At 40.8% G+C, this 573,476-nt stretch overlaps 3 protein-coding genes and 1 pseudogene across 14 annotated transcripts; 1 reads left to right on the top strand and 3 right to left on the bottom strand.

The window, feature by feature from the left end:
* The first annotated feature begins 18,007 nt into the window (after positions 1 to 18,007).
* Positions 18,008 to 363,602, top strand: CDC42BPA (CDC42 binding protein kinase alpha). Its single transcript, XM_032632745.1, is given in 39 exon segments — positions 18,008 to 19,260; positions 81,821 to 81,912; positions 125,573 to 125,656; positions 134,982 to 135,077; positions 148,403 to 148,551; positions 185,740 to 185,833; positions 197,390 to 197,590; positions 199,341 to 199,589; positions 201,941 to 202,020; positions 204,761 to 204,927; positions 217,227 to 217,349; positions 229,389 to 229,522; positions 239,160 to 239,402; positions 239,651 to 239,761; positions 260,538 to 260,785; positions 266,928 to 267,000; positions 267,002 to 267,034; positions 284,973 to 285,097; positions 298,303 to 298,408; positions 298,836 to 298,984; positions 300,461 to 300,552; positions 302,918 to 302,994; positions 304,060 to 304,107; positions 323,060 to 323,143; positions 328,630 to 328,735; positions 331,192 to 331,328; positions 332,017 to 332,156; positions 333,414 to 333,495; positions 335,650 to 335,866; positions 336,868 to 336,930; positions 337,838 to 338,431; positions 340,115 to 340,212; positions 342,659 to 342,743; positions 344,858 to 344,981; positions 345,668 to 345,785; positions 350,589 to 350,774; positions 353,532 to 353,649; positions 358,556 to 358,713; positions 359,148 to 363,602. Coding segments are annotated over 39 exon segments (5,394 nt in total). The 5' UTR covers positions 18,008 to 19,082; the 3' UTR covers positions 359,280 to 363,602.
* On the bottom strand, positions 101,194 to 102,222 carry LOC116760492 (annotated as a pseudogene).
* A 759-nt stretch (positions 363,603 to 364,361) lies between the features above and the next one.
* On the bottom strand, positions 364,362 to 415,046 carry COQ8A (coenzyme Q8A). 7 transcript variants are annotated; one of them, XM_032648951.1, is made up of 15 exons: positions 414,812 to 415,046; positions 386,860 to 387,045; positions 383,951 to 384,358; positions 383,622 to 383,688; positions 374,076 to 374,150; positions 370,967 to 371,089; positions 369,313 to 369,398; positions 369,056 to 369,196; positions 367,911 to 367,992; positions 367,710 to 367,803; positions 367,274 to 367,415; positions 366,935 to 367,042; positions 366,725 to 366,790; positions 366,344 to 366,430; positions 364,362 to 365,528 (listed from the first exon to the last, which is right to left on the bottom strand). In XM_032648951.1, exons 2-15 carry the CDS (start codon positions 387,034 to 387,036, stop codon positions 365,241 to 365,243), a joined length of 1,944 nt encoding a protein of 647 aa, XP_032504842.1. In that variant the 5' UTR covers positions 387,037 to 387,045; positions 414,812 to 415,046; the 3' UTR covers positions 364,362 to 365,240. The 7 variants fall into 7 exon arrangements, with proteins under 7 accessions (XP_032504842.1, XP_032504833.1, XP_032504837.1 ...); XM_032648942.1 differs by lacking the exon at positions 414,812 to 415,046 and adding an exon at positions 414,497 to 414,644; XM_032648946.1 differs by lacking the exon at positions 414,812 to 415,046 and adding an exon at positions 409,306 to 409,405.
* A 32,961-nt stretch (positions 415,047 to 448,007) lies between these two features.
* Positions 448,008 to 474,814, bottom strand: PSEN2 (presenilin 2). 6 transcript variants are annotated; one of them, XM_032641115.1, is made up of 14 exons: positions 474,738 to 474,805; positions 473,747 to 473,870; positions 469,800 to 469,884; positions 469,197 to 469,232; positions 465,039 to 465,235; positions 462,596 to 462,810; positions 461,196 to 461,337; positions 459,005 to 459,072; positions 458,082 to 458,302; positions 456,973 to 457,071; positions 454,354 to 454,437; positions 453,894 to 453,995; positions 450,031 to 450,149; positions 448,011 to 448,736 (listed from the first exon to the last, which is right to left on the bottom strand). In XM_032641115.1, the coding sequence occupies exons 5-14, from the start codon at positions 465,213 to 465,215 to the stop codon at positions 448,581 to 448,583; spliced, it is 1,383 nt and encodes a 460-aa protein (XP_032497006.1). In that variant the 5' UTR covers positions 465,216 to 465,235; positions 469,197 to 469,232; positions 469,800 to 469,884; positions 473,747 to 473,870; positions 474,738 to 474,805; the 3' UTR covers positions 448,011 to 448,580. The 6 variants fall into 6 exon arrangements, 5 of the variants coding, with proteins under 5 accessions (XP_032496997.1, XP_032496988.1, XP_032497014.1 ...); XM_032641123.1 differs by lacking the exon at positions 473,747 to 473,870 and having other exon boundaries at positions 448,009 to 448,736; positions 474,738 to 474,809; XM_032641124.1 differs by lacking the exons at positions 469,197 to 469,232; positions 469,800 to 469,884 and having other exon boundaries at positions 448,474 to 448,736; positions 474,738 to 474,772.
* Positions 474,815 to 573,476: the final 98,662 nt, after the last annotated feature.

Consider the following 573,476-nt stretch of genomic DNA (forward strand, 5'->3'; position numbering starts at 1 on the left):
GAGGATTCTCTTGTTGCGGAGTACGGGCTCTAGCCGCACGAGCTTCAGTAGTTGTGGCACGTGGGCTCTAGAGAGCAGGCTCTGTGGTGCACAGGCTTAGTTGCTCCGTGGCGCACGGGCTTAGTTGCTCTGCGGCGTGTGGGATCTTCCCAGACTAGGGCTTGAACCCATGTCCCCTGCATTGGCAGGCAGATTCTTAACCACTGTGCCAACAGGGGAGCTGTTCTTGTTAATTTTATTGTATGGGGTTGTATATAGGGCAGTGCAAACTTTAGCATGTATCAAATCACCTGGAGGACTTGTTACAACACTGCTGGGCCCCATTCTTAGAATTTTCTTTGTTATTCAGTCAGTCTGGAGTGGAGGCCTGAGAATTTGTATTTCTAACAAATTTCCAGGTAATTTTTCTTTTCTTTTTTTTTTTTTTGAGGTACACGGGCCTCTCACTGTTGTGGAGCACAGGCTCCGGACGCGCAGGCTCAGCAGCCATGGCTCACGGGCCCAGCCACTCCACGGCATGTGGGATCTTCCCGGACTGGGGCACGAACCCGTGTCCCCTGCATCGGCAGGCAGACTCTCAACCACTGCGCCACCAGGGAAGCCCTCCAGGTAATGTTAATGCTGCTGGTCCACAGATCACATTTTCAGAAACACGGATTAAGGGTTAACACAAATCTTTATACAACCAGAGCTCTTGAGTAAGGAACAGCTCCTCATTAAGCAATGAACTCCCCATCATCAAAAATATTCAGGAAGCAGCCAGCTGAAGATTCTTCAGGGATGCTCATAGAAGGGATTTTGCATTGTGTGGAAAATTACACTACATTTCTAGGTTCCCTTCTAATACTAAAAATTTTTTGTTTCTTTTAAATTTCTTCTAGGTGGAGGGAAGCAAAAGAACAACGAAACACTCTGTCTGGTTCTTCCAAATAACAGAGAAGCACAGGAAAACTGAATGCGTTCCTGCCACAAATTCAGACTTGCTGAGTAAAGCAAGCACCACAGTGCATTTCCATATTGACTTTGGGAAAAATACACTGCCATGTTTATGAAGTTCTGTAGTCAATCAGCAAACACGAATTTAGCCCATATTCAAGTTTGCTAATAAAGCATATTATTATGTCCTCACTCCCCAAACCCAATGTAGCAACTACAAATTACATACGTGGATAACTATATCCAGAGGTTATTTTATAAAATATTAAAAATTCTAACTTGAGGAGGCAATCAATTTTACCAGCTCCAGAGGTTCAATTCTGTTACCATTACTAACAGTTAAATCTAACAGTCTACTAGAATTATCACGTGGGGAAAAACGTCCTTTGTTTCCTCTTTAAATTTTTGAGAAAGGACAATTGTGTGGACCAAACATGATAGTGAAAATATTATAGTTTTACTGGGTATTATATTTTCATTGTGTTGTGACCACCTCTCAGGATTATTTTTTTTTTAATTTCTAACACAGGGCATTGTCTATTTTTGAGTAATATCCCCATGGTTACATGCAGCTGGTAGGACAAGAACAGACACACCAATTGTTGGGCAATGTCTATGATGTCCTGTTGTTTAATATGTTGAATATCACCTCTGAGTAATGATTTCTTAGAAATCATTCCTAAAGGCACAAGCCTCAGGAGGAATTCTTTGATTAAAAAAATGAGGCACAAAATAACACTAGGTTATTTTAGTTGTGTTTGTTTGGTTGATTGTTTGTTTTTTAGCCATGGTGTGTGGCTTGCAGGATCTCAGTTCCCCAGCGAGGGACTGAACACAGGTCACAGCAGTGAAAGCCCTGAATCCTAACCACTAGGCCACCAGGAAACTGCCTTTGAGTTTTGAGACTACAAAAATTTAACCAGGCTATATTAGCCTTAAGATACTTTTATTATTTTTTTAATAAATTTATTTAATTAATTAATTTATTTTTGGCTGCATTGGGTCTTTGCTGCTGCATGCAGGCTTTCTCTGGTTGCGGCGAGCGGGGGCTACTCTTCCTTGTGGTGTGCAGGCTTCTCATTGTCGTGGCTTATCTTGTTGCAGGGCATGGGCTCTAGGTGCGTGGGCTTCAGTAGTTGTGGCACATGGGCTCAGTAGTTGTGGCTTGCAGGCTCTTGAGTGCAGTAATTGTGGTGCACGGGCTTAGTTGCTCTGCAGCATGTGGGATCTTCCTGGACCAGGCCTCGAACCTGTGTCCCCTGCATTGGCAGGCAGATTCTCAACCACTGCGCCATCAGGGAAGCCCCAGTCTTAAGATACTTTTAAAAAAGAAACTCATGAAAATGAAGTAATTATCAATATTTCATGCTTTTGAAACTATACACATACGGATCTGCCACTTACTAGTCTTGTCAATTTGGGCAAATTTCAAGATTACTCAAGCTCCCAAAAGCTCAGTTTTCTTATCTCTAAAATGCAGAGATTGGGCTAGATGTCCTTTATAGTCCTTTCAACGCCAACATTCTGCAGCCTCATGGGGGAGGGATAGCATAATTATTCACTGAGAGTTTTCTTTAAACAATCTCAGTTTATTGAAGTTCCCAGAGTTCAGGAGTTTGAATCCATTCCATATGTTTATTTAGGAAGTAGAGACACTGAGAATGAGCAGTATATAAGTAAGCTTCATGGGAAATGGTTACTTCATAAAAGAAGAAAATGTGAAACTCTGGAACTGGGCAGAAACCTGTGTATCAGAATAGTGGGCTTGTGGAGAAGTGTTAGGAGGAAGACTGGTGCAAACCACTATTTATGGAGGTTCTTCTCTCTCCCAAAGCAACATACCACCATGGTGGTTTCTTAATGGAATTTCACAGTATGACCTATGGTAGATAAATTATTAACTTTCCTATATGGGGAGATGGAAATAAAAGAAGAAAGTAATTTTTCCAGGTTTATGAAATGAGGAAGTGTAAAATTCAGACTTAAAAGCTTGAAATTTAGGAGAAGCCATAGTCATGTGAAGATACTGGAGAATTAATTTAAAATGTAGAAAGTCAATGTTGGCTGAGTTTCCTTTTTTTTTAAATATAAAAACTAAATAACTTTAAAGGAAATAATTGTGGAGGAACATTACGTCATCACTGTTTACAAAAGAAACGATTCAAAGGACTATGCTAAATCACTTTCAACTGCTGTTGAAAATCAAAAACAAAAATCAGAATCATAAATGAAATTTGGTATGGTTAAGTATAAATTGGCATAATTCAGGTGAGCACAGTTAAAATGACAGATAAACTGTGTGTTAATAAGTGCAAAATATTGAAGATTTTGTACAAAGGAGAGTATATATATTAAGTCTGAGTCTCCTGGTTTGAAAGGGATTAACCAAACTCAATAGAAGTAAAGCCAAAGAAAACATACACTTCATCTGCGGAGAAAATAAAAAATGCTTAAATCTCTCTCGATGATGGCATAAGGTTATAGGACAATTAGTTCCTTGCAAAGATCAGTTCTCACATATTCAGTTTATAATATAAAGCACACAGTCTTTACTACTCTGTTGAGCCTGCTGGCATAATTCACAGCAGACAAAAGAAATATATCCTTTGGCAACTTTTGGCTCACTATCCAGAGAGTCTGATGTCTGATATATTTAATAAAACAGTGAAGCGTGATATTGTATTTCTACTGAGTAGAAATATCTCAAGAATGCCCAGAGAGGAAATAAATAAGAATGTGATTCTACTAGGGGAGTTGAAACAAATGTGAAGACAGAGGAACATCAAAGTAGAAAAAAAAATTAGACTTAGTTTCACATGCTAAACATTTTAAATTTACTGGGGATTTATTATATGTTGGCATCAGTCTGGAAGATCATACATCCATAATCTATAATATAAATAAGATTTTTTAATATCTTAAAATAGATTATTAAAATATGGTTGGCTATACCATATTATCATGTTTAAAAGCAAATTCAGACAATAACTGTGGCTATAATAAAACAGTTGCTATAGCCACAATAAACAAGGCTAGAGGAAAGGAAGAGGAACTGGAGTGGTGGAAGGAGGTTCAACAGACTATGCCTGCAGCATGTTGGATGGTCAGTAAAATGGAACTTAGAATGAGGCTCTGTAGTAAAGCGCTTATCTAGTATCTTTATACGTCTTCACTTGGCTGCCCAAAGAATGTAGTTGCTTTAACTATTTTTTCTTACCTTCTGTATTATTGCTGCTCTGACATTTGGGGCCTTACAGATCTGGGGAACCGCCCTCCCAGAGTTAACTAATTCCTAGAGAGGCAAACAACTTTCCTGCCAGCATACTTTTGATGTGCAAACAACACCCTCCACCAATTTCCTTTTCTCATACTTCTTCAGTCTGGGATATTAGCTCCTGCCCTAATCAACACAGGACCAGGTATTGGACAATTGGGAACCATCCCTACAGTCCAGAGACTATCAAAGTTATTCAGACTATCCAATCATAAGTTTGTATTTCTTGCTTACCTTGCTTCTCCCATTCCTTCCTGTGTAAACTGCAATAAAAGCTCCTGCCTGCAGTTTGCCCCTCTCTCTGCTGGCTCGTCTTGCTTTGGTGCTTCCCTCTGTGGCCCTGCATGGTGTGGTGTAGCATGGCATGCCTCCTATTTCTAGGAGATTGTGAGTAGAAGAAAAAAGCTTCCTCCTTCATGGCAATCATTTTTTTGTCTCTTTGTCTAACTTGCCTGCTCAAAACAAGTGCCGGGTACATTTTTAGAGCAATTGTGTTATGCAAATTTACTGAATTTCTCAATTATCCAAATAGATGTGTTCTAACAATACATTCTTCTGAGGTTGTCTGTTAGCCTATTACATATTACAGTCCCCAGGCCACCTTAACCTCGTTGCATGTCTTCACTCAGCACTTTAATGATACTGTGGCTATGATATCACAGTTGACCATTTTGGATGGCCCTGCAACCTTTCCTATTATTTTGGAAAATGAGAAATGAGTCCTCTCTTCTCAAATTAGTCCTTTGTTTGGTGCCATGCTTTTCTCTGTCCAGTGGATGAGCATGCAATCAAACTAGGTCAGCTAAACATTGTTTCCCTGAAATTTGGTTCTTACATCACATGATACAAGGATAAAAAATGTTGAAGCTGATTTATCCTATCATTGGCGCCTGGAAGAAATGACCATTAGTTAACGCTGTCTAGATCCTAACAGCTGTCTTGGTGATTCTGGCTTTCCTTTGATTTTGTGAGCTATCTCATTAGCTTCCAGCAAATTCCTTAAGTTAGCATTGGTTTCTGTTGCTTGCAACCATAGAATCCCAACTGACATGAATACAGTAAATAGAGACACTTTATGCAAAATTGACTGTTAAAGTAAATTCACAGGGGTTTCCGAAAATTCAGGATGTATTAAGAGAATTTGTGTGCACAAGTATTTTGTGAAATGGTAAGCAGCAGATAGCATTGGCCTCTAGTCTTCCCTCTCCCCTTCTTCCTTACCCACCCCTTACTCTAAACCAAAAGCCAGGCTATGGTATAGATATTCAGGTTTAAGCATAATTTATTGGCCACTCTATATCAGTGGATGGAATCACTGCACTGGGCTGAAATATTTGTTGTACAAGAATGGCTTCCCTTCTGGACTCCTCCCTCTAGGAAGTTAGACAAGTGAGATAAAGCCTGAGTCTCTTACTTAAGAGTGGAGACTCACCCAGGGCTCTCTCATCCCTCACCAAAGGGTAAGGCAGCCAGTGGGATAAACTCTCACTGTCTTCTTCTCTTTAGATGCCTTTTTCCCCCCTTCCCATTCTGTGGCTAATCTGAGAAGCCCTATGCTTCTGCCACGATCTGAGAAGGCATGAGGTAGACAAGTTTAGGCTTTGAGGCAAATCATCTCTTTTGTGACTGTCCCTTTGGATCTTTTGCTTCACATTTGGTGGATATGAAATCTCCAGGCAGAGGAGTGAAAAGATCTGAGAATCAAGTTCAGACTTCCAGTGGAAAAACACAAAGTAGGCCTTTGGGTCTACTTAAGTTTGAAGCTATTCAGATTTAACTTGAGTCCTCTGCTAGAAATTCAAAGCTCCAGCCAATGATAAGGTAACTTGTATCTTTTGAGCATATATTTGTCTTGAGTATCACATCCTTCAAGTCAATGACTACACATCAATGTGGCTTTATCTATTGTTTATTATAGTTGTCATCCGTTCTGGAATGTTTAATGTTCATTCCCTACTGGTTGTCCTTTTGACATTTTGAATATCATCTCTTGTATCCTTAATATCATACCCAATACCTCCTAAATGCAATTTTTATATTTGTGGTACATGTCAAAAATGGTCACAGTCGTTCATAGTTCCACATATCTACACTCTTTATAATGTGTCTTCTTCTGTTCAAAGGTGAAGTCCATTTTCCCATTCTCTGAATCTAGGCTGGATTTGGGACTTTCCTTTGGCCAATACAGTGTGGCAGAAGTGATGGTGTGCCAATTCCAATCCTAGGCTTTTAGAGGCCTTGTGTGTTTTTCTTTGCACTGTTGGGACTCCTACCTTTGCCATGTGAACAAGTCAAGGCTAGCCTGCTGGAGAATGTGAGACCATGCGGATCAGAGCAGAGTCAGCTCAGTTGTCCCAGCTGAGGCTCTAGACATGTGTGAGAGCCCACCCAAGAGTGACAACATCGATTGGTAGCTGGCCACAGATGCATGAAGAAACCTAGCAGAAAAACTGCTAAGTGGAGCTTGAAGTGCTGGCTCTAGTATCATGAACTTTATAAATGCTTGTGTTAAGCCACTAAATTTTGAAGTGGTTTGTTATGCAACAACATCAAAAGTGCTAACTGGTGTAATATATTACTTATTATTCATAGTAAAAAGTAGACTTATCCAGCAGTAAAGACAACTTTGGAAAGCAGTAAGATCCTTGTCACTGGGATCTCTAAGCATCTCTAAGTTAATAAAACATCTATTGAGGCTTCCCTGGTGGCGCAGTGGTTGAGAGTCCGCCTGCTGATGCAGGGGACACGGGTTCGTGCCCCGGTCCGGGAAGATCCCACACGCCGCGGAGCGGCTGGGCCCGTGAGCCATGGCCACTGAGCCTGCGCGTCCGGAGTCTGTGCTCCGCAACGGGAGAGGCCACAGCAGTGAGAGGCCCGTGTACCGCAAACAAACAAACAAAAAAACAAAACAACATCTATTGAGCATGGACTCAAAAAAGCCAATTGGTCATGTAATGACAGTGTAATAGAAGTGACAGATTCTGAAACACAAGCATCAACTTCTGAGTCATGGTCATGTCTTTAATACCTTCCCACTGTTGCTACTACACTTCCGGTAAACTCATGTATTTGAGTTTTATTTGTGTGATCAATAAAATAGACACAGTAATCTTTCTCCATCTTAAGCTAATCACATATTCCTTCTACACAACTGAGAACTCAAGTTAGATTAAATATACATATGAAGCACTGTCACATGAGGAGAATAAATCTCTTAAGGAGAATATCTTGATAAATATATCACCTAAGGTATGAATATCCCCAAATAAAAGTATCATTGAAGAAATAATCAGGCTACAACACAAATGATCAAACTGAATTATTCCAGTGGGCCCTCAGTATTCGTGGGTTCCACATCCATGCATTCAATCAACCATGGGTCGAAAATATTAAAAAAAAATGTTTTCAGAAAGTTCCAACTAGCAATGAATTATTTACATAGCAGTTACACTGTATTTATGACTATTAACACAGCATTTACATTGTATTCGTTATTATAAGTAAGCTAGAGATGATTTAAAGTATAAGGGAGGATTTGTGTGGGTTATATGCAGATACTGTGCATTTTATATAAGGGACTTGAGCATCTGTGGATTTTGGTATTCAAGGGGGGATCCTGGAACCAATCGCTGTCAGATACCAAGGCACGGCTGTAATTGTGAAATATTAAATACTGTAGAAAATTTAAACTTATATTTACATAGAAGGCTGAAGAGAAAGATGAGTTATTAAAACTTCCAGGAGGATAGAGGTAAGAGTGGCACTAACAGAGTACTCGGCACAGTTAACAGCTAAGCATCAAGTTCCCAAACAGACTTGCTTAGTCATCCAACAGATTTTAATTTTTTTTCTGAAATGAAATGAATAACTTACTTGTCCATGCCAGGAACTTTCATGATATATGTTTCAAGATGATGTATATTTCATATACATAAATATTTACATCCTGATGATTTAAAATTTCTTAATTGTGAAAAACACACAAAACTTACCATCTTAACCATTTTTAAGTAGTCCAGAAGTATATTCACATTACCTTCTGGTGATTTTTAAAGAATTAATGACAGATGAAATGTTGCAAAAGTGGGAGTATCAGAATTATATTTTAAAGCCTCTGCATACATGGGAGCTTAAGGCCTTGAACTGTTGTATCAAAAATGTGGCCCAATTGTGACTCTTATTTTGTAGGAGAATTGTCCCTGGGAATGTTTACGCAGAGGCTGCAGGACTCCTGAACTGGGTACGATAATGATTTTTCCAGTTCAGAAACTTCAATGCCTGCTGCTTTGAATCTTGTTCATGCGTTCCATAATCACTTATTCAGCTCCTAGTCTGTGCCAGCGCACTGTTAGGGACCACAGGTGTGAAGTTGAATGGGAGTAGTCCAGTGGAGCCACGAGTCCTCAGGATATCTTACTGTGGTTCCTTTTTATGACTTGGCTTTTTCTAACAGATAGAACTATCAAGCTCATTGAGGTTCTCTTTGTTTTGTCACCATGGACTTTGGTAACAGACAGACTGGGTCCCAGTTCCAGCTCTGCCACCTACTTTCTACACCTGTTTCCTCATCTGGAGATAATAATGCTGCCTAATTCATGGGGGTGTTGTGAGCATCAAAGAAATGATGTGAGAAATATGTTCAGAACAGACCCCGCACTGAACATATGCTCAGATTTTTTTGTTTCTCACTGCCCTCATGGAATGTCCCATGCATAGACTTTTCTTTCACCCCTCTACCTGCCACCAATTGTCAGGAAAAATTATATGCCTTGCATGTTCTTCCTTCAGCCCTGTCTCTTCTAGGTAAGGTAGTTCATCTAAATTTATATGAATGTGTTAATAGGCGCTAACTTCATGTTATGTCTCTGGTAATGCACTTACCAGAAGCTTATTTATTGAGACAGGTTATCTCTAATAAATATTTACAAATGAATCTTCATTTATTATTATTAGAAGTTAAGGGAAAAAAGTAGTTGGAAGGTAAGAAGGAAAAAGAAGGAAAGAGAAACGGGAGAAGAGTAAAAAAGAGAAAGGATACAGAAAGGGGGAAGGGAAGGTAGGCAGAGGAAAATGGGGAGGAAGTAGATAAACGGAAATAGCTACAGAAAGATACATAAGCAGAGATTGAAGAGAGGTCAAGGTAAAAACAGAGGGAGAGAACAAGAGAGAGCTGGAGAGAGAATTGCTTGTATTCTCAAAGCTCACAGAGACTGGGCAGCATCCAGCACACTGTCTGGTACGGTCAGTATGCCAGAGAGACATAACGAGAGACAGTGTCATAGAGGGACACTGTCACCATCTGATTGCTCTTTGAGCTGAGGATGTTCTGCCTTCATTATTTTTTTCTAATGACTTTCCTTTACAAGGCTAACTTGCTTTTAAACCATGGTTCATAGCTCCACAATAGTTTGTTATTTAATCTTCAGAGGTTCCACTGTGAATAGGACTGCCGTAACAGACAATTGAAGGAGAAATCATTATTTGAATTTTAGCTCCAGTGCATATAAGCTCTAGATTGTATCCAGCCTGTGAAAAATGTTCCCCAACTCGACCTTAACCCAAAGCAGTGTCAGATTGTTGGTGTTAGGCACCATATGGAGGGAGATAGTTTTAGGCAGGTGGCATGAGTCCGTGGCTGTTCTGGGTCTAATCAGATGCCAACAATGATGAATCTCAGGCTCCACCCCATATAGGCCCCAAGTAGGGTAAGCCTGGCCTTATGGGGCACTCGGACGACACTGACCATTAGGGAGCAACATCTTGAAATAGACCCTTGCTTGTACACCTTGGGTCTCGTGGTTCCAAAGTAACGTTAGCTCCCAAACACCTCAGAGAGCTTCTACCTGACCCTTATTCTACTAGGTCAGCTTGTATGTCAGGCTTTGCATCTTGGTTTTGGGTTTCTGTTCCAATTCCCTGCTGAAATGAGTCCATCCGTTGTTGGCTGAGACCTGGAAACTCTCATGGGTTCCTGCCTTTGTATCCTCTTCCCACCTCTTTTAGTAACCAATGCCACCCTAACCTAGAAGGACCACCGTAATCCTAGCACCCACATGACAACTATCACTGCCCTTCTCAACCCTGTCCTCATGGAATTAGCCACTTGAATATTAAATCACCCACATAAGATTTCATTTAACCATGCTTGGATTGCATTGTACCTCTGTCCCTTCCTGGAGGGCCCTGATTCTTCTGTCCTGGCTTGTTTCCCACAGTGCTGAAGTTGGCTTTTCTTTTCTCCCTATTTGGAAGAATCCCCTCTGTCTGCTCTGTTCTATGAGTAAGCCAAAGCTTACCAGAACGTGTAGTCTAATTCAACTGCTCAGGAAAATTTCTCTGCTTTATCACCTCCTACCAACCAATCTTTCTCTTCCAACTAAGAGGATATTAACAATATTGTGATATGTTTGCTTCTAATTTATAAATGTATCTTTGGGAATTTGTACAATGAAGGTTGAACTTATACTTTTTACTTTGTTCCTGGTGCAGATTGGGGGCTTGGTGAATGACTTGGGGGAATGAATGAATGAATGAAAGTAAAACAGTTGAATTGTTTGAAAAAATTGGGAATGATTGCTCTTGTACTTGTTAATGATTAGCTAATACTTTTATGAGATGGTTAATTCCATTTTTAGTATGAAGTACTAAGGATGACAAAGTTGTAGTTTTATCACTGCCTAGACAATTTAGTTTTATTTAGAGAAAGTGTTTGTTCCACAGTGCTACCTTGTACTGTGGTTAGTTATTAAATAAATTGTGCTCTTCTCACAAGGCATGGTGAGTAAAAGGGTTCAGAGAAACTCAGCTCCATTGCTGAGAAAATAATCCACTAATGATCAACAGTTTATACAGGATAACATGTTATCATTATGAGAGACAAAGTTTCAAAGAACAGGAAAGTCTAATGTTACAGTAAAGAAAAATACTTAATTTGTTTCTTCTAACATCATTTCTTAATATTATTCTCTAGCTTCTTATCCTGACCTATGCCACCCTAGTATCTGAAGAAGTGGTTGGAACAAGTCCCAAGTTTTACTACTTACAAAGTTTTTTACATTGTTTCTTATCTTCTGCATGGATTTCTGCTTGTAGTTTGTAATGTTAGGAACCTTTCTTATTTGAGGAAAGCCCCTCTTGATATCTCAAATGTAATTTTCTTGAATTTTCACTTCCCTTATTCCCATCATGAATGCCTGGGGTGCTCCAGATACCATCCTATTTGTGGGTTTATGTCTTGATACTTATTATTATTATCATTGCTATACTTTTTATCATAAGGAACATTGCTGACAGTGCCTCATTTCATTTGGCTTGTAAGTGCTGATGCTGCTATCCTCTGGGTCAGAGAGAGGTCACAGTCTGTTCTAAAACATAATCGCTGGCTCTACCATATGACTGTGGGTTTAATTAGTCCCCCGTACGGGCGAGGAAGCACTGAATCTTACTGCTGAAGGGAGCCTGGAGAGCACATCTGTTCTGATCCCATCAACTTCTGGCAGGTGGATTCCAAACTATTCAAGAGAGATGGCGGTTGAAATCGAATTGAAACGATCATTTTAAAGATCCTCAGATGTTACAACTCCACAATTTCTCTTTGTGTCTGATTTTGGGGTTTACCAACCTGACAATTAAGAGTTTCTCTTTTTGTCTACATGAAATAAACCCTATTTCAATAAACTGTTCTCTCTGGTTTTGCTTTTCTTTATATGGAAAACAATTGACCAAACTCCTGCAAGAGAATGTCTTTTATGCTTCAAGGTTATAATGAAGTCACTTTAGTTTTCCCTTCTTTTTGTTAGACAAGGGGGCTTTGTCTAATTATTAATCAGTTAACTGATATTAGTTTTTTTTAGCTTGTATTGGGGTAGGTTAACAAAGCATTTCAGCACACAGGCTTTAAAATGAATCTCACCTGGATTGAAAGCCTGACCTTACCACCTATCAACTTTATAACCGTTGGACAGTTACTTAAATTATCTAGTCCTTAGTTTTTCTATATGGAAATTTTATGAACCGAATGTTTGTATCACACCTAAAATTCATATGTTGAAATCCTAATGCTCAGTGTGATGGTATTAAGAGGTGGGGCCTTTGGGAGGCAATTAAGGTCATGAGGGTTGAGCCCTCATGAACGGGATTAGTGACCTTATAAGAAGAGACATGAGAGAGCTTGTTTCCTCTCTCTCTGCTCTCCACCATGTGAAGGTACAATGAGAAGCCAGCCATCTGCAAACTAGGAAGAGTGCTCTTACCAGGAACCAGTTTGTCCGGCACTTTGATCTTAGACTTTCAGCCTCCAACTGTGGAAATGAAAGTTTGCTGTTTAAGCCACTCAGTCTATGGTAATCTGCTATAGTAGCCTGAGTTGATTAAGACAGGAAATAATAATAGTTTCTGCCCTATAAGGTTGTTAAGAGAATTCAGTGAGTGGAAAGTCCTTAGTTTGGTACTTGACATAGAAGGTGCACAATTAATGTTAGCTGTTATTAGTGTTGCTTGATGGGCACTGTACAACAAAGTATATGGCTATCACATCTTGTTTTCCCAACCTCAATAATCCACATAAAGTGGTTATTCTGTTCCATTCTATTTGTTACAAGTGATTCACTAAGATTGGCCTAGATTCAAGGTGCAGACTCAACATTCAATGAGAGAAGTGTTGAAGAATTTGTGACATGTGTTTTCAAACCATTATATATAGTATTTAAATCCTTAAGACTGATTGAGATCACCTAGGGAATAGGTGTAAATAGAAAAGAGAAAAGGGTTCCAAAGACTGAACCCTGAGGCACTCCAATTTTTAGAGATCAGGCATACAAGGAGGACCTAGCAAAGAAGACTGAGGAGTGGCCAGTGAGGGAGGAGAAGATAAGCAGAGCGCAGAAGCCAGGTGAAGAAAAGTATTTCAATTGTGTGTGTGTGTGTGTGTGTGTGTGTGTGTGTGTGTGTGTGTGTGATTAGTGCTGTCAAAACTGCTAAAAGATCAAATGAAATGTAAAATGAGGATTGACCATTGGCTTTGATAATGTGGAAGTCACAGTAACCTTGGCAGAGAGATTTCCAGAGTGGGGTAAATGGATTAACTCATTTCTTCTGCTGCCAGCCCCTAGGTCCTGGCTGTGTCACCTCTAGCCCCACCTGAGGATTGAGAAGAACACATTGGCTTAACTGGCTTGGTTTCTGTCAACACCCATGGCATGGAGCCTTTTGCCAAATGTTTCCTGCTGATGGAATTTATAAGAGAATGGCACCTATCTTCTTAATATCCAAATTTACTAAACTGCTGTAATAGGGGGGCAATATCTGTATTATAATGTTTGACCCTAAACATATTTTTGAAAATTCCATTTATGGTACAGCTTGTTTATGTAGAGCTTTAATGAGAAATTTAAATGCAAGATTTAAAGATAGGGCAAGGTAGGCAAGATCCACGGATCAGCAAGTGGGAAGTATTGGTCTGTGAACCTGAGTCAACATGCCCTAGATGAGGAGAGTTTTTTGGTTGGGTTTTTAGGTGTTTTTTTTTTGTTTTTTTTTTTTTTGAGAAATTAAAACAAAGCAAAATAAATATGAAAAGGGAGGAGTAAAAACTGCTCCTAGGTTAAAACCATGCCACTTTAAAATCCACTTAATTATTGTTCAAAGATAAGACATTGGCTTTATTGCTTTTTTTTTAATGGTTTGGGTAAAACTGAAACTGTGTTGATTATATGTATGTAAATCCTTGGCCTGTTTGTCTTTGCAGCCATTCCACATCCATCGCCTGCTCTGCTCTGTATCTTTGGGGACAATGCATGCAGGCTCTCTTTCACAAGCTCTGTGTTAGCTGCAAATAGTGGGGGATTCGCCGTAAGGGGATTCTCCTTCCCCTCTCTCTGCCTAGGCAGCCTCCCTGGTAGCCCTTGTACCTCCTCTGGGCTCCAGCTCCCTCTAGGCCTGGTTTTAGCTTCCACCAGCCTTGGGGTAGTAGCAGGTGCTGCCACCAGACTGTGGGTCACCTCACTCTCCCCTGTGTGTTTCCTCAGCTCTTCCATCACCTGTGTACCCATTTCTCATAATTAAGGTCTCTCTGGTTTAAATACATGGGTGATTTCTCTTTTTCTGGTTGGATCCCGATCCGTCACATGTGTTTCCCTCCTCTGCCCTGATGTCAATTTCTAACGTCCAAATATGTGAATTAACAACTATATCCCACTGCTCCCTGGTTACAACAGGAAGGAGGAGTTGGGTTTATGGAATTCTGCAGATCTTTCTGACAACTCTTGTATAACTGGTGTTGACTCCCAGTTCCTGTGTCACTTGCTAGCTGTGTGGTCATTCACAAGTTATCCAAGATATCGCTAAACCCGTTTCCTTATCTATGATATGGAAATGGTACTTTGTCTACTCCATATGCTTATAGTGATTGAATAGAATAATATCCTCAAAGTACTCAGGAGAGTATTTACACATTGTAAGTGTTCTGTAAAAGAGGTAATTATTAATTACAAAGTCTCCCTTTTTTATAACATAAGCCTTTGCAGCTGGTATTACTCATGTCAGGAGTCAGACATGAAGTGAGGACAAGCATTTGCGGGCATTTTATCCTCAGAGGGCTCTAAACCAAGTCAGTCATTTGCAGGGTCAGGATGTGCTAGCTGGCCTGAAAGGTGATATAGTAAAATACCTGTGTGCTACTATACATGAAGCCCTGCTGTGGCACTCACCTTGCTTTTGGCCCTGTTCTCCATCATTGAACCTATAGTTATTCTGGAGTAAGGTACAGCAAGGTAAGAGTGGGGCTGGTTGTTATAAACTGGTAGATCAATTCTGTTCTTAGGACAGAATTGGAGGATTTGTTGGACTAGGCTTAATGACTCCTGTCCTGTTTTATTCTTTTCACTCTCCTATCTCTCTGTCCTCTCCTGTCCTATTTCTTTTCTGAAAGGTCAGAATAATACCCAGCATCTTCATAAAACTTTTCCTGATTATTTCAAACAATTTGTGTTTGCAGTGGTATACATCTAATCTCCAGGCCCCCAAGCAAAATTTCACAAAGAAGACCTCCTCCAGGTTTTTTATCCAAAGAAAACTGTGCTACCCTGCCATGCAGCCTGTAGCACTCATGTTTTGCAGGATCACTTCAAGCATTGCAGGGCTGCTGGAGCTGCACCTTTCTTCGGTTTCATTAACAAGAATGTTCACACTTCAACCCAAACATTTAAAATAACACCCACACAATGTGTTTAGGGTCTAGTTAATTATTAAGTCTCTGAGCTTGAATTATTCAAGCAAAATTGATTGGGTTCAACCTTCTTCCTTCTCTTTGTGCTTTTCTTAAAAAATAAAAATAATAAGTTCTCCCCTTTACTCTCTAAATAATGTGGAAAATGTTATTAAGCAACCATCAGTACCCTGGACTGTGGGTGGTACCCAAGTGCTAACAGAATAGGTAGAGAGAAAACTGGCAGCATGACTCTTTTGTTAAAAAACATATCTGTACCTCATATACTTCCACTGTTAATTAGTATTTATTTATTTATTTATTTTTATTTTTATTTTTTGCGGTACGCGGGCCTCTCACTGTTGTGGCCTCTCCCATTGCGGAGCACAGGCTCCAGAAGCGCAGGCTCAGCGGCCGTGGCTCACGGGCTCACGGGCTCATGGGCTCAGCCGCTCCGCGGCACGTGGCATCTTCCCGGACCGGGGCACAAACCTGCGTCCCCTGCATCGGCAGGCGGACTCCCAACCACTGCGCCACCAGGGAAGCCCAATTAGTATTTATTGAGACAATGTGTTATAGGTTCTCTTTTAAACTCTTCTTTAGAGTTATTTACAAGTTGGATGAGTAGGTATCTTAGAGCCAGCTCTGTGGTGCCAAAGCAGAAGAAATTGCTTCTTTCTTTGCTACCCCACCTCATGGTCAACTGAAACTGTTAAAATGTCTTGGCTTCACCATTAAAAACCATGTTGCTTAAGAATATGTGCTGACCTGAGAACATGTTCATAATATATTGCTAAGTGAAAACAGGAGGCTATAAAACTGGCTTCTGTTATGCATCATTTTATTAAAATACATAGGAAAGAGACTTTAAAAATAAACACCAAAATATTATTACCTGTGTTAGGATTAAACATTTCTTTTTGCTTTTCTATTACTTTTATAATTAGCCAATACACACACACATAAAGATGTCATGGCTATAAATGATCCATCTTTTGTCTGAATCTATGTAAGTATCACATGTGTCAAGAGCTTACTGGAAATAGTGTCTCCTCATATAAGCCATGCAAGTGTAGATTTCACAAGCGTCACAATATTTTGAGAATGACAGCAACTTGAATAATTAACCTTAGCCTTCATTTTTAGCCTTCATTTCTAGACCTTCGTTTCTAGTGCTTCCTCAGATTTCATATTAGTAAGATGTGAAAAATTGTGGCAATTGTAGGCATTAACATAGAAAACATAACTGCCTCACGGGTGTAAGAAAGGAATATAAAATAATTGTATTTTGGAGAAAGATTATAAAGGAGATGGCAGTTTTGAGAGGAAATGACAGAAATGCAGTGACCCAGTTTAGTGATACATTTAAATGTGGGATCTTCCATGAGAATTTTGTAGAGCGCTCTCCTAAAATCAAGATTCAAAAAAACCCCGGAAGGCCCTAAATGGCCTTACCTATTGAGTTACTTGCCTTTGCTGCCCAGTTTCTGCATCGTGCCATTGGGCTACGTGTGTGTGCGCGCGCGCATGCGAGCGCGCACAGGGGATGGAGTTTTGGTGAGAGTGGCGAACTGTCCTGACTCCCCTTCATTGGTTGAATCCCCTGTAGGTGGTAACCTAGGCTGGGGATAAAGGCAGCAGCTAGAATAGTTCCGGAGGAGAAAATACTGTTCTCTACGTAGGGAAACTTTTGGGAATAGACATGGAGAGTTCTTCTCGCACACACACTCAGGACTTGGAGGGTAGCGCGTACATGTCTGTCAGTGTATTTGTCCCGGGAAATGACACAAGAAGTAGTGTAATTGGACACCCAGAAAATTACTTTGGAGTTGTTGAGAACTGAATTTGGGGGGCGGGTAGCGCGCAGGTAAGAGGCGGTGAGAAAAGCACTGTGTTTTACAGATCTGTTGGAAGCCTAAAGCCGTTTGCTTCTGGGCCCCCTTAGCAAACGTGCCAGTCGGGTGGTGCCTCCGAGGACCGGAGGAAGCCCCGCTTTGCGATCCCTACGAGAAGCCTCGAGGAACCGGGAACGGCGGCGAGGCGGTGGCGCAGTTCCCAACCCGCGCCTGGGTCCTCCCGCCTCCATACCGTCTGCCACCACCGCCGCCGCCGCCGCGGCCTCCCTCAGTCCTCCCGTATCCCTGCATTCCACGTTGCGGCAGCCGCAGCCTCTCCAGCCGAAGCGTCCCCACCCTCCCCTCGGGGTGGTGCAGCCGCCGTGCCCCCGGCCCCCGCCCGCGCGCCCCCAAGGCCTGGCCTCGGCTCTGCGGGGCCGCAGAACCGGACCTCAACTCGCCGGCTGGGTTCGGGCGGGGGCGGGGCGGGGGCGGGGAAGGCAGAGGGCGGGTGTGCGCGTGTCGGGGGGCGGGGGCCGCCATATTGGATCCGGACTCGTCGGCGAGCCTCCGCCTGCGTGCGGCGGGGCCTGGAGCAGCCTCGCGGAGCCCAGGGCGCGAGCGCGAGAGGACGGGGAAGGAGGGGGAGGGGTGGAGGGAAAGGAAGGGAGTGGCTGCGAGCCGGGCTGCGGCAGCCTCTGGTCTCCTTACCAGCGGCACCAACCCCTCCTCCTGCGCCTCGGCCGCTCCCCTCATTGCGGGGGAAAGATGCCCTTAACCCAGGGGTGTGAAGAAGGGGGAGAACTAGCTGCCGGAGCCGCCCGCGCCGTCGCCGCCGCAGTTGCTGCCGTCCGTGTCCTTTGAATCCAGAAAAGCACCCCCTCGCCAGGGCGTCGGGAGTGTGGGCGGGCGAGCGGGTGGGCGGCCGCGGTGCGGGTGTGGGGGAGACCGGGCTCTGCGCCCGGCGCGGCCCAGGCCGGCGGCCCAGCGACCACCGACATGGAGCGAGCTCGGGCGGCCGAGTAGCCGCCGCTCCCGGAGCCGGGGGCGAGTGCCGCCCGCAGCCAGTCAGGCCCCTGGGAGAAGCGGGGAGAAAAATGAAGAGTTTTCATCGGAATCCGTTGGAAATAGGACTAACTGCAAAGCCTTAAAAAGAAGGACCTCGGGAGGAGAAAGGGAAAGCCTCCTCCGGGGAAGGCTTGGCGTGCTCCGAGTCGAGGGGCTGCTTCAGGGACCTCGCCCCCTCCCTTTCCCTCCGGAGAAATTGCCGCTGATGCGTTATCCAAGTGGTGGTTGGGAGGATTTGCAGCAGAATTTTTGGTTTTCCCTCCCCCTTATATACGTTCTGGTTTTTTCCTTCCTTTTCGATTTTCCTTCTGCTTGGGAAGTGAATTGCTGATGCAGATCGGACTTAATTCATTAATGATGCAACTGGATTCGTTTCAGGATTATGTTGCACGAGTTGAATTTTGAATGAAGGAGAAGAGTTTTTTTTTTTTTTTAAAGAAGTGTTGACTCTTTGGTTCTCAGTACTTTTTAATTATTTTATTTAAATATACGATTTAATTGTATTATTCTTTTAAAAATGTTTTAAATATATTTTATGGTAACTTTCCCTCAAAATATATGTATATGTGTGAAATAGAAGACGCTTCAGTTAAGTGAGGTTACTGGTGTTGTTGGATGTTGAATTCAGCACCGGCATTGCATGACAGTTGTTTGAATAACAAGTGGTTTATTTTTAAAACCACACCTTTTAAAGTCTAGGTTCAAATAATCATCGTCAAAATCGGTTCAGTAATTGAAAGAAAAACCAGCAGAAGTTGAAGCAAACATGTCTGGAGAAGTGCGTTTGAGGCAGTTGGAGCAGTTTATTTTGGATGGGCCCGCTCAGACCAATGGGCAGTGCTTCAGTGTGGAAACGTTACTGGATATCCTCATCTGCCTTTATGATGAATGCAATAATTCTCCATTGAGAAGAGAGAAGAACATTCTTGAATACCTAGAATGGGGTAAGTTTGTATGTAAAATAAAAAACTCTTTAGCTAGCCATTATGGTTTAATTGTTACAGAAAGTTATCATGATAAACTCTCTGTAATGAGTATATAAATATATATTGTGTTTACACAATATATATTATGTATTTAAATACATTATACATAATGTGTTTAAATATATATACAATAAAAGAGTGGACACCAATTATTCAAGGTTTTTTTTTTTGTAGTTTTCAGTATTTTCCCAAGAGTAAAAGCATGCTACTCAGTTGTTGCCTAGATTTTGTTTTTTTAACATCTTTATTGGAGTATAATTGCTTTACAATGGTGTGTTAGTTGCAGCTGTATAACAAAGTGAATCAGCTATATATATATATATATATATATATATATATATATATATACATATATCCCCATATCTCTTCCCTCTTGGCGTCTCCCTCCCTCCCACCCTCCCTATCCCACCCCTCTAGTGTTGCCTAGATTTAATGTGGGACTTATGAGGAAGAACTTATGTTTTTTGGTCAGCAGTAGGAGATTTTGAATAATTCTGTGATGGGCAAAAATGGATTATTGCTCGCTTTGCCGAGAGCGTGGTGGTATAACAGGCATTCAGTTGAAAGATATTTATTAGTGGAAGCATTCCTTCCCAGGCTTTGGAAATCACTCTGGAAATGGGAGGAGATACTAAAATATCTTAGGTCAACAGGAACTTGAAGGTGGTCATCAGTGGGTTTTATCACATCTCTATATAGTACAAGCAAAGGAAATTACTAAACACGGACTTGCCAAAAATTGTCATGTTTGTCAGATGACATAAATAGTTTAAGAATTTTGTGATAGTATTTGGTAGAGAATGTTTGGGAGCAGCTCCTGCCTGCCTGAGAGTTAGATTTACTCTAAATTTAATTCAAACCTAAACTGGCTAAATTTTTGTCTTCATTCTCCTAAATATAGATGTGATTTAGAAGAGCTAGGTAGTGGAGTAAATCAATGATGAGAGCAAATGCTCCATGTGACCTTCAAGCTTGAAGGCTTGGCTTAAGTTCTGTTTCCGATGTTACATGTGAGCAAGTTCCAACATCCACCAGTTCTCTGTGGGAAGAGTACACATCATCACATACCATACTGTGTATAGTACATGGCAGTGTACCTACATTGGTACATTGACTTTTGAAGGATATTAGCTAAAGAAGTTATTTTGTACCTTTGGAATACCAATATTTGAGTTTGTTGGAAAGTTTTTATAGTAAAATGTTTTTGTTTCCAAGTAAATCTTTATTTTTCTGAAGTAAAAGTCAGTTGGTGATTATTTCGTTTTTTTGACTTGAAATTTATTAAAAATTCGTTTGTCACGTAAATCACTTACTCAGGATTGCCTACACATCATAACTTTAATTATTCAATTTGTCAGTATCAGAAGTTTTCTAGCAACTTGATGTCGTAAGGGTTAAAAAACATATATATATATATATATATATATATGAAATGTGAATAGAATAATTTTTAAAAACAGATTACTAGACTCATACTGGGAATGTAAGAATTCTAAATGATCTTTCAAGAGACTGCTCTCTTAAGAATGAAACAGTTTTGACTTTGGTACTGGATTTGTGAATATATGTCCCTTATTTTTATGTGTAAAGTATTTTATAAAGCATGTGTAGTTTTACACCTCACGTTTAATAAATTTAGAAAATTTTTAGTTTTTTTTTAAGATTTAAAGAAAAGATTTTGATACTTTTAGAGATTCAGTTCTTGAATTATGGTTTCATAGCGATACTCTAGTCTATGATTATGATTGTCATTTTAATATCTATTATTTCTCATCTGCAAAATGGTGGGAGAACTCTTCGTATGTACCAGTTGTAAATGTAATTTAAAAATATGATAAAAAACTATATCCTCAATTGCCTTTTGGTGATTAAGAATTTACATTTATGTTATGAGATATTTTTCTGTATTATCAGAATAATTTATATATATTTCCCACTAAATATGTTTTCTTGGATCTTGTTTCTTATATCTGTATTAAAAAAACCCTTGTTTGTATATATTTAATTTAAGCCAAATAAGCCAAAAGTCAAATAAGTGATTGGCCAAATACATTTTATTTTTATTAGCAGATTTTAAACAATTTCAAGCAAGGGACTTTTCACAATTTTAAAGTAAATTATGTTTTAGTAGTAGCCTTCATATTTTGTCTTTTAGAAGTCTGGTGTGATGTAACAAAATCTCTTAAGTAAACTCCTGTTGTGTTTCTCAGTAATAAAAAACGAGAGACTAGAATTTTTAGGCAGTTATTTTGTAGGCTTTGGGACTAGGCAGTGTCTGTTAAGTCTTAGGCGTTTTTAAGTTGGAGTGTGAGGTCGTGAAAGTGGGAGTTACCAACCATAGAAGTTTGGGTAAGGAGGAAGGAAGGAAAGAATGGAAAAGGCTGTCAAGAAGTGCATCATGAGTAGTAGTATTTACTACCTTTTAAGTTTTTTGAGAATTTAGGTTATTTAAGAATGCCAGTCTCCTCATTTAATTATTGAAATAGATCAACTGTTCTCGTACGAATTGATTACTACATTTTGGGGAAATGTCTTATTGGATTCTCACTACCTAACATTATATAAAAAACAAGTTAGATTAAGGAAGTTTCTAGATAGTGAATTGACCTCAATTTAATATTTTAAATATTATTTTTTTGGTCTGTGATGGAAATTGAAAGGGATTATTTGTTGGGGTTAAATTTGGTAATTTAGGTTTGCCTTAAATGATACAATTTTTAGTTTGAGTTTTAAAAGACCCAATATTTGCAACAGAAGAGCTGTAGTGGTTAAATACTAGTACATGATGTATATTTGTTTGGCTGTCTATATGAATGGAAGTGTCATCTAGATATGCCTTATTTTTATGCTGGTGGTACTTTTAAAAATGAAGTCAGCAAGATTCTGACTTGCTTCATTTCCATCAATTTCACTTTATTCCTAGTTATGGCCCATTTCACTTTTCTACTGATACAGTTAATGTTTGCTCATTACAGTATCATGACAGTAAGAAAGCTGACAATTCAGTTAGTTTTTTTTTCTTTTTTTTGATAGCACTCCTTGCATTTGGTGCTAATGGCTTGAGGGAGGAAACAAGTAGAGCTCTAGAGAGGAAGAGGGGATTAAGTCACCGAGCAATAGAGCAAGGGGACAAAGAGTGCCTTAAGGCCATATATCACTTTTAGATTTAATAAGATTATTATTTTTATGAAATATTATATTTTCCTGTTATATACAACAAGCTTTGAAAGATTATGTTTTGTCCTTTTTTTTAAGTTGTTGAAGTGGTTATGGTTTGTATGTTTTGTTTATAAAATAATAGTTCTGTTATCAGTAGTGTGACTCTAGAGTTAAGTTACAGTAGAGCTGTAGAAGTAAAAATAACTTTTACATTATAAGCTAATCTGCTAATAATGACTAAATGAATATGTTATTCATTGAATTGGTGAAATGGAAAATCAGAATTTTAGGGAATTCTTAACCAAGTTACTTAAAAAATAGGCATAAGATTATATTACTCAATACAAAAAAAGAAATGCAGAACTATCTGTATATGGCCAACTGTATTTTGATGCTTTGTGAATCTTGGACTTTATAACATTTCATTTAAATTATCCTTAAACAACAGTAATTTTATAGTTTATTCAGTGTATACACACACACACAATAGTCTGAATGACTAATAAACTTGTTACTAGAGTACATCAGCAGGTACTGTGGTTTAAACTTTTCATTTTATTAGAGTAGTTTCAAAGCTTATTCATGCTTTTGATATGTGGGTCATTTAAGTGAGATGATGATGCCTTGATTAGAAGAATCTGAATCTTTTCTTTGTTCTTCACTTATGTTGTTCCTCGTTGTTAGCTTTTCCTGAGTAGAATTTATTAATCATACCAAATTACCAATAAGTTCATTTAATACACATGATTAGGTTTATTTTTATTTAAGTCCTCAATTAGGATCATCATAAATATCACCAGAAATATAGGTTGGGCATTTGTTTCCTTTATACTAGTCACCTAATAATCTAGTCTCTTCTAAGAGTGATAGTAAGCACAGTTATTTGGTCTAACACAATGCTGGCATATGATAGAAGCATGCAATAAGTGATGGCTATTATTTTTCCATTTCCATTGTGTTTCTCTCTTTTTTAAAGGATGTACTGCTCCATGAGTGTGAACAGGGATGTCAGGAATAACACTAATAATTTTAGGAACTTATTTCATATGGAAATGTAAGGCATACCTTAACATAGCAGTGTAAAAACACGTAGCATAATGTGTTGGAAATTTTATGAAATGTTCCATAATTCCTGGGACTTGGTTAATATTAGATGGTAAGCCCAGGCTATTTTAGGGTAAAAGAACTGAACTTGTTACAAATTAATATTTTATTCTACTACTCTTTTATGGTAGTCAAAAAAAATTCTTCCAAACCCTTTTCTATTCATGTACACTTATTGCCAGTATATTGTATATATTGCTCATTGTTTTTCATCCTATTGGTTTTGATAGGTTTTAGAATCAATTTACTAAGTCCAACCAGCATTTAAAAAATTAAATATACTAGAATATATCAAGTACATCATGTGTTGAAAGAATAAATATTGTTATACAGAACTTGTGTTTTCTTACATTTCTTACCGAAGATTGGAAGCAGAAGAGTTTGAATTCTAGTGTAGATGACGCTAAAACATGTTCACTGTTTAACGGTGAAAAAATTATAGACCTAGTTCCCTTTTTCAGAAAGTACACATGATTAAATTTGGGACAGACTGAAGAATTTAAAAGAAAGGAGTTTAGGTAGTGACAGGATACTTGGAAGGAGGGAGGGAGAATGGGAGAGGGGAGAAATGAGAAAATGAGCATGAATACACTGTTTTCCTGGGTTGCTACTTTAGTCTGATTCGTGAATACTTGAGTATTTTTAATTTAGAAGAACTTAATGGACAGGGGAATTCACTCGATTTTGTCTTTGATGGTTCATTTCCTTTTTTTTTTTTTTTTTTTTTGACATTTTTCCTTTTCTGACTTTGGGCTCCTGGATATTGACTTCCATTAACTGTAAAAGTTGTGTAACTTGTCAAACATGAGGGATATGACCTTTAGACATTGGTTGTAGTTTTTTGTTTATGCCTTCCCATTACTCCAGATGAATGTTAGAGTAGATGCAGGTGAGAAGGATCTGCTAGTTCCATAGATTTTCTCATCCCTTGTTTCTCATGAAACTTCCAGTGGGGGTGACTTCAAGTTTTCAGTAGCTAAGGTGAAGAATTGCTCAACAGCTTTTGCTGTATCTTGAGTCAAGAAGTTCTTTCCATGAAGATTTTTTCTTTTTTCTTGGAAATGACCCACACTATAAGTATAGGTCATCCCAGACGTATGAATGACTGTCTTTTGTTGTCACTGCATATAAAACTCCTTTCCAGATCCAGGGGATTTCCTTTTTTCCCCTTTGATGCTGATCAGAGTAACAGGTTTGCTCTTCCCGGCTAGTTGCTCCATACTTCCTCTCTACAGTGTCCACTTTTTCCAATTAGTAGCTGTTAGCCTCTCTTGGCTAACACCCCTCTCCCAATTCTAGTGCTTCTTTATCTGCTGCTATAGGTGAGTAGCACTTCAGCTTTCATTGGTTAACAGGAGGCTCAGAGACCTGGGTCTCCACTTTCCAATCTCACTATTTGCCCCTTAATTCTTCCTCATATGAACGATGGTTCATTTTGGGGTTAGGGTTTCTTTAGCCCCCTCCCTAGTTTCAGAATGTGTTCTGGAAATCCATGGGATATTAATAGGTGCTTTTGGGGGGGGGGTTGTGTGGGTAAATAAATTTGGGAAACTTTTACACAAAATTAAACATTAAAAATATTGTGGGTTATCCTAGAATTTATAATGTTTTGAGGAAGACGGATGGCAACCAGTGTTCCATGGAACACCCTTTGGGAAATGCTCTTTCAGTATGAGGTCATCGTGTCCCTTGTGTCTTCAGGGTTAGAAAGAGATAATTTTAGGGAAAGTTTGGAACACTGTGTGGTTTGGAGAGAAAATCCAAATCTGAGTAAGTTAGGTTTTACTTAGTGGTTGTGGACTTTCAATTGTCTTCTGTGTGATAGTGACAGGTAAACTTAATCATGGTGGAGTAGCACATGTGCGAGGCTGGTGAACATTTGCGTCCAGGAAAAGCACCCTGTAAAGTAGAATGAAATTAGATAAAATAATGAACCAGTGCTTTTAGCCTCTGAAGTCCTTGAAATTACTGACAAGTCTCTGTTTATGACCTTTTCTTGCTCTAATTAAACTTGCTTTTCAAGTATGGGCATTCACAACAAATTCAGAAATTCTCACCTTATCTTTTGCAGCTTTAGTTACTTTAATTGTAACATGTTGCAAAACTATTGTCTGTCTGTGAAATAATGTTATTCATTACTTTGTGATATTTCAGAGGAAAAGATCATGGACATTCAATTTTACAATTCATTATAGTGTTAAGTATTGTTTTTTCTAAGGTTACAATGTTTTTTGCTAGGCTGTTGGTTTCAGATTTTTGGATTAGTGTGGGAACTTTACTATTATTTGTATCTGTGAAACTATGGGTTTCAAGTGCCAGCACCTATTTATGTAGAGCTTAAAGAAGCCAGAATATATAATACTTTTATTAAAGAGGAAACCATATATAATTGGTGCTGTTTCAACACTATGTGAGCAATTAGAACTCTGTGATTACCATAAATTTCTATTCTGAGTATTAAGGTGGAAGATAATACTAGAGGATAATTTGACTTGATTTTAAAGATAAATAGCTTATAGCATAAATTAATTAGTCTTTTTCTCTCTCTTCTGACATACATTTATTGTTCTCTTTAATTCTTCCCCATCAACACTATTCCTCTCACCCCCAATCTAATTATGCTTGAAAATACTACTTATGTGGATGAAAACAATCTTTTAAAAATACCTGTGAATTAGTTCAGTCATGCAATCACTTATTAAATTTTGGTTTTTATTTCAGATTGCATACACATCACTGTAGGCTTAATTTATGAAAAAAAAAAAACATGTTCTAGTCAGTTTTTTCTATTCATAGTGATAAAGCTTAATTAAATTTACTTAGAGTTTCCATGGTGAAGATCTACAAGTGGAATACCTCACCTGAAATATTTCTGTTCTAAACCTATAATACTGGAAAAGAGTAGGGGCTTTGGGTTCAGACTGACTCCCTTGATCATTGGCTGGGTGATTTAAGCAAGTTACTTAACCTAAGTCTGTTTTAACATCAGTGAAAAATTGGCATAATAGTAATAGCTTATTTTGCGAAAAGGTTGAAAGTTGGTTTAGGATTTTCTTTTTCTGGTGATTTATAGTTGAATTTTGTTGGCTTTTTTCTCATTCTGTTTTTGTTTTGTTTTTTCCCAAAAATGATAAGAAGGTTTATTCAGGGAGATGCACGCTCCATAGACAGAGTGTGGGCCGTCTCAGAAGGCAAGAGGCTTCTCATTCTGTTTTTGAAGTTTCTATCTGGCCTTATGATAAAGGAAGATAAAATGCTAATTTTTGGTAAAGTTTAATTGAAATGTATAGTTGTACTAATACAGGGATGTAAATAACTTTATTTCACCATTAACAAACATACTCATAGCTTACTGATCTTATTTTATTGAATTATATTGGCATCGGGGATGTCTTTCCCTGTGTGACTATGCAAACAGCATCTTATTCCTTCTTTCAGGATATTTTGCATTGGAACATTTTGTTGTTATTAACTGAACTTTTTTTTTTTATTAATTTTTATTGGAGTATAGTTGCTTTACAATGTTGTGTGTAGTTCTGAACTGTTTTTCAGTAAATATTAAGCCCATGCCTATTCTTTTCATCACCAACAGCAAATATTGTGAAATGGCTAGTTATGATTTATTTTTATATTTATATAGCTCCAACCTGCAAATCAGTGGTGGGATTCTAGGCCTCAACTCAGAAGATTAAAATAATCATGAAAAATTATTGATATGTCATTAGGAATGTTTGTGGACTAAAGATTATGCAGCACCCATAAATGCATGTTGTAGACTGACAGTAAATATGAAGAAAATCCACAGTATACCCTAGTGTTTCCTAAACTATGTTTCAATAGATATAAATGAAGATTTTGAAAATTAAGAGTTCAGTGTATATGTAAGATTGGGAAATAGTACTTATTGCATCCCTCTTTGTATATTACAAAGCACATTATCATAGTAACACTTTTCAAAAGTTCTGTGGTACAGAAACCTCTTTAACTTTGTTTTACCTAAGTCATTTGACTTTGGAACCCTTTTTTTTTTTTTTGTGGTATGCGGGCCTCTCACTGTTGTGGCCTCTCCCGTTGCGGAGCACAGGCTCCGGACACGCAGGCTAAGCGGCCATGGCTCACGGACCCAGGCGCTCCGTGGCATGTGGGATCTTCCCGGACCGGGGCACGAACCTGGGTCCCCTGCATCGGCAGGCGGACTCTCAACCACTGCGCCACCAGGGAAGTCCTGGAACACTTTTTATGAGGATAGCTGGCAGAGTTTGGGAAGTGCTGGTGTGCGCTAAGAATCCATAGGCAGTGTTAGAGCTCTTAAATTAATTATATTTCAGAAAGTGGTTACTGAATTCTTCTATCACGTTGTATTTTGAATATTATCACAGTTCACATCCAACTCCAAAGGCAGAGGTTTGGATGACTTGCCTTTATCCTTTCCGTGTTTAATGTTTTTGTAGCACTTCTGTTTGCATCACCTAGAAGGCAGTTCGGCAGTATGTACTAGGTTAATGTGGAGTTCTGCATTGGGTAAGTATGTGTTTATAGACAAAGAACAATAAAACTTGATACATGCCTTTGAGTTTATATTTATGTGTGTAGTTCGTGGTTTGTAAAGACGCTCCTGCTAACCTAGTGATTTTTTGATTTCAGTAGCAATTGATCATTTTTTAATCCAGTTATCTCTCTAACCGTTGCGCTGGTATAGAATTTGGGAGACAGACTGTCATGGCTGTGAAATAGAACAAAGCTAATTAATTTTATGAGAGGTTTTTTTGGTCAAAGCAATGTTGCCCTGCTGCAGCAAGAATCCCATCCTTAAATACCTGGTTTACTGGAAGTGGCTAACGCCCCAAGTTGACTCAGATATTATTAAAAGTAGTCATGCACTTACTTAGAAGTGTTCTGTCCTGAGATTTAAAAAAATATTTGTTTGAAAAGATTAGGAAGAATCCGCAGTGGCTAGAGCCCCAGTTTGTGATTGTATTGCTAGCTAATTATGGCCTTGCCCCAACCAAAAATCATAACTAAGGAACATTTAAAAACAGACCAAAAGCTCAGGTATGTGGTGCAGCTGACACATTGATATGATATCGTAAAGCTTCTCATCTTCTGTACTTATAAAGATTTTCCTAGAGTTTATGGTTAAAACCATAATAATATTTCCAAGTCTAGTGTGATTTCTATTTCTGCCTTTTTCCTGAATGCCTTTGTAATGTGTCACCCCATTTCTGACTGATGCGTGCTAAGTTGACAGTTTTTTCCAGGCGTTCCTTGCTGTGTTACATTGCTGTAAATTGTGATTAAGTGTGATCGTGCTTGTTTCTTTTACCTGTGTTCCTGTGGTAGCCCCAATTAATTACAGCAGCTCTTGAGTTATCCTGGTACTGTTCAACCTCTGTGTGCATCTGCTCTGTTGACTTGTCTATGTTAAATGTATCTAAATGGATTACATTCCTGGGTCTTATTGACCTTTTTAATCATGCTTTTTGTTTCTCCTTTAAATGCTAAGTAACTTATAATCTCAGTATTACATGTGCACCTAACCTGAAAATATTGGGAATCCTACATATCCAGGGGCCTTTGTTTAGTAGAACTTTTAAAAAATGGTTACAACTTTGATCGTGTCAACATCTTGCTTAATATCCTACAGTGACTACTGATAGCTTTCAGGATGACTTTGAAACTCCTTAGCATGGCATATGGATATGGTCCTTGTCTATTTTTCTAATCTTTTTATTATTTAAAAAAATTTGAAACAATTTGAAATGTACAGAAAAATTGCTAGTACAATATTTTCCCCTTTGAATCATTGGAGAGTAAATTGCCAACTTGATACCGTAATCCCCAAATATGTTCGTGTGTATTTTGTAACATTCTTTTACGTAACCACAATGCAACTATTAAAATTAAGAAATTAACACTGGTACATTAGTATCATCTAATCCTTAGACCTCATTCAGATTTTGTTAGTTGTCCTGATAACACCTTTATAGCAAAAGGATTCAGTTTAGAATCACATGTTGCATTTGGATTTCATGCCTTCTAGTGTCAGTCAGTCTGGACTAGGGCTTCAGATTTTCCTCAGTTTTCATGACTGACACTTTTGAAGATTGCCAGCTGGTTATTTTGCAGCATTTGAAGTAAACCCTAAATTTGGGTTTGTTTCCTCATGATAATACATCTTTGGCAAGAATATCCCAGAAGTGATGCCATGCAGCTCTTTTATGTGGATATCCTTTTCATTCAGCTCAGCCTTCAACACCCTACTCTGATCCACGATGCCTTCTCTTCCCCCGTTCCTACTTTAATCTATTCCTCCTAATGGCATATATATGGTATATGTGTATGTATATATGCATATATGTAATTTTGTTTATATTTCCCATTCTCACCTTAAAGGATTTTTTAAAGTTATTCAAAAATTATATATATATAGTACAGCAGAAACTAACACAGCATTGTAAATGAACTGTACTTCATTAAAAAAAATTTATATATAGAAAAGTTCATTTGTTTTGGTATATATCCTATGAGTTTTGACAAATGTAGACCAGTACCATAGTCAAGATACAAAACAGTTCCATTATCCCCCAGATTCTCTTGTGCTGCCCTTTTGTATCACACTCACCTTTTTCCTCCAGCAATAATGAGGTGTTGACTCTTCTACTAATCAGATCTTTTGCTTGATTATTCTTTAACTGTTCCATGGATTTCTTTCTTCATGGATGTATCCTGCTTTATTTCAGAAGGAGTTTCTTATAAGTTGTTGTTCATAGTCCCTTCCCCCAGCAGTTGATAATCTATAAATGAGTATTTTATGGGGTGAAGGTAAGGAGAAGAGGGTGCTACTGTTTAAAGGAATAAGATAAAATGCAAATAGCCTCCAATTTTTAAAGGTAAAATTTTCTTACATTAAGTCTGTGTTTAACTTTATTTGCAGCAGTGTCCAGCATAGTCTGGTGATGATGAATTGAACACACAAATTAGTTTCATTCTCTTCTGCAGCCCCACTAAAACTATGGTAAAGGAATTTTTAAGAAGTCGTAAATCTCCAAGGATGAGAAAAACATGGGAGGATACTGTGAAATTTTGGAAGCTGAAAAAGCATGTAGAAGGGTGATAACTGCTGACTTAGCAGATCAGAGAAAGTCAAGTCTTAAGTCAGTAATAGTGTAAGCTAGGACCTATCCCCTTGACTTGGCGGAATGCTCAGAAGTCTTAGAAATTGGTATTGTCAGGAATCTGTGAAAGTTGAGGTACAGGTGGAGCTAAAATGTGGAGGACTGATTGAATTGTTGTATAAGCAGTAGGAACTCTAGAGCCCTTCCCCTGCTACATGCCAGCTGGCTCCTGTCTTCCCTCCCCAAACAAAGACTGAATGTCTATTTTTGGTAAGACAGAGGTTCTCTGTGTTGAGTGATGTTAGGCATAGTTTAGGATGGGCATTTCATACTGAAAACAGGAGAGTAAATAAATGTTTATATACTTTTGCTTGGCTCCCAGAAAGTTGGCAGCTAGGCCTTTATCACGAAGATAAGAGATCAGAAAAGTCTTCTCTGAAGAATCTGACCAGTCCAAGAAGAAAGGCCTAAAGATACAGATCCATCAGAGATTCCTCAGTAAAGGGCTCAGGTAGTCACACTTCAGTGCGGTTCATTGTCAGGCTTCACCCAAAGGTTCAGAGCTTCAGAGTATCTTTCCATTTTCTCATTCCTAATATAAAACGAGGGATTGTCAGATATCTGAAGAAAGCCTATAATAAATAAGATACAGCTTCAAACAAACAAAAAACGGGAAAAAAAGCACCTTACATGAAACAGACTCTGCAGAGAAAGTATGACTTCAGAAACAAAACACTATCATAATATTCTCACAGATGAGAGAAGAACCATGAAGTAAGTCAGGATGTCATAAAAAGGAACAGTGAAGGGCTTCCCTGGTGGCGCAGTGGTTGGGAGTCCGCCTCCCGTTGCAGGGGGCCGCGGGTTCGTGTCCCGGCCCAGGAGGATCCCGCATGCCGCGGAGCGGCTGGGCCCGTGAGCCATGGCCGCTGAGCCTGTGTGTCTGGAACCTGTGCGCCGCAACGGGAGAGGCCACGGCAGTGAGAGGCCTGCGTGCCGAAAAAAAAAAAAGGAACAGTGAAAAAAATGAAAATGAAAGAATGAAAAAAATTAAAAATGTGATAGCTAAAATTAAAACCTCAGTACACGAACTGGAAGGTAAAACAAAGAATTTCTCAGAAAATACAGCAGAAACCACAAAGGGATAGAAGAGAGGAGATAAAAAGAAGAACATTGGAAGACCAATTTAAGAGGTCTGAATAATAGGAATTCCAATAGGGAGAACAGTGGGGAGGAACCCAATGAAATCATTCAAGAAAATATTCTATAATTGAAGAACACAGGTTTCTAGAGCCATGGCCACTGAGCCTGCGTGTCCGGAGCCTGTGCTCCGCAACGGGAGAGGCCACAACAGTGAGAGTACCGCAAAAAAAAAAAAAAAAAAAATCTTTACTTTCTGCAACCTCTGTACTCCCAATAGGGTAACCCACCATCCAGGTTTACCTGGGACTAGGGAGTTTCTTAGTATATAGACTTGTGCTGAAACCAGGAGAGCCATAGGCAAACTGTGATGAGTTGGATGCTCTAGCCCCAACTAAACAGAGTAAATTAAGATGAGGAAATATAAGATATCCCCTAGTAGGAGACCCAGTACAGGGGAGAGAAGAAAGGATTTCCTAAGATGATGGTGAAGAGAGAATACAGAATGATTGCTTTGCACCAAACATAGAGGTCAGTCAGCCCAGATAAGAGGCAGTGCAGAAATCTCCCGAGAGACTAATATCTGATGTGAATGAACATCTTGAGAGGAGATTTAGAAGTTTGGAGAGAGTCTGGGTTTGCTTGGAAAGTGAAGCAGATGAGAAAGCAGTGATTAAGAAAAATAAAAATTTGTGTAGGAAAGGAAAATAATAATTTACATGGTTACAGTAGTGGAACCAGTGAATACTGAGTTAACTAAAATTATGCTATAACTATATTGGGAGGATGGTATAGGAAGGAAAAGGTTTTTGGTGAGGGTGATGGTACTTAACTGGGGCCTGGTGTTTTTCTTGAACCTTAATTGGCAATTGAATCTGTGTTTATGAATAACTAATAAACATGAAAACTTAAAAAATAGTATTAGTTTTTGAAGAATTATGAAGTCCCTATTCCTTTAATCCTTCCTCACTGACCTCATTTTCAAACTTTTTTCCAAGTCTTTAAATGAGGAGCTGAAAACTGGATACAGTAAATAGAAGATTTAAAATTTATCAGTTAAAATTTGGCTTTGAGCAGATCAGTCTTTTTTTCTTCTTTAGTGATTGCTCTGTTCTTATAGATGGCAATTTATAAATAGTCTTGATTTATCGTAGGAAAAGGTAGTTTATTCTTGAAAAAGCTATGTAGGGTAAATTCTATGTAATTACATTAATGATAAACAGATCCTTCTAAAGTTACATGAGGCACACATATAATACTCAATGTTTATGGAATTGAACACACAACAAAGAACTCTAACAGAGCAATAAAGACAAACTAAATGGGCTTCCCTGGTGGCGCAGTGGTTGAGAGTCCGCCTGCCGATGCGGGGGACGCGGGTTCGTGCCCCGGTCCGGGAGGATCCCACATGCCGCAGAGTGGCTGGGCCCGTGAGCCATGGCCGCTGGGCCTGCGCGTCCGGGGCCTGTACTCCGCAGCGGGAAAGGCCGCAGCAGTGAGAGGCCCGCGTACCGCCAAAAAAAAAAAAAAAAAAAAAAAAAAAAAGACAAACTAAATTACACAAATGTTATGAATTATGGATGAAATTGTCACTTCTATAAACTAGTAAGCGACCAGGTACTGTGAGAGCAGACATCAGAACACTTGTCAGATACACAGCTGCAGGGTAGCTCTGTTTAACAGTACTCACCTGCTCTTGAGTCTTCTGAAATCCATGTTGGACCTTGTAAATGCAAGGAAATGCCTCATATTAAATGAGATTCTTCTTGTAATTTTAATATCTCACAGAAAATTTTTTGAAGCCTAAATAATTGAGCTGTCCTTTTCATTTCTGTTTTAGGGCTGAGTTTAAGAGAAGCTTGTTTCAGGGAGTTGCTGAGCAGTAGGACTAAGTGGAAAACTGGTCCGCTTTCTAACTACTCCTGGTCAGGTTTTCAGGGAATGATTTCATTATTTAATTTGAACATTAGGATACATATTGAAAAACACACCCTAAAACAAATTATTATTGAATTGCTGCTGTGGTCTGAATGTTAGTGTCCCTCCAAACTTCATATGTTAAAATCTGAACCCCCAAAGATGATGGCATGAGGAGGTGAGGCCTTTGGCAGGTGCTTAGGTCATGAGGATGGAACCTTCATGAACGGGATTATTAGTGCCTTTATAAAAGAGGCCCCAGAGAGCTTGTGAGCCATTCCACCATGAGAGGACACAGAAAGCAACCATGCTGGCACCTTGGTGTTGGAGTTCTGACTTCCAGAATTGTAAGAAATAAATTTCTGTTGTTATAAGCCACCCAATCTGTGGTATTTTATTATAGCAGCCCAAATGACTAAACAATTTTGCAATACTTTGTTTCCTTGCATTAGAGATTATTCTCCTGATTTTTTTGTTGACTGCACCGCTGTTGTTCAAGGTCATTTTTATTTTATTTTCCAGATTGTTGGTAACTTATTTTGTTGGTGATTGTATACTTAAAAAATCCTGTTAGTGTTGCATTTCATCTAAAAGGAAAAAAGAAAACATTAAAAATAGTAAGGCCAGGGCTTCCCTGGTGGCGCAGTGGTTGAGAGTCCGCCTGCCGATGCAGGGGACATGGGTTCGTGCCCCGGTCCGGGAAGATCCCACATGCCGCGGAGCGGCTGGGCCCGTGAGCCATGGCCGCTGAGCCTGCGCGTCCAGAGCCTGTGCTCTGCAACGGGAGAGGCCACAACAGTGAGAGGCCCGCGTAAAGAAAAAAAAAAAAAAAAAAAAAAAAAATAGTAAGGCCATAAATTAAAATTTATATCTTAAATTGGTGATCACTTATTAGTTTCTAGATTTAATGCCTTTACTTAGAATCAAAAGAATTTAAAGTAGATATAACTAGAGTTCCTAGAGAGCAACTTCCATAGTTTAAAATAGCTACTTAGGGTTAGAATGAAATATTTATGATAATGTAGTATATTTTGTTTTCAATTAGGTATGCTACTAAAAAATACAACTTTAACCATCCCATTTGAAAAAAAGAAAGAGGTAAAAGGAAATGATGTAATATAGCTAGTATTTGAAAATGATAAAGGAATTTTCCCATAGCAGTAGTAATATTTCCTTTACAGCAGTGTCTAATTTACATTTCAATTCTGAAATATACAAAGATAATTTTTGTAAGACTATATAGTTTTTTTTTTTTAAAGAAATTTATTTATTTTATTTATTTATTTTTGGCTGTGTTGGGTCTTCATTGCTGTGCGCGGGCTTTCTCTTGTTGCGGCGAGCTGGGGCTGTTCTTCGTTGCGGTGCGCAGGCTTCTCATTGCGGTGGTTGCTCTTGTTGCAGAGCATGGGCTGTAGGCGTGCGGGCTCAGTAGTTGTGGCACGTGGGCTCCAGAGTGCAGGCTCAGTAGTTGTGGCGCACAGGCTTAGTTGCTCTGTGGCATGTGGGATCTTCCCGGACCAGGGCTCAAACCCATGTCCCCTGCATTGGCTGGTGGATTCTCAACTACTGCGCCATCAGGGAAGCTCCAGGACTATATAGTTTTTGAAATAGAAATTATTTAGATTTTAAAAAGCCCCAATTGTTTAGTGTTTATTAACACTAAGAATTTTCAGGTAAAGTTGTTTTAACTAATTTTTTTTTCTAAAATTCTCTGCGTGTGACTCAAATTGTATTGGAGTCTGAATTTCTTGTTTTGAAAATTTGGAATGCTTTATGGAGAAATACCAAGAAAATGTTTGGTTGTTTACTACTGTCCTTTCACAAAAGGACTTTCACTATATTTGTTTCACTTGATTTATATTTCTTTTACTTTAAAGGTTGTCCATTTGTCGAAGATACTAGCTTCCAGAATGTAAAGAGTTGTACATATTTGATTCTCTTCTATTATATTGGATATGGAGTTTTATAGATAACCAATGTGTTTAGCTCAGCTTAGTTTTGACTAATTTTCCTTTGAGTTTTTAGGCTAGAGCAGAAATGGCTATACAAATGCTATTATCTAGTTTATTCATGTGTTTAGACAAATTACTTAAACAAGTACTATTTTCTTTAGGTTGTTACTATAAAAAAATAATACAAGATGAGTGAACACAATTATAGTGGTTGCATTTCTGGTGCTATTTGGTCATAACTTAACTTATGGTTATTTTGTGTTTGTGTATATGTGTTGGATGTGCTCTAAATACTCCTTGTTACCAGAGCCTTGGAAATATATATGAGTTTGGAATCATGGTACAACTCTGGGGAGGGAAGGACCCTTGAAAATTGCAGCAGCCTGAAATTCTTTCTTACTACACATGAGTGTGTGTTTGTGTGTGTGTGTGTGTGTGTGTGTGTGTGTATTCATGTATGTGTTTGTCCTGAGATGGACGGAAAACAGTAATCCCTTTGGTTTCCCCCATTTTCCTGTCTCCGTTCTTTTTAAGTGTTTTTTTTTTTTTGTGGCAAAACATATATAACAAAATTTGCCATTTTAACAATTAAGTATTTAATTCAGTGACATTAATTATGTTTACAGTGTTTTGCAACAACCACTACTGTCTATTTCTAAAACTTTTTCATCACCCCAAACAGAAATTCTGTACCCATAAAGCAATAACTTTCCGTTCTCTTCTCCCCTCAGCTCCTGGTAACCTGCAATCTATTCTTTCTCTGTGAATTTGCCTATTCTAGATATTTCATGAAAGTGTAATCATATAATTTTTACCCTTTTGTATCTGGCTTATTTTACTTAACATAATGTTTTTAAGGTTCATCCTGTTTGTAGCCTATAGCAGAGTTTCATTTATCTTTAAGACGGAATAATATACCATTGTATGTATATGTACAACATTGTTTATCCATCCATCCTTCGGCAAACATTTGGGTCATTTCCATATTTTGGTTATTATGAATAATACTGCATCGAACATTGGTGTACAGGTATCTGTTTGATTCTTTGGGGTGTGTACCCAGGAGTGGAATTTCTGGGTCATACAGTAATTCTGTGTTTAACTTTTCTTGAGGAACTGCCACACCGTTTTCCAAAGCAGCTGTACCATTGTACGGTCCTACCAGCAATGTACTAAGGTTCCAGTTTCTCTGTATTTTTGTCAACACTTGGCATTTTACGGTTTTTCATTGTATCTATCCTAGTATGTGTGAAATGGTAGCTCACTGTAGTTTTAATTTGCATTTCCCTAAAGATTAGCGGTGTTGAGTATCTTTTCATGTGCTTATTGGCCATTTGCATATCTTCTTTGAATAAATGTCTATTCAAGTCATTTGTCCATTTTTTAAAAATCAGGTTGTTTGTTTTTTTGTTGTTGAGTTGTAAGAGTTCTTTATGTATTCTGGATATTAATCTCTTATCAGATATATGATTTGCAAACATTTTCTCCCATTCTGTGGGTTGCCTTTTTACTCTGTTGATAATTGTCTTTTGATGGACAAATTTTTTTTGTTTTCAGAAAGTCCAGTTTGTTTATTTTTTCTTTTGTTTCCTGTGCCTGTGGTGCCATATCTAAGAAGTCACTGCCAAGTCCAGTATCATTTACATTTAGGATGGAAAAACAACAAGGCTCTACTGTATAGCACAGGGAACTATATACAGTCTCCTGGGATAAACCATAATGGAAAAGAATATTAAAAAGAGAATGAAAAAAAAAAGATTTTGCCGTATGTTACCTTCTAAGAGTTTTATGGTTCAGCTCTTATGTTTAAGTTGTTGATCCATTTGGAGTTAATTTTTGTATATGGTTTGAAATAGAGGTCTTTCACTGAATGGACTTACCACCCTATTCAAAAATCAATTGGCCATAAATATATGGGTTTATTTCTGGACTTTCAGTTCTATTCCATTGATCTTTATGTCTGTTCTTAGGCCAGTACCACACAGCCTTGATTACTGTAGCTTTGTAGTGAGTTTTGAAATTGGGACGTGTGAGTCCTCCAACTTTGTTCTTATTTTTCAAGATTATTTTGACTAGTCTGGGCCCCTTGCATTTCCATATGAATTTGAGGATTGGCTTTTCCATTTCTATAAAAAATGGGAAAAAATGTTGGAGTTTTGATACGGCCCCCCTTTTGTATTAACAAAATTCAGTTGACCTTATTTTCTAGTTTTCTTTGCAGTTAGGTGTGGACACGTGACTAGTTTTGGACATTAGATGTAAGTGGAAGGCGATATGTTTTATCAGACGCTTCATTAAAAGGTGAGCTTTCCTCACTTATTCCCTTCTGCTACACAGAACACATATCATGTGATGTCTTCAGCGGTTGGACCTTAAGGATGGGGGCATGAGGGCCATGCTCCAAGGATGGCATAGTGGTGAGCTGAAAACATCCTGGATCCTTTGACAGCTTTATCAGACTGCCTTATCAGCCTTGGACTGTTTACCTTCAGACTTCTTTTGTTCGTAAAAGAAATACATTTTTATTTTGTTTAAGCTGAGAATTTGAGTTTTTTGTTAGATAGAACTGAACTTAATCTTTTTTTAAAAAATAAATTTATGTATTTTTATTTATTTATTTTTGGCTGCATTGGGTCATCATTGCCGTGCACGGGCTTTCTCTAGTTTTGGCGAGTGGGGGCTACTCTTCATTGCGGAGCGTGGGCTCTAGGTGTGCGGGCTTCAGTAGTTGTGGCTCATGGGCTCCAGAGCACAGGCTCAGTAGTTGTGGCGCACGGGCTTAGTTGCTCCACGGCATGTGGGATATTCCCAGACCAGGGCTCAAACCCGTGTCCCCTGCACTGGCAGGCAGATTCCCAACCACTGTGCCACTAGGGAAGCCCTTGAACTTAATCTTAATTGATATACTTTTCCAATTATTAATTTGGTTATCTCTTCTTCGTGTGTAGTGTGTGAAGAGAGTGAGGAATAGAATACATTGAATAGAATATATTGCTAGAATTGCTGGAACTCTACTTAATTTAAAAAGTTTGTATCTATATATATACAAAATTTGTATATATGTTTTGTGAATTTCACTATAAAATTATTTTTTCTTAATATACAGTATTATGTTCTTAAATGGCCTCTACAATTTTTTAAAAAGTAGAAAAAAAATTTGCCACTTTTAACATGGTAGCTTTTGTCATTTTTATACCTTCCTATTGAGTATTGTTTTTTAATGTATACATTAGTTTTCTACATAGGAACACTTCTGCTATATTTATACTCTGCTTTTTTCACTAACATGGTAAGTGATAGTGCATATTAATGAACCTCTTTGTTCCTCAGTTTCTTCATCTCTAAAGATGGGGATATGGATGGACCTAGAGTCTGTCATACAGAGTGAAGTAGGTCAGAAAGAGAAAAACAAATACCATATGCTAACACATATATAGGGAATCTAAAAAAAAAAAAAAATGGTTATGAAGAACCTAGGGGCAGGACAGGAATAAAGACACACATAGAGAATGGACTTTAGGACATGGGGAGGGGGAAGGGTAAGCTGGGATGAAGTGAGAGAGTGGCATGGACTTATAAATACTACCAAATGTAAAATAGATAGCTAGTGGGTAGCAGCTGCATAGCACAGGGAGATCAGCTCAGTGCTTTGTGACCACCTAGAGGGGTGGGATAGGGAGGGTTGGAGGGAGACGCAAGAGAGAGGAGATATAGGGATATATGTATATGTATAGCTGATTCACTTTGTTATAAATTAGAAACTAACCATTGTAAAGCAATTATACTACAATAAAGATGTTAAAAAAAATAAAAATGGGGATAGTTATTATACATACCTCACAGGGTTGTGAGGATTAAATAAAATACTGTGCATGAGGTGCTAGACCAGTGCCTGGCATACAGTAAGCCCTCAATAAGTATTAGTTATCTTTATTATTAATATTGTATTATCCTAACCTCTTTTTCTGTATTATTGTATATAAAATGTATTATATATTATTTCTATATTATTGTGTTCTTATAATGACCATTTTCAAAGTCAACTAAATAGATATACCATTATTTATTGGACATTGAAATGTATTTTCAATATTTGTCACTTACGATTTTTTTGCTATTGTAAATAATACTGTTATAAACTGATGTGTTTAAATGTGATTTTATTACAAGCTAGAGCCATTTTTTTTATTCAAACAAAGTCAAAAAAATTATAATCATCCTCATCAGTTCACTCAGTCCCATGTAATTAATTTTATTTTCGTCTTGATCTTTTGTTAGCACTTTTACGAATTCATCAGTTTTCCATTAGAGTTCTGAAAATGCTTATTCATTCAGTTCAGCAGTATAGTCAGTTACCAGAAACCTGTACTTGTCAGTCTTTTCCATGAATTCCTTGAAGATGAAACCCTTTTTTTGTGTGTGTGCGGTACGCGGGCCTCTCACTGTTGTGGCCTCTCCCGTTGTGGAGCACAGGCTCCGGACGCACAGGCTCAGCGGACTCTGAACCACTGCGCCACCAAGGAATCCCGATGAAACCCTTTTATAGGAACATTTTTGCAGAAGCATCAGAGTACACCCAGAACTGTCTGTATATGACAAAAGACTTAAAAATGACCATGGTTAAAGATTTGATGAAAGTTCATAATAATGCAGTTGACAAGGAAATTTAGTTATTTCTGAGATATACATTTTAAAGTAATAACTAGAATTATGACTTATAACATTATACCAGAACATATAAGATTTTTAGGAGTATCATGTAATGTCTGAAACATTTATATTAACACATTTCCATACAAATAACCCAAAGAAAGTTTAGTATAAGTATTTTTTTTAAATTTTATTTTCTTTATTTTTTTATACAGCAGGTTCTTATTAGTCATCAGTTTTATACACATCAGTGTATACATGTTAATCCCAATCACCCAATTCAGCACACCACCATCCCGACCCCACTGCGGCTTTCCCTCCTTAGTGTCCATACGTTTGTTCTCTACATCTTTCAACTTCTGCCCTGCAAACCAGTTCATCTGTACCATTTTTCTAGGTTGCACATACAGGCGTTAATATATGATATTTGTTTTTCTCTTTCTGACTTAATTCACTCAGTATGACAGACTCAAGATCCATCCACGTCTCAATAAATGACCCAATTTCTTTCCTTTTTATGACTGAGTAATATTCCATTGTATATATGTAACACATCTTCTTTATCCATTCATCTGTCGATGGACATTTAGGTTGCTTCCATATCCTGGCTGTTGTAAATAGTCCTGCAGTGAACATTGGGGTGCATGTGTCTTTTTGAATTATGGTTTTCTCTGGGTATATACCCATAGTGGGATTGCTGGATCATATGGTAATTCTATTTTTAGCTTTTAAAGGAACCTCCATACTGTTCTGCATAGTGGCTGAATCAATTTACATTCCCACCAACAGTGCAAGAGGGTTCCCTTTTCTCCACACCCTCTCCAGCATTTGTTGTTTGTAGATTTTCAGATGATGCCCATTCTAACTGGTGTGAGGTGATACCTCATTGTTTTGATTTGCATTTCACTAATAATTAGTGATGTTGAGCAGCTTTTCATGTGCTTCTTGGCCATCTGTATGTCTTCTTTGGAGAAATGTCTATTTAGGTCTTCTTCCCATTTTTGGATTGGGTTGTTTGTTTCTTTAATATTGAGCTGCATGAGCTGTTTATATATTTTGGAGATTAATCCTTTGTCCGTTGATTCGTTTGCAAATATTTTCTCCCATTCTGAGGGTTGTCTTTTCATCTTGTTTATGGTTTCCTTTGCTGTGGAAAAGCTTTTAAGTTTCATTAGGTCCCATTTGTTTATTTTTGTTTTTATTTCCATTACTCTAGGAGGTGGATCAAGAAAGATCTTGCTGTGATTTATGTCAAAGATTGTTCTTCCTATGTTTTCCTCTAAGAGTTTTATAGTGTCCGGTCTTAGATTTAGGTCTCGAATCCATTTTGTGTTTATTTTTGTGTATGGTGTTAGGGAGTGTTCTAATTTCATTCTTTTACATGTAGCTGTCCAGTTTTCCTAGCACCACTTATTGAAGAGACTGTCTTTTCTCCATTGTATTATCCTTGCCTCCTTTGTCATAGATTAGTTGACCATAGGTGGGTGGGTTTATCTCTGGGCTTTCTATCTTGTTCCATTGATCTATGTTTCTGTTTTTGTGCCAGTACCATATTGTCTTGATTACTATAGCTTTGTAGTATAGTCTGAAATCAGGGAGTCTGATTCCTCCTGCTCCGTTTTTATCCCTCAAGACTGCTTTGACTATTCAGGGTCTTTTGTGTCTTTATACAAATTTTCATTTTTTTGTTCTATTTCTGTAAAAAATGCCATTGGTAATTTGATAGGGATTGCATTGAATCTGTAGATTGCTTTGGGTAGTATATAGTCCTTTTCACAATATTGATTCTTCCAATCCAAGAACATGGCATATCTCTCTATCTGTTGGTATCATCCTTAATTTCTTTCATCAGTGTCTTATAGCTTTCTGCATACAGGTCTTTTGTCTCCCTAGGTAGGTTTATTCCTAGGTATTTTATTCTTTTTGTTGCAATGGTAAATGGGAGTGTTACCTTAATTTCTCTTTCAGATTTTTCATCATTAGTGTATAGGAATGCAAGAGATTTCTGTGCATTAATTTTGTATCCTGCAACTGTACCAAATTCATTGATTAGCTCTAGTAGTTTCCTGGTGGCATTTTTAGGATTCTGTATGTATAGTATCATGTCATCTGCGAACAGTGACAGTTTTAGTTCTTCTTTTCCAATTTGTATTCCTTTAATTTCTTTTTCTTCTCTGATTGCTGTGGCTAGGATTTCCAAAACTATGTTGACTAATAGTGGTGAGAGTGGACATCCTTGTCTTATTCCTGATCTTAGAGGAAATGCTTTCAGTTTTTCACCATTGAGAATGATGTTTGCTGTGGGTTTGTCGTATATGGCCTTTATTATGTTGAGGTACGTTCCCACTATGCCCACTTTCTGTAGAGTTTTTATCATAAATGGGTGCTGAATTTTGTCAAAAGCTTTTTCTGCATCTATTGAGATGATCATATGGTTTTTATTCTTCAGTTTGTTAATATGGTGTATCACATTGATTGATTTGCATGCATTGAAGAATCCTTGCATCCCTGGGATAAATCCCACTTGATCATGGTGTATGTTCCTATTAATGTGTTGTTGGATTCTGTTTGCTAGTATTTTGTTGAGGATTTTTGCATCTATATTCATCAGTGATATTGGTCTGTAATTTTCGTCTTTTGTAGTATCTTTGTGTGATTTTGGTATCAGGGTGATGGTGGCCTCATAGAATGAGTTTGGGAGTATTCCTTCCTCTGCAATTTTTTGGGAGAGTTTGAGAAGGGTGGGTGTTACCTCTTCTCTAAATATTTGATAGAATTCACCTGTGAAGCCATCTGGTCCTCGACTTTTGTTTGTTGGAAGATTTTAAATTACAGTTTCAATTTCATTACTTGTGATTGGTGTGTTCATATTTTCTCTTTCTTCCCGGTTCAGTCTTGGATGGTTATAAGTTTCTAAGAATTTGTCCATTTCTTCCAGGTTGTCCATTTTATTGGCATAGAGTTGCTTGTAGTAGTCTCTTTTTTGTTGTTGTTCTTATGTGGTATTTTTATTTTTTATTTATTTAATTATTTATTTATTTACATCTTTATTGGAGTATAATTGCTTTACAATGGTGTGTTAGTTTCTGCTTTATAACAAAGTGAATCAGTTATACATATACATATGTTCCCATATCTCTTCCCTCTTGCATCTCCCTCCCTCCCACCCTCCCTATCCCACCCCTCCAGGCGGTCACAAAGCACTGAACTGATCTTCCTGTGCTCTGCGGCTGCTTCCCACTAGGTAGTAGTCTTTTAGGGTGCTTTGTATTTCTGTGGTGTCTGTTGTAACTTCTCCTTTTTCATTTCTAATTTTATTGATTTGAGTCCTCTCCCTCTTTTTCTTGATGAGTCGGGCTAATGGTTTATCAGTTTTGTTTATCGTCTCAGAGAAGCACCTTTTAGTTTTATTGATTTTTGCTATTGTTTTCTTTGTTTCTATTTCATTTATTTCTGCTCTGATCTTTATGATTTCTCTCCGCTAAATTTGGATTTTGTTTGTTCTTCTTTGTCTAGTTGCGTTAGGTGTAAGTTTAGATGCTTATTTGAGATTTTTCTTGTTTCTTGAGGTAGGCTTGTATAGCTATAAACTTCCCTCTTAGAACTGTTTTTGCTGCATCTCATAGATTTTGGATCGTTGTGTGTTCATTGTCATTTGGCTCTAGGTATTTTTTTTTTTTTTTTTTTTGCTGTGCGCGGGCCTCTCACTGTTGTGGCCTCTCCCGTTGTGGAGCACAGGCTCCGGACGCACAAGCTCAGCGGCCATGGCTCACGGGCCCAACCGCTCCGCGGCATGTGGGATCCTCCTGGACCGGGGCACGAACCCGTGTCCCCTGCATTGGCAGGCGGACTCTCAACCACTGCGCCACCAGGGAAGCCCGGCTCTAGGCATTTTTTGATTTCCTTTTTGATTTCTTCAGTGATCTCTTGGTTATTTAGTAACGTATTGTTTAGGCTCCATGTGTTTCTGCTTTTCACAATTTTCTCCCTGTAATTAATTTCTAATCTCATAGTGTTGTGGTCAGAAAAGATGCTTGACATGATTTCAATTTTCTTAAATTTTCTAAGGCTTGATTTGTGACCCAGGATGTGATCTATCCTGGAGAATGTTCTGTGCGCACTTGAGAAGAAAGTGTAATCTGCTGTCTTGGGATGGAATGTCCTTTAAATATCAATTAAATCTGTCTGGTCTGTTGTGTCATTTAAAGCTTCTGTTTCCTTATCTATTTTCATTTTGGATGATCTGTCCATTGGTGTAAGTGAGGTGTTAAAGTCCCCCACTATTACTGTGTTACTGTCGATTTCCTCTTTTATAGCTGTTAGCAGTTGCCTTATATATTGAGGTGCTCCTATGTTGGGTGCATATATATTTATAATTGTTATATCTTCTTCTTGGATTGATCCCTTGATCATTATGTAGTGTCCTTCCTTGTGTAACAGTTTTTATTTGAAAGTCTATTTTATCTGATATGAGTATTGCTATTCCAGCTTTCTTCTGATTTCCATTTGTATGGAATATCTTTTTCCATCCCCTCACTTTCAGTCTGTATGTGTCCTAGGTCTGAAGTGGGTCTCTTGTAGACAGCATATATATGGGTCTTGTTTTTGTATCCATTCAGCAAGCCTGTGTCTTTTGGTTGGAGCATTTAATCCATTCACATTTAAGGTAATTATCGATATGTATGTCCCTATGACCATTTTCTTAATTGTTTTGGGTTTGTTTTTGTAGGTCCTTTTCTTCTCTTGTGTTTCCCACTTAGAGAAGTTCCTTTAGCATTTGTTGTAGAGCTGGTTTGGTGGTGCTGAATTCTCTTAGCTTTTGCTTGTCTGTAAAGCTTTTGATTTGTCCATCGAATCTGAATGAGGTCCTTGCCGGGTAGAGCAATCTTGGTTGTAGGTTCTTCCCTTTCATCACTTTAAGTATATCATGCCACTCCCTTCTGGCTTGTAGAGTTTCTGCTGAGAAATCAGCTGTTAACGTTATGAGAGTTCCCTTGTAAGTTATTTGTCGTTTTTCCCTTGCTGCTTTCAATAATTTTTCTTTGTCTTTAATTTTTTGCCAATTTGATTACTATGTGTCTTGGTGTGTTTCTCCTTGGGTTTATCCTGTATGGGAGTCGCTGCACTTCCTGTACTTGGGTGGCTATTTCCTTTTCCATGTTACAGAAGTTTTTGACTATAATCTCTTGAAGTATTTTCTCTGGTCCTTTCTCTCTCTCTTGTCCTTCTGGGACCCCTATAATGCGAACGTTGTTGCATTTAATGTTGTCCCAGAGGTCTCTTAGGCTGTCTTCATTTCTTTTCATTCTTTTTTCTTTATTTTGTTCCACAGCAGTGAATTCCATCATTCTGTCTTCCAGGTCACCTATCCATTCTTCTGCCTCAGTTATTCTGCTTTTGATTCCTTCTAGTGTAGTTTTCATTTCAGTTATTGTATTGTTCATCTCTGTTTGTTTGTTCTTTAATTCTTCTAGGTCTTTGTTAAACATTGCTTGCATCTTCTCGATCTTTGGCCTCCATTCTTTTTCTGAGGTCCTGGATCATCTTCACTATCATTATTCTGAGTTCTTTTTCTGGAAGGTTGCCTATCTCCACTTCATTTAGTTGTTTTTCTTGGGTTTATCTTGTTCCTTCATCTGGTACATAGCCCTCTGCCTTTTCATCTTGTCTGTCTTTCTGTGAATGTGGTTTTTGTTCCACAGGCAGCAGGATTGTAGTACTTCTTGCTTCTGCTGTCTGCCCTCTGGTGGATGAGGTTATCTAGGAGGCTTGTGTAAGTTTCCTGATGGGAGGGACTGGTGGTGGGTAGAGCTGGGTGTTGTTTTGGTGGGCAGAGCTCAGTAAACTTTAATATGCTTCTCTGCTGTTGGGTGGGGCTGGGTTCCCTCCCTGTTGGTTGTTTGGTGTGAGGCAACCGAACACTGGAGCCTACCTGGGCTGTTTGGTGGGGCTAATGGCAGACTGTGGGAGGGCTCACGCCAAGGAATTCTTCCCAGAACTTCTGCCAGTGTCCTTGTCCCCGGGGTGAGCCACAGCCACACCCCACACCCCCACCCCCCACCTCTGCAGGAGACCCTCCAACACTAGCAGGTAGGTCTGGTTCAGTCTCCCCTGGGGTCACTGCTCCTTCCCCTGGGTCCTGATGCGCACACTACTTTGTGTGTGCCCTCCAAGAGTGGAGTCTCTGTTTCCCCCAGTCCTGTAGAAGTCCTGCAGTCAAATCCCACTAGCCTTCAAAGTCTGATTCTCTAGGAATTCCTCCTCTCGTTGCCAGACCCCCAGGTTGGGAAGCCTGACGTGGGGCTCAGAACCTTCTCTCCAGTGGGAGGACTTCTGTGGGATAACTGTTCTCCAGTCTGTGAGTCACCCACCCAGCACTTATGGGGTTTGATTTTACTGTGATTGTGCCCCTCCTACCATCTCATTGTGGCTTCTCCTTTGTTTTTGGATGTGGGGTATCTTTTTTGGTGAGTTCCAGTGTCTTCCTGTCGATGACCGTCCAGCAGCTAGTTGTGATTCTGGTGTTCTCACGGGAGGGAGTGAGAACACGTCCTTCTACTCCTTAGGGCCATTTTAAAATCAACATTTGACCCTGATTTTATAAGGAAATAGTGAAAAAAATAAGAAGTAGATGTAAAAAAAAATTTTCTTTGTCATAATAGCCTTGTATATCAATCTCATGGCCATAGGGGATACAGCTATCTTTCACAATAAATGATGTTAGTTTTAGATTGTGAAGCCAGTTCTGATAGCACATTTGTTGTAGGTTCTGTGAACTGGTAGATTCTTTGTTTGAATTCCTTTTTTGTGATAATTTTTAGAAATTGTAAGCAATTAAGGATGAAAAGGTGATTAAAAATATAGTGTAGTCACTATCTTGCAACACATATATTTGATAAATGAAAAAATGAACGATGGAATAAATAGGCAATAAAATTAAAATTATTTTGATACAGTTAAATCTCAACATTGAGTCAGTTGTTTTGATGAAGAAAACACTTCTAAAACCGCTACTTAAAAGCAATTCTGTAGAAATTAGGAAAGAAAGGGAATATGACAAGGAGGGCAATTTAAATATCAAAATGTTTTAATCCCCTTTCAAGTAAAGTTTTAACAAATACAGAAATTTGATTAGTGGAAAGTAATAAGATTATGACCAGATTATCTTAATACTTGTTGAATTTTCACTACATCTTCTAGGTAATAGAGAAAGAATTATTTCATTTTATTTAATTTTATATTTTGGCCTCCCGCAGGGCATGCGGGATCTTACTAGTTCCCCGGCCAGGGATCGAACCCGTGCCCCCTGCTTGGAAGCGCTGAGTCTTAATTACTGGACTTCCAGGGAAGTCCTGAGAAAGGGTATTTTAGTTCAGTGAACTTTTTTGATGACTCATTTGTTAATAAAAATATTTTCAAAAATACTTGTTTTACTGCCATTCTGTCTAAAAATAATTGGAACAAGATCTTTTTCATAATAATTATGATGTCTTTTATCTCTCAGAATAAAAATATGGAAATGCTTGTGTCTCTAAATAGAGATATATATAATTAGTGAAAAGTAAGTTTCACTTGAGATTTAAAAAATTACCTTAAACTTTATATTTCTTCTTTTAAACAGTGATACTTTAAAAATTACTATTCAATATAATAGATTTGTTTTAGACCCTAGGCCTGTTTATTATTTTCAAACTTTTTCTTTAAACTTGAATTTTGTGAACATTTGTACTTTCTTTCTTTCTTTCTTCTTTTTTTTTTTTTTTTTGCGGTACGCAGGCTGTGGCCTGCTGTGGCCTCTGCTGTGGCCTCTTCCGTTGCGGAGCACAGGCTCCGGACACGCAGGCTCAGCGGCCATGGCTCACGGGCCCAGCCGCTCTGCGGCATGTGGGATCTTCCCAGACCGGGGAACAAACCCGTGTCCCCTGCATCGGTAGGCGGACTCTCAACCACTGTGCCACCAGGGAAGCCCTGTACTTTATTTCTTGAATTCATGATTCTGTAGCAGAAACAGGTAAGATTTCTGATGGTACAAGTCCTTCAGTGGTTGGGAAAAAAACCCCAATGATAGTACAGTAACAAGAAAAGATTGTTGATTACACATTAAAAATGGAGGGTTGATAGTGTGCTTTTGACTATAAGTAACTGAAAATCTAATGCAAATTGGTTTAAATAATAAGGAAAGTTTTACTTGCTAACCTATCAAGAGCAAAGGCAGGGTAAGATTTTGGTTTGGTGGCTCAACAGTGCTATGAAACATCTATGTTCTTCCAGCGTCACTGCTGCTGTAGTGTAGGCTTCTCTTAACACTTTTCCCTCAAGACTGTAGGATGGCACTGGAGCAACTTGATTCCTTGTTTAAGTTGGAGGACAGAGATACCGACAGAGAGAACTGGCTTTCTATAGCCCTCTCAAGAGGAACAAACCTGCCTTTCATAGAAACACCCCAAAATCTCCCCTCCAGTTTAGTAGCCAGAATGAGGTTTCATGTCTATTCTTGAACTAGTCATTATGTTGGTGAGATTATTCAGGGTACATGGGCTATGTGAAGGAAGTGTAGATAACAATATTAGGATTCTATTTAGGAAGAGGGAATGGATTCTGGGTAAACCACAAGCAGTCTCTACTACATTTGGCATTGTGGTTTTACAATTTATTTATAGCATTTTTGTTAGGAATTATTAGTGCTACAGTAAAGTTTTATGGTGTTCTTTACCTTTTCCCTGACCACCTCTAAGTAATGGCTTCTCTAATGTGTGGTTTTGATTTAAGGATTCTGAGCCAGCACTGCTGTATAGAAGAGAGAAAAGGATGCATTGTAGATATGTACAATTAAGTTTTAATTTAAAAATTGCAGACGATCAAAAAAGATTGCAGATGGTCATTAAAATGATACTTTTCTCAGCCATGCCCTCCTTTGTTGGCTTATTCCTCTCTGACTGCCTATAAAATTTGCTTATGCTGCTTGTTTGGCAACCAATATGAATAATCTTAGATTATTAATTATCTTTTTATATATGTCACACCAAGGGTCAGCTCTCATTGTATCTCTAATAAAAATAAATTCCAGTGTGTCTTTATTGATGGTGATATCTGCAGAAGGTGTGGTTAGGAGAAGGTCTGTTTAAAGTTCATTCATAAATATTTATTGTGCACAATAAACATTATGCATATAATGGAGTGTGGGGACAATAACGATGAATAGCGTGTGGTTCCTGCCCTCAAGGAATTAAATAATGTAAATATATTAAAGGAGGCTTTTGATTAATAGAGTAGGGAGTGGAAAAGGATCAGTTATGGAGGTGACATTTGAGTTGATCCTTAAGAAGAGAGCATTCTGTGAATTTGAGATAGGAGGAGGGCATTTTAGATGGAAGGGAACAGTGGAACTAGAGTATGGAGGTGGGAAAGCTCAAAGGCGGGTGCTTTGGAGCAGAGTGAGGGAATAGTGGGAAATATATGATAGTTGGAATGGTGGGTTGGGGCCATTTGAGAAGGCTTACTACATAATATGAATTTGACTCTGGACAGTAGGAAGCCATTAAATACGTATTAGTTTTTAAAGCCATGAGTCTTGGAAATTGCTTCCTACCAAAGCATAAGTAGCCTTAAGATTTGTAGTCTTTTGTTATGATAGAATGATTTTGGAGTTCACCCATTAATTCATTTCAACAAATATTTATTGCATATCCAGTATGTGGTAGGTATAAGTTTCTACAGATCCAGCAGTGACCAAGGCAGGCAGGGTCTCTGCTATCATGGAACATGTATCATAATTTGGGGGGGATTCAGGAAATAAACAAATAAATAAATAAGATTGCTTTAGATATTGTTAAGATCTCTAAAGAAAATAAAAGAGTTAGACATGACAGAGAGTGTTTTGGGTGGTAATTTAGATTGTTAGTCATGGGATGACCCACGTTTTTGCCCTGGGCAACCAGATGAATAACAATAGCTAATATTGTTATTTACTGTGTGCCAGGTACCGTCTAAGCAGTTTTCATGGATTATCTAATAATAATCATCGTAACCTTATGAAGAATAGAAGGTAGAATTATTCTTAATTTATATATGAGTAGACTGAGGTACAGGTCTCAATAGCTAACAAGTGGTGGTGTCAAGATCCAAACCATTTAATCTTATTTTAGAGCACACACTCTTAATCACAACTACTCGTTTCTACTACTGTAACTGAGATATGATGAGAGGACTGAATCAAGAATTCTGTTTTGGCCACATTTGGGATAGTAAGCAGTTGATATGTTAGTATGGAGATATATAGTTATTTGGGAGGTTAGAACTGGAGATATAAACTTCAGATTCATCAGCTTATAGGTGAAGCGGTAGGACTAGGTGAAACCCTTAACATGTGTAGATAAGAAAGCGGAAAAGACTAAGGGCTGACTCTTGAGGCATCCAAAATTTAGAGCTTGAACAGTAGAGGAGCCAGAAATGGAGAATGGCTGGTGACATAGAAGAAACCCGGAGAACGTGTTGCCAGGAAGCCAAAAGAAAAGTTTCAGAAGAAAGGAATATCACATGTGGTGAATGTGGCCAAGATGCAGGCAAAAGTCTAAGTCAAGTCAGATGGAAAGAAAATGGGAGCAAAGTGGAAGCCACATGTATATAGGGAGAGACAGTTTTTTTACAGAGGTTTCACTGTGGTGGGGAGCAAAGAATTTTGGTGGTAGGTAGAGGGGGACATGGGATTAGGGAGTGTTTTTAAGCATGGGGGAAAACTATGGTTGATAAAAGTGATCCAGTGAGGAGAAAGAAATTTATGATAATAGGAGAGAGGGAACATAAATATAGAGATTGGTCTTTGATTGAAGCAGGGCACTTTTTTGGTTTTTTTATAGTTGAGAGGCAGAGGACAAGGGTAGATACAGGGTTGTGGGAAGATAAAGGAGTTCATTTCTGATTGCTCCTATTATTTCATTAATATTTAAGACAAAGTAATCAGGTGAGAGTGTTGGTAGGTAATGGGATTATTGGAAATTTAATGAGAGAGGAGATGTGTGTGTCAGGGTCCCCAAGACTACCCCCAAGTTAGGTGCTTCACTAGCAGGACTCACAGAACTCAGCATGTAGTTATACTCATGGTTAGTATTTATTATGACAAAAAGCTACAAAGCAAAATCAGCAAAGGGAAAGAGCTCATGGGGCAAAGGCAGAGGAAACCAAACAGAAGCTTCCAAGAATCCTCTCCCATTGGTCACACAAGATGCGTTTAATCCCTTCAGCAGTGAATTGTGACATCACGTGTGAAGTGTTGTCTACCAGTGAAGCTCGTTAAGAACTTAATGCCCAAGGTTTTCACTGGAGCCTGGTCACATAGGCTCCCTCTGCCTAGCACAGATCAAAATTCCAGACACCCAGAACAGCAAGCATTCGGCATAAGCCATATTGTTTACACAGTTTAGGTACACTGAGCCACTTAATCCTATCAGGATTGAGGGAACACTTCTCAATTCTGAGTTCCCAGACTCTAGGCAAGGACCAACCTTGGAAGCGGGTCTTTCTAAGAATAGCAGCCTTAGGCCTGCTATGCCATCTTTTTTCTGCACAATATGAAATAGTGATTTTGGAGGGTAGGAGAGTGACTGTCATAAGGAGAGGTATTGAAATTGTCAGGAATGTATGTTCACATGACATGTGTGGTGATGAGTTTATCAGCTAGTAGGATTGTGATTTTTTTCCCCTGAAGCTACGTCCAGCTGCTCAGAAGCAGGCCGTGTTGTAGTTTTAACTAAGGTGTGCCAAAATAATTTGACTTGTGCAAAAATGGCATTGCTTCTTTTTCACATCAGTCCGAGACAGAGACAAAGGTGGAGTTTCTTGGATTTTATTCTCAATTGATAATTCCATAGTAAATCCTAAATAAATGGTCCTCTCCCCAGTGACAGGAGCTTGTAGGAGTCACAGAAGATAGAATTTGTAAGGAATAACCTGGCTCTCTTCAAGAAAAGAGCACCAGATCCTGAAAATCCTTCATTGTGACTTTTTATGGGGTCCCTTTACCTGGTTTGGTTTTGGGCCAGTTATTTCAGGGTTAGCTGGATGGAGTTTGGGTTTATTATTTCAAGGGCAGATAGATGGAACCAAGAGTGTAAATTTTGGTTTGTTTTTCATAGGTCTATGTGGCTATTGAACAACTACTTAAGATGTAAAGTCCTCAAAAGAAGTGGTTCTTAACTTAGGGTATACATCCAAATAACTTGTGTGGCTTTTTCAAAATATGTATGATTTTAAGTCACTTCCAGAGATTATGATTCGGTTAAGTCAGGATGCAGGAAATGGTATGTGAATTTTTAAAATGCTTCCCTGTTGATTCTAATGTGCACTTCTGATTAAGAATCACAGCTCCAGACTAGAGAATGTCAGCTTAATGTTTATAAAGTTTGGAGCCTCCATTAATACTGTGGAGGCAGTTTGTTTTGCTCCCTGTTTTATGCAAGAAACCAGAAGAATTTTGTCATGTTGGGCCATGTGTCTGGCTGGATAGACTGGAGAGCATTGATTGTTTGGACCATGTTTCTCCACCTGGAGGTGCATGCCAGGGAACTGAATCCTTTGGTCAGCCTGCCTAGAACTAAGTGGATTTCTAATAGTTGGGGGAACTTTGGATTCTAGCAAGAGAGAAACTCAACCAAATGTTGCCCTGAAGTCTAGGCTCAGGGACCAATTTAGTATTTCTTTAGGAATCATAGATTGAGAAAATAAATACACTATCTTCAGTGCTATTAAATTCCGGGATGCTCCTGAAAGTGATGGTGAGTGAAAGAATTGATAATTACTTGTTTGACCTTAGGTTTAAACCTACAGATTTAAGTGGGCTGGAAAACTAACCAGTATTTGTAAAACTTTTTATGAGATATTGTATTCTAAATTTCAAATTAATTATTTGGAAATAAATTTCTGGATTATAACTAGTTCATAACTTGTGAACTGCTCGAACTTCAGTTTTTCATTTTGAGAATTGTAGAAAAGTAAATAAATCATTAATTTTTTAAGGAAATAATCCTTATAACATTTTTAATTATAAAATATTAATAATTAATATTTCATTCATTCGTTACTTAAAATAAGCTAGTAAAGCACTTTGAAAGTAAATGTACTACAAACATTTTCATCAGACATAGATCTTCCTTTTTTGGTTCCTAGATACATTTGCTATTATTTTTTAATGCAGAAAGACTGGCAAGTAAGGCAAACTTTGTATTAGCTATTAGTAGATATTATAGTAAAGTATTTTTACAATGGCATGTGAAACCTCTCATTTTTATGATGGGTTAAATACCTTTTACTCATTTATATTTCTGTTGTTTGTGTGTATTTAGAAAGCCTATATAAAAATTTCTATATCATTTAATATCAACAGAATTATAAATGTTTGCTTGCAAAAATATATATGAGACATACGTAACTTTTCAGGACGTTGCTGTTGCATCAGTATCTGGATTTTAAGCCATGCTCCTTAGAGCAATGATATTCTGCCACTAAAATAGAATAATGGAAAATTTATTTAGTTGCAGGAGAGATTAAGTCAATGGGTAGAAGTTTCTCAATTTAAAGTTTTTCCTTCCATGAATTAAAAAAATCTTTATTTTAAACATTGTGGTAAAATATACATAACATAAAATTTACCTTTTAAACCATTTTTAAGTGTGCAGTTCAGTGGCATCAGGTACATTGACATTGTTGTGCAACCAACACTACCATCCACTAACAGAGCTTTTTTCATCTTCCCAAACTGTACTCATTAAAAATAACTCCACATTTAACTCCCTCCCTCTGACCGCTGACCTCTACCATTCTACTTTCTGTCTGTGAATTTGACTGTTCTAAGTGCCTCGTATGAGTGGGATCGTACAGTATTTGCCCTTTTTTGACTGGCTTATTTCAGTGGCTATACACTTGAATAAAGGTAAGAACCACTAGCAAAAAGTGAGGTAGAGCTGTACCTTTCTGTTGTTTGCTTTTTACCTGCTCTTAAGCAAGTAGTATTACTGTTTTAAATAGTTTTAAAAAATAATTTATCATCTGTGTTTTAAAAAAATTATAATATATTAAGCAAGATCCTAGATGCCTGCAAGCAATAACAGAGAGCCCATTGCTGCTGCAGTATTATGCTAGAGAAATTCTGTTGCCTTTTTCACTCAGCTGGCATCAAAATTCTTATATCACATATGTGTAATACATCAAAATTCTTATATCACGTATGTGTAATATATATATATATAAACACTGGATATGATCCTGCTATTTTCTATACAGATATTTTTGGGTGTTATGTAAACAACTATTTAATTTTAGTTTAAACTCATTGGAAGTACTGCTTAGGAGCCATAAAAATAATTTTCAGAAAATTGCTTTTCTCACCTTAAGAATATTAATATTGCACTCTTAGGCAATATTTACTCATTCACTCTAAATTTTTCTTTTCCTTTTCCTTTTAGTTCTTATAACTCTTTTTTTATTTTCCTGACTGACTGCTCTGGTTTTACCCAGAACCAGGTGGGTTTTCTCTATTTTTTTTTTTTTTTAGTATTAGGTTTTTTTTTCTTTTTTTTAATTTTTAAATTTAATTTTATTTTTTTATACAGCAGGTTCTTATTAGTCATCAGTTTTATACACATTGGTGTATACATGTCAATCCCAATCGCCCAATTCATCACACTACCACCCCCAACCCCCTCGCGGTTTTCCCCCCTTGGTGTCCATACATTTGTTCTCTACATCTGTGTCTCAACTTCTGCCCTGCAGACCGGTTCATCTGTACCATTTTCTAGGTTCCACATACATGCGTTAATATACGATATTTGTTTTTCTCTTTCTGACTTACTTCACTCTGTATGACAGACTCTAGATCCATCCACATCTCAACAAATGACCCAATTTTGTTCCTTTTTATGGCTGAGTAATATTCCATTGTATATATGTACCACAACTTCTTTATCCGTTCGTCTGTCGATGGGCATTTAGGTTGCTTCCATGACCTGGCTATTGTAAATAGTGCTGCAATGAACATTGGGGTGCATGTGTCTTTTTGAATTATGGTTTTCTCTGGGTGTATACCCAGTAGTGGGAGTGCTAGATCATATGGTAATTCTATTTTTAGCTTTTTAAGGAACCTCCATACTGTTCTCCATAGTGGCTATATCAATTTACATTCCCACCACAGTGCAAGAGGGTTCCCTTTTCTCCACACCCTCTCCAGCATTTGTTGTTTGTAGATTTTCTGATGATGCCCATTCTAACTGATGTGAGGTGATACCTCATTGTTGTTTTGATTTGCATTTCTCTAATAATTAGTGATGTTGAGCAGCTTTTCATGTGCTTCTTGGCCGTCTGTATGTCTTCTTTGGAGAAATGTCTATTTAGGTCTTCTTCCCATTTTTGGATTGGGTTGTTTGTTTCTTTAATATTGAGCTGCATGAGCTGTTTATATATTTTGGAGATTAATCCTTTGTCCGTTGATTCGTTTGCAAATATTTTCTCCCATTCTGAGGGTTGTCTTTTCATCTTGTTTATGGTATCCTTTGTTGTGCAAAAGCTTTTAAGTTTCATTAGGTCCCATTTGTTTATTTTTGTTTTTATTTCCATTACTCTAGGAGGTGGATCAAGAAAGATCTTGCTGTGATTTATGTCAAAGATTGTTCTTCCTATGTTTTCCTCTAAGAGTTTTATAGTGTCCGGTCTTAGATTTAGGTCTCGAATCCATTTTGTGTTTATTTTTGTGTATGGTGTTAGGGAGTGTTCTAATTTCATTCTTTTACATGTAGCTGTCCAGTTTTCCTAGCACCACTTATTGAAGAGACTGTCTTTTCTCCATTGTATATCCTTGCCTCCTTTGTCATAGATTAGTTGACCATAGGTGGGTGGGTTTATCTCTGGGCTTTCTATCTTGTTCCATTGATCTATGTTTCTGTTTTTGTGCCAGTACCATATTGTCTTGATTACTGTAGCTTTGTAGTATAGTCTGAAATCAGGGAATCTGATTCCTCCTGCTCCGTTTTTTTCCCTCAAGACTGCTTTGACTATTTGGGGTCTTTAGTGTCTCCATACGAATTTTCAGAATTTTTGTTCTAGTTCCATAAAAAATGCCATTGGTAATTTGATAGGGATTGCATTGAATCTGTAGATTGCTTTGGGTAGTATAGTCATTTTCACAATATTGATTCTTCCAATCCAAGAACATAGTATATCTCTCCATCTGTTGGTATCATATTTAATTTCTTTCATCAGTGTCTTATAGTTTTCTGCATACAGGTCTTTTGTCTCCCTAGTAGGTTTATTCCTAGGTATTTTATTCTTTTTGTTGCAATGGTAAATGGGAATGTTACCTTAATTTCTGCTTCAGATTTTTCATCATTAGTGTATAGGAATGCAAGAGATTTCTGTGCATTAATTTTGTATCCTGCAACTGTACCAAATTCATTGATTAGCTCTAGTAGTTTTCTGATGGCATTTTTCGGATTCTGTATGTATAGTATCATGTCATCTGCAAACAGTGACAGTTTTAGTTCTTCTTTTCCAATTTGTATTCCTTTAATTTCTTTTTCTTCTCTGACTGCCGTGGCTAGGACTTCCAAAACTATGTTGACTAATAGTGGTGAGAGTGGACATCCTTGTCTTATTCCTGATCTTAGAGGAAATGCTTTCAGTTTTTCACCATTGAGAATGATGTTTGCTGTGGGTTTGTCATATATGGCCTTTATTATGTTGAGGTGTGTTCCCACTATGCCCACTTTCTGTAGAGTTTTTATCATAAATGGGTGTTGAATTTTGTCAAAAGCTTTTTCTGCATCTATTGAGATGATCATATGGTTTTTATTCTTCAGTTTGTTTATATGGTGTATCACATTGATTGATTTGCATATATTGAAGAATCCTTGCATCCCTGGGATAAATCCCACTTGTATGATCCTTTTAATGTGTTGTTGGATTCTGTTTGCAAGTATTTTGTTGAGGAGTTTTGCACCTACATTCATCAGTGATATTGGTCTGTAATTTTTTTTTTTAGTATCTTTGTCTAGTTTTGGTATCAGGCTGATAGTGGCCTCATAGAATGAGTTTGGGAGTGTTCCTTCCTTTGCAAGTTTTTGGAAGAGTTTGAGAAGGATGGGTGTTACCTCTTCTCTAAATGTTTGATAGAATTCACCTGTGAAGCCATCTGGTCCTGGACTTTTTTTGTTGGAAGATTTTTCATCGCAGTTTCAATTTCATTACTTTTGATTGGTCTTTTCATATTTTGTATTTCTTCCTGGTTCAGTCTTGGAAGTTTATACCTTTCTAAGACTTGTCCATTTCTTCCAGGTTGTCCATTTTATTGGCATAGAGTTGCTTGTAGTAGTCTCTTAGGATGCTTTGTAATTTCTGCAGTGTCTGTTGTAACGTCTCCTTTTTCATTTCTAATTTTATTGATTTGAGTCCTCTCCCTCTTTTTCTTGATGAGTCTGGCTAATGGTTTATCAATTTTGTTTATCTTCTCAAAGAAACAGCTATTAGTTGTATTGATTTTTGCTGTTGTTTTCTTTGTTTCTATTTCATTTATTTCTGCTCTAATCTTTATGATTTTTCTCCTTCTGCTAACTTTGGGTTTTGTTTCTTTTTCTTCGTGTAGTTGCTTTAGGTGTAAGGTTAGATTGTTTGTATGAGATTTTGCATGTTTCTTGAGGTAGGCTTGTATAGCTATAAACTTCCCTCTTCGACCTGCTTTTGGAGTGTCTCATAGGTTTTGGTTTGTCATGTTTTCATTGTCATTTGTCTCTAGGTATTTTTTGATTTCTCTTTGATTTCTTCAGTGATCTCTTGGTTATTTAGTAGCATTTTGTTTAGCCTCCATATGTTTGTGTTTATTACAGGTTTTTTTCCTGTAATTAATTTGTCATATCATAGCATTGTGGTCAGAAAAGATGCTTGATATGATTTCAATTTTCTTAAATTTACTGAGGCTCGATTTGTGACCCAAGATGTGATCTATCCTGGAGAATGTTCTGTGCACATTTGAGAAGAAAGTGTAATCTGCTGTTTCGGGATGGAATGTCTTGTAAATATCAATTAAATCTATCTGGTCTATGTGTCATTTAAAGCTTCTGTTTCCTTATTTATTTTCATTTTGGTTGATCTATCCATTGGTGTAAGTGAGGTGTTAACGTCCCCCACTATTATTGTGTTACTGTCGATTTCTTCTTTTATAGCTGTTAGCACTTGCCTTCTGTGTTGTGGTGCTCCTATGTTGGGTGCATATATATTTATAATTGTTATATCTTCTTCTTGGATTGATCCCTTGATCATTATGTAGTGTCCTTCCTTGTCTCTTTTAACAGTTTTTATTTTAAAGTCTATTTTATCTGATATGAGTATTGCTACTCCAGCTTTCTTTTGATTTCCATTTGTATGGAATATCTATTTCCATCCCCTCACTTTCAGTCTGTATGCATCCCTGGGTCTGAGGTGGGTGTCTTGTAGACAGCATATATATGGGTCTTGTTTTTGTATCCATTCAGCAAGCCTGTGTCTTTTGGTTGGAGCATTTAATCCATTCACGTTTAAGGTAATTATCGATATGTATGTCCCTATGACCATTTTCTTAATTGTTTTGGGTTTGTTTTTGTAGGTCCTTTTCTTCTCTTGTGTTTCCCACTTAGAGAAGTTCCTTTAGCATTTGTTGTAGAGCTGGTTTGGTGGTGCTGAATTCTCTTAGCTTTTGCTTGTCTGTAAAGCTTTTGATTTGTCCATCGAATCTGAATGAGGTCCTTGCCGGGTAGAGCAATCTTGGTTGTAGGTTCTTCCCTTTCATCACTTTAAGTATATCATGCCACTCCCTTCTGGCTTGTAGAGTTTTTGCTGAGAAATCAGCTGTTAACGTTATGGGAGTTCCCTTGTAAGTTATTTGTCGTTTTTCCCTTGCTGCTTTCAATAATTTTTCTTTGTCTTTAATTTTTTGCCAATTCGATTACTATGTGTCTCGGTGTGTTTCTCCTTCGGTTTATCCTGTATGGGAGTCGCTGCGCCTCCTGGACTTGGGTGGCTGTTTCCTCTCCCATGTTACGGAAGTTTTCGACTATAATCTCTTGAAGTATTTTCTCTGGTCCTTTCTCTCTCTCTTGTCCTTCTGGGACCCCTATAATGCGAATGTTGTTGCGTTTCATGTTGTCCCAGAGGTCTCTTAGGCTGTCTTTGTTTCTTTTCATTCTTTTTTCTTTATTTTGTTCCACAGCAGTGAATTCCACCATTCTGTCTTCCACATCACTTATCTGTTCTTCTGCCTCAGTTATTCTGCTATTGATTCCTTCTAGTGTATTTTTCATTTCAGTTATTGTATTGTTCATCTCTGTTTGTTTGTTCTTTAATTCTTCTAGGTCTGTGTTAAACATTTCTTGCATCTTCTCGATCTTTGCCTCCATTCTTTTTCTGAGGTCCTGGATCATGTTCACTATCATTATTCTGAATTCTTTTTCTGGAATGTTGCCAATCTCCACTTCACTTAGTTGTTTTTCTGGCATGTTATCTTGTTCCTTCATCTGGTACATAGCCCTCTGCCCTTTCATCTTGTCTGTCTTTCTGTGAATGTTGTTTTTGTTCCACAGGCTTCAGGATTGTAGTTCTTCTTGCTCTCTCTCTCCTTTTATAGTAAGGGATGTGTCCTGCCCAGGATTACTTGTGAGGTCCTGGCATGTCCAGAGCAGAAGTTCAGGTTTTCTGAGTCATGGTAGTACTCTGTCCCACTCCTCTTCCTTGCCTCAGGCATTGTCATCAAACTCTCAATTGTAGGAGTTGGGAGCACTTGTAAAACTCTATCTCTGAGTGGGTGGTGCTCAGAGACATACTGCTGCTTGGTGCTCAGGGCAGGGCCTCCAAGTCCCACTACGTCTGCTTCAGTGCAGGCATGGAGTATCTGCCACAGTAGACTCAGCAGCTACAGGTGGGCAAGGCTGTGTGCTCTGGGCTGCTTTTAGGAGCCCTGGAATAGCTGCTTCTGTGGGCTTCATGTCTTGTGGGCTGTGGGATACAAGACAGGACCCTGGCTTAGAATTGCCCTGGCTGGGATGAGGTTGGTGGCCCTTTGCTGGCTGACTGCCTCCTTCCCACAGCTTGGGAAACTCAGCCTGCTGATACCCTTAAGAGCTGTGTTTTGAGAAGCTGTGGAATTCCCCAGGCATGTTTGGGGTGTCAGAAGTAGGGACAGAACAAAAAGCCTGAGGGTCTAGGGCTCTGAACCTACATATCCCAACGTGGTTTTGGGTAAAACCAGAGCAGGCAATCGGGAAAAACAGCTCCAATAATTAAAAGGACTTTTAAATGTGTATAATGGTTATTAACTTGAGAGAATGTGGGAGTAATTTTCCCCCCTGTTGTCAACTCCAGAATGAGGGAAAGAATTTGATGGATATCACCCTTTTAATGTGAAAGAAAAATTAAGAAATGTAATGTTAAAATTTTTAAAAGTACAGGGAACCATATTCTCTGTGATTTCAAGTATGTCAAAATAGAAATATGGAAAAAATAAACATGTTTGTTCAATGACAAAAACAAACGAAAAATTAAATGAAAACATTTTTTCTTGTAATTGCTTCATTAGAGAGGTTTTAATAGGGCACCAGACTGACTTTCCTAGTTTGGTTTGGGCCTAGATTCTCATGTGGCTCAGCATTTTCCCTGCTCACACATGGCATAGTATTCAGGAGTATGGAGGACTGGAATTTGGGAGAATGTGGTGAAGGGGGAGGCAACAGGCCTGGCACTGTATCTGGACTATGGAACAGGCACTAGACAGTTGCTGATGGAGTGTTGGCCACCAGTAGCAGCAGTTATGTCCCAGGGCACCTCAGAGGCAGTTTTGGCCCTGAGAAAGGGTTCTGACACCCTGAACTGCTGTGCTGGGATCCCTGGCTGGCAAACTTACCTTAGAGTGAGGAGGAGAGGGAGAGGGCTAAGAAAATGATTCCTATCAGTAGCCAAAACAACCCTCCTCACATACTGCAGGTGATCCCTGTTAGAAAACAAAGCCTCCAGCATGGAGTCCTTTTTAAAGATACCGTCATTCACTTACACCTGAGAGTCAATTAAAATCAGATTAAAACATTTTGTGAAAATACAAATTGTCAATTTCACTTAAAATTATCTATTAAAGCTCAGGATTGTGATACTCGTCTTCAAATTGAGGTAGCTGTACCATTAGTGCATGAAGGTACCCCAAGGGTATGTGGGTACATATAGTTTAATGGGAGTCAAATTCCAGATCCTCAACTTCCTTAAGTATTCTTTTCTAAAATCCATCTGTTTGAGAACACTATGAAGTCTGTTTTCTTTTTCCACTCCCATTTTATAATTGCTCGTCTCCTGCTTTATAAGATAAAGGCATACTTCTTGTCTCAAATCTATGGTTCGTGCTTTAGCTTGTGAAAATCTCTTGGGTGCAAAACAAAAGGGGCTATTTGAGAATGCATAGCTCCCAAGGGAGGGCGTAACAAAAAGCTCTATAAAAAGTATTGAGGCAGGTGTTTTATTTCACTAGTTTACAAACTAGTCAGGAAGCTCTATCAGTCATCCATAATCTTTCTGAAAACTCTGAAGCAAAATGGCTGACATTGGGCTATGTAATAACACACTCATTTGAGTTAAAAATTAAGGTCAGACCTTTTCTAACAAAATAAGTCTTATGTTATAGATTGGTTTGATAATGAGGCTTGGCTTTGCCAATTAGATTATATGGTGGACATTTCCCATAAATTTTCATAAATTCCAGGTTTTAATAGAATTCTATTTAAAGCATATATGCAGTATGAAATATACTGGAAATCACATCATTTACAACTGTTAAACCTATAATTATTTGAGCTATAATTTAAAACTGTTCAAAGGAGTATGTTGTTTTTCAAAACCTTTGTAGAGCTAGTATGTGAACAAAAATAATTTCATGACCACTGCTGGGGTGTTGTGGGAAAAGCCTGGGTTTTAGAGTCATTCTGAGTACCCTAGCTTTGGATCTTGTCCTTGGCAATATGCCTTTAGAAGTTGACTTAAAAACTGCTTAAGAGTTTTATCCAATGTATCTATTCCTAATTTTCTAAAAGGTTTTAAGTTTTTTGTTATTTTAATATAGATTAGTATTGCATTTTATTATTTTTTTGTGTTTGTTGAGATAATCGTTTGATTTTTCATCTTTATTCCATTGATGTGGTGATAAACATTAAGTTTGAATATTGAATCAATCTGGCATTCCTTCATTAAACCCAACTTAGTTGTGATGTATAACATATTTTTGGATTTGATTTACTAGTGCTTTGATTATGTTTTTTTTGCATTGTGTACACAAGAGAGATTCTTTTCTTTTGATGTCTGTGTAAAGTTTTGGCATCAACATTATGCTGGCCTCACAAAACACGTTGAAATGTACTTCTTCATGTAATGTTGGTGTCATTACTACCTTAGATATTTCAAAGTTTGGAAGAATTCAATGACAAATTTATCTCATCCTGGAGTTTTCTTTCCAGAGAGATTTTAAAGTAGGGATTCAGTTTCTTTATTAGATGTAGGATTATTCAAGTTTCCTATTATTTTTTCTGTCATTTGACAAGTTGCATTTTTTAGGAATTTGCCCACTTAATGTTAATTTAAAAATTTATTGGCATAAACTTGTTCTAAATGATGATCTTCTGGTTACTCTCTTAAGATCAGTAATTGTGTACATTTTTTAATTCTAATATTGCTTATTTACGTCTTCTCTTTCCTTGGTCTCTTTTTAGAGATCTTGTGAAAAGATCTTGTCAGTCTTGTGAAAGAACCAATTTTTTGTAATGTTGATTTTCTCTATTTTCTATTAATCTGTACTCTAATCTGTATTATTTTCTTTCATTTACTTTTGTTCTCTTCCCCATCTTTTAAAGTTCTTTGATTAGCCTGTTAATTCTCAGCATTCTTCTTTTCTAATATAAATTTTAAGGCTTTAGATTTCTAAGTACCACTGTAGGTACATCCCACACATTTTGATATGTTGTCTTTTTATTATTGTTCCATGTTAAATGCTTTCTTATTTCCTATTTCTGTTTTCTTCTTTGAACTATGAGTTGTTCAGAGGTGTGTTTTAATTTCCAAATGCTTTAAAAAAAGTTATTATTTAAAAAATTTCCAACTTATTTCCATCATGGCCTAGTATTTATTCCATGTATATAAATGTTCCACCATGTTTTTAAAAATAATGTTTCTCCTGCAGTTGTTGTATGTGTCCAGTAGACCCAACTTGTTATTTAGATTTTCAGATTTTTGTCTGCTTCACCTGTAAATTATTGTGTATTAAAGTTATCTATCTTGATGGCGTATTTTCCAGTTTTTCCATGTAACTCTCTCAATTTTTGCCGATTATATACTTTGAGTAATACTAGATTAATTAAATGATGAAATGTAGAATTATTTTATTTTCATGATGATTTGAACCTTTTATGTAATGACAATCGTTATCTTTAGTTAGGATTTTTGCCCTACAGTTCCTCTTTTTTTCCCTTATTATAAATAATGTGGCTTTATTTTGGTTATTTATGTGGTTTGTTTTTCCATCCTTTTATTTTAATTCTCTCTGTATTCTTGTGTTTTGATGTTTTTTGGAAAAGCATCTGACTGGATTTTTCTCTCTCAGTGTGAAATCTTTGTATTTTGACTGTAACAGGCCATTTACATTTATTGTAAATACAGAATTATTTGGATTTATTTCTACCATTTTTTTTCCTTTTTAAAAAGACTTTGAAAATATTTATTTTTTCATATGTTCTCACTATCTTTTGGATTAATTCAGTTTATTTTCCTGAATCAGTTTTCCCCTCTACTTGTTTGATTGACAAACATTCCATTTCTTTTCCTTTAGAGGTTACCCATTTGAAACTTAATACATGTAAGTTATCAAACTGTGAAGTTAATCACTGTCTTTTATGCTTCTCCCAAGGATGCTCTCCTGTGATTCCTAGTCTCTATTTCTTTTGAGAGAGAGAGAATCTAATTGAGATAGCTTGGATCAAGTGTCTCCTTCTGGATCATAGCCATTGTAAAGAGTGGGGGAGGGGGAGGGTTTAGTAGAGATATGGCCACTAGGTTCTTCTCTTTTACCCCTTACCAGCCCTCCTTTCCCTTCCTTGTACCATATATTATTGTCTCTTATCTGCCATTCAGGAGATATCTACTACAGAATTGCTGCAAACCCAAATATATCTAATTCTGTATACTTTCTGTAAGACTTTTTTCCTCACAGATTCACAGTTTGGGGAATTGTGGGGAAATCTCTTCTTCCTCCTCCTCTTCCTCCTTCTCCCCCTTCTCTTTCCCCTCCTTATCCTTTCCCTTCTCTCCCTTCTCCCTACTTCCCCTTCCTGTTTTTTTTTTTTTTGTATATGTGAATATTTGAAACCTATCAAAGTCAGTCCCCCCACCCCAATTGATCATCTCTCCATGGTTGTGCTGTTTCAGAAGGCTTGGGTCATTTATGTCTTTTTCCTTGGTCTGTCCCTTCTTTTCCATTAGTGCTTATCTGCTTGAGAATTCCTAGGAAACTTTGAATGTGACATAGGTGTTCCTATACAAATAAATGACACCTGTGTGTCTCACACTCAAAGGTTTTAGCAGGCAAAGACGTTCTTCTGAAGTCTCCACTGGCTATCATTCTTTTCATTTTAACTTGAGCTCCTTACCATTTTTATTAATCGTCTTATAGCCACGTCTTCCCTTTTTGATTTTTTCATCTTATCTGTTTATAAAATACTTACCTTATCTTGCCAGTACCTTTGGGTTAATAAATAGTCTCCATAAAGAAACTGAGAATTAGGTTAAGAAACTTATCCAGTATTACATAGCTATTCAATTACAGTCAGGTTTGGAACTCAGGATCCAAACTGTGAAGACAGAGCTCTTAATTATTTGATATATTTGATTTAAGGCTTTTTAAATGTATGTTTTAAAATCAAGTTATTAAAAAAAATTACCTACCATTTGCCCCATTTTCTATTATAAAGTTCTTTTTCTCTAACTACATTGCAAGAGCTCTTTGAATTTTAGGAATAGCAACCCTTTGACCTTCACAGTTTACAGGTATTTTCCCTGTTTGTAATATAATTTTCTTTTAAATTTATTCAGAGAATTTAAAAAATCTATAAATTTTAGATGAGCAACAAGGATATATTGTATAGCACAGGGAATTATAGCCATTATCTTGTAATAACTTATAATGGTGTATAATATGCAAAAATACTGAATCACTATGCTGTACACCTGAAACTAATATAATATTGTAAATCAACTATACTTCAATTAAAAATGTAACTTTAGGGCTTCCCTAGTGGCGCAGTGGTTGAGAGTCCACCTGCTGGTGCAGGGGACATGGGTTTGTGCCCTGGTCCAGGAAGATCCCACATGCTGAAGAGCGGCTGGGCCCACGAGCCATGGCTGCTGGGCCTGCACGTCCGGAGCCTGTACTCCGCAATGGGAGAGGCCACAGCAGGGAGAGGCCCACGTACCGCAAAAAAAAAAAAAAAGTAACTTTAAAATTCTGTTAAATCTTTCTGTCTTTTCCTTTAGAGTTTTTGCTTTTGGCATATGATTAGAAAAGTTCCTCCTCATCCCAAGATCATAAAAATGTCCTAATACATTTATGGTATACATAGGTTGTTTTTTAGATAATCTACCTATATTTAGACTGATACTTTTTAAAAAAATAAATTTATATTATTTATTTATTTTTGGCTTCGTTGGATCTTTGTTGCTGCGCGCGGGCTTTCTCTAGTTGCAGCGAGTGGGGCCTCCTGTTCATTGCATTGCATGGGCTTCTCATTGCGGTGGCTTCTCTTGCTGCGGAGCACAGGCTCTAGGCGTGCAGGCTTCAGTAGTTGTAGCACGTGGGCTCAGTAGTTGCAGCTCACGGGCTCCAGAGCGCTGGCTCTGCGGCTATGGCACAGGGGCCCAGCTGCTCCAAGGCATGTGGGATCTTCCCGGACCAGGGCTCTAACCCACGTCTCCTGCATTGGCAGGCGGCCTCCCAACCACTGTGCCACCAGGGAAGCCCCTAGACTGATACTTTTTAAATACATTTTTAATAGCTGGTAAAACAAGACCCTTCATATTTCTTTTTAAATGTTTTAAAAACATGTAAAAAATATAAACAAAGTGGCCAAACTATTTTTTTTTACTTTTGTCATATTTTAAACATATGGAATAATTTAAAAACACCATTTTATAGTAGTGTTCTCACCAGCTGAGTGGAAATAAATTTATATAATGTCTATACTTTCTCTTTTTTGAGATTTACTTCCCATAAAACTGTTATATAAAATTTCCTGTGAACCTATTATTTATTTATGCATTATTAATAATGGTGATAACTGAAGATATTTGAAAGAAGTATGTGATGAGAGTAAATTGTTACTATGGGAAGACTAACTAGTCATTTCTAGCACAGTGGCTGGTACTGAACAGGAGCTCAATAAGGAATTAAATGTAGAATTAAATGATTAATGAAGACATTTTATTGGTGAATTTATGAGACTCAACCTTACAGAACTGATCAAATTAGGGATGCTAATATATTTGCTAGTCTTGTAGGAAGCAAAGTGGGTGAATTTAGAATGCTAGTTTAGTGATTTACAATAAAGAATCTATCTATCGAGCATTGGAGTTAGTTGTGTCAGCCCTACTGGTGCTTTTTTTTTCTTGCAGAAAATATTTTATTAGAAGTTTGCCTGAAGAATGGAGCTGGAATAAGGATAGTTACTCTAATGGATTTAAGTTCTGATAGCCCATGGGAGGAATGGGCTATTCCATGGCAGGAATGACATGTCAGGTGGATTAATGTTTTGTTCATTTGTCAGCATCCCCATCTACTGTGCATGAAAGACTACTGCTTAGGTTTCTCACAAATATTCTCTCCTGATCAATATCGTCCTCCTGGACACATTCTTTCTTTAGTTATATGATTGTTTTACCATCAGATCATGCTCTTAGGAGCAGTTATTTTTAAAAATTTACATGTTATATTGGGTTGGCCAAAAAGTTTGTTCGAGTTTTTCCATAATCCCAAACTAACTTTTTGGCCAACCCAATACATGAACACAGGATTATTTAAACCATTCAAACAATATATAAGTATAATTAGCATTTATTGAGCCTTTATATACATGAAATATCATGTTAAGTATTTTATTTTCTTATTTAATTGTAAAACAACACAACAATAGCACGAAGGTACTGTATACCAGTGTTCCCAGCAGCATTATTCACAATAACCCGTGTTCATTAACTGATGAATGGATAAAAGAATGTGACACACACACACACACACACACACACACACACAAACACACACACACACTGGAGTATGATTCAGCCCTAAAAAGGAATGAAGTTATGATACATGCTACAACATGGATGACCCTTGAAAACATTATGCTAAGTGAAATAAGCCAGAAATAAACCACATGTTGTATGGTTCCACTTATATGAGATACCTAGAACAGGCAAATCAGAGAGAAATAAAGTAGATCATAGAGTTTACCAGGGACTGGAGCAAAAGGGGAATGGGGAGCAATTGCTTAATGGTTGCAGAGTTTCTGTTTGGGGTGATGAACAAGTTTTGGAAATAGAAAGCAGTGATGGTTGTACAACATTGTGAATGTAATTAGTGCCAGTGATGTACCCTCAAAAGTGGTTAAAATGACATATTTTATGTCATATATATTTACCACAAAATAAAACTGAAAAAACAACCAACCTGTTGACTTAGGTTCTATTATTTCTATTTTGCAATGAGGTTCATAAAAGATAAGTAACTAGTATGAGATCACATAGCTAATAAGTGACAAACCCTAACCTTGAACTCAGGTCTGTCTGACCTCAGATTCCATATTCTTAATCAAATGTTTCTCTGCTTTCAGTAGTAAAGGTGAAAATCCCTCCTTTTCTGTGCCCTATGTCCATTCTCTTTCACAGAAGTTCTCTGTATTAATTGTTTGGCCTATATCCTTTTAGACTCTTTTCCTATGCATTCATTTAGGTATATGTGTGCAAATAACTTATTTCTGTTTCATTGTTTTGTTGGTCCAGGGTTCAGGAAGCTATGACACCATTGGACAAATCTGGCTCACCACCGGTTTTTATTTTAAAGAAATATTTTGTAAGGAAAGAAAGGTTTTGTAAAGAAAGATGTTTTTAAATCTGTGCAATAAGTTCACGCTGTCTAGTTCCTAGTTCCTTCTAGTGTGTCATAGGAAGTAGAATTCATTGATGCTGGGAATGTGGAAAATGACATTCTCAGGCTATCATATGGCTTAAAGGGCTGATTTTTTTAAAAATCAGGTGATATTTTCTGTGATGACATGTAATTTGGTTTAATATGTCTACATACTTAATACCTTTTAGAACGTGATTTCTTTTTTTAACTTATGTTTTTGTATTTATATTTTCTTTTTTGTTTTCTTAGGTGGGAGAATTTTATTTTATTTTTGTGGTTTTTTTTTTTTAAACATCTTTATTGGAGTATAATTGCTTTACAATGGTGGGTTAGTTTCTGCTTTATAGCAAAGTGAATCAGCTATACATATATATATATATATATATATGTATCCCCATATCCCATATCTCCTTCCTCTTGCGTCTCCCTCCCACCCTCCCTATCCCACCCCTCTAGGTGGTCACAAAGCACTGAGCTGATCTCCCTGTGCTATGTGGCTGCTTCCTACTAGCTATCTATTTTATATTTGGTAATATGTATAAGTCCATGCCACTCTCTCACTTCGTCCCAGCTTACCCTTCCCCCTCCCCGTGTCCTCAAGTCCATTCTCTATGTCTGCGTCTTTATTCCTGTCCTGTCCCTAGGTTCTTCATAGCCATTTTTTTTTTTTTTAGATTCCATATATATGTGTTAGCATATGGTATTTGTTTTTCTCTTTCTGACTTCACTCTGTATGACAGACTCTAGGTCCATCCACCTCACGACAAATAACCCAATTTCGTTTCTTTTTATGGCTGAGTAATATTCCATTGTGTATATGTGCCACATCTTCTTTATCCATTCGTCCGATGATGGGCACTTAGGTTCTTTCCATCTCCGGGCTATTGTAAATAGAGCTGCAATGAACATTGTAGTACATGACTCTTTTTGAATTTTGGTTTTCTCAGGGTATATGCCCAGTAGTGGGATTGCTGGGTTGTATGGTAGTTCTCTTCTTTTATTTTAAATTAATTTTTATTGGAGTATAGTTGCTTTACAATGTTGTGCTAGCTTCTACTGCACAGCAAAATGAATCAGCCATACATATACATATATCCCCTCCCTTTTGGGTTTCCCTCCCATTTAGGACACCACAGTGCATTAAGTAGAGTTCCCTGTGCTATACAGTAGGTTATCATTATTTATCAATTTTTTACATAGTACTGTATATATGTCAATCCCAATCTCCCAATTCCTCCCACCCCACCCCTTTCCCCCTTGGTATCCATACATTGGTAGAACATCATTTCTGAATCTAGGATTATGAAGTATTTAGTAATCTTTCTGTATGATATATAAAATTTGAGGTATATGTGCTTTTTCTTTGTTTTTCTTTTTTTTTTTTTTTTTTTTTGCGGTATGCGGGCCTCTCACTGTTGTGGCCTCTCCCATTGCGGAGCACAGGCTCCGGACACACAGGCTCAGCGGCCATGGCTCACGGGCCCAGCCGCTCCGCGGCATGTGGGATCTTCCCGGACCGGGGCACGAACCCGTGTGCCCTGCATCGGCAGGCGGACTCTCAACCACTGCGCCACCAGGGAAGCCCTGTGCTTTTTCTTTGGGAGGAGTTCATAGCCTTATACCATATTCTTGAAGTAGTCTGTGATCTCTCTGTAAACTCTCCCTTTTTTTGAGTTCTTGATTAAGAGGTTTTTTTTTTATTTTAAATAAGGTTTGAGTAGTTATAAACAGCATATAGAGAAGTAAATTGGTGATTTAAATTCATTATTTTATCATATATGCACATGTTACTATTTAAAATAACATTAAATTTCAATGACTATACCTTTAATTTCTTGACTTTTTTGGTAGATTTTTGTATCTGTTTTATCATTTATATTCTATCTCTTAGTCATCATTACCCACTTATTTTATGGTGTTTTTTAGATCATACTATTCTCTTGAGTTCTTGGGGGTACTAATGTTCCTGTTTGTTTCAATTGCCTACTTTACACTATGGTGGACTATTTCCTCATGTGGTTTAAATTTTTAGATTGCGAGCTCACTTTTGATTGGGGTACATTTTTCTGGGTTGAGTGCTATTCTCTCTGAGTGCTTTGCTCTGTGGGGTTGGGACTAGATTTAATACTAATTTCTTGGCTGAGGATTCCTTTGCCACATGAGCAGTATAAATTCAGACTCCAAACTGTCACATGCTCCCCCATTACATTACCCCCCACTCCATCCTGGGCTGCTCACCTAAACCAAGAGTCAGAATTTTTGTTATTCCCTTACGTGGAGAAAGGGTCCTGGGTCCTGATTTTAATCAGGAGTATTGATTCCATTCTTTTCCCCCTCTTAGGTCATGAGCAATACCCGCATGTTTCCTGTGGATCTGTTAGCGACTGTGCCCAGGACCAATATTATGCTTTTTGCAGCATCTGCACCTGTGTTTTGATTGGACTTCTTTATTTCTGGCTCTTGGGAATTTCCCCATGTCTCTCTCTCTCTCTCTCTCTCTCTCTCTCTCTGTTTTTTGAGTTTGAATGTATATTTAAAATTTCTCATGGGTGTCTCTTATTCAGCATTTCTGTGGGTTTGTTGCATGGCTTTATGTGTGTGGATCCCTGTTACCTTTGCCTGTTAAGGTGCCAAAACCATAAACACGTATGGACTATTTGGAAACTTCTTTCAGTAATCAGTTATTTAAAAAATTAAAAAATACTCTGTCAAAGATACTATTTTATGGGCTTAAAAATGAATAACACAGTGCTACACTTGTCTTCCTGTCATTGCTAAACATCTCAGAAACATACCACTTGTAATTTTGTTCTTTGTACAGGTGATTAGTATACAGTTGCAGTATATTTCATAATTTACTATATATTAAGTTAAAACTACATTGTATATTTTATTTGTAAAATATAGACATAAAACCTGATAAAATTGGTAAAAGTTTAATGTGACTTCAGTAACTATTCCTTTGTCATTGCTCCCTCGTATTTCTCTTCCTCCCTCCCTTTTGCATGGATTTTCTCCCTGCCTTAGTTTTGGTCCCTGATTCTCATGTTCCTCCACTGCAGATTAGTATCAGCATCCATAGTGGAAGGACATGCAGTAGAAAGGATAAGGGAGAGGACACATGGAAGGATGGACACCCACTGGAGAAATCTGAGAGGAAAGGGAGGAAGCAGAATCATGGATGAAGGGAAGGTTAAAATCTCTTGCTCCAGTACTCACTGTTCTCTTCTAGGCCTCTTTATGCCTTCAGGCTCTGTCTTTGTTTTTATTCTTCATCTTCTCACTTTCCACTTTCTTTTTCTGTTGGAACCACTAACTAGGTTCCTTTCTCAAGCCATGGCAGCTAATATTACCAGTGGTTTGAAACCAGCAGACTGTTCCCATGAGGCCTGGACAGTAGCTGTTGGGAGGAGGCAGGCTGGAGGGGAGGACTGAAGGAGACTCCATGTTTAGATCTTGGGCTACATTCAGCAGGGAAAAGGGTATGCCTTGCAAGGTATACCTGGCATGTCATATTGAAACTTTGAATTCTTTTTACTTTAGAATCATTCATTCATTTATCCATTCGTTTATCAGTGTACAGTGAACCAGGCAGTATGTGAGTGGCTCAGATAGAAATATGCTTTCTTTCCAGCTTCAGAGAGATTTTTTTTAACTTAGAATTATTTCATATTTGATTTCTTAAATTCCAGTATCTGTGTTAATTTCAGAACTTTTGGGAAGAAAGAGACATGTTATATTGGAAAGGCTTTGGAGCCTGACAGACAAGAGCTTCAATCCTATTAGTACCACTTACTAGTAATCTTCAGAATTTATTTTACCTTTCTGAACCTGTTTTCTTTTCTGTAAAATGGGAATAATAATACTTGTCATTCATCTCTCCTTCTCTTCATGCATGTGCTTGGTATTTTTCTGCAGAACTAATTTTCTCCCCAGCTTTTAGCCTTGTGGTAGAACGCTTACCCCAATAACTACTGAGTTTTTATGTTAATTCTTATAACCACTTGCAGAGACTAAGTCTTTCTGAGTTCAGTTGTAAATTATTTGTTCCACAGCTTTGGTCAATTTTCTACTCTGGATCACTTTACTCTGACCTGTGAAGTGTGGCCCCACAGTATATACTTAACCTTCCCCTGAGATTCTAGGGGAGATTTTCAGAGAAAGGAGAGCGAGGTGGCGTGGCACAGATTTCAGAAAGTATGTGCCACAAGTGAAAGCACTGAACTGGACAGCACTAAAGAAAGTCAACATATTGTTATCATTAGATGGTGTAGTACTTTGTGAAAGGTCACTGAATATAGCATTCAGTATAGACATAGCCATTGTTTAGCAGTACAGCAGACTGGATTGGGCCCTTATATTGCCTTGATTTTTGTCAAGGACAGTAGTGTAGTGATTATTAATTCTTTGAAAATTACTGTAATGAATACAGAGTTTTTGCAACTAGTCTTATATAGCCAAAATTATTTAAATTACACCGAGTGCCTGAAATGGCCTTTTGGTAGATAGAATTCATGATTCTTTTTTTACATATCTTTGTATAAAGCATTTTTGGGGACTTCCCTGGTGGTGCAGTGGTTAAGAATCCGCCTGCCAATGCAGGGGACATGGGTTCGAGCCCTGGTCCGGGAAGATCCCACATGCTGCAGAGCAACTAAGCCTGTGCACCACAATCAGTGAGCCTGCAAGCCACAACTACTGAGCCTGTGTGCCACAACTACTGAAGCCTGTGTACCTAGAGCCTGTGCTCTGCAACAAAGAGAAGCCCCCCACTCACTGCAACTAGAGAAAGCCTACACACAGCAACGAAGACCCAACGCAGACATAAATAAATAAATAAATAAAGCATTTTTGTTAGATAGTGCTAATGAACTTTTGGCAGTAAATTGAGTGTATAATCAAAATTTTCAAATGCAATATAGAAATAAATGTTCCAGTAGTTGAAATTGTGAATCATCTCATTCTATTTCATGATTACATTTAGTATCTGACCCTCAGCTCTAATAATGTGTTAGGGCATCTTTTAAACTGTCTCAGACATTGTGAATGGAGTGCTCAGTAATAAATTGTACAGCTTTTAACTTTGTTTGGGTTCATTTTCTTTGTATTATCTGAGTATCATAAGGTACGTATATACCCCTCTATAGATTTAATAGTTATTGTTGCTTATTTGTACCACAGATTATAATAATAGGTATAATATACCTTAAGTGTTAGCTCTGCAGCAACTTTTTTTTGGGACTTCTGCTTTATCCTTCGGAGGAACTTGAAGTATGTATTACTAATACCTTTGTTTTGTGACCCTGAGATATAGTAGAAATCAAAGCTCCTTTTAAGTATTGGAGATTGATGTTATAATTTATTTGAATTATAGTTATGCTCCATTTTCAGTTCTAATAAGGCCTTTATGTATCAACCCATTGCTGGATTGTCTCTGTGGACCCCCACTTGGGCCCCAGTCTGGTCAAAGCCCCCTGCCTCAGTGGGGGTGCGGTGTGGGGGGAGAGTCTTTTCCCGTGAGGATTTACACAGCCAGTAACCAAACCAGTGCTGAGACTGAAACAGCACAAGCTTTGTTCAATGGCCAGAGAACGGAGAAGCAGGAACTTAGTTCGCAAATCAGTTTCTTTTAGGGGGAGCAGTCAAGGCGAGATTTTTAAACGTAGGGTTAATGAGGGGGAGGCACATGCGTTGGTTTTACTGGAATAGGCAGTGTTCTTCCTGGAACTGTATGCCACCTCCTTTTCTTCCTGCTATGGTCCGGTACTTCCTGTCATGGCTGTTGGTGGGTGTGTCATTTAGCATGCTAATGTATTACAGTGAACGTGTAATGAGGCTCAGGGTCTACTGGAGGTCAGGTCTCTCACCATCTTGGGTTTCACCAGTTCTAACCAGGTCTGGTGGTCTCTTGTTTTTCTCTTCTGGTGGTTTCCTGTAAGACAAAGATAACACTTCCCCCCAGCTTAGATTCTCTTAAGGAAGGGGGAGAGTTAGAGTCTGGGAGTAACAGCCATGGTAAGAAACCCATCTTGTCAAACTGTGTGTGTGTGTGTGTGTGTGTGTGTGTGTGTCTGTGTGTCTGTGTGTCTGTGTGTGTGTGTATGTTAAGGTTTCTTCCTTAAAAAGCTTTATTGAACTTCCCTGGCGGTCCAGGGGTTAGGACTCCACACTTCCACGGCAGGCGGCCCCGGTTCGATCCCTGGTCTGGGAACTAAGATCCTGCCTGCCCCGCAGCGTGGCCAAAAACTTAAAATCCCATAAACCGCATAGGGCAGCCAAAAAAACAAACCCCAAAACCAAAAAAAAAAAAAAGCTTTATTGAAATATAATTCACAGAGTAAACAATTCACTCATTTGAAGTATGCAATTCAGTGGTATTATCTTACTGTTTTATCTTATTAATTTAAAAAAGTTGTGGTAAAGTACAATTGACAATGTGGAGATTAAGGGTGCTGACCCCTGCACAGTGGAAGATGCACCTATAACTTTATAGTGGGCCATCTGCATCTGCGATTCTGCATCAGAGGTTCAGAACCAACTGCAGATAGTGTAGTACTGCAGTATGTATTTATTGAAAAAAATCCGCTTGTAAGTGGCCCCTTGCAGTTCAAACCCGTGTTGTTCAAGGGCCAACTGTATGTAATACAAAATTGCCATTTTAACCATACAATTTATTGGCATTAATTACATTCACAGTGTTGTGCAACCATCACCACTGTCTATTTCTACAACTTTTCATCATCCCAAAGAGAAATTCTATAACCATTAAGCAATGACTCCCCATTTTCCACTCTCCCTCCAGCACCTGGTAACCTTTAATCTATTTTCTGTCTCTATGAATTTGCCTGTTCTAGATATTTCATATAAGGTGAGTCAAACAAGAATTGCCTTTTTATGTCTGGCTTATTTCTTTTAACAATTTATCATAATGTTTTCAAGATTCATCCATGTTGGAGCATGTATCAGACTTCTATTTCTTTTTTAGGTTGAACTGTTGTTGTATGTGTATACCACATTTTGTTTATCCATTCATCTGTTGATGGACCTTTGGCTATTGTGAATAATGCTGTAATAAACATTGGTGTACAGGGATCTATTGGAATCCCTTTTTTCAATTCCTTTGGATATATATCTAAAAATAGAACTGCTGGGTCATAAGGTAAATCTATGTTCAGTTTTTTGAGGAACTGCCAAACTTTTCCAAAATAGCTTTTTACATTCATACATAAAAAGTATTTTACATTCCCACCAGTAATGCATGAGGGTTCCAGTTTCTCTAAATCCTTGTCAACACTTGTTATTTTCTGTTTTGTAAAATTTACTTATTTTTTATTATTATTGTTATTATTATTTATAGCTATCCTAGAGGGTGTGAAGTGATATCTCATTGTGGTTTTGGTTTCCATTTCCCTAATTATTGGTGTTTAGTAACTTTTCATGTGCTTTTTGGCTATTTGTATATCTTTGGAGAAATATTTAATCAAACCTTTGCCCATTTTTTAATAGGGCTGTTTTTCAATTGTTGAGTTGTAGGAGTTCTTTATATGTTCTAGTATTAATTCTTTTTCAAATATATGATTTGCAAATATTTTTCACCATTCTGTAGGTTTTTATATTTCTCTCTTTAATACTAAACTTTGATGTACAAAAGTTTTAAATTTTGATGAAACCAGTTTATCTATTTTTTTCTTTTATTGCCTGTGCTTTTTGTGTCATGTGCACGAAATTGTTGCCATGAAGATTTTCCCCTATGTTTTCTTCTACAAGTATTTATAGTTTTAACTTTTAAGTTGAGATCTTCGATGCACTTTGAGTTAATTTTTGTATTTGGTATAAAATAAGGATCTATGTTCATTCTTATGTGTATAGATATCCTGACTCCTTACCTGTACATACTTCGACATCTGTTTTCTCAGAAATGAAAGCATTCTCTTAGATATCTCCACAGTACAATTAGTAATTTAGCAAATTTAACCCTGATACATTATGTAATACATATTTAATATTGAAATTTCACCAGTTATCCCAATAATATCCTTTATAGCAATGTTTATTATTTTTGGCTATGAGTTCCAGTCTATTATTACACATTGCATTTAGTTTTTTTTTTTAAAGTAGTTATGTATTCAATATTTTATTTTTTTTATTTTTGGCTGTGTTGGGTCTTCGTTTCTGTGCGAGGGCTTTCTCTAGTTGCGGCGAGCGGGGGCCACTCTTCATCGCGGTGCGTGGGCTTCTCACTGTCACGGCCTCTCGTTGCGGAGCGCAGGCTCCAGACGTGCAGGCTCAGTAGTTGTGGCTCACGGGCCTAGTTGCTCCGTGGCATGTGGGATCTTCCCAGACCAGGGCTCGAACCCACGTCCCCTGCATTGGCAGGCAGATTCTCAACCCCTGCGCCACCAGGGAAGCCTGCATTTAGTTTTTATTTTATTTTATTTATTTATTTTTTGGCCATGCTATGTGGCTTGTGAGATCTTAGTTCTCCAACCCGGGGTAGAACCCGCACTCTTGTCAGTGAAAGGGTGGAGTCCTAACCACTGGATCGCCAGGGAATTCTGCATTTAGTTTTAATGTCTCTTTAGAATCTTTTAATCTGGAGCAGTTCTTTAGACATTTTTTGTCTTTCAGTGTCCTTGTTGTGTCTTGAAACTTGTCATACCACAGGCCAGTTATTTTATAGATTGTTCCTGAATTTAAGTTTGTCTGATTATTTCCTTGTGATTAGAGTCCAGTTATCTGTCTTTGGCAGGTGTGTAGTTGTAAGTGATATTAATTAATTAATTAATTGAATTTTTTTCTTCCTTATATTTGTTTTTCCTTCTACTTTGATTTTAGTCTCTTGATCTGACCTTAACATATTTGACACCTAAATTTTCAGCCTTCCTTCTTTCCCAGTATAAATATTGAGGGCTTTCCCCTCCCCCCCAGTTATATTCTAGAAGTCTTGATATGTAATATTTTTATTAAGTAGTTCTGAATATTTTCTAATTACCTTATTACTTTCTTCTTCAAAATTATTGTCCGATTTCAGAGCTTATGGGCTTTCCTCTGGTCTTTCTGTTCTTGATTTCTAATTGTATTAATTGCATGGTACTCATAGAATTTTATTTTTGTGTTCCCAATACTTTGAATTTTGTTGGAGGTAGTTTTATGCCTTGCATATTATAAAAATTTGTAGAGGTTCAGTGTGTGTTTGAAAATTAATTCTTCACCTCATAGGTGGAGTGTTACATGTATGCCACTCAATACACTAAAAAAATTGTTTGTGTTTTGGTCTGCTTGGGCTATGAGTTACTGAGAGAGAGAGTAAAATCTCCCTTTAGGAAGGTGAGTTTATTTCTTCTTTTATGTCTGTCAATTTAGCTTTACACATTTGGAGGTTATGTTGTTGGGTGTATACATGTTTAGACTTATTGTGTCCTGGTTAATTTCAGCTGGGTTTTTTTTAAATCATTATGTATGACTCCTTTTAATTTCTATTCCACTAATGCCTCCCCACCCAATACCTCTTTCATCTAATATCAGTATGGCTATATTGATTTTTTGGTGGGTGAGAGCCGAGGGTTAACATTAGCCTTTATTTACTTTTTTTGAAATTTTACGTAAATTCAGGTAAGAACCTACTAAAACAGAAGAGAAAACTCCACAGAATTTTAGAAAGGATAAACAAGTCTAAATAATGTATATTTGGAAAAATAGTTGTAAAATATGCAAACTTTCCAGCAATATTAGTAAAGAAAAATAATGAAAATAGACCTAAATATATAATATTAGTAACTAAAAAGGGATCAAACCTATTCATATAGTAGAGTTTTATAAAGAGAAGAATATTGTCACCCTATTCCAATAAATTTGAAAATTTCAATGCAATATATAATTTCTTAGAAAAATATAATTAATACAGTTGTCACAGGTAGAAATAGAAAAATGAAAATGACAGTGTGAAAGAAGAGAAATATTAAAAATCCAACAAAATGACACGTGCAAGATGTTTCACTGGCAAGTTTTAGCAGACCTTATAGTCATATTCTCCTTTATTGTCTTCTAAAAGGTTTGTAGTTTTGTTTTTCACATTGAGATCTTTGAAAAACCTGGAATTATTTTATTTTAGAGAAAAGAAAAGGAAAGGAAGCTACTCAACATAGTTAATGAGGTTGGTTTATTATTGGTACCAAACCAGATGACGATAGTATAGAAAAAATATAATTGTAAACCAGAATTGTTTATAAACACAAATGTAAGATTCCTAAGTAAAATCAAAGCAAAGCAATTTCATCTATATATTAAAAAATTACGTTATAACCAGGTAACGTTTATCTCAAGGTATACAAAGATATATCAGCTTCTAAAATCTTTTTAAGTAAAATGTCATGTTAAGAGAATGAAAAAGAAAACCAAATCTTGTCCACAGAGGTTGTAATTAACAGTCCTACCAGTTATGTGTGAGAATACCTGTTATTCGTACTCTGGCAAACACTTGGTGGTTTCAGGTTTTTTATTTTTGGCATGTTTGGTTGTTAAATAATAGAATATTAGCAGTAAGTTTATTTGCATTTCTCTCATTTCTTGTAATGTGAGCATAATTTTTTGGGTGTAAGTCTGTTTTAAACACACTGAAAATTTAAAATGGGAGGGTAACACTTATTGCATAATTTGTTTACTTGAGGACAGGGACTATTTTATTTATCTTCGTACTTCTAACATCTTATAAAATGCTTGGCATATAGCGGGTATTCAAAGTTACTTTTTGAGTGAATTGAATAAATAATTAGTAAACTATGAGCCTTCTGAAGAAATTTGTGACTTAACTCATTTTTGAATGTCTGAAAATAGAAGAATTTTGCTATGTCAAAGAAATGGGATTTTTACTAGCAGGTTCTAGGAAGTAAAGAATGGACAGGATTATTCTTTTAGTTTATGTTAATACTGCAGGCTCCCATAAAGCGTGGATAGCTCATAAAATCCTTAATCCTAATTATGCATGATTTAACAGTATTCATTTGCTTGGTGCTTTCAGGGTGTATACTATTGCATGGAAAGATAACATCATTTATATTTTGACATATTGTTATCCTTTGTACCTTGCTAAAAGATTGTTTCAACAATCATTTGCTTACCTGAATTGTATTTCAGTTACTCTAGTTTTAAAAAAGAGTTTCTTTCCCTGCTTTACGGTAATGTTTTAGAGGATTGAAATACCTAGATTTCTAACCTTTTAGATAAGTAGGATGTTACCCAGAGGAAGGTATACACAGAATTATTCTTTAAGAATAAACATAGTTGTCTGTGATGAAGTGCTGTTTGCATTTAGGGTCAGAACGAGACAAAGATATAGAACATACTGTCTATTTGGATTAAGGTATTTGGAAACCTTGAGGGAGTCAGGGTAATAAACAGTGAAGTAAAAGAAGTAAAGAACTGTTAAGTGTAATGTTGTAGGCTGCTTTGTGATATTTTCCAGCTCTAGCTAGCAACTAGCCTAGCACTCTTCTCACACTGGCTGGCTCCACATCTTTATTTTTAATTTACACATTTCTATGTGTACTATTCTTAACCAAGTATTCCTGATATGCTTGTGTAGAAGCTGGGAAAGGGAGGGACACTAGTCTCAAGATGATTTCACTCTTCCTTGCCATTCCCTTATAACCCACCTATACCTTTGTAAATAGTCTATTTGTAAATAAGCCTTCCTCAGATTGGGATAATTTATTTCCTGTTAGGACCCTGACTGAATCCCAGTTGCCACAGTCTCACCGTTTGTCCAGTCCAGTTTGTTCAAAACCAAGATGTCTTGGTCATTTTATCAAAATGTTCACTTCCTGGCTGCCATGGTTTTACATCTTCTCTCTCTTACGGTATGAGATCCTTTATACCTTTATTCAAATTTGATCTGTTTCTTTGATCATCTTTTCTGTTGTGTGAATTCCAAATAGAGATTCAATCTCTGTTTCCTTTCCTTATAATCTAAAACACCAATGCAGAAATCTCTAGTAGACTGGGTTTTGCAATGTGGAATACCCCTCTTTCCTAAAGTATTGGTAGTTAGGGCTAAATACCTTTAGACCAAAGCAAGTGGTAAGGCCTGCTGTGTCTCTTTCCCTTTCTAATGCTCAAATACATCCCTTTGATCTTCCACACTCTTGTGCATGGTAGGAAAGAGAAGAGAGCTGTACCCATATACAGTGACTATTTAATTGTATTAACTTCTTTTTGTGTGAGAATAAGGAGGGACATGAGGGGAGGAAAGGAGACAGGTCTAAATTTCTCTTAAGGCAGCAGAACATGTAGTTGGTTTTATAATTTTAAAAAAAATGTCAATATGTTCCCTATAATTAATAGAATAATGTCTAAGTTCCTTGCATGGCATCCAAGGCCACTTCCATTTTCCATTTTCTAGCCCTGATTTCTTTGTATTTCTTCTTATAATTCTATAACAACAGTGGATTATTTACCATTATCACCCAAGTTCACTTTCTTGTCTCTCTTCATTTGCTTATATTGCTCCCTCTGTTGGGAATATTTATAGTACATTGCAAACAGGCAAATTAGCAAACGTCTACTTAGTCCTCAAGGTCCAGATCCAATGTTAGTTCCTCTGTGAAACAGTGTTCTTACAAGAGAATTAGGGTTCCATTTTCACTGATCCTGAAGCACTTTGTATTTATCTCTATTAGAAACTTTTATCACATTACTGTGTTATATGTGTGTACATACTGTATCTATTTCTGAAGACTGAGAAGTTCTTGAATGAAGGTACCATATTGTAATTATATTTGTTTTAAACTCCAGTAATTGCCACCATACTTTGTATAATGTCAGCTCTTGCTAAAGGCGTGTTAAAATGATCAATAAATGAATGAGTGTGACAAATATTAATTTACTTGGTGGGGATTTCTGAATTTCTCTGTGGTGCCAAGAAATTTGCTTTTACTTCTTGGACCTTTGTGCTAAAATATGTATCTAGCATTGAGTTAGAATACACGGAATGTTTAAAATGAGAATAAATTGGTCTGATTTGTACATCACTAGTACTTTGCATTATTTGGTGTTTAAAAAAATGTTTCTCACCCAAAATATAATTCATATATAAGAAATAAACATCATATGAAAATTAAATCTGTTTTTTCTCAATATAGTTTGATGAGACTATTAAATACTTTGGTGTAATCCTTAATCCTTATTTTCATTTTTATTGTTTAAGTAAGAAATATCATTATTTATATCTAATTTGTATCACAGTTCATTAAGTAATTGATGTTGCCTTTTTGTTTCAGCTAAACCATTTACTTCTAAAGTGAAACAGATGCGATTACATAGAGAAGACTTTGAAATATTAAAGGTGATTGGTCGAGGGGCTTTTGGAGAGGTAAGAGATAAAGATTTTATAGAAGATCTGATAATTGTTTTGCAAGCTATTTTATACAGTCTGTGAGAGAATTTAACTGAAATATTATTTACTTGGTGTTGTAGTTGATACCATTGATCAGAAATCATTAAACTTCTGAATGAAGTCTTTCTACATGGAATTTTTTTCCAAGATATTTCTGTTTTTCATATGTCATTGAAGTTTGAGTATGTTTCTGTACTCTCTTCTGTTCCATTGGCCTGTTTGTCTCTCACTGCCTTAAATTATTTTAGTTTAAGAAGTCTTGATATCTGGTAGTGTGTATACTCTAACTTCCTCCCTCTTCTCTGTTCTTGGCCATTTATATTTTCATATAATTTTAGAATAAGTGTTTCAGTTTTTACCTACTCATAAAAATCCACATCCACACCCAGCACCCACACATCTGCTGGAATTTTGATTAGGATTGCCCTGAAACTAGAGATTACTTTGTAGATAATTGACATCTTAACAATATTGAGTCAGCCAATCCATGAACATGGTATATGCCTTCATTTATTTAGGGCTTTATAAATTTAACCCACTAATGATTTGTAGTTTCCATTCAGTAGAGTGGATTTATACATCTTTCAGCAGATTTATTCCTAGGTATGTGATATTCTTTATGTTATTTTAATTAGAATTATTGGTTAAGTTTCATTTTCTAATTGTTTTTGCTAGTAGTTAGACACAATTGAATTCTGTTTATTGACCTCATACCCAGCAACCTTGCTAATTTTACTTTTAAAATCATGAATTGTTTTGGATTTTAATAAAATGCTTTATCAGCATCTTTTGAGACACTCACGGCTTTTCTCCTTTATTCTGTTAATGTGTTGAGTTACACTGGTTTATTTTCAATGTGAAAGTAACCTTGCATTTCGAAAATAAGCCAACTTTGTTGGGATGTATTATCCTTTTAATTTACCTTTGGACTCAGTTTGCTATTTGTGTGTGTTGTGTGTGTTTTGGATCTTTGAGAGAAATTGGCCTGTAATTTTCCTACTTATCACATCCTGATCAGATTTTGGTATCTTGGTTATTCTGGCCTCATAAAAAGAGGGAGGTATTTCCTTTTTTACTGTTCTTTAGAGGAGTTTGAGAAGATTGTTATTATTTCTTTCTTATATGCTTAGAAGATTTCACTGGTGAAGCCATTTGAGCCTGGAGGTTCCTAGAGAGAGAGTTTTAAATTATATAATTAATTTTTAAAATTGAAATTGAACTATTTGGATATTTTGTATAGATGTGTCAGTTTTGCTAGGTTCATCCATGTCATCTGATTTTTCATATTTATTACTACATTGGTCGTTTGCACTTCTCATTTTTTTCATTTGTTACACTTAGCGGTTTATCAATTCTGTTATTTTTTCAATGAATTAACTTTTGCCCTTTGTATTTTTCTATGGTAGATTTATTTTCTGTTTCATTAATTTCTGCTTTTATCTTTTAACGTTCCTTTCTCCCTTTGGTTTCAACTTGCTGTTCTTTTTCTAACTTTTTGAGTTAGATGCTTAGAGCATTGATTTCTAAATCTTTTCAAATGTGCTATACTTTTTCCTCTAAGCAGTTTTAGCTATAGCAAAGTTTTGATATGTCATATTTTCATTATAGATTTCCTCAAAATACAATGTGATTTCCAATGTGATTTTAAATTTCTGTCATGGTTTTTTTTGATCTATGATTTTAGAACTTTATCGCTCTGTTTCTAAGCATTTGGAGGGTTTTTAGTTATATTTCTGTTTTTGAGTTATAATGTAATTCCAGAGCAGTCAGAGAATATACATTGTCTGATTTCAAGTCTTTGAAATTTGCTGTGCAGTGTTCTGTAAATATCAGTTAGGTAAAAGACATTAATCTTATTTAAATCTTCCATATCCTTAACTGTTTTATCTGTGTGATATTTCATTTCCTGAGAGAGGATTTGCTTATTTCTTTCTTATTTTTTTCAGTTTTCACTGATAACAAATACCAAGTTATTATATCTCCCTAGTGATTAACTCTTTTATCATGATATAATGATCCTTGTTATCTCTAAGTAATGCTTTTTGAGTTAAACTTTACTTAATCTGATGTTAGTAGAATGATTCTAGCTCTTTTTATTAGTCTTCTGCATTAAATATCTTGCTCCACCCTGTTAGTTTCAGCTTTTACTTTATATGTTTAGTGTTAAGTAGAATATAGTTTTTATTTTTTGATCTAGTCTGATGTCTTATCCTTAATTGGAGTGTAGTCAGTTGACATTTAATGTAATTACATTACATATTACTATTAGTTTTCTGTTTGTCTTGTCCATTCTGTATTATGTTTCTCTCAATTCTTGGATTAACTGAATATTTTAAATTATTCTTTCCCCCTTCTATTCATTTCTGAGTTGTACCTTCTTTTATTGGTTTCCCTAGAGATTGCCACTTGTATTCTTGGTAAATTTGTATTTTGCCAGTTCCCATTTACCCAAATTTACCTTTCATTGTCATTAGCTCTACATATATTTGAAACCCCAAAAGATACGATTATAGTGTCCCTATTCATTTTAGCTTTACCCATGTATTTACATTTTTTCTTACTCTTCACATTCACATACTTATTTATATTCATATACTTGTCTTTGATATAATTTTCCTTTTGACTTAAAAATTCCCTTTAGTATTTTGCTAAGTCTGCTGAGATAAATTATCTGCATTTTTTGTCTGAAAATACATTTATTTTGAGGTTTTAAAAAAATTGTGTTACATACACACATAGCTTAATGGATTTGTACATTTGCATGAACTTCTGTAACTATTATGCAGATCAAGATAGGCTCCCATTGCCCCCTCTATGTGGATAACCACCTTCTCATTAACCGTCTATTCTGACTTCTATAATTATAGATTTATTTTGCCTGTTTTTGAATGTTATATTAGTGGAATTATATATATTCTTTTGTTTCTGTCTTCTTTTGCTCGATATTATGCTTGTGTGATTCATTTTTGTTTTTTATTGGTTCAGAGTATTCCTCTATATGAATATACCACAAGTATTTTATCCATACTAGTGTTGGTAGGTATTCAAGTTTATAGTTTTTGGCCACTGTTAATAATGTTGTTATGAACATTCATGTACATGTCTTTTGGGAGGTAGAAGCACTCATCTGTGTTTGATATAACCCTAGTGGAATTTCTGGGTTGCATGTTAGGCATATTTAGTCTTAGTTGGTAGTGCCAAATAATATCCCAATTGGTTGTCAATTTGTACTTCGACCAACAGTGTATTAAGGTCCCAGTTGCTTCACAACCTCACCAACACTTGCAACATTTTTTAAACTTTGGACATTTTTTGGTGGATGAGTAGTGGTATTGGATTGTGATTTCATTTTACATTTCCTAATAACAAAGTTGAGCCCATTTTCAAATTACTTCATATGACTTGGATATCCTTTTTCATAAGTGCACATTTTGGGATTGGGGGAGTGGGAGCAGGTGGGTAGGTTGTCAGACTTACTGGTATATTCTGGATACAAGTCCTTTGTTGGAAGTTGTGTGTGTGTGTGTGTGTGTGTGTGTGTGTGTGTGTGTATTAAACAAAATGTCTTCCTGTGTGTGGCTTGGCTTTTCCCTCTCTGTATAGATCTTTTATGGAACAGAAGATCTTAGTTTTTGGTGAAGTACATTTAATTAAGCTTTTCTTTATGATTAGTGCTTTTTTGTGTTCGTTAAAAAAGTTATTTTCTACCCTGAAGGTCATGAAGATATTTTCCTCTGTTATCTTATGTAATCTATAAAAAAAAAATCTTTTTCATTTAGGTCTATGATCCATCTGGTATTATTTTGTGTTTTGTGAGGTATAGGTCAAGGTTCATTTTATTCTTTGTGGGTTTCTCAGCATCATCTATTTAAAGACTACTTTTTCTACATTTGATTGCAAAGGAACTTCCATTGTGAATCAGCTGACCCTATATGTGTTACTTTTATTAATTTTAGTAGTTTTTAATGTAGAATTCTTTTTCATATTTCATTAAATTTATTTATCAGTCTTTGATGTTTGTTGATGAGCCTGTAAATGATATTTTTAGATTTCATTTTGTAACCATGTTGCTAGACTAGAAATACAATTAATTTTTGTGTAGTGATTTTGTATTTAAGCATCTGATATATTAACTTATTAATTCTAGTTTATAAATTTAAAAGACTTTTCATGTACACAGTCATACCATTTCCAAATAATGACAGCTTTTTTTCTTTCTTTAGTTATACTTGTTATTTCTTTCTCCTATATTATTACAATAGAGAGTTTCTTCCTTAAAATATTAAGTGCAGTTGTTGAAAATCAATTTTTTTCTGGTTTGTGATTTCAGGGGTAAGTATGAAGTTTGCAACAGCTTTTTAAAAAAGAATTGTTACTCTTTTTTTAGGTTAAGGAAGTTATTCTTTTTTAGGTAAAGGAAGTTTTCCTTTTAGTCCTAGTCTGTTGAGAGCTTTTATCATGCATTAGAGTTAACTTTTATTAAAAGCTTTTTTTTATATCTATTTTGATGATATGATTTGACCTCTGTATTTAGTTAATGTGGATATAATATTGATTAATTTTTAAATATACCAATATTGGATTACTATATAAATCCAGTTGTTCCTTATGTATTCTTTTAGTATATTGTTGGTTTTGATTTGCTAGTATTTTGTTTACCATTTGTTTTGTTATGTGCATGAAAAAGATTGAACTTTATTTTACCTATCTTTTAATTTCCTTATATTTTTAAAATGTTATGCTTAGCTCATAAGACAATTTGGGAAGTATTTGCACTTTCTCAATTTTCTGAGTTTGAGAATATTATTATTTCCTTATATGTTTGGAAAAATTCTCTGGTGAGTCCATCTAGACTAGGAGTGCAATTTTTATTTGGTTTGTTTACATCTTTTGAGGTAAATTGTATATATGTTGAAATAACACCAATTGTTTATGTACAGTTCCATGAGTTTTGACAAATGGATTCACCCTTATCAAGTTATAGAACATTTCCATCACCCTAAGAAGTTCCCTTTCCTGTTACTTCCCCATAACGTCCATCAAATGGCAACCACTGTTGTAAATTTTAACTATGGATTAGTTTTGGCCGTTTGAAAATTTCATATAAATGGAAATCATACCATATGTACTCTTTTGTGTCTGGCCTCTTTTGCTCAGAATAATGTCTGTGAGATCTATTCTTGTGATCAAATGTAGTAATACTTTTTATTGCTGATTGGTAAGCTATATACCACTATCCTTCTATTGATGAACATTTGTATTGTTTCTCATTTTTGGCTGTTAGGATTAAAACTGATGTGAATATTCTTGTACAAGTTTTTATGGAAATATGTTTTCATTTTCCTTGGATAAATACCTAGGAGTGGAACTGCTATGTTAAGTGGTAGGTGCACATTTAAATTTAAAAGAAACTGGCACATTTTTTCCAGTGGGGTTGTACCATTTTATATTCCCACCAGTTCCATGTTCTCACCAATATTTTTTTGTTAGTCTTTTAAATTTCAGTCATTCTAATGGGTGTGTAATAGTATCTCATGGTCTTAAATTGCATTGTTATGTGGATTTGTGTTATATATCAACATAATGATGAGTTTCTGTGTGCTTTTTCACCATTCTTTGCTCATTAAAAAAAATGAGGTATTTGTGTCATCATTGAGTTGTAAGAATTCTTCACATTTATAAATGTCTTTTGTCAGATGTATGTTTTGTCAATATTTTCTCAAAGGCTGCATAGCTTGCCTGTTAATTTTCTTAAAAATGTCTTCTGATGAGCAGAAGTTTTAAATTTTGGTGGTTTAATTTTATCAGTTTTTTCTCTTACGGTTATTATTTTCCATGTTCTTTATAAGAAATTCTTATTTATATCTAGGTCACAGATATTTACCTATGTTTTTTTCCTAAAACCTTTATAATTTTAGCTCTTATGTTAGATTGGTGATTCATTTCAAATTAATTCATGTATGATGTGAGATAGGGATCGAGGTTCATTTTTTTCCATATGGATATCCAGTTGTTTCAGCACAATTTGTTGAAAAGGCTGTTTCTCCTCTATTGAATTACTTCAGTACCTTTGTCAAAAGAATCAGTTGACCGTATACATGTTGATCTACTTCTGCTCTTTCTATTCTATTTCACTGATACCTTTGTCTGTTCTTATGTCAGTACCACACAATCTTGATTCTGTAGCTTTATACTGTAGAGTTGAGAGTATGTAATGAAGTCTGAGTGTAAGTCCTCCTCCTTTGTTCTTTTTGCAAAATTGTCTTAACTATTTGAAGACTTTTGCATTATTATATAAATTTTAGAATCACTGTGTCAGTTTCCATGAAAGCCTAGTGGTATTGAAATTGAGTTTGCATTCAGTTTATAGATCAATTTTGTGAGGACTGACATCTAAACAATCATGAGTCTAGTAGGTAGTCCATGAACAAGGAATTTTTCTTTGTCTTTTAAGGTCTATTTTAATTTTTCTCAAAATTTTTTTTAATTTTAGTGTACAGGTCTTGTTCATAATTTGTTAAATTTATTGCTAAATTTTTAATGTTTTTTGATGCTATGGTAAATGACATTTAAAATTTTATATTTCAAATAGTATGCTGTTAGTATGTAGATACACCACTCATTTTTTTTTTTTAACATCTTTATTGGAGTATAACTGCTTTACAATGGTTTGTTAGTTTCTGCTGTATAACAAAGTAAATCAGCTATACGTGTACAGATATCCCCATATCCCCTCCCTCTTGCATCTCCCTCCCACCCTCCCTATCCCACCCCTCTAGGTGGTCACAAAGCACTGAGCTGATCTCCCTGTGCTATGTACACCACTCATTTTTGTATCTGACTTTATTTTCTAAATTCATTTATTATTATTTAAATAGTTTTTTGTTGTTTTGGTTGCTACTTTCTTAGTTGTTCTGTGTAAACAATCATATTGTCTGAGAATAGGACAATCATACTGTCCTTCTCACTTTCCAGACTTTATACATTCTATTTCTTTATGTTGACTTATTATACTAATTTGGACCTCTAATACAATGTTGAATAGGTGTCATGAGGGTATATATATCCTTACTTTATTCCTGAATTCAGGGAGAAAGGATTTAGTGTTTGACTAGTAAGTATGATGTTAATTGTAGGTGTTTTTGAGGGAACCCTTTATCTGATTGAAGAAGTTGTCTTCTATTACTAGTTTGCTAAGAATTTAATAATCATATGGATTTGCTCTTTTATTATGTAAATTCAGTGTGCTACTTTGATTGACTTTTTTTTTTTTTTGCGGTACCCGGGTCTCTCACTGCCGTGGCCTCTCCCGTCGCTGAGCACAGGCTCCGGACGCGCAGGCCCAGCGGCCATGGCTCACGGGCCCAGCCACTCCGCGGCATGTGGGATCCTCCTGGACCGGGACACGAACCTGCGTCCCCTGCACTGGCAGGCAGACCCTCAACCACTGCACCATCAGGGAAGCCCTGATTGACTTTTTTAATAGGCTTTGATTTTTAGAGCAGTTCTATGTCCACAGCAAAACCGAGTGCAAACTACACAGAGTTCCTATATACCCGTTGACCTTGCACATGTGCAGCCTCTCCCACTATCAGCCTACCACACAAGGTGGTATATATGTTACAACTGATGGATCTACATTGACACATCATCAGCTAAAGTCTATAGTTTACATTAGGGTTCACTCTTGGTGTTGTATTATATATTGTATGGATTTGGACAAATGTATAGTTACAACCTATCCACATTTTAGTATTATACATAATCGTTTCACTGCCTTAAAAATCCTCTGTGCTTTGCCAATCCATCCCTTCCTTCCCCTAACCTCTGGCCACCAGTGATCTTTTTCCTGTCTCCATAGTTTTGCCTTTTCCTGAATGTCATAGAGTTGAAATCATACAGTAATGTAGCCTTTTCATATTGGCTTATTCCACGTGGTAATAGGCATTTTGTTTCCTTCATGTCTTTTTATTGCTTTTACCACTGAATAATATTTCATTGTTTGAATGTACCAGTGCTTATTTACCCATTTACCTACTGAAGGACATCTTTGTTTTCGTCCAAGTTTTGGCAATTATGAATAAAGCTGCTGTAAACGTTCATGTGCAGGTTGATGTGATGTGTGGACATCAATTTTCAATTCATTTGCATAAATACCAAGGAGCAGAATTGCTGGATCGTATGGTAAGAGCATTATTTAAGTTTTGTAAGAAACCAACAAACTCTCTTCCAAAGCGGCTGTACCATTTTGCATTCCCACTGGCAGAATGAGAGTTCCTGTTACTCCGCATCCTCACCAGCATTTAGGAGTTGTCAGTATTTTGAATTTTGGCCATTCTGTTAGGCGTGTAGTGGTATCTCATGGTTGTTTTAACTTGCAGTTCCCTAGATGATGTTGAGCATCTTTTCATTTGCTTATTTGCCATCTGTATATCTTTGGTAAGGTTTATATTGGATCTTTAACTCATGTTTTAATGGAATGGTTTTTTAATTAAAAAAATTTTTTTTTACATCTTTATTGGAGTACAGTTGCTTTACAATGGTGTGTTAGTTTCTGCTTTATAACAAAGTGAATCAGTTATACATATACTCCCATATATCTTCCCTCTTGTGTCTCCCTCCCTCCCACCCACCCTATCCCACCCCTCTAGGTGGTCACAAAGCACTGAGCTGATCTCCCTGTGCTATGCAGCTGCTTCCCACTAGCTATCTATTTTATGTTTGGTAGTGTATATGTGTCCATGCCACTCTCTCACTTTGTCACAGCTTACCCTTCCCCCTCCCCATATCCTCAAGTCCATTCTCTAGTAGGTCTGTGTCTTTATTCCTGCCTTACCCCTAGGTTCTTCATGACATTCGTTTTTTTCTTAGATTCCATATATATGTGTTAGCATACGGTATTTGTCTTTCTCTTTCTGACTTCACTCTGTATGACAGACTCTAGGTCCATCCTCCTCACTACAAATAACTCAATTACGTTTCTTTTTATGGCTGAGTAATATTCCAGTGTATATATGTGCCACATCTTCTTTATCCATTCATCCAATGATGGACACTTAGGTTGTTTCCATCTCCTGGCTATTGTAAATAGAGCTGCATTGAACATTTTGGTGCATGACTCTTTTTGAATTATGGTTTTCTCAGGGTATATGCCCAGTAGTGAGATTGCTGGGTCATGTGGTAGTTCTATTTGTAGTTTTTTAAGGAACCTCCATGCTGTTCTCCATAGTGGCTGTACCAATTCACATTCTCACCAGCAGTGCAAGAGTGTTCCCTTTTCTCCACACCCTCTCCAGCATTTATTGTTTGTAGATTTTTTGATGATGGCCATTCTGACCAGTGTGAGATGATATCTCATTGTAGTTTTGATTTGCATTTCTCTAATGATTAATGATGTTGAGCATTCTTTCATGTGTGTGTTGGCAGTCTGTATATCTTCTTTGGAGAAATGTCTATTTAGGTTTTCTGCCCATGTTTGGATTGGGTTGTTTGTTTTTTTGTTATTGAGTTGCATGAGCTGCTTGTAAATTTTGGAGATTAATCCTTTGTCAGTTGCTTCATTTGCAAATATTTTCTCCCATTCTGAGGGTTGTCTTTTGGTCCTGTTTATGGTTTCCTTTGCTGTGCAAAAGCTTTAAAGTTTCATTAGGTCCCATTTGTTTATTTTTATTTCCATTTCTTTAGGAGGTGGGTCAAAAAGGATCTTGCTGTGATTTATGTCACAGTGTTCTGCCTATGTTTTCCTCTTAAGAATTTGATAGTGTCTGGCCTTACATTTAGGTCTTTAATCCATTCTGAGCTTATTTTTGTGTATGGTGTTAGGGGGAGTGTTCTAATCTCATACTTTTACATGTACCTTCCAGTTTTCCCAACACCACTTATTGAAGAGGCTGTCCTTTCTCCACTGTACATTCCTGCCTCCTTTTTCAAAGATAAGGTGACCATATTGCATGGGTTTATCTCTGGGGTTTCTATCCTGTTTCATTGATCTATATTTCTGTTTTTGTGCCAGTACCATACTGTCTTGATTACTGTAGCTTTGTAGTATAGTCTGAAGTCAGGGAGCGTGATTCCTCCAGCTCTGTTTTTCCTTCTTAAGATTGCTTTGGCTATTCGGGGTCTTTTGTGTTTCCATACAAATTGTGAAATTTTTTGTTCTAGTTCTGTGAAAAATGCCAGTGGTAGTTTGATAGGAATTGCAGTGACTCTGTAGATCGCTTTGGGTAGTAGAGTCATTTTCACAATGTTGATTCTTCCAATCCAAGAACATGGTATATCTCTCCATCTATTTCTATCATCTTTAATTTCTTTCATCAGTGTCTTATAATTTTCTGCATACAGGTCTTTTGTCTCCTTATATAGGTTTATTCCTAGATATTTTATTCTTTTTGTTGCAGTGGTAAATGGGAGTGTTTTCTTGATTTCACTTTCATATTTTTCATCATAAATGTATAGGAATGCCATAGATTTCTGTGCATTAATTTTGTATCCTGCTACTTTACCAAATTCATTGATTAGTTCTACTAGTTTTCTGGTAGCATCTTTAGGATTCTCTATGTATAGTCTCATGTCATCTGCAAACAGTGACAGCTTTACTTCTTCTTTTCCGATTTGGATTCCTTTTATTTCCTTTCCTTCTCTGATTGCTGTGGCTAAAACTTCCAAAACTATGTTGAATAAGAGTGGTGAGAGTGGGCAATGTTGTCTTGTTCCTGATTTTAGTGGAAATGCTTTCAGTTTTTCACCATTGAGGACAGTTTTGGCTGTGGGTTTGTCATATATGGCCTTTACTTTGTTGAGGAAAGTTCCCTCTATGCCTACTCTCTGGAGGGTTTTTATCATAAATGAGTGTTGAAGTTTGTCGAAAGCTTTCTCTGCATCTATTGAGGTGACCATATGGTTTTTCTCCTTCAGTTTGTTAATGTGGTGTATCACATTGATTGATTTGCATATATTGAAGAATCCTTGCATTCCTGGAATAAACCCCACTTGATCATGGTGTATGATCCTTTTAATGTGCTGTTGGATTCTGTTTGCTAGTATTTCGTTGAGGGTTTTTGCATCTATGTTCATCACTGATATTGGCCTGTAGTTTTCCTTCTTTGTGACATCCTTGTCTGGTTTTGGTATCAGGGTGATGGTGGCCTCGTAGAATGAGTTTGGGAGTGTTCCTCCCTCTGCTATATTTTGGAAGAGTTTGAGAAGGATAGGTGTTATCTCTTCTCGAAATGTTTGATAGAATTCGCCTGTGAAGCCATCTGGTCCTGGGCTTTTGTTTGTTGGAATATTTTTAATCACAGTTTCAATTTCAGTGCTTGTGATTGGTCTGTTCATATTTTCTATTTCTTCCTGATTCAGTCTTGGCAGATTTTGCATTTCTAAGAATTTGTCCATTTCTTCCAGGTTGTCCATTTTATTGGCATAGAGTTGCTTGTAGTAATCTCTCATGATCTGTTGTATTTCTGCAGTGTCAGTTGTTACTTCTCCTTTTTCATTTCTAATTCTATTGATTTGAGTCTTCTCCCTTTTTTTCTTGATGAGTCTGGCTAATGGTTTCTCAATTTTGTTTATCTTCTCAAAGAACGAGCATTTAGTTTTATTGATCTTTGCTATCGTTTCCTTCATTTCTTTTTCATTTATTTCTGATCTGATCTTTATGATTTCTTTCCTTCTGCTAACCTTGAGTTTTTTAAATTCTTCTTTCTCTAATTGCTTTAGGTTCAAGGTTAGGTTGTTTATTCGAGATGTTTCCTGTTTCTGAAGGTAGGATTGTATTGCTATAAACTTCCCTCTTAGAACTGCTTTTGCTGCATCCCATAGGTTTTGGGTCATCGTGTCTCCATTGTCATTTGTTTCTAGGTATTTTTTGATTTCCTCTTTGATTTCTTCAGTGATCACTTCGTTATTAAGTAGTGTATTGTTTAGCCTCCATGTGTTTGTATGTTTTACAGATCTTTTCCTGTAATTGATACCTAGTCTCATAGCATTGTGGTCGGAAAAGATACTTGATACGATTTCAATTTTCTTAAATTTACCAAGGCTTGATTTGTGACCCAAGATATGATCTATCCTGGAGAATGTTCCATGAGCACTTGAGAAAAATGTGTATTCTGTTGTTTTTGGATGGAGTGTCCTATAAATATCAATTAAGTCCATCTTGTTTCATGTATCATTTAAAGCTTGTGTTTCCTTATTTATTTTCATTTTGCATGATCTGTCCATTGGTGAAAGTGGAGTGTTAAAGTCCCCTACTATGAATGTGTTACTGTCGATTTCCCCTTTTATGGCTGTTAGTATTTGCCTTATGTATTGAGGTGCTCCTATGTTGCGTGCATAAATATTTACAATCGTTATATCTTCTTCTTGGATGGATCCCTTGATCATTATGTAGTGTCCTCCTTTGTGTCTTCTAACAGTCTTTATTTTAAAGTCTATTTTGTCTGATATGAGAATTGCTACTCCAGCTTCCTTTTGGTTTCCATTTGCATGGAATATCTTTTTCCATCCCCTCACTTTCAGTCTGTATGTGTACCTAGGTCTGAAGCAGGTCTCTTGTAGACAGCATATATATGGGTCTTGTTTTTGTATCCATTCAGCCAGTCTGTGTTTTTGGTGGGAGCATTTAATCCATTTACATTTAAGGTAATTATCGATATGTATGTTCCTATTCCCATTTTCTTAATTGTTTGGGGTTTGTTATTTTAGGTCTTTTCGTTCTCTTGTGTTTCTTGCCTAGAGAAGATCCTTTAGCATTTGTTGTAAAGCTGGTTTGGTGGTGCTGAACTCTCTCAGCTTTTGCTTGTCTGTAAAGGTTTTAATTTCTCCATCAAATCTGAATGAGATCCTTTCTGGGTAGAGTAATCTTGGTCGTAGATTTTTCTCCTTCATCACTTTAAATATGTCCTGCCAGTCCCTTCTGGCTTGCAGAGTTTCTGCTGAAAGATCAGCTGTTAACCTTATAGGGATTCCCTTGTGTATTATTTGTTGTTTTTCCCTTGCTGCTTTTAATATGTTTTCTTTGTATTTAATTTTTTTTTTTTTCTTCGGTATGTGGGCCTCTCACTGTTGTGGTCTCTCCCGTTACGGAGCACAGGCTCCGGACGCGCAGGCTCAGCAGCCATGGCTCACGGGCCCAGCCGCTCCACGGCACGTGGGATCTTCCCAGACTGGGGCACGAACCTGTGTCCCCTGCATTGGCAGGCGGACTCTCAACCATTGCACCACCAGGGAAACCCTTTGTATTTAATTTTGACAGTTTGAAACCCTTTGTATTTAATTTTTGACAGTTTGATTTGATGTGTCTTGGCCTGTTTCTCCTTGAATTTATCCTGTATGGGTCTCTCTGTGCTTCCTGGACTTGATTAAGTATTTCCTTTCCCATATTAGGGAAGTGTTCAACTATAATCTCTTTAAATATTTTCCCAGTCCCTTTCTTTTTCTCTTCTTCTGCAACCCCTGTAATTCGAAAATTGGTGGGTTTAATGTTGTCACAGAGTTCTCTGAGACTGTCCTCAGTTCTTTTCATTCTTTTTTCTTTATTCTGCTCTGCAGTAGTTATTTCCACTAATTTATCTTTCAGGTCACTTATCTGTTCTTCTGCCTCAGTTATTCTGCTATTGAACCCTTCTCGAGTATTTTTAATTTCATTTATTGTGTTGTTCATCATTGCCTGTTTCATCTTTAGTTCTTCTAGGTCCTTGTTAAATGTTTCTTGCATTTTGTGTATTCTACTTCCAAGATTTTGGATCATCTTTACTATCATTATTCTGAATTCTTTTTCAGGTAGACTTTCTATTTCCTCTTCATTTGTTAGGTCTGGTGGGTTTTTATCTTGCTCCTTCATCTGCTGTGTGTTTTTCTGTCTTCTCATTTTGCTTATCTTACTGTGTTTGGGGTCTCCTTTTTGCAGGCTGCAGGTTCGTAGTTCCCGTTGTTTTTGGTGTCTGTCCCCAGTGGCTAAAGTTGGTTCAGTGGATTGTGTAGGCTTCCTGGTGGAGGGGTCTAGTACCTGTGTTCTGGTGGATGAGGCTGGATCTTGTCCCTCTGGTGGGCAGGTCCACGTCTGGTGGTGTGTTTTGGGGTGTCTGTGGACTTATTATGATTTTAGGCAGCCTCTCTGGTAATGGGTGGGCTTGTGTTCCTGTCTTGCTAGTCGTTTGGCATAGTGTGTCCAACACTGTAGCTTGCTGGCCGTCGAGTGAAGATGGGTGTTGGTGTTGAGATGGAGATCTCTGGGAGATTTTCGCCGTTTGATATTATGTGGAGCTGGGAGGTCTCTTGTGGACCAGTGTCCTGAAGTTGGCTCTCCACCTCAGAGGCACAGCACTTTCTCCTGGCTGCAGCACCAAGAGCCTTTCATCCACACGGCTCAGAATAAAAGGGAGAAAAAGTGGAAAGGAAGAAAGGAAGGAAAGAAGGAAGGAAGGAAGAGGATAAAATAAAATAAAGTTATTAAAATAAAAAATAATTGTTAAGAGAAAAATTTCTTTAAAAAGTAAAAAAACAAAACAAAACAAAAAACCCCCCAAAAAACGGACGGATAGAACCCTAGGATAAATGGTGAAAGGAAACCTATTCAGACAAAATCTCACACAGAAGCATACACATACACAGTCACAAAAAGAGGAAAAGGGGAAGAAATAATAAATCTTGCTCTCAAAGTCCACCTCCTCAATTTGGGATGATTGGTTGTCTATTCATGTATTCCACAGATGCAGGTACATCAAGTTGATTGTGGAGATTTAATCCGCTGCTCCTGAGGCTGCTGGGAGAGATTTCCCTTTCTCTGTTCGCACAGCTTCCAGGGTTCTGTTTTGGATTTGGCCCCGCCTCTGCGTGTAGGTTGCCAGAGTGCGTCTGTTCTTCACTCAGACAGGACGAGGTTAAAGCATCCGCTGATTCGGGGGCTCGGGCTGAATCAGGCCGGGGGAAGGGAGGGGCACGGAGTGCGGGGTGAGCCTGCGGCAGCAGAGCCCGGCGTGACGTTGCACCAGTCTGAGGTGCGCCGTTCATTCTCTTGGGGAAGTTGTCCCTGGATCCCAGGACCTTGGCAGTTGCGGGCTGCACAGCCTCCCGGGAGGGGCGGCGTGGATAGTGACCTGTGCTTGCACACAGGCTTCTTGGTGGCGGCAGCAGCAGCTTTAGCGTCTCATGCCCGTTTCTGGGGTCTGCGCTGTTAGCCGTGGCTCTCGCCCCTCTCTGGAGCTCCTTTTAAGCAGCGCTCTTAATCCCCTCCCTCGCGCACCAGGAAGCAGAGAGGGAAGAAAAAGTCTCTTGCCTCTTCGCAGGTCCAGACTTTTCCCTGGACTCCCTCCCGGCTAGCCGTGGTGCGCTAACCCCCTGCAGGCTGTGTTCTCGCCGCCAACCCCAGTCCTCTCCCTGCGCTCCCGAGCCTCAGCTCCCAGCCCCGCCCGCCCCGGCAGGTGAGCAGACAAGCCTCTCGGCCTGGTGAGTGCCGGTCGGCACCGATCCTCTGATCGGGATCTCTCCGCTTTGCCCTCCGCACCCATGTTGCTGTGCTCTCCGCCACGGCTCCGAAGGTTTCAGCCTCCGCCACCTGCAGTCTCCACCTGTGAAGGGGCTTCCTAGTGTGTGGAAACCTTTCCTCCTTCACAGCTCCATCCCACTGCAGGTCCCGTCCCTGTTCTTTTGTCTCTGTTTATTCCTTTTTCTTTTGTGCTACCCAGGTACGTGGGGAGTTTCTTGCCTTTTGGGAGGTCTGAGGTCTTCTGCCAGCATTCAGTAGGTGTTCTGTAGGAGTTGTTTCACATGTAGTTGTATTTCTGATGTATCTGTGGGGCAGAAGGTGATCTCTGTGTCTTACTCTTCTGCCATCTTCCTCCTCTCCTGGTTTGTTTTCTTATTGTTGAATTTTAAGAGTTATTTTTTTCCTGTATTTTAGGTAACAGTCCTTTATCAGATATGTCTTTATCAGATATGTCAATTATTTCTTTCATGAATTATGCCTTTGGTTTTATATAGATTGATTTTCAAATACTAAACTAATCCCTGGGATAAACTCCATTTGGTCATGACTTACTATCCTTTTGAGGTATGGCTCTATTCAGTTCCTTAATATTTTAACTGTTTTCATATCTATATTCGTGGGGAATGTTGACCTACAATTTTCTTTTTTTTATCATGTCTGTGTCAAATATTGACATCAGGGTTATGCTGGACTTATAAAATGAATTGGGGAGTGTTTACTCTTTTTCAGAAAAAATTGTGAATATTTATTTTTATTTATTTATTTCTTTAAATGCTTGATAAAATTTAGCAGTGATGCCATCTGGACTTGAGTTTTTCCTTGTGGGGCATTGAATCCTACTAATTTAACTTCTTGGTAGTTATAGAGCTATTAAGGTTTTCTAGTTCATCTTTTGTCAGCTTCAGTAAGTTTTGTGTTTCATGGAATTTGTGTATTTCATTTAAGTTTTCAAATGTATAAGGGTTTTCATAATATCTCTGTGGGGGTTTTTTTGTTTGTTTTTTTTGGTTTTTTTTTGCTGTACACGGGCCTCTCACTGTTGTGGCCTCTCCCGTTGCGGAGCACAGGCTCCGGACGCACAGGCTCAGTGGCCATGGCTCACGGGCCAAGCCGCTCCGCGGCATGTGGGATCCTCCCGGACTGGGGCACAAACCCGTGTCCCCTGCATCGGCAGGCGGACTCTCAACCACTGCACCACCAGGGAAGCCCTCTTTTATTTTTTTTATGTCTGTGGAATACAAGGCGATATTCTCTTTTATTGTGGATATTTATAATTTATGTTTTATTTCTCTTGATCAGTCACGTAGAGGTTTTTCAGTGTTGTTAATTATTGAACAAAGCTACTTTGGCTTTGTGAATTGTCTATATTTTTGTCTTCTTTTTACTTAAAAATTTTTTTAAAAAGTTAAGCGGTTTTAAAATGTTTGTTATTTCCTTCCTTCTATCAATACTTCCTCGGGTTTAATTTATTCATGTGCTTCTAGCTTCTCAAGGTAGAAACTTAGATCTTTGAGACAACTGGGTAGCCAATTGGAAAAGTCCATTTGTGGATCCAATTAAAATTCATACCATATAATAGGAGAAAGTACAAATGTATCAAATGTTCAAGTATAAAAAATAAAATAGGGACTTCCCTGGTGGTCCAGTGAGTAAGACTGCGTGCTCCAAATGCAGGGGGCCCAGGTTCGATCCCTGGTTGGGGAACTAGATCCTGCATGCTGCAACTAAGTTCCTGTGTGCCGCGTCTAAGACCCAGTGCAGCCAAAATAAATAAATAAATATTAAAAAAAAAATGCAACACAAGTACCCATCAGTGGATCGACTAAGTTATGGTCTATCTAATGCTGCGTAGCTGCCATAAAAAAAAAGTTCAGTGTACTTCTTTGGAGAAATCTCCAGGATACATTGTAAAGTGAAAAAATCAGATGCAGGGGAATATATTGGGTTGGTCAAAAAGTTTGTTGGGGTTTTTCTCTAACGTCCCCAGTGAACTTTTTGGCCAACCTGATATATAGTACACTATATTTTGTTAAAAAGAGGTAGAAATATTATGATTCTTACTTGTATTTTCATAAAGTGACATTTTAAAGGGACAAGAGGGAATGGGGTACATGCAGAGTGTGAGTGACACTTCTAAGTGGAAGCCTTTTTATTTTGTTTTGACTTCTGAAACATGTAAGTGTATCATCTATTTTAAAAATCATTAAAAAATTCTTCCAGGTTGGGATGTACTAATTTGCATGTTCTGTGAATCATTTAAGGAAGAAGCAATTCTAAATTTAAACTTTCTCAGATAACAGAAAAAGAGGGACCACTGCCCAACTCATTTTATGAGGCTAGAATAATCTTGTTTCCAAAATCTAACTGTATGTTGAGTGAAGGAGGCAACATAAGGAAAAAATGCATATGATTTGATTTTATCACAAAAGTCAGGGTAATGGTTATCTCTAGCGGGAAGGTGGAAGTTGTGGTCAGGTGGGGCACATGGGGGGTTTCAGCGTTGCTCCAATGTTCTATTTCTTCATCTCAGTTTCAGTTGTATTTTGTTCAGTTTATAATTGTGTTTAACTCTACCTTTGTTTTATTTTCTTTATCTGTGTTCTAATCAATTACAAGTGTTATAAATTAATGAAAGAAGCTATAGTAATCGTGGAATACATGTTCATCTAACAAATTAGCTTTAAAATATATAAAGTAACAACTGATAGAATTTGCATAGGGGAATACAAGAACTTTCAACAGTTGAAGATAGAGCTTTTAACTCTCCTCCAAAATTGGCAAATTAAGCAGATGAAAAAAATCGAGACTTAGAAGTGTTTATTTTTTGAAGGTGGAACGTTTTAATGGCATAATTATTCCATTCTGTGTTAAAACATTTGGTAGAGCAGTGATTTTAAAAATTGATAAAAACTGGTTTCTCCCAAACTAGTTTCACCAAGGGAATTAGAGGTCAGTTAAATCTGTACCTAGTGGGGACCACCTAGTTTTGTTTTAAGCTATTTCTGTTGGGATTTATACTCTGCAACTAGCACAACAGTTCTAGCCAGTGTTAGAATTGTTCATACTATGATCAGCCCAGGTTCATTGCAAATAAAGCTTCTGGTAAAAAAAAAAAAAATCATGCTACAGAAAAGAACAGAGAGGGTATGCAACACTGGAAATTCAACAGATTTAGGGACCAAAGGAAAAAGTGGCTTTCTTCATTTAAAGGGCTGTCTACCATTTCTCCTCTTAACTTACTCCAAACCTCAAAAATAACTACTTGGGAAGAGGTAGTGAATATATGTGGAAATTTAAATCCTTGTTAGGAATTCAGTTTTTCCTTTAAACCCTTCATGTTCTCATTCAGTTTTGCTCCTTGGAGATATTGGTTGGGGAAGGTTTGGAGGTTGGTTGTAGCAGGCTTTGGAGCAGCAGACACTTTGTAGAACTAGTCTCTGTGAAAGTCCTTATTAGGAAATTTAAAGGGCGCTCTGCCTTGTCAGCAGTAAGGATCAGTCCACTGATGAGGCTGAGATGTAGCCAGGGTTTGGAGTTATTTTCTGTGTAAGAGAGCTCTTTTTAACCCAGAAAGGATCAATTCAAATCGTATACACAGGCTTGGCCTAGTCTAGTCTTGTCATAGCCACCATCTAAACTCTTCAGTCCTATCTGAACTGAAAAAAATAAAAGGAATTTCCACCCTCATATCCACCTTAACCCAACCTGCCATATTAAAAGCAAAAACAAAAACAGTTTGTGCAGGGCAGGCTGGATAGGCCGCAGTAGGCTTAACTTTTTTTCTGGTATTGATCAGTACATGAGAATCTGTCCACTATCTCTGATTTGATTCCACCGTAGTCCTTTCCTTAGAGAATTTGAAGAAGAAATTGTCACTCTGCTCAGTTTTCTAGAGTTGACAGCCAGCCATTAGGGGGTGGCATTCTGTACTCTCCAGTCCAGGATGCAGATGGTGTGGCCTCCCTTCATTTCATTTGTGACATGCAGGAAGTTGGCATACACAGGGAAGGTTCCCTCTACTGGGCCATTCTTGTAAATATCAGCTGTGATCTTAAGGGACATAGTAGAAACTGCAGCTGTAGTGCTCGTTATCTTTGTAGGAAGGAGTATAGCCAGGCTCACAGGTCTTGCTGCACTTGGGAGTGTCTCTTCACCTCCATCACCTGGTAGCTGAGAGCCATTGAAATGGTGCTCACATTGTGGGATAGAATAGGACGTACAGCCTACATGGGCATCATAGAGGCCACCAGAGACCTTTCTTGGTCCAGAAATTCCAGGCTCCATAGGGAAAGCCCCCATGCAGCCATCCCCATACTTCGCAGTAGATGAGCACGTTTTCAGCAGGCATCTCTGTGGGGGCATTCCTACTGGTGTCAATACAGATCTGATCAGAAATGGTTTTTATGGCCCCAGATGCCCAGGAAGAAACACAGGACTGTTGGTAATGTCTTTTTTAATGTTTAGACAGTTTAGCCACCATTCCTCAGTCGCAAAATGTTTTTGGCATATCCATTTTCTTAGCAAACTGTGCTCTCTGAGGCAGCTTGGATCTATCCAGGAAATGCTTAAAAAGCCCATTCAGTTCATATCACCATTATGGAGGCTGAACAGTTCATCTGCAGGGGTGCAAAATAGGGTCTGCTTGGGATACTAGGCAGCACCATCAGGCAGAAAATGATGGCTAGGGCCCACCACACTTTGGCATCTGGATCCTGGATTTACTGAAGTTGTGGAGACTCTAAGCCTGCAGTTGCCATGTCTAATCTCAGTATCTGGTGTCTGGAACCTGAGTCCACCATGTTGCCACTTGGACAAGATATAAAATATTTTAATGACATGATTGTCATGCTGAACCTAATAGATATGTATAGAATTCTCCATCCAGCAGAGAATTACACATTTTTTTCTAGCACACACAGATCCTTCTTAAAATTTACATGTTCTAGGCCACAAAGGGTGCTTCAGTAACTTCCAAAAAATCATCATTATGCAGACCATAATCTCTGACCTGAATAAAATATAATAAATATCAGTCAGATAGCTAAAAATGACCCAAATGTTTGCACACTTACAAGCATAGATCGTAAGAGGAATTATAAAATAATTAGATATTAATGGAAATGCTGCACTTCAAAGTTTGTGAGATACTTAAAGTGAGATTTATAACTTATAATATATTTACCAGGAAGTAAGAAACTTTGGTAATTGGTATGGACTGAACTGTGTCTCCTTCCCCACGCCCTCAAAAAAAATGGATATACTGAAGTCCTATCCTCCAGTACTTCAAACTGTGACAGTAATTTGGAAATAGTGTCTTTACGGAGTTAAATGAAAATGAGGTCAGTAGGGTGGGCCCTAATCTAATATAATTGGTGTTTTATAAGAAGGGAAATTTGGACATAGGCATGGACAGAGGGAAGGTGATGTAAAGACATAGGGGAGAAGTTGTCCATCTCCAGCCAGAGAGAGAGGCCTGGAACAGAACCTTCCTTCACGACTCTCAGAAGGAACCAACCCTGCTGATACCTTGATCTTGGACTTAGAGTCTACAGAACTGTGAGAACAAATAAATTTCTGTTGTTTGAGCCACCCAGTCGGTGATACTTCAGTACAGCAGCCCTAGCAAACTAATACAGTAACTAATGAGACAAATATTAATTCAGAAGTTGGAAAAAGAGCTACAGAGTAAACAAAAAGGAAGGAAATAATAAGGCCAGAAATCTCTTAGAGAGTAGATATTATCAAAACCCAAAATTAGTTCTTTAAAAAAGTTAATATATTTAAAAATAGTTGGGTATGTGATTTGTTCATTTTCAGAAAAAGCATAAATTTAATATACATCTGTTAAGAAATAATAAAAGAGAATGTCTTTAATTTGATGAAGGATATGTGCCCAGAAACCTAAAGCAAACATTAATGGAAAAACTTTACATGCATTCCATTTAAGATCAGGAATAAGGTAAAGATGGTTAACAGTGTTTTTTATGTTACTGGAGTTCCTGGCCAGTGCATTAAGAAAATAAATAGAAATGAGTTAATGGGATTGGAAGAGAAGAGATAAATCCGTAAATGTTTAGAGATCACCTATATAAAAATCTGTCGGGGAAATAGACAAACTATATGTGTTAATAAGATAATTTAGTATTTCTTAAATAAAAGATTGTTTTCTGAAAATCAGAATTCCTTTGTACTCAAAATAATTAGCTGGAAGAGATGATATAAGATACCATTCACAATAATAAAAGAAAATCAAGTTTCTAGAATTTAATCTGACAAGTAATGCACAAGATCTACATGGAGAAAATTCTAAAACTCTTATTAAAATGTATGACAAGAAGACCTGAAAAACAGATATACCATGTTCAAATATGAAAAAAAATATTTCTGAAGATGTCAATTCTCCCTAAATTAATCTATAAGTTTTGTGGAATGCCAATAAAAATTCAGTGGAATATTTTGAGAAATTTGACATACTAAACAATTTGCATAAAACTTCTGATTCTAACGCACTTGTTTATATCATACCAAATCTTCTGCTAAAAACAACTAGAAAACCTTGATTAAAATATAAATTCATCTATTTGAAGGCATAAGAGCTATGAAATCATTAAGGACTCAAGGGACTAAGAGTCACAGAAATAGGTTTTTTGAGAGGTGAACCCCCAGCATTCAGCTTTACCTTTCTCTTGGAGGCAGTTGTCTAGAGGCAGAGAAGTTAAAGAGAACTTTCAGAAATCTCACAGGTAAGGGAAACTAAAATTGGAGTTCAGTTCTCAATAAAAAGGAGGGCTCTGTTAAATATCTCAGGTAGTTAATTGGAACTCCTGAAAGTCTACACCATTTGGTGTAAGGACAAATGGAAATAGGCCAGCCCTCACAAAACTCAACTCAATTCTAATCAAATCAACCCCAGATTGGATTAAGGTAATCAGTGTAGTAGAAATGAAACATACAGTGATTTAAATTAAAACTTGATAGGTTTCACAGCAAACTGAAGAGAAGATTGGTGAACTGGAAAATAGGTCAGTAGGAAATATCTAGGTTGAAGCATGGAGAGGAAAAGAAATGGAAGGAAAGTTTAAAAATAAGTTAGGATTCATATTAGACATAGTAAAAAAATTAACATGTATATATTTATATTTCCAGAGGGAGATAAAAGAGAGAAAATGGGACAAAAACAACATTTGAAGAGAATGATGGCAGAGAATTTTTCAGAGCTAACTAAAAACATAAATCCATACATAGATTCAAGAATTCTGTTGACGCCATGACAGGATAAATACATCTAGGCATATAATACATCCAGCCACATAATTGTAAAACTTCTGAAAACCATAGATAAAGATACAGTTTTAATAGTAGAGGAAAGGGACATGTAACTTCCAATAAGCAATGAGAAGACAATTCACCTTTCAACAGAAATGATGGAAGTTGAAGATAATAGAAAATGGCATCTTAAAACTGCCGAAAGAAGGAAACTTGTCATCTATGATTCTATACCCAGCGAATATTTTTTAAAAATGAAGGCAAAAGAATGAAGTTGGATTTTACCTCACACCATATAAAAAATTAACTCAAAACAGATCATAAACTTAAATGTAAGAGCTAAAACTGTGATACTCGTAGAAGGAAACATAGATGTAAACTTTTTTGACCTTGGTTTGGGCAGTAGTTTCTTAAATATATCACAATCACCAAATCACAAGCACCAAAGAAAAAAGATAAATTAAGTTTCATCAAAATTAAAAACTTTTGTGCTTCCAAATAACACTGTCAAGAAATTGAAGAGACATTTCACAGAATGGGAGAAAATATTTGCAAGTTGTATATCTGATAAGGGTCTATTGTCCTGAAATATATAAAGAATATTTATAACTCAACAATAAAAACACAAATAACCTAACTAAAACATTGACGACTGATTTCAATAGAAATTTCTCCAAATAAGATATATAAATAACCAATAAGCACATGAAAAGGTGCTCAACATCATTAGTCTTTAGGGAAATACAAGTCAAAATGACAATGAGATACCACTTCTCCCCCCACTAAAGTGAATATAATTAAAAGACAGTAATAAGTGTTTGCAAGAATGTAGAAAGATTGGAACTCTTGTGCATTGCTGGTGGAAATGTAAAATGGTACAACTGCTTTGACAAACAACCATTCAGTTCAGCAATTCTATTCCTAGATACATGCCCCAAAGAATTGAAAACACATGTAAATACAAAACCTTGTACATGAACTCTCATAGCAGGCCTTAGTCATATTACGCGAAGGAAACAGTCCAAATGCCCATCAAGTGATGAATGGATAAACAATTGTGGTATGTCCTTATAATGAGATATATATATTTTTTAACATCTTTATTGGGGTATAATTGCTTTACAATGGTGTGTTAGTTTCTGCTTTATAACAAAGTGAATCAGTTATACATATACATATGTTCCCATATCTCTTCCCTCTTGTGTCTCCCTCCCTCCCACCCTCCCTATCCCACCCCTCTAGGTGGTCACAAAGCACGAGCTGATCTCCCTGTGTTATGTGGCTGCTTCCTACTAGCTATCTGTTTTAACGTTTGGTAGTGTATATATGTCAGTGCTACTCTCTCACTTTGTCCACAGCTTACCCCTTCCCCCCTCCTCATGTCCTCAAGTCCATTCTCTACGTCTGCGTCCTTATTCCCGTCCTGCCCCTAGTTTCTTCAGAACCATTTTTTTTCTTTAGATTCCATATATATGTGTTAACATATGGTATTTGTTTTTCTCTTTCTGACTTACTTCACTCCGTATGACAGTCTCTAGGTCCATCCACCTCACTACAAATAACTCAATTTCCTTTCTTTTTATGGCTGAGTAATATTCCATTGTATATACGTGCCACATCTTCTTTATCCATTCATCTGTCGATGGACACTTAGGTTGCTTCTGTGTCCTGGCTATTGTAAATAGAGCTGCAATGAGCATTGTGGTACATGACTCTTTTTGAATTATGGTTTTCTCAGGGTATATGCCAGCTTTGTTTTTTTCAAGATTGTTTTGGGTGTTCTAGATCCTTTGTTGTTCCATACAAATCTTAGAATTATTTGTTCCGGTTCTGTGAAATATGCCATTGGAATTTTGATAGGGATTACATTGAATCTGTAGATTGCTTTGGGTAGTATGGACATTTTAACAATACTAATTCTTACAGTCCATGAGCACTGAATAGCTTTTTATTTATTAGTATCTTCTTCAGTTTCTTTCATCAGTGTCTTATAGTTTTTAGTGTACAGGTCTTTCACCTCCTTGGGTTAAATTTATTCCTAGGTATTCTTTGATGCAGTGGTAAATGGGATTGTTTTCTTAATTTTTCTTTCTGAGAGTTCTCTATTAGTGTATAGGAAATGCCATGGATTTTTGTGTATATGACTTTGTATCCTGCGACTTAGCTTAATTCATTTATTAGTTTTTTGATGGGAGTCTTTAGGGTTTTCTATATATAGGGTTTTCTATATATATATTTGCACTTCTGCAAATAGTGCCAGTTTCACTTCTTTGCAATTTTGAGTCCTTTTATTTCTTTTTCTTGTCTGATTGCTGTGGCTAGGATGCCAATGTTGTGTTGAATAGAAATGGTGAGAGTGGGCATCCTTGTCTTGTTCCTGTTAGAGGAAAAGCTTTCATCTTTTCACCGTTGAATTGTATGATGTGGGGTTTGTCATATGTTGCCTTTATTATGTTGAGGTACATTCCCGCTGTGCATACTTGTTGAGAATTTTTATCATAAATGGATGTTGAGTAATATCAAATGCTTTTTCTGCATTTATTGAGATGATTATATGATTTTTATCCTTTATTTTGTTAATGTGGCATGTCACATTGTTTGATTTGCAGATGGTGAACCATCCTTGCATTCCTGGCATAAATCCCACTTCTTCATGGTGTATGATCCTTTAATGTATTGTTGAATTCAGTTTGCTAATATTTTATTGAGAATTTTACTTCTGTGTTAATCATAGATATTGGCCTGTAATTTTTTTTCCTTCCTCCCTCCCTCCCTCTCTTTCTTTCTCTTTCTCTCCCTCCCTTCCTCACTCCCTCCCAACCTCCCTCCCTCCTTCCATCCCTTCCTTCCTTCCTTCCTTCCTGTCCTTGTCTGGTTCTGTATCAGGGTAATGCTGGCTTCATTAAAAGTGTTTGGAAGCATTCCCTCCTCTTCAGTTTTTTGGAAGAGTTTTAGAAAAATAGGCATTAACTGTTCTTTGAACATTTGGAATAATTCACCAGTCAGTTGATTTAGTTCTGTATATTTGTTTATTGGGAGGTTTTTGATTAATGATTCAGTTTTGTTACTAGTGATCAGTCTAGTCAGATTTTCTTTTTAAAATTTTCAGTCTTGGTAGATTGTATATTTCTGGAAAATTTATCTCTTTCTTCTAGGTTGTCAGTTTATTGGTGTATATGTGTTCCTAATGTTCTCTTATGATCCTTTGTATTTCTGTGGTATAGTTTTAACTTACCTCTTTCATTTCTGATTTTATGTTTTTGAGCCCTCTTTTTTCCTTGGTTAGTCTAGCTAGAGGCTTATTGATTTTTTTTTTTTTTTAATCTTCTCAAAGAACCAGCTCTTGGTTTCATTGAGCTCTTCTATTGGTTTTTTTAATCTCAGTTTTATTTATTCATTTTCTTATATTTAGTATTTCCTTCCTTCTACTAATTTTGGGCTTTGTTTGTTCTGTTTTTTTTTCCCCTAGTTCCTTTAGGTGTAAAACTAGATTATTTGAGATTTTTTTTTAATGTCTTGAGACAGGCCTGTATTGCTATGAACTTCCCTCTTATGACTGCTTTTGCTTCATCCCATAGATTTTGGTACATTTTATTTGTGTTTTCATTTGTCCCTAGGTATTTTTTGATTTCTCCTTTGATTTCTTCAATGACCCATTGGCTGTTCAGTAGCAATTTGTTTAATCTCCATGTTCTTATGGTGTTTTTTTTTTTTCAGTTTCGTCTTGTAATTGATGTCTAGTTTCATACCATTGTGGTCAGAAAAGATACTTGATATGATTTCAATTTTTTTTGAATTTATTGATACTTGTTTTGTGGCTTAACATGTGATCTATGCATGTGAGAGAGAATGTTACATGTACACCTGAGGAGAATGTGTATTCTGCTGCTTTTGGATGGTGTGTTCTCTATATATCTATTAACTCCACCTGATATAATGTGTCATTTAAGACCAGTGTTTCCTCACTGAATTTTCTGTCTAGATGATATGTCCATTGCTGTAAGTGGGGTGTTAAAGTCCCCTACTATTATTGTATTGCTTTCACTTTCTCCCCCTTAGGTCCGTTAGTATTTGCTTTATATATTTTTCATGCTCCTATGTTGGGTGCATATATATCTATAAATGTTATGTCTTCTTGGTGGATTGAACCCTTTATCATTGTGTAGTGCCCTTGTCTTTTATAAGTCTTTGTTTTAAAGTCTATTTTGTCTGATATGAATATAGCTACACCACCTCTTTCCATTTCCATTTGCATGGAATATATTTTTCTATCCCTTCACATACAGTCTGTGTGTATTCTTACTTTGAATTGAGTCTCTCGTAGGCAGCATGTAGATGGATCTTTTTATCCATTCAGCCACTGTGTACAATTTTTGATTTGTGAATTTAGTCCATTTACATTTAAATTAATTATTGATTGGTATTTACCTACTGCCATTTTTGTTAGTGGTTTTTCTGGCTGTTTTTGTAGCTCCTCTCTGTTCTTTCTTCTTCTCTTTCTCTGTTGTTTGCTGGCTTTTTTTTGTGTTATATTTAGATTCCTTTCTCTTTTTCTTTTGTATGTTTACTATAAGTTTGTGTGTGTGTGTGTGTGTGTGTGTGGTTACTGTGAGGTTCACATACAGCATCTTAAGTATACAGTAATCTTTTTTAAGTTGATAGTAACTTTTTCAAAAGTTTTAAATTATTACTCCTCTGTCATCTTTTATATTTTTGATAACACCTTTTCCATGTTTTAATATTATGCTTTCCTTAACTAATTATTGTATTTTTAATTTTACTATTTTGTCTTTTAACCTTCATACTTGCTTTGTAAGTGATTTATCCACTACCTTTACTATATGTTTACCTTTTCTCTTTTGTATGTTTTCTTATTATTAATTAGTGTCTTTTATTTTCAGCTTACAGAAGTCACTTTAGCATTTCTTGTATGGCTGATGTAGTGGTGATGAGCTCCACTCTTGCTGAGGATAACCTTGATGGCTAGAGAATTCTTGATTGGAATTTTTTTTTTTTTCCTTTTAGCACTTGAATAAGTCATGCTACTGCCTGTGGCCTGTAAAATTTCTGCTGAAAAATCTGCTTATAGCTTCTTGGGGTTTCCCTTGTATGTAATAGGTTGTTTTTTTCTTTATACTTTTAAGATTCTCTCTTTACCCTTAAATTTTATCATTTTAATTATAATGTGTGTCACTGTGGTTCTCTTTGGGTTCATCTTATTTGGAACTCTCTGGGTTTCCTCAACTTGTATGTCTGCTTCCTTCCCCAGATAGGAGAAGTTTTTCAGCCATTATTTCTTTTCTTTTTTTTAAAAGTTATTTATTGTATTTATTTTTTGGCTGTGTTGGGTCTTCGTTGCTGTGTGCGGGCTTTCTCTAGTTGTGTCGAGTGGGGGCTACTCTTCGTTGTGGTGCGCGGGCTTCTCTTGTTGCAGAGCATGGGCTCTAGGCGCGCGGGCTTCGGTAGTCGTGGCAGGCAGGCTCAGTAGTTGTGGCTTGCGGGCTTAGTTGCTCCACGGCATGTGGGATCTTCCCGGACCAGGGATCGAACCCGTGTCCCCTGCATTGGCAGGCGGATTCTTGACCACTGCACCACCAGGGAAGCCCCAGCCATTATTTCTTAAAATAATTGTTCTGGCCCTTTCTTTCTCTCTTCTCCTCTGGGACCCCTATAATACAAATGTTATTCACCTTGATGTTGTTCCAGAGGTCCCTTAAGGTATCTTCAATTTTTTAAATTCTTTTTTCATTTTGCTGTTCTGTCTGGGTGATTTCCATTGCTTTGTCTCAGCTCACTGATTCATTCTTCTACTTCATCCAGTCTGATTTTGAAACCCCTCAAGTATTTTTTCCGTTCAGTTATAACTTCTGTTTGGTGCTTTCTTATATTTTCTATCTCCTTGTTTTTGGTTTGTTTTTGGGTTTTTTTTGGCTGCATGGTTTGTGGGGATTTTAGTTCCCTGACCAGGGATTGAACCCCGGCCTTGGCAGTAAAAGTACCAAGTCCTAACCACTGGACTGCCAGGGAATTCCCTCTATCTCTTTGTTGATGTCCTCATTGTGTTCTTTCTTCTCCTGAGTTCAGTGAGCCATCTTTATAGCATTACTTCTAACTGTTGTGTAAGTTGCTTATCTCTGTTTCATTAAGGCCTTTCTCCTGGAGATATGTTTTGTTCTTTAGTTTGGAACATATTTTTTTTGCCTCATTTGCCTATGTTTGTCTTCACGTATTGGGCGAAACAGCTACTCTTCCAATTTCGAAAAGAGTGGTCTTGTGTAGGAGATGACCCATGAAGCCCAGAAGTGCCATTTCCCCTGGCTATCAGTGCTAGGCACTCAAGGGATGGCACTCGTGTGGGGTGCATGCACCTGATGGCTGTGGCAGAGCTGTGGCTGCTCTGCAGGGAGGGCAGGGTGTGTTACACTTGCCTGGCTCAGCTGCTGCATAGGGTGGGCTGGGTGCAGGGTGCTCGTCCAGCCCCATTGTAGTGTGGCTGGTGTATGTGGTAAGTGGGGGTTTAGGGTGTTCACCTGACCAGGTTGTGGCATGGCATAGGTAGAGCATCCCTCCTGGTGCTAACAGGCTAGAGGGAGGACACCAAAAATGTCATTCATCAGCTCTGTCATAAGCAAGTTAGAATGTTATTGCAAAGCTTGCCAGTGCTTCTGTCCCCAGAGAATGTTCCAGCTGGCTCATGTCTCTCTGGCAGCTACTTTAAGATTAGTAAGTGGGTCTCCCTTGCTTATGGTGTAGGTGCTTTCCAACCATTCCTTTTGCACTGGATCTCAGGGTGAGTGGGTCTGTATGTGACCCCTTTAATAGTGGCTACTCCCTTCCTTTTGGTTCTGTGGTTCTCCTGGATTTAATTCCCATTTATTTGCTAAATCAGATGTTTTGGGGGTTCACCTTTCCTGTGCCAGACCCAAGGGTTGGGGTACCTCATGTAGTGCTCAATACCTTCACTCCTTGAGGAAGAGTTCTATATTTTTGGAATCCTTGCTAACTGTGGGTAACTGCTCCTGGGCTGGTGTCCCAAGTAAAACCATGTCTCTGCCTCTCCTACCCCTCTCCATGTGTCTCTTTTATCTTTTGTTGCCAAGGTGTTGTTCATCTAGTTCTCAGGTCCTTTTCAGAGGAAAACGTCTCCTTATGTAGCTGCACATTTGTTGTGTTAATGGGAGGAGGTGAGTTCAGGGTCTTCCTATGCTGCCATCTTTAACTTCTCCCAGAAGTTTACTTGATATTAGTGGTTTGTTGTAACAGATATGACTCAGGAACAGCCAAATGGAAGAGATGTATAGGGTAAGGTATGGAAGGAGAGGTATGGAGCTTCCATGCCCTTTCTGAGTGTGCCACTGTTCCAGCACCTTGATGTGTTCCGCAACCTGGAAGCTCCCAGAAGCCCTTCAATTAGGGGTTTTGTATGGAGATTTCATTACATAGGCATTATTGATGAAATTGTTGGCCATTAACAACTCAATCTCTAGCCCCTCTCCCCTTCTCTGCATGTTGGGGGTGGGGCTGAAAGTCACAAGATTCTAATAATGGAGTAGTGTTTCAGGCAACCATCCCCCGACACTGAACTATCTACCACCACCACTCATCTCCTTAACACACGAAAGAATATTATAACTCCACAAATTCAAAGGGTTTTTAGGAACTGTGTGCCAGGATCTAGGGACAAAGGCAAAATATTTATTTTTATTATACTACATCCATTATAACTTTGTGTTGTCTAATTGACAGATTTTATGTATATAGAGCAAAAATGGAAAGAACTAAAAGGATAGACATATCAATTTCATAGTAGGAAATTTTAGCACACTGTTTTCATAGCTGATAGAAGTAGACAAAAATCAGTAAGGAATAAAAGATGTGAACAACAATTAACAGACAACTTTAATTGACATAGTACACTATGTTTAACAGCTGACGAACACATGGAACATTTACCATTTATTAGTATATCAAGATGCAGTAGATTTTTTTGTATATGGACCTTGTATCCTGTGACCATTTTAATCCATTTATTAGTCTTAGGAGATATTTTTTACATGTATGGCTTCCTGTTAGATTATCTATGTTGTGTGCTGTCTGGTCTTTATTTCCTGTTTCTACCTGCTTTACAGTTAGCAACATGAAAATTCAGTCTCCAGAGTTTGGCAGAAACCTTCATGGTGAAAGCCAGCTATTCTTGCTTGTTATTTACTATTCTTAGATGCACTTAGTTTTGATGCTATACCAGTTTCTTTCATCCTAGTTCTGAAATATGTTTAAAAGGTGATTTTAATAGTTTTTCATATTTACTATGTTTAGAAAGCTCATTCAAAGTATCTAACCTTACATACCACCAAAAATAGAAGTGTTTATTTTCTATATGAATTTTAGACTCAACTTGTCTACTTAAAAAAAGTGTTATTTTCATTGGGATAATGTTAAATTTACAGATTAATTAAAAGAGAATTGATACCCAGTCTTCTTTGGAATTACATTATGATTTATAATTTTTGACAGGCAGTTTCCTAAACTTTTGGCTCATTTACTGGGTATTTTTTCTTCTGTTGCTGTTGTTGGGATAGTTTACTACCATTATATTCTGATTTTTTTTCTTGGAAAATATGAAAGCTATTATTTTATGTATACTAGTTCTTTAATATTACTTCAGTTACCAGCTACCTTACCAAAGTACCTTGTGGTTTCTGATAGTTTCCTTTTCATTTATTATTTTATTCCTTTCAAAGTATACAATTATATCTTCTGGCAAAAATTCAAACATTTGGAATATACACTGACAGTTTCTTTATGAGCTCTCTTTAGTCTTTGAGTTTATTAATTTTGAGCTTTAACTCCCTATGTCATTGTTCTTATCTGTGCCTTAATTTTCTTCTGTAATGTAATTTGGGCTATGCTTTCTCCATTCTTGTCTCTATCTAATCCCATTTTATTCATCCTAGATTTCAGGAATTCTTTAAAATATCTGATTCGTTGATGTTATTCTTCTTATTTTCCAGTGTTGTAATTTTATTCCTTTGAACAACATATATTTTCTGTAATTTCATGAGATTGAGAGTGAGAGAGAAGTAAATTAGTGTGCCTCGTTTACCATCTCAAAACCATCTTTAAATACTGACAAAAAGAAAACATCAACAAAAGTCAGTGTACCTGGCTCTTGGTGATTCAGTAATTTTATATTTCTTGACTGGTCTGCACAGCTGAGGTTCTTTATACTACTTAAGTGTTTCCATCCCTTGAGAATCCCAATCTTCCCTGTTCTGTGTCTACGTACATGAATGTCTCTAGTCCCTGTACTCTAGAATCCTGGATGTTTTAGATACTTTTTATTTCTGGGCTATAAGACGTTGCATCCATGTAAGGACATAAGGTTCCAGTTACTCTGTTCTCTTTGCCTGTGGGTTTTTAACCAGTATGTTGGAGCCAGATCAGGTTCAGTGTTATCAGGATCCCCTGTTAAAAAAGGTTAAGACATAAACTTGGAGCCAAGCTGGAGACTTCCCACTACCTTCCCTCAAATGTAAACCTTTGTTCCCCACTTTGGATCTCAAAATTGACAAAAATTATGTATATCCAGCTAGCTGAATTGTTTCCAGTCAGCCTTAGAAACTCATTTGCTAGTGGAACAGAGTCATATTAAGATATGGGCTTCTAGGCTGATTGCTAGAGGACAAGTCTTGAGTCTTAATCCACTTGTTAATCGTGGACAGAAGTGAAGGTGAATTACTCACCTTTGTTTTTCAACACTTGTGTCTTGAGTCTAATAGAGAGAGTAGAACGTATCTTGCTTTAAAGATAGACTATTTTTATTCACTCCAAATTTGAACTCTAGGAATAAAAAAGCAAGCAGGATAAGTTTTACAGCAATGGGAAGTAGAGCAGAGTGAATTTGCCCAGGCACTCACCTTTTATTGATACAGTTCCTGCAGATACTTTGAAATGACTCATGCGTTATATTTAAGGCCAATATTAATGGATATTGTGTTTTCAGAGAAAGTGGAGGTCATCCCAGCCTAACAAAATATATTTTGTTATTACTGTTGCTTCTTTAAAATCATTACATATTTGCAAATGAGTGAAAGAATTGATGGCAGAATGCAGTCAGTGAAAGAACTGAATGGGAAAATGAAATCAGTAGATTAATGAGTTTATAAAAATGGGAGTGAAGATGTAAGATACTTTTATCTTTTTAATGGGGAAGATGAGAACCTTGTACAACTTCTTCTTAGCACTTATACTTTTAACTTTTAAATTCCTTATTTCTGTGTTTAATGTTTGTCTTCACCAATAGACTCTTAGTGAAGGCAAGGACTGAGTTTCTTTATTCATTATACTCAGTACTTAGCACAATACTTTTAAATATAATAATTTTCCTTATTGGAGATTAAAAACAGAAAAATGAAGTTCTTTTTTTCTTTTATGCTTCTCTATTTGGACTAATGAAAAAAATACTTATTAACCATATACTGTAATCCAAACATGTTCCATACCCTTGATTAGGGTCACAGTCTAATCTACAAGAGGGAAAGGTACACAGCATTGAGATCTACTTCTGTAATTTTGGGAGCATTTCTTTCCAATTTTATTTCTATTCATAGGTAATAAAATTGGGATAGTTTTATAAACATTGATATCTAACCAGCTTTTCTAACCAAATATTTTAAGTCTTTTTCCCATATGTTGAAACATTTCTTTTAAACCTGATTTCTAATGGCTCTGTAGAAGTCCATTATGTGGAAGCTCTGTAATTTATTTAACAATAATGTTAAGCTGGAATGTATGCTCCATGAATATAGGAATTTTTCCCCTGTCAGTTCACTGCAATTCCCCAGCACCTACAACAGTGTCTAGTACATAGTAGGTGCTTATACATAAAAAATGAATGAAATATTTAGGTTGTTCTATTTTTTCTATATTAGAAATAATGCTCTCCAAAGCATTTTTGTACAAAATGCTTTCACTGTATTTCAGATGCTTTTCTAAATAATTACTTCTAGAAGAAACTTCTAGAAGAAGACCTTGCTGGTTGAAAGGATATGGACAAACTTACATGATTTCAGAGTTGTTTTCTCTATGAAATAATGTTATCTGTGGCTTTTTTTTCACACTTAGTTTTATAAATTTTCTATAATAGTTATATTCTAAAAGAATCAAACTAGTTATTTTATTCTTTTAAATGAGTTTCTTTTATTCAGGGAGCAGTTAGTAATCTTGTGCCTGGAATATAGGGGTTTTGTTGGTGGTGGTGAAAGATGAGGATTGAAAGTTTTCTTGGGCAGATGCAGTGAATGATTTGGTATGCTATTCCAAGGAACGTTATTTCATAGGAATGGGAGTCCTATCAAATGTTAATAAGCAAGAGTAGTGATAGAATCAGAATGATAAGAAAGATCATACTGATAGTGTAGAGGAAGGATTGGGTAGAGAAGAGACCAGAGGGAGGGAGATCCTGGATTTCTCACTCTCTAGCCTCCACGTCATTCAATTAATCATTGATTTTTTTTTTTATCCTAAGTATTTCTTGAATTTCTTCTTCTCTTCCTTAGGTAAGTCCTCAATATCTTTCACCTCAGCTACTGCTGTAACCTTCTCATTTGTTTCCCTGCCTCAGAACCATTCTCCACAGAGCTATTAAAGTGATGTAGCTACAACCAAGTATGAAGAATGGTTCCCTATTATCTACATTTTAAGGTTCTAGTTGATTAGCCTGGCATACAAACTCTTCCATTATTTGGATCCTTCACTTTCATTTCTAGCTATTTCCTGCTGTGAAGAAAACCTTTCCTAAGAAAGAAAACTGCTTATTATCCCTGATTGTCTTCACCCCTGTCCCCCGCACAGAGAGCACTTGCTTCTGTGCCTCGCTCACGCTGCCCCCATTTCCCCAAATACTCCCTCTCTCCAGTCAGAACCCCCTTGGTCCCCTTTTTCTGGGGCTCACTGTGTAAGACTCATATGTCAGTAACCTCTTCCAAGAAATGTTAACATATATATTCACAGATTACATGCCTCCCTCCTTTCTCCTGCCTTTTTGGCTTAGGAATCTCTCTTCTGTGCTTTTTATAGGACCTTGTTTTTACCTTTTTCTTTCATGTTGTACTATAATTATCTGTTTAGTTATGTTTCCCACACTGGACTGTGAGATTTTTGAGAGGCAAGGGCTCTTTTATTTCTTTGTATTCTCAGCAGTTAGCATATAGTAAGGTGGTCAAAAAGGAACCTATTATCATTTTTCAGATGAAATAATGAGGGCTTGAAGCAGGCCAGTGGGCAAGAAGGATGGGTGGGATAGACAGATCGTTAAAGAAGTCACTTTGGATGTCAGTGATAAGTTAAAGGTAGAAATCATGGATGATTGGGGTATGCAACCTGAGTAAATGAGTTTAACGTGCAGGTTTTTGACTTGTTAAATTTGAAATATTTGCTGAACATTCTAGAGAGAAGACTAATAGGTAACTAGAAGTATGGGTCTACCTATTAGGAGATAAGGATTTAGGAGTCATCAGCATAGAGATATTAATTAGGGCATATGGAATAGATAATACAGGTCAGGAAGGAGAGGAGATATAAAAAATGTGGAGTAGGGATCCTTGGGGAAAATCATTTAATAGGTTACAGAAAAAAGAAAAAGTAGGGTAGTATACTGATTGTCAGTGATGTCCAATAGTGAAGAGAGGTTGAAACAGATGAGAGTTGAGAACAATATATTTTATTTGGAATTTGGAAGGTCATAATTGATCTTTGAGAGAGTAATTTCAGTCCAGTAGAGGGAAATAGCAACTAGATTGAAATAGGTGATTGAAGAAGGCTGAGAAACGAATGATGAACAAGTGGAAAAAGCAAGCATATAGTACTCTTTGCTTTATGGAGAAATGATACCTTGTGGAAAAAGGGATGTGATATCACTTTCTGAGGGGAAGGTAGGATGGCAATAAAGTTTTTGTTTTGTGTTTTGTTTTTGGATGGGAGATGGTCATGGAAAAGTTTATCAATTGGTGTTCAGGAGCCATAAGAAAGAAGGCTTGAAGTCCAGAAATAAATCTTTAATGGAACAAGGGAAAGAAGAAAAGGAAGGGGGAGAGCCTGGCGTTAAGATCTCAGATGATACTGTTATCCTTGCAAGTGGTGGGGACACTTCTTGCTTGGCTCAAAAGGAAAAGAAGTAAGGAGAAGTAGAAATTAGAAACATTTAAAGGTGGTATGAGGGAATGTGAAGGATCTATTTTCTGTGAAGTAGGCTACCAGGTCATTAATTGCAGGGTAAGATTTGGATAGGTCAGGGATAGGATAGATGGTGGTAGCAGGGTGGCACAGGTCATTTTAGAAGATTGGTAAAGGACAAAGGATTAATGGTGAGGCTGCAGATAGATTTAGGGCTCAGTTGAGATTGAACTATGGAAAAAATAAAGCAATAATTTAAATACTTAAATAATATGTATATTTGTTTATATATTTTTTTCCATAAAAGGGACTGAAGGAAAGGACAGGGCCCTGGAGAATTGCTTACAGTTACTCAGTAGGATTAAGTGAGGCAGATAGTTAAGGACAGTGATATTTGCTCTATAGTCCTAATGCTTGGAAGAATTGAAGAATGGGTGCAGGGTCGGGAGTGGGCTGCTGCAGACAGCAGTCTGGCTGTCAGTAGACTAAGTCCTGCCTGGTCATAGGCCATTGTGATCCAGAGTCAATTCAGAGTGTTTAATGCATGACTGATAATATTTGAGATTTAGTATGAGAAGGTGCCTTCCTTCCTTTTCCTTTCTCTTCTCCTTTCTTCCTTCCTTTCTCTCTCGCTCTCTCTTTCTTTCCCTCTCTTTCTTTCTTCCTTCCTTCCTTCCTTCCTTCCTTTTTTTCTTTCTTTCCTCTCTCCCTCCCTTCTCTCCTTCCCTCCTCTCTCCCTCTCTCCTTTCTCTGTATGTATATCAATTAAAGTATGTAAAATAAAAGCAACAAATAGATTGTAGATAGTTTACTCTATTTTAAGACAGTGAATTTTGTACAGAAAAGTAGTATTGGCTGGTTTATGAGTTCTTACTGTTAGTTATTCATTCCTGGTTAAAATATCTCTGGTGGCCTTACATACCCTGTAGTAGTTATCAACTAATAGATTTCAAAATGCAGACAACCCTAAAGAGAATTTTTTTTCCTCCAAAGTATTTTGTCTTCTGTCAGGAATTTGTCATTAGGTATTATATAGACCCAGTGGATAGGTTCATCTCTGGCATGGATATCTGACAGAAACAGCATTTCTCTCAATTATGCTTTTTCTTTAAAAAAAAAAAAAAAAAAAACTCTGAAAATGAAAGCATAATTTATGTACCTCCTACAAGAAATGCGTAAATTATGGGAAATAATAAAGGAGCAAGATATAATTGAAAATCAACAGCTCTATGAGTTAAGAACCTACTCTCTACGACTCAATTGTTATCAGTTACTGCTTAACTTAACGCTGGGTTTTCCTTTTTGCTTTCAGGAAACCTTTAACTTACGCCCTGGGTGTTGCCTGTCCACAGTTTCCTGGTGGCTCACCGCTTCTGCCTGCTCCAGCCTTGCTCCGGCAGCTTCAAGGCTTCTGGGCTTCAGAGCTTGTTGTGAAAGCTTGCTGCTTTGGCCTGCTACCCCTGCTTCAGGTGTCAAAAGCTTTTAATTAGCTTGCTTCCTCTAATTACCGTAACTAGGCCCTAATGTATCTGCATAACCTAGTCTTAGGGTCTGAAAGGAGAATTATATTTAGCTGTTCATTCTTCCTTAAAAACTCTGTACCCTGGCTCTCCTGGGATTCAAGGGAGAGTGAAAGACGTTTGAAGTTACATTGCATGATTCACCTTTGAAGCCTCTGTATATGGGCTAGTCTTCAGTCCATAGGGGCACACTGGCATGGGCGTACTATATTTTTATAGCCAGCGTCTGCTCTAATTGGTCAATGCCCATGCTGTACCAATTTCTAAATATTTTGACTATCACTACTATATATATAAATTGCAACTCTGTAGAGAGGATACCTCTAGCCGGTTTAGTGAACTCTTTGTAGTGTTTTTAGTTTGCTTGTTAAAGAGACTCAGTATTTTTTTAATTAAATATTTTGAATACAGACTGATCACTAACAGAACAGTTTATAAAAAACAAATACAGTGATTTCCATTCATATTAACAGTGATCACCATTAACATGACAATAGGAATCAAGACTATAGGCATGATGAATGGGAAGATCTCTTCAAAAACCTGGAGAACTATTCAGTACTCATAGCGGTAAATAACTCTAGCTCTGTAATCAGGTCGTGAGGACTGTAGAACCTACTTTAGAGTGGTGTAGGGATTGATTCTGGCAGTATATGTATTGTGCTCAGCCCAGTGCCAGTCACAGTAAGCTTTCGATAAATGAGTTGTTTTTGTTATTATTATTAATAGGTGATGGTAGACATTATACAGCAGAGATAAAAAGGAGACAAAGACATGGAGCAATAAATAATGAACAGTAACAATACACGAAAGATAATAAAAGCTAAGTTGTGAAGCTGAGACCTTAAAAGCCATACATAATTGTTAAGAGAGCAACATGAGCTGGAATAATCTGGTACACACTTAGACCTTAAGATACAGAATTGTATCTCTTTTATCATAATGCCTTATTTTTATTTGAGTTTCAGTATCAATAGTAGTGTACTTGAAGCTGAGCGTATTGATGCCTTTCAGCTTCTATGTAGATACACTCATATAGATTACAAATCACTCGTTATTTATTCAGTAAATATTTATTGCGTACCTATTGATTCCCAAGCACTGGGCACATACTAGTGAACAAATGAGAAAAAAATAATACCTACCCACATAGAGCTTATGTTCTAGTGAGTGAGGCAAACAGTAAGCAAAATACATAAATAGAATATACAGTTTGTTAAGTAAAAAGAGCTAAGGGGAAAAGGAAGCAAAGAAATGGGTTAGAAAGTGTGAAAGGGCAGAATGACATTTTAGGGAGGGATTGAGAAAGCAAACCATGTAGCTATAGCGGGGAAAGACCATTTGAGACCTACGGAGTAATAAGTGCAAAAACACTAAGTTGAGATTGAACAAGGTGATCAGTATATTTGGAGGAGAGCGATCTAGGAGGAGAGTAATATGAGATCTGGGAGACCACGATATGTTGGACCACGCTACTTATAAGTTATAGCAAGGACTTTTTTACATGGAGAGAGGTCAGAAACTGAAGTTTTGGAGCAGAGTGTCATGATCTGAGCTAGTTTAAACAGAATCACTGTGGCTGATGTTTTGAGAACAGATTTTGGGCTGTGAGAGCAGAAGCAGAGAGGCTAGGCAGGATAGTCCAGGCGAGAAATAATGGTAGATGGGAATGGTATGGACTAGTGGAGGAGGTATGGCAAATTCTGGATATATTGAATGTAGACTAGATTTGTAGAACTGCATGCCAGCTGCTTCTTGGATATTGAAATTCTATTTAATATAGTATGATTCATTCCTAAGTTATATGTTGTATCTATAAGTGATGATCCTTAAATCGTGTTTAAGAACTCATTCATTTACATTTGTCACCTACTGATTTTTCTGTAGCATTTGCAGTTTTCTAACATCGTAGTGCTTTTAATATGCTATCTTTAAAGACAGCTCTATATTTGGTGTTTTTTAAAAACATGTCTTTGTTCTATAGTAAATTTATAATCTTCCCGTCCATACTAAGTGTACTGTTCATTCTGATCAAATTATATGAGAAAGGACATTTTAACGTCCTACCCTCTTATATGTCAGTTAGCTGTGGTTCTTGAAAATCTAGAACCTGAAGTTAGATTTCTAGGATAATCCTCTCCTCCTCCTCCTTCTTCTTCTTCTTCTTCTCCTCCTCCTCCTCCCCCTCCTCCCCCTCCCCTTCTCCCCCTCTCCTCCCCCTCCCCCTCCTCCTCCCTTCCCCCTCCTCCTCCCCCTCCCCCCTTCTCCTCCCCCTTCTCCTTCTCCTCCCCCTCCCCCTTCTCCTCCTCCTTCTTCTTCTTTACTGAAATGAACGTGAAAATGATCTGTAGTGTTAAAGGAGAAAAGCAAGATCAGTTTTTATTTTATCACTTCATCAACTTCATATTCTTGTCTCATCATGTCATCAATTTGATAATTTAAGAATATTTTCTGAACTGCCTTTTAAAAAAATTGAAGTATAGCTGATTTACAATGTTGTGTTGGTTTCTGGTGTACAGCAAAGTGATACAGACACATATTTTTCATATTCTTTTCCATTATGGTTTATTACAGGATATTGAATGCAGTTCCCTGTGCTATACAGTAGGACCTTGTTGTTTATTTTATATATAGTAGTTTGTATCTGCTAATCCCAAACTCCTAATTTGTCCCTCCCTCACCCCGTTTTGCCTTTGGTAACCATAAGTTTGTGTTCTGTGTGAACTGACATTTTTATTTCACCACATCCCACTGCATTCCAGAAGAGTTTTTAGGGAGCTCATTGAAACTGTTGTAAGATAGCTTTGAGAATGTTTTTCACCCTGCAGCAGCATGGCATTCCTGATTATCACATAGATGTGTAGTATGGGTCTCGTTTTGGCCATTATCAGCCACACTATAAATACCTCAGTAATTAGTGGTCATTTCATGATCAGGATGAGGTATGGTATTCCATACTATCCCATCCCATGCTTCAAGTTTTATATGTTCTGTCCAGAAAATGTAGAAAGGGCAATAGAAATAATATCCCTTAGAAATACCTGATTTTTAAAATGTTTTGATGCCTTTCTCAGAATAAATATGGCATAGAAATATATAGCTATATACTTTATATATAAAAAAATTAATTTTAGTGTACAAATTTAAATAAACTTCGTTTAAACCATATATTGTGAACTTTTCCCTATTAAATAGTATTCTTTAACAACATTTTCAAGAATATTAATAATTTTCTATTGTTTGTGATATGTTCAGTCACTTTCCACCTTTCAGAATATTTAAGTTATTTACCATATTTTTACTGTTGGAAACTACGTGTGGCTTAGTTTTTATTTGTATATATATATGTTCATTTGAGGATATTTCTAACTATATTTCTATGTTGATGTATGTGTCATGGGTATGAATTTATAAAGTTGGAAGTTGAAGAGATCAAAGCTTATTTCCTAGTTACAGAAATGGAAGAAATTAGGATGTTTAACGTCTACCACATATTAGTGATAGAGTAAACAACAGTTGAGAGATTGGGCTATAATGTGCTTAGTGCAATGCTTGACACATAATAATAGCTATTGCTTATTGAACACCTATTAAGTGCCAGACCCTGTTTTAAATGTTTTATACTTGTGTATAGCCCGAGTCTGGCTGTAGAGTCCACGCTATCACCACTACCCTGCACAGCCACAATAAGTGCTAGCTCAGGGTTTGAGTGTTCAGTAAGTGCTAACTTATTTCTACTGCACAGCTCTATAATCCAGAGGTGGTTTTGGTTCCAATAGTATTTGGATTTTAGAAAGATAATTTAATACATATACTCTATTTTATATAACAGTCCTGTTGGGGTTTTGAGCAGAACCTCATAAGCAAATGCGTTGGTGTTTCTGCAGTGAAGCATGTTTATCTTTACACTGAGATTAAAAAGAAAACAAAACTCCCCCAAAACTATGCTTAGCCTGATGTCAGTATATGTTGCCAAATGAATTTTGAAAACCCTTTGGCTTTTAGAATTGCAGGTAAGGGATTGTGGACCTTCGTAAAACTCTTAGAAGAGTAACTGGCATTTAGAACACACTCTGTATGTGTTGGTGAATACTGCTACTACTATACTGGTTATCATCAGATACTTATATACTCATGTGCATAGAAAATTCGTGAATCACACAGTGCTGGGAGGAGTTCTTTTCACACCACATGACCTGAGAAGGGCAAATCTAAGTGTTGGAGTCTTTCAGCCATTCTTCTCTAAATCAGAATAAGAGAGGGCTTGAGTGATAGCTGTCCTCATCTCTTCCCTGTCTTAAATGTAGGCATGTCTAGCTCTATGCTCCTATCCTTCCATCTGTTTGTGCTCCCAATTGTGCAGCATATGATTTGGGTCTACAGAATAATGAAACTTGCGTTTTCAGACTTTCAGAGATCCTAGTGAAAAAATGTTTCAAGTTTTTCCTTGCTCCTTATCACAGCACTCCCCCACCCCGCCTTTTTTGTGGTGAGAACATTTAGATCTACTTTTCTAGCAACTTACAAGTATATAATACAATACTGTTAACTATAGTCACCATACTGTACATTAGACCCCCAGAACTTACTCATCTCTCATCTTATAACAGGAAATTTGTACCCTTTGACCAACATCTCCCCGTTTCCTTCAACTCCCAGCCCCTTCACCACCTTTCTAGAATTAGAATTCTAGAAATAGAATTTTCTGTTTCTGTGAGTTCACCTTTTTCAGATTTCCCATAGAAGTGAGATCATACAGTTTTTGTCCTTCTGTTTCTGGCTTATTTCACTTAGCATAATATCCTCTAGGTTCACCCATGTTGTCACAAAAGCAAGCTTTCCTTCTTTTTTATGGCTGAATAATATTCCATTTTCTTTATCCATTCATCTCTCATTGGGTATTTAGGTTGTTTCTATATCTTGTACAGCCCCTTTTCTTTAAACATGAACCAACTGATCCATCATTTCTGCAGATATGACCAGATATGACTAAAGACTAAAGTGACTGCATATGAATTTGAGATATTTCTTCTTCCTTCCCACCATTTTAATTGATGAGAAACTGTAATCACAGTCATTAGTATAACCATTTATGACAATTACCAAGATGTATTCTAGTTTAGATAATATTATAGTATTATACACTGATTTTAATTATATAGTCATATTATTGTTATTGCACAGTGATCCAAAAATAAATGTATTAAATGCCCCTGATATGTACATTTGCTATTAAGATTTTAAAAATTTTGGACTTGAGTTTAAACCTATTCTCTATGCTTAGAACTATCCTTTTGAACTGTTTGTAGATATGTTGTATATAGTTTGTTTTCTCCTTCAGCACATCAGAGTAGTATTTGTCTTCCCCCTACTCCACCCACCCCCAGTAAAGGCTGGAAACAGCCTTTGTCTCCTCTTAATGTAGTTCAGTCTCTGCTCTATAACATCCCAAGTGAGCTGCAAGGGCCCTTTGAGATTATCTAGTCAAACTGAGGGAGAGAAGTAGAAACAGAAATGTAATCAGTTTGTTGAGAGTGAAAATAGGGGATTACTTATTTGTAAGTCTTTTAATCCATAACTAAAATACAAAATACAGAAATATCTGTTCCTTTTTGTGTCGGAAAGGTATGTGTGAAGTCTGCAATTTGTAGAGATGTTAGCCTTAATTGATCTTTAGGTTGTGTGTGTGTGTGTGTGTGTGTGTGTGCGTGCGTGCACGTTGGGGGTTGTGGCATAGTGTGTAAGAATATGTGGCGTGTCAGTTTATGGCATACTGTTTGATCCCCATGAAACATGTTTGTTTTGGCAGCTGGCTTTCCCTGTAGCATCGTGTTGGAATTTGGCATGCAGTGTTTAAGCTCTAGTTATTTCATTTGGTACATTTTGGTCAATTTCTTAGTGATAGTAGATATTGAGTTTAAATTCCAGAGCAGAAAACTTGAAAGCGAGAATATAATATACGATCACCAACCGACACCATGTTCAAAAACACAGTTGTTTGTTTGGCACATGTTCACTAATGTAACTTTTTCAACTGACAATATTATTTGATTTAGGATCTTAGAATTTGAACTGCATGGAAATCTGATAATTTTGGTATTTATTTTTTTTTACAGAGAGGAAAAAGGAAAATGGATGACTGAAAAAAGTATTATTTGTCACATTTTAAAAGTTGTATTTCCTTTCCTAGGTTGCTGTAGTGAAACTAAAAAATGCAGATAAAGTATTTGCCATGAAAATATTGAATAAATGGGAAATGCTGAAAAGAGCTGAGGTAAGATTCTAATTATTGGAATATTTAAATAATATTTTAGAAATATTTTTAGAGAAAAATAAAATTATTGAGAGCCCATAGGTCTTTAAGTATCATTTAGTAACCTTTTATCTACGATGGCATTATTTTTTAAAGCCTAAGAGACAAATTCAGTAATTCACAATTATGTTATAGTTATGATGAATGTTACATTTGTGACGCGATTTTAATATTATCTGAAAACCAAATGGAAACCCTTTGAATGTCAGGCTTAGACACTTATGTTAAAAGGTTGTGTGGAAACCAGTTTCTTTTATAGGAAGAAATTTTGTAGTGATTGATATCCAATTTGATATAACTTGTTTATATTATTTATCTGTATTCTGCAGGAATTTTGAATATGGCCTGTAAGAATTCTGTTTATTGCTGACTATGCAGTTACATTTATGTTTTGTTTCATATTATTAAAAATGGGAGTAAAATCTGCTGTTGCAAAAGTTGTCAGCATTTTAATCTTGGTGCTAGATTTTGAGGGAAAGACTGACTGGAATGATGTTAAAAATATCTAATAGCCGATATGTATGTCAAACCTGACATTACACGTAAATTTGGGAAGTGGTTCTGGAGGTCTCCTGCTGCTCTGGGTTATAGTGAGTTGCTCAGTGAGGTAGGGCATTCAGGGGCCTCAGGGAAGCAGAACTTACCGGTGTGGAAGTATTTTAACTTGCAGAAGGATTATACTGCTCAGTAGGCTGAGTGTTAGCCTCTAGAGGGTAGTAAGATTCATAAGAGGATAACGAGAAATTAGCCCTTAGAAATCTTTCTGTATATACCAGTACTTGTAGCAACCTGAAAAAACAGCAAATACATAGGGAAAAGCAAAAATGGTTCCCATGATGATAGATACATACTGTGGTAGTGAAAGTAAATACTTCGATATTTCTTTCTTTTAGAAAATTGGAAGAAATAACGAAACACAAAGAAGAAACTAATAATCACTTGTATTCCATCACTTAGAATTAATAACATTTTGGGCAAGTTTTGCTTTCAGTCTTTTTTTTTCTATTTGCCTAATGAAAAAAAACTGCACACATGAAATTACAGATATATTCTTTGTAAAACAAATAATAGCACATTACAGATAAAGCTAAGGTACTCTTTGACTATACCCCGCCCAAGTCCAGCCCCTCTCTGCCTCCCAGAGGTAATTACAGAGGTAATAAAATCATGTTTAAAAGAGTATCTGGAAAGTTTTATGTCACTCTCTGACATATGTGCCAGTGCCCGTTATGTTCAATAACTTCAATATTTACTTTTGTATTTCCATAAAACTGAATTGCCTTAGTGTCACTGGTCATATTTTTCCAGGTAATAAACACTGAGATTGAGTTTAGTTTGCAGTCTGTTTATTAGGGGGTGCCTTTGAAATTGACATTGACAGACGGGAAAGGAGGTGAAATACGATTGTCAGGGAGAAGTCAAGCTGCCCCTTCAGCCTCTGTTGATCCAACAGGGATCCGTGGAGCAGAAATGGTCCTTCAGAGTTGTCCTGCCTTGGGCCAAATGGTCGACCTTTATGCACTTGCCTCAGTTACTCATTGGATACGGGCTCCCTTCAGAAGGACATGGCCTTGGACTAGTAGGCTTTCGCTGGCTGAGACAAAGCCTGGAGGGGCTGACAGCATTGCCAGCAGTTGGAGCAATACGTCTTATTATTAAAAATTAGTAAAGAATTATGTTCAAATTGTTTTGCAGAACTCATAATTGTAGTGGGTTAGTGTTCCAGGGTTAGAACTTTTAAAAAATTTAATTAAAGTTTGTACTTACTTTTTATGATGTTGGATATGTTGGGGAAGAAATTTTTTTTTTAACATCTTTTTTTTTTAACATCTTTATTGGGGTATAATTGCTTTACAATGGTGTGTTAGTTTCTGCTTTATAACAAAGTGAATTAGTTATACATATACATATGTCCCCATATCTCTTTCCTCTTGCATCTCCCTCCCTCCCACCCTCCCTATCCCACCCTTCTACGTGGTCACAAAGCACCGAGCTGATCTCCCTGTGCTATGCAGCTGCTTCCCACTAGCTATCTATTTTACGTTTGGTAGTGTATATATGTTGGGGAAGAATTTTGAAAAGAAAGAGTAACTGGTTTAACTTTCATTACTCACTGGAGGAAGTGGCAAAATTGAAGATAAAACAGGAATAATTAAAAATTAAATATTATTTTGTTGAATTAAAAATCATTAATATGTTCTGTTTCTGGGGCAAGATGGAATAGATGTGCTTCTTCCTATCTTTCCCATTAAGTACAGCTAAAGACCATGGATGTTACATATAAAACAGATATACAAAGACTTTGAAAGGCAGAGAGAATGTGGAAAAACTAGGGGCCTTGGGACCCAAGGAATGTCACTCATTCCGTGAGGTCAGTATTATTCTGATGGAATAACCAGATAAGGACCATACAAAGAAAGTTAAAGATCAATATGCCTCATGAACATAGATGCAAATATCCTTAAGAAAATATTAGCAAATAGAGTTCAGCAATATATAAAGCAAATCATACACCATGACCAAGTGGGGTTTATTTGAGGGATACAAGGCTGGTTCAGTATTTGAAAGGAACTTACCTCAAACTATTTGAAACTTTCATTTTTTAGGAAGAAATTCTACATTGAAACTTTTAAAGAGGAATTCATTTTAAAGTAGGATGGAATTATATTTCTGTACTTGAATTGTCAAATCCTTTTTTTAAAAAAACATTGAAAAGAAACCCATTCTGATCATTACTTATCTAATTTGGGAAAACTGGTCTTACCAATGATGCTTAATGAATTACAAATGAGCAGCAAAATTTCTTACTTTTTAAATCTGTGTATTGTTGATACTTTAGAACACTATTCAGAGATTTACCTCCAACCTGTTTGTCATATTTATTTCTATTTAAGGTATGTAACAGATATATAATTAGTGGGACATGGATTATTTGAAGATACTAGGAAATTTGTCTCTTTCTATACCTGGCAGATAGACAATTAGTAAATAATCTTATAGTTACAAAGATTAATATCTCTAGAGATTCATCATTTACAAACTTTGTTAGTATGTCAACAATCCCTTAAGTTAACTTCTCCTAATCTGTTCTGTGAATTTTACTTTCACTTCAGATTTATTCAACTCTTATTGATTTCACTCATATAGGAGATGTCTTACTCATTTCGTTGGAAGATGCATTATAGTTTACAGAAATGCTCTCCATCTCAAGAGTCAAACCTTTCCAAGGCTCAGTTATCTTATTTGTTAAATAAAGATAATTGTCTCTATACCATAAGTGGAGGAGTAATATATCTTAGTTTAACTGTGATAGTACTGGTTTATGCCTGTTGTCTTACTATTTTTGTTACTGTTGTTAGCCCTGTTTTATTATTTTTATACATGTATGTGCCAGGAGGAGTAGTAGTAGTAGCTGTAGTAGTTAATAGTAGTAATGAATTGAGGTCATTAGATTGGAACTGCCTCTACTTCCTGATCTACGTATAGTAAAAAAAAAGAAAATGCAAGCAGTCTAGAAAATAACAAGTAAAAAATGAAAGCTTTTTTTCCCTCCCTCAGACGTCCAGTCTTTCTGTTCAAAGTAAATCATTATTAAGATGATTTATTTATCCTTAATAGAAAATTTTACTATACTGGAATCATATTAAAAGACTGATTTTTTCACAGTGCTTTTATCACTTAATAATATATATTGGATTTTTCCATATTTATACTTTTACCTAATTCTTTTTTTTTTTTTTTTGCGGTACGCGGGCCTCTCACTGTTGTGGCCTCTTCCATTGCGGAGCACAGGCTCCGGACGTGCAGGCTCAGCGGCCATGGCTCAAGGGCCCAGCCGCTCCATGGCATGTGGGATCTTCCCGGACCAGGGCACAAACCCATGTCCCTTGCGTCGGCAGGCGGACTCTCAACCACTGCGCCACCAGGGAAGCCCTCTTTTTTAATTTTTTTTAAATAAAGTATTTATTTTTTATTTTATTTTTGGCTGCGTTGGGTTCTTGTTGCTGCGTGCGGACATTTCTCTGGTTGTGGTGAGAAGGGGTTACTCTTCGTTGCAGTGCGCAGGCTTCTCATTGCAGTGGCTTCTCTTGTTGTGGAGCATGGGCTCTAGGCATGCGGGCTTCAGTAGTTGTGGCTCGCAGGCTCTAGAGCGCAGGCTCAGTAGTTGTGGCGCACGGGCATAGTTGCTCCACGGCATGTGGGATCTTCCCCGACCAGGGCTCGAACCCATGTCGCCTGCATTGGCAGGCGGATTCTTAACCACTGCACCACCAGGGAAGCCCTGCTTGATTCTTTTTAATAATTTCATTCTACTGAATGGATATATTGTTTAGTATGATGATTTTTTTTTAAACATTGATGGGTATTTAGATTATTTCCACCTTTTTGCTGTTTTTATTTGGTTATTTCACCAAATCTAACTGTGTGTGTTTAGCAAAGAGAAATTTCAAAACGAGAGAGAAAATAGTGCATCAGAACTAGTCACACCACCTAAGAAGTATATGCAATGTAACAGAAATAGAAAGGGCTGTGAAATACTGTTAATCAGAGATGTTGCTGTTGGCTGCCCTGAGGTACTCCAGGTTGTGTATGCTGAGGTTGAAGGGATTTTAAGTACAGCTTTTACGCTAAGGGACTTTCACGTCCTGCTGACTCTAGAATTTATCCACTCCCCAGATTAAACTCCTCAGTAGTGGAATTCCTGGGTTGTGTGGGACGGATATACCTTTAAACTTCGATAGCTGTTGCCAAATTGTCTTCTAAAAAAAGTTGGACCAGTATATCTTTGCACTCATAGTATTTAAACATGTCTGTTTTCTCACACATTTGCCAACTGTGGATGTTATCAAATGATTTATGTGATGTATCTCATGTTTGATTTGGTCACCAAATACATATTCATATGGAGATCTAAAAGTAAATTGATGCTTTGGTGTGTAAGAGCTGATATTTGAAGTTGTTGCATTTTGCGATTTAAAATTCCACCTGTGTATCTATTTTTTTCAAATAAAAAAAAACTTGACATTTCCCCCCTCAAATATTAGCTTAGAGAGAATGATTCAATTATTATTTGAAAGTCTTCTTCTGTGGTAATACTTCATGGGTGAGATAAGTCTTTATTACTTATAAATTAGAAGCCAAAGTAGATATATCATGAATGGATTTTTCTCATTTTAACATGTGATTTCCAAGTATTTGGGCAATTTGGATATTCTGTATAAGAATAATGATCTGATGAATGCACCTATGGATCTAGGGAAGAGAATCGTGACAGTTTTGCAGAATTATTATCATTTATATATGGTCTGTAGTAACTTCTGTTTCAGCATAGGTATTCCTTTTCTTCTTTCTTTTTAACCAATAACCCATTAAGGATAAAATTTAAACAGTATGTAACTGAATATTAACAATGTAAAAACTGCACAACACTCAAAACCGTCACTGTGCAAGCAGAATGTTTGGTTGAATAGAAACTGAGTGACAGAATCTGAAGAAGCTATATGGCCTCCAGTAACCTCTCCTTTGTGATGATCGCATTCTTAGATGTCCAAATATTCTTTTTTTTAAGGGAGGATTTTTTAAAAATCGTACTTAGTTTTTTCAAAAATGTAATTGAAATGGACATTATTAAATGTCTTTATATTGAATCCTTGGTATACATGCATCATGGTTGGGTTAATATTGATCTAGAACAGGGTTTTTCAGCAGTGGCACTTATGACGTTTGAGACCAGATAATTCCATCTGGGGGCTGTCCTATGCATTGTAGGATGTGAAGCAGCATCCCTGGCCTCTTCCCACTAGATGCTGGTAGCATTACCCCTCACCCCTCCTCAGCTGTGACAACCAACTGAGGACAGTGTGATATACTGAAGCAAAAAAGGAGACTGTGCTTCACATCTAAACTAAGTATCTGAGGCATTAATAGGAATAGTCTATAATACCTAAGTATGTATGGGTAAAATCATATGTCTGAGACTTGCGTCAAAAAAAATCCTCTGTGTATATACGTATGTGTGAGTGTTCACATGTATGTGCGTGGAGGAAGGGTGGTGGTAAGTGGGTGAGAGTGTAGATGAAATAAAATTGAACAATAAAATAATTGTTGAAATTGGTTGATGGGTACATTGGGGGCAGGGGATTATTTTACTGCTTTCTCTTGTATATGTTTAAAATTTTATATTAGAAATAGTTTATATTTTTAAAAATTAATTTATTTTTTCACTACATAGTTTAGAATAGATTAGAACCTACTAAATTTAATCTGTTCTGTTGACAGGTAGTCTTTGGAGCTTTATTTAGTTTGGAGTCATCAGTCAGTCACATTTCCAGATTCTAGCTGGAAATGTCTTTAAAATTTCAGATAGCTGTCATGGTAAGATGAAGCCAGGAGAAAGGAGTCTCCTAGGCTTGACAGACTTCACCACCTCTCTAAAATGTTAGCAGCAAACCATAATTTCAGGTCAGTTAAAGTCTAAAACAGAACTTAGTTGTATGTCAAGTGATTCTATTTTCCCCGTAAAGTGAACGAAAGCATAATATTGTAGATTTTAATAATTGAATTGACAGGTAAAACTGCCCTTTCATTTGGTTTAAGCTTTATTTCTTTGAAAATTTTTCTTGGTGATGCTCTTTAATAAATGGCTTTGGAAATTCTATTGCATCAAATAAAATTTATGGAAATATGTGGAAAAAATTAAGGTACTTAATTAGGGTAAATTAAGTAATGCTAATTGTTTTATATATCATGGCCATTGACTTTATCTTGTGGGAAATTATTAGGCACCTGCTATGTGTAGAATACTGTATGATGGTTTTTTCAGTGTGTATGGAATGTGGTACAGCCATTAAGAAAAATTAGGTCTCTATGTACTGGTGTGGAAAGCTGTTCAGATATATTGTTACTTGAAAAAAAATGACTTACAGAGCACTGTGATCTCATCTGTGTAAAGGAAGGAAAGATAGGGGAGATGGGATGCCATATGAATATAGTTGTGTGTGTGTGTGTGTGTGTGTGTGTGTGTGATTATATGCTTATGTGTATACAGAAATTTTCTGAGAAGAAATTCAACTGAGATATTGGTAGTAACCTCTGGACATAACAGGTGGACAGTGAAACTATCAGGGCGTGACTCAGGGAGACTTTTAATTTTCTACTTTACCTTTCAGTTCTTTTTGGCATAGCACCTTTTTAATTAAAATTTAAAGATATATTATAGAATTATAGAGTATCATATAAAGTTATTTTTTATTTTAGCCACACATTTCTAAGGTTCTCCAGGATATATCTTTATAATAGTGGAAATATATCCTCAGAATAAATTAAAACTTTTATAAATCAGTAAGAAAAAGACAATTCATTAGAGAAAATGGGCAAAGGGAGTTTTTCAAAGAGAAAACTCAGATGTCCAATAAGCATATGTAAAATTATTTATTTACAGGGAACTCTACTCGATGCCTCTGTGGTGACCTAAATGGGAAGGAAATCCAAAAAGGGGGGATATATGTATACGTATAGCTGATTCACTTTGCTGTACAGTAGAAACTAACACAACATTATAAAGCAATATACTCCAATAAAAATTGATTAAAAAAACGAGTGCAACAAAAAAATTATTTATTTGCACCTGTAATTAGGAATATGTTAATTAAAAGAATGATGAGATATTATTTCACACCCATCATACTGACATGCACTTAAAAGTTTAACAATGCCAAGTGCGGTTGAGGATGTGGGGAAAAGGGGAGATTTCATACACTAGGGTGAGGGTAGTAACTGGCATACCACTTAGGAAAGAAAATTGGCTGAATCTGGTAGAGTTGAAAACGCTTAAAACTAGGTATTTCTGTTTCCAAGTGTATACTCTAGGAAACTCTTGCAAGTCCCCTACAATGAACGAGTTCCATTCCTGAGAGCACGTTTGTAAGTCCAGCTTGTTTGTAAGTCCAGCAAAGTTAGCCTAGGTGTCCAACTAACACAGTCGGCTATATAGTACTGTACTGTAATACGTTTCTAGTACTTTTCACACAAATAATACATAAAAAACAAACAAAAAATAAAACATTTTTAACCTTACAGTACAGTACCTTGAAAAGTACAGTAGTACAGTCCAACAGCTGGCATACGGGGGCTGGCATTGAGTGAACAGGCAAGGAGAGCTACTGACTGGAGGAGGGAGGGGAGGTGGGAGATGGTAGAGCTGAAGGATCGTCAGCAATAGGAGACGGAAGGCAAGCTGCAATTTCACTCACGCCTGACGTTGATGGCACAGGTTTTAGTTCCTTGCTGGATTCAATTCTATCTACCCCCTTGAAAAAACGATCCAGTGATGTCTCGTTAGTACTGTACCAGCTCCATCACCGCTGCTTTTACACTTGCTTCCAGACATCCTGGCTTGAAAATAAAAATACTGTACTACTGTACTCTATACAGTGCTGTACAGTAAAATATACACAAAAGCACAACCACTTGTAGAGGATGCATGCATATGGCAACGTATGCCAGACAGGTGAAACTAACTTACGTGATTGGACATGCGAACACATGTTCGCATCTTTGAAAGTTCACAATTTGAAGGTTCGTATGTAGGGGACTTACTCTACATTTGTACAAATATATTCATTGTCCAGCATTGAAATAACACAAAATTGGGTGATCTTCGTGATTGGGGGGTTACATAAATAAATTCTGCCGTATTCATACAATGGAATACCACAGCAATTAAAAGGTAAATAGCCATCTATGCAAAGGGATAGATGAAATTACACTATTCATGGAAGTTTTCAAAACACAAGACAATTCTATTGTTTTTGGACACATACATGTATAATAAAGCATGTGATGGGAAGAATATATACTAACTTCAGATTATTCATTTTCTCAGAGGAGGAGGGACAGGAATGCTGTAGGAATAGGAAGGCTACAACTTGTATCATATTTTCTTAATAACAAAATGATCAGAAGTAAATGTGACAAAATGTTGACATTTATATTATCTAGATGGTAGATTGGACCATGGTTGTTAAATAATTCTGTGTATTTTTCTGATTTTTTTGAACTACAACAGTATTTTTAAATATAAAATACTTGTAAGTGTACTGTTCCAGTTGTTCAATTTCTGAGGAGTCTTTGAAACTTGACTTATTGGAAAGTCATATAATATTAGATGTATTCCCTTTTCAGAACAGAAAGTGTAATAAATATTTTAAGCAATTGTTTGCATAATATATTTCCTAGTTTTACATGAAGTATTCTTTATCTAAAAAAATGTTTTTTTCCTTTTCAGACAGCATGTTTTCGTGAAGAAAGGGATGTGTTAGTGAATGGAGACAATAAATGGATTACAACTTTGCATTATGCTTTCCAAGATGACAATAACTTAGTAAGAGTCACTTTTTATATGTTTCTATATCCTTATTAATTTTTTATTGGCAGAATTTAGCATTATTTTCTCTTAAGCATTATTTAAATGTAAATGTTATTTAGAAAACCACTGAATTTCAGAGTATAAGTTGTTTATTTTGATATGTGATTTCTTTCCCTGGGTAATTCAATACCTTTCCGTTGGAATTTTTTATGTTTTTTAATAAACACGTCAAAACTAAATCCAAACAGATTTACATTCTATAAAAGGTGGTCAGGATTTTTTTGCATTATTTTCTCAAGATATCTTATTTGTAGTATTCTATTACTATTTAGAATTTTACATATTTTTCAAAGTTGTCATGTGTTACTTTAAGTAGAGCCATATTCAAAATCTAGGCTGTGTCTAATTTTATATTAACATCATGAACCACTTGACAAAAGAAGTTGGGACAGAGCTTGGAGGAAAATCAAACTGTTAGAAGCACTACCAATTGAAGATTGAAGAGATGAACAAGTAAATAGGAAAATAGGTGATATCTGTCACAGTCGAGTGTACAACTCCTTGGCCTGTTATTCAAAGCTCTTCATTTTCTGACCCCAGTTTTTATTTCAAGGTTTAGTTTTTAGCATACATGTGTTGAGTTCCTGCTTTGTGCCAGCTACTACTACTATGTACTGGGATATAAAAATTAATAAGACATTTTTCATTAATTTGATATTTATTGGACATGTGCTGTGTGCTAGGCATTGTTCTTTAGATTCTAGAGACTCACTAGTGAATAAGACAGACAAAGGACCTCTTTTCTTATTCTTACATTCTTGTGAGGGGAACCAGACAAGGAATTCACAGTCAAGTAAATAATATTTTCACATTGTTTCATATAAGAAAAATATAAGTTATTCAAGGTATGAAGTCAATAAGGGCTGTTCTAAGACAAATGTACATTGGCTAAACCAAGAAGGGAGAAGAGGCGGAGATTGCTTGGTGAGCATGGACATTTGAAGCCACCTGTTATGTTCCTCTTGATGAAGGATAGAAAAAGAGGCTTGGGGATGAGGGAGGAGAGATGAAAGAGTCACATAATATAGCACCTTATACGTTATGGTAAGGAAATTAGACTTTTACAGTCATGAGTTTCAAAAACAAATATTTTTTTGATCATGGAACTCTAGTGTGTGTGTTTTGTAAAATGACATTATATCTGAAAGCCTATACAATGAAACGTATAGAAATGCAACTGCCCTGACTGATCTCTTAGCTTCCTCCTTCCACTTTCCTTCATGCTTTCTCAGGGTTCTTTCACAGAGCAAGATTGGAAGCTGCTGTTTTAGGACTGTGGAAGGGTTTGTGGCAGGAAAGGACTAAGGTTGTTTGAGGGATGAGAGGAAGGCTCGTGTGATTATGATAAGGAGGGGAGAGAGGTATAAAATGAGGCTTCCAGAGTGTAGGCCATGCAGAAGAGTTCGAATTTTATTCTAATTTCCAGGAGGGTTTTAAGGATAGTGTGATAATCAGTTTTATATTTTGTATAGAACATCCTAGCAGAAGTGTTAGGGATGGATTTCAGGGGGCAAAACTAGAGAGACCAGTTAGGAGACAATATTCAGGTGACAGATAATGAGGGATTGAATAAAGGTGACAGTGGGAGGGGATGGTTTCAGGTACTATTTAAGAAGTAAAAATAATTAGGACTTGTGTTTGAGTGAGTGTCAGTGGAGGAGAGAGGAGTCAGAATGATTCCCAGTTTTCTGGTGTCTGACTTGTGGGATTCAGTGGTTGGTAGGTGATGAATTGAGTTGGGGAATATAGGAGGAAGAGAAAATTTAAAGTAGGTGGGAAGACGATTAGTTTAATTTGATATATGTTGGGTTTGAATTGTCATGTGATCCATTTAATGGGTTAGATATGTAAGTCTGGTGTTTCTGAGGCTGTCTTGTAGTTCTTATAGATCAGGTTTTGGCGAATTTGGCCTGTAGCTCAAATCTGGCTCACCACCTATTTTCATACAGCCTGCAAGCTAAGAGTTGTTTTTACATTTTTAAGTAGTTGGAAAAAATCAAAAGAAGAATATTTTATGACATGTGAATATTATATAAAGTTCAAATTTCAGTGTTCATAAAGTTTTATTGACACACAGCCATGCCCATGGATTTATGTATTATCTATGGCTGCTTTGTGGCAGAGTTGACTAGTTGTGATGGAGACTGGCACTGTGACAGAGGGTAACACACTATATGTGTCACTCATTGCTTTGCACTGAGTCAGACTACAAAGTGCAGTGACAGTTATAACTTGATAGCATTTCAAGTGCTATATCATGACGTTTCATTATTTTTAAAATTAACAGTGCATATGCCTCATGTCAAAATAAGAAAAGTAGACTTTTCAGTGTCATGCTTTTAAGGCACAGTAGAGTGTGGATTATTTTGTTAATGAATTAAATTACGGCATAGTGTTTATTGCACAACTACACTTCACTTGCACTAATAGAATACAATAAATGTCTACATTGCCAAACTGAGCTCTCATCACAGCATTCCTAACTCACAGGAAAGCAGCAGTCAGAAAAGTTAGAAAATTTAAAACAATATCTTATCACAGCAGAATTTTTTCACAAAATAAAAAATGAAAATGAGGCTGCAACTGTAGTAAGTTCCTGAGTGGCTCATTTACTAGCCAAACAAGGAAAGCCATTTACCAATCTTGAGTTAATTAAATCATGTTTGATTGCAGCAGCCAAAGAAATGTGTCCACAGAAAATAAACTTGTCTAAGACTATTAGCGTTTTGGTGAGAACAGTTGCTTCAAGAATCGAGGACAATGGGAGCAGCATCAATGGTGGATTTTAAAACCAGGGAAATAATCATTTCCTGTCACATTGAGAGGGTTTCTTTGACTCTTGAGTTGAAAGATGGTGCTGGTTCTGCTCAGTCCTTGTTACTTGAGGGGTCAATGTTTGAGTTTGAAATAGCTGAGGAATTAGCCTCTATGAATATCTTGTGTGGAATCATTACAGTCATATTATCTTCAAAGAAGTTGAGAAAACACTGATTTGGTACAACCTGAATTGGAATCTGCTAAAACATATTACAGTTGGGAGTGGTAAAAATATGTATGAGCAGGAAAAGGCTTATTTGGACAGATTTACAAACCATGTGAAAATATTAGTTGCTTAAATCATGTGGATGTTCATTGTCTTATTAATCAGCAGGTAGTTTGCAGCAAATATTTGAATCTATCATGTGTTGAACCAGTAGTATCAACGTTGCGCTTCATTCCGTTTTTTGGAAACAACTATTATCATTTCCATGGATTTTTATCAGAAATCAAAGCTAAACATTCTTGCTGTACCATACAGCCATTCACTGGTTTTGCAGTGGTAACATTTTATTGCGATGTTTTGAACAAAGGACCAATTGAAATATGACTGAACAAAAAACCCCACCCTCAACCATTATTATGAAGTATTGAAAAGGCTTGGAAATTAGCTTTTCCTGTAGACTTGATATATTTTAAAAAGAAATTTAAAATAAAATTACAAGGCAAAACAAACACTTATATGCAAAACTATGCTGTGGTGAAGTCATTTTGACAACTGTCATTGTTTGAATCACAAGTAATGTCAGGCTGCTGTATCTACTTCCCATGCTGTCAAAAGTAAAAAGGAGTGAGATTTCCATTTCCACATAGATTTGCAGCTGATAAATCTTTTGAGCTCAAACTACAGTTCTAGCAGCAATTTTTGGAACTTGATGCAAGTGCAAAGGAAATGTTTGTAGTTCAACATCCATTTAACTGGGCAGTTGAGAACTTCCACCTAAATTTCAGTTAGAAGTGGTTAATCTGCAGTAATGACATACTTATACACAGGAATCAGGAGAAATTTTTAATAACATTCTATAAATGCCTTTCAAGTAGAGGAATATGCTCAATCAGAATTATATACTCATGAACTGATACAAGTATTTGGCAGTACCTGTCTTTGTGAAAAGAGTTTCACAGATGAAATATGTAGACTCTCAATACAGATCAGCATTTGCAGATTTACATTTGCAGTAGGTTTTTGATGGTAGGGAATACTCACTTTGAGCCCCAGTTAAGCAAACTGTTCTATTCCCCTCTCTCCACAAAAGAATTACATTTTCTCATTAGTAGTCCATATTTAAAAAATTGTATTCAATTATCATTATTATATTTTGCATTTTGCTAATGAAATGTGTGGAAATTTGTTTTCTCTCATTATATATGTGCCTATATAATATCCTTGATTTTGCCTCTTGGCCTGCCAAGCCTAAAGTATTTACTCTCTGGTCCTTTACAGGAAAACTTGGCCAACGCCTTTTGTAGATAACAGTGAATACAAGGAGTAAATGAGAATCACTGAGCAGTGCTTGTAAATGAGAAAGCAAGTTTGCCTAGAGAAGTCAGAGATAGGGCACCCCAAGAAGTAGAAAACTAATGGAAATGGTCAGAGCAAGAAAGAGAATCAAAATACTGCACCATGGAAACTGAAAGGAGAGTTGGTAGAGAAAACCATTAATAGTGTTAAGTATAGTATAGTGGTAAATAAAAAGATATGACTGGAACTATTGTGCCTGCCCAAATTCTCTGTTTCAGCCTCAGTGGAGGGAATACCCTCCATTCTTGAGCATTCTCTGTACTCTTTTACTTTCTGTCTTAGTTTTTATTGTCCATGATATCTTTCATACTAGTGCCACTCCTTCCTCTTCCTGCCACTAGTCCTGACTTCAAACTAGTCCACTAGTTGAAGTCTAGCTAATACTTTAGAATTGTACTCAAATTCTACATCTTAACAGTATTTCCAGAATTCCCAGTTTGAATTAATCTTTCTTATTTCATTTTAGCTTTACATTTTTTAGTACTGCTCTTATATGATTAACCTATGTATGTCTATATCTTTGATTTTTTTGGTACAACTTAAAAAAGTTTTAAATAGATGACATGAACCCTGCTATCTTTAGCTAAAATATAATTAGAGGTTAGTGTACTTAATAGCCGTGAAGTTCATCTGATTTCAGGCCAGGTTCAGGTGTTCAAACAGGGTCATTATTGTCTTTGTATCCCGTACATGCTTCCAGAGTGTAAAAGTGTTTTTCAAACCTCAAATTGTGAGTCATAAAATCAATTTAGTAGGTTACACCAGCATTTAAAAATTAAATAGACTAGGAAATGACAGAGTTCAAATAGTAAGAGTAAATATTGTTTTCATGACATTTCTTTTATAATGGTTACTGAATAATCATATAAACCATATTATTTTTGTGGGTTATAGTCAGAATTGTTTAAAAGTCATAATGTAGAGCTTTGCACATCTCAGTTGCTCAGTTGTTAAATTGAATGGAATATTTGACTTGAATTACCATACTTATATGAGATTTTAGGGATGAATGTATCAGTGCAAATATAATCTGCATAGATTTGTCAGCAAAATTAAGAGTAAATTGAACACATGCCAAGTATTTGCTTAGCAAAATTGTAACAGTTTATCATGATGACTTTTCAGAAGTTTTTGGATAAGGACTAAAATCCACTATGACAATGAATTCTACTGTAGATAGATGTAACACTGTATATTTATGGATTGCTTAAAACTCTACATTTTGCTATAAATATAGAAATATATATAGATACAGAAATAAAATGTCCAAATACCAAATTTTATATAGCAAAAATTTTGCCAAATTTTCAATGAATAAAAGCCTGACTTATCGTTCTCTCTCCTCTGAGTTATTTAGTCTTATCTGTGCTCTTTGCATTTGAGATTAGGATTAATATTTCTTTTTCAAAGACACTTCTAAGAAATTGTGTGTATATATCAGCCATTAATTATATTAGAATTAAAATTCCACAATAACCGGAGGAGGACTGAAATACTCTAGTAGTCAGCTCTCCTGTAAACTGCAGTTTTTCTTTAGTTTAGGGAAACCTTCATGGTCTATTAGTCTCAAGAGTCAGGAGTCCTAAATTGTCTTGTTATCATCAAAGATTTTCTTTTGAATATTCATGAAATATAAGAAAATAAAATCATTTAAAAATGTTGACAAGCCTTGTTTTAGATACCCAAAAAGAAATTTTATTATACATAGTTATTTTCCAAAATAACTTTTAACCCTAGTAGCCCTAAAGCAGTCAAATAAGTAACATGATTTACAGAGCTATACAATTCAAGGAAGCTGTGGTAAATAATTTGACTTTCATTTGTAATATGCTCAAATATCACTATAGCCAGTTTATGAAAAAAATATATGGTCATAGCATATGTGCATTTTATTTGTTTAGGAAGAACCTGCATAATTTAATGAATGATATTAAGGTGTGATTAGAACATTTTTTCCTTAAGAAAAACTCATTAAATACAAACCTACTTAGGTTGTATCTATATGGGCACATAAACTTCTTATCACTTAGATATCATTTAGAATATTACAAATCAATGAAATTTCTTTTTCCTCACATTTTCTTATTCACTGTTTTCTATTATTTTATGTTTGAGGAAGAAAAAAGAACAGATAGGAAAATATTTAAAGCAAAAATTTTGCTTTTTGAATTAGCATTTGTAAACTGATTAGAGGATGAAAGATATTTAAATATTAAACTGTAATTAGTCATATGAACTTTAAATTCTTTACAGGAATCCAGTTTGTGTTGGAGATAGAAATTATTGGAAAGGTATCTTTGTAAGAGTGAAAAAAAAAGGGCTAGGAGGGATAATAAAGGTGGGGCTCTAAGGATTGACTATTAATCTCTTCTTGTGACAGCAAGATGACCAAAGGAGTTTGGTATTCTCCGTAAGAAGCCTTCTAAAAGCATATCTGTTCTGTGAAATGTATTTTCTCTGGACACAATCTATTTATTGTATGTTTCACATGCTTTAGCATTCTTTCCTTGGATTGTAGTTCCTTAAAAAGCACAAACTTTGAATTGGAGATTTTTTAGAAATTCAGAGTTGGAAATTTTCTGATGTGTATATCTACACCTAGAGATCTGTTTATTTTGGAGGGATACAAGATTTCTGAGGACTCAGCCTGTATCCTTAATTTCGTATTTGTTATTCTGATGTTTAGCACATACTCTTTTATGTCATGGGTATTGTCAGCTTTTTTACTGAACACTGACTTTCTTTAATTGGAGTAAGAATGAAACTGATCAAAGATCAAGAACTCTGAGTTCTGGCTTTCCTACTCTTTAATGTAATGTTTGGGCAAATCATTTATCTGTATTGTCTCTTATTACATAGCCATAAAGCAGGAATAACAGTTATGATCCCTATCTCCAGTATAGTGACATTATACAAATATTCCTGCACCCTCATTCTATAACCCCCTACTTCCTGGAAAAAGTGAAAGCTATTGGTTACTCAAGTATGAACTTTCTTAACTTTCTGTGCTCTGACCTCAGCGTTTCCTTTCATCCTTCCCCCGTATACAAATTTATCCATATTTGGGCCTGTTCTTATCTTTTTTCTCAATGTGGATGAGTTATATCTTTATATTTAGGCTTATTCCTATCAACCTTTCCCTTTGACTCCATCACCTTTGGCCTTTTGCAGAACTTTACTCCATTGGTCAACTTCGATTTGACTAGGTCTTTTCCTCTATACAATACAGAGATCTATATACATTAAAAAGTTAATAGTCCTTACCTTCATCTTTCATTTCACCCTCTTGAGGTAACTAATGTTAACTTTGCTGTATCCTTTCATTTTTTACGCTTTGTATAATTGAATGTTTGTGTGTATATGTATATTTTCTTCCTTTTTATAAAAACGGGATTACAAAGTATATATTACTCTGCAACTTGCTGTTGTTGCTTAAAATATCTCATGGGCATATGTATTTAATTTTTCTTTTGGGCAACAGTATCATATTTCATAGAATGGATATGTTGAATGGATCCATTTAACAGTTTTCTTGTTGATCTCTATTCATACTTTCTTATTTGTTCCAGTTATCAACAGTGCTGTCCAGTAAACATACTTGCCCATATGCCTTACACATTGGAGCTTTTATTTTAATTGACTATATCCCTAAGAGTGGAAATGCTGGATCAAGGGGTATGCACCTTTTAAAATTCAGTAGATACTGTGAAATTACTTTCCCAAATAGTTGTAGTTGATCGTCTTCCAAAAAAGCAGTGTTGTTTTAAGTCACTTTCTCCCAAACAGTAATGATCATTTTGCTAATCTAATTGGTGAAAGATATCTCTTTGTTGCTTTGGTTTTGACGATGTATTGGGTTGGCCTACAAGTTCGTTCAGTTTTAAGTAAAAATAAAAGACATTTTTCACTTTCACGAAGAACTTTATTGAACAGCGTATTCACTAACCGAACGAATTTGTTGGCCAGCCCAATATTAATTGGCTAATTGTGTTTCCTTTTATGTGAGGAAATAGCCTGTTAATAGCCTCAACCTAGTTTTGTTGGATTGCTTGCCCTCTTCTTAACAACTGGTAGGACCTCTTTATGTTAGGATTATCATCTCCTTGACATGTCTTATGAATATTGCCTCAGTCTATGGTTTTCTTAAACTTGTTTAAAGACACTTTTGCCATATTGAGTAATATTTTAAAGGTAGTCTATAAGTAAGAACTTGTCCTACTGGATATTAAATTTTACTAATTAGTCAATGAGAACAATATGATATTGGTATAGAAATAGACAACTGTAGCAGAATAGAGTGCCCAGGAGCAGATCCAAGTGTATTAGTGTCTTAAAATACAATGAGGGGGCATTTCAGTTAAACTGGGGGAAAGAATGGAATATTTAACTACTTGTTTTAGATAATTGACTCCCTGTATATAAGAAAATAGTCTTCCTACCTTGTACAAAAATAAATTTCAGACAGATGAATGAATGAACCTGATTAAAAGGTTGGGTTCTTTTCCTTTAAGAGCCTGCAGCAATACCCTCTTCTTATCCCTGTCAAAGATTTATATTACACTGAAATTGCCCATTAATTTGTGTTTTCTTCTTCATTAGATTGTAAATACCGTGAAGGCAAGAATTATGTCTAATTTATTGTAATATCTCCATTGCATAAGTGTATTATTAGCACATAGTAGGTTCTTATATATAAGTATCTGTGGACTTAGTAAATGAATTTATTTGTTCCTTTCTTATTCTGTATTCTATTTTCCATTCCCAAGAAAATTATCTACAGAATAAAATATATTGTAGAAAGCTATTCACTTTGGTCTTAAACCTGTAGTAGTAATATAGTCGAGAGGCCAGGAGCCTGGGTTAGGATTGTTGGTAGTGGGTAGGGTTGGAAGTAGATGGACTTCACAGAGATTTAGCAGGGAGTAGACTCAACAAGACCTTGATGATTTAGTTGAATGTTGTAGTGAACAAAGGAAAAAACATAAAAGAATGACTTAGAGACATTCATTGGGATATGTTATAGAGGAAAAGGTGCTTTTTTCGTATGTGAGGTTATTACTTGTTTGCCTTTCTGGATGCATTTTTGTCTCCCTAACACTAGAACCCTATTGCAAGTGTAGTTCATCTTCAACTCATTGCTTTTCTCTTGAGAAACTTTTGTGTTTTCTGCTTCTTGCTTCTCCCAGTTGCTGAATTCTGTCTTAACTACAGCTACTTTACCTCTGAGGACAAGGTGGGGAAAGAATGTGAGTAGGCAAAGCCAGAGCACTGTTTAGCAGCCAGCAGGAAAGGAAAACTAGGAATATTTATGTATTCATCATTTTTTATTCTATCTCAAGGACGTTGTTTACTGTAGAAGAGGTTCAGTAAGGCACAGTGAAAGCTTGGAAGTGAAGGGATCCATGGGTTTATTAAGGGAAGCACATAGCAGTATGTGGATGAAAGTAGAAGATAGATGATGACTCAAGGAGCCTAAGTTTTAAATGGTGACCGTGGGTGGCAAAAGTACACTTTCAAGAGAGGAAAGCCTTTGATGTATAAGCCTTTGATCTCTTTATCCTCTGTTTGGTACCAAAAAAAATCCTGATTGGCACCTAGTAAATGTTTATTGAAGAAATGAGTTCTGTTATATGACTATGTATAAATATTAGATTCCAATTTTAATATAGACTTGTTTTTTGTTTGAAAACTTTCTGTGTTTGCTACTATACTCAAAATACTTCTTTTTAAAGTAAGAGCTGTGGATTTCTGCTCTACATCCATTGCCAATTCTAGCAACATGTTTATGTTAACAAAATTTTATTACATTAAATTATTTTGTTCTAACCTTCTTGACAGAGACTGTTAAACATTAGGCCTAGTAAATATAGCAAGTAAACCACAGACCAGGATTTGAAATACACTGTTGCCCTAACTTTCGAAGATTTAAAACATGAAATAAGTTTCTTTTATTTAACAAAATTGCCCATGCTTGTAGTTCTAATGTATAGTAATAAGAATGTGGGGCCTCCCTGGTGGCACAGTGGTTGAGAGTCCGCCTGCCGATGCAGGGGACACGGGTTTGTGCCCCGGTCCGGGAGGATCCCACAAGCCACGGAGCGGCTGGGCCTGTGAGCCATGGCCACTGAGCCTGCACGTCCGGAGCCTGTGCTCCGCAAAGGGAGAGGCCACAACAGTGAGAGGCCCGCATACCGCAAAAACAAACAAACAAACAAAAAAAGAATGTGAATTTTCTCAAGACTCTTTAACTCTTAATGTCAATAAGATATTACTTGGTAATATCCTTGAAATAATAACTCCATTCTATAATAAAATCACCTGAACTTTAAGACATTATAACTGACATTCTAAATATATTCAATTTACTAACCATCATGCTAAGTGCTATACTCTGAAGAAGGTATCATTATTGTAGTTATATAGATGAGAAAGTAAAGTACCAAAGAAATTAATCTTTCAAAAGCCACTTATAACCCATAGTCAGAATTTGAATACAGGTCTCTCTGACTACAAAGTCCATCTTTCCACTATGTCCAGTTTTCACTCACTGTATGACATGACATAACATGACATAACGTAATATACACATGTATATGTAATACACATTTATAAAGCAATCCAGAAAATAACAAAAAGCTGTGACATAGTCTGTAATCTAACAACCCAGAGATAATCGCTGTCAACATTTTGGTGTATACTCCTTGTTTTTTCTTTTTTGGTATACACACGGTGTAAAGGAACACTCTGTTGTTTTTATTTACATTACACACAGTACTCTCTGCACAGTACTTCACTTCTGACATTAGATGTGTGGGTTTTCCGCACATCAAGCAGTTCTCCCACGCTAGCTGGGTGTCCTATAATTTAACTCAATTCTGATGCTGTCTAACTGGAGATAGCATCAGATCTCACAGGTTGAGTGTTCAGTCCTGCAAGATGGCTCCCCATACTCCCCAGTCCGAAGTCCATGTTGTTACTTGTGCTTCTGACCTACAGGCTATAGATCAGAGATTTCCACTACCCCTTCCTCTGATTCAGTTGCTTTGCTAGAGCAGCTCACAGAACTCAGGAACAGCCCAATGAAAGAGATGTGTAGGGCAGGTATAAGGAAAGGGGCATGGAGCTTCATGCCCTCTCCAAGAATGTACCACTCTCCCAGCACCTCCACTTGTTTGCCAACCTGGGCACTGTCTAAACCCCATGCTGGTTTTTTATGAAGGCTTCATTACTTAAGCATGATTGATTAAATAATTGACCGTTGATTTTTTTTTAAAATTGAAGTATAGTTGATTTACAATGTGTTAGTTTCTGGTGTACAGCAAAGTGATTCAGTTATTCTTATATATACATATATATATGTATAATGTATATATATGCATATACATATATATGTATATATACACATATATATGTATATATACAATATATACATATATACTCTTATATATATACATACATATTCTTTTCTATTATGATTTATTATAGAATATTGAGTATAGTTCTCTGTGCTGTACAGTAGGACCTTGTTGTTTCTCTATTTTATGTATAATAGCTTGTATCTGCTAATCCCAAACTCATAAGTTATCCTTCTCCCACCCCCTTTCCCCTTTGGTAACTATAAGTTTGTTTATGTCTATGTCTGTGAGTCTGTTTCTGTTTTGAACATAAGTTCGTTTGTGTTACATTTTAGATTCTGCATATAAGTGATATATTGTGGTATTTGTCCTTCTCTTTCTGACTTAATTTCACTTAGTATGATAATCTCTAGGTCCATCCATGTTGCTGCAAATGGCATTTTATTCTTTTTTATGGCTTAGTGGTATTCCATTGTATATATATATATACCACATCTTCTTTATCTATTCATCTGTCCTTGGACATTTAGGTTGCTTCCATGTCATGGCTTTTGTAAATAGTGCTGCTGTGAACATTGGGGTACATGTTTCTTTTTGAATTAGAGTTTTCTCCAGATTTAAGCCCAGGAGTGGGATTGTTGGATCATATGGCTGTTGATGATTGATTCAACTTCCAGTCCCTTTCCCTGGAGGTCCGGGGTTGGGAGGTGAGGGTGTGAGACTGAAAGTTCCAATACCCTAATCTTGGTTGGTTCCCTGGCAACCAGCTCCCATCCTTAGGTTTCCTAGGGGTTTTCCAAAAGTCACCTCATTAACATAAACTTAGGTGTGGTTGAAAGGGACTTGTTATAAATAACAAAAGACGCCTTTATCTTGTCACTTAGGAAATTCCAATGGTTTTAAGGAACTCTCTGCTCTATTCCAAAAAATATATATTTCTTATTATAAATCACAGTATCACACACACATACCCATAAGAGTTCCTATCTAAAATTAGTTGGCTTCTGTTTATGTATACTTAAGAAAAAATCCATTCTGATACTTGCACAGTATCAGAAATGGGAAGAGAAGCATATGGTGAGAATTGCTATATATTTTATATACCAGTGGCTTCCAAATGCTGATCCAAGTGCTGGTCATAATAAAGTTGTTATTGGTTCAAGATGAAATAAGGAAAATGTAGTGAGATGAAGATGAATTTATTCAACGTAAATGACTGTCTTATTCTGAGTTTTAAAAATTTATTTGGAGAAGTTTAAATGTTTATTCTTCTATGAAATGTTGGTAAAACTGTGGTTTATTGTTGTAGTTGATGATGATGTTACTTTTCCATATTTTTACTTTGCAAAAAACAACAGCAAAGCAGTGATAATCCTATATTGTTTCCTGCCCCAGTTTTTAGAAGATTTATTAACTGCTTTATGAAATTTTCAAGACTTATAAGTGACTGCTGCTGATCGTCTTACCCAGCTCCTTGTTAATTAACAACAAAAGTATTTGATCCAGTGCTATTTGACCTTGGTTTACATTAGATACATTGTTTTTTCCCCCTTATTTATTGAGTACATTTTATTTTTCATTCTCAGTACCTGGTTATGGATTATTATGTTGGTGGGGATTTGCTTACTCTACTAAGCAAATTTGAAGATAGATTGCCTGAAGATATGGCTCGATTTTACTTGGCTGAGATGGTGATAGCAATTGATTCAGTTCATCAACTGCATTATGTACACAGGTGAGTAAGATGCAGTGAAGGAGCGGATTGTATAAATGTCAAAAGAGATGTTTCTGTAAGAAAGTGGTGATTTTGATGGCCATGGAAAACTTTCTTCTTTGTAAACTGTTTGACAGGTATAATGATTTATTTAAAAAATTTCCTACAAATGTGTTATTTTGCATACCGTTTAAGATGGAATGAAAAAGCAGTCCATTTACAAAATGATTTTTGTGTAGGATTGTCCTTATGCCTGTTGACACATATTAAAAATCTCTGTAAACATCTCATCATAAATTATGTGTAGTAAAACATGTTAAAACTTATTGGATGGTTTAAAAGGCAGTCTCACATTTTAAAAAGAAAGAAAGTAGGAAATCCTCACAAAGTAATTGGTGAATTGATCACTCAAATGAGAAAATCTTTGGGTTGTGCAAAATGTGAGAAAGAGTAAAGAGACGCTAAGGAGAAGCAGGGAAAGGGAAGGGATCCTGGCATGTTGGAAAGAAACAACCATTTTCTAAGACCATAGTTTGAAAACTTCAGCATGCATCAGAATCATATGGAGGGCTGTTAAAACTCCAGAGTTTCTGATTGAGTAGGTTGGATGGGTCTGGGGACTTGGCATCTCTAACACCTTCCCAGGTGATGCTGCTGCTTCTGTCCCTGCTGGTCTAGTGCCCTCAGTCGTGATAACTTACACTCAAAGACAGCAATGGCTCTTTTTTTTTTTTTTTTTTGCGGTATGCGGGCCTCTCACTATTGTGGCCTCTCCCGTCGCGGAGCACAGGCTCCAGACGCGCAGGCTCAGCGGCCATGGCTCACGGGCCCAGCCGCTCCACGGCATGTGGGATCTTCCCAGACCGCAGCACGAACCCGTGTCCCCTGCATCGGCAGGCAAACTCTCAACCACTGCGCCCCCAGGGAAGCCTGGCTCTTTCTTTTTGAGTTGTGGGTAATGAGAGTAATCTCTGTGAAGAGCAAGAATGTAGGAAGAAGAAAAATTTTCTGTTTCAGAGTTTGTTTTTTTAAAGATTTGGGTATCTTATGCTGATTGATTTAATTAGTAGTGAAGTTTTAGGACATTATTAAAAGAAGAATAATTTGGTTAAAAAATTTTGTATTTTTCAGATCTCAGTTTGACTTTTCCTATTCACATGCTTTTCTCTGTCGATATCTGATAGTCACAAATTTTCTTGAAAGCAAAAACATGAACATACTTTGAAAACTGTAAAGCACAATGCAGTTTTTAAGATGGTATTGTTGTCTCAAGAGTGAATTATTTGGATGAGAAACTAAAGTGCTGTTTTGTTGCTTAAGCAGTAAGCCAAGATCCTAGCTGAGGACTGTCATTTAAAAATACTTTAAAAAAATCACTTCATTGAACATTTAAAGAATGCTAGTCTTAGACTCGTGGAGTTTAGAGAAACCTTACTCAGTTCACATCTAAATTCGCAACAAGGACTTACTATTTCTGAAAATAATTCATCTAGATTAGAGATAGTAAATATGAGGTATTTCTGTTACCCTCCCTTCTGCCAGGCTGTGACAAATATTCTTAACTGATCACAGGACTCCTTCCCACTGACTATATATGCAGTCTTATAATTCTTCTCAGGACAGCATTCTTGGTAACAACTCTTTCCAATATTGAAATGTGGATTGTAATCCATTTCAGCCCTGAGTGCTGCTTGAGTACCTCTAATTTTACAAGATACTTAATGTTAAATGAATCCTATTTATTCCATTGTTGGACAGCTCCAATATTATAGAATTTTACTTTGTGTTAAGCTGAATTTCTTTTTCTCTTAATCATTGGTCCTAGTTTTGCCTTCAGAGCCACATATAATAATACAGTTTATCTTATAGTCATCATGCCTTCTGAAGTCATCTCTTCTTTAGGTTAAACATCTAAACATTTATAGTGTCTCTTGTCAAAACTGACAAACACATTTTCTCTCCCACTGTCTCACACACGTGTACACACTCTTAGCCTGTGACCACTCCCACACCTCTTCTCCCTCCCTTCTTGTCTTTCCCTTTGCCTGTCAGTGGACATGTTCTGATGCATCGATGTGCTTCTTAAAATGTGATTCCCATTTCTGGATAGAATATTTTCAGCAAATGCTTTACTGAGGAAATATTCATTGAGTCCTTTTTTATAAATAGCATTGTGCTAAACTATGTGAAATTTTAAGTAAGTATAGCATACAGTCCTGACACTGAAGATGCTTCCAGTCTGTTGGGGGACACAAAACACAAGATATAAACAAAAATTTTGTTTAGAGTAGTGAAGATTTTTTTAAAGATAAAAACAAGCTTATTTTAAAGTGTATATGGAAAGGCAACAACTAAAGTAGCTAAAATGATTTTGAAAAAGGAGAATAAATTAGGAAGAGTCACTCTACCTGATATTAAGACTTACTATATCACTATCTTAAGCTTAAGCAAGACTCTGGTAATGGTGGAGGAATAAACGCATAGATCACTAGACAAAATAGAGGACCCAGACAGAGACTAACACAAATAACTCCCAATTGATTTTGACAAAGTTGCAAAAGCAGTTCAGTGGAGGAAACATAGTCTTCAACAAACGGGCTAAAATAATAGGCAAAAAAACCAAACTTCCCTAAACCTCACACAAATACAAAAAAATAATTCAAAATGGATCATTGGTTTAAATGTACAGTGTAAAAATATGAAAGTTTTAGAAGAAAGCAATGGAGAACATCTTCTGGCCTTTGGGTTTGGTAAGGAGTTTTTAGATACGACACCAAAAACATGGTCCCTAAAACAAAAACTAGTGAAGAGGACTTCATCAAAATTAAAAACGTGTTCTACATAAGATTCTGGTAAGAAGATAAAAAGGCAAGCTATAGAAGGGGAGAAAATATTTGCAAACCACACATCTGACGAAGGCCTTATATGTAGAATTTTTGTAAAAAAACCTCTCAAAACAAAATTTAAAAATCTTGAACAATCCAATTATAAAATGGGCAAAAGACATGAACAGACATTTCACCCAAGGGGAGATAGAGATGTCAACTAAGCACATGAAAAGATGTTCAACTTCATTAGCCATTAGAAAAATGCAGATTAAAACTACAACGAGATATCAGTGAGAAGGTATTAGAATAACTAAAATAAAAAGTAGTGGTAATACTGAATGCTGATATGCAGAGAAAGTAGATCTCTCACACGTTGCTGATAAGAATGTGTACAGCTACTCTGGAAAACAGTTTGAAAGTTTAAAAAAAAATTAAACATGTATTTACTGCGTGACCCAGCAATTACATTTTAAGGTATTTATCCCAGAAAAATTAAAACTTATATTCACAGAAAAACCTGTACATGAATGTTCATAGCAGCTTTATTTGTAATAGCAAAAAGCTGGAAGCAGCCTAGATGCCCCTCAGTGGGTGATGGTTGAACAAACTCTGGTATATACATGTAACAGATTATTACTCAACAATAAAAAGGAATGAATTACTGATACATGCAGCAACCTGGATGGACCTTAAGGGCATTATGCTTAGTGAAAAGAACTAAAACTCAAAATGTTACATATTGTATGATTCCATTTATGTAACATTCTTGAAATACCAAAACTACAGAGATAGAGGACAGATTAATGGTTTCCAGGGGAGGGGGGCAGGGAAGAGTGTGGGGAGTGAGAGGGAATATAAAAAGACAGCATGAGGGAATTTCCTAGTGCTCCAGTGGTTAAGACACCACGCTTCCACTGCAGGGGGCATGGGTTCGATCCCTGGTCAAGGAACTAAGATCCCACATGCTGCGCTGCGTGGCCAAAAAGGCAGCAAGAGGGAGTTCCTTTTTGTGGTGATGGAACAGTTGTGTATCTTGATTGTGGTAGTAGTTACACAAATCTGTGAGTGGGATAAAATTGCATGGAACTACATACACATACACGAAGGTGGAAACAAAGGATGGAAACTGACTAAGGTCTATAATCTAACATTAATGTACAGGTGTCAGTTTCCTCATTTTACTATTGTGCTACAGCTATAATATAGGGAGTAAGGGGGGAAGCTGGGTAGAAGGGTAATGGGACTCATTGTACTGTTTTTGCAATTTGCTTTGAGTGTGCAATGACTTCAAAATAATAAGATTTTAAGGAAAAAAAAGTAATTTGATTACTTGTTCTTCTGAAGTCTGGAAACCAAACCCAAGAAGTTCTTTATGTTACGTATGCAATTCTTATCAACTTTGGTGAATTCCTCAAGATTGACAGATTTGCTTAGGCTCCTGGCCTGCCAGGAAGTGATTTTTCTTACCACCTGTAAGACTGGTATCTGTAATTCAAGTATGTGGGTGCCATTAACACATAGATGATACGCAAATCATGGGATAAGCTGAGTTCACTCTGTGAAACAGAGTCAGTATTGAAGAGGATCCAGGACTGAGCCCTGAAGAGCTCCAGTTTTTGGAGACTGGGTGGAGAAGGAGTAGTCAAGGAAGCAAACTAAGAAGGAACAGCTAGAGGTTAGGAACAGCCAGAGGTTAGGAGGAAAATAATGAGAGTGTAGCTAAGGTGTCTTATGGGAAATAAAAGTAAATCATCATTGGGCTTCCCTGGTGACGCAGTGGTGGAGAGTCCACCTGCCGATGCAGGGGACACGGGTTCGTGCCCCAGTCCGGGAAGATCCCACATGCCGCGGAGCGGCTGGGCCCGTGAGCCATGGCCGCTGAGCCTGCGCGTCCGGAGCCTGTGCTCTGCAATGGGAGGGGCCACAACAGTGAGAGGCCCACGTACCGCAAAAAAAAAAAAAAAAAAAAAAAAAAATGTAAATCATCTTTCCCTTTATATTTAATTACATTAGTGTCCTAGGTGACACATTTCAAGCAAACATTTAATAATCTCTTTTTCCTGTGGATACTTCTGTCCCGGGTTTTGGGGGCAGCTGTAAGATATCCCTTGCTTTTATGTTAAGTAATATAATATGCTCTTTACTTTCAATTTATTGTCTTTTGAAAGAAGATGTTTAACAAAATACTTATGCTTCATAGTTGTGCCCAAGTTGGACAAATTTTTAATTTTGTAAATTCATTCATCGTGAAAGTTTTGTTCAATCAGTACTGTTTTCCCAGTGTTCTAGCTACTTTCTTGGGTGAGAGAGACAACAGAAATGAAAGAAATACCCCCTCATTTTGAGAAGTTACGTGGATAAATTTAACAGTAATAATAGAGAGCAATTAAATGATGACAAAACCATGTTAAAAAAAGTAGTAAAGTTGTGTACTAACCATTGTGGAGATGTAAAATAAAAGAATAAATAAGTTAGGCGAACAGGTGAATCAGGAAGACCTCTTGGGAAAAAGCCACGTATATGATAGGAAGAAGACATTTCAAGAGATTGAATTAGCTTAGCTAAGGAAGGAGAACCCAAGTAAACACGATACACAGAGAATGACCATTAAGGTTCAGAAGTAATATATTATCATTATTTTAATGTTAAAGATAGCACTTGAATACTTAGAAAAATACAACACAGGTTACTCTTGAACATTGTGGGAGTTAGGATTTCGACACTCATACAGTTGAAAATCCACCTATAACTTTATAGTCTGCCCTCTGTATCCTTAGTTCCACCCTTATCCTTAGTTCTGCCATATTTGAGGTTCCTCCATCTGTAATATTTACTATTTTAAAAAGGTCATGTGTAAGTAGACCCACCCAGTTCAAACCAAATGTTGTTCAAGGGTCAACTGTATCAAAAAATATCAGCATTATAAAAGCATGTCCATTTTTTCCCTTTGCTTTTAACAAAATGGTTTCCCCCCCCCGTGTTTATTGAAATGTTATTTTAGCAGTCATAAAATATCTTCTTTTCAGTCATCTCTCAACTCAGATATTAGACTTTGCCATAGGTGCACTTTAATTTTCACCTTAAAGTTTGAAATGCCAGCATTTCCATTTGTTATTTGCTAAATAAGCAGTTTGCATTTTCAGGGTATGTCCTCTCTTTTCAATCATTTATTTGCTTATATGCAAAATTTTGTGAATAGAGGTTATTTCTAACAACTACACAGCATCATTGGGTGTATCTGACTCAGGTTGATTAAAGTGTGTGCCAAATACTGGGTTATGGTAAAGTAAGCCCTAATTATAGGTTGAAAAAAACCCCAACTTATTTCTAAATAAATATGCTAACTAAACTAAGCAGTAGACTTTGTGTTCAAGGTGTCAGCTACAACTTCAAAAATGCTAATAATGAAAGACACACAATCGCACTAGAACAGTCTAATTAATTGATCTCATTACAAATATTGTGTTTGATTATCTTGTGGTTTAGTTTCAGATGACAGAAATGGAAAGATGAGGACTCCTGTGGTATTCTTCAGTACCATATGGATACTCTACATAGATAATCAAAATGTCACCTTCTGATACCCTGTGTCCTTCAGGGACTAAGCTCTTACCTTGATTTCTGTTTCTAGAATAGTTTTCTATAACACCATTTTAAGAGTACTGCACATTTTGCCTCCAAACTTGAAGTACCTTGCTTGAAACTACTTTGATTGAGAAGGGAAGGTCTTTGATGGTTGGCAGATTGTTCTGTTACAAACATCAATGATATTATAAAGTATACAACACTTTAAAGTTGTATACATTTAGAGAGAATTAGATATGTGTACATAATCTGCAGAGATAATTTCCTTTATTATGGAGCACTTATCATTTTGAAAAAGGAAAAAATATTTTAAAGTTCTTAGTGAAAATAGATATCCATATAGTCAGATCATGGTAGACTAAACTTTTAAAGCAGTTTAAAAAAATGGAGAATTCCCTCTCCATTTTAAACCCTTCAAAGGCAATTTAAAAAAATGATATAAAAATCACAAACTTTTGTTTGCTCTACTCATAATTGCACTAGATATTATCTTTGATAATTAACATTTGAAATCATTGTTGTATTGCTGCTTCATATGATTTTTTTTCCAAACTTTTTTCACCCTTAGGAAAGAATGATCTCTGTTTTTTTGTATAACTTGCCAGTGGTATTCAGGGGATCTGCGTAAAAATTGCTGTGAGATTAAATTATAAATAATCTTCTTTAACAGCTTTATTGAGATATAAATCACATATCATACTAGTCAGTCATTTAAAGTATACAGTGGTTTTTTACTATATTCGCAGATAAGTGCAACTATCACCTCAGTCCATTTTTATATTTAAAAATTTCTTTAATTAAAGTGTAGCTGATTTACAATATTATATTAGTTTTACGTGTATAAAATGGTGATTCAAAGTTTTTATAGATTATACTCTATTTGTGGTTATTATAAAATATTGGCTGTAGTCCCTGTGCTGTACAATATATCCTTGTAGTTTATTTTATACATAGTAGTTTGTATCTCTTAATCCCCTACCCCTATCTTACCCCCCACCTCCACTGGTAACTACTAGTCCGTTCTCTATATCTGTGAGTCTGTTTCTTTTTTGTTATATTCATTCATTTATCTTATTTTTTAGATTCCACATATAAGTGATAACATACATATTTGTCTTTCTCTGTCTGACTTATTTCACTAAGCATGATACCCTCCAGGTCCATCCATGTTGTTGCAAATGGCAAAATTTCACTCTTTATAATGGCTGAATAGTATTCCATTTTGTGTGTGTGTGTGTGTGTGTGTGTGTGTGTGTGTGTGTGTGTATACCACATCTTAATCCATTCATCTATTGATAGACAATTAGGTTGTGTCCGTATTTTGGCTATTGTAAATAATGCTGCTATGAACATTGGGGTGCATGTATCTTTTCAAATTAGTGTTTTTGTTTTCTTCAGATACATACCCAGGCATGGACTTGCTGGATTATAGGATAGTTCTATTTTTAGCTTTTTGAGGAACATCCACACTGTTTTCCACAGTGGCTATACCAGTTTACATTCCCGCCAACAGTGTATGAGGGTTCCCTTTTCTCCACATCCTTGCCAACACGTGTTATTTGTGGTTTTTTGATGTTATCCATTCTGACAGGTGTGAGGTGATTATTTCATTGTGGTTTTAATTTGCATTTCTCTGCTGATTAATGATGTTGGGCATCTCTTTTGTGCCTGTTGGCCATCTGTATGTCTTCTTTGGAAAAATGTCTATTTGGGTCTTATGCCCCCTTTTAAATTGGGTTGTTTGTTTTCTTTTTTTTTTTTTTTTTTTGCGGTACGCGGGCCTCTCACTGTTGTGGCCTCTCCCGTTGAGGAGCACAGGCTCTGGACACGCAGGCTCAGCGGCCATGGCTCATGGGCCTAGCCGCTCCGCGGCATGGGGGATCTTCCCGGACCGGAGCACGAACCCGTATCCCCTGCATCGGCAGGCGGACTCTCAACCACTGCGCCACCAGGGAAGCCCGCCCTGTTTTCTTGATATTGAGTTGCATGAGCTGTTTATATATTTTGGATATTAACCCCTTATTGCTCATATCAGTTTTGGTGAAATATTTTCTCCCATTCAGTAGGTTGTCTCTTTATTCTGTCAGATTTCCTTTGCTGTGCAAATGCTTTTAAATCTAATTAGATCTCATTTGTTTATTTTTGCTTTTATTGCCTTTGCCTTTGCCTTTTGTGTTTCCATACAAATTTTAAGTTGTTCTAGTTCTGTGAAAAATGCCATGGGTATGTTGATAGTGATTGCATTGAATCTGTAGATTGGCTTGCGTAGTATGGTCATTTTTATGATATTCTTCCACTCCATGATTACAGTATATCTTTCCATCTGTTTGTGTTGTCTTCAGTTTCTTTCATCAGTATCTTATAGTTTTCTGAGTACAGGTCTTTTACCGCCTTAGTTAGCCTTATTCCCAGGTATTTTATTCTTCTGATGAGATTGTAAATGGGATTGTTTCCTTAATTTCTCTTTCTGACAGTTTGTTGTTAGTGTATGGAAATGCAACAGATTTTTGTAAATTAATTTTGTATCCTGCAACTTTACCAGATTCATTGATGAGCTCTAGTAGTTTTTTGGTGGTGTCTTTAGGATTTTCTATGTACAGTATCATGTCATCTGCAGAGAGTGACAGTTTTACTTCTTCCCTTCCAATTCAAATCCTTTTTATTTCTTTTTCTTGTCTGATTGCTGTGGCTAGGACTTCTAATATTATATTGAGTGAAAGTGGCAAGAGTGGGCATCCTTGTCTTGTTCGTGACCTTACGGGAAATGCTTTCAGCTTTTCACCACTGAGTATGATGTTAGCTGTGGGCCTATCATATATGGCCTTTATTATGTTGAGGCATATTCCCTCTATGCCCTCTTTGTGGAGAGTTTTTATCATACATTGGTGTTGTATTTTGTCAAAAGCTTTTTCTGCATCTATTGAGCTGATCATATGATTTTTGTTCTTCAGTTTGTTAGTGTGGTATATCACTTTGATTTGCAGACCATACTTGCATCCCTGGGATAAAACCCACTTGACCATGGTATATGATCCTTTTAATGTGTTGCTGGATATGATTAACTAATATTTTGTTGGGGATTTTTACGTCTATGTTCATCAGTGACATTGGCCTGTAGTTTTCCTTTTTTGTGATATTGTTGTCTGGTTTTAGTATCAGGGTGATGCTGGACCTGTAGGATGTAGCGGAAGTGTTCCTTCCTCTTAAGTGTTTTGGAGTAGTTTGAGAAATGCAGATGTTAACTCTTTTTTAAATGTTTGGTAGAATTCACATGTGAAGACATCTGGTCCTGGACTTTTGTTTGTTGGGAATAAAGAGTTCATTTTGTTTGTTGAGAGAAAGAGTTCATGCTTGAACTCTTTCTTGGGTAGGTTACCTGTCTACACTTTTCTTAATTCTTCTGGCGTTTTATCTTGTTTCTTCATTTGTAACATGTTCCTCTGTCACCTCAATTTGCCTAATTTGCTGTCTTTGTTTCTATGTATATGGGAGGTTAGTTATATGTTCCAACCTTGGAGAAGTGGCCTTCTGTAGGAGATGTCCTATGTGACTCCCCTTTGGTCACCAGAGCTATATGCTGTAGGGGTACCCCTGTGTGGGCTGTGTGGATCCTTCTGTCGTGGTGGGCTGAATACTGTGGATGGTCTTGTAGGCATGGTTGGTCGGGCCATGTCACAAGGCAGATGGTTGTAGAACTCCAGGGGGCCCCAGGGCTAGTGCTGGCTCGTTGGGTGGGGTCTGGGTCTAGGCAATTCCAGAGCTGTTGCTCACCCACTGGTAGGTGGAGCCAGGTCCTGGGGTTAATGCTGGCCCACTGGTGGTCAGAGCTGGGTCCTGGGGTCTGGCAGCAGGGCTAGAGGTCCCAGAGCTGGTATCAGACTGCTGTGGATGGGGCTGGCTCCTGACACAGCTGGCTGTGGGGTACAGGGTGTCCCAAAGCTTGTGTCAGCCTGCTAGTGAGTAGGACTGGATCCTGGGGCTAATAAGCTAGAGGGAGGATTCCAAAGTGGTGCTTGCCAGCACTAGTGTCCACGTGGTAGAATGGAGCTCTCCAGATTGGCTGCTGCCAGTATCTAAGTCCCCAGAGTGAAGTTTCAGTCACTTCCTGCCTCTCCAGGAGACTCTCCAAGATCAGCAGGTAGGTCTGACCCAGGCTCCTTTCAGATTACCGCTTCTGCCTGGGTCCTGGAGAATGTGAGATTTTGTGTGTGCCCTTTAAGAATAGAATCTGTATTTCCCACAGCCCTCTGGTCTCCCAAAAGTAAGCCCCACTGGCCTTCACGGCTAAACATTCTGGGGGCTCCTCTTCCCAATAAGGGACTCCTGGGCTCAGGAGCCTAATGAGGGGCTCAGACCCCTCACTCCTTGGGGAGAACCTCTGCAATTGTAATTACCCTCCCGTTTGTGTGCCAGCCACCCTGAGATACGGGTCTTTGCTATACCGTGACTCTGCCTCTCCTACCCGACTCATTGTGGTTCCTTCTTTAAATCTTTAGTTGTAGTGATCTTTTCTGGTAGGTTCCAGTTTTGCATCAATAGTTGTTCTATAAATAGTTGTAATTTTGGTGTGCCCATGAGAGGAGGTGCACTCTGGGTCTTCCTACTCCACCATCTTGGGAACTCTGTCCACCTCAGCCCAAAACCATTTTCATCACTTCAAAAAGAAACCCCAGGGGCTTCCCTGGTGGCACAGTGGTTAAGAATCCACCTGCCAACGCAGGGGACACCGGTTTGAGCCCTGATCTGGGAAGATTCCACATGCCGTGGAGCAACTAAGCCTGTGCACCACAACTACTGAGCCTGCGCTCTAGAGCCCGCAAGCCACAACTACTGAAGCCCGCATACCTAGAGACCGTGCTCTGCAACAACAGAAGCCACAGCAATGAGAAGCCTGCTCACTGCAACGAAGAGTAACCCCTGCTCGCCGCAACTCGAGAAAGCCTTGCGCAGCAGTGAAGACCCAACACAGTCAAAAAATAAATAAATAAGTAAATAAATTCTTTAAAAAAAAAAAAAAAAGAAACCCCATACCTTTAAGTTCTCACCTCCCTATTCCCCTATTTCCCCAGCCCTAAGCAACCATTAATCTACTTTCTATCTGTATAGATTTGCCTGTTCTGGACATTTAATGTAAATGAAATCATATAACATGTCTTGTTTGGCTGCCTTATTTCACTTAGCTTAGTATTTTTGAGGTTCAGTTGTGTTGTCTCAACCACGTTGACTGTCTGTTAAAACTAAAACGCTAACATTTTCCAGAGATTTTTGATAGAACGCAGAGTATACATGACATAACATCACAGTGCACACGATACAACCCCAAATTACTCAATCTATCAGGAAATTATGATTCAGTCTCAAGAGAAAAAATAGTTGACTTATCCACCTGAAGAGTCATTAGGACTAAGAATTATCAGACAAAACCTTTAAAGAAGGACTTATTTTAAATATACTCCACAAAGTAAAGGAAAACACGTTTGAAATGAATGAATGATGGAAAATCTCTGCAATGAAATAGATAATATAAAAGAACCAATGGGAATTTCAGAGCAGAAAAATACAGTATCTCTAAAAAAAATTCACTGAGTGGTTTCAATATCAAAAGGAGGTTTATAGGAAAAAGTCAGTGAAATTGAATATAGATCAGTGGAAGTATCCTATGAAGAACAGAGATGAAAAGATTGAAAAAATAAAGGTGAATAAAAAGATCTATCATATATATAATTGGAGTCCCAGAAAGAGAGCAGGGAGGGAACAGAAGTTTAGGAACAGCCCTAAACTTCTCAACTTTGGAGAAATATATGAATTTATAGAATCAACAATTGCAGCACCAAAACAATATAAATTCAAAGAAAATCACACTTAGCACCTTATAATCAATTAATAGAAAGGATAATGAAGTAGTCTTGAAAGCATCTATAGAGCTAAAAGACATGAGTTTTCATATCTAAAGGGTCCACTATACTCAACCCAATTATGGGATATAGACCCACTCAAGGCACATCACATTCCTAAGGATGGTACAGATGAACTAATGTAAACAAATATATATATGCAAGAACTAATATAAAGAATACGTGTAATGAATGATCACTTTGTAATTTGTTACATGCTTCGTTAAGGTATAGGATAGTGTACATTATCAAATTATTTATTTTTATATTTGCCTCATATTTTCCACTAGTTTTTTTTTTTTTTTTTTTTTTAACATCTTTATTGGGGTATAATTGCTTTACAATGGTGTGTTAGTTTCTGCTTTATAACAAAGTGAATCAGCTATACATATACATATGTTCCCATATGTCTTCCCTCTTGCGTCTCCCTCCCTCCCACTCTCCCCATCCCACCCTTCCAGGCTGTCACAAAGCACCGAGCTAATATCCCTGTGCCTTGCGGCTGCTTCCCCCCAGCTATCTACCTTACTACGTTTGTTAGTGTGTATATGTCCATGACTCTCTCTCGCCCTGTCAAAACTCACCCCTCCCCCTCCCCATACCCTCAAGTCCGTTCTCCAGTAGGTCTGCGTCTTTATTCCTATCTTACCCCTAGGTTCTTCATGACATTTTTTTCCCTTAAATTCCATATATATGTGTTAGCATACGGTATTTGTCTTTTTCTTTCTGACTTACTTCACTCTGTATGACAGACTCTAGGTCTATCCATCTCATTACAAATAGCTCAATTTCATTTCTTTTTAAGGCTGAGTAATATTCCATTGTGTATATGTGCCACATCTTCTTTATCCATTCATCCGATGATGGGCGCTTAGGTTGTTTCCATGTCCTGGCTATTGTAAATAGAGCTGCAATGAACATTTTGGTACATGACTCTTTTTGAATTTTGGTTTTCTCAGGGTATATGCCAAGTAGTGGGATTGCTGGGTCATATGGTAATTCTATTTGTAGTTTTTTAAGGAACCTCCATACTGTTCTCCACAGTGGCTGAACCAATTCACATTCCCACCAGCAGTGCAAGAGTGTCCCCTTTTCTCCACACCCTCTCCAGCATTTATTGTTTCTAGATTTTTTGATGATGGCCATTCTGACTGGTGTGAGATGATATCTCACTGTAGTTTTGATTTGCATTTCTCTAATGATTAATGATGTTGAGCATTCTTTCATGTGTTTGTTGGCATTCTGTATATCTTCTTTGGAGAAATGTCTATTTAGGTCTTCTGCCCATTTTTGGATGGGGTTGTTTGTTTTTTTGTTATTGAGCTGCATGAGCTGCTTGTAAATTTTGGAGATTAATCCTTTGTCAGTTGCTTCATTTGCAAATGTTTTCTCCCATTCTGAGGGTTGTCTTTTGGTCTTGGTTATGGTTTCCTTTGCTGTGCAAAAGCTTTGAAGTTTCATTAGGTCCCATTTGTTTATTTTTGTTTTTATTTCCATTACTCTAGGAGGTGGGTCAGAAAGGATCTTGCTGTGATTTATGTCATAGAGTGTTCTTCCTATGTTTTCTTCTAAGAGTTTGATAGTTTCTGGCCTTACATTTAGGTCTTTAATCCATTTTGAGCTTATTTTTGTGTATGGTGTTAGGGAGTGATCTAATCTCATACTTTTACATGTACCTGTCCAGTTTTCCCAGCACCATTTATTGAAGAGGCTGTCCTTTCTCCACTGTACATTCCTGCCTCCTTTATCAAAGATAAGGTGTCCATATGTGCGTGGGTTTATCTCTGGGCTTTCTATCCTGTTCCACTGATCTATCTTTCTGTTTTTGTGCCAGTACCATACTGTCTTGATTACTGTTGCTTTGTAATATAGTCTGAAGTCAGGGAGCCTTATTCCTCCAGCTCCTTTTTTCGTTCTCAAGATTGCTTTGGCTATTCGGGGTCTTTTGTGTTTCCATACAAATTGCGAAATTTTTTGTTCTAGTTCTGTGAAAAATGCCAGTGGTAGTTTGATAGGGATTGCATTGAATCTGTAGATTGCTTTGGGTAGTAGAGTCATTTTCACAATGTTGATTCTTCCCATCCAAGAACATGGTATATCTCTCCATCTATTTGTATCATCTTTAATTTCTTTCATCAGTGTCTTATAATTTTCTGCATACAGGTCTTTCGTATCCTTAGGTAGGTTTATTCCTAGATATTTTATTCTTTTTGTTGCAATGGTAAATGGGAGTGTTTTCTTGATTTCACTTTCAGATTTTTCATCATTAGTATATAGGAATGCCAGAGATTTCTGTGCATTAATTTTGTATCCTGCTACTTTACCAAATTCATTGATTAGCTCTAGTAGTTTTCTGGTAGCATCTTTAGGATTCTCTATGTATAGTATCATGTCATCTGCAAACAGTGACAGCTTTACTTCTTCTTTTCCGATTTGGATTCCTTTTATTTCCTTTTCTTCTCTGATTGCTGTGGCTAAAACTTCCAAAACTATGTTGAATAAGAGTGGTGAGAGTGGGCAACCTTGTCTTGTTCCTGATCTTAGTGGAAGTGCTTTCAGTTTTTCACCATTGAGGATGATGTTTGCTGTGGGCTTGTCATATATGGCTTTTATTATGTTTAGGAAAGTTCCCTCTATGCCTACTTTCTGGAGGGTTTTTATCATAAATGGGTGTTGAATTTTGTCGAAAGCTTTCTCTGCATCTATTGAGATGATCATATGGTTTTTCTCCTTCAATTTGTTAATATGGTTTATCACATTGATAGATTTGCGTATATTGAAGAATCCTTGCATTCCTGGAATAAACCCCACTTGATCATGGTGTATGATCCTTTTAATGTGCTGTTGGATTCTGTTTGCTAGTATTTTGTTGAGGATTTTTGCATCTATGTTCATCACTGATATTGGCCTGTAGTTTTCTTTCTTTGTGACATCCTTGTCTGGTTTTGGTATCAAGGTGATGGTGGCTTCGTAGAAGGAATTTGGGAGTGTTCCTCCCTCTGCTATATTTTGGAAGAGTTTGAGAAGGATAGGTGTTAGCTCTTCTCTAAACGTTTGATAGAATTCACCTGTGAAGCCATCTGGTCCTGGGCTTTTGTTTGTTGGAAGGTTTTTAATCACTGTTTCAATTTCAGTGCTTGTGATTGGTCTGTTCATATTTTCTATTTCTTCCTGATTCAGTCTTGGCAGGTTGTGCATTTCTAAGAATTTGTCCATTTCTTCCAGATTGTCCATTTTATTGGCATAGAGTTGCTTGTAGTAATCTCTCATGATTTTTTTTATTTCTGCAGTGTCAGTTGTTACTTCTCCTTTTTCATTTCTAATTCTATTGATTTGAGTCTTCTCCCTTTTTTTCTTGATGAGTCTGGCTAGTGGTTTATCTATTTTGTTTATCTTCTCAAAGAACCAGCTTTTAGTTTTATTGATCTTTGCTATTGTTTCCTTCATTTCTTTTTCATTTATTTCTGATCTGATTTTTATGATTTCTTTCCTTCTGCTAGCTTTGGGGTTTTTTTGTTCTTCTTTCTCTAATTGCTTGAGGTGCAAGGTTAGGTTGTTTATTCGAGATGTTTCCTGCTTCTTAAGGTGGGCTTGTATTGCTATAAACTTCCCCCTTAGAACTGCTTTTGCTGCATCCCATAGGTTTTGGGTCGTTGTGTCTCCATTGTCATTTGTTTCTAGGTATTTTTTGATTTCCCCTTTGATTTCTTCAGTGATCACTTCATTATTAAGTAGTGTATTGTTTAGCCTCCATGTGTTTGTATTTTTTAAAGATCTTTTCCTGTAATTGATATCTAGTCTCATGGCGTTGTGGTCGGAAAAGATACTTGATACAATTTCAGTTTTCTTAAATTTACCAAGGCTTGATTTGTGACCCAAGATATGATCTATCCTGGAGAATGTTCCATGAGCACTTGAGAAAAATGTGTATTCTGTTGTTTTTGGATGGAGTGTCCTATAAATATCAATTAAGTCCATCTTGTTTAATGTATCATTTAAAGCTTGTGTTTCCTTATTTATTTTCATTTTGGATGATCTGTCCATGGGTGAAAGTGGGGTGTTAAAGTCCCCTACTATGAATGTGTTACTGTTGATCTCCCCTTTTATGGCTGTTAGTATTTGCCTTATGTATTGAGGTGCTCCTATGTTGGGTGCATAAATATTTACAATTGTTATATCTTCTTCTTGGATGGATCCCTTGATCATTATGTAGTGTCCTTCTTTGTCCCTTTTAATAGTCCTTATTTTAAAGTCTATTTTGTCTGATATGAGAATTGCTACTCCAGCTTTCTTTTGGTTTCCATTTGCATGGAATATCTTTTTCCATCCCCTTACTTTCAGTCTGTATGTGTCTCTAGTTCTGAAGTGGGTCTCTTGTAGACAGCATATATAAGGGTCTTGTTTTTGTATCCATTCAGCCAATCTGTGTCTTTTGGTGGGAGCATTTAGTCCATTTACATTTAAGGTAATTATCGATATGTATGTTCCTATATCCATTTTATATATTGTTTTGGGTTCGCTACTATAGGTCATTTCCTTCTCTTGTGTTTCGTGTCTAGAGAAGTTCCTTTAGCATTTGTTGTAAAGCTGGTTTGGTGGTGCTGAACTCTCTCAGCTTTTGCTTGTCTGTAAAGGTTTTAATTTCTCCATCAAATGTGAATGAGATCCTTGCTGGGTAGAGTAGTCTTGGTTGCAGGCTATTCTCCTTCATCACTTTCAGTATGTCCTGCCACTCCCTTCTGGCTTGTAGGGTTTCTGCTGAGAGATCAGCTGTTAACCTTATGGGGATTCCCTTGTGTGTTATTTGTTGTTTTTCCCTTGCTGCTTTTAATATGCTTTCTTTGTATTTAATTTTTGACAGTTTGATTAATATGTGTCTTGGTGTGTTTCTCCTTGTATTTATCCTGTATGGGACCCTCTGTGCTTCCTGGACTTGATTAACTATTTCCTTTCCCATATTAGGGAAGTTTTCAACTATAATCTCTTCAAATATTTTCTCAGTCCCTTTCTTTCTTTCTTCTTCTTCTGGAACCCCTATAATTTGAATGTTGGTGCGTTTCATGTTGTCCCAGAGGTCTCTGAGACTGTCCTCAGTTCTTTTCATTCTTTTTTCTTTATTCTGCTCTGCAGTAGTTATTTCCACTACTTTATCTTCCAGGTCACTTATCCGTTCTTCTGCCTCAGTTATTCTGCTATTGATCCTATCTAGAGTGATTTTAATTTCATTTATTGCATTGTTCATCGTTGCTTGTTTCATCTTTAGTTCTTGTAGGTCCTTGTTAACTGTTTCTTGCATTTTGTCCATTCTACTTCCAAGATTTCGGATCATCCTTACTATCATTATTCTGAATTCTTTTTCAGGTAGATTGCCTATTTCCTCTTCATTTGTTAGGTCTGGTGGGTTTTTATCTTGCTCCTTCATCTGCTGTGTGTTTTTCTGTCTTCTCATTTTGCTTATCTTACTGTGTTTGGGGTCTCCTTTTTGCAGGCTGCACTTTCGTAGTTCCCGTTGTTTTTGATGTCTGTCTCCAGTGGCTAAGGTTGTTTCAGTGGGTTGTGTAGGCTTCCTGGTGGAGGGGACTAGTGCCTGTGTTGTGCTGGATGAGGCTGGATCTTGTCTCTCTAGTGGGCAGGTTCACGTCTGGTGGTGTGTTTTGGGGTGTCTGTGGCCTTATTATGATTTTAGGCAGCCTCTCTGCTAATGGGTGGGGTTGTGTTCCTGTTTTGCTAGTTGTTTGGCATAGGTTGTCCAGCACTGTGGCTTGCTGGTCGTTGAGTGAAGCTGGGTGCTGGTGTTAAGATGGAGGTCTCTGGGATATTTCCACCGTTTAATATTATGTGGAGCTGGGAGGTCTCTTGTTGACCAGTGTCCTGAAGTTGGCTCTCCTACCTCAGAGGCAGAGCCCTGACTCCTGGCTGGAGCACCAAGAGCCTTTCACTCACACAGCTCAGAATAAAAGGGAGAAAAAGTAGGGAGAATTAGTAGAAGTATGAGTAAAGAAAGAAGGAAAGGAGGAAAGGAAGGAAGGAAGAAAGAAGCAAAGAAGGAAAGAAAGGAGGGAGGGAGGGAGTGAGGGAGGAAGGAAGGAAGGAGGGAAAGAAGGAAAAAAGACAGAAAGAAAGATGATACAGTAAAAATAAAATAAAGTATAATATAGTTATTGAATTAAAAAATATTTAGTAAAAAAAAAAAGGGACGGATAGAACCTTAGGACAAATGTTGGAAGCAAAGCTATACAGAGAAAATCTTACACAGAAGCATACACATACACCTTCACAAAAAGAGGTAAAGGGGGAAAGATCATAAATCCTGCTCCCTGAGACCACCTCCTCAATTTGGGGTGATTCGTTGTCTAAAGGAGGGAAGGAAGGAAGGAAAGAAAGAAAGAACGAAGGTAAAGTATAATAAAGTTATCACAATTAAACTTAATTATTAAGAAAAAGAATTTTTTAAAAAAAGTCATGGACGGATAGAGCCCTAGGACAAATGGTGGAAGCAAGAGTATACAGACAGGATCTCACACAGAAGCATACACGTACACATTCACAAAAAGAGGAAAAGGGAAAAAAATCATAGATCTCGCTCCTAAATTCCACCTCTTCAATTTGGGATCATTCCTTGTCTATTCAGGTATTCCACAGATGCAGGGTATATCAAGTTGATTGTGGAGCTTTAATCCGCTGCTTCTGTGGCTGCTGGGAGAGATTTCCCTTTCTCTTCTTTGTTCTCACAGCTCACAGGAGCTCAGCTTTGGATTTGGCCCTGCCTCTGCGTGTAGGTCGCTGGAGGGCGTCTGTTTTTTCGCTCAGACAGGACGGGGTTAAAGGAGCCGCTGATTCGGGGCCTCCGGCTCACTCAGGCCGGGGGTTGGGGGATGGGGGTAGGAGGGGCACTACGTGCGGGGCGGGCCTGCAGCTGCAGAGGCAGCGTGACGTTGCGGCAGAGGCCGGCGTGATGTTGCACCAGCCTGAGACCCGCCGTGCGTACTCCCGGGGAAGTTGTCCCTGGATCCTGGGAACCTGGCAGTGGCGGGCTGCACAGGCTCCGCGGAAGAGGGGTGTGGAGAGTGACCTGTGCTCGCACACAGGCCCTTGGTGGCGGCAGCAGCAGCCTTAGCGTCTCCCGCCCGTCTCTGGGGTCCGCGGTTTTAGCCGCGGCTCGCGCCCGTCTCTGGGGTTTGCGCTTTCAGCCGCGGCTCGCGCCCGTCTCGGGGGCTCACGCCCTCAGCCGCGGCTCGCGCCCGTCTCTGGGGTTCGCGCTTTTAGCCGCGGCTCGCGCCCGTCTCTGGAGTTCCTTTAAGCAGCGCTCTTAAACCCCTCTCCTCGCGCACCAGGAAACAAAGAGGGAAGAAAAAGTCTCTTGCCTCTTCGGCAGGTGCAGGCTTTTCCCCGAACTCCCTCCCGGCTAGTCGTGGTGCACTAACCCCTTCAGGCTATGTTCAAGCCGCCAACCCCAGTCCTCTCCCTGAGCTCCGTCCAAAACCAAAACCCGAGCCTCAGCTCGCAGCCCCGCCCGCCCCGGCGGGTGAGCAGACAAGCCACTCGGGCTGGTGAGTGCCGGTCAGCACCGATCGTCTGTGCAGGAATCTCCCCGCTTTGCCCTCCGCACCCGTCGCTGTGCACTACTCCGCGGTCCCGAAACTCGCCCCTCTGCCTCCCGCAGTCTCCGCCCGCGGAGGGGCTTCCTAGTGTGTGGAAACTTTTCCTCCTTCACAGCTCCCTCCCACTGGTGCAGGTGCCGTCCTTATTCTTTTGTCTCTGTTTTTTCTTTTGCCCTACCCAGTTACGTGGGGAGTTTCTTGCCTTTTGGGAGGTCTGAGGTCTTCTGCCAGCCTTCAGTAGGAGTTCTGTAGGAGTTGTTCCACGTGTCATGTATTTCTGGTGTATCCGTGGGGAGGAAGGCGATCTCCGCGTCTTACTCTTCCGCCATCTTCAAGGTCCCCCTTTCCACTAGTTTTTAAGCTTCTGGAGGCAGAGACTGTGATGTTTTCATCTAATGTATTCAGTGGATATATTTTATTATGTATCTCTGGAGGTTTTCTTCCTCTAGAACCTTGTGTTTTTTCCAAGGTCTTGTTACTGGGTTACGGGTTAATAGGTTGCTGCAACATAGCATTCCCATTGTCAAGTCATATTTTAGGAACAGTTACTGTTGCATCTAGTATTTAGACTACACATAGGCTTAAAAAAGAGTTACATCAGTTATTGTGTAGCGCCCACTGGATTGTGGTTCCTCATAGTGTAGTTATGTATCTAGTCATTTAATTTATTCCTTTCTTTCTCACCTCATTCCATAATGGATTTAGGTAGTTTAAAATGCATACAGTAAAACACTGGCAAAATATAGGTACAAGTAAAGAAACATGAGATAGAACTTGCAATTAAAAGTAAAGAACCTAAACCAGGGAAAAATAACTAATGAGCAGAAGTTGTCATTATGTTTTCATATTTTTCATGCTTACCTTTACTTGTTTTACTTGGTATAGCTTATTCATATAAAAATGCTCACATTTCAGATCAGACGAGGATCCTAAGGTCTCAGGCACACTAACTTTTTGTTGGATAGAATCTGTCTCTGAAGGCAAATTAGTCGGTTTTGTGGAACGTAATGGAGTATGTGTGCTTTGCTGTGTTTGTTTTAAACATTAAGTACTGGCTTAAATAAATTCTTAGGATGGAAAGTATTTTTTTTGAAGTATTCTCTCCTTACCCTAGTCCAAAAATAAAAGGCAAAAAATAATTCACTTGTTATTCATGGATTTCCTCATAACTCGTACTTTTTCCCCATGGAATTTATTCAATATCCAGGATTTATAATTACAGTTTTTATTAACCTCATCTACTTAATGTTAGTACTGTCTTATATAATATGGTTAACTCTTGGGTAAAGTGTACTGATGCATTACAGGAAATGGATCAAACCTATTTTAATAGAAGTTGTTGAGGGAAATAACACAGAATTCAATTCTAAAGAGTTTTTTATCCCTTATCCCATAAGATTTTATGAAGGATAGCTATGTGCTCAGCCTCCACAAGGGCTTCAGGCGGATTTCGTCTCTTTAAGCTTGGATTTATGGTATGATTTGTCTGTTATTCTCTTGGTATATGTAAAACCATTACACTTTTACAATGAGATAGAAAAACTTTGAAGCCTGACGCTAAGATAAAACTCCTTTCAGTCCCCCACAGTCCTGAGTCTCATTTAAAACCTAGAATTTTTGATGCTGCTAATGGAGGAGGTATTTGTATAATATCTTGAAATTACTAAAGAATAGATAACTTTATAGTTAGAAATGGTCAGACTAGAGTTGTAGGTGAAGTTGGGATGTGTGCCATTACAGGGATCATTTTATATAAAGAGAGTCATCATATTACAGTGCATTTGGCATTTCAGCAAGTGCAAGGAATTTGGGCCAACTCCACAGTTGAAAGGAACAGTCTCAAAAGACTACCGTGACTTCTGGCACCAATTCCAGGTTCGGGGCGTCCCCAAAGCCACTTTTAGTTTTAATAATTTGCGAGAAGGACTCAGCAGGACTCACTGAAAGCTGTTCTACTTACAGTTACAGTTTATTACATGGAAAGGGTACAGATTAAAATCAGCTAAGAGAAGATGTGCCCAAGGCAGATTTCAGGAGAAGTAGGAAACCCAGAGCTTCTCTCCTGTTCTCCTTGTGAAATTAGGGCAGCATTACTCCCCGGCATCCGTGAGACAGTACGAATGGAGTATTGCCAACCGAGGAAACTCACCTGAGCATTTGGTTTCCAGAGTTTTGGGGGTTGCTCAGTCACATACTGCCTGCAGGACTGATCTTTAGTCTCCAGCCCTTCCCTGAGGTTGGGATGATCCCTTTAGTTTCCAGTCCCTTTCGGAGATAAAACTGATACTACATGGCCCAAATACATTATATCCATCATAAATTACATTGTTAATCTGTTTGGTGTCTGAAGACCCCAGACGAAGATACTCCTGTTAGGCCTGATATTCCAAGAACCTAGAGATCACCTCCCAGTAGCTGCAGCAAAGGCCAGACCTCTCATTGGGTAAGATTAGTTCGTCACTGTACAGGCCGCTTCCTGGCCTTCAGCCAAGGCTCTCTTACAACAAAATGATAATTTTGGGGAGGGGGTATTACATTTAGTGTAGCATTTACATGATGGACACAGCAATAGTGTCATAGTGAATATGTCTGTCATTTGGAGGAGCCCAGTGTTGGGTAGGGATAAATTTAAAGAAACCACTAATTCATCTTATAAGGCCATTACATACATTCTCATACTTTTGTACTACTATTTTAATTACTTGTTTTTCCCCTTTGATCTATTGTTATTTGTACCATATGATAAACTTGTGCAGAACTGTTTAGCACAGAAACTAGCTGATGGTTAACGAAATCTCGTTCTTCCTCCGGCTGATCATTTTATTAAATCCTGAGGAGGCTTTAACTAAATCTCCCAATACATTTAATTATTAATATCAGTATTATCAAAAGGCCTGTTTACATAATGTGGTTGAATCTTATCAGCAAGGCCAGTGTTAACACCATATGGCAGTATGGTGTGTCAAAAGATGCTGGCATGGGCTTTCCTAGTGGCGCAGTGGTTGAGAATCTGCCTGTCAATGCAGGGGCACAGGTTCGAGCCCTGGTTTGGGAAGATCCCACATGCCGCGGAGCAACTAGGCCCGTGAGCCACAACTACTGAGCCTGCGCGTCTGGTCTGGAGCTTGTGCTCCACAACAAGAGAGGCCGCGACAGTGAGAGGCCCGCGCACCGCGATGAAGAGGGGCCCCCGCTTGCCCCAACTAGAGAAAGCCCTCGCACAGAAACGAAGACCCAACACAGCCAAAAATAAATAAATAAAATTAAAAAAAAAAAAAAAAGATGCTGGCATATTACCAGTGTCCCACCGACTCATCAGCCATCTAGTCCATCATCATTTCATATGACTAAATTGTCTCCCAGAGTGATGCCACTCAGGTTTGCAGAATTCCATTTGATCATGCCAGGTTCCAAAAACAGGAAGTTGTTTCAGCAACATCCGGCTTCACCCATTCTGGTATTTGGTGTAACTGAGCTAAGAGACAATATCATATCTGTTCTGAATTTTTGAATTTTATTTTGTTTATTTTTTTATACAGCAGGTTATTAGTTATCCATTTTATACATATTAGTGTATATATGTCAATCCCAATCTCCCAAGACAATATCATATCTTGCTCTGAGCCTCTCACAGAGCATCAATATAATAATACTGGATTTCCCTTATTGCATAACCCATTTATTCATTCTTCTATCCTTAGCTGTTACTTTTCCTTCTCTCTGTCACTTAGTTTCGCCCAAACTTTTGGTCCTTTGGAAAGAATGTTAGGTTTGACCACTGTGCTGGTCCAGATGGACAGCAGCAGCACTAGTCTAGCAAGTGCCTCCATCTCAATGCATTGATACAGTGTAGGGTTGCATAGATACAGAAATGGTGGGCTATCTCAACCACCAAGCAATCCAGCAGTATTCCCTGCCAGCCTTGGTTTTACTAGATGGAATGATGGCATGACTCACCCTATCAGGCCCTTAGGAGTACTGACATTAAGCTTTAAAGGCTAGAAATTCTTCTTAGGAATTATCCTTGCTTCTGGCTCCTACAGTTGGAGCCCTGGTCTGGGACTCTGCATCTGGTAGGGAGGTGAGGCGAGAAGGGAAGAACTATATAGTCATAACGGCATCCTTCCTCACTTCCTTTTTCCTTAGGGAAGTGAAGTATTACAAATTTACTTGTTATATATTACTGGTGAAATAATTTTCTTTTAGTCATGATTTAGAGGTCCTTCTCATCACTAAGGGTGCTTTTCTTTTTCGCCTTGAAATTTACTTTGCATGTAAAATACAAGTATACCAGGCTTTAGTAGCCATGTTCCTGTGAATTTCTTTCATCTTGTTTTTATTCTTTTCATTTTGAGTATCTCTTTAGTATGTGGCAGTTAGTTGTTTTACTTGCTGATCCAGAAAAACCTGTGACTCATTAATGATTATGTGCTTTAATTACTTGTTTCAAGGGATGTGTTAACTTTTACAATATGGTATTGTATTTATCAAAAAAGTCAAGGGAATAAGTATAAATTTTGAAACAAATAGATTCCAATGAAGACAGAAGTGCCTACATAACAGTATATAAATACATTTTAAAGTAATTTCATATTGTTATGGTAGTACCATCAGTTTGAGAATGATTTGAAGAATCTTCAGAAGAATCCAAAGTATGTCTAATCATTTTCTTGCAAGTCGGTGGCTGATTTCATTATGAAACAGAACATGCTGGGTTTTGGTTCACATGGTCTCACTTCTGCTTCATGGTATCTAAAACCAATGCAGAGTTCTGATAGGTGTTAAATGAACTTTGTGGAACACCATGAAATGTTGAAGGAACCATTGTTATCAATGAGTATGACTGAATTGTGTATATATAATATAAAAATCACAGTATCAAGTCATATATTTATTGAAAAGAAAAATCTATTAAGCTATTCATGATTATTCATTAGCATTTCTTATATAATTATATGGTATTTTAAAATAGATAAGTTTTACCCATTAACTAACTATTTTCCCCCTATTTCTCATTATTTAATTTTAGCAGTAGAAATGCCTTGGCTAATCTCAGATATATATTTGATAACCCTAGCACCAAGTACAATCTGTGGTACATAGTATTCAATTGTTAGTTGATTAATTAATTAATAGAAACTGTAGAAGAAAATCAGATAAGTGCTAAGCATACATAAGCCTTTATTCAGAGTGCTAGTACATGAGGAAGTTTCAAGGAATATTCTACTTGCTATGGAATGAGGATATGTGTCTTCCCCCCAACCCCCCAGCTCATATGTTGAAGCTCTTAATCCCCAGTGTGCCTTTAGGAAGTAATTAGGTTAGATGATGTCATTATGATAGGGTCCTCATGACTGGATTATTAGTGCCCATATAAAAGGAGATAGCAGAGAGCACTCTCCCTCCCTCCCTCCCTCCTTCCCTCCCTCTCTCTCTCTCTCTCCCCCCCCCTCTCTCCCCCCCTCTCCCCCTCCCTCCCTCTCTCCTTCTCCCTCTCTCTCTCTCTCTCTCTCTCTCTCTCTCTCTCTCTCTCTGTGAACACACCAAGGAAAGGCCATGTGAAAACTACAAGCCAAACCCTGCTGGACCTTGATCTTGGACTTCCCAGCCTCTAGCACTGTGAGAAAATAAATTTCTGTTGTTTAAGCCACCCAGTTTATGGTATTTGTCGTGTAGCCCAAGCTGACTTAGACATTACCTTAAGAAAGAGAGGCAGTTTTTATAGAGCTTTAGCAAGATAGGTCTGGTGGAGGGAATATAGGGATCGACAGCTTGTTTTATTGTGCTTTGCTTTATTACACATCACAGATACTGAGCTCTTTACAAATTGAAGGTTATGGCAACCTTGCATTGTAAGATAATGGTTAGCATTTTTAAGTAATAAAGCATTTTTAAATTCAGGTGTGTACATTGTTTTTTTTAGATGTAATGCTATTACGCACTCACCAGACTTTTATATGCACTGGGAAACCAGAAGAATTCATGTGACTTCCTTTATTGTGATATCAGCTTTATTGAAGTGGTCCGGAACCTAACCTGCAGTATTTCTGAGGTGTGCCTGTAGTGTCAAAGGTGGTTCTCAGAAGAGAAGGCAATTATTCTTGCAATTTAGGCCAGCTGGGATTTATCCAGAGGAGCGGAGGCAAAGATGGGCAAAAGGGAATGTGAGAAACGGCTGGGCTGACAAGGACAAGATCATAGGCGGTCCACTGATGAAAATCAGATACTATTGACTGGTGCACAGTTTTAGAAGGTTTTTCTCTTTAGTGATATATTGTTTAAGTAAATATAAATATGTGTTAAAGAGATTATGTTAATGTATAACAAGACAGTGAGAAACATAAGATAATAAGCCCATAAATTTTCTCAAGGTAATTTTTTGGGGCGGGCTTTAAAAAAAAGAAACTTTTTATTTTGAAATCATTTTAAATTCACAGGAAATTGCAGACAGTACAAAAAGATCTCATGTACCCTTTACCCAGTTTCCCCCATTGTTACATCTTACCCTACTCATAATAGGGCTTTTTCTTTCAGTGACAGTGGGTAGTAGTTTAGTCTACATTTTATCATCCCTGGACTCCCTGCTCTTTTCTTCTTTTTCCCATAGTCTCTTTCCCAGATCTTCCTTTCCACATGCACTCTAGAGTTTGATCTGCTGGATTTGAATATTTATTTCTATAATTAGAAATGATTTTAATTTTGTGGTAGACTTTCTTTGAGTTACACTGTAGGTGTGGGTTGTCAGTTTTACTTGTTTCCTCTTGTGGATTGCATCTAGATGGTTTTTTGAAGGATATGTAAAAGATCAGAATTTGGGCAGCCACTGTTGGGAAAGAAGTTTGAGAAAAGTTTATTGACAGAATGTTATGAATAACTTTTTTAAATTGTAAGGTGAACTTCAAATTAATGTTCCTATTAAAAATTCAAATGTATGACTAACAGAAAGGCAGTTTGTGACATAATTTTACCAGTGTGGATTTTCTCTTCTTTATTACTGATATAATATGTATTTGACAAAATTAAGATACACTTTTTTTTTTTGCGGCACACGGGCCTCTCACTGTCGCGGCCTTTCCCGTTGCGGAGCACAGGCTCCGGACGCGCAGGCTTAGCGGCCGTGGCTCATGGGCCCAGCCGCTCCGCGGCCTATGGGATCTTTCTGGACCGGGGCACGAACCCATGTCCCCTGCATCGGCAGGCAGACTCTTCAACACTGCGCCACCAGGGAAGCCCTAATATACACTTTCAATAAACATTTTAGTTGTAATATTATAATACCATATTGCTGATTTTCTTCTGTACGGGTATATAAAGAGGAGGAGTAGGAAGACCAGAAAATAAAAGCATTCCATTGTGAGAGCCTACTCCCCCAACCTGTATAAATGATGAAAAGGAACCAAATCGGAGACATTGACATGAGCTTGATGGAAGGAGAGATACGTGTCCTAAATTAGTATTCTCAGTAACCAATCCCTATGCAGTATTCTGATTTGTGGTGTCTGGACTGGGGCTGAGGTACATATAGTTAAATAACCTCTATAGTTGATTTTGTTGTCCAGCCAGAGTTGAAAACTACTGCTTTGAAGGTTAACTAATGTTATTATATCCACATTTTACTATTATAGGAATAATAATTATAATAATCATGCTCTGGTACTGATATTCTACTGAAGTATTAAAGTAAAAATGACCTATAGAATATTGCCCTTTCAGTGTGGTCATTGTTTTGGGATGCTTTTTTATTCTTAATGTTACAAATAAGTATCATTATAAATATTAATTTTGACTTGGAGTTTTAAATAATGTTGTTCCTTTTAAGTCAAATGTTTTAAGTCAGATGTTCCTTTTAAGTAGAATAATGCTTTTCCTTGGGGACCAGGAAAACTGCAGATTACAGAAACTTTAATTCATGATAAGTGGTACAATTCATATTCAAATAAGGGAGAAACTTGAATAATACTTTTTTACAGTGATAATGTAGAGATTTTTATCTCTTCTAAACATTTCTATCTCTTTCTTAGTTTTCATGGATTGTCAAGGTTGGAACTAATGTTTTGCCCGAATTTCCCTTTCACTTCCTTTATTGACAATACTTGGTATCTGGTTGGCTGGCTGCCACCGTATTTGCAATATGTCACTGACTCAGAGTGGTTCAGAATACCAGATGTTATTTTGCTCTTATGTCAGAAAATGGAATTTGCCAGCCCATTGTTCCATTTATCCATTGCCATGCAACACATTGTATTTTTCAGAAACAGGGACTGAGACAGAATGTATGTATAATGCAAGATGTACTAAGGATTAACACCTTTGGGAGGGGAGCTGGAGGAAGCAGGGTTAGGCAGAGGGAGAAGTCAGTTTGCACTGCAGGCCAAAGCTCAGCCAGCCCCACTTAGGAGTTCTGGAAAGTCTTTAGCCCATCAGAATTGTTACTCATTTAGTTAAATTGACTGAGTCTTTATATAGTTCCCTGTAAATTATTCAGTGGATATAGGTTGCCCAAGAAGGACAAGCCTTTTGGGGAAGAGGCTCTCTCTGTAACTTTAAAGCGGCTGAGAACTGAGTCTTAGGGAAGGACAGCATTAGGGGAATGGGAAGTATACGACTTTGGAAAAAGAGGAATCAGGAAAGAAGACTGAGAAGAATTGGTCTTAGTTGAGAAAATAGAGGAGAACATGGTAGAGTTGGGAGAATAATCAGCATTGTCAGATGTCACAGAGAAATCATTATAGGATTCAAACTGAAAAGATTCTGCTGGATTTGGCAATTAAAAGGTTATTTGTCATCTTAAAGAGAATATTTTCTGCATATGAATGGGAATGGGAAAGCCAAAAAACTTTTTAAGAACTTCTTTTAAGCACTCAAATTTCTTTTAAAATTTGATGATACATTTCAGTGGTAATGTAAGAATAAAGACTTGCATTTTCTTGGGCAGATATAATAATGATAGATAACTTTATGACTTTACTTGAAAGGGTTTGTTACTTACAGATTGTTAAACCTTTTCTTCTGTACGTAGCCTTCAAGATGCCAAAATCATGGTTCAATTATCAAATTATTTATAGAGAGAATAGATGGGTGTTTACCTGCTTTTCTTTGATCCTGGCTCTTCTAGATGAGATAAAAGAACCTCTTGGGTTTGAGGGTCCTGTCAGTTATGTAAGTGTAACCATCTTTCTATCATTTTACACTTGGGATCTCTTTCTATTCCTCTACTCCAGTGAGAACATTTTTATGAAGTAGTTAAGAGCATTTGTGACTCATATGATGGATATTGGTCAGCAGATGTATCCACACCTCCCCTGACATTTGTGGGGATTTGAATCTGCAGCTTCTGTTTCGCTTTGCCTACACTTCAAAAACCTAAAGTGCAAAAAGAACCAAGCCTATTTCTGTATATGTTAGGCCCAATTCAGATCATATTTTGTATACTTTCTCCCAGACATTTTTAGATTAGATTTAGATGAAAATGGTAGACAATCTTAAAGGAGGAAGGAAACCACAGAAGATCAATCTGTAGTCTTTGGTTGAAAAAGGAGGAAGGGACATGTTTTCCTTTGTTTGAGGTGGTTAAGTGTGTGGGCTTACATACGTTTTAGGCCTTCCTTGTGCTGGGTAATGTAGGTCATACTTAATATCAGCTAGATAGAAAAGTCATTGTTTCTTTCTTATGAATTCTTTAAGTTCTACCTCATATCTGCATTATACTTTGTCTCCCCCCTACCAAAAAAAAAATAAAACATATTTTCAAACCTAACAGGTGATTAGGGAATAGTTCATAGTTCATATACTCCTGAGGTTTTATTAATTCAGGAGGTTAGGAGAGTTTCCATCAAATCAAATAGATGCCATTTTAGGAACAGAGAGACTTCTTTTTCAACCATGGAATACACTAGGTATGTGGAATGAATCATTAGGCAACGTATTACATGAAATGTGTAATTGTATTCCCTGTTGGACAAGCAGAGACCAATTTGTACTATCTTTATAACATGATCATATTTATCTATGATCTTGATACCCATTGTTTTCACTGAAAAATATTGCTGACTGCAGATGATCATAGTGGCTTAGTCAAAACATTTTCATATTCTTGAATTAAATGACTCAGACATTATATACATGTATTTTGGGGGTTTTTAAAGATTTTTTTTGAGGTGGACCATTTTTTTTTAAAGTCTTTATTGAATTTGTTACAATATTGCTTCTGTTTTAAGTTTTGGTTTTTTGGCTGCGAGGCACATGGGATCTTAGCTACCCGACCAGGGATCGAACCCACACCCCATGCATTGGAAGGTGAAGTCTTAACCACTGGACCACCAGGGAAGTCCCCTGTATTTTGGTTTTTAGTTAATTAAATCAAATAGTACTGCATATAGTTAAAATAAAACTCAAGTAGTATCAAAAAGATTATATTGAAAATAGTCCCTCTGTCATACCTCTTATGCCCGCTCTCCTGGTGGCAGCCACATTCAACTTCTTTATGCTGTTTTTCTTGTTGTTGCTTTTTAACCCATATCTCTAATGTCCTGATATCTAAGCCTATTATTTCTTGATTTATAAATTTTAGACATATAATATATGCATTTTACAATTATTTTTTGTTTTTTTTAATCAAGAAGAGTTGTTGAATTCAGTAAATACTTTTTTTAGATAAAATAAGAATAGGTAGATGCTTCCTTAACATGCTGTATGTGCCTGTATCTCATACCTCAAAAGTCAGCCTCATGCTAAATAGGTAACTTACTAAAGTCAAAACAAGACAAAGATGTTCATTGTCACCAATATTATTTTACATTGTAGTAGAAATACTAGCCAGTAAGGCAAAAGAAAAAAATTAAAAGTGTAAGAATAGTAACATTTATAGATGATAGTCATAGATGATACTATTTTATACCTGGAAAATCAAAGAGAATTAACCTAAAAACTACTTACAAATGGCAAGAAAGTTCAAGAAGGATATCAAGAGCTTTTGTTGTCTAATTAATTGAGTAAATATTTATTGCATACTACTATGTGTCAGGCTCTTTTCTATGTGCTGGGAATCTAGTAGAGAACAAAATTCCTAGCTTTGTGGAATTTATAATGTAGCAAGGAACAATAACTATGAAGAGATATAGTAGAAAAAAGACTCTAGGTATGGTATCTAAAAACATGGACTACTTAGAGATATATTTATTAAGAAATATATAGCATATTAACATAAATATACAGTGAGGAAGACAATCCCTACCAGATATTAAAATATCTGTATTTAATAATTAAAAGTATATTACCACTGTGTGTAAAGACAGACTAATGGAACCGAATTGAAAGTCTTATAGTAGATCCAAATACTTAGTGTTAACATCTGGTGAAGGTTGCGTCTTAAATAAGAGGTTCAATGAATGGTGTGTGGGAAAAATAAAATTGGATCATACCTTCCAAGGTGTACCAGGAAGAATTCGAAATGGATTAAACATTGAATCATATGCAGTAATGATCATAGCAAAGAGTATGGTTTCTGGAGCCAGACTGCCTGAGTTTAAATCCTGATTCCAATCACTGTGTGACCTTGAGCATTAACTGTGTGGCTTAGCTTCCTCATCTCTAAAGGGGGAAAATAATTGTACCTACCTTGCGGTGTTGTTGTGAACATTAAATAAGTAAAGCACATAAAGTATTTAGAACACTGCATGGAAATTAGAAAGTACTAAATAAGCATTAGGTGTTATTTTTTATCAAGATATAAGAAAAGATACAGGGCTTCCCTGGTGGCGCAGTGGTTAAGAGTCTGCCTGCCGATGCAGGGGACGCGGGTTCGTGCCCCGGTCCGGGAAGATCCCACATGCCGCGAAGCAGCTGGGCCCGTGATCCATGGCCGCTGAGCCTGCACGTCTGGAGCCTGCGCTCTGCAACGGGAGAGGCCACAACAGTGAGAGGCCTGCGTACCGCAAAAAAAAAAAAAAAAAAGATACAAAGAAATAACATTAGGAATATAGCTATATATTGTAGATTAAACAAATAATAATAGAATACAGTGAACAACTGTATTCCAATAAATTTGAAAATGTGTATGAAATGTATATGAGAAAATATAAATGGCTATAACTTACTCAAGAAGAAATAGAAATTATCTCAATAAACTGAGAACGTTTAAAAAAACTGAATCTGTAATGGAAAGTTCTCCCTCCACAAGACTGCAGTCTCATATTTTTTAAAGGTACTTCTTGTCTTCACCCCTTTTATTTTTATAAATTGAAATACATATGATAAAGTCCACAAGTGTTAAATGTGCAGTGATGATTTTTGACAACGTATATACCTGTGTAACCACAATCCCAAATCAAGATGTAGAATGTTTCCATCACTCTAAAAGTTTCCTTGTGCTCTTTTCCAGTTAGCGTCTTCTATCTCTCCATCACCAGTTGTTTTGGTTTCTATCACCATAGCTTAGTTTTACCTGTTCTAGAACTTCTTATAAATGGAATCATACGTCATATATTTTTTTTGTCTGATGTCTTTTGATCAACATAAAGTTTTTGAGATTCATCCAGTTTGATGTAGTATCAACAGATCTTTCCTTATTGCTAGAGTAGTCTTCCACTGTGTAAATATGTGACAGTTTTATCCACCTACCTGCTGATGGTCATTTGAGTTTTTTCCAGTTTTGAGCTGTTACGAATATAGCTCCTATGAACAGCCTCCACGTGGCTTTATAGATGAGTTCTCTTTTATTTTCAAGAAAGGAATAATTGGGGACTTCCCTGGTGGTCCAGTGGTTAAGAATCCGTGCTTTCACTGCAGAGGGCACGGGTTTGATCCCTGGCCAGGGAACTAAGATCCCGAATGCTGCGTGGTGCGGCCAAAAAAAAGAAAGGAATAATTGAATTCTGTATAAATTTCTTTTGAAATTTTGATAAGCCGTTTATCTCACTTTATGAAGATAGTAAAACCTTAACAACAAAATTTGAAAAGGGTAGTACAAGAAGAGAATGTTACATAGCACAATATCACTTATGAATATAAAAATAAAAGTTTTTAAAATAACTTTTAATTATTCATTTTAGGCTGCGTCTGGTCTTAGTTGCGGCACATGGGACCTTCACTGCAGCATGCGGGATCTTTCGTTGTGGCACGTGGGCTTCTCTCTAGTTGTGGCATGCGGGTTTTTCTCTCTCTAGTTGTGCGCGTGCTTCAGAGCGTGTGGGCTTTGTAGTTTGCAACATGCGGGCTCTTTAGTTGAGGTGCGTAGGTTCAGTAGTTGTGGTGTGTGGGCTAAGTTGCCCCGTGGCATGTGGGATCTTAGTTCCCCAACCAGGGATCGAACCCTCATCCCCTGCACTGGAAGGCGGATTCTTTACCACTGGACCACCAGGGGAGTCCCTAAAAATAAAAGTTTTAAAAAATCAAATTCAGAGGCTTCCCTGGTGGCGCAGTGGTTGAAAGTCCGCCTGCTGATGCAGGGGACATGGATTCGTGCCCCGGTCTGGGAGGATCCCACATGCCGCGGAGCGGCTGGGCCCGTGGGCCATGGCCGCTGGGCCTGCGCGTCCGGAGACTCTGCTCCGCAGCAGGAGAGGCCACAGCAGTGAGAGGCCTGTGTACCGAAAAAAAAAAAAAAAAAATCAAATTCAGCAGTGTATATATTATGAGTGCTAAGACAATTTTTCAATTTCAATTATTTTTCAATTTAATATCTCTGTAACTTTTAAATAAATGGCTTCTAAAATTATAGTAGTCAATTTATTCTCTCTTTTAGTGGCACATGCCATAATGGTGCATCTTTACAGTCAGTGGAGTTTTAGATTCAGTGATAGATGGCACATTAAAAAAAAAAGTATGGCCATGTAGGTTTTATTCCAGGATGCAAGGGAGTTTCAACATTAGAAAATGTATTAGAGTAACACACACTGTATTAATAGGTTAAAAGAGGAAAATAAACTCAATACCAAAAATGACAACAAAATTGAATATCCACTCCTGATACTTTTAGCAATTTGGGAGGAGAAGGTAATTCTCCTAATATTGAGTTTCTACTGGAAATCTAAACCAAAGATCACACTTAATGGTGAAATATGAGAAACATTCCCATGAAAATTGGAAGCAAAATGAGAATGCGTCTATGAAGAAGATCCTATTCACAATAGCAACAAAACTGTAAGGTATCCAAGACTATCAATAGCAAAAGATGTGTAAGCTCTCTGTGGAAAAATATTCAATATTATTGAAGGACATAAAAGAAGACTCATAACTAATATATAAGGTATTTATATACATTAATTAAGATATGTGTCTATAATGTTAATTAACTTGATACATGGATGGGAAGAGTCACATTGCAAAGATATGATTTCTCTTCAGATTAATCTGTGAAGTCGTTGTGATTCCCATCAAAATCTCAGTATGTTTTATGGAACATATTAAGCTAATTCTAGCATTTATCTGGAAGAGCCATGGCAATTTAAAAACATGGTCTACTGGTATAGAGAGGTCATTATAGAGCTCTCATAATTAAGACAGTAGTCTAGGTATAGATGGCTGAGCATACCTCTGTTTGCCTGTGACAGTTCCAGTTCATGCCTATTGTCCTGGTCATTGTTAATAGGCTCCCTTTCGTTCTAAAGACTTTTGATTAAAATTGAATGGAAATCCTGAAACAGATCCACTTGATTTCTGACTGAGGCGCTATTAGAAATCAGTAGTGAAAGGATGTCATTCAATAAATGGTATTGGGACAGAAAGAAATATAGTGTGGCCTTTATCTTACACTACACAGAAAAATTAATTCCAGGGAGATTAAAGACTTGAAATGAAAAGTAAAACTTTAAAACTTTTAAAAGAAAATATAGGACACTATCCTTATGAGCCCTGGAAGGAGAGGATAAGGGAGATTTCTTAGGACAAAAAATGCAAATTCTGAGAGTAGAATGATGGTTGACAGGAGCTGGAGGTATGGGAAATAGGGAGAAGTCGGTCAAAGGGTACAAACTTTATGTTATAAGATGAATAAGGTCTGAGGAGCTAATGTATAGAATGGTGATTATAGTTGATAATATTGTATTACTAAGAGAGTAGAATGGAAGTGTTCGCTCCAAAAAAAAAAAAAAAGTAAATATGTGAGATGAGATAATGGATATGTTAACTCAGTGGTGGGGATCCTTTTACAATGTGATGTATATGAGATTAATCATCATGTTGTACTTTAAATATATTACAATTTTATTTGTCAATTATACCTCAGTAAAGCTGAAGAAAGTGAAAAAATATAAATTATAAAAAGACTACATTAGCATTAAACAATGTTTTCATGAGTAAGAAAGACACTATAAACAATGTGGAAAAACAAGCTCACATGCAGAGAGAAGAGATTTGTAACACATGTACTTAAATCTGAAGAAACGAAATTCCTGAAGTTTAACCAAAAACAAACAACACACACACAGTATAAAAAAAATGGCACGGGATTTTAACTGGCATTTTACCGAAGAGGAATCTAAGATGACCATTGATAATGTAAAAAAGAGTCTTAACCTTAGTAGTAATCCTGCTAGTAAAGTTGAAGATGTACATGTCTTTTATCATAGCAATTCCACTCCTAGATAGCCTAGGGAAATGTTCCCATATGAGTACAAGGAGGTATTTGTAAAAATATTCATTTTGGAATTTTGTGTACTAGCAAAATAAAAATCTGAAACAATCTAAAATTGTTGGAAACAATCCAAATTCCTAATCAGGAGCATTGATAGATAAATTGGATCTGTGAAAATATTACATGTAGCATTTAAATTAATGAACTAGAACAATATGTATCAACATGGATAAATTTTAGAAACATAACATTAGAATAAAACCAAGTTGCAAAAGGCTACACACAGTTTGGCATCAATTATAAAGTTTAAAGACATTCAGAAAAATATATAGTCTTATGGTTACATGTATATGTACTCATAATATAAAATATGCATGATATAGTAAACACCGAATTCAGGATTGTGGTTGCTAACCTCTGGGGAGTGGAGGAAGGGGGTGATATCAGGAAGGGTAATGAGATACTTGGGGAGTGGCAGTACTATCTATAATGTCTTGTTAAATATTTTACATTTTACTAATTGTTATAAGTGTATAAATACAATTTATTTCTCTTATTAAGTTTTAATATTTCCTGGTTTTTCCATAGCCAAAAATATTACTGATGTTTATAAATCCTGTCTTTGTAATTCCTTTAGTCTCCTTTAAAATCTGAGAATTCTACCAGTAGCAGTTATGTATAATGACTATGCAGGTTAATATTTTTAAAAATAAAGAATAAAATACAGTTTTCCCCTTATCTAAAAATGGTCTAGGTAATTTCTAAGGTTCCTTCCAGCACTAAAGTGTACTTCTTAGATGTTTCTGAACAAGAGAAAAATCTTTTCTCAATGTAGCATTTCTGAGAGTTGAGGTTATAAATTCAAATATGGAGGACTATGAAGACAGTTCCTATGCAGGCTGCTGTTTTCAGTCTGTCTATCTGCCTGTCTGTATTAAGCAATCATCTATCATCTGTAACAGGGGTCAGCAAACTTTTTCTATAAAGGGCCAGATAGGAAATATTTTAGGCTTTGAAGGCTATAGTCTGTCAGAACTATTCAACTTTGCCTTTTTAGTGGGTTAGCTGCCACAAAGGTTTGCAACCCTTTTTATTATTCAAATGTAAAAACAAACACAAAAACTGGCATGATTTAGTTTGCTATTAGTTAGATTTGGATATCTTACAAGCCTTTGACTTAAGATCTGTAAATAGCTTTATATAATAATATAGATCACTATTAAGTAGTTTCAGTCGTTTTCCGAATCAGCTTTGTGAAGCAGTTCTTTTTGTGTTGTCATGACCTGCAGTAATTGAAAATGTGTTTATTTACATTTATGTTCAGGGTCTAGGAAGTATATTTTTCCCTGTTCAGTTTCATGGGCTAGAAGGTAGTATGTTTTGTGGGTATCAAGTAATTACGGCTCTTCTCTGTATGCAGAAAGTAGGCCTACCATGGCCACATTGGAATCTGTGCAAATCTAAAGGAAGAATGGTAAGATTTAACCTCAGTGAAAATTACCACAGTACTTTTTATCTCCAGGACAGTGAAATTGCATGTGTTTAAAAAAGTTTTAATATGAATCAGAGCTAGGATTTGAACCCATAAAGAAATAGTCTGCAGAAATATATTTTCTTAGAGTATTAATTTTAAAAGAAGTTGAGATTTTCAGACAAAATGGTTATCTTACCAAGTAACTGATTGTGTTTATTTTTCCCAACTAAAAATTGAATGCGTCTGTTTTTTTCAGGGACATCAAACCTGACAATATATTGATGGATATGAATGGACATATTCGGTTAGCAGATTTTGGTTCATGTCTGAAGCTGATGGAAGATGGAACGGTAAATAAAGATAAATCTTAAACTGTTTGACCCACAGACATCTCCCTTACTGCTTGTTTTCTTTATCTGTTTTAGAAGCCATCTATTTATATTATCTATCAAACATCCTTCCATCCATTTGTCTTTCTGTGCTTTACTTCCCTCCACTTAGGCATACTTACTCATAATAGGGCTTGTCTAAAAAGTCATATACCATTTTCAACTGCTTATATTAACGATCTTAAGATTTATACACTATACCTTTTATGAGACTCTTGTTTGTTCCTTTTTTAGCTGAACTGTTTATTATTGTACTTGAGATATTTCCACAGTTCCGGAGGAGTGAAGAAAATAAATCCCACATGGAAAACGAATATGTGACTTCTTCACTTTCATTTCTTTTCTCTTTCTTTACTAGTTGTCTGGTTTTCCTGAGGGACAGTGTTCAACAAGTGAAAGCTTTTAGCAGAAAGTCCTCTAGGCTGATTCGGTTTTATGTCACCATTTACTTTATTTAGTTCTGCTAACCCTAGGCCCCTCCGTTATATTCTCTCACTTACTTAAAAGTTCACATGCCCCAATTGTATTCCCTGTTTGTTATTGTTGTTGTTACTGTTGTAGTATTTACCTCAATTTCCTGGTTGTATAGCATACATCCAAATATATATCATTTTAATTGGCAGAAACTTTTTGAAGAGTAATTTAGTACAATACATTGCAAAAGCCACGAAAATGTCACATTATACTGGACCAGCAATTTGACTTCTGAAAATTTATCCTAAGGAGATAACTTTTTTTAAAAGGATTATATGACTTCTGCCTCTAGCCATTGATGGAGGGAGTAATTGATACCAAATTGTTCTTTCACTATAAATAACTGTAAAACTGGATTTGAAACAACTGTTTTTAGGCAGTGGACAACAGGCAACACAAGACTGTTATCTCTGAGAGAAGTTAATTCATGAGGTATGCCTCACCATTTCCCAGGATTGGGACAGTTTGCTGACTCTGATGCAGAAAGCTAGAGTTAAAGCAGAGTTTAACTGTCTTACAGAGCTGAGGAGGAGGAGATGAGAGTTGGGTTAGCTGAGGCAGCTGGAATCTGCAGGGCTTACCATTGGAAAGGAGGGAGTTGTGCATAGAGAGGGCCTAAAATATCCATATGGGGCTATCTCATGACGGTTGGTCTGTACATATGTCGTACAGTTGTCCCTTGGTATCTGTGGGGGATTGGTTCCAGGACTGCCCCCCTGCCATGGATAGTAAAATCTGCAGATGCTCAACTAAGTCCCTTATATAAAATGATGTAGTATTTTCATATAACCTACACACATCCTCCTGTATACTTTATATCATCTCTAGATTACTTATAATACCTAATATAATGTAAATGCTATATAAATAGTTGTAAATACAATGTAAATGCTATGTAAATAGTTGCCAGTGTGTGACAGATTCCAGTTTTGCTTTCTGGAACTTTCTGGAAAATTTTTTAAAAAATATTTTTGATCCATGATTGGTTGAATCTGCAAATGTGGAACCAGCACATATGGAGGGACAACTGTATAAGAACATATGAGAATTACCAAAGAGTAGATGCTATCCATTTGAAAATCGAGCAGATTACTCGAAATCAAGCAGCGCTGGAGGAGACACAGTGCTAGGAGACATTGGAATATTGGCTAGTTAAGATGTTTGTAACATGTAAGACTTACTCTAAGCCTATCTAACAGCCTAAAACCAAGTCCTGATGAGATCAACGGAGTTTGAAAGTGGTCCTCCAAATAAAGGGGTTGAGATGAATCTTAGGTTTTCTATAAATTGCCTTTAAAGGGTATAAGTGTAAGCCAGCCCATGTTCAAGGAGATCAGTTAGCATTTTTTTATCTGCTTAAAGGAGAATTTAATATTCTTCAGAGGAAGGTAATAGAATTCATACTGTCCACAATGTTTTATTGACAGTGGCCGGCATTCAGTCAAAAATCACTAGACCAAACAAAAATAGAGGGTAGGGTAAGTGATTGTGATACAGAATTGAAAAATAAAAGTAGTCAGTAAAAGCCTGGCTAGCACAGATGTTGGAGTTGCCAGACAGAGACTTAATGAAACTATCATATATATGTTGAAAGAATCAAAAGGAAGATAATAGTCTTAAAGATTACACAGATGAGGAATCTCTGCAGAAAAATAAATCAAACGGATCTTTTAGAACTTGAAAATTATAGTAATAGAAATAAAAAATTCACAGGAGGAGGTTAACAGTAGATTAGAAATGAGAGAAGAAAGAGCCAGTGAATTTGAAGACAGATCAATAGAGATTAAACAGTCTGAAGAACAGAGAGGAAAAGATTGAAACAAAATCAATATAGGCTCAGATATCCATACAGTTAGAATCCTAGTAAAAGTGTGATAGTAACAGAAAACATTTGTAAGAATTAATGGCTCAAACTTACCAAATGTGATGAAAAACACAGATATAAAATCCTAGAATAGGGCTTCCCTGGTGGCGCAGTGGTTGAGAGTCTGCCTGCCAATTCAGGGGACACGGGTTCGTGCCCCAGTCCAGGAAGATCTCACATGCCGCGGAGCGGCTAGGCCTGTGAGCCATGGCCGCTGAGCCTGCGTGTCCAGAGCCTGTGCTCCGCAACTGGAGAGGCCCCAACAGTGAGAGGCCCGCGTACCGCAAAAAAAAAAAAAAAAAAAAAAAATCCTAGCATATCTCAAGGTAATAAAAGGAACCACACTTGGATACACCACAGTTAAACTGCTGAAACTTGAAGAAAAAAAATTGAAAGCAGCCAGAAGAAAAAACACTTTACATACTGTGGAAAAAGGGTAAAAATAACCACTGAACTCTCATCAGAAATCATGGAATGGTATCTTTAAAGTGCTGAAAGAAAAAAAAAAAAGTCTATAAATCAAGAATTCTATATCAAACAAAAATATTCTTCAAAAATGAAGGTGAATTAAAGACCTTTTCAGGTAAATGAAAGAGGCCTAGATGCTAAAGAATGTCCTTCACACCAAAGGAAATGACACCATTTGGATACTTAGCTATATGATAAACAATATCAGATATGATAAATAAGATTTACAGGATAAAGGAAGAAGATTATATTAATCTTTTTTTTTAATTTACATAAAAGGTATCCGACTATTAAAAGAGAAAATGATATTGTAATTTGGGGCTTGTGACATAGGTAGAAGTAATAGATATGACAGTAGTCACACAAACAATGTAAGACCAGTGTATGTAATTATTCTGCTCTAAGGTAACTGCATGTGTTTGAAGTATATAGTGGGAAGTGGATAGTGCCAGGTATGATATGAGAGGGAGAGAAATAGCATGGTGGTCTAAGTTGAGAAAACACAGATTAAAGTCAGGTAGGCTGTGGTATCAGAAAGTTGTGGTCCACAATTCCGGAAAAGAGAGAGCTACACTGAGAAAGAATTCCAGGGGAAGAGGTAGTGTTTCCTCAGTCCTGCGTGTTAAAGCCCCTTAAAGTTGGGACTCCTCCTATGGAGTCTGGTGTTCAGTCCTCCAAGTCCCTATGCATTCCAGAATGCATTGAGTACTGTTTCTGTCTATATGAGTTGCCCCGATCAGATTTATTCCTAAAATTCTAGTGTGTCTTCCTAGCCATTCATTTTTTATTAATGATCTCAAATAATTTTCCTGGACATAATAGCATGTTGGTCCTCCATTTAGAAAATTATAATGAAGAAACCTTCTTTTTTCTTTTCCTTTCTACTTTATGTTTTATGTGATGTATACATATTTTAGGAAGACATGAGAAAAAACAGCATTCCTTTGTCCTGGTTCTTTCCCACCTCCAACTGTCTTTTTCTGCAGGCAGACACATGAAAATCTTTTAGCTCTTTCTTCCATTGTTTCTTCTACTTATGTATTTTTTATTATTGTATTCATGCTACTGCCTCTTGTTATTTAGTTTTAGATATTATCTATTAATTTCCTACCATGGAAGATGAGGATACAGGTCTTTTATACCTGTTTCAACCAACCTTTACACTTCCTCTTTATCTTCCCAGTGTTGTGATTATCACATAATCTTTCATTAAATCCTGTTCAGTTTTTTAATAATTATATAAATATTATACATAGCTGTGCCATATTATTTATTTTAATTACCTTTCTTTTCTTGGACAGATCTTTGTTCTCCCTGAAGTAAGTGACCCCTTTACTTTGCTTAGTTTTTCTGTATAATTCTCACTAGTTTATCCCCAGACTCTCTACCACACATTAAGAAATTGAGCAATTCCTTTCTCTCTTAGACACAGTAAATAACTTAGTGGCTCCTTTGTCTGGAGGCGTGCATACTCTCATTCTAGTCTAGACTGTCCTATAGGCCTACTGGAGATAAGCCTATCTCCTATCTCCAGTTCTCTGATGAGAACTGTCATCCTAGACATACCTTTCCTTATCATCATGGAATTTATGTGTCGCTCCCTAGTAATGGATCCTCTGTTTCCTGGATCCATGTCTGTCTTTCATCTCATTTGGTGGTAACTGCCTAAGAAAGGTTCCAGTGGAAGTAAATATTTCATAATCTTGCATGTCTGAAAAATGCCTTCATTTCTTCTCTCATACTTGATTGATAATTTATCTAGACTGGACATGGTGTGATGGATTTGAACTTATTTTTCTCTTAGAATTTAGAAGACATTGCATTGTCTTCTAATTTACTGTTGTGACATCTGATGCCGTCCTAATTCTCAGTACTTCTGTTATAACCTTCGCCCCTTATTTGGAAGCTTTTAGGATGTTCTGTTTATTTCCGGTGTTCTGAAATGTTGTGATTATATAACTCTGTGTGGATCATCATTTATTATTATTGAAGCAGTTGCTTCAATTTTAACCTTTCCCAAAGTTTGTGACTTTCCAAATTAAGTTTCAACTTGCTTTTTAGGTCTCACGTCTGAGTTAAAATTATACCATCTTAATCACTATACCTTTGTAAGAAGTCAGTTTCTGTGAGAGGGTGTCCTGCTGTCATTCCTTTTCTGTCTCTAAAATTGTTTTGGCTATTCTTGGCCACTTGTTTTTCCATATGATTGTTAGGATTATATCACTAGTTTATATACATACAGACAGACATATACAAACACCCTTTCACATATACAAGCTTGTAGACCTGCAATGAATTTAGAGATTAATTATGGGAAAACTTTTGTCTATAACATGAAGTCTTCCCACCTGTGAATATGGTACCTGCATTGTTTTAGGTTTTCTCTTATGTCTGTTAATGAAGTTTTATAATAATGTTCAGGTAAAGGTAAATCCATTACCTTTATTTGTTAGATTTTTTCCTAGGCACTTCATGGATTTTTTTTTTGGCTATTATAAATGGATAACTTTTAAAAATTTGCATTTTAATAGCTTGTTGCTCTTCTCTAGAACCACAGTTGATTTTTGCATATTCATCTTGAAACTAGCAAGCTCACTAAATTTTTCTATTAGTTCAAAATAATTTGTAGATTCTATGTGTATATGTATATTTTTCTATATAGACATTCTTATAATCTGCAAATAATGACACAGCCTTGTGTTTTGTCCTTTCTAGTCCTTACACTGTTATTTTGCTATATTTTTTTCTCATCATGCAATCAGTGACCTTAAACACAATATTAGGTAGTTGTAGTAATTGGGAGCTTCTTTGCCTTGTTCCTGAATTTATTGGTGTTTTTTCTGTAGTTTCAAATTAAGTATGATGTTTGCTGTAAGCTTTTGGTATATATTCTTCATCAGATTAAGGAAATTTCTATTTCTGATTACCAAGAGTTTGTTATGGTTTTTAATATTGTGTAATCAAGTGATTTTTCTGCATCCATTAAGATAATACCAGGGTGTTTTTCCTTCAGTCTGTTAATACGATGAATGACATAGATTGTCCAATGTTAAATCATCCATTCTTTGGATATAAACATCACTTTATCATCAAGTTGTATTGATATAGTTGAACAAACTGCTAGATTGACCATGCTAAAATTCTATATTGAATTGTTACCTGAGATTCATACCTGACATTGATCATATCTGAGATTGCAGTATAATTTTCCTTCTCAAATTTTTCTCATCTGTCTTGTTTTGTATTTAGGTTATTTTAGCCTTTTAAAATAAACAGGGGAGCCATATCCCCTGCCCTTACCCATTTTGGGTCTAGAACAGTTATATAATACTGGGGTTATCTGTTTCTTTTTCTTTTGTGGTATGCGGGCCTCTCACTGTTGTGGCCTCTCCCGTTGCGGAGCACAGGCTCCGGACGCGCAGGCTCAGGGGCCATGGCTCACGGACCCAGCCGCTCCCTGACATGTGGGATCTTCCTGGACCGGGGCACGAACCCGTGTCCCCTGCATCGGCAGGCAGACTCAACCACTGCGTCACCAGGGAAGCCCTCTATTTCTTATATAATTGGTAGAACTCACTTTTAAATCACCTTTGCTTTGGTGAGGTTTTGTTTTCTTCTGTTTTATTTTGTTTGTTTTCCAGGTAGATTTTATACTATTGATTCAAATTTTTTAATGGTTATAGGTCTCTTTGGTTTTCTATTTCTTCCTGAGTCAGTTTTGGTAAGTTGTATTTTTTTCTATGAAAATTATCTATTTTCTCTGAGTTTTCAATTTTATTGGTATAAAGTTGTTCAGATTGCACTCTTTCTAGTTTTAAAATCTGTTACATGTGTAGTTTTGCCCTTTTTTCATTCCTAATGTTGTTTATTTGTGCTTTACTTTTCTTCATAAGTTTTGACATAGAGTATTTTACTAAATATTTTCCAGCTTTAGTTAGAACTCTTCTGTGGACCATTAATTATTTAGACGTGTGCCTTTTAGTATTCATAGTGTTATGTTTACTTATTTGGCTGTTTAAAGAAAGTTTTCTTTTACTGGAGAGTGGATCTATTTGTTATCAGTTTTTTAGCATTTGTCAAGATTGCTTTTAATTTTGTAACAGGCCAATTGTTATAACTGTTACATGTTTGTTTGAAAATAATACATTTTTTCCTAACTTTTGGGTGCAGGTTTCTATATATGTCCGTAAGATTAAAGTTATTAACTTCGTTGTTCAAAATTTTAATATTCTTACCAGTTTTATTTCTTTCTGATCTATTATTTATTATTTAAAAGTCCTTATTATGATGTTGAATTTATTAATTTTCCCTTGAACTTATCAATGTTTTCACAACTCTTTTGTAGCTATGTTGTTAGTTACGTATTTTTCAGAGTTGCTCTTCCAGGGTATTTTCTAATTATGTTAATTTTTAAAAATCATAATAATCATCTTGGCCTTTAATCTAATTTTACTGATATTAATACAGCTACCTTAACCTTCTTTTGTTTAACATATGCCTGGTATATCTTTTCCATCCTTTTATTTTTAACCTTTCTTTGTCTTTATGTTTAGGTGCATTAAGCAGATTATTGCTGATTTTTAAAAAATTTGTTCATTTTGGTTTTATTTGTCATCTAGTGTGATGACTCTGTCTTTTGATAGGTGAATTTAATTCATTTATGAATTTAATTATTAATATGTTTGTATTTATTTCTAGTATATTGTCTTGTTCTATTTGCTATAGGTTTTGCTTGTTTGTTTGCATGTGTGCTTCTCTCCCACACCCCACTTCTTCCCTTCCTTCTATTGGCTGGGTCAAATTTATTTTTATTTCTTTTTTTATTTACTTCTTTGGAAGTTATACATTCTATTTCAAATATTTTAATGTTTATCTTAAAAATTTTAGCATTTATCCTTTATGTAAAGTCTAGAGTCAATCATTTTCTCCACCATATTCCTAATTAAAGAAAAAAACTTAATTTGTCTTATACCATCTACAAAAATTAACTCAAAATAGATCAAAAACCTAAATGTAAGAGCTAAAACTATAAAACTCTTGGAAGAAAACATAGTGGGCGGGGGAGAAGTTTTATGACTTTCATTTGACAGTGATTTCTTGGATGTGACACCAAGCAATAGGCAACAAAAGAAAAAATAGACAAATTGGACTACACCATCATTAAAAATTTCTGTGCATCAAAGGACACAGTTATCTTAGTGAGAAAGTAGCCTATGGAATGGGAGAAAATAGTTGTAAATCTATGTCTGATAAGAGGTTGCTATCCAGAATATATAAAGAACCCCTACAACTCAGTAACAAACTAACAACCCAATTCAAAATAAGCTAAGGACTTGAAACGACATTTCTTCTAAGAAGATATACGAATGGCCAGCAAGCACATGACAGGATGCTCAGCATCACTAGTCATTAGGGAAATGCACATCTAAACCATAATGAGATACTACCTCACACCTATTAGGATGGCTACTATAAAAAAAAAAAAAAGTTTTGGAAAAGATGTGGGAAAATTGGAATCCTTGTGTATTGTTGATGGAGATGTAAAAAGGCTGTAGCCTGTAGCCACTGTGGAAAACAGTATGACAATTCTTCAAAAAACTAAAAATGGAATTACCATATGATCCAGCAGTTCCACTTCTGGGTACATGCTCCACAGAATTTAAAGCAGGGTCTCAAAGAGACATTTGTTCACCCATGTTCATTGCACGATTATTCCCAAAAGTCAAGGGATGTAAGCAACTCAGGTGTCCATCGCTGGATGAATGGATAAAAAAAAATGTGGTATATACATACATTGGAATATTATTCAGCCTTAAAACTCTGATACATGCTACAACAAGGATAGACCTTCTTAAAAACATGCCAAGTGGTATAAGCCAGACACAAAAGAAGAAATATTGTACAATTTCACTTACATGAAGTACCTAGAGTAGTCAAATTCATGGAAAGTATAGTGGTGGTTGCCAGGGCCTGAGAGGAGGAGGGAATAGGGGAATTATTGTTTAATAGATTTTCAGTTTTGCAATATGAAAAGAGTTTTAGAGATGGTGGTGATGGTTACACAACAATGTAAATGTACTTAATGCCACTGAACTGTACACTTAGAAATGGTTATAATGGTAAATTTTATATTATGGGTGTTTTACCACAATTAAAAATTATAATTAAAAAGTAAATAAAAATTAGAAAACCAAGAAACTTAGAACATTGTAATCCTAACTGCTCCCTCAGTAACACGTTGTTTTCTAGTATTTTAGTTCCATCTTATTTTTCAGCCTTCAAGTAGTTGTTCCTTCCGCCTCCTCCATCTCCTTTTTCTGTTGCTCCTGCTCGTCCTCCTCATCTTACTCTTTGTTGTCCTGTCTCTCCTTCTCTTTGTCATTATTTTATCCAATTAATAACCATTTAGATGTATGTTAAAGTTTACTAATATCTTTGTTCATAATTGCTTCTAGTGTCACATTCTTCCATCTGGGTTATATTTCTTTTATTATTTTTTTTTGTGTGTGGTATGTGGGCCTCTCACCGTTGTGGCCTCTCCCGTTGCGGAGCACAGGCCCTGGACGCGCAGGCTCAGTGGCCATGGCTCACGGGCCCAGCCGCTCCGCGGCATGTGGGATCTTCCCGGACCGGGGCACGAACCCATGTCCCCTGCATCAGCAGGCGGACTCTCAACCACTGCGCCACCAGGGAAGCCCTGGGTTATCTTTCTTGATTCTGAAGTATATCCTTTAGTACTTTTGTTCAACTGAAAGGGCTGCAAGTGGTAGTTCACTCAGTCTTTGTATGAAAATATCTTTATTTAACCCTCATTCCTGTATTATAATTTAGGTAGGTAGGGAATATAATATCGACAATTATTTTGTCTCATCACTTTGAAAATACAATTCCATTTTCTTCTGACTGCTGTGTTAGTATTAATAATTCAGCTGTCATGCTAATTGTCATTCCTTGGTAGAAAAATCTCTCTTTATTCTCTAATGTTTTTAAGATCTCTTGCCTTTGGTGCTCTGCAGTTTAACTACAGTGTGTATAGTAGTGCATCCGATTTCATTTATTTTTTCATATCTTTTATTTCAATGACTACTTTTTTCCATATCTCTTTAATTTTTTTCATCTTCTTATGTTTTTTATTTTTTAATATGTCTAATAATTTTAAACATACTTATTTCATGAAGTGGAACTGATAATTGTTAGAGGTCTAATTGTTTGGATTTCTCACTTTTGCTTGTAATAGAATGTCTTCTCATTTTGTTATACTATTGGATTGTGAGCTCATCGTCAATGGCCTTTTATGTGTGAGAATTATATGTGGCCAAGTTTGAGCATGTATCCTCCACGGTAGTTTTGAATTTGTTATGCCAGGCTTTCTAGGGGCACCTAACCTGGTGCCAGTATTTTTGCCAGTTTCTTGGCTTGAGAACTTCTGAACAACAGAAGCCCTGTGAATTAGAATTCCAAATGGTGGGACTATATGACCTAAAGTTATGAATTTCTAAAGGAGGAAATTTTTTTCACATATCAGTCACAGTCAAGATAGACAAAATGTCTTAATCTTTCTCTGATGAGTGGCAGATTTTTATAATTCACCTTTTCCTTACAATATGCCTTTTAGGGTAAAGGTTATATGGGGCAGCCTCTCACTTCAAACGTCCTATAAGTTCAAGGTCTTTCCTTTTGTCCTTATGTATATGTTAAAAGCCAAGTACCTAGAAAATGAAAACCAGTATTTCTCCAGCTGCACTCCTGCTTCAGTGTTTATCGCCCTGGTTCTCAATCATTTCTTGATTACTGGGCCCCTAAGACTGTCTCTTTATTTAAAGGCTCATTTATGTATTTATAAAAATGGTTGTTATATTTTATCTAGTACTTTTAAGAGTTTGTAGTAGAAGAGTTTTCAAGTTACTTAATCTCAGTATTGCCAAGGAGGAAGTCTATTCTAATGATTATTAAGAATGGTAATTTAGTCTAGAAAACTCGGAGTATTAACCATTATTTTATCTTGAGAATGTTCATTGCTTGATATGTTCTCTTAAAACATAAAGAACCAATTTTCTTTTACTTTGGAATACCTTACAAGACATGTGCCCAGGATCTTTTTTTAGCTGTTGTTTTCTAATTTACATCCAACTTGCCATAATTGTATGCCCAGCTCTTTTTCTCTGTTGGGACTTTATTTTTTGAAGGATATATTTTTTTCCCTTTTATAATTTTTTTAAATAGATAAGTAGTTTGCGGGACATTGTTAACATTTATTTCCTTAGGTTTTCGTTAAAGTGTTTTAAAATAATCTCCAGTCTGCTCGTAGTATTAGCCAGACTTTTTTATTTTTCCCCCTAATTAATTGTAAAATTTTCACAGTCCCATTTTTCATATGTAAGTGTTGGATGGATAATATCAATAAGAATGTTCTAAAATATATATTCAGTTTGTGGTTTGTGGCTGTGGTGTTCAAGTCATATTGTTACCCTAAATGTAGTCAATTAACAGCTATAATAAACGTTCTATAGTGTTAAAAAATCTGGAGAACTTGTTGGTGTGGTGCTTATATAAATTTTAACTTATATGGACAAGGAGGCTAAATTCAGATAATGACGAAGTTGTTGTTATGAAGTAATGCTATTGTATTTTTAAGTAAATGTTTCTAATTTAAAATTATTGTTTGTTTCTAATATATTATGGTAGATTACTAAAAATGTGAACTTCTTCAGGTACAGTCCTCAGTGGCTGTTGGAACTCCAGATTATATCTCTCCTGAAATCCTTCAAGCCATGGAAGATGGAAAAGGCAGATATGGACCTGAGTGTGACTGGTGGTCTTTGGGGGTCTGTATGTATGAAATGCTTTATGGAGAAACACCATTTTATGCAGAATCTCTGGTGGAAACATATGGAAAAATCATGAATCACAAAGTTAGTATATTTTACTAATTTTCAAATTAATGTGGTAAATAATACATATAATATTCAATAAAATTAAAATGTGATATTTAAAAAATGATTTTCCAAGAACAATAAACAATCTAATTTCTATGCTAATAAGGGACATGACAAATATGAGTAATCAAGATCCATAAATTATGCATAAAATTATTAGTTTTCACCTTCTCCTGTATTTCATTAGAGGTGCTAATAAGTAGAAAATTAAATGTTCTCTTCAGTAGAATAACAAAGATCATAAGCAGATAATTTATATCATTACTACTATACTATAAGTATAATCATGACTAGAATGCATTTAAAATTCTCAATCTTAATAGTAATAAATAAAATGCAAATTAAAATAAGAAGGGCATCCTTTTCTTCCCCCTGTCAAATTGGCAAAGATGAAAAGAAAAATAGTACTTGTTACTGTAAATAATCCAGTGAGGTGGAAATTGTTAGACGTTGTTGATAGGAATGTGAATTGATATAATCTTTCTGTCAAGAAGTTTATAAGTATGCATCAACAGCCTTAAAAAAAAGTGGTTAAAACATTTGGTTGAGTAACTTCAGTTCTAGGAATCTACCCTAAGGAGAATATTCGTAGAACAAGGATATATGTACATATGTACAAAGATACCTATCCCAGTATTATTTATGGTCACCAAACATTGGAAACAGTCCAGATGCAGAGCAGGAAAGAATGAATAAACTTTAATCCATTTAGTACCAAGTGAAATAGATTGTACAAGAAGAGGAAGAGTCTGATTATCAGTCTCAGAAGATTGTGAGCAATTGCAGAAACCTAGAATATGAATAGGAATATCCCATAAAGGGAGGGACAGTCTGTTCTTTTTAATTTGTTCTGGTGATACAATTATGATTAATTGCTACATATATATATAAATCAGTCTTATAGAGTCAATGCTTTTCTACCTGGCTGCAAAGATAATCTGCTAAGTGGTAACGAAGAGTTGAAAGACAAGAAATAGCTACAAAGTTGTAAATAGCATGTAAAACATTTCAGATAGAAATCATTGTACTATTTCATGGTTGTTAAGAGCACAGATTCTGGAATCAGACAGTTTCAGTTCAAATCAGTTTATTACCATTTATTAGTTGTGTGACATCAAGCAAATTGCTTGAACTGTTTCTTTGTTTCCTCTTCTATAAAATTAGAGTAATAGGAGTATCTACCTTATACAGTTGCTCTGAGGATTAAATGAGCTAAAGGAGTAACGCACTTCTCCTAGTGTAAAGTACATATTACATTCTTTAAAAATGTTCCATACTATTAATCATTAGTATGTGACTTATATGAACTTTATCAATCATATACACTATTAAAATACTGAGTCACATTCTACTACATTTAATGAATTCATTTTGACAGCATTTCAGGTGTTTTAGCATTTAACTTATTCTTTCTGTAGTGCATCTATGACTAAGTCACATATGAAATGAAAAGTTCTTTTAGGAAAATTATCCTTTTTAATTTATTCCTGCATCTCTTTTAGTATCAGTACTTTGTACCATATATTCTTACTATTTAAAAACAATTTTTATTGGAGTATAATTGCTTTATACTGTTGTATTAGTTTCTGCTGTAGGACAGTGTACCATATATATTTATTAGATATTTTTAAAAGCAAATGTATTTTTAAGAAAGTCAATGCTAACGTCAATCTACTTAGTAAATTGAATAGTGATTTATATTTCGTTTCTATTATTCTCTGTTTAGGAGAGGTTTCAGTTTCCAGCTCAAGTGGCTGATGTCTCTGAAAATGCTAAGGATCTTATTCGAAGGCTCATTTGTAGCAGAGAACATCGACTTGGTCAAAATGGAATAGAAGACTTTAAGAAACACCCATTTTTCAGTGGAATTGATTGGGATAATATTCGAAACTGTGAAGCACCTTACATTCCAGAAGTTAGTAGCCCAACAGATACATCAAATTTTGATGTGGATGATGATTGTTTAAAGAATTCTGTGAGTATGACATTGTAAAGAAGTTCTGTCCTTCTGCTTTTTTTTCTTTTTTTTTGTAAATATGGTTATAAAGTAATTTTATAGACCACCTTACCAATTATCAAACAGTTATCGTGGCTTCCAGTATTTACTCTCCCTAAATCAAGAAATTAAAAGAGCTAACTGAGGTGAGCATAGTTATTCATGACTAGGAGCTAAATTAAAATTCAAAGATTTACTTCTTAGATTAGTTATGTCATTAGGTTTCTTAAGAAGAGGACAAATTAGGGGCTTTCCTGGTGGCGCAGTGGTTGAGAGTCCGCCTGCCGATGCAGGGGACACGGGTTCGTGCCCCGGTCTGGGAGGAGCCCACGTGCGCCCGTGAGCCATGGCCACTGAGCCTGCGCGTCCGGAGCCTGTTGCTCCGCAACGGGAGAGGCCACAACAGTGAGAGGCCCGCGTACCGCAAAAAAAAAAAAGAGGACAAATTAGATGCTTTAAAAAGTGGACTTCATGATGGCAGAGTGAAGACATTGGCAAATCTCTCCTTAAAAACCACCTTGAAACTCGGCAAAATTGTCAAAAACAACCATTTCAGGGCTTAATAAATAACCCAAGGTAAATAAATTGAGAAGCATTTATTCATGAAATACTGTTGAACTTTGGTTAAAAACAGCCCTCCCAACTTTTCCCTCAGCTTAATGGGGACGGTAGAACTGCTAGCATGGAGCTGCTTGTAAAAACCAGCCGTTTTGCTGACAGAGGGAGCTGACTTGATTGTAGAGCTAAATATCTATGCCCAGTGGTGTTGCCGCTAAAAATAGCAAACTTGGTAGGAAATGAATGGTGAGAGAAAATCTATAGCCTTATTAACCTAAAGTTATAGCTCTGTTTGCGGCAGGTGGGTGACCAGTGGATTAGCCAAATAGTCCTTCATTTTTAGTTTGTGGGCCATACCAAAGCAGGCCAGCATAGTTTGTCAACCTCTGCTCTAAACCATTAGGTTATATTAAATTCAAATTTAGGGAAATAACACAATTTTTTTCTTTTGTCTTTTTAGCCTTCTTAATTTTTAAAAAAAATTTATTGGAGTACAGTTGATTTACAAGGTTGTGTTAGTTTCTGCTATATAGCAAAGTGAATCAGTTATACAAATACATATATCCACTCTTTTTTAGATTGTTCTCCCATATAGGTCATTACAGAGTATTGAGAAGTGTTCCCTCTGCTATACAGTAGGTCCTTAGCCTTCTTATTTTGAACTTCCATTTTTATTCAGTTATTTCTTATGGGTTTAATTCTGCACTAAGAATTTACTTTTCACTGTTCAGTAAGTACCATATTCAAGACAGATAAGAACTTCTCTTATACTTTCCTTACTGAACCTCACAGGAAAGAATTAAATGGAGTTTCCTCATCAGTTTTTTTTTATTACAAGAATTACATTTACTGTTAACAGGAATTGTGAGTCATTCCAAATTAAATACACAGTAAAGTTGATTCTGACTATTTGCTATAGTTATGTTCAGTAAAGTTGCTGCAAATACTGTATTAGTGAATCCTGAACCATTGTTCCTAGGGGAAATACACAGTCAGGTTCCTGTGAGCCTCTGGTCACAATGTTCTCATCAACCAATCAGTGCAATACATTAGCCACACAATACCTTGTTTGATGTGTGTTTCTATTTAAAGACACCTTATTTAACATATATTGTCAATTCATTGATGTCAAACTCATGGCCAACGGCACTGTGACTCATGCTGGAATGAAGCGTGTCTAACACACACATTTGTAAGGCACATTACAGCCTTCTTGTTTGGACACAATAGATGGCATCTCAGCACTGCTCTTGGAGGCCATTTTAGATAGCAAAATCACCTGTAAAACACACAAAAATGAGGAAAATGTGGCACATGTAGACATTGAAAAAAACCCACTTGTTTATAGTATGAGAGCTGAAACAAGAAGGCATATGTCTCCTTGTTCAACTCCAGATGGTAACATGTGCGTAGCGCAACTCAACTTTTTCTTTGCTCTGCAAGTGTCTGCAAATGACTACAAAAGTATTTGTGAATACTGATTTTGGGCTACAAATAAATTTTAGCGACTAAGCAAATTTGCAAATATGGAATACGTGAATAATGGTTCTACTCTCAATATCTGTCAGACTTTAAATCTTTCTTTTCATTTTATTAGAATTCTACAACAGCAGTATTTACGGTCTAAATGTTTTATCACTAAGTGTCTGCACCAAACTTAGCAGTGTTTCTAAATTGGTCAGCCACCTATTTGCTGTTGACAGGTAACATTTATAGCCCAGCCTGCAGTTTATAGTTATTCATTTCTTACCAGATGTTTTTTCCTCCTTTAGGAAACAATGCCCCCACCAACACATACTGCGTTTTCTGGTCACCATCTGCCATTTGTTGGTTTTACATATACTAGTAGCTGGTAAGTTTGAAAAGTTAACATGATTTGGATGATTTGGGTCAAATTAAAAATGAATTGAGGTTTTAAAAAATATAATGCATAAGAGAGCCTTGTAAAAAGTTTTTTAGAAAAAGGGTGAAGCTACTGCTGGAAAAAGTTAGACATTACAAAGTGAATAGAACATATAAGAATCTTAACTCATTTTGGAGGACAAATAGAGAGCTCAGAATCTAACTCTTAGCAATGGGGCAGGAATTAGAAGAGTCCCATACTATTGAATAAATATTTTATAGGTGTCAAGCATCAGAGCTTTCAACCCACTGATCTTAACATTCTTTTCGCTGACCCTCATTCCACTCATATCTTCTCTTTCCTCCTTACCTTTCCTTAAATATCATTGAGAATGACTATAGTCACTCCTTGGGTGCCCCCTCAATTCCTTGACTGTTATTCTGTAACACTGGTTTTGCTAAGTTGACATTCATTATTACAGTTCCGTTTTCTGCCTATACCTGTGCATTTCAAAGTGTCTAGAGAAAAATATCTGTCCATTCTTACTGGTCCCACTTTAAGTTCATGATTAACAACCTCAGGTGCCACTTATTGCTGCCTGGCAAATATACTGTGTTACCCTAGTGTATTCACTCTTCCACTCTCCTAGGTAACTATTTCATACTTTATACTTTTCCTCTAAAACCCCTGTCATACTTAGTCTCACCTGATGATCTCGCTTCCTCTTTCACAGAGAGGTTGAAGCGATCAGCAGACAACTCCCCCAAGTTCCCATCACCACGTTTACCACCTTCACACCGCTGGACCCGTGTAGTCTTCTTTTTACGGATGACAATGGTGTGATCTCCCTAGCTAAGCCGCATCCCTTCTGTCTTCTCTTACCGACTCTAGCGCATCGCTGTTACATCATACATTTTTCCCTTTCTGTGTCATTTGCATAACAGATCATTTCCATCAGCTCACAAACATGCAGTTTTTTCTCCCGTCTTAAAGCAAAATATAAAAACTGTTAATCTAACTTTCTTTACCTGCTACCAACCATTTTTCTGCTCTTAATTGTAGGAGAGTTACTTCAAATTGTTGTCTGTACTTTGTCCATTTTTCTCATACTCTTCTTTCTTGGCACCACTCCAGTCAGGTTTATGGTCCCGTCACTTCATGCAAACTGCTTTTATCCATGTCACCACTGACCTCCATGTTGATAAGTTTGGCAATCATTTCTCAGTCCTAGTCTGACTTATTTGCCTAGTCTCATCTCATTTGTCCCGGCTCCTTCCCATTAAAACACTCTCTCCTGTTAGCTTCCAGAGCACTTGCCTCGTTTCTCCTTACCTTTCTGGCCACCCCTTCTCATTCTCCACATTCCTCCTAATCTCCCTGTGTCCTATCACTTCATCTGTGGATCTTTTTTGTTTATACTCTGGTGCTCTGGTATTATTTGCTGATGACTCCTAAATGTGTATTTTCAGCTGAGGCCTCTCTCCTCACTTCTACTTAAAATCTCCCTTAATCACCTATTTCAGATGTTTGTAACATCATTTCTTATATTTCTCTGAACCTATCTGAGTGATCCTGCTAAAAGATAAGTCAAGAGTATGTCACTCCCCTCTTCAGGACCAGTTCTCACTGCCCCCAACTCCAGTGGCTTCGTATCTTAACTCCAAAGTTCTTATAGGGCCCTACAAGACTGGCTCACTTTACCTTTCTGATTCTATTTCCTACTATTCTTCCCCTTGCTCACTTCACAGCCACACAGGTCTCCTTTCTGGCCCGTGAACGTGCCAGACATACTCTTGTCTCGGGGCTTTTGCACTTCTTTTTTCTTTGTTTTTTTAATTTATTTTATTGAAGTATAGTTGATAGGGCTTTCGTACTTCTATTTCATCTGCCGGGAATGCTCTTTCCTCTCATGTTTCCTTGGCGGGTCCCCTTATTCCTTCTGGACTTATTCAGTTACTTTCTGAGTGATGGCTTTCCTGACCACTTTATCTACATTTTTTATTTACTCCGCTTTAATACTTCATTTCCCCCTTTCCTGCTTTATGTTTTCTCCTTAGCATATAACACTGTCTAATGTATTGCATATTTTACTTGTTTATTTTTGTCTCTGCCACTGGAATATAAAACTTGCTCCATGGGCAGGTGTTGTTCATTTTGCTCACTGCTGAATGTCCAGCACTTCAAATGTTTTTAATTAAATTGTATCGAATTAAAGAAAGCATTTCACTTAAAAGTTTTTTTAATTGACGTATACAGTTTATGTACAATATAGTATAAGTTACAGAGGTACAATAAAGTGCTTCACAATTTTTAAAGGTTATACTCCATTTATCGTTATTATAAAGTATTGGCTATATTGTTTGTGTTGAACAGCATATCCTTGTAGCTTATGAAGGCATTTCACTTTTGAATTCCAAAGAGGACCATGGTTGGTGCTTTTGACTACTGTTTCACTTAGGTGGTCACATTGTTTTAAGCTACCAATAACCCTTCAGCAAACTTCATCTTATAATTTGTGGTTATTAAAATAAATTCAAGAGAATTTGGGCTATTTAAGTTTTCATTTTCAAAAATGCTTCTAGAGAATTGTTTATGGTGATTTTGCAAAAAATATGTTTTGTAATCACTCCAGATGGCTAGCTATAACTAGATGTTCAAATGATGTTTTAAATGAATTTCAAAAGGTTATCTTTTTCTCTTCAAACTTATTGTTTCAGTGTAAACCCACGTTTTTCCCCCTTTTTTTCAGTGTTCTGTCTGATCGGAGCTGTTTAAGAGTTACAGCTGGTCCCGCTCCACTGGATCTCGATGTTAATGTTCAGAGAACTCTAGATAACAACTTAGCAACCGAAGCTTATGAAAGAAGAATTAAACGCCTTGAACAGGAAAAACTTGAACTTAGTAGAAAGCTTCAAGGTAAATACATTTTAAAGATAATATTTTCCTTTTTTGTATTGGACTCACAGTGTAGATGCTATTTATTATAAGTGGTTGTTTTATCTTGAAAAGAAATTTTTTATTAAATGGAGAAAAGCAAGTTGTAGAAATTTATACAGAATACAGTATAATGCCATTTACGTAAACTCACACAATTAACAGTAAACAGCAAAATAGCATTTGTTTCCCACAGGTATATATGTATGTATATAAAATGTAGGAATAAATACCTCTGGGAGAGGAAAATAGAACTACCAAGAAAAATGGAACCCTTCTTATCCTACTGCACTTTATATGATGCCCTGCCATATTTTCTCAGTTCTCATCTGTATTATTGCAATAGCTTCCTAACTGATTTCCCTGCCTTACCTCGTCCCACCACCCCCACCCCTCCCACTTTCCTGCTTTATTTTCTCCAAAAAATGTTATATACAACGTATTTTACTTATATACAATGGTTGCAATAATGTTTATACGTTATATACAATGTATGCATTCCTTTAGTGAATGAAGGAATGTATCTATAATCATGAAACTTGTAACTCTTTTTAAAAATTAACTAATTTGGCTGCGTTGGTTCTTCGTTGCTGCACGCGGGCTTTCTCTAGTCGCGGCAAGCAGGGTCTACTCTTGGTTGCTGTGTGTGGGCTTCTCATTGCAGTGGCTTCTCTTGTTGTGGAGCACGGGCTCTAGGCATGTGGGCTTCAGTAGCTGTGGCACGTGGGCTCAGTAGTGGTGGCTTGCAAGCTCTAGAGCACAGGCTCAGTAGTTGTGGTGCACAGGCTTCGTTGTTCCGTGGCATGTGAGATCTTCCTGGACCAGGGCTCTAACCCATGTCCCCTGCATTGGCAGGTGGATTCTTAACGACTGCGCCACCAGGGAAGCCCCGTATAATCCTTTCAATGTGTTCTTTAATTTGGTTTGCTAATATTTTGCTAATATTTTCACATCTATATTCATTAGGGATATTGGTTAATGCTGACCCTTGAACAAGACAGGGGTTAGAGGCACAAGCCCCATGCAGTCAAAAATCTGCATATAACTTTACAGTCATTCCTCTGAAACCATGGTTCTGCATCTGCAGACTCAACCACTGGGGATCATGTAGTATTGTAGTACACATTTACTGAAAAAAATTCGTGTATAAATGGACCTGTGCAGTTCAAAAATGTGTTGTTCAAGGGTCAACTGTAGTTTTCTTGTGGTCTCCTTATCTGGTTTTGGTATCAAGGTAATGGTGGCCTCATAGAATGAGTTTGGAAGTGTTCCCTTCTCCTCAGTATTTTGGAAAAGTTTGAGGACTGGTGTTAATTATTCTTTAAATGATTGGTAGAATTCACCAGTGAAGCCATCTGGTCCTGGGGTTTTTCTTTGTTGGGAGGTTTCTGATTATTGACTCAATCCCTTTACTCATTATTGGTCTGTTCAGATTTTCTAATTCCTCCTGATTACAATCTTGATAGGTTGTGTTTCTAGAAATGTGTTAGTTTCTTCTAGGTTATGTAATGTCTTGGCATACACTGTCCATATTAGTCTCTTATGAGCATCTATATTTCTACAGCATCACTTGTAATGTCTCCCCTTTCATTTCTAATTTTATTTGAGTCTTCTCTTTGTTTCTTAGTCTAGATATTTTGTCATTTTTGTTTGTCTTTTCAAAAAAACAGCTTAGTTTTGTTGATCCTTTCTGTAGTTTTTCTTGTCCTATTGCATTCATTTCTGTCCTGAACTTTGTTATTTCCTTCCTTCTGGGCTTAATTTGGGCTTCTTTTTTTAGTTCCTTGAGGTGTAAGGTTAGGTTATTTGAGATATTTGTAATTTCTTAATATATGCATTTATTGCTGTAAACTTTCCTCTCAGAACTGCTTTTGCTGCATCCCACAAATTTGATATGTCATATTTCCATTTTAATTTGAGATTTTTTCTCTTTTGATTTCTTCTTTCACCCGTTGGTTGTTCAGAAGTATGTTGTTTTGCTTCCACATATTTGTAGGTCTTCTCACTTTCCTCTCTTTACTGATTTCTACTTTCATACTATTGTGGCCGGAAAAGATAGTTGGTATGATTTCAATATTATGTTAGTAAAGATGTGTTTTGTGTCCTGTCATATGATCTATATGATCTATCCTGGGGAGTGTTCTGTGTGCACTTGAGCAGAATGTGTATTCTGCTGCTGCTGGAAGGAATGTTCTGTATATGTCTGTTAAATCTGTTTGTTCTAAAGATGGTTCAATTCCAACGCTTCCTTATTGATTTTCTGGCTGTACAATTTATCCATTGGTGAAAGTGGCATATTGATGTCCCCTACTATTATTCTGTTGTTGTCTATTTCTCTCTTAGGGTTTGTTAGTATTTGCTTAATATATTTCTGTGCTCGGGTGTTTGGAGCATATATATTAACAATTGTTATATCTTCTTGATTTATTGACCCCTTTATCATTATATATAATGACCTTCTTTGTCTCTTGTTACTGTCTTTGGCCTGAGTATATTTTGTCTGATATAAGTATAGCCACGCCCACTTTGTTTTGGTTTCTGCTTGGAATATCATCTTCCATCCCTTCACTTTGAGCTTACTTGTCTTTAGAGCTGAAATGAGTCTCCTGTAGGCAGCATATAGTTGGAACTTGATTTTTTTTTCATCCGCTCTGTGCCTTTTGATTGGTGAATTCAGTCCCTTTACATTTAGGGTGGTTATTGGTATGTAAGGACTTACTATTGCCATTGGTCTTTTGCCTTCTGGTTATTTTGTATCTCCATTGGTTCTTTTTTTTTTTCCCCTTCTTTTTTTTGTCTGCCTTTGTAAGTTGATGATTTTCCATGGTGATTTGCTCACTGTCCCCTTTTTTACATCTCATGTCTCTCTTTTAGATTTTCGCTTTGTCTTTACCATGAGGTTTACATAAAATATCTAATTGATAAAATAGTCCTTTTTCTGCCTATAGCAACTTATCTTCATTCACCTGTAAAGGTTTCATCCTTTTACATCTCCTTTTAGATTTTTGATGTCACAGATGATCACTTTTTATGCTGTGAATTTGCTACCAAATTGTAGTACGGTAATTTTTAATGCTCTTTTTCTTTAACATTTATGCTGTAATTGTTTAACACACTACTGTAAAATACAGTTACAATTTTCTAATTCTGACTGTCTATTTATCACCTTAATCAGAGTTTTGTGTACTTTCAACTTTTTTGTTTCAGCTTGAAGAGCTCCTTTCAGCATTTCTTGTAAGACAGGTCTAGTGGTGGTGAACTCCCTCAGCTTTTATTTATGTGGAAAGCCTTTATTTCTCCTTCATATCTGAAGAATAACTTTGCCAGATAGAGTATTCTTGGCTGGCAACTTTTATCTTTCAATACCTTGAGTATGTTATTCCACTCTCCCCTGGCCTATAGAGTTTCTGCTGAGAAATCTGCTTATTGCCAAATGGGGCTTCCTTTGGAGGATACTTTCTTTTGTTCCCTGGTTGCCTTTAAAATTCTTTCTTTAGCATTGACTTTTTTTTTTAATTGGAGTATAGTTGCTTTACAATGTTGTGTTAGTTTCCACTGTACTTTTGACAGTTTCATTATAATGTGTGCTGGAAAAGGTCTTTTTTTTGCATTGAGATAGCAAAGTGTTCTATTGGCTTCATAGATTTGTATGTCCGGTTTTTTCCCCAGGTTTGGGAAGTTCTCAGATATTATTTCATTAAATAAACTCTCTGCCCCTTTCTCTCTGTCTTCTCCTTCTGGTATACCCATTATTCTTATTTTGGCTTTTTAAATGGAGTCTGATGGCTCTTGTAGGGTTTCTTCACTTAAAAAAAAAAAAAAAAAGGAGGGCTTCTCTGGTGGCGCAGTGGTTGAGAGTCCGCCTGCCGATGCAGGGGACACGGGTTTGTGCCCCGGTCCGGGAAGATCCCACGTGCCGAAGAGCAGCTAGGCCCGTGAGCCATGGTCGCTGAGCCTGCACGTCCGGAGCCTGTGCTCCGCAACGGGAGAGGCCACAGCAGTGAGAGGCCTGCGTATCGCAAAAAAAAAAAAAAAAAAAAAAAAACAAAGAAACATAGTTCTCTCTCCTCTTCCACCTGAATCATTTCTAAATTCCTTTCCTCCATATGGCATATTCTTTCTTCCATCTGATCTGTTCTATTTCCAGTGCTTTCTAATGCACTATTCATATCACTTATTGAATTCTTCAGCTTCAGAATTTTTGTTTTGTTCTTTTTTTATAATTACAATCTCTTTGGTAAAGTGCTCTTTCTGTTCATTAATTTTATTCCTGAGTTCACTGAGTTGCCTTTCTGAGTTTTCTTGTAGCTTGTTGAATTTCTTCATAACAACTATTTTGAATTCTTTATCAGTTAGATTACAATGTTCTGTGTCTTTGAGTTGGTTGCCTAGAGAATTGTCATTTTTTTGGGATACTGCGTTACCATGATTTTTCATAGTGTTTCATGAACTGTGCCTCTGCCATGACATTTGAAATAGCAAACACCTTTCTTATTTAGGTAAGGCTTTACTTTGATTCTAAGTTCAGCAGCTGGGCAATCAGAAGACTTTCTTTTGTTTTCCAGAAGGTGGCACTATATCACAAATTTTGGGTTTCTCTTACCAGAGATGACCCTCCACTGAAGTTTGGAGTGTGTGCATGGTAAAAGCTGTTGGCAGAGTGTAGGAGGTGTATGCTTAGGACCTGGGGCTTTTTAGTGGAGGAGTCCAGAAATCTGTGGACAGACAGTAGGAAATGCATTCCTTCATTTCTCTTTGTCTGCCTTCTTTCCTTCCCACCCTTCCCCCAACCCCCCTCAGAAATCCGGGTATTGCTGAAAAGCAACAGGGTCCCTCCAGCTACAGCCCTCACAGCCTTCACAGCCCAGCACTTTCACTCATCACTTTCACTTTCTACCTCCTGTGCTAGAGAGGTCACTGTTGCCGGTACCATGGATCTGCAGCCTCCTCTGAGGTCCAGTCTACCCACTTTTGGATACGCATATGGATGTATCTCTGGTGTCCTGGTGTGCTGTGCAGAAGCAATTTTGTTCAGTTATAGATGTCCAATTAGTTGTAAATGGAAGGGAGAGGAAAAAGGAATGACCCATAGGGGCATGATACTGATGTCACTCAGTTTTGAGTTTTAAATGGTGATATGCATAAAGTGTGCAAGTACTCACTTTAAATTGTAAGCCCCGTAAGTGTTTATATTAGTGTACTTTTATGTAACTTGCCCCCCAATCAGTATATAGAACATTTCTAGCGTAGGATAAGGTTCCATCATGCTCCTTCCCAGTTTGTAGCATACAACTCTGAAGTAAACACTATCCTAAATTTTTTCAGCATTAATTAATTTTACCTTTGAACTTCATATAAATGGTTTCATACAGTATGTTCTCATTTGTGTCTCTTTTTTTAATAACATGGTTTTCCAAGTGTAAATATCAATAGTTCCTTTTCTTTTAACTGCTGTTTAGTGTTACATTGTATACAAATACTAAAAAAATTTATCCAATGTCAGAGTTCTGACTTTTTTTTTTTTTTTTTTTTTTGCGGTACGCGGTCCTCTCACTGCTGTGGCCTCTCCCGTTGCGGAGCACAGGCTCCGGACATGCAGGCTCAGCGGCCATGGCTCACGGGCCCAGCCGCTCCGCGGCATGTGGGATCTTCCCGGACCGGGGCACGAACCCGTGTCCCCTGCATCGGCAGGCGGACTGTCAACCACTGCGCCACCAGGGAAACCCCTGACTTTTATTTTAAAAAATACAACAGATTGGGTGGCTTATAAACAACAGAAATTTATTTCTCCCAGTTCTGGAGGCTGGAAGTCCAAGATCAAAGTGCCAGCATGGTCAAGTGAGGATTCATAGCCAGCGCCTTCTTGCCGTGCCCTCACCTGGTGGAAAGGGCTAGGGATCCCTGTGGGTTCTCTTTTATAAGGCATTAATCCCATTCATGAGGGCTCCGCCCTTATAACTGTAACTTAAATACCTCCCAAGACCCCACCTCCTAATAACATCATCTTTGGGGTTAGAATTTCAACATATGAATTTGGTGGGGGACCACAGGTATTGAGACCATATCATCTAAGCTGTTGTTGTTGAACATTTGAGTTATTTCCAGATATAGACTATTATGAACATAGCTTCTGTGAATATTGTTATATATTTCTCTTGATGGTCATATGTAGTTATTTCTCTTGGATATCTACCTAGGAGTACGATTTATGGGTCATAGGATAGCATATTTTCAGCTTTAGAAAATATTGCCAAAGAGTTTTCAAGAGTGATTGCATAGGGCTTCCCTGGTGGCACAGTGGTTGGGAGTCTGCCTGCCGATGGAGGGGATGCGGGTTCGTGCCCCGGTCCGGGAGGATCCCACGTGCTGCGGAGCGGCTGGGCCCATGAGCCATGGCCGCTGGGCCTGCGCATCCGGAGCCTGTGCTCCGTAGTGGGAGAGGCCACGACAGTGAGAGGCCCGCGTACCGCAAAAAAAAAAAAAGTGATTGCATCAATAGTTTCACTAATAATGTATGAGTTTCACTTGCTGTATATTCCCATTAGAACTTGATATTGTCAGCTTTTTAAATTTTAGCCATTCTGGTATCTGTATAGTGGAGTTTTGCTTTGATTTTAAATTTATATTTCTCTAATAAGTAATATTTACTGTTCATTTGGATATTCAGTCTTGTGTAGGTTCTTGCCCTTTTTTCCCATTAGGTCTTTACATGTCTTCTAAATAATTTTTATTTTTCCACTTCACAAACAGTATAAGACCCTTATAACAGCCCTTTATGTTGTTGTTGTTTTATAGTTTACCTCTATCTGTGTTGTAAACCTTTCAATACATTTATTTTATTCTTGCTTTAAATACTTATTACTCATTAATTTTTAAAATATCTTTTTATTTACCCACAAATTTACTCTTTTTGTGTTCTTTATTTCTTTCTAGAGATCCATGTATCCATCCAGAATCATTTTTCTTTAGTCTGAAAAACTTCCTTTAGTGTTTCTTATGATTGTGTGTGTTATAACTAAATCTCTCCGTTTTTGTTTGCCTTAGATGTCTTTATTTTGCCTTCATTTCTGAAGAATATTTGCTGGGTTAGAATTCTAGCTTGTCAGTTTTTTCTTTCAATGCTCTATAGATATTATTTCATTGTTTTCTGACTTCCATTATATTTGAGAAGCCAGCCAGCTATTAATCTTGGTCTCTTGAATGTATCTTTTCTTCCTCCCCTCTGGTTGCTTTTAAGTATTTCTCCTTAACTTCACTTTCAGACAGTTTGGCTATGATCTACCTGGGTGTAGCTTTTTTCGTATTAATGTAAAATCCTGTTGGGGATTCACTGAGCTTCTGAAATCTTGATTGATATCTTTCATCAATTTTGGAAAGTTCTAAGCATAATCTCTGTAGATATTTCTTTTGCCCCATTCACTATCGCTTCTTCTTCTGGGACTCCAATTACATATATCTTGGACTGTGCCCCACATTCATTTTATGTTCAGTCCTGTTTCTTCCATTCTTAGGTTTTTTTGTGCTTAATTTGGATATTCTCTACTCACTTGCTTTCAGGTTCATTTGTCTTGTCGTCTGCTGTATCTGTTCTGATGTTAAGCCCATTCAATGAGTCTTAATTTCAAATATTGTCTCTTTTAGTTCAGGAATAATCATTTGATTCATTCTTATAGTTTTCCGTTCTGCATTGAAATTTCCCACTCTTTTGTCTTTTTTCCCCTATGTTTTCTTTAACATATTGATAATATTTATTTTAAAGTCTTGTTGGCTAATTTTAACACCTGAACCATCTGCGTGTGTCTGTCTTTCTGTTTTTTCTTCTGATTAGTGATCACACCTTCCTGCTTTTCCAAATGTCTCGATTTTTATTGTATGACAAATATCATGAATAAAAATAACATAGAGAATGATGTTATTATGTTATTTTCACTCCAGAGAGGGTTTTCCCTTTTTTTTTGGTCCAATCAGGAATTGAACTAGGACAAGGCTGGGTTGCAGTTTTGATTAGATTCAACCTACTTCTGGTTTCAAATGTCATGAAGGAAAACTAGCTGGAACCTGGTTTGGACTTGCTCTATCAACTGTGAGAGATTTATTCTGACCTTCAGACTCTTACCCCATGCCACTTTCAAATTTGGCAAATGTCTAGATGGGCCATGTGTTTGAAATAGGCTCTTTTCCTCAAGCAAGACTTTGTCTCTGAAATACTTCAATACTGTAGGAGACTTTGGTCTGACTTTTAGAAGCTTCTTAACTTCCCATACAGTCTCCAGATACAGCAAATATACCATGAGGAAAATACCACTGCATATTTAGGGATCCTGAAGTTTCCAAACTGTTGCACCAGCCCACCCATTCTCCAGAATTTGTCATTTATTTTCCAGCGTACTATCCCTCAATTCATGTGCTCACAGAATTGGATAAGATTCTGAGGTGAGGTAAGAGGCAGCTGTCATGGCCTTTTCACCTTAGAATGGCTCATCCCTCTCTGGTGTATTTTACTTAGTTCTCTTTGCTTTCCCAGATACATGATGTTTGTAAAAATAAGTTTTTTTCAAATTATATAGTGTATTTTTACTTTTTGCAACAGGAGTGATAGAGCAATGACCTGTTACTTCCTACTCCATCCTATTCTGAATGAGAAGTTCCTATGTCCCAGGTTTTTTTTTGATGTTTTAAATTCTTTAATCTGTTCTTAGAGAGTGTCATTACATACAGTTGGTGTCATTTTGCCCAAAACAAACCCAGAAAATACTAGATCGTTGCCTTTGGTACTAACACCTGTTTCATTTCTTACAGTGGCATAGGTTAACACTTTAAGCTGATTCATCTATTGTTAGCTACTTGTTGAGCACCAGTTAGGCAGGAATTGTTCTGCACAGACTGGGGATATAATAATGAACAGAAAAAGAAAAAAATACCTGCCCTCTCAATGCTCACATTCCACTTTGAGGAAACAGATGATAAATCAAATACAAAGCAGGGTCATCAGCTGAGAATAAGGAAGGTAGAGAATGTGTTAGCTTTTTGGGATTTTTTCCTATTAGATTTTTGACAAGAAAAAGAGAAGATGTGAAATGGTAAGTTTAGAGAAGAGAGAGGAGTGAATGGACTAGGGAAATATTTTAGGATTGCCAGTGTTGATTGAAAAAAATGCACAATGTGTGAATTGTGAGTCAAGTTTTATTTGGGGTAAAATGAGGACTATAGCTTGGGAGACAGCATTTCAGGTAGCTCTGAGAAACTGCTCCGAAGAGGTAGGGGGGAAAGTATTATATATGATTTTAGTGAAGAGGGGTACATGCAGTGAAGCACACATTTTGGCAGAAGGTTGCTGCTAGTCACAAGGAGCAGATGTCATGGTTAATGATTTTAGTGCTTTTCTAGATGTGAGAAGATGCAAGAAATTGGGCTCGTAAAATTTTGTCCTGAAAATTATCTGAAGACCTGCTCTGCCAGTGTTTCCCAGAGCACTGAGTGCCTCATTCTTGATCTCCACCCTGATCTCCTTTCAGGGGGTGTTGAAGGTCAGCGGCTGTTAGAGGCAGATGGCAAGTGCCAATTTTTAGTTGGCATCAGGCATTGCCAAACTATTTAGACATGAATTTTGAATGGTTGGGCTTTCTTCCGTCACTTTCAGCTATTAAGGTGAAAGCACGGAGTAGAAGGAGAGTAGGATTTAGGAAAGACTGGGGCCTTCTGGGCTAAGTACAGTGGAGGAGAGAAGAGCAAAGAAATCCAAGGTGTGTATGCAAAGCAGTAGTAGTGATGGACCAAGGAATCTAACCTGGATAAATAAGGAAGAAATGAGAAAAGGAAATAGTGTTAGGAACAGTGGATTGGCACTCTTGGTGGGAATGAAAAATTACTGAAGGGGTCCCTAGAGTAAGTTAAACTGTAAATATAAGAGATAGAGAGTATTTACTTGAAATCAGGATGTTGGAGGCTATATAGTTATTAATAATGACAGCATCTACAGTAGCATTTCTCAGTAGGTGAACTACAAGCATTTGGGGCAGGGTAATTCTTTGATGTGAGAGACTGTTTCACATTGGTCCCCAGACAGTAAAAGTCTGTAGCAGTCTCCTAGGAGCCCACCCCAACCTCCATTCCCCACCTCCCCACCCCCACACCCATGCACATTTCTAAGTAAGGTCAGAGCCACAGGTCTAGGGCATGACCAATAGATTTGGTGGTTGTGCTGGAGAGACGTCTACCAGCTAGGTTGTTTTAGGCGGCAAGTAATAGAATTCTTAAATAATACAGATTTCTTATCTCACTTAAGAAATCAGAAGTACACAGTTTCTGTGCTCTTATCAGGGTTAGCTTCTCTGTGATTTTCTTGGCTTTTCCCTCATGATTCCACATTACTGTCAAAGTTCCAGACTTCATACATCCAAAGACCAAAAAAAAAAAAAAAAGGAAGGTTCATTTCCTTTCATACATGTCTCACTTAATGGGACCTCTCAAGGTACCATTCATTCTAACTAGTTCACGTGCCTAATTCTTAACCAGTCCTGGCAATGTAGAATGAGATTGGCATGACTGATGGAAGCCATCTTCCTTTTGGCTGACCCTACCTTGCCTAAGCACACTGTAGCCTGATACCTGAATTTGGTGCACAGGCAGGAAGAGAGGGGTAGCTGCTGGGTAAACAGCCTCAACAGTGTCTGCATAAGGGGTTTGTGTGCCTGTGAAGCCAGTTGGATAGATCGTCTCTTTTGTTGTTAAAGTCACTAAAAATAATAATAAAAAGAGTTGTAATGGAAGGAAGGGCAGTGGATAACTGTAATAAACAGGTAATGGGTTATATGGTAGGTTCTTGTTGGTTATCCATTTTAAATATAGCAGTGGGTACATATCAGTCCCAAACTGTATTACACGGGGAGCTCTGCCTCATATTCTGTAGAAATCTAAGTGGGAAAAGAATTTGAAAAAGAATAGATACATGTATATGTATAACGGAATCACTTTGCTGTACGCCTGAAACTAACACAATGTTGTGAATGAACTATACTCCAATATAAAATAAAAAGTTAAAAAAAAAAACCCAAGTAATGGGCATTTTAGCAGACCTGAGATTTATAGGGAGGACAGAGGTGACAAAGAGGAGGAAGGAAACCTATCCCACCTCCATACCCTGCAGTGTGTGGGGTGTAGAAGGAAAAAAACTACTAATGTCCAGTGGATGTTTTAATTCTCCCCACTTTCTGCTCCCAACTTAGATGTCTTTAAAAAAAAGAAGGATATTCTTTTAAAAATAATAAATACAGAAAGTACCAGTTTTCAACATGTTTTGAACCGAAAGAAAATGTGTAAGAAATACTTACTGGATGTAGAAGATCATGATTGAATGCACAAGATGGTATATCTTACATCTTTAATTCAAATTAACAAATATTTATTGACCACCATGCATATGAATATCATGATACTGTCCTCTGTACAGACGATGAAGAGAAATGAGAAAATCTCCATCCTCTGAAGGTCACAGTCCCTTGGAGTTTTAAATATATATATAAATAATATAAATATATAAGTTATGTAAAGCAATATATAAATAATATTAGTAATCTAAAGCGGTCAGTAAATGATTTGTACTAACAAAAAATTATGGTGAGGTAGAGATTTACTATTTGGGGTCCCTCTGTAAGCTAGCAGAGTAACTGTTTTAGGACCATTTCTTTTTTTTCCACATTTTTTAATGTGGTATCTGGGAATGAGCTTCACTAGATTTAATGTTTCTTTAGTACCTTGCATCTTCTAATTAGAACCACAAGTTAAATGAATAATCCCTATTTTAACTAAGTAGATGAGCCAAGTCATCAATAGGTGGGCCTCAGTGTTCATATATAAAATTTGGAAGGCCAGCACTTACACATATTCTATATTAACATCTCTAAACCTCTCTTCATACACCAGACTCAGTTTTTCATACATCATCTGACATACGTTGTTGGGTTATCACATGATGACATTTTATGCTAGGATGAAAGGGGGCTGAATAGTTGATTCACTGGCAGAATGTACCAACAGTATTTAAAACTGAAAACCTCACATATTAGAAGGTAGACTGTTTCCTACATATAATTTTAACAACATGCAATGGAGTTTTGTGGTTTAATTTTAATGTGTTTACATGCTTTTGTCAGTAGGTATATGCTTCGATCAGTACAATTAAATAAGGATTTCTCTAGAAAGAAATATATTGCTCTTAGTTTTTAAAATTTAGAGTATGAGCATATTTTTCATTCTTTCTTTTATTCTTTTTTTTTTTAAAGAGTCAACACAGACTGTCCAGGCTCTGCAGTATTCAACTGCTGATGGTCCCCTAACAGCAAGTAAAGATTTAGAAATCAAAAACTTAAAAGAAGAAATTGAAAAGCTAAGGAAACAACTAAGAGGTAAATTTCTGTGATTCATTATTAATTCTGTTTCGCAGATATTTTTAAATGTTTTATTCACGCACAAAACATTTATTGAGTACCTGTTATGTGTTACATGATGTGAGCTATGTGCCAGTGAGGGAAAAGCAAATAAAATGGTTCTGCTTTCAAGGAGTTCATGTTCTGGTCTTGGAAAAAGATAAACAAATAGTTTTTTGCAGTACATGTGAAAAGGCCAGAAGAAAAATAAACATAGGTACATAGAGAGTACACAGGAGGAGCTCCTTACCCAGAATTAAGTGAAAAAAGATGACTTTTTGGAGGACCTATTCATTTGGGATATTTGTCTGGCAAAACATTTATATGAGTAGTTCATTTTTCAGTGTAGGTTAATTAAAATTAATTTTGAATTGTTGATATGCCTATTATATCCATTCATTCGTTTATTCCATTCATGCAACAAATATTTATTGAGTAGCTACTAGGTGTTGTTTTATGCTCTTGGGATGCAGTACTAAACAAAATGATAAAAATCTTTGTCCTTGTTGGGGTGGAGGGCAAACAACAGACATTAAACAATAACTATGTAACTTCGTAAATGATACAGTATGTTAGAAGGTGATAAGTGCTTAAAAATAGAAAAGATTTAGGAGAATGGGTCAAAAGTGTAAGATGAGGTGTTTTATAATTTTAAATAGTGTGATCCATGTGAGAAAAATATTGAAGGAGTTAAGGGGCCTAGCCATGCAGTTAAATGGGAAACACATGTTACAAGCAGACGGATCAGCCAGTGCAAAGGCCCTACTGTCAAAATGTGCCTCATGAGTTCAAATAAAACATAAAAGGACAGCAAGGCTAGAGCAGAATGAGCAAGCAGGTGGAATGGATGGACATGAGGGTAGAGAAATAAACAGATGGAGAGGGCTCATTGCCTGATCAGTGGAGTCTTACTGACTGTTAGGTCTTTGGTTTGTTCTGTGGGTGAAATGGGAGCCTTCTGCAGGGTTTAGAGGCATCACATGATCTCAGTAAGTGTAAGGGGAGAGAGAGAGAGAAGGTACTATTTTAGCTAGAATAGTCAGACCTCTCTAGAAAAGTAGTTTTAGGCCAAAATGAGTGAAGAAAAGAAGGATCTAACCCAGTGTCTTTTACAAAAAGTATTATTTAAAATGCAATATTAAGGCACATGGAGATTTTAAATTTGAGCATGATTTATGCTGTTCTGTTTTTTAAGTGGCTGTCCTCCTAATAAACATCTCTTTATCAAATTTCTGTAGCTTTATCTTTTTAAAACTAAGTTAGATTAGGAATATGATAGGTAGAATCATTTACTTTGCTTTGATATCAACACTAAAACATTATCAGTGGCACTGAATGTATTTGAGTTTTTTGGCACTAAAACAGCAGTGAGACACAAGACACAACTAGGATGTTTAGTGATCCATATCACTTCAAAGAAGTGATATGGATTCGGAAAAACCTATTTACATAAGTCTATCTCACTTATATGTTCTAGGAGGGATTTTTGGTTTTTCGTTTTGTTTGTTTGTTCTTAAGATTCCTTGGGATTTTCTGTGCTGACCATCATGCATCTGCAAATAGGAACAGTTTTCTTTTGCCCTTTCTGATCTGGATGTTTTGGGTTTTTTTCCCCTTATTTCACTGGCTAGAACTTGCAGTACTTCGTTGAAGAAGAGTGTTGAGAACAGACATCCTGGTTTTCTTTCCTATCTTAGAGGGAAAGTATTAAGTCTTTCACCTTTAATTGTAAGATTAACTGTAGGCCTTTTATAGATACTCTCATCAATTTAGAAGCTCTCCTCTTATTTCTGTGTTTCTAAGGGTTTTATCATGAATGAGTTTGAATTTTGTCAAATATTTTTTCTGCACTGATTGATATGAACATGTGTGTTTTGTTTTTTCTTTAGTTAACCTGTTAATATGGTGGATTAAATTGGTTGATTTTGAAATATTGAATCATTGGAATATGCACATGCCTGGTCATGGTGTATAATTAGTTTTATATATTAATTCTATTTCCACTGTTTTGTTCAGGAATTTTTACTCTGTATACATGAGAGATACTCATCTTTGTTGTATTTTTCTTTTTTTTTTTTATACTGCCTTTGCCTGGGTTTTTAGTTTGTTTTCTTCTTTTGTTTTTTGGCTTTTTAATGAGATATGATTGACACGTAACATTATCTTAGTTTCAGGTGTACAACATAATGATTCAATATTTGTATATATTGTGAAATAGTCACCTTAGTAAGATTAGTTAACTTCCATCACTGCATATAGTCATATTCTTTTTTCTCGTGATGAGGACTTGTAAGATCTATTCTCTTAGCAACTTTCAAATATACAATACAGTATTATTAACTGTAATAATAGCACCACGTTGTACATTACATCCCCAGTATTTATTTATAACTGGAAGTTTGTACCTTTTGACCATCTTTCCTTCTTTAACCCACCCTGCACCCCCGTCTCTTGCAACCACCAGTCTTCTCTATATCTGTGAGTTCAGTTTGTTGTTATTGTTGTTTTTGTTTTAGATTCCACGTGTAAGTGAGATCTTACTGTATTTGTCTTTCTCTGTCTGATTTATTTCACTTAGCACAGTGCCCTCAAGATCCAATCCATATTGTCACATATGGCAAGATTTATTTTTGTGGCTGAAAAGTATTCTATTGTATATATACAATTCCAGAAGTGGAATTTCTGGATCATATGGTAGTTCTATTTTTAATTTTTTGAGGACTCTCCATACTGTTTTCCATAGTAGCTGCACCAATTTACATTCTCACTAATAGTACACAAGGGTTCCCTTTTTACCACATCTTTGCCAACACTTTTTATTTCTTATCTTTGGAATGAAAACCATTTTAACAGGTGCAAGATAATGTTTCATTTTGGTTTTGATCTACATTTCCTTGATAATTAGTGATGTTGAGCACCTTGTCATGTTGGCCATTTATATGTCTTCTTTAGAAAAATGTCTTTTCAGCTCCTCTGCCCATTTTTTGATAGGATTGTTTGTTTCTTTGCCATTGAGTTTATGAGTTCTTTGTACATTTTCTGTATCAACTTGTTGATCTTAAAAGTAAAAGTCAGTTATTTTACCAGAAAAAATGGGTTTATTTGGGAATAGCAGAGAATTGCAGTTTGGAACAAGCAAGCCATGGCAAAAATCATAGGCAAGTTTAACAAACAAAGTGAGGAACATTTTATAGAGAAAAATGAGGAAGTCAGGAAAGGTTGTTTTGAATGGAAGTCCTTTGGAGAAAAGTGAGAGTTCAGGGTGAAGATGGTTTCTCATTGGCTTAGTTCCTGGGGTAGTTGATTTCTTATAGGAGATGTGATGTACTGTCTTTCCTGTTGGGGCCTGTAATTGATGATTCCATTCTTGGAACTGTAATTGACAGTTCTTCCTGTAATTGACGAAGAGAGTTACTGTGTGAGAGTTCCCCCTTCTGGCCCTCCAACTCCATTTTAGTGAGACTTCCCTTTATTAACTTTCACAAACACCTTGTCAAATATTTGTTGATTTGCAAACATTTTCTCCCTTTCCATATGTTGCTTTTTAATTTTGTCTATGGTTTCCTCTGCTGTGCAGAAGCTTTTTAATTTGATGTAGTCCCATTTGTTGATTTTTGCTTTTGGCTGTGGTATCAGTGTAATGCTGGGCTCATAAAATGAGTTTGAGAGTATTCCCTCTTTTATTTTTTGAAAGAGTTTGAGAAGGATTGATATAAATATCCTTATTATTTTTTTTAGTTGCTTGAAGTGTAAAGTTAGGTGTCTGAGGGTTGTTTTTCTTTGTTTTGTTTTGTTTTGTTTTTTTACCGTAGGTGTTTATTGCCATGAACTTCCTTCTTAGAACTGCTTTTGCTGCATTCCAAAAGTTTTGGTATATTTTTTCCATTTTTGTTTGTTTCAAGATTTTTTTTTGAAATTTCCCTTTTAATTTCTTTTTGACCGGCTGGTTACTAATGTGTTAATTTCCACATTTCTGTGAATTTTTCCAGTCTTTCCCGTTATTGGTTTCTAGTGTTATACCTTTGTGGTTGGAAAAGATCCTTGGTATGATTTCATTCTTTCTAAATTTGTTAAGACTTGTTTTGTAACCTAACTTGATGTATCCTGAAGAATGTTCCATGTGTGTTTGAGAAGAATGTATATTGTGCTGCTGTTGGATGGAATGTTTTGTATATATCTGTTAGATCCATCTGCTCTGAAGTATAGGTTATGTCCAATGTTTCCTTATCAATTTTCTGTCTAGATAATGTATCCATTGTTGAAAGTATAATATTGAAGTCCCTTACTATTATTGTGTTGTTGTCTATTTCTCTCTTCAGATATGTTGTATTTACTTAATATTATTTAGGCACTACAATGTTGGGGTCATAAAAATTTTTAATAGTTATGTCCTCTTGATGAATTGACCCCTTTATTATTATATAATAAACTTTTTTTTTGTCTCTTGTTCTTATTTTTGACTTAACCTCTCTTCTGTCTGATAAAAGTGTAGCTACCCTTATTCTCTTTTGGTTTCCATTTGTATGGAATATCTTTTTCCATCCCTTGATTTTGAGCCTATGTGTGTCCTTAAAGCTGAAGTGGGTCTTATAGGCAGCATATAATTGGGTATTGTTTTTTTAATCCATTCAGCCACCTGAGGTCTTTATTGGAAAATTTAATCCATTTATATTTAAAATAATTATTGAGTAGGTATGGATTTACTAATGTCATCTTATTGTTTTCTGGCTATTTTATAGTTCCTTTGTTCATTTCTTCCTCTCTTCCTCTCATCAATTTGTGAATTGATGATTTTCCGTAGTGGTGCTTTGATTTCCTTCTCTTTCATGTTATCTACCGAAGGTTTTTGCTTTGTGGTCACTGTGAGGCATATATAAAATATAACAGTCTATTTTATGTTGATGACAATTGTTTATTCTTCCTGTTTATTATATAATTGTTTCAATTATTTCCTCTTCAGATGTTTTAGAAGCACATCAGACAAGGTTATAATGTTTCCTTAAACCATGAAGTATAATTTAGAAAGCTTAAGGGGGGAAAAAAGTTCTATTCTACTTACCCATATTTTTACATGATGCTCTTTCTTCCTTCCTGATATTACTGAGTTCCTTGTTTTGTTGTTTGCTTTGTGTTTAGAGAACTTACTTGAGCCACTTTAAAAGGTAGGTCTGCTACCAACAAATTCTCTTCATTTTTCTTCATCTGAGAATGTCCTGATTTTCCCTTTATTCCTAAAGAATATTATGCTGGACATAGGAACCTGGATTGATAGTTCTTCTGTTTTAGCATCTGAAAAATACTGTGCTGCTTCCTTTAAGTTTCATGTTTTCTGAGGTGAAATTCACTGCCATTCTGAGTATTTTTTTCCCCTATGCAAGAAGTTTTCTCTGGCTGCTTGCAAGTTTTTTCTGTAGTATTCTGATGTTTAATGGTGTGTTTTGGCATGGATTTCTTTGGGTTTATTCTGTTTGGTGTTTGTTCATCTTCTTGAATCTGTCAGTCTATGAGTCTTGGCCATATTTTGGAATTTTTTTAGACCCTATTTTTCTAAGTACTTTTACAGACCTGCCTATTTTCTCTTCTCCTCTGGGACTCTGATGATGTGAGTGTAAGATCTTTTGTAAATCATCACACAAGTCCCTGAGGCTCTGTTCATTTTTGTTTCCATTCTGTTTTTTCTTTCCTGTTATTCAGATTGGTTAATTTCTATTGTTATACCTTCCAGTTCACTGATCTCTCTGATCCCTCCTTTGTGCTGCTGAATCTATCTACCAATATTTTTATTTTATTAATTTATAAAATTCCCATTTTGTTCTTTGTTAATCTTCCGTTTCTTTGCTGAGACTTTCTGTATCTTTGCTCAGGTCTTCTACTTATTCATTTGTTTCTACTATGTTTATAATTGCTCATTGAAGCATTTTTATTATAGCTGTGTTAATATCTTGTCAGATTATTCTGACATCTCTGTTATTTTGGTGTCAGCATCTATTGATTTTCTTTGCTCATTCAAGTTGAGATTTTTCTAGTTCTTGGTAGGATGAGTGATTTTTGATGAATGACTCTGGATCTTATTTAAACCTTCCATTTTAGCTGGTTTTTCCTGACACCATTCCAGCAGTGGGAAGGGGATTGCCATCTCCTTACTGCCAGGTTGAGGTAGAAATCCAGTTTCCCCACTTGACCTCCCTTGACACCCAAGGAAGGGCTCCTTGTTATTCTTAGAAGGGAATGAGAGTTCCAGCCCCCTGACTGGTTTCCACTGACACTGTGACAGGGGTGGCCTTATTACTGCTGGGCAATGGTGAAAGTTCTTACTCTTTTCTGATACCACCCCAATGGGGAGAAGGGGGAGATCCTCATTAATGCTGGGTGGAGATGGAAGTCCTGGTTCCCCATGTGGTCTCCACTGACACTGTGTGTGGGAAGGGGCTTGTTACCAGCCAAGGGGGTTGAAAATCCTGGACCCCCTTCTCTAATTACCCTTGCGGTGTGTTTGGGCACTTCATTAAAACCTCATGTGATTGGAAATCTAGTTCCTCACTTGTCTTTCACTGACACAGGTGGTCATCAGGCCACAGTGTTTTCTGTGGTGTTTAACTTGAGCAGAGTGGTTATTTTCTAAAACTTTTCTGTCTTGCTAGTTTGCCCTCTTCTTGGTTCTTTGGCTAGAAAGAGTAGCCTTGTTCAAGCTTTTGTTCTCTGCTTCTGTTGGCATTTCTGCGTTGCTGGCTTCTTCAGCTCTAAGTCTGTGAAATAAGAACCAAAAAGAAAACCCAGGGAACTTACAGTAGTTTCAATGTTCCTGACACACTGTGTCAGATTCCATTGTCCCTGGCCAGTCATCCTTTTTCTCTCCAATTTCAGACTTCTTAGTTTATTTTACGTATAATGTCCAGCTTTTAAAATATAAATCTGATCCCATCACAGCTTCAACATACATACTTAAATGTTTTCAGAGGATCCCCGTTGCCTCTGGGATAAAATTAAAATTTCTCAATTCTAATTACAGGGTCCTTCATTATCTTGTATGTATTTTCCTCTCTAGGTTTGTCTTTTGTTACTACTCCCTCACCCACTGATCCCAGCCATGGTGAACTACTTTTAGTTTCACCTAATCACCTCCAGGTTTTACACATATTTGGTTGTTGTTTTTTTATGTAGTCTTCTTTTTTTTCACCCCCAGTTCATTCATTTTTTTCATCCATCCATCTGTCCATCCATCCATCTATCTATCCATTCATCTATCCGTCTAAACATCTATTTCTTTCTTTCTTTCCTTTTGCTTGTTTGTTTGCTGGAAACACTCTTCACCTGGTAAATTTTTACTTCTCTATAAAACTTTTCACCACTGACACATTTTTAAAATTTTATGTTGCTTTACTTCCCTTGCCTTACCACTAGACTATAAGCTCCTTGAAAACAGGGGCTTTGAGTATTTTATTCATTGATATATCGAAGTGCCTATAATGATGCTTGCCACATAAAAACCCCTAAATCAGTATTTGTTGATGAATGAGTGAATGAACGACTAAATGAAACCTCAGTCTTGGAAATCTCTGACCACTTCCTAATGTATCTTCCTACATTGTATCTTTACAGGCAATCCCCAACACACTCACATCCCTTACATACAAATAAATGGTCCCTGGCGTCACCCGAATTGGGGAAATTGATTACCATTAAATTATTGGTTGAAATGCCCTTCCTTTACTTTATTCCTACCTTCTCCCTAAAGTCAGTGCTTATAGGAGTACTCATTATTTTTTATCATTTCCCAGAGGTGGAATAGAATCAGTGAAAATAATGTTGTAAGAAAGGCTATATCCCTCTTTTTAGTATTCTTCCTTCGCAAGCACCGTTTTCTTGGTCACGTGTTAGTCCCAGTGATACTCTAGATTTTATTCCATCTCCTCAATATCATTCATTAATTCATTTTTTAATCTTTTTTTTACATCTTTATTGGAGTATAATTGCTTTACAATGGTGTGTTAGTTTCTGCTTTATAACAAAGTGAATCAGTTATACACATACGTATGTTCCCATATCTCTTCCCTCTTGCGTCTCCCTCCCTCCCACCCTCCCTATCCCACCCCTCTAGGTGGTCACAAAGCACCAAGTTGATCTCCCTGTGCTATGTGGCTGCTTCCCATTAGCTATCTATTTTACATTTGGTAGTGTATATATGTCCATGCCACTCTCTCACTTTGTCACAGCTTACCCTTCCCCCTCCCCATATCCTCAAGTCCATTCTCTAGTAGGTCTGTACATAATATTAAAATCATCATTTTAACCATTTTTCAATGTACAGTTCAGTGACGCTAAGCACATTCACAATGCTGTACAACCATCTCCACCATCCATCTCTACTTTACCCATTAAACAATAACTCATATTCCTCCCACCCACTAGTCCCTGGCATCCACCATGCTACTTTATGTTTCTTAGAATCTGACTACTCTAGGAACTTCATATAAATGGAATCATAAAATATCTGTCCTTTTGTGACTGACTTATTTCGCTTAGCATAGTGTATTCAAGGTTCATCCATGTTATAGCATGTGTCAGAATTTCCTACCTTTATACAATATTCCTCGGTATGTATATACCATATTTTGTTTATACATTTATTTATAAATGGACTCTTGGGTTGCTTCCACCTTTTGTTTATTGTGAATAATAATGCTGCTCTGAACATGACTGTACAAATATCTGTTCAAGTCCCTGCTTTCTCTTCTTTTTGGGTGTATAATAAGAAGTGGAATTCCCGAATTATATGGTAATTCTGTGTTTAATTGTTTAGGAATTGCGTACAGTACCTCAAGGGTTATGGTTTGCACCTCTGTGTACTGTCTGTGTCCCTCCAACTCTACACTGAAACCACCCTTTCTCTGTCTCCCTCTGTCCCCTTTCTCTCTCTTTGTGTCTCTGTCTCTTTCTCCCTCACACACACACAAACACACACACATACTGTCCTACAGTATGTAAGTAAAGGAGAAAAATAGTGAATGGAGGGGAAGATAATAGGGAAATCTGTTTTCCTCCATCATGGTTAGAAGTAAAATCTCTTCACCTCAGAAGAGTTATGGATTATTTGAGAGACAAGATCATAATGGTAGAGCTGTGGCACTGCTCTTGTGTATCAGAGGGAGAGGTGCTTTGATTATTCTGTCAACCTCCTTCTGACTCCAGCCTCAGTCCCTCTGTAGTTTATCAGTGTTCCGCTGTGAGTGCCACTGTAGTCATGCCCTTCTCTTAATTCCTGTATCATCCATATAACCTGCCACACTATTTGTATTTGATTTTCTCCTTTATGATTTAAAGAGTGTTACTCTTGTCTTCCTATCTCCTTCAAGACAGAGACCGTATTTTATATTTCTCTTATATACCACACAGTGCAAAGAAAATTCCTGTGTATTGTGCCCTCCTTAAATCCTTATTACTAACAGATTGAGTTTCAGGATTCTACTAGCAGCAGTGAGTTAAGAACCATTTTGTTGCTATGAGCTAATCTCACTTCCCTAGTACTGCTTTTCAATTTAATCACTAAAATAGTTTTTAATAACTTCATCTAAATGTTTTGGCTAGTCATGTTGCCATATATTTAATAGATATTTTTGATAGTCTTTGAGGATTTCTTTCAAAATTTTAATCGAATTTGCTATTTGTTGTAGTGAAAGTGAAGGCTCTTCTGCCTGAGCCATTTTATAGTAGTTGGCCAACGTTCAATACATTCTGAATTTTTCTTGATTGGGGGTTTTTATCTTTGGCGATACAAAATTCTGTGTATTCCAAATTACAAGTGCTATACTTTTCTCCATATTAGAGGGTTTTATAAGTAATTGTCTGGGTTTGTCTTCTCCAACTTCTTTAGCCAGTACATTTCCTCGTGTACTTCTCCTAATTTACCTGTTGTTGTTGTTTAAATGAATATTTTGAGTTTTTTTAGGCATTTTTAAAGTGTCTGAAATATGAGTCATGAAAATCTGACATGTATTTTGTATTATCTACTTAACAACTCCATGGCAAAGCTGCCAACATGAAATGGCTGGGATAAAACTAAAATTTAACCTATATTGAAATAAAACAATAAAAACATTCTTAAAGACTATTGAAGCTATCACGTGTAATACATTTTGATGTAAACTTTATATGATGCAGACATTTTATGAAATATTGATAGTTTTTTTGTTTCTAACAGAGCAGTTTAGATAAATGGATGACTCAATAATTTGCAAAAAGTTTTAACATGCTAGGGAAGAACTTTCCAAAGTAGAAGAAAGGAAGTGAGCATTCTCAGAAGGCATTACTAAATGTACCATGTTACTTACTACTCTAGATTGATATACCTTAGCCATAAAATTTGTTTAAAATGACCCCAGAAATGATAGCAGTCAGCTGTGTCACATACTAAATTTTGACTCCAAGTTATTAGAAATAACAAACTAAATTATACCTACTTTACAAATCATTGAAATCCTGAAGATGCTGAAAAGTTAAAATAACAACAAAAAATTTTTAAGATGTTTAAAAGAAGTTAGTATAAACAGAAAAATTCCCACATGAAATGCTGAAATTTGAGAAAATGGTAAGATGTAATTTTCTGAATATAAGACTAAATACCTTGTGATCCTTAAGATTAAACATCCATTGATATTTTTTATTGTTCTTCAAGGAAAACACTTAATACATACTATTAAGACAAAATGAAAACTAATTAAATGCAACTTTGCAGATATTTTCAAAATTGCTAAAAACTAATACCTAATATAGATAAGCTTTTAATAAATCTGTAAGTTTAGGGCACTGAATATTAGTAAATTATTTTATTTAAGGAATCTAGAACCAGTTAGTGTGTAATACATGGATACATTTAAGTTACTTCTTGACTACAGGACTTGTCTATACAAATGAAATGCTCTTTTCAATAGAACTAATGTATTATAAACACTTCTTCATTTATTGAAAGCATCAAACTCAACAGTGTGCAATACTCTGTGCATTTGTTCCCAGCCTTTAATTTGCGAATGAGCCACCTGAGGATCTTGTTAAAATATAGATTCTGATTCATTAGGTCTGGGGTGGGGCCTGAGGATCTGCATTTCTGACAAGCTCCCAGAGGATGCTAATGCTACTTCTCTGGGGATGACACGCAGAGTAACAAGGCTGTAAAGAATAGAAAATATCCAGAACAAAATTAACAATGAATGTGTTTAGATTTCTCTGTTTTCACTGGCTTCAGTTCTTTAATTTGCTAATTTACTTTTGATGCCAGGGATATTTCATACCAATTTATTAAATTTTATTTAAGCATATGTTAAGATTAATAATTTTATTTTATTTTATAATAACTCTTCTGAACTTATAATGTTATACATCACTTGATTACATTACTTTTTAAGTTGGAGAGGTTGTTGTAAGACTGGTGGGCTGTAGTTAGCTCTGATACTCATTTAGCGATGTGACCTTAGGCAAGTTACTCAACTCCCTGAGCCTATTTCAAATATTTGCTTTTAGAAATCAGAGTTTATTCTTCAAATCACCACTAGTGAAACCAGGCGGGGTGATCTGGAACCACAACGTTACAAGCAAAACCATCATCATACAATAATTTGAGTAATATCAGCAGAAGAATGCTAACTAACAGTAGAGGAAAACTTATCTATTTTGTTTGATTGGTCGTGTTCTTTTTTGTTAGTTTTAAGTTTTCAATTGGTTCTGAAGATACTGTTTTTTGGAATTATGGTCTTTTTTTCTAATAGATATGAAGGCATTTTTGCACATAAATTCTGTGCAAAAGTTTGCACTTAAAATTTGTTCTTCGTCCTGGCATTACCTATAAACCATCTTTACAGTGAACTGATAAGCACTTAATTTTCATGAGTTAGTGGCATGTGGTGTTGATAAGCTGAATACCAATTTCAAAATACTTTATTTTTTAAAATTTAGTTGCTTTAAACCTTGGTTTTGAGTATTTACTTTTATGCAAATAGTAAAAGAAACATTGTTTCCTGTTTTTAGAATCAAGTCACTTGGAACAGCAACTTGAAGAAGCTAATTCTGTGAGGCGAGAACTAGATGATGCTTTTAGACAAATCAAGGCTTATGAAAAACAAATCAAAACATTACAGCAAGAAAGGGAAGAATTAAATAAGGTAAAAATACATAGATAGATTGTTAAAGCCTTTTCTGAATTCTTAATCTTGTTTAATTTGTATACTGAAAGCATTCATAAGGACTTACAATAATATATAGTATACTTAGTCTGTAAAGAGATGGTTTAAAAATTTAAGAATTATTTTGGTGTATGACATTCGATGAATGGCTAGTTATGAAGAAACTTCTAAATTTTCGAGGCTTCAAAGTTCAGAATCTTTTGTTCTTTTGGAGAGTTAATAATCAAAGGACTTGATTAAAAGTAAATGTTATTGAAAAAGAAATATTATGAAGAAGTGAGAGAATAGTAAAAATTGTTTAGTGTCTATGGAAGAATGAAAAATACAGGCATATTTTCATTGTGACTTGCTAATATGAACATTCTTTAAAGATTATGATAGAAAATTTCTTTAATTCTTTAATCATTTTTTTAGATGTCAGTTTATCTTTCAAAGCATGGATGAATAAACTGAAGTTACTTTCGTAAGAACTTTGTGAACATGTAAATATTACTATAAACATCAACAAAATTTGTTAATAGCTAGGACACAGTAACACAGTCCATAGGATATATAATAATCGAGCATTAGAGAAAAATACTTTACATAAATGATATGCTGTGTGTACTTTGCCTTCATTAACAAATTTTAGAATGTTGGAATTAATACTAGCCAATGCAAAAAAGAAATGAGTGGTTTATGGCATAGTATAAATTGTATTCAATGATGTTGTATATAATTCATTGATAAAACAGATGAAGTCCTTCTGGGGAAGACTTATAAGTCTTGCTGCCTATAAAGAAATGGAGGTAATTAAAAATAAAACAAATAACCTTTTGCCAATGAAGCTAATCAAAAATATTAACAGAAAGCTATGAAGGTCAAAGTGAATTAGATTAGTATATTTTTACTTTTTTCTTGATGCACTTTCAAGCAGTGTTTTGTATAGATTCATTTATATTCATGGTCAATTTAATAATATTTGGAATTTATAACAGACATCCTATTTGTTTTAATAATATTATATTAATAGTTACTATTATGTATTTAAAGGTAGGATTACTCAGCCAAACTTGGTTAACATAATAAGGATGAGCATCTGATATCTAGATTTATAGTAACAGGTACTTGGCCAATTTTTAATAAGTTTTAATATTAAAAATCCTTTCAGTATATTTTGAGAAGAGAGTAGTACTGAAATGAAACACATCATATTGATAAAGAATTTTAAATGATTTGCCTGATATCCTACAGGCAGCAGATATTCTTTTCAAGATTTTTTTCATTTGATGCATATAAAAAATAAATGTACCATTATATAAGTTTTGACGCAAATAATAAAATGAACCAAACATCCAACTTAAGAAATAGAGCGTTACCTATTTTGTGACATAGCCCTGGGTAGTCATTTCCTATTCCTTTCTCATCACTTCCCTGACAATGGTAATCACTGTTCTGAATTTTATGTTAATCATTCCCTTACTTAAAAAAATTTTATCACATATTAGTGTATCTCTAAACAGTATATTAGTGTTGGCTTTTTTTGAGCTTTGTAAAATGGTATATGCAATCTTTTGCAATTTGCTTTTTTCACTCAACGTTGTTTCTAAGATTTGTCTGTATAGCTGTCGATCATTTATTTAGTTGCTATAAAATACACCATTATGTCAGCACCCACAATTTACTTATCTAATTTTTTGTTTGCAGACATTTAGGTTGCTTATAATTAATAGCTACTATACGTGATGCTGCTATGATTATTCTTGAACATATATCCAGACACACACACACACACACACACACAAACACGAATAGAATAATTGGGTCATACGCGATGGAAATATTGTATTTTTTATGATGATGTCAAATCATTTTCCACTGCTTCTACCAGTTTATACTCCTACCGATAGTGTACAGGAGTTTTTATATTCAACAGTACTTTATATTACTAGATATATTATTTTTGGCCAACCTAATCTAAGTTGACATTTTCGGTCTAAAATGATGTTTTAGTATGGTCTTAATCTGCATTCTCTAATTACTAATGAGGCTGAGTATCCTCACACATGTCCATTTATCATTTGTATTTCTTCTTTTGTGAAATGCTTCTTGATATACTTTATACATTTTTCTGTTGGGTTGTTTGTCTTTTCCTTATTGGTTTGTAAGAATTTTCTGGACATGCTAATCTTTTATCGATTATGTATGTTACAGATATCTCCCAGGTGGTGGCTTGTCTTTTCATTTTGTTTATGGGAGCTTTTGACTAACAAAAGTTTTTAGTCTTAATGTAGTCAAATTTATCAATCTTCATTTTTATGATTATTGCATTTGCTGGCTTATGTAAGAAATCTGAGGTAAAAAACAATTCTCCTAAATTTTTATCTTGAAGTTTTTAAGTTTGGTTTTCATATTTAAATTTTTAATGCATCAGAAATTTATTTTTGTGTATCATATAAGGATCCAATTTCACTTTTTCCCATATGGCTAGCCAGTTGTTCATTTACTAAATAGGCCCTCCTTCCCTTAGTGATGTGCAGTGTCACCTCTGTCATATATTAAATTTCCATTTATGCATGGGTCTATATCTCAACTCTATTCCTTGAAAACTGTGATGGGATTTTGATTAAAATTGCGTTAAATCCATAGAGCAATTTCAAGAGAATTGACATCATTATAACATTGAGTCTTTACGTTCTTACCCATGTTTATTAATATCATTCTAAATGCACACAAGATTTCAAGAGCAAGGAAAGATTATTACGATTTACAGTCAGAAAAGCAAAACAAGACATAAACCAGGTGGCTTTCCTGTATGCCCGTTCTCACCCTTTAGGGCAACACAATGAGAGCTGGTTGGATAAAACCCTACACGTATGGAGACTGTATGGTAGAGAAAGAGCCCCGAAATAGTGAATCAGGGTGTTTACATAGAGGAGAGAGGCAGATGCTTCCTGCTTCCCCTCTATCTCTACCCACCTTTCTGCGGGTCTCCTTGGAAACCTTAAGAGAAGGATCTAGGACTCTTTGGAATATAAATAAGTCACTCCGGTGGAAAGATGTGTCCAAGTCTCCAGCTCTATAAAGAGATTTTCTCCTTGGTACAAGCTCTTATCTCTCTCTCCAACCCTCCTTGAAATGTAAACACATAAGTCCAGGAGTTAAATCTCTTTGGAGTTTTCTCACTACGTATCTAAATTAGTCATAAATTACTTTACAAGGCTTGCTTTTAACTCATGTTCCAAGTTTCAGTAAAATTTGCTTAGAAAGGCCTAACTGTACAAAAACATAAAGTTATTTTCTCTGCAGTCCCACAGTCTTTTTATCCACAAACATGGTATGTCACTCTGTATCGTTAGAGTATTTTAAAATGTTTCTCCATAAAATTCTGTACAGGTCTTGTTTGCCTTTCCTTAAATTTATGATTGTAAGTTTTCATATTTTAAATGGTACCTTGAAAATTATACTTTCTTACTGATTCTGTTCTAGGAACATTGCTAAACTCTTATTAATTGTAATAATATATTTGAGATTCTTTGAGGTTTTATGAAATAATGACAGGTTTTTTTCTTTGTCTTTTGATTTTTTTTTTTTTTTTTTACTTTCTTTCCTTGTCTTACTGTATAAGCTAGGACCTCAAAAACATTCAATAGAAGTGATGATAGCAGGCATCCCTATCTTATTCCTGATTTCTAAGAAAATAATAATGTTTTCTGTCAGTTTTTGGTAAATACTTTTTATCAGGTTAAGAAAATTATCTTCTATTCCTATTTTGCTAATCATTTTTATCAAAAATGGGTATTGACTTTATTAAATGTGCTTCTTTTGCACAGTATTGCAACAAATTTCTAGAAATTTGTTAATATCTATTGATGGAATTATATGATTGTTCTCCTTTAATAAATTGGTCTGGGGCTTCTGTGGTGGCGCAGTGGTTAAGAATCTGCCTGCCAATGCAGTGGACACGGGTTCGAGCCCTGGCCCGGGAAGATCCCACATGCCGCGGAGCACCTTAGCCCCTGTGCCACAACTGCTGAGCCTGTGCTCTAGAGCCCGTGTGCCACAACTACTGAAGCCCGTGCGCCTAGAGCCCATGCTCCGCAACAAGAGAAGCCACCGCAATGAGAAGCCCATGCACCTCAATGAAGAGTATCCCCCACTCGCTTCAACTAGAGAAAGCCCGGGCGCAGCAACAAAGACCCAACTCAGCCAAAAATAAATAAAAATAAATTGGTTTGATGACTTACATTTATAAACTTTTTCTAACATTAAACCATTTTTACTTTTCTGGGTTAAAACTGAATTGCCCATGTATTGTCTCCTAAATATTAATATGGTAATATAGGTAACAGTTATGTTGCATCTGTTCTAATAGTACTGTTTTAAGTGCTTTACATTTATTAGCTCATTTAATCTTTTAAAGAACCCTGTGATTTACGTATTAGTAGTAGTAGCAGCAGCAGCAGCAGCAGCAGTGGTAGTAGTGTTTTTATTTTATAAATGATGAGATCCCACACAGAGAAGTTAGATACATTTGCTCAAGATCATAGGGCTAGAAAGTGGGGGAACTGGAATTTCAACACAGGGAGTTGAGTTCCAGAGTTCATGTTTACCCACTTTATATATCACTGACCTGATTTGCTAATGTCTTTGGGGTTTTTTAGGACTTTTTGTTTTCTTCAATGAGATTGGCTTTTTTTTTCTTTTTTTTTTTTTCCTTTGGTATCAAGATTATACTGGTCTTATAGAGTTAGCTGAGTAGCACTGCATCTTTTTCTGTTCTCTAGAGAAGTTTGTAAAAGAAGAATGTTTTGTTCCTTGAAACACATTGGAGGAATCATCTGTAAAACCATCTGAGTCTGGAGATTTTTTTTTCCCACTTGGGGGGATGGGGAATTTTTTTTAGCTATTGGTTTAGTTACTTTAATTGTTATAGGACTATTCAGGCATTCTATTTCTTCTTGAAACAGTTTTGCTAAATTTATTTTTATAGGAATTTGTTCATTTCTTAAGTTGAAAAATTTACTGGCATAAAATTTTTCATTGCTTCCTTTTACCTTTTTTGATTTCTCCTAGAGTAGTTATAACCTCGCCTTCTTTCTTCATATTATTTCTTTGTGCATTTATTCTTGTTCCCTTGTTTGACCTCACCAGATATTTAGTGAGATCAAAGAACAAGCTTTTGGCTTTGTTGATCTTCATTATTCTCATGTTTCCTTTTCATTAATTTATGTTCTTTATTATCATCTCATATTGGCGGAAGTGGTTAATACGTTGTTCTCTCTTAACTTTTTATGTGGAATTTCATTGAATTTCAACTTTTTTTTAGTTTCAGTGTAAGTATTTCAGGCTATAAATTTCCCCCAATGTATATACAATACCTTTTACCGCATCCCCAAGTTTTAGTCTTTACTAAACATTTTTATTGTTTTCTGTATTTAAAATTTTTTTAGTTCTAAATATTTTAATACCTTTTATGATTTTTCTCCTTGATCTGTGAGTTATTATGGAATTTAGCCTTGTTATTTTTTATTTCTATTTTAACGGTAATATTATTAAAGAATTTGATCTGTATGATATCTGTTCTTTGAAATCTACTGAGAATTACGGCATGATCTAGACCTTTTCATTTTTAAATATTCAATATATGCTTAAGAAGAATGTGTTTCCCGGTGTTGGATGCAAGCTTCTAAATATACATGAAGGTTATTAATTGAGCTTTTCAAATCTTCTTTATATTCACTATTTTTTTAACTGCTTGGTTTATCTATTAATGATTGAGAAATTGGATTTTCTCATGATGATGTATTCACCAGTTTTTCTGTGAAGTTCTAGCAATTTTTTTTCTAATGTATTTTGAGTCTATCTTATGGAATGCACAAAAACTTAGAGTGGAATTTCTTTCTAGTGAATAGAATTTTATTGTTGCTATAATGATGCTTTTTCTATTTAAGTCTAGATTTTGTTTCATAATTTGGTATAACAAACTGCATTTAACTGGTGAACTTACTCCTTTTATACTTATTTTGATTACTAATCTATATGGACATGTTTCTACCACTTTTTGTTTTCTGTTTGTCATGCATTTTCTGTGCTTATCTTTATCCCCTTTCTCACTCTTTTTTTTTTTAAATTGGAGTAAAGTTGATTTACAATGTTGCATTACTTACTGCTATACAGCAAAGTGAATCAGTTATACGTATACACATATCCACTCTTTTTTAGATTCTTTTCCCATATAGATCATTAGAGAGTATTGACCAGAGTTCCCTGTGCTATACAGTAGGTCCTTATTAGTTTTCTATTTTATATATAGTAGTGTGTGTATGTCAATCGCAATCTCCCACTTATCCCTCCCCACTTCCCCGCTGGTAACCATAAGATTGTTTTCTACATCTGTAACTCTGTTTCTGTTTTGTAAATAAGTGCATTTGTACCATTTTTTTTTAGATCCCAAATATAAGCAGTATCATATGACATATGTCCTTCTCTGTCTGACTTACTTCGCTTAGTATGACAGTCTCTGGGTCCACCCATGTTGCTACAAATGGCATTATTTCATTCTTTTTATGGCTGAGTTTGCTCTTTTTTTAAATTGTGGCAAAATATATGTAACATAAAATTTCTATCCTAATCATTTTTATGTGTATAATTGAGTAGTGTAAGGTACATCACATTGTTGTGAAACCAATCTCCAGAATTCTTTTCATCCTGAAAATATTTTTCTTGATTTTTAATTGAGGTTTTTGTTTTCTTGTTCTCATTTTGCTCACTACTCATTCTAGCAGTTTCTAGTAGTATTGAATTTTATCGTGCATATTTAACAAAGTCTAAATTTAATATCTTTTTTTTAAATTTAATATTGGGTTGGCCAAAAAGTGCCTTCGGTTTTAAAGTAAAAATAAAAGACTTATTTTTCATTTTCACCAAGAACTTTATTGAACAACGTATTCAACCTTTTGTCCCACTACCTTCTGCCATTTTTCAGGCAACTTCATAATTTCATCTTCCAAAACTTTTTATCTTTTTGGGCAAAGAACTGTTCCGGGTGCCTTTTACAGTCTTCCAGGGAACTGAAATTTTTTCCGTTAAGAGAATTTTGTGAAGACTGAGATAAATGGAAATCTGAAGGTGCAATGTCTGGTGAATACGGCAGATGAATTAGACTACCCAGCCAAGCTGTAACAGTTTTTGCCTGGTCATCAAAGAAACACGCAGTCTTGTGTTACCCTGATGGAAGGTTATGCGGTTTCTGTTGACTAATTCCAGATGCTTTTGTTGAGTGCTGCTTTCAGTTGGTCTAATGGGAGCAGTACTTGTTGGAGTTAATTGTTTGGTTTTCCGGAAGGAGCTCATAATAGAGGACTCCCTTCCAATCCCACCATATACACAACATCATCTTCTTTGGATGAAGCCCATCCTTTGGTGTGGTTGGTGGTGGTTCATTTCACTTGCCCCACGATCTCTTCTTTTCCGCATTGTTGTACAGTATCCACTTTTCATCACCCATCACAATTTGCTTTAAAAACGGTATGTTTTCGTTACGTTTAAGTAGAGAATCACAGGCAGAAATACGGTCAGGAAGGTTTTTTTCGCTTAACTTATGTTGAACACAAACATCAAAGCGATGGATATAGCCAAGCTGGTGCAAATGATTTTCAGTGCTTGATTTGGATATTTTGAGTATGTCGACTGTCTCCTGTGTGATATAACATTGATTGTTCTCAGTTAATGTCTCGATTTGATCACTATCAACTTCAACTGGTCTACCTGACTGTGGAGCATCGTCCAGCAAGAAATCTCCAGCATGAAACCTCGCAAACCACTTTTGACACATTCAGTCAATCACAGCACCTTCTCCATACACTGCACAAATCTTCCTTTTGTGTTTCAGTTGAGTTTTTACCTTTCTTGAAGTAATAAAACATAATATGCTGAAAATGTTGCTTTTTTCTTCCATCTTAAGTATTAAAATGGCTACACAAAAATTCACCAGTTTTGATAAGTTTTTTTTTTAATGTATACTGTTGTGACAGGTGTCACAAGAAAATCTAACAAAATTGTTTCGAATGAGGTTAAAGACAGCTAAGCGCTACTAGAGCCGTCTTACGGGAAAAACCGAATGAACCTTTTGGCCAACGCAGTATCTTAAACTGTTGCTCCCAGACACTTTGAGGACCTTTAACTCTATTGCTTCTTCCCAACTACTGTGCTTTTTTGGGCCAATATGTTAGTCATGTCCTTTTTGTTTACTGTACAAATGAGACAATAATACAATCTTATATACAAGTTTGCTTACATTCATATTTATGTTTACCAATTTCTTAGCCCTCCACTTCTCTTTCATTAGACCTTCCTTCTAAAATCATTTTTCATTTTCCTGAAATAAATATTTAGAGGTTCCTTTAAGTTCAGATCTGGTTGTGGTAAGCTCTGTCAATTTGTGTTTGTAAGAATCTCATTATTTTTTAGCCTCATACTTCAAAAGTAGCCTCATACTTCAAAAGTAATTTTTCTGTGTGTACAATTTTAATTATTATCTCTTAAAAAATATGTCCTCCTGTTACTATTGTTACTTCTTAGATGTCTGCTCTAATTATCTTTTTTTTTTCCTTTTTGAGGATGGGGAATAGGTGATTTGTGTTTTTTCCCTCTGATTTTTTTTTATTTTTATTTAATGTTATATACTTTATTTTTTAAAGTTTCTGGGTTTGAGTTTCTTCTTATTTTTCTTCATAAATGTAGAGCTTTCTATATTGGCGGATTCATGTTTTTAATGTTAATACTTACATTTTTTCATTTCTGAATGCTCTATACAATGTTTTATAAACAGTTTTTCGTAGTCTTTTTGCCTCATCATTTTAAATAGTCTTTTGTCATTTTCCTATTTTTATGATTTCCTTTTATTTCTTCAAACATTTCATGTATAGCAATCTTATCAGTATCTGATAGTTCTAATATCCAAATACCATTGGGGTTTATTTTTATTGGGGTTTATTGTTTGTAATGTTTGCTTGTGGTTGTTTGTCCTTTGGGTGTTTGGGAAATCTATGGTTGTGAACTTATATGTGTATGCTCTTAAAAAAAAAAAAAAAGATATCATTGAGACTCTTCCTCAAAGAAGGTTTGCATTTCCTTTTGCTGGGAGGCAGGTGGTTCTACTGACCCAAGTCTACTTCAGCTCCTTCTAAGTTTCTCACTTTAATTAGCTTTTCTCTTTGCTGCTGGCCCAAGAGTTAGTCTCCACATCAAATACAGCCCTTGTTTTTATCATTTGTAATCATTTGATATAATTTTTAAAAATATCACAGATATCCATTAAATTTCACAAAATCTTTATGTTTACCATTGTATCTTGTATTCCTATACCTTTATTTGTTTATTTATTTATTGAAACTAAGGTACTGGAAGGTTAAATCTGTTGTTCCTTTGCAGTTAGCATGTTAGCATAAGGAATTGAGAACATGAACAGAGCACCATGCTCCTAGTATCTGTTCAAAAGTAGTTCATTTCTTTTAATTTTGTTCTGAGGTGAATTATTTTGGCTCTTCTTGACTTCATGATAAATATTTTGATGGCCAAATTTGGTCCCTAGGGTGCAGAATTGGTAACTTATATTCTTTTTACGAAACTGTAGGAACTAGTCCAGGCTAGTGAGCGATTAAAAAACCAATCCAAAGAGCTGAAAGACGCACACTGTCAGAGGAAACTGGCCATGCAGGAATTCATGGAGATCAATGAGCGGCTAACAGAATTGCACACCCAAAAACAGAAACTTGCTCGCCATGTCCGAGATAAGGAAGAAGAGGTGGACCTGGTGATGCAAAAAGTTGAAAGCTTAAGGCAAGAACTGCGCAGAACAGAAAGAGCCAAAAAAGAGGTTAGTAGTCAGGCAAATTTGTAGTGCCCATGGGGTAGTGATTAAAGCTGCTTTTTCAGACTAGTGAAGTAATATATATTTCATTCTTTAATTTTTGAAGAGTTTTTTTTTTAGTTTGGTAATAATATTTAATATGAATTTCAACATTTAAGTTATCTATCTATTGCAAGGTAAATTCCCATGGGGAGACATTTTATTGGAGAAACAATTATAACCATGAAATCTGCTTTTTTCATTTTATTTTAAAGCTGGAAGTTCGTACAGAAGCTGTAGCTGCTGAAGCATCTAAAGACAGGAAATTGCGCGAACAGAGCGAGCACTATTCTAAGCAACTGCAAAATGAATTAGAGGGACTGAAGGTATCGTTTGATTTCATATTTATGAAGTTGAATTAATTTTCTCCTCTTTCTGCTTAACAGGACTATGTTATGTTCTCTTTTTGGTGTAGAGTAAAAACTAACTATCCTTCAAACATAGTATTCTTAATTCTTATTCTTATCAATAGGAAGCTGGTATAGACTTCTTAATCATGCTGTAAGGAAAGGGAAGGCTGTATTTAGTGGGGAGAAGAAATCTTTCAGGAAGGAGTTAAAATATTTATGAAGGGGGCTTCCCTGGTGGCACGGTGGTTGAGAGTCCGCCCGCCGATGCAGGGGACACGGGTTCGTGCCCCGGTCCGGTAAGATCCCAAATGCCGCGGAGCGGCTGGGCCCGTGAGCCATGGCCGCTGAGCCTGTGCATCCGGAGCGTGTGCTCCGCAACAGGAGAGGCCACAACAGTGAGAGGCCGGTGTAACGCAAAAAAAAAAAAAAAAAATTTATGAAGGGCTGCATACCTTGACAAGATATATTGGTAATCTCATGGGAGGCAGGGTTAGATGTCCAGATCCTCTGTCTTGTAAGTGACTTAGGAGAAGCTCAGAGGTAGCTTTGCAGATACTTCTGTTAAGTGGGATGAGATGATAATTGGCCTGGATTTAAACATCTCAGCAGAAGTGCTTAGCAAGGGAAATCTTTGCGCCAGCTCTAGTGTTGGACTATCTGCTTTTAAAGCCCAGCCTCATCAGTTACCAGCTGTGTAACGCTGGACAAAACATTTAATCTCTTTGGACCTTAATTTCTCATTTGTAAAACCCTATCTCATTGGTTTCATGTAAGGAGTACATATACATGTATTTAAGCTGCCACATCATAAGTGGTCAGTAACTATTAGCTATAATAATAATATTATATATGTCAAAGTGAGAGAATTAGGATTAATTGACATCGTATTTCTATAACACTAAATTATAATCTGATGTCTGCCTTTTCTTGACTCTACCCTTTGCGTATCCCAATTCCTCTGCCAGCCACCACCTCCACACACTCCTTGTGTGCCTAGTCTAGTATCTTATTCATCCAGCAAATATAAGAATGAAGTTGAATTGTCATCTCAGGAAGTCTAAATATTCCTTATTCTCTGCTGCTATAGAGTTTTGTTAATAACTTTACAATAGCTCTTATTATAATTATTTATTCACAAAATGTCTCCCCACCTAAACTGTGACGTAGCTTATTGAAAACATAGACTGGTATATTATTTGTTTTGTTTTGATTGATCATGATTGCACAGTCTTGGTTAGCTTTCCAAAATAGTTATGTTTCTTCTATAAATAGCCTATGCTTCTAGAGCAAGATTAGTGTATAGAAGTCATTACATTACCGTCTCAAATAACTTTCAGTCAGGGACTACTTTGTTTCCAGCACTATCTTAGGTGATTTTGGTAAGCACAAGAATCACAAAGTGCAAACTGGAGGAAATCTTAGAGATTATTTGCATTTGAGGAAAGCGAAACTCAGATGAGTTTAGGATTTTATAGTCTTAAACGATAGAGTACAGTTTAAACCCAAGTTTTCTAATTCTTAGTACCATTCTGTCCGCTAGTTTGATTTTTATTTTTTTCTGTAACAAACACTGCTCATTGAAAACTCTGAGTCACATGTGTTTACCTACATATCAGACACTCATCATCTCTTGTATCATTTACAGATTTGGGAAATTTGGGATAATAATAAAACTACCCAATAAATTAGTTAATGCATTTAAAATGCTTAGCCCATGGCCTGGCACAAAGTAAAGGCTCAATAACTGTTAGCTATTATTATTATCATGCTACCATTTCTTTAAGATATTTTCTAAAACTGGAATTTCTTGCTTTAAAGGTATACACATGTAAATTTTGAAACTTATTTTGGCCCTTTAAAAGGTTGTAGGAATCTTTACTTCATTAAGAATACTCTTCAATAGAATTGAAGAGAAAAAAAGTTCTTGAATAAAAGTTAGAAACTTTAATACCCCACTTCCAAAAATGGATAGAACATATAGACAGAAGATAAATAAGCATATAGATGTCTTGATCAACAGTATAACCAACTAGAACTAACAGATACATATATAGAACTCTCCACCCAACAACAGCAGAATACATATTCTTCTCAAGTGCAATTGATACATTCTCCAGGATAGACCAGATGTTAGGCCACAAAATAAATCTCAATAAATGTAAAAAGATTGAGATCACACAAAGTATCCACTCCAATCACAATGGAGTGAAGCTAGAAATCAATAGCATAAGGAAAACTGGAATGTTAAAAAAATATGTGGAAATGAAATAAGACGGTCTTAACCAACCAGTGGGTCAATGAAGAAATCACAAGGGAAATTAGGAAATACCTAACTTTATGTGTTACAGAACTAGAAAAAGAAGAGCAAAGGAAACAAAGCTAGCAGATGGAAGGAAATAATAAGGATTAGAGCAGTGTTCAATAAAATGAGAACAGAATAATAATAATAAAGGGAATGAAACCAAAGTTCATTCTTTGAGAGATCAACAAAATTGACAAACCTTTAGCTAGACTGACAGAGAGAGGGAGGAAGGGAGGAAGCAAATAAGTAACATCAGAAATGAAAGTGGATATTAATACCTGTCATCAGAAATCAAAAGGATTATAAGAGAATACTATGAACAACTCTATGCCAACAAAGTAAATAATCTAGATGAAATGGACAGATCGAGAAGCACACAAATTACCTAAATGCAAGACAAAATAGAAAGTCTCAACAGACTTACAACAGGCAAAGAGATTGAATTGGTAATAAGAAACCTCCTGACAAAGAAAAGCCCAGGACCGGATAGCTTCACTAGTGAACTGAACCAAACTTTTAAGGAAGAATTAACACCAATTCTTCTTAAACTCTTCCACAGAATACAAGAATAGGGAACACTTCCTAACTCATTCCATAGGCCAGCATTGCCATAATACCAAAGCCATGTGAATAATATCACAAGAAAAGAAATTTACAGACCAGTATTCCTAACGAATATAGACATATGAATTCTCAACAAAACACCAGCAAACCAAATCCAAAGCCATATTAAAAGGATTATAAACCATGGCAAAGTGGGGTTTATCCCAGGAATGCAAGGGTGGTTGAATGTAAGAAAATAAATCAATGTAATACATCACATTGAAAGAACCAAAGGGAGGCGGGAACTGCATGATCATCTTAATTGATGCACATAAGTCATTTCACAAAATTCAACATCCTTTCATGATAAAAACTCTCAGAAAACTAGGAATAGAAGGGAATATACTCAACATGATCAAAGGCATTTATGAATAACCCACAGCTAACATCATACTCAATGGTGAATGACTCGAAATATTTTCCCTGAGTTTAGGAATGAGACAAGGATGCCCATTTTCACCACTGCAATTAACCTTATGCTGGTGGTTCTAGCCAGAGGAATTAGATAAGAAAAGGAAATAGAAGGCATCCAAACTGGAAAAGAAGAAGTAAAACTATCTCTATTTGCAGATCACAGGATCCTATATTTAAAAACTCCAAAGAATACTGCCAGTTTCCAATCCAGTATATAAGAACTTCAGAAGTCACCACTTTGTTCTAACAAGAAGTAAAAAGCTGAACAAATTGACAAATCAACAACTCTTCTTAGATCTGTAAGGGAGGTAATATCACAGAACCAACTGCTGTCCTCCAAACTGGAGAGAGTGACAGGCAAATAAAGAGAATCACAGCTTATGAGATCAGGAACCCTTGTAGGAAATCAGTACTAGTGTAGGGAGACCCGAACTGTTATTGAAAAATTGCTAGAGGCTCAGTGCGGACAAGTTTGAGAGATAAAAACTCCAGGGGAGCCTCGTCATTGGGGAGCCCTGACAGTTTCATCAGTTTTACATCCTGGAGCTCTACAAGGTTTTCACAGAGAATATCAGAGAAAAATCCCCTTGTACTAACAATAGGGGTAACAATTTTGAATGTGCCAGAGCATTCTGTTCTTCTAACAAGGTCTGTCTTCAGGAGAAACTCTTCAACCAGAATCTAACTTGCTGGGATTTTATCAGACCTAACTGACTTGAGGGAAGGGAAATATTCAGCCCCAGCCCACTCTAGTCACCCTGTCCAAACAGGTAAGTGGGGGAGAAAAACTGACAAGGTTGTCTTAAGTTCACAGTCCAGAAGCACAGGCTCAATAACATACTGATATCCAGTCTTAGGACTATAGGACGCTTCCCCTCCCACCACAGCTTGCAACCACATTACTAATAGCCTATTTACAGCAGTTCCTTTTACCCAGTACATCATGTTCACCTATCAACAAAAAATTACAAGACACACTGAAAGGCAAAAAACACAGAATAGAGCAAACATCACAACCAGACTCAGGGATGTTGAAATTATCAGGCCAGGAATTGAAAACAACTGTGATTGATATGCTAAGGACTTTAATGAAAAAGTAGAGAGCATGGAAAAGTAAATGGGCAGTGTAAGCAGAGAGATGTAAATTCTAAGAAAGAACCAAAAAGAAACGCTAGACATGAAACATATTGTAACAGAATGAAGAACGCCCTTTATGAGCTTATTAGTACACTGGATACAGCTGAAGAAAGAATCTCTGAGCTTGAGGATATCAAAATAGGACTGCCAAAACTGAAAAGCAAAGAGAAAAAAGTGAAAAAACAGAAAAGAATATCCAAGTATTGTGGAACATTTACAAAAGTTGTACCATACATATAATGGGAACACTAAAAGGTGAACAGAGAAAGGAACAGAAGAACCATTTGGAACAATAATGACTGAAAATTTCCTGCAAATTAATGTCAGACACTAAACCACAGATTCAGGAAGCTCAAAGAACACCAAATAAGGTAAATACCCAAAAAATTACACCTCGACATGCCATTTTCAAATTATAGATAAAGATAAAAATCCTGAAAGCAGTCAGAGATAAAAAAATACCTTACCTGTAGAAAATATAAGGTAAGAATTACATTTGACTTTTGCTCTTCATGCAAACAAGAAGAGAGTGGAGTGAAATATTTAAAGTGTTGAGAAAAAAAACCTACCCACCTAGAATTTTGTACTTTGAGAAATTATCTTTGAAAAGTGAAAGAGAAATAAAGACTTCCTGAGACAAAGATTTCAGGGAATTTGTTTCAAGTAAACCTGCCATGCAAGAAATGTTAAAAGAAGTTCTTCAGAGAGAAGGAAAATGATATAGGTCAGAAACTCAGATCTACATAAAGAAAGAAAAAGCATCAGAGAAGGAATACATGAAGGTAAAATAAATTAAAGCTTTTATTTTTCTTATTCTTAATCTAATAGATGAATGGTCAAAATAATAGCAACAATGTATTCAATTATATATTCTTATATATATGCTTATGTCTGATTACATGTATATATAAAATGCTTATGTGTGCTTATGTGTAACTGAAATGAATGACAGCAATTATACAAGGGATAGGAGGCAGGAATTAGGATTATTTCATTTTATGGTACTTGCACTATCCATAAAGTGGTAGAGTGTTATTTGAAACTGGACTTGGATTGGTTATAAATGCAGATTGCAAACTGTAGAATGGCCACTTAAAAAAGGAGTTCAACTGATATGCTCAGAATGGGGAGAAAATTGAATCATATAAAATGCTTAATTAAAACCACAGAAGACAGGGACTTCCCTGGCAGTTCTGTGGTTGAGACTCTGTGCTTCAAATGCAGGGGGCATGTGTTCAATCCCTGGTCAGGGACTGAGATCCCACATGCCGCATGGTGTGGCCAAAAACAAGGGGAAAAAAAAAAACAGCAAAAGACAGAAAAGGTATGGAAGACAAAAATAGATACAAAGAAAGGAGCAATAAATAGAAAGCAGTAGCAAATACAATAGGTATTAATCAAAAAACATCAACAATCATTTAGAATGTCAATGGTCTAAGTATACCAATTACAAAGCAGATTATGTCAGATTGGATCAAAAAACAGTATCTAACTATATGTTGTCTAAGAAGTCCACTTTAGGTATAGAGGCACATATAGTTGTTCCTCAGTATCCATGGGGCATTGGTTCCATGCACTCTCCACACCCCATGGATACCAAAATCTGCACACGCTCAATTCCCTTATATAAAATGGTGTAGTACAGTCAGCCCTCTGTATCCATGGATGCAGAATTCGTGGATACAGAGGCCAAGTGTCTAGATTAAGAGTACAGGCATACCTTGTTTTATTGTGCTTTGCTATATTGTACTTTGCAGATATTACAAATTGAAGGTTTGTGGCACCCTGCATCGAGCAAGTCTGTCAGCACCATTTTTCCAATAGCGTTTGCTCACTTCATGATTTTATGTCACATTTTGGTAATTCTCACAGTGTTTCAAATTTCTTCATTATTATATTTGTTATGGTGATCTGTGATTATTGATCTTTGATGTTACTATTGCAAGAAGATTGCAACTCGCTAAAGGCTCAGATGATGGTTAGCATTTTTAGGAATAAAGTATTTTTAAAATTAAGGTGTGTACATTTTTTTAGACATAACGCTATTGCACACTTAATAAACTAGAGTATAGTGTGAATGCAACTTTTATGTGTACTGGGAAATCAAAAAATTCATGTGATGCACTTTATTGCAATATTCACCTTTTTGCAGTAGTCTGGAACTGAACCCACAATATCCCCAAGGTATGCCTGTAAGTGGATGGAGAAAGATATACCATGATAACACTAATCAAAAGAAAGTGGAAGTAGCTATATTAATTTCAGACAGGGTGGAATTTGGAGTAAGGAAAGTTTTTGGAAATAAAGAAGGGCATTGCTGTTCACCAAGAAGATGTAGCATACTTAATGTGTATGCGTGTAACAACATAGCATCAAAATGCATGAGGCAAAACCCTTCCAGAAGTGCAGAGAAAAAGAGATGAATTCACTGTCATAGTTGGGAACTTCAGCACCCCTCTATCAGAAATGGACAGATCCAGCAGGCAAAAAAATCAGTAAGGACATAGTTGAACTCAACATCCATCATCAATCAGGTGGATGTAAGGACATCTATATACTGCTTCACCCAACAACAGCAGAATACACATTTTTCTCAAGCTTACATGGAACGTCCACCAAGATAGACCACATTCTGGGCCATAAAACAAACCTTAAGAAATCCTTAACAAATTTAAAAGAACAGGAATCATACATTGTCTGCTCTCAGACCACAATGGAATTAGACTAGATGTCAGTAACAAAAAGATAGCTGGAAAATTCCAAAATACTTGGAATTAAGGCACCACCCTTATAAAAAACACATGAGCCAAAGAAAATATCTCATGAGAAACTTAAAAATATTTTGAACTAAATGAAAATGAAAACACAAATTGTCAAAATTTGTCAGGTACAGTGAAAGCAGTGCTTAGAGGGAAACTTGTGGCATTGAATGCATATATTAGAAAAGAAGAAAGATCTAAGATTAATCATCTTAGCTTCCACCTTAGGATACTAGAAAGAGAAGAGCAAATTAAATCTAAAGTAAACAGAAGAAAATAATAAAAATTAGAGCAGACATCCATCAAATTGAAAACAGGAAACCAATAGAGAAAAATCATTGAAACCAAAGCTTATTCTTTAAAAAGGTCAGTGAAATCGATAAGCCTCTATCCAGGCTAATTAAGAAAAAAAGGGGTCCCTTATCTATTTTTGAGAGAAATCATATTAACAAGTTTTCTAGTATGAAACTATTCTTACATTCTGGGAATCAGTTGCTCATATAAATAACTGAATTTCAATACAGCAATGAATTTCAAATGTTAACATTTTATTAACAATTTTTGCTGTTAAATGTATCAATATATTGAGATAAGTCTGGTTTTATTATTTGGTGTTTTGATCAGGTTTTGTTTCAGGGTTATCTTGATTTTATATAAAGTAGAGTAAAGCTTGCTTTTTTTCTCTGTGCTCATAGAAATAACCTCTTCCTTGAAATCTGAAAAAAATTCTCTTGTAACACATTCTTTGTTATTACATAGTAGCTTCTCAGTGCTTTATTTTATTGTTGATTTGAGACAATTTGGTCACTTATATTTTTCCAGTAAAAGTGTCTTTCAAACAGATTTTCAAACTTACAAGTTTGAATACCTTATATAAATTTAATAATTCCCTTGGGAACTTGAAAAGAAGGGGAATTACCTATCAATATAGTTTATATTATTTCATATATTTATAATTACCTTCACACTATAATTCTTTTAAAATTTTTCTCATCTTTTCTGTGGTAAATATTTTTGCACAGAATATGCTTAATCTGTGTTTTGCCTGCTGTACTCTCTGCTATATCTTTAAACCTTTGATTGTAAAATAAAACACAAATACAAAGAAAAAAAAAAGAGAGACAGGATACTACTAGTATCAGAAATGAAAGGCAGGACATCAGTATGCAACCCATGTACATGAAAAGGCTAATAAAGGAATACTATGAACAATTAATTCTTTGCCTACAAATTTGATAACCTAGATGAAATGGACCAATTCCTTCAAAGACACAGCTCCCATAACTAACCAAGGAGAAATAAATAATCTGAAATGGCTCTGTCTGTTAAAGAAATTGAATCAATAATTAATAATCTTCCAGAACAGAAAGCACCAGGCCCAGATGTATTCACTGGTGAATTCTACCAGACATTTAAGGAAGAAATCATGACAATTCTCTACAGTTGCTTTCAGAAGATAGAAATAGAGGAAATACTTCTTAACTCATTCTATGATGCAAGAATTATGCAAATACCAAAGCCAAAGGCATTACAAGAAAAGAATGCTACAGGCCAATGTAGAAAGCCTCATAGACATAGGTGCAAAAGTCCTCAAAAAATATTAACAAATTGAATCCAACAATATATAAAAAGAATTATACACCACAACCAAATGGGATTTCATCCCATGTACACAAGGCTGGTTCAGCATTTGAAAGTGAATTAATGTAATGCATCACTGATGTGATAAAAATCACATGATCGGGCTTCCCTGGTGGCGCAGTGGTTGAGAGTCCACCTGCCGATGCAGGGGACACGGGTTCATGCCCCAGTCCGGGAAGATCCCACATGCCACGGAGTGGCTAGGCCCGTGAGCCATGGCCACTGAGCCTGCGCGTCTGGAGTTTGTGCTCTGCAGTGGGAGAGGCCACAACAGTGAGAGGCCCGTGTACAGCAAAAAAAAATTTAAAAATTTTTTAAAAATCACATGATCTTATCAGGAGATACAGAAAAAGCATCTGACAAACTCTAATACTCATTCATGATAAAAACTCAGTAAACTAGGAATAGAGGGGAACTTCCTCAACTTGATATATAATACCTATCAAAAAACCTAAAGTAACATCATACTTAATGACAAGAATCTTGAAGCTTTTTCATTAAGATCAAGAACAAAGCAAGGATTCTTCCTCTCACTACTCCTTTTCAACATCATGCTGTATGTCTTAGCTAATGCAATAAGACAAGAAAACAAAAAACAAGTATACAGATTGGGAAAGATGACATAAAACTGTCTTGGTTAGCAGATGATATGATTGTCTATGTAGAGAATCAAAAAAATTAACAAAAAGACTCCTGGAACCAGTAAGTCATTTATAGCAAGGTTGCAGGTACAAGATTAATACACAAAAGTCGGTCACTTTCTTATATACCAACCATGAATAAGTGGAATTTGAAATTTAAAACTCAGTACTATTAACATTAGCACCCACAAAAATGAAATATTGAAGTATAAATATACCAAAATATGCATAAGACCTGTACGGGGGAAACTATAAAAGTCTGATGAAAAAAATCAAAGAACTAAATAACTGGAGAGATATTCCACGTTCATGGATAGGAAGACTCCGTATTAGGTGTCTTATAAGATGTCAGTTCTTCCCATCTTCAACTACAGATTTTTTTTTTTTTTTTGTGGTACGCGGGCCTCTCACTGTTGTGGCCTCTCATGTTGCGGAGCACAGGCTCCAGACGCGCAGGCTCAGTGACCATGGCTCACTGGCCCAGCCGCTCCGCGGCACGTGGGATCTTCCTGGACCGGGGCACGAACCCATGTCCCCTTCATCAGCAGGTGGACTCTCAACCACTGTGCCACCAGGGAAGCCCCTTCAACTACAGATTTAATGCAGTACAAGTCAGAATTGCAGCAACTTCTTTTGTGGGTATCAACAAACTAAGCCTAAAGTTTATATGGAGAGGCAAAGACCCAGAATAGCCAACACAATAGTGAAGGAAAAAAAACATAGCTGGAATACTGACTTCAAGACTTATATAAAACTGCCGTAATCAAGACAGTATGGTATTGGCAAGAGACTATACAGATAAATCATCTTTGACAAAAAAGCAAAGGCAATATAATGGAGCAAAGATGTAGTTTTTAACAAATAGTGTTAGAAGAACTAGACATCAATGCAAAAAGAAAATTGAATCTAGACACAGAACTTACACCCTTCACAAAAATTAACTCAAAATGGATCACAGACCTAGACGTAAAACACAAAACTATTAACACTCCTAGACAATAACGTAGGAGAAACCTAGATAATCTTTGGTATGGTGATGACTTTTTACTTTCAGCACCAAAGGCACAATCCATGAAATAAAGAATTACTATGCTAGATCTCACTGAAATTGAAGTCTTCTGGACTGTGAAAGTCACGGCCAAGAATGAAAAGACGAGGCACAGACTGCAGGAAAATGCAGACATATCTGATATAAAACTGTTATCCAAATATTCAGAGAATTCTTAAAACTCAATAAGAAAACAAACAACCGCAGGATTGCATGATCAACATACAGTAATTAGTTGTGTTCCTATGTCAGCAATGAACAATCCACAATGAAATTAAGAAAGCAATTATAGTTACAATAGCATCTAAAAGAATGCCTTGGAATAAAATTAACCAAGAATGTTGTGCACTGAAAATTATAAAACATTGCTGAAAGAAATTAAAAGATACCTAAAATAAAGAAAAGATATCCCATGTTTATGAATAGGAAGACTTAGTATTGTTCAGATGTAGTTTTACCAAAAGTGATGTACAGGTTCAATTCGATCCCTATTATCAACAGCCCCTTTTGCAGAAATGGAAAATATGAGCCTCAAAATCATGTGGAATTGCCCCAAATAGCCAAAAAACTTGAAAAAGAAGGCCAAAGTTAGAAGACCCAAACTTCCCAATTTCAAAACTTATTACAAAAAGCACAGCAATAAAAAGAATATGACACTGGCATAAGAATATAGACCACTGGAATAGAATTAAGAGTCCAGAAATAAACTCATGTATCTATAGCCACAGTTGATTTTTGACATAGGTACACATAGGTACTAAATCTGTTCAGGATGGAAAGAATAGTTCCTTCAACTCATGTGCCAGACAGCTGGATTTCTGCATGCAAACAAATGAATTTGGACCCCTACCTTACACCATATTAAAAAATTAACTCAAAATGGATCAACAACTTACATATAAGAGCTACAACCATAAAACTCTTAGAAGAAAACATTGGGGTAAATCTTCATGACCTTGGGTTTGGAAGTAGATTCTTAAGTCACAGAAAGCATAAGCAACAAAACAAAAAATGGACAAATGAGACTTCATCAAAATAAAAACTTATTTGTATTGCATCAAAGGATATTTTTAAGAAAATGAAAAGATAACCTAAAGAATGGAAGAAACCATTTGTAAATCAAATATCTGATAAGGATTTGATATCCAGAATTTACAACGAACTCCTACAACTTAACAGAAAGATAAACTGCCCAATCAAAAAATGGGCAATAACTTGCATAGACATTTCTCCAAAGAAGATATATTAGTAGCCAATAAGCACATGAAAAGATGTTCAACATCATTAATTATTAGGGAAATGGAATTAAAACCACAAGATACCACTTCATACCTACTAAGATGGCTAAAATTAAAAATAAAAACAAAATAAGTGCTCACAAGAATATGAAAACAATTGGTGATTCCTCAATAAAAGTAAATGTAGAATTAACATATGACCGAATAATTCAACTCCCAGTTATATTATATACCCAAAAGAATTGTAAGCAGGGACTTCAGACAGACTCTTGTACACCAGTGTTCATTAAAACATTAGTAAAACAGCCAAAAAGGTATAAACAACCCAAGTGTTCTTCAACAGATAAAGGAACAAAATGTGGCAAGTACATATAATGGAATATTATTCAACCATAAATGGGGTGAAGTTCTGATATATCCTGCAACATGGATGAATATTGAGAACATTATGCTAAGTGAAAGAAGCTAGACAAAAGGGGACAAATATTATATGATTCTACTTATATGAAGTATCTAGAATAGACAAATTCATTGAGATAGAAAGTGGAATAGAGATTACCAGGGGCAGAGTAGAGGGGATAATGGGGTGTTTATTCCTTAATGGTTACAGAATTCTCTTTGAGAAGATGAAAAAGTTTTAGAAATTACAGTGTTGATGGTTGCACAACATTGTGAACGTAATACCACTGAATTGTACATTTAAAATGGTTAAAATGGCAATTTTTTGTTATATATGTTTTACCACTTTAAAATAATTAATGTAGTATACCAAAAACTATTGAATTGTTCACTTTAAATGGGTCAATAGTATGGTATGTGAATTATATCTTAGTAAAGCTGTTTTTTTGGTTAATATTTTGTTTTTTAAACATTAATACAGCTATCATTTCTTGTCTGGATAAATATGTAATGTTCTGTCTGGTTTTCCTGGGTTTTTTTCCCCCTAGTTGAAAAAAAATTTGTTCTTCATATTGTAGTCAGAATAGTAGTTTTAAAGTCTTTTAGTTTTGTGCTTAAAATCCTTTCATGGTACCACTTGGCTTTTCAGAAGAGGCTCAAACTTTGTAACGCAGCTTTTACCTTATGAGGTCCTTGCTGTTCGAGATTTTTGACTTACTATTTGGGTTTCCCTGCTCATACATCAGGTTTTCTCTAATATCTAGACTTTTGTACGTGTTGCCAGCAATATTCTACGCTCAGGTCTCAATTTAGATATAACTTCCTGTGGGTATCTTTCCTTCTATGGTTCTTCCTTCCACTGGGCCCTCTCCTCCCTGATAGATATACCTCCCCTCTCCCCTATTGACTTTACTTGAGAAAGGCTGTTTCTTAAAAAAAGTACTTTCCAATTGTTGCAATCATATACCACAGGAGTTTTTTTACCCTGTTGTATTAGTTTGCTAGAGCAGTTGTTACAAATACCCACAAACTGGATGGCTTAAAAAACAGGAATTTATTGTCTCAATTATGGCAGTAGAAATCTGAAATCAAGGTGTTTGCAGAGTTGGCTTCTGATGGTTTGCTGGCAGTGTTTAGCATTCCTTGGTTTGCAGATGTATCACCCTGATTTCTGCTTTAATCTTCATTTGATGTTCTCAATGTGTGTGTGATTCTGAGTCTAAATTTCTTCTATTTATAAGGATACAGTCATATTGGATTAGGGCCTACACTGATGACCTCATTTTAAGTTGATTACCTCTGTGAAGACCCTATTTTCATTTTCTTTTTTTTCAGGCTTTTTGAAGTACAAATGACAATTTAAAATTGTATGTATTTAAGATGTAAAACCTGATATTTAGATATATGTATACATCGTGAAATGTTTACCACAATCAAGCTAATTAACGTGTCTGTCACCTCAGTTACCTCCTTCCTTCTGCCTTCCCTCTCTCCCTCCCTCCCTCCCTTCCTTCCTCCCTTCCTTTTTTTTTTTGACTAAGAATATTTAAGATCCACTCTCTTAGCAAATTTCCAGTATGCAGTACAGTATTGTTAACTGTAGTTATCCTGCTTTACATTAGATCTCTAGAATTTATTTATCCTACATATCTGAAACTTGTGCCTTTTGACCAACGTTTCCCCATTTCCCCTACCCCCTCAGCCCTTCGCAACCACTGTTCTACTCTCTGCTTCTAAGAGTTTGACTTTTTTAGATTCCACACATAAGTCAGATCATGCAGTATTTAAAGCCCTAGTTCTAAATATGGTCACATTCTGAGGTGCTGGTGTTTAGTGCTTCAACATATGAATTTTGGAGGGACACAATTCAACCCTTAACCCTTATATTTCACTTGAGAGTGTGATATAAGCTTTCTCTCTGTTTGATTATTATGTGATTGTCACAAACATAATTTTAATGATTATAGAAGAATATCCACATAGCCAGTTTCCTACTGTTAAATACACTTGGCCCTTCATATCCACAGTTTCCACGTCTGCAGATACAGAGAGCCCATTGTTTGGGGTGGTGTGGGGGAGAAAATTCCAAAAGGCAAAATTCGAACTTGCCATGCCCTAGCAACTTTTACATAGCATTTGTAGATGATTTAAAGAATTTGAGAGTATGTATATGTGAATACTACTCCATTTTATATATGGGACTTGAGCGATCATAGATTTTGTTAATGGAGGGTGGACAGACCTGGAACCAATCCCCCCAAGCTGACTGTATTTATTTTTCACTTTTACAGTATAATAATTGCCATGGACCCTTTTATGCACTTCTTTTAGAACAGATACCTGGAAATGAAGTGGTCAGATCATTTTTAAGGCACTTGATACATGCCACAAATTTTTGCAAGTATGAGAGGCATTTCTTGCTTTCTTAGTAGATCATTTATTCATCATATTTTCTCTTTGTGAATTATCTCTTTAAGTCATTTGCCCATTTAATTTCATAGTCTTAATGTTTTTCTTATCAATTCTTATAAACTCTTTGCATAGTAAAAATTGTACTGTTTATCTTCTCTGCAACTGTTTTACCAATTTATCATTTGCCCTTTAATTTTGGTCTTGTTTCTTTTTCAAATTATAGATGATTTGTTTTTATTTTTCTCAATAGTTCTTCTATTGCTTCGAAGCTTGGCTTGCCCTTCTTTTTTCAGAGTTTGCTAAATATGTAATTCTGCTTTTTCCTGGATGTTTCTCTTGGGTTTAAAGGTATTTAGTTGTAATCCGTTTGGAGTTTGTTTTGCTAAATGGTATGATGTGAGAATCATTTTTTTCTTTAATGGCTAGTTTGTGGTTTCAATTCCATTAATTAATCACTGCTTTCCTCAGTGATTGACAGTATCTCACATATTGAATTAAATTATCTTGGGGTGGAGATCTATTACACTGATACTTTATTAAAGATTTATAGTAGGGACTTCCCTGGTGGCGCAATGGTTAAGAATCCGCCTGCCAGCGCAGGGAACACGGGTTTGATCCCTGGTCCGGGAAGATCCCACATGCCGTGGAGCAACTAAGCCTGTGCACCACAACTACTGAGCCTGTGCTCTAGAGCTCGTGAGCCATAACTACTCAAACTTTGTAACACAGCTTTTACCTTATGAGGTCCTTGCTGTTCGAGATTTTTGACTTACTATTTGGGTTTCCCTGCTCATACATCAGGTTTTCTCTAATATCTAGACTTTTGTACGTGTTGCCAGCAATATTCTACGCTCAGGTCTCAATTTAGATATAACTTCCTGTGGGTATCTTTCCTTCTATGGTTCTTCCTTCCACTGGGCCCTCTCCTCCCTGATAGATATACCTCCCCTCTCCCCTATTGACTTTACTTGAGAAAGGCTGTTTCTTAAAAAAAGTACTTTCCAATTGTTGCAATCATATACCACAGGAGTTTTTTTACCCTGTTGTATTAGTTTGCTAGAGCAGTTGTTACAAATACCCACAAACTGGATGGCTTAAAAAACAGGAATTTATTGTCTCAATTATGGCAGTAGAAATCTGAAATCAAGGTGTTTGCAGAGTTGGCTTCTGATGGTTTGCTGGCAGTGTTTAGCATTCCTTGGTTTGCAGATGTATCACCCTGATTTCTGCTTTAATCTTCATTTGATGTTCTCAATGTGTGTGTGATTCTGAGTCTAAATTTCTTCTATTTATAAGGATACAGTCATATTGGATTAGGGCCTACACTGATGACCTCATTTAAGTTGATTACCTCTGTGAAGACCCTATTTTCATTTTCTTTTTTTTCAGGCTTTTTGAAGTACAAATGACAATTTAAAATTGTATGTATTTAAGATGTAAAACCTGATATTTAGATATATGTATACATCGTGAAATGTTTACCACAATCAAGCTAATTAACGTGTCTGTCACCTCAGTTACCTCCTTCCTTCTGCCTTCCCTCTCTCCCTCCCTCCCTCCCTTCCTTCTCCCTTCCTTTTTTTTTTTTGACTAAGAATATTTAAGATCCACTCTCTTAGCAAATTTCCAGTATGCAGTACAGTATTGTTAACTGTAGTTATCCTGCTTTACATTAGATCTCTAGAATTTATTTATCCTACATATCTGAAACTTGTGCCTTTTGACCAACGTTTCCCCATTTCCCCTACCCCCTCAGCCCTTCGCAACCACTGTTCTACTCTCTGCTCTAAGAGTTTGACTTTTTTAGATTCCACACATAAGTCAGATCATGCAGTATTTAAAGCCCTAGTTCTAATATGGTCACATTCTGAGGTGCTGGTGTTTAGTGCTTCAACATATGAATTTTGGAGGGACACAATTCAACCCTTAACCCTTATATTTCACTTGAGAGTGTGATATAAGCTTTCTCTCTGTTTGATTATTATGTGATTGTCACAAACATAATTTTAATGATTATAGAAGAATATCCACATAGCCAGTTTCCTACTGTTAAATACACTTGGCCCTTCATATCCACAGTTTCCACGTTCTGCAGATACAGAGAGCCCATTGTTTGGGGTGGTGTGGGGGAGAAAATTCCAAAAGGCAAAATTCGAACTGCCATGCCCTAGCAACTTTTACATAGCATTTGTAGATGATTTAAAGAATTTGAGAGTATGTTATATGTGAATACTACTCCATTTTATATATGGGACTTGAGCGATCATAGATTTTGTTAATGGAGGGTGGACAGACCTGGAACCAATCCCCCCAAGCTGACTGTATTTATTTTTCACTTTTACAGTATAATAATTGCCATGGACCCTTTTATGCACTTCTTTTAGAACAGATACCTGGAAATGAAGTGGTCAGATCATTTTTAAGGCACTTGATACATGCCACAAATTTTGCAAGTATGAGAGGCATTTCTTGCTTTCTTAGTAGATCATTTATTCATCATATTTTCTCTTTGTGAATTATCTCTTTAAGTCATTTGCCCATTTAATTTCTAGTCTTAATGTTTTTCTTATCAATTCTTATAAACTCTTTGCATAGTAAAAATTGTACTGTTTATCTTCTCTGCAACTGTTTTACCAATTTATCATTTGCCCTTTAATTTTGGTCTTGTTTCTTTTTCAAATTATAGATGATTTGTTTTTTATTTTTCTCAATAGTTCTTCTATTGCTTCGAAGCTTGGCTTGCCCTTCTTTTTTCAGAGTTTGCTAAATATGTAATTCTGCTTTTTCCTGGATGTTTCTCTTGGGTTTAAAGGTATTTAGTTGTAATCCGTTTGGAGTTTGTTTTTGCTAAATGGTATGATGTGAGAATCATTTTTTTCTTTAATGGCTAGTTTGTGGTTTCAATTCCATTAATTAATCACTGCTTTCCTCAGTGATTGACAGTATCTCACATATTGAATTAAATTATCTTGGGGTGGAGATCTATTACACTGATACTTTATTAAAGATTTATAGTAGGGACTTCCCTGGTGGCGCAATGGTTAAGAATCCGCCTGCCAGCGCAGGGAACACGGGTTTGATCCCTGGTCCGGGAAGATCCCACATGCCGTGGAGCAACTAAGCCTGTGCACCACAACTACTGAGCCTGTGCTCTAGAGCTCGTGAGCCATAACTACTGAGCCCACGTGCCACAACTAGTGAAGCCCGTGTGCCTGGAGCCTGTGCTCCACAGCAAGAGAAGCCACTGCAATGAGAAGCACGTGCACCACAATGAAGAGTAACCCCTGCTCGCTGCAACTAGAGAAAGCCCGCATGCAGCAACGAAGACCCAAGGCAGCCAAAAATAAATAAATAAATAAAAATAAATTTATAAAAGAAAAACAGTCTGCCTGCCAATGCAGGGGACATGGGTTTGATCCTTGGTCTGGGAAGATCCCACATGCCATGGATCAACTAAGCCCGTGTGCCACAACTACTGAGCCCATGTGCCACAACTACTGAGCCCATGCACCACAACTACTGAAGCCCGCGTGCTCTAGGGCCCGCGTGCCGCAACTACTGAGCCTGTGTGCTGCAACTACTGAAGCCCACGCGCCTAGAGTCTGTGCTCTGCAAACAAGAGAAGCCACCACAATGAGAAGCCTGTCGCACCGCAATGAAGAGTAGCCCCCACTCCCTGCAACTAGAGAAAGCCTGCGTGCAGCAACAAAGACCCAATGCAGACAAAAAATTTAAAAAAAAATTTATAGTATATGTTAACATCTGAAAAAACATTACCCTCTATCCTTCTTTACTCTTTGTGCTTTTTCAGGATTTTCTTTGGTATTTTTACCAGTTTATTTTTGCCTGGGGTGCTAGAATATTTGTCTCCATCTCTCACCCAGTATTACCTCCCACATTAAAAAGTTTTAATTAAATTTACAGGGAAGATAATTTAAGAAACATTGAATATATGTACATTCAATCTTCCCTTTCAAGTACTTGGTATTTTTCTATATTGTCTTCTTTAAATCTTTCATAAAGACTTGTAATTTTTTCATATAATTCAAACAAATTATTCACTGTTGTTATTACTTGTGTGTGTACTAGTTGCTGGTGATTTTTGTTGGATCTATTAAAAAGAAATGAAAATTTTTTATTATTAACAGTGAAAATTTTTACTATTATTGCTTATTCTACTGTCTAGAAGTACTGTGTGATTTATATTTATCTAATATGCAGTTGTTTTACTCAGCTTTATCAATTCCAACACTTTTCAGTGGATTTATTTGCATTTTCTGAGCAAACAGTTATATTAAGTGGAAATGATCATGATTTTCAACTATTCATGTTTTGTAACGATTTCACATGTTACTTAGAATATCTAAAATCTAATATTAAATAAGAGAGATAATGGAAGGCATCCTTTTTGTTGTTATTATTCCTGGATGTATCTGGTGTTTCACTAGGAAGTATTATTTTGTCTGATAGCTTGAAAGAGGTTATTCCTTAAGAGAATTACTTAACTCTTTTATTTTTGGTGGGACTTGGGGTAGTATTTTGGAACTGGTATTAGATTTTATGAAATACTTTTGGGCAGGGGTACTTAGAGATTATCACAAGGAGTTACTTTAAGTTTTGCACAGTTATTAATGTTTGCTAATATTAAATTACCTTCAATACCTGAAATAAAACTTATTGTTTTGCAGTAGATTGTTCTTTTTTACCTATGGCTTAATTTTGTTTCTCAGCATTTTATTTGGCTTTTTTACGTTCTTATCAATTAGTGACATGAGTCTATAACTTTTTTTGGTGGTATCTTTGTGAGGTTTTGATTTCAAGGTAATTTTTGCTTGAAACTTCTAGTACATCTACTGCTATCCCAACAGACAAACTATACTAAAGTGAGCAGCAAACTAAGAGTGTTCTTTAGGTGATTAGAAAAATGAAAGAGTAATACGATAAGTGGTTAGTGCTGCAGATGTTGATTTAGGCACCATTTTCATGGAGTTGCATAAGAGCAAGAACATGACTTGACATGGCTTTCCAGTTTCCACAAGCTTTCCATGTCAGGCTGACTCAGAAACCACTGGAAAATCTGGGTCCTGCATATGGTAGCACTTCATAAGCAGTTTTGAGTAAATGGTTAACATTACAGTGACTATCCCAGAAACATTTCTCAGGCCCACGTTGATGCCTATTTTTTTTTTTTAAATTATAGACCTCAAATGTGAAGCTAGCATAGTTTTCTTTGGACTTTAAATCAAGGGCGGTTACCAGTTTTCCTGCCCTTAATACTGACTTCAAAAAAGGATACAGTGTCCTCCAGATCTTGATTCCTTGTTGTCACTAAATATAAGCTTATAGGTTCTTTGGGTTTTAAAAGTTTTGTTGTGGATCACCTGGGAAAATAGCATGTAACAAAGTAATAGAAAAGTTACTCAGGAAAAAGCTCAGGAAATCTTACAGTCATAACCTCTGTATGCTTCTGTTTACCTTAGCTACTACCTGGAAGAACCTTTGGACATTACACTTTCTTTTCTCACTCATACCAAGAGTATATTTCAACCTCATTTCTAAAAAGATGTCTTTCAACCAAACTTCCCCTTCTTAAAGCCCTACCTAAATGTGAAAGAGCTGTATCATGTTTTTCTAGAATAGATACAAAGATGTTAGATTAGACCTTGTCATTTCTCCTGGACCACTGCAGAAGCCTTCTTTCTCCCTTTTCTTTTTGTGCATTCTAGCTCTACCACTCCTCCCCCAATTTAATCTTTTAAAGACACAAATGTATTTATAACCTTTTATTAGTTCCACATCAGAAATAGGATGCAGTTAGATTTTCCTTCACTCCATACACCGACAATATTATATATAAATTAGTATTTAAGTGTAAAACAAATAATTATATAAGTACCAGCAGAAAATACAGATAAATATTTAATCTTGGTGTGAAGAAGACTGTAAAATACAGCAATAAAGAAATACACACTTAGAAAAATATTGGCAAGATATGGCAGGCAAAAGGTTAATAGCCTGAATAAAGAAAGTATTATTTTTATGTAATAATATACAAAAATAATATTCAGTTATATGAACAGTTCTTTATATTGTAGAAAGAGTTATTAGTTAATATTTTATTATTCTTACAGATTAATCTTTTATTATTACTTCCATAGCAAAAACAAATTAGTTACTCACCAGGAGTATGCAGCATAGAACATCAGCAAGAAATAACCAAACTAAAGACTGATTTGGAAAAGAAAAGTATCTTTTATGAAGAAGAATTGTCCAAGAGAGAAGGAATACATGCAAATGAAATTAAAAATCTGAAGAAAGAACTACATGATTCAGAAGGCCAGCAACTTGCTCTCAACAAAGAAATTCTGATTTTGAAAGACAAATTGGAAAAAAACAGGAGAGAGAGGTAAGAATCAAGTTATTTACTCTTCTTATATTTATTGAATACCTGTTCGGTGTTAAGGACTGGAGATACATGGGCAATAAACATATTCCAGTCCTCAAGAAGACCAAAGTCAAGATTGGTAAATAGAAAATTATATTACAGCATCATAGGAAAGCAAATGGGATAAGTATAGGAACACCTGTAGAAGAGGCACCAAAGATAACGTTGGTGTGTCTAGGTTTTTTGGACAAAATTATTTCTGAGTTAAGACCAAAGATATAAGAAATATATAGCTGTGGAAGAGTGTCCAGGCAAAGGTTAGCAGAATTTGCCAAGATCTAGAGGAAAAGGATAGCATGGCACATTCAGAAAATGAAAGCTGTTCGTTATGGTGGAAGCATAAAAAGAAGATGAGTGCTGAGAAATGAGACTAAAAGGAAAATAGTCATAAGACCATTGAAGGAAAATTACATGATTATATCAATATTTATATTTTTGAAAGACCACTCTTGCTACTGTTTAGAGAATGGATTGGAAGGAGCAGACTGCAGATAGTAATCTAGCTGTGAGAGATGAGGTGGCTGGACCTTAGATATGATAGTGAAGATGGAGAGAAGTTTATGGATTCAGAAGTTCTACCGAGAAGACAGAACCTGGATGACATGATAACCAGATATGAGAAATTAGAAGCAGGAGAAATTATCAGTGATACTCAAGTTTCTAGGTTTTAGGTAACTGAATGTATGTTTTTGTCATTCTCAACTTATATTGGAAGCCTAAGTTTAATTCAGTTTGGTCTGTTCGTTCAGCAAAAATTTTTAGAACCTGCTATGTGAAAGCACTGCTGTAGGCTCTGGAGGCATAACAGTGAACAGATAAAAATTCTCTCTCCTTATGGAACTTTCCTTTAATTATGGTGAAAGAGTATAAGCAAAATATAAATGAAATAAATAAAATACAGAATATATAGGTAATGATATAGGATAGGTAATATATAGGTAGTGATCAATTCTAAGAACAAAAAATAAGGCAGTGGATGGGGGCTATGGAGCATTAAGGGGGAAAATTAAATTTTTATATATATATATATATATGAATGAAATAACCAGGGGAAAATTATACTGAGAAGGTGATTTCTCAGTAAGGACTGAAGAAGGTGGGGGAGATATCTATACAGATGTGTGAGAAGAACATTTTACATGAGGAACAAGAAGTCTGTTAAAAAAAATAATGGGAAGACAAAACTATGGAGATAGTAAGAAGATCCGTGGTTGCAAGGATTGGGAGGAGGGTGGGATGAATAGGCAGGGCACAGAGGATTTCTAGGGCAGTGAAACTACTCTGTATGAAGCTGTGATTGGGGGCATATGTCATTATACAATCTAATGTAAATTGCAATGTTTTAGTGATAATGATGTGTCAGATGTAGGTTCATCAGTAGTAACAAACACAGCACTCTGAGTATATGGGCAGTTTCTGTATTTCCCTCTCAGTATTGCTACGAACCTAAAACCTTCTAAAAAATAAAGTCTGTTAAAATAATAATACTAAAAAAGAGGCCAATGTGGCTGAAGCAGAGTTAAGGGGAAAGAATAGTGAGAGGTACGATGAGAGGTAATGGGGGCCAGATCATGTAAGGCTTTGTAAGTCACGTTCAGTGACTTACAATTTTTTACTCTCAGTAAAACCATGGCAGGGAAGCATTGCAGGATTCTGAGTGGAAAATGGACAAATACTGACTTGTGTTTGAACAGGATTATTCTGACTACTAGATTAAGAAAAGTCTGAACTAGATAAGAGAAAGAGCAGTGAAACCATTGAGAAGGCTATTGCAATCATCCAGGCAAAAGATAATGGTGGATTGGGCCTAGGGTGGTGGCAGAATTTGGCTGTGAAAAATGTTCGAATTCCAATTTCTTTAAAAGGTAAAATAATATTTGCTGATAGACTAGATATGGGGTGAGAAAGAAGAGGGAAATCAAGGATGGTGCTACAGTTTTGGGCCTTAGCAATTAGGAGAATATAGTTACCATTTAGAGAGGAAAACCACAGAAGAAGCATTTTGGGGATGGGAATATCAGGAGCTCATTTTAAACAAATTCTGTTTGAGGTGCTTTTGAGGCATCCAGGTGGAAATGTCAAGGAGGTCATCATACAGACTAGTCTGGATTTCAGGGCTAGAGGTAAAATCCTGGGAGTATTTATCATTCACATGATATTTAAAGGGGTGAGACTATATGAGATCACTTAGTGAATGAATATAGATGGAAAAGAAGTCCTAGGACTGCAACCTGGAGCACTCCAATCTTTAGAAGCTTGGAAATGAGGAAGAAACAGCAACGTGGAGAGGGAAAGAGCAGTAAGAATGATAGGAAGATGACCAGGCAAATTTGGTGTTACGATGAATGCGTATCAAATCTGTCTACATGTTAAATTAGATGAGGTCTAAATCAAATAAGATGAGGACCGTGTAATTGATAGTTGAGTTTAACATATGAATGTCATTGGTGACTTTGGTAAGAACAATTTCAGTGGAGCAGTAGTGGGCAGAAACCTCATAATGGATCCAAGACTTGAAGGAGAGCAATTGTAGAGCAAGCAGATATAAAAGCAACGAGATAATAACTGGAGGAGAAATTTGTCTCAAAAATAACACCATGCTTGTAATCTGATAGAAGGTACCAGTAGATGATTCAGGACAGAGGGGAGAAAAGTGTACTTGAGCAGGCGCATAAGCAAAGAGCAACCTTAGCTACGTTTTTCTCCTGTAGTAAGAGAAGAATAAGTAGAGTGTATGATCACAGGGGAAGGTACGTGGGGTGTTGGGAACTTGTTTTTCTGTTGTTATGGTTGGGCATGTTGAATTTGAGGTGCTTGGGAGACAACTTTGGGGAGATATCAAGTCAGCAATTTGAAGCCCAGAAAAGCTTCAGATGTAGATTCAGAGTTTGTCAGCATAATGGATGATAATTGAAATAGGTGGTATAATAGATGGAATAGCTCAGGGAAATGTGTAAAAAAAAAAAAAAAAGTTGAGCACCTGTGACAGAACACTTGGAGCATTGGCATTTACATGGAGGAAAGAGGGGGTGGGGGGGCTCACAAATACAGCTGAAAAGTCTAAATGTAGGCTGAAAATCAAGAAGTGGGTATCACTGAAGCCAAGGGAGGACAGCATTTCAAGAGGGAGGGAATGGACAACACTGTCAAGGGTAGCCAGTAGATTGGATATAATAACAGTTGGGACAATAATGAGTTTGCGGACAACAGTTTTTTTTGAGGTGGTGGCAGTAGAAGTCAGATTTTGGCACAGGGAGGAAAATTTAGGCAGTGAGGAAGTGGATACGGCAAACTCTCAAGATTTCAAGGTGGTTGCCAGTGAATGGGGAAGACCAAGTGGAAAATGAAGTGTGATGTAGAGTTTAGGGGAGAGTTTGTTTATTTCATTTCAGTATGAGAGAGACTTAAGTTTTGTTTAACGCTAATAGGAAAAAACAAAAATGGTTGTATATAGAAATTTTACTCAATTTATTCATATACTTATTTTTCTGAAAGGATGCCTCTTTGTAATTTTTCGTAATTTTTTCATTGTTGTTTGGAGTTGCTTCTGATCAGTAAAGATTCCTGGGCTTCCCTGGTGGCGCAGCGTTGAGAGTCCGCCTGCCGATGCAGGGGACACGGGTTCGTGCCGCGGTCCGAGAAGATCCCACATGCCGCGGAGTGGCTGGGCCCGTGAGCCATGGCCGCTGAGCCTGTGCATCCGGAGCCTGTGCTCTGCAATGGGAGAGGCCACAGTAGTGAGAAGACCGTGAACTGCAAAAAAAAAAAAAAAAAAGAAAAAGAAAAATGCCTAAACATAACTAAATTTCACATTTTGATTATAGATAAGAAGGAAAGGGACACATTTGTTTGGACACAGGATGGTTATTTTCCTAGAAGTTATCATTTAAATTATAATTTAATTTATATTCAATAATTTAGTGAGGAAGGGATTTTTAAGGTAACATTTTTAAATCAGCCATGACTTATGTTGTTTATTGACTTGGAAGCAATCATAAAATTACCCAGAACTGCTTCACATTTACTGCTAACTAACATCCTCCATCACACTGCTGTAGAGATAAGCCTCTTTACTTGCACTTCAACTCAGTATTCAAAAACTGATTCCCCGTTCTCCCTTAGGAGGTTTTTGTTGTTCCTTTTTTTTTTTGTCTTTTTGTCTTTTAAGACACTGTTTTTTATTTTCTCAATGATATAAGGTGCTTTACAAGTATGAACAATAACCTGCTACACTTTAATGTTTTGTATCCTTCCATTGATTTCTTTAAATCTGGAATGTAATTCTGTGTGTGGCATCTGTTTTCTAATGTAGAAAAAATAACTTATCAAACACTAAATTTTACTCTGAGGATACTACATTTATAAATTTATTCCACTTTGAAATGATAGCCCAAAATCCACCTGATTGATGCTCATTTGGCATGTTCTTCTCAATTCTGGTCGCTAAACTACATCCTGAGTTAGGATGAAAATAATGCAGCTTTCAGGCTTTGAAATGACTACATTGAAATTGCCAAAAGGGTCAGGAGGTTGTCTGCACAGGACAATGCTTTCCATCACATACAGAGTTACATTTGGCATGTCAAGAAGAGAGGACATAATCCCACAGCAGCAGACATTTAAAATAAAAGAAGACAGCCACAAGAATTCGTGCAGAATATTTTAAATATGCCTGTTGAGCAGAATGATTTAACTGATTTTTCTTCAAGGGCGATGCTCCTACATGCATCCTTTGAAAAATTAAAGATCCTAGAATAGCGTCTTCCATGTGGGACATCTTGAAAGATAATATTTTGGTTTCAGTGGGTTACACACCAGTTCTTGTTAATTTAGCGGGTCTGTTTACAGAGTGTGGTGGTTTCGTTCTTTAGATTTGCAGAGTTTATAGAGAAAGAAAATTACAGCCTGCACACCCAATACGAGGACAATTCCTCCAATGAAACTGGCTGCATCAAAGTAGACTTCCGCGCAGGTTGTGAAGTCGGAGTTAAAGAGGGTATTATTTGTACCTGATGTAGTAGTTGTGGTGGAAGCTGTAGAAGAGGAAGGCAGAGTTGTGGTTTTAGCTGTAGAGTTGGTTGCAATGGTGTGGCAGTGGACGCAGGACAGAATTCTGTGCTGTTCACCACCTTGCAATCACGAACTGTTGAATTATCTGAACAGTAGCCTTTACCTTTGCATTTTATCCAGAAGCAGGTAGTGTTAGCAGCGTTAGCATCAAAACAGGAAACCCGGTTGCTGCGGCTTTCAGAGATTTCTGGTGCTGGAGTGGTGCCCGGCGGAGCGGCGGCGGCACCGGGGCTGTCCTGGTGGTAGTCGGTGAAGCCGAGGGTATAGTCACGTTCAGGGCCAACGTGGTGTTCTGAGCCGCGCTCGTCACGCAGAGCGCTGCCAGGCAACCGGCAGCCAAAAGCAGCGGCGGGGCAGCGCCAGTATCGCGGCCTCCGCGTTGGCCTTCGAGCGCGGCCGTCCCGCTGTCCCCTGCGGCGCCGCCTCCCAGACTCCTCCTTTGGAGATTTTTAAAAAAGTTCGTTAGAACTGTGTTTACCCCTAAGGGTGAATCAATTCTGTCCCTTAGAACTATCATTTTAAATAAGTTTTATAATATTGTATGTATGTATGTATGTGTAGATAGGTAGGTATGTACGGAGGAAGGGAAGAAGGAAGGCAGGAGTAATGGAAGGATGGGCTTAGTGTGCTGAGAGAACTGTTGGAAATGGAAAGTTGAATTTTCTATGCACTCTAGAGCTGAGTGTAAGCAATTGTACTGTGGTCCCTATACCCTCCTTTCTCCCTAGTTTCCTCATTTTCCCATGCTTTCTAGGATGTATACAACTGAATAAGGTGAGCATAATCAGGTTGTGTTCCTCAGATTTTCAAATGAAGAACAAAATAGATATTATTAAGCAGACAAATCTATTTATTTATTAAAAGGAAATGATTGTGACTTCCTAATTTTAAGGAAATGTTTGGGATTTGGAGCAATTGAGATATAAGTGGCTTTTCAGAATAAGGCATATGATACCCTAGCCAATCTAGGATACCATTATTTTACCTTTAATTCAATTCCTTTTTTTCCTTTTATATTTTTGCATTGTATTAGTCAAAGTGAAAGGGAAGAATTTGAAAATGAGTTCAAACAACAGTATGAACGAGAAAAAGTGTTATTAATGGAAAGAAAATAAAAAACTGACAAGCGAGCTTGATAAGGTGAGTGATTTAATCTCACTGATATTCATTGATACATGCTAGATGTTCAGCACTATCACAGCAATTATAGACATAATTTTATATTTGGTGCACATTTTTTTATTTAATATTCCTCCTAAACGCAAGGATTGCTTCTATGTACAGGCAATCTTTCATTTTACCAATCTGTACAGGAGTCTTCTTGGAGAGAGGACTCGGCTTACTTCATCTTATTCTTTGTCCCATTTATTTTTTGAGCCCCTGTTCTTTATTTCACTTTCCATCTCTCTTTTAACTATTAATCACTTTGTCATGGCTAAGCTAAGGCCTGTCTTTGGCAAGAACAGGAACAATTAAGCCAAACTAGAGAAATTTTGACAGTTCTGATGTCATATTCATGATGGAGAACTGATAATAGCTAGAAGTAATACCATTGGTAGTTAAGAAGCCAAAGAAACCAACTCTGCCTATAAACTCTACAGCTTGAATAAAGAGCTGAACCATAGATTAAACCTAGATTAAAACAGCTAGATTTATGAACAAAATTTTAAATACTTAAAGGAATCTTTTTCCATTTAGTATCTCAGATTCCTTGAACTGACATCATTCTGCAGTTCTTGTCCCAGTTGTTAACAGCTGTAAAAATCCTAATATTAATCAGCAGTTTTAATAGTTTTACTTACTTTTACATAATAAGGTTTGGATAACTGTGCTTTGTAATGAGTTCAAGGATTTTCCTGAAGTAAAAGTATTATGTTCAATTAATAGTCATTTCAGTAACACGTTGAAAGACAATGGCTAAATAGTCATAAAAGAGAGACTTTTCATTCATTCTATCTCAATTTTCCATTGTGTTCCATATTTCTTTTTATTTCTGTCACTATTTTCCCAATGATTATTCAATTTTCTAAGCATTTAAAAATGACTTTGCTTGTTTGGTCACAAGCTACTTGAAAAAGAACTTTGTTAGTTTATTTTGTAATTACAAAGCTGATGCACACAAACACTGTGGGAAGTGGCCAAATAGTAAGTAGTATAAATTATTTTTTAACTATGAATACTGTATGAACAGTATTGTATAACTCTTAGTTATTTCCACTAAAATAAAACTAACAGGATTTAAACTTTATCCAAATAGGTCACATAATTGTTATTTAATGGGCTTAACCAATATGACTACAAAATTAAACATCATTTCTGTCTACCAGACAGAATTTTAAGATTCTGTTAAGAGTGACCTTGAGGTAAGAAATATAATTAAACTCTAGAAGGTCACTTCATGTAGAGTTTATGAGCAAATTACCTAGTAAAAGATGGTATTATGGTTAGAGAAAAATTGAATTGTAATATAATCAAATCGAAAGTAGATCAAATCTTATATTCACCCCTTGGTTTCATTTCATTATTAACCATAAAGTTCTGGCAAGTTTACCAGAAATACATCTTTAGAAATAATTTTTAAACAATACTCTTGATTTTGATGAGATCTGAAGGATAAAAATAAAAGCCTATCTCCTAATTTTATAAAAACTAGAATATTACCTTGTCTTGCTAAATTGAAAGATGTGGTAAAGGATGTGAACAGAACTTTGAGAGCAAATCATATGGTTGGCAAGTATTCAGTGACAAATGATAACAGGAAATGTTTATTTCTGGAGAAATAGGGGAGGATCTGGGTCTTCTTCCATTTGAACCTCTTCTCTATTTTTGGTCCTTTTATTCAGCTTTACTGCTCTGTCAGTCCACCTAACTGCACATCTTCACTGTTTCTTTCCATTTATTCATTTTTTGGTTTGGTTGAATTGGGTATTTTCCCCAAGAGGGATAACCAAAGAATACCTTTGCCATTGCTACACCAACTGTTCCATTGGGAGCCTGCTTGAAGAGAACCAAATTCCTTTTCAACAGAACTTCAGATATAGAAACCAAAAAGCAATTAGTGTGTTAATTTCGAAACTTATATAACTAATAGAGTCTGATAGCCAGATTTTTAACTTCAAAAATAAAAATTAAAAAGGAAATAGAGAAAAGTTTGTTGATACTTTCAGAAGTCTGTATTCAAAGTTTCTATTAAAGGTAACTTATTGCAAGTAAAATTAGCCATATATGCCAAGGAGTGGAAGCAAATGGTTTCCAGTAAGAAAATATTATCATTTGTATCTTGTTTTAAATAATTATTTTACATAAAAGCAAAATTACACAAAATGTGGAAAATATTCAACATAAAAGTTACCTATGATTTCATTAACATGAAAATAACTATTTTACTTTTATATGTTCCTTTCCAGGTTTTGTTGTATATGTATTATTACATAATTTCAGTCATATATACATTTTATTTTCTAATCTGCTGTTTCATTTAAAACATGAACATTTTTCCATATTCCTGTGTAGTCTTATAATTATCGTAAGCCAGGTATGTCAATTTACAAATAGTAAAACCTTCTCATTCCCAAACATGCAAAATGAAGTAATACTTAGGTAGAATTTACTTTGTGTAGGCCCTCTCCTGAGTTACTTTATATAAAGCTTATAATTCTCACAATAACTCTGTGAGGTATACCCTATTGCTCCTACCATTTTACAGATGAGGAAATTGAGGCAAAGGGAGATTAAGCTACTCTTGTAATCTCAAAACTAGGGAGTGGCAGGATGGATTGGAACACAGGTAGTCTGGCTCCAGAGCCCCTCTGCTTTAATTCAGTAAGAATGAAAAGATTAACTTTTCCTGACAAATACTAAACACATCCATTTAAGACTCCTTTTAACTACTGTAACATGACAGTGCAAAAATTTGTATTTCCTCCTCTTCTTGCAAATCTCCGACTGAAACCCCAATCACAGATTAATTGGAAGTCAAAAGCAATGGTGATCAGAAAAGGATGTGTTGTAGGAATTAGTGAAGACACTGCATCTGCAAAAAACATTCTCCAAAATAGCTGGTAGACTTCTGGCTATGCTAACATGAAGAGATTGATGAATCCGCTCAAGAAAAAAAAAGTTTCAAAGTGGACACAGTTGTTGAAAACAGACATTTCAGAGCTCCCAGAGTTAACCAAAGGAAGACAACTACAAAACATTACTGAGATAAATTAAGGAATATCTAAGCAAATGGAGAGATAATACTGCATATTGTTAGGACTACAGTTCTCTCCTAATAGATCTATGGATTTGGGAAATCACTATCAAAATTTTGCTAGGCTTTTTGTTAGAACTGGCAAGCCTATCCTTAAATTTATATGGGAATACACAAGATCTACAATACCAAAAATATTTGGGGGGGCGGGGAGGCGAGGGGTACAAAAGTTGGAGGATTTACACTACAGAATTTTGAAACTTACTGTAAATCTATAGTAATCAAAAGACGGTAACATTGGCATAATGGAACAGAGTAGAGAGTCCAAAAATAAGACGTCATATTTATGGTTGATTGATTTTCAGCAAAAGTACCATGGCAATTCAATGGGAAAAAGACAATCTTTTCAACAAATGGTGCTGGAATTACTGGATATCTATGTGTAAAAAATTAACTTAGATCCTTACCTCATAACATACACAATTAATTCAAAATGGATCATAAACTGAAATATGAGGTAAGCATAGGAGAAAATCTTTGTGATTTGGCGTTAGTCAGAGATTTTGTAGATATGACACAAAGCACAACTCTTGAGAGAAAAATAATTATAAATTGGACCTCATCAAAATTTAAAGACACATTAAGAAAATGAAAAGATATACATAGATGAAGAGAAAAGATTTTCAAACAATTTATCTGATAAAAGACTTATATTTGGAATGTATAAAGAACTCTTAAAACTCAATAATAAGAAATAATACAAACAACCCAATGGAAAAAAATGGGGGGAAAATTGAAAAGACATTTCATGAAAGAAGATATATGAATAACAAATAAGCACGTGAAAAGATGTTTACTATCATTAGGAACAATGCAAGTTAAACCATAGTAACATATTGTTGTACAGGCTCAAGAGTTAATCAATCAGTGACCATACCAGCTGTTGGCAAGGATATGGAGGAACTGAGACTCCTACACTGCTTGTAGAAGTGCAAGATGGTATAACTACTTCAGAAAACAGTTTTGAAATTTCTCAAAAAGTTAAGCATACACTTACCCTATAACTCGGAAATTCTCCTAGATATTTATCCAGAAGAATTAAAAACATAGTCCCTTTAGAAACTTGTATATGAATGTTCATTGCATCATTATTCATAATAGCAAATAGCCGGAAACAATGCAAATGTTCAGCAAGTAGTGAACGGATAAATAAAGTGTACTAATATCCATGTAATAGAATACTACCCAGCTATAAAAAGGGGTTAGTTTCTGATATGTGCAACACTGTGGTTGAACCTCAATAATACGATAAGTGAAAAAAGCCTGATACAAAAAGCTATATATTGTATGATTTCATTGATATTACGTTTCTAGAAAAGGCAAAACTATAGACACAGAAAATAGATCAGTGATGCCTAGAACTCATGGTGGAAGCCAGGATTGACTGCAAACCAGCTTGAGGGAAATTTCTCAGGTATTGGAAGTGTTCCCAAACCAGATTGTGGTGATTATTGCACAGATGTTTAAATTTACTAAAAATCATCAAACCATAAGTGTTATAACGAGTGAATTTTATAGTATGTAAATTATACCTTAATAAACCTATAAAAAGAAAATAGCTGGTAAAATACATTTTTAGAGGTAAATAGCACACCCTGGAGTACAAAAACGTAAGTTCCTTGTTCTCAATAGGCAGATAACGATGTGTGTTGGTAGTGACAGGTTCTCTGACCCTTTTTCTTTCTAAGAAGACAATGAGGTTGAGGATAGGATTAAATGGGGAATGCAAAAAGTAATTTGTCTTTTGGCAGAGGGGAAGAAATGAAGCTTTACATTGTGACTTGTGCTAAAACTGCCTAACTCCCATGGAAGTACAGGTTAAAAACACACACCAGAAAAAACCTGGGTCATTAGGAGAATTCCAGATGAACTTAGATTAGGGAGTTGGCAAAACTTGTACATTTCTTCTAGTTTGTCCAATTTATTGGCAGAGAAAATTACAGGCCAATATCTTTGATAAATACAGATGCAAAAATCCTCAACAAAATGTTAGGAAACCAAATCCAACAACCATAAAAAGAATCATACACCATGATCAAGCTGGATTCATCCCAGGGTTACATGGATGGTACAACATATGCAAATCAGTCAGTGTGATAAACCACATCAACATAAGAAAAGACAAAAACTACATGATATCTCAATAGATGCAGAAAAAGCATTTGATAAAACTCAACATCTGTTCATGATAAAACTCTTTCCAAAGTGGGTATAGAGGGAACATATCTCAGCATATAAAAGCTATTTATGGGGCTTCCCTGGTGGCGCAGTGGTTGAGAGTCTGCCTGCCGATGCAGGGGACACGGGTTTGTGCCCTGGTCCAGGAAGATCCCACATGCCGCGGAGCGGCTGGGCCCATGAGCCATGGCCGCTGAGCCTGCGCGTCCAGAGCCTGTGCTCCGCAGTGGGAGGGGCCACAACAGTGAGAGGCCCGCGTACGGAAAAAAAAAAGCTATTTATGGCAAACCCATAGCCAACATAATACTCAAAGGTGAAAAGCTGAAAGCCTTTCTGCTAAAATCTGGAACAAGACAAGGATGCCCACTCTTACCACTTCTGTTCAACATAGTATTAGAAATCCTAGCCACAGCAGTCAGACAAGAAAAAGAAATAAAAAATATCCAAATTGGAAGGGAAGAGGTAAAGTTGTCATTGTATGCAGCTGACATGATACCATATATAGGAAACCCTAAAGACTCCACACAGAAACTACTAGAACCAGTAAATGAATTCAGCAAGGTAGCAGTATACAAGATTAACATACAGAAATCAGTTGCATTTCTTTACACTAACAATGAAATCTCAGATAGGGAACATGAAAAGACAGCCCCTTTTAAAATAGCATCAATAAAAAACCAAACAAATTTAGGAATAAACCTGACCAAGGAGGTGAGAGACTTATATGCTAAGAACTATAAAACATTGATAAAGGAAATTGAAAATGATTCAAAGAAATGGAAAGATATACCATGCTCTTGGATTGGAAGAATTAATATTGTTAAAGTGGCCATACTACCCAAAACGGTCTACAGATTTTATGTGATCTCTGTCAAATTACCCATGTCACTTTCTACAGAACTAGAACAAAATATTCCTAAAATTTATATGGAACCAAAACAAAAAACAGAATTGCCAAAGCAATCCTGAGGAAAAAGAGCAAAACTGGAGACATAATCCTCCCAGACTTCAGGCAATACTACAAAGCTACAGTAATCAAAACAGCTTGGTATTGGCTGACAAAAACAGACATATGGATCAGTGGAACAGAATAGAGAGCCCAGAAATAAACCCACACACCTATGGTCAATTAATCTTCAACAAGGGTGGCAAGAATATACAATGGGGAAAATACAGTCTATTCAGCAAGTAGTGTTGGGAGAGCTGGACAGCTGCATATAAAACAATGAAGTTAAAACACTCCCTCACACCATACACAAAAATAAACTCAGGATTGGTGTGGGGGGGGACCTTGAAGATGGCGGAAGAGTAAGACGCGGAGATCGCCTTCCTCCCCACGGATACACCAGAAATACATCCACACGTGGAACAACTCCTACAGAACTCCTACTGAAGGCTGGCAGAAGACCTCAGACCTCCCAAAAGGCAAGAAACTCCCCACGTAACTGGGTAGGGCAAAAGAAAAAACAGAGACAAAAGAATAAGGACGGCACCTGCACCAGTGGGAGGGAGCTGTGAAGGAGGAAAAGTTTCCACACACTAGGAAGCCCCTCCGCGGGCGGAGACTGCGGGAGGCAGAGGGGGGAGTTTCGGGACCGCGGAGTAGTGCACAGCGACGGGTGCGGAGGGCAAAGCGGGGAGATTCCTGCACAGACGATCGGTGCCGACCGGCACTCACCAACCCGAGAGGCTTGCTGCTCACCCACCGGGGCGGGCGGGGCTGCGAGCTGAGGCTCGGGTTTTGGTTTTGGACGGAGCTCAGGGAGAAGACTGGGGTTGGCGGCTTGAACATAGCCTGAAGGGGTTGGTGCGCCACGACTGGCCGGGAGGGAGTTCGGGGAAAAGCCTGCACCGGCCGAAGAGGCAAGAGACTTTTTCTTCCCTCTGTGTTTCCTGGTGCGCGAGGAGAGGGGTTTAAGAGCGCTGCTTAAAGGAACTCCAGAGACGGGCGCGAGCCGCGGCTAAAAGCGCGAACCCCAGAGACTGGCGCGAGCCGCGGCTGAGGGCGCAAGCCCCCGAGACGGGCGCGAGCCGCGGCGGGAAGCGCGAGCCCCAGAGACGGGCGCGAGCCGCGGCTGAAAGCGCGAACCCCAGAGACGGGCGCGAGCTGCGGCTGAAAGCGCAAACCCCAGAGACGGGCGCGAGCCGCGGCTAAAACCGCGGACCCCAGAGACGGGCGGGAGACGCTAAGGCTGCTGCTTGCCGCCACCAAGGGGCCTGTGTGCGAGCACAGGTCACTCTCCACACCCCTCTTCCGCGGAGCCTGTGCAGCCCGCCACTGCCAGGTTCCCGGGATCCAGGGACAACTTCCCCGGGAGTACGCACGGCGGGTCTCAGGCTGGTGCAACATCACGCCGGCCTCTGCCGCAACGTCACGCTGCCTCTGCAGCCGCAGGCCCGCCCCGCACGTAGTGCCCCTCCTACCCCCATCCCCCAACCCCCGGCCTGAGTGAGCCGGAGGCCCCGAATCAGCGGCTCCTTTAACCCCGTCCTGTCTGAGCGAAAAAACAGACGCCCTCCAGCGACCTACACGCAGAGACAGGGCCAAATCCAAAGCTGAGCTCCTGTGAGCTGTGAGAACAAAGAAGAGAAAGGGAAATCTCTCCCAGCAGCCACAGAAGCAGCGGATTAAAGCTCCACAATCAACTTGATATACCCTGCATCTGTGGAATACCTGAATAGACAAGGAATGATCCCAAATTGAAGAGGTGGAATTTAGGAGCGAGATCTATGATTTTTTTCCCTTTTCCTCTTTTTGTGAATGTGTACGTGTATGCTTCTGTGTGAGATCCTGTCTGTATACTCTTGCTTCCACCATTTGTCCTAGGGCTCTATCCGTCCATGACTTTTTTTTAAAAATTCTTTTTCTTAATAATTAAGTTTAATTGTAATAACTTTATTATACTTTACCTTCGTTCTTTCTTTCCTTCCTTCCTTCCCTCCTTTAGACAACGAATCACCCCAAATTGAGGAGGTGGTCTCAGGGAGCAGGATTTATGATTTTTCCCCCTTTACCTCTTTTTGTGAAGGTGTATGTGTATGCTTCTGTGTAAGATTTTTTCTGTATAGCTTTGCTTCCAACATTTGTCCTAAGGTTCTATCCGTCCCTTTTTTTTTTTTTTTCTAAATATTTTTTAATTCAATAACTATATTATACTTTATTTTATTTTTACTGTATCATCTTTCTTTCTGTCTTTTTTCCTTCTTTCCCTCCTTCCTTCCTTCCTCCCTCCCTCCCTCCCTCCCTCCTTTCTTTCCTTCTTTGCTTCTTTCTTCCTTCCTTCCTTTCCTCCTTTCCTTCTTTCTTTACTCATACTTCTACTAATTCTCCCTACTTTTTCTCCCTTTTATTCTGAGCTGTGTGGATGAAAGGCTCTTGGTGCTCCAGCCAGGAGTCAGGGCTCTGCCTCTGAGGTAGGAGAGCCAACTTCAGGACACTGGTCAACAAGAGACCTCCCAGCTCCACATAATATTAAACGGTGGAAATATCCCAGAGACCTCCATCTTAACACCAGCACCCAGCTTCACTCAACGACCAGCAAGCCACAGTGCTGGACAACCTATGCCAAACAACTAGCAAAACAGGAACACAACCCCACCCATTAGCAGAGAGGCTGCCTAAAATCATAATAAGGCCACAGACACCCCAAAACACACCACCAGACGTGAACCTGCCCACTAGAGAGACAAGATCCAGCCTCATCCAGCACAACACAGGCACTAGTCCCCTCCACCAGGAAGCCTACACAACCCACTGAAACAACCTTAGCCACTGGAGACAGACATCAAAAACAACGGGAACTACGAAAGTGCAGCCTGCAAAAAGGAGACCCCAAACACAGTAAGATAAGCAAAATGAGAAGACAGAAAAACACACAGCAGATGAAGGAGCAAGATAAAAACCCACCAGACCTAACAAATGAAGAGGAAATAGGCAATCTACCTGAAAAAGAATTCAGAATAATGATAGTAAGGATGATCCGAAATCTTGGAAGTAGAATGGACAAAATGCAAGAAACAGTTAACAAGGACCTACAAGAACTAAAGATGAAACAAGCAACGATGAACAATGCAATAAATGAAATTAAAATCACTCTAGATAGGATCAATAGCAGAATAACTGAGGCAGAAGAACGGATAAGTGACCTGGAAGATAAAGTAGTGGAAATAACTACTGCAGAGCAGAATAAAGAAAAAAGAATGAAAAGAACTGAGGACAGTCTCAGAGACCTCTGGGACAACATGAAACGCACCAACATTCGAATTATAGGGGTTCCAGAAGAAGAAGAAAGAAAGAAAGGGACTGAGAAAATATTTGAAGAGATTATAGTTGAAAAACTTCCCTAATATGGGAAAGGAAATAGTTAATCAAGTCCAGGAAGCACAGAGGGTCCCATACAGGATAAATACAAGGAGAAACACGCCAAGACACATATTAATCAAACTGTCAAAAATTAAATACAAAGAAAGCATATTAAAAGCAGCAAGGGAAAAACAACAAATAACACACAAGGGAATCCCCATAAGGTTAACAGCTGATCTCTCAGCAGAAACCCTACAAGCCAGAAGGGAGTGGCAGGACATACTGAAAGTGATGAAGGAGAATAGCCTGCAACCAAGACTACTCTACCCAGCAAGGATCTCATTCACATTTGATGGAGAAATTAAAACCTTTACAGACAAGCAAAAGCTGAGAGAGTTCAGCACCACCAAACCAGCTTTACAACAAATGCTAAAGGAACTTCTCTAGACACGAAACACAAGAGAAGGAAATGACCTATAGTAGCGAACCCAAAACAATATGTAAAATGGAAATAGGAACATACATATCGATAATTACCTTAAATGTAAATGGACTAAATGCTCCCACCAAAAGACACAGATTGGCTGAATGGATACAAAAACAAGACCCTTATATATGCTGTCTACAAGAGACCCACTTCAGAACTAGAGACACATACAGACTGAAAGTAAGGGGATGGAAAAAGATATTCCATGCAAATGGAAACCAAAAGAAAGCTGGAGTAGCAATTCTCATATCAGACAAAATAGACTTTAAAATAAGGACTATTAAAAGGGACAAAGAAGGACACTACATAATGATCAAGGGATCGATCCAAGAAGAAGATATAACAATTGTAAATATTTATGCACCCAACATAGGAGCACCTCAATACATAAGGCAAATACTAACAACCATAAAAGGGGAGATCAACAGTAACACATTCATAGTAGGGGACTTTAACACCCCACTTTCACCCATGGACAGATCATCCAAAATGAAAATAAATAAGGAAACACAAGCTTTAAATGATACATTAAACAAGATGGACTTAATTGATATTTATAGGACACTCCATCCAAAAACAACAGAATACACATTTTTCTCAAGTGCTCATGGAACATTCTCCAGGATAGATCATATCTTGGGTCACAAATCAAGCCTTGGTAAATTTAAGAAAACTGAAATTGTATCAAGTATCTTTTCCGACCACAACGCCATGAGACTAGATATCAATTACAGGAAAAGATCTTTAAAAAATACAAACACATGGAGGCTAAACAATACACTACTTAATAATGAAGTGATCACTGAAGAAATCAAAGAGGAAATAAAAAAATACCTAGAAACAAATGACAATGGAGACACAACGACCCAAAACCTATGGGATGCAGCAAAAGCAGTTCTAAGGGGGAAGTTTATAGCAATACAAGCCCACCTTAAGAAGCAGGAAACATCTCGAATAAACAACCTAACCTTGCACCTCAAGCAATTAGAGAAAGAAGAACAAAAAAACCCCAAAGCTAGCAGAAGGAAAGAAATCATAAAAATCAGATCAGAAATAAATGAAAAAGAAATGAAGGAAACAATAGCAAAGATCAATAAAACTAAAAGCTGGTTCTTTGAGAAGATAAACAAAATAGATAAACCACTAGCCAGACTCATCAAGAAAAAAAGGGAGAAGACTCAAATCAATAGAATTAGAAATGAAAAAGGAGAAGTAACAACTGACACTGCAGAAATAAAAAAAATCATGAGAGATTACTACAAGCAACTCTATGCCAATAAAATGGACAATCTGGAAGAAATGGACAAATTCTTAGAAATGCACAACCTGCCAAGACTGAATCAGGAAGAAATAGAAAATATGAACAGACCAATCACAAGCACTGAAATTGAAACTGTGATTAAAAACCTTCCAACAAACAAAAGCCCAGGACCAGATGGCTTCACAGGTGAATTCTATCAAACGTTTAGAGAAGAGCTAACACCTATCCTTCTCAAACTCTTCCAAAATATAGCAGAGGGAGGAACACTCCCAAATTCCTTCTACGAAGCCACCATCACCTTGATACCAAAACCAGACAAGGATGTCACAAAGAAAGAAAACTACAGGCCAATATCACTGATGAACATAGATGCAAAAATCCTCAACAAAATACTAGCAAACAGAATCCAACAGCACATTAAAAGGATCATACACCATGATCAAGTGGGGTTTATTCCAGGAATGCAAGGATTCTTCAATATACGCAAATCTATCAATGTGATAAACCATATTAACAAATTGAAGGAGAAAAACCATATGATCATCTCAATAGATGCAGAGAAAGCTTTCGACAAAATTCAACACCCATTTATGATAAAAACCCTCCAGAAAGTAGGCATAGAGGGAACTTTCCTAAACATAATAAAAGCCATATATGACAAGCCCACAGCAAACATCATCCTCAATGGTGAAAAACTGAAAGCATTTCCACTAAGATCAGGAACAAGACAAGGTTGCCCACTCTCACCACTCTTATTCAACATAGTTTTGGAAGTTTTAGCCACAGCAATCAGAGAAGAAAAGGAAATAAAAGGAATCCAAATCGGAAAAGAAGAAGTAAAGCTGTCACTGTTTGCAGATGACATGATACTATACATAGAGAATCCTAAAGATGCTACCAGAAAACTACTAGAGCTAATCAATGAATTTGGTAAAGTAGCAGGATACAAAATTAATGCACAGAAATCTCTGGCATTCCTATATACTAATGATGAAAAATCTGAAAGTGAAATCAAGAAAACACTCCCATTTACCATTGCAACAAAAAGAATAAAATATCTAGGAATAAACCTACCTAAGGATACGAAAGACCTGTATGCAGAAAATTATAAGACACTGATGAAAGAAATTAAAGATGATACAAATAGATGGAGAGATATACCATGTTCTTGGATGGGAAGAATCAACATTGTGAAAATGACTCTACTACCCAAAGCAATCTACAGATTCAATGCAATCCCTATCAAACTACCACTGGCATTTTTCACAGAACTAGAACAAAAAATTTCGCAATTTGTATGGAAACACAAAAGACCCCGAATAGCCAAAGCAATCTTGAGAACGAAAAAAGGAGCTGGAGGAATAAGGCTCCCTGACTTCAGACTATATTACAAAGCAACAGTAATCAAGACAGTATGGTACTGGCACAAAAACAGAAAGATAGATCAGTGGAACAGGATAGAAAGCCCAGAGATAAACCCACGCACATATGGACACCTTATCTTTGATAAAGGAGGCAGGAATGTACAGTGGAGAAAGGACAGCCTCTTCAATAAATGGTGCTGGGAAAACTGGACAGGTACATGTAAAAGTATGAGATTAGATCACTCCCTAACACCATACACAAAAATAAGCTCAAAATGGATTAAAGACCTAAATGTAAGGCCAGAAACTATCAAACTCTTAGAAGAAAACATAGGAAGAACACTCTATGACATAAATCACAGCAAGATCCTTTCTGACCCACCTCCTAGAGTAATGGAAATAAAAACAAAAATAAACAAATGGGACCTAATGAAACTTCAAAGCTTTTGCACAGCAAAGGAAACCATAACCAAGACCAAAAGACAACCCTCAGAATGGGAGAAAACATTTGCAAATGAAGCAACTGACAAAGGATTAATCTCCAAAATTTACAAGCAGCTCATGCAGCTCAATAACAAAAAAACAAACAACCCCATCCAAAAATGGGCAGAAGACCTAAATAGACATTTCTCCAAAGAAGATATACAGAATGCCAACAAACACATGAAAGAATGCTCAACATCATTAATCATTAGAGAAATGCAAATCAAAACTACAATGAGATATCATCTCACACCAGTCAGAATGGCCATCATCAAAAAATCTAGAAACAATAAATGCTGGAGAGGGTGTGGAGAAAAGGGGACACTCTTGCACTGCTGGTGGGAATGTGAATTGGTTCAGCCACTGTGGAGAACAGTATGGAGGTTCCTTAAAAAACTACAAATAGAATTACCATATGACCCAGCAATCCCACTACTTGGCATATACCCTGAGAAAACCAAAATTCAAAAAGAGTCATGTACCAAAATGTTCATTGCAGCTCTATTTACAATAGCCAGGACATGGAAACAACCTAAGCGCCCATCATCGGATGAATGGATAAAGAAGATGTGGCACATATACACAATGGAATATTACTCAGCCTTAAAAAGAAATGAAATTGAGCTATTTGTAATGAGATGGATAGACCTAGAGTCTGTCATACAGAGTGAAGTAAGTCAGAAAGAAAAGACAAATACCGTATGCTAACACATATATATGGAATTTAAGGGATAAAAAATGTCATGAAGAACCTAGGGGTAAGATAGGAATAAAGACGCTGACCTACTGGAGAACGGACTTGAGGGTTTGGGGAGGGGGAGGGGTGAGTTTTGACAGGGCGAGAGAGAGTCATGGACATATACACACTAACAAACGTAGTAAGGTAGATAGCTGGGGGGAAGCAGCCGCAAGGCACAGGGGTATTAGCTCGGTGCTTTGTGACAGCCTGGAAGGGTGGGATGGGGAGTGTGGGAGGGAGGGAGACGCAAGAGGGAAGACATATGGGAACATGTGTATATGTATAGCTGATTCACTTTGTTATAAAGCAGAAACTAACACACCATTGTAAAGCAATTATACCCCAATAAAGATGTTTAAAAAAAAAAAAAATAAATAAACTCAGAATGGCTTGAAGACTTAAATATTAAGACATGATACCATAAATCTCCTAGAAGAGAACATAGGCAAAACATTCTCTGATGTAAATCATAGCAATAGTTTCTTATGTCAGACCCAGGAAGAGCCACTGTTTCAGTAAGAGACCAAGGACAGAATCCAATGTCCCAGCTTGAAAGCAAGTCAGGCAGGAGGAATTCCCTCTTACTAGGGTCAGCCTTTTTTTCTATTCAGGCCTTCAACTGATTGAATGGGAACCATACACATTAGGAAGGTAATCTGCTTTATTCAGTCAATCAATTCAAATGTTAATCTCACCCAGAGACACCTTCATAGACACAACCAGAATGTTTGACCAAATGTCTAGGCACCCTGTGACCCAATCAAGTTGACTCATAAATTTAACCATCACATGGCCCCTCATCTTCACAAACCTATAATAATTCTTGTAGGAAAAATTCATCTCCTTCAAGCTGAGTAATCAGAAAGAAAACTAACACAATGTCTCTACAAATATATCAGAAAGGAAGAAAGGAATAGTAATAACTAATGGCATTTTGAGACCATTTATCAGAAAAATGTAGCCATGAAATAAAAATTGTATGCAAATATTTTATCATGAACTTTTAAAAACTAAAACAAGAATTTTTGCTTCTGTGACAGATTAGCTTACATCATACCTACCACCTCACCAAGAAGAGCTATAAAGCTGGACTTAAAAAAAAATGTTTTTAATACTGTAGCAATACTGCCTGGAAGTATTCATCTGCAGGAAGGCACTGGAGAGATAAGAAGGCAGCCGAGACTTTACTGACCCAGATCCTTTAGAAAGGAGTAGTACAGAGAGATGAGCCCAGCATTCAGTGCAGTTTTCCTCTTGAGGCATTTGCAGATATGAAAGCTGTAGCAGAGAATCCAGGAAGTTGAGCACAGTATTCCACAGTATCACAAGTTTAGAGAGAAAAACTGAATATCAATGCCCACCAAGGTGCAGGATCCTTGGTAATCAATTCAAGCTTTCAACTAAACTCATCGAAAAGGCTACATTTTAGAAATAAGGGTGAACCAGAGAGAGATGAGCCCTCTTAGTGACTAAAAACCCAGCCTCTAAGTAACTGAACCCATGATCTGTCTAATTGCCTACCAGAAGTAAAAGTAAGCAGTCTCTGGAGGAAGATATTATATAGAGCCTCAAATTATCTCTAAAATTTTCATACACTATATGTGGCATGCAGTAAGAAATTACAATGCATACCAAGAGATACAACCAAAGAAAACCAAGATATAAAAGTATAATAGCAAAAACAAAGTAAGAAAAGAATAAATGAGAAGAAAACCAGGCAGTCAATATAAACAGACCCACACAATTCCGAGTATTGGAATTTTCTTAATTGAACTTTAAAATCACTGTATGATATATTCAAGAAAATAAACATGATGAAGAACTTCAGCAGACAACTGGAATCTATACAAACAGTCAAGTAAATCTTTAGAAGTGAAAAATAAATGAAAAATCCCAACAGAAAATTTTAACAGTAGATTGGAAAGAACCAAGAAAGGAAGGGGTAAATAAAAAACTTCCCATACTGAAGTCTGGATATAGATTTAAAAGGACAGAAATACAGGGACTTCCCTGGTGGTCCAGTGGTAAAGAGTCCACCTTACAATTCAGGGGATGCTGGTTCGACCCCTGGTCAGGGAACTAAGATCCCATGTGCCATGGGGCACTAAGCCTGCATGCCACAACTACTTGCATGCTTGCATGCCTCAACTAGAGCCCATGTGCTGCAAACTACAGAGCCCATGTGCTCTGGAACCCGCACACCACAGCTACAGAGCCCATGTGCCCTGGAGCCTATGTGCCACAACTAGAGAAGAGAAAACCTGACGCCACAACTAGAGAGCCCACGCACCACAACAAAGATCCCGCGCACCGCGGACTAAGACCAGACGCAGCCAAAAATAAATAATAATAAATTTAAAAGATATATTAAGAAGAGAGGGCAGAAATACATAAAGGAGGATGTGAGAATAGGAGACGTGATGAAAAGATGACATACAAATATTTGCTTTCCCAGAAGGAGAGAAGAAAGACTGTGGTAGAAGCAATATTTGCAGAGTTAATGGCCCATAATTTTCCAAAACCTCTGAGAAGTATTTAGCCACAAATTCAAGAAATGCCACAAACCCTAAAAGTGATAAATAGAAATTAAATCCCTTAGGCACATTATAGAAAAATCGCTAAAAACCAACCAACCAAGAAAATCCTAGAAGCAGCCAGAGAAGAAAGACACATTGTATTCGAAGGAGCAAAAGCTAAACTTAAAGCTGTCTTTACAACAGAAAAAATGGAACCCAGGATAAAAAGGAATGAATCTAAATTAAAAAAAGGAATAGAAAGGAAAATAACTGCCAATCTAGAAAATTATATACAGCAAAAAGTGTCTTTCAAAATGAAGGCAAAAATTCAGACTGTAGAGAACTCCTGCAGGACAAACAACCTACTTTCTTCAACAAATAAATTACAAGAAAAATTAAAGTGTTGGAGGGGAACTGCTATGTACTAAACGTTTGTATCCCTCCAAAATTCAGATGTTGACACCTAGTACTATTTGGAGGTATAGCCTTTGGGAGATGATTAGGTCATGAAGGTAGAGCCTTCATGAATAGGATTAGCGCTCTTATAAAAGAGACCCCACAGAGCTCCCTCATCCCACGACCATCTGCAAACCAGGAAGTGGGCCTTGCCAGACACTGAATCTGCTGGTGCGTTGATCTTGGACTTCCCAGCGTCCAGAACTATCAGAAATAAATGTTTCTTGTTTAAGCCACTCAGACTGTGATATTCCACTCCAGCAGCCCAAATGGGGTAATCTGGAGCCTATAAGTAAAAAAGACTTAAAAGATAGAGCAACCATTAAGTTACGTTTACTGGTTGGTATAATTCAGTTTAACAGACTGTTAAGTCTTTTGATGTTTTGAGACAACTGGAAATTTGAACAATTACTAGCTATGTGATAATATAAGGAAACTTGATAAATTTGTTTAAATATGATAATGATATTGTGGTTATACGTAAAAAGGGAGCCTTATTTTCTAGAGGTATACACAGAAATATATATGGATAAAATTATATGATGTCTGGTATTTGCTGCAGAATAATACCGGAGGAAAGGGTAAGAAGACAGGAGTACAAATGAAATAAGATTGACATTGAGGTGATAATTGTTGAAGTTAGTGATGATGGGCTCATGGGAATTCACTTACACTCTTCTGTTCATTTTTGTATATGCTTGAAATTATAAGATTTTTTAAAAAGGATGACATAGAGATATTTTCAGACAAAAAAATGAGAGATGTTGTTACCAACAGAACTGGGGAGTTCTTCAGGCAAATGGAGAATGTTCACAGATGGAACCAATTCAATATGGGGAGTATGGGAAAAGCAAAGGCAGAAGGAGAATTCAGAGTACTTGATGTTTCCACATTCAGTGGCCAGAGGGTGCATAATAATAGGAAATCAGAAAGTCAGGCATTTTGAGTTACCAGATTTAACAAGAGGCATCTGAGCACCTTGAATTCCTGTTCCTAAAAGTCACACGTCTTTAAGTACCTTAAAACTGCCTTTCAGCTTACCACTTTGTATGAGAACTTAAGTACATGCAACCAGCAGTTAGAAGAAGAGGTAAAGGATCTAGCAGACAAGAAGGAATCAGTTGCACATTGGGAAGCTCAAATCACAGAAATAATTCAGTGGTGAGTACTCTCTTAAATCTGTTTTTGTGGGTAAATTTTGACCATATAGTCAAGTTGGTATGAATTCCAGGAGGAATATTTATTACTGGTCTGTGCTTCTTCTATGTTGTCTTGTTATTTTCCTCTTTTCTCTAACTCCATCAAATATTCCATATCAGCTTTTACACAGTTTCATTGGAAGCTGATATTTCTTTCTAAGAAAAGAAAATGTTATTGTCTCCTGAGACAGTTGGTCCTTAAAGAACTGAAGAAACTCATTCACTAGCTATCGATGTTCCTTTCTAAGATCAAAATTGCTGTATTTGTGATTACTTTAAGAAACAGAAAGCCTGGAGAATACTTTACAAGCTGAAGATGTGGTTTCACCCTTTTCATAATTATAACAGACTAATTCACACACGGCATTTTTAAAACATTAAATGGTTACAGTTTAGTTTTATCAACTGTTCTTTAAGCCCCTAGGATTTAATTTGGGATAATTGCCTTAGTAACTTTCATATTAATTAACTCAAATGATTGTTCTGGTATTTGTAAAAATTTGTATATTTTTATAATACTTGAAGAAAGTAGAATCCAACAGGGACTTTATTTTGTAATGCAAATAGCCTAACTTTTTATATTTACTTTTTTAACTTTCTGACTCTTTTTAGCACGTTATTGATGTTTTATTTATATAAACAGCTACTGGTTTCTTCAAATATCTATAGACCAATAATTTGGTGAGAATGTTAGTTTATCATGCTCTTATTTTTGTTCTCTAAGCATTTTTTCCTACTAATACCAGCTTAATACCCTCTTTCTTAAATGAAATCATAAGTGAATAAACACTGCCTTTTTAAGTAATCTTACCCAAATGACTCAAATATTTTGATATTGACTTAACTATAGAGCTCTTATGTTAACTCAGCTTTAGCTTATGAATGTGACTGTTGAATGCATATCTGAAGGAAAATGCCCAAATTGTGGAAATATGGTTGTGTTCCAAATAGTACAGTTAATGGTTCATTAATATTTAATTGAGATCCTTGTCATAAACTCTACATTTCTGAAGCAAAATCACTTTAATCTTTAGCCGTGCTTATAATATCAAACATTATGACTTTTCATTTGTAACTCCATTATTATGTAATCAAATTTGTAATAAGATGTTAATGAAAATGACTTTACAGAAGAGAAAACTGATTTGGCCAAAGCCTGAGATCCTAGACCACTGATCTTTCAAGTGATTGCATGATGGGTTTCAGATGGAATGGAAGTGGTTCTAGTAAAGAAGCTTTAAAGAAGCTTTAAATATGGACTATCTGGAAAGGGTTAGTAGAAAGGATGAAGATGAAAATTTTTGTGTGATACTACAAAGCACTCTTTTTACACATTTCACATTCAAGTTAAATATGCAGAAGAAATCAGGAATACAATGAATTCACTTTGCATTAAACCTATTATTTAGAAATGGACTAATATTTTCGATAATAAATTATTAAATACCTAATAGGCTAAAAGTAAAAGATATACTCACTGTTCTCAGAGTTCTCACCTATTTGAAAGTTATATCTCTGAGATATTCTGTGCAAGCTTATAAAGGTCAGAAGTCTCAGGTTATTCCTGGTTCTTTAATCTGGTATATTAAAAAATGAAGTAATGCCAAAACAAGGTTTTGGAAACTTGTGACATGCAGTGGTTTAAATGTTTCCATGGCCAAATTAACAGTTTTAAAATAAAACAAACACTGCTGTATAATAAGACTTCATTGAATGCATTTCTAATGGCCTCGTTACTCTGCTCCCTCTGCCTTTCCTATGAAATACCTCTTTCGTGTGAAAGAAAACCTTTAGGTCAAGGAGACCCTTGTTACTCACACTGTATTGGAACAGGGACCTTTCTTCTCACCATTGACCCATCAGAAGACTTCACTCTTTCTCTTTGAAATGGTACTAGAAGGAGAGGTTGAAGTAGTAGGCTGGTCCATAAGATTCATTTTTTAGATGTATCTCCTCACATATAATGCATTCTTCTGGTATAATAGGAGATAGAAAGGTCTGTAAAATAGGGTACTTGGCCTTCAAGTACTAGCTTATAGTGTAACATTTAAAAGTTTAAAAACTAATGTGATCAGAGCTGGATATAAATAACAAGACTTAAATGTAAATTGTCTTATGTATTGTACAAATACTGATTTTTCTATATGAGTGTAGAGGAGAATTACTTCAGACTGGGTGCTAAAGAAAGTTGGGGGTAATCAGTGGAACTATAATGCATTTTCTGAAAACACTCAGTTCACTAAAGGGTGCTACTATTCCTATAAAAGAATAGTAGGAGATAAGACCAATAAAGTTATTGCAGCACAATTAACATGAATACTGGGTAAGAATCAGAACTTCATTTATTTATAAGAAGAAGGAGAAGGCTTTTCTGCAACGGATTATGGAATTGATTGAGGTGATGCATTAGGAAGGTAACTCTTCATAGTGGTATTCACCATGAAATAGAAGGAAATTTGGGGGAAGCTGAACAAATGGAGAAGACATGGAAGAAGGATCTATAGGACTTAATTATAAATGAAGGGCAAGAGATGAGGAGGAATTAGTATTTCTGAAACTCTGTGTTGGAGAGATTAAGAAAATGGTGATATCACTGAAGTAAGAAAAGTCAGGAGAAGGAACCAGCTTTGGGGAGGATGATATCAATTTTAGTTGTTCTTTTGTTTGTTGGTGAGTCTGAGATCATTCTGAGATATCTGAGTGCAGATTTCCAATATGCTTTAGAAAAGATGACTTAAAGGTTAGGATTAGAAATATAAATTTGGGAATTTAATTTCTAGTAAATAAGACCATTGAAGTTGTTGAGTTTTATAATAGAAAGGATAATGGTGAGGGTGATAACAGTAGAAGATAGAGGAAACAGCTGTGTAAGACAACCAGGAAAATGTTTTAATAATCAGAAAAGGGTTTCAATAGTGAAACTTTTATTTTCCTTTGTTTAAATTCATTCACATTATTTGAAACACTCCTCATTCATTAATTTTCATTCCTGTGTAGTAATAGTTTACAGTGATTAAAAAATAGTATGTTGTAGGCATTAGGCTGAAAATTCACACGTTTTCTCATTTAGTTATCACAACCGTCCTATGAAGTAGATATTATTGTTATTCCCATCTTATAACTGAGATAACAGAGAGTTAGAGGGGGTAAATGACTTATCCAAAGACATACAACTGCTAAACAGTGAGCTAGGATTTGAACCTAGTTCTATATGACTCAAGAGTCAAGTTCTTAATCATTCTACTATATGTGTCCTGACTCACAAACTTTTTTTAAAATTTTATGTTGGAGTATAGTTGATTAACAATGTTGTGTTAGTCTCAAGTGTACGGCAAAGTGATTCAGTTATACATATATATGTATCTGTTCTTCTTCAACTTCTTTTCCCATTTAGGTTATTATGGAATATTGAGCAGAGTTCCCTGTGCTATACAGTAGGTCCTTGTTGGTTATCTATTTTAATTATAGCAGTGTCCCAAACTCCCAATCTGTCCCTCCCCCAACCCTTCTCCCGTGGTAACCACAAGTTCGCTAAGTCTGTGCTGACTGCCAAACTTCTTAAGGACTATGTCTTATATGTCTTTTTCAGTCTTCCTAATATGTCTACGTAATAATCAGTATTTAGTAAATATTTCTTGATTATTTTGACTTAGCCAAAGAAAAGATGAGAGATTTGCCTCTAAAACTGTTTTTTTTTTAAACGTCTTTATTGGAGTATAATTGCTTTACAATGGTGTGTTAGTTTCTACTTTATAACAAAGTGAATCAGTTATACGTATACGTATGTCCCCATATCTCTTCCCTCTTGCATCTCCCTCCCTCCCACCCTCCCTATCCCACCCCTCTAGGTGAACACAAAGCACCAAGCTGATCTCCCTGTGCTATGCGGCTGCTTCCCACTAGATATCTATTTAACGTTTGGTAGTGTATATATGTCATGCCACTCTCGCACTTTGTCCCAGCATACCCTTCCCCCTCCCCGTATCCTCAAGTCCATTCTCTAGTAGGTCTGTGTCTTTATTCCCATCTTGCGCCTAGGTTCTTCATGACCATTTTTTTCTTTTTTTTTTAGATTCCATATATGTGTGTTAGCATACAGTATTTGTTTTTCTCTTTCTGACTTACTTCACTCCATATGACAGACTCTAGGTCCATCCACCTCACTACAAATAACTCAATTTCATTTCTTTTTATGGCTGAGTAGTATTCCAGTATATATATGTGCCACATCTTCTTTATCCGTTCATCTGTTGATGGACACTTAGGTTGCTTCCATGTCCTGGCTATTGTAAATAGAGCTGCCATGAACATTTTGGTACATGACTTTTTTTGAATTATGGTTTTATCACGGTATATGCCCAGTAGTGGGATTGCTGGGTCATATGGTAGTTCTATTTGTAGTTTTTTAAGGAACCTCCATACTGTTCTCCATAGTGGCTGTATCAATTTACATTCCCACCAACAGTGCAAGAGGGTTCCCTTTTCTCCACACCCTCTCCAGCATTTATTGTTTCTAGATTTTTTGATGATGGCCATTCTGACCAGTGTGAGATGATATCGCATTGTAGTTTTGATTTGCATTTCTCTAATGGTTAATGATGTTGAGCATTCTTTCATGTGTTTGTTGGCAATCTGTATATCTTCTTTGGAGAAATGTCTATTTGAGTCTTCTGCCCATTTTTGGATTGGGTTCTTTGTTTTTTTGATATTGAGCTGCATGAGCTGCTTGTAAATTTTGGAGATTAATCCTTTGTCAGTTGCTTCATTTGCAAATATTTTCTCCCATTCTGAAGGTTGTCTTTTTGTCTTGTTTATGGTTTCCTTTGCTGTGCAAAAGCTTTGAAGTTTCATTAGGTCCCATTTGTTTATTTTTGTTTTTATTTCCATTTCTCTAGGAGGTGGGTCAAAAAGGATCTTGCTGTGATTTGTGTCATAGAGTGTTCTGCCTATGTTTTCCTCTAAGAGTTTGATAGTGTCTGACCTTACATTTAGGTCTTCAATCCATTTTGAGTGTATTTTTGTGTGTAGTGTTAGAGAGTGTTCTAATTTCATTCTTTTACATGTAGCTGTCCAGTTTTCCCAGCACCACTTATTGAAGAGGCTGTCTTTTCTCCACTGTATATTCTTGCCTCCTTTATCAAAGATAAGGTGACCATATGTGCGTGGGTTTATCTCTGGGCTTTCTATCCTGTTCCATTGATCTATATTTCTGTTTTTGTGCCAGTACCATACTGTCCTGATTACTGTAGCTTTGTAGTATAGTCTGGAGTCAGGGAGCCTAATTCCTCCAGCTCCATTTTTCTTTCTCAAGATTGCTTTGGCTATTCGGGGTCTTTTGTGTCTCCACACAAATTGTGAAGTTTTTTGTTGTAGTTCTGTGAATAATGCCAGTGGTAGTTTGATAAGGATTGCATTGAATCTGTAGATTGCTTTGGGTAGTATAGTCATTTTCACAATGTTGATTCTTCCAATCCAAGAACATGGTATATCTCTCCAACTATTTGTATCATCTTTAATTTCTTTCATCAGTGTCATAATTTTCTGCATACAGGTCTTTTGTCTCCTTAGGTAGGTTTATTCCTAGATATTTTATTCTTTTTGTTGCAGTCGTAAATGGGAGTGTTTCCTTAATTTCTCTTTCAGATTTTTCGTCATTACTGTATAGGAATGCCAGAGGTTTCTGGGCATTAATTTTGTATCCTGCTACTTTACCAAATTCGTTGATTAGCTCTAGTAGTTTTCTGGTGGCATCTTTAGGATTCTCCATGTATAGTATCATGTCATCTGCAAACAGTGACAGCTTTACTTCTTTTCCGATTTGGATTCCTTTTATTTCTTTTTCTTCTCTGATTCCTGTAGCTAAAACTTCCAAAATTATGTTGAATAATAGTGGTGAGAGTGGGCAACATTGTCTTGTTCCTGATCTTAGAGGAAATGGTTTCAGTTTTTCACCATTGAGGACGATGTTGGCTGTGGGTTTGTCATATATGGCCTTTATTATGTTGAGGAAAGTTCCCTCTATGCCTACTTTCTGGAGGGTTTTTATCGTAAATGGGTGTTGAATTTTGTCGAAAGCTTTCTCTCCGAGATGATCATATGGTTTTTCTCCTTCAGTTTGTTAATATGGTGTATCACACGGATTGATTTGCATATATTGAAGAATCCTTGCATTCCTGGAATAAACCCCACTTGATCATGGTGTATGATCCTTTTAATGTGCTGTTGGATTCTGTTTGCTAGTATTTTGTTGAGGATTTTTGCATCTATGTTCATCAGTGATATTGGCCTGTAGTTTTCTTTCTTTGTGACATCTTTGTCTGGTTTTGGTATGAGGGTGATGGTGGCCTCGTAGAATGAGTTTGGGAATGTTCCTCCCTCTGCTATATTTTGTTTGCTTGTGTGTTTGTTTGTTTTTGCGGTACACGGGCCTCTCACTGTTGTGGCCTCTCCCGTTGCGGAGCACAGGATCTGGACACGCAGGCTCAGCGGCCATGGCTTATGAGCCCAGCTGCTCCACGGCATGTGGGATCTTCCTGGACCGGGGCACGAACCTGTGTCCCCTGCATCGGCAGGCGGACTCTCAACCACTGCGCCACCAGGGAAGCCCCCTCTGCTATATTTTGGAAGAGTTTGAGAAGGATAGGTGTTAGCTCTTCTCTAAATGTTTGCTAGAATTCGCCTGTGAAGCCATCTGGTCCTGGGCTTTTGTTTGTTGGAATGTTTTTAATCACAGTTTCAATTTCAGTGCTTGTGATTAGTCTGTTTATATTTTCTATTTCTTCCTGGTTCAGTCTCTGAAGGTTGTGCATTTCTAAGAATTTGTCCATTCCTTCCAGGTTGTCCATTTTATTGGCATATAGTCACTTGCAGTAATCTTTCATGATCCTTTGTATTTCTGCAGTATCAGTTGTTACTTCTCCTTTTTCATTTCTAATTCTATTGATTTGAGTTTTTCCCTTTTTTTCTTGATGAGTTTGGCTAATGGTTTATCAATTTTGTTTATCTTCTCAAAGAACGAGCTTTTAGTTTTATTGCATGTTGCTATTGTTTCCTTCATTTCTTTTTCTTTTATTTCAGATCTGATCTTTATGATTTCTTTCCTTCTGCTAACTTTGGGGGGTTTTTTGTTCTTCTTTCTCTAATTGCTTTAGGTGTAAGTTTAGGATGTTTGAGGTGTTTCTTGTTTCTTAAGGTAGGATGTATTTCTATAAACTTCCCTCTTAGAACTGCTTTTGCTGCATCCCATAGGTTTTGGGTCATTGTGTTTTCATTGTCATTTGTTTTTAGGTATTTTTTGATTTACTCTTTGATTTCTTCAGTTATTCCTTGGTTATTAAGTTGTGTATTGTTTAACCTCCATGTGTTTGTATTTTTTACAGATTTTTTCCTGTAATTGATATCTAGTCTCATAGCATTGTGGTTGGAAAAGATACTTGATATGATTTCAATTTTCTTAAATTTACCAAGGCTTACTTTCTGACCCAAGATATGATCTATCCTGGAGAATATTCCATGAACACTTGAGAAGAATGTGTATTCTGTTGGTTTTGGATGGAATGTCCTATAAATATCAATTAAGTCCATCTTGTTTAATGTATCATTTAAAGCTTGTGTTTCCTTATTTATTTTCATTTTGGATGATCTGTCCATTGGTGAAAGTGGGGTGTTAAAGTCCCCTACTATGATTATGTTACTCTCGATTTCCCCTTTTATGGCTGTTAGCATTTGCCTTATGTATTGAGGTGCTGCTGTGTTGGGTGCATAAGTATTTACAATTGTTATATCTTCTTCTTGGATTGATCCCTTGTAGTGTCCTTCCTTGTCTCTTGTAGCATTCTTTATTTTAAAGTCTATTTTACCTGATATGAGTATTGCTACTCCAGCTTTCTTTTGATTTTCATTTGCATGGAATATCTTTTTCCGTCCCCTCACTTTCAGTCTGTATGTGTCCCTAGGTCTCAAGTGGGTCTCTTGTAGACAGCATATATATGGGTCTTGTTTTTGTATCCATTCAGCCAGTCTGTGTCTTTTGGTTGGAGCATTTAATCCATTTACATTTAAGGTAATTATCGATATGTATGTTCCCATTCCCATTTTCTTAATTGTTTTGGGTTTGTTATTGTAGGTCTTTTCCTTCTTTTTTGTTTCTTGCCTAGAGAAGTTCCTTTAGCAGTTGTTATAGAGCTGGTTTGGTGGTGCTGAACTCTCTCAGCTTTTGCTTGTCTGTAAAGGTTTTAATTTCTCCATCAAATCTGAATGAGATCCTTGCTGGGTAGTGTAATCTTGGTTGTAGGTTTTTCGCCTTCATCACTTTAAATATGTCCTGCCAGTCCCTTCTGGCTTGCAGAGTTTCTGCTGAAAGATCAGCTGTTAACCTTATGAGGATTCCCTTGTGTGTTATTTGTTGTTTTTCCCTTGCTGCTTTTAATATGCTTTCTTTGTATTTAATTTTTGACAGTTTGATTAATATGTGTCTTGGCGTATTTCTCCTTGGATTTATCCTGTATGGGACTCTCTGTGCTTCCTGGACTTGATTAACTATTTCCTTTCCCATATTAGGGAAGTTTTCAACTATAATCTCTTCAAATATTTTCTCAGTCCCTTTCTTTTCCTCTTCTTCTTCTGGAATCCCTATAATTTGAATGTTGGTGCATTTAATGTTGTCCCAGAGGTCTCTGAGACTGTCCTCAGTTCTTTTCATTCTTTTTTTTTATTCTGCTCTGCAGTAGTTATTTCCACTATTTTATCTTCCAGGTCACTTATCTGTTCTTCTGCCTCAGTTATTCTGCTATTGATCCCTTCTAGAGAATTTTTTTCATTTATTGCATTGTTCATCACTGTTTTTTTGTTCTTTAGTTCTTCTAGGTCCTTGTTAAACGTTTCTTGTATTTTCTCCATTCTATTTCCAAGATTTTGGATCATATTTACTATCATTATTCTGAAATCTTTTTCAGGTAGACTGCCTATTTTCTCTTCATTTGTTAGGTCTGGTGGGTTTTTGCCTTGCTCCTTCATCTGCTGTGTATTTCTCTGTCTTCTCATTTTGCTTAACTTACTGTGTTTGGGGTCTCCTTTTCGCAGGCTGCAGGTTCGTAGTTCCCGTTGTTTTTGGTGTCTGCCCCCAGTGGCTAAGGTTGGTTCCATGGGTTGTGTAGGCTTCCTGGTGGAGGGGACTAGTGCTTGTGTTCTGGTGGTTGAGACTAGATCTTGTCTTTCTGGTGGGCAGGTCTACGTCTGGTGGTGTGTTTTGGGGTGTCTGTGGACTTTTTATGATTTTAGGCAGCCTCTCTGCTAATGGATGGGTTGTGTCCCTGTCTTGATAGTTGTTTGGCATAGGGTGTCCAGCACTGTAGCCTGCTGGTCATTGAGTGGAGCTGGGTCCTGGCGAGGAGATGGAGATCTTTGGGAGATTTTCGCCATTTGATATTACATGGAGCTGGGAGGTCTCTTGTGGACCAGTGTCCTGAACTTGGCTCTCCTACCTCAAAGGCACAGCTCTGACGCCTGGCTGGAGCACCAAGAGCCTGTCTTCTACATGGCTCAGAGTAAAAGGGAGAAAAAAAAGAAAGAAGAAGATAAAATAAAATAAAAGTTATTAAAATAAAAATAATTATTTAAAAAAAATTTTAAGGTAATAAAAGAAAGAAAGAGAAGAGAGCAACCAAACCAAAAAACAAATCCACCAATGATAACATGTGCTAAAAACTATGCTAAAAAAAAAAAAAGGACAGACAGAACCCTGGGACAAATGGTAAAAGCAAAGCTATACAGACAAAATCTCACACAGAAGCATACACATACACATTCACAAAAAGAGAAAAAGGAAAAAAAAAATATATATATATATAGTTGCTCCCAAAGTCCACCTCCTCAGTTTGGGATGATTCGTTGTCTTTTCAGGTATTCCACAGATGCAGGGTACATCAAGTTGATTGTGGAGATTTAATCTGCTGCTCCTGAGGCTGCTGCGGGAGATTTCCCTTTCTCTTCTTTGTTCACACAGCTCCTGGGGTTCAGCTTTGGATTGGACCCGCCTCTGTGTGTAGGTTGCCTGAGGGCATCTGTTCTTCGCTCAGACAGGACGGGGTTAAAGGAGCAGCTGATTCGGGGGCTCTGGCTCACTCAGGCCGGGGGGAGGGAGGGGTACGGATGCGGGGCAAGCCTGCAGCGGCAGAGGCCGGCGTGACGTTGCACCAGCCTGAGGCGTGCCGTGTGCTCTTCCGGGGAAATTGTCCCTGGATCACGGGACCCTGGCAGTGGCGGGCTGCACAGGCTCCCGGGAGGAGAGGTGTGGATAGTGACCTGCGTTTGCACACAGGCTTCTTGGTGGTGGCAGCAGCAGCCTTAGCGTCTCATGCCCGTCTCTGGGGTCCGCGCTGATAACCGTGGCTTGTGCCAGACTCTGGAGCTCCTTTAAGCAGCGCTCTTAATCCCCTCTCCTCGTGCACCAGGAAACAAAGAGGGAAGAAGAAGTCTCTTGCCTCTTCGGCAGTTCCAGGCCTTTTCCCGGACTCGCCCCGCCCGCCCTGGCGGGTGAGCAGACAAGCCTCTCGGGCTGGTGAGTGCCGGTTGGCACCGATCGTCTGTGCGGGAATCTCTCCGCTTTGTCCTCCACACCCCTGTTGCTGCGCTGTCCTCAGCATCTCCGAAGCTTCCCCGCCCCCCGACCCCCCCCCAACCCCCCGCCCCGTCTCCACCAGTGAAGGGACTTCTAGTGTGTGGAAACCTTTCCTCCTTCACAGCTCCCTCCCACTGGTGCAGGTCCCGTCCCTATTCTTTTGTTTCTGTTTTTTCTTTTTTCTTTTGTCCTACCCAGGTACGTGGGGAGTTTCTTGCCTTTTGGGAGGTCTGAGGTCTTCTGCCAGTGTTCAGTAGGTGATCTGTAGGAGTTGTTTCACATGTAGATGTATTTCTGATGTATCTGTGGGGAGGAGAGTGATCTCCATGTCTTACTCTTCCACCATGTTGAAGCTCCTCCTAAACCTGTTTAAAAAATAAAAAAGTTAAGAGAATGAGTAGTGTAAGCTTAACCAGATGGCCTAGAAGGAAGGGGCAAGAGATGGTGTTGGGTTGGAGAAAGTGCAATGTTTTTAAGATTTAGGTTGGAAGTAGACAATGATTATGAAAAGGAATTGTTGTGTAAGACCTAGGGCCTAGTGGAACTTAAATGGCATGAGTGTGTAGTTGACACAGTCTTTTTTTTCTTTTTTCATCACCCTTCCCATCAGTAATTTTTTGTAGGCAAGAAAATAGACATAGGTTTAATCAAAAGTTGAGAATTAGTGGAAGACCACAGTGGTAAGGGAATGTGAATGTATTCAAGATGTAAATAAAAAGCAAAGTTAGAAGGTATTGTTTTTTATATAATATTGCAAACAACATCATAGCAATTTACATGGAGTTGTTTGATTTCCAAAGTGAATAAAACACACTGGATTTCATTGGTTCCTGGAAATGTGCATAAGCCAAGATCTCTGAGCTATGAGAGATACTAAACCAGCACTGGCTGAGACCTATTAGCCTGGTTAAATGGTAATACAGTTTTCTTAATTGCTACTCTTGAGTGTCTTTAGAGGAAAATAAAAAATGTCTTTGGAGGAAAAACAGTTTTCCCCATCTATATTTATTCTTTATGTTATAGATTAGGTGATTAAATGAAAAGATTGTGGTCACTTGTGGTGTCCAAAGTTAAAGAATTTTAGAAGGAAACAGCATCCCAATACACAAACTTTCTTAATATTTTCTTAAGCCACTTTTCTTTAAAAGGCTGTGAACATATATACATGTATGTAGAGCCTACAAATATGTAGCTATCACTAGAGTGGGCAACTTAACAGTGATTTTATTTGCTCCTTTATTCTTTTGTTTGTCCTCCAAAGCACTTTCCCATCTGAGAGAAGAAGGGATCAAACCCCTTTTAAAGGGCCTCTTTAAGATGTAAATATGGGGGCTTCCCTGGTGGGGCAGTGGTTGAGAGTCCGCCTGCTGATGCAGGGGACATAGGTTCGTGCCCCGGTCCGGGAAGATTCCACATGCCGCGGAGCGGCTGGGCCCGTGAGCCATGGCCGCTGAGCCTGCGCGTCCGGAGCCTGTGCTCCGCAACGGGAGAGGCCACAGCAGTGAGAGGCCCGCGTACCGCAAAAAAAAACCCCAAAAAACAAAAAGATGTAGATATGGAGTGATATGTAGGTAGACAGATGAATTTAACTCCTCAGGAGTTTAAATTGTAACAGATGCTGAATCAAGCCTCAAGATTTAAACTTGTCTGCTGTATGCATCACAGATATGTATTGATTTACCTGAAATATACTTTCCTCATGGCTATTCAATGGCCTGAATTTTATTGAATATAATTTGAAAACATTTCTCTCTAAAATCATGTAATTACATCAGCAAGATAGCCTTAAAATAGTAAATAGAAACTGAGTTTCGGGAATTCCCTGGTCCAGTGTTTAGGACTCTACGCTTCCACTTCTTCCACCACTGGGGGCCCTGGTTTGATCCCTGGTCCGGGAACTAAGATCCCACATGCCTTGGGGTGCAGCCAGGGCGGGGCAGGGCAGGGGTGGGGTGGGGGGGGTGGGGGGGGTTGTAGAAACTGAGTTTCAGTAGACTTTCATCTTTTCTCTTTGTTATATCATTGACCATTTTAGAAAACAAAAGAGCTTTATTACAACACAGAATTTTTGTTTTTTACAAAATATTCTACTTAAAACTTTCTAAATTTAGTGTACTTCAGTTTTAAGAAGGGTGTGTTGTGTTTTCATAAGATAAAAAATGGAATCTAATAATAAATCTTAATATTCTTTAGAAGTCATGTGAGTGTATGTGTGTGTGTGTGTGTGTGTGTGTATGTTTAATGTTAGATTAAAAGAGTATTCTGTGGCTCAAGGGTGAAGTTTTACTGATTTATCAGATATGTATGACTTGGACCTTTCTAAACATGGCCACCTTTATCTGTAAATAACTGAACAGTTCAATAAACCATTTCCCACTTGTTGACAGTAGTGCTGTGGTAGACCTTTAAAAGAAGATATTAAGAACATCTTTAAATTTCTGTCACTTTTCACTTATTTCTTTATGATGCTTTAAAGTAATATATATCTCACTGAAGTTTTCTGTTTTACTTTGGTACTTGATCTCTGTCTTTATTTGCATGTATTCTAGGGTCAGTGATGAAAAGGATGCACGAGGATATCTTCAGGCCTTAGCTTCTAAAATGACTGAAGAATTGGAAGCTTTAAGAAACTCCAGCTTGGGTACCCGAGCAACAGTAAGCTCTGCCATTTAGCAAGCAGGCTTATTATATCAGTCGGTGGGAAGGCTCAGCAAACACTGTAATAAATCTGAGTACTTACATCAGTTTGTCTAGGCTTTGCCTACTGTAAAGATTTTCATGAGGAATCATTCAACGTTTTTCCAGTTTAGGAAATTATAATACATAGCTGCTTAACTATAATTTGTGTGGCTAGCCATTAATGGTAATAACCATAAAAAATAAATGCACTTATAATGTGAGTCTACAGTTTTTCTGAATTTAATGAAAAATAATATATTTTCACAAGTAATAGTTCTTTTAAATTCTTTACTTAGGGAAAGATAGTTCTTTTAAGTAGTTTCCAAATTCACTTATATTACTAAACTTAAATGTTAAAGATAAAATCGAATGGAGCTAAAAACGCGGTCATATTATTTCATAGGATATGCCCTGGAAAATGCGTCGTTTCGCAAAACTGGATATGTCAGCTAGACTGGAGTTGCAGTCAGCCCTGGATGCAGAAATAAGAGCTAAGCAGGCCATCCAAGAAGAGCTGAATAAAGTTAAAGCATCTAACATCATAACAGAATGGTAAGACTGAATAATACAGTCCCACTAGAGTGATTTCTAATTTGGTCCAGAAGTTTCTGGAGAGAAGTTACAAGTTTAGTTTCCTACCTGTCTATACCTTTTTTTTTTTAAGTGATGACCAGAAAAAAACTATGAATATTTGAAAATGAATTGATGATTTTAGGCCTTGTGTGCAGTGATGCAATTTTAATACAGCTTTGTTTCTGACTTGTCCTTAAAGTGGAATTAACAGTACTAATTAATATTCTGTTATTTACTTTTCCCCTTATTTGTAAAATTCACTCTCAAATTTTATTCTATTAAATCCAAAATAATCTTTTGTTCAAGAATATCACATTAGTATAAAATTGCAGCATAGAGTCAGAACAAACTATAGTCATCTGAAAATTCTGGCCTCTACCATAGGTTTTTTTACAAATGAAGTTTCAAGTGATGGTAAATTTCTTAAGGGTAGAATATACTTAAATTATCCTTTCTTTCATGTTATGTATTAAAAAAAGTGTATCCCCCACAGGTCCAGGACAGTTAGCTAATGAATACATTCCCTCCATTCTTATCACAACAGTAGAACAAATCATACTCTGAATAAATAAATGATAAAAGGAAACTCGTAATTGGATTGGTTCAAGAATAAGTTATAGAGGAATAAGGTGATATAGAGGAACAGTAGAAAGTTCATGTTGCAAATCAAAATGTAAATAGAAAAATCCATTTGGTGCTCAGAATACCAAATGTTGCAAAGGCATTCAGCATGAAAAGAAATATAGTCCCATAAATTCGGTTTTTAATGGTATGAAGCACCCCAGTTGAATTATAAGCTCTTGCTATGAATTATCCAATCATAAATTAAGTATGTTTTACTGAAATGTGCTAGTGTAACATTGAAAATGGAAAAAAAACTGTTTTTGGAGAATATGAATTGATCCCAACATAAAGAACTGCTAAATGTCATTCTCTGTATTGTAATTTGGAATAAGTGTGATCTTTCTGCTTATGCTTAGGACATATAAATTTACACATTTGTTCATAAATCAGGAATGTGAGTCAAACTGAAAATTACAAGTTTAGTCACTTTCATGGTTCTCTATGAAAGAAGTCTAACAATTCTAAAATTAACCTTTGATTTTATGACATTTTTTAATTTAATAATGTAGCTCAGAGCCAGCAACTTTTCTATAAAAGGAAAGATAATAAATACTTTGGGGCTTGTAAGCCATATAGCTTCTGTCTGCTCAGCTCTGCTGTTGAGTACAAAAGCAGCCATAGACAGCATATAAATGAATGAGCCTGACTGTGTTCCAGTAAATCTTTATTTACGCAAGCATAGATGACAGGCTAGATTTGTCCTTCCTGTAGTAGTTTTCAATTCCCTACTTTATCATGACTGACATTTAAACCAATTAAGTTCAACTACATACATGATGGCTCACTAACCAACAATATAAATAATGACACTTTTCCTTTTTTTCCCTTAAGTAAACTAAAAGATTCAGAGAAGAAGAACTTGGAACTGCTATCAGAAATTGAACAACTGATAAAGGACACTGAAGAGCTTAGATCTGAAAAGGGTATGGGAACGTGTTTTGCATCAACCAGGACTTAATGTTCTGTTATGAATACATTTTATTATACAAGAATCAGCCTACTGTGTAGGCAGGAGAATTGTTCACATACACAGTTCTGGCACTCATTTATAGATGTATGTGTATATGGCGCACGCACGCGCGAGCACACACACACACACACACACACACACACATATTTGGTAGACAAGTCTCCTGAGTCATTTTGTTTTACTTGATATGCATTGTTTAAAGATTTCTTAACAGAAAACTCACTGTGCCATAAATTTGACTGTTTTTTCAGGACCATGGACTATATCACGAAGAATATTTTTATGATTGGAAAAATTTGTTTTTATCATATACTTTATACTATTCTCAAACGTTATAGGGGATTCACTCTCAGGGTAGTTGATGAAATAATGTATGAAATAACTAAAGATTAACCTAATCCAGTATTAGAAAGACAACTCAGTGACAAAGAATTATTTGGGCATTTCGGTGTCTTCTTCCATGTTTGATACTCAAAGTGCTTGCCCTGTGGGATTTTCCAGGATTTATTCCCATTTTCTTGAAAACATTACTTGAGCATTTTTTCATTAATGTAAAAAGTAACTCAGAGTGCTTGGTAGCTTTATTACATGAACTTCAACGTTCTTTCCATAACATGGGCATTAAGAATGTGAAGATTTAATTTTTTAAAATTCAGAATGTTATTATCTTAATGAAAGGATCTCTTATATATAGTTGTTAAAAATTCATTTTCCTGACAGTATTCCTGACTGAATACTGAACTAGTTAATAGGCTCTGTGTTGTACTTATGTGCTGCCTTATCATTTCGCAGTCCTGTGACACACAGTGACGTAAAGCTGGTTGGGTCTCCGCATCTGCTTTTAAAATTGTGGCAGAAAGAGGGTAATCACACAAAGGAGTTAACATGAAAAAGCCATTAAAAGTAGTAGATAAATTTTTGTTGATTGAATTTCCTAGTGAGCAAGAAGGAAGGAAGGAACCCAGAAAAAGTGAATTAGGAACTCAGATTAGGAGTACAAAGCATCATGCTAAAATGAGAATCAAGCTTAATTTTCATGTATGAAGAGTGGAAGGAGCTGTGTTATTTAGTGAGTAGAGGAAAAAGAATATATAAGACATGGAGGACCTGTGGCCCTAAAGGCAATTTGTATAGAAAAGAGACCAGTGAAGAGTATGACTTACTATAACACACCAGTTGGCATTGATTGCATCATTTTAAAGTAGATCTAAACTTGCGAAAGAAGAAATCGTTTATCACATTGCAGGCTAACCTATGACTATGGTTTTATATTTGGATTTTGAGCCTTGCAGAATAATAAAATTTCACTATATGTTGTAACATAATAGTCTACTTAAATAATACAATGTAATGTTTATATAATGAGGGCAAGGATTTTGTTTTCCTGCTTTATTTACTATTATATATCCAGTATCTAGACAGGGTTTGGCAAATAAAAGACTCTCAATAAATATTCATTGATGGAATGAATTTCTGAACATACTGCCTTATCTGGCAACTATGGTATATTATTAGAGAGTAATTCAAAAAGCACATAATTTGATATCAGTTGATATCAGTTCCTAAAACGCTATGGAGATCAAAAATGTGTGTTGGTTGTTTCTCCTTTTCCTCCCCAGTATTTATCATTATGTGTATTTTAAGAATTAATTTGGAAATCATGTATTTAAAGTTAATACCATAGCCAAGAGGTATGAGTGAATTTTTTTAAATTTGCCTGAGAAAAGCTAGGGTTTGGAGTCCTCATTCACCAACCCTAGTTTTTCTCAGACAAAATTTTTTAATTTCATGCAATTTTTGTCAATAAAACAGTAAATGAAATCAGATTGAGGCCTTAGCAAAAGTTTTTTCATAATTAAATAAGTTTGTTGTATCACTGCATTTTTAAATAAAAGATTATTTATATTAATATATACTATATGCTTGATGAGAGTATTTCAAAAAGGAAACCTTGTTTGGTGATAGATTACCTTAGAAAAATCAGACGTAACCAGGGTCCTATTTTAAAATTTTTCTCAAGAGTACCAAAAGATTTAATGTGCTTCTTACAGTGTACTGTGTAGGAAAAGAAATTCAGGAACTCAAATAAGTCAAGAAACAAGTATTTCATGGAGTCTGATATAATTTAACTATTGAGTGATATTCCAAGAAACATTAATGTATTTTAGTTTTTTAAGTATGTGGAGTTAATGATGTTAATTGGTTTTAAAATACAGTAGTTTGTGAGCAGCTTTTTAATAGATTCAGACAGGAAAGGTTATCCATGAAAATTAGTTTTAATTGTTCTAGTTTTAAAAAAAGTTGCTGCTGTCTTCTAGGTATAGAGCACCAAGACTCACAGCATTCTTTCTTGGCATTTTTGAATACGCCTACCGATGCTCTGGATCAATTTGAAGTAAGTATTAAACTTTTCATATATCCTCTGCAGTCAATTTAAAATTTACTTTGTGATTTAAAATTTATTTGCAATAAAACCTTTATTGCATCCCATATAAGAGGACCTAGAATCTTATATAAACAAAAGCGTATTAGGAAAGGAATATGTTCTGCAATGTTATGGAAACTTTAATCATAAACTTTTCTTGTGTTTAAGAAAAATCTAAGAAAGATCTAAATAAGAGGGTCGTTGATAAGATTTAAAAGAAATTTCATCTCTTTCCCTGAGGAACAGTAAGTGCAGAACAAATCCTGACTTTAAATAATTTTGACACTTTTCTTTTTTCTCCAAAGCATAGAGCCACAGTAAAAAACAAGTGAAAATTTCAGAGCTCACAATAGGGCAATGCTGGTTCTAGTTCCAAATCAATTCAGTTTTTTAGAAGTATACCAAAAGAATGCTTTTTGTTAAAAGTATTACATAGACTTTATTTGGCACACTCCATTATAATGAAATAGTGATTATATGACTCTGTCATTCTTTGGTACTTAAATTCTTTGCTAGAAAAAAAAATAAGATATGAAGTATATTTTTATGTCAGAAAACTTAAGTTAGTGATTATATCTTAATCAACAAATAATCGTATGTCTCTGTGCAAGGCACTGTTCTAGGTGCTGGAGATACAGTAGTGACCAAATTGACAAAGTCCTGCCCCTCAAGAAGCTTACATTCTAGCAGGAACGATTAGAGGCAGAGATTCTGTTGCTTACTTTTAGTTGTTACCTTCTGGAGTGCTTCCATTTAATTTGATTATTAATGAGCTTCAGCTTAATACATTTTGAGCACAGTATATGAATTGTATTTCATTCTTTTGGGAAAGGAAAACCGAATCACTCTTTAAAAAGTAATTAATGAATTTCTACGTTTCTTGAGAAACAATGACAGTGACTGCTTTTCTCATTTATTTATTTGAATTAATGTCATTTGCCTTTCAATTGTTTTATAAAATTTTTGATTTATTATTTCCTATTAAATTGCTTCATCCATTTTTTCTATTTTTTTATTGCTGTATTCGTTAAATAGGATTCCTTTTCTTCTTCCTCATCTTCACTGATTGATTTTTTGGATGACGTAAGTCTTTGATTTTCAAACCAATGCATCCTTCAGTAAAAGAGATCAGTGAATTGATATGAAGAATTTACCTAGTAATGCAGTCAGTTTTAGAAATATCACACTTGATAATTTGTGAGCCAAAATGTGCTTCTTTCTTACTTTAAACACAATGAAGAGTTATCATTATTAAATATAATAAAGTAAAAATGTACTTTTAAAAATGTGTTGTCCATCAGAGAATCTCTATAGTTCCATGCTTTGCAACAATTCTGAAGACTGGAATGCTTATTTGATTATTGTCACTATAGAGATATAGATATAAGTAATTGCTCATTTTTGTTTTTCATGGCAATTTCTATTTCATATTCCCCTTTTCTTTTCAGCACTTTACTATTTAGTTTATATGTTAGTTAAAAGTAAACCCCTGGTGGTAGAATCAGAACAAGTGACACGTTTTATTAACTCTTCCAGTAGATTTTATCATGACACAATAATCGAGTACAGATCAGTTTTTAATGCCGACAGAATTTCTCTTCTAATGTAAAAAATGATTTTAGTTAATATATGCACTACATTCACTATAAATTAACTGCATTATCATTTTCTCTCTTAAATTAATTGTATAGATTTATTAATTTAGAAGTTCCTAATGTATAGTGTTCCTCTCTTTACAGAAATACCTGACATATACATTCTCTCTAATCCACATTAAATGGCACAATAATTCTTGTTGTAAAGCATTGTATTATCCCGTTGAACATTCTATCTTTACGGAAATTTGGAAATAAAATGGGTTCAAATGCAAATATTGTGCATATAACTATTTTTAAACCGGGGAAATTCTTTAAATGTTTTATTTTTTGTGTTTTGTTAACTATAATTCTTATATTGAGGAGAGTATTAAGCATAATTTTCTACTAAAGAAAACTCCTGATCTATATTTTTAAGTGATTTTTTATTTCTTTGAAATATTTATACCAAAGTGTGCACCTTTCCATTCTAAATGGAAACTATTTTATTATTCTTGAGACAAATAATTAAACTAGCTAATTCTGCATTGTGATAAAAAGAGAACTCTTGATGTACAATAATATTTGATGTTATAATCTGATGTATATTTTACTATTCTAAAATACTCAGTATGGTATTTCCATACAGATAACATTCACCTTAAAAAGAATGGGAAGGAAGTTTGAACAAATATTTTAGTTGTCCTTTCTCCTAGAAGACCATTTTCATTTTTCTTTCTAATAAACTCTTCTCCACATCCCTTTTTCTTCCACAAAAATCTTTGAATGTACAACACAGGAGTAGTATGTATTTTGGTAAATAGGTTAGCTCTTCTCAGCAGAAGCACATCTCAGCCCACTCCTGTCTCATCTCTGCTCTCATATGCTGTCTTCTGCCACCACCCAGCTGTAGTGTCTGTTTCCCACTTTTACTTTTCCTCTAGAAGTACCCTTTCTTACCCTTCACCCACTATTACCCAGTACAGATACAGTTCAGACATACATGTAAATTGTAAAGTAGTACAAAGGAACTCCTATTATAAAGTAAACCAGAACTAAGTTCACAGAGGCTGCTGAATCTTTATGATTCAGGCTCCAGCTCTTCAAGGGCATGGTTTTTTTCTCATTTGCTTCCTGAGCACTTTCCTCTCAATTTACTGCTTAAGCACCTAAGCTGATTCAAATCCTGCCTCTGCCACTTTCTAGGTATATAATTTGGAGCAAGTTATCTAACCTTTCTGTGCACTGGTTTGCTCATCAGACAAACAAGGATAATAATAGTACTAATCTCATAAGGTTGTTGGAGAATTTAAAGAAACAACATATGTAATACCCTCAATAATACTGGTTATTATTTCCTTACTCTTAATAGACCAGTTCCCCTCCATTGCTGCGTTCTCTTTAGCTTCCTTTCTTGTCCACAAATTCAGTTTCACTTAAGTACTTCCTTAGTAGCTCTTCACCACTCAGCCTTCCGCTTACCACCAATGTGCATCATTATACTTTCCTCCTATTGAATCACATTACCACTGGAAATGCTTTTTACGTGTCAGGGCAAAGGCCAGCAGTAACCTCCCATTTAAAAAAATATTTTGTATTCTTAATTCATACTTTATGGCATAAACCTCTTATTTCCCTTCGTAGTCTGTAACTGTGACCACCCTTCCCAGCATTATCATCCGTTTCACCCTCCCAGTCATAATAGAATGTTATTTTGAATAATGGTATTCAATCTTTGGCATGCTTGGGTTCAGCATCCAAGATACTTAGTATAAAACTCAAGTTCTGTAGCTTCCTTTCTCTTAGGCATGTGGATTCTTAAGGATTAAAATAAATCTTGATTGTTCTTTGTGCCCAAACTAGTTACGTTGTTGTGCACGACGTTTGAAATATGTGACTGTGCTCTATACTAAGTAGACTCCATCTCTTAACTAATCCACAGGACACATCCTCTGCTCATTCTTTTCTGTTTTCAATCTCATTGCTATAGAAAAGGAAAAGATTATGTTGAAGACCTAAAGTTGAATTGCAGTGAAATTTGTAGGTATAGGAGGGAATAAGGTTAGTTTTAAGCAAAATTGCACAAATGAAGTTTTCTTTTGTGTCCACACATCATTGACCTTCTCCATCTGCCCCCAGTAACCTAGTGCCCTCATACTGCCCTCAGATTCTTCAGAGCTTTATCACCAGTGCCGCCCCTCCCCGAAAATTACCTTCTAGTTTTTTCCTTAACCCTCCCACACAGGCCTATTAGAACTATAATTCTTTTACTTAAATAGTACACCTAATCACTCTCCTACCTCTAAGTTTTCCTCACTATGTTTTGCCTGTTATTCAAAATTCAGATGAATGCTAGGATTTGGGGCAATATGGGAAGACGTTCGGAACAAGATGCTTTCCTCTTAAGATACGCTGTTCAGACAACTCTTGACAGAAGAGAAAGAGTATATGTAACACCAGTCCCTCCTTCCCTCTGACTCAGGCACAGCAGAATACATTCTCAACATTCTGCTTCTGTAACTCAGCGTTTGCAGTTCCACATGTAGAATAATAGACTTTTCAAGGAGAAGAGAACCTTAGAAGATCTTTAGTCCAGTGGTTTTAGTAATTATTTACCACAGCACTACCACTAGTAGATAGGTTACTCTTCCATTAGTGAGAGTGACTTTTTAGGATTCTCAGTCTTTGGAGTAATAGGGACGTGTTGACAAAAGGGTTACGTGGCATTCTTTAGGGCAGATAAAAGGGGGTGGGGGGTGAGTTAATTTTGAGAGAAACTGAGACCATTTTGATTAGTGGTCCCTTGGGTAAGGCACTCCCATGTGAGTTACTGAGATAGCAGTTGAACAGATACCAGGATCCTTTCTGCTGTGGAAATGATTTCCTCTTTTACCCTTATCTTTCTTCTCAACCCCACGTGCCCAGTCCTAGACTGCCTGTGATACTGCATATTAGGCCCAGCGTCATCCTGCAGGTTACAGATGGGGGGAGCAAATGGAGCTCAGCAGCTTAAGTTTTCTCCCATCTGTTCCCTTCATTCCTATGGTAGCAGAACCAGGGATCATCGGACTAAGCTTACAGGAACTTCCCATTCTGTTGAGTTCATTTTCTCCTTCTCAAGTGAACCCCCAAAATGCTTGACTTGACTATATTCAAGGAATACTAGTTATAGTTATATAAATGAATGAGTGGCTGTTTATATTTGATAAATATATTGTCATGTATATGAAACACGTGCTAGGTAAGTTCTGAGTTTTATTAAATTACAGTTCAGTACTCTGTTCATTTAGCCTAAGTTCACAAAAATGGAATTTGCCCATTTATCTGGCAAATGCGAATGTGTCAGCTTGATTTTTGGAGGTTGTCTTACTCTAGTGTACTGAGGAAGAGAGTAAATCAAGGAATTAAAGCTCTAGAATATAAAGGTCAGTCATAAAGGAATAGAGATGGTACCTTTAGTCCAACTGTCCAGTACTCCTAATATCGTATTCTTTTCTTGCATTCTGGCCTATTAAGAGAAGAGTAGCCTGGGAGTATTGGCAAGCTGAGTTCTACTCTTGGTTTTGGCCTCATATAGAAGCTTACTAAGATGTCCCAAAATATTTAATTTCAGTCCTGGCTCCTAGGTTCCTTCATTTATGTCTTGCCTTTAACACTGTGCTCCCTCCTAAGTTCTTTCATATTCTGTCATAACCCATCACAGAAATCTGGGCTTGGCAGCATAGGTTTAGCTGTATCTGGGAAAAGTTGATCACACGTGAGAATCAATGGAAGACAAATTTCTAAAACATGCATTGTAAAGAGTTTTTAATCCTATGACCAAAGCTAGGCCTAGATCCTTCTGAGAAATTATGACATTTCTATAATTTCCTCCTTTAATACTTGTTTTTTAAAACTTCCACACGTTAAGCACAACCTGACTTGAAACTCTTACACTTCAGAAGATTGACATATGCAATTCTTCTCTAATTTAGGTAGTATGTTATATTATATGTTATATATCATATATTATATCAATAATATATTTGGGTAACTAGAGGAAAGAACCATGACTACAAAGTCTTTTACCTCTTTGCTATTTTATTAAATAAGACCTCTGGAATGCATTAACTGAACCTTAAAATCTGTTAGCCAAATTCTGTGTCCACAAGATAAATTGCTTCTTTTGGTTTCTGCTTACCATGCTTACCTTCCATAATCAGCCTTAAAGTTTTGGTGGGAATTTATAGACCTAGATATAAAAAGGTATATGAAAAAAAATTAAAATAAAAAAGGTATATGATTGCATATTAAGAAAATGTACTGGTTTCCAATGCTTGCTATAAGATCAGTTTCAGTGTTTATAGAAAACCATGGTATGTGTGGGTATGTATAAGAGTGTGTGTGTTTTCCTCTAATTATGCCGTCCGGAAAGTGTAATTTGCTCTTTTCTATTGAAAATATAAAAATGGTCTGATTTCTAGGTAGCCACCTGGAGAAGAACATTATTACAATGGTGATTTAGTATCACTCTTAGCTTAGTGATACTAAATGCCAACTTAGAAAACTTGTTGTCCTTCCGATGCAAAGAGAGCTTTGAGAGACATTCTGACTTGTTTTTGGTATAGTGGAAATATAGTTTATTTTGAGCTATTCATGCTCTTTCTCATGGTTTTAACATACCCTAGACTTTAGGAGTATGGATAGCCAAAAACTAAGGGTTTCTCTATGTTTTACCACTTCTTACACGTGTGGTACTCTGCTGTGCACAGTGGTAGATGCTAAGATAAATCAGACTTAGAAGGAGACCTCAAAATGCTTATCTTATTATTAGAAAAAAATACACAGTTAATGTATTATGTGAAGTAGAAAATGGTAAATGCCATAAGAAATATTTAGGTTAAATATTGTAGAATTTCAGAAGGGTTCATTCAATATTTACGAAGAATTTTAAAATTTACAAGCTTTATGCTAAGCATAATACAGTATTTCCGGCCCTTAAGGATCTGAGTCTGATGGAAAAGACAAACATCTAAATAATTACAACACCAATGGGAGAGGTACAATAATAAAAGATGTGGACTGCATATCATGGGAATATAAAGGAGATATTATGGAGCTTAGATTTAATCAGTCCTATATGTAATAATTATTAAAAGCCTTAACAGAGGAGAAAGGTGACCAGTTTCCTTTTGGACAAGTTAAGTTTGAGGTGCCTGAGGGACATCCATGTGGAAATGTCCAGCAGATAGTTTTCTAGATGAGTCAGAAGGTTAAGGAAAAGGAGTGAACTAGCAGTAGAAATCTGGGAATGATCAACATAGTTGAAAGTAGATTGAGATCTCCCAGGGAGAGATTGTAGCAAGAGAAAAGTAGTAAGTCAGAACAGAGAGCTGGGATCTCTCACATTGAGAAGGGTGTGGAGGCATAGGACTCCCGTAAGAGAAGGAGGGGCAGTGGTCACAGGGGATGGTTCAGCAAAGTGTCGTTTCTCGAAAACTAAGGGAGTACAGAGTTTTAAGAGGTCAGCAGCCTCAGGTACAACCGGAGATATCTGGTACCGTAGGACAAACAGGAGCTACTGATCCTATCAGCATTTCATTAGGGCGATCAAAGCAGAAGCCAAATGGTACAGTACTGAGAAGTGAGTTGAGAGGCTAGGCAGTAGAGACAGTGATAGTATACCATCTTGAGAAGTCTGACTGAGAAGGTTTGAATCCTAGTTCTACCACTTACCAGTTTTGTTACCTGTTGCAAGTTAATCTGTTTTCTTCATGTTTAAAATTGGGATCATAATACCTACCTTATATTAATCCTTCTATGAGGATTAAAAAAGTTAATAAACGCAAAGTACTTTGAAAAGTATGTGTATGTATTTTACACATGATAAAGGTTAGCTATTATCATTATTAAGGAAGAGAAGGGAGAGATTAAATGTTAGAGGAAGGGTTGAGGGTTGAGTTATTTAATGTTTGGTTGTTTGGTTTGGGGGAGTGTGGAGGGAGACAGATACTTCCTATTAATCACTGAAGGAATATAACCAGGTTTGAACCTGAGACTTTAGCCTCCACCATAACGGAAGACTCACTGGACTAAGAAGAACCTGTTGAGAAATCTGCAGACTTTCTAATCCTGGTTTGCTTGTTAACTCTTTGGGACACCGTGTTTAAGTCACCTTCCATCCCAGTTTCCTACAGAAAGAAATAATAGTTCCTGTGTACCAGTCCGTCAGAGCTATTGTACGAGTAAAACTGATCATCTTGGGTGATGTTTCTTATCCTTGAGGTTTTCTCTGAAATCTTCTGTAACTCCTATAGACTCAGGTTATAAATTCCCTCCTCTAGGTCCCCATAAAAATCTTGTGCATCCCTCCTCCAGGTTCCCATACAGACTTCGTACGTGCCCTTATTATAGCATTTGCCACCTTGTTGATGGCATGATGTCTCCACCACCAGTCTGTGAACTGCCATACCCACTTTATCTTTTAAGTACCTGACATATTGTAAACACTCAGTAAATGTCAGGTTCAACTGAATATAGGAAATCGCCTGAGTAGAGATGGTATATATTTGTGAAACTCTATTACTTGAGCATCATAAATTTCAAAAACTTGAAAAATATTTCTATATAATTACTCATTGTTACTTTTTCTGAATTACTTAATTCTTTAATGTCAGAAAGGTGAAAGTGCCTCTTTTGATTAAGCCTAATGCCTAGTCAGGATGGACAATATTGTTGAAGTTACTTTTTGTTTTAATTGAACATCAGTAGTTCTGCAGGCCTAATTTAGCTCTTATCATTGAAAAGAGTCATCTTTGAAAAGAGCAAGAATTTGGTAGATAAATGTCTGAAGCAAGACTAGTTAATTAAATATTGTGTTAAATGCTTACTAGCACTAAATCAGAGTTATTTAGACCTTTTTGTGCTCCCATTTCAAGTTGCCACTGCCAACCTGTCCAGACAAGAAACTGGCCATAGCTTGATGGAGCATTATTTGGTGGGTGACTGTGCAAGGTCCAATGAAAACTTTATTACCACTCTTAGCCCTAGCCTGAGGAACTGTTTCTTTACTCTCCTGTCTTCCAGTTTTTCCTGAAAATACATGTACTTTCAACCTATCAAAAATGTGTCTTTATATGTATGTTTATATACTTTGTCTGTTAATACAGTATTAGTCATTGAGAGTCATGTGTGTAAATATTTGTAACGTAGTATTCTCCTTTCTTTGTTGAAGCGCTCTCCATCCTGTACTCCAGCTAGCAAAGGCAGACGTGTAAGAGACTATTGCACTTGTGTGCCCAGCCCGATGCCCTCTACCCCTATCTCTTATCCTTTTTGCCTGTGGTTGCAGTACACGCTGATGTTTTTGTGGTGTATTATTACATTTATTGCATGCTTTGTGCTGCTGCTCCTGCTATTGCTACTCTGCTTTTCTGTACTTTTTTTTTTTTTTTCTTCTTTGGCTTTGGCCGCAAAGCTTTAGGAATGTTCATATAAATTTCTGTAACCAAACTACTAAAATTATAAGGTATCATTTTTATTTTGATTGGGTAAAAGAGTGATCCTAAAGTATGCTTTCTAAATTGGTCACAAACAAAGTAAATGAGTTTCTAAATAATCTGATGTTAGCAATTATGTGGAGATTCTTAGAAATTTTAATTATGTAGAAAGAAAACTTGATAATTCATATTATGCAAAATTCAAAAAAGATTTGGGATAAGGTATAGATCTTACTGATTATAATTTTATGTAAATCAGTTCTGGAGAAACCTTTGATAGATTTTTTTAATGTAGCTCTAAGTTATATTCCCAAATATCTTGTATTTAGAGTTTTGAGGCAATGATGTTGGTAATAAATCATTTATATTCTAAGATATTTCCAAGATTTAAAAAAAAATTTAGCATTCTTTATACATGTATTGATAACAAGCTATAAACATCTTCCTATGCTAAGGCTAGTTCAGTGTTTCTCAATCTGAAATGGGCCAGACACTACCTCTCTACCTCTATCCTGCAAGATTCTGATGTGCCCAGAGTGGGGAATCTGTTTGTGAAAAGGTCTCAAATTTTTGTAAAGCAGCCTCCACCCGAACACCAATATACACACATTCAAACTCACTAGTTGAGAAGCTAGCTGACACTGTTTGCTCTGGTTTTTATATGCAATGTAAATAACACCATTAAAAAGGAAAATCTGTGATAGATGCAAATTTTAAATTTCTGCTTGTTGGCTTCATGATCATTGGTATTGATCAACACCTTAAATCCAGAATTTCAGACTGGGAAAGTTCTAAATCAGGGAATTATCTGGTTTATGGAAGGCATGGTAAGCAATAGAGTGACCCACTGCTTCCTGTACTCTTATCTTTCTGGTGTGATGGAGGGTTGATTGTAAAATGAACACAATTAACCCTAATATAGCACATGTTTTCAAACTACTGTTGAACAATGAATAAGCAGTTTCAGATACCAGTGGTATGGCCAGTAGAACTTCGACTTCAACTGATATCTCATTAATTAATGAAGTTTATGAAAGGATTTCTGGTCGACTGACTTATTTATTATTTTGACATTTGTAGAGAGTTAAAACCATTGGGTATTTGGATTTATCCAATCTGAATATATGTTCATTGGTATCATATAACCTCTAGAAGGGAAGACCAAGGTGTTGTGTGCCCAGTTATATTAGGTTCAAATCATTAGCCTGTGGATTGACTACATTTTTATCTGTTTGCTTTTCAACAAATTTATCATTCAGAGAGATTTTGTTTTTCTGGTTAAATTTATCATAGATTAGTTATGTCTCTTACCTTGTAGACTTCTAGGGGCTTTGACCACCCAGAACATTTCTGTGAGTCTTTATTTAAATAGGAAAAATTTTTGAGGGAAATAGCTGTTATAAGACCCCTGCTGTTTAGTCTACATTTTTATTCTATAGGATATAAATAAGTCACACTTGACCAGAGCCTAATGACTTATAATTACATATGATTTTTTTAAATGCAGATGTGATAGGCTTGATAATTTGCTTTCCAGGCTTCCTTTAATTTTTCCTGTATTATTTGACAGATAAGAAGTCAGCCACTTACAAGTGGTGATGTCTGTGAGGGAGATGACTGAAGAATTACCAATTATTCAACAGTTAAATAGAAACATAGAATAGTGAGGGACTTTAATAGTCCCTGGGGACATCCATGAAAACAGCAGGACACAAATAGTTACCATTCCTAATAGTGGCCTTGAATCTAACAGTGGCGTACAATTTTATGTTACATACTGTGTTTTTAGACAAGAAATGTACAATACTTTCATAAATTTAAAATTCTCTGAATGAACTATCATATAAATGAGGTATATATTTGTATTTCCCATGTGCTCTAAAGCCTCATTTACAATTTAAATAATGCTCTTTTTAAGTGGCGTTATTAATCATAGTGTAAGAAAGATTTGTTATTAATATCACTATTAATGTCTGAATACAGATGGTTATGAAAAGGTTCATAGTGTTTTCATTAATAGTGAGAAACACTGAGTATCTATTAGATTATTCCTTCAGAATTTAAAGCAGAAATTGTAAATAGCCAACTTGTGGCTGGACTTTCTTTTGTGTTTTCTTAGAACATGTGTAAATTCTCCAGAGTAGATATTCAAATCAATAAATTGAAAATAAGGAGAAATTTTCATAAAGAGAAACAAGTTATATTATTTGTAACTAGTAAGATTACATTTACTAGTCATAGGCTTCCCTGGTGGCGCAGTGGTTGGGAGTCCGCCTGCCGATGCAGGGGACACGGGTTCGTGCCCCCGTCCGGGAGAATCCCACGTGCTGCGGAGCGGCTGGGCCCGTGAGCCATGGCCGCTGAACCTGCGCGTCCGGAGCCTGTGCTCCGCAACGGGAGAGGCCGCGACAGTGAGAGGTCCGCGTACCGCAAAAAAAAACCAGGCTCTACATTTACTAGTCATAAACTTCAGTAATTTATTATTTGTTTTAGAATGATAAAATGTATTTAACTGTTGTCCAAATGATATAGACAATGTCCAATATTGTTTTTTAATCAAAAGAACAATTAACAGAAATAACTATATCACTAAAAGCTTGAGTTATAAAGTGTTTCTGAACGTTAAAAAATTGGATTACCTGCCACTTGTTTCTAAAATACTCCCAGCTACAGGATAAAGAAAATTGATGAAAACTGGATTTTTTCTGTTAACTTAGAGTTTTTTATTTACCAGTATAAAACAACATGTTAGATGTAAGCCATTTTTTAATCTATATCAAATTCGTATCAAGTGTTGGTATCTTTTTATTTTAAAACCAGGTTTCTTATATGAATGTTTTGCTATTTGTACTTGTTCAAATCTATAATTATTTTTGGAGTAGAAAAGACCCATTGATACATGTTCAAGATAAGTAGTTTTTGATCCTTTTGTTATTTATAAGAAGGCCATATTGCATAATTTGAGAAATTCTTGATCAGTGGGTCATCTGAAAATCAGATGTGAGCCACGGTGGAAAAAAACTTTTCTATTTTATAATACCATACTGCTCTAAAAATACATTTCGTGGTTTATTCATTAGAGAAGTCCTAATAGATTCAGGAAACATTATGGACTTTTTACATGACAGTGTTATGCATTATGGACAATACACTGAGATTCAGTTTTTCTGCTTTTTTTTTTCCCAAGCAGTAAGTAAAACTGACATTAGAGTAGATGTTTCTAATACCTATTCATCGGAATAACTCCTTAAAGTATGTTTACTTAGAAAAAGAATCAGTTAATCAAAAAACAGAAAAAAATCACATGTACATGAAGAGGTTTCTTATTTTTCTCAGTAGATGGCAGCTTATAAATATTGAGTGAATTGCTTATACTATTCAGTTAAGATTTGTTTCCAAGACCTTCCTTTGGATTATATCAAAATATACTGTCCAATTAATATTAGCTATTGTTCCTTATTATTTCCCCTATTTTATTATTCTTTCTATAATCATAAACCCAATTATGAATTAAGATATCTCTGCTATTGATGTATATCGTATTTATTAGCTTTTCCTGCATTATTAATTCAAGTCATTGCGTACATTTAATGCTGTAATTTTTTTATAATACAAAGAACTTTTAACTTCCTTGGCTTTAATATAATATTAGTGATTATGTTTGTTTCAAAGGTAAAAGTAACTAATATACTATTAATCAATTGCTTTGCTGTCATTTTTATATCTGAATCATTGCCAGTTAATTATTAAAATTAATTTTAGGGTATCTGTAAATACTGGCATATAGTCATTGAGTATTCTGAAAGTTTAGTAAAATTAATTGCTTTTTAGTAACTGGAATTACAAATTAATTATAAATGCATTGGTAAGCATGTAATTATAGATAAAATTAATAACATCTTGAAAACCATAGTTGTGTTGGGGTTAACACTTTGATGAAGAGAATATGTAAGTGATACTGTATTTTTCTTGTTACTGGTAACCTCTTTTGAGATATTGTTTATACTGGTAGTAATCCAGAAAGGAAATGAAATATTAAAATCTATTAATCTAATTAGCTATTAGCTTCTACTAGAGTCTCTTAAAAGACCTGCGAATGTTTTTTATAGTTTGATATTCAAGACTTTCTTGCCATGAGTTTATTTATCTTTACCAAATTTTTGTGTCCTTGTCTTTATGAGAAACACACTTGGAAAATAAAGTGGTAATTTTTAAACTTCACTTATACATGCATGGTTTTTTTGAAATCACAGCATCATTGTAAATGGCATAGTTCAACTCTTTAATAAGGTCAATTAATGCCATCTCAAAATATTATTTCAGTATTTCTTACTTTGAATTTTGTTCAACAAAACTGTCTTGATTTTGTTTAATCTCTGGAATTAATTTTACTTTAAGAGCATAAAGCTCCAAAAAGCTAGTGTGGAAATTTTCATTATTCTATTTTACTATAATTAGGATGGGTTATTTTTAACATTTAAATGTTTTCCACTTCTGAAAAGCCAGTTTTAATCTCCTTCAGCTAAGAAAATCATTTTAAAATCTGTTCTCATTTCTATTGTTTTCTTTCATTTCATTGATGAGTAAAAATTTTTTAGGAGAAAAAGATTTATAATGCCAGTAATTCTTCAGAAGGGCCAAGAGGTATGTGCTAAAAGCCTCAGTCATTCCTTAAGAGTCACTGATTTGTGTAATCACAGATTAAACTGTGATAGTGTTTCTTTTCTTTGCCAATATCAAACTGTCATAATGTCACATTTTTATAGGGTCATGAAACATGCTAGTAAATGTTTTAATGATCAACTTGATTTTTAGGTTTGACAGTTTTCATGATGTGAGCCCCCCTTTAGAGCACATATTGGCAAAATGGCTTAAGGTGGTATATTCTAATTTCAGCACAGGAAAGTATATAAAACAGTGTGTTCAACTTCTGTCAGTATGTGTCCATATGGCACAAAGAGCAAGCCTGCTTTAAAATTTCAGCCAGTACTATTGGGAGCAGCAATGTCTTGCCTTTCTCATTTTTGAAGAATTTTTAAAGTAATTGGACCCAGAGGTACAAAGCCACTATATTTGCTGTATTAAATTTGCTCCTCTCAGAAAGTTGAGAATCACTGTCTTATTTTAAAATCTGCTTCAAGTAAAATGGAACCAAATTGTTTCTGAATTCTCATTATCACCTTTTTTAAATACAGCACTGTCCTTCACACAGGAACTTCTGATTTTATGTCTTTTAATTAATCTGTGGGCTAAAGGCTTTTGTGTGACAGGTCAGAACGTTAAATTTTCTTAAAATAATCCAATTTTTTTACAAGTAGCAAATCCTCTATTTGGACACTTCTTTAAAACTTTATGAGATCATTAACTTGATTATTTGAGTCAGTTTTAAAATTCTTATTAGTGTAAAATGTATCAGTATTGCTTATGAATTCCATTTTAATCGAACCTACTCCCCCATGGACTTTTTATTCAGCTTGCAACTTATATAAACTTAGGGAAACCAGAAGTAGATTTTTAGAAAATAAAAGACATTTTGCCTTATTCCCAACCTAGGGTCATATTTCAGATTAACAATTTGAACTGATAACCTTCTCCATGGCTGTCCCCCAGTAAAATTGTGAACTAGGTAAAATTTGACTGGAATCCCATTTTCTTCTTTCTTTTACTCTCCTGTTCCTGAGCAAAGTTCATTGTCAGTCTCCATGATCACTAAATTACTTTGACTGTCTCTACTGTGGAGTTGCCTTGGTACAACAAAAAAGAGTCCTGAATTTGGAGTCAAGAGATGAGATTCAGGCCTGGCTCTCCCACCTCATAAGGCATACTAGTTTTATGAAATTATCCACATCACACACACAGAGCTGACATACAGCTGGGATGCGTCGGTTCAATGGTTCGGTTTTAAAATATGAAATACTCTCCTAGCTGTTAGTACATAGCTGCTACTCCAGGTCCCCTAGATGCCCTTACTGAGATCCTTCCTGTCCCCGTTTCTCCCGAATCCAGTAGCTAAAGGTTTAAGGCCTGGCTGCCGGCCATCTTAGTCGGTCCCACCAAAGTCTTGCCTTGCGGTTTGCCGGAATACCTGCCCATGCCCACCACCAAGGGAGGTCACAGGTGGGCACCAGCAGAGGGCTACTCCAGTATTTGCCAGCCCACTAGCCAGTCCCTAAAATAGTAACCATAATAATAATAGAGAAAAAAAATTTTTAAAAACCTTTTTAGTACGTATTTAAAATCCTTAAGCTGATTACTCATTTTATTGATTTTGTAAATCAGTAAATGCTGATTTACAATAAATGCTGACCTCAGCATTGTTCTTGCTGCACAACATACTTGAAACAAATTCCCTAACCTTCCCAGGTTGTCTTCATTGCTTTTCATTTAAAAAACCCAATCCTGGTAATTTTGAATATTGCCAAACTGAATATATATCATTGATCAGTGTGTTCCATAGGATCTTTTATGCTAAATTTTAACCCGAAGCATCTTCAGTTTCTAAAAATACTTGGTCAGAAGGTGCGGCTGAGTATAAGTGCCAGTATTTCTGCTGCTGCAAAACAAAAAGAGAATTTAATTTAGTGACAAAGCTGATAGGTTTGCTTCTTTTACTTTCAACTAACGCCTCGTAGAGGACCAAATTTCATTCTTATCAAGGACAAACTTATTTGTAATCTGCAGTACATATTTCTATTAAGTACTCTGCATTTATTTCACATGTATGATTTATTTTGTGGAATACAAGTGAAAAACACACAGTAGCTCGAAGTAAGAGATCAGTGGTGAAGATTGGAGCATTTGTTAACTACTGTTATCTTGACCTTTGTTTAAAGCTAGTGGTTATGTTTTTGTATAATGACACATCCCTAATGTGAATATTCAAACTAACGTTTGTTATTCTCCTTTCTCAAGAATGTTATCGTGATCATGCCTTACAGAAATTTACTAAGAGCTGCACATTGTTTAAAAGTGATTTCTTGGGTTTTTGTTTTTCCTGACTTATTTTCCTAGACTGATCCCGTTGAGAACACATATGTACGGAATCCGAACGTCAAGTTTTACATCCAGTCAAGGTCCACATCTCCTTCCACATCTAGTGAAGCTGAGCCAGTTAAGGTGCCTCACTGGAGCAGTCTTGCTCCCCAACTTTTCACTTGTGTCAGGAAAGAGGGACTTGCAAAAACAAGTGAAATCTGACTCTCTTCTTTTAATCAAATGTATTGTGTAATAAGTCACAGTATATTGAAGATCATTACATTTGACTGATAATATAGATAGGATTATAAAACTGAAGTAAAAAATGGTCCCCCCAACTTCAACCCAAAATAGACAGAAATTTTATTTAATTTTAAAGTAGTCTTTATCTTAAGTAGAGAGCTATATAGAACAGAGGACAGAGTTGTGTGAATTTTGGAATTATCAGATAAAAACTCTGTGGACACATGGCAGTGTCAGGTGCCATTCTCATACTTTAATTCTTCTAATCAATCTAATAAGATATGACATAACTGTTACTTCATAAATAGAACTGAAAATTGCCACTGCTGGCAGCTGAATAGTTTATTCTGTTAATCAGCAATAGGCATCCAACCTTTTAATACTTAAATCATGCCTTTTAATAGCGCGAAAACAGTGTTGTGTTTGCACCTTATGTAAGTAAATGGTTTAAAACAGCCAACTGGCCACCTTTGTCAACAAGTCAGAGGATGTATTATTCCTCAGTTAATGCTATCCTGCCTCAGATGCAGTTCTGGTTACTCAAGCTTTACAATTCTGACATGGCTCCCTTGTTTCCCATTTGGTCATCAGACAGAGCTGTGTCTAGTTTTCCAATAGAAGCAGATAGTCCCATTTTGAAAGCTGTCTGAAGTGAAGTTTGAGTTGTAGTCAGATTCTGACTTGGTTTTTTCCAACCCTGTGATAGACTGCTTGGTTAAGTTGATGATACCCTCTGATTTTAGATTTTCATTGTTTTAATATTTTGAGTTTATGCATTTTTATTTTAATGTTAGAATATTTAAAGCATACAGAAAATAATATTATAAATACCCACATAACCACCATCCACAGATTTAACATATATGAACATTTTGCCCCAAAATTTGTATTAAAAAGAAAGAAAATATTCCTGACAGTTGAAATAACCTTCCCTTACCATTCCCCCTCTCCTTTTCCAGACATATCTAAATACCCTGAAATTGGCATACTCCCTTTCTTCCTTACTTTTACATGTTTATTTCATTTGCATCCATAAACAATACATAATAGTGTTTGTTGTATATTTAAATTTTATACAAAGGTTATCTGCATCTTATACGGATACATGTCTACTTAGTTCATTCATTATAACTGTTGCATAATATTTCATTGTATGAATATACCACAACTATTTATCCATTCTCCTGTTGTTGGATATTTAGGTTGTTTCCAGTTTTCTGTTATTACAGTCGCTGCTGAAGTGAACATCCTAATAGCTATCTGCTTTTGCAAATGTGCAGAGTTTGTTCACATATATACCTAGAAGTGGAATTATTGGGTTGTGTGGAATATGCATTTTCAGCTTTAACTAGATCTTGTCAAATTATTTTCCACAGTGGTTGGACCCGTTTTCACTCCCACCAGCAGTGTGTGTGTGAGTGAGTTCCCTATTTCCCCACATCCTTCCAGCCCTTGGTACTGTCAGACATTAACTTTTGTCTATTTGATGGGTATAGAGTGGCATTTTTGTTTTAATTTGCATTTCTCTGATTTCAAGTGTTATTCAACATCTTTTTATATGTTTATTGACCATTGATGATTTGCCTGTTCATGTCTTTTTGTCTGTTGTTCTATTGAATTATTTTTCCACTTGTTTTGTAATTGTTCTTTATTTATTCCAGATACTAATTCCTAGCTGGCTATATGCATTGCAAATATTTTCTTCCAGTCTGTGGCTTATTTTAAAATTTTATTTGTCGTATCTTTTTGTCTTGCAACAGTTTTTATTTTAAAGTAGCCATATTTGTCAGTCTCTTATGACTTCTGCTTTTTATGTCTTTTTAAAACAGTTCTTCCCTATGCAGCAGTTATAAAGATTTTCTTCCATATTTTCTTCTAAAAGTTTTTAAATTTTGCTTTTACATGTTTAGGGCTTTGATCAAACTGAAATTTGTTGTTATGTATTATGAGAAATGGAGTTCAAATGTTTTTCTTGTATGAACCACCAACTCTCCTATATTTCCCCCATTGATTTGTAAATCTATCTCTGCTTTATATAAATGGGTCTGTTTGGGGATTCTCTGTTCTCTTTCATTGTTCTTTCTGTCTGGGATTCTCTGTTCTCTTTCATTGTTCTTTTTGTCTATTCCTGTACCGACATCACATTGTCTTAATTATTGTAGCCTTAAAATGATTCCTGATACCTGGTATGATCAGCCACTCCCACATACCTTGTTCTTCTTCCTTTACTTCTTGACTCTTTAGTTTTTACGTATGATTTTTAGGTTCAGCTTGTAGTTTCCATGTAAAGCTTTTGATTGGATTTGAATTTATAGATTATCTGAGGAGAACTGATCTCTTTGTGATATTGGGCCTTTCCATCTATGAACATTATTTAGATATCTTTTTATATGCTTCAATAAAGTTTCATTATTTTCTTCCTGAATGTACTCCAAATTACTTGTTAGATTTGTTCCTAGGAAGCTTAAATTTTTATTGCTATGGTGAATGGGATCTCTTTAAAATATGTTTTCTAAATTAGGCATTGCTGGTCTTTATGGATTATGATGATCTTGGATTCAGCACCCCTACTTCACCCCTTTTAATTCTAAAAACTTCTCTTGGACTTTCTATGTAAATTCTAGTGACAATTTTGTTTCCTATGAATTGTTCTTTATTAACTTTCATAAAGGTTTTGTATTCATCTCTTTTATTTCATATTTATTTTTTTAAATGATAAATTGGGTTTAATACTTTTTTCAAGCTATTTAAAAGTTAATTAAATTTAAATTAGAACTAAACTCATAGTTAAGTTGAAAACTCTGAGAAGCCCATCTAAATTCCACTTTAAGGCTATCATGTGTATAAAATATTTGGATTTTGGAGGTTATATAGCAACAAAGGCAAAGAGGGACCATCCATTTTTCTCTTAATATTTTAGAATATTCTGTAACTTTACACAAAGCTAGCTTTTCCCTCTTGCTTGCTTGCTTGTTTAGCAGCCGAAAAGGAAGTCATTCGTCATATATTTTTTTTTACACTTTGCTAATAAGTGACTCTTTTTTTCCACAATAACATCCAGTAAAATCACTGGTTCCTTTCATTCAAAGAAATATCTTACAGTAATATGCCATAAAATAAAGATATGGCAAGTAATTAAATTTCTGTCAGTTCGGAATTCCAGTAATATTAAACAATCTAACTCCCTTCTTAGAAATTACTTTCTTCACAAAAATCCCACTAATCAATCAATCCCTCAATCAGTCAATCTCTATATCTCGCATGCGCTCTCTCGCTCTTTCTCTCTACACACATACACACAAATCCACAGAATTGTATTCCATATATGTAATGTGCATCCTGTATATAGAAGTCAAAGGAGTTAAAAGAATCTTCTAAATATTTTGATTATAAATCTTGCTTTAAAACTCTTTAAGATACTTTATACAATTAATATGGCATTTTCAGTTGAACTTGAAAATTAATATCCTAAATTTTATGTAGGCTACATACTATGACTTTCTTGTGTTCTTCTGTGGGTTCTCTTTTACAAGTTATTTATTTTTAAATTTCCAGACTGAAATAATTTTTATAAATTGAACAAATATTTTATTTGTAGATATTGCAGGCAGAAATTTAAATTATCAACACTAAGAATTTTAGCTTCATTGAGATAATTTTTCCTTATTGCTGTTTTGTTTGGCTGTGTTTACTTTTATTTTTAGTGATGTTTGAAATAGATGAAGTGTTTTATGACATTTATTTCCTCTTTTCCCCTGGATTCAGACTGTAGACTATACTCCACTTCCAGTTCACACACCAACCTTAAAGAAAAAGGGATGCCCTGGTTCAACTGGCTTTCCACCTAAGGTATTCAATCTAGTGATAAGCATTGTATGTTGTGGGAAAAAAAAAAAAAAAAAGGAAAGAAGGAGAATGGATTTCTTCTGCTTTTTGTATGTGCCGTGATTTTTACTATTAGATTCCTCAAAATTGTAAACATAAAAGCTGGGAAAGAGAATAAATTCTGTATGAGTGGAAATAATCACCACTAAGAAAGGTAGGACAAACATGCAAAGTTTGTTTTGTTTTAACTTCCACCTTCTTAAATTCAGTGTTTTGAAGTCTGTTACAGCAAGGAGTAGTGCTTGGAGTATGTACTGTAAGGAAGGCATTAAGTTGAGGCCACTTGTGGAAGAATCTAAAATTGAGCTTAATAAAACACTTAGAAAGAGAAATGTTTAGAGAAAAATTCAGATCATTTTTTTTCATTCCATTCAACATGACCATGTCCAAAGTATTGTATATGGTAGAACATGAAGATTTAGTTGCTTATCTCAAGCTCCTACAAAGGAATTCTAGAAATTGGAACTCTCCATCCCCCGAGCATGAACTTCGGGTAAACCCCAGAATTAGAGACAGATTGATGCATCTGAAAAACTAATAAAATATACCAAAGTATAACTGGTATAAAAGAAAGCAACCAACTGAATAATCTATGCTAGATAAAATTGAGGCTAGACAGAACATGAATTTAAAATAAGCACAATAAGTATGTTCAAAGAGGTAAGAAAGGAAGTAAGTTGGGAACATGGGTCAGGATAAGGTACTTATAAAGAAAAATAATTTCCAGGTGCTTGACCTGAAAATATAACTGCTGAAATAAAGAACTCAAGTAACTGGCTTTAATAGCAGAATGAGCAAACTGGATGTAGCAGAAAAACAGGCTGTGAGATGGAAGATGAGGTGGAAAATATGAAAGTTAAGCTGTAAGACAGAAATAGTGTCTATCTATATAGCTGGACTTTCAAAAGAAAAGAAAAAATAGAGAGATGGAAATACTTAAAGAAATAATGACCTAATATTTCCCAGAAATAAAGGTGGAAATCCTCATACTGAAATACATTATTATGTGCTAAAAAGAGGAGGTAAGAAAACATTCACACTTGGACACATTATAGCAAAATTTAAGGGTATCATAGATCAAGAGAAAATTCTAAAAACTTTCAAAGAGAAAGCAGATTATCTAAACAGAAGTCAAATTGATATTGGTCTTCTCAACAGCAACGAGATGCAAGAAGACAAGAAGTATGTTCAAAGTGTTGAAAGAAAAGAACTCTGAACCCTAAAATTCGTTCTGCTGATAGAAGTAAATAGCTAACAGGGTTAAAGGAAATTGCCCCTGGGAAGGACGACTTGGGGCAAAGGGGTACTTATGTTTTTGTTATAAGGATTGTGATACTATTTACTCTTAAAACTATATACATGTATTAATTTGATTTTAAAAGTTAAACATACATACATAGGAGAAAATGTAGAATTTCTCTGTGACTAGGGAATGAAAATAAGATCTCAAATCACAGTCATAAGGTGAAAACATTGATGGACTTTACTACATTAAAATTAAAGATCTTTGTACATTGAAAACATTGTTAGTAGGTGGTTAATAAGTGATGACAGACTAGGAGAGGATATTTGCAGTGTTTAACACCAGTAAGGGATTCATTTCTAGAACACAGTATATAAGAAGCTCCTGTAACTGCATGTGAAAAAGATTAGAAATCCAGTTGAAAATCTGGCAAATAATATGAGTAATTCCCATAAAAGGAAATCCTAATGGTCAGCAAGCATGTGAAGAAATGTCCGACCTTATTTATAATTGGTGAAATGAAAAATTTAAATAATTTAATAATTTTAAATTAATACTACTTTATACTCACCAGATTGTCAAAAATTAAGTAAGGTAGCATCAAGGATGTGAAGAAACACGCAGCTTCACACACAGCTAGTGGAATTTTAAACAGGTACAACCATTCTGGAGAACAACCTTGCTACTGGAATAGACATATACCACATAACTGAGCAATCTCATTCCTTCAGAAAAATTTTTACGCAGATCCATTAGGCAACATGACAGAGATTCTTAGTGCTGCATATGGTAACAGGGAGTTGGAAATAGAAGAAAGATAGGTAAAATATGGTTGATGTGTAACAAAATCACATTTATATAAATTAGCAACACTCAAAAAATATCTAATTCATAAGGCTGTGTACATATCCAAGGACCTGTGTAGATCACCTTAGATTGGGTGACAGATTTCATGGGGAAGGATGAGGAGTAGATCATCAAGGAAGAATTAAAAATAAAATAAGGCCAAATACAAGACCAATGTCAAGGATCTTAGTCCTTATGCTCTTTTCTAGGAGTTTTATGGACTCAGGTCCATGTTCAATCCTTACTCCATTTTGAGTTGATTTTTATGAGTGGTTTAAGATAGGGGTCCAGTTTAATAAATAAATAAATAAGGTAAAATAAAATTAGAGGGGCCTCCATGAAGCTCTGGTGATAATATTTCATGGACTGAATATTAACTCAATTTTTTACACCTATTGTTCCTCCCCAAAAAATAAAATAAGATTTACTTCATGTTTTTTAAAAGATGAAGGATTGAATCTATAATTATCTCAAAGTAAAAGTGTTTAAAAGGGAAAAAGGGTATTTAAAAAAAAACCTTTAATAAAGGTTTGCTTGAGATAAAGGCTCCTTGTCATTTATAGTGTAGAATCCTAATTATGTACAACTACTGATTTGTAAGTTTTCAAAAAGGATTGGTTCTACTTTGTTCTCACATCTTTTATTAAAAGTATTTTACCTTCTCTGTTGAGTAGCTTGAAGTCTGCAACACTGGCAAAATTGGAATAGAAAAGAACCCTTCTTTCTATTCACTTCTTTAAATTTCGAGATTATAGTTAATTCTCATTTTACTCCAAATTATCACATAATCTAAAATTAATTTGAGTTCATGCTTTAGGCTTAATGCCTCTTTTACTAGAAATATTTTTCTCCTCCTCCAGCTACCTTTTGTGGAAGCATTAGAAATCAGGTATTGACCAGGAGACAAGAAAGGGGATCTTAGAAAGATCCAGAAGCCAAGTGGTCTAGACCCTAGGGCTGAATTCACCTATCTTTTTGTTACTATTCATCTTCCCCCGCCCGCTCCGCACCAAAAAGAAATAAAACCAAAAACCTATTGTGTGTTGCCTAAAGTTTGATGCTCTCAGAATCATGTTATTCTTAGTTGGGATTAGTAAAACATGGACCATTTACTCTTCAGTAGTGAATCACGCCCACCTCCTACAATTTAACCAGCACCTGCCAGTTGATCATTGAAAATCAGTGCTTTGGTAAAACATTGTTTATCTTTCCTACTATTGCATACTTAGTTAAAATTATGACATCCTGAGCAGATCTCTGGGGAAAAAGTATATAATAAATATGTTTTATAAGCGATTTTTAGATATTGTGATGTAATACTATTAAATTTGTCATGGGCACGGTTATTTTATTACTGTCATTTCAGACATGTCTTCTTATCTTGTAGGAGAAGAAAAACAACAGTTACTTACCTTGAGCCATTGACTAATTCTTTCATTGTAATAGAAGCCTTTAGAACCAGTCAGTAACAAATTTTGCATTATTGCATTAACGTATTTTGAACAGTTGAAAAAGTTAGCACTAGAAAATTTACTCTCATAGTTCCTGAAAGTTAAAAAAACTAAGAGTAAAAATTAGTATACAGGAGAAATGTTGAGCAAAATTTTATGTGATGTTAACAAATCAGGTATTTTTATCCCAGGCACGGAGGCCTCTAGTCTTGACCTAACTGTGTCTTACATAGTCTGGTGGGGTTTTTTTTTTAGGATCGTATTTTTCAGTTACATGTTTTTAAATTATCAAACTCTGAAAGATGGCAGAATCAGATCCGGGCTTGAATTTTAACTCTACCAATAACTGTCTATTCATGACTAATTTATTTAATCTCTCTGAGTTTCAGTTTCTTCATCTATGTGAAGAAATAATACCTATCTTCCCAGAGGCATTGTCTCCATTAAATGAGATGGTTGAGAAGTACTGGCACAATGTCTGCACCTTGGTTGTTGCTCAGTCCACGTACAACAACTACAGAGCCAGTAGAAAGATAGTCTGTCCTCTACTTAGAATAAAGTCAGATCCCAGTGCTGCTTTGCAACTGACCAAAGGTCCTGAGGAACTTCTAGAATAGAATGGTTTGAGGTTGGACCAGAGTTCATGACTGCTCTAAATTTGAGAATCTCATTCCATTCCAGGACCCTAATATAAAAAGATGATCTACTTCTCTACGCTTGATTTTTTTTTTAAATTTCTTTTGTGGTATGTAAATATATCCCAGTTGAGAAGAGTAAAATTTATTTTTAACTTAAATTTTAAAGCTTTGAATATTCTCTTTAGTTTTTTGTTAATATGGTAAATTTCAACTGAAATACTACTACTTTAAAACTGTTTTCCATCAGTATTCCCATGTTACCAGAATACAGGATAAAGTTTTTACTAGTTTAAATCAATCACGCATATAAAAAAGAAATAATTAGCCAAATTTGTCTTCAGAATATGTTTTATAAATACGTTTATATTTATAACATACATACGTAAATATGTTTTGAATGCTTACTCTGTGCCAGCACTGTTCAAAAGGCTTTGTTTATATTAATGCTCACTTAACCACCCCACGAAGTAGATATTATTACGGATTCTATTTTATAGAATAAAGAAAGTGAGACACAGGAGTTAAGTAATTTGTTCCTAAGTTCACACAGCAGAGTGATAGAACAGTGGCTGTAATTCATTTATTATTAAAACATGCTAAGAGTTCATTTGGAGAGGAAAGAAGTGTTCTAGAGAGCTGAAATGTACATTGGCGTACCACCATACAGATCAGCAAAGACTTAGAGAAGAACTTTAACTGCTGGGTTTTCAGTCTGTCTCTGGAATAATATATGTGTATTTATATCTGCTCAAGTGTAATACTGCCTGCTTCCAAGGGAGGAAACATATTTGTTAAGCATGTTACTTGTTCGTGGTCCCAGAAAATCAAATACGTGATTTTTAGTAGGGACAAGAATTTTAAATTACTGTTTGTTCTTCGTAAGAAGGTATAAAAGCATATTAAATTTCTTTATTTGTATAGGTATAAATATGCAAAATTTCACCTAATGCATTGCCAAAGAACTTACAAAAATCCTGAATTCAAATTCATGAGCAAAAATTGCTAGTTTATTTTATAACTTTTCAAATGGCATTCAAGAGCAATTGATTATCATTTAACTTCTTATATTATTTTTAGCATAATCTAGCTCAGTATTGCCTAATAAAAATAGTTAAAGAGCATTAATTATAGAAAGATGTGGTGAGAAATGAAAAGAATTCATTCTACACCTAATTAGAAAACATTCTAGCAGCTGGTGTGGTTCACAGAGATTCATATTATGGAAATCCTTTAAATGAACAATGTGTGTGTGTTTATCAATTTGTTTTGCAGCGCAAGACTCATCAGTTTTTTGTCAAATCTTTTACTGCTCCTTCCAAATGCCATCAGTGCACCTCCTTGATGGTGGGCTTGATAAGACAAGGCTGTTCCTGTGAAGGTAAGAATTAACTGACAAGAAAATGTGACTAATTTAGTGTCCTGACATTTACTCCCTAAACTGTAATCAAATAGCTTTATTCTCTTTAAAAAGTATATAAATGTTTATTTATCTGACTTAATCATTTGCCTTTCTTTGGATAATAAACTGAACACCTTGCTAAAGTCTGTTGAATATTGGAAACTAGACAGATGGTCCCTAGAAACATTTTCTAGGGGAGCTATATTTAAATATGTTTCATTCATCTTCGTTTCATCATTCAGGAGAATTTGCGGTCCCCAAAACCCATTAACCTGTATGACAAAATATGTGAACGTTATTCTTGAATCTATTCATTTAATTTTACTCTTGTTTAATTTATTAGAGGAATTATTATTAATAAGTAGACAATGAAGTATCTTTTCACAAATATTAAATGTCGGCTACTATGCGTCAAAAGATATTTTATTCCAAGTGTTAGTAGCAGAGGTTTTTCCCTACCATTCATTGATCCATCCATCACATGCTCGCAGAATGCCTGCTCTGTGCTTCTAGGCACTGGGGATCAGGGTTCTATGTTCGGCTAGTTCTCACAAGCCAAGTGGAAGATCCTGATTGCATTATCTTAACTAGTCTCTTAGATGCATGGGTTTAGAGCAAAAGGAAATGGGCAGGCTTTAAAAGTAGAGATTTGAGAGTTATGAATGTGTGAAGTGATGAGTATGAATGATGTTTTCCAGGAAACACATGTACAGTAAAAAGAGAACAAGTATGAGGACAGAGCCTTGGCAAACATAGTTAAGGGGAGGTAAAAGGTAAAGATAACAAAGTAATCTGAGAAGGAATAGCCTCTGTCATTGACTAGGGAGGTGTGTCTGAGCCCAACGCAGAGAATTTGCCTTGTCTCATTGTGAAACTTAGCCAGTACTTATAAATGTGACTTTTTAATCTGTTTATCGGGAAAGAATCCTCGCAGCTACTTGGCTTTAGGTCCCTTGTCATTTTTTATGAATCAGAATCATTTGCAGTTCCATAGTAGGAATTTTTGAGATCTTCCCAATTCTCTTCCCTTCTAAGGGTCTCCTGCCATGAAATTGGGCCTGTCTTTTCTTCAGACTGACTCTTTGCAGCCTACCAATCTACCCTATAAAGCTGTGGAGATACATTGGACTCTGCTCAGGCTTTCATAAATGTATAATGTGGTTATAACCTCTAAAGATTCCTGTCATTTTAATTCTTCTTGGTTGAAATTAGATCCAGTATTGGACAATTATCTTATTGTTTCCATTGCCCCTTGGAAGAGAGATTTTTGCTTATTAAAGCAAATTGTAACTTGTTAGACACTCTACTTAGAAGTGAATGAGTTGTCTTACAGAAGATGAATCGTTTTTGACAGTCTGTACTAGTCCCTCTTGCCTCTCTGCTGGTTTTATATCCATTTGTGATATACAATCCATTTTCCCATGTGTATGTGTTCCCATGATGGTATCCCTTCAGTTCCTCTTTTATTCCTTCCCACATATTCTCCAGGATCCCCCTGAGAGTAGCAATTGTCTAAATAGATATTCTTAGTCTGTAACCTCTCCCAACAAGCTTGTTTGTTTTAAATATTTTAACCTTTAATTCTCAACCAACCAAGTCTCAGTGGAAGAGAGTTTATTTTTATTTATCATTTTGTCTTAGAATCTCAAGTTCATCATTTAAGTATCAAGAGGTATCATGGCAATACTGTTGGTAGTTACATATGCAGGCTCTGAGCAAGACTGCCTGGGTTTGAATTCCAGCAATGCCCCTTAACAAGTTCTGTGACCCAGGGCCAGTCATATGTAAATTGGGATGATCTTACCTCGCTTAGATTATTACAGAAAAAATTAAAAACACTCAATAAAGTTAACTACTATTATTATCTTAGTAGTAATTTAACTATATACAATAATATCAGTAACTCCTAAAATTTAAATTATACCTTCTTAATCACTGAACAATTTAAATTTCAAAAAGAGGGATTGGTAAAATTTGCCAGATATTGAAAAGATGTCAGGTAATTTAACATCCATCAGTAACTCTTGCAAGAGAGATTTCAGGTCAGATACCAAATTGCAGTGAGATGAAGAGTTAAAGAAAACTACAGAAGCTACTCTTTTAAGAATTCAGTTTAAAACAGTTGTTTTATTTGCAAGGTTAGATTTTTTTTTCCATCTATTTGCTTCTCATTTTGATCACTAGTGTTAACACAGAACGCTAATATTACGTATTACAGTAATAAAAAAGTATTTACTACTTCTCACTGAAATTCTTACTGGTGAGCAAATAAATCAGCTCCCCAAATGACAAAAATATTGTCAAGTTGTTTAAAATAAAATCAGAGGTAAGCATGCATTTAACATGGCACTTTGCATGTAATGAGTGCTCAGTGAATTTTCTCTTTGTAAAAACGGATTTTTATTGAACACTGTTTCTTTTTTCCCCTCCAAAAGTGTGTGGATTTTCATGTCACATAACTTGTGTAAACAAAGCTCCAACTGCTTGTCCAGTTCCTCCTGAGCAGACAAAAGGTCCCCTGGGTATAGATCCACAGAAAGGAATAGGAACAGCATATGAAGGGCATGTCAGGGTAAGTATGATTAGGTTGGGTTTAGATTAATCTTTTAAGGCTTCTTAATGAATTAAAGAAAGTCACCTTACAAACACAGTCCTTGACAGAAAATTAGGTGAATAAAATTCATCTAACAGCTTTGCTTCATTCAGAGTAATGATCTGAAAACAAAAACCTAGCTTTTGCTCAGCATAAATTCCAAAACGTCTCAAAATTTTCGGTACTGTCCCTGTATTGTAATGAACAGATGTTGAAATCCCCATAAAGGAGTCTGGCTCTTCATCTTGCTGGAGAGGTGGCATATGCCTATGAAGTATGAGATATTGTCAAGACATAATCTTACTTGTGATCTTGAATAATATTTAAAGTGTAAGCTGCTTTTCGTCCTACTATCAAATTTGGCTTTTATGCTACTTAGAAATCCATGAATGTTATTTTAATGAATCACTAGAGAAAATTAAAATGGTACCATTAACGTTTTTTTCAGAATATAATGTCAGTGTTTGAAGAATGTGTTATCACACTTTCTCATGTTATTAATGATGTATGTGTACCATCTGCTACTTTACCAGACACAGTGGCAGACTTACAACACGTGCACACTGTCTTTAGGTTTTCATCATGCAGTTACATATGTAATTAAAGGGGCTCTGACTGACATTTCAGTTTAGGTTGTTTTGTTTGTTTGTTTGTTTGCCTGTCTAAGATCCCTAAGCCAGCTGGAGTGAAGAAAGGATGGCAGAGAGCACTGGCTGTAGTTTGTGATTTCAAACTCTTTCTGTATGATATTGCTGAAGGAAAAGCTTCTCAGCCCAGTGTCGTAGTCAGTCAGGTGATTGACATGAGGTAAGTTTGTGAAGGTGAAAATATTTGTATCTTTGCAACATAGGAATGAAAAGTGTGTGATTTTTCTTATAATTGCATTGCCATGTTTTTATTTAAATCTAATTTAATGTTAATTTTCTCATTTACTAATATTGCAATCGTAACATAATTAAAAATATGAAATAAGGTGTAGTTATAGAACAGGTTGATGTGTGTTGTGTCAGGGAGAAGAAGCTAATGTTTGAAACCAAAAGACCAGTTTAAAGGTTGCTGGGGTACTGGAGTCTAATGTGTGTAATGTTCATATCATCACCTAAAGTAAAGGCTTAGGTGTAATTCCAATGTGAGGAAGGGAAATAAAAATCTCAAAATCGAACAGGCTCTTGGAATATAAAGTGAACCAGTGAACATTTAAGTATACCTCTTGAATGTTTCTAGTTTCATTTTTGAGACTCTTCCCCTGCCCCTTGGGGTGCTCTGCTTGCCCTCTTCTCGTGACTCCCTTAACGCTCTCCCTCAGTGATCTTATCGACTGCCATAGCTTCAGCCATCACCTCTGTGTTGACGACTCCCGGACACATGTCTCCAGTCCAGGTCTTTCTCCAGTGCTCAAAACTAGAATTTCTAGCTCTGGCTCACATTGGCATTTCATACCAGCATTTCAAACACATTATCTTCCCCACAAATATGGAATATAGAGGAACAGATGCAAGAAATACTAGAATATCAGCAAGGAAAATTTGACAGAGCCTCCTAAGGGAGAAGAATCAAAGATAAGACTAAGATGTCAAGTCTTTAAGACCAAGAGAATGATGGTACCAGTAACCAAATTAAGGAAGTCACAAGGAATAAATTGTCGTGGAAGAAATCTGTCTTAGGTGTTGAAGGAACAGTAAAATGTCAGATGAGCTGTGTTGAAGGCACTTGAGATGTATTATGAGAGGAAAGAGGATGCAGTCTACTGGAGACCCTGGAGACCTACCAGGGTTCGAATCAATCTGTACTTACTGGCCTTTTGACTCCGAGTGATCCAGAAATGATTTCAAACTCTTGTATAATGTGGCACTGTTAAATTACTCGTGATAAATTACTTTTGGCACTATCAATTTACAAAGGGAGAAAATTCAAAATTTTTTTAAATTTAATTTGGATGTTTTATGTAATTAAATTTTAAGGATTGCTTCATATGTGTTATTTGGATACATGCCTAAAACCACACACACATACCCACATACACTGACTTTTACTGTTTCCATTGACTTTTACCTTTTCCTTCAGGGATGAAGAATTTTCTGTGAGTTCAGTCTTGGCTTCTGATGTTATTCACGCAAGTCGAAAAGACATACCCTGTATATTTAGAGTAAGTATGTGTGCTGTAATTTGATCACTGAATTATTCGCTTTTTATGAGTATACGTTTTGCCTTTCTATATAGATCACAAACTTATTTGGAATAGAACCAAATCTTATAGACAATTTGTGCTAAGTAAATATTTAATTAGTAAAAGACCAATAGAAAGCATGAATAGGGCTTTGCTCGTGGCGCAGCAGTTAAGAATCCTCCTGCCAATGCAGGGGACACGGGTTTGAGCCCTGGTCTGGGAAGATCCTACATGCCACGTAGCAGCAAAGCCTGTGCGCCACAACTACTGAGCCTGCGTTCTAGAGCCTGTGAGCCACAACTACTGAGCCCGCGTGCCACAACTACGGAAGTCCGTGCGCCTAGAGCCTGTGCTCTACAACAAGAGAAGCCACCGCAATGAGAAGCCCGCGCACTGCAATGAAGATTAACCCCAGCTCGCTGCAACTACAGAAAGCCTGCGTGCAGCAACAAAGACCTAACGCAGCCAAAAATAAAATAAATTTTTAAAAAAAGAAAGAAAGCGTGAATATATGGCTTCTAAAATAGATTTCCTCTTGGATAATATTTTTGAGTCACAATTCAATTTTCAGATAAGCACTACAACATGAAAAAATGAATAAGCATGAGATTTCTCAATTTTTTAAAAAATAGAAGTTTAAGATCTCATTTAAAAAGTCAGTATGTTTCAGTTCTATTGCTTTGTAATAACCACTCCAAAACTTAGTGGCTTAAGCCAACAGTGGTTTATTTCTCACCATTCTGTGGGTCAGTCCTTCAGGTGTACAGTTCTGGTGTCAACTGGGGGCACTCATGTGACTGCATTCAGCTCGTTTGGAGCAGGAATATCCAAAATGACCTTACTCTCACATCTGGGGCCTTGGTGCTGGCTGTTCGCCTTAGTACTTGGCTGTTCACTGGGCCACCTCAGTTCTCTGTATGAACTCTCTCCACGTGGTCTCTAATCATCCACTAGTCTGGCTGAGCTCTCCATGACCGACTTCCAAGAGAACAGAGGAAGCTGCCAGGCCTTTTAAGGACTAGGCTCAAAACAGGCATAATAACCCTTCTCCATTCTGTTGGCCAAAGCAAGTCATGAGGTCAGCCCGGATTTAAGAGAAGGGGAAATAGACTGCATTTCTTGATAAGAAGAGTGGGATTCCATAGAAGAATTGTTGGTAGCCATCTTTGGAGGCTGTCTAATACAGGGCCATCTCGAATTGGTGAATTAAGGTAATAGAGGTTAATAAAAAGGGCTGTTGCCTTAATGGTATGCCTATATGCTTTGTATTTGTCTATGAATCTTGTATATGAGGAAGGTCAGACAAAGACCATACTTAGTCTTTCAGTTCCTAGACCAACAGCTATTCTCTCACCAGTACCAAGGGATCCTACAGAGGCCCACTTATCTTAACTGATTCTAACTGTGGGATTTTATTGTCACTGCTGCTTAAATTACTTTGAATAACGGACCCATATATACATAATTCAATTCTGTTCTGATTATAGTGTCATTGTATAATTATAAACCTTCATTTAAATACTAGCTCAAGTGATCTGGTCTTTCCCTGAGATGAGTTATTGTTATGAAGTAATAGAGAATCTTAAGTACTTCCGAGTATTTTTGACTTTTTTAAAACAAGTTGAAAATCAGTACAGTGTAGTGCTTACAAGCGTGGACACAGGATTCCAGTCTAGTTGTGTGTCCTTGGAGAAATTAATTTATCTGCATCACAGTTTTTTTCATATATAAAATCAGAATATAATAACAATACCTACCTTGTAAAGATGTTGATAGAGTTAAATGAGTTAATACTTACAAAGTGCTTTGATCAGTGCCCAGTAATTACCCAATAAATGTCAGTTGCTGTTGTTATATGACTGTGTGTAATGGATTTTTTAGTGATAGTATTCTTGCACTTTGCGGCAAAGAAAATACAAATGACACTAACATTTAGAACGGTATCTACTACCTTAGTCATGAATTCTAATGCTAAAACTATTCTTCTGATTATGAATAGCTAAACTCTGTTAAAGGTATCACTTAATGAATGCTCATTTTGTTGGCTAGTGCTAAGCGAACTAGCATCAGTATAAAACTGGCTTAAAAGGTATCTGTTTGCTGATGTCATGAATTTTGATTAAATTGTTCTAGGTCACAGCTTCCCAGCTCTCAGCGTCTAATAACAAATGTTCAATCCTGATGCTAGCAGATAGTGAGAATGAGAAGAGTAAATGGGTGGGAGTGCTGAGTGAATTGCACAAGATTTTGAAGAAGAACAAATTCAGAGACCGCTCAGTGTATGTTCCCAAAGAGGCTTATGACAGCACTCTTCCCCTCATTAAAACGACCCAGGCAGCTGCAATCATAGGTATGAATTCATAACATTTATCTTGTTATAATTGTTTACTAATATACCTTGTCAGCAGGGACTGGTTTTCATCTAGGAATCCCAGTGTCTAACATTGTATGTGTTATATCACAGATGCTCAGTAAATGTTTATTGAATGCATGAGGCCATATTAGAACTTTATTTTTCAGTAAACAAGAATAAATATACTTTACAAACGTATTTTCTTCTGAAAAAGCAACAATGCTGAAGATTAACCTATTAATGAATCGATTTTCTGCTTGTGTGACTTAGAAAAAGTTGTTTAAAGCATAAGCCGTTTCATAAAGCATAAGTTTCCTATGTAAAATGTAGGTACTAATTACCTTGCAAAGGTTACTGTGAAGTTTAAATAAGATGGAATGTGTAACACAGAGTGTTCCATATATAATATGCCCTCAAAAATGGCAGCTTTTCTGTCTGGAGGGTTAAATTTTCACTATATTCTTACGTACACTGCCCACTCTTTTGTTACTTTCTAGTAAATAATGAAAAGTTTGATGAGTAGGGTTCAAATGCCTTGCACAATTTTTCCCTCCCCAAACAAGAAATGGAACTGGACACAGGGTGCTAACAAACTTGGGGTTTTTTTCTTTCACCTTTTATTGAATAAACATTTATATCTTTTTATAAGCATTGATATAAATTATTTTCTAATGATTGTTCTATTAAAAAAGATATATCTTTTTATAAGCATTGATATAAATTATTTTCTAATGATTGTTCTATTAAAAAAGATATCTTTTTATAAGCATTGATATAAATTATTTTCTAATGATTGTTCTATTAAAAAAAGACATGAGATAATATTTACCACAGTAATCTGAAAGGAAATTTAATAGTGCAGATTGTTATTGCTATTTTTAATGGTTTATTTTATTTATTTGGTTTTTTGTACCAAATTTCTTTTGTTATCTGTTTTATTCTATGAATTTACATAGTTTCTACCTAATAAAAATACTTCATATTTATGTCTTATATAGATCATGAAAGAATAGCTTTGGGGAATGAAGAAGGGTTATTTGTTGTGCATGTCACCAAAGATGGTAAGAGAAAATTATTTTGGAGAAAATATTATTGATAGAGTATTCTAACCTACAGATTCTGAATTCTAAAAAGAGCAGGATTTGCTCTTATTTATTCTATAATGGAAATTTTCCAGGCCTAACTGGATACGTTCATAAGTCAAAAGATAATTTTTTAATTTTTATACTCCATCTAGGTTCTAAAACTTCCATGTGTGTTGTCTTCCTTGTGTCATTTTATTTACAGTTCTGCTGTGTGAACTCAGATTGCATTTCTAAAGATGGTACATGAAAGAAAAATGCAACTTGATGTTTTTCATAGTTCTAACAGTACTAGGAGTGGTAACAGTCATTAAAATGTGTTTGTTGTTGGGGTCTTTTATCCCACAGTTTAACACAACAGATTTCTTTTTAGGGAGAAATTAAATACTGGGTGAAATAAAAAGGAACCCATTTAACTTAGCGTTCTTGAATACAGTGTTCTAAGTTCTGTCTTTATATCAAGTTAGATCATGGGAAAACAATGCATTTAAACTTCATTAATTTGTTACCCAAAGAAATACCTTTAGTGAAACATGAGTTACTCAGTTTTTAAAAATAGTAACCCCATGGTAAACTTCCCTAGGATTTGGTGAGAATAAAGAGGTTTTTCTTAAAGATCTGGCATGCTTTATCACATGGGAACTCTCTGCCATGGCTGCCAGAAATCTCAGTGCTAAATTTAATACCTTACTACAGACAGGTTAAATTATCTTATAATGGGTGTAATTATCTTCATCTTTCTCCATATGATTTCTGATCTCTCATTTTTTCTGTGTGTATCTCTGTCTTTATTATAAGTTGACCTATTCTTTTGAGTATAATTGGGATATAATTAATAGGTAAACAAAATATTTTGCAGTTGATTTGTTATTGTTTCTTTGCATAGAAATTATTAGAGTTGGTGACAATAAGAAGATTCATCAGATTGAACTCATTCCAAATGATCAACTTGTCGCTGTGATCTCAGGACGAAATCGTCATGTACGACTTTTTCCTATGTCAGCTTTGGATGGGCGAGAGACTGATTTTTATAAATTGGCAGAAACTAAAGGGTGTCAAACCATAACTTCTGGAAAAGTACGTCATGGAGCTCTTACATGCCTGTGTGTGGCTATGAAAAGGCAGGTCCTCTGTTATGAACTATTTCAGAGCAAGAGCCGTCACAGAAAATTTAAGGAAATTCAAGTCCCATATAATGTCCAGTGGATGGCAATCTTCAGTGAACAACTCTGTGTGGGATTCCAGTCTGGATTTCTAAGATACCCCCTGAATGGAGAAGGAAGTCCATACAGTATGCTCCATTCAAATGACCATACACTCTCATTTATTGCACATCAACCAATGGATGCCATCTGTGCAGTTGAAATCTCCAGTAAAGAATATCTGCTGTGTTTTAACAGCATTGGGATATATACTGACTGTCAGGGCCGAAGATCTAGACAACAGGAATTGATGTGGCCAGCAAATCCTTCCTCTTGTTGTAAGATTCTCTTACTTTTCGCTGTCTTATCTTGCTGTTTCTTTCTTTTTCCTTCTCCTTCATCTCCTTTATGTATTCATTGTTAATAACAGGTGGTTTTTTAAGTCATCTTTGAGGTTTTTCCTAAGTATCAAGTATGTTTTACGTAAAGTAACCAACCATATGTAGTTAAGACCTAGGCCAACAGGGTCAGCATTAACAGGAACATAATTAAAGCTAATCTTCCTATGCAATATTTTACTTAGATAGATTTTTAACACATATTATTGTATTTTGAAATAACCCTAAGGAGTTATCTTCATGGTCCCCCCAAATATAGTGCTTGTGAGCACTAATAGCTCATAGGACTTATTCTAGAGAAGTGGTTACCTAGTGAATTATTTAATCAGTTATGTGAAGGTATGATGTAGTATTTGAAAAGTTATTCACTTTTACATTTTTATCTAGGTAGGTAGATACGTTCAAGAAACATTAATGTATTAATAAATTATTGAATACTTATTATGTGTCATTTTACTGTAAGAGATATAACATTGAGCAAAATAGACAGTCTTACCCTCACAGAGCATGAATGCAGTCGAATGGATTCCTGACAAAACAAGTTGCAGTAGAATATATGTGCTCTGATAGCAGAAGTACAGAGTTCCGTAGAGGCATGTAGGAGGAATATCTAATCCAACACATTTTGTTTTTAGTGGAAGATACTTTGAGCATGTTTAAATGCCGAAGGGAAATAGCCACTAGGGAGCCAGGGAAAGGTTGATGACTATATGGTAAATACAGGAAATAGAGTAAGATCCCCAAGAGGCCAAAAAGGATGGAAGTCAGAATATAGGGGAAAGGATTTGGAACAGGAGGAGTAAAACCTCTTCCACTGCAACAGGATAGGAGGAATGGTGGGTATGAGTATAGTCAAGTTTAAAAGTTCAATATAAGAAAGTTTAGGAGAGCCATATATACTTATTACAGAAAAATTAGAAAATCTAGATCAAAAGAAAAATACTTCTACCTACCCAGACTTAACTATTCTTGATGTTTTGTTTCTTCTGAAATTTATACTCTTATCTATGGCATCATATTTAGAATGAATCCTAGTCAGAAAATAATTCAAAGTATTATGTGAATTGTACAGTGGTAATTGGAATTAGAATAAGAATTAGAATATCTGGCTTTTATGAATAGCTTTGCCAAAAATTTAATTCATGACCTTAGCTTAGGTAAATCATTTAATCTTTCTTTGCTTGTGTCACCATTTATTGATGTTCATTCTTTCAGTAAGTATATATTGAGCATCTCCTGTGCCAGATGCTTTATCATACTTTGATAAATGTGACCATAACACTTACCTGAAGATTTCTCTACTTCGTAAGTTGTTTAACTACTTTAGGAATCAGTTACTTAAAATGTAATGAAATTCCTTTATAGAACTAGTCTGGGGCAAGGGAATAATATACTCTTGGTGTTAACAGACTCCTACTGTATTATAATGGCCTTAAAACCTCTTCATTTATGATTTACGGGGTTTTTTTAACTTCAAAAATGTATTGATGTGGCTACTGTATGTTAGCAATAGGATTTTGGTGGGATTCCACTCTACACTTCTTTAGCATAGATCTTTCAAAATGTTTGGGGTTTGGCAGTTAAAAGTAACCAGCCAGCTGTTTTCTCCTTCCCATCTCCCAGGTTACAATGCACCGTATCTCTCAGTGTATAGTGAAAATGCAGTTGATATCTTTGATGTGAACGCCATGGAATGGATTCAGACTCTCCCACTCAAAAAGGTAATTTAACACTAAAAAATGAGCTAAGTGAACAAACGATTATAAGTGAAACACTAGTATGACTATTTAGCTAGTTTTCACTAGTTTAGCATTTTCTGTCACATGTAATAACATAATTGGTAATCTGGGACTTAGCTAAGAGTAGAAAAAAAAGAAAAATCAAGCTGGTTAATTTTACAGGTAGCTCAGCACCATATTATTTTTATTACATTTTGTTTCACTATATAACGTATGATTATTATAATAATGAACAACTAGAATATATTCTACAACTTAAAATGTCAGTGTTATCTTCCACTTTAGTTTAAGGAGCTCTGAAGGAGTATATTATTTGTAATTTTACTGTTTTTCACATAATGGTATGCAATTTTAATCCTGTGAGGGCAAATTTCATGGGCTAGAAAAGTGATTAAAATTAGAACCAATGCTCTGTATAAGCATCTCATGATTAAAAAATAAGGGTTTCACACATTCCTAATAAAATATAATATTTTCCTTTAACATTTCCCTATGATAACATAAAGAGAATTTTTACGAGTATAGAATGGCTGTTTTGCAACAATGAAGAATAATAGTTTCATGTAAGTATATGCAGCATGTGTCATTAGTTGCAGGGCAGGGTTTAGAAGAATGGGTAAAAGAAAGTAACCAAGATCTTATTTCAAAATCTGCCCCAATTTTAAACCATAACAGCAGTGGGAAAAGCTCTTGTAAATGCTGCCACATTTTATAAAACAACTAAATATGGTCCTCGCGTTTATAAATCCGGGCTGGTTACAATTAGTTTTCCCTTTTATGTTTATCGTGTGAATTTTGAAGTATATATAAAAGAATATATGATCTTTATGAAGCATAATAATAAACTGATCACTTATGAACTCACCTCCTAACTTAAGAGCCAGAACATTACCAATTTCACTGAATCTACTTGTGTATTTTTCCCTTACCCTGATTATTGTGTTTATCATTCCCTTGCTTTTCTTAAAATACAGAATTTTTTGTATATTTAAATATTTCTAAACAATATATTGTTCAGTTTTGCTTGTGTTTGAGATAATAAAATGTTATGTTGTATATCATCTTCTGCCTTGCTATCTTAATGTATTTACTGTTTCTAAGATTCATCCATGTTACATGTACTATATATATATATGTACACACACATATATATATTTCATTGCTTTTCACTACTGTAAAATATTCTGTTGGGTGAATAGATCACAATTTATTTGTCTGATTAGCAGACATGTGAATTATTTCCCAGCTTTCTGCTATTATGAACGTTGCTGTAGAAGTCATATATGTCTTCAGGTGCGTATGTGCAGGAGTTTCTTTTAAGTCATGTGCCTGGGAACGAAATTGATGGGACATGGAGAATGCACGTGTTCAACTTTACAAGATAGTGTCAAATTATTTTCCAAAGTAATTGTACCAGTTGACACTCCCATCATCAGTATATAAGAGTTCTTAATGACCCATACCGTTGTCAGAATTCATAGTTTTATAACCATTTATTTATGGTTATAAAGTGATATCTCATTGACGTGTTCGTTTGCATGTCCCCAATTAACAATGTTGCTGATAATCTTTCGTATGTTTATTCATCGTTCATATTTCCTCTTCTGTGAAATACCTGGTCATGTTTTTTGCTCATTTTCCTGTTTGGTCATCTTTTGATTTATTGAAATTATTCATATGTGGTAGATACTGGTTTAGTAATGGGTGTGGTGAATCTTTTCCCTGTTTGTGACCTATCTGTTAATTTTTATAGTGTATTTTGTGAACATTTGTTATTGCTTGAAAATTCATTGTTATAAATTTTAATGTAATGTCATTCTTATCCTTTTTACATTTATCTTTTTTTTCTTAAGAAGCTCTTTCCTACCTCATGGTCATAAAGATAGGACCTTTATTTTCTTTCAGAAGTTTGAAAGTTTTGCCTGCTGTATTTATGTCTCTGTTCCATTTAGAATTGACTTTTTGTGTATGGTGTGAAGTAGGGATTCAGTTTCATTTGTTCCATATAGATACCCAGTTGCTCCATCACCATTTATTGACAGTCCCTCCTTTCCCCAGTGATGTACAATTTCATCTCTGTCATGTGTGTATATTTAGTTCAAATAAGATTCATAAAGTAGCTGTATGAATATCTTATTATCATCGTCTGGTACTAATGGCTTTAAAAAGTCAAATTTAAGGTTTAAATGTATTTCTGCTTTTTCTTTTTTTGCCCAGAATATTCTTCCTTTAAAATGTTATCATTATAACTGTGTTAGTTCAAGTTAGATAATTTTATGCCTTTCTAGTCAGAATTGTTGATTTCCTTCCTAAAGAGGAAGGATAAATTAAAGGTCTTAATAGTGTGTGCCTTATAAATATCTCCAAAGTTGTATGATTTAATTTTTGAATTTTGTTGAAATACTAATTTTATTTTTTATTATTTTAGGTTCGACCCTTAAACAGTGAAGGATCATTAAATCTTTTAGGGTTGGAGACGATTAGATTAATATATTTCAAAAATAAGATGGCAGGTAAGAAAATACACATTAGTAGGAGAGCTTCATAGAAGTATTCAGGTGTATCTTACTCCAAAGTCTGTATAGAAGTATTCATAAATTTATGATCTTTTCTGGTGGATCTAGTTAATGAAGATGTAATTATGGTACATTATGTATTTAGAATAATATTTTGACTTAAATGTAAGTAAAAACATTGGCATTAAGAAAACACATTAAGGGGCTTCCCTGGTGGCGCAGTGGTTGAGAGCCCGCCTGCCGATGCAGGGGACGCGGGTTCGTGCCCCGGTCTGGGAAAATCCCACATGCCGCGGAGCGGCTGGGCCCGTGAGCCATGGCCGCTGAGCCTGCGCGTCCGGAGCCTGTGCTCCGCAATGGGAGAGGCCACAACAGTGAGAGGCCCACGTACCGCAAAAAAAAAAAAAAAAAGAAAAGAAAACACATTAAAATGTTTATATCAGTTATCTCTGGGTAGTGGGATTATTATATTCCTTATGCTTTTCTTTTTTCCCCCATATTCTCCCAATAAATTTGTATAGTCTATCAAAAAAAAATTCCATCAAAAGTTTGTCATTTTTGTTCTGTTTGTTTTTAAGTACTAAGATACATACAAAAATTGCTTGGCTTCAGATTTGATGCTCTGGTATATCCTCTTGGCACTGGAGGCTTCTTGGTATACAGACTGGTGACTGTAGGAAAAGTCCTATGCTAAGAGGATATTGCAGTATGACTGGAGAAAAGATATTCAGGTATTAGACAAGATTAAATCCACCCTCTCCTCACTGTATGTAACGATTGTAGAATGTGTCCATAACCCAATTTGTCTCTATAGGATAAAACCTATTCCAACTCGTCTTTTTTTATGCTCTCATCTTTCTGCTCTAGGCTAGGAGTAAAGGTGGAGCTAGGAGAAGGAATACCTGACAAAATTTCAACATAGTTGTCTTATCCTTTGAAAAGGAAAGGAAATCCTATTTCCTGGAGATTCTATTTCTTTGTCTTGTCTGTTTCTCTTTCATCCCTCAGGAGCCCAAAGTGCTCTTGCAGTCCTCTGGCTGTCCAAAATCTCCCGTTGCCACTGCAACTCACCAAGATCTGCTTCACCCTCATAATTCTCAAATTCCAACTCTCAAATTCTCATCTACTTTTAAAATTTTATTCTTTTAACATTTGCTGTTAGGAAAGCAATCTGATAAAGCTATTATTATGATACAAGGAGAATGTTGCTTTTTTTTACTAATCATCTTGCTTTGGCTTGCCTTACAGGCCCCTTTGGCTTCTTCCTACTACATTTTTCTCATTTTAGCTTTTTGGGTGTTATAAACTTCTAAAGATTGGCTTTTCTCTTTTTCCTTACCTTATTTAGAGAATGGAATTCATCGTGTTGTGGATACAGTTTTCTGTTTTAGAGGATGTTCACCATATCCCAGCATGTTTTGGGAGCCCATGGCTAAGAGTTTTGTTTACTTCTAGGTATTAAAGTTGAGATAGATGGGCATTAGGTGACTAAGTGTACATAAGTAAGTATCCCCTGAAGATCAGGAGAGTAGAAATAACAATAAGATTCTCACTTTTAGTAAAGGAAGCTGGAAGAAACACAATTCCTTTCCTTTACTCCACATCTTGCAAATTGGATCTGCAAAGGACATGTTTTAATATATAAAAAAAATTTTAACTGTTATCATTTTCATGGATAATTTACCATTTATTATGCAGGTCAACAATAAGAGCTTTTTAACACCCTAAGCCATTGAAACCAATACTGGGAAGGTGGGAGAAGATGGTGTAGAGATATTGGGGGTGGAGTGGCCAAAGTGATAGGACACCAAGGCAACTACGTTTTCCTTTTTTTCTTCTAGTAAAATTGTACCATTTTATGTTTATAATCAAGTAAAGGTGAAAATATACTCTGTAAGCTATATTTAATTTCAGCATATATTTGTTTACATATATTTCATTGAAAATTATTACTTATTTACTATGATTTATCAGCACAACTTTAAAAAATCAGAATTGCATATACTTGTTTAATTGATTGATGTTTGTACTGTCTTGGAGATTAATGGATGAAAAGCATTTTAGCACTTTAAAGAACATCATTGTTCTTTGTATTTTTTTTTTTTTAACAGAAGGGGATGAACTGGTAGTTCCTGAAACATCAGATAATAGTCGGAAACAAATGGTTAGAAATATTAACAATAAGAGGCGTTATTCCTTCAGAGTTCCAGAAGAGGAAAGGATGCAACAAAGGAGGTAGATATTTAATTCATACTCATCTAAAGATGCTTATAGCATCAGAAGGACTATTTGGTAATAATACTGTATTTGATTTGGAAGGAAAATTTGATCTCTGAAAGTCTGTCATCATCATCTATGGTGTTAAAACTGCAATAATGAATGTATTTCTCAGTGTAATTTTAATTGATACTTCCCAAGTTGTGAGTATGTACTAGATTAAAGTACCATATTTTGATTCATTTCTCTTTGTATATGGAATAGTTACAATTTTTAGAATGTGGGCTTTTATAAACATAGAACATACCTGTGCAGATTAACTATTCTCATGACCAAACAGAAATAGGCTTGTAGTGTTTCCAGTGACATATAAAAACATTTCTAATATATTAGCAATTATTTTAAAAGATGTACATAAAATGTTCAGAATTATCTGTAAAATAGAGTAGAGCTTCTTTGATATTTAAACACTAAAATAACCCTCTTTGTTTTCCCACCAAAAATCATAAGATCTTTTTTAAAATTTAAAACAAAATCTTCTAAGTAAATGTTTAACTTAGTATATTCTATTATTTTAATTCTATCCTTATTAACATGATTTCAGTTTATTTTTATGAAAAAATTTAAGTGTACTTAATTTTTCTCTGAAAATGTCTAGATTGGTCATGGAATAAAAGTGTTTAAACAGGTGTTTTCTCTTACAGGGAGATGCTGCGAGATCCAGAAATGAGAAATAAATTAATTTCCAACCCAACTAATTTTAACCACATAGCACACATGGGTCCAGGAGATGGAATACAGATTCTAAAAGACCTGCCCATGGTAAGAGAAATGAAAAGTGAATGTGAATATAAATGGGGTTAACACAAAGTTGGAGGGGGGAGGGGGTGGATGCATATGAGTGTGTGTGTGTGTGTGTGTGCACTTAAATACATATAAGACTTAAAAAGACATATTAGTATAATGAGGAAATGTTTATCTCAATATATCACAATATATGTAAGATGCATAATGACATAGCTGATGAGAAAAACATAAAATATAGATGTGTATCAAAAACCAAACATATCAAGTTCTTATTTAGTTGAATACCCTATATACTTCTCCCATACCTAGATTTACTATTGTTGGAGAAATAAACCACCAGATTTGGAGACATTCTATACCAAGATTCAGAACTTTGTTACCAAATTACTAAAATTTCACTAAGTTTAGCAATTCAACACAGATGTTTGCCCCCCAAAGAACTACATTAGCTTGATCATTAATGGTCACGCCTCTCATCTGATTATGAAATTACATCTTTTTCCTCTGCCCATTACAGATGTGTTGCCTAGTCAGTCTTATATTTTAAAAAAAGTACAACATAGGAAAACTGTTGTGTTTTTTTTTAACAACATGAAGATTGGATTCTTGGACCTAATATACTGAGATTAAGAACATTAGTGGAATTAGCTAATTATCCAAGCTCTGTAACATTCCAGTATCATGGTACTCTCAACAAACTATTGAAACTTAAACATGACTCTTTTGATAGGTGGTGATAGCATCTAGATTTTGCACAGAATTTTAGGCATAATTTAAATGCTATGACAGTTTGGGAGGTGATGTGTAAATCTCGACCCAAAGCTCTTTCTAAGGAAGTCTGTGTTAATTACCCACATTACTTAACTCTACTGTGACAGAAGATATAGACATGTGTCACTGACAGAAAAAATAATAGGTAATACAGTTTGTACAGTCAAGTTTTTTTAGTAAAACAGTTAAGCTCTTAAAGGTAGTTTTTGCATTTCTTTCATAGGGGGAACCAAAAAAATCTGCACTAATTTGAGCCTGAGTTCCACATCATAAATATCTCAATTAACCAGTTGCCCTGTTTATGAATGGATGTGATGTTCTTACTGTCATTGTTTTTTCATCATCATCAAGACATTATTATACGATTATAGTACCATTACTTCCTTTCAAATCATTCACAATAGTCAGTTAACCTTTTGAAATGGGGATTTTTTATTAGCCGTGCTAGGTAGATATAAATAAAGTATGCAGAAAGATTACAGCCAATCTTGATACAGTAATTAAAATGAAGTAAGAAATTTAAGGCTGAGCATAACTATTAAGCTGAAAATATTGAGAATAAATAAAGGCTGAGTTGACATGGTTAACTGTTACACTTATCTATCATATCGAAAAGCTATACTACTTTTACAGCTTTTGCCTGGGGATGAGAGTTCAGATTTTTCTCCATTCTTTTCCCATTCTGAACATTTACTTAAGTCCTCAGTCTGGTTTTCCTTTATTCTCAGAAGTAAACGGAGCAGAACCACGCGGTCCAAAAGCTTCTGTCATTTTTCCTTACAGAAGCTACAAGGTCAGGTACAAGGTACCTTAGGAGAGAGAATTTTTTAATTGTGATAAACAGTTGAAATGTGAATATATGTATAGCTTATATTTGATAGATCAATGTGAAAATTTTTGAAATTTAGTTAGTAAATAGTTTTTCAACATCTGCTATGTAGGTAGCATTATGGAGGGATAGAGGCATACAAATTTCAAACACATCCATATGTTGCAAAGCAACATATCAGCAAATACAAAATTATTTCAGTAGTGAACGAGGTTTTAGTGTGTATTATCCTTTTAAAATTAAACTTTCTTTCACACTTGCTTCATTCTGGTGTACAAAAAAAGAATAGTACGGTTTTCCTCTCATGTATTCCAATAACATAGCAAGAAGAATTATGGAAAATTTTTCTATAAATTCTGTTATATCCCACAGTATGTTCCTTAAGGAGAAATAGTTTCAGGATTTAATAAAATGTTCCTCTGCTTGACCAGGAGGACTGAAAAATCAGTTTGCTAATGTTCCAGAATTTTTTTCAGACCTTCATTCACAGTAAGACTTGGTCTTTCTACACCCTGAATAAGCACACTGAAGCAAACTGTGAAATTTCAAACATTATAAGAACTTTCATATCCCAGCATCCCTCCTTTTTCTCCCTTCACCCTCCCACCACGTAAAGTAAACGAAATCTCTATTTTGTCATTGTTGTTGTTCAGAATAAGGTCCATTCTTAATTACTGGGCAAAACAAGTTCAGATAGCATTTCCCAAAGATTCAACATCAATCTGACCCCATGACACAGGGCCTCCTGTGCTGGCTGCTTATTCCCATTAGACCTCTTGATTTTTAGTATTAGTGTCACTGATTTTGTTAACCCATGACTGCCTTGCTGGTTCTTTTTGTAATTAACACAAGTGACTCTTTACCCTAGAGGTGCAATCCAGTTTTTAATGTTCCTTTCATTCCTTTCATATTTTCTTATCACATAAGCACTTTTGAATGTCCAGGACAAGAAGTTGGTGTAAATTTTTGAAACCTGTTCACCTGTGCCTGTAGTTTTGTAGCAAAGATGTTATGTGTCTGAACTCCTGTTCTTTATTTTCACCTGACTTTCTTCCTTTTACTAGCAAAGAACATAAAAGCTGGGGGTTTTCATAGGCATCCATTTAATCACTTAACAAATATTTTTTGATATACTGTCATGCCAGACCTGTACCTACCTTGGAGTAGACACTGGTAAACGACACAATAATATGCATGTCTGAAAAGCAAATAATATACATGTCTGTACCTGTGTGTGTATGTGTGTGTGTATGTATATGTGTGTGTGTATACATGTATTAAAAAGCTTGTGATATTTTAATATAGTCTGATTTTAGTATGTTCTTTCCACTGTAATTTCTATATTTAATGAACTATTTTCAAAAATGAAGATGAATTTAATTCATCTAACATTAACATGTATAGGAAGCACTTTCAAATACCAAAGCTATGATGTTGTCATTCGTGCAAAGAGCATGTACCCCAGAAATTTTTATGTTTAACTTATTCAAATCAGTATTGCCTTTCTCTGAAATACTTAAAAGCTTAGAGAGTTTATTGAATGTCTTTGGAAGCTTATTCCCTTTTTTTTTGGGGGAAAAGATAGTAAGGGTAAGGAGTCATTTTTTTCTTTTATCTCCTATATCAAATGTGTCTTAGTGAGCCAAGAGAATATAAGCAATTAATATAAAACAGCATATATGTCTTACAAGTACATACTGTAGTAGTTTCCTTGAATCCTTTTTGTCATTTACCTTTTTTCATAAGTGGGTACTTGTAATAAAGAATAGATTTGTCTCTAGTTGAATGCAAGAGTAATATTTTATCTCTAAAAGATTTATTTTTTTTAGCACATAAAATTTCTCCTAGCCTTTTACCCATTCCTAAAATTGTTAACAAATAAAATTTCAAGCTCGGTGACCTTTTAGACCTTTATGAAGTAGTTTTACTTCTTAAAGTTACATTTATATCAATAGTTTTATCTTTTTGAAAAGAACCTTAGAAAGTACTGGTTTCACTCACATCTCTAAATTTAAAACACCTTATATAGAAGGCTTTCTTTTAAGCTTCCCTAATTTACCAGATTTTTTTTTTTTTTTTTTTGCGGTACGCGGGCCTCTCACTGTTGTGGCCTCTTCCGTTGCGGAGCACAGGCTCCGGACGCGCAGGCTCAGCGGCCATGGCTCACGGGCCCAGCCACTCTGCGGCATGTGGGATCTTCCCAGACCGGGGCACGAACCCGTGTCCCCTGAGTAGGCAGGCGGACTCTCAACCACTGCGCCACCAGGGAAGCCCAGGATTTTTTTTTTTAACAAAGAAAGCTCATCTGAACTCGTGAGAATATCAGTCAGCGTGTCTCTGGGAAGTCATTCAGCCTGTCTCTAATGAAGAGATAGTAGGATGTTTTCCTGAAGCACAGTTGTTCTCAGAAACTGAACTTTGAAAGTTCCCATTATAGAAGGTGACTGGGTGCTGAGCGACAGTTCCCAAATGTTCCCAAGTTATTTTAACATGAAAAACTAGAGCCCTTGTTTTCAAAAACTTTCTTCTATGTCTTCAGTATTACATTATTTCACTTTTTAAAAATACACCTGAACATTGCAGAGAAGGTTGTTCTCTTGTTAAAAACAAACATGTTCTTTGGGTGTCTAAGTGGAGATAAGCTTGGGCTACTTAAAGGTAAACCAATAAGTGCTATATTCCACAGTTACTATTTCTGTTATGGGAAGATAAGATCAGTAAAAGCAAACACATGTCAAGTCTATAAATACCAGGAAATGGCTTTAGTTTCTAAAGGAACAGTTTCATAACGCTTTTGGTGAGAGGCTGGTTGTAGGTTCACTTGTTCTTTTCTTTAATTATTTCTCGCTTTTTCTATCCCTAATGTTTTTGGTAGATTTTTGCCATGTTTAGATTCTATCACATAGGAAAATACTGAACTAAATTTTGAAAATCTACTTGTATCTCTGAAAGTCCAGTTTCTACTCAGCTTGATAGTAATGAGAGAATACGTTTATGAGGCAAATGATTTTTTGCAAATCAGCTCTTTAGGTAACTGGCAAGAGGATTACAAAATTTAACTTTCTAAGGCCTAAAAGTATTTCATTATGGATTCAATTCTTGATGTGAGATACTTACTTCATTTTTTCTACATGCATGTTGTCTGAAATGTCACATATATCCAGTGAATCCATTTCATTACCTCATTACCTTTTTCTTCTTTCTGTTGTTTTTGATAGCCGGGTTTCCCTTATCCATCCCCTCATCATCACTCCGGTCTGATCTCCTCTCCGATCAACTTTGAGCACATCTATCACATGACTGTTAATTCTGCTGAAAAATTTCTCTCTCCTGATTCCATAAACCCTGAATATTCCCCGTCTCTACGCTCTGTCCCCGGTACACCAAGCTTTATGACTCTGAGGGTATGAACAGCTGAGTTAGGTGTTAACTTGTACTAACCATGTGCGGATCTCTGCCTGGCTTCATAAGTAACACCGCCAACGGGGTACATTCTGTGAACGTTTCCCTTTGGCCTGTTTCTCTGTTGCCAAACTTCTGTTCTTCCTCTGCCTCCTCTTCTGTCTTGGAGTTCTACTTTTTTCTTCTTTTGAGGAAAAAGATGAGGATTTGGGAAGATTTCAGTTTTAGTTCTAAAACAGTATTGGAGGTTTTTCTATTTTTTAATAAAACATCATCCCATCATGATATTTTTCATTACGGATACCATAAGAAATAGCCCCTGAATAAGTAAATCTTTATTCTATTAAAAACAAACAAAAAAGGGATGTAGAATTTCTGAATTCTGTATTGCTCCTTACCCTAAAACCAGTTCAGTTCAGAGAGATTTTTTATATTTAGTGAAGTTAAAGTCTATAGAAGGGCCTGTCCAAAGGCCTTTTATCTACAATAAACCCCTTCTTGGAAAGCTCACAATTCTCAAAATTATAAAGTATAATAGTACCAGTGAATAACAGGAAAAATTAGCAAAAGAAGGTAGTCTTACTAATCTTTGAGTTGCTGATGCACCTTTAATTCCAGCCAGGATCCAAGATAAGAGAAGTCAATCAACAAGAGAAAAAAACACAGTGTGCTGCATTCTGAAGGACCGTGGTACCTGCCACTGGGTCCTTCCACGCAGCCTTGCATCTTTGTAACTAGTGTCTCTGCAGTGGGCTGGAGAGCAAGTGGGCCATTCAAGCTGAATATCTATACATCTGTCAAGAAATATGTACTGACTTCAAGGGAGCATTTTCTCAAGTTTGTTTTGCAGATAATAAAATATTTAGATTGTATCATGCAAACGCATTTACTCTGGCTTAGAAAAAATGAGCATCCGTTTTTTATTTGTGTATTTAGTAAAGTAATTTTCCAATAAGAAAACTACCTGTAGGGTGAGAAGTTTACTTTTGTATTTTTTTTGCATTCTAAATTGTGATGTTTTGTCATTGTTATCGACATTAAACTATAATGTCATTTAAGTGTCTTATTTCACAAGATAAGATCACTTATGATAAACTAAGCTTCAATTTGCTTGGTAACAAATTTCAGGGAGTGGATTCTAGGGGAAGTTGTATAAACTAATCAGTCAAGAATTTTTGATATAGAAGATGGTGGAAATGTTGCTTAAGTTAGTCTTCTGTAAATAGAAACACTACGATTGGTGGAAGTTTTACCTTAATCTTAAGCATATTTGTGCAGGAAAAGGACCATCAGCTTTGGTTTCACATTACTTCATAATGAAGTTGAACTTCAGCTGAATGAATGATAAACTGTAGGGTTTGGGTTTTGTGTGGGGTTTTTTTTTTTTTCCCCCAGAACATATCTTCTGTGTATCATTCTTTTATTACCTCAACATTCAGTGTTACTAAACCACTGGTATTTTTACAGGCTTAATTTTTGCCATTTTTTTCCTAGGGTAGGTTTGTTTTATAGAAAAGGACGACACAAAGGTACCTTAAGGTTAATAGCAAAAACCATAAAAATTTAAAGGTTTACACTGCTATCCGCATCTCTCTTGGACTTGACTCTGCTGCCTTGTATGCATGTCATCGGCATCTCTCAGGGCTGCTCCTATGAGCGGCTGTTGAAATGCTAGCACTGTTTTCTGTTTTAAACTTTTTTATTTTTGTGAGAAAAAAAGGTAAAATGTTTGCTTTAAACAAGTAACACGGTAAGAATTACATGGACTTTGCAAATTTGATATATGAACCAAAATGGCAATAGTTGAATGTAGAGCCACCCAGCCAGCCACATCTCAATACGTGTGATTCTTTAAAATGTACGATTTGGAGTTTTTCAAGATATATTAGTGCATGTTTTCCAGGAGAGGTTAGTGGATGTTTGCTAGCTTTGGCCCTGCATTAGTTGTGTTGCCATAACCTTCTCTCAGGTACCAGCCCTGACACCCCTTCCGGTCTGAAAAGGTTAGGGCCATCAAGGAGACCGTGTTCAGACAGCTGGTCCTACGCACCACCTCTCTAGGTGTGTGTTACTTTCAAAGCACCCTATGGCTCATTTTCCTCCCTTGGACACCTAAGTTATTCAATATTAGATGGGAAACTTCTCACACCAACATTCCCAAGTTAAATGACGTCACCCAGGCTGTGATTGTTAACAAGCGTCATAGTTATGACCCGTGGTGCTACTCTCTCTCCGTGAGGCAGGAAGGCTGCCTGGTGACTGGGAGGGGAACGTGCAAATGGCACTCTCAGTGTCAGGACAACAGAAGGTGTACTAGAGAAGAATGCACTTTTAAGTGGCTTTCTTCTAAATGGGCTTATTCAGCTTTTGAATTATCCTAAGAAAATAAAAATCTCATATGTAGTAAAAGCTTTGTTTCAGTTACCTGCAGAGGTCCATGTAATTCTACATTTCACTGTCACTTCTAACCATGTAACTTTCACTTACTGCACTCACAACAACAAGAAAAAAATTGTTATCTGTTGGTAAGTATTTCAGTAAGTATAAAGATAAGCACTTATCTTTGGTTGGGGTGAGGGTAACCCTAACTCTGTTAGGCCTTTAGTACTTTTGTGGGTGGGAGGGATTATTCTGTTTCTTGTCCTGTATCACTCTGATCAAGACAACTTTATTTCTTGAAATTAGGGTGAAAAATAGACATCTCTGTAGAAAATCAGTTTCACTCTGGATGAAGAATTTTCTTTCTCTTTTAATTTTAGAACCCTCGGCCTCAGGAAAGTCGGACAGCATTCAGTGGCTCGGTCAGTATCCCATCTATCACCAAATCCCGCCCTGAACCTGGTCGCTCCATGAGTGCCAGCAGTGGCCTGTCAGCAAGTAAGTGGCCCCAGCTGCAGGAAGCATTTCCATAGCAAGGTAGCAGCCGTGCATTATCGGTGGCCAGTGTCTCAGACCTGGCTGGGTAATGCCTAGTAGGCACAAGTGCAGCTGTTACAAAAATAGTCACAGAATCCTTTTAGAAGTTACAGTCCATGTGGGAGACAGACAAACAGTACTACAAATTGTGATGATAAATGCTCCGAAGGAGGGCTTCCCTGGTGGCACAGTGGTTGAGAGTCCGCCTGCCGATGCAGGGGACGCGGGTTCGTGCCCCGGTCCGGGAAGATCCCACATCCCGCGGAGCGGCTGGGCCCGTGAGCCATGGCCGCTGAGCCTGTGCGTCCGGAGCCTGTGCTCCGCGACGGGAGAGGCCACAACAGTGAGAGGCCCGCGTACCGCAAAAAAAAAAAATGCTCCGAAGGAAATAAACAGGGGACAGTAATGGAGAGTAACAGGCAGTAGCTGTTGAGGATGAATACACACTTAGAATAATTTGCAAGGTCACGTGCCCGCCCTGGGGGTGAAGTCACATTGACTCATGTTTGATTAACTGAAAGGAGGCGCAGTGGCCACCTGGTAGTGGGCAGGGAGTGACAGAGTAAAGCTCAAGAGGCAGGCAAGGGTCAGATCAAGCAGGGACTTGGGGACCAACATAAGACTTTTTTTATTTTTTTAAAAACACAGTGGGAAACCTCCGAAGAGTTTTAAGTAGGCAAGGACCATTATCCAAGGGCAAGACTGTTCTTGGCCAACAGCTGCTTTTCTGTCACTTTCTCAGAAGTAACCTGGTATTGGCTTCGATCAGAGAGAGTGGGGCGAGTGCACCCAAGCACGTGCAGGCCCAGGGCGGACCCGGGGTAACGCTAACGAAGCCTCCCTCGCTTCCCTGCAGCTGAGCTCTGAGAAGAACAGCCGGTAGTAACTCCACCTCACATTTCAGAGTCATTCAGTCAGAAGCGTATTCGTTGCCTTGTATTCTTGAATGTGAGACATTCGAGTCAGGCCTCCCAGTGCAGACTGAGTGTCGTCCTTCACGCACTGTTCATGCTGAGGACGCCAGTATCAGCACCCGGCTTGTGCCCAGCTCTTGGTTTTAGGCTCTGGCAACACAGAAGTGAAGGGTGCTGGAATACCATTTGTTCTCTTGCTGTGGAACAAATTACCCCAAAATTTACAAGCTTAAAAGAGCAAACGTGGGCTTCCCCGGTGGCGCAGTGGTTGAGCGTCCGCCTGCCGATGCAGGGGACAAGGGTTCGTGCCCCGGTCCGGGAGGATCCCACATGCCGCGGAGCAACTAGGCCTGTGAGCCACAACTACTGAGCCTGCGCGTCCGGAGCCTATGCTCCGCAATGGGAGAGGCCGCAACAGTGAGAGGCCCGCGTACCGAAAAGAAAAAAAAAAAAGAGCAGACATCTATTATCTCTCACAGTTTCTGAGGGTCAGGAGTCTGGGAGCTTGGCTGGACGGTCCTGGCTCAGGGCCTCTCAGGAGGCTGCAGTCAGGCTGTCTGCTAGGGCTGCCATCAACTCCGAGCTCAACTGGGACTAGAGAAGCCACTTCCCAGCTCACCCACATGGTTGTTGGCAGGCCTCTGTTCCTCACCAGCGTGGGCCTGAGTGTCCTGGTGACATGGCCTCTGGCTTCCCATAGAGCAAGTGACCTGAGACAGAGAGACCGAGCAGCGGTCTCAGAAGGGACATGCCATCGCTTCTGCAGTGTGCTGGTGATCACACAGACCACCCCCGGAACCGTGGGAGGGACCCCGCCCCGGGCCTGCAAACCAAGGACAGGCGCCTGCTGCAGAGACTGGCTGCAGACGTACAGAGCACGTTCAAGGAGTTTTCTGTCGACAGGCAGAAGCTGAAGGGCACATCTTGTGACTTTCTTGCTGTCATCTCCCAAAGTCATCTCTACGCAGTGTGTAGCCTTGATTACAGTGATAATATCTAGCCAGTTGGAAAAATGGCAACCATTTTATGAATTATCTTTTTACTAATGGTAGCTCGATAAGATAGTCGATTTACTATAACTCACCAGAAGTTATCAACACTTGAGATGCAAAGAAAGTATCACAGTATTAATAGTTAAGTTCATAATCCCTTACCCAAAACTCTTGGAGCCAGATACCTGTTTGCAGAATTCACATTTGTTTATATATATATTTTATAAGGGAATCTACCATATATTACATTCCAAGCAAGATCTAAGACAGCACCTACAAACAATATTTATAGAGCAAAATTTATGAGTAGGCACACTAGGAATATATAAATAAATGTACTCTTTTTAAGTGAAGTCTGTAATCAGCCTCCGGCCAGTTCAGATTAAGTCTGCCCCCACATGAATTTACGTCAAACTGACGAAAAAAGTTTTGGCTTTTCAGGGCTTTTGGATTTGTGGAATTGCAGGTAAGGATAGGACCTGTCATACAGAGATTTAAAGGGCTGAGTGGCCTTCTCCTTAGGAGCGCTGAAGTGAGGGTCCACTGTCATTGTTGACAATATGCAAGCTACAGACTGGAGCCAGCTCCAAATCCCTGTCAAGGCCTTTAATGCAATAATCAGGCGTGGCCTTCTTGAGATTCTTGGTACCGAGCTGTTCGTATAGAGGTTAAGAGGAAGGCCAGCCCGGGAATTCCAGGGGGCATCTCCTATTCAGAGTGCTTCTTGCTGGCTTCAGGAATAGCCCAGCTCACGTAAAGAATTTCCAGTAGGACAGCCTGCCAAGAGAGACACAAGCAGAAACGGGGTTCCGTGTTGTCAACCTCCAGAACCAGAAGCACAGGCTCTTCCAGGGCCAGACTTGCGATGGCTTCCTGACTGAAGTCAAATTAACACAGAGCTTTCCACTGTGACTACCCGCTCCTGTCAGTGACAGGCTCACTGGGGAGCCTGCAGACTCTCCTAGAGGTCATGTAGAGTTAGACACCGTCACCCCAGGAGATCTGGGGCCCAACCCCCCGAATCACCATCTAGAACTCTTTGGGAGAGACCCTGCCTGAGTTGGGACCACAGTTTTCAGATTGTCCCCCTTTGCTGTTCAATCAAAACGGCCCATCTCAATTTTTTAAGATTAGGGTGGTTGAGTGTAATTTTTCTCTGAAAGGAATATTCCCAAAGTTAAAAAAGAAAAAAGAAAGAAAAGAAAAGAAAAAGTGTAAATCACAGAGGTGGATTAAGTTCTCCATTCTATAAACGATCACTAGGACGGAGGAAAAGAGCCCAGTAAGTGCGTACTAAGCTCTGGGCAGCCCCCTCACACACCTTCCGTCTCACGTTTCATTCTCCGTGTATTGAGCGCTCAGTTCCCACAGAAATCCCATAAGGTAGAATTTACTTTCTTATTTACAAATGAAGAAGACTGAGACTTAGATAAAATAACTGGCTTAAGGTCACACAGGTTAGTTAGAAGAGCAGCAGAACTCTGGCGGTTTGGGTTTTTTATTCAGAGCGACAAAATTTTAAAAATAGGAACTTACATTACAGCTTTTGTCAAATTGAGCACTGAACTAGGCATGGAATTCAAAGAGAAATTATACAAAGTGATTTATGCCTTCAGTTAGGTTGTAATCTAAGGAGACATAAGATCCACAGCAAAAAAGTAAAGAGTACATAGCCAAAGAAACACATCCACAAATGAAAGTCAGTATATGTCTGGTGACAGACGGCTTAGAAACTGGATGGAGTGTTGGAAGTAAGATTAAGTCAGTGGTTCTCAGCCTGAGATGCATTCTAGAATCATCAGAAGGGCTTTTAAAAGTTAAGTCAGAAATTGTGTTATTATTGGTCTGGGATGGGGCCCAGGCACTGGTATTTTTAAAGCTCCGTAATAGAATATGAAGCATACAACCAGTGTTGGTAACCTCTGCAATAAGTAAATTATGGTGACACAGCTGAGGGGCTCAGGAAACAAACCGAAACTAGAAGGAAGCTGGGGGAGATCACCAAGGACAGGGCTTCAGCAGGCCGGCTTCACAGTCTATATATACCTCGTAGTTGTGCTAACCTCAACGCAGTCTCACAGTCTTTTTTGACCAGTGATCTTAATATTGCAGCTCAGCAAGATTAAAACATTTTTCAGTAAAAACTAAAGAATAGTAGGGAATGCTAAGCGTTTTAAACAGGTACTCACAATACCCCAATATTTCTAAGCATTTTTTGGGCATGGTGCCAGCCCTCCTTTGATGTACCCCAACTCTAAGATCAAAATAGAGTGTGATTTTAAAGAAACTCACCTCATTTTTGTATCCCAGGCTTTTTGCCCTGTGGAATGAAAATGCTTCTCTTCTGTTCCTTTGTGTGTTTTATGAAAATCCTCTACAAGTTAAGTGACAGTTACGCATCATCAGGTGGCATGGTCCTCACTTCCGGAAGCTGTTCTGTTCTGCGTCATCGTTCAGCACGTGTGTTTTGAGCACCTGCTGCATACCCGGTCCTGCCCCGGGTCCTGCAGAGGCAAAGACCGTCCTTCTATTAAAAGAATGGCAAGGCACATAATTACGACATAGGACCCGAATGCTCTGAAAGAGGTGGTAGGAAGTGCCGTAGGTGCTCCAGGGAGTAGGAAAGAAAACTCACTAAGGCAGTAGCACGTGGGTGGAGACTGGAAGGATTGATCCTGTGGAATTGTCTAGCAAGCAGGGCAGCCTGGGCACGGCCAGTGAGAGCAGCGGCCTGGTGAGTGCTGCCCGCTCACCCAGCAGCCCTGGCGGCTGGGCTCCGAGGTGGGCTTGGGTATCAGGGTAACGCAGCTGGACCCACTGTCCATCAGTGAAGGGCTGTAAGCGGGAGGATGACCCCAGGGCAGCGGGAAGGATGGCTCGTCACCTCAGCAGTCTGTGCACTTTCTAGAGGATCGTCCCCTTCTGCACGTATAAAGTTTCACCTGAACGATGTGCTTGTAGGGTCATCCGCACAGAACGGCAGTGCATTAAAGAGAGAATTCTCTGGAGGAAGCTACAGTGCAAAGCGGCAGCCCATGCCCTCTCCGTCAGAGGGCTCGCTGTCCTCGGGAGGCCTGGACCAAGGAAGTGACGCCCCGGCGAGGGACTACGACGCAGAGGTGAGTACCGCGTGGGCAGTACCTCTGTCTGGGGACAGGGGTTTGGAGAAGTCCTGAACGAGAAAAGGCGAGCGCGTTTCCCAAAGCCGGTCCACCGCCTTGAGCCTGGCCTCCGCTGCCGCAGCGATCAGCCACTCACTGCGGCGGGGGTGGCGGAGCCAGTCACTTGGGTTGCAAACTGCAGTTTCCCTGGAGGTGTTCAGACTTCTAATAGCTTTTGTATGAAAATGCCCTACGTTTCTAAAGACCTGCAGAAGGGCCTATGAGCGTTTGTTATCTTCTGTGCCTCTTACTCAGCTCAGAAAAGGGGCTTTCTACCGACAGGAGAAAAGTCACGTCAGTTCATTGGCCAGGGTGGCTGGAGGGGAGACGTGGTGGCCTGAGCCCCTCCCGCCCCTCTGCTGCCCCCTGACGTCTTCCTCTGGGCCTCACAGGACTCTGATTCTCCGAGGCATTCCACGGCTTCCAACAGTTCCAACCTGAGCAGCCCTCCCAGCCCGGTGTCGCCCCGGAAGACCAAGAGCCTCTCCCTGGAGAGCACCGACCGCGGGAGCTGGGACCCATGAGTGGCCTCTGCTCTCAGACCAGACGCCGGAGCAGCGGCCGCTCTGGGCTCCCTCCCCTCACTCACCCTGTGCTCTCACTGTCATCTCCCACCACCCCTGCCTGGAAGCGCCAGGGCCGCAGCAGTAGCAGGCGGGGACTCAGGAATTCTGCCTCTAGGACTCACATCCACGCGCCCCTCGACTGAAGAGCAACAGCTGTAAAGGCAGACTTTCATTGAGCAGCTCAGATGAATACCGATTTCATTTCGTACACTTAGCGTTGCTTTCCAGAATATTTCCCCCCTCCCCTGAAAGGTAGCTTAAGTAGGCAGATTACACAAATGTAAGCGATAAGAATAAGATTAGACAGCCATTGTTTTCACAGTAGAGCCTCGTTGTAGCCCTGAGACAGCACGTGGGGCTCGCCGGTGGGCCCCGGGCACGCCATGCCCCTTCAGCACCACGGTGAATGTCGACCTGATCGTTGCCAGTAAATCCCTGTTCACTAAAACGATGCATATTTTACTACAAAATAGAGTTTAACTAAATACACAAATGTAGAGGTTAAATACCGACTGTATATAATAAAAAGAAGCATCTTGTATTCAACAAAAGATGGATGCATATATGAGACAGAGATCATTTAATTTAAAGCAATGTATTGTTTCTTGTCTGTTTTCCACCTAAGTAATCAAAGGGTAGAAAGGCCTCCAGCTGACGTTTACAGAAGGAGAGCGAGAGGAGTGAGAGCTCCCCTTAGTGCCGTTCCTCACACTGGTCGCAGTCACCTGGGAGCTTTAGGGAATGTTCCAAGGCTTTGGTTTCATCGGTTTGGAGTGTGACCTGGAAACCAGACTTTTAACATTTGAAGCCTCTTCAGCAGCATCATTAAAAGGCATATTTACTTCTATCCAAGACATTGCTTTTTCTAGCAGTAGAGTTTGAACCACACTTCTCATTTATTACTGTATTTTGGTATCTTCTGCTGATGAATGTAGAAATGCAGTTTTGTCACCTTCTGGATCCCTTCCACCTGAAAGGACACAAGGAATGTCGTAGTTTCTGAAGGTCCATAAAAGGGTTCATAAAAGTGCTTTTTCTCCTTGGCGAAACCCCTTACTCCCTGAGTGGCAGCGAGGCGTCTGGCCCCCAGCCGAGCCAGCTTCTCAGGGAGGGGTCTGTTTTGAGGGGGGGTGTGAGCTTCCTCAGATAAGCCTGGGAAAGGGGGTTTAGTTACCAAATAATGTAAAACCTCAAACGCAAGGACTTGACCAGCCTTAACCAAATACTCTTTCCCGCACCCAGTGGGAAATGGACATGCTCAGCCCGGGCGCGGGCAGGAAGTCAGCCCAGCGTGGCCACCTCGACTGCTGAAGCTTTTCCTCCCTCGGTTGCTGTGTTGTGGTGTTAGTCACATTCCCATTTGGACTCCCGCTGTTTTAATTACCACAAGGAAATGAGACGCAGGACCAGGACCTTATGTCTCCAGAGTCATTTCACCGGTTAAGCACATGAGTAGAGAAAGAGAGAGAAATAAAACCATTTCATGGCAGTAAAGAGAATCTGCCTCTCTTTTACTTTTTAATCTAAATTGCTCTGAGAAATAGAAACAGATTTTCTGCTCTCTTCTTTAAAATTCAGCTAAAATGGAAGCATTTTCCTGCAGTGGCTTGTCTGAATTGCAGTGTGGGAGCACCGTCGTTTCACCCCTGCCCCCTATTTCACATCTTTCTCCTCGGCAGCAGCTGTGCCGGCCTTCCCCACCACAAGCCACAGGGAGCTATACTGTTTGCACTGATGCCACTCTCTGGAACAGGTTACTGAGGTTCAGTGAGGGAAGAAAGGATCCTGTTTGGGGGTTATATTATAAAATGTTACAGTAGAGAATTTAAAAATAATAACAGTTTTGACGTTGGAACTTGGTGCTTGCTCAGATTTGATTGTGTTTTACTTTGGATGGGCATAAATTACTGCACAATTCTAACCTTCTAAATCCTTTGCTTTTGGAAAAGCGTCACGTAAAAATACTTCGGTGCATTCAGATAGCAAGAGGGAGACCTTGAGTCTGGCTATGGCCAGGACTCCGGTAGCTCCATAAGCTTGACACTTCTCGGGAGAGGAGGGAACCGGCCAGCCAGGTGCCAGGTGCACGTGGCCCGCTCTCCTCCAGACCCTCCCTCCCCCTGTTTTCCTTTCCCCCCCCCCCCGCGTCTTCCTGCCTCCCTTTTCTCCCCTGAGGAGGCAGACCAGGCTGAGATTCACAGGACTCCACACTAAGCCATTAGTTTATGGCTTTGACAACCAAGTTTCTGCTGCCTGTAGGTGCTTATTTTTTAAAAGATGCTTTTAGGATCAAAATATAACCATACCTGAAGTCTGGGCTCCACTATGATGAGTCATACCCTGCAGCCCCCGCAACAGGGCAGATAAGAGAAGGGCTTGTCTTGGCCGCTGGGCTCACTGGGAGGTGTAATATTAACCCAGTGGATTATACTCCAGTCATCTGAAATGGTCTTACCAGTAGTGAGAGAGCAGTCCCAAATATGATTAGCTTCCAGTAGTAGAACTTTGGGGGAGAAACACTGCCAAGGGTAGTAGTTTGGGAGGTATTTTCCCGAGATAATGATCATTCTACTGGGCTTATCCCCATTCTTAAATATGAAGCAGTTACCTTCAGAAGCTTCTCAAGAATGATTTGGAAAGATGGGGAATTGGGTTCTAGAGACACAGAAAACGTAATGATCATCGAAAGGGATCATTGAAAGATCATGGAACAGATGTAATGTTGCTGTCTGAAGTTATCCTTTGTTTGTTCTCGTGCAGGACATTCAAAGAATGTATATGGCAGCAGGAACTCATTTCTCTCCTCAGTAGAAAGTAAAAACAAGTGGAGAGGCATCTCTGGCATAGTCTGGATGTGCTGGTATTTGGTGCTATCTGTGTTCAGCCAATTTGTTGTCTGCTTTTGAATTCTGACTACTTTAATCTGCTCGTGCTTTGGGTGTATAAAGTTACATATATATATATATATATATATATATATATATATATATTTCTTTTTGCCAAAAACAAAAGCCTTCCTCCTTGTCAAATGATTGCTAAAGCAAATTTCACTTCTTTCGTTACGTACGTGCGTACACACACACGCGCGCACACACCCATCCCTACACTTAGTGATTTATCTTCCTTCCCAGGGAGCACGGTTTTAAGGCTATGAAATACAATTTAAAAGGGCCCATCTACTGAGTTTTCCAAGCAATTCTTGTACCCAGGTTTCAGGGAAGAATCTGAAATTCTGCCATTCCCCAGCTGCCTCTCAGCCCCTCTGTCTGCCTTCCATATGGTTAGAATCCTGTCATTTTGCTACTCAGTGGCCGCATCTACTTCTGTGAAAGACCAGTTGCATTTCTGTGGACTCTCAGGTATCATTAAAGAAAATCCAGAGTAGGAGTGGGTGGACATCCCTAACCCCCAGGTACAGCAGGGCCGTTTGCTGGCCTTTGGCCGTGAACACTGTAGTCTCCCAGCTGCACAGAGCTTTGTAAAGCTCAGTATCCACTCTCTGGACAGAGGGGCACTCTCGGCAGCGGCCAGACTTCGCCACTGCCCCGGTCCGCTGGGCAAAACAGGGAAGTAACTGGGCGCCTTGCTCCCCACCTCTCGGTGGCCCAGCCCCTGCATTCGTTAGACAAGCCACATGGCATTTTGTTGGGCCCACGTTAAAACCTCTTTGCTGGTGATGACTTGATCATGCAACTCCAGTGTTCTCTGCAGAGTCCTGCGCCATTAGAGGGCCTCGCTTCAGCTCGTGTCTTGTTTCAGCGCTGCCCCGTAGGCCGGCGCTCCTCTCCCTTCCCGGGGACAACCGTTACACACAGAAACCATTGCATTTATGGGGGGAAATTGATGAAAACAAGTCAACCTTGAAATTTCATGAAAACAAAATGACCTGCCTTTTTATTTGATAGTGTAATACCATTTGTTTTATAAATTTTTTAGGGTTTTTTTTTCTCATTGTAATATTATTGTACAGTTTTGCATGGCCTGGGTGTAATCATTTTTTTGTTTAGAATATAATGCTGACAAATAAGTGTGTACGGAAGGGGAAAAGATACTGCTTTGGCCTCTTATCACTCATTTCATTTTGTTTGGTTTTATCCCCTCATTGTCTTAGGGAACTTTATGAGATTCTCTGCTACCAAACAATGGTGTGGATTCTTTTGCACAGAAATATTTAAGGTGGGACAGTCAAAATGTAACAGAAGACGCCTCGCCGATATTTTACGTTGGTATCACTTAATATTAACCAGACTCTGATGTATTGCAATAAAACAGGGAACTGTTCGAATTGAGCATTTTGTCTTCTTTTCCCTGATTAAAAAGTCTGAGAAATGGAGAAAAGGTGACTGGCTCTTTTTGTCTCGCCTGACCCCCATTTCTGCCCGTCCCTCTCCTCATCCAGCTTCCTCATTACGCTAGAAGGGCGTGGGGTTAATCCAGGACTTCCTTAGTCCCTTCCACAGCTCAGGCGGCATGGTGTTCCATTCCCTTGAAGCTTTCAACTCCCCTCTTCTGGACTTCCCTGCCGGTGCCACCGCTGACTGTAAACGGGGCAGCCCTTCGATCTTCCATCTTCCTCCTGCAGAGAAGCAGCAGACACTTCCCACGACTTGGGCCGGGACGTTTGAACGTTCAAAACGCCCCCGTGACCGAGGAGTGAACTTTTTTGCCCCAGGAGAGTGCGCCTCGGCCGCGCTCGATCCCTGGCCCGGGCATCACTGCCGCTCAAGCCAGGCCCTCGCCCTGCCGGCTGGTGGCCACCTTTTCCCGCGGTTGCCAGCACCGTGTCATACAGCCTCTGCGCAGTGGGGCCTGGGAAGCTGCTGCGGCGGGGACCTGGCAGCTGTGCCGGCCCCTCCCCACACCCTTTCTCCGACGAGGAATATGGGCTGAGCCTTCCGGGTTCAGGCACCAAGAGCCTCACGCTGGGAACAGGGGCAAACCTTGCAGAAGCGTCTGGAGGCGCGAAAGGGTGTGACGCTGACCTCGGGGTCCTCACCAGCAGCTCAGAATCCTTTACACGTGAAAGAATTAACGCCACAATGCTAGCATTTTTTTCTTTAATTGAAACAAGTAAATCAGACAATTACAAGAATTGTACAGAGGTTAACGGCCTGAAACGACCCCTCGGGTCCAAGCAGATGACACGTGCACATCACCTTCCACAAACGGCCCAGGCGCCGGAGCGGGAAGAAGGGCCCACACACACACAGAGAGCACGCGGCCTTCTCTCCCCTTCTGGGGCTCCCGCCCCTCCCCGCAGGGGGCAGCAGTTCTCTGGAAACCTCTGCTTGTCAAAAAAAGCCTCTAGGAACCAGCCAGAGAGCAGGTGTGGGTGGGCCTTGCTCGGAGAAGTCGTGCTTGTCGGCACTGCTCAGATCAGCACTTCTCCCAGGTGCAGATCCAAGCTGGAGAGGAAAAGGCAGAAAACACACATCTCATTCTAGAAACACACACACACACAAACCTTGTATTACACACTCCATAAAATCCAAAAAGGCTTTTCTGTTTTTTGGTTTTGGTTTTTTTTTTTTTGGTGGCAGGGATTCAAAGGGAGAACTCTCATCTTCTCCTCATCTTCTCCTGGTTACCATTCACATTAGCAAAAAGCCCTGTTACAAAAAGGAAAAGGAAATAAAATCGTCTTTTTATCGAGAGTCATTTCAGAGGATGAGTAAACAATAAGCAGATTCTGCCAGACAGCAGCGGGGCTGCATTTCCGTGCTGGCGCCTCTCACCCCACACCCACTCAGCGATGAGAACCGTGTATAAGTGCTGGCCACGGGCTCTGAGCAGCGGCCCCCCCATCAGCGCGGCCCCCTCTCACTGGGTGAAGCTTAAACGGAGCGTGGCTACCACTGGCTTCCTACGAGTTTTAGCGGCAGGAGGACGGAGGGTCCCGCCTAGCGGCCGGGCCCGCGGCTACTGCTGCTCGGCCTGCCTCCTGCGGTAGTTGCTGTAGGCCTCCTCGAACATGGCCCTGCAGGGGAACCGGGCCTTCAGCTTGGAGCAGATGAGGAAGGAGCCCCCCATCTTCCTGTGCAACGAGTAGGTCTCCTCGGGCGGCGGGACAAGCCGGTGCTTCAGCATGACGGGGATCAGGTTGTGGATCTTCTCGGTGGTGCTCTGGGTGCCAAAGTCAAAGGGCTCCTCCGAGGCAAAGGCCTCCCCCAGGATAAGGATGGCATCCAAGTGGGCGTCTTCCATGGCCTGGAGGGAGGTGAGTGGAGGCAAGATCAAAGAGCCCTCACCAGCCCAGGGCTCCCATCACGGGGCCTAGACTGAGCGCTCGCCGGCGAGTGGGCCAGGTAGGTGAGTGTTTCAACCAGACTGAAGAACGTTAACCAGGGTGCAAACTCAAACCAACAGGGGCCAGGCGAACATCATTAATGTGTGAACTGGGCTCCGTGGAAGAAGAAAGGAAGTGGCTGGGTCCGCGGCCGAAACACCCGTCATTCCCAGAAGAACAGCCTATAGGCCTAAGCTGACCTGAGCCTCTGCACTCCTCGTGGGTGGCAGACCTGAGCCCACCTGTGTGTCTGCAACCCTTCCCCACTGTCATCAGGAGAGGAAAGTGCTGCTTTCTGAGTGGGCTCTGGGTGACAGGAACACAGATGGTCGCCCCTTCATGTAAAGGGCTGCTACGATTACTTCCAGCGCTCCCCTCACCCCTTCCCCGGTGAGGCCTGATGCTTTGCCATCCCATCCGCCCACCCGGGCCCCGAGCGCCAACACGACGACTGGGATCTCGAATGGGCTGGAGTGGGGCATAAAACAAGAGCTTGGTGGCCAGTCCCCTGGCATTCTGAGGCCCTCGGCCCCGGGGCTGGGGCGGGGCCGGCCCAGGGGCCCTGTGGAGACCCTCGAGAGCAGCTGTCACTTCTGATCTCATTTGTAAACTAAGATTCCCTTCAGATTTCAAGGGAAAAGCAGTCCATGGCCCGGGGCTGAGTCTGGCTCAGCAAGCCTTGTGTGTCTCCAGAGCCACGGTGGAGGGTGCGGGGGTGGGGGGGTGGGGAGCTCACCTTGACCTCGTAGCCGGTGAGGAACTTCATCTCGATGGACTTCTTCAGCACGGCCTCCCTGTCCTGGTTAGCAGCAGCCCTGATGATCTGGGCGGAGGTGCAGAGGGGGGGACCGTGGGCAGCACGCAGAGGGGAGCTCCTGGGGGTCCAGGGAGCCAGCACTGCCCCTCCCCACACAGGCCAGCTGCCGGCCCACCCACCTTTCCGCTTTACTCCCCTGAGCCCGAGGTGGCTGCGGCCTCATCCACGGGCACCAAATGCTGCGGACAGGCAGGGACATGAGGACAGAAGCCCGCCCGCCCGCCCACTCCCGAGTCCCAAGCATCCCATCTGAGCCTCAGGAGAGCAAGGGCCAAGGCCAAGCCCTGCCTCCGCCCCTACCTGGATGTAGAGGTCCGTGAAGGATCTGTCATATTCCCGAGTCGCCCCGAAGTCCAGAAGAGCCACCTGGGAACGGGCGATACCGGGGAGGGTTTGCCCCAGTGGAGCACGGGTTGGGGGGACAGGGCGGCAGAAGGCTGAGACCCCCAGATCTCGGACCCTGCTCCAGCGGAGCTCAGGCTCCCTGTGGGGGCCCCACTGGGCACTCACCTTGTGCTGCTGAGGGTCATAAAAGAAGTTGGACCAGTTGGGGTCTGTCTGCATGAAGTGGAACTCGAACAGCTCCCTCAGGCACAGGACCAGGATGTTGTAGCAGATCTGGGGGCCGGGTGGGTCCTCGTCACCAGCACCGGGCCACCCGGTGGCCCCTGGATCTGGGCCGGGGAAGCTTGACTCCCATTTCCCTCCCCATCTTCCACCCCATCCTGCCTCACGCCCAGAGCTGACTTTGAGGCCAAGCGTACCACCAGGTGGGTAAACGCAGCAGCCCTCCTGCCCGCTCTGCCCCACAGTGGGGCCTCGGGGCTCCAGGCCTACCCTGTGACCCACCTCATTCCGGATCTCCTGGCTCAGCCCCTCGGCCTGGTCCAGGGGGAAGCCGGACACCAGCTCCGTGGTCAGCACATGGGGGCTGCAGAGCTCGTCCACAATCTCGGGCACGTAGAAGAAGGGGTGGTCCTTCAGCAGCTCCCTAGCAGGGGCGGGTGGGAGGTCACACCCGGGCCTCCTTGATCGCACCCAAGCAACACGCTGGGGCGACACACAGGACAGCAAGCGGTGAGCTCCCCAGGCGGAGGAGGGCCCTGCCCCGAGCTGGGCGGGACACGGCCCCAGCCTCAGGCCCCAACCCCAGCCATCGCCCCTCAGAGCCAGGGGAAGTGGGGGGGGGGGGGGGCAGCCTTCAGCCCACAATGGGCTGCCCGAAGCCGCCCCTTCTGTCTCCCCAGCGGGAGCAACGGGCAAGGGCCCGAGGCTGGAGCCGCACCTGAACCTGCGGGCACAGGCGGCCTCTCGCTGGTAGTCACACTCGAGGGTCAGCTCCCGCCTCAGCACGTCGATCAGGTGCTCAGGGAACAGGCCTGGGCCAGGGAGGAGGGCGTCAGGGGGACTGGGGGCTCCCCGGGAGGCCCCCGGGGTCCCCAGAGCCCGCCCACAGGCCTGCCCTTGCCCGGCGGCAGCCTCAGACCTTCTGGAAGCATGTTGCTCATGTTCAGCACGGCCATGAGGTTGTGGACGTCACTGCTGATGCTCTGGGCCACGCCGGGGTACTGCGGGGGACAGGGGGGGTCAGGCAGACAGACAGCAGGGCCCGCGGCGCCCCCGCCCCCTGCCACCCACCAGCTGCCGATGCTCTGGGCCACGCCGGGGTACTGCGGGGGACAGGGGGGTCAGGCAGACAGACACAGCAGGCCCCGCGGCGCCCCCGCCCCCCTGCCACCACCACGCCGGGGTACTGCGGGGGACAGGGGGGTCAGGCAGACAGACACAGCAGGCCCCGCGGCGCCCCCGCCCCCTGCCACCGCCACGCCGGGGTACTGCGGGGGACAGGGGGGTCAGGCAGACAGACAGCAGGGCCCGCGGCGCCCCCGCCCCCTGCCACCCACCAGCTGCCAATGCTCTGGGCCACGCCGGGGTACTGCGGGCGACAGGGGGGTCAGGCAGACAGACACAGCAGGCCCCGCGGCGCCCCCGCCCCCCTGCCACCACCACGCCGGGGTACTGCGGGGGACAGGGGAGTCAGGCAGACAGACACAGCAGGGCCCGCGGCGCCCCCGCCCCCTGCCACCCACCAGACACAGCAGGGCCCCGCGGCGCCCCCGCCCCCCTGCCACCGCCACGCCGGGGTACTGCGGGGGACAGGGGAGTCAGGCAGACAGACAGCAGGGCCCCGCGGCGCCCCCGCCCCCTGCCACCCACCAGCTGCCCAGCTGTGTCCCTCCCGGACCCCGCACCTCCGCGAGGCAGAGCCAAGAGCCACCAGGGCTGCCGTGACCCCCGGGCCCACTGCGACCCTGCTCTCCACCGCCGACCACTCCCTCCCCCATCCCCATCCCTTCGGCTCAGGCCCCAGACAGTCACTTGTCCCCAGTCCCTGCCCCCACCAAACCAAGCGTGCTGGGAGGCTGTCCTCCCTCCTACAGTCACTCACTTAGCAAATACTTCTCGGCACCCACCGCTGACCAGGTGCCGGGACAGAAGTGATGAGACACAGGCCCTGCCCTGGGCACAGGGACACACAGGGGACGTGGGGTGCAGAGGCCCCGCACTGCAGGGCCCGGCTCGGCCCTGTGCAGCCCCTCAGGGCACTGAGCCCACATCCCGGGTGCCCACCTGGATCTTCATGGCCACCTCGCGGCCGCCCTTCATGCGGGCCAGGTGCACCTGCCCGATAGAGGCGGCTGCAAAGGGCCGCTCCTCAAAGTACTCCAGCTTGTCCCGCCAGCTGGGGCCCAGGTCGTTGTTGAGAGTTTTCTGGAGGGAGAGGCCAGGGAGGGGCCATGAGCACCGCCGGGGACACCCTGAGGGGCCCTCCCCAACCCCTCCCGCAGGGCTGCCAGCGCCCGGACCCTGGGCCGCACCGGCCTCACCGTCATCTGCTTCAGCGGCATGAAGTCTGCGCTCTGCCTGACCCGCTCGAAGATCTTGGCCAGATGGGGGTTGATGAAGGCGTCGTCTGGAAGGCAGCAGAGCATTCAGAGCGCGGAAGGCTGACCCCTCGGAAGGAGGGTGCACGGGCCACCTTGAGCAGCCCTGCCCAGCGAGGCCTCCCGGGGGGTAGGCCGAGGTGCCGCTCTGCCCTTCACACGCTGAACCCAAGGTTCAGAGAGGACGAGGCACGGGCCCAACGCCACACAGCAGGCCCAGCCTCGGGTCCTCCCTGCTCCCGCGGAGCGTTTCCCCATTGGCACACAGACCCTCGACACTGCGGACCAAGGCTCCAGAGGGGACGCAGGGACGCAGGGACGCTGACCCGTGCACGCTCCTGGCCCACCTCAGCCAACAACCAAATCAGAGACCCCCGCAGCCCGGCCCACGGCACCCCTCCCCAGCCGGGCACTGGGTGCGTCTGTGCAGCTGGGGCCCTGCCGATGGCGTGCGGGGCAGCGTGTGCCGCGGCCTAGGAACTCACCCCCACCCAGGGACCTGAGGAGCTGGATTCCTTAGAAAGAGCAGGCATGGCTTCTTATGATTATAAAAGAGAGACATTTAGGGAACAAAGCGTATTGAATGTTTAAAATACCCATAATCTACCTACAGAGAACTACTGATCTCTTTTCTCGTTTTGACCCTTCCCTATGCGTTTTTCCCTGACTGCAGTCACGCTGCCTGGAGACGCTCTGGCCGACTCCCCTCCTGCAGCCGTTTCTCACGAGCACTTGCCACGTCGTTGAATAGCTTTCTGAAATATTCTGTAACACACACAGAAGCTTCAACACGCAGCTCACCAGCCGGACAGCGGCTGGCTTCAGTTTGTTTATTTGAGACCAGAAAGAATCCTTCGATGAAGCCGCTCCTGCAGGGCCCTGACCGCATCTCTGAGGCTCTCCGTCCTAGAGGCGGGGCTCACGCACAGAAGGGCTTCCGAGGGGCGCGTGCCACTCCAGAGTCCGCACCGGCACAGGCAGTGCCCGCGCCCACCTGCCTGGGTGGTTACTCCTGTCCTGCACTTGGCCACTTCAGTGAGTCCATCTGACTGCTTGTGGGGGGACTGGCTGTGCTCCCACTCAGGACAGCAGCCCCTCGGGTGCTCCTCCCTGGGAGGCACCATCAGAAGCCCGGAGGGCCCCCCGAACCCCAGCTCTGCTCTGGGGGCTGCAGTGAGCCAGCCTCCGGCTCAGCCGCCGCCGTCTCCCCCGGCCTCCCTTCCTCGGGGCCACACAGCCCATGCCCCGGTGTCACGCCACCGCAGGCCCGTGAGCTCCCCAAACAGCACCCTCGGACCACCGCGCGGGGCACCAGGGGGAATCAGCCGGACTCTCCCCAACTTTTGAGATGCCAGGACCTCTGGACATGTCAAAACACTCAGAAAGAAGACGGAAAAACAACCATGGGCTCCTATTTCAGACACTGTTTTTAAACATCCCAGGTGGGTTAACAGCCAAGCTTCAAACAAGAGAAGCCCGTGGGCAGGAAACCTCCCACCCCTTCCCATCGGGGCCAGGTGCGGCGCCCCCCACTGCTCGCCCCCAGCTCCCCTCCCTACGCTGCCTCACCGCCCCCAGCCCACGCAGCCGCACTCACCCTGGATGCTCAGCATCTGGCCCAGCTTGAGCGCCGCCCCGCGCACCTTGCACAGCGTCCGCACGATGCGCTCCGCGTTGGCCTCTGACAGGAAGGGGCTGGAATCCAGCACGGCCTTCTTCCCTGCAGAGGAGCGAAGTCACCATGGCCTCCCTCAGGCGGGGCTGCTGGGCCTGGGATCCCCCAGAGGCCCCTCCACCCGCCCCTGGTTGTGGGTCCAGGGACAATAACAAGACGTCAGGGTTTAACACGTTTTAAGTGAGATGCAGTAAAGTCCCAGCACAGAGCTTGACACAAAGGGCTCAGTCAACGTCTCTCCTCCTCGGGGTCCACAAAACCGGCAATGCAACTTTAATCCCACGTTTCACACCCACCTCCCAGATGCCAAGGAAGGCCCTCGGGGGTCACCCAGGTCTCCCCGGGCCCACCTCCAACACCATCCCAACACACACACACACACACACACACACACACACACACACACACACACACACACACACACAGGCTCGCCCACGGGGTCTCTCCCTCCGTATCAGCCCCTGCCAAGTCACTGTCCCTCGCCCCTCAGTGTGCTGGACAAAGGTCACCAGCACCCTTGGACTCTCTGCACAGTCACCTGGGGCCACTGGCTGCAGTGAGAGCGCAGTCCTCAAGGGAGGGGAGCTCATGGTCAAGGACAGCCTCACCCGGCTGGTGCCAGCTGGCCTGGGGAGAACGCATAGGGACCTCAGGTGTGCAGACAACCTCCGTTCAGCACAGTTGGGGGTGGGAGGGTGCAGGGTGGTGACTCAAGGTGATGAGGAGGGGGTGACCCAGTGGCAGTTGGTGCTTTTCCTGCCCTCTGTCCTGTGAGCCCAGTTAGATCAGGAACCCCCGAGGGCTGCCCCCCACAGAGCCTGGCACCTTCCTCAGCCAGCATCACCACGGGCCTGGCCCAGCGCTCAGAGTGGGTCTGAGCTGGGTCCCCAAGGCACGAACACGGGAGGCGGCCGTCATGCCACTGCCCTCTGTCCGGGGCCGTGCCCAGCTTGGCCTCTGATACACCAGGGTGGGTGGGCTGCAGGGGAATGTGAGACTGAAGGCCCACACCTGCGGCAGCTGTTAGGCCTGCGCGGGGTTAGGCTCACCCCAAGGTCCCGGACAGCAGGACAGGGTCCCGGGAAGGGGAGAGATCTCAGCTCCACAGGAAGCAGCCCAGCTGCCGGGGGTCAAGAAAGCTGTAGCCCCTGGGCAGGGCCACTCCAGGGTGTCTAGGCCAAGAAGGGTGCCCAGATCACCCCTCGCCTCGGGCAGCAGCAGGGATAGGCAGCCCTCTATGTCCGCTCTGCCCTCCCCAGCCCCTGGGCCCTGTGGGCCGGGACCTGGGCCTGTGTCCCTGAGGAGAGGCGGGCAGGGCAGAGACGCCACAGCCCCGGCAGGAGGAGGGAGATCTTCTCCCCTAGGGACACAGCAGACCCGGGCAACAGCGGCGCCCCCGAAATCCAGGGACGGCGCCCGGCCCTCTTGAGCTTCCCAGGCAGCCACTCCTCACGGCTGGCCACTGTCCACAGGCTGGAGTCTGGGCCCCTGCCCGGGCAAGGCTGGTTCTGAAAACAACCCGGGGGGAGCCGGGGGTGTTCAAGGGTGTGGTGGGCACGTGTCCCCCTCAGGAGAGGCTTAGCCCCTGGGGAGGCCTGGGCCAGGCTGGTCGGTGCCCTCCAGGCCCAGGGGTTCCCAGGCCTGCTCAGGAAGCTAGAGCACATCCCTCTGGGCCTGAGCCCCGTGTCCTGCTCTTGGGCCAGTGGCACCTAGGCCTCTTGACCCCCAACAAGGGCCACCGGCTCCCTGACAAAGGACACCAGCTGTAACCTTGGGGCCAGTATAGCTTCTTTCCTGCTTGGACGGGGCAGGACGGAGGGCAGCCAGTTTTGAGGGGGACGATGGGAGAGGTTGTGCCTGGGGAAGGCTGGCTTCTCACTTCCCAGAGTCTCAGCACCGACACTAAAAATACCCTCCCTAATCCTCTCTGCTCTCCCGTCCCTTCCAAGGACACACACATACTCAGGGGCCTGGAGGACAGGCTAGCACCTTCTCCGCAGAGGCCCCCATCCCCTCGAGAGGGTCCTGCAGGTGAAGCGGGGCCATCCAGGTGGCTGGCAGGCCCCCCTTCAGGGCCCCCAGGCTGTAGCTAGGGCCTCAGGGACCACAGCACAGCAGGACAGTGGGGATCACTCAGGGTCCCCAGGGAAGGGGGGAGGAGGTGTCAAGTACCGGAATGAACTGATGTCCCCTGAATGGGCCAGGGGCAGGGGGCACTCAGCCCAGAACTTCAAGTAAACTTTGAGAAATCCACCAAGCAGATGGCTCTAGCAGGGCTGCTCTCAACAGCCCCCAGGACCCTGCTGAAGGGAAAGCGTCCTGCACCTGCCTAGCCGCCTCCCCCCAACACCTGGACAAGCCCGGGGGAGGGGACCGGGCAGGAGGTGGGTGGAGCCTCCAGCTGCCCCCTGACCCACCGTCAGAGCACCCTAAGCACCCCAGGTTTCAGAGCAGCCGGTCTGCAGAATGTTCTCCATGGAGCACCACCCACAGCTGGCCACCCAGACAAGGCGAACTGAGTGTTCTGACCTGACCCCAGGCTGACCCTGGGAGGCAGGGGACAGAGGAGTCACAATCTTCACCTCAGAGACAAAGCGTCTGAAGTTGGAGGGGTAATGGCCACCCCAGGTCACGAGGTGGGGGAATGGGGGGCCCATGGGGTCTGTTCCAGCAGCTCCCACGCCCCTCGACCACAGCCAAACGGAGAGCCCTGGGCACCTGACCTGGCCAGACCTGGGACCCCAGCGGCTCTGCAGAGCGGGGGCAGAGGCAGGGCCAAACCGGAGGCTCCTATCAGAAGAGGGAAGGTGTGAGGGCCCGGAGGAACCAGGACGGCTGGGTGAGCCAACGTGGGCCGGGACAGGAACAGAACAGCCTTCAGGCCTCAAACTCCAGGGCTGCCGTGAACACGGAACACAAGATGAAAGGTGCCTCTGGAGGCCAACCCTCGGGGAACGCAGGTAGGAGCTGGGAGCTGACAGGCCCAACTCTCAGGGCCCACCCTGCCCTCCCCATCATGGGCCCAGCTCACCTGAGGGGTCCTCAGGGCGGAGGCTCTTCTTGGCGACCTCGGCCAGGGCCCCGAAGCCCAGACCCACGGCCAGACCTGCAAGGAGGAGGTTGAGGACTCTGGACATTCGCTCAGGGGCTGCCCACTGCCCGCCACCCACGAGGCCCGGAGCAGCCCCACACAGACACCTGCCTCGCTCCCCTGGGGACCTTCGCTGACACTCCAGACATCTTGAAAAGGGAGGGGATAAGGAGGTAGGAGATACACAGCTGTTGGTTTCAGAGAAGACCTGCCTCAAGGTTGGTGCTTTCGCTGAAAAAGCCTCCTCCACCGCCACTTCCATCACCTTTGCTGCAGGCTCACGCGACAAACACACACACCTCCAAAACAACGTACGACGGAGAAACGCATTGGGCAAGATGCAGCACAAATGGATTGTGGGCCAGGAATGGCTGCAGGCCAAGGACATCCTGACAACACTGGGCATCCCCTTGGGATGCAGCCGCCCACTTCACAGTCTGTGTGAAGAGCCTCCAATACTCTAGAATTCTCTAACCCAGTTCACTGAAGCCGCAAGGAGAGGCATTACCACTGCAATATAAAGCAGTCATTGGTGGGAACTGGAACATTTTGCAAAAGCCATGGGGAGTCCCAGGAGCTCAGGCTACAGCCCTCACTTGCGGGGAAGGCCCCACAGGCACTGACGGTGGTCTAAGGACAGTGGGGTACCAGGCCCTCCTTCTCCCGTCAGCAATCTTTGAAATCAAGGTTTATTAACATCTCATTGGTCCAGAGGTTGGAACTGGATGATCCCTACTGTCTAGGAGAGGCCTGAGGAGGCCAGCAGGTGCCACTAAATGCACACAGAAAGCCCAGGAGCCTGGCTCGGGGCCTATTTCCTCTACTGAAATACAGTTCCAGCTGGCCTGGGAGGCGGGAGCACACTAGGCGAGAGAGTGAGGAATACTTGGAGGAGCACGCTGACCACAGCAGGAGGGACAGCAAAGGACCCAGGGAAGATGCAAGATGCCCGAGGCCAGTGGCCTTGGCGAGCCACAGTCCTGGAGGGGCTGGGAGTCCTCACACCGGGCAAGGACACCTGCACATGCTTCTACATTTTCCAAATTTCTACAATGATTATGTATTACTTTTATGAAAATTATTATTGAATTTACTGAAAAAGTTATTTAATGAAAAATACATTTTAAAAATCATAAGAGGATAGCCCAATTTTTTAAGATGTTTTTGCAGTACATTTTACCCACCATTACACAACCGTTCACCCTCTGCTTTGCCAGGTAGCTCCTGCCTCACGGGTCAGTGTGAGGATTAAATAGCTGAATAAGAGTGAAGCCCTCCAGAAGGGCTGGCGTAAGGCAACACTACTCAGGTGTTCGCTGTTACTGTCCTTTCTCCTATTCAAAGGGCTAGGCCAGTGCTGCCAAAAAAATATAATGCCAGCCACGTATATGATTTTAAATTTTCTGGGGGCTATGTTAAAAAAGGCAAAAAGAAGCATGTGAAAGGAATTCTGATCATATATTTTACTTAGCCCAGTGTATCCAAAACATTATCACTTCAACAAGTACTCAGTATACACAGCGTTAGAGAGACGTTACTTTTTTTATTTTTTATTTTTTGTACTAAGTCTTCAAAATCCAATGTGCATTTCGTCCTCGAAGCATGTCTCAGCTTGGACCAGCCACGTTTCAAGTGCTCAACACCCCACGTTGCTGGTGGGTCGCAAGTTCTGGCGACCAGAGCAGAGGCCACGGTCACCTGGAAATGCCCCCAAGGACACCCTGGCGTGCTGGGATGGAGCTGCCACGCCCTGTTTCCCTCTGACACCCCAACCCAGCCCCGGAGGACACTGGGCACAGAGCTGCGTCCCCGGTCAAATGGTAACTCCCCTCCCCTCCCCCCACCTCAGCACACTGTCCAACTCAGCAAACGAATGGCAACAGCAACGCTAACCTTCAAACTGCAGTGACCTTCCCCAATGTCTCTCCGCCTCTAGATTTTTCTCTGCCTACATCAAGTCCAAAGACAAGCCTACCAAAGAGGCAGACGTGTCGAAGGTTACCCAGGCTGGCCACTGAGAGCAGACGCCTTCTCTGCAGGGCCCCCGGCTGGGCCCCCTCACACGCTCTGCCGAACTCTTCTCTGGCCCATCCTGGGCTGCTGGGCAGAGCCAAAGCTCTCCAAGGCCAAGGACCTGTCACTGAACACTGAATCACGGAGGGAACATTCTGCAAAGCGGGCCGCAGGCTCCTTCTGTGCCCCCACGAGCTCCCTCAGGGCCAGGTCCGAGGAGCTGCCAAGGGACAGGCTCCCCACTGCGGCCCCGCCGGCCCGGACCTCAGGAGCTCCTGCTCTAGTGAACCAAGAACAGGCTGGCCCTCCCGCCATCCCCAACCTGGCAGAGGCCAGCCAGGCTCTTCCTTCCCCCCCCGGAGCCGGGCGGCACCTGCAGGCAGCTCCTGGGAGATCAGCGCCTCTGCCTCGGACTCCCCGCGTTGGTGAGGACAGCCCGAGCCCGTGCTCACTCAGTCTGCGGCGTCACCTGAGGCCTTCCACTCCACCTCGGCCCCCCAGCCCTTAGGACAGCGCCTGTCCATGTTCTGACCCACAGGCAGGCCCGGCCCGGCCCGCACGGATGTCCTAGGGGAGACCAGCCACAGAGCCGGCTCCACGGGCCCATGGCCACCGTCAGCAGCCTGGCCACCACCCTAGCCTGTGAGAAGGCGCCAGTCCTTTCCAAGAAAGTTCCTGACATTTCTCTCACAAACGGAGATTTTGCAGGCAAGAAACGCGGTGGCAGTGACGAGCAGCAAGGAGCAGGGTCTCCCCAAGGGGGTGGGGGTGCTTTGGGCCGCTTTCCAGGCTGTGGGACTGATCAGGGGGCCCAGGCCCCTGGCCCAGCTCCTTCCTCCCCGAAGTCCCTCTGCAGGTCCTCAGAGCCAAATGAGTGCCCCCGAGCAGCACCCCACAGACACAGAGGAAACAAGTGAATAAAAACCTTCCAACAAACAGCACCGTCTGTGAGGAGGCCTAGTGAGGGGCGCCTAACCTGCCGGAACCCCCAGGCATGTTTACAGAGCAAGGCTGGATGGAGGTCCTCTGCAGCAGCACGGGCCAGATCTGAGGGTGAAACCGCTTCACTCACACAGCACCACCCACGTGCCAGGCACTGTTCTCAGGCCTCCCCTTTCCAACACATCCAACAATCCTTCTGATCTGATAAGACAAGAAAGTCCACACAGCAAAGGCAGCGGACAAGGATATTTCCGTCACTTCAAGGTGTTCCCGAACCCTTGGTAATTCCACCTTCTCTTCCATCACCCTGCATCCTCCACGCTGTGCCAGCACCAAGCACCGGGAAGAAGAGGGGGCCTGGGAGGGGGCTGCAACCCACAGCATCGCAGGAAGGACAACAGGAAGGAGCAGTGGACGAAGCTCCCTGTAGAGTGTTCTCGGTTCTCAGAACTAGGCCAGAGCGGGGCGGGGGGGAAGACCTGACAGCCCCTCTGCTGGCTCAGGGGAGACGGGACGAATTCAGGGGCGACAGGCTCAGCCTGCCATCTGTATGATACAGGCCTCCTCAGCCCGGGTCCCAGGACTGTCACAGATGCACATATGGGTCTGGGTGACTGGCAACTGTGGCTCAGCTTCCTCATCTGTAACTGGAGATTATAACTGCCCTAATCTCCTTCACAGAGGCTCTAAGTGACAGAAAACAGACAAGAGTCCCTTTTAAAGTATGCTCCTGGAAAAAGTAGAAACCATGCTCCCTCACCCCTGCCAAGGGCACAAACTTCTCTTGGACCTAAAGGGCATCTGTCTTGCTGCCTCAGAGAGCACCGGAGGAGCGCTGGCTACTTAGAGCGACAGCAAGTGCGCAGCGTGTACCCTCAGGAAGTCAGGTACATGGTGCTCAACTCCTTCTGGTAAGTTTTCTCTAGTGCCTACTTTATCTGTTGGTCTCATTTCTATAATCGTCCAGTTCTCCCTCATTTCATAGGTGCAGAGGAGATAAGACATCTCCTCTGCACCTATAATACTGAAGCACAAATGAAAAATATAAAAAAGAGTAGACGAGATACACATGACAGAAGGGAAAGATCTAACATATGTGTAACTGGAGTCCCAGAAGGAGAGGAGAAAGGGAACAGGGCAGAAACAATATTTGAAGAAATGACCAGAATTTTCCAAAACTGATGAAAGACATCAAGCACAGATTTAAGAAGCTCTGTAATCCCAAGCAGGATAAAAGCAAAGTAAATCATACCCAAGCATGTCACAGTCACACCGCTGGAAAACAAAAGCAAAAGGAAAATTTTAAAAGCAGAGGACAAAATACAAACTACTTTCAAAGGAGCAGCAATAAAACGAATAGCTAAGTTTTCAACAGAAACAATGGAAGTTAAGAAGACAACTGAGGGACTTCTCTGGTGGTCCAGTGGTTAAGACTTTGCGCTTCCACTGCAGGGGGCGTGGGTTCAATCCCTGGTCAGGGAACTAAGATCGCACATGCCGCGTGGTGCGGCCAAAAAACAAAAACAAAACAAAACAAAACAAAGAAGACAATGGAATAATATTGCTAAAGTGTCCAAAAGAATTAATTTTGAACATGGAGTATTATACCCAGCCAAAATACCTTCTAAAACAAAAAGTGTAATAAAGACATTTACACACAAATAAAAACAGAGAATTAATGATTACCACTCTGCACTACAAAAAAAGAGAAAAGGTAGTTCTGCAGAGAAGAAGAAAATTACCCCACAAGTAATTCTAATATAAAAATGAAAGGAGAGGGCTTCCCTGGTGGCGCAGTGGTTGAGAGTCCGCCTGCCGATGCAGGGGACGCGGGTTCGTGCCCCGGTCTGGGAGGATCCCACATGCCACGGAGCGGCTGGGCCCGTGAGCCATGGCCGCTGAGCCTGCGCATCCGGAGCCTGTGCTCCACAACGGGAGAGGCCACAACAGTGAGAGGCCCGTGTACCGCAAAAAAAAAAAAAAAATGAAGGGAGAAAGAAACACAAAAAGGGTAAATATGTGGCTAATCTAAATTCATACGAGCTATACAAAGAAATAACATCTTGTAAGGTTTAACATATCTTAATAATTTAGTATATAATATAAAACATGTAGAAACAAAATACATATCCACATTAACACACACACAAAGAAGGGATTTAAACTGTTCTGAAGTGCTAGCATTACTGGGGGAGTAGTAAAAATAATCATTTCTATTACATTGTAGTAAGTCAAGAATGTATGCTGTAATCTCAAGAGAAACCACTAAAAGTATAGTAGAATAACACACAAACTAATAAAGAGAAAACATATACAATAAAAAAAAACTCTTTGATTAATTCAAAAGGAGGCAAGGCAAGTGGGGAGAGGGAAGGGGAAAGGGGGAAGAAAGGGGTAGGGAATTAAGAGGTACAAACTATTATGTATAAAATAAATGAGCTACAAGGATATATAGTACAGCACAGGGAATATAGCCAATACTTTATAATAGCTACAAATGGAACCTAACCTTTAAAAATTGTGAATCCCTATGTTGTACACTTGAAACTTACATAGTATTATACATCAACTATACCTCAATTAAAAAAAAGGTAAAAATTTTTAAAAAGAAGGTAAGACAGAAGAGAAAAAAGGAAACAGAATGGATGGGTCAAACAGTAAACAAAGACTAAGACAGTAAATATAAACCCCAATACATCAGCAACTCCATTAAATGTAAATGAACTAAATACTCACATTAGAAGATTAAGATTAATGGTCTGTACCTAAATCACAGGAAAAGAAAATATATATATGCTGTTTACAAAAGAGATACCTTAAATATAACGATACAAAAGGCTGAAAGGAGAAGGAAGGAAAAAGATATACGATGTAAACATTGACCACCACCCCCCAAAAGAACAGCTGGAAAACATCAGACAATGTAGACTTTCATAGAGATAAGAGAGGTAAGACATAATAATAAAGGAGTCAATCCCCAGGAGGATATAAGAATTCTAAATCTGTAAGCAACCAGTAACACAGCTTCAAAACGTTAAAGCAAAAATTGACAGAACTAAGAGGTAGGTAAATCCATGATCACAGCATAAGACTGTTAAATGTCTCTTTTGATAGCTGACAGAATAAACATACCATCTAGAAAAATGGTACAGATGATCTTATTTGCAAAGCAGAAATAGAGACACAGATGTAGAGAACAAATGTATGGATGCCAAGGGGGAAAAGAGGTAGGGTGGGAGGAATTCAGAGACTGGGATTGACACCTATACTTTATTGTTACTATGTGTAAAGCAGACAACTGATGGGAACATACCATAGCACAGGGAAATCTATCTAATGCACTGCGGCAACCTAAATGGAAGGGAAGTCCAAAACGGAGGGGATATCTGTTTTTGTATGGCTGATTCATTTTGTTGTGCAGTGGAGGCTAACACAACATTGTAAAGCAACCATACTCCAATAAAAATTAATTTTAAAAAGAATTTTAAAAAAAGAACGAAAGAATACACATACCAAAAAAATCATTAAAAGATCTGATTAATATGAGTAACAAACTAGACTAGACAGATAGACGAACTGCACCTGACAATGCCAGAATTCTTTTCAGATACACATGGAACATTTACCAATATATTCCCATTGGAGTCAATGGCAATTGACTATTGCCCTATTTCACAGAAAGGCAAACCAAGGCAAGACCCAAGGTCACAGGAAGCAGGGCCGGAATTATAACCCAAATCTTATGATGACCTAAAGTCCAGTTCTGACCCCAAATCCAATATCTAATGCTATCTTTCATTTCATTCTCCAACAAAATCTAATATCCAAAGATCACCATGCCCATAGCATCAGAGCCATAATGTTCCACGGCCAAGTTAGACCTAGAGTTCCTGCACCACCTCAGCATCAGAAGGAGCCACCCAAATGGAAAGCCCCGCCTTCTGCCTCTATATAGCTGAATACCTGCTGCTGACCTTCCCAAATACAATCCTACCCCCCTGAGATCTAGAGCAATCCCTTTCTTTCATACCTGCAGTGTAACAACTTCCTAAAGTCTGTTAGTCTACACCTCAAAAACATCTCACCCTCATGAGAGGAAGAAAGGCCAGAAGTATTTTCTAGGAGAAGAAGGTAGAGCAGTGTTACTTCCAACTGTTTAGATAATGACCCACCAGTAAGCCATATACTTCACAATGCAATGAAGAACATACGTCGATAGTATATTTAGATCTCTGAAACAGAAATATTTTTGCAACATGTGCAGTTCTAAGCATCTATGATACTAATTCTGATCCTTTTCTATTCAATTCCATTCTATTTAGTTTGTTTTTTAAATGCTGGTCCTGACCCATTAAACTGATTTCACACTCACGAAAGGTGAAAACCTCTGGATAGGGTAGAAGGCCCAGAATTCACCTCTGGGGCCAGAACTTCACGTTCTTTCCAGACCTGGCTCCTCTTTGCTCCCATCCTGCCACCTCTAATCCTGAAACATGAGCTGCCAACTGCTCGGGCAACAACGTGTGCCGCTGAGAATCACAGCTGTGAGCAAATCTCCAGCACAGACTCTGAAGGGCGGCTCCAGGCATCAGGCAGCTGTCAGCAAGGGCTCAAGAGGCTCCTGATGGTGCAAAGCCCCTACAAAGACCAGGGTCTCTCCTCACCCCAACCCCAGCTCCCTCTGGCAGCCCACATCCCCCACGCCTTGAGGGGAGCCCTGTACCCTGGTTTTAACGAAGTTGACTTTTTGTCCTACACACCTTCCTAGACAACCGCTTTCACTTCAGTCTGCTTTCCTTAACCCACCCCCCAAAAAGGCCTGACTCCTGCCTGCTTCACCAGGACTTCCATCAGATACTAACTGGCCATCACGACCTTCATCCTAACCACTTCTCCCAAACAGGTCCTCCACTACCCCACCCCGGCAAAGACTCACGAGACAGGCTTACGCCCGTTCTAAAATACATCAGTCACACTAAGCCTTACGGGGACAGAGCTCTGTGGTGAGCCCTGGTCTGCAATGAGGGGAGGAGGATTATAGGTTACAGAGAAAGACCAACTACAAAGTAAGAAGAGAACAGTTCCTGCCCTCAAACTAATGGGGGAGAGAACAGAATCTCCATCTAATACTTTAAGAATAATAAATGTCCCGACTAATAGCCACTGAGCAAAGCAGGGAAAGTGCCATGTCTTCTGGGCAATAAGGACCCCTGGAAGCCACCAGAGCAGCCCATTCTGGTAGTGGCACCCCAGGGAGTTACAATGTTCTACGAGGAACTGCTTAAAACGCTAACCCATTAAAGTGAAATGAAGCAACAATTTTGTGCCGGAACTCCGATGACAACTGTATGCTGGATTCCTGAAAAGCTAAGTGGCAGCAGTTGCCTCATTTTAAGATAACAATCACGCAAGAAAACCTCAGATTTGAGAAAATTCTATCCAATTAACCTAGTTTGCTCTGCACCTAAGGAAGACAGCCAGCCTTCCTTCAACGTGAGAACCCACACATCAGGCCAGCTTCCAGAGGGCCAGGCTAACAGGAGCACAGATCCACCCCCGAACAAGGAGTAAGACAGGGTCTCCACAAGAGAAGAGGCAGCCGGGGAGAGCAGCGTGCCCGATGTGCGGTCTGTGTGAGGGGAGACGTACAAACCAGCAAAGCAAAAGGCAGGTAGGTAAAGGCTCAGACACGTGAGAGCGGGCTTTCATGACTCGTCAGCACCAGCATCAACAGGAACCAATCAATGAGACCACTGTTACACAGAGCCATGCAAATAAGCACCTGCCCCAGGTGGGTACGCGAATCAAGTTGCCAAGGCTGTTACTTTCGTTAACTGTATCGTCTGGAGAACCTACTGAGGATAAGCGGGCTTTAGAGAAGTCACTCCATCTTCAAGCAGAAGCATAGCAAAGGACGGCACTTTCAACAGGAACAGCCTGGTCAGATATGACAATACAATGTCATAAAAGCAGAGACAACTGCTGTAAACCTTCACTATAAAATGATCCTCCGACTTGGACGAAGAGAGCACAGCGGGGTACTGGACACAATGGCTATGCAAACCCCTAAAGAAAAGAACAAACTCACAACTCCTCAGCACACTGAAATGGAGGACAGCAGCTCGGGGCCACGGCACCTCGTTATCATTCCACTGATGCCTGCGGGCCCGTGGGAATCCAGCAAACGGGTCCCCAAACGGCTGGGCAAAAACCACTGGGTCCAGGAGCCAAAGAGCCCCACTGTCCCACCTCCTCCCTGGAGGGGCCTCCAAAGGCCTGAGTGAAAAGCTGATGCTGCAGACGCTGCCCCCCGAGAAGCAGAGCCGCAGCCCACAGCGTGGAATCAGCCACGCATCGACCCCCAGGGGTGAGCTGGGGCAGACACTGAATCGCCCACCCATGGAAAAACATCCCGGCATGGCTAACACAGGAGCTACCACCCTCCCCGGGGCACCCCTGGGTCCCCAGCCTCCCCGCCGCACACAGGCCCCGCGGTGGCCCCTGCTCCACTCACTGGGACTGGCACCTCACCTCCAAAGTTGGCCAACCGCCCAATCCGCGTAACTGGCACCTTCCGCTCGCGAGCCCGCTCACTGAGCTAGAGGGCGAAAAGAAAGAGACCTCAGGGGATCAGTGAACAGGGACAGGACCGACCTTCAGGGGTTCACACCGCCCCCCGCACGCCCTCTCCACCCCCAAAGGGCAGCAGCTCCGCCCAGCAGCACACCCCTCCCAGAAGAGGCCTCCGTGCCTGACATTCCAGGCCACGGCACCCGAAGAATGTCCCCGAAGAGGGGGCCTGACGCTAACAGCACCGTGGGAAGCCCCCAGCCCCACCCTGGAGGCCCCCCTGCACACACCATCTGCTTGTGGGGCTTGCTCTCCGGGCGAGCCTTGGCCTGCCGGGCCTTCTCAATGTCCTCAGCCGTCAGGCCCCCCACAGGGGACTGGTCCTGGTGGTAGAACCTTCGCTGCAGGCCCGTGGCAGAGAATGGGTCTCTGGGGTCCACAAAGAGCGGCCCGTTCACCCTGCCCATAGGGGAGGCGGCCTGGACCCGGAGCCCGCCTTCCCTAAAGGGTCCGCTGGCAACATAGGCAGGAGCTGGGCCCTGGCTGCGGGCGTGATCCCAGGGCGGAGGGGACTGATCGGGGGAGGAGGCCGCAGACAGCTCCTCGGAGGCGCCCTCAGCCCTCAGCCCTGAGGAGTGGAATTCTGCTTGCGGGTTGTCAGAGCTCTTGGTATAAGACTCTTCATGCTTCTCCTGACCCTGCAGGGAACAAACGGCAACGTGAGAGGAGCAAGAGGCCGGCCAGGAGCCCCTCCCTGTATGCATCCCCTTCTGGCCAGGACAGCACACCAGCGCGCCCCACCCTCTGACCCTCTGGAGGGCCCTACCATGTCACCACCGTGGCCTGTGGCCAGTGCCGGAGGCGAGCAGCAGCCCAGGAGCCGGGAGGCCCGGATTCCAGCCCTGCTCCTGCCAGGGCTCTGCCGTGTGGGCCCCGGCAAGCCGGCCGCCCGTGGTCCCTGAGCGCCTGCTGGGTGCCCGGCCCAGACCAGGGGAGTGACCACTCTCCCGGCAGCGAGCTCCTCACCTGTAAATCCGGGCTCAAGAGCAGCTACCAGGGCTTTGGGGAAGGGGCACCAGGGCAAAAGATGGGGAAAGCTTTGAGAAGTAAGAGCACAACCGGAGACCAGAGGAGGCGAGCGCAGCACACAGGTAGGGCCACCCTGCCTCTCCAGGCCAGCGCCTTGCGCGCCCCCCGAGGGGCTCTCCCCAGAGGGCTTGTCACATCCAGGACCTGGCCCGGCTCTTCCAGGAGCAGGGGGTACAGGACAGGAGAGGAGGGGGAGAGAACACCATGTTTTCCCTGCAACAGTCGCCGAGACCTGAGCTTCAGGCCCAGGCTCTTTCCACTTTTGAACCCCTCGCGACCTGGAGAGAGTTCCTGAGCCCTCTCTGCCACTTCCTCATCTGAAAAGAGGGTTCCCCCCCACAGTCACAGAGTTACGTGCAGCACAGACGGGGCCAGGGGAACAGGGCCGAGAAGGCTATAATTAGAACAGCACTGACTCCTGAAGGGAGGTCGGGGACCTGGATTCCCTGATTCCACTGAAATGGACTCAGTGCATGGAGTGTGGCCTGTAGGTTCTGCAGAAACAGCAGTAGACCCCAAAGCCTTCTCACTCTCAGCTTTATAAGACACTGTGGGATCTAAGCAGATAAGACTTGCCCTCCAGAGGAAGGAAAGAGACAGGCTGTTACTTTCATTTCATAAGTGGCAAACAGAGGTCAAGAGAGCTAAAATAATCCGGTAAAGGCCCACCAGGCAGCCAACGGCAGAGCAGGTATCCCAAGCCAGGGCCTGCCCCGCAGGCCGCCCCGAGGCCGCCTGACAGCACCTTCCTCGGAGCAGAAATGAATTCTATTTGGAATCAAGGGGCACCTGTCAGATGGCCAGGGAAGCCCTGGAGTGAGGGAGTCTGGGACAGGGTCCGAGAGCCACGTAACTCCTGTAGCTCCCACACCGGCCGCGGGCTCACCACTCCTTCTGCCCCATTACTCCAGCGCTGGCCACCTGCCCTGCGTGACCATAAGCTGTTTATGTGGCAGCCAAGGGGCCTCAGTGTCTCAATGGGACCAGACTCAGTAAGTGTCTGCCGAATGAATAAGTGGACAAATCCCTTGAGGAGCTAGAGGGAGAGAGGTTTCTGGAGTACCTGCACCTCCGTCCCCTCACAGACAGGGGAGGAACCCACATCTGAGTGTGCAGGGAGAGAATGGGAGTGCACCGGAGACCATCGCCCTGCTCGGCGCCTCCTTCGCGGTGGGGGACCGCCACTCCCTCCTACCTCCGAGGGGCTGTCCCAGGGGATGGCCCTGCCGCTTCCAAGGACCGGGGCCAGGCCCGTCCAAGGGGAGCAGAGGGGTGAGCGGGGAGCCTGGGCTCCCTCTCACCCTTCAGGGAGGCCTGCCCACGTCTAGCACGCTCCTCTCCTGGGCGGCCCAAGGGTGCTGGGCAACCTCACTTCCCGGATGCTCCAAGGCAAACACCCAACAGGAAGGCGATGGCTCCTCACCAGCGAAGGCACCAAATGAGGCTGCCAGGGCACTGCCCAGCCTCAGCAGAGAGAGGGCGGGCGGGGAGTCTGAGACTGGGAAGAGGACACAGGATTCCGGTGCTGTCAATCAGTAATCACATCAAACTGCTCAGTCTCAGTTTCCCCATCTGAGAAAGGGGGAAGCATTTGGGTCTGCACCCCTCCCAGGACAGCTGTGAGGCTTGTAAGAGGTCACAGGTGTGAACCCCTCTGCAAGCTGAAGCTATCTGTGTAGAGAGAGAGACACAGTACCTCCACTGGACCCTTAGAGCGCATGAGGGGAGAGATGGGAATCTTAACTCTGAGAATGACCAGAGGCCGGCGGGCTGGGATGTCCCACAGCCTGGAGGAGCGTGCGTGTCCTTGTCCAGAAGGTCAGAGCAGAAATGGGAGGAGTGCGGCAGCAGGGCACCCTTGCAGCACAGCTCCCAACATACACATGCCCAGGCGCACACACACACGCCCCCTCCCCGTGCCCCCAGACTGTCAGGAGCAGGGGTGGGGACCATGCCGGTGATGCCACGGTGGATGGCGCTCTGCTACAGCAGGCCGTGTTGACAACCACAGCTCCAGCACTCGTTTTTGCTTAAAACCCTCCCCTTGGATGGTGAAACGTCAAGGCCCCCTCCCACTGGCACCCCGCCCACTGCCAACTGGCCTCCTTACCTGCACCTGCCCCAAGACCATGCGGATCTGCTCTGCGGCCGTGGACTGCAGGGCCCTGGCCGCCATAATGAGCTCCCTGCTGAGGCCCAGGTGCTGCAGGTGGGTCTCCACGGCCGCCTGGGTCAGCTTGGCAAGGCCTTTGACCACCATGATGGTGTCCCCCAACATGGAAGCCATCCTTCAGGGCTGGAAGAGAGTGGGCCAAGTCAGGGTCGGGGCTCCACGCCTCACACAGCGTCACACTCACACGGGCCACCTCTACCCCAAACTATGGCTGTTTGGTTTTTCCAATGACCTCCCCTTCTGATCCAGGTTGACTGAGAGAAAAGAGAGGAAGGGCCCAGAGTTCAAGGTAAACTGAGTGACTCCCCACACGGCAGGGCGCCGAGCAGGAAGAGAGAGTCCGTGGAGTCAGGGCTGTGCGCCTGGACCATGTTTCCTCACCTGGGCCTCACAGCCACCTCGTGGCACAGACAAGTGAAGGGATTTGCCCAAAGTCTCTCAGCCACCAAGTGGCAGAACCAGGACTTGAATCTGGGTGTCCTGATTTAGTCCAGAGCTCTTCCCTCTGGACCAAAACCGTAGGTTGGGGAAGGAATGAAACAGGAGGGAAGGGAGCAAGGCACAACCTCTGAAAGAATGACATAGCCCAAGGACATGACATAAACTGATTAGAACCAAATGGGTCCAAGATGGCGGAGGAGTCAACTTCCACTAGACCTTGAGCCTCAGTATACGCTCACTGTAACGCATCAGCAAGCTAAATGACACACCCACAGGCGCCACGACAGTTCCAAGACCAACCATAACGATCAAAAAGTGGGCCGTGGCCCAATTCCTGGAAATCCCCGCCCCTTCCTGAAATAGCTGGAATAACCCTCCCACTCATTAGCCTATGAAATTACCCACCCCTATAAAAACCAACAACCCCATACCCTGGTGCCTTTCTCACCTTCCGAGATGGCCCACACTCTGTCTGTGGAGTGTGTTTCTCTCTAAATAAATCCACTCTCTCTCACTGAATTCTTCCTGCGATGAGACATCAAGAACCTGAGCTTCAGAGCCTGAACCAAGATGACAGAGTAGAAGGACGTGCTCTCACTCCCTCCTGTGAGAACACCAAAATCACAACTAGCTGCTGGACAATCATCGGCAGGAAGATACGGGAACTCGCCAAAAAAGATACCCCACATCCAAAGACAGAGGAGAAGCCACAGTGAGACGGTAGGAGGGGCGCAATCACAATAAAATCAAATCCCATAACTGCTGGGTGGGTGACTCACAGACTGGAGAACACTTATACCACAGAAGTCCACCCACTGGAGTGAAGGGTCTGAGCCCCACGTCAGGCTTCCCAACGTGGGTGTGTGGCAACGGGAGGGAGAATTCCTAGAGAACCAGACTTTGAAGCCTAGTGGGATTTGATGCAGGACTGGGGGAAACAAAGTCTCCACTCTTGGAGGGCACACACAAACTGATGTGCGCATAGGGACCCAGGGGAAGGAGCAGTGACCCCAGGGGAGACTGAACCAGGCCTACCTGCTAGTGTTGGAAGGTCTCCTGCAGAGGCAGGGGGTGGCTGTGGCTCACCATGGGGACAAGAACACTGGCAGCAGAAGTTCTGGAAAGTACTCCTTGGCGTGAGCCCTCCCAGAGTCTGCCATTAGCCCCACCAAAGAGCCCAGGTAGGCTCCAGTGTTGGGTTGAGTGTTCGGTTGCCTCACACCAAACAACCAACAGGGAGGGAACCTAGCCCCACTCACCAGCAGTCAAGCAGATTAAAGTTTTACTGAGCTCTGCCCAGCAGAGCAACATGCAGCTCTACCCACCTCCAGTCCCTCCCATCAGGAAGCCTGCACAAGCCTCTTAGATAACCTCACCCACCAGAGGGCAGACAGCAGAATCAAGAAGAACTACAATCCTGCAGCCTGTGGAACAAAAACCACATTCACAGAAAGATAGACAAGATGCAAAGGCAGAGGGCTATGTACCAGTGAAGGAACAAGAAAAAACCCCAGAAAAACAACTAAATGAAGTAGAGATAGGCAACCTTCCAGAAAAAGAATTCAGAATAATGATAGTGAAGATGATACAGGACCTCGGAAAAAGAATGGAGGCAAAGATCGAGAAGATGCAAGAAATGTTTAACAAAGACCTAGAAGAATTAAAGAACAAACAAAGAGACATGAACAATACAATAACTGAAATGAAAACTACACTAGAAGGAATCAATAGCAGAATAACTGAGGCAGAAGAACGGATAAGTGACTTGGAAGACAGAATGGCGGAATTCACTGCTGCAGAACAGAATAGAGAAAAAAGAATGAAAAGAAATGAGGACAGCCTAAGAGACCTCTGGGACAACATTAAATGCAACAACATTCGCATTATACGCATCCCAGAAGGAGAAGAGAGAGAGAAAGGACCAGAGAAAAGATTTCAAGAGATTATAGTCAAAAACTTCCCTAACATGGGAAAGGAAATGGCCACCCAAGTCCAGGAAGCACAGCGACTCCCATACAGGATAAACCCAAGGAGAAACACACCAAGACACATAGTAATCAAATTGGCAAAAAATTAAAGACAAAGAAAAATTATTGAAAGCAGCAAGGGAAAAACGACAAATAACTTACAAGGGAACTCCCATAACGTTAACAGCTGATTTCTCTGCAGAAAGTCTACAAGCCAGAAGGGAGTGGCATGATATACTTAAAGTGATGAAAGGGAAGAACCTACAACCAAGATTACTCTACCACGCAAGGATCTCATTCAGATTCGATGGAGAAATCAAAAGCTTTACAGACAAGCAAAAGCTAAGAGAATTCAGCACCACCAAACCAGCTCTACAACAAATGCTAAAGGAACCTCTCTAAGTGGGAAACACAAGAGAAGAAAAGGACCTACAAAAACAAACCCAAAACAATTAAGAAAATGGTCAGAGGAACATACATATCGATAATTACCTTAAACGTGAATGGATTAAATACTCCAAACAAAAGACACAGGCTTGCTGAATGGATACAAAAACAAGACCCATATATATGCTGTCTACAAGACACCCACTTCAGACCTAGGGACACATACAGACTGAAAGTGAGGGGATGGAAAAAGATATTCCATGCAAATGGAAATCAAAAGAAAGCTGGAGTAGCAATACTCATATCAGGTAAAATAGACTTTAAAATAAAGAATGTTATGAGAGACAAGGAAGAACACTACATAATGATCAAGGGATCAATCCAAGAAGAAGATATAACAATTATAAATATATATGCACCCAACATAGGAGATCTCAATACATAAGGCAACTGCTAACAGCTATAAAAAAGGAAATTGACAGTAACACAATAATAGTGGGGGACTTTAACACCTCACTTACACCAATGGACAGATCATCCAAAATGAAAATAAATAAGGAAACAGAAGCTTTAAATGACACAATAAACCAGACAGATTTAATTGATATTTATAGGACTTTCCATCCAGAAACAGATTACACTTTCTTCTCAAGTGCACATGGAACATGCTCCAGGATAGATCACATCCTGCGTCACAAATGAAGCCTCAGTAAATTTAAGAAAATTAAAATCATATCAAGCATCTTTTCTGACCACAATGCTATGAGATTAGAAATGAATTACAGGGGGGAAAACATAAAAAACACAAACACATGGAGGCTAAACACTACATTACTAAATAACCAAGAGATCACTGAAGAAATCAAAGAGGAAATCAAAAAATACCTAGAGACAAATGACAATGAAAACACAACAATCCAAAACGTATGGGATGCAGCAAAAGCAGTTCTAAGAGTGAAGTTTATAGCTATACAAGCCTAGCTCAAGAAACATGCAAAATCTCAAATAAATAATCTAACCTTACACCTAACGGAACTAGAGGAAGAACAAACAAAACCCAAAGTTAGCAGAAGGAAAGAAATCATAACGATCACAGCAGAAATAAATGAAATAGAAACAAAGAAAACAATAGCAAAGATCAATAAAACTAAAAGCTGGTTCTTTGAGAAGATAAACAAAATTGATAAGCCATTAGCCAGACTCATCAAGAAAAAGAGGGAGAGGACTCAAATCAATAAAATTAGAAATGAAAAAGGAGAAGTTACAACAGACACCGCAGAAATACAAAGCAGCCTAAGAGACTACTACAGGCAACTCTATGTCAATAAAATGGACAATCTGGAAAAAATGGACAAATTCTTAGAAAGGTATAACCTTCCAAGACTGAACCAGGAAGAAATAGAAAATATGAACAGACCAATCACAAGTAGTGAAATTGAAACTGTGATTAAAACTCTTCCAAAAAAAAAAGTCCAGGACCAGATGGCTTCACAGGTGAATTCTATCAAACATTTAGAGAAGAGCTAACACCTATCCTTCTCAAACTCCTCCAAAAAACTGTGGAGGAAGGAACACTCTCAAACTCATTCTATGAGGCCACCATCACCCTGATACCGAAACCAGACAAAGATACTACAATAAAAGAAAATTACAGACCAATATCACTGATGAATATAGATACAAAAATCCTCAACAAATACTATCAAACAGAATCCAACAGCACATTAAAAGGATCATACACCATGATCAAGTGGGATTTATCCCAGGGATGCAAGGATTCTTCAATATACGCAGATCAATTAATGTGATACACCATATTAACACATTGAAGAATAAAAATCATATGATCATCTCAATAGATGCAGAAAAAGCTTTTGACAAAATTCAACACCCATTTATGACAAAAACTCTCCAGAAAGTGGGCACAGAGGGAACCTACCTCAACATGATAAAGACCATATATGACAAACCCACAGCAAACATCATTCTCAATGGTGAAAAACTGAAAGCATTTCCTCTAAGATCAGGAACAAGACAAGGATGTCCACTCTCACCGCTATTATTCAACATAGTTTTGGAAGTCCTAACCTTGGCAATCAGAGAAAAAAAAGAAACAAAAGGAATACAAATCGGAAAAGAAGAAGTAAAACTGTCACTGTTTGCAGATGACATGATACTATACGTGGAGAATCCTAAAGATGCCACCAGAAAACTACTAGAGCTAGTCAATGGATTTGGTAAAGTTGCAGGATACAAAATTAATGCACAGAAATCTCTTGCATTCCTATACACTAATGATGAAAAATCTGAAAGAGAAATTAAGGAAACACTCCCATTTATCACTGCAACAGAAAGAATAAAATACCTAGGAATAAACCTACCTAGGGAAACAAAAGGCCTGTATCAGAAAACTATAAGACACTGATGAAAGAAATTAAAGATGATACCAACAGATGGAGAGATATACCATGTTCTTGGACTGGAAGAATCAATATTGTGAAAATGACTATACTACCAAAAGCAATCTACAGATTCAATCCAATCCCTATCAAATTACCAATGGCATTTTTTACAGAACTAGAACAAAACACCTTAAAATTTGTATGGAGACACAAAAGACCCCGAATAGCCAAAGCAGTCTTGAGGGAAAAAAATGGAGCTGGAGGAATCAGACTCCCTGACTTCAGACTATACTACAAAGCTACAGTGATCAAGACAATATGGTACTGGCACAAAAACAGAAACACAGATCAATGGAACAAGATAGAAAGCCCAGAGGTAAACCCACGCACCTATGGTCAACTAATCTATGACAAAGGAGGCAAGGATATACAATGGAGAAAAGACAGTCTCTTCAATAAGTGGTGCTGGGAAAACTGGACAGCTACATGTAAAAGAATGAAATTAGAACACTCCCTAACATCATACACAAAAATTAACCCAAAATGGATTATAGAGCTAAATGTAAGACCAGACACTATAAAACTCTTAGAGGAAAACATAGGAAGAACACTCTTTGACATAAATCACAGCAAGATCTTTTTTGATCCACCTCCTAGAGTAATGGAAATAAAAGCAAAAATAAACAAATGGGACCTAATGAAACTTAAAAGCTTTTGCACACCAAAGGAAACCATAAACAAGATGAAAAGACAACCCTCAGAATGGGAGAAAATATTTGCAAACGAATCAACAAAGGATTAATCTCCAAAATATATAAACAGCTCATGCAGCTCAATATTAAAAAAACAAACAACCCAATCCAAAAATGGGCAGAAGACCCAAATAGACATTTCTCTAAAGAAGACATACAGATGGCCAAGAAGCACATGAAAAGCTGCTCAACATCACTAATTATTAGAGAAATGCAAATCACAACTACAATGAGGTATCACTTCATACCAGTTAGAATGGGTTTCATCCGAAAATCTACAAACAACAAATGCTGGAGAGGGTGTGGAGAAAAGGGAACCCTCTTGCACTGTTGGTGGGTATGTAAATTGATACAGCCACTATGGAGAACAGTATGGAGTTTCCTTAAAAAACTAAAAATAGAACTACCATATGATCCAGCAATCCCACTACTGGGCATATACCCAGAGAAAACCATAATTCAAAAAGACAGATGCACCCCAATGTTCAGTGCAGCACTATTTACAATAGCCAGGTCATGGAAGCAACCTAAATGCCCATCGACAGACAAACGGATAAAGAAGTTGTGGTACATATATACAATGGAATATTACTCAGCCATAAAAAGGAATGAAATTGGGTCATCTGTAGGGACGTGGATGGACCCAGAGACTGTCATACAGAGTGAAGTAAGTCAGAAAGAGAAAAACAAATATCGTATATTAACGCATGTATGTGGAACCTAGAAAAATGGTACAGATGCACCGGTTTGCAGGCAGAAATTGAGACACAGATGTAGAGAACAAACGTATGGACACCAAGGGGGGAAAGCGGCCGGGGGGGGGGGGGGGGGGGGCGTGATGAACTGGGCGATTGGGATTGATATGTATACGCTGATGTGCATAAAATCGATGACTAATAAGAAGCTGCTGTATAAAAAATTAAAAAATAAAAAGATTTCCCCCTGAAAACCAACAGGGAGATCGTTCAGTATATAAAAGGATTTAAAGGTAAAAAATAAAATAGGTAAACAACGACAACAACAACAACAAAAAAGAACCTGAGCTTCATTAAGTCCTGAAACCAGGTGTGTGATCTCAGTTGGAAGACTGTGGGTTTTGGCCGGGTTCGAGTCCCGGCTGCATGGGTTCAAGTCCCAATCAGGGTTTTGACCGGGTTTGAGTCCTGGCCACATGGGTTCAAGTCCCAGTCTGAGGTGCATGGTTTCAGGAACACCTGCTCCGGTAGCAGTTCCCTGCAGGGACCCAGGGGCCCCAAGCCCAACTCCTCAGGGGCTGCCTGTCCCTGCCCAGCCACTCTTGTTCTGCCCAATGAAGCCTCTGACAGACACCCACCAAGGGACAACCAGAGCCCCTGCCCGCCCTCAGACTCAACTCTTCCCCAAGCCAGTGTTTTCAAACTGCAGTCCAGACCACAGAGCAATGCACTTGGAAAATCCTAACCAGCATTAAAAACAACACCAACATGATGTCGGACAGGGAAGCATCAGGGCACACTGCGGGCAGGACTGGGGCTGAAACCTGGTTCCCCTCCGCGTGCGCATGCGCTCTCTTCTTTCTCCTGGGTCACAGCATAAAACGTGTTTATGTCAGGGTCAAAGAAGTGGAAAGCCAGAGTACACAGGGTGCTGCACAGGGTTGGGGTGTGTCTCCCAAGCATTTCTCAAGACCTACCTGGAGCTGTGTGCTGGGAGGGATAAGATAAGGTAAAATAAGGTGGCTGAACAAAAAACAAAAAGGAAAGGAGCAGGAGAACCCAGAGTGGGGAGGGAGCAGTCTGGCCAGGGGGCAGGGAGGAGCTGGGATCTGCCAGGAGTCTCAGAGATAAGATAAGAGGAGCAGGTGTGGAAGGCACAGCAGGCAGGAGACCTGCAGGAACAAACCTGTGCACAAACGCACGGAGGCTGACTTGAGAAGGGCCCGAATTAACAGACAGGAAGGTCAGGCGAGAGCACTGACAAGGATCTGAACCAGAACTCTCGTGCCTTCCAAAAACCTCAGGCTCGCTCCCACCTGCCCTTCATGGGGAGCCAGCCCCAGTCAGTCCAAAGGCTCCTGCCCAGATCCGCTCTGCTCCTGAGCATGAGACACAGCTACTTTTATTTAAAAGGAGAGCTGTAGTGATAGCCAGAGAAACCCAGGAATGCACAGGAGCCTAGAAGTTAAGATGACCCACCGTAACCTGCCCTCAGAGAACCCTTCACCTTCGTAGGAAAGCAGCGCCCAGGCACTGGGCTTCATCTTCTTTTAATCTTTATAAACAACCTAAATGACATGGATGTTATTGCCCCCATTTCACAAAGGAGAAAACCAAAGTCAGAGAGGTTAACTAACTGGCTGAGGTCATTCAGCTCCTGAACTGTGGCCCTGGGGTCTGATACCTGCCCTCCGCTGCTCTGTGCCCACCACGCCACACTGCTTCCCCAAATGCTCGGTCCACCAACTCCAAGGCACCCCCATAGGGACAGGGTACTGATTAGACACAAGTGGACCTCCTGTACCCTAATCAAAGCCAAGGAGGTTTTTGGAAGGTGACCAAACCGTTGAAGGAGACAGGAGAGAGAAGGGGGAGCTAGCCCTGCCCATCACGTGGTGCTATTTCACACCCTGGGCTCCACTCTGGGCTTCTGCACCTTATGGCAGTAAACAAGTGTGAGCCCCATAGACCAAATGTCTAGGACTGGGAAAACAGCATGTAATCAGAGCTCAAATGCAGCTGGTGCCAGCTCTCAACAGCTCCCCTGCCCCCTGGCCCCGGACACACACAGACACATTTCACTCTTGAGGAAAGAGGTTTTTGAAAGAGACACCAGGGACATGCAATGGCAGAGGCCAGGGCCCCAGCCCCATCTGTTCAAAAAGACCCCTGCTGGTGGACCATCCACCATACCCCACTGCCCCAGGGGTCCCCAGAAACAGGCTTTCCCCTTGCTCACCTCTAAATCCAATCCAGATAACCAAGGCAACAGTCTCCCATAAGCCACAAACCTGGATAATTTCAAAACCTCACCTTGTCTGGTAACTGATATAAGACCTATTTGACTCAGACTTTGTTTTCAGGCTTAAAACTAATTCTGCCTAAACTGCTCACCCAAGTTATCATACCCACAAACTAAAGTTTCACTAGAGCAAAGCTGATAAGCGATTTTTTTGGCCAGTTTCCCCTGCCCTAGCTCTGCAGTTCATTGTGAAATACCCATTTCTGGTCCTGCACTCTGCAGTTGCAGCTCTGGAACCCACCAGAGTCCAGTCCTAACTTTTCTGGTCTCTAAGTATGTCAACTCTGAGCATAGTTCTGTGATGGGCCAGGATTATACCTACTTTATGACGATGATTTTTTTAAAATTCAAAAGAGGAAACAATGTTAAATAAACTGACCAAGTTTTTAATTAAATTCCTGCATTTGAGACATATGAGTAATAATGGTCTTCTGCAGTATTTTCCTAACTGTATTTTCCTCTTTTTTTTTTTTTTTTTTGCGATACGCGGGCCTCTCACTGTTGTGGCCTCTCCCGCTGCGGAGCACAGGCTCCAGACGCACAGGCTCAGCGGCCACGGCTCACGGGCCCAGCCGCTCCGCGGCATGTGGGATCTTCCCGGACCAGGGCACGAACCCGTGTCCCCTGCATCGGCAGGCGGACTCTCAACCACTGCACCACCAGGGAAGCCCTTCCTAACTCTTTTAGTTCACATATCCCACTTTCAAAGTGGAAAATAAATAAATAAATAATACGTCATCTTTAAAAAGTACATATTAAAAATTAATTAGTTATGCCTTTCTTCCTGCCTGAACGGTTGTGTCCTCATACCGGAGAACTTTCCATGGGTTCCCGTCTCACCCGGGACAGCGAGTGCCGTCATGGAGGAGAACTAGAGCCAGCTCCCTGGGAAGGCAGGCTCCATCCACATGGAAATGACATCACGGAAAGCTACCATCCCGCTACTATGGGGCAGTCCCTCCCCTTCTCACATTAACAGATGCTGCTCATAAACAGTCTGTCGTTGTGAGCAGATTCACAGGTGGATGCACATTTCTAAACCGCAGCCCGTGCCAGCCGCCTTAAGGATTATTTACCTAATGTTCAAGGGACGCTGTCCCCAAACCTCCCCACATGCTGCTCTGCTGGGTACAAAGTGACCTTAGTCAATACCAGCTATTTTTTTGCAAAGGAGTGCCTACCCTCAAGGAGCAGGGGTGGGAAGGCGAACAAATGCCAGAGGAAATACCTTTCCAGAACTTTGTTCACCTCCTGGTTTTCAAAAACTGGCTCTCATAAACCCTACTTCTAACGCACCAGAATCCCAACGTGACTCAGAATTCAGCTGTCCTGAACGGTGGGGCAAACCCCGCAAAAGGAATGCACGAGCGCCAGGCACTCAGCTACACCAGCACGCATTTTCATCAGGACCTTAAGTAAATGAAAATCAAAAATGTGTTTTGGGGGCTTTTGATTTTCAAAAGCCCCCAAGATACATTAATCACAAGTTTAAAATCTTATCCTCACCACGATTTCATCTACAAGTATTAGAGTCCTCGCCCACCCCGCTTCACCCTGCTGGTCCTTGAATGGGTTTTCGGGATCTCACGGAGGAGCAATACAGGGATGGAGGGTGCAGTCAGGCTCTTCACCCACTCGCCCTAGAACGCCTGGGCGCCGCCCGGTCTCCTCTGAGCGAGGACCAGTGAATACAGCGGTGAGGGTGGAGGACGGGCACTCACATTTGGGAGTGCCCACTAGGTACCAGCACCAAAACAGTCATTTGGTCAATTCTTTGAACACCCGTTCACTGATGTCTCCCCCCAGCGCTCTGGGTTAGTCTGTGCAGGTTCTGGGATAAACCTGCCCTTGGCCCCGGGGTGCTCACAGCTGCAGGAGCATGCAGGCACATCTATAACGGGCACAGACACCCCGGAGACGGCCAGAGGCCCACTGAGGCCGACACACGAGGACCAGGTGCACAGGAGGCAGCTGAGCAGCGGCAAAGCCTGGGAGCCTGGACGGCTCAGCCACTGACACTACGTGTGCTGCTCGCCTCTTCACCCTCCATAGCAAGAGGGGGCTTCAGCTGGCTCACCAGGCCCTTTTTCCAGCCCTAACATGCTAAAGTGCTATAAAGGAAGTGCACAAAGTTGTTGTCTAGAGAGAGAAAGAACTGGAATAAATACAGCTCACCACTCCCCAGGGACAGAGACTGAGAAAGAAGCACAGCCAGTGTCCCCTGACATGAGTCCTCAAGCTCCAAGAGGAAATTTTCCTGCTGAACCCTCACTCTCTGACCTTCCCAAAGAGACTTCTGAGATACCATTTCATTCATGTTGAAAAACAGACTCAGAGACTCCATTAGCTGGAAATTATCTGGGGTATGAGGACCTTCAAATCTAGTCTCCAAAACTAAAAAAAAAACAAAACAAAAACAAACAAACAAAAAAAACCACCAAGTGATGCCTACCTGGCCAGATGCAGTAAGATGTATCAGCAGCAATGAGTTGTGTTCTTTTTAAAAATATATGGAAATTCCCTGGTGGTCCAGTGGTTAGGACTTAGCACTTTCACTGCAGTGGCCCAGGTTCAGTGGCCCCATCTTAGTCGGGGAACTAAGATCCTACAAGCCGTGTGGCACGGCCAAAAATAAATACATACACACATACATACATAAGACAGGCAATCTTGACAAGCATTAAACAAATGAAGGCATCATAAACCTTTCCACCAGGACCCACGTGGGGGAATTTTATTTGGGGGGAGGGTTCCCATATGCACCCCCAAGCCCCCCCTTCACAGCCAGAACTCACCATCTGTCACTTGTCTCTTCTCATGAGGTGACAATAAGCCAGGGACAGTGCATGAACTTACTGAGCCACTGTTCAACCCCCTTCGTAAGTATAAAGTGTGACAAGGCAGACCAGCTCCCATCCAAGCAAAGCCAGAGTGTCTATACCTCTAAAAGCCAGCACGCCCTCCTCTTGTCTCTTCCCATACTGAGCTGCCCCGGAAGCCATGGGATGACTGGTGTAAGGACCCAAAAGCAAGCTGCACAGCAAGCCCTTTGTCTTGGGGAGTGTGTGTGAAGCTCACTAAAGCCTTCTCCCGAGCAGGCTTTGTCCCGCAGCTGTGCACCACCCAATGGCCCACAGGCATCAAGCTCGGCATGTCCAGAACTGACCTCACCCCCCTTACCCCGCCCACCCCATGCTCCCCGTCCTGAGCACTGCGACCACCCCCTTCTCTCCAACCCTTCCCACTTCCCCTACCCCCCCAGGGTGCTCCCAGCTGGGCAACCGCAGCAGCCCCTAACTGGCCTCTCTGGCCCCCGCCTTGCACAGGAACGCATGTCTTTCCTCCTCACCAGATCTCAACTCAAACAGCACCTCTTCTGGGATGCCCTCCCCAACATGTCCCATCCCTAAAGCCCAACCATGTCCCCCACGGCTCCCTGTTCTTTCCCCGAGGTAGCAGTGACCATGCTGTAAACCTGCCTATGTACCCGACTTCCCGCCACACTGGGCTGTCAGCCAGAGGAGGGCACAGACCACATCTGTTGTCCCCTCTCTGTATCTCCAGCAACTAGCACCGTGCTTGACACAGAGCAGACAGAAATGAACTCAGCTGGTCCCCCCAAGGTTTAAGAAAGCCTGCTATTTCTGGAACTGACTCACACCTGCTTGCATTTTTTAATCTGCATATGGAATCAAAGGTCTCTTAGGAGCCTGGTCTGAGGCAGGGTTCTCAGGCTTTAGTGGGCATCAGAACCACTCGGGAGACTTGCTGAAACACAGACCGCTGTACCGCCGCCCTGGGTTTCTGATTCTGTAGGTCTAAGATGGGGCCTGGAAACCTCTATTTCTAACAAATTCCCACCTGCTGCTGCTGGTGGTCCTAGAAACGTACCTTAAGAACCCTGTTCTGGAGGAAGAGGGGAAAAGGGAACAGAGGTGGCCCAAGCCCAAGGTCAGGCAGCAAGTCTAAACAGGGATCCTTTCCTAAAAGTTTCTCCCTGCTACTCCCTCCCCAAAAGTCTGGCTTTGTCCTTAAGTGGAAACCTTCCACCTGCCCCTTCCTTTCCCACTACTCCCTCAAGAAACTGAAAAAGAACATCGGAAATGAATGGGCTTAAAGACAATGACCCACAGAACCAGCCACCAAAGGAATCTCAAGATTGTCACTTTAGTACTCCCGGGAAAGAACTCTTTAATGATATCCGGGAGGCCCCAGGGCAGGGGCTCACAGGTGGCCCTCTGCCCCCTCCCAGCCAAGGACAATCTTTTTACTTTGGGCATGAACAGTCTGTGTGGACACTGGAAAGTTCCTTTACATTCTTGAAATTTTTCTTTTTTTCTTTTCCTCTTAGAAAAAGGAAATACAGTCGACTGTTTCCTCCAAGGACTCAGAAGAGTATATGTGTTAGGGGAAAGACTTAAGACTTCTGAACCAAAAATCCATGAATTTCTTTAGATGTGCCCTTCGCCTCGGCCTTTAAAAGCACACCCCAGGGCCCATCACTCAAATATCTCAGGCACTCCAGGCTTCTACATAGTGAGGTCTGGCTTCCGGGTTCGTCTGGCAGCAGGTTCAGAAACATCCTAATACATATCCATTTTCAAAGGCAACGAAAAACATGAAGAAGAACCCAGGGGAAGATATAAAGAGCCTCTGTCCCCCCTCAAACCCCACCTCATAGCCTTCCCCTCCCCTGTCAGTCAGCCCCAGCCAGGCCTGGTGAGTCAATCTTCTACGGTGAGAGACAGGCCACTAGGGTCATTCATTCCCCACAGCTGCAAGTCACCTCTGGAATGCCCCAAACCTGCATGTCTACCACTAAAGTCCCCTTTCCCTGTCTCCTTCCCAGGCCATCCTGCCTGAAAGTTATCTAAGCATCCAGCCAAATTCTGTCAAACTGCATTTCCTTAAGAGTGGATGTGTGATAGATAACGCAGCCACAAGAATGTAAATGACAACATTGTCTAAGACTGGCTACATAAATAGTGGTACACCCATTAGATGGACTGCTATGCAGCCATCTAAAATGACACTGTGGAAGGTATTTATTGACAAATAAGCAAGTTTACTATATATTCCCATGTAGGAAAAACGCAGGTTACAAAACAGTATTATCCTTTATTTTGGAGGGAGGGAGGGAGGGAGGGAGGGAGGGAGGGAGGGAGGGAGGGAGGGAGGGAGGGAGGGAGATGGATGATAGAAACAGAGCATGCAAAACAGGAACAGTGGTTTTCTCTGGGTGGTGGGGTGATAGATTCTTATTATTTTATTTCCTAAAATTTTCTACAAAGAACATGTACTACTTTTATAACAGAAAATAAGTTATATAAAAATAATCTTAAATATCTGTTGTTAAAATAAAAAAATAAAAGCAAGCACACAAAGGTGTGATTTAAAGAAACTATCCCAGATCCCTGAAGCGTTTGTCCTGGGCAGGATGGGCAGAGGGTTAGATAGCAAATCAGAGAGCTATAAATACTACCTCTCTACACCCTTTAGCCACTGTCCCTCATCAGCAAACAACTGCCCCTGACAGGCCACCAGGAAGGTGGAACACGTCCACCCCACTTTTGGGAAAGAGGCTCAACTGTGCTTCTCAGAAAATGGTGAGAAAACCACTTGGCAGAGGCAGGTCTAATGCTGGCCCCTGTGTTAAAAGATAGAAATAATTAACGGTACTTTCCCCAAAACAGGATCCTAGTTTAGAATAATGTAGTAAGTGCAGTGATCACATTTTTCTGAACCGAAAGTTAAGACATGTATGGGTTGGCAAAAAATTTGTTTGGGTTTTTCCGTAACATGACTGGTGCCCTTTTAGATCAGGGGTCAGCAAACCATGGGGCCAAATTCAGCCCTGTTGCCTGTTTTTGTAAATAAGCATTTACTGGAACACAGCCTTGCTCATTCATTTAGGTACTGGCAACAGCTCATTCATCTACATATGCATTATCTAACGCTGTTTGGGGTTTTGGGGTTTGGTTTGGTTTGGTTTTAAGCTATAACAGCACGATTGAGCAGTTGCAAGTGAGAACTATGGCCCACAAAGCCTAAAATATTTCCTATCTGGCTCTTTTTTTTCTCCATCTGGCTCTTCAAGGAAAGTTTGTTAACCCTTATTCTAGGGCAACAGAGTAAAATGTAACCACAACTGTCCCAGGAAATCCAGAAAGGTCACTAGAGTTATATCAGAGCAGCCCAAAAAGGCTGGTGTTGGGGTGAGGACACCCCCGTTATAGCTCTGCTCCTGACCCCAAAAGATGGGTACCTCACCAGGCACAGAGCTGCCCACCACCCAGAGGCCCCAGGGACAAAGGGAGGGCTCTGTGGTGACCACCTTTTACTGGGTCACCTAGAACAGGGCAGCCGAGTTCTGGCGGGGGGGGCGGTTGGAGGGGAGACACAGGCAGACACGATGTCCACTACTGTGGGGCGGCACAGTGGAATTGTGCCCTGTAAGGAAAGGAGTTCGTTTCTGGACCTCAAGTTGTCTCCTGGGCTAAGGACTTCATGTTCCTCCAAAAGCCATTTCTGGACTATTGGGATTTTTCTTGGAACCATTTAAAACATATACACTCTTACGCTAACACACTCAAGAGCTTGTTGAATAGCAGGCACTCTGACATTCTCCTCCAATGAATTTCACCAGTTCCCCAAACATTTTTATTCTGTGAGAAGCAGAAAACCAGCACAATGTGATGATAACGATAGCAGCTATTATTTACTGGGAGTTTATTATATGCCAGGCCGTGTGCTAAGTGTTCTATGTGTATTACCTGACTCATTTTTAAAAGGTAAGTACTATTATTTTGCCCATTTTACAGATGAAGGAACTAAGGCACAGAGAGGTTAAGTAACTTACCGAAAGTCACACAATGAATAACAAGTAGAGCTAGAACTCGAATCTATCATGGCTCAGGAGCCAGGCAACCATTTAACAGATAAAAGGAGAAAACAAATAAGAGTGTGTTTTGATGTCCTAGACTGCAAGCCTTCATTCTCAACCCAATGGGTAATTAAGAAGACATTCCTTAGGGGCTTCCCTGGTGGCTCAGTGGTTAAGAATCCTCCTGCCAATGCAGGGGACACGGGTTTGAGCCCTGGTCCGGGAAGACTCCACATGCCGCGGAGCAACTAAGCCCATGTGCCACAACTACTGAGCCCACGCGCCTCTAGAGCCCGTGCTCTGCATCAAGAGAAGCCACCACAATGAGGGGCTTCCCTGGTGGCGCAGTGGTTAAGAATCCTCCTGCCAGTGCAGGGGACACGGGTTCGAGCCCTGGTCCGGGAAGACTCCACATGCCGCGGAGCAACTAAGCCCATGTGCCACAACTACTGAGCCCACGCGCCTCTAGAGCCCGTGCTCTGCATCAAGAGAAGCCACCACAATGAGAAGCCTGCGCACCGCAACAAAGAGTGGCCCCCGCTTGCGCACAGCAACAAAGACCCAACTCAGCCCAAAATAAATAAATAAATAAATAGATTTATTTAAAAAAAGAAGAGGACATTCTTAGGATTCCCTGGTGTGCTGCCCCAAGGTGGGCACTGTGCTGGGGCCAGGGAGGGGGAGATAAAAGTGCAGCAGAAGGAGAAGTTCCAGCCTCTACTGATAATCCAGAGAGAAACCCAATGCTGTGTATGAACCTGCATGGGCCCGGACGCCACTGCACAGGTGAGTAGCACAGACGGTCCCAAGTGGTCTTTCCTCCCACTGGGGAGCAAACGTAACTGATTACAAATACCAACCTGCCAAGCACGGGGTCCTGAGGGCAATTTCATTTTCTGACCAAAAACCCACCCAAGTTTTCTGCTTAGAACATTAAAAAAGATTTCGTTCAGGAAGTGATACATGAAGCAGTCAAGATGCTCTGGAGTTGGGCGCCCCAGGTTCAAATCCTGACTCTGCTGCGAACCTAAGCAGTCATTTAAGCTCATCTTTGCAACTGAGTTTCCCTCATCTGTTCTCAAGAGGAGTGGGTTAGATAATCCATATAACAGTACTTAGGACCCCAAGTGCCTGGCACACAGTAGGTGCTCAAAACCATTAGCCGACATGATCATTATTAAGACCACACGGACGCTCTGGAAGGACTCAGCAAGTCACTCAGACCTGGTGAGACCAGTGGGGACAACCCTCTTACCGATTTCTACCCCAGCACCCGGGCTGGGTACTGTACCAGATCTGACTCGGGGAGAGCAGACTCGCCCCCTCTCGGGGGCCAGTGAGGCTGATTCAGCTGTGGTGTGAGGCATCGTTCAGGAGAGCTGGTCTGGTGTGCTGGCGGCCTGCTTGGCGTGCCTAGACAACCAGGACATAAATACCGCCGGTAATCCTCACCATGGTCAACACCACTCTCAGAGGAGACAACAGCACCCCTCTGACCCCCACAAGTTCCCTGTCTCCAGGCTACAGCCCATCTGCTGCCAGATTAACCTTTTCCAAATCCATTTTCATCATGTTAAGCCCCGGCTCAAATGGCTCGTAGTTTTCTAGAGGATAAGCTCCAAACTCCTGAGTCTGAAGTTGGGACCCAGGCCTCCCGTCCAGCCTCCGCTTACACCTGTGCCATGTAAGCGCTGCTCCAATTCCTTCCCTCTCACACCAACCTTTCATCCCTGCACTTCTAAAACTGAATGGGGCCTGCCTCCGGGCCTGTGCATCAGCTCTGCTCCACCGGCCAGGCCACTCCAGGCCTGTCCCTGAACCCGTCTGTCCCTGAACCCGTTTCCTATAATCTGTTTCCTCACCTGGATATTACGACAGCATAAGTTCTTATTATGTCCAATCTAAATAAGAGAGGCAGAAGTACTTTGAAATGTATGAACATGTCATATATATTCAAGGACACATTTCTAATCAGGCCCTAACTTACTCTTGGCTCTTATGATTTTGTCTTCCCATCAGCTGATGTAAATTTTCCACTGCTGGTCAGATTCTGCCCCGTTTTGTAGGTTATCTTTGGCACACAGAAGTCTTTCCAATAATAAGCCCCTTGGGAGGCTCAAATCTCACACACCTCTGACTCTTTCCCCACCTACCTCCACACACAGACAGACCCTGACCACACAAATACAAGTGTCATCTGTACTGTCACACAGGTAGGTGAATAAGAACCCTAGTGGGGAACCCTGGAGCTGTAGTTGAGGAGTTTATCTTAAACTAAAATCAGATATTTAAGGGGTTGTGTTTAAATCTGGCCAAATTATTGTGGGTGGCTTTGGGAGGCTGACTGGTGGCCCCCCAGAGATGTTCACACCCTAATCCCCAGAACCTGTGACTATGTTCTCTTATGTGGCAAAAGGGACTGCTGAAAGGGTGATTACGCTACAGATCTTGAGATGGGGGGGATTATCCACCTGGGCCCAATGTAATCAAGGGTCTTTATGAGAGAGAGAGAGGCAGGAGGATCTGAGTCAGAAGAGGGAGAGAAAGATGTGACAAAGACAGACAGTGGAGTAATGCAGTTGTGAGGAAGGAACCACGGCCAAGGGATGCAAGCAGCCCCGAGAGGCTAGAAAGGCAAGGGGAGGGGCTCTGCCCTTGAGCCTCCAGAGAGAATCTGCCCTGCTGACTCCTTGATTTCAGCCAGGTGATACCCATTTCAGACTTCTGACCTCCAGAGCTGTAAAATAATAAATTTGTGGTGTTTTAAGTCATTGAATTTGTGGTAATTTGTTATAGCAGCAATAGGAAACTAATGCAGTGGCTATTTTTAAAAGATACATCATTGGGTTGGGAAGAGGGGCGATATTCTAGAATAATTTCCAGATCATTCATCTAAAATAACTTAGTCACTCCACAAGTGGTACTGAGTGCCAGCTAAGTGCCAGGTGCTGTGGTAGGTTCTCGCATATCCCATGGGCAGCTCAAGACACATTCTTGTTCCTGATGACAGAGTCCTGCCTGCTTTCAGTATAAATATGCCCCATTCGTCTACCAGCCTCTTTCCCAGGCTCGGTTCAACACTGAAAGCATTATGGAGCACTTACATTACATGCCAGGCACTGTGCACGGCCTGGGGTACCGCAACGTCCAAGTAAGAGCCCGCACCCCTCAAAATGCTCCTCATCAGTTCTTACATTCTTAATCTTTCAAAACACTTTCACTTCAGATTAAATATTTCAGTGAAATAGTATTAAAAACAAGAACAGCTACCAGTTATTACTCCCCTTCTGTGTGTATCACTTTTTATTAGTCCTAATCCTACAGCAGCCCTGTGAGGTATTACTGTCCCCATCTACTGATGAGACTCAGCTCCCAGGTAAAGAAATCTCCTCTAAGTCCCAGTGCTGTCAGGGGCAGGCCCATCCATGCCTGTCTGACCCCAGGCTCAAGTCCTTTCCTCCTGCAGCCTAGGAAGTGAGCAGATAAGAAACCTGCCCCCAGGTCAGTAACAACAGTCACTCTCCTGGGGGCTTCCCTGGTGCCGCAGTGGTTGAGAATCCGCCTGCCAATGCAGGGGACATGGGTACAAGCCCTGGTCCGGGAAGATCCCACATGGCGTGGAGCAACTAAGCCCGTGAGCCACAACTACTGAGCCTGTGAGCCACAACTATTGAAGTCTGTGCGCCTAGAGCCCGTGATCCGCAATAAGAGAAGCCCGCGCACCGCCACGAAGACCCAACACAGCCAAAAATAAATAAGTAAAATAATTAAAAAAAAAAAAAAAAAAAAAGAAATGCCTTAGAAAAAAGAAAAAAAGTCACTCTCCTGGAAACACGGCAAGGTTCGTGCCCTGAAAAGTGTGTCCACCTGGTTGCAGAAAATCATAAGTCATAAAAATCCAGGAGCTGACTGGGCTCTCAAAGGCCACCTGGCCAAACTCCCTTTCTGGAAAGCTCCTCAGCTACCAGGTTGAGAGTGTTAGGCTTCTCAGCACCAGCGATCCCACCCCGGTTCTGTCTCAGACGTAAGTGGGAGAAAGAGGCAGGAGCCCCACACTGAGTCCACTCTGGGCGTGCGCCTCCAGAAGGAGCTGTTGGGTACGTGGCCCCCAGTCCTGCCACGCTGACTCCCAGAACCTGCCTCCATCAGCAGCACCCCCAAACACCACACACAGGCCAGGCACGGACACCTGTGCACGTCACTGGTGCAGACATTAAATTAACGGGTCCTGCCACCGAGGTCCCGTGCAACCCTCTGGCACTACAAGCGTACGCAAAACCCCAATAGTTTTTAAGACCAGTGAGTTAACCCTATGAGGGACGACCCTAGACAGACAACAATACTCAGGAAGAGAAATGAGAAGAGGATGTTCAGAGGAGGAAGCGACTGTCTCCTCGCTGACCTCCACTCTCCTTTGCTGGCAGAACTAAGGCCACGGGCCCAGGCCTGGCCTTCAAGGCCCTTCACTGTGGACGCCAAGACATCTTTCCAGCTTTCATTTCCTACTATCTCCACCCCACACCAGCGCTTCAGCCAGAATGGCTCATGCCCCAACACACACACACACACACACACACACACACACACACACACACACACACACACACTTTCCTACTTCCACGTGCTGCTCCCACCTCCTCCCCCGGGACACCCTTTCCTCTGCCAAAATCCTACCCATCCTGATGGAATGTTAGACGCTCCATAGGGTCTGCCCCCCATCCTAAAGTCACTTCTTGTCCTCTAAAGTCCCTCATCTCTTAATGGCCTAAGGTCACCCTGCCATGCCCTATATGACTCTTAGAGTACCTGTCCCATCTCCCAGGCTGCATGGTGTGCTCCTGGAGAGAGGATCTCTTACCCAGACCTATACTCCCCTTGAGGGTTGGTGCTGTACCATGTCCATACCAGCAGTTTAATACCCACGGGCGCCCAGGGGCTCCCCAGCTTCTCAAGCTCCCTCTTCTAGAACCCAGAACCCAAGAGACACCAGGGATGCTAGCATCTGGGAAACGCTCTTTCTGTCACCAATCACCCTGAAACCGCCACCATCCAGAGCCATGGACACGGCGGCAGCAGCACCCTGTGTTAAATGGGGTGAGGGCAGAAGAGGGAGAATGGAGGAAAAGCATCGTTCACAGGGGCCCGGAGCCTGCTCACATGCGCACACAGACACTGGGAGGGAGAGGTGGCGGCACACCCAGGATGCAGCACCTCTACTGCGTCCTCTGCTAGGTCCCACTCCTTGCTTAGAAGAAGAGTGAGAGGGAAGAGGGACAAAAGACAGCAGGCCTGGCTGCCGGTGAGCTCATGCGGGCTGGAACAGGGGCACAGCAGGTCTGACCTATACGTGGTGCCCAGCCCTTGCTCTACCAAATGCTGGCTGTAAACACATTAGGGGGCAAGAGCCACAAACTGCTTTTTCGATCTCAGACAGATGGGGAGATGTTTGCTCCAGCACCTGTCAAACAGTAACCACCTGCAGGTCACAGGGCAACCTATTCTTACCTTCACCCTCTCCTGAGCCAGGACCCGGGCCAAACGCAGACAAAACATGCCAGACGGAAAGCAAACACCAGCTTGACCCCAGGATCTGGATTTAATGTAGAAGTTCTGGATGTGTGAACAGACCCCAGGACCTCCCATCCCGCCCGGCAGACGGCAGGATCATTGCCATCAGGTCCTCCAGTTCCCAGACAACAAGGGTACTACGATGAGGCTGACGGAGGAGGGTGGCCAGCCAGGCCCGGGTTCCAGGCCCACCCTGGGCACCAGCCACATGTGACCCTGGGCACATCCGCTCTCCCTTGGGCCTGAGTTTCCCCGTTTCCTCATGTGTAAAACAAGGTGATTGACCTAGATGATTTCCAGTTCCCAGAGATTAGGACACGGCCGTTTACCCTGAGCACAGAAGGGCTGTGCTGAGAATTGGGATTTAACAGGTTCTAGAAAGAATCATACACAAAAGAATCTGAGTACTAACCCTTCTAGACGTTCTATGAAAATAGCAAGTGCGGAGGGGCAGACCTGCTTCTCCGGGGGGTGGTGAGGTGTTTCCCAGGCCAGCAAACACCTCTGGGAAAATCCAGCGGGGGGCGGGGGGGCAGGGAGCGCGCCCCTTCTCAGACGGCCAGGAAACCCATCCTGCCCCGTTACACACGCACGCGCACACACACGTACACACACGCGCGCACGCACACACACACACACCCCTCCTCAGAGGCTGGCAGGAGCCCGGCTTCCCCTTCAAGCGCCACCCCCAGCCCAGCCTCCCCCTCTCACATCAAGCAGAGGGCCTCACTCACTGCAACTGACCTCTTGTTTCCTCAAAACAGAGGCAATCAGATGTGCTCACCCTCAACCCTCGGTCCGGTCTCAGCCCTCCCCTCGCCTCTCCTCCCATCCTATCTCCTCCCCGCACTGGCCGTTCCCCTCCTCCCTCTCCCTCCTCCTTTAGGACTTTGCCCCGGACCTATTTTTCATTTTGCTTTCAATGTCTCCTTCCACAAAAGCTTTCCCCCTCAAGCCCACAAACCCCGCTCTCGGCTTTCATGTACCAAATACTGAAAAACCTCCCGTTGACTCTGCTTCTCCTTCAGCCTCATCCCGGCCAAACCTGCCTTCCCTTCTCCCTCAGCACAGGCTGCCCCGACCCCGAGCTCTCCCGCTGTGGCACTCACCACGGCCACCTGATGGCTCCACCCACCTGAGTCAACACCACCCACCTGAGTCAACACCACCCTCCTCAGCCTTTCCCGCGGGTCCCACCCTCTCCCCTGAAATCCTCTGCTGGGTTGCCATGTCTCACCCGGCCCCTCATCTCAACCTCCCTCACCAGCTCCCCTTCCCCCCCTCCACCTCCACAGGAGTCCCCAGGCCTGGTCCCCAGCCCCCATCCTCCCTGCTCTCTACGCTGTCCCCTGGGCTGCTTCAGCCTCCCCACGGGCTGGCAGCTCCCCCAGGACCGTGCATCCCATTCCCAGGCTGGGCAGGCCATCTCAACCACTGGCCCAATTCTAGAACAAATCCAGTTACACACACGCCACGTCTCTCCCTCCAAGTCCCACAGGCACCGATGAAGGGGCACAGGGAACCCGGGGGGCGGGGAGGACGGAACCGTTCTGGACCTTGACTGTGGTAATGGTTACATGACTATATGCATTTGTCAAATGGCACAACCACGCACTAGAAAGTGTGAATTTACTGTATGCAAATTGTACCTTAATAAAAAAGGATAGGAAAAAAGTCCCGGAGGCACCTCAACCCCTTCCCGTCTAAAACTAACATCACCGTCTTCCTGCCGCCAGCCCAGCTCTGCCCCCTCTGTTTTCAGCGGTGACACCACCATCCACCCCAAACAGTCCCCACCCCTCCCTCCACTAGAAATCTCAGCCCAGCGGCCAAGCAGTAACTTATTCTAGAGAGTCCACCTGCACAGATTTATAATCTCTTGAATCTACGCCTTCATTCCACCTCCCCACTACCCACCACCTGGGACTCAGGCTGCCTTCGCTTCTCACAGGCCGCCTCACGGGTCTCCCTCCCCATCCACCCTGACCCCTCAAAGTGACCCATTCCAAGACCCATTCTGCACAGCCTGCCCGCCTGAGTGCCCTCCCCTCTCCTCCCCACAGCAGCGCCCACCTTTGCCCCTCCCTGCTCAGACGTCAGCTTCAGATCCTTCTCTCCCATGGAAACCTGTTCCTCCTTCAGGCCCTAGCTCCTAGACCTCCCAGCACAGGAAGGCGGTTTCCCAGCCCTTTTCCAGCAGAACCAGCACCGCTGCGCCCTGGGTTCCCACAGCAGAGGACTGCACCCGCCCTAGGTCCTGCACGGTCTGCCAGTACCCACAGGTACCCACGTCCACTGTGCACATGCCAGGGCAGGGAGCCACCTCCCTCTCTGTCAGAGCCCACTAGGCTGCAGCTGAGTTGTGGGCGCCCAGGGAACCCTTTCTGGCCTGAACTGAACTGTCAGCTGAAAATTGCCAGGAGCCCTATGCCAAAGCCCTCCTGCCCCCCCGCCACCCCGACCCTACGGAAGCCCAGTGGCAGCAATGCTGCTCAGACTATCCTAAACTCCTAAGGGCAGATCAGACAAGCTGCTTCAACAGGAAATGGGGTGGGGGACTCACCCCACTCTGCTCCCTTGCCCAGCCTCCCACTGCTCCCCTGCCACTCCCTACCCTCCGGCCAGACTGCACTCACCCCTACCAGGCACTCAGCCACCCCAATGCCTCTGCTCGAAGAACCCACTGCCTGGACCAAAAAGAATGGTCCTTGGACTCTTATTGTCATCCTCGGTGAGATAACAGGACTAAGGGCTCAGAAATTTTCACAGCAATTTAGAACCGTCAGAACATTTTTACTGTGTTTTGCAAAAGCGCTGGTCTGCAACAAACTGGGAAAAAATAAAACCTGGCCTTCAGCATAGAGCGTCTGGGAAGCACTGGCCCCTCACCCCTCCAAACTCCTGCCTCTTCCTGCTGAAATCTTTCTCATGCTCAGAGTCCCAGCTAACACGCCTTCTCCTCCCAGAGCCTTGCCGTTTCCACCAGCCAGAAGTGGTCTGATCTAGACCCGGAGCCCTAGATCTGCACACTGAGGCTGTTTAGGTGGTATCTGCACACCCCTTATTACAACTCCCTGAGGTCCGGGAACCAAGGAATTGTTCACTTTTATATTTCCAATGCCACGCTCAAGGCAATCAGTCAATATCTGTTCAACAAGGAGGGAATAACCCACAATTCCAGAGCGGGCTTTTTTTCAGGGCAGGATGTGGAGAAGCACCAACCCTTAGAGCACACAGGGATTTTCCAGGTTTCTAGCAAGTGCAGCCCCTCTCCCTCGGCCCAGATGGAAATGGGATATTTTAAAAAAGCAAGTCGAGGACTCCGGAGACAAGAACTCAGTCACTATTCACTACAACAGAATCTACAATACCCTGAAAGGGCAAGGTGAGTGAAAAACACTCAGCTTTCTCATGAATCCTTCTCTACATGCACAGAGTAAAAATAAAGCACATCCAAGTATGGAGAATAAAAAGAGATTTTCAGGGTCATTTCCAATGTTAGATATTCTGTGGGCCCCTGACCTCAAAGCAAAAGGTCAAGGGCTCAGGAGCCTGTAACCCCACGACAAACATGCTTGTGGACAGACCAGTGGACACCCACTTGGGTCTGAAAAGTGTGGGAAGCAGCCCACCCAGACACATCAGGGTCTGCCTCAGAGTCGGTGGACCCCATCCCCCACATAGGTGCAACTCCTCAAGGAGCAGGGCCCTTGCACTCCCCCTCTCCCACGGCTCTTCTTTCTACTGGCTCTCCCAGGTTCCTGGCTGTTGTTTAGCAAGAATGCTGGAACTATTTCCAGATGCCACTGTCAGATCAAGACAACTCTCTAAATATTCCTGTCTAATTTTGCACACAGCTCTTGTTTCAACTGACAAAGATAATGACTCAGTATCCACGGCTCTTGATGGAAAACTATCGTGCCAAGTTTGGAGCGTCCCAATAATACACTCCTGTAAACTTCTTTTTGAGAAAAGAGAAGTGACCTCCCTGTCCAGATTCTTCTCTATAGGCAAGAAAGGGCACCCAAAAGACACCCTAACTAACCAAGGAATGTTATGGGAAAATCCTGATACATCCCCATAGGATCAATTAACAACAAGAAAAAGAAATTCATGGTAGGGGTTTCAGATGTTTTTCCTTGCCCTGTACAATGATCACCATTCTTCACTTTTCTGCGTCCCCACCAGTTTGGGACTTTGAGGTTTGGGGCATAAATTCTGGGTTACAGTGAAGGCAAAATCTAGACTCAGAAGTAGTGTCTTTCCCCACACAAAAAGAAATGGCTCACTGTCTCTGATGCTTCGATCAACTGTAAAAGAACTGTACATATTGTACACGTGTCCATTCTGCGCTCCTGGGTAGCCTCTCTCCTGGAGGAGTACATGGCACATGTACATACACCCACATATATGTCTGAAACGCAGCCACACACTTACTCCCTGCAGACCCAGGCCTGGCACCCTCCCACATCATAAGACATAAGAGATATCTCAGCAAATCAGTAAGGATGAGCAAAGCATTACCTTGGAAAAGCCGCTTATGGATAACTGAATTGGCCTTTCTGCCAGCATTCAGACAGTATAAATTTGTTTGCTCACTATGTAAAAACTGCCCCATGGTTATTTCATATGCGTATCTCCCACAGTCTTGCAAAGTCCCCAAAGACAGAAACCACAAGTCTCCCACTTCTTTTGTACTCTGGACCCAGCCAGTCACTGCCATGCACCCAGCAAGCACAGCAAATGACCATGGGTTTCTACCTCCTATCTCACTCCTATCCCCCCAGGTGCAGAGTGGGGGACTCCATTAAAGCCCAACCTACAGGGCTTCTATCATTGGTTTAGGACAGAGATGCTACCCTTTACAAAAACCTCTCAGCCAGTCATGGACAGGTCCTAGGGGGCCTCTGGCAGCAATGGAAAGACTCTTTTTAGTTTTACTTCAGTGGTTCTCAACCAAGGCTGCTTTTGTCCTCTAGGAGACATGTGGCAATGTCTGGAGACATTTTTGGTTGTCACAAATAGTGTGTGTGGGGGGGGGGAGGGTTACTAGCATCTAATGGATAGAGGCCAGGGATGTTGCTAAAGGTTGAGAAACGCTGTCTTATGTGACACACACGTAAGTGCTCACACCACCTTAGTTCACTTTTCCTTTGAGTTGCCCAAGGTCAGGCCCCAAATCCTAACCCTGCCTTGTCTGCATTATTTGCAAAGTTGAAAATGCCCAAGTCATCACCAGTCTTAAAGATGCTGCTCCTGAGAACCACCAGCCCCTGCTTTGTTTCTTCTCCGGAGATGGGCCCTCCTGCCAGCATGACCCACCCATGCACAGCATGACAACTGGCAGGCTGGCATCAGGCATGCTCAAATCCTTTGGCAACAAGTTAGACCTGGCAGGCCCAGCTCCTCAGTCTTCTGTCACGCACACCCAAGGTGCAAGTGAGCATGGACAAGTTTTCCAATGGGCTGCAGGCCCTACCCTGGATGAGAGGCTGCACTTAAGTCTCTCACCCTTCGGAGGACTGGCACCTGTCGTCCAAATGGAGAGTTCCAGCATCCAGGCCTGCCCCCGCAGCATTTTCCATCCCACAAGGCACATGGGAGAACTGGCCTGGGTTTGGCAGAGGGGCAGAGACTGGGCAAAGGCACGAGTTTAGGCAATTAAGCCCAAACCATTCACAAGACCCCCGGAGTTTGGAGAAGTAGGAGGAGGGGCCAAAGAAAAGCCAACGGAGGAAAGGACCAAGAAGGGTCCTCTTTCCCAAGTTCACCCAAAACCCCCAACTGTGGAACCCAACAGCTGGCTCGGGTCAAGCGAGTCGAAGTCCTGGCACAAACCTGGGGCCAGGGGCAGTTAGCGCCCCTGAGACAGTGCAAAGGGGTCTAGGCGTGAAGAGAAATATTATCATGAGAAAGCGAGGCAGGAAAGCAGTACTGTCGACCAAGAGACAAGGCACCAGCACGCGGCCCTCGTCCCCTCCCCGAGACAGGTATGGGCTAAGGTGGGCACGGGGGTAGGAGACAGCCGCAGGGCGCCCGGAGCTTGGGGCAAATGAAACTCGCAAACGGGAAGCCGCGCTGTTACTTGAGGATACAAGAAGGGCCCAAGCGGGTGGTGAGCACAGATCTGGCCGCAGTCAGACGGCGCCCAGGGCACGCGGTGGGCGGCAGCCTTACCCGGCTGCAGGAAGCTGGGATCCGCGGTCACCTTCGCGCAGCCTCCGCGCGCTCGCCGTAGCGTAGACACCCGGCATGCACTCCGTATCTGTTTACCAGCTCGCCCTAGCCCAGAGACCCAGCGCCGGGAGCCCCGCCCCGCAGGCCGCTCCCATTGGCTGCGCCGCCACTCCCGCCCCCAGTCCAACGTCGCGCGGCGCGGGGCAGCGTGCACGGCCCGTGCGCTCGACCCGCGGCCAATCGGGACGGAGGGCAGAGAGAGAGGAGCCAATGGGAGGCCGCCCCAGCGCGCGGGCCCCTCCCGTTCTTCCCTACCGGCAGCCCTTTCCTCTAGTTGGGAAGGCTGGGTAAAGGCTGGGCTGCAGGGGTGGGTGGTCGTTGCGGCTGCACCCCGAGAACTAGCCCTTCGGTAGATGAGGCGGCGGGCGCAGCCGCGGTGGCCAGCGGTTGGATGTCACGTCCCGGCCGGTGCTCGCCGGGCCTCCGAGCGGGACTGGAGGGGAGGCAGTGGAAGGAACTGACGTGACTGCAGCGGGCTGGCCCGTGCTCTCCTTTATGTAACGAGGGCCCCCTCCCAGTTCCCACAAAAGACTCCCACAGAAGGTGGAAGCGCTGTGGGCCGGCTGAGTGCGGGCCCGCCTCCGGCGCCCGGCCCCGCCCACATGTCGCGTTTCTCTTCTGGCTACGAGTGTTGGCCCGGTGGGCGCGTCCCAGGCTGGGTCGCCCGAGCAGTGGCCCCGGTGCGTGCGGGGTCGTATACCCCTGTCAGCAAGGCTCCTTGCGGAGGCCCGGCCCTCCTCGGAGTAGCGGGCACAGGCCAGCACGTGGAAGGAGCGGAAGCGGGCTCTGCGGCGGTCGGCCGGCTCGATAAGAAGCGGAAGACAGGGAACTGCCCCCTGAGGAAGTACCTCCTCCCAAACGGAGTGGCCCCAAATCTCGTCAGCCCGAGATATCAGACCTGAGCCCCGGTTGTCTTGACCGTTTCCACTCTCTGGTCTGCAAATCTGTCCAGGGATGTCGGTGGAGAAAAGGGAAATCAGAACAATTTAGTGACTCTTTCACAAAACTAGATACTCAAGCCAAAGGATTGTCCTTTATTCCGAGGTGATTTTGAGGAATTAACATTTTGGAAACTTGTTTACTATTACTACTTAGGAAAATTGACCGTTGTATGCTGATGCCTGCAATGGGGGAGAGAGGGTTGTGATGAAATCCAGACGTGAACCGAGCTTCACCGTTCTTCATGGACGCTGGAGCCCGGCGTCCAGGCCGTCCCGGCCGTGGGACCTGAGTTAAGGCAGCGTGTCACCCGCAGCGCAGAAGCGGAGCGTGCGGGACCGGGGTGGCACAGCTGTGCGCTTCTCTGGCCGGGTCCTCTGCGCTGCCGGGTCTCCTCTGCAGGAACGTTCACATACTCTTACCAGTCCAAATACTGTACACACGCCCCACCCCCAATCATCTCCACATTAAGTACAACGTATATTTTGAGAGAGAATTAAGGAGGTTTTGACAAGTTTCAAGGAACTGCCCCAAGCAGGGTGGGGCTAAGAACTGGGAACTTGCCTTGAGTAGGCAACTGGCTCCCTTTTACCACACAGGAGAGAAAGTTCCAGCCCCCTGGGTTAGGCCTTCAAGGGGTGTCCATTTCTCCCTCCTAAGCTAACTGTTCCCTTAACTGCCTGTGTTCCTCCAACCCCTGCCAGCGTAGTGACCTCTACCACTGCCCATAGGATAATGGAGTCCCCAGTTCATCCCTTCCCATAATGTACAAACTCTACCTGGTGAGACTTCACTGGGAAGAGGGTGTGATTTTCATCAGCTCCAGCTTCTGCCGAAGGGGAGAGAGGATGTGGTGCTTTAGCGAGGAGGGAATTGGGTACTTCTATGCCAGTTCAGTGTCACTCCACCAGCAATGCCAGGGTTAGCTTTTCTCTAAAGTACCTGAAGACCAGCATTACCCAGTACCATAAACATTAGTTTTTCTTCAGAGACCACCAGTCTAGTTTACTGGAGAAATACCCCCCAACTAGTTTTTGCAAGTTGTGAAATATGAAATTATGTGAAATATGAAATTATGACCTCAGCTTTATTGTGCTAAAAACACCCTTCTTTCCTGACCTGACTTTTTTATTGCAAAGATTCCCCCCATTAACCGTCCAACACTGTTGGTGGGAATATAAGTTGGTACAACTATTATGGAGAACAGTATGGAGGTTCCTTAAAAAACTAGAAATAGCACTACCATATGATCCAGCAATCCCGCCCCTGGGCATATGTCTGGAGGAAACCACAATTCAAAAAGATACATGCACCCCAATGTTCATTGCAGTACTGTTTACAATAGCCCGGATGTGGAAGCCACCTAAATATCCATCGACAATGGAATAGATAAAGAAGATGCGGTAAGTATATACAATGGAATATTACTCCACCATTAAAAAAAGAACAAAATAATGCCATTTGCAGCAATAGGGATGGACCTAGAGACTGTCATCCTGAGTGAAGTAAGTCAGATAGAGATAGACAAATATATCGCTTGTATGCGGACTAAAAAAATTGTACAAATGAACTTATTTACAAAACAGAAATAGAGTCACAGATGTAAAAAACAAACATGGTTACCAGGGGGAAAGCAGGGGGAGGGATAAATTGGGAGATTGGGATTGACATACACACACTCCTATATATAAAATAGATAGCTAATAAAGACCTACTGTATAGCACAGGGAACTCTACTCAGTACTCTGTAATAATCTATATGGGAAAAGAATTAAAAAAGAGTGGATATATGTATAAATGACTCACTTTGCTGTACAGCAGAAATTAACACAACATTGTAAATCAACTACACTCCAATAAAATTTTTTTTAAAAAATGATTCCCCCATTACTTCAAGTTAAAGATTCCTTCAAATTTTTTGGTTATGATAATGGCATTGTAGTTAGGTTTTTTTTTAAAGAGTCCTTATGTTTTAGATATACACACTGAATTATTACCAGATGAAATAATAAAATGCATGGGATTAGTTTCCAAATGCTACAGCGCTGGAGGGAAGAATGGGTCATGAGTTGATAACTGTGAAAGTATGATGGACATATATAGTGGGGTTCATATTCTGTTTTTGTTTGTTGTTTGAAATTCTTCATAATAAACTTAAAAAAGAAATCTGGGCCAAAAAAAACCATTTGGAAGATAATACTAATAATAAAGGCAGAGTGAACGACGAGAAAACAACGAATAACAATCGTTACTACTCTTCTAGGTATAAACTCACTACAAAGTAAGAGCAAGGATGAATCTAACTGCAGCTGATAAAAAGACAGCCAGAAAATTCAAAATGAGCAAGAAGATATTTGAAGCATGGATTTATTCACTATGTACCTCACTCCGAGTGTCTGAGTGCCTGAGGTATTATTGATTATATGATACGTCATCTTAATTATCGACTTTCTTTTAAATTTATCTTAAACTTCTAAAAATTTACATTTTTGTGTATCTTTTCTAATGGGCATAATATATTAATACAGTATTATTCAAAACACACACAAATCTGTGTATACATACATGCACATATACGTATATACTTATTCTCCCAATAAGCAAAGATGCCAGTGCCTGGGACGTTTGGGTGAGAAGCAGGATGCTGCAGCAATTCCCCTCTGATCTCAAAATTTCTTCCTTAATAGCAGAGACAGAGAAGGCAATTATCAATTTTCCTCACTCCACTCAGTTATTCCTATCAGCATACAAACCTTTTAACTGTCTCTCACTCTTCATCCCATCTCCATTTCTCTGCTCGCATTTTCAGCAAAGTCATGGAAGAATTGCCTATATCCATTTTCTCCTCCTTTTCTTCCATTCTACTTGAATCAATCTAGTCAGCTTTACCCCCCATCATTCCCATAAACTGCTCACCAGTGATCTCCACGTTGCCAAATCAAGTAGTCAATCCTCAGATCTCATCTTAAACTATCAGCAGCATTTGACCCAGTTGTTCACTCCCTTCTTTTTTCTTAGTGGTTGCCTTGCAGTATAATTAACATAACATTCTAGTTCAAATTAATACTAACTTAATTTCAATAATATACAAAAACTTTGCTCCTATATGGCTCCGTTCTCCCCCCTCTTTTGTGCTGTTATTATTATACAAGTTATATCTCTGTTCATTTTATGCCCATCCCCACATATTTATCATTGTTGCTTTATGTAGTTATTTTTTAAATCAGGCCAAAAAATGAGTTACCAACAAAAATATACCTATGCTGCCTTTTATATTTACCTATATAGTTTCTCTTACCATTTTCTTTATTTCACCATGTGGATTCGAGTTATTGTCCTTTCATCTCAGCCTGAAGGACACACTTTCTTTCTTACAGAGTGTATGTTCTAGTGATGAATGCCCTTGGTTTTGTTTATTTAGGAATGTCTTAATTTCTCCTTTTTTTTTTTTTTTTTTTGCGTACCCGGGCCTCTCACTGTTGTGGCCTCTCCCGTTGCGGAGCACAGGCTCCCGATGCGCAGGCTCAACGGCCATGGCTCACGGGACCAGCCGCTCCGCGGCACGTGGGATCTTCCTGGACTGGGGTACGAACCCGTGTCCGCTGCATCAGCAGGCAGACTCTCAACCACTGCACCACCAGGGAAGCCCCTTCTCCTTCATTTTTAAAGAATAGTTTTGCTAGATATAGAATGTTTCATTGACAGGGGTTTTTTTTCTTCAGTACTTTATATCATGCCACAGATTTCTGCCTTCCGTGTTTCTGATGAGAAGTCAGATGTCAATCCTATTAAGGATCTTCGTGCATGATGAATTGCTTCTTTCTTGATGTTTTCAAGATTCTCTCTGTCTTTGTCTTTTGATAGTTTGATTATCATGTGTCTACTTGTTTCTCCTATCTGAGTTTATTCTATGTAGACTTCAGTGTGCTTCTTAGACATATAGATTAATGTTTTTTTATCAAAATTGGGAAGTTTTCTGCCATTATTTCCTCAAATATTCTTTATGTCTTTTTCCCCCCTCTCTCTTCTCCTTCTAGAACTCCCATTATAGGTATGTTGCTATATTTGATGATATCCCACAGATTTCTGAGGCTGTGTTCATTTTTCTTCATTTTTTCCCTTTCTTTTCTTCAGACTGGATCATCTGAATTGGTTCCTATCTTCAATTTCATTGATTCTTTCTCTGGCCTGCTCAAATCTACTGTTGAGCTCCTCTAGTGAATCTTTCATTTTACTTATTGTATTTTTCAACTCTAGAACTTCTATTTGACTATTTTTTAACAATTTCTATCTTTTTGTTGATATTCCTTATTTGGTGAGACATTATTTGCATCTAAACCCAGGGTTTGTTGTTGCTGCTGCTTATTGTACTATTATTCTTTGTTTGCTTAGTGACTTTTCTGAACTAATTCTGTAAAGTCTGGTTTTGTTGTATGTGGCCACTGAAGTCTCTACTCAGCTTGCTTAGTGGTGAGCTAATGGTAAGACAGAGATTTCCTTAAATGCCTGGAACTAATAAATCATCCAGTCTTTGCTGAGGGACTCTGTGTGCACGCTGGGGCATGATTTCGACACTCAGCCAGGCGGCTGACAACTCTTCCTCAACCTAACTTCCTGCTTGTGCACAGCCCCACAGTCAGAGATGAGATCTTAGTGCCTTCCCTGAGCATATGCCCAGCCCTCCCATGTGTGTGGCCTTCTAGAGTCCCAAGAATATGTTAGATTTTCAAAGTCCCTGTGGATGTCTCATTCCCCAGCTCTCCTTAAGCTTTCTGGTTAGTCTATCGTTTGTCTCAACTGTGATCCACTGCCTCAGGCAGCTGCGAAGTTAAAACACATGTCTGTAAATTTTTTTTTTTTTTTTTGACAGTTGCTTCTTAAGAAAAATGGTTTTGGGTAAGCTTGAGTCAGGTCACATACAGACAGCCTTGCAAGTGGAGTCTTCCAGAGAACCACCAGACAGGTAAAATAATGACAATGCTCTGAGAATTTGGCTTTGAAAAAGTTCCAGTTCCATTATGCTCCCTTGGCCAGGCTGAACCAGGAATGTGGACTGTTATTTTTCAAGCTACCACATAGCTGGAGGTGGGGGGGTGGAGGCAGGGCACAGGTGAGACTAAAGCAAGTTACACCACCACAAAGCTCATTTTTCTTGCTGAGATTCAGCCATTTTTCTTCACTCCCCAGGTTACTGCAAGCCTTTGGTTAGTTTGCAAAGTTCTGAAAAAAAAAGTTGATTCTGAATATTTTTGCCAGTTTTTTCATTGTTTTTGTGGAGGACAGAATTTTCAAATGCCCTTCCTTTGCCATTTTCTCTAATATCACCCCACTCCCTCCTTCTTGAAACAGTTTTTTTAAATTTAGCCCCTGGAACATTATACTCTGCTAGTTATCCTTCTGAGAACCAGCGTTTTCTCCTCAATTTCAATTGTTGGGTCTTCCTCATCTTCCTGACTTCTAAATATTGGAGGACCTCAGGACCCAGTCCTTGTATCCCTTCCCTGTCTGCACCCACTCTCTTAGTGATCTCATCCACTTCCCATAACCTGACAACTTCCAAAGTTTTAACTCTGCCACGAACCTCTCCTGTGAATTCCAGACTCACAAATCCAACAGCCTATAAGGATCTTCACTACGATGTCCACTAGTTATCAAACTCAAAATGTCCAAGACTGAACCCTCGATTTACCACCCATCCCTGCTCCTCCCCTAAGGCTCCCTGCCTCAAATAAGTGGCCTTCATTCACTGCTCAGACCAAAGACCTTGGCATTCCCCTTGACTACTCTGTTTCTTTCATACTTCACATCAAATCCATGAGCAAATTCTTCCACTCTATCTGAAAAATACACCCTGAATCAGCCAATTTTTGCCTCAGCATCACTGCCACCCGAGTTCAAACCAACATCTTCTTTCACCTGAATTATTCTAAATAGCCAATGAACTGATCTTCTGTTTCCACACATCATCTTACAGTGAGCTTTTTTTGTTTGTTTGTTTCTTTGCTTGAAAACAAAAGTCAGATCATGTTATTTCTAAACTCAAACCCCTCTGATGGCTTCTCATCCCACTCAGAATGAAATCCAACATTATTACATTGCTCTTTAAGACCCAGCATAATCTTACCCCCAGGTATCTTTCAGATGTTATTTTCAATTGCCCTCTCCCTCTCTAATTTTATTCCAACCAAAAAAGGCCTCCTTTCAGTATTCGCCTAACATGCCAAGAACTGTCCCATGTCAGACTTTGCACTTACGCTTCCTTCTGCCTGGAACACTCATCCCTCAGACATCCTCATGGCTCACTCCCATGCTTTATGTGGTTCTGTGACAAAATGTCACCTTATTAGGGAATTCTTTCCTGATCATCCTACCAAAATATGACCTATCCTGTTCCTTAACTTGTCTTAAAAGGACTCTTTATTCCCTTATCTTGCTTTATTTTTCTTCCTTGTACTTTTTATCACCTAACATATTTCTATTTACTTGTTTGTTTAATGATCTGTATCCCCCAACTGGAATGTAAGTTCTATGAGAGCAAAATCTTTGTTTCTTTAGTTCACCATTGTATTCCCAGAACCTAGAACAGTTCCTGGCAAATGGTAAGTTTATGGTTAAAAGCATGGACCTTGGACCCAGAATGTCTGGATTAGAAACCCAGCTCTGCTACTTACTAACTGTGTGACCTTGAGGTAGTTACTTAACTTTTCTGTGCCTCAGTTTCCTCCTTTGTAAAATGAGGATAATACTAGTATCTATATGTAATAGGGTTGTTGAGGATTAAATGAATTAATATATGTAAAGTACTTAAGATGGTGCCTATCACATGTATACTTTATATAATTCTAGTTATTATTTTTGCTTAATAAATGAATGATAAACCCAACATTGTAACATGTATTCAGCAAGATACTATATTAATATCCATTTTTCACTAAATTGTTACCATACATACACCTGAAAATGACTTCTAGATTTTGAAATAAAAAAAATTAAATTAAAAAGGACCACATTTCCTGCAATTTCATCTAATTTATTAGCTATGGTGTTTCAAGTACTTTTAGACCATCTTGATATTACTAACCCATAGTAAAAATCAACTAGCTTACTTAATAATTGCATCTTTCATTTCTAAGTCAAAGCTTAGTCTTTATTGATAATACTTAGAAAATTTATATACTGGTTGCAATATTTTCTCTTTAACACTAGGTTCTGAAGTAGAAGAGCTTAATTTTCTAGCTAAGAGGTTGATAAATCATAACTTTCAGACCTGGAGAAAAAATTCTGAGGCACTTTTGTAGAATTATGATTTTCGTGCTCCACATTACCTAGTAGTGTTCAACGTCAGTATTCTTTTTGATTCTGTTAAAGAAAAAAAATTCATGGCACTTGTTAAAGATGGTAAAGCAAGGGGCTTTCCTGGTGGCGCAGTGGTTGAGAGTCCGCCTGCCGATGCAGGGGACGCGGGTTCGTGCCCCGGTCCGGGAAGATCCCACATTCCGCGGAGCGGCTGGGCCCATGAGCCATGGCTGCTGAGCCTGTGCGTCCGGAGGCTGTGCTCCGCGACGGGAGAGGCCACAGCAGTGAGAGACCCGCGTATAGCAAAAAAAAAAAAAAAAAAAAAAAAAAGTAAAGCAGACATTATTCAGGCCCATTGCTATAAGTACAGGGACCACTGCAGTAGGAATTTGCAGCGGGGAGAGAGATTGGGCTCAACTCTGAGTATAACATAGGCAAGTGGGAATTTACAGCCAAGGAGCTGGGTGGGAGGTGAGTGTATGGAAAATAATTAAGAGGAAACATTAGGGGTAAAGGGGATTCTAGCTAAAATAACCTAAAAGGATTCTTGCTGAAGACAGGCCAGGGTGATCAGACAACACCTGGGGGATGTTGGAGATTGAGGATCCTGATCAGATATCCAGCAATCAGATGTGGAGGATGCGGGTTCTTGCTAAACCAACTTAGCTGGGTTCTTGATAAAGCTGGATCTTACAGGGAAATGCACAGATGGGCCTAGGAGAAGGTTCAGGAGCCTAAAGTTTGGTCAAACAAGGAAGCTTGACAGTCAAGCGAAGAATCTTTGTCAATTCCTGGACCGTTTGGCGTATATATTAAACAGCATGTGGCTAAGAATAAAAACAACTCATAACTGTGTGATAGTCAAAACCAGCAGTTCAGGAGGGGCTGTTTCAAAGTGGGAAGATGCCTGAGCAACTGGGTCAGAGCCTGCACGCCTCCTCTCCACAGGCTGCCCAGTGTGAGTGCCCCGCACCACCAGGGCTCTGTTACAGGAAAACAGTTGTTTAATATCTATTTTATCCCTTAAATGTAAGAAAGTAGGAATGAAGACAGATTCCACTACTGTTTTTTTGTGGGTTTTTTTTCAATTTTTATTCATTTATTTTTGGCTGCGTTGGGTCTTCATTGCTGCGCACGGGCTTTCTCTAGTTGCGGCGAGCGGGGTCTACTCTTCATTGCGGTGCGCAGGCTTCTCATTGCGGTGGCTTCTCTTGTCGTGGAGCACGGGCTCTAGGCGCGCAGGCTCAGTAGTTGTGGCACGCGGGCTCAGTAGTTGTGGTGCACGGGCTTAGTTGCTCCGCAGCATGTGGGATCTTCCCGGACCAGGGCTCGAACCCGTGTCCCCTGCATTGGCAGGCGGATTCTTGAGCACTGGGCCACCAGGGAAGCCCTCCACTACTGTTTTAAGTACATGAATTTCCCACGACACCTTCGCAAACCACTGTGTGGGAACACTGCATAGGGTGAGTCCCCTTTCCCTAAAACTTTTTCCTACTTTAAAAAAATTTTGAACATTTTAATAGATTTCGATCTTCCATTAGGTACTACATTCACATGATGATTTTTTTTTTTTTTTGCGGTACGCGGGCCTCTCACTGTTGTGGCCTCTCACTGTTGTGGCCTCTCCCATTGCGGAGCACAGGCTCCGGATGCGTAGGCTCAGCGGCCATGGCTCACGGGCCCAGCCGCTCCGCGGCATGTGGGATCTTCCCGGATCGGGCCACAAACCCGTGTCCCCTGCGTCGGCAGGCGGACTCTCAACCACTGCGCCACCAGGGAAGCCCCCCATTCATATGATTTTTAAACAACTATTCTGAAAAGGTTTGCAGTGAAAATTCTCCCCCTACTCCATGTCTCTCCCACCCACTTCCCAACCCCAATGCCCCCCACACCCCTACACCCTCCCAACTCAAATGCAACCACTGTTCTTAAGTTTTCTGTCTCTTTTCAAAGTTTCTTCATACATATGTAAGCAAATACAAACATACAACCCTATATTTTATACTAACACTCATACTGCACGCTATGTTTTGTTTCTTGATTTAAGATTACGTATAGCTTGAAGCTCTTTCCAAATTAGTATGTAGATAAGTGTCCTCGTTCTTTTTTCAGTATTATGTTATCTGCATGAGCCATAATTTATTTAACCAGTCTCCTGTTGATGGTCATGCAGACTGTTTCAATTCTTTTGCTCTTTCAAATGAAAGCAACAGGAATAATCCTGTTTTCAAAATGTGATTGGTTTGGACCTAAGCAAGGCTGGGTTGGTGCACCAAGAAAGCAGAGCCAGTGCAGAGCCCGCAAGTGCTCTCCCTGTGCTCTGAGACCTGACACCCATGACTCACTGGTTCCAAGATTAGTCACGTACGCCCAAACACCCCATGGTGAAAACAGATCATTTCTGAAGCACCAGGAATGCACCATCACAGGCCGCAATCTGAGGAGGTCGCTGGACTCAGACAACTCCAACCCAACCAGCTAAGGGAATGACTTCAAGGGATTCCCAAGCCTGTTCAACTAAGGCAAGCCTAATGACTGTATTAGCTGACCGCGCAATTATGAGTGATTAAGCACATTACAGAAGAGGCTCAGCTCCCCACAACTGGAAGCATCCCAGCTCAGACCGCTAGCAATGTCGGCTGCTTTCCTCTCTGTTTTCTTAGCCTTTGCAGCACGTGTCTGCCTTCACCGTAGGGTTATGATTTTTCTTTTCCAGATTAACTTCTTTTCAACACACTGTAGCATATGGACATTAGCCAAGTATGCCTAATCATTGGTTTAATTTTTCCACTTTAAAATTGAAATATAGGGAATTCCCTGGCGGTCCAGTGGTTAGGACTCCATGGCGGTCTCACTGCCGTAGGCCCGGGTTCAATCCCTGGTGGGGGAAGAAGATTCCTGCAAGCCACGAGGTGCGGCCAAAAACATAAAATAAAATAAAATTGAAATATAACTTATATGCAGTGAAACGCACAGATCTTAAGTCTATAGTTCATAAGTTTTTACAAATGAATATATCATGTAATTAACACCCCAATTAAAATATAGAACAAATTTCTTCCCTCCAAAAAGTCTTTCATGCCCTTCTTTCCAATCACCCCCTACCTCGCTCCAGGCAACTGTTCTGATTCTAAGTGAATGTTGTTAAGGAGAAATAACTGATTATATGACATGGATTGGGAAAGAGTACCCTCTGAATTGAAAGAGTATGTAATTCATTCTCTTGTCCTTAAATTCTCAAGCATGTGTGGGCAGCCATTCTAGCTGCTGAATATGTGTTTTACTTTGTTCTCCCTCAGACAGTCACTGGATACTTTTTAAAACTTTTTAAAAATTCACTTAAATTTAGGAGTAGTTTCCAGATCTGGGCCCCAAGTTTGTAGACTAGAGCAGCAACAAATATACTGGAAGCTGAGAGCCAGGAGCAGAGCTTAATTGTATGTCAATCTCTTGCACCGCGTCCTTCTGAGCTATCCAGGGTCAGGGTTTAAGAGAGCGAGGCTGTGAAGGAGAGTTTAGAAAAGAGAGGAGAGATGTGCCCCAAACAGAAAGAGCTCCTGCTGCCAGGAACCTCAATCAAGGCAAGTAGGAGGGCTGCAAGGAAAAACACTTCAACCTAAAGGTGAGGACAGACCAAGGGCACACACAAGGCTCCATTTTACCAATGATCAAGGAGGTCGAAAGTCAATGTGAAATTTCAGTATGAGTGTAGGAGTGCCTGGTTCCCTCGAGTGAAATAAGCAATCTCTGGAAGAGACTAGGAGGCGTGAACTTACAAGTCTGGATAGGACAGCTTGTCCTACAGGTAATTAAACTCTGGGTTCTATTTTCTTTCTCTGAGCCAGTGAGAGCGGTGTCAGCTAGTCACCCTGGTCATGGTAAAGCATGTCACATAGTTGTCCCCACCCCAAGAACCCCAGGAGTGTGTGTGTGTATGGTGGGGAAAGGCATGCAGGGAGGGAGTCATAGAAGGGAGGGACGATAGCTGTATTGTTACAGAGCAGGTGTAGCTGAGAAGGAGAAACTGCTGCCTCCTGGTGCCGTGGATCCCAGGGAAGGATAGAGGACAGGCATTCTGCATCCATGAGGAGACCCCAAACTATCTCTTACCGAGAGTCTCTGGGCAGCTGGTGCCTGGGTGGATGGGGGAGCTGTGAATTTAACTGAGAAGCAGAGCTCCGAGATCATGGTCCTGGACCACCGGTGAGGAACGCTATTTGCCAAGCTCAAAGTCACAGGAGTGGAATTGTCTTTCCTGAGGAGCCACAGAGACCTGGGGACTCATATGGCCACTAGACAGACCAGAGACCGGTGGTCCCTGCTTGCATGTGTAAGTCAGACCAACCCCACCCCCTACTTTGAACTGTGTAAGCCTTTGGGTTTGGGGACACATTAAGGAGTGAAGAAGCCCCACGGAGGAGATACTGAACTTCCTGCTAACCAGGCAAAAGGGGAATTAAGACGGTTTTCTTTATGGGAAAAAATAAAAGACAGGCTCACCTTGTACCCTAACTTTGTGGGGCAGCTCATCCTACTTACTCAGGTATCATCTGAACCCCCAGATTTCTTTGTACGGGGGTGACAGGTCCTGCCTAAGCAGTAACTTCTAGAACTTGTGCTCCAACTATTGCCCTTGCCTCCAGGGTCCTCCCTTCCTACCTGTAATCATTAAAATGCTACTCATTCTTTAAGACCTAATTCCAGTGTTACTTGCTACAACCCCTCTGATCACCTCAACCAGAAACAGTCTGTCTCTCTTCTTTACTTTTAGTGTACTTTGTTTTAGCATTTGCATGCCTCACTCAACTTTTCTTTTTATACCTTATAAATTATAAACTGCATATCTTAATACCTCCCACAGTGTCTTGTACCTAGAAAGTAGCCCTTAAATTAAAAAAGTTAAAATTGCTACCAAGGTGTGGTAGACATTGGGAGTGTCTTTCCAACACGTCTTGTCCTCCTCTCCATTGTGTAGTCACCATAATATGAGTGGCACTGACCTCCCCCAATTCCAGGGGTGGTCCCCTATGGTGTAGGCCAATCCCAACGCACCTGCCAAAGTAATAGGTTTTTTTAGCCTGAGCCAGTCAGCGCATAGCACGCCCACAGTGATTGGTCCTGGGGGTGGTCCAATCAGAATGAAGCTAGGACTTACCCTCAGTGGTTAAGGGAAGCAGTAGTCCTTTTCTCCCCAGATTAGTTGTCAAGAAATTTCAACTGAGTTGGTCAGTTCTAACTGAGCTGCTGTTCACAGGCATCTTGTAACCACGAAGAAAGCCAGCCTAAAAAGGAATCTGGTGCACAAATGTGGAAAGGGTAGAGAGAATCAGAGACATGGAGCTGGAGCCCCAATTAAACCATATTAGAAGGCTTCCCTAACTTAACTTTTCAGCCATGTGAACCAATAAATTCTCTTCATGGTTTCTCTTACTTGCACCCCAAAGCATCTGAGCCAGTGCATTCCCAGGCAGCATTACAGTGAACATTGTGGGTTCACGTGTGTTGTGTGCACACGTACCCCTTACCCCAGCACCCAGTCTGAATCTTTCCAGCGAGAGGGAAAACACACACACACACACACACACACACACACAAAAGTGAACACTTTAAAGCTTTTGCTAACAATTACCAAGACATGGAACTGATGTCTTTTGAAAAGTTTTAACTGACTTCTGTACTAAAAATGATTTGCAATTTTAACGTGAATTCTTAAGGATATCTCAGACTCTAGCAACTGGTAATAAACTGTGTACATTTTTTGCCTTAAAAAAAATCATATATTGTTTGGGACCCTGTAATAGTACTTAAAGTAATAAAATCAGCCTTTACCTTTATGTGAAGTTTGTTTTCAACATTTTTCTTCGAAGGTGAAATGGGGTTCGAATAATTGAAAGGCGATGTTGACTTTTTCTTGACTGGTTCCATGTCTTGACCTGCTTTACAACTTAAGATTTTCCAGCCTGCTTGTTCACTTGCTTTCTTGGCAAGCATCTCTGGGTCTCCTCTCTAGGGGCCTAACTCCTTGTGACCTGGGACCACATCTTGTGCCTCTTTCATAACCTGTGTCCTCCTCATGCCATGAGGAGTTCCACAGCTTCCCGAGAGCTGGTGGACAGCCCATGGAAATTTCCACAGCAGCTGCCCAGCTTCAGCCCCCCAGCCTGGGCCCTGGCCTGCAAGTCCTACCAGCCCACGTACACTGAGCCTGGCTCCGGGTCAGGTCTGCAGTCTATTTATGACTTCATCCCTCAGGGTTTGTGCCTTGGCACTTTGCACTCAAGAAACTTCTGCCTCTCCTCACCTGTCAACACATGTCCTTATCTAGAGAAGACAAGAGTGGGGTGATAAACAAACTCTCTTCCTCCACGGCTGCTTAGATGGCCCTAATGTCTCCCTACCTTTGGTTCATTCTTCTTGTTTTGGGGCCCAAATCCTTTGATGGGAACAAAGAAAACCGTCTGACATTCAGATAAAATATCGTTATGACCACTGATGAGTTTATTAATGAATTTGTTTCTCACATGCTTCCCCTTACTGGGGAAAATTTGTCTCCCGAGTGGAAGGAACCTCTTCCTCACTCCTACCGGGCATAATCCTGAGCTTAGCTCATGGGCAGAACGAGTCATTGATTGACCCCAAGGTCCCTGTGGGAGCCACTCAGGGAAGAGCTGAGCTCAGGAGGGATGAGGAGCACACAGTGCCCGAGAAGACACCCTGCTTGCAGCCCTGCAGCATCGTTCTGTCCTCCTGGGCGTGGAGTGAGAACAAGGGACCAGGAGCGAGAGACCCTGAGAACAGAGCAGAGCTCTACCGTCACACCAGGTCCCTTGGGTACGTTACATAACCTCTCTGGGCTTCAGTGTTCCAAGGAGCCAAATACCTGACCTACTACTTAATTCTTAATTTAATCTTAAGATATTATTACTATTATTCTATTTTATTTTATGTGACTCAGATGTCAGCTGAAGCCTCCCTAGATAAGACTGGTTCAAACGACCATTCCATATCCTGCGGAAGTCTAAAGTCCTGCCCTCCATATTTTGGCCAATTCTGGGAGGCCAGGGTGGAAGGTGGGAGGAGGCTTCTGTGCACAGACACCTCTGGCCCTGAGCCCCCGCAAGTGTGGAGTTCTATCCATTTGTGGACGGTCTTGCCATCTGTGTGCTGTCCCTGTCCAGAGCTGTGCCTGCTCCTTTGGGGAATGGAAGGGATCTACGTGACGTTAGATTAAATATTAGATACCTCTGTCCTCGGAAGTTCTTTAGCTATCCCGTCCTATGAGGACTTTTATCAGCTGATCTCACTCATGGAGTGGTCCAGCTTAGTGGTTTTTTCCTCTCCTCACCTTCCCATCTCTCCCACTTATCCCTTCCCTTTTAGACTGCCTCCAGAACTCCAAATTCTCACTGTATTCTGTAGAGTCATTGATTTCTCTGCCATTTCTTCTGCCAAACTCAGCCATTCAAACTCATCAAGGTGTAAAGGAGGCCCTTCCAGACAGCAAGATCAACCTCCCTTCTGTACCAGGCAATTGTGGTTGTACATGGTTTTTTTTGTTTGTTTTTTTTTTTTTTCTTTTTGCGGTACGTGGGCCTCTCACTGTCGTGGCCTCTCCCGTGGCGGAGCACAGGCTCCGGACGCGCAGGCTCAGCGGCCATGGCTCACGGGCCCAGCCGCTCCGCGGCATGTGGGATCTTCCCGGACCAGGGCACGAACCCGCGTCCTCTGCATCGGCAGGCGGACTCTCAGCCACTGCGCCACCAGGGAAGCCCTGTACATGGTTTTTTTCTCACTCTATTAAAATTGCCATACGGCTTCTGCTAAATTCTTCTGCCGAAATGACAATTCCATTTCTTAGAAAGCAGAGAAAATAAAGAGGAGCAGCATTTTGGATCTAATTCTGCACAACCAGGGAAATTTGCTCGTCAGGTGAAAGTGAGAGAAAGCTCACTGTCACCCAGGAGTCTGGGACAGCTGGGAAGGGCCTGCTAGACGGTCCAACGTGTGCCAACACTCAGAAAGAAGACTCCGTAAGTATTTGGAGAAAAGTTAGATGTGATTGCTCTTGTGATCCAAGAATAAAGGAAAGACAGCTCAAGCAGGACCAAGTGAAGTTGTAAATTACAAATGATCCCACAGGGGGAAAAGAGAAAAACCGTTTCCACAGGCAGATACACCTGTAGGTAGGTGAATGGGTCAGCAGGGTGTTCCTTTCCACACTGGCTGACAAGAGCTCTGGCATCTTCATCACATGACTTCCAAGGTTGCCCTGGGAGTCTTCTCCATTCGGTGTGGGAAATTAGTGGGCCCGGCCTGGCAGTGGCACACATACTTCTGTTCACACTCCCTCCTGGAACTCAATCACATGGCCACACCCACCTGCAGGGGAATCTGGGAATGGAGTCTAGGTGTGTGCTCAGAAGGCAGGGAAGAGCACGATTTTGTCCAGCAGCTAGCAGTCTCTGCCACATACACTTTCACTTTTCCTTATTAAGTGTGGAAAGTTGAGGAACGATATCGGTAAGAAGATTTGAAGGTCCAAGTATGGAAGGAGGTAGAAGGACAGCACCTTGATGCCCCAGAAGAGCTCAGGTCTTCTGACCTGGATGAATTATACCCAAGGGTACTGAGGGGGCTCACAGACAAGCTAACTTATCTTTGGGGAACTGTAAAAAACAGAACTGCTACTAGAAGGCTGAAGAGGCAGACACTGTCATCCTGATTTTCATAAAGACTAAGAAATTGGAATCTAAGAAATATACAGGGGTGAACTGGACATTAATATGGGATGAGCGGCTCAAAGGGATAATCAGATGGACGGTCTCGAACTCTGAGAAGGAAAGCATTGACCACTAATAGTCAGCATGGGGTCCACGCTAACCTCACTTTCTCTTTTGAAAGAATTATCTTTAACAATGTTCATATCCTTAGACTTAATAATACTCCTTCAGGAAGTTTGTGCTATGGAATCAATGCAAATTATGGACAAAGTTATTTTGCACAAAAAGATGTCACCATTTTATTTATACTAGCAAAAAATTAGATACAATCTAAAAGTATAGCAATAGGGGAATGGTTATGTAAATTATTAATCATTCATACAATGAACTATTACACAGCCTTTAAAACTATTTTCGAAGAATGTTTAATGATATGAGAAAATACGTATGAAATACTGTCAATGAAAACATCAGGATGCAAATACCAGAGAATATATGCTCTCAGTGATGTGAAAAATACCAGCACAGAAATGTGATGAAGGGAATATGCTAAAATGTTAACAGTAGTTATCTCAGATAGTAGAATTATTAGTCACTGTTAATTCCTCTACATACTTTCCTATATTTTGTCACAGTGGGCATGTATTACTTCTACAAAAATGGGAGGGCTTCCCTGGTGGCGCAGTGGTTGAGAATCTGCCTGCTAATGCAGGGGACACGGGTTCAAGCCCTGGTCTGGGATGATCCCACATGCCGCGGAGTAACTAGGCCCGTGAGCCACGACTACTGAGCCTGCGCGTCTGGAGCCTGTGCTCTGCAACAAGAGAGGCCGCGATAGTGAGAGGCACGCGCACTGCAATGAAGAGTGGCCCCCGCTTGCCACAACTAGAGAAAGCCTTCGCACAGAAACGAAGACCCAACACAGCAAAAAATAAAAATAAAATAAATTAATAAACTCCTACCCCAACATTTTAAAAAAAAAAAAAAAAATGGGAAAAAATCTATTTTCTGAAAAAAAAAAAAATCACCAAGCTGGTAGAGCAGGTCAACCACACATATAAATAGGACATCATGGGACTTCCTGGTGGCACAGTGGTTAAGAAATCTGCCTGCCAATGCAGGGGACACGGGTTCGATCCCTGGTCCGGGAAGATCTCACATGCCACAGAGCAACTAAGCCTGTGAGCCACAACTACTGAGCCCGCCTGCTGCAACTACTGAAGCCTGCGCACCTAGAGCCCGTGCTCCACAGCAAGAGAAGCCACCACAGTGAGAAGCCTGTGTGCCACAACTAGAGAAAGCCCACGTGCAGCAATGAAGACACAACAAAGCAAAAAAAAAAAAAAAAAAGGGACACCATATTTCACAAGGCATTTGACAATGTCCTTCAACACTACTCACTTCACTGATAGATAAGATTGTGACTCAGTATGAATATAGGTGGTTGATAATCACAGAATGACCATACCGCATCCAGAATTAGGTTTCCTGTTCAATATTTTTACCCTTGACTCAGGCAAACATCTGCCCTATCCAATATGCTATCCACTAGCCATGTGTGAGTAATTGGTTTAAAATTAATTAAAATTAAATACAATTTAAAATTCAGTTCGTCAGTTGCACTAGTCTTATTTTAAGTGTTCAACAGGCACATGTGGCTAGTGACCATTGTATCGCACAGCTTAGATATAGAGCATTTCCATCACTATAGAACATTTCTGTTGGGAAGTGCTGATCTACGGGTAATGATTATCGGTTTCACAGAGGACACAGGCTGAAGGAGAGTCAGCTTCTCAGGTGATGACCACGGGCTGGCACAATGAGCCAGGTCTAGACAGATGAACTTGAACAGTTCTAAGCATCACATCCTCCATGGGGGCTCCAAAATATGACTTCAGATGTATGGCAGAATGGAGGGGGGTTCATTTTTGTTGAAGAAAAGCTCCATAGGTATCTGTGGGGTATTGCAGCTAACCAAATAATGAGCTCTTGAGTTGAGCTAATGAGGTATAAGGTTCAGAACAAGAAAGTGATAGTTCCAAGCTACGTTGGTCAAACTACACTGAGAATGCAAGTTGGTGTTTCAGAACTAGAATTGGCCAGAATGAAACTGATGAAATAGAAAAAAATATTTTGCATCACTGGAGACTGCTGTTGGTTATGAGCAGATCTCAACTGGGAATTAGCATGGAGTATGGGAGGGAAAAAACTGTTAGGAAGAGTCCAGCTACTAGGTGTTAACAGCTTTGTGCCTTGTTTACTAAACCGTGAGATAATAAGTCAAAGTTGTGAGACTGGCGAGAAAGTGTTAACGTGGTGCTGCTGTGTGTGGGGTGGGAGGGGAGAGAGAGAGAGGGAAAGGGTAGCGGGGAGAGAGAGAAACTGAGACATTACCCTTGAGCAAATGCCAGAGGTGATCAAGTGATATTTAAGGTTTTATAGCAATCCTACCAGAACTATGAAAACAGCTTTGTTATCAAATTGTTTGCAAGAAAATTAATTCTGTTATTGTACATCTAAAACTTTCTATTCCCTAACCCTGATTTAAAGAAAACAGTTCTTATGTTAGTTTAGAACTCCTCTTTAAAAAGTTGTTTTTCGATAATGTGTGATTTCCCCAAAATGCGACCATCATATTACAGTAGAGTAGACAGAATTGTATTCAGTTTTGGGTATTTCAGTCCAAAAGGGATGCTGGAGTACTTGAGCGAGTCGAGAGAAAAAGGAGCAAAGTGGATAAAGTTCTAGAAACAATGGCTACAGAAGATATTTGGAACAGAAACTGCTGTGTGTACACCTGGGAGAAAGGGGAGTGAGGGGAACTGGATCTCAGCTCAACACAAGGAAGGGCCTTCCAACAGTCAGAGATGATTGAGCGGCTGTAGGAAGTAGTACCGGGGTGAGGAAGGCTGAGTAAGAGGCCAACCTGAGTTGCATTCTGGAACTTTCTAGCCATGTGACCTTGGGCAAGTTACTTAGCTCTTCTAAGCCTCAGTTTCTTCACCTGTAAAAGGAGATAATAACTCTTAGTGTTACTATAAGAATTAAATAGGGACTTCCCTGGTGGCACAGTGGTTAAGAATCCGCCTGACAATGCAGGGGACACGGGTTCGAGCCCTGGTCCAGGAAGATCCCACATGCTGCGGAGCAACTAAGCCCGTGCGCCACAACTACTGAGCCCACATGCTGCAACTACTGAAGCCCACGCGCCTAGAGCCCCTGCGGTGAGAAGCCTACACACCCCAAAGAAGTGTAGACCCCGCTCGCCGCAACTAGAGAAAGTCCGTGCGAAGCAGCAAAGACCCAACACAGCCATAAATAAATAAATATATATATTTTTAAAAAAGAATTAAATAAGCTAATGCGTGTCTAGTGCTCATCATAGTGCCTGGCACATGGCAAACCCTCCATCAGCGTTACCTATTGGCCATTATGATTGTTAGTGGTGATCAAGTTCCTTGTCTCTGGATGTTCCAACAGAGTCTGCTTGATTACTGATTGGAATCATAGGACAGATTTCTGCATTGGTAGATGGTTAGGATGTGCTGTGCCCATACTAGCAACCTGGAACTTAAGAGGCGATGTATGAAAAGGATTCTGTGGTCAAATCTGTTGACAAATGCTGGAAAATGCTGTCGACATTCAACAGGTTTCTTTATACTCTGTGACTTCTCTGAGCCTTTGATACACTACCCTGAGTTTTAAATCCCCATCATACTTGGCCACAGAGCCCTTTTGCTTAGAACATTTGAGGGAAGAGAGTGTTTTGAACACATTTTAGGAAATACTGAATTACATGATTTCTGAGATTCTTTCTGACCCTGACATCTGAAAAAGTTGTGAATTTCAAATGCAGTGAAGTTTACAGCTACTGTTTATTGAGCACTTACTATGAGCCACCCACTGATTTGAGCACTTTAGATACCTGTCACACGATTCTCACAGTAACCCTATGACATTTCATCTACCCCTTTTTTACAGTTGAGAAAATTGAGGCTCAGAGGTTAAGCTACTTCCCCAAGTTCACACAGCTAACACATGGTGGAACCAGGAATACAACTTTGCCTGCTCTCCAAAACCCTGCTCTTAACTGCTAGGCCATGCTTCAGCAGAAACTGCTGATTTTTTGTGTATCAGTGGGTTGACTAAATATGATGATGACTATTTAGGGAAAAAAAAAACCAATGTGGGGTTGGCATAATAGTAAAAGGGAGAAAACACAGTCCAGAAGCCAGGAGACTTGGGACTTGAGGGCTTGTCTTACAAATTTAGATCTTATGCCTTTTCTACTGACCAATGTTCAAGCCAGCTATTCATGCCAGGTTGCTTTAAGGTTGTTGGGAAGAGGTCATTAGCTAACAGAAAGTGAGAGGATTGTCTGTATTAAATGACCACAGGCTCTCTCTTTCCTTTGCTAGAGGTTTCCACGGCTGTTGAAAAATGAGGCCCTTCACGTATGCCCTTTACCTCTACCTTCATCCAAGATGCGATAAAAGGAGAGAAGAACTCCTTTGCTCCCTCTCTCGCCTTACTTACCCCTTTATCGTGTTAACTACACGCTACTTAACAGTAAGGAGGGCAGGATCCTCCTTCCTTGCGGGCAGTGCTGAAGAGAAGGAGCACGTCCAGATTAAAGCTGAGACCCTGGAAAATGGGCTTCTCGGCTCAGATCGACATCGAGGTAATGTTCATTCCCAAACATGTCAACCTCTGCCATGTGGTCCGTGTCTGGCCTGGGCCTGGATCAAACCTAGTCCTCTCCTGGCTCCTCAGCTCACTGGGAGGGAGCACAGGGGTGCTGCACCTTCTACAGGCAAGGACTTGGGTTTATCACCTTTGCTTCCCCAGCACCACTGGCCAGACACCCGACAGGAGCTCAGTGCTGCAGGCTGAACCCTGAACACCGGGACTTGAGGGCCTCACGGTGGCTTCTGGCAGAATCTGCTGCCCTCATGTGGCCATCCTGGCTCAGAGATAGCAGAAGAGGAAATTCAAACCCTTGAGAGGCTGGGAAGGACAGTTGAACTGATAGCCACCGGGTGAAAGTAGCAGCCTTGTGTGTGTGGTGGGGGGGGGGGCGGTGAGGAGAGGCAGTGGTCCTCCAACTTTTTGGTCCCAGTACCCCTTTACACTCATAAAAATTATTGAGGACCCCAAAGACCTTTTGTTATGTGACTGATTCTCTCCTAGAAATTACAACTGAGACTATTTTAAAAATATTGATGTGTCAGTTCTTTTAGAAGTAACAATAAACATTTCATGTTAACATAAATAACATAGTTATCAAAAGAGGTGTATTTTGCAAAACAAAAGGAAACTTTAATAAAACGAGTGGCATTTATTTACATTGTTACAATTCTCTTTAATAGAATACAGTAGTTCAACAGAAGACAGCTGGACTCTCATTTCTCTCGCATTCAGTCCCTTGCAGTATAGTGTCATGAAACTTCTAGAAAACTCTAGCACACATTCGTGAGAGAAGGAGAATGAAAGAGGCAAAGAATATCTTAGTATTATTGTGAAATAGTCTTGACTCTAGGGGGCCCTGGAACCACATTCTGAGACTAGTCCTGACTCAGAGTCCTCCTCTATCAGCTGAAGAGCCCAAGGTCAGGGAAGCCCGGAAGGGAAGCACCCTAGGTGACTTCTACTCCAAGAGGAAACTTCCACAGAAATAGATAGGAAAGCCTTCTAATTTTTTTTCTTTTACATTTAAAACAGCTGGACTGATGTGAGACAGAAAAATTGGGAGAGTCCATGTTTCTCCATCAGAGACAAGATTTTTAAATTCTCTCCAGGCTGAGGGAGAGAAGGGTGTGCAAGAGGAGATGAACAGAAAGAGGTTCTGGCAGAGTCTGTGGGAAGAGCCCAGGCCCCTTTGCCCCCCCTCTTCTCCCTCATTAGGTTTCTCTCTAAAGGAGGTGGCTGAACCCCAGATAAAAGAGGGGACCTGCCCCCTCCTGCCCAGGACCCTGGGGACCACAGGTGCTCAGAGGTCCTTGTCCTACCTGGGATATGGACACTCAAGGGAAGAGGCGGCCACACGGAGGTACAGGCAGAAGGACCCAAGATTACTCTGGGTTTTCTGTGGTCCCAGAGAGCAGCACCCTTCCTGTGCCCGGAGAAGGGCACGGAAGCCAGCAGAGGGGCAGGGAGGGAGAAACTGAGAGGGTCCTTAGTTGGGACAAGGGAGTGTGGTATGCATCCTAAGGCCAGAGATCATCTCAGTCAAAACCAAAGTAGACTAACCATGAACAATCCAAAAAGGAAATTAAGAAAACAATCCAATTTATAACAGCATCAAAAATAATAAAATATTTAGGAACAAACTTAATCCAGGAGGCAAAACTACAAAACATTGCTGAAAGAAATTAAAGAAGACACAGATAAATGGAAAGACATTCCATGTTCATGGACTGGAAGACTTAATAGTGTTAAGATGTCAATACTACCCAAAGTGATCTACAGATTCAACGCAATCCCTACCAAAACCCCAATGACATTTTTTGCAGAAATAGGAAAAAACATCCTGAAGTTCATATGGTATTTCAAAGGACCCCAAATAGCCACAACAATCTTGAAAAAGGACAAAGTTGGAGACCTCGTACTTCCTGATTTCAAAACTTACTAAAAACCTACAGTAATCAAAACAGTGTTGTATGGCATAAAGACAGATCAATGAACAGAATAGAGAACCCAGAAATAAACCCTTGTGTATATGGTCAAATGATCTATGAGAGGGGTGCCAAGACCACTCAATGGGAAAAGGATGGTCTCTTCAACAAATGGTGTTGGGAAAGCTGGACATCCATATGAAAAAGAATGAGGTTGAACCCTAATGTTACATCATACAAAAAATTAACTCAAAATGGATTACATAAGACCCCCAAACTATAAAACCCCTAGAAGAAAACATAGGAGAAAAGCTTCATGCCATTGGATTTGACAATGATATCTTGGATATGACCCAAATGTACAGGCATCAAAAGCAAAAAGAGACAAATGGGACTTCATCACACTTAAAAACTTCTGTGCATCAAAGGAAACAATCAACAAAGTGTGAAGGCAACCTAGAGAATGGGAGAAAATATATGTAAATCATATATCTGATAAGTGGTTTGATAACCAGAATATGAAAAGAGCACCTACAACTCAACAACAAAAAAACAAATAATCTGATTGAAAAATGGACAAAGAAATATAATAGACACTTCTCCAAAGAAGATATACAAATGGCTTACAAGCACATGAAAAGATGTTCAACACTGTTAATCATTAGGGAAATGCAAATCGAAACCACAAATAGATATCACCTCACATCCATTAGGATGGCTCCTATCAACACAAAACAAAACAAAACAGAAAATAACAAGCATTGGTGAGGACGTGGAGAAATTGAAACTCTTGTGCAATGTTGGTGGGAATGTAAAATAGTATAGCCGCTATGGAAAATAGGATGCTGTTTCCTCAAAAAATTAAATAGAATTACCATATCATCCAGCAGTCCCACTTCTGGGTATATATCCCAAAGAATTGAAAGCAAGATCTCAAAGAGATATTTGCACAGCTATGTGCATTGCAGCATTATCCACAATGGCTAAGAGGTAGAAGCAATCCAAATGCTCATTGACAGCTGAATAGATAAAGAAAATATGGAATGTACATACAATGGAATATTATTTAACACAAAAAGGAATGAAATCTGTCACATGCTACAACATGGATGAACTTGAAGGACTTTATGCTAAGAGAAATAAGCCAGCCACAACAAGAGAAATACTGTATGAATTCCACTTAGATGAGTTATCTAGAGCAATCAAAATCATAGAGAAAGTAGAGCGATGGTTGCCAGGGGCTGGCGGGGAGAGAAAAATGAGGAGTCGTTCAGTGGGTACAGAGTTTCAGGGTTGCAAGATGAAAACATTCTGGAGATTTAATCCACGACAATGTGAATATGCTTGACACTACTGAACTCTGCACTTGAAAATGATTAAGATGATAAATTTTATGTTACGTTTTTTTACCACAATTAAAAATAAAAAGAAATCAAAGCATATAGGTGCCAATCAAGGACTAGTGGTTCCCCCATCCCTTCACACTTAGGTGCTACTCCAAGAAGGGAGAAGATGACAATTCATAAAACTGAGTTTATCAGTTTTATTTTCTAACAATAGGCACAATGGGACTTAAGTTACAGAAACAGTAAGAAAGTCATTGTGGCTAACACTGTTAGTTGTCTATCTAGAACCTTCCCTGCTCCTCTGCCATTTCTTCCTTAACTAACAGAACTCCAATTTTATTCAGATATCCACCCCTCCCCCGTGAGACTCAGGGTTAAGTTCTGATTGGTCTAGGCTGGCCATGGCAATCCCACTCTAAACCAGTGATTGGTTTAGGTGTCGGGACGTGACACAATTCTGGCCAATGAGATTTAGGGGGAAATCTGCCCAGGGGGCTTCTAAGAATGATTTGCATTGACCTTAAAAAATGACACAGGAATATTCATTCTCTCTCCCCCTCCCCTCTTCTCTCTCTCTGCATCTGGCTCTGCACAGGTGAGAATGCCAGAGAAGAAAATGGAAAGAATGAAACAATAATCAATGATGATTTCGTTGAACTGCTGAATAAACCAAACCCAGAACCACCATATTCTACTTCTTGTCATGTGAGATAACAAACTCCCGACTGTTTAAGTCCATTGGAGCCTAAATTAAGGCAAGACCTACCCCAACTTAAACAATTTAATTTAATTTAAACAATTAAAAAAAAAAAAGTCCTGGGCTTCCCTGGTGGCGCAGTGGTTGAGAGTCCGCCTGCCGATGCAGGGGCCACGGGTTCGTGCCCCGGTCCGGGAAGATCCCACATGCCGCGGAGCGGCTGGGCCCGTGAGCCATGGCTGCTGAGCCTGCGCGTCCGGAGCCTGTGCTCTGCAACGGGAGAGGCCACAACAGTGAGAGGCCCGCGTACCGAAAAAAAAAAAAAAAAAAAAAAATAAGTCCTCTACTAAGGCCTTCAGATACTTGTAGCCACAGCATCCTGGTGGTTTTCTGTATTTTTTCACATCTGGAAACATGGTGTAAAATAAGTCCCCCTCATTCTGCACCAGGGCCATCCGGAATCAGGGAGGGCCACCTTTCCCTCAGGGATCTCAGGTACCATTCTGAGGCCCCGGCACCCATGCCTCTGACCAGCTCCGCTTTGCTGTCTGTTTTGCCACTGCAGCCCTCTTGGGTTTGATCTGTGCTTCTGGAAACTAAAAATTCTTTTAGTGGCCAGACTCCAAGCCCCATGAGCCCTGAATCTTTTCATTTCTATATCTCCATGCTGCCTGGAATACACCAAGGAGGTAGCAAGTTCTCTGGTATGAATAAATTAATTTTCTCCTGACCCAGGGCAGATCATGCCCAGAAAAGTCTCTGTCTGTGGTGACAACTGACAACTCTGCCTGTACCAGCCCCTCCAACTACCCTCAATGCACAGGGCCAGGACCAGTAGGGATGAGCCTGGGACAGTTAACCAAGTCCCAGGTCAGGGACTGAAGGGCAGGCAGAGTTCCCCTCGTGCCAAGGGTCCCACTTTCCTCCCTCCCAAGAGCCCTGTGTCACACACACCCCGCCATGTTTAACTCTGGTCTACCAGACTCGCTGTGGTTATTAGCTAATAGTTCGAGTGGCCTTGCCGTAGCTTTTTTTTTTTTTTTTTTTTTTTTTGCGGTACGCAGGCCTCTCACTGCCGCAGCCTCTCCCGTCACGGAGCACAGGCTCCGGACGCGCAGGCCCAGCAGCCATGGCTCACGGGCCCAGCAGCTCCGCGGCATGTGGGGTCCTCCCAGACCGGGGCACGAACCCATGTCCCCTGCATCGGCAGGCGGACTCTCAACCACTGCGCCACCAGGGAAGCCCCTGCCGTAGCTTTTTAAAAACTGTTAAAATACCATTTGGATCACTTTTACTACTCTTCAAATCACTAGTTTGGGAACCACTAATGTGTTTTAAACCCTTCATTTTATAAATGTGAGAAACTGGGGTCCAAAGAGGTAAATTGGCCAGCTGGTCATGGCTGTGGGTAGCTGACTATAAATCGACTTTCTAGGCCCCAAACAGCCATACATTTTATTGTATTACACTCTTCTTTTGTCAGGAAACTATGACTATAGGAGAATCCCATGTGTATTTGCTTTAGGAAGATACAATTTCTTAGCCTAATGAGAAGGTAGAGGGAGACATCGGTTACGCTGGGGCAGGTCTTGTCTTAATCTGGTTCCCTCAGCAGCCAGCCTGAGATGAGGATTGAGAGCAGGCAGCTCCTGTGCACTATGGGGGATGTTCCAGTATGGGGGGGACGGGGTGGGGGAGGGGAGGGGAGAGAGGAGGGGGAGGGGCAGGGGAGGAGGGGAGGGGGAGGGGAGGGGAGGGGGAGGGAGGAGGGGAGGAAGGGGAGGGGAGGGGGCGGCAGTGGGTCAAGGTGCATCACCAGGCTTCTGGTGGGGAAGCCAGTGGGGGGCAAGGAGTGTTGTCTGAACAATTCCCCAACCCACCCCGACTCCTACATCTGCAAAGGAAAGTCACTCCCTGATCCTGTTCCAGTCCTTCATCCCTAAATACGAGCCATCAAGCAGGGATCATTGGCCATTTTAGAACAGGTATAAAAAAGAAAAGGATGAGCAGATGAAGAAAAAGATAACCCCCAAGAAAACTGGGAGGATTCAGAGAGTAGAAAACTTTTAAAACTGATTAATTTTTCCAGAGAGATCTGAGATGATATTATCTATGTCAAAACATTAACAGGTCAGCTGTGAGAAAGGAACAAGTAGAGGTGAACACTTCCGGGAAATTTAAAAAAATATGATGCCATTCATCACACACACACACACACACCATTCTGTTAACTGTGTGTGGCGATGGATGTTAAGTAGGCTTATCGTGGTGATCATTTCACAATATATACTCTTAAAAAAGAGACAACAGGCCCAAAATAGAGTCACCTGTGCTAAGCCCACATCACCAAACTGAGACTTAATGTCTAACCTAATTGCGGTCAGCCTGTCCAGAACTGTAATCTTAACCAGTCTGTCTGAAATTTCCTGGTCAGCACTACTGAGGTCATCTGCCAGCTAGACCCCTGCCATCCCCCAAAGGCAGGCGACCTTCCCTGAGACAATCCACTCTCTGCTTGTAACTTCCTTGTCCTGTCCCCTTCTGCCTACAGAAGTCTTCCATTTTGTACCGCAGTTCAGACCTCCTTTCTATCCGCTAGACGGGAGGCTGCCTGATTCAAAAATCATTGAGTAAAGCCAATTCGATCTTTACATGTACTCAGTTAAATTTTGTTTTTTTTAACAATACAAATCATTATGTTGCACATCTGAAACTAACATATGATATGTCACTTAATTTTTAAAAATGTAATTGCCAAAAAATAAAGTGTTGGAAGGCTGAAAGATAAATTAGAATATAGGCAGGAGGAGACAAAGAGAGCACAAGTGAATAGTTTAGAGACAATAAGGAACAAGTTGAAAGATCTAACAGCAGTCTCAAACAAACAAACAAATACCTAAAAGAGAACAGAGGAAATATGAGAACATTTCTGAGATCTAAACAAAGACACAACTGTTCATACTGAAAGGACACAAGGAATACTGAGCAGGATGGAGGAGAGAAGATAAAATTCACATCCCTGGCTTCTGTAAGTCATCTGCACGTAACACTATTTCAGGGTTGGGCTGACGTGATCAAAGGTTTGGGGGGTTCTGGGGTGAAGTAACATCACAGAGTGTAGCCATGGGCCTCCCACTAACTCTTTTTCTTCCCTCATCAAGTAGATGCCAAACTCTCCTCCAGGAACTATTATTCTACTTCCTAGTGTGTGAAGGGTTAAAGGCATTAAGACATGAACTCATTTAGCAAACTCTGGGTAAAGCATTGCTGTTGTCCCCATCACTCTCCGGAAAGTCCACAGGCACTGCCTCGAGGTCCTTCCAGAGGTGCTCCACACTCACCCTCCTCAACCCATGGCTCTCCTGTCAGTCCCCAGGAAGCTCCTCCAACTTCTTCAACGCCCTCTGGCCACTTGCTCAGACGCTTCCTACCTAGCATCATTCAAAGCTGTCCGGAAATCCCATGTCCTACACACTACCTTTCCCGAGCAGCTGGAAGAAAGGTGGTGACTTACAGGGCCCTTCCTTCTCAGCAGATGACCCCAGGACCCCCCTCCCCATTCAACTCACATAAATAATCCCACATCACCGAATCACAGACCCCCGGAGCATTTCTGCATCGGGTAGTCTGGTCAGCTTGCAGTGCCTGCAGGCTGTGTTGTGAGGCAGGGGAATGCCCCCTAGCAGGGGCCGTAGATTTGCACCACATCCTTCATAAGTGTAAGCCGCTGGCAGGCACTCTGTAACGCGGTGGATAGCAGGAGGGGTCTCCTAGCTCATGGGTACTGTGCTAATCCACCTCCATCACTCTCTCTCCTGCCTGTTTTAACTCCAGGATGACTGTTTACCTTAATCCTTGGCTGTCGTCTGTCATCTCCCAGGGCTGATTTCCACCTTTTTCGAAGACACCAGCGTGTGGTCCACACTATCCCTCATGACCTCGTTTTCTCATACCATTTTGGTAACTTCAAGGTCTATGTTGGTGAATCAGAAGACACACCATAACTGCATACTTCCTTATCTTCTCTAGATGGATATATGGTCATTTGAAATAAAGATATTTCTCAGTCTCCCTTGTAGCCATGTGAATAATGGCCAACCGGATATAAGCAGGAGTGCCGTGGGCGACTTTTAGAGGAGGAAGTGCATCCTTTTCTTATCCTCCTTTCATGTCAGACGGAGTGTGGATGGCTAGAGCCCGGCAGCCAATTTGGGCCATGAGGTGAAAGCCACATACTGAGGACATCAAACAAGAAGATAGAAGACTGACCCCTGAGACCACAAGCTATCATGACCTCTCTGAGTTGCTTGGTTGTGGGAGCAATAGCCATATTGTTTAAATCACTGCTATTTTTGTTATATACAGTTTAACTTAATCCTGTTCTCGGGAAGTTTAAGAGACTTCCCTCAGGTCACACGGTAAGTGACTGGCAGAGGCAAAATTTGAATGTTGGCAGTTTTACTCCAGAGCCCATAAGGACACTCATGAAAGTGGGGTTTGCCCCATCTTGAGGGCCTTACAGAGGGGGCACAGCACAAGGGACTGCAGTCATGAGCTCCATGGGGCAACAAGAAGCTGAGAGAGTGTGTGATGGAGGAAGAAAAGGGAACAAGAGGAACACAGTGCAGAGGGAGTGGATAAGCTTTCCTGTACACTCTGCATCCTCCTTCCCATGGCACTGAGGGAGGAGACAGAGGGAGAGGAAAGCTGGCACTTGGGCTGAACTAGTTACACCAGGTTTCATTCCAGGACTGTCTTTTTTTTTTTTTTTTTTTTTTTTGCTGTACGTGGGCCTCTCACTGTTGTGGCCTCTCCCGTTGCGGAGCACAGGCTCCGGACGCGCAGGCTCAGCGGCCACGGCTCACGGGCCCAGCCGCTCCGCGGCATGTGAGATCTTCCCAGATCGGGGCATGAACCCGTGTCCCCTGCATTGGCAGGCGGACTTTCAACCACTGCGCCACCAGGGAAGCCCCAGGACTGTCTTTTTATCCAATGAATACAGATGTTGATTCCTACAGCAACTCGACACTGGTATAATGTGGTTTTGTACTACTTTTGGAGATGTGGTGTAATCAGATTTACATACCCTCTGCCTCTAGAATCCCAGGAATGGAAGCTCCCAGAAAGAGCTCCATCTTTTTTTCTCACCACTGGACTTCTCTGCTTAGAATCACTTGGTGAGGTATTGGCGTGGGAAAGTGCACGTACCAGTGGAACAGAACAGATGGCCCAGAAGCCATTTATGGAAACTCGGTGAGTATCTGGATAGTTCTCTAAGCTCATGGGGAAAGCAGAAACTGTTCAATACATAGTGCTGGGACAACCATTCAGATGCAGAAAAACAAAATTGGGCCCCTGCTAAATAAAATACGCAAAAATAAATTTCAGATGAATTAAAAATCGTAATACGAAAATAAAAATTTAAGCTTTTAGAAAAACTTGAGGGTAGGGAAGGATCTCTGAACCACTCAAAAGGTATAAGCCATAGAGGTGAAAGACTGCTACCTTTAACAACACTAGCATTTAAAAATTACTTTGGCATCACAGAAGACTCCAAAGGGAGGATAGATAAGACGAGCCACAGCCTAAGAAAGATACTTGAAATGCATATAATTGACCAAAGATTAGCATCGCTCCAGAATATATATCTCAAGAGGCCTAACTACCTGTAAGTAAAAGGCTGCATCCAAATAAAAACTGGGCAAAGGATAAAAAACAAGGGAATCTGGGGAATTCTCTGGCGGTCCAGTGGTTAGGACTCCGAGCTCTCACTGCCAAGGGCCCAGGTTCCATCCCTGGTTGGGGAAAATAAGATCCCACAGGCCGCGCAGCACAGCAGGAAAAGAAATAAAGGTGGGGGAATCCACACAGTCAAAACGTGAGAAGATGCTTAACTTCATTGCAAACTCAAACCTCAGGAGATAACACCTACCCAATTAGCAAAAGTGAAAAATTTGATAATGCCAAGTGTTGGCAGAGCTGGGGAAAAGGGGGAACTCTCAGATGGCTGATGGGAGGATCAAGGGATTCAAGTGCTTGGGAAGCACGTGAGAACATCCAGTCAGTGAGAGGACTGCTGGTACGCACCCAAATTCACAAAACAGGGTGCTCATTGCAGTAGTTCTAATACAGAAACCCTGCAAAAACCTGGAGTGTCCATCAGTAACATCACACGTAAACAGTGGAATATCACGTAATGCAATACTAAATAGTTAAGACAAAGGACCAGAGCTTCATCTACATACATGGGTGTCTTGGAATGTAATACTAAAAATTTTTTAAATGTCAAGTACGTACAGTATGATACCATTTCTATAAAGTTTAAGAAAACATGCCAACGTGCAAAACTAAAGTAAACGTGGATGGGAGGGACACCAGCTGACTTCAGGACAGTGGAAGGGAGTAAATACAATTGGGGCACCATACAAATAGCACTGCAGAACTGTTAAGGTTTTATTTGTACAGACAAATCTGGAGGGAATATGGAAAAAAACACTAAGATTAATTGATTGGTTGCAAGGTGGGGGACAGAGGTGTTTGCATACCACTTCTCTGTCCTTCTCAGCATGCCTGAATTACCTTTTTTCATCCTCTTTTTTCCTCTCCTCCACTTGGGTTCTGGGTTCCCCAGTCCCCCAGCGACTCAGGGACCACGCTTCCGCCTGCAGAGTCTCCTCAAGCATCTTTGTTTTCTCACCAGTGGTTCTTGCCCTTTTGCCTTCTCACATTTGTTCCTTCCCAGTCTTCATATTAATCTTAACACCTAATCAGGGCACCGTTCACCTCTCCTCCCCTCACTGTCCATCTCTACCTTCTGCTTTTACCTCTAAGTGGGGCTCCACCCCCAGCACCCTGGTCAGGCCTTTGACAAAGGCCTTTTAAGCCTAACAAGTCAAAACACTTGTCAGATCTCCTCTTTGGAAGCCCCATCCTGAGACCCCTCTTTCAAAGATAAACGTTGCCCTACTTGCCAAACTGAATGAGTTTTTCCCAGTTTTTCTTCCCCTTTAATCTCCAGGGAGCTTTTACTATCACGGCCTAGCTCTCACCGTCTTAAAATTCTCCCTACCTTCGGCTTTCGAGGCTGTGATGCCGCCACCTTGGGTGTCACCTGCGAGTCAGTCACAAGCCAGTGACAGCTGTCCGGATTGAACTGCCACCCCCAGGCCAAGCACACTGGCCTCCCGGCTTCCACGCCTGCCTCCCTCGGCTCTTCTACAAACAGCCAAGGGGAAAAGGAAGCTAAGTCAGACACCAAAGTACACGATTTTTTCATCTCCTTGTGATACCCAGCCGGCTCCACGGCTCCTGCGTTTCTTGGGTGTCTGACAGCCGCGCTCCCTGCGGGCCCAGCGGCCTGCTCTGCAAGGCCTCAAGGGGCTCAAATTCCGGTCTGGAGGCTGAGGTTCTCTTTGCAGCCCGCGAAACATGTAGAGAAACAAAGGAAAAACCCATCTGCCCACCTCCCACCCCCCGCAGTGCCCAGAGACATGGCCATAGAAGGAAAGGAGAGCAGGCTCCTGGGCTCCCACCTGGCCCCCGCTGGGCTGCTTCTGTTGGGGACCAGCCCTGCTCTCTCGCTCTGTGTTTTGGCGACAGCCTTGCAGTGTTTCTGAAGATAGCCAGCCGGGCACCCGCCCAGCTGTCAGACAGTGGGCCTCGGGAGTCTGTGAGCGCCTCTGCTTAGGAAACCTAGTTAAAGAAATGATCGCAGAGGTGGGGGCAGTTAAGCCTCTCTCCTCACAACTAGGCAAATCTCTTCCCTTTTGCGGCCAGAGCATGTTATCCCAGGATGCCGGGAGAGGGGCCCACACTGATGAGCATACCAAACCCCAACACTGCAACAGGATTCGTCTATTTATTGATATTAAGACACTTCCCAGCAGTAACTGCTTTTAACAAGGACTCTAAAGGTAATAAAATGATGACAGCATCATAGACAAAGCGTTGGGAACGTTCCTTGCAGAGAAAATTGGCTTTTCCTCTCCGGTCAGAGTGATCAGGCGCTACATGCCGTCCCAGGCGTGACCTCCGGGTCCCGAATATATGCGCCCCGTCCTCCGGCTAGGCCCTCAGAGGACTCCAAGCTGTGGGGCGAGAGCAGGGGCCTTCCCCAAGCCCCTCCCACATCTCAGAACCTTCCTCAGCTCCTCTGGACCGATTTCCCACGTCTCCTGTTGGTGAAGCAAATGCTCACGAAGGGGTGAGCCACGGCCTGGTGACAAAACCACCAGCACCGAAAAGCTGGTCCTTCCTCTTCACAAAGTCAACACAACACTTTTTTATTCTCTCTTTTTTTTTTTTTAAGGAAAGAAAAGTCTTAAAAATATATGGCACTAGAGTATACAACTGTACAACTGCATCCAGTTACCGTTTCTTCCAGCTTCCAGGCCACGGTGCCCAGGCTTCCCCTCAGATGCAGAGCTGATGGGAGGCCAGGGTGTCCATGAAAGGCCGTACCAGGTTGTCTGTGGAGAAGTAGAAGATTAGCCCGAACGTGATGGAGATGGGGAGGGCGGGCAACGCTTTCTTGAACACGGCGAGCAGCAGGAGGGTCAGACACAAACCCTGCAGGACACAAAGGCGAGGGGGTTGGTGGTGGCCACGGGTGTGGACGGGGGACGGAGAGCAGTCAGTGATGGTACAGTCCCTGGGTTCAGGAGCCCTGGACACCCCGTCATCTTCCCTGGTCCCCTCAACAGCTCTGTGAGGTGCCTGAGGGCAGGAGTTCTCACCCCGTAGCAACGCCCTGCACATGGACGGGTGAACCAGAAAGCAGGCCTCCTGACCCCTAGAACGGGGCTGCCACTACCAGACTACCTCCCCTGGCTGGCTGCTGGAGGGAGGCGTGACCTGATGGTGAGGAGCTTTCCCCAAGGGGACGTATATTTATACGAGAACTGGACGGGCTGGACTGAAAGCCAGCAATGTTCTCAGCAGCTGACACCAAGGGAACCAAGATGTCATGTGACCCCGCCCTGGGGAGCAGGCACAGTGGCTGCCTATCCTGTTCCCAGCCCAGTCAATGCAGGCAGTGGTCCAGGGTGGGGACAGGAAGCCAGAGCGCCTGCCCTATCCCTGGGGAGAGCAGGAACTCAGGGCAGACAATCTGGAAGTGGAGGAGCCTGGGAGCTCACTACCCCATCCCTAACACACACTGGGCAAATACAGAATGTCTGCAGAACTGGAGCCTCAGCCCTAACGTGCCACGTGCCACCCGGGGTTCACCAGGCAGAACACCGAGTATGCACCGTTCAGAGCCTCCACCTCTCCAATCACCATAAGACGCTTCCCCACCATGTGTATCTGACCATGTTAAGTGACATACAGGTCTCCAAATTTCACTGCTGGGGTTCAAAGTGATGGGACCCCGTCTCGAGTCCCAGGAGATCCCATGGGGCTTCAGAACCCCATGGTGCCTGGGTGGCATGGAGGGAAAACACACAGCCCTGGCTTCAGAGACTCGAATTCAAATCATAGCTCGGCCCTCACAGCTTTGTGCCCACGGGCCAGGCCCTCAACCAATTCCGTCTTCTGTAAATCTCAGGTCACCATCCCTGCCTCGCAGGTGCCGTGAGACAAATGCACAGAGCTAGCCAAGACCTTGGCACCCGGGGCACAAGCTCAGTGATGTCGGAGCCTCTGGTCACTCCTCCCCTGTGCTGTGCCTGCATCTGTTGATGACCAGAACCTCCTGTAAACCTCGGTCTCATCTTGAGGATCTTCTTGGCAACCCTGCCTAGCCCCTCCAAGGGATAACAGCACCTGAAAATTCCCCTGGGTTCCTGGGCCCCCCACCAGACAGACCCTCAGGGGCCCCACTGCCCAGGGCTGGGCGGGGAGCATCCCCCAGCCCACTCACGATGAGGATGGCCACAAAGCAGGCCAGCGTGGTGTTCCAGTCCCCACTGCCCGTGGCTGCCGCCTTGCCCACCAGCACGCTGTAGAAGATGAAGTCTCCGAGGCCGAGCTTCACGCCCCCTGTGTGGTGGAGACAGAGGGAACCCATAGGTCTCGGAAGCCCCAGGAGGAAGCGGCAGAGAAGGCTGACCCTAGCCAAACAGCCCAGGTTCTCTGCCCAGCCCAGGGGCCAGAGTCCTGAGGAACGCAGAGGGCAGATGGGGTAGTGTGACTGCCCAGCTCATCTCACCTGGACTCTGGGACAAGGACCGGCTGCCTTGAAAAAACAGCAGCCAGTGGGAAAAAGGGGGAACCTGTAGGCTGAGTGACTTGCATTCTGGGCTGCGCAAAGCCAGCATTTCTGATAACTCAAGTAAAACTGCTGCTTGGCGGGCTTCCCTGGTGGCGCAGTGGTTGAGAGTCCACCTGCCGATGCAGGGGACACGAGTTCATGCCCCGGTCCGGGAAGATCCCACATGCCGCAGAGCGGCTGGGCCAGTGAGCCATGGCCGCTGAGCCTGCGTGTCCGGAGCCTGTGCTCCTCAACGGGAGAGGCCACAGCAGTGAGAGGCCCGCGTACCGCAAAAAAAACCAAAAAACAAACAAACTGGTGCTTGGCACTTGGTTAAGACAAGAGTGAATAAAATGCATTGCCTGGGGCTGATGGGAAGCTACCCAACTGAGCGCTCAGTTTGAATTATAAATGCTTTTTAGGAAATTTAATTTCACTACTTTCAAGAACATGTACAATACCTGAGGTTCTCTGGAGACTCATGTCCCTTAAAAATACGTAAATGTACATTGTAAATCAACTAAACTTCAATTAAAAAAATAAGTAAACGTAATTTGTAACTAGTGTATCCATTACTAATAAGGAAACAAGAGCTTCTAGAATGCTTTCATTTGTTTCCTTTCGTACAACTGCCCTGTACGCTTGTTTATAGGATAATTTTATTCACCACAGACAATAAAAATGTTTAAGAAACAGACCTGAATTGAGGAGGTCTGCATCAAGGAAACATGCTCTGCCCCGTCCACCCCCCTCGCCTCCCTTCTGGGCTCCAAGCAAGAGGGCCCTCACCTCCGTCTGTCCCTTCCTCCACGGCCCCTCTTCTCTGACTTCAGTTTCCTCACTTTGGCTCCTGCCTCGGCACAGAGCAAACACTCCAGTTTCGTCACCTCACAGAGGTGACTTCTTTTGCCGTGCCTCCTCTCGCAGCTACCCCCACTCCTGCTTCCCTGCTCTGCCTGCCCTCTCCCCTCCCTTCTCTCTTCTTTTTCAATCAGTTCTTTCTCAAAGGAACCGCGCTTACTTCCCAGGCACTTCAGAGATCTGTGGCGGCAGGCCCCACGTCCCCCAGCCAACGTGCTCTGGCCAGGCCACCGCCCGGCCCCCGTGGACACCCTCAAGCTACCTGTCTGTCTCAGCGCCCTGTCCCCTGGCTGGCACTCCCCGGGGTCCTCCACAAGCGCCCTTCCCTTCATCCCGTAAATGTCGCCGACGCTGTCTCCCTCGCTCTCCATTCTGACCCTACACCTTCCCTGGGTACCTTCTGGGGACCCGCAGTTCTGACAACATGTATATCCTGGTGACTCCAACTCGGGTCTCCAACCCTGACCTTCCTGAGCATCGCTCCCCTTCGTGTGTCCGTGGCGTCTCCATCTGACGTCCTGCAGAGTCTCCCACCTTCCCCCGTCACCCTCCACGCCTCCCTGCCCATCCCTTGCCCAGCCAAGTCCTGCCAGTGCGTCCCAGGTATGTGGTGGCACCACCTCCTCTCAGCCTGCTGCCTGAGTTGGGCCCTCATGGCTCTTCCCTCAGGTGGTCCCCCAGCAGTCTGTGTTCCTTGCTGCTGCCCGGGATCTGTCTGGGATGCAGCTCTGCTCACTTCAATTCCCTGCAACAAACCACTAGCGGTTCCCCACAGCCTGCAGCATGAAGTTCGAGCTCCCGTGAGTGCTGTGCACCCTTGAAGGTCCGGCCCCCAGCTGCCTGGGCCACCAAACTGCCCCGAGCTCCCGGAAGGCCTCCTCCTCTCTCATCTGAGCCTTTGCCAATGCTGCTGTGTAACAAAGAATCTAACTGGCCTTTGTCCCTGGTTCCAGGAGGGAGACCAAATCCTTGGAGTTTCCCCAGTAACAGAAGTGTCTTCGTTATTCAGGAGCCCCTTGGATCATTTATGCAAATGAGAGGATCAGGATGGCGCTGGCCTCCAGAAAGACCACGTGGTTATGTGATAAGGGGGTTGGGACTCTGGGCCAGACCAACCTCTGGGGAGAAGAGGGAGCCTGGAGATGAAGTCCTGTCCCGCGAGCAATGTGGCTCTCCATTTGGCTGGTCCTGATTTGTATCCTTTATACTAAAACTGTAATTGTAAGTTTAGTACTTTCCTGAGTTCTGTGAGTCGTTCTAGCAAATTTTCCAACCTGGTGGGGGGGGTGTGGGAACCCCCAGATCCGTAGCCAGTCGGTCAGAAGTGCGGGTGGCCTGGAGTCCCCCAGGACTTGTGGCTGGCGTGTGAAGCGAGGGTGGCCTTGTGGACTGTGCCCCGGTGGGATCCATGCTGACTCCGGGGGCTCAGTGCCAGGCCTGGGCTGCAGCCTGGCAGCCTGTCTGCCGGGTGACCGACTTGTCCTTCCAGGCCCACCTCGGCATTATCTTCTTCCCCAGGTCTGCCCTGAGTACTTTATACCTCAGCTCCCCCCGCCCGGGCTGCTCCCACGGGGAACTTCTCAAGGGCAGAGGCTGTTTTAATCCCGCAGCACCTCCCTGTTCCCATGTGCCACCCGGCACATAGTAGGTGGTCCTACTATAAACGTGTGCTGATGGAATGGCTATTTTAATCCCCTTGGGAACACAGCCATATGTTAGAACGTCTTTGGGTGCATCTTCAGGACGGCCTTCCACACCAGCTCCTTCTGCCCCCAAACACCCAGGGCTCTGCCTGGGGGAGTCTCCACCCCAGCTCCACTGTCAGTCCCATCACGGAGCCGTGCTGTTGGCGCTGACCTGCCCAGCCCAGCCGGCCCTCTGAGCCCAGAGCCCACGCCTGCGTCCCCCATGGCTGCACGGGGACGTCCTCAGGCCACGCAGGTGCACACTTTGCCGGCCACAAGCCTGCCCTTCTCCCTCATGCCCCTCCTCCCATGCAGCTCAAAACCCTCCCCCACCCCCCACGGCTCCCACCGCTCACGGGACACAGACCAGATCCCCGTTTTGATCCAGAAGGCCCCTCAAGTCCCTGCCTGCCTCCCTGCCCCATCTCTGCACTCGGGTCTCAGCGTCCTGCCTTCACTGGCTCTAACTCACCGTGCCGTCTGCCTCAGGGTCTCTGCTCCCAAGGTCCCCTCAGCTGGAAACGCACCCCCGCTGTGCGTCCCCCTCTCCGAGTTCCAGTGGCTCAGCCTCTGGAGCTCAGCTCAGAAGTTACTTCCTCAGGCGACTTCCTCGGACCCCTTGAAACAGGTCATGAGCCCCGTCAGCGCTCCCCATCACCCCGTGTTCTCCTTCACGGTCCTCCCGGCTCCGGGGAGGGCGGTCAGTGCCCACGCCTGCGTAGCTGCGTCCCCCAGAGCTGCGTCCGTACGACCGCCCCCCAGCGCAGAGCGGGCACGCAGCTGGTACTCAACCAATGTCTGCCACACACGAGGTGCAGCCTGGGCGTAGAAGTCCCCGCGGCCTGTCGACAAGGCTGCGCCTTTGCAGGCTCCTCCTCGACTTTGCGAAGCCGTCTCTGATGTGGAAGGGGCTCCTCCCCTCGCGCCCTCCTCCCCTGACCTCAGGGGGCCCCACCCGGGCCCACGCAGACGGTCGGGACACCTTACTTTCCTCCTCCTCCTCCAGCTCCTCCCCCGGGTAGCCAGGCAGGGGGGGCGCAAAGACTTCAGGGTACGAGGGCTCCCCCAAACTGTCACAGGAGTCCTCTTCTGGGTGTCCGGCGTCGTGTGAGCAGGGAGCAAGGGAGAGAGACGACAGCCCGTCAGACGGTTCTCTGAGCTCAGGGCTCCCCTGCCCTTACCATCCCCCTACCCCCCCACACCCTGCCCGACCCAAAGAGGATTCTCCAGTCCACACACAAGGGAAGGGAAGGGAGAGGAACGGGGCCGAGGCAGAGGAGCGCGGTCCCACCGCACTCGATCCCCAGGGCGTGCGTGTCCGGGGGGGCTGGTCTTCCCACCTGCCCCTCCAGCCCTCGTGCCTCCCGCAGAGGCCAGGCCAGGCTGAGCTGGATGTGGTGAAAAGCCGCCCCCGATGATGAGAGGCTGTCAGCCCCCTGATACTCACCCATCTCTGGGTCGTAGGGGAGCTGAAGGGCTCCCTGAGAGGAGGGGTCCAACTTGGCCATGCCCACCGTCCACACCATGGCGGCTGGGGAGGGAGAGAAGGGTCAGGCCTCAGGCAGTACTATCTGTGGCTGCCCCCAGGGCCTGGGAGGCAGGCGGGCCAGTCTGTGTCCCCAGAAAGCCTGCACAGGACCCTCAGTTCCTGTGGGTATTTGCTTATGCCCCACTGTTAGGGGGCCGCTGGGGGTCCAGACTCACTGACCAGGTATGGGCAGACGATGCTTCTTCCTGTCTTTTTTGGCCTCCTCACAAAGACAATGATAATGTTGTTAGTGAACAAGTTTGGTGAACTAATTATGTTTTGGTTTTATTGTGGTAAAAAAAAACATGTAACATGAAATACGTCATCTTGACCATCTTTAAGGGTACAGTTTAATAGTGTTAAGTATACTCACACTGCCGTGAAAGAGATCTCCAGAACTTTTTTTGTCCTGCAGAACTGAAACGTTGTACCCACTCCCAATCCCCCAGCCCCTGGCAAGCACCATTCCACTTTCTGTTTCTATGATTCTGACTACCTAAGATACCTCGTATAAGGGGACTCATACTGTATTTATCTTTCTGTGACTGGATTATTTCACTTAGCATAATGTCCTCAAGGTTCATCCATGTTGGAGCACGTGTCAGAACCTCCTTCCTTTTTCAGGCTGAATAATAACCTATTCCCTGTATATACCACATTTTGTTTATCTGTTCATCCATCCACAGACACCTGAGTTGCTTGCATCTCTTGGATATTGTGAATAGTGCTGCTATGAGCATGGGTGCGCAAAAATCTGTTCACAATCCTGCTTTCAATCCTCTTGGGTCTGTGTCCAGAAGCAGGACTGCTGCATCCTGTGGTACTAACATGTTCTCTCTCTCTGGCCTAGAAACTCTCTCCTGAACTCTTATCCCATCTCTCCAACTCTCCATCTGAATGTCCAGTGAGCATCTCAGACTCAACATGCCCTGAACGCTCTCAACAACTGCCCTCCGACCCGCCCACTGGCCTTCTCCTTCTCAGTAAGCAGCAACTCCATCCTTTTTGTTGCTCAGGCCCAAAAAACTGACAGTAACCTTGACTCTCTTTCTTACAACCTGCACCCCAACCATCAGAAAATCTCGCCAATTCTGCCTCCAAGATGTCTGTAGAGTCCAAGCACATCTCAACGCCTCTACTGCTGCCTTGGGGCCAAACGCCAACATCTCTCTCCCGGATTATTATTCAGCCTCCAAACCTGGCTCCTGCTTCTACCCTTGTCCCTGATACAACCTTCGTGGTCTTGTTAACACGTAGTCAGGTCAGTCCACAGTCTTCCAGTGGCATCACATCTCACTCAGCAATAAAAAGCCAAGTCCCCACCATGGCCTAAGAGGATCTGACCTCCCCCGCTCCCCGCTGGCTCCCTCTGCCTGGCCTCGGGGCGCTCCGAGCACACCAGGCCCACGCCCACCTCAGGGCCTTTGCACTTACTGCTGTTCCTTCTGCCTGGAGTTCTGTCATCAGATATTCCTAAGGCGGGTCTCTGGTCAAGTGTCACCTATGACACAGGGCCTCCCTGACCACCTTCTGTAAAATAGCACCCCTCACTGCCCTGGAGTCCTTCACGCCCCCCCCCCCGCCCCCCACTTTATCTTTCTATGGAGCTCTCACCTCCTGACTTATGTTTGCCTGTTGGGTCCCTGTCTGCCCCCCCTCCTAGAATGTAAGCTCCATCAGAGCACAGCGACGGTGAGCGGAAGTCTGACACGGCTCAGTCTTTCCATACACAGTCTCTGCTCAGTTTTTAGGCTGTGCCTGGAATGTGCTTTCTCACCCTGGGGCCAGGCCGCCAATGGCTCTCCACGACAAGCTCAGTTCTTCATTTGTATAGAGTGCCAACTCTAGCCATTCATAGGCTGTTTCCCAGTGCACCCTGCAGACAACTGAGCCCCAGAAATTCAGGCTCTCTACTTGAGTAACAGAGGGGAGGGCATAGAAACCACAGCGCAGTGAGCTCCCTGAGGCCTGGGACCTTGTGGATCTTGTTTCCATGGCAACCGCAATGCCCAGCACAGCGCCCACCACAAAGTATGAATTTGATGCATGTCTGTTGATGCCTTTATAAGTACAAATCCCCGAGTGCACTGGCCCTGAGGCCAGCAGCAACCCCGAGGGCATTCCCTTCAGAGACTTCACTTCAACCATCCACGAAGCTGTTGAGGTAGCCCAGGGAAAGGTAGGCGCACCCTTCCCCCCCAGACCCCCACCCTAAAGAGACCCTCTCCGAAGTCCCTTATCAGGGGCCTGGAGGGCTGAGTCGGTGGCCTTGGGCTCATGGGAACGCAGCCGGTAGCCACCACGTGCCACTGGAGCCTGGTGGGAGGAAGCTGCGGGGCAGGACCACATCCCCTGGTGCCCTCTTCCTGCTCTGACTTTCCAGGTTTCTTCCTGTCTAAGAGCAAGACACAGCCCACCTTCGTCTCGGAAGGTGGAGCCCTCCTGGGGTCACTGAGGCTGCCTCGTCTCCTTTCGTCAGGGAAACGGTTAACTATCTCCTCATCACCTCCGAAAGCCATGTATGTATCATATACTCACATGAATATATCAGGGCAGGAAATATGGGCTCGTTTCTCTCCTGGGCAGTTTCTACCAGCATTCTCAGTGGCCCTTTGGGGCACAGCACAGCCACGAGATCTGGGAAAGCAAAGACGCCCTTGGCATGTTAAGAAACATGTTTATTCCCAAGCAGTCCCCAGAGAGGAACCAGCCTCCTCAACACCAGGCGTTGGAGCGAGCGTGTCCCAGAGCCCCAGGCCGAGGCTCTCAGACCACGCCCTGCTGCTCCAGCAATCCCACCCCCAGGGTTTCAGCCACGATCCCTAGAGCCTGCACTGGCTGGAGCCCACAGTGGGGTCTGAGCGGTGTCCAAACAGGCTAGCTGCAAACAGGGAACTGCTGTGTACCTCCGAGACCAGAGGATGGGCTTGAAGTCCCACTTCTCTGAGCCCCAAATTCCTTATCCTAACAACGTAAGAAGCAGTACTGGTGATGGCTATCACACTGATACAGGCGGCTCTCCATATCTCTGGGTTCCGTATCCATGGATTCAACCAGCTGTGGATCAAATATATTCAGAAAGTTCCAAAAATCAAAACTTGTATTTGCCGCACATCGGCAGCTATTTACATATTGTTTATGCTGCATCATGCGTTACAAGGAACCTAGAGATGATTTAGAGTGTTCGAGAAGTGTGTGTAGGTTTTGTGCAAATAATGCATCATTTGATACGAGGCACTCGAGCATCCTCGGGTTTTGGTATCTGAGGGGGTTCTGGTACCAATCCGCCGAGGATACCGAGGGACGACTACGCGAACTGAAGAGCAGCTAACGTCTTGGGTGCTCGGTATTTATCGGTACTGTGCCCAGTCTCAGGGTTGTTCTGAGGAACAAATGACTTCCAGTGTGCCAAGTGCTTAACGGAGTGAGTGCTGTTATTAGTAACCATGTCAAGAGGCAGGATTCCACAGGACCCCACTTGTTTTTTTACAGAGGTGAACCTTCTAGAAGGGGGATCATCCAGGCCTCCCGGGGCGGGGGTGGGGGGAGGGGAGACTTCTCAACACCCATCACCCTCGTCCAGCAGTGAGGACTCAGCCCTGGACGTCACTCCATGGCCCACCCCTGCAAGCTCACGGCCCACCTACCATACACTGAGATGGCGCCCAGGATGACCCACGCAGACCACTCTGGGAGGTACTTGATGAACACCAAGGCCATGAGCGCGCTGATCATGATGAGATAGGCCTGCTGCAGCACCAAGGGGCCCTTCCAGTGGATGCACACCATGCCCACCGCCCCGAAGTTCCAGACGGTCAGGAACAGGGTGGGGTAGTCCATGGCCACATTGTAGGTCTTGAGCACTTCCCTGCGGGACCACAGTCAAGCCCGTGAGCTGCGAAACTCAGTGGAGATGTTAGACCCTGACACAGTTCAACACCCTTCCATCAGTAAGTCCCAGCCTGGGTTCTTCCAACCTCTGTCTTCACCTGCTGACATCTCCTCCCCTGTTTCCGTGAGCCCCACACGTAACCACTTGAAAAATGTATGAAACGGTGGGGAGTACCCCAACGTCTCACCCTTGGGCTGGTTCCCATAAACGTGTGCCGGCACGGCCTGGAAGACCCTCTGCCTGTGGAAAAGGCCCTTGGAAAAGTGTTCTCTCCTGTCCCTCCAGGCTCTTTGGGCCCCTGGGTCAGGCTGGTGTCCCAAATCCAGGGCAAGAGAGATCCCTTTCCCCATAAACTAGGAGGTACCCAGGCCCAGCCTGAAGATCAGAATGTAAATTTTGAGGGGATTCTGCCCCCGAACACCCCCACCCCCGCTGGGGTTCACAGAGAACCCCCTCTGTGATGGCTCTCCGTTATTTGTTTTAAATCAGGAACCAGAAGGAGACGTGTGGCCCCACTCGCAGCTCCACTCCCGTGTCGAGGAGGCCGGGCTCCTGGAGCAGCAACACGGGGAAGGTGTGGAGACCAAGGGGTGCCCTTCCCTCCCAGGTCCTTCAGACCCACTCCTACCACAGGGGAGGGGTCTCGAAGGACCCTGTTGCCCACCGGCTGCCACTCACCCAAGGTAGATGTAGGTGAAAAGGAACAGCAGCATCAGGGAGGACATGATCAGCCAGCCGTGGATGAACTAGACGGAAACAGGCAGCATGATCGCAGGCCCCGGTCCTCGGGACTGACGCCCAGGCCTGGAAACCCTTCTTCCTTAAGCTCCTCCCTGACTATGTTGGAAGGTGGCCATTTTACAGATAAGGAGGGCACAGACGTTCAAGGAGTTCTCTCCAGGTAACCCAGCCAGCATACGAAGGAGCTGGAGCTCCTTCAGGTCTGAACACCTAGCACTCTACTCCTTCTGGACACGCCAGGCACATTCCACGCTCTGGAGATAAGGCTGGCAAGGTCTCTGCGCCCACTGGCTACAACCCAGTGTGAGGGCAGTGAGACAACAGACACACAGACACATGTTAGCATGAAGTGACAGGGCTATGAAAAAAAACCTGGCTGGATAAAGTGACAGGAGACCCACTGGGGTGCTACTTTATTAGACAGAGTGGTCAGGGAAGACTCTTGAGGTAGCCTGTTTAGAAGAGTCAGCCCGGGGAGTCACTGCCCACCGGAGGGCCTATAGACAGGTCTTCAGAAAGACACGTTCCTCCTCCCCTGGCCAAATGAGGGAGGGTCAAGGGCGAGAGTGGGGCTGATCCTCAACCAGTCCTTTAGGCAGCCGGCAGCGGCATGGCAGTCACCGCTACCAGCCTCCCTGGAGGACAGAACCATCGGTCACCAGCTCAGGCCGCTGGGGACCTCAGCAGCCACCTGGTCTGTCTGCCATGCTGTGCGCTCCACCCAGAGGGGAAGGGGCCGCCTCTGGAATGTGCTGACTCTCCTCATCCCACCTGGGCCTGCCCAGTCCACCACTGTCTCCTGCCCACGTCATGGAGTAAATCTTACTGCACGGAGGGTCGAGCTGCCTCTTAACAGTCCCTGGGAGTGGTCGCGTGACACCTGCTGACCAGAGCAGTGCCGGCTTTTCACTGGCCATGCTCCTTCTAGCTTGTCCTTACGCGTGCTGTATCCTCTGCTCCAAACACAAAGCCCTCTACCCTGCTTCCTGCCACCCACGGCCATCCCTGCCCCAGTTACGAACTGCCTTTATACAGGTAGCTATTTACTGAGAAGCTCCAGCTCTCGGACACTCCCCCCCACACTGCTCACCCCCACCGTCACCCCCGCTGGGACGGGGCTCGTCCCTCTAGACTGAGCCTCCCCATCTGTCTCTACCTGCTCCACAGATGGCAGCAGCAGCCTAATATGAGGTGCCGCACACACCTGTGTGTGACCGGTTTTAAATCACGTAATGTCTAGTTCAACTTCTGTTCAGTCTTCAAAGCCTTCCTTGGGAGAAAAGCCTGAAACCCGTGCCTCAAAGCTTACGGATCTCTATGGACGATTTGGGCCACGTGGGACTCAACTCCCCTGTTCCTCCCTGGGACTGCCCCGCAGAGCAGGGGGCCCGCCCGAACGTCTCCCAGTGTTGGAAGACCTCGGCACAGCAGCTGTACATCTCCAGCCGACAGGGAAATGGGAAAATAAAAATAAACTTGGAGGGGAAGTATATCGGGTGAAAGGAGCCTAAAATAGAACATCTCACTTCTTCGGAAGGAGAAGCAAAATAAAATTAACTTCGGAACGTGAGAAGTAACCCTATGAACACTGCAAAGAGGAACTCAAGTAAGTGGGATTATGTGTAAGTTCAAAGGGCAGGAGTATTAGGTAATCCATGGGGGCGGGGCAGAGGTGGGGTGGGAAAGAGTACAGGCAAACCTCAGCGAGGTTGGGTTGGGTTCCGGACCACGATAAAGAGAGTACACAAGAAAGTGAGTCACAGATTTTTTGGTCTCCCACTGCGTGTAAAAGTTAACGTTTATACTATACTGTAGCCTATCAAGTGTGCAACAGCATTATGTCTAAAAAAATTTTTAAAACAGCATCAACTGAAAAATAATGCTGTTGCAAAAATGGCACCAACAGACTTGCTCAACGCAGGGGTGCCACAAACCTCGAATTTGTAAAAAACGCAGTGTCTGTGAAGCCCGATAAAACGAGGTACGCCTGCACCAAAAATCAGGGTCTATTTTACAGAAGGAAAATGAACTCTGTTAAAAAAAAAAAAAAAAAAAAAGACCCAGGGTTGCTGCCAAAGAGGCACTGAGGCATGGCAGGCAGGAGGAAAGCAGGCGGACTGGCACTCACCTTGTAGCAGCGGTACTTGTAGAGCACGACCAGGAAGATGGTCATGACGACAATGACGCTGATCATGATGAGGGTGTTGAGCACGGAGTTGAGGAAGCGCTGGCCCACCGAAGGTGTGTCCTCCGTGAAAGGTGTGTAGATGCTGAGGGAGGGGCGAGGGCTGGGTCTCTGTGCCCTGCCTGCTTGTACGCCTCACCCCGAGGGAGCCTGGACCTGGGGGGCAGGTGCCCTGGGCACCCCTGCCCCTCAGCACCGTGCTCTGGCTGCCCTGGCAAGCGCTGCCCACCATCCCCGTGAGCTGCCCTGCCTTCCCGTCTCCTGGCTCCTGACTTTGGCCCATGACTGAGCCGATGTACCTGCACGGAAGGGCCTGGCTGGCCTCACCAAGGCCTCCCCTGGCCCCCACACCAACTCAACCCTCCCCTGGAAGTGCTTCTCTCTGCTGACCCCAATCCCCAGCTCTGGTCCAGGGAGACCCAGCGGTTCCCTACATCCACTTCCTTATCAGCCCCATCGAGCCTAGGACGCCTCCGCCCCCGCTACTTCCCCTACCCACACCCAGCGTAACCCCATAGCTGCTAATAAACTCAGAAGGTAATTCATTGATCCCTCGCTCTGGACGTAGGGAAACAAACTGCCCGCGAAGCACTCAAGGTCTCTTAACGCTTTTCACCTGAGCTGCTCTGAGTCCCCCCAACAGACTACAAGCTTCCTGAGGGCAAGGGCTTCTTTCTCTACTCTTTTCATTAAAAAAAGCATAAACAAAATTTAACAAAAACTCCTTAAAAGAAAAAAAAAAAAAAGATGTTTAGAGAAGGTACTAGGCAGCAATTACCACAGGGAGGCTGGGGGAGGGAGCAGAGAGAGCCCTCCCATTTCCCCAGGCTGCTGCTTCTGCCTGCGTTTTCTTTATTAAAAGAAACAGAATCTCCCGTGCAAGGCTGGAAGTGAGCTAAGAAATCATTTGGTCCTCCTTGGTTTACACTCATGGGGATATGAATGAAGAGGCCCAGAGAGAAAGCAACTTGCTTGTGGTCACGCAGTGATGGGTGGTACAGCCACACCTGGGACGGAGAGCTTGCCTCCTGCAGTGAGACCCAGCGTGCTGGAGCACTGCCCGGCCAGTGGCAGGTGCTCTTCTAAGCCCTTTATGTGGATTAACTCACTCAATTCTCCTGGTAACCTTGCTATCAAACCCATCATACAGACGAGGAAACTGAGGCCGAGAAAGGTTAGCAGTGTACCCAGGCAGGTCACACAGCCAGGAGGCAGTGGACGGACCAGGGTGTAGACTCGGGCAGCTCCTCGGCCCTGCTCTTCACTGCTGGCATGGGGCCAACACAGGCTGCCCTCCCCTCCCCCAGCTCCCCCTCCCCCTCCCCGCCAAGCCCCCAACTCACAGCTGTCCATTCTTCTCCGTGTAGAAGCGCACGGACTTGATGGTGGCCACCACGACGATCATGCACAGCGTGACGGGCACAAATAGCATGATCACATGCTTTGCCCCGTATTTGAGGGTCAGCTCCTCCTCCAGGCCTGGTGGCCGCCCGGGGACCCCGCTGCAGACGTAGCGGTCAGGGTCCTCCTCATGGTCCTCCTCGCTCTCCTGGCCTCTCTGTGGGAAACCACACTGTGAGGGCCACGGAATGCCCCCCCCAGAGGCCTTAGCGACGTGGTGCATGGGTGTTTTGGAACCGGAAACGAGAAGTTTGAATGTTGCTTTCCAGATGTAAGAACCAGTCTATGGGCTGTAGTTTAGACGTGGGAGTGGTGGAATTGCAGGACGTTTGAGAAGTTTATGAGGACAACGAGAGATTTAAGTTGGCGCTGACCACCACCGATTCAGGAAGGGAGGCCACTTTGCTGTGGAAGAGGACGGTCCACTTAGCTGTGGAAGAGGACGGTCTGCAGAATGGGTCTGGGGTGTCTAAAGATCTGTCCCTCCTTCAGTGTAGGGACTCAGGATGCCACTCAGTTCTGTTCACGTGGCCACACTGATTTGGCAGGCCAGGTGATAGGAGGAGGGCAGAAATTAAACTCTGTTGGTTGAAAAATCACAAACTACAATGGTCAGCACACATGGGGACGTGGGGACTGTCTCTGATTGTGAATAAGACACTGGGAATTTGCAGAGGAAGAAATGACTTTGAACTTTTTGCACCCCACCCCGCCCCCCAAAGCAAGCATGCAAGATTTGCAGCTCCGAAGCGAAGAGGCTAACTGGGCATCAAGCATCTGGGAGCATCTGGGTTACGTATAAATGAGGAGTCAGCGAAGGAGGACAGGATGCCAGGCGCTGGCACACACTGATCTGCAAGAATTTGTTTTGGAATTGTGGCAATTCAGGATCATTAGCTGCTTTGTTAATTACATTAACAGCCAAGACAAAGCCAAATGAAGCAAAAATCAAAAGTGGCTGTTCTTTGGTATCAGTTCTTTGCAGAGAGAATTCCATCTCTATTTTCATCTGAGAAAGAAAGGAACACGGTTAATGAACAGGAACTGAAATAGCTGAAATGCACAAAAACTCCAGGAGGTAAAAGACAAAGCCACTAGCAAGAAACGGGCTAAGGAGTAGCTGTGCAGTGGTCTTGAGCTGGTGAGATCTCTCTCAGAGCCCAGAGGAGGATAGGAGAAGCTAGCTCAAGTTTCAGCAAAGGGAAATAAGGCTGGCTGGAAGAAAAAATTACTATAATGGGCAAAACGAAGAATGGAATTTAGGCAAATTCAGATGTTGTTTTACCCTGATGAGGAGGGAGGTGGCTTGGCTAGATGACTCTCCCAAGTATATCCTCCACTTCATACTGTTACAATCTCCTGCCCTGCAGGCTGCAGAGGTAAAATCACAGTGCAGCCCACCCCTCCTGCTACGGGCTGAATGTCTGTGTCCCCCAAACTCACATGCTGAAGCCTAACTCCCAATGTGATGGTGTTAGAAGGTACGGCCTTTGGGAGATGATTAGGTCACAAGGGGAGAGCCCTCACAAATGGGATTCGTGCCTTATAAAAGGGGCCCGAGGGCTTCCCTGGTGGCGCAGCGGTTGAGAGTCTGCCTGCCGATGCAAGAGACGCGGGTTCGTGCCCCGGTCCGGGAAGATCCCACATGCCGCGGAGTGGCTGGGCCTGTGAGCCACGACCGCTGAGGCTGTGCGTCCGGAGCCTGTGCTCCGCAACGGGAGAGGCCACAACAGTGAGAGGCCCGCGTACCGCAAAAAAAAAAAAGGGGCCCGAGAGAGCTCCCTCACCCCTTTTGCCAGGTGAGGACACAGAGAGAAGACAGCTGCCTATGAACCAGGAAGTGGGTCCTCACCAGACATCAGATCTGCCGGCACCTTGATCTTGACTTCCCAGGCCCCAGAACAGTGAGAAATAAATTTCTGTTGTTTATAAGCCACCCAGTCTATGATATTTTTGTGATAGCAGCCTTGAACTGAGACACATCCCCAGCTCAAAAGTCAAACATGAATCAGGTAACCTCTTGGTGACCATGTCTGGCCATCTACCAAAAAGGTTCCCTCTAGCAGTTTCCTCCTACCATCCTTTCGTCTCTGCACTGTCCTGGCATCCAAACTCACTCTCAGGTTCCTGTGGAAATAGTAACCTGCACTAGGAAGGCAAACCTAAGGGGCGGGGCCAGGATGGAGAGAATCACTCAGTACATCGCGGAGTTGATCTGTTCGATCTGTAATAGGCTGTGTCTGTGCAGAGTCTACTATCAAGCCTTCACAGACCTAGGATCCACCATGGTGGACCACCCGCCCTTTTGGCCAATTCTCACCTTTACTTTCCCCTCCCTCCCACATCAGAGAATGCCTGGTTTCTGTCCATTGGGACCCCACGTACCTGTCCGGAGGCCTTGGACTGCTGGTGGGAACCTACCCACTGGGCGGCACCCTCTCCATTCTCCAGGCCCTGCCTGCCTTCCTGGCAGGAGCGCGGCATGGGGCTCTCGGCTGACATCAAGGACGTCCGCTCGTCACACACTTCTTCCTCGCTGTCAGAGGCCATGAATGTGAGCATGACCCTACCTCCGAAAGTGCCTGGAAAAGGAGCACAGGGGACCTCATTCCACTCTCCTGCGAGGCAAAGGTAGCAGAGGGTGAGAGGCGGCTTTAAGACCTGCACAGCCCGCAATGACCACCCAAGACGCGCTTGTCAAAGGACTGCTATAAAGCAACAGTCCCCAGGAGCCACTACTGAGGCTGCAGCAACCTCGAGAGGGACTGGCTAGAGGAGATCCAGGCCACAGGGGGCAAAACCCCCAACTAGAAATGTCAGAGCCCCTCCAAACTGCCAGCACACTCACTCATTCAATCAACAAACATCTGTTCAGCACCTATCGTGCACCAACGACACTTCTGTCGTAAAAAATTAAAAACCAACCATCCAACGTGACAAATTATATAATCCAGGTGTTCATCAAGAGGTACAGAAGCACAAAGAAGGGACTAAAACTCAGAGATCAGGAGTGTTTTCTGGAGAAGATAACGTCATCTGACGGAGACAGATTTTCACAGGGGGGAGGGAATGGCAGAGGGCATGAAGAATGTTCCAGCCTGAGCCCAGCACTGCCGGGGTTGGGGTGGTGATGCTGTGGAGGTGTGAAGGGTCTCTGGTGCCGAGTTCAGGAGGTGTGCTTCGTCCCCCGAGGACAGAGGTGACAGATCAGATCTCTGGTTAGAAATATCAGTCTGGCCACTGACTGAAAAAGGAGTAAAAAGAAGGAAAGGTGACCTCCCTGGAGACAATTGTGGGTGGTGAAGAGGGCCTAAGGTGGCAAGAGTGGATGGGAGTAAGGAGAGAGAACCCAGAAAGGGTAGGAGGTAGTCAGACAGGACCAGATGTGTGGGACAAAATGGGACAGAGTCCAGGACTAGGGCCAGACAGGGAGTAGGATGGGAGAAGCGGAAGAACAAGGTTTCAGAGGAAACACTGTGAATTTGATCCAGGAATCTGCTGAATGTAAATGCGTTAAAAGGGTGAAGATGCCTGGGAGGCAGCTGAGTGCTGGGGCCTGAGGTGGAGATGAGAGTCACGAGTTTAGAAGTGACGGCCACGGGAGCAGTGAGCCGAGACCACGAGAGGCGAGCGTGTGTGTGAGTGTGTGTGTGTGTGCGCGTGTGTGCGTGCGTGCGCGCTGGGGAAGTACAGCTGAGCGTGGGACCCACAGGGAAGAACAAGGCTGTAGGGACCATACGGGAGGGAGCCTGTCCCCCAGGACTGCTGTGCCGCAGTGGTGCGGGCAGAGCAGCACCACCGGGAAGCCGGGGCAGCCCGGAGCCCTGCCAACATCCTGGGCAGGTCAGCTGGGCTAGCGGCTGGGCCAGATCCCCCGGCACCTGCCTCCTGGGACCCTGGGGCAGCCTCACGCCACTCGGCACAGTCAGGTCTGCTCTCAGCTCAAAGTTCATCTCCACGTCAGTTGCCCCCAAGAATTTATGATTTTCAAGTGGAGCAGGCAGGTTCCTTCTACTGAGTCAGCCAGCTCTGCTCATCTTGGCAGGGTCCGAGGCTGCTGCTGTTTGTGAAGACAGTGCCCCAGGCCGTGGGCTGGATTACTCCCAGCTGGACTTCTACTCCATCCCCAAGTACAGGCCCGCGGCAGAGCCTGACTCTGCTCACCTCACAGACTCGGGCCCTCACAAAAGGCTCCCCCGTGGCTCTCACAGGGATTTCAGAATGAACACGCTAAGCTCCCCAGGGTTCAGCAGAGATAAGACAAGTACAGGAGTGAGAGCAGTAGTGACATCAGTAGGAAGCAAGGTACAGCAGCTGCCAGGAGGGGTGACGAGGACGCTGTGCTACTGCAGTTACGACTAAGGTGGGGACCAGGGAGGCAGTGGTGGGAGGTGGACCATCCCAGGGTGGGGCGTGGAGGCCTGACCGGGGAGGGGGAGCTGAAGCTAGCAGAGGGGGCCAGCCAGGGTTTTGGTGCTGAAGAGGGATGTGACCAGAGTGCGCTCTGTGGGAGCAGAGGGCCAGCTGAGCCCTCCTGCCTCTTCCCGGGAGGCCCCAGGACTAGTGTGGCCTAGGGCCCAGGAGGCGGATCTGCTTCTCAGCGCCCAGACCTGGGACCAGCAGAGTCTACCTCAGAGCCCAATTGGAGGGGACACGGCTTTGCAGCCCCACAGGCTGTGCGACCTCGGGAAGTTCCTAGCTTCCTTCATCTACAGTAACGGTAACGAAAGAAAACTACTTAATGGGGACCCAGGAGGGAAAACTTCAAAGCGCTCCTCCTCTGCAAGGCTGGGCCCTGCCAGATAAATCCCAAACAGACCCCTGCCTGGACCCAGGAGATGCCCTCGCTGCCCACTCTGGCAACGGTGAGTCTATTCTTACTCAAAAAGGGGTACCCGCACACAGAGCTGGCTGCATTTCTTCAAGCTAAACCGGGACATTCCAACTGGAGCAGTGCAGTGGTTCTTTCCATACTTTATTCTGTAGCACGTCAGATTTGTCTGGGGTGCGAATTAATAATTTAGTTACGATCTCACTCCTTCTATTCTTCCCACACCTCTGGAGGGCCTGTGATTTGTCTTTACGACGACTGGAGGAGCAGATCAGGAGTCCCTGCATCTAAACGGCAGGGCTGCACTCCCAGGGCAGAGGGCAATCTCATCCTTCAGAACCACAACAGCTGCAGCATCCTGGCTGCCTCTTCCAGGGGAAATGGACAAACTGGGGAAATGGACAAACAAGGAGTGAAGGTGCTCCTTGGAAGGTGCTACTGGGGAAATGGACAAACAAGGAGTGAAGGTGCTCCTTGGAAGGAGACAGGGAGCTACGGGGCGGGTGGGGACAGAAAAGCACGGGACCTGGATCAAGTAAAGTCCTTCCAATTTCCATTTCTTCAGCCAGTCACCAAATCCCAGGAATGCACTTCTGACTCCCAAAGTCTGTGAAGGACGCGCCCAGGGAGAGTGAGCTTAAAAAAGGACTGTATCCCTTCCATGCAGCATCGCATTGCACAGAGGCGGGAAGTCAGAAAACTACAAAACACGCTTTTCCATCCACCACATGTAATTCATGGCCTCCTTGCGAGAAAACAAATGCTCCCTGAGAAGATTCCTTCCCTCCTTGCGCTCTGCCCAGGACTCCCAGAAAACCAGGGCACAGAGGGGCTGCAGCAGGGAAGGGCTGGACTTGGCTGTGGCTCTAATCGCAGCCCTCTGGGCCTGGTGGTCATGAGCAGAGGTAGAGGTGCCTCTCGGAGTTCCTAGCACCTGAGGGCATGGCTTAGGACTTTCAGAAAGCTGTAAGATGCTTGAGATGCTGCTTCTCAAAGTGGTCCAGGTCACCTGAGGGGTGGTGAGAGAACAGCTGCTGAGTACTCACTATGCACTAAACACAACAGTCAGGTACGAGGTACTGCTATCCTTCTCCATTTCACAGATGAGGGAACAAGAGTTAAAAAGTGATAGGTTCAAAGTCATCCTTGGACCTAGGTGGTCAGGTTCTGGGCTCTTAAATGCTACGCTAGGGTGCTTATTTAAAATGCAGATCCTAAGTTCCATCCTGGCCAAAGGTCCAGGGATCTGCATTTTGAGATGGTCCCTGGGCAATTCTTAGGCTGGTGTTAGACCTTCCCTGGAGCTGCTGCCCAGTAATCAGATGCCCCAGCCAGGGCCCAAACTTGGTACTGGAAGTGTCCAGTTACAGTTCACCTCCCTGTCTCAGGGGCAGGGCACCTCGCTCACCTAGCCTGGCACACCTACTGCTCTGTACAACTTGCTTGCTGAATGGGGGCGTGAAAGAACGAACAGTCCTTCCTCCTGAATACCCTGTGCCTGGTCAGAGAGCCACTGGGGAGGCAGATGAGCAGGTGCTTTTCAGACTAGGAGAGCCACAGGGGGAGAAGAGAGTGGTCTGGCTGAAAAAGTCCCCAAGCAATGCCCACCTCGAAGGAGGGTGTGGTAAAACTGGGGCTCAAGCGTCGCTGGTACCAAATGGACCAGGCTTTCTGAAGGCAGTAAAAATCGAGGGCTTTAAAAACATTCATACCTTTTGATCCTGAAATGCTACTTCTTGGAATTTGTCCTAAGAAAATAATAAAAGATTTACATAAAAACATGGTTGTTGCAGTCATTTATAATTTTTTTTTAAAAAGTGAAAATGACCAAGATGCCTGACTCTGTATGATAATATATCCATTTGATGGGATCTAACATATGACTACTAAAAATCTCACTTCAAAGAATATTTACTAAAAAAAAAAAAAAATTTACTAACATATGAAAACAAGATGTTAAATTTAATAGATATAAAACTTGACATACATAATTATCTGAATTGTCTTAGAAAATGCATGTATATGAAGGATTGGCAAGAAATATTACAAAACATTAATGGTGGTTATCTTTGGATAGTGAGATTGTGGGTGATACTTTATATTTTTCTGCATTTCTCAAAGCTTCTATAATAAACATGGATTGTGCCTGGCGTTTTTTGTAAAGCTATTAAGTTTTTAAAGGGAAATAACAAGTATCAACATTTAGACAGATTTTCTTCCACCCCGCCTTCTCCCACATCCTCTCTCCCTGGACTGGGGGGAACAGATGGACTCAGGAAGCCTCTTTTACACCTTCTCCTAACCCCTCTTATTACCTGGTTCCTGAAGGAGAACAGAGCAGCTGGGATGTACTCCTTTTGCTTCTAAGTTGGAACTGAAGACTGATGGTACTCTGCAATCCTTGGAGGGAAAAATCACCACTCAAATGTATGCAGATAAACAACCTTCTTGCTAGATGTTTCTCCACATCAGAGCACCAGTGACGCCAAGAACTCCTGCCGGGAGGCTGACTCACAGGCAGGTGCTGGTGGGACTGGGTGACTCTCCTACTGCTGATGTCAAATCCTATCAACCACATAGCAACCGGCTCTCCGTTCTCTCTGACGGAGCAGCGGGAAAATGCAGAGAAGCTAATGGGAGGAACAGGTGCCTAAGACTGCATTCTGGAAACCCTTCCCAGAACAAAGCACTGTGGCTCAAAGCTCCGTGCGTTAGGATGTAAAATCAAACATCCAAAGAAGCCACTGCTCACTCCCATTAATCAGCTGAATGGGATCCAAATGCTGAATGAGCCAAACCAAGGGAGTGTGACCCAGAGAATTTCCCCAACCTTGCTGTGTCAGCGGTTCCTGCAATTATTATAGAAACCCTGGTGACCCAATTTCCTCAACCTGATTTTCATTTCAGAGAAATGCAAAGGTTTTGACCTTAAAGTTTAAGGCCGATGGACCTAAATAGGAAATCGATCTTTAAATGCCATAGTAAACACTAGTGCCTCATGCAAAAAGATGGAAATTTCGTCTCCAAAAGAAAATTGGGAGTCACTGCACTTAAGACAAACTGGTGGTCAGCAGAGAAAGGCTTGGATCCGGGTACTTGTTTTTGCAGGCCTAACTGAACAGTGCCCCTCACTTCCTTTCATCATTGAAGGATAGTTGACTTCCGATATTACAGTAGTTTCAGGTGTACAACATAGTGACTTGATAGTTTTATAGATATTCCATATAACGTTATTGTAAAATACTGGCTATATTCCCTGTGCTGTACGTTACATTCTTGTATCATTTATTTTATACATAGTTGTTTGCACCCCTTAATCCCCTTCCCCTATCTTGCCCCTCCCCGTTTCCTTCTCCTCACTAGTAACCACAGTTTATTCTGTTGGTCTGTTTCTGTTTTGTCACATTTGTTCATTTTATTTTTCAGTGCTGCCTCAAAGAGGGTGGCATTGGTTTTAAATGGGCCTCTGTCTATGGTCACACAGTTACTTCACAGAACTCCCATGACCCCTGGGGTGTTCCCCGCCTTTCCTCATACTAAGGAAGAATTTCCTGAGCTGAGGAAATTCCCACAGCTTGCCTGCCTGTCTCCCCCGACCGTGTACTGGCCCTGGCTGACCTTCATCCATCTGTCCATCCACCCTGCCCATACTCTGATGCACATCACTTGCCAGATGGTTCTCCCCAGCACAGGAAGGTGGCCTCGGCCGGAGCCAGGGCCTGAGTCCCACAGGGAGGCCCTGAAGTCCCACTCCGCCCTCCCAAGTCACAGGCCCCAGGCGACCCTATGGGGCCTCCTAAAACCTTGACCCAGGCTCTAGAGTTACCTCTGTCTGCCCTTTCCTACTCAGAAGTTCCCAGGAAACATTTTCTCTCATTTCCTGAAGGAGCCTGGAAAAGGGGCGGTTTGGAAGCGGCAGAGGGAAGCTGGGAAGGTGGCCACCGTTGAGTAGGGCCCAGAAAAAATTGTGGGGTTTTGTTTGTTTGTTTTAATGAGAAGCAGTAAGCCAGTGGGCAAAAGCTGAGCCTTAGAAACGGACAGAGTTCAAATCAGCTAGCTGACTGATGTGAACCACACACTGGGACAAGTGGCCCGCACACTCGGGCCACTTCACATGGCCCCTGTCCTCTTCTGTAAAAAGCAGGATAGGCACACTTTGCAAGATTACTGTAAAAACTAGAGATAATGTGTAAAGTGTCTGGCACAGAGCTCAATAAACGGTAGTTATAATGAAGATGAAATAAAGGCAGGGACTCAGTGAGAAGGGATAACAGAAGCCTGTTGATGGCCCTCTTGGAAAGCTACGATCTGCTAAACCACCAGACACACGAGTTGAGCACCAAGGTCACGCCTCATCCAGGCCCCGGGTGTTTCCACTTTAGCCCCAGTCCAGGGCACTCCGGCAATGTGAACATTTTGTCAAACAAAAGGGCAAGTCCGTAGACTGATGTCAGAGCTGGCAAGGACCTTATAGCCCATCCGGTCAGCACCCCATTTCCCATTTAGGGAAACTGAAGCCCAGAGAGACAAAAGGTTAAGGCCCATGACCAGAAGCCACAGTTACAGCTCAGGTCTCCAAATTACCAACAAGGAGCTCTTCCCTGCTGCTGTAAAGTACTTGTGAGGGTCACATACTCAGTGGCCCAGGACCATAGTCACGCAGGTAGCCTACAAAACACAGACGAGGTCAGGATATGTCTCAGCAGATACGGTACAGCAGAACTTGAGCACCCTTTAATTTTTCTTCCCACTGCTCCAGAAGACTGTATTTTAGCAAAGACAAATCAGCAACCCATTCTCCCAGGCAACGAAGAAACTGGACAGAAATGATCTCCCTCCCTCACACCTGGTCCTCCCTGAGGATCAATTTGAAATTACTTTTCCCCAGACTGTAATAACACAGCAGCCTCACCACCTCCAGGTCAAGAAACCAACACTGATTACACAGGGCTTGAAGCCCATGTCAGATCCGGCCAGCTCAAGGTGCGGAGAACCTCTCAGGCCCTGGCCAGGGGCAGTGTGGAGGGCGTGCCAGCCTCAGGGCCCTTGTATTCCACCCCCAGCCCCACCCACAGCTGCTGCAGTCCAGGAACAGGTGGAAATACTGGCAGAAACATTTGTTATCTTGCCAGTCCCCAACTAAACAGTGTCTAAAAGTCAAATCAACAGCTGAAAAACAGCCAAACATGTCTCCAATAAAACATAATGTGACCTACACACACTGCTTTGGTTTCTTTATAAAAAATTTTTGGTTTTGTTTTTGTTTTTTGCTTTGCCAGGTAGTTGCTAATGGAGACCACAGAGCAATGTCCTGGGCGGTAGTGCAGTGACATGGGTAGGGCATGAGTGTGGGAAGCCTCCTGTGCAAAAACTCAAAAGATGAAGAAGACACAGCCAGCTGGGTTCAAATCCTGGTGCTCACAGCCATGGAAGCCACACAACAGAACAAGCTGCTTGTCTCCCTGAACCTCAGTTTCCCCTTCTGTAAAAGGGTTAAAAATAAGAACTGCTTCAGTGTGATCGATGCTCTTAAGGCAACTGTGACAACCACTGTACAAAATGGCTTTTTATTGTATATGACAAACCTAAGTTATGTTATTGTCATTATTACCATCGGTGACTTAGAGAGAGGCCAAGGTAGGCGGGAGCCTCTCATTTGGCAAAGCCTGGGGGTGCAGCGGGACTGTGAGTAGCCACAGGGGAGCTGGGGGGGAGGGGCAACGGGCCCCCAGGCGCATCTGAGCGGCAGCCCCTGGCCACGCTCTTCTTGGTCCTCCTCTTCTTCAAATAGACAGGCTCAGGGCATTCACCTCCCATGCATGCACATGTCAGACTCTAGACTTGGTGCACGGATACTTCAACACCAAACGATACAGAATTTTTCCTAAAAACCTGACACAACAACCATCCCGCTCCACAGCAACATTCCACCAAGACCCCCACCTCCAGCCACTGCCCTGAATGCTCCCTTGCACACCCAGGGCACAAACCTGGATGGCCTGCCTGACGGGTGGCTGAAGCTGCAGCTCTGAGCTGGAGACAGGACCCGAGGCCCTTTCACCAGCCGGGCTCAGACAACACCGCTGCCAACACATTTCCTTGTCCCACACAGCCACATTCACACAGAGGGGAACCTGAGGCTCACACACCGGAAGCAGCTTATACGAAGCCTTTTAACTACTGCCAAAGGTCTTGGCTGAAGTCCTTGGAGACTCAGGTGTCTACAGAATGGGGTCTATGTAGAAGTCAGGGGCATCCATACCGGAAGCCGGGGTCTGTACCGATCAGTTACTCTCAGGACAGGCTGGCAACCCAAGCTGTCAATTTTGGGTCAAGTTGGCTCTGCAACTGTTCTGGATGGGATGGATGCCTCTCAGGTTCTCCGTCTGTAAATGAGGATGCAGGTACTGCACCAATCCATAGTTCGTACCGTAAAAAGGGAATACTCATTAAGGCACAGGCGGGGGCATTTCACCCAACTGTCAAAGGGCTGAGGTCTAGTCCCAGGGCTGGACAACAGAACTAGAGTCCAGGACAACGGGTTCTAAGCTTGGCTCTCATATAGCCGATCTGCGTGACCTTGAACAAAGTCACTTTAGCTCTGTGGGCTGAGTTTCTTCATTGATAAAATTTTCTTCAGCTTCAAAAGCTAGATTCTGCAAGTCTCCTCGCAGCTGTAAATGCCTGATAAAACGGCCAAATACCAATGATAACGAAACTGGAGTCTCCAAGCCCGGACCTGAGGTCCTGTTCCTCACGTACCCGGGAAGACCTCCGCCTCCCCTCCTGCCCCCGCTAAGCACTGCCCGGGCCGGGTGCCACAGGCCGGCAGGACTGGGCGCCCATTAGGTGCCAGCCAGGAGGGAGGAACACAATGCCGCGTCCGCACGCCTTCGAGACCCACGTGCACTGCTCCTTTAAATGCCCCGGCCCTGTAACAGCCCGCACCGCGTCCACCCCGGCGAGGGCTCCAGCGGCCGGGTGGACCGGGCCCTGCTGAAGGCCCGAGGCCTGGGGCCCCTCCCCGCGCTCCTTCCACTCCCCAGTTCCGGGCCGGCCCCGCCGCTGTCCCGGCGCCCTCCCCTCCCCGGCCGCTGGAGCCGCAGCCCCGGAACCCTCCAAGGGGCCGCGACCCACCGCCGCGAACGGTGTGCGGAGGGCAGGGCCCGGCTCGCGGGTTGCGGCTCCACCCCGTGTCCTTCGAGCCGCGGGCGACCGGGCCGCGACCCGCGCGCGCGTTCCAGCCAGCTCACCTGCTCCGCCGCGGTGCTCCGGCATTGTTTACGCAGCTGGCAGAGCGCCCGCCGGACCCGGCGCCGGCGCAGACCCCGCCCCCGCCCCGCCCCCGCCCCGCCCCGCCCCCGCCCCGTAGGCGACGCTACGCTCCCCGGTCCACGTCTGGGCCCCAACCGGAGCCGCGGCCCTGGAAAGGCAAGGGGCGCGAGAGAGGCCTGGCTTACCCCTATTCGCCGCAGGGACCCCGGAATGGACCTGACGTTGGACTGAGCACTGACCTTAGAGTGAGTGGAGGCTGGGCCTGTAATGTAAGAAGGCCTTGGCGGCAGCACCATAGGACGGTAGCGCATTTGCTTCGTGGACGGTCTCCTGTCTTGTAGTTTTAGGTCCCCGCATTCCAACCCCCCCACCCCACCCCCGGTATTTACTCACAATAAGGGAGCTCTAGTGGCCTGGGGTGAGCTAACATCTTGAGAGTTTTCCTGGTCTGTGTTCTAGACCTTCAAAACTACCAGATAAAATTGAACAGGGATGAAATTGCTACCCGTGACCTGAGAATTGACCTGGAACGTTGTTTCCAGGATTTGGAGTCCAAGGGGTGAGTTGTCAATAATCTGATATTTCTCAGTGGCTTCATATTTTTAAAAGGTGAAATTCACACAACATAAAATTAACCATTTTAAAGTGTGCAGTTCAATGGCCTTTAGTACATTCACGGTATGGTGCAATCCCAGCCACCTCTATCTAATTCTGAAACATTTCCATCACTCCAAAACAAAACCTCCTACCCATTTAAACGTTTCTTCACATCTCCTTCTCCCCTCAGTCCCTGGCAACCTATTTACCTATTTTGGATATTTCATATAAATGGAATTATAACAATATGTGACCTTTTGTAGCTGGCTTCTTTCACTTAGCATAAATGTTTTCAAGGTTCATCCACATTGTGGCATGTATCAGCACTTCATTCCTTTTTATGGCTGAATAATATTCCTTGCATGTATAAACCACAATTTATTTATCTGTTCATCCACTGATGGGCCTTTGTGCTGTTTCCACCTTTTGGCTATTGTCAGTAGCACTGCTGTAGACATGCGTGTACAAATATTTGTCTGAATACCTGTTTTCAGTTCTTTGGGGTACATACCTAGGAGTTGAATTGCTAGATCATATGGAAATTCTATTTTTAACTTTTTGAGGAACCATCAAACTGTTTTTCACGAGCCTGAATCATTTACACTCCTACCAACAATGAACAGAGGGTTCCGATTTCTCCACATTCTCCATCACTTGTTATTTAACATTAAATTTTAAAATTATTATTTATTGCCTTCCTAATGGGTATGAAGGTTTTGGTTTGGATCTCCCTGTTAACTAGTGATGTTGAGTGTCTTTCCTGTGCTTGTTGACCATTTGTATATCTTCAGCGAAATGTCTACTCAAGTCCTTTGCCCATTTCTAATTGGGTTATCTTTTTGTTATTTTAAGTGGTTCTTTATATATTCTGGATATCAGACCCAATCAGATACGTGACTTGCAAATATTTTCTCCCATTTTGTAGGTTGTCTTCTCACTTTCTGATAATATCCTTTAGTGCATACGTGGCTTTAATTTTGATGAAGTCCAGTTTATCAAGTTTTTCTTTTATTGCTTGTGCATTTGGTGTCATAGTCAAGAATCTATTGTCAAATCCAAAGTCATGAAGATTTACCTCTACGTTTTCTTCTAAGAGTGTTATGGTTTTAGCACTTACATTTAGATTGTTGATACGTTTTGAGTTAATCATTGTATATGGTCCGGGTCCAGGTTCATTCTTTGGCATGTGGTTATCCAGTTGTCCCAGCACCATTTGTTGCAGAGACTGTTCTTTCCCCCTGTGAATGGTCTTGGCCCCCTTGTCAAAAATCATTGGGCTATAGATAAATGGGAAAAAACAAATTTTAAAAAGAGCTATTTAAATGATAATAAACCCAAGATGGAAATGGGGCAGGTCCGCATTTTGACAGACAAAATAATGATCTAAATAATAACCTTTGATAAATTAGAGAAATGAATTACAAGTAACAGAAACAATGATTAAATAATAGGTTCTTTAAAATGTAAAGATCCTTCAGGGTCACAAACTCAACTCTTAACTGATGTATGAGTCATCTCTGCAGAATTCCCAAGAAAGGACTGCCCAGCCAGGTTTGTCATTGTTTTGGGAACTTTCAGTATTGTACTTATTGAGAGGTTGAATTTCAGCCCCTAATGTGGAGCATAAAGACTCATAAAATGAGTTTAGGAAGTATTCCCTCTTCCATTTTCTGGTAGAGTTTGAGAAGGATTGGTGTTAATTCTTCTTTAAAGGTTTTGTAGAATTCCCCCCAGAGAAGCCATCTGATCCTGCCTTTGAAGAGATTTTTGATCACTGATTCGATCTCTTACTACTGATTCCATCCCTTTACTTTTTATAGGTTTGTTCAGATTTCCTGTTTCTTCTTGAGTCAGCTTTGGTAACTTGTGTGTTTCTAGGAATTTGTCCATTTTCTGTAGATTATCTAATTTGTTGGTGTATAATTGTTCATAGTATGCCCTTATAATTCTTTGTTTTTCTTCAAGGGTCATAATGATGTCCCCACTGTCATTCTGATTTTAATTATTTAATTATACCTTTTCTCTTTTTTATCAGTCTAGCTAAAAGTTTGTCAATTTTATGGAGCTTTTCTAATTTTTCATTTTAGTTACTGTACATTTCATCTCCAGAATTATTTCTGTTTGGTTCCTTTTTATAATTTCTGTCTCTTTGTTGATATCTTCTATTCGTTTATACATGGATTGTTCTCTGGTTTCCTTTAGTTCTATGTCCACAGTTTCCTTGAGCTATTTGAGCATATTTAAGACAGTTCATTTAAAGTCTTTGTCTTAGCAAGTCCAATTTCTAGGCTTCCTCAGAGACGGTTTCTGCCAAATTCTTTTTCCTGTGAATGAGTCATACTTTTTCTTTGTATGCCTTGTAATTTTTTGTTGACAACTAGACAATTTGAATATTGTGGCAGCTCTGGAAATCAGATTCTGTACCCCTTGGCAAGGTTTGCCGTTATTGCTTGTTAAGGGTTACAATCATCCATTTGTTTAGTGACATTTCCAAACTATTTTTGAAGACTGTATTCCTTTTTTTAATTTAATTTTTATTTTATATTGGGGTATAGTTGATTTACAATGTTGTGTTAGTTTCAGGTGTACAGCAAATTGATTCAGTTATACATATATCCACTCTTTTTCAGATTCTTTTCCCATGTAGGTTATTAAAGAATATTGAGTATAGTTCCCTGTGCTGTACAGTAGGTTCTTGTTGATTATCTATTTTATATATAGTAGTGTGTATCTGTTCTTCTCAAACTCCTAATTTATCCCCTTTCCCCTTTGGTAACCATAAGTTTGTTTTCGAAGTCTGTGAGTCTGTTTCTGTTTTGTAAATAAGCTCATTTGTATCATCTTTTAAAATTCCACATATCAGTGATATCATGATATTTGTCTTTCTGTCTGACTGACTTCACTTAGTATGATAATCTCTAGGTCCATCCATGTTGCTGCAAATGGCATTATTTCATTCTTTTTTATGGCTGAGTAATATTCTATTGTATATATGTACCACATCTTCTTTATCCATTCCTCTGTCGATGCACATTTAGGTTGCTTCCACGTGCAGACTGTATTCCAATCATGTGTAGTCACTGAGGTCTCTGTTCCATTATCTCGTTGGTCAGCCACTGACTTGACACAGATTTCCTTAAATACCTGGAGTTCACCCCCACCCCACCCCAAATTAGAAGAAACCTCTCCTGGTCTTTGAAGATTGGCCCTGAGCTGGGTTCTCCTGCTGCACTTAACCAGGCCACCTGCAACTCTGCCTTAGTCTTTGTTTCCTGCTTGCATGGAAGATTAGCCAACAGTGCAAGCCTAGGGTCCTCTCAGGTCTTTTCTGAGCATGTGTCTGGCCCTGGACATGTGTGTTGTAGTCTGGATTTCCTGATATAAGAAGTAGCCCTTCAAAGCACTTATTCTTCCAGTATCTTCCTCCTCAGCCTTCCCCTTTCCAGGCTTTTTGGTTTGTCTTCTGCTTAACCCCATCTGCAGCCCCTTGCCCCAGACAACTGTGGGTACTGTATGTCTTTAAATCCTTTCAAAAGACGCCACCTGGGAAGCTGCTCCAGTCTGAGGGGGGTGAAGCAAATGTCAGCCTCTGCACCCTCACGGAACTGCCAACTGGGCCAAAATGTACAGCCACATTTTTGAGAACAAGGTCTGTATTGCCCACCTTGGCATCAGCAAGCCACAGCAGGGATTCAGGCTGTCGTCCCCCTGGCTGCTGCTGGGCTGGGGAATGGGAGATGGTGGGTGGGTAAGCAAAAATGCTGCAACAATTTCTTACTGAAATACAGCCTCTTTCTTCATGAGTCACTCCCCTGGTTGCTCTAAGTTTTTTTTTTTTTTATTAGATTCCAGAGTTCCAGAAAAGCTGATTCTGTCAGATTTTATCAGCTTAATGTCGCTTAAGTGGAGGTACTGATTCTTGGAGCCCCTGGTCTGCCATTTTCCATGACATCACTCCTAAGTAGCCTGACTTTTACCACTGAACACTATTGACTGAAAAATTTTCTCCTTGATGCCGTGCTCGCCTTATTTCTCTCCATGGTGGATTTCACCTCCTCTGCCCATTGTTGCTTCCAGGCGTCACTGGAGTTCTGTTCTCACTGTGCACACTCTTCTTGGGGAATCCACCCATGACCTAAGCTGCCACCTCTATGTTGATGAATCTCCAACTAAGTCCTCTCCCCAGAGCCCCAGGCATGTGGACCACTACTCATGGACCGCTCCACTCAGAAATCCCACAGATCACTCTAGGTGAAGCCATGTGAGTAAGTTCTGGCTAATGGGATGGAAGGAGAAGAGGTACATCCTTACTCTTATTCTTCTTGCTATCTGGAGCGTGGAGGTGATAACCAGAGCTCAAGTAGCTGTCTTGGACTATGACGACCATGAGGATGGAGAATCAATAAAATGGAGGGAGCTCTGTCTTTGATGATTGTGGAGCCACTAGCTTAGAATTGCTTACCTCCTTACTGTGTTTCAGGGAGGGAAAAACAATTTTATCTTGTTCAACAGGCCATTGTTATTTTTTGACTCCCTCACATGAAACTAAGCCAAAGCTTGCTTAGTGCACAAGACTGTTCCAGCCCTATTCCCCTTACACCATTGCTCCACTGGCTGTACTAAGCTACATGCACCTCTCTGCTGGCATTCCTTTGCACAGCATCTACTGCAGACAAGTCACTTTTCTCCCTCACTTCCTGTGAACATCTCTAGAGCAGGACCTATACATTTCTTGGATTCCTGACATGTCAACTTTTTAAGGCAAGAAAAAGAGGAATAGGGGATGGACAGTTCTTGGATCCCATTTATATGTGCTTTACATTTTATTTGTCTTAACTTGAACTATTAGAACAACTCTGGAGGGGTGGAACATTATTATCGCTCTTTTATATATGGGGAAATGGAAGTCAACAAAGACAAAGCTGTTTCCCAAATATACATGGATAACGAGGGGCAGAATTAAGTGTAGACCTCGAGTCTGTCTGACCTGATGCAGCAGCCCTCTTTAGCCCACTTAGAAGGTTCCATGTCAGTGCATCAGCTGGGCTGTGGCTGAGTAATCTTTGATGAATCAATTCCCTTCATGGTTCTCCTTTGAGATTGTCACTCTCAGCTGCTTTTCACATGCTGGTTTGTGAAGGATGAGTAAGCATCTTCCTGAACCTGACCTCGGTTCCAGAAGGGGTGGTTTCTGCTTCAGGTTTTGGTGTGCAGGGGATTTTAAGTTTCCTCAAAAAATTAAAACTAGAACTACCATATGATCCAGCAATTCCACTCTTAGGTATTTATCCAAAGAAAATGAAAACACTACTCCGAAAAGATATATCCACCCCTATGTTCATTGTAACATTGTTTACAAAATCCAAGATAGGGAAGCAACCTAAGTGTAAATAATCTTTAATTTTTTGAACAACGTCCATACTGTTTTCCATAGTGGCTGCACCAACTTACATTGCTACCACCAGTGCACAAGGGTTCCCTTTTCTCCACATCCTTGCCAACACTTGTTATTTCTTCTCTTTTTGATAATAGCCATTCTGACAGGTGTGAGGTGATATCTCATTGTGCTTTTGATTTGCGTTTTCCTGATGATTAGTGATGTTGAACATCTTTTCATGTGTGTTGGTCATCTGTATATCTTCTTTGGAAAAATGTCTATTTAGCGCCTCTGCCCATTTTTTAATTGGGTTATTCGTTTTTCTGATGTTGAGTTGTATATTTTGGATATATTATATTTGTATATTTTGGGTATTAACTCCTTATCAGATGTATTATTTGCACATACCTTCTCCCATTCAGTAGGCAGACTTTTCATTTTGTTGATGGTTTCCTTTGCCATGCAAAAGCTTTTTAGTTTGATGTAGTGCTATTTGTTTATTTTTGCTTTTGTTTCCCTTGCCTGAATAGACAGATCCAAAAAAATATGCTAAGACCAATGTCAAAGAGTCTACTGCCTGTGTTTTCTTCTAGGAGTCTTATGGTTTCATAAAACCTATGGTTTAGGTCTTACATTTAAGACTTTAATCCATTTTGAGTTTATTTTTGTGTATAGTGTGAGAAAGTGGTCCAGTTTGATTCTTTTGCAAGTGGCTGTCCAGTTTTCCCAACACCATTTATTGACAAGGCTGTCTTCCCCCCACTGTTTATTCTTGCCTCCTTTGTCATAGATAAATTGACATATAAGGGTGGGTTTATTTCTGGGTTCTCTATTCTGTTCCATTGATCTATGTGTCTGTGCCAGTATCATACTGTTTTGATGACTGTAGCTTTATAACATAGTTTGAAATCAGGGATTGTGAGAACCTCCAGCTTTGTTCTTCTTTCTCAAGATTGTTTTGGCTATTCAGTATCTTTTGTGTTTCCATACAAATTTTAGAATTATTTGTTCTAGTTCTGTGAAAAATACCATGGATATTTTGATAGGGATTGAATGGACTCTGTAGATTGCCTTGGGGTGTATGGGCATTTTAACAATACTAATTCTTCCAAACCATGACCGTGTTATATCTTTCCATTTGTCTTTGTCATCTTCAGTTTCTTTCATCAGTGTCTTATAGTTTTCCAAGTATAGGTCTTTTACCTCCTTGGTTAGACTTATTCCTGGGTATTCTTTTTGATGCAATTGTAGATGGGATTGTTTTCTTAACACATTATTGACCAGAGATGTATTAATCCGTTTTTAGAGAGTGATACAACTAACATCACCGTGCAAAGTTGTTAGAACTTAAAATTGATCAGGGGTTCATTATAGAACTCATGATTGTTGTTATCATTCACATTTTGCTCCATTAGGTTTTTGTTCCAACCTTGTGTATATTATAAATGTAAAATTTTCTAAAATGACACATCACAGAATTTTGAGTGAGGAAGAATTTTTGGCGAATTTTATGCAGATACTTTCTCTGATTGTCCGAGTGACATATATACTAGTGTCTCAGAAGATGATAGTTCTTCAGAATATAGTTCTGATTCAGACGATGTGAGTATTAGGCCAAAAAAAGACAAAAAAACCTTAGTGATTGATTCTGATACAGAAAGTGAAAATGAAACTCATGGTGCTGGAGAATGCTCCTTTGCTTCTACAGAAGAGTGGATTGAAGACAACATTTCATGAAAATTAGAAGACTTTACAGGTGAGTCAGGTGTAACTGTTGAATGTAATAAACCCGCGAAGCGTTAGTGAAATAACATAATTATTTTGGGCTGGCCAAAATAAAAATCACTGGCCATAGGCATTAGTTTCTGCAAAAATCCCCCAGTCAATAATGAGTTAATTTTATTTTTATTTTCTGATAGTTCATTGTTAATGTATAGAAATACAACAGCTTTCAGTATATTAATTGTGTATCCTGCAACTTCACTAAATTTATTTCTTAGTTCTAATAGTTTTTTGGTTGATGTTTTTAGGATTTTCTGTATATAGTATCACGTCATCTGAAAACAGTGACAGTTTTACTCCTTCCGTTCCAATTTGGATTCCTTTTATTTCTTTATCTTGTCTGATTGCTGTGGCTAGGACTTCCAATACTATGTCGAATAAAAGTGGTAAGAGTGGGCATCCTTGTTTCTGATTTTAGAGAAACATTTTCAGTTTTTCACCCTTGAGTATAATGTTGGCTGCTAGCTTGTCATATATAGCCTTTATTATGTTGAGGTATGTTTCCTCTATAACTGCTTTATTGAGAGTTTTTATCATAAAGAGGTGTTGGATTTTGTCAAAAGCTTTTTCTGCATCTATTGAGATGATACTGTGGTTTTTATTCTTCATTTTGTTAATGTGGTGTATCACATTGATTGATTTGTAGATAATGAACCATCCTTGCATCCCTGGGATAAATCCCACTTGATCATGGTATATGTATGATCCCTTTAATGTATTGTTGAATTTGGCTTGCTAATATTTCCTTAGGGACTTTTGCATCTGTGTTCATCAGTGATATTAGCCTGTAATTTTCTTTTTTTGTGGTGTCTTTGTCTGCTTTCAGGTAAATGCTGGCTTCGTAAAATGAGTTTGAGAACATTCTTTCCTCTTCAGTTTTTTGGAATAGTTTGACATTAATAGTTTGGTATTAATTCTTCTTTAAATATTTGGTAGAAGTCATCTGTGAAGCAGTCTGGTCCTGGACTTTTGTTTGTCAGGAGGTTTTTTTTTTTTTAAATTACTGATTCAATTTCATTACTGGTAATTAGTCTGTTCATATTTTCTATTTCTTTCTGATTCAGTCTTGGGAGATTGTATGTTTCTAGGAATGTATCCATTTCTTCTAGGTTGTCCATTTTATTGGCATATAATTGTTCATAGTAATCTCTTATGAGTTTTTGCATTTCTGTGGTGTCAATTGTAACTTTTCCTCATTCATTTCTGATTTTATTGATTTGAGTCCTCAATCTGTTTTTCTGATGAGTCTGGCTAAAGGTTTATCAATTTTGTTTGTTTTTTCAAAGAACCAGCTCTTAGTTTCATTAATCGTTTCTTTTTTTTTTTTTTTTTTTTTTTTTTTTCCTGCAGTACGCGGGCCTCTCACTGTTGTGGCCTCTCCCGTTGCGGAGCACAGGCTCCGGACGTGCAGGATCAGTGTCCATGGCTCATGGGCCCAGCTGCTCTGTGGCATGTGGGATCTTCCCAGACCGGGGCACGAACCCGTGTCCCCTGCATTGGCAGGCGGACTCTCAACCACTGCGCCACCAGGGAAGCCCTTTTCTTTTGTTTTTTTTTTTTTTTTTTTTTTTTTGCGGTACGCGGGCCTCTCACTGTTGTGGCCTCTCCCGTTGCGGAGCACAGGCTCCGGATGCGCAGGCTCAGCAGCCATAGCTCACGGGCCCAGCCGCTCCACGGCATGTGGGATCTTCCCACACTGGGGCGCGAACCCTCATCCCCTGCATCGGCAGGCGGACTCTCAACCACTGCGCCACCAGGGAAGCCCCTTTCTTTTGTTTTTTAAGTGTCTATTTCATTTCTTTCTGCTCTGCTCTTGACGATTTCTTTCCTTCTGCTAACTTTGGGCTTTGTGTGTTCTTTTTTCTAGTTTTTCAGGCATAAGTTTAGGTTGTTTATTTGAGATCTTTCTTACTCCCTGAGGTAGGCTTGTATCACTATAAACTTCCGTCTCAAGGCTGCTTTTGCTGTGTCCCATAGGTTTTGGATTGTTGTGTTTTCAAGTTTGGAACAGTTTCTTTGCCTCCCCTTTGAGCCATGCAAAGCCACTTTCCATGATACACCATGTTTGGATAGTCTCACCCGTAGGGTTTCAGGACAGAGCCAGTCTGCCAGCTATGAAACCCAGCCATGGGCCAGTTGCTGGCAACAGATCTGCAGTATTGCCAGTCATGGGTGACACTGTGGACAGAAGGGATGCTTGAAGGACACCCTGAAACAGCTCTTGCCAGTATGTCTAGAAATGGCCAGCAGTTGCCTGAAAGATTATGTCGATTCACGTAATGACTCACATTTACATCATTTTCTCTGCATGATAGCTAGGATGGCTCATCTCTCCTCAGAGGATGTTTGTATTATTATTATTATTATTTGGCTGCACCATGCAGCTTGTGGGGTCTTATTTCCCTGAACCAGGGATTGAACCTGGGGCCCTGGCAGTGAGAGCACCAGGTCCTAACCACTGGACCACCAGGGAATTCCCGATGTTTGTGTTATTTTAAAGGAGTTCCTATGATGTCTGCTTTTACCATTTCAATAATTTAAGCTAGACATTTTCTAACTTTTTGGTTTTGCTACCCCTTTATGCTCTCAAAACTGAGGACTCCAAAAAGCTTTTGTTTATGTGGACTATATCTATCAATATTTACGGTATTAGAAATTAAAACTGAGAAATTTTTAAAATTTATTCATTTTAAAGTAATAACCAATGACATATTAACATAACATTTTAATGAAAAATAACTATATGTTACCGCAAAAAATCAGCGAGAAAAGTGGCACTGTTTTACATTTGTGGTAGGTAGAATAATGTCCCCCAAAGAAGTCTATACCCTATTCCCTAGAACCTGTGAATATGTTACTTTAAATGGCAAAAGGGACTTTGTATATGTGACTAGGGTTAAGGACCCTGAGATGCGGAGTTTTCCTGGATTGTCCAGGTGGGCTTAGTTGCACGAATCCTTAAAAGTGCAGAACCTTTCCTGGCTGTGGTCGGAAGGAGATGCAACAACTAAAGAAGAGTCAGAGGGAAGTGCAGTGTTGCTGGCTTTGAATATAGAGGAAAGAGACCTCAAGCCAAAGAAAGAGCGTGGCCTCTACAAGTTGGAAAAGGCAAGGAGACACATTCTCCATTAGAGCCTCAAAAAAGGAGCACAGCCCTGTAACACCTGTTAGTCCTGTAAGACGTGTGTTGGACTTCTGCCCTACAGAACTGTAGGGTAATAAGCATGTGTTACTAAGCCACTAAGTTTGTGGTAATTTTTTATAACAGCAAGAGAAAACTAATACAACATTTTTGCAAATTTCCTTAATGTCTGGCTTATAAGAAGACAACTGGATCCTCACATCTGCTTCTGCATTCAATCTTTTGTGATATGCCGCTTTGGTGGAAGTATACGAAGAAAATTTGACCTTGCATAGATTTAAAGTTGGAAAACGTAAGAATGTTTCAGTAGCCTTCTCAGATCATTGTGGATTATTCTGATACTATGCTAAGTTTAACAATTGTAATTTCTTATAGTTGCAGAGTGGAGTCTGAAATGATATCAATAACTTTTCATATCTGTTACATTAAAATGCATTGATCTCTCTTGAACTTGAATGGATCCTTTTAAACCATGCATGATTTTATAACATCATGTATTGACCATTTAGAAAAACATTGGTTCACTGATTATGCCGATCTTCCAAATGTTAACACACTTCATTTTACAATATAAAAAACACAAATTTTTAATATCACCACCAATCTCATCTGAAAAATCTTTAGGTGCTGGGAAGCTATTAAAGTCACTGTGGCAGATACAAGTTTTCTAGAATTCTCGTTTTCACTTGAAAGCTTACATTTTGTCATTAGCAACCCATACCATCAGTATCTCCCTATGACTTGTTTCCCTTTGAAATGATAGACTCACTTTGTTCATTTTCAAGAAAATGTCTGCCAGGTACACAAGTCTGAATAACTTTCAGTTGTCCATCATACTTCCAAGCAAAAATGATGTTCTCTAGAAAAAGCAGCTAGTGCAGCTTACGTGTAAGTGTAATCACATGAGTGCTTTTCATAGAGACAACCAGGACGCTTCAGATTGTAGCAGAAATGCTTGATGCCTGCTTCCCATTTCACTACACAGAATATTAAAAGGATTATAAATCAAGGGTAGAGATTAAATAAAATGGATAACCTTTACTGATTTCTTTTGTACGTTGTCAGTTGAATCTGGCACTTTTAAAAAGTCACTAATTTGTGGCAGTGACTGATGTAATGACTACCAGTACTGTTTGGTGCTGCTGAGTTCTTCTACACTCCGACACCAGAAGTTTTACCTGCCATTGCTTTTGTTCCATCAGTGCACATGTCAACATAGTGAGAAAGAATAATAATAAAATCTTAGTATTAGTATGAAAACTGTATTGCCCACACATACCCTAGGGGTCTGCAGATCGCACTTGGAGAACCACCAATTGAAGCCGTTTTCTCTCTGGGCTCCACCTTCGTTCAATATTTCTATGGCATGAAGCGGATGGGCGCAGCATTTTGGTGTTTGTTTCTTTAAACCATTTCAAGGGTGTGCATATCACCTTGTCGTTTTTCTTACAAGATTTATGAAATTAAATTATACTTTGTAGACAACTCGGCAAACATTTTTTTTAATAGCCTGGCTTCCACTTTCTTATTTTCTTTGCTTGTGTGTACCACTCTACATGTGTTGGTTTAGGAAGGAAAGTAGTAGCTATCCAATAGTCATGCCCACTGAGTGAGGAATTACTTTACTGAACGTGGAGGGAAAAGGTGTGATGCATGTTAAGGTAATCGAACAAGGAGGCCATTAGGCTGAATTGGCTCTAATGCCTTGGTGCCCCACGCAAGCAAACCAAAACCTAAGCCAGAGTTGATGCACTTGAACCAGAGAAAATGAAACTTAAGAACCACCAACCACAAACAGCCAACTAGGCTTTCCCAAATAAGGCAACTAACTGCTTCAGCTGTGGCCAATCAAATAATTTCCTTGCTTTGCTTCTTCTCTATAAAACCCCTCCCCTAGCTCCTGTCAGTGAGAGCTCCTAATCACCTTTGGTTTGGTGCTGCCCAATTAAATCAATGTGGACTCAAATAAACTCTTAAAAAAATAAAAGTTAATGTGCCTCAGCTTATCTTTTTTTTTTTTTTTTTTTTTTTGCGGTACGCGGGCTTCTCACTGCTGTGGCCTCTCCCGTTGCGGAGCACAGGCTCCGGACGCACAGGCTTAGCGGCCATGGCTCACGGGCCCAGCCGCTCCGCGGCATGTGGGATCTTCCCGGACCGGGGCACGAACCCGTGTCCCCTGCATCGGCAGGCGGACTCTCAACCACTGCGCCACCAGGGAAGGCCTATGTGAACCATTTTATAGCCTACTTTTTTTCCCTTAACATTGCATTATATTCATGTATTACTATGTAGTTTTCATAAACATTATTTGAAATAGTGGGACAATATTCCAGTGAATAGATACACCACACTATGTTTAACCATTCACTTACTGTTGTACTTTTTAGATTACTTCCAATTTAAAAAATTTTAGGGCATAGATTTCTTTGTATTTAGAATTATTTCCTTTAGGATAAATCTGCATAAATAAAATTATTGGGGCTTTTGAAGAATATTATGAAATTGCTTTTCAAAAGATTTGCATTAAGGTTTGCTCCCCTCCAGCAAGGTGAGAGACTGTCTCTTCCCTCTACCCTGGCTATTTTTAGAAATTACCATTTTTATAAAATTGTTTGCTAATTTTTTTGAACTTTATTTATTTATTTTATACGGCAGGTTCTTATTAGTTATCTATTTTATACCTATTAGTGTATATAGGTCAATCCCAATATCCCAATTCATCACACCACCACACCCCCACTTTCCCCCCTTGGTGTCCATATGTTTGTTCTCTACATCTGTGTCTCTATTTCTGCCTTGCAAACCGGTTCATCTGTACCATTTTTCTAGATTCCACATATATACATTAATATACAATATTTTTCTCTTTCTGACTGACTTCACTCTGTATGACAGTCTCTAGGTCCATCCACATCTCTACAAATGACCCAATTTCATTCCTTTTTATGGATGAGTAATATTCCATTGTATATATGTACCACATCTTCTTTATCCATTTGTCTGTTGATGGGCATGTAGGTTGCTTCCATGACCTGGCTAATGTAAACGGTGCTGCAGTGAACATTGGGGTTCATGTGTCTTTTTGAATTATGGTTTTCTCTGGGTATATGCCTAGTAGTGGGATTGCTGGGTCTTATGGTAGTTCTAAGTTTAGTTTTTTAAGGAACCTACATACTGCTCTCCATAGTGGCTATATCAGTTTACATTCCCACCAAAAGTGCAAGAGGGTTCCCTTTTCTGCACACCCTCTCCAGCATTTGTTGTTTGTAGACTTTCTGATGATGCCCATTCTAACTGGTGTGAGGTGATACCTCATTGTAGTTGTGATTTGCATTTCTCTAATAATTAGTGATGTTGGGCAGGTTTTCACGTGCCTCTTGGCCATCTGTATGTCTTCTTTGGAGAAACGTCTATTTAGGTCTTCTGCCTTTTTTTTTTTTAACATTTTTATTGGAGTATAATTGCTTTACAATGGTGTGTTAGTTTCTGCTTTATAACGAAGTGAATCAGTTATACATATACATATATCCCCATATCTCTTCCCTCTTGCATCTCCCTCCCTCCCACCCTCCCTATCCCACCCTTCTAGCCGGTCACAAAACACCGAGCTGATCTCCCTGTGCTACGCGGCTGCTTCCCACTAGGTATCTATTTTACATTTGGTAGTGTATATATGTCCATATATACACTTTGTCCCAGCTTACCCTTCCCCCTCCCCATGTCCTGTCCATTCTCTCGTAGCTTTGTATCTTTATTCCCGTCTTGCCCCTAGGTTCTTCGTGACCATTTTTTTTTTTTAGATTTAATATATATGTGTTAGCATACAGTATTTGTTTTTTCTTTCTGACTTACTTCACTCTATGACAGACTCTAGGTCCATCCACCTCACTACAAATATCTCAATTTCATTTCTTTTTATGGCTGGGTAATATTCCATTGTATATATGTGCCACATCTTCTTTATCCATTCATCTGGTGATGGACACTTAGGTTGCTACCGTGTCCTGGCTATTGTAAATGGAGCTGCAATGAACATTGTGGTACATGACTCTTTTTGAATTATGGTTTTCTCAGGGTATACGCCCAGTAGTGGGATTGCTGGGTCGTATGGTAGTTCTATTTGTAGTTTTTTAAGGAACCTCCATACTGTTCTCCATAGTGGCTGTATCAGTTTACATTCCCACCAACAGTGTATGAGGGTTCCCTTTTCTCCACACCCTCTCTGGCATTTATTGTTTGTAGATTTTTTGATGAAGCCCATTCTGACAGGTGTGAGATGATACTGCATTGTAGTTTTGTTTTTTTTATTTGCAGTACGCAGGCCTCTCACTGTTGTGGCCTCTCCCGTTGCAGAGCACAGGCTCCGGACGCGCAGGCTCAGTGGCCATGGATCACGGGCCCAGCCGCTCCGTGGCATGTGGGATCTTCCCGGACCGGGGCACGAACCCGTGTCCCCTGCATCGGCAGGTGGACTCTCATCCACTGCGCCACCAGGGAAGCCCCGCTTTGTAGTTTTGATTTGCATTTCTCTAATGATTAATGATGTTGAGCATTCTTTCGTGTGTTTCCTGGCAATCTGTATATCTTCTTTGGAGAAATGTCTATTTGGGTCTTCTGCCCATTTTTGGATTGGGTTGTTTGATTTTTGGCTATTGAGCTGCATGAGCTGCTTGTAAATTTTGGAGATTAATCCTTTGTCAGTTGCTTCATTTGCAAATATTTTCTCCCATTCTGAGGGTTGTCTTTTCATCTTGTTTATGGTTTCCTTTGCTGTGCAAAAGCTTTGAAGTTTCGTTAAGTCCCATTTGTTTATTTTTGTTTTTATTTCCATTTCTCTAGGAGGTGGGTCAAAAAGGATCTTGCTGTGATTTATGTCATAGAGTGTTCTGCCTATGTTTTCCTCTAAGAGTTTGATAGTGTCTGGCCTTACATTTAGGTCTTTAATCCATTTTGAGTTTATTTTTGTGTATGGTGTTAGGGAGTGTTGTAATTTCATTCTTTTACATGTAGCTGCCCAGTTTTCCCAGCATCACTTATTGAACAAACTGTCTTTTCTCCATTGTATATCCTTGCCTCCTTTGTCATAGATTAGTTGACCAAAAGTGCATGGGTTTATCTTTGGGCTTTCTATCCTGTTCCACTGATCTATATTTCTGTTTTTGTGCCAGTTCCATATTGTCTTGATTACTATAGCTTTGTAGTATAGTCTGAAGTCAGGGAGTCTGATTGCTCCAGCTCATTTCTTTTCCCCTCAAGATTGCTTTGGCTATTCGGGGTCTTTTGTGTCTCCATACATATTTTAAGATTGTTTTCATTCTAGTTCTGTAAAAAATGCCATTGGTAATTTGATAAGGATTACATTGAATCTGTAGATTGCTTTGGGTAGTATAGTCATTTTCACAATGTTGATTCTTCCAAACCAAGAACATGGTATATCTCTCCATCTGTTTGTGTCATCTTTTATCTCTCCATCTGTTTGTGTCATCTTTGCTAATTTTTCAAGATTGAAATAATACAAGAACAACTCCATGTTGTTATAAATTACACCGATTGCTAGGAAGTATGAATCTTTTTCTATATTCATTTACATTTTTTTTTGTGAATTGCCTATTGAGTCTTATGTGTATGTATCGTTTGGTTTCTCGATGCTTTTCTTAGTAATTTATATGAGCTTTTGTAATAAGGATATTGGCCCCATTCAGATATTTGCTATGAATATTTTCTGAGCTAACACAAAGGATCAGGTGAAACTGGACTGACCTGAGGCAGAGATTTTGCCAGTATCAAATTTATGAATATAATAATCAAGAGGCACATGCAAAGCAGGGGGAAGTCTGAGACATCCCCGGTGGTTCCTGGGTCTGTCCTTCCTGCTTGGACATGTGCTCCCTGGCTCACAATAATATATGAAGTCTCTAATGAGGTTTGCGGGGCACCTCACACAGTGGGGGTGGGGGAGGGGAGTGGCACTTAGGTCATCTAAATTTAGGTCATCTCTATTTTATACCCAATAGTTGTACAACTATAATATTACCCTTTCCAGTCATAAATCCAGAGTCTAGGTCTGTTTATGATAAGCCATTCTAAACCAGAGACATCATGCTGAAGGAATTTAGTTTATAAACACTCTCCTCCTAGCAAATATCCAGTTGTCAGTGTATTTACAAGGGGATTAGACCAGGTCGCTGGTCTGTCTTTCCCTGGGAATGTCCCCCACTAATCGGAAGAGGAATGGGTCCAAGCCAGCTGCTTAACTTCTTTCCTCCTCATTTCCCAAGGTAGCTGTTTGCATTAAAAAAATTTTTTTCTTTTGGACTCTAGAAGTTCTTAAAAACTGTAGTGTAATTAAGGGGGTTTCTGGTTTCAACAATGACAGAGTAGCTTATATTAGTCTAATCCTCTTACAGACAACAGTTATAAACTCTAGACAAAATATTTAAAAAATACATTATTTTAAGACACTGGAGAGCAAAGAAAGCAGGCAGAAACTGGAGGGTATTTGACTCTTGAGGAGGGAGGTGCACTCTGTAAATCCTGCTTTTCTGTGACTTGCCCCTGGAGGCACTGACCAATCTGTAAGAGCTTGGGGTGACTAAAAGTCAAGTAGGAAGCCACAGTAAGTCACAGACGCAGTCAAATGTATCCTAAGACACAAAGTTAGGTACCAGAGCATGGAGTTTGAGGCTGGCAGAGTAAATAGAAATTGGGGGAGGCCATCCTGGAAGGAAGGAGCCACAGAGTGGAGAGCCCCCTCCCAAATCTGCATGTAAATTCCCCCCAAAGCCGTGGCTGACCCCTGAACTGTATTACTGTATCACCAGAGGTGAAGGGCATTTTATAATGATAAAAGAGACATTTCATCAGGAAGATACAACCATCCTAATTATGTCTGTATCTAACAGTAGAGGTTCCAAGCTCATGAAACAAAAACTGAGAACTGAAGGGAGAAGTAGAAAAACTCACAATCATGGTTGGAGAGAGCTTAACCGTCCTCTCTTAGGAGTTGATAAAATGAGACAGAACACATACACGCACGCACGCACGCACACAACAGTAATGATAAAGATTGGAACAACACTATCTATAGCTGCTATAACAAATTACCGCAAAGTTGATGGCTAAAAATACAAAATAACTCTCTCACAGTTCTGGAGGTCGGATGTCTGAAATCAGTTTCTCTGGCCCCAAATCAAGGTGCCAGTGGGCAGCACTGCCTTTGGAGGCTCTGTTTCCTTGCCTTTTCCAGCTTCCAGAGATGCATCCTTGGTTTGCAGTCCCTTCCTCCACCTGCAAAGCCAGAAATGTAGCATTTTCCTTCACATTTCCTTCTTCTCTGTAGTCAAATGTCCCTGTGCCTGCTTCTTACAAGGACCACTTGTGATTACATTTAGGGCCCACCTTGGATAACCCATGATAATCTTCTCTTCTCAAGATCCTTAACTTAGTCACACATGTAAAGCCCCTTTTGCCCTTGTATAGAAAACCCACACCACTCATGTGAGTCTCTCCTCTGCTCTCACGTGACTGCCACACTCACAACACTTCTGACACCAGACGTGTGGGGTTATTCCCCACACCAAGCAATTCTCCACAACACCAGATGGGTGTCTACAGTTTAACTCAGTTCTCACACTATCTACCTGGAGATGGCATCGATCCCACAGGTGAAGGGCTCAGTCCTACAAGACTTCAGATGCCACTCACAAGTAGTTGGTCCCCAGTTCACCCACAACTTCTGTCCAACGTGACAACAGATCAGTGATTCCCAGGACCTTCTCCCCCTTGGATTCAATTACTTGCTAGAATAGCTCTCAGAATTCAGGGCAACACTTATGTTTACCATTTATTAAAGGATATGATAAAGATACAGAGGAACAGCCAAATGAAGAGATACATAAGGCAAAGTCTGGGAGAATCCCAAGCACGGGAGTTTCTATCCCCATGGAGTTGAGGAGCTTCACCCTCCTGGCACATGGATGTGTTCACCAACGTAGAAGCTCTCTGAACCCCACACTATTAGGATTTTCATGGTGGCTTCATCATGTAGGTATGATCAATTTTTAAATCAATTTTCAGTCCCACCCATCATTCTCCAGAGAGGGGAGAGGAGCTGGAAGTGGAGTTAGTGATCAATCATGGCTGCATGATGAAGCATCCATAAAAACTCCAGTAGTTTGGGGTTTAAAGAGCTTCCAGGTTCGTGAACACATGGAGGTGCTAGGAGACTGGTGGCCCCGAGAGGGCGTGGGAGCTCCATGCCCCTTCCCATATACCTTGCCCCATGCATCTCTTCCATCTGGATGTTCATGGGTATCTTTTATCGTATTTTTAATAACAAACTGGTAGGCAGTAAGTAAATGGTTTTCTTGAGTTCTGTGGGTCACTGTGGCAAATTAATCAAAACCAAGGGGAGTGTTGTGAGAACCTCCAGTTTACAGCTGGTTGGTCAGAACAATGTGGACTTTTGACTGGCATCTGAGATGGAAGGTGGGGGGGCAGTCTCATGGGATCTGATGCTGTCTCCAGGTAGACAGTGTCAGAATTGAGTTGAATTGTAGGACACTCATCTGGTGTCATACAGTTGCTTGGTGTGGGAAAAACTCTCACACATCCGGTGTCAGAAGTGTTGTGAGTGTGATAGTAGTGTGAGAGTAGAGGAGAGACAAAAAAGAAGAGGACTGAGGTTTTCTTTAAAGCCATATAAGGTAATATTCACAAGTTCAGGGATTATAATCTGAATATCTTTGGGGACCATTTTTTAGTCAACCACAGTCCAACCCTCAGCCCTCAAAGAGTCACGTCTATCCCACACACAAAACATAGTCACCTCATCCTAGCATCCTCGTAAGTCTCAACCTATGACAGTATCATCTCAAGCCACAAATCTTGTCTAAATATCATCAGCTCAAAATCTCGTCACGTCTATCATCTAAAACAGGTATGGGTGAGACTCTGGGTATGATCCATCCTGGAGCAAAATTCCTCTCCATCTGTGGACTTGTAAAATTAGAAAACAAGTTACCTGCTCCCAAAATACAATTGTGGGACAGGCACAGGGTAACAGCTGTAGACATTCCCATTTCAAAAGGGAGAGAATGGAAGGAAGAAAGAGTCACCAGCCCCAAGCAATTTTGAAATCCAACTGGCCAAACTCCAATAGGTCTCAAGACCCAGGAGTTATCCTCTGTGGCTTGAGGCTTCTGCCCCTACCCTGCCCCCTGCTTCCCCATCTAATTCTTTTCTTGAAGGGTAGCACGTGTTTGCAGGAGAGTAGTTTTATCAGCCTGTTTCCGGCCTCTAGAATTTTGGTGACAACCTTCTTTCATTTCACCCTCTCTCTTTCAGTTCAAGCTGGCAGTGTTTCTGCTGACCTAACATTCTCAAAACCCTTGTGTATGTCAAGGACATTAATCACACCATGAAATAAGAGGTTCTTCCACAGAGCTTCCCTGGAGTCTCCCATCTCTATTCTTGGCTTCTGCTCAAATGGCTGGGGGGATCCACGGTGATGTGTCTCATCTCTTCAGCACTAGCAAATGGCTCTCCAGCCACACCCTTGGCCTTCTCTCTACAGTCTGCTTTTTGGACAGTGACTCTCCTAATTAGCATGTTTTGCAATCTGGATAGGTCGAGAGTTTCCCAAATCATCAATTCTTGGTGCTTAACAGTTCTTCCCTCAATTTATCTGTTACCTCTCAAATTTTACTCTAAGCCGCAAGAAGAAACCAGGCTGCATCCTCTGCACTTTGCTTGGAAGTCTCCTCAGCTACACCTGCTCACAAGTTCTGCTCTCCTCACAACAGGAGGACATAATTCAGCTAAGCTTTCTGCCATGATATAATAAGGATCCTCTTTCCTTCTGATCACATGTTCCTCATTTCCTCTGAACCTTCACCAGCGGCACCTTGAACATCCATACTTTTTGCCAACTGTCTGTTTATGACAATCTAGGTGTTCTCTAAGATTCTGTGGGCTTTTCTATTGTGCCCCTCACTTCCATCTGAGCCGTCACTGACAGTCTTTAACAACCGTTATTTCTCCTAACAGTCTACTCGCAGCAATCCAGGCTCTTTCTATCATGCTTCTCAGAATTCTTCCAGAGTCTATCCTTTCCCCAAATCCAAAGCTACTCTGTATTTTCAGGTGTTTGTTACAGCAGCACCCCGCTTCCAGGCAGTAAAATCTGTATTAATTTTGTATGGCCCCTGCAACAAATGACCACAAGCCAGCTGGCTCAAAACAACACACATTCACTCTCTTCTACCTCTGAAGGTCAGAAGTCTGCAGTTAGTTTCACGGGGCCAAAACCAAGGTGTCAGAATGCAGTGCACACTCCGGAGGCTCTCGGGAAGCATCCATTGCCTCGCCTTTCGCAGCTTTTAGTGGGGTTTCTCCTGCAGATTCCAGCTTGCATTCTGTGGCTCGTGGCTCCTTTATCCATCTTCAATGCCAGCAGCAGAACATCTTCGAATTTCTCTCTGCTTCCTCATGGCACCCCCTTCTCTTCTGTCTCTGTAATCACATCTCCCTCTGCTTCCCTTATAAGTACACTCATGACCACATTTAGGGCCCATCTGGATAATCCAGGATAAGCTTCCCATCTCAGGATTCTTAACTTAATCATATCTGCAAAGGTTCTGTTGCCATATGTGGTTAATTTTATGTGTCAACTTAGCTAGGCCACAGTACCCAGATATTTGGTCAAGCATTATTCTAGATGTTTCTGTGAGGGCATTTTTTAGATGAGATTATCATTTGAATCAGTAGACTTTGAGTGAAGCAAATTACCCCCCATAATGTGGATGGGCCTCATCCAATCAGTTAAAGCCTTAATAGAAAAAGACCGACTTCCCTGGAAAAAAACGGAATTCTGCCAGCAACTGGCCTTTGGACTCAAACTGCAACTCTCTTCTGGGTCTCCAGCCTGCCAACTACCCTGCAGATTTTGGATTTGCCAACCTCCATGATTGCATGAGCCCAATTCTTTAAAATCTCTCTCTCTCTAAATTTATACACACACATCCTATTAGTTCTGTTTCTCTTGAGAACCTGACTAATACATCATATAAGGTAACATTCAATTTCCAAGAATTAGGACCTAGATACCTTTGAGGCCATTGTTCAGTCTATCACAAATGCCATCAACTGTTTTCAAGTGCATATGGAATATTCATCAAAATAGACCATGTGCTGAACCATAAAATAAGTCTTAGTACATTTCAGTCTTACATAGTATGTTCTCTTTTGACAACAGAAATAAATGAGCAATCAATAATAATGTAACTAGAAAAGTCCCACATGTCTGGATATTAAGCAGTACCCATAGGACAAGGGAGAAATCACAAGGAGAGTTAGGAAATATTTCATACTGAATAAAAATACAACCTATCAAAAACTGAGGGTTGGGCTTCCCTGGTGGCGCAGTGGTTGAGAGTCCGCCTTCCGATGCAGGGGACACGGGTTCGTTCCCCGGACCGGGAGGATCCCACATGCCGCGGAGCGGCTGGGCCCGTGAGCCATGGCCGCTGGGCCTGCGCGTCCGGAGCCCGTGCTCCGCAGCGGAGAGGCCGCAACAGTGAGAGACCCGCGTACCGCAAAAAAAAAAAAAACAACCCAAAAAACTGAGAGTTGCAGCTAGGCAGTGCTTAGAGTAAAATTTATAGCATTAAATGCTTACAGTGTTAGAAAAGAAGAAAGATTTAAAATTAATGACCTAAGTTTTACTTCCAGAACTAGAAGAGTGATTTAAACCCAAAGTGAGTAGCAGAAAAAATAATGATAAGAACAGAAATCAACAAAATAAAAAACAAATGATAGAGTAAATTAAAAATTCCAAAAGTTGGTTTTCTAAAAAGATTAATAAAATTGGTAAACCCCAGTAAGACTGATTAAGAAGAAAAATAAAGAAAGAAAACATAAATTACCAGTATCAGCAATAAAAGAGGGGTATCATCACAGATTCTACAGATGTTAAAAAGATAATAGATGAATATTATAAACAAGTCAATGACACTAAACCTGAAAACTTAGACGAAATGAGAAAATTTCTTGAAAAATCCAAATTATCAAAACTGACACAAAAATAAATACAAAAATTTAATGGTCCCTTTTTACAAATATTGTCTGTTACAGATGTTGAATTCCTAATTAAAAATCTTCCCACAAACAAAACTCCAGGACCAGATAGTTTCATTGGTAAATTCAATAAAACATTTAAGGAAAAAATAATAATGCCAATCTTACACAAATCCTTTCAGAACACAAAGGAGGAAGGAAGAGCTTCTAATTTGTTTGGTGACAGCAGCAATAAATAATCCTGAAGCCAAAATATGACAAAGATGCTACAAGAAAAGAACATTACAGATCAATATCCTTCATGAATATGGATACATAAATCTTTAACAAAATATTAGCAAATTGAATCCAGCAATGTGTAAAAAGAGCAATACATCAAGTCCAAATGGAATTTATCCCATGAGTGCAAGATTGGTTTCATATTGGAAATCAATCAAAGTAATTCATTGTATCAACAGAATAAAGAAAAACCATATGATGTCAGTAGATGTAGAATAAGCATTTGAAAGAATGCAACACTCATTCATAATAAAAATCTCAGAAAACTAGGAGTACAAGAGAATTTCTTCATTCTGATAAAGGCCACCTATGAAAAACCTATAGTTAACATACTTGATGATGGAATATTGAATGTTTTTCCCTAAGACTGGGAAAAAGGCAAGAATGGTCTCAATTTTATTCAGTATTGTACTAGAGCCATAATGATTGCAATCAGGCAAAGAAAAATAAAAGGTGTAAGGACTGGGAAGGAAGAAGAAAAACTATTTACATCTGACATAACCATATATGACATCTGTGAAACAACCACTAGAACTAATAAGTGAGTTTAGTAAGGTCACAGATTGCTAGGTCAATATACAGAAGTTAAGTGTATGTCTGTATACTCACAGCAAGCAGTTTAAAATGGAAATTTAAAAATCTCTTTTTAATAGTATCCACAAACCAAAAAAATGAGGAAAAAATTTATCAAAATACATGCAGAACTCTACCATGAAAACCACATGACAGTCATGAGGAAATGTAAGAAAATCTACAGCAATAGAGAAATGTATCATGTTTGTGGATTAGAAGATGTCAGTTCTCTCCAAATCTATCTATAAATTCAGTGTGCCAGTTAAAGTCTCAATTAAATTAAAATCTTTTTGGTGGAAAATGACAAGTTGATTAAAATTTTCTAATGGAAATGTAAAGAACCGATAATAGTTTAAACAATCTTGAAAGAGAGCAATTGAAGGCTCCACAGAATCTGATTTCAAGACTACTGTGGTAATCAAGACAGAATGGTATTGGCATAAAAGCAAATAGATCAATGGAACAGAATAGAGAGTCCACACATAGATAATCAATTGAATTTTTTTTTTGCGGTACGCGGGCCTCTCACTGTTGTGGCCTCTCCCGTTGCGGAGCACAGGCTCCGGACGCGCAGGCTCCGGACGCGCAGGCTCGGCGGCCATGGCTCACGGGCCCAGCCGCTCCGCGGCATGTGGGATCTTCCCGGACCGGGGCACGAACCCGCGTCCCCCGCATCGGCAGGCGGACTCTCAACCACTGCGCCACCAGGGAAGCCCTGGTTGTCTTTTAAAATATTCTATCCAATGAAAGCTTAAAGAGTCTTTACTGAGATAGAAATTTGAAAAACATATTTTTCTTATGTATTTTTTTCTGAATTTCTCTCTAATCCATCCAGAATTTAGTGGGGAGAATGGCTGATTCCAGTGGTAGAGAGGAAAGGGCTTTCTTTTCACCTCCAAGTTCTTTCCCCTTCCCTCCTTGCTTCTAGGTGCCTGCTTCTTCTGGCCAAAGAAAGAGGCAGTAGAAAAGTCTGAGGTGGCTATTCAGGGTGAGAGCTGAGTGTCGCCCTCTCCACAAAGGGCACTTGTCCTTTTCCTGCACATGACTGTCTTTGTCTAAATGGCCTCATTTTCTGATTAATATAGCTCAAAATTGGCCCGTTTCCTTGAAATTAAAACAAAAGTACTGTCCCGGAAACGCTCAAAAGAAGATAAAGAGGAAATAGTTACCTGAAAAAATAGGAAAATGCTCTAAATGGAATTTTATACCCATCCTGTGAAACACATGGAGTGTTGTACATCTGATAAATATGGACCTTTGGGGAAAGGATGATTCTATGATTGGCTCTGGTCTTTGGCTAGCAGCCCTGGGGAGCTGGGGGTAGTTGGAAGTACTCGTGGTAAGAGGTGCCTGAGTCTGACCTACAGGGTCATATTTCAGTGCCAGGCTTAGTGGTATCTACACTCTGTTCTTAAACTAAAGAGCAGCTGGTCTCGGCACAAGTTGAAGAGAACTTTGGCCTCAGAGCCTTTTCCAAAGCCAGGTCTACGTGGCAACCACTGTCAGCAGTGGCAACATCTGCAGATACAAGAAGCCGCCGGCAATCGCTCTTCCATAGATCTTCATAGCGTTTATTTGAGGGCGTTTAAAACCGTGAGACCAGAATTATCTGGGATTTGTGAATGCTGCAAAACCTGATGATAGGATAAAGCTGTGTGAAATCTTGTCTCCAGCTCACACCCCTAAGTGAACGTTACCCTCCCGAACCACTGCAGGAAGCACCGCGTGGGTGCCTGGCTTAGAACATGCTTTAGATTTCTTCTGTTCAAATTGGCGTAAGAATCAACATATGATCCACAAGGGGGAAATCAGCTTGGTTTTCTTAATTCACATCCATTGGTTGTGAATAACTTGAGTCTGTTTCCAAAAATTCAGTCCACCCCCAGAAAGGACAAAGATTGGCCGACAGTGAAGGTATTAAAGGAAATGTCCGGTCCACTCTTTTGAAATGTTTGCCATCAGAGTTCTCCACGGACATCAGGTGGTTGGTTGCCTTCCCCACAGAGATGACTCTGAAGGGATTGCTCTCGTTGGACACATCGGTCCTATTGGCTTGTCACCACCCTTCTTCTGATGCCATATTCCTTTAGGGTTGGACCTGAACAGCACTTACAGATTTCCCTTCTGCTCAAAGTGAAAAACAGATGTCAACCCTGCCGCTAATATTTCTGCCTTTTTTTCTAACTTTTTCTTCCTCTCCTGCTCCCACTTGATGGTTTGGAGGATGAGAGGTCATAAAAGATTTCTGAGGGGTGGAAGGAACAAACAGCTTTTCTCATATCTCCCTCCTCTGCAATTTTCCAACCTAAAAGATGACCACTTTCCTCACCAGATGACGTCAGCACAGTCACGGTGATTCACCTGGATCCCGGTGAGGGCTGAGTTCCCTCTGTTTCACGCCTCCCTCCTTCTCTACTTTCCTCCAGGCCCCCAGTGATGTTCCCTGCAGAGCAAAGGCCCTAAAATGTTTATTCCCTCTGCTTCCTTTCCTCTGCCTACCACATGTTCTTCTTGTCTGCCTGATAAGCATCTATTCTGTATACTTTTATTTATGGAAATTAAAATTTTTTTCTTGTTCATATAAGATAGACCTTAAAATATATTTTAGAAACACTGTAACATCTACTTATGACATTTTAAAATGTACAGTGTTCTAAGGTTCCTAAATTACAATCCCTTTCTAGCCCATCTCTCCTTCGGCTTTTTGTTTTTTACTTTTTTTATTTTTAGTTGTGGTAAAATACACATAACATAAAACTTACCATCTTAACCAATTTTTTTTTTTTTTTTTTTTTTTTTGTGGTACGCGGGCCTCTCACTGCTGCAGCCTCTCCTGTTGCGGAGCACAGGCTCCGGACGCGCAGGCTCAGCGGCCATGGCTCACGGGCCCAGCCGCTCCGCGGGATGTGGGATCTTCCCGGACCAGGGCATGAACCCGCGTCCCCTGCATCGGCAGGCGGACTCTCAACCACTGCGCCGCCAGGGAAGCCCACCACCTTAACCATTTCTAAGTATACGGTTCAGTAGTGCTAAAGTACACTCACATTGTCATGCAACCATCGCCACCATCCATCTCCAGAAATTTTTTTTTAAATTACTAAACTTTATTTTTTGGAGCAGTTTTAGGTTCACAGCAAAATTGAGCGGGAAGTGCAGAGTTCCCGTATACCCCTGTCTACACAACCTGCCCTGCTCTCAACGTCCTGCACCAGAGTAGTACATTTGTTACAATCCCTGGACCTTCACTGACGCATCGTTATCACCCGAAGTTCTCCAAAACGTTTTCATCTTGTGGAACTGAAACTCCATACCAATTAAACAGCGACTGCCCATCCTCCACTTCCCCCAGCTCCTGGCAGCCACCGTCCTACTTCCTGTCGTTATGAATTTGACTACTCTAGGTGCCTCTTTTTTTTAATTTAATTTAATTTTATTTTTTTAATACAGCAGGTTCTTATTAGTTACCAGTTTTATACATATCGGTGTATACATGTCAATCCCAATCTCCCAATTCATCATACCACCCCCCCACCTTTCCCCCCTGGGTGTCCATACGTTTGTTCTCTACATCTGTGTCTCTATTTTTGCCTTGCACACTGGTTCATCTGTACCATTTTTCTAGATTCCACATATATACGTTAATATACGATATTTGTTTTTCCCTTTGTTACTTCACTCTGTATGACAGTCTCTATCTAGGTCCATCCATGTCTCTACAAATGACCCAATTTTGTTCCTTTTTATGGCTGAGTCATATTCCATTGTATATATGTACCACATCTTCTTTATCCATTCATCTGTCGATGGGCATTTAGGTTGCTTCCATGACCTGGCTATTGTAAGAGGTGCTGCAATGAACATTGGGGTTCATGTGTCTTTTTGCATTATGGTTTTCTCTGGTCTAGGTGCCTCATGTTTAAGTGGGATCATACAATTTTTGTCCTTTGGTACCTCGCTTATTTCACTTAGCATACATGATATCTTCAAGGTTCATCCATGTTGCATGTGTCAGAATTCGTTCCTTTTTAAAACAATGATATTCCATTGTATAGATGGACCACATTGTGTTTATCCACTCATTCATCGAAGGACACTTGAGTTGCTTCCACTTCTTGGCTATCATGAACAATGCTGCTATGAACATGGGTGGACAAATATCTCTTCGAGACACCTCATTTCAGTTCATTTGGGTATATACCCAGAAGTGGAATTGCTAGGTCATATGATAATGATAGTTCCATGTTTAATTTTTTGAGGAACTGCCATGTTGTTTTCCACAATGTCTGCACCATTTTACATTCCCATTAACATTGCACAAGAGTTCCATCCTCGGCAATACTTTTTATTTTCTCTCTTTCTTTTGGTCTTTCTGTCTTTCATAGTAGCTGTCCTCATGGGTGTGAGGTGTTGTGTGCTTTAACTTTTTAAACTTTTATTAAAAGCCTGGTGTCTTTCAGTCACAATCTGATCTCCTTCAAATCCGAAGTAGGCACTTTAGGATCTTCTGTGTATCTACTGGGATATCGAATGTTCATTTGTACATTTTCTTTCTCAAAATGTGTACAACAGGAGTGCATTGTCTTTCTGATTTAGGCGTAACTGAATTGATATCTTCAGATGGGAAGACAACTTAGCCAGCAGAGACGCCTGCGCCCATGGAGAGTACCTGGAATGATTCAGCCAGGTTTCCTGGTTTGGACGGGGCCTGCCCCCATGGAGAGTACCTGGAATGATTCAGCCAGGTTTCCTGGTTTGGACGGGTCCCCTTCCTCCTACACCATTCCCGGACACGTGTCCCAAAGCTCTGACTGGTCTTCCTCCAAGAGAATAGCCTTCCCAGACAGATCTCTCTGTGCAGCAGTCTGAGGTACTTGGATACATTTACAGATTATATGTTGTGTGTGTGAGTTTAGTGGTAGTAGTCTCAATCTCACTGAGAAATAATGAAAAGAGTCTAAAATCCGGTCATAATGGGAGGCACTCATTATTAAAACCGTGTGCCTTATAGCAAAGCATTCTCTTTTTTTTACATAGATTTACTTTATTTATTTATTTATTGGCTGCATTGGGTCTTCCGTTGCTGTGCACAGGCTTTCTCTAGTTGTGGCAAGCGGGGGCTACTCTTTGTTGCAGAGCTAGGGCTTCTCATTGCGGTGGCTTCTCTTTTTCCGGAGCATGGGCTCTAGGTATGCAGGCTTCAGTAGTTGTGGCATGCGGGCTCAGTAGTTGTGGCTCACGGGCTCTAGAGCGCAGGCTCAGTAGTTGTGATGCACGGGTTTAGTTGCTCCATGGCATGTGGGATCTTCCCCGACCAGGGCTCGAACCCAGGTCCCCTACATTGGCAGGAAGATTCTTAACCACTGCACCACCAGGGAAGCCCCTAGCAAAGCATTCTAAAATCACATGGAAGCTAGCAAACGCAGGGAGTAAAGTTTTTCCTCTTTCTATCCTGAGTCAGGGATCTTAGGGAGGTGGTGTTTCCAGGGCCATGTCAACCCTTTGGTTACTGCTTGGCAGGGTGGCTCAGCGTCCAGCCCTGTTGGTCTGGCTGGGAACTTCTCTCCACTAGAGGGCATCAGGCTCCCTTGTTCAGATCACTCTGGAAATCCAGGGAGGCCTCTTGCTCTTTAATGTTGTACTGGGCCTCCGGCCTCTATTTTTAGGCCCTCTATGTTGACCTTGAGTGTTCAGGCCTGGAGACCCCCCCTCCCCTGGTCAGGAAACGGCATATTCTCTTGGAGACCTTGGCCGAGACCCGCTCTGGGAGTCAAGTTCCTGCCGGAAAGCAGGCTGTGAGGGTGGGGTAAGACAGGTCACCTTTCACAGAGCATTCAAAGCCCCTGGGGTTTGGGGGCTGGGTGGGGGGAAAGGATGCCATTGTCTCGTCACATTTTAAGTTCTCAAAACTAAAGTAAAATTTTAAAATAAAAGAAAAATTGCAAAGTCCAAAAAACAAAACAAAACAAAACTGCCTTTATCTACTTTGCCTTCCTCTATGGTACTTCCTAAAAAGTTTAGAATTGTGTGGGAGGCACAGGAAGCCGTCCTCTCTGCTTCCTCACTTGATTGTGTGACCTCTTGGTAGCATTTAGACCATGGAAGCTGTAAGAGTCACCAGATAAAAGAGCAGACACCCAGGCCCCGCCCTCGGAGGTTCCAGCTCAGTAGGCCCAGGGTGTGGCCCAAGAATCTGCCTTTTTGGCAAACACCTTATTTGATTCTCAGGCAGAAGATCCTCAAACCACACTTTGAGAAACTTTCCACTGTACTACATCCTCTGGTGCCATTCACTTAATCTGAGAGTTCTAAGGTAAGTTTTCTATTCCACGTGGGAACCATCCATGCAGGAATTCCATACATTTTAATATTTCAGTTACAGGCCACTTCTCTTGTATAACCCTGAGCCCCCCTTGGGAAGCCCCCATCTTAGGGTCTGAAGTGTAGTGTCTCCCAGCCTCCCTCCACCCCGCTGATGCTCCCTGATTCCCCTGGGCCAGGCAGCCTTCTAAATTGCTTTCATTTTTTTCATAGCTCTTGGGAGAAACCTTTCCTCCTGGGATGGAAGCCCCCAAATGAGGGTTTGGCTGTGCCTTTCCCTCCCTAATAGAGGGGCTTGTCTCAACACCAACTCCAAACACACACACACACACACACACACACACACACACTGCCTGATTTCCCATCCCTGCTACTACGGGTTCCCCGCTTTCAGCACTTTCTTGCTTTATTCTCATACTAATTCCTACGCCTCTGGGTGGCAGCCCTTGGCTATCTGCTCTGGGTCTGGTATTGAGATCTAAGACTAAATCCGTCATCAGTTTGTAATTACCTGGTACTGAGCTTCCCACACGACTCCAACATCAGAGGCAACCTCTTGGAAAATGCGCCGGGACCTGTCTTCTGAGAGGCTACCCCACCTGCTCCCAGTGGAGCATCCACTCGTAGGCCCACATGGCAGCCAACATGGACAGCTGCCTGGCAGCCCAGAGAGGTCCAGGGTTGCAGGGAAGGGGGTTCACAAGTTAGCCCGGCCCTAAAGAAGGTGGGTCACCATGGCTCAGTGACACTGGGACCCAAGTAGGCTCGCAAGAGCCCAATGTGTGAAGCCATCACTTACCATGAGAAATAAGATCAGCTATTTCTATCAGCCCAACCAACGTAACAGGCAGGGGCAGGGAAGGGGGGTGCTTCCTTTTGTGGGTGTGGCTCAGAACAAGTGTGGTGGGAAGTACGACTCCAGTGTAAGTGGCAGGGGTCTCTGCTTGCGTTCAGTCAGAGTGGATATTCAGCAGAATACCCTCCATTACCCCACAGGTTATTAATGGCTGGAGCTTATTCTGACTGAGCAGCACCTCTGCCATATAAGTTAAACATTTTAAACATTACCCTTAATAATAGGTGCGTGTAACACCTGCCGGAAGAGTCAGAGTTTCTGGGAGCCTGACAGGTTGTCTCTCCCCCGGACTGACTATAAGCCCCTCATTAGACTTCACAAGGTTCTACTCCTTGGTTAATTTAGCATCTAGCACATAGTAGGTGCTCAATGGCACATAATAGGACTGACTGACTGACTATAAGCCCCTCATTGGACTTCACATGGTTCTACTCCTTGGTTAATTTAGCATCTAGCACATAGTAGGTGCTCAATGGCACATAATAGGACTGACTGACTGACTATAAGCCCCTCATTGGACTTCACATGGTTCTACTCCTTGGTTAATTTAGCATCTAGCACATAGTAGGTGCTCAATGGCACATAATAGGACTGACTGACTGACTATAAGCCCCTCATTAGACTTCACAAGATTCTACTCCTTGGTTAATTTAGCATCTAGCACATAGTAGGTGCTCAATGGCACATAATAGGACTGACTGACTGACTATAAGCCCCTCATTAGACTTCACAAGATTCTACTCCTTGGTTAATTTAGCATCTAGCACATAGTAGGTGCTCAATGGCACATAATAGGTGGCTGTGATGTTGAGCTCAAACAACTGTTAGTGCCCGGCTGGGCTCTGCCACGTTTGCCCCTGGGCTTCCCTTTTCTGGGCCTCCATGGTTGACCACTCCCCTAGTTGTGACATTCTTTCTTCGCATACACCAGGCTATCCTGGGAGGTACCCTGTCTTTCAGGTGACCTTGCTGACTCAACAACCAATATCTGACTGAGCACCTACTACATGCCAGGCTTGGGGGATATGCCAGTGAGCAAAATAGTCATGGTTCCTGCTCTCCTGGAATTAGGTCTGAAAAATGAGTCAGGCATTAAACACATAAGATGAATAGTGTGGTCAGAGAAGGACCAAGGTTATGGGAGCACATGGCAGAGGAATGAGGCAGCCTCTTGGAGGAAGTGATGTTACAGTGAGATTTGAAGAGTTCACTGAGTAAAGGGAAAAGGGGCAGGAGAGGTAAGAAGAAGGGTAATTCAGGCAGAGCAAACAGCATTTACAAAGACTCGGGTATGGGCAAGAGTGAGTGGTGTCAGAGCAGCAGGAGAGGAGCTGAAGAGGTGGGCTGTCAGCACGTCGAGGACTCGGGATGTGGTGGCCGGATGAATGCACCTTGCAAACCTCCAGCTCCATGGAGTGTAATTGGCCGAGAGCTCCAGCTGCCATGCTCTAAAATCCATTCACACCAAAGCGTGGCTTCCCTGGCTGTTCCCAGGCAGTGCCTGGGCACCTCGGGGTACAGCGCAGGGCAGGCTCATTCCCGGGAGGCATGGGACTCCTGCGATGCCAACTTTGGCTCAAGGACTCAGTGGCTTTGCTGAACCTTCCTTAGACTGCACAGTAGTCTGGGACACTTCTACCTTCCCTCCTCGCCTCTCTCCTTCACTGAGGGTCAGACTCGCATCACAGTCTGACAGCTCTCCCAGTCTCCACCAGCTGCCTCTCTCGTTCTTCTCACCGACATGTCCCCAAAGAAAATCCTTACATGTTTAATATTAACTTTGTGTCTGCTTCTGGGACGATCTGGACGAACACATGAGGCTTTATCCTCCTGATAATGGCCAGTGGTGGAGGGTTTTAAATGAGTGACACGATCAGAGTATATCTGGAAAAGAACAATGTGGCTGCAGGGTGGAGAATTTGGTCAGAGGGGATCGGGAGAAGGGCCAGGAAGGCGATTAGGAGGCTGTTACAGTGGCCCAGGTGAGATAGCTTAGACTAGGGGGCAGCAGTGGGGATTCAAAAATGTGATTGATGGTGGAAAACAGTTAGGAGGAAGGAGAAGTGGCACTGGGTGATGGATTGAATGTGAAGTGTGAGGGAGGAGTTGAGGATGACTCTAGGATCCTGGCTCATTCTACAAGCTGGTGGAAGCTAGTCGTCAGGTGCTGTCCAGCTCTGCTTAGGGAAAATGCAGCATCTGGCCAACAGAAAGGTGAGCTCTATTACGGGTCAGGACAGCTCACTGGCCTTCCCACTACCTGGGTGAAACACCTCTTGGGAACATCCAACACGGTTTGTTTGAGTTCATGCTCACTTAACAGCCTTCGGATGGTTAATTAGACACACAGGCATTCAGATGCCAGGCAGATCCCTCTGGAAAGGAACAGTGCCAATTAAAAATGAGTAAATGAATTGGCATTCCAGTTTACCCAACAATGTCCTGGATGCCTGATGTTCCTGAGCCAAGCTCTCCAAGCTGATCAGCTCTGTGATACTGGTGAGGATGGAGACTGGACCCTGGATCAGAGAAACTCCACTCTGTTTTCAGAGGCCCTGGTGTAGACAGCCAGCTGGCCTAGTAGGATGTGGAGGGATGAATAATGGCTGCTAAAGATGTCCATATCCTAATCCCCCGAATATGTGACTGTGTTACCTGATGTAGTAAAAAGAACTTTGCAGATGTGATTACATTAGGACTGTGTGTTGGGGAGATCATCCTGGATTGTGATCTGAGTGGGACCAATGTAATCACAAGGGTCCCTAAAGGAGGGACAAGGAGAAGCAGAGAGCAGTAGACGTGACAACAAAAACAAGAGATTGGAGTGATGCAGGGAAGGGGCCAATTTCCAGGTGTGGGCAATCTCTAGAAGCTGGAAAAGAAAAAGAGACAGTGTCTCTTGTAGAGCCTTCAGAAGAATTACCAGACGGCTGACAACTTGATTTTATCCCAGTGATATTGATTTTAAAATTCTGACCTCCAGAAATATAAGATAATAAATTCATGTTGTTTTAAGCCACTAAGTTAGTGGTCAGTTGTTACAGCAGGAATAGGAAACCAACACACAAAACAAGTGCACCACCTCACCTTTTCAAGAGGCAATAAATAGCAGATTTATACTATGTTGTACACCTAAAACTAATACAATATTGTAAATTAACTATACTTCAATTTTTGAAAATAGAAGATTTAAAATAAATGAATGAAATAATATATAATAATATAGTAATAATTATATATATAAAATGCCTATTTTCAGGTCATAGTGACTAAAATAAAGGGCCATGTAGAGTGGATATGTGTCATATTTGTGACTGCTTAACATCTTTTGAATAAATGACTTTCCTATTGTCAGACTTTTAGGCCAGAACTACATTTCCCAGGATCCCTTGCAGCTAGAACACAAGCATGTGACCCAGACTCCACCAATCAGATGCACCATTGTGAGAAGGTACCTGGAGGAATTCTTTCCTAGGGGCCTCAGGGGAGCAGTTGGCTTGAGATCTCAGGGCAGCAGGGGCAGAGGTGGTGGTGTCCTATCTCAGTAGCTAAAGTGCCAATGGCACCTTCACACCAGCAGTAGTGGGAAAGTGATTTGGGTATTGTTCCAGGCTGTAGAGCCTCCAGGTATGATCTTCTGGCCTTCCTAGAAATTCTGTAAGCCACACAATTATCCTTCAATAAATCAGTTTGCTAGTTAATCTTACGGTGTGGATTTTTTTGTTTGCAGTTAAGGACTCTGAATGATATATCACTTCATGGCATTGTGGTAAGTAGCCGGTCAATTTTAGCAGCTGGAAGGTGAAGCATTTGCAGCTTGCTCTTCCAGCCAGGGAGAATTGTTCGTAGGATCAGGAGATGGAGGCCAAAGTGCACATTAGTTCCCAGTTACAGCTGCAGAGCATCAGGGCCACCGCAGAACAGCTGGTCCTCTTTAAGCCTTGAGCGGTCATGGAGAGAGACCAGGGTTCACATAATGAGTGAGGAAAGCTCCAAATGGGTTTTCCTGAGCCGCAGAAGGGCCCATCTGGAGGAGGCGAGGGATTACTAAAATAGTTTCCTCAGACACAGGTGAGGGAGCTGCTAGAAACATCTTTCAGAGTCAGTTTCCCCCAGGCGCGGGTAGCCAGTCCCCATTTCCGGTTTGGGGAGAAATGCCTGAAGTGTTCCTGACCTTCCTGCGACCGAGAGCTCTCAGGGATGAGGCAGCCAGATGTGAGCTGAGCCTTGACACCCATCCCGCTTCCAGGAGCTCATGCTCATCCTGGAACACTGTCAAGGAGATGACAGATGTGCCTTCTTCTTGGGGTCAGCTTCAGATGAAGTCATCCTTTCCCTCTGGACTCTGTCAGGATTAGTTCTTGGTATTTCTGAGTCACTTGACAGTTTATAAGCACTTTGGGAACCCGAGGTACTGAGTGTCTCTGTGCATGAAATTGTATACTGTGCCTTTACTCCTAAGGATGCTCTGGAAACCCTGAACCAAGAACGTTGACCCCCAAATTAAATGTTATATAGATAGATACTTTTGAGAATTTAAGAAGCATAAGAGAAGGGGAAACTGTGAATGGACATTCAAGAAGGCATAGGAATTTTAGCTACTAGGAAATCAAATCCATGTCTCTAGATGATCTCACATCCTCCAGGAGATGCTGTTTGTGTTTTCTTGGATCCTACAAGGGGCAAGTAGAGTGGTTTTATATATGGTTTCATTTGAAGAATGCTAATCCCAGAAAGATTTTTTTCCTTACAAAATATTGTTGAGGAGAGGTTTCCTGATTACCATTTAGACATTTTTATTCCTTTGATTTAAGGCTAAAACATCCTAATCCAAAGTCTCTAGAGGGTAAACGTTAAGAGCTTCCCAATAATTACTAATAATAGTATTCAATATAAGGATTTGATCAGATCCTTTCCAACATCCCTTCAGCAGAACAGTTTCCCGAGAAATAAATTTCAAGTTTTGATTGGGGATGGGGGTAGGTTAGGACATTAATTGATGAACTAATTACATTAGGGAAAAGCTGTTCATTCCCAAGGAGCCCTTTCTAAAGGAGGAAAGCTGGAAAGATGTCTTGGACTCATCCTCCCTTCCTTTATGGTACGTGTGCTTTATTCATTACCCTAGGACGTTTAGCCCCAGATAGGGTTTGCTCTGGGCCTGACCCTACTAGTCAAAAGTTCAAGTAGAATTCTGATAGTAACTAAGATTACTACCCAGTGCAATACAGGAATCAGTGATCCGTGTTAATCGTGTTTTGCTGATATGGCTGCAATAAATCGAAATCATTGCGAATGTGGATACAGTGAGTTGTATGTAAACAATAATGTCTATTGAATGCCTCTTTTTCCCAAGTGCATGTTCATTTAAAGCAGAGTCTTTAAAGAAGACTCTAGCTCCAGGTTCAACCAACCACTTGGTACATGTGGTGAACACAGGAGACCAAGGGCCACCATTCCCAATCAAGAGATCCCTGAGTGATGTCCCTTTGTCCCCCAGCCACCCAATTCACCCGTGGAGGAGGATCCCTGCCCCTTTCCATGTCTGCAGCAAGTGCATTGCTTTTCTTTTTCAAAAAAAATTTATTTATTTATTTTTGGCTGCGTTGGGTCTTTGTTGCTGCGTGCGGGCTTTCTCTAGTTGTGGCGAGCAGGGGCTACTCTTCGCTGCGGTGCGTGGGCTCCTCATTGCGGTGGCTTCCCTTGTTGCGGAACACGGGCTCTAGGTACGCGGGCTTCAGTAGTTGTGGCGCGCAGGCTCAGTAGTTGTGGCACATGGGCTTAGTTGCTCCATGGCATGTGGGATCTTCCCGGACCAGGGCTCGAACCTGTGTCCCCTGCATTGGCAGGCAGATTCTTAACCACTGTGCCACCAGGGAAATCCCTGCATTGCTTTTCTGATATGCGCATTCTTGGCTAGACTTTGTACCACACAAGAAAATCTAAACATTGTTCCTCTCCTGCTCACTCAAGACAGTCTCTTTCTCCAGAGCTGGATCTCAGAGCTGGGCAGTCCCTGGTGCTGTCACCATGTGTCCAGGTGGGATGCATTTGGCAGATAGAACTCACTTCACACACCCATCTACCCACCACAACGCCAGATCCTCCGAGACAGCCCTTCCTGATACTCTTAGCACCCAGCTTGATACTCAGAACCCAAATAATGTGTCAGCTTCACACGGATCACCTGCTTTGCAGGATCTCGACTCCTGAAGTTAGGAAGTCCCTGGAGGGTCACCACTCAGCTTTCCCCAGTGCTGGTGCCAGTTTAACTCCAGGATGGTCTAACACATGTTGTTGTTTGTTTCTGCTCTGAGGTGACCCCTGCCCTTCCTGCACCCCAGGAAGCAGGATGTAGTCACTCTTCAATAATCTATAAAATACCGAGAATCACCTACTCAACATTCTGAAAATGATAGCAAATGTTTTTAAGTATTACAGCAGGAGGACGTGGTAACGTGTATCCTGCTTTGGAACTAACAAAACATCCCCTTTAGCCCTTTGCTTCCTTTCCCTCCCTGAAGGAATTTGCTGTTGTTTGTAAACATAATATACTCTTAACACTGGCTTTGTTTAACCACTTTTTCAAACTTAGCCTTTCTGCTTATTCTTAGTAAGTCAGTTTTGATTTTTTTTTGAACCAACTCTATTGAGGTATAATTTACATGTAATAAAATGCACCTGTTCTAAGTGTACAGTTGAATGAGATACAACAAACTCATTGTGTAACCACCACCATACTCAAGATATAGAATATTTTCCATCACCACCAAAAGTTTCCTCATGCCCTTTCACAGTCAACCCCCCCTCCCCACCCCCAGTTCCAGGCAACTAGTGATCTGCTTTCTGTCACTATAGGTTAGTTTTAAAGAGCTTTGATTCTAATGAGAATATATTGTGATCAATACAGTAGCCTTCTGAATGATTCTGCTCAAAACCCTTCAAGGGTACAACATGAGACAATTTTAACATTGAAAAGAATTGCAATTTGTGTGTTCTTTGAGCCACATAAAATCTACCCCTCTGTTGACTTCCTTTCTTTCTTTAGTGTGGCAAATTGCTTTCAAAGATGGCGCCAACAATTCCATCCTCCCTGTAACCTCATGCCACTCCTCCCAACAAGTGGTGGAAGATATCTCCCCTCCCCTTGAACCGAGCCTGTCTTTGTGACTTGATTTGACCAAAAGAACATGGAGGAAGGGATGCTCTGCCAGGCCCAGGCCTTACAAGACCTGATAGTGTCTGCTTTTGGCCTCTTGGGATTTGGCCACCATGGATAAGCTCGGGCCAGAGAGCTGAATGACAAGAGCCTGCCTGGGGAGGGAGAGGCCCGGTCAGCTCCCTGCTCGTCCAGCCCCAGCCAAGGAGGCAGACATGTGAGTGAAGCCATCCTGGATGTTCCAGCTCCGGCCAAGCTCTCAGCTAAATGCAGCCACGTGAGTGACCTCAGCCAACTCAACACAGAGCAGAAGAACTAACTTCCCGGCCGAGGCCAGCCAACCCACAGAATCATGAAAAATAATAAATTTGTATTGTTTTAAGCCACTAAGTATTAGGGTAGTTTGCTGTACAGAAGCAGATATCTAATGCAGTCAGGAACAGTGATGGATGGTAATGCCTTCCTAGAAACACTTGAAACAACACTGGAGAAAGGAAAGGACACACAGCCTCCACAATACCCTGAAGCTCTGTCTGCTCCTCTGTGAATTTTCAGATGTTCGTTAAACTCACTCCTACTAGAGGAACCAGAACCCAGGGTGCAGTCCCCGGCCAAGAGGGGCCTCGTCAGGGGCTCTCGAGAACTCAATGTGAGGGTTGGTTCAGGGAAGAAAGGGGCCCCAGACCCTCATAGTTCCCTTTCTCCCTGTGGCCTTTCAAAGGGAGGGTCTCACACAGAAAGGAGTCATAGCTGAAGAATCTGAGTTTCTAAGGAGACCTAGGGCCCTATAGGAGGTTAGGAGCTTCTGAGAGCCGAGTTTCCTTCCAGATGAGAAATAAGGCAGGAGTTCCCATGTTCAAGGCATGATCCGTAGCATGTAACAGTTACTCACAAAGGTGTTTGTTAAATCAATCAATTTCTGCCTGAGTTATCTGGACGTTTCATCAGGTTCAGGGAATCCAAGACTGGTGCTAAGGTATCCCCCAGGCATGGACGATCCACTTGGACAATTCCTGGGGCGTCATACACACTCTCCAGACCAGAGAGAGCCACAGGAAATTGAATCTGGAGATGAATTGTTGGCCTGTTGTAGACTTGACCTTCACCTACCATTGAACCACATGGTGGGGTGAGCTTGGGTCGTCAACATAAGCCCATCACTTGCATGTCTTTCCTGAAGACCCCCTCATCTTCAACCAAATCTCCAGGTCATGGAAAAAAGATCTCCTCTAGCAGTTACTCATTTGAATTGGGGAGGACTCCTAATGGGATGTATGTAAATTGTTGCTGTAAATGTTTGAATAACCAGGTGGTAAGAGCAAGGGGACCAGCATTTCCTGATAAATATGTGCGGTCAGCTACCAGCAGAAGCTGTTCTGAATTGGATACGGTAAGCAGAGAGAACAAAATGGCTTTGCCTCTATTTCACCAGAGTATCCACTGGTTGACAAGCCCCTGAGAAGAAGGAAGACAGGGGACAAGAGGAGTGTCCTGTATTGGGGCCAGAAGATGCTTCTGTCCCTCATCTCAATCTTTCAGTGTTTACAATGGCCCTGCCCATTTTCTGGGTCTTCGTGTTCCTTGTGCATGCATTTGAGGTGGGTTTCCGTAGAGTCACCTCTCAGAAAACAGAGGAAGGGGAAAGAGGTGGAAACGTGGTACCACGGGAGTCTTTCTGCAAGAAGGGCCATGAGCGAGTGGCAAAGGCAAGGGAGGCCAGGGCACAGGCCAGGAGTCGATGTGGAGCAGTGCAAAGGGGGTGTCAAAAAGAGTTATCACTTTCTAAATTGGCTTGTGCCTTTTTGCACAAATCAAAAGGCCGTGTCCCTCTGCTTATGCAAGATCTCTCCGTGTATGCAAGCTGTTTTGAAGTGCTTTAAGTGCTGCATGAACCACAGGTGGAATGACTGCTGTTATTAGCTCTGTCTGGAAGATGGCCACACCCGCTGGCATCTGACTGAGTAGGAAAAAGGCCCCAGGGTATCCTGTGCTGGGGACACCAGGTGACTGTACAGAGTCCACACCAGCCGGGAGATCCCAACAGGTGCAGGGCTGATGGGAAATGAGCAAGCTTGGACGGTTTTCCTGCCTAGATGGAGCGTCCGGCTGAGTCACTCTTCCCTCTGCCTGGGGGAGTGAAGTCACGAGTTCTTTGCTCTGTCTTGCCAGCCCTTCTGTTCCCTCCCCGTAGCACTCTTGCCTTCTCTAGGACAGCAAACTAAACATAACTAGAATCCGGAACACACTTACTTTAACGGACCTTCCCGCATATACTTAATATCTAAGAAAAAGGGTCACATGGCAAACAGACACCTCCCAAAACAAGAGCCAACCACTTGGCAAAACCAAGCTATTATCAAGGATTTTTAGAAGAAAACAAGAGGTGAAGTATAATGTAGGGTCAAAGACAAGTCCAGAGCAATTCTACCCTTAATACTTTTATAGGCTGAAAAATGAGATTGATATTTTTTTTTTTTTTGCGGTACGCGGGCCTCTCACTGTTGTGGCCTCTCCCATTGTGGGGCACAGGCTCGGGACGCGCAGGCTCAGCCGCTCTGCGGCATGTGGGATCTTCCCGGACCGGGGCACGGACCCGTGTCCCCTGCATCGGCAGGCGGACTCTCAACCACTGCGCCACCAGGGAAGCCGGGACAGCATTTTAATCTCCGTGACATGTAGGAATACAGCCTCACTGGCTGGGGATGTTCCTCAGGCCATTATAAAGGTGAAGTTTACCTTTGGACTCTTTTAGTCACAAGTTACAGAAACCTGTTTAAAATGGCTCAAGTAAAAAGGGGACATTTGTATCAGGATATACTGGTGTCTCAAGGAACCCAAGGGCAACAAGGGCAAGTAGTCTTGCGAGGGCCTGGAACCAGAACAAACACACGTTCCAAACAGACATCCCATTTCTGAATCTGCCAGCAGAGAATGTTGGAATCTTCTACGACCCAGCTGGGTCTGACCCACTCGGTGAAATGGTGTAGTCCCAGCCCAAGAGGGGACAGGGAGACAGACTTGACAGCCAGAAAAAATACCCTATTATATACAAAAATTAAATGTGTGATAAAGATTAGTCAACCAACGGTGCCAATAGCATTTGGAAGTTCATTTTACTTAATACACCAAAATAAACTCCAAACTAATTAAAGGGTATACATTTAAAAATAGTTTTTAAAAGTATACCATAAAAACTAAAATAAAATATCACTTAATGTTAATTGAGACTCTAATGAAAAAAGGGAATAGGTTCTAAGCCCAGAAAGCACAGAGAAAAATAACAAAGAAATGTTGACATCTATTGAGTGCTTAATTATGGTCAGTCTCTATTTTTAAGCACTTTGTCCACATAATCTATCTTTCAACCTTATGAAAATGGTATTATTATTCTCATTTTTAAAGATGAGTGAACTATGGCAGAGAGATAATAAGTAACTTGTCCAAGATCACACAGTTCGTGGCAGAGCCGTTTTAGCCGGAACTGTCTATCCTGAAAGCCAATGCTCTAATCCTCCATATCGCAAGGTCTCCTTCATATACATTTAAATGGGTTTAAAAGGGCCAAGTTCATTCACTCATTCGTTCAACATGTATTTATTGAGCTCCCACTAAGGGATGGACACTGCTTTAGGCCCTGGGCATACAGTGACGAATCGGGCAGGCAAGCTGCCTGACCTCAGGGAGCTTATGTTCTAGACTCTAGAATCTAGAGAAGGTACATACTATTTTTTAAAAAAATGAATAAATAAACCAGAGAGTTTCTGACTTCGGCAAGTACTGTAAAGAAGAAAATCTAGGGCTCTGTGATGAATAGTGACTTAGGTAGATTGGGTGCTTGGGGAGAGCTAGGGGACGGAGCCTGGCTGGTGGAGGAGACACAAGGCATCGGGGAACAAGAAGAAGCCAGGAGGACTCAGATTCCGGGCTAGGGTGGATCGTAGTGCCATTTACTAAGACGGGGAAGAACAGCAAAGGTACAGCAGGTTTAGGGAGCAATACTGAGGGTCCCATCTCAAGATGTGTTAAATCTGAATGGCCCATTAGGCATCCAAGCTTGCCTTACAACTTCTAATACGTGCATAGCAAATATCACAAAGCATTCGTATTGGATACCTTGACGAGAAAAAAACACTGAACTTGCAGCAGATGTGTGGGCAAAGGATGGGAAAAGACAATTTAGAAAAGGGAAAATATAATCAATAAACAAACCTGGGGAAATATTCAGTCTCACTAGTAATCCAAGAAATGAAACTTGAAACATGAATGAGGTAGTATATTTTTAAGTACTAAATTAGAAAAAAATTTAAAAACAACACCCAGTGGAGCCAGGGTGAAATTGGTACTCTTCATACACTGAGGATGACATTGTAAAGTGGCACAAATATTTTGGAAAGTAATTTGCCAAGGGTCATAAAAATTCTATAACCTTTGACCCAGTTTTTTCACTTTGGGGATTCTCCCTTTAGGAAAAGATACTGTGTGCCCATGGTATTTAGCACAGAATTATTAAGGGTGAAAATTCAAAAACAGAAACAAAGCAGCAGGGAAATGGTTACATAAATTATGGTAAATCTACTCCACTAGAGCCCCGTGGCTGCTGGTTTACCTCCAGTAATGAGTGAGGAAAGTTCTTCCTGGTGGCTAAGGTGATCCAGTAGAAACAGAGCAGGCCGGGAGGCCACAGCCTGCCTCAGGTGTCCCGAGAGGCCCAGGCCTGGCTGGAGGGACACTTCAGGCCTGGTCCCCACAGCCGGGGCACCTGGGAGGATGGAGCCACTGTAGCTGCTGGGACTGGTGGGACTGGCTGGAGTCTCTGAGATGCCACAAGGTGAGAAGGGAGGAACCCACATCCTGCAAGGCCTGTGCCCCATTTCTACCTCAGGTTACGGAACTTCTGACAACACCTGTGTGGCTGCAGAGGCCTTTCCCCGAGATGCAGATAGAGCCAGATGACCCCTGCTGCTCGGCAGGGGGCCCCGGCCCCCACAGTTTGCCTCTCTCGGTGCTGTGTCTCTGACCACCCTCCGCTTTGCATGGGCTTTGTCGTGAAACACCTGAAATCACAAGTGAAGGGGCTCAAGGTCATCGCCCTTCAGCTGCTCAGCAAGCTGTTTAAATGTGAAGCAGAGTGTCACACCATTGGTTCCTAGGCAATTTCCTTGGTGACCACTAAAGCCGGCGTGGAATGCGTTCTCCGGTCTCAGCGGGCAGTCTTCTCGGGGGGGAGATCTCCTAGGAGTCAGATGACCCCCAGTTTTTCCATGCGTGTGAGGAAGAGGGAACCCAGGCCCTGTCTCCAGGAGAGCCTTTGTTAGCCCAGCCCCTGACCCCTCCGAGCAGCTTAGGCCAAGGGCACTTCAAAAGTGACCCGAAGAGGTACAATGGACCAGAGGATGTGGCCAAGGACAGGGAGGAGTGTCAGAGGAAAGCCCCATCACAGCACAGCGAATCAGGAATCCGGGATCACCTCTCACTCCTTCCCATGATCCCCTTGGAGAGACTCCTGTGTCCAAGTCAGACAGCACTCGGGAGCCTCCCTGCCCCCCAGACTGGACCCAGCTTGCGTCTCAGGGGTGGCAGCACCTCTGCCACCAGCCTGCGGTTGGAGCTGTGCCAGGAGGCCACAGTGGCCATGCAGTGGAGCAGCCCCGGCTGAGAGCACTGGAACCGGGCACTGCACGCTCGCCGCATCCCCTGCTAACCCACTCGGTCTCCAACATTTTCTGGAATCAGCTGTGCCCACCTGTCTCGAGTTCCATCTCCCAGGAAAGCGATAGACCAGGATCCTAGACACACAGCTCTGTGGCCACACACCTCACCCTTATGCAGGGCCTGATGCAGACACCCAGAGCTTGCCTTAAATATGTGCTAACAATTTCCCTGATATGAACTTTGAATATGTGGTGTATTGCCCTTCTCAGTCCCCACCTCGCTCAAACACCCAGCGCGGGGCAGGCTGCAGGGATCTCTTCAGAGGTGCTGATCATTGCTTTTCACTCACCCCTCCCACCTCCAGCCCCGTCACTGCTGAATGGATCCAGCTGAGCTCATAATTTAGCTCCAGGGCCCTGCCCCTGGCTACAGCAGTTTGGACCAAATGGGGTATCTGAATGTCGGCCAGCAAGCTGTGGCTGCAGCTCTAGCCGGAGAGGGGCTGGTCAGATTTCTCTCTGGATTCATCCAGCATCCGGACACTGAGGGCTCCGGCAGAGAGTCCAGAGCTCCAGGAAGATGGGAGGCTGACAGAGGAAGAGTGCAAAAGGGACAAAAGTGCCTCTATAAGAAGCTGAAGGAGGGGACTTCCCTGGTGGCGCAGTTGTTAAGAATCCGCCTGCCAATGCAGGGGACATGGGTTCGAGCCCTGGTCCAGGAAGATCCCATGTGCCGGGGAGCAACTAAGCCCGTGCGCCACAACCACTGAGCCTGTGCGCCTAAAGCCCACAGCAAGAGAAGCCACCGCAATGAGAAGCCTGTGCACCACAAGGAAGAGTAGCCCTCGCTCGCCGCAAATAGAGAAAGCCCGCGCGCAGCAAGAAAGACCCAACGCAGCCAGAAATAAATAGATTTATTTATTTAAAAAAAAAAGCTGAAGGAAGCATCTGGTTCCCCACCAGCGGTGGTCAGCAGGCAGGAAGAGAGATCTTCCTTACAAGCCCTTTGGAGTGACTGCTGTCCTAAATCTTTATGACTCTGAGCTGTGTTCCAATGCTCCCAACAAGGGGAATCCGAAACTAGAGACCCCATCACCCAGAAACGTGCAACCGATCCGTCTGGGGCTCACAGGGCACAGGTACCAGGAGCATCCCCTCTGGGCGGGTCTGACTGACTTCCTCAGACACCAGAAGGAGGAAGCCGGTGCTTCCTGTTGTCTCACTTTTGTTCTCGCTCAGTGCTGACTGTCCACTGGGCTTTCAAGGCTGAAGGCCCCACGACCACCCTGATACCCTCGCTAAAGCCACAGCTGTGTCCTCAGCCTCCCTTTCGACAAGCCACATAATCTGTATGGCTTGGGTAGTTGTACCCAGGGTTGCCCGGACTCCATGCTGCACCAGAATCGCTAGAGGAGAAAGGCTGCTTATGGATCATATATTCACCTCCAGGTCTCACCCCAGACACAGTGAATCAGAATCTCCAGACCCGGAGTCCTGGATCTGTGCTTTATAAGGCTCCCAGAGGACGCTGTTGCACAGCCCAGGGTAGCCAGGCCAACTCCATCTACTCCGGAGGTGGAAACAGGCCACGGGAGGGGAGGTGTCTTGCCTCGGCCACTCAGCTTTTAGTGGTAGTGGTGGCTGGGTGCTTTCCTCTCTAAACAAGGTGCATTCCCAAACGGGATTCCATTTGTGTAGTCACCTGGGTCTCATTTCTCGGATGCTCTTTGGGAGCACAAGTCGGGGAGAGGAAATGGACAAGGTGACATTTATTTCACACTCAAGACCTGGGTCCCGGACCCACCTCATTTATCCACACCCCCGTGGAGATGTACACACATGTGTATTAATATGTAGCTTCTGGGCTTCCCTGGTGGCGCAGTGGTTGAGAGTCCACCTGCCGATGCCGGGGACTCAGGTTCGTGACCCGGTCCGGAAAGATCCCACATGCCGCGGAGCGACTAAATAAAATGTAGCTTTTTTTTTTTTTTTTTTGCGGTACGCGGGCCTCTCACTGTTGTGGCCTTTCCCGCTGCGGAGCACAGGCTCGGGACGCGCAGGCTCAGCCGCTCTGCGGCATGTGGGATCTTCCCGGACCGGGGCACGAACCCGTGTCCCCTGCATCGGCAGGCGGACCCCCAACCACCGCGCCACCAGGGAAGCCCAAATATATAGCTTCTTAATCATGCAAAAGGAGGACAGAAAGGACACCACTTAGACTTTCCATTTCTGGCCAATTGAGCTATTTCTTGTTACTGGATGTGGTTTCCCTGCTCAATTCCCTAAGGCTCATAACAACAGAAAGTCAACATACACAAACCTCCGGTACTGACAGCACCCCCTGAAAGGGAGTACTGCTACTCCCCAACCCTCGAAGGAACCAAAAAACAAGACAAACCTGGAGAAACCCTGGTAAAGCCCCAAGGGCAGGGCAAGACCTGTTTCGTTCATCACTGAATGTGTCTTCAGGCTCGAGCACAGTGTCCGACATGCTGTTCACTAAAGACCTGTCAATCAATCGAACTGCCAGTTTTTTATTGCTCCCATTAACCCAGCTTTATCGATCTCTTCTATTCTGTTAGCGTCAGCGATCCCCCTGGCCTCTGGAATGAAGGGGTGTCCTGTAAGTCTTCTAGAACTTTGCAGAGGTGCTTTTCCTTTTGCCCAGCCGTGACAGATCTCTCCTCCCTCCAAACTGCTGCGTTCCCCGCCTCCTGAATGGCCCCTCCCTCTCTAGCCAGGGAGCACTTGGACGCGGATCTCACCCACTGTACCTAGCTGGTTCTACCTCTTCAACAGGTCTCTCTCACCTTTCCTCTCCCCTCTGTGGGCCTCAAGTCACACTTGGCTCCTCCCCAAGCCATCCTCCCTCCACTCACTTCTTCCCAAAGGGCAAGTATGTTGGTCTGATGGATTGGTTTCCCGGACATGAATTGGGCCATGATTCCTGTGGGCGCCATCTTGAAGATATTCCTGATCTTTTAAGAGGCAAACATGTTCTACTGCTCTGCCTCCTGAGGCTTCCCTGAGGCTTTTCCTCACATTAAAAGTTACCCTTTTAGTTTGGTAACTGGGATTTAGGGGAGCTAAAGAGCACTGATCTCTAGCCTAGGCCAAAAAAATATCGCACACGGTTCAGCCCAGTTTAATAGAGGTTGGGATTTGGACCCCAAACACCAGCTTCTATTAAACTTGGAGTCTTAGGGACTACAATAAATGACAAACTTGTTTTCCTCATCCAACTTCTGGACTAATTTAGAGATAAAAAAGGAGGAACAAAGCATATAGATGTCAAATTGTCATCTTGGTTACAGATAAAGCTGATATTGTAGAATGTGGCTTATCCTGGAAGCAAGTAGGATTTCTTCCCCACAGTTCTGGACCAGGGCAGCTTCCAGAACGGGAGACTGGCAGATGTCAGCTTCCAGAACGGGAGACTGGCAGATGTCAGCTCCCATGAAACCTGAAGCATGGACCAGCGGACTGCAGTGTGTGCTTTCTCCCCTGGGAGGAATCAGGGAAGCAGTGGCAAGAGACCAGAGTATCGTGCTAATTGATACAAGGATAACTGATCCTTCTAAGCTTGGAAGGAAACACAAAGAAAGGGGAATTAATACGGCAACTTAACAAAAGTGGTATTTCCTCTTTCTTACTCAGCCTCCGTTCCCTGGATGTTTCCCTGGGAGCTTTGTAGGTCGGCAGGTGGTTGGGCTGGAGCAGGATTAGACATTCCTGGGTTCTCTGTCTTGATAACCTTGTAACAGTACCCAGGCCCACCATCATGCCTAAACCCGTCATCCCTCGTGCTGCTGCAGAGCTTCAGGCCTTTGTCATCACCTCCCATCTGTGTTACTCCAATGGGCTCCTGTCTTCGCCAGTTTGGGCTGCTATAATAGAATTCCGTAGACTGAGTGGTGTATAATATAAGCAAGAGAAATTTATTTCTCACAGTTCTGGAGCTGGAAGTCCAAGATCAAAGTGCCGGTGCATTTGGTGTCTGGTGAGAGCCCACTTCCTGATTCATAGATGGCTGTCTTCTTGCTGGGTCCTCACGTGGTGCAAAGGGTGAGGGAGCTCTCTGGGGCTTCTTGTATAAGGGCACTAATTGCACTCATGGAAGCTTTGCCCTCATGACGGTGTCACCTCCAAAGGCCCCGCCTTCCAATATGATGACATTGAGTGTGGGTCTCAACCTACGGATTTTAGGGGGACACAAACTTTCAGACCATAGCAGCTCTTCACTAGTGTCCCTAAGCCAGTTCCCCCTCGAAATCAACCCCCCACTTGCCCCCAGAGTGATCTTTCTAAAAACACAGATCTGACCATGTGACTCTGCTGCTAAAACCTGCAGTAGGCTCCTCACCAGTTACAAAACAAAATTCTGATTAGCATGACCGCTGCCGGATAAGAGCCCAGAACTTCCAGCGGAGGGGTCAGTGTGAGGATAGGTTTCTGGTTGCCAGGATTGAAATTTACTCAATCTGGGTTGCCTGAAAATGTGGCTCAAAAAATTTGTGGTAAAGTTCATCTAAGCTCAAATGAAGGATCAAATTCAGATTCTTCAGCTCATCAGAAACCCAAAGATATAATACCTCCCTTTCAATGGCTGGATATCTGACATGACATAAACAGGGTGTTTGGACATTGATGGATTTTCCCATCCCTCCTTACCTTCGGGTCTGTAGCAGCGGCCTCAGCCTACAGGGCAATGCAACTCTCACCTGGTCCTTCTCAGATGGAGTAAGAAGGTCAAAATCTGACAACCAACTCTTATCAACTCAGGCGCTCTTCTCTCTCGATTCACAGACTGGACCCCATAGACTTTAGGATGAAACAAATCTCAAAGTATTCTGTGCTCGCTTCCACTACATGTGCTCCCCCCCAGCTCCATGTCACAGGTGATGTTTGCACCAACAATGGCAGAACTTTAACTGTGTTTTCACCCAATAGAGTGGAGTGAGAAGTGACACAGGAGAAGATGCCTGTCTCATAACGTCTCACCATCCCATGTACCATCCAACACACTGGCGAGACTCCCTCGTCTGCCTCTGCAGTCGCTCAGCTCAGCTCTCTCCTGAGCAGCCTTGGGGCTGCTGATTCACTCCCCTCCCCTACTTCCCAGCCTCTTGCAGCAGGGCGTCCAGAGGTCACCTCTGTCCCCTGTCCAGTCTCCTCTGGATGTGGAAATCAGCCTGAGAGGTATAAAGTAAACTGTTTTCTGATGACGATGGTTCTGTGGTAGAAAGTAAAAGAAAGAGAAGAATAATGATACTAGTTATTCCAACTTTTTTTTTCTTTTGGGAAGATGTCATACATAAAACAGAAGGAAGCAAGATTTTGCCGTAAAATATATCTTCCTGGAATACTCCAACAGTGGCTCCGTTGAGTGGTCAAGGCCTCAGTCAAGGATGAGAATGAGAACCCAGTCCAGGCCCCGGAGGCCCTTACAACTTCTGAGGGATGTCCTGGCGTGGGACTCGGCTCCCCAGACAGAGCAGGTAGCCAGCAGCAGCTCCTTTCTGCAGGAAGTGCCGGCTGGAAGGGTGAAGCCCACAGTGCTCACCTTTGGTGGCCGTGGGCCGGTTACTCAGTGCTCACCCTGGTATCCCTCCCACGGCCGAGGGCCTGTCTTTGGATCACTGAGAAGGTGCAGCTGGGCTCCCTCTTGAGGTCCCACGGAAGAACCCGGGCCTGACAGATGCTACAGCCCTGACACAGGTGAAAAGGGAGAGTGGCCAGACAGCTCCACTGCTGTCAGCAGAGGGACAGACCCAGTTCCAAAACCCCACGCCAGCTTGACCCTTCCACTCTAGATGAGGGAAATCAGTATCTGCCTGGGTACGTTTTGAAAGGATAAATGGGATAAGGTACAAAAAAGGGACCAGCACAGTGCTCGGAACGTGATAGACGCTTAGTAATTAACCGAGCAAGTGGGTTAAAGACCAAATACCGAGGCAACAGTCTTTTGCAGAAAGAAAAAAGCCTTATTGCAGGGCAGCCAAGCAAGGAGACAGGAGGTAATGCTCAGATCTATCGCCCCATCAGCTTTTTTTTTCTTTTTTTTTTTTGGTGGTACACGGGCCTCTCACTGTTGTGGCCTCTCCTGTTGCGGATCACAGGCTCCGGACACGCAGGCTCAGCGGCCACGGCTCACGGGCCCAGCTGCTCCGCGGCATGTGGGATCTTCCCAGACCGGGGCACGTACCTGTGTCCCCTACATTGGCAGGCGGACTCTCAACCACTGCGCCACCAGGGAAGCCCAACCCCATCAGCTTTTGAGGTGGGATATTTATAGTGGAAGTAGGGAGTAAGATGGGGAGGGGGCTTAGAAATGATTGGTGGAAGCAGTTTGTAAGTTTCAGGAGTTCTCTGCACAGCCTCACCTGCTCTTCCTGCCTCTTCATGGGTCCTACATCTCCTAGGTGAGCAGAAGCCTGAGGCCTTCGGGTGTCTCAGGCCCTCAGTTTGGGGAGGTGGTGAGGAACAGGCCCAGGCTGGGATGTCGGGCAGGGGTGCTTCCGAGCCCCTCTTGGAGAAAGATGCTGGGGGCTGATTCCTTAAGGTGATTTCATGGGGCCCAGCTGCTTGCAGGACTAATTGATTCTAAAGTCCAAGGGGGCCCACAAGGCCATCAGACCCAGTCCTTATCTATCTTCAAAGGGAAGACACCGCTGCTTTAGGGCACACCTTCCTTCTCAGCTAGAAGATACCATTAGCTTTTGTTTTGTCGTTGTTCTCATTCAGAGTCCTCCTACTGGGTGAGACAACCTGCTGGATTCTATGCCTGGCCGGGTGTCTTGAGGGCCAGGGCAATGCAACTCTCTTCCCATCCCACCCGACTCCCCACTGTCCGGGATCTGATCTGTCAGTCTTCTGGATGCTTCTAGACCTGATGAAGGTAGGAATCAGTGGAGATACAGGGAACCATCCACCGAGACAGAAAGGTGGGCATTTGGGAGCCTGCTGGGGAGTGGAGCGGTGCTCTCCCTGTGCCCGCAGCGTGAGAGGATGGCTGCCCTGTGACTCATCTGCCAGGTGCCACCTTTCCTTTAGCTTCCGCCTGGCCCTGCCACCCCTCTGCTACATCACACGCTGTGCCCACTGGGCTCTGGATGAAGAAGGGGCTCCTTCAGCTCCACCCTGGAGACGGGGGTAATGGGGCTGGTACCTGCACGTCCCTACACCTCACCCCCCCAGGCAGAGGGTAGGAATCCAAGGCCCTCCCCTCCCACCCTTGGCTCTGACTCTGTGTTTCTCTACCTTATTTTGCCCTCCTAGGTAGCCACTAATTCTAATTTTAACCAAGATTTTTGTTCAATCAGCATAGCGTTCCACACGTCCTAAAGAAGCCCTGTTCTTACTGCCCCTCGGAGAAAACCAGAAATGAGTACATTTAAGGAGTGGTTCGGAATGTGGGCTCCAACTGGGGGTCTCCATAGGGTATCCCCCATACGCACCCATGGGCAGGAGGTAAGCTGTGACCATCCACACTCATGGGGAGAAGCCAAAGGACAGAGACCATTAACAACAACAAACTTGGGAATCGAAAATACTCGGGTTCCACAGTGCCTCAGCTAATGGAAATGCTTTAAGATTACTTCTTTATGTACCTCACTTTGCCCAATTTTATTCATCATGGATAGAGTTCTTTTTAAAATGTTTAATTCACTTTCCTGTCTTCCCAGAAGAGTAAGTTGAAATTGATTTTACCTACTTTTCGTGACTCTGTTATCACTTTGAATATTGGTAACGGTCTGTGATATATTGGAACGCCCTCATGAACTATTTAGAAAAAACAGATGTGACAATTGCCGCTAGTCTACTATGTTTTTTGAAGTCTACTTTTCTTAATTCTTTCTCGATAATAAAAAAAATCTATATTTACGTAGGTAGAGTAAAAACACCTTTCTTTTCTTCCAGTTTTTAGTCTGCAGTAGATAGAGAACAAGATGAAGTGTGATAGAACTATTTGTAAATTAAGTGTCAATATGACTTGAGTGAGGGTCTAAGAGGCTCCCCGTGAGTGAAGTTCAGGATATTTAAAATAGAAATTTTGTGGCATTTAAGCTGCCTCAGGTCCTTTTCTCACATACTCAATCACTCACCAAATAGCTCTTGAACACCTACCAGCTGCCTGGCCTTTTCTGAGCACCATGGCTACAACAGTGAACAGGAGGGCAAGCTCTCTGCCCTCCCACACCCAGCTTGCTTCCTAGCGGTTGGCTGTGGTCTGAAAGGTGAAATTGCTGAGTAACTAAGTTCCAGGTAGAAAGAACATGGCTGCGTGTGCCTTCTGTATGTGGTCCAGAGACATACATTTAGTTCAGAAATGTGTTAGGACACGCATACATTTCTCAGACACTGCGCTCCCAAATCCCTCTAAATCCACCCCAGTCTTCTCCTGACATTGGTGCCAAAGACACAGTTGAAAGTAGAGGAGCTCAACCATTTACAGAAAATAGAATCCTGACTTTAATTGCCATCTGTGGACAGATGGGCAGATAATTATGAGACGAGTTTCAAAAAGAAAATGTAGTTCCCAGGGTGTCCCGTCTCCTTTCCTCTCTTCCTTCCCTTCTTCCTCCCTTCCTTTTATTCATATAACAACATTTATTGAGCACCTACTACATGCCAGACCCTGGGCTAAGTACTGGAGATATAAAGTTAAAGAAGACTTACCTCTTATCGCTGAGGACCTGACACTGTAGTGAGAAGTGATTGTCGTCATCGGGGATGATGAATACCAGGATGGAGATGCCCTGCTGCGCAGGGAGATCTGGGGACACACAGGGGAGAGATTTAATCCAGAGTGAGAAGAGGAAAGAGAGCACCAAGGAGGGCTTCCTGGAGGAGGAGGCAGCGAAACTAAATTTTGCAAGATGAGTGACAATGGGTCTGCCTCTCGCCTTTGACATCTAACCACCAAGTCGGATCCTATAGGTTGGAAGTCCCACCTAGGCGAGGTGGGCAAGAATGGAACCATCTGGGGTATGGAAGGCAGGAAGTGTTGTTAGAACCCTTTAAAGACCCCCAGTGTTCATATCCTTCCTCACTGGCCACCTCCGAGGCCTATTTTTAAGATGATTCTGAGCCAAGTTCTTTTCAGAACTGGTAACCTCTGAGAGGGACGGTTGGACCAGCAGACACTGGGTTTGTCTATTTGTGACCGCAATGCCCCTGCAAGCTGGTGGAGCCTGGTGGGTCATCAGGCGGCACTTTTGTTCAGTGAGCATTTTTTGTGCACCTACTGTGTGCCAAGCCCTGTCCCAGGCAGTGGGATCCATGTGAGCAGACAAGCCCTCAGCCCTGAGAGGCTGACAGTGTATTATGTGTAATTTGATGATCTCAAGCAAAACAAAGTCCTCCAAACATGCCCTCACTCACTTGAACCCACTCAAGGTTTCTTTAAAAAAAAAAAAAAAAAAACAACTATTGACTAACCCCTTTTCTTCTTTGCAAATATTTCTTCTCAAGGACTGAAACATGTGTTTCTGCTTCCCTGCTCAAGTATGCAGTGTTTTAATGAACTGTTTTCTTCCTGTGTTGCTTTTGTCAAGAAAAATAAGAGCACCCCTTTCCTTTCTCCTAATGACGCAGCAGAGAACATTTTCAACTCGACACTCCCCCATTTCCTCTCCCCACCCCTTCCCAAACCAATTTGGCATTTGTCCACTTTCCACCTTCAGGTTCAAAGTGAGTCTATGTGCTGTGAGCACAAGGTCATGTCTGGAACTCATCTCTACCCTGTGTGCTGTGACATTTTAGGTTTCGCTTTTTTCAGCAGAAATACCTGGGCTTGGTGGGGAGGAATCAAGCAGATCTGAGTTCAAATCCTGTCTCCTGCATTTACCACTGATGTGAACTTGGGCGGGTCACTTAACCTCCCTGACCCTGTTTCCTCCTCCGTAAAGTTGAGCTGAACCATCAAGCCCAACTGTTGACCCTTCCAGGTTGGAAGGGATAGTGACAAATGCTGGGACAGGAGAGAGAAGGTCATCCTGAAAATACACCGGGAGTAAAGACATAGGAAATCAGCCCAGCGTCAAGACAATTGGGCTGCCAGTGGAATCACTTGTCAAACTGCCCACCGCAGTCCTGGCCCCCCTGAGGCTCAGTTAATGCTTCTTCCTGTCTCATCCACCTTCTCCAGTGAGACCAAGGTCAGGGGCGACCTAGACAGCTTTGGTCTATCCCACGTGTTCTGGGATTGTCAGGACGGCCCCGATTTCCTTTCAAATGTTCTCTGCAGATATCCTCATATAACATCAAAATTGTTGAGAAATCCAATATTTCAGCATATATCCAATGACTCTCAGACTACCTCTCATATGGAAAACTAGCACAAATGTGCCTTGTTCAAGCATAAGTCCTGGGTTTTGTTTCCAAAACGCCGTTCATATAGCTGTGAGGACTCTATGGGGCAGACCAAGAGAAAGAGGTTGGGTCCACACAGCCTGTCTCACTGAAGTCTGCTCAGGGCTCTTAACACCCCGGCTCCTGTGTGGCCTCCTGAATTCTTCAGGCTCTGCAGTCAAGCACTGTGTTTGGTTCCTTGGCTTTAACAGCTCCCTTTCTGATTACCTGCTGTGCACGTGGGCCATTTGGAGGCCATTTTCAATCTATGATTTTGATTGATTTTCGTAAGAATCCTGCAAGGTAAATCTTTTTTTTTTTTTTTTTTTTTGCGGTACGCGGGCCTCTCACTGTTGTGGCCTCTCCCGTTGCGCAGCACAGGCTCCGGACGCGCAGGCTCAGCGGCCATGGCTCACGGGCCCAGCTGCTCCGCGGCATGTGGGATCCTCCCGGACCGGGGCACGAACCCTTATCCCCTGCATCGGAAGGTGGACTCTCAACCACTGTGCCACCAGGGAAGCCCTAAGGTAAATCTTTGTTTTCACATTGCAAGGGATATAGACAAATGTTAATTGCCCCAGGCCAGGGAGGGCTACTGTAAAGACATATTGGAAGTAAAGAAACACAGGGTCTCTGGGTGTCAAGACAATGGAACCTCAAGGAGAACGGGGCGATTGTTCTGGATCAGGTGTGTCCTCAGAAGCAGGCGTGCACGTGCTGGGTCCCACCTGAGTGTCTGCCCGACAGTGATTCAATTTATCCGGGTCTCTGTAGTATTTGCAGCTGCTTCTCTTGCCCCTACTCTCTCCATTTCTCTTCAAGCACCTTCTTTCTGCCTCAAGGCTTCTGCTGACTCATGGGTTTCCTCACTGTCCTTTCCTGGCTGACATTCAGCCCCTGGAGTCCCCTCCGTGTGTCTCTCCACAGCTACCCTCCGGTGCAGCAGGCAGAGTCTTTCTGCAGGACCCCCTGAGGACCTCTGCAGCTCCCACAGGGCTGCCTTGGAGGTTCCCAGGTCCAATCAGTGGTGGGGTCACATGTGCAGAACAGGGTCACCCATGCTCAAGGAATTGCCGGGAGCTGCTTACTGAAGAGCCACAGCCGGGCAGCTTCTCAGCACCGTAGCCTGGTCAAGGACTGACCCTTTTTATAGATGAGGAAATGGACCCCGAGGAAGCTTCAGTATTAGTGAGTGGCAGAGCAAGGACCAAAACTCAGTTCTGGCATCTCCAAACCCATCACGCTCCCCTGCTTCCTGTTTCTGCCCATCATGCAGGATCAGAGGGAAGACGAGCTTCTCCTGGCTGCTGCCTGCTTTTCACCTCTGTCCTGATGCGACCTGAGTGTCCATCATCCCCAAACATTTCCCTCGCCTCTCAGCAGCGGGCCAAGACTTGGAAGTCCCCCTGCTAGAGTCCCTAACGAATCAAACAGGAGGGCCCCGGTCTCCCGGAGGACCCAGTGAACCCGCCATTGGCCTGATGGCCAGGTGGGTCCTGGGACAGTGTGAGGGAAAGCCCAGGTTCACGTCACCAAGGCTGCACTTAGGAAATAGAGGGCCAGCAGGAAAAGTGTCTGAAGCTCAGGGCAGCTTGAAGCACCCGTGGGTGAGTACAGACGTGCAAGGCCTCCACTTCCATCTTCCATCTAGGCACCCCCAGTCCATAGCTGATCAGGTTTCTGGGCCCCAAACTGGAACACGTGGTCCAATATATCATGTTTAGACAGTGAGACAAAAGATTCAAAATCAGGACTTCCCTGGAAAATCCAGTCCCTCCTGTGGTCTTCAGGTGGGTGTTTGGTTGGGTTCAACTTTGTGTGCGAGCTCCCGTCAACCACAGGTGGCTGGGGCCCAGGAAGGAGGCGCCTCTTGCAAAGGCGCCCTTGAGAGACGTGCTCTCCCCAGGGCAGGCGGCCCCAGCTACTTCTCAGCTCCTGTGGTAAACTCGAGAAGATCAAGGGAGAAGGAACCTGTCACGTCCTCCTTCTCCTCTGCCCGCCCCACCCCGTCTTCATTCTGTCTCCCCTCAGCCCTGATTTGCTCTCTCTTCCCAGCTCGCTGCATGCTTGAAGTGCCCCAGTGAGTCCTCCCACTTTGCAGATGAAGAAATGGAGGTCTTCAGGGGACTTCCCTGGTGGTCCATTAGGTAAGAGTCTGTGCTGCCAATGCAGGGGGCCTGGGTTGGATCCCGGGTCGGGGAACTAGAGGCCACATGCGTGCCACAACGAAGATCTCACAGGCCACAACTAAGACGTGGTGCAGCCAAAATAAATAAATAAATTTTTTAAAAGAGAGAGAAAGAAATGGAGGTCTTCAGGATGTAAGGACACTTTCCAAGATCATAGAAGACAGGTTAGCAGGAAAGTTTCTATAATTTAAGACTCAGTCTGGCAGCCCGTCTGTCCCTGAGAAGGCCTGGCACCACGTGTCCAGTGCTGAGTTGGGCACCATGGGAATTAAAACACAAAAGAATAAAATTCCTACTCAAGAGGTATGTGGTCTACATGTGGAGATAAAACTAGAAAACAGAGTAGGGACTGAAATGCAGCCTGAGCTCTGCTCTCCAAGTAGTAGTTGCCCTGGTAAGGGTTGGAAGAGACGCCTTTTTAAAACTTGCACCAAAGGTACTGTGTGGACTAGGAAAGACCTTAAGAGGTGAGATTCCCCAGGACTGGGCAAGCTAGACAGACAGAGTTGTTTAATGTTGAGACAATTGGTGGTAATAGGGAGCCACTGTGTGTCATGGAGCTACTGAATACCGAGACAGGCTGGGGGAAGCCAGCAGTGAGAGGGGCTGCCAGATGCACTGGAGAGGGAGAGCCTGGGAGGAGGCGTGTCACAGCCCACAGCCAATGCGGTGATGATGGGACAGCCCAGAGCTGGGGCTGACGATGAAGTCAGCCCCACCCCTAGTCCAGGCCATCACCCACATTCACAGGGCCACTTACAGCCCCTCCGCCGCAGCACTTAGCCCAGTGGTAACTTAACATCCATGTGTGGTCATCTGATGAAGGTCTGTGGACCTTCCCCTCCCCCACCCCTGGACTGAATGCTCTGTGGCGGCAGGGTTTGTATGTTTTTCTGTCTTTTTTTTTGTTTAATTGGAGTATAGTTGATTTACAGTGTTGTGTTACTTTCTGCTGTACAGCAAAGTGAATCAGTTATACATATACATATATCCATTCTTTTTTAGACACTTTTCCCATGTATGTCATTACAGAGTATTGAGTAGAGTTCCCTGTGCTATACAGTAGGTCTTTATTAGTTATTGTTTTATATATAGTAGGGCATATATATCAATCCCTATCTCCCACTGTATCCTTCCCCTATTTTTTTGTCTTGTATCCCCAGCACTTAGAAGTCACTCCACAAATGACCACTGAATGAATGAAAGAATGAATGAATGAGGGAAAAAGTGATCGGTGACCAAACTGGGCACTTTGATAAAGGAGTTTTATATTTGCTTTCAGTTTTCCAATGTCCACTTTCTCGGTGGGTGAAATGATATATTTTTCTCTTTCCTTCTGCTTCCAAAGGTAGAGTAATAGTAACACTTTTAAAAAAGATTGGTGGGACTTCCCTGGTGGCGCAGTGGTTAAGAATCTGCCCGCCAATGCAGGGGATATGGGTTCGATCCCTGGTCCGGGAAGATCCCACATGCTGCGGAGCAACTAAGCCCGTGCGCCACAACTACTGAGCCTGTGCTCTAGAGCCTGTGAGCCACAACTACTGAAGCCCGTGCGCCTAGAGCCCGTACTCTGCAACAAGAGAGGCCACCACGATGAGAAGCCTGCTCACCGCAATGAAGAGTACCCCCTGCTCGCCGCAAATAAAGAAAGCCCATGCACATCAATGAAGACCCAACGTGGCCAAAAATAAAAATAAATAAATCTGGAAAAAAAAAGATTGGTATTCCTCTGGAATCTTTTTTTGTTTTTTGTTTTCCTCTTTCAGCCTCTGACCATGAAAATAAAACATGGTCATTATAGGAATTTTTTAAGTAGAAAAAACAATAAAGAAGCTGGAAAAAAAAATTACTCATGACCCCATCATGAAGACACTTCAATAGTCAGTTTGTTGGCGTATTTCTTTCAGGACTCTGATATCTCTTAGGGGCAGAATAAGATTTCAAAGGCCTTGGCCTCAGGACTTGTTCTCAGGCCTCCTTCCCAGCTGCCTCACTCACAGCCATTTCTCCAATATACCAGGGAACCATTCCTTACCCTTCTCCCCTGCTCTTGTCCTAGCACTTTCCCAAGGCCTTAACGAGCTTTGGGAAGGCTGCCCTCCACTTAATGATGGAAATGAAGCGACTTTGGACTTGAGCTTTTCCCCTTCATCTGGCAGCCAAGCTCTCCTGGTGTTGGGTGTCAGGTGTACAGGTGTTTGGCATTATGTTAGTCTCTTGCACTATTATTCTTTTCCAATTTTTCTGTCCCTTTCCAGACTAGTTGACATTTCAAACAGTTGACTCAGCCATCAGCATGTCACTAAAATGAGGTGTGAAGTTTCTTCAAAATTACTTGCCTAAGACATTTATAATTTCTGGGTTTTCAAGATGATGCTGTTCCTTCTGAGTCTCTCCTGGGAACAACACTGGTCCTTTGGAAGCCACAAAGGAAGCACAGACAGGGGCGGAGAGAGGTTTCATCTGCATGCTCAATCTATACAATTGGTGACTGCAGGTGCTCTGAGGAGGACTCTGAGCCATGTCCAAGTTCACTGGGAAAAAGTAATGTGGTTGATTAGTTATGTCTGCCATGGGAATGGAATGGGGATGGGGAATGGAATGTGTTTTGCCAGCCTGATTATAAGATGGTTAGGCCTGCAAGGAGCAAAATGATTCTATGGTGAAGGCAAATTAAATTCAAAGTCAAATAATATGTGCTAAATGAGTGGTATTACTGGACTTCCCGTGAGGGAGAAATCAAAACCGGCTGGGAGGTCCTGAAAGGAAGTCAGACAATGGCTGGGCAGGGAGGAGATGAGAATACACTCCAGACTAAGGAAAGAATTCGAGGAAAGTACCATCATGACATGTTTAAGGGGGATGTGAAGAGACCAGCCTCTTCAAAGTCAACATCAAACTTTAGAATATGTGTAGCCAGAACTTACTGGGTAAGTTAAATCACATCTAGTACAGAGTAAAAATGCATTTAAACTTTTTAAAGTGATGACTACCTTTTTAAACTTGTGAAATGTTTAAAAATGCCGGGGGGTGGGGTGGTGTAAGAATGATATAACAAAAACTTATTCTTAATTATTCATATATTGTCATATTTGTCCCATCTCTTTTTATTTTCAAAGAAATAAAATATTGTATGTAAGACTTCAATCCTTTTGACTGTCACCCCATCCAATTCCCCAGGAGCAACCACAATCACTATCAGAAACTTGAAGTCTGTCTTTCTAGACCATTTTAAATATTTTTACATACCAACCTATGTACGTTTTTGACCTTTTTTGGACTTTTTTTCATCCCTTTAGTTTCAAGAACTAATGATAATTCTCTACTTCAAATTAGCTCAAATACAATCCTCTTCTTGCCAACCATGCGTCCTCAGCCATTTTCTTTAGACCCCCTTGGGACCCTCCTGCCACTCCCATCACCTCCCCTCACATTCCCCTGCCCCTCCCCCAATATGCTGCCTCTCCCTTCTTGCAGAATAAACCTTATACTTTTCTTTCTTCCCTTTCTCCAAGCCCACTCCAAATGATTTCCCCCTTATTTTGAACTCCTCTAATACTGGTATATAAAACCTGGCCGTTATGACTACCCATTTTTATAAGTTGAAGGTTTCCACTGTATTAAGTATTTAGATGAATTAGAGAATGACCAATAGGAGAGGCCAGATTTCTCTTGTATTCATCATACTCTACAACACAGAGCGAGGCTTAAAATAGGATCTTAACAGTTGCTTAATGGATGAATAAAGCCATTCTGTAGAGTTTTTCTCTGTCAAGTGTCAGAGGCTGATAACCATCCCTCTTTTTCTAAATAATAGAAGGGATTCCTAACGTGGGGTCTACAGACCTTAAAGTGTTTGTCAATAGAACCATATCTCAGTATAATTGGATTCTTTTGTAGTTTTATGTATTTATTTTATTCATTTAAAAACATTATTCTGAGAAGGTGTCCGAAAGCTTCGCTAGACTGCCAAAGGTATCCATGGCAACAGCAACAACAAAAGGATAAAAATCCCTATACCCTTGATGTTTAGTTGGGCATGTTGCTGTGTAGAATAGAGATATACTTTCTAGTTTGTTCTGACAAGTGTAATGCTATAGAAATGGTGTTTGCAATTCCCTCAAAGAGTCCTTAAAAAGAAGGAATATATCCTTTCTCTCTTCCTCCCTTCTGCTTCCTGGATTCCAGACATAATGGCTGGAGCTGCAGTAGCTATCTTGGGCCTTGGGAATGGAAGCCACAGATGGTAGTGCAACAAGATAGAAGACCTGGTTCCCTGACAGCATGGAAGGCTGTACAAGCCCTAGGATGACTACCTCCAGACTTCTTACATATGAGAAGGAAATAAAATTCTAGTTTACTTAAGCTACTGTTATTCTGGGTTTATGTTACTTGCCGGTAGGCCTAAACCAAATTAATGCAGCAAGCCTTTCTGAAGATAAATCGAAAATGGTGTTGTTTATCTAAAGATTTTTCAGAAATCATCTTTCATTCTAGAGAAAGAATCATTTCAGACCTAGGCGATGACTCTTTTAGGGCCTAATCATATACGTAGTATTTTTTTTAAAAAAGCTAGTTGTGTGGAAACATATTTTATTCAGTTTCCATTTTCTGACACAACTACTAAACTTGGTAACTTTTTGAAATTCTCATTTTTCAGCCACTTCTTTAGTCTGCTTTTGTCTCCCCCAAGTAGACTAGCTTGGTGCCCACCAACTCTTAATTTATGACAGTGGTTCCTTTAAGAATGCGTCTTAAGTATTTTAAAAACCAAATAGTAAAGATTTTTCTGGCATGTCCATTATATTATTGATGGATTCAGAATATATGTATGATATCATAACCATCAATAACACACCTTTTTTTTAAAGGATGATGTGGTTCCTGAAAGGTATATAATAACAGTGCCTTTCTTCAAAAAAAGTTATGATATAATTAGGGCAATAGACATGAAAAGATCAGTAGCATACAACATGTGTCATAAGAACAATGCAATCAGCAAGTGATAAGGTAATTCAGAAGAGGGAGCAACTACAGTGCTTGGAAGAAGGATACAGTCCTGATAAAGGAAAAGGAGCAATGACAATGAAGACTAGAAGAAAGAAGGAAATGGGTCTACCAGTTGGCTGGAGGAGAAGTCTAGCTCAAATGACATCTCTGTAAAGCCCTTCCTGACTTCCCCAGGTGGAATTAATCCATCTTTCCACATAGCTATATTTCTGTGTAGCTTTGTGTGTTTTTTTTAATTGAAGTGTAGTTGATTTACAATGTTGTGTTAATTTCTTCTGTACAGCAAAATGATTCAGTTATACACACACACACACATATATATATATACATTCTTTTTTATATTCTTTTAAAATGGATAAAGAAGATGTGGTACATATATACAATGGAATACTACTCCACCATAAAAAGAATGAAATAATGCCATTGGCAGCAACTTGGATGGACTTAGAGATTATCATACTAAGTGAAGTAAGTCCATATAGCTTTGTGAATGCTTCTAATATCACAGGAGGGTGATACATCCTCATTTTTATAAGCGCCACACCTACATGAGCTTCTAGAGTTACCATGAGTGAATATAATTTTTTATGAGTGTACATACTACATCTTTTAATGAACCATCCCCACTTAATATTTTCTTTAAAATTACATAAACAAGTCACATTTATTGTAGAATTATTTTAAGATATCTAAGTAGGGACTTCCATGGTGGTGCAGTGGTTAAGAATCTGCCTGCCAGCGAAGGGGACACGGGTTCGAGTCCCTGCAGTCCCGGAAGATCCCACATACCGCGGAGCAGCTAAGCCCGTGCGCCACAACTACTGAGCCCGCGTGCTGCAACTACTGATGCCCGCGTGCTGAGAGCCCATGCTCTGCAGCAAGAGAAGCCACCGCAGTGAGAAGCCCGCACACCGCGACGAAGAGTAGCCCCCGCTGGCCACAACTAGAGAAAGCTGGTGTGCAGCAACAAAGACCCAACACAACCAAAAATAAATAAATAAATAAATAAATAAATTGTTAAGTAAGTTGTTGTAAATCTAGAATAACCATATTGAACCCATTGAAAGGCCAATTGTTTTAAAAAATAAAGTATCTAGATAAACACAAAAAAGGAAATTAAAATTCCCATTTCTAATCCCACTAGCCAAAGATAAGACAGAACCACTATTAATATTTTAGTGTACCTCCTCACACAGTCACACATATAGGTTTCACTTCTTTGATTCTGGCCTGGAAATCTGGGTCTAATTTTTCTGGAATGGCCATCCCAATATTTGTGGAATGCATGAAGATATATATATTTCAGAGTGTTCTGACTGAAGCTGCCCTGAGCATAGACCCAGAAGCTGAGGTGGGCAGCCAGCTGGTGAAGTGAACCAAGTCCTGAAGAAGACCTTTGCTGCCTCAAAGAAATGATAACCAAAGGAGGCTTTAGTGTGTTACAGGCTTTGAGTGGAGAGAATGGAAGAGGCTTTCTCAGAGAGCTTAACGAAGAACTCATCCTCAGGCAGCCACTGCTGAGATTCCATTGTGAAACACTGTCATTTAATTGTCTCTCTTAATTAAAAAAATTACTGAGGTGAAATTCACATGATATAAAAAATTAGCCTTTTTTTAAAAGTGAGCAATTCAGTGGCATCCAATCATTCACAACGCCTTGCAGGCACCACTTCTAAGTAGCTCCAAACTATTTCCACCACTCCCAAGTAAAGCACCACACCCAATCTCACATCCCACCTTTCCCCTAGCCCCTGGCAACAACCCATCTGTGTTATGTCTCTATGGATTTATCTCTTCTGAATGTTTTATGTAAAAGGAATCAAATAATACGTGACATTTTTGTCTGGCTTCTTTCACCTAGCATAATATTTTCAAGATTCATCCACAGTGTAGCAAGTATTAGTTCTCCCTCTTTATGGATGAAAAATATTCCATCCTCTGTATATAAAAGAATCTGTTTATCCATTCATCTGTTGATGGACCTTTACTTTTGGCAAGGTACCTATAAAAGGAAAGATTTGCAGATCTGGGATTTACAGACAGGGTCTCATAGGGAGGGGGCAGTAGTTCATTTGGGGTCACGATGTCAGCCCATATCACTCTCAGTTTGGTAGTGTCTAGTGCACTCAAGTACCCCTGGGGTATAACTGGTGGGACTCAGAAAACCTCATTATAATTCTACTCCATATTTGCTTCCCAACTTTCCACCTATGTGAGACAATCAGGACAGAAAAGCTTATCCCTGTTTTATAGATGAGGGACCTGAATTCCAGAGACTAGAAGTCAGATGACCTGACTGGGAAATATTCACTGTCAGGGCACACTCAGTCCTTGTGATCAAATTTATCCCTCACCTCCTTTAAACGGTTACCACTAACAATAACCACAGTGAAAGACAAAGACCTGCGTGGGAGGGAGATTTGCGTGTCAGGAATAAATCTGGTGGCAAATGAATGGAAGTGAACAATTGCAATTCTGTAAGAGCAGGAATGACACTGGTACCGAGGACGGAGAATGCCTTTCTCCATCCAACACTCCATCCTCGCTGTTCTCTATCTGCTGCCCACGCATCAAAGCATTTGAGCAGGAATTCCCGTTTTACCTCTGTGGATCCTGCTTCCTGTAGATCTGGGAAGATGGCATCCTGGACATGGTGGGCGTGGGGTGGGCAGAGAATGTTCCGAATGGAAGCAGGCAGCACTATGCCTTTTACACGTAGAGGCACTTAGGCAATGTTTGTGGGCTGAATGGACAAATGAACTGGCTCAAAGCTCTTTTGAATCTTTTGCAACTTTTTCTGCTAGGCAGCTTATTCTCTTTGCATCATAAACAAAGTCTCCATGCAACGGTGGCCATCAATAGACCAGAGCCTGTGCTTTTCCCCTGTCTCTAGGAGAGAAAGGGGAAGCAGAGCTTTCCTATGTGCGTTAGTTAGGGTGGAGGCTAGACAGCTCTAGCAGAAATCCCAAGATGTCAGTGGCTTAAAGCAGGGGTCTCCAACCCCCGGGCTGGACCGAGGCCTGTTAGGAACCGAGCTGCACGGCAGGAGGTGAGTGGTAGGCGAGTGAGCAGTGCTTCATCTGCCGCTCCCCAGTGCTCTCTACCGCCTGAACCATCTGCCTGACTCGTCCCCCCAACCCCTTGCCATCCGTGGAAAAATTGTCTTCCACGAAACTGGTCCCTGGTGCCAAAAAGTTGAGGACTGCTGGCTTAAAGAACAAATATGTGTAAAGAAAAGGGAACCCTCATACACTGCTGGTGGGAATGTAAATTGGTGCAGCCACTGTGGAAAACAGTATGGAGGTTTCTCAAAAAACTAAAAATAGTACTACCCTATGACCCAGCAATTCCACTCCTGCATATATATCTGAAAAAAACAAAAACACCAATTTGAAAAGAGACATGCACCGCAATGTTCATAGCAGCGTTATTCACAATAGCCAAGATATGGAAGCAACCTAAGTTTCCATCAACAGATGAATGGATAATGAGGACATGGTACATATATACAATGGAATATTACTCAGCCATAAAAAAAAACGAAATTTTGCCATTTGCAGCAACATGGATGGGTTTGGAGGGCATTGTGCTAACTGAAGTAAGTCAGACAGAGAAAGACAAATACTGTATGATATCACTTATATGTGGAACGTCAAAAATACAACAAACTAGTGAATATAACAAAAAAAGAAGCAGACTCACAGATATAGAGAACAATCTTGTAGTTACCAGTGGGGATGGGGGGAGACGCAGTATAGGCGTGAGGGAGTAGGAGGTATAACAGGAAAATTTCTAAAAATTTAAAAATTAAAAAAAAAAAAAAAACAAATACATTTAAATCTCTCTCCTGTACAGTTTCACGTGAGCATTCTAGGCTGGTGGGCAGCTTTGTTTTGCCTGGTCCTTCAAAGAAAAATGGTACAAATGAACCCATTTACAAAACAGGAATAGAGTCACAGATGTAGAAACAAACTTATGGTCTTACCAAGCAGGGAGAGCTGGGGGGAGGGATAAATTGGGAGAACTGGATTGACGTATACACACTACTATATATAAAATAGATAACAAATAGGGACCTACTGTACAGCACAGGGAACTCTACTCAATACTCCGTAATGACCTACATGGGAAAAGAATCTAAAAAAGAGTGGATATAGGTATATGTATGACTGATACGCCTTGCTGTACAGTAGAAACTAATACAACATTGTAAATCAACTGTACTCCAATAAAAATTAATTTACAAAAACAAAAGAAGACCCAGGCTCCTTCCTAGTCATTGCTGTGTCATCACTGAGACGTTGTTGTCATCTGCATGTCAAAGCTTAGTTGCTGCAAGTTCCAACTGGCCAGCTGGTGGAAAGAGAGAAAAAGCATGCAGGAGGAAACCCTACTGTCTTGAGGCCTAGCAGGAGTTGCACACATTACTTCTGCTCAAATTCTATCGGCCAGAACTTCATCCCATGAGCATACTAACTGCACGGGAGGTGGGGAAATACAGTTTAGCCATGCGCCCGGAAGAAAGCAAGGAATGATCAACTCACACACACGCTTGCTCTCTCCCTACTACCTCGTGACCCCTCTCCAAACTGCCACGTTTCATTGGCCATCCACCTTGTGCAGTGGCCTTTGTCTGATTCTGTCGGTAAAGAAACCGAGGCTCAGAGAAGTTAAACGACTGTCCTGGGGCACACAGCCATTAGGCGAGAAGCCAAGAGTTGAGCCCAAACGTGTCTGACCACACAAGTCTCCCATCATCACCACCCTGCCTCTCCTGACGTGAGCAATGCCTTAACAGGACAAACTCTGAGGCTCCCAAGCCCCCTTCCCGTGAAAGAAGTTGTGTTCACATGAGCGACCGTGCTGGACAACACAAGGACAGAGGTTGGACACGTGTGCCCATCTCAAGCCTTTGCTTCAGCGAGTCTGTGTCCCCTCGTTCACAGCTTCCTCCTTGTACCAGAACGATGGGAGGGCTGTGAATCCGCAGGAAAACTCTTCTTCCAAAGACCAGAAAAGGAGCTGGGCCCTCAAAACAGCAATAAACCCCACAAGGTTTTGTGAATTTAAACAGTGTAATCTGTGGCAGGGAGGGGTTCAAGGGCCACAGACAGAGCCTGAATGAGTCCCAGAGGAAAAGAAAGGGAGAGCCGGGCTGTCCATCTGTTTATTGGGAACACTGTTCCTCCAGCCCAAACTGCATCTCCATAATAGGGAAGACGAGAGCGGCCCTTTAAGGGAGTTTTGACTCTTAGGGCCGGAAAAGAGCAAACGATGCTTCTTTGGTCTGCAAAATACAGGCCTCAGACTTTCCATTTCCCTCTCCTCTCCCTCTCCGATCCCCCCACTCCACCCCCAGCCCTGGGGTTTTTGGTCTTTTGCTTGCATGAAAATTTATTTCACGTCTTGACACTGTTGAGATAATCCATAGCACCTTCTTAGGATGAGATGAGCAAGAAGCTGCAGGAAATGGAATCAACATTTCCACAGTCTGGGCAGCTGAGCTTTTGGAGAATAAAATGGAGAAAGCTGAACCTCGTCTTGTGGAAGCGTGAAGTCTGAGGGGCTCTGCCGTCCCAGCCGGGTCCTCAGAGTCGCTGGAGCCCTTATCACAGCTGTGGGGGAGGCTGGCTCAGCTGCTGGGCCTGGGGACGAAGCCTGCTCTGTGGTGTCTCTGACAGAGGCAGGAAGGCAGGAGATGGCTTTGTGTCCGGAGAGCCTCCAAATTATGAGGATGTCCATCGATGGAATTCACCACCCTGGGCAGTCTTTTCTTCTCCAGAATCCTCCTGGTGTTGTTATAAGTGCCTAGGAGACAGCTCTTGTTTTTAAGGGACTGGGAGAGAGATTCGTGACTCCACTTGTTCCGGCTTAGGGGTAAAGACAGCTGGACGGTTTATGGCAGGCGCTGTGGCATGGATGGATGCCACCTGATGAAGACCAGAGCTTCTCAGACCAACTTGCCCAGCGCAGTCAGGGCTTGTTTGAGGCCCTTCACAGGCACCTAGACACAGGCCGAGTCAGCCTCCCCCTCCCCTATTTGTTAATAGGCTCCCGCCTCCAGGGAGGTGATGGGTGGTATGTGCATGGGTCCATGTGGGTGTGAGTGTACAGCAGGAGGTCTCCTGGGGTCACAGTTAACTTGGCAAATTCGCCACAGGTCAGGTTCAATCCTTCAGGCTCAAGAATCTAATGCCACTCACAATGAGTGTGCCCATTTTCTCAAGGGCCAATTAACACTAACCTGGCTCACAGAGACTGATGTATAGACCAGAGTGCCCTGATTCAAAGTGAGAATACAGTCACTGGGAGGACCAGTCAGAGCATTCCCAGTTGATGGGTGAGTAATGAAAGTGTCACCGGGACTCTGCTTGGTAAACATGGCTGAGGAACAAGGGGAACGGATCACATTCATTAACTTAAATGGTCTATTATCTGCTCACTCCTGTTCCCCACACCACAGTCACACCAAACAACTTGCGGTTCCATGGAAGTGCCACATTGCCTATTGTGTGCATTTGTTGGTTCCCCATCCAATATCCTTTCCCCTCCTAACAAGGCTCAAACTGTTATCACAGTATCAGCCACCCACACCCCATGGGCTACAGGGAGACTGACTCCATCTGCAGTTCCCAATCCAAACTGAACCATGACTGGCCCCCCAAAACTCCATTAAAAATTCCATACTCCAAACAAAGCATCAGTTGGGGCAGAAAAGTGACTTTATCTGAAGCTCACATCCTCCAGACAAATTGTTCTCAATTTGTGGGGATGATTGGGTAATACTACCCCTTGCGGCATTTTAGAAACGTATAAGGCCCTTTTAGCTGTCATAGTGCTTGGGAATGTTAGGTGTTACTGGCATTTAGTTTGTAGATGCCAGGAATACTAGATATTCTGCAATGTGTAGACTATTCCACACAGCAGAGAACTGTCTATAGTCCTGCAAGACCTGTGTATGTCTTATCTGACATCAATGTTGGTAAAAATCCTGTTCTTTTAGTTTGAGTTGCCCCCAGAGCAGATCTTGAAGTATAGGCTTATGTGTGGTTTATTTAGGAGGTGATTTCAGGAAGCAAAGAGTATATGATGGTTAATTTTATGTGTCAACTTGACTGGGCCATGGAGTGTCCAAATATCTGGTTAAACATTATTCTGAGTGTGTCTGTGAGGGTGCTTCTGGATGAGATTAACATTTGAACTGGTTGACTGAGTAAAGCAGATTGCCTTCCTCAGTGTGGGTGGGCCTCATCTAATCTGTTGAAGGCCTGGAGAGAACAAAGGCTGAGTTGGTTGAGTCCAACTTTTTCTCTGCTTATCTTTGAGCTGGAACATTGGTCTTCTGCTCCTTTTGGACTTGGATTCAAACCGAAACACCATCAGCTCTCCTGCCTCTCAGCCTTCAGACTTGGATGGAACTGCACCATTGGTTCTCCCAGGACTCCAGCTTACTGACTGCAGACCTTGGAACTTCTCAGCCACCATAATAAATAATCTCTTATAATAAATAATCTCTTTCTTTCTCTCTCTCTTTCTCTCTCTCTCTCTCTCTATATATATATATATTTAATATACATTCTATTGTATATTATTATATAATACATAATATAAAATAATATATTTTCTAGTATATATTTTATAATTACATATTATATAATTATATATATATATACATATATATTCTCCTATTGATTCTGTTTCTCTAGAGAACCCTGACTAATACAGAGAGTGAAGCAAGGAAAGAGAAAAAGCTAATAGTAACTGGGGCTCAATCCCACGTGAAGAATGAGAGGCATCTATCCATGGTTCCTCGTTGGCCAGGAGTGTCCCAGACACTACACTCACCTCCACTTCCCAGTTGTGCAGGTGCTGTTATGTGTGCCCCACTGAGGCAGGAAGCCAACATGCTTGGGGTGCACTTGAGGCAAGGCTCTCTTTCCCGGAGGTGGGAGTCTGCCTGGACTGCATACTGCAGCAACAGCTGGACTCAGTGTCTGGTAGGCAGAGTACTAGCCCCCAGGTATGCCTGCATCCTAATCCCCCGAGCCTGTGAATGTTACCTCCCAGCAAAAGGGATTCTGCAGATGTGATAAGTTAAGAATCTCAAGGAGAAAGTTTTTTTTTTTTTTTTGAGGAGGTTTCTTTTTTTAATTTATTTATTTTTGGCTGCGTTGGGTCTCTGTTGCTGCATGCAGGCCCTCTCCAGTTGCAGTGAGCGGGGGCCACTCTCTGCTGAGGTGCACGGGCTTCCCATTGCAGTGGCCTCTCCCGTTGTGGAACACGGGCTCCAGGCACATGGGCTCAGCAGTTGTGGCACGCGCGCTCCACAGCTGTGGCTTGCAGGCTCTAGAGCACAGGTTCAGTAGTTGTGGTGCACAGGCTCAGCTGCTCCGTAGCATGTGGGACCTTCCCGGACCAGGGCTCGAACCCGTGTCCCCTGCGTTGGCAGGGGGACTCTCAACCACTGCGCCACCAAGGAAGTCCCAGGGAGAAAGTATTAACCAGGATTATCCAGTTGGGCCTGATGTAATCACAGCGCTCCTTATAAGAAGGACACGGGAGAAGTCAGAGTCAGAGAAAAAGGGCGTGTGATGATGAAACAGAGATCGGAGTGATGCACTCTGAAGGTGGACAGAGGGGCCGAAAGCAGGTGGCCAAGAGAAGCTGAAAAAGGTAAGGATGTGGATTTTCCTTTCAGAGCCTCTAGAAGGAACCAGCCTTGGTAACATCTTGACTTTAGCCAGAAATTGTCTTTGGACTTCTGGCTTCTAGACCTGTAAGAGAATAAATCGGGGTTGTTTCAAACCACTAAGGTTGTGGTAACTTGTTACAGCAACCGTAGGAAACTAATACACGAAGGTGTGTCGGAGGGGACATGAGGCAGCCGATACATCTGGTTATAATTAATTGAGCCTAGAACCTAAGTCTGTTTTATGTACAAACCCAGGGCACTTTTTTCACAGTTTTAGAATATACCAGATTTTCTAGGGAAGACTGGGGGTCCACTACTCAGAAGTTCACCGAGAGTCGTTCCTCACTTCAGGCAAAGCTACCTGTGATGGCTGAGTCGCCAAGTCCACAGACCTGTATCAGCCTGTGTTTGTCACGGTCACCTTTATGGAGATTCTAAGTGCAGATGCCAACATCTCACTATGTCTTCTAGAGTAGTTGTGTCCCAAAATTCACATATGGAAATACATATTATTTTGTTATAAATATCTTCCTTTTTTTCCTTCCTCGATATGACCTCTATGACCTAGTTATGGCCTGATATCGCTTTTTTTAAAAAACATATGTATGCATGTAGGTTATATTATGCACTTGTTCCCTTCCAGGAGATATAAACTATTTGTTAGAAAACAGGACTTTGGGTCACCTAGAGCTGATAGTGACGGCTCTCAAATTTTGCTGTTGTTACGTGCATCCACTTTCTAAGTAATCACGTCTTCCCTCCTTTTCTCTAAGACTGGCCTGACGATTACACAGTGTCCTGCCGGTCCCCGCTCCCTCACCTATAGCAGACGTATTAGTGCAGTACAGCATTCTCTTCCACTGACAGGGATTTCGGCTAAAAATTCTGCTCCACTGAGTGCTCTAAGCAGCGCATTGTCTAGAGTCAAGGGCTGTCCTTTCATCCAAAGCCGGCAGGTGCCTTGGCCTGAGACACCCTCTTCCTGCCCGAAGGCCATTCCTAGCCTTTAGACACCTCCTCCTCAGGAGGCACCCCCCCCCACCCCCGGACAGGACAGGAGTCTGCCCTTGGTTTTCCCGTGGCTCCTGTGCTCTCCTGGGTCATCCCACCCATCTCCCAGTTTGCAAAGGGCCTGCTGATTTCTCTCTCCCCGTCTAAATGCAGGCTCCTTGAGAACAGGAGCTGTGACACATCCCTTGCACTTAACATAGTGCCTGGTAGGGACTCGGAACTCAATAAATCTCTTTTCAAATCAGGCACGCAAATCGACACAACCAGCGCCTGCCTTCAAATTTTCTATTTCCTATTCTCCCGAGACTTACTAATTCCCTTCTGACTGATGATTTTTAATTTAGAGGTGCTAATAGATTCCATCAGTCTGCAGTAAAGCTGGGGACTTGTGAAGAACCTATGTCGTTTCAGCCACCCACCTGCCAAACAGCCCTCGGTTGGGAGAATCCCAGCCCCGGTGGGAGGGAAGTGCAGGCACGAGGCCTGAAGCATCAGGCAGGTGCTCTTACGTAGGACTTAGACTCTTGAGGGAGGGGCACTAAGACACAGAGTCAGTCAGAGCCACCGGCACAGCCGTGGTGGACCCTACAGCCCAGAACTGGGGGTGGGGGGAGTTCGGAGGCTGCAGCATCCTGGAGGATGCTGGTGAGTGTCTGGGGTCCAGAGGAGCAGTAATAAATGTGCATGATGATGAGGACAGCAGTGGCCTAAACGGATGGCTCCTGGGGAGTCTTGACGAGACCGTGTCATGTTTGGATCTATCCAAGACTCGTTCTCCTGTCAATTACGTGAGTTCCCAGAGAGTCCCTGTCCTCAAGCTTGTCCCGGATTCCCACTCCTTTCCCCACAGCGTCTTTCTTCCCGTGTCTCCCACCAAATCTTCAACCTCAACCTCCATCCTGCCCCCAACACACCTCAGATCTCAGTCCCCTGTCCTCCCAAGCTCTGTGACTGCACTGGGATGTGGCCCTCATTCTCAAGGAGAGGAGCGAGGCCAGCTGCCCGCCCTGGGAAAGCATGGATGCGGGTGCTCCGGTGGGAATTTCCAACCAGAGGAACGAGGGAAGAATGAGGGCGATGTTACTGAGTGGCAGAACAACGCCTCCTGGAAATCCTGATCCTCTAGAATCTGGGAATTCCCACACGTGAGAGGCGGACCCAAAATCTACAGAAGATCTTCCATGAAAACTCATGTTCATTTTTCATATGTTCGTATATTTCATTTTCATTGTCCAACTCCATATTTAAGACGAATTCTTTTCTTAGTGCAGAAGGCGCCTGACCAGCCCTTGTTGCCAATGAGACTGCATCGCCGGGACGAGCAGCTTTGGTTTCTTCTTGCTCCACCCAGGGCCCTACCTGGGTCATAAGAGAGCAACATTAATCTTTTTTTTTTTTTTTTTTGCGGTACGCGGGCCTCTCACTGCTGTGGCCTCTCCCGTTGCGGAGCACAGGCTCTGGACGCGCAGGCTCAGCGGCCATGGCTCACGGGCCCAGCCGCTCCGTGGCATGTGGGATCTTCCTGGACCGGGGCACGAACCCATGTCCCCTACATCGGCAGGCGGACTCCCAACCACTGCGCCACCAGGGAAGCCCGCAACATTAATCTTTAATGACTCCTTGATTTGTTACCCTGAGAAGGGCTCCAAGTTCAATGAAATTCTTCTGATGGAGGGGTGTGGAGGGTAGTCAGATCCTCCTGCCACAATAACGAGAATGATGACTATGAAAGTGTCGGACCAAGTGTCCTGCTCAGCCCAGCCCTCAACTTACGGCAGAGAAGATCTCACTCAGTGTGACAGCAATTCCGTGCTGGTGGTGGGAGCGCAAGCACCCACACGCTGTCACTGCAGAAACAGAGGCACAGAGGGACTGTGTCCCTTCCAGGGCCCGAGAGTGGGCTCTTGTCTAACGCTCAGAAAGGAACTGTCCGAGGAGACACACGTGCTGACAAAGCAAAAGACTTTATTGGGAAGAGGCGCCCCGGTGGAGAGCAGCAGGGTGACGGACCCCGGGAGAACTGCTCTGCCACGTGGCTCACAGTCTCAGGTTTTGTGGTGATGGGATTAGTTTCCAGGTTGTCTCTGGCCAATCATCTTGGTTGGCCCATATTTGGTCTGACTCAGTGTCCTTCCTGGTGGTGTGTCCATCCCTCAGCCAAGATGCATTCCGGTGAGGAGGATTCTGGGAGGTTGGTAGGACGTCCTTTTGGCCCCTGCCGAATTCTCCCGGTTAGTTTTCGGCGGCAGCACTGCGTTCTTTATCAGGACCTCCTGTTGTGAGACAACTCAGGCAAGCAGTTAGCATCATGCCTGGCCAAGGTTTGAGTCAACGGTTCCTTGACAAGACTTTCCAAAGGTCACACAGCTAGCGACAAGCAGTCTTAGATGCTAAGCCCTGAAGGACAGGAGGAAAAAGGAGAACGAGGGAAGAAGGAGGGAAATGTTATTGAGTGGCAGAACAACACCTCCTGGAAATCCTCATCTTCTAGAATCTGGGGCGAAGAGCTAGTACAAAGAATTATGTACCAAGCTAGGCACATATTTTAAAAAACTATGTTGGATTTTTGAATACATTGACTGGGTGGCCAAAGAGACCTATCTTTTGTCTCTTCTCCAAACAAATAAACTTCCTCTTATGACAAGTGGTCATGGATGACAATTTCACACAAACACGTTATTCCGGAAAACTCTCATACAACATTTCACTATTCTACTGGAACTTCAGAGCATATAGAGTTGGATTGTGTTAAAAGAGTGGATGAAGATCCATATCGATGCAGTGTTTGGCTTGGACACCTCCTGGACAGAACTCAGGTTGCCTCTACAAGCCTTCTGTAGCCCTTTGTTCTGCCCTGGGCCTGGGCCTTCGGCACTCTGGATATCACACATGTGTACCAGAAATAAATGTATCAAGTCACATGCAGATGGCTTTGTCACTGGGATCTGGTGCTCAACGTGAGTACAGCGAGGCTGGTAACCGTAAGCATCCACTCTATTAACTAACACCATTCAGGCCCAAGAAACATGCTTCTCTACATCTATTGCCCCATATTTTCAAGACAAAAAGTGACTGCCTCTGAATGCCATGAAGTTTGTGAGTTGTATCACTGCCAACTTTGGAGAAGGACACTGTTTCTGGAGTGTGGAAAGATTTGAGAAGTGGAAGAATCTAGATAAAAGACAAATTAATTAACTTGTTACGTCCTCTTCTCAGCACGAATTCAATAGATTCTTGTACAATGAAGCATCATTTCCCAGGGGGTTCAAACATGCATTTTCTTCCTTGTCCTTGGATTCCCATTTGTGGTTCCGGAGGCCCTCACTAGTGCAGTGTCTGCCACAGCTGCACATGCCAACCTTGGAATACTTTGCGATGTTAAACATCACTCTTAGATTTGGATAGACAGTCATTTCTTATTATTCGAAGTAGTTATGTTCTATAAAATCACCACAAACCCTGAATTAATGAATACTGAACCTCTGTTCCTACAAGAAATACAGAATTAGGTTCCCGAGAGCCTCTGGTCACAACATTTTTGTCAATTGATCTATACATGACCTTGTTTTATGTGTGCTCCTGTTTAAAAACATCCTATTTAATAAGTATCGCTGATTCATTGACATTGAACTCGTGGCGACAGTGCTGTAACTGATGTCTGAACAAAGCTTATGTAACACACGTATCTCCTTCATAGGCCCAGCATAGCTTCTTGGACTTAGGACTCTAGACAGCACCGCAGCACTATGCAGGGGAACATTCTGAACAGCAAAGTCACCCCAAAAAGCACAAAAATTCGAAAAGAGTGGCTCTAAATAGACCGCAAAAAGGATGCTTATTTACAGTATGAAACAAGAAGGGAGGGTGTCCCTTGTTCCACCTCAGCTGGGAGCATGTGTGTCACGTGGCTCAAATTTTTCACCATAGTCCCCAATGACCTAAAAAGCCCTGCAAATATTGATTTGGGGGTTACAAATCAATTTTAGCAAGTAGGTGAATTCTTAAATACAGAATCCATGCATAAAGAGGGACAACTGTGTATGATCTAGATGTAACCTGTGTGAAGTAAGATACCAATTTTTTACACTATATTAGCTAGTTGGGCATGGAATGCCAGAATGCAAACACTTTTATTCTTATTAAAAAAATGTTGGGGCTTCCCTGGTGGTGCAGTGATTGAGAGTCCGCCTGCCGATGCAGGGGACACGGGTTCGTGCCCCGATCCGGGAAGATCCCACATGCCGCGGAGCGGCTGGGCCCGTGAGCCATGGCCGCTGAGCCTGCGTGTCCGGAGCCTGTGCTCCGCAACGGGAGAGGCCACAACAGTGAGAGGCCCGCGTACCGCAAAAAAAAAAAAAAAAAAGTAATAAGATTTAACTAAACTTTCAATAAAGTAAATTAAAAATTTCATCTTTAAATAATTTTGATCAAAATGTTTATATTTATTAATTTATAATTTGGCTTTTAATTTTATTAGGTAAGTTTAAGTATTTTTAAAGAAAAATAACTTTTAAGAAGGCATAAAGACTTCCCTGGCGGTCCAGTGGTTAAGACTCCACGTTCCCAATGCACAGAGCATGGGTTTGATCCCTGGTCAGGGAACTAAGATCCTGCATGCTGCAGGGAGTGGCAAAAAAAAAAAATTTTATAATTTTCATCTATTGCATTTTCTTTATATTTTTGTGAAAATATTTTGAAATGTGTACTTTGAATATGATTTTTTTTATTATTTAATTCTTTAGATCATTATTGTTAATGGAAAACAAGTTATCCAAATATCTTTATTACAATACCATAATTAATAATGTTGCTAAAATAAAGATAAGAAAAATTAATTTTATGGAATAAATAATATGATAATATGTGAATTCTGTATGTCTTTATTTTGTTACTCTAGATATTGCAAGTCTATCAACTGAAGACCAGACGTATCTTATAAATAAATTTATATTTATATATAATAATAAATAGATACATAAATATCTATTCTAAACAGATAAATTGTTAGAAAGATAAATTTATCAAGGTAGGAGGAGGGAGCATGTGTTATTTTACAGTTTATTGGTTTGCTTTATCTCTTCTTACTTTTTAGACATAGTGTATGTGGAGCTCTTGCTCTGGGGTGGGCCTGTTACTATGGAGATTGGCGGTTTTCGGGGCATTTTGGAGTCTGCATTCAAGAAGAGCAGCAGCTCAGCCTAGCAGATATTCTGATATTCTGATCAGGCCTTGCCCCAAATCTCAGAACAAGAGACAGCAACAGCATCGAACCAAGCTAGAAACTCCCCAATAATAGTGCTAAACATCGTCGCAGGGCTGAAAAAGTCCACCCTGGCAGCCTGGAAGCCAGAAGGGGAGGGGTTCAGAAAATGCAGGGTCTCGATGCCAACAGCAGGGAAAGGATCCTCAGAGAGTTGTTTGTTCTGCTGATCAGAACAAGAAATCAATACACTTCACCATCCAGCCTTGAAGGAGTTCTCCAATGGGACCAAGACCCCGTCCTCCCTGAGCATGGAAGGTTCCAGGTAACAGAACTGTGTCCTGGGGCTCCCACCTCAGATTAGCCCCAAACCAAGGCTCCTCCAGAGCATGTTTATAAGAAACTGAGGGGCTTCCCTGGTGGCGCAGTGGTTGAGAATCCGCCTGCCAATGCAGGGGACACGGGTTCGAGCCCTGGTCTGGGAGGATCCCACATGCCGCGGAGCAACTAGGCCTGTGAGCCACAACTACTGAGCTTGCGCGTCCGGATCCTGTGCCACGCAACAAGAGAGGCCGTGATAGTGAAAGGCCCGCGCACCGCGATGAAGAGTGACCCCCTCTTGCCACAACTAGAGAAAGCCCTCTCACGAAACGAAGATCCAACACAGCCAAAAAAAAAAAAAAAAAATCCTTCCCTCTCTAAGAAACTGAAGACAAATGCCATCTGCCCAGATATTAAAGTTAGGGCTGTAAGTCATGTGAGGAAAGATTCAGCATATGTGAAACTTCAGGGGACACAGAAAGTGACCTGGGTTCTACTTCCAGTTTCTAGTTTCGATACTAACTACCTGTGCGACCTGGGACAATTTTTTTTAACCTCTGCAGGCCTCTGTTTCTTCATCTTGAAAACAAAAGCATAGTCTTGGTTGATTTTTAAGGTCCCTCGTGCTTTGCAACTCCACGATTTATCTGCCAGAGGGATTCCTTCTGTGTGTCTTGGACGACATCCAGTATAAGGATTACTTATTCCAAAAGGCAGCTGTTCTTTTGTTTGCTGTCCTCAGGGGGAACCCAGATATTTTATGATGTTATAAGGGAGCGGGGGTGGCAGTGAGTGACTGGCAGGTTTCCCTCCGCCTTGGGGGCCCCGTCCTTGGCACCGGCCCAGGCTCTTTGGTGGGGGTCATCCCACCCTTGTTATGTGGTCAGCCTGGCTACCTTCAGGGAAGTACCCACAAGACAATAGCTCCCTTTGACAGCACCACATCCTTCCAATTGCGACAGACGGCCCTCGGGCTCTCTAATGGGGTTCAGTCTGTAGCTTCCTTTAACCATGATTTATCCTTATTATCTCATTCAATAAGTATTTATTTGGGGGATAATAATATCTACCTTGTAGTATTTCTGTGAAAAGTAAACAATTCATATAGAACCGACTATGCCTAACACATAATACATTCCAATAAACATTAGCTATTGAGTATCTACTATGTACCAGGCACGGGCTAGGCACCAGAATGCCAAAAGGAGTTAGACCAGCTCCCTGAGCAGTGCACCGCGGGGATGGACATGGGCAGAACAAGAGCACACCGTGAGAAGCAATGCAGCAGGAAGAAATAAAACTTATGGGAGCACAGACAGGGAGGTACTGATTCTTTCTGGCGCAGGAAAGAAGAATGGACGGCAAGGTGGAGATCTGCGGCTTCTGTATACCCGGCGTCGCATCCCTCCCGTCTTCAGATAGGAGAAGCCGTCTTACCTGTGGGGAATTCGTTCCATGTAGTCAGGTAGGATGATGAGGGCAGGTGACCCAAGTCTGGCCAATCAGAATATCTACCTCCCTGATGACAGTCATTGCTCAAGGATGATCATGGAGCACACACAAGGACAATCAGCTACTGAAGACTTTTATCAAACCTAATAGAAAAGCATTCATTGTCTTTTTGTCTGGGGTCCTGAGCTTTAAAGATAATGCATGCCTGGAGCTCCCAGTGACCATCTATAACTTTAGGTGGAGAGAAACTGAACGTAAGTCGAGGAAAAGCTTGGAGGGAAGGAGAGACAGAGAGGCAGAGACAGAGAGCAATCATGGCATTCTGAACCTCTGGATCCAGTTGAGCCTGAAGCTACAACCACTCCATCACATGAGCCAGTAAAGTACCCCTTTGCCTAAACTAGGTTGTATTGGATTTCTGACATTTGCAACCGTCAGCCTTGGCTAATACAGAAAGGTGTCTTTTTTCCAATTATAGAAAGTTTTACAGAAGAGGGGATATATGAGCATGATCACGAGGCAAAAAAAGGAACATTAGTCTTTGAGATTCGGTAACAAATCATAATTCCCTGGAATTCTTGAAATTTCCCCCCAGATCATAAATTATTCTATATTTTACAACACTTTATGTAGTTGTTTTAAAAAAATAATGGGTGACCATAATAATAAATCATGATCATGTTTCTGTGATAGGGTTATAATAAACGTTTCAGAGGTTTTCCATTTTTAAAAAGACATAATAATAAATGTATAATGTATTATTGTTATGAAGAAATATATAGTGCTTGTAGATTACATATTTCAATAACACAAATAATCTCTACCTGATATAGACATTTGACAGTAGAAAACAATAAAAGTTATACCAGAAGAACAAAATAAATACCAAATAAAAGTCATTAAAGTTGAAAGATATTATCATAGGTACTGAAAGTCATTGTTCTTTTTTTTTAAGTTTTAAAATATTTATTTATTTATTTTGGGCTGCGTTGGGTCTCCGTTGCTGCGCGCGGGTTTTCTCTAGTTGCGGTGAGCGGGGGCTACTCTTCATTGCGGTGCGAGGGCTTCTCATTGCGGTGGTTTCTCTTTGTTGGGGAGCATGGGCTCTAGGTGCGCGGGCTTCAGTAGTTGTGGCTCGTGGGCTCTAGAGCGCAGGCTCAGTAGTTGTGGTGCACGGGCTTAGTCGCTCTGCGGCATGTGGGATTTTCCCAGACCAGGGCTCGAACCCGTGTCCCCTACATTGGCAGGCGGATTCTTAACCACTGCACCACTAGGGAAGCCCCTGAAAGCTATTGTTCTTAAAATGAAATGTTTAAACACAGAAAGAATCAATTGCCCTAAACAATGGTCTTGATCTTTGTTTCATGACAAGTGTTCCAGAGGTAGAAAAAGAGCTTTCAATTTGTGTTGACACAGATTGAATTGTTGGAAGTGCATCCCAAACCGTCTTTAAGTTGGGCCAGAGGGTCCACGTTGTTTCATGTAAGCTCATTTCCTATGTAATGATGAAAATATTTCGTCTCCTCGCCCTGATTTTGATTTTGCCTTTGCAATCAGTATCTCTTTTGCTAGTGTAGACTTCAGACTGTGCCTGACTTCATGTCATCTTCTCACGGGGTTTCTTCTTTTCTAGGGTCCAGCTGGGCACCCCAGGTGCTCAGCAGGGCTTGCCCACTCTGGCTCTGGGGCAGGCCAGCTACTCACGGTACTGCTTGGCTTCTGGGGTCTCCAGGCAGCTTGCAGCCTCATAGCCTCACAGCTCTCTGTCCAGCCCTCTGCCAAGGACTACCGCACTCAAACTCCCGGGCTCCCTTCTCTCCACTTTCCCACCCCACACATTCCGGGGGCTTCAGTTCTTCCTCCTCGGCTCCGTAAGACCGCCTCTCTCTGCATCTCCTTGCTGTGGTTCAGAGAGGGCTCCCAGGAACAGGAAGCTGGGGTGGATGTGCGGTCACCTGTGTGTATCCCAGCTCTCAAGGATCGCAGCCCTGTGTGGTTCATGCTCCAATTCCTGGAGACAGTTGTTTCATCTGTTTTGCCCATTTTTATAGTCATTTAAGCAGGACAGTATATTCAGTACCAGTTACTCCAAGATGGCCAGATACAAAAACCCATCCCTGATTTTCAGTAGAAAATTGCTATTATGATCATGTTTATTATTACATTGTCCAAGTTTATAACACGTCTGTTCTGGTTTTGTAGCCATAATTCCACCCCTTTCTTTTCTTTTCTTTTTAGCAATAATACTATATTTAAATAGATTCGATATTCTCCCTGATTCCCTAAATGTAATTTTTACAAAGTTCTCTCTATTCTTGAGTTCTTCATTTGATTCATTCCCCTAAAGCTTTGATTTTACAACAAATAGGTTTTTGTTTTTCAAAAAAGACTGATAGGTGCCACATTCCTGAGCTCTTTCAAGTTTGAGAATGTCTGCCTTTTGTCTTTATACTGAAATGGCATCTTGTCTGAGTATCATTTTCTCAGTCATGCTTTGTTTATAGTACTATATATATTTTTCTTTATAGTGCTCTATTTTCTTCCTTAATTATTTTCCTAGTGACTAAAAGAATCTTTAAAATGTCAAACAACAATATCATCTCACACCTGTGAGAATGGTTACCATAAAAAAAATCTACAAATAACAAATGTTGGAGAGGGTGTGGAGAAAAGGGAAACCTTCCACACTGTCAGTGGGAGTGTAAATTGGTGCAGCCACTATGGAAATCAGTATGGAGGTTCCTCAAAAATCTAGAAATAGAACTACCATAGCAATCCTACTCCTCTGGTATATAGCTGGAAAAAATGAAAACACTAATTCAAAAAGATACATGCACCAGTGTTCACAGAGGCACTATGTACGATAGCCAAGATGTGGAAGCAACCCAAGTGCCCATGAACAGACGAATGGATAAAGATATGGTGAATATATATATATATATAATGGAACATTACTCAACTGTAAAAAAGAATGAAATTCTGCCATTTGGAGCAACAGGGATGGATTTTGTTTCCTTTATTCTTATGAAATATTGATACCTATTAAAGAATGTGCATAAACTATATATTATAAACCATCATAATAAAATGAACATGCATGAATTCATCAGCTAACCTCATAATGGATACATTATTGCTACTGGTGAAGCTCCCTTTGGGCACCTCCCCGGACAACCCTCAGAGAAAATCGTTATCCTAAACTTTCTTTATAGATTTACCACGAAATTTTCCTTAAGTGGTACCTAATTGTTCTTTAACATGAAATGTGCGGCATGTTTCTTAAGATTTGATCACATTGCTGTGTGTAGCTGTAGTGCATTTATCATCACTGAAGTAAAGTATTCAGTTTTATGAATATACTACAATGTATCCATTCTGTTGTCAATTGACAGGTTGTTTCTAGTTGTTTTCTGTCTTGAGCAATGCTGTTATGAACATTCTTATGCTTGTTTCTTAGTATATTTGCAATAATTTTTATTACATATAAAAATTTAGGATATATATCCAAAGGTGGAATGGGTATGATTATAGGGGATGTGCATTTCCAGCTTTATAATCTAATATTAAATACAGCCGTTAAACAAACGTCCTCTCCCACTGTGGGGGGCTGAACTTGTCTCCGCTGGGTGCTTTGTGTCCACTGTTTTCTGGCCTTGAATGTCACTTGTGAAGAGGGCTGAGTCCTGCTGGTTTTTGCTCCCCTGGAATGATTTGCTTTTTCTCTCAAATGCCTGAAGAATTTTTTCTTTATCATCGAAGTTCATAATTTCATTAGACTATATGTTGGTATTTAACATTCTACATCATGTTTCCTTGGAACAGTGTATTCTGCTTTTTTATATATTTAGCCCTTCCTTTCATGGAAACTCACTTGATCATATTTACATTTGAATACATCTTTTGTCCCATGTGTTGGGCCCTCTACTTAAGGGCCATCAATTATCTTTATATTTAATCATTTTTTCTCTCTTCCGGACCTATTTCTCTCCCAATCTCTCTCTTCCACACCTATTTCTTTCTCAGTTACATTCACAGTGATTATCTTAAGCTTTACCTCTGCATCATAATTCACATTTCAACGGTATCTATTCTGTTTCTTCTTATTCTGTTCTTCTTATTTATATTTTCATTCTATAATATTGCCCTCTGTGTATGTCCTTAAGTCTGAAATCTCCCTTTTCATCTCATTTCTGTCGTTTTACCGTCTCATCTTTGAATTCTTCTTTCACTGGATTCGTGCTCTAATTAAGCCGTATAGCATGAAGATACTGGGAGGAGTTTCCTTCTGTTGCTTGATTTACTATTTCTTCTCATCTGGGTTCCTGGTCTTTTGCGTGTTGCTTCTCCCTAGCCCTCAGCCCTATAGTATGGTTTTATCGTTGTCATGCTTATTCTTTCGTTTTGCTCACGTATAGGGAATTGCATCCATTCAGTTTATTTGTTCTGATAGAGTGTGGGTGACTTCTTGACTCCTTCCCCGTCGTATTTGAGATCAGTCTGTTTTTCTCTCTGTTTCACTGTGAGGATCAAGGGAGCTGCGGAGTGGTGGCACCAGAAGGGAAGCTCAGCGTGCAGAGTGTTGGTGGTTGGAATGTCTGGGCTCTGCTCTTTCTGCTGCGATTTTGGAGACGTGTCAGGATTTAATCCTCAGGTTTGGATAGTATACATCGTTCCCTGGCGGGTAGAACTTCAAGCTTTCATTGCTGCCCAAATTTGGTTTGTTGCCCTGAAGACTTTACTTTGGTCAGAATCAGCCCCATTGTTCACTCACCCAATTTTACCCATTTCTCCCCAATAGCTATTTCTACTACTTTTCAGTCAGTGGAGGAAATGGATGTAGACACCTACATGCTTGGCTTCTCTTGGCTTTGGGGGTATTAGTGAAAATTCCCAGGACTTTGCAGACTCTCCATTGCAGCTGCTAGGGCAGCAGGGACCAGGTTAGGAGCCAAGCCTTGTTGGCCTTCTCTACTTTACCCCCCAATTTTGTTTCCTTTCTTGGTTAACAGTTTTTGAAATTTATTGTGCAGGGTATGGCTCTTTCCTTATTTAATTGCTGTCGGTGAATTTCTTCTGCTTATTTTTGCTTCTTTATTGTTTTGGCTATTTGTTGAGGTACTGGCAGAATAAAACTCTATGAGAAAGTTTCAATCTGATATCTTAGTCCAAAAGTCTTTTATTTGTTGTATGTTACCTGGTAACCCCACTGGAATGTAAATTCCACGGGGACAGGGATCTTGTTTGGTTTAGCCCTGTGTTCCCAGGTCCGGAAAAGTGATTGGCTTATAGTAGGTGCTCAATAAAATGTGTAGAATGGACAGACTGATGGACAGAGAGAGGGATGGAGAAACAAAGAAATCAACTAGAAGTTTATCACCTTAGTTTCATGCAGGGATGACGTGCACCTGAGAAGTAGAAGCAGAAATGGAGAGGTAGGGGTGGATTTGAGTCACAAGTTGGAGTAGAACTGAGTTTAAGTTGGGGTGAGGGGCACTGAGGAAGAAGCCAAGTCAATCCCTTAAGGTAAACTGAAGGCTCTAGGGTTTCTAGCTCGGATGACCAGGTGGTGTCATCAGGTCCTCAAGTGAGAGAGGGACCACCAAAGGAACAGAAGATACTGGTTCGATGTGGACTCACGTTTGATTTCATCTGGCTGCTTAGATACGAGGCTGATGTTTGGGAGAGAACAGGTCTGGGCAGTCTGCGGTGTCATCGGCAAAGGTGGAGTTTGAGGCGGCGGAGTTAGAGAAGAGAATGGGGCACAGGAGTGAACAACTTATTGACAGTTAAGGTGGAGGAGGAATGAGGGGCAAAGAAATCCAATTCATGAAGCTCCAGATCCTAGGAAATGTTTCTAGAAGAAGAAAAAAGAAAACAAAAACGGTCATGCAGATGTATATAACATTTGGGCCCAATTTGACTTCCTCCAGGGTCCACCTTCTCCCCCAGTCTTCCCTACCATCCTTCAGCCTCCATCAAGTGTTTCCAAGGTACAAAAAAGAAAACGCCGATTTGCATAACCTCAAGAAGAGCGAAACCACAGCATCTGGAACAGGAATGGTTCCTTTCTTTTCGCATTCACTAAAGTTCACAGTATGAGTCATTTGAGGGTCTGAAAATTCAGCAGGACCTGGGCTTTTTAATTCTCTAATCAGTGCGGGGAAGGGCAGTGGGAGTAGACAAGCCCCAGACAGGAAATGCTGAGTGTCACACAAGGGAAGATCCCAAGAAGGTTTCCCTTCAGTGACGACTCTGGGTCTGGAAACGATGACATCAGTACAAGCAGCAACGCTGTGGTTGAGCCAGTTCCCCTCTTACTTGGGTCTGAGACCCAGGGCTGGGGACACTTCCCATCATCTCCCAGCCTACCTCGTCTTCCCTGCCCGCACCCCCTCTATCCTACAGCATATTTAGGGCTGGGGTGATGAGTCCAATTTCTGTGAGCTGTACCCAAGGCCATGCTGACCAGCGCCATCCCTAGGCATCCTCACAGGAATTGGACGTTGGGGAACGCGGGTTGAAGTGGAGTCACCTTGGACTCCAAAGGGCTTTAGTTACTGAATTGCCACGTGCAGATCTGAGCCAGGTGTTGTCAGGAAGGAAGGAGTTCCTGTTTTGCAAATTTTCATCCTTCTTCAGCCAACTAGCTGAGGCTTCAGAGTAAGGGCTACTGCCAGTGGTCACAAAAATAAAATTATAATCATTAATAACCTAATTGGCTGATTATTGCTTAATTAGTACTAATTTTACTGCGGCTAATAATTATTCTCATTTCTTATGCGCTCACAACGCTAGACCAATTAACTTATACACATGAGCTCATTTAGGCTTCCTAACGGCCCCTGAAGGACACGTTACCATTTCTGTTTTATTACCGAGAAAACACGTTCACTCATTTATTCATTCAGTCGATGGTGAGGGATGCAACGTGAATGAAACGGCTGCTGTTTCACTGTTGATGGCTCGCCCACATCCCTTCACTGGGCAGGTGGGCCCGTCTCCAGTGGCCCTGACCATTGGCCGCTAATGCCTCACAGAATTGCCCTTGACCAAAAGGGAGCTGCTTCAACTGGGAGGCTCCCCGGCCTGCTCCCCTGCAGCCCACGATTCACCTGCACGTAGAGGAGCAAAAAGCTGGCTCCCTTCTCACCTCAAGATGGACAAGCCCTGTGGTGTAATTCATGCTCTAGAGCTCCCCATGGGACTAGGCTGAAGAAATTACCTAGTTTCCAGCTAAGACTATATCCTTCCTTTCACATCCTTTCCCGTCCTCACCCCCTTTCTCTTGTGAACGCTTCCTATATAAGTGATGTGCACTGGTGTCTCAGGCTCCATTTCTGGTGGGCCCACCTGCCACAGCTGGGCAGTAGAATGAGCATAGGCTTTTGTTTCAGACAGACCTGAGTTCAAATATATCTGTGTGGCTGTGTAATCTTAGGCAAGTCAATTAACCTCTCTGAGTCCTAATGTCTTTATCAGTTTTTAAGAGTTGAAATAATACTACTAATTTAATCTTCATTCCTTCCTCCTGGCAATAAACTTTAACATTAGACTCTACGCTGGGAAAATAGAGACGAAAATGCATGTTGTGAGAGAGCAGGTTCTGCGACTCTTCTATCCCTTCCTCTTGCTCTCAACGCCACCCTGCTCTGGGATTCTTCCACCCGCTTACTCCACTGCGGCGAGCTTGCCTGAAGGGGCCTTGGACTGCTCACTGATGACATACAGTGGCAGCAGGTTGGGGGCCCTGAAGGAGTGCGTGTGGATCACAGCACACCCAAGGATGCTGGGCCTTGGGGTTCAAAGAATTCAAAGGATCAAAGTGCTGACCAGGAGAGGTTGACCACCAAGGGACACCATTTACAGAGTTTACTCCAAGCCAAGCACAGGCTACGTGGGCTTTACATATGTAGCATCAAACCCTTACAATAACATGGAAAGTTAGATATTATTAGCTTCATTGTCCAGATGAGGAATTTGAGGCTCAGAGAAGTTTACTGCTTTGCCCAAAGTTACACAGTAATTGCTAAGCCAGTATTTGAAGCCAAGCATACCTGACTCCAAAATGCCTACTCTTACACTGTCCATCCTTGAGTATGTTGCTGTCTTGTAACATCTTAACTTGCAATGAACAGTTCAGCATATAATAGGAACTCAATAAATACTTTTTGTATGAATGAACAGATGGACAGATGGATGGGATGGTTTGGGGTGCCACAAGGAGCTGTCCCTTGAACTCCAGCCCTTTGTTGACTTTTCACCTGTGTTGGAGAATATTTGGCTCTGTATATGTGAAAGGTACAATTTTTCTGAATGAAGACACACTATTCATCAAACTAATTATCATCAATGACAATTTTTTTTTTTTTTTGCGGTACGCGGGCCTCTCACTGTTGCGGCCTCTCCCGTCGCGGAGCACAGGCTCCGGACGCACAGGCTCAGCGGCCATGGCTCACGGGCCCAGCCGCTCCGCCGCATGTGGGCTCTTCCCGGACCGGGGCACGAACCCGCGTCCCCTGCATCGGCAGGCGGGCTCTCAACCACTGCGCCACCAGGGAAGCCCATGGAACTTCTTTTTAATTATTGAAAGAGAGAAGGTTTTGTGAGGCCTGGAAATAAACCCTGGGGCTCCGCTGGACACTGATCATTTTTAGCTGCCCAACCTCTGAGCCCCACATGTTCGTCCCAGCCTCCCTGCAGGGGTCACAGACTCATGACCAGGCTCAGCCTGTCAGGCACACCCACCAGACTTGGACACAGAGAAGCAGGGGCCTGGCAAGACCACCTTGGTGGTGATGGGGGCAGCAGTGGTGGCCACATCCTGGAGTAACCCACTGCAGTACCAGCTGTGTTGACATTGCCATGCCTGGCGCTGGACTAGTTCTGAGGCTCAGAGCCTCCCTCTTTCTTGTCCCACTTCCTAAGTCTGATTTTCCAGCATTCTTGATGATTTTATGAGCTCCCCAATATCCTTTACTATAAATTTATCTTCTGCTTATAGAGGCTAAACTCAGGTTTCTGTTGCTTGCCATTAAGAACCCTGACTACTACAGGGCTCTACTCTGTGATACTCCATAGCAATAAGCACCAGCACCAACAGAGGGTGGAGACGTTCAGTGACTACTGAGATCAGAGGGATGACTGGAAAAGCAGTAGCCTCATATAAGCCTTCCTAACCTCTCACAATCTAGCTTCCCAAATGTGGGCAATTAGGTATTCTTTGCATCTCACAATTTGAAGTCATTCGTCTCTGTGCTTTTTCAGAGTGTCTGTGGTCTTTGGAAGAGATGTCTATATTTGAAGTTATTATGCATCTGGGCATTCTGGCGTCTTCTTCAGACGGATTTCCTGCACGTGACGTGAGCTATCCAAGCTGGTGGTAATTTCACCACATGGAGGCAGAATTTGGATGGGAAGCTTTCAGCCCGAGCATTCATGACCCAGGACTCCTCTGGGGGATATTCTTCTAGAGCTCCATTTCCAGGATATTTGCATATCTTATTTTATTTTTTATTTTTTTGCAGTACGCAGGCCTCTCACTGTTGCGGCCTCTCCCATTGCGGAGCACAGGCTCCGGACGTGCAGGCTCAGCGGCCACGGCTCACGGGCCCAGGTGCTCCACGGCATGTGGGATCTTCCAGGACCGGGGCACGAACCCGTGTCCCCTGCATCGGCAGGCAGACTCTCAACCACTGCGCCACCAGGGAAGCCCGTATATCTCATTTTAACATGACAGCCACTGCAGCTGTGCTCAGGAGACCTGATTGAGGAAGAGGTTTCCCTGCCTATCCCTAGCTCCTTTTTCTGAGCTCTGCCTTAGTTGGGAGCTACCGCATGATTAAGGATAGCCTTCTATCCTTAATCATGCATCTTAGTTTAGTACAGAGGTAGGCACATAATAAATAACTTTAAAAAGCAATCCAGGGCTTCCCTGGTGGCGCAGTGGTTAAGAATCCGCCTGCCAATGCAGGGGACACGGGTTCGAGCCCTGGTCCGGGAAGATCCCGCATGCCGCGGAGCAACTAAGTCCGTGCGCCACAACTACTGAGCCTGTGCTCTAGATCCCGCGAGCCACAACTACTGAAGCCCACGCCTAGAGTCCGTGCTCCGCAACGAGAGAAGCCACCGCAATGAGAAGCCTGTGCACTGTAACCAAGAGTAGCGCCCGCTCGCTGCAACTAGAGAAGGCCGCACGCAGCAAAGACCCAATGCAGACAAAAATAAATAAATTAAAAAAAAAAAAAAAAAAAAGCAATCCAAGGCTTTCTCTTCGGCTGGTCTGTGCACTGCAGATAAGAGTAAACGGAGACCGGGACTTCCCTGGTGGTCCAGTGGTAAAGAATCCACCTTCCAATGCAGGGAGTGTGGGTTTGATCCTTGGTGGGGGAATAAGGTTCTACATGCCGTCGGGCAACTAAGCCCACACGCCACAACTATTGAGCTTGTGTGCCTCGACGAGACAGCCCGCATGCCACAAACTCTAAAGCCCATGCACCCTGGAGCTCTCGTGCCATAACTAGACAGAGAAAAAACCCGCACACCACAACCAGAAAGAAGCCCGCACGCCACAACTAGAGAGAAACCCCAACAGACCGTGCACCATAACGAAAAGTTCCCACATGCCTCAACAAAGATCCTGTGTGCCACAACTAAGACCTGACACAGCCGAAAAAAATAAAATAAAATAAGGAAAATTAATTAAAAAAAATAAATATTAAAAAAAGAAGAGTAAATGGAGACAGTTTTAAGACAGTTTTAAGTAATTGATAAGTAAAACTGAGGGATTCATGGAAGTCAAGTCCAGTGTCGGAGGCTGTGGACTCTAGAAACTGGGATGGGGCAGTAGGAGCTCATCTGTCATTTTGGTTACTACTGTTCAGGGAGAGAAAGATGTAACGACCGTGAGGGATTTCTGTTGTCTCTAAGTCCACTGTGTTGCACTTGGCTTCACATCCCCTCTGTGCCTGGCAGTGCCATGCCATCAAATGAATGCTGGACCTTAAGGGTGGAGGGTACCTGCCCATTTCAGGGCCCTGGCAGAACATCTGGAGAGGAGGATGTGGCCCTAGAGCCAGTCAACAAGTATTTATCAGGTAGTTACCAAATGGATGGAGTGTCCATGCCACAAGATGCAAGGGCCTCCTACTTTTACCACTGAGGTGACCTTGATGTTGGGTGTGTCTGTGACAGTCTTGATCACAGTCCTCTCCGGAGAAGCCTGGAACCCAGGCTCTCTCATAGCTGGGGCTTGCTTTGTGTGTGACCTTGAACAAGGCCTAATGTCCATCTGAGTCTGTACTATTGGCCTTAGTTACTGGCTAAACCTGAATGTGGCAAGCCCTGTGCCAGGTTCTTCTATATATGCCATCTCATTTAAGCAGCTGTATCCCTGTTTTGCAAATTAGGAAGCCGATGCTCAGAGAGGCTACCTAACTTCCAGATTCACACAGCTCTAAATGGCAGATCAGGAGTCCCAACCTTTGCCCATCACAGACTTTTAAAACAAAGGACCCTATGGGTAATAAGAAAAAAATAACAGGAAAAGTTCAGATATTTGACATCTCATAGGCCCACAGCAATGGCTTCCTAATCGACCTTCTCAAGGAAGCATCCCCACAGTTGCCAGATTGGTCCAGATAACCTGTCTTTGGATTCACAGCCCCCAAGAGTATTCCTATCTTGTCTTCCCCTGATTATTCTGAAATAGTTTAAGATCTGTCTCCCTCCCTAGAGACAGACTCTAAAATGACCCTGAAGTATTCCTGCTTACAGATTTTCATACCCCTGTGTAATCCCCTTCTCTTGAGCATGGGTGGCATCTAAACAATAGAATATGGAGAAAATGATGAGCTATCACTTCCGTGATTGTTATATAAGAGCACCACTTCTTTCTTGTTAGCAGTCTCTCTCTATTGCCTTCTCAGCTCACATGTTTTGATGAAGTCAGTGGCCATGCTGAGGAGGTCCACATGGCAAAGAACGGAGGGCTGCCTCTGGCCAAAGCCAGCAAGCAGCTGAATCCCACCATCAACAACATAAGCTTGGAAGAGGATCCTTCCCCAGTTGAGCCTCAGATGAAACCTCAGCCCTGACCAACACCTTAACTGTGGCCAGAAGCACTCAGCTAAGCCACACTGCATCTCACACAAACTGTGGGATAATAAATATGTGTTGTTTTAAGGCACTACGTTTCTGGTAATATTTATGGCAATAGGCAATTGGTATACTCCCTCAGTTGCAAGCTCCTGAAAGGCAGGGATGGCGTTCTATTCATCTTTGAAGTCCTAGTACCCAGCACAGGTGCTCTAAGAATGTGGCCCCACTGAACTGGCCTCTGTCTCCCCTCTAACGTATCCTCCACATTGCCTCAAGGAGATTGTTCTAAAATGCTAACGTAATTGTGTCACCTTCTGCTTCAGACTCCTCAGAGCCCCTTATTATTTGTAATAAAAGTCCTATTAGCATAGCAATCAAGGAACTTCACTGCATGTCCCTAAACTGCTTTTCCAGGCTCTTCTCCCCCAGTACTGAGCCTCTCCCACCCTCTGCTCCCACCCTCTCACCTACCATTCTTCCACCTGCTCCTCCATAGCTCAGGGCCCTAGCACATGCTGGGTCCCTCCCTGCCTAGAAGACTCTTTCTTCTTTGCCTGGTGAGTTCCTACTTAGCCTTTATGGCCCAGCTCAAATAGTGCCCTTTCCTGGAGCCTTCCCACCTCTTTCTCCAGCCCAAGGGCAGCCCACCACTGTGCTCTCCTGGTACTTTGAATGCTGTTATAACACGGATTACACTGAGTTATCCTTGTTTTCAAACTGGACTTCCCTGCTAGTCTGTGAGTTCTCTGAAGAACTTCCTAGACTTCTAGTCTTCTTCATATACCTCCTCCTGTCCTTCTCTCCCGCTCTCCCTGCCTGGAAAACACCGGAATGGATTGATGCGTGAACGAATGGCATTAATGATAATACCCAAGGCTGAAACAAGGTGCTCATGGGTCAAATAAGAGCTGAATAGGCTGCATGCATGGGTACACAGGGAAAGCTCTAGACACCTACAGTGTTGATGGACGGTGGTTTGCAAGCACGAGAGATATGATCTCACATTGCTGATACCGTTCCTTCATTGTGAGGAACAGGAGAAATGGGAGGCCTAAGAAACTTCCTCTTTCTGCTGGAGATAGCTGTCTATTTTGTATTAGAACATTACACAGTGACCTTTTTTGAGACTTTGTCCTTAAAGACTCCGTATGTAAACTTTACACTTCCTTCCTCTTCCTAAAATATTAGATGATGGGACAGGTTTGACTCAAAGGCTCTCTCTGGCTCTCTTGGACTTGCTGATTGAGACCACTAAAGCCCAAAGCAGACTATATCATAACTTCAAAGGAAATATCTTAAATTTCATGTTACTTACATGTCCTCCATGCTCTTTCTCGTCACTTCTTTTTGTCGCAGGGGTCCACAGATACCACACAAATCCAGTTATCTAGAGAAGGCATTATGGAAGGGCTGTAGACACTGGGGCTGCTCCTCATTGCTTCACTTTTTAAACCTTACAATAAGAGCAGCTTTTTCAGTCACAAACAGGCTCAGTAAGTGGGAGGGGATCCCTGGAGAAGGGGTGTATGTGGTACAAAACCATAGACCCAGTATCTTTTTTTTTTTTTTTTTAACTTATTTATTTGGTTGCCCTGGGTCTTAGTCGCGGCATGTGGGCTCCTTAGTTGTGACATGCAGGCGCCTTAGTTGTGGCATGCAAACTCTTAGTTGCGGCGTGCATGCGGGATCTAGTTCCCCAAACAGGAATCAAACTGGGGCCCCCTGCATTGGGAGTGTGGAATCTTAACCACTGCACCACCAGGGAAGTCCCTACCAGTATCTTAAACTGATAACAAACAACTTGGTTTAAATTTCAGCGAAATCTTGACACCACATTTCATCTTGAGTGTTGAAGTTGGCTAAGTTCACAATTAGATATGAAAAGCAGGAGCACATCTTTTCAATCCATCTCTTATCAGTTCATGGTTGCTTGCAGACAATGAAAAAAAATATATTTATATATATGAACCACTAGCTTAGATAATGGCTGATCCACGGCATTTGCATGTCCATGCTTGAATCAGATCTGTAACGCATCCAATCCAACTGAGCAGAAATCTGTTATTCAAGTGGTTGAAAAATCTATTTGAAACCAGATAATCGTTCCACATGTAAGTAGGGTCTACCTATTTATGCTTTGCGACAGGAATATTTCCAGCCAGTTTGATTTTCCAGCACCACCTCAAAATAGAAGGTAGAAAAAATCCTTCTGCTTCGTGCCCCTACCTGAGGTGGAGACAGTGATCATTCAACAAACATTTATCAAGTACCTTCTCTACATCAGGCCCTGCAGCTGCGGAAGGGAATGAGGCATTATTATTCCCTGCTTCAAAGAGAAGGAGACAAAGGGAGCAGATTACAAAAGATGTGTAGTGAGTGGTGTTTAGTAAATGTTTGATGAATGAATGGAAGAAATAAAGAATAAGCTATCATAACACAGGGAAGCCCCGACGCTAACGGCTGTACACAGGAAAATAATAAGACTGGGGGTGGGCGGGGTCAAGATGGGCTTTTTCTGCTTCCTATCAACCTAGAATCACAACCTGTGCTATTTGCATTTTGCTCCTCCAGATTCTGTGGCCTATTAGTAGTAGCAGAGGGCAGCAAGACTCTCTGTGTGTCTTTTAAAAAATCTTTTTATATTTTTAAGATTAAGGAATTAATCGTGAATAAATATTTCTGTGTAAGGTAAGGTATTAGGTGGCCGGGAGAGGGTGGGGTTATTCATAGAAATGCCACAGGTGTTCACATACCTAAGGGCAGACACAGAACCTGCCAGCCTCATGGGCATGGGATCTGGGATGCCACCAGTTGGTGAGGCAACTCCTTTCTCTCTCCCTGGCTTTCATCCGGAGCTGCAGTTTCTCTGGTCTCCACACCTGTTCCACGCTCCCCACTTCCCGAGAAATCTTTTGCTCATTCCTGGTTCCTCTTATACATGCTTCACTAGCCCCACGTTTACTACGTGATCCTTTTGCTCATTCCTGTAATAAGGCTTCCAAAGTCCCGTGAGGAGAATCCAACTGACTGCCTCATATTTTCATGCCAGGTCATTAGCTAGCCGGTGGATTAGCTGTCTTTGGGAGCCTTGTCCATCTTGGTCTAATTAGCTGTGGGCCCAGCATGGCCCTTTGATAACCCAGCATTTCTAATCAGGAACAGGCAGGCAGATTCACTTAGAAGGGGATGTGGCCTGGGAACAGGCATCTCTCATGTAGTATTACATGCCTGAGCGTGGGCATAGCCAATCCAGGTGTCATTAGACCTCAGAGTTTCTCAAGATAGAGCAAAGAGAAACTGCTCAAACCCCTCCACCCTTGGTGCTCCCACCAGGAGATCAGAGTAGCATCAGCATAGGAAGGAAGGGTATCTGGGTACTAAAGAATCTTATTCTAGAAGCAACTATTTATTGAGTACCTGCTTTGTGTAAGGCAGATTCTTAGATTCACTAAGTCTTGGATCTTTTTGGTGTGAGAGGCTAAGGGATTGAGAGCTACTTTTTAAAGAAAGTGTATCTTTTGGAGTGCTTAACTGTGCTTTATCTAATAGATCTTCATAAGAACACTGTGGAGAAGGGTATTAGAATGCTTGCTATTTTACAGAGCTCAAAACTGAGGCTCAGAGAGTTTCAGTTACTTGCCTAAGGGCACACAGCTATGGGAAATGAAGGAGCCTATAAGACCCTCAGCTCTAACTGAGCTGTGTCTCCCTCCCTCCCTCCTTGGCAGCAGCTGAAAGAAGGGTACAGCCTATTCTTGATGCACTTACTGGTCTCCCCCTAGAGTGGGGGGCAGGGATAGTCTTCATCATCTTGTGTTTAGTAGCTGCTGCAGGCCAGATGCACAGCTCCCACTCAATAGTCCAATACCTAAGGAATGAGTGAATCATCTACTGCCTTACCCAGATCAGGGGGAAGGTGAGGGAAACAAGTGAAGAAGGGGTCAGAGGGTCCAGGGCAGAGGTGAAAGGCAGTAGAAGGCTGCTTCTTTGTTTGTGGCCTTGGTCTGTGCTGGACAGGAGAGGGTGTGGTGATCTCCCTTAGAGACACGCCTTGACCTCAGCCATGGCTCAGGCTGATGCTGTTTTGGGACCTTTAGAACTAAGATTTCAAGCAAGAAGTGTAGGAGAAGGGGAAGACTGATGGAGACCTCCATCATCACCCCCTCCACTGCCTGCTCGCAGCAGCCAAGCATGGCCGTGGGAAGTACTTCCTTCTGTCTGGGAAATATGGGAAATAGGAGGGGGCAGCTTTCCTGATGCTGCTGACTCCTTGGTCCTTTTGCATAATGATTCGATTGCTTGATTCATCTGTCTATTTTTTTTTAAATTTAAAAACATGTAAGATTGCCACAACATTGTAAATCAACTATACTTCAATAAAAACATATTAAAAATAAATTAAAACATGTATAGATCCATTCTGTGTGGGGCTAAAACCTAAGGCTAGAAAAATAAATACATCAGGGTCCTTCCCTTCAAGAGCTCACTATCTAGGAAAGAACAGGAAAGATCGTAAGATTGAAGATTGCAAATAACAGAGTTATATATGATGGGGAGAGGGGACACGGAATTATTCCGTGAAGCTCTTTTTTTTTTTTTTTTTTTTGCGGTATGTGGGCCTCTCACTGTTGTGGCCTCTCCCGTTGCGGAGCACAGGCTCCAGACGCGCAGGCTCAGCGGCCGTGGCTCACAGGCCCAGCCGCTCCGCGGCATGCGGGATCTTCCCGGACCGGGGCACGAACCCGTGCCCCCTGCATCGGCAGGCGGACTCTCAACCACTGCGCCACCAGGGAAGCCCCCGTGAAGCTCTTGAGTGATGAATGATTTCATATTTTACCCAGAGAGTATATCATACGTCAGGCACTGTGCTTGGCACTAGGATGGGGGCCCACAACAACCTTATCAAAGGCTGTAGCTGTCCGTAGCTGTTTTTAAAAAGTATTTATTAAGTTATAATTGATATACAGTCCAATAACGCACATGTCTAACATTTCATAATTTGATAAGTTTTCCCTGGTGTATACATTTCCTTACAATTAATATAGTGAACGTATCCATCACCTCCAAAAGTTTCCTCATGCCCCTTTGTCTTCCCTGTCTCCCATTCCTCCCCACAGCCCCCCATTTTTAGACAGCCACCAATCTGCTTTCTGTTATTATAGATTAATTTGTGTTTTCTAGAATTTTCTATAAAAGGAATTATGCAGTAGATATTCTTTTCAGTCTAGCTCCTTTCACTCAGCATAATTACATTGAGACTCATCCATGTTGTATGTATATCAATAGCTCATTTCTTTTTGTTGATGAATAGTATTCCATTGTATAGACATATCACAATTTGTCTATTCATTCACATGTTGATGAACATTTGGGTTGTTTCCTGTTTATGACTAATTCAAATAAAGCAGCTATGAACATTGGTGTACATATCTTTGTATAGACATATGCTTTCATTTCTCTACAGTAAATACCTAAGAGTGGAATGCTTGGGTCGTATGATAGGTATATGTTTAACGTTTTAAGAAACTGTCAAGCTGTTTTCCAAAGTGGTTATGTCATTTTATATTCCTACTAGCAGTGTATGAGAGCTCTGCTCCCCCATATTTTTACCAAGTAAGGTTTTACGTTTTTAACCATTCTAATAGGTGTGTAATGGTGTTTAATTGTGGTTTAACTTGCACTTCCCTACTGACTAATGATGTTGAGCATCTTTCCATATGCATGTTTGCCACTCCTATACCTTCTTTGATGAAGTGTCTGCTCAAATCTTCTGCCCGTTTTTTAAAATTGAGTGTTCTCTTATTATTGAGTTTTAAGAGTTCTCTTTCTAGATACATGTCCTTTATCAAATATGCATTTTGCATACATTTTCTTCTAGCCTGTAACTTGTCTTTTCATTCTTTTCAGAAGAGCAGAAGTTTTAAGTTTTAATATAGTCCAACCTGCCAAAATTCTTTTTGTGGATCATGCTTTCAGTATTGTATCTAAGAAATAGTTGCTTAACTGAAGAGCCCAAAGATATTCTCTTATGTTTTCTTATAAAAGTTTTATGGTTTTAGCTTTTACAGTTAGATCTATGAGACATTTTGATTTAATTTTTTGTATGTGGTGCAAGATATGGATTGAAGTTCTTTTTTTTTTTTGCACATAGGTATCCAATTGTTACAGCACTACTTGTCAAAGATTCCTTTCTCAACTTTTCTGCACCTGTATCAAAAATCAATTGTCCAATGACCACCTAGAGGGGTGGGATAGGGAGGGTGGGAGGGAGACGCAAGAGGGAGGAGATATGGGGACATATGTATATGTATAGCTGATTTACTTTGTTATAAAGCAGAAACTAACACACCATTGTAAAGCAATTATACTCCAATAAAGATCTTTAAAAAAAAATCAATTGTCCATATGTATATATGTTGGCCTATTTCTAGACTCATATTCTGTCACATTGATCTATTTGTCTAACTTTATGTTAATACCACATGTTCCTGATTATTGTAACTTTATGATAAGTCTTGAAATCAAATAGTCCTTCCATTTTGTTCTTTTTCAAAGCTGTTTTGGCTCTTCTAGATCCTTTGCAGTTTCCAATGAAATTTCGAATAAGCTTGTCAACTTCTACAAAAATAAAAACTTGCTGCGATACTGATTTTGATTGCACTGGCTCTATAGATCAATTTGGGAAGAATTGACATCTTAACAATATTGAGTCCTCCAATTCATGAACATGGTATATCTCTCCGTTTATTTAGGTCTTCTTTAATTTTTTCAGTAGTGTCTTGTAGTTTTTACTCTGTGGTTTTATACATCTTTTTTCATGTTTATCCCTATATATTTTATAGTTTTTGATGATATTATAAATATTATTTTTTAAGTTTTGATTTCTGATTGTTCATTGCTAATATGTGGAAACCAATTGATTATGGTATATTGGTCTTGAATCCAGCAACCTTGTTGCTATGGGCTGAATAGTTACCCCAAAATTTACATGTTGAAGTTCTAATTCCCAGTACCTTAGAATGTGACTGTATTTTGAGATAGGGTCCTTAAAGAGGTAATTTAGTTAAAATTAGGCAGGTCCTAATGCAGTATGACTGATGTTCTTACAAGAGGAGGAAACTAGAACACAGACACACAGAGAGAAGACCATGTGAAGACATAGGGGGAAAATGGCCATCTAAAAGCCAAGGAGAGAGGCCTTATAAGAAACCAAACCGACCAAACACCTTGATCTCAGACTTCTTGCCGCCAGAATTGTGAGAAAATGAATTTCTATTGTCTAAGCCACTCAGTCTATGGTACTTTGTTACAGCAGCCCTTGCAATTAATACACTTGTTAAACTCACTTATTAGTTCTAGTAGCTTCTTTGTAGACTCCATAGGATAGCCTATATAGGCAATCATATTATCAATAAATACAGTTTTACTTCTTCCTGTCCAATCTGGATGCCTTTTATTTCTTTTTCCCGTCTAGTTGCTCTGACTAGGACTTCCAGTACAATATTGAATAGATGTGGCAAATGGCTTACCACTTTGTGCTTTAATTTCTTCACCTATAAAATGGGGGTAATAATAGTATGTATCTCATACGGTTGTTATAAGGATTGAAATGTGTAAATATTTATAATGTGCTTAGAACAGTGCCTGGATAATAAGTGCTATATAACTTTTTTTCTTTGTTTATTTAAAATCATGGAAGGCTACCAGATTCTGCTTCAAGATGCAAGCCAACCATGCTGGCTTCCAGATATGGCTTTTGCTCCATCTTTTCCCTAATCCCTGCCGTCCTTGGTAGCACAGTTAGAACTTCAGACTGGTAGAACTATCATTTAGTTCTACCGCCAGCCCAAGGCAGGAATCCCTTCAGCATGCCACACCTGACCAGTTGCTGGCTGCGTTCTGAGCAAGAACTCTTCATTCAGGGAGCCTGAATTTCTCAACTCTTCGGAATGCCAATGATGTCTGGCTGTGAGGTGACAGTGAGAGTTCCCAGAGGCTGGAAAGCTACGAGTCTGTGTTCACTGTATGCACTGCTAGGTCCTCCAGTTGTTTCCACCACGACACCTGGCATGGGTGTTTGCATCTCCTATGATAGAAATAAGCTCCATGGAGTGGGTCTCCTGGGAACTGGCAGCTCCTGTCTCTTGTCACTGGGGAAGCGAATTAGGGGCAAGGGTAGGGCTGGCTTCTCTGCCTTAGCAACTGCCCAGATCCTGAGTCAACACCTGACTGGGCTCTTTTTATTTAGCCCCGTTGGGGATGGGAGAGGAACCAGTCTCAGTCTTTTCAACATGGCACGTTAAAAAAACAAGTAGGACTCAAAAGTGTCTCATTCCTGAGAATTCTTAGCTAGAAGATCTCAGTTTCAGATTTAACATGAGTCTTTTTTCTGATGCAGCAGCAGGCAGCTTTTCTCACAGAGTATTGTTACATAAACAAGCCAGAGATGGGTTTGCCACAAGCAAAGTCAAAATTTCCATCTAAATTTTAGCTAATAAGACTATTAGGACTGCTTCAGGCTTTAGAGTTTTACATCTCCTGAGCCTGGCAGCTGTGTTTTCCCTCTTTCCACTAAATTCTGTAG

The sequence above is a fragment of the Phocoena sinus genome, chromosome 1, assembly GCF_008692025.1.
Source record: "Phocoena sinus isolate mPhoSin1 chromosome 1, mPhoSin1.pri, whole genome shotgun sequence".
Classification (NCBI taxonomy): domain Eukaryota; kingdom Metazoa; phylum Chordata; class Mammalia; order Artiodactyla; family Phocoenidae; genus Phocoena; species Phocoena sinus.

Coding starts and splice junctions, on each gene's coding strand:
- COQ8A (XM_032648951.1), bottom strand. CDS start 387,036: ATGGCTTCCATGTTGGGGGACACCATCATGGTGGTCAAAGGCCTTGCC. Junction 367,993..369,055: donor AGGTGGCCATGAAGATCCAG/GTGGGCACCCGG, acceptor TGTCCCCCGCAG/TACCCCGGCGTGGCCCAGAG. Junction 366,791..366,934: donor ATGACCCTCAGCAGCACAAG/GTGAGTGCCCAG, acceptor GCCCGTTCCCAG/GTGGCTCTTCTGGACTTCGG.
- PSEN2 (XM_032641097.1), bottom strand. CDS start 474,762: ATGCCGGAGCACCGCGGCGGAGCAG. Junction 459,073..461,195: donor ACAAGTACCGCTGCTACAAG/GTGAGTGCCAGT, acceptor GTTTCCGTCTAG/TTCATCCACGGCTGGCTGAT. Junction 453,996..454,353: donor CCCCTACGACCCAGAGATGG/GTGAGTATCAGG, acceptor CCGGACACCCAG/AAGAGGACTCCTGTGACAGT.